General features: G+C 37.9%; 3 protein-coding genes and 1 long non-coding RNA gene across 7 annotated transcripts; 1 reads left to right on the top strand and 3 right to left on the bottom strand.

Moving 5' to 3' along the window:
* The first annotated feature begins 126794 nt into the window (after window positions 1-126794).
* LOC131437285 (uncharacterized) lies at window positions 126795-529730 on the top strand. 4 transcript variants are annotated; one of them, XM_058606534.1, is made up of 5 exons: window positions 126795-127248; window positions 379032-379079; window positions 424612-424655; window positions 424713-424973; window positions 474881-475254. In XM_058606534.1, exons 2-5 carry the CDS (start codon window positions 379046-379048, stop codon window positions 474926-474928), a joined length of 387 nt encoding a protein of 128 aa, XP_058462517.1. In that variant the 5' UTR covers window positions 126795-127248; window positions 379032-379045; the 3' UTR covers window positions 474929-475254. The 4 variants fall into 4 exon arrangements, with proteins under 4 accessions (XP_058462517.1, XP_058462514.1, XP_058462516.1 ...); XM_058606531.1 differs by lacking the exon at window positions 474881-475254 and adding an exon at window positions 525458-529730 and having other exon boundaries at window positions 126834-127248; XM_058606532.1 differs by lacking the exons at window positions 126795-127248; window positions 474881-475254 and adding exons at window positions 238066-238212; window positions 525458-529730.
* On the bottom strand, window positions 497591-499358 carry LOC131437287 (uncharacterized). Its single transcript, XM_058606535.1, has 2 exons — window positions 498703-499358; window positions 497591-498632 (listed from the first exon to the last, which is right to left on the bottom strand). The coding sequence occupies exons 1-2, from the start codon at window positions 499258-499260 to the stop codon at window positions 498558-498560; spliced, it is 633 nt and encodes a 210-aa protein (XP_058462518.1). The 5' UTR covers window positions 499261-499358; the 3' UTR covers window positions 497591-498557.
* On the bottom strand, window positions 500472-501303 carry LOC131437288 (uncharacterized). Its single transcript, XR_009230743.1, has 3 exons — window positions 501209-501303; window positions 500797-500924; window positions 500472-500726 (listed from the first exon to the last, which is right to left on the bottom strand). It is a non-coding gene; the product is annotated as an uncharacterized LOC131437288 (long non-coding RNA).
* A 12041-nt stretch (window positions 529731-541771) lies between the features above and the next one.
* Window positions 541772-548023, bottom strand: LOC131433991 (uncharacterized). Its single transcript, XM_058600611.1, has 2 exons — window positions 544343-548023; window positions 541772-544282 (listed from the first exon to the last, which is right to left on the bottom strand). The coding sequence occupies exons 1-2, from the start codon at window positions 548021-548023 to the stop codon at window positions 541772-541774; spliced, it is 6192 nt and encodes a 2063-aa protein (XP_058456594.1).
* Window positions 548024-576716: the final 28693 nt, after the last annotated feature.

Genomic DNA, 576716 nt, shown 5'->3' with positions numbered 1-576716 from the left:
TACATTCCGTTGTTGAGTCATTGGGCAAGCAATAATTTTGTTCAAGTTTATTTGAAAACTGCGGACCTATAGATTACGCTCACAGTTGAGTTGTTTACGTTTTGACCACGGTCAATACGAGCGCATGTGTCGAAGAAAAAAAAAACAACACCGCGATAATACTTACAAAAGTGGCCATACTAGCATAAAGGCCTAAGAAGTTTTTTTTCCCCTTCGTTGAAGAGACACGAATATCACGACCAGCGGAACAGTTAGCACTGGCGTAATGATCATAAGGTCAAGGTGACCATCCGAAACTAACGCGTATGAGCGAAGGAATCGGTAATCTGACGCATCATTTTGCAAATAAGCAAAGGTAGCCGTCTGACATAACAAAACAAGTCAGCGAGCTAGGCACCAAGAGTGCATGCCACGAAGTAGATATTCAAATTTGGTGAAGAACCAACCCGTATGGGCGGAGCCTATAGCAAAATGCGTTGCAAGGTAACACACCAAAAACAATCGCGGCCATATTTGCGGGTAAAAGTCTGGCAACCGAAATAAAAACAGAGTACGGTAGCGGTATATGACAATAATAATAAAAAACCGAAATTGACTTTGAGTCGCGTATGGTAATGTTAAACCACAAGTATGGTACGATGCGATGTTGAAGCCTATGCCGTCTACCCTTATAACGGAATTAACAAAGACAGTTTAGTTTGCGCACACGGCGGGCATGACAAATTTGAGAGCACCGAGTTGGGCTGGCTCAATAATAAACAAAAAAATGCCAATGCGAACGAAATTCGACCACGCAGGGCTCGTAGCAGTTGAAGCTTTGTACGATACAATGACCAGTAATGTGAGACTAGGTCAAGTTTGTTTACGTGAATGAATGTCGACCATAACCACGGTCAAGAATCAAGATTGTAATTATTTACAGCAAAAATGAATATCGTCCAGGGGGATTCATTTCAGCATTCTCTAAACATACGGGAAGCCAAATAATAATTTGGAGGCTTGACAGAGATATCATAGTACGAGAATCAAATTCAAACAAGCATGGAATTTCAATTCCCTAAAGCGGAAGCACTGCAGTGCATTCCAGAGTTCGATGGAACTACCGAACAGTTAGATGCGTTCATCTATCATATTGAACATTTCGAAAAACAATTCCCAGAAGAAACATCTAGAGACGATCTGATCTACGTAATATTATTGAAGTTGAAAAAAGAAGCAGCAGCTAGATTACTGCACATAAAAGCCGAAAATAGGCCTAAAATCAAAGAAAATCTTATACGTGAATTTGGGGAAATCGAAAGAATCGAAGACGTTGTTTTAAAAATAGAAACTTTGCGGCAAGAACCCAATGAACCATTCAAAAATTACAAAAAGCGCATAATGAAAATTAAAGAGCAGTTGGACAATTACAATGAAGGGTGCTTTGCTCGGGAATCGCCAATGGAAGTCAGTCTAAGACTACATTGCTTAGCAGGTTTATACAACGACGAATTGAAACGAATGGCACAAGGCCACAAAAAAAGAAATTGTATGAGTTACTGTAGTATTTAGAAGAAATTAATATAGAACGAAAACATATCGAAGTACTTGAACACAGACTTCAAGCAACAGAGCTGGGCTATAGAGTTCTTATGAGAAATCAAAAGTTTAGAACTCACGAAGGGTACCAATATGAAAATAATGAGTAGCAGCAAAAATACGATTTAACAAATCGGTATGATAATAGAAAACCACCTAATAGATACTATGGTAATATTCGAGAGAAGAATAAGGCACTTGATAGAAAACACTACGAAAATAATGAAGCACAGTTATGGGTAAATTGCATGACTTACGATAATAGAAAAATATTTCGAAGATATGATCATAATATCAGGACCAGAAATATGCCTGATCAAATGAGATTTGGATCATCAAGAACTCCGAATGCAAATTTAGCCAAGCAAACATGTAAAATGCAAAATAGGGATCGATACGGGGAGAATGAAAATGACGATAACAGTAAACCAATGAAGAGTGATGTGTACAAAAAACGTAAATAAGGGATATGGGACAAATTACATAAGACGGAAGACAACGAATTTATTATGCTGTTGAGATCGGCAAACGAACCAAATAACGAGATGCGGTTGCTGGTAGACACTGGAGCAACTTGATAAGTAGACGAAATGCAGAGTACATGGGAGCATATACAATTAATGAAAACGAAATCATAGAATATTCCGGGGTAACAGGTACTGTTAGAAAAACATTAGGTACCGTAGAACTAAACTTCATCATCGCGGGAAGACTTTTCCAAACAAAGTTTGACGTAGTGGAGAATTTGACTCAAGGGGGTATTTTGGGAATGACATTTATGAATAAGTATGTGACTAGCATACACAATGACCAAGGTTGGATATGCTTACGGAAAATACCTCTTACCTTTGAACCAAAAACAGAATCATATGCAGCTCGTCAGAAACAGGAGAACAGAGTCTCAAAATACGAGGCAAATAAAAATGTCAAAATACAGGAAAAATACCAAGTGGTTGATCAAACCAAGCTTAGTCCACAGGATAGGCTGTGTACAGAAACGACAAAAAATTACACGCGGCAATGGCAAGAAGGTATGCCGCCTCACGAAATGTTAAAAATAGATTGTGCTAAAAACAATCAGTTATTTGTAAAAGTTGCTGCTGCAAATAGACCTAACGAAAAAATTAAGTATTTGCTCGATACTGGAGCATTTTATAACGTAATGAGATGGGATACTGTCGCGAAAATAGGATCAGAGAAAATAAACTATAAAGATAATTTATACATCGCAGGTTTTGATGGAACTCAATCACAGACTATTGGGTCAGTAAAAGTCACGTTGGTGATTGGAAAAACTCATTACAGAGTTAGATTTTATATATTAAAAGATTTGTGTGTTCCTGGAATCATTGGAGCAGAGTTTTTAAAGATATACACAATTTATGTCACTCGGAATTTCGAGTACATATGCCTAAGTGTACCAAACGAGCACAATAATGTAGCAAATATACCAGTAACAGGAAAAGAAAAGGTACATGCAACTGAGCATTATGGGATGCGTCCTGCTGATAAGGATGAGCACAACATGGAAATATTAGCCCGCATGAGTAATGACAGAAATAGCGAAGTAAATGATAATAATGGGAAGCCAAAGATGTCTTCTAACAGTGCAACTAAAGCAAACAATGATTTTGAAATAAGAAAATCTCCAAGTAGAAATAGGACAACCGAAAAACATACTGAAACTAATGCAAAGAGTGGCAAAAATGAAGTAATTATCGTAAATGCTGAAGTCTTAGAGGGTGTTTATCAAAGCATAATAAATATGAAGTGAATAAAAGTACGGGTGTGTAATGTCAGAGACATAACTGGATGTCGTGAATACGAATAAGACACGCTTTATTTATGCTTCCGAATTCGAATTGGTAGTTCATCGATTGTTTGAATTGTGCAACTTTCCCCTCTTTCATTACTAGAAATTTAAACGATGCGCCTAGACTAAATTACAGATTAGTTACATTAAACATTCTGAAACGCACTTAAATATTATGAAATAAGCAGTATAGCTCTTTATAATAAAAAAAATGGTGACGATTTGAGTTAGTTCAGCACGCAGACTCTGAATTCTAAACCCATATTCCAGAACTAAGCTCTAAAACATGAAGACGATTTTTCGCCATGACTACCAGAATGGGTTTCATAGAGTACAGTAAAGTAAATTTCCGCATAATTCTTTAGGAGTATTATTATGGTTCTAAAAAGAACCGAATAGAAGAAGTCTGGAATAAAGAACTGGATCCTGAGTTCAAGAACTAAATTTAGAACCAATAACAGACTCAGAATCCAGTTTCAATTCTAGAATTGCAATTTCGAAACTCAAATTAGTTCCGGAATACAGTTCCAGAATCCAGTTTCAGCACGCAGGCTCTGAATTCTAAACCTATATTGCGGAACTACAATCTGAAAATTGAACTTCTCGTTATGACTACCGAAAACCAAATGATGGCAGGTGCTCTCTCCGTCGCTGATGGTTTAACTCCCGCGATAGCAGTCTGCTCGCCTTGAAGGCCAGCAAGCGAATGAAAGTTGCTACCTGAGCGTTTGAGGTTTTAACCACGCAAAAGGCGCTCTCTCCGTCGCTGCTGGTTGATGGTTTAACTCTCGCGATGGCAGTCTTCTCGTCTTGATGGCCAGCAAGCGAATTATAGTTGCTACCAAAGCGTTTGAGGTTTTAACCACGCAAAAGGCACTCTCCGTCGCTGCTGGTTGAAGGTTCAACTCCCACGACGTCTGCTTCCACCGAACGCACGAAAAGAAATGATCGATTTTCGACCACGGTTCCCCTTTTATACGCATTCAGTTGAAGATATGTGCCTGACTACCTCAAAATCGTCGTCCTTGCGCGAAAAATCCAAGCGAAAGTAAAGAGTTTTCCGCATTATTTTGAAAATTTGAGAAAACTTAATTTTTGAGTTGTTTGTGGTTATCTCACACTGTTCAAAATAGTATCCTAAATTCCTGATCATATTTTTGATGAAATGGTGAAAGAATTATGTTGCTACCATTAATACAAGTCGAGATATTCACGATTAAGTTCTGCCCATTCTTCCATATGGCTAATTTTGAAAAGGCACCCCATAGTAAAGTAAGTCGTATTCACGACAAAAAGCACGTGAATAAAAATGATAACAATAATGCATCGTATCAGAGCAATTATGAGTTATACAAAAACGACGATCGTTCAGATAGTATGCTCCCCGGTTGTGGGACTAATATTACTCATGAAAAAGAAAAAAGTACGGGTGTGTAATGTCAGAGACATAACTGGATGTCGTGAATACGAATAAAACTTACACACTTTCTTTATACTTCCGAATTCGAACTGGTAGTTGATCGATTGTGTGAATTGTGCAACTTTCCCCTTTTTCACTACTAGAATTTCAAACGATGCGCCTAGACTAAATTACAGATTAGTTACATTTAACATTCTGAAACGCAATTAAATTAAAGTAAAGTAAAATTTCGCATAATTCTTTAGGAGTATTATTATGGTTCTAAAAAGATCCGATTTGAAGAATTCTGGAATTAGGAACTGGACCTGAGTTCAAGAACTAAATTCAGAACTTAGAACAGACTCAGAATTCAGTTGGATTTTAGTTCTGGAATTATAATTTCGAAACTGAAATTAGTTCCTAAATCTTTTTCCAGAATCCAGTTCTGCACACAGGCTCTGAATTCTAAACCCGGAACTAAGCTCTGAAACTTGAAGACGATTTTTCGCCTCGACCATCAAAATGGGTTGTATAAAGTACAGTAAAGCAAAATTTCGCATAATTCTTTGAGAGTATTATTATGGTTCTAAAAAGAACTGAATAGAATTCTAGAATAAGGAACTGGACCTGAGTTCAAGAACTAAATTTAGATCCAAGAACATAAGTTCTGCTTTCATTGACGACTACTCGACCTGACAATTGAAGTCCAAATGAAAGTACGAGCTAAGCGTTTGAGGCTTTACACCACGCAGAAGGTGCACTCTCCGAAACTGCTGGTCCCACGACGTCTGCTTGCATCCAACGCACAAGAAGAAATGATCGAACTTCGACCACGGTTCTCCTTTTAAACGCAGTCAGTTGAAGATATGTGCCTGACTACCTTAAAATCGTCGTCCTTGCGCGAAAAAGACAAGCAAAAGTAAAGAGTTTTCCGCGTTGTTTTCAAAATTTGAGAAAACTTAATATTTGAGTTGTTTGTAGTTATCTCACACTGTTCAAAATATTATCCTGAATTCCTGATCATATTTTTGATGAAATGGTGAAAGAATATGTTGCTGCCTTTAATACAAGTCGAGATATTCACGATTTAGTTCTGCCCATTCTTCCATATGGCTAATTTTGAAAAGGCACCCAATAGTAAAGTAAGTCGTATTCACGACAAAAGATTTTATAGGTGGAGAATGTGACGAGGAAGACAAATATTTCCTTGATTTAGATTCAAATCAAGACGTAATTCTTACGGAGAATAAAAGATACGGTCAAATAACTGGTCGAGACCGAACGGAAAAAGTATTAGAATCACTAAATATGAATCATCTAAAAAGAGAAAATATTAGGGATATAGAGAAGATTATGGCATCATATAGCGATGTATTCTATCTGAAGGGGGATAAATTAACTATCACTGATGCGGCAGTGCACGAAATTGAGACCACCTTAAACGTGCCTATCAACAAACGGCAATACAGATTTCCAGAAGCTACAAAGAAGCACATTAATGAAGAAATTGAAGAAATGCGTAGACAAGGTATCATAAGGCCTAGCAAAAGTCCGTGGAATGCACCAGTCCTATGTGTTCCCAAGAAGGACGATGAATTTGGTAACAAGAAATACAGAATCGTGGTTGACTTCAGGGCTTTAAATTTAGTTACGAAGCCATTTGTATACCCAATTCCACTAATTGACGAGATTCTAGATAATCTTGGAAACAGTAAATATTTTTCTACCTTGGATTTAAAATCAGGGTTTTACCAAGTACCAATTAACTCAAAAGATGCAGCCAAGACTGCGTTTTCAACTTCAAAAGGCCACTTTGAATTTACAAGAATGCCTATGGGCCTGCGTAACAGCCCATCGACGTTCCAAAGATTAATGAATACGGTACTTTATGAGATAGAAGGGGTTAAAGCAATCGTCTATCTGGATGACATAATTGTTTTCGGTGTTACTATCGAAGAACACAATGAAAACTTACGCAAAGTTTTAGAGGCTCTCCGTCGACATAATCTAAAAGTCGAGCCAGGTAAATGCCAAATTTTGAAAAATGAAATAAAGTATTTAGGACATGTAATCGATAAAGAAGGAATTCGTCCGATGGAGGACAATATAAAAACCATAAAAGAGATGGCAGCACCAAAAACAGTCAAAGGTGTTCGGTCATTTTTAGGAACAGTAAATTTTTATGGAAAATTCATACCTCACATAGCAGAGAAACGTAAACCTTTGAACGATCTCTTGCGAAAGAATGTTAAGTTTACTTGGACAGCAGAGTGTCAAAAATCTTTTGAGGAATTGCGGAATTTTTTAACTTCTGACACACTGTTAGTTAGACCGAACTATAAAGATACGTTCGTGATCACGACAGAAGAAAGCGAGTACGCTATTGGAGCAGTACTCTCGAATGAAAAATCGATCGACAGGCCTATTTCATATGCAAGCAGAGGTCTAGTAGGTGCTGAAAGAAAGTACCATACGATTGAAAAAGAGTTGTTAGCCATCGTATGGGCAGTGAACCGTTTTAAACATTTTATTTATAATCAGAGATTTATTATATACACTGATCATAGACCGCTAATTTCAATATGGCATTTAAAAGAAACTTCGCCTACGCTAACGCGTCTACGTCTGAAACTTCAAGGGTTGGAAATGGACATTTGCTATAAACAAGGCAAAGACAATGTTGTGGCAGACTTTTTATCCAGACTGCCCGAACAGGCCGAGTCCTTACACCCTATTTCAATAGTCACTACCCGAGTAAAGTCTAACATCAAAATTAGAACAAATTGATATTTGATTAAGATAGTAACATCAGATTGAAATCCTAATATGATATCGACTCATAAAATTTTCAATTAATATCACATTGTGTTATCATTTTGCTGTTTAATGGCAAAAAAGGAATAAAGGCAAAAGTTTTGTGAAACTCAAAAAATGAAAATATTAAAATCAACAACTTAGTGAATCCATTGAAATTGAGAATATTTCAAATGGCAGCACAAAAATACAAAGTTAAGTTTCAATGGAAGAATTGTCTGGGAGGCATTAGATAAATTGGCGATCATCGGTACCACGTTTGTCTGAAGCAGGTCAATCTGAATAGTGGCTTTGGCATTTCAATCTCGCTGAACGTCTGCCGTAGAAGGAGCTTATTTCAGAATTTGATATGAGAAATATATTTGACGTCATCGACTTCCTTCTAGATACGTTAAGTATAATGTTTCGATATTTGTAATCATACGACGCCGCGAAGTTCATTCCAAAGTTTTTTGATCATTATTTTCAGTGTATTCAGAAATCGGGGACCTGCATGTCGAAAATAATCTACTCGCCAAACCCGGTCTGAAAATACCCATAACTTTATATCCAACAGTATGGAAAAATTCATTGTTTACGAAGTTCGAACATCGAACGTTGAATGTCTCAGATTTCAGAACCTAGAGCTAATTCTTAATAATACTTTAGTGGCTTAGAGGAGCCACCAAGAAAATATTTGTTTAATTTTCCAATATAAATCGAAAGCTTGTTGTTTTACCTTGAAAGTTTTGCGAAGACTAAAGCGTCGAAAATAAAATCGGTTTGGTAAATCGTGAAAGAAAAAGTAAACAAAGAGAAACGGTCATTTGCAGTTAGGCCCTTTTGTCGTGGGACGGTCGAAATGATCTGGAATACCTTATGGCCGGATTCCTAATTCACGTTTCCTGTGTTGTAGAAGACTTCACTGTAAAACGTACGGTCTTCAGAGCCTCTAAATTCACATTTCAAAGTGATTAGATGTGCGAGTTGTGTGAGATCAAGTAGTTAACTCAATTTAATGTTATAATGTTTGAATGCTTCAGCTTTGGATATGAGAAGGACAAAGAGAACATTTTCATACTGTGCTCAAATAGCCACACTGCTATTCACGGTGGATGCGGGATGGAAGCGACGCAACGAGTGTGCACTGACAGAAACTACCTTCATACAACTTTGTGAACCAACACTGCTTGTCATATAACCAAACATTTTCCGTCCCCTTATAGCAAGCACTTACAGTCCATAGCAATCGCAAAAAGTTCGCATTCCAAATCACCTAAGTTCGAAACCAATTCTCTCCGCGGTAGTGTTGGAAAATGGCATGAAAGCTTTTTTTCTTGCTTGCGACTAAAATGGAGATTGCATAAAATCTTTTTTCTTGCTTGCGAGTAATATCGCCTAAATGTATACTACCCCGGACCTTTTTTGGCAGTTCTATTTTTAGATTATGCTCGTGATGTGTCATTTCGAGAAAATCTACATCATATTAAGTTTTCAATGTGCTTTCACTGAGAGCAGAACTAGTTTCCAGTTTGATGTCACACAGCATTTTTTTTGCTTTCAATTTTGATCTTTTAACCGTTAAAACGACCAAAACGATAGCAAATTAAGTAATCGATATATACGAACAGCACAACATCAAATTGAGTTTTCTTTTTGACCTCACACTTTACTCGGGTAGACAGCAAAAGCGTCAACAGCAGCAAGCAGAGAAAAATTAACTTGCGAAGCGGAAAGACGCGGAAAATAAAACAACTTCCCCAAAACAACTGAAAGACGAATCAGGCAGGTTTGCGTTATTTAAAAATAAACAAAAGACAGAATGGAATCCGCACATGGACGGATTAGAAAACATCGATTTTGGATGGGACGAAAAGGAAGATTTGGGAGCACTCTCATATTTTGAAGAATATGAAATATGCATAAATAACAATGACATTAAATTTGATCTGCTGAAATTTTCAAAACAAAAAAACTAACGAAAGGGATTTTGATGGTACTTTCGTAATAGTAAACAGTAGATCAGCATATAAAGAACTAGCCGAGCTGATACACTTACCACACGGTTTAAGGCCATCGTCCAAGTACCGTGCGCGCGGGTGGTTTTAGGAAATTTTCGATGGAAATTTCGAAAAATTTGACAAAACCAAAAACATACAGACCTTTGAAATACTTTTATCTATCTACAGGGTGAAAATGACTGGAAAATTCGGAGGATTTTACGAGTCTTATCAAAAAGAGCACTGAAAAAATGAGCTTTTTTTGTAATTTTTCACAATTATTTGAAAAAATAATTCGATGGAATGAAATTTTTTTTTCAAAAAAAACCTCATGCTGGCAACAAGGATCACATTCGGACACATTTTTGGAAAACCTTTTCACGCTTTTCATGGAAAATCAACGAATTTCATATAACCGATTTCGTGGAAATTTTTGAAATTCGTGGATTTTCTATGAAAAGCGTGAAAAGGTTTTCCAAAAATGTGTCCGAATGTAATCTGTGTATTCATAATAAAGTTTATTTGAAAAAAAAAGTTTATGTCATCGCTTTATTTTTCCAGATAATTGTGAAAGATCACAAAAACACTCATTTTTCAGAGCTATTTTTGATAAGACTCGGAAAATCCTCCGAATTTTCCAGCCATTTTCACCCTGTAGATAGATAAATGTATTTCAAAGGTCTGTATGTTTTTGGTTTTGGCAAATTTTTCGAAATTTCCATCGAAAATTTCCTAAAACCACCCGCGCGCATGGTACTTGGACGATGGCCTTAAAAGACTACCTGAATGGAAGAGTATTTTCAATTCCAGATCGTAAAATATGGGGATTGGTTTTAAACGGCTCGAGTAACGGAACCAACTTTGTTAGTTCTCTTATGAAAAACGTATGTAAAATTTTAAAAATTAAGAAAATTACTACAAGTACATATCATCCACAGGCAAACTTGGTGGAACGATCGAATAGGGACCTGAAAACCTATTTAAGACAATACGTAGGTAACGAACCGAAAACATGGGATCAATTTCGAATATAATACCACTGTAAATTCCTCAACGGGTTATACACCGTTTGAATTATTATACGGAAGACGGACGAACATCCCAAACTCCGTCTACAAATACGATAATGATGGTCTCTACTATGAGGACTACGTCAATGAAATGCGATCTACATTTAAACGACTTCACCATCAAGCCCGGGAGAATCTAATTGCGTCTAAACACAAGCGCAAAGAATTATATGATAAAAACTCCAACGAATGGCAGCCAATGTGGGGAGACTTAGTGTTAGTAAAAGCCAATCCCACAGGCGCAGGACAAAAATTGCAATCACTTTGGAGAGGACCGTATGAAGTAGTTGCTCTTCCTAGTGAGCAAACAACAACTATAAAGAATGGGAATAGACTAGAAAAGGTTCACAATAACCGATTGAAAAAGTATACGGATTGAGAAACTGAACCTAACCACAGAATATTGACATAATTATGAAATTATCCAAGAAACATTAGAAGAGTAACAAAAGATTCAAAATGTATACACAGTGATAAGCGAAAATAAACATATTGTATTAAAAGTTTCATCGGAAAACTAAATACAAAGGAATAATATTTAAAACATAAGGGAAATTGAAACCCTGAGAGTAATTGAAATAAAGAAAAATAGGATACAGTTATAAAAGAAATTAACAGCAAACATCATACAATGATACGTTGACATAAGAATTCAACGAAAAACTTAAAACCACAGTGTAAGGAAAACAATGGATAAGATAAAAACATGAAAAATATACCAAGAAGGGAAAAATATCAGCGAAATATGTAAGATGAAAGTCGAAATGAATCAATTCGAACACGAAAAAAAACATGATTGCGAGCAGAAGGATATTAAAACCGTTAAGAGGGTAATATACACCGTTTTACGATGTTATTAAAAAAAAAGTACGAGAGTTAATAAGAAATAAAATTATACTTCTGAGATGAAACGAACACAATGAAAACAAACGGACACCAAACGAAGAAAGAAAAATAAGGTGAAACTGATGATTATAAACTGATGATAATAAAGATACATCAGAGGGTTACATTGTCAAAGAAGATATATAATGGGGGGAAAACATATGAAAAAGAAAATAGAGGGAGTATACTTAAAGAAACTCAAACATATGGTTGAAGTAATACAAAGTGGATGCAAACTATGGGAAAATATGGGATTCTAATGATCCTAGATGAGTCAACCAATCTAGAATGTTCAAATATTTTATAAACATGGGAATCATGTCATACACAGCAATACCGTGCTGGTCATAAGAAAATAAAAAAGTTAAATTCAAGAGGAAGATTATAGATGTGAGCAAAATGTGTTTTTGGGAGGAAGCTTTAATGCTACAAATTAAAAATGAACTGGGGAAAAGTTACAATGCGTTTAGAAAAAAAAGAAGAGTACATTACACAAGGGAGGTAAACATAATGGTATAGAATACGGAAACAATGTTATAAATAAGGAGAATTTCTATGGTGAAATAAAATGGTTTAGCATTCAATAGCATAAAACTAACACTGGAAATATACTAAAAGAATACTTCGAATAAAAAAATAAATAAAATAGTGATGAAATATGACTGATACGACAAGAAAAGGATAAGACACAAGCGAACAGACTATCAAAACGACGCTGGCCAGCAAATAATTTCTATATAATGTATGCATTTATGCAATGATACTAGTATGAGTGATCAAGTGTGTGTGGACAAGGGGATCGCGACCCCGGAATGAAAAAAATGAAAGATGCATAGACTATGAATGAATTGAGGATTTCTTAAGTGCAAATTACGCACTCAAATCAAAATGTCAATAAAATACAGATACGACAATATGGACATGTAAAAGTTACGAAAACACAATGAAAGTAGGATACAACAAATAATTAAAATATTATATACCAAAGAATTCATGGGGGATTACAAAAATACATATATATGAAAACTCTGCCACTAACAAACTAATAATATTTTAATACTTTATGGGTTACCGTTATTATTGGAAAAATATTAAAACCCAGATTTGAGTCTATTTTTAGAAAGGAAAAACAGGAACACGTACCGAAAGAACCAGCTCAAGTAGTGGGGGAGAGAAGCTGCGGCATGAGCACTACACAACCGACCAGTATTAGAACGGAAGGACGACTTCTGAAGCTATGGAGGCAAGGATGGTAAGACACCATTAAAATGAACACGGCATAGAAGCTAGTTGCGGGAAAAGTTTAAAAAAAAAGGTTTAGAAAAGATTCATTATAACCTGCAACAAGCATTCGCATGCCGCAACTTTAATGACAATTTTATTTCCACAGACAGACGGGTTGTCGACCTGTATCTACGGGTTAAAAAAAGGTGCGAGGTACCTCAACAAAAAAATATATAAGTAAACATAAAAACCTCTCGATTAATGGAAAAGTACACGAGATAACATATAGACGAATAAATATATCGCAGAAACACATAAATGCATTTGAAAAAAAAAGACACTTCCTACTTGAAATCACAAGCTCGGCTTGTACTAAAATCTTCGGGCTTCACCCGAAAGAAAATGCTAGGAGCTTAAAAACCCATAGTTGGGAAGAGTTATGGGGCAGTTCAGTTTTACAGAGTGCGGTAACTAGGCGCCAGTCACGGGAGTGGACCCGCGGACAAATTAAGTAGTTGGCTAGTTCGGAGTATAATACAGTATCTATAGGAACATGTGTGCATTGTGAGGCTTGAGTATCAAGTGACCTCAAAATCAAGTAAGAAATATTGTTTATAATGGGATATATATTAGATTTCGAAAGGCACCTAAAGAATTGAGTGAAAGATTGCTGTAATGAGTGAAGATTTAATAGTTTCATGTGCAGGTTTGATATTCACATGCAAAAGAAAAAATAGTTAGACACAACCATTGCTCGGGTTAGGGTAGTGTTGATAATGTACGACAACAAAAATATGTGTTGAAGAATAACTTCTTTTATTAATGTAAACAAGTAAATGTGGAGGCATATATCCGACGAGTTCACCATGAAGTGTTGTGAATAATTGAAACTCAGAAAAGGTGAATTTCGTGATATTAATCTCAAATACGTGGATGAATCAATACAATGACATAAAAGAGAAACCGAATTGGAGAGTGTTACTCCGTATAGAACTGAAAGAAACATCCTCTTCGTTTTTCCTCCCCCGCCACCGCTCGGCCGGGAGATTGCACGCGCAAGGACGACGATTTTGAGGTAGTCAGGCACATATCTTCAACTGAATGTGTATAAAAGGGGAACCGTGGTGAAAATCGATCATCATTCGTCATCTAACACTCGATGTGGATAGACGAATAACCTACTACGACTAATTTCGATTTTGTTTTATTTTTTATTCGCAGTTGTCTACCTACCCAAGCTATGGGTAAAAACCGCCATAGATCCGAGAAGGATCCAAAGGATGCTAAGCGTCTGAAGCCAAGTGATGTACAGGTAAACGACCGTTTGCTGAGTAAAAACCAATATGCTGATCTGCCAGTAGATGTCGAAGAGGAACTGCAGAAGAAGGAAAAAATGCCGCCTTTCTACCTGAAGGGCTTCCCACCAACTCTACGCTCAGATTTCAACACACTGATCAGCAAAGGACTACAGGCAACAATCCGTTTATGTACTGAAAGCTACAAAATAACTGTTCCGGCTTTGAACCACTACAAAGGAGTGGAATGCTATCTGAAGCAGACAAAAGCGGAATACTTCACACACGATATTGCCGCCAACAAACCTATGAAGGTTGTAATTCGAGGACTACCCGACATGATGGAAGCCGAACTAAAGCAGGCACTGTCGGAGGCTGGACTAAAGCCTTTGATGGTATTTAAAATGAAGCGCCATAATACGGACAAAAAGTTTAGAGATCAACTGTACCTGATTCATCTGGAGAAGGGCTCCATCACCATGAGTCAACTGAAAACGATTAAATCGTTATTTCACATAATCATCGAATGGCAAAAGTATAAACCGGTACATCGGGATGTCACACAGTGCACGAACTGTTTGAACTACGGCCATGGAGCGAGGAATTGCCACATGAAAAGTCGGTGCGGGAAATGTGCCGAACCACACAATACCAACGATTGCCTACTAGATGACATCGCTGTAAAATGTGTGAACTGTGATGGCGACCATCCATCTACTAACAAATCGTGTCCCAAACGTGCTGAGTTCACAAAAATTCGACAACAGGCATCCCGTAAACAATCAACGCACAAGAATGTTCCACAGAAGGATGAAATTAATTTCCCACGGCTCCCACCGAAGAGGGATATTCCGAATTTGCCGCCACTTCCTCGCAGCAATCCAAAGACTTCAGCCTCTGGATCCCAAAAAGAATCTTCCTCAAGAATCCCTCCTGGATGGGGCAATAATCAACCACAAGCAAAGGATGACTCTGGTGATTTATTCTCTGCTGAACAACTGATCGTCATTTTTGAAACAATGACAACAAAACTACGAAACTGCAGAACGCGGTTAGATCGAATCAACGCCTTAGGCAAATTCATCATCGAATATGCAATATAATGAGTTGGTTATAGTAAATTGGAATGCTTGCTCACTCAGGAGCAAAACTGCTGAATTGTCCGACTTTCTTCAAGAGAAGAATGCCGATATTGCTATTTTAACTGAAACTCATCTTAAACCTGAAATTTCTATTTTTATTTCCAATTACAGGATTCACAGGCTCGACAGGACAACTACCAGAGGAGGGGGAGTTGCCATTGCCGTTAAACGATCCATTCAGCACAGGCTTCTGTCAGCCTTTAAATTGCAACTCATAGAAGCCATCGGAATTGAGATTACAACGACGATGGGACCCATCATCATCATTGCAGCGTACTGCCCCAAACAAACCAATCTTCGAGATGGTACTTGTGCATCATTGAAGCGAGATCTGGCTATGCTCACTCGACGACAGAACAAATTCATCATTGCTGGGGACCTGAACGCACGGCATGAGCTGTGGGGAAACAGAAGACAGAATCGAAACGGATTCGTACTTGCCGAAGATTACGAAGCTGGACAATACAACATCTTCGCTCCGGATCAACCAACGCGACTTTCCAGATCGGGAGTTCATTCCATTTTGGATATATTCATCAGCAACATCGCCATAGACAGCTCTCCGGTTGTCTTCAACGAGCTCTCTTCCGACCACTTTCCAGTAATATTGACGTTGGGATCTTCACCAGAAACAGTGCCTATTCAACCTCGGAGGAACTATTATCGCACCGATTGGGTCCAATTTCAACATATCGCCGACCAACTTATTAATATCGATTTGCCACTTGATTCCCCGATGGAAATCGATGCAGCCCTATCTTCCTTCCAGCATTCAATCACAGTCGCTCGTGATAGGACGGTTCCAGTACAACACATGCCGAGTTTCTCTCTTCAAATCGACAGTGTCACCAAGAAACTCATCCGACTTCGGAATATCTACCGGAGGCAGTATCAACGAACTGGCATCCTAGATAGGAAGACTACTTATAACAACTTAACTAGGATAATCCAGGAAAGGATATCTGAGCTTCGCAACAGGAACTTCCAGCAAAAGCTTCGAGTAATTCTCCCACATTCAAAGCCCTTCTGGTCCTTAACGAAGGTGCTTAAGAAAAAACCGAAGCCTATTCCTCCTCTGATGTCACCCCAGGACGCAGCTGAAGGAATACCTTTAATCACACCAGTAGAGAAGGCAAATGCGCTAGGCCAGCAGTTTGTGTGTTCTCACAATTTAGGACTTAACATTGTTAGTCCATATGAAAGAGCCGTTGCTGATAGCGTAGCTGAGGTTGACCAATCAGACAGCTTGGTTCCTGAGGAAAGTAGAGTCACTGCGAATGAGCTGATGGCTTTTGTGAAAAATTCCAAAAATATGAAGGCCCCCGGTTTCGACAACACATTCAACATTGAGCTGAAACATTTGAGTATTCGCTCATTTGTCTTCTTAGCTAAAATTTTTAACAGGTGCTGGGAGCTTGGTTACTTCCCTTCAATGTGGAAGTTAGCTAAAGTTATCCCAGTTTTGAAACCGGGGAAAGATCCTTCCTTTTCCAAGAGCTATCGGCCCATCAGCTTACTCTCTGCCCTATCCAAGCTGTTTGAAAAGTCAATACAAAGGCGAATTCTTGCTTTTGCAGATGAACAGGATATATTTCTGGAAGAACAGTTTGGGTTCCGGAAAGGAAGATCCACCATCCACCAGCTCACAAGGGTTAACAACGTCATCCAGCAAAACAAATCAGTGTCCAAAACGACTGCCATGGCAATATTGGATATTGAAAAGGCATTCGATAATGTGTGGCACGATGGCCTGGTGTTTAAACTGCATCGGTATAATTTTCCCATGTATCTTATTAAAATTATCAAAAATTATCTTGAAGATAGAGCATTCCAGGTTTCTCTGAATAATGCACTTTCAGAAAGATTTACTATTCCTGCTGGTGTACCCCAGGGAAGTATCCTAGGTCCCATTCTATACAACATTTTCACATCAGACATCCCACCTCTTCCAGGTGGTGGTGTTCTGTCACAATTTGCTGATGATACTGCCATTCTTTACAAAGGTCGTGTCATTAATGCTCTGAAAAATAAACTACAGACAGGTCTGGACGCTTTAACGGAATATTTCACAAGCTGGAAAATTGTGATCAATGCAGCAAAAACTCAGGTCATCTTGTTTCCACATTCAAGATCTCCAAAACTTGTTCCATCAGACGAATGCAGAATACGATTCGGTGATGAGGTCATTCAATGGTCCGATGAAGTTATCTATCTAGGACTCACCTTTGACAGACATCTGATATTCAGGTCACATGTTGACAAAATCGTGCAAAAATGCAGCATACTCATTAGGTCTCTGTATCCGCTGATTTGTAGAACATCTAAACTATGCCTGAAGAATCAGATGGCTGTCTATAAACAAATCATCTACCCCGCAATTGAATACGCAATCCCTGTTTGGCGGGGCTGTGCACGAACACACAAACTTAGGCTTCAGCGCATTCAAAGTAAGATCTTAAAGATGATTCTAAATCTACCCCCTTGGACAAGAACTAGTGAAGTACATGAGATGGCCTCACTGGATATACTAGAACAAAAATTCGAACAATACTGCACGAAATTTGAAGAGAGGTGCTCAATCTCTGAAATACAAATAATTCAAAATTTGTACGTATTAGGTTAGGGATAGTTATAAGTAGGTAGATATTTTATAAATAATTAAAATAAATATTATGATTAAACATTAGTATGTAAAACAAGAGTAACTAAAACACCTATTATTAATAACGAATCGTATGAACAACAAAGATGAAAGGCCAAAGGGTCAAAACACTTGTACTGTAAAATGTTGATGTAATACACAAAAATAAGATTAATAAACAGATATTTATGCAATAAAAAAAAAAAATGAAAATCGATCATTTCTTTTCGTGCGTTCGATGGTAGCAGACGTCGTGGGAGTTAAACATTCAATCAGCAGCGACGGAAAGTGCACCTTCTGCGTGGTTAAAACCTCAAACGCTCAGGTAGCCATTCTCATTCGCTTGCTGGCCATCAAGGCGAGAAGACTGCCATCGCGGGAGTTAAACCATCAACCAGCAGCGACGGAGAGAGCACCTTCTGCGTGGTTAAAACCTCAAACGCTCAGGTCGCAACTCTCATTCGCTTGCTGGCCATCAAGGCGAGCAGACTGCCATCGCGAGAGTTAAACCATCAACCAGAAGCGACGAAGAGTGCACCTTCTGCGTGGGTAAAACCTCAAACGCTCAGGTAGCAATTCTCATTCGCTTGCTGGTCATCAAGGCGAGCAGACTGCCATCGCGAGAGTTAAACCATCAACCAGAAGCGACGGAGAGTGCACCTTCTGCGTGGGTAAAACCTCAAACGCTCAGGTGCGTGTTGAAACTGGATTCTGGAACTGTATTCCGGAACTAATTTGAGTTTCGAAATTGCAGTTATTGAAACTGGATTCTGAGTCTGTTATTGGTTCTAAATTTAGTTCTTGAACTCAGGATCCAGTTCTTTATTCCAGACTACTTCTATTCGGTTCTTTTTAGAACCATAATAATACTCCTAAAGAATTATGCAGAAATTTACTTTACTGTACTCAATACAACCCATTCTGGTAGTCATGGCGAAAAATCTTCTTCAAGGTTCAAAGCTTAGTTCTGGAATATGGGTTTAGAATTCAGAGTTTGCGTCCTGAACTAACTCAACTCGTCACTCTTCATCACGAACGCTTTCATAAAAAGCTCTTTTCAGAGCCACCATTTTTTTATTATAAAAAACTATACTGCTTATTTCATAATATTTAATTGCGTTTCAGAATGTTTAATGTAACTAATTTGTAATTTAGTCTAGGCGCATCGTTTAAATTTCTAGTAATGAAAGAGGGGAAAGTTGCACAATTCAAACAATCGATCTACTACCAATTCGAATTCGGAAGCATAAATAAAGCGTGTCATATTCGTATTCACGACATCCAGTTATGTCTCTGACATTACACACCCGTACTTTTTAAATAACTACTTATTGGAATATGAGTTAAAATTAAATTATTAAAATTTAAACTGGGTGTTCAGCCACAAGTGATGACTTTTCAGCCCAATTATATACATGATTTGGTTATTACCATGAGAACATCATTTGCTCCCGCAATTTTGAGATTTTTGTGTAGGGAAAATTCTAAACCTACTTGTATTGTGTAATGGGGAAAAGGAACTTATATACTAACTTACTAACTAATACAGAGAGCGGATCGATTCAATTGAAGATTGCATCGATTTTTGTCGGAATTTGCTTATAATATTATGTGACTTTACATCTAATGGTTCTATATTTGTGAGTCTATGTAACTCATTTGTACTAAACCAGGGAGGACGCTTCAAAATCATTTTCAGAATTTTATTCTGAATCCTTTGAAGCGTTTTCTTCCTTCCATTTCATCAAAAATATGATCAGGAATTCAGGATAATATTTTGAACAGTGTGCGATAACCACAAACAACTCAAAAATTAAGTTTTCTTAAAATTTGAAAACAACGCGGAAAACTCTTTACTTTCGCTTGGGTTTTTCGCGCAAGGACGACGATTTTGAGGTAGTCAGGCACATATCTTCAACTGAATGCGTATAAAAGGGGAACCGTGGTCGAAAATCGATCATTTCTTTTCGTGCGTTCGATGGAAGCAGACGTCGTGGGAGTGGAATCATCAACCAGCAGCGACGGAGAATGCACCTTCTGCGTGGTCGCAGGTCGCATCTCTCATTCGCTTGCTGGCCATCAAGGCGAGAACCAGCAGCGACTGAAACTGGATTCTGAGTCTTTTATTGGATCTAAATTTAGGTCTTGAACTCAGGGTCCAGTTCTCTATTCCAGACTTCTATTCGGTTCTTCTTAAAACCATACTAATACTCCTAAAGAATTATGCGGAATTTACTTTACTGTACCTCTATACAACACATTTTTGTCGTGAATACGACTTACTTTACTATGGGGTGCCTTTTCAAAATTTACCCTCTGAGAGAGTGATAAGTTTCTGATCGTGAATATCTATTGTTGTATCTAATGAATCAACATAATACTTGCGACATGCCGACATGGAAATATGATCACAATTTTATGATAAAATTTTCAGTTTTGAGACATAGTCTCAAATAATTCAAAATTAAACTTTATTGAAATGTTTGGTATAAACGAGTATCAAAGAGGATAATTCATAAGGCGCGTTTGCCTTTCTCGTATTTTTTAAGACAGAGCTTAGAATTTCTGTTTATAAGAGGATATAAACATTTAATATATTTATTACACTATGCCTGGATTCATTCAATGTGATCCTTGAAAGTGAGTTTTTTTGTCATACGTTAAACCTAAGTATTTTGCTTGATCAGACCATGTCAATTCCAAGTCATTAAATTTGAGAATGTGAATGTTGTTTGGTTTAATAAAAGAAGCTCTTGGCTTATGAGGAAAGATAATTAATTGCGTTTTTGCTGCATTTGGTTTAATTTTCCATTTGACAGATAATCACTGAAAATATTTAAACTTCTTTGTAGGCGTCTGCAGATCACTTTTAGATGTCTACCTGCTCGTACGGGTAGCAATTCAGATTTACAATTCTGATAACTAAGCTGAAGAGTACGATCAGTTAAATAATTTTGAATCATTTTGATCAAATAAATAGAAAACTGGAAATCAGACATTTTTGATATTAAACCTTTGTGCCAAACACTGTCGAATGCTTTTTCTATGTCTAAAAGAGCAACTCCAGTGGATAACCCAGAAGATTTATTTGCTTCTACCATGTTCGTTACTCTGACAAGTTGATAAGTAGTTGAATGTTCATGACGGAATCCAAACTGCTCTGATAAAAAAATTGAATTCTCATTTACATGAGACATCATCCTCAACAAAATAATCTTTTCAAAAAGTTTACTGATAGAAGAAAGTAAGCTAATTGATCGATAACTTGATTTTTTGGCTGGATTTTTATCAGAGGATAGAAATTTGAGGATAGGAATTACTTTAGCGTTTTTTCATCGTTTTGGGAAGTAAGCTAATGAAAAACACTTGTTGAAAATTTTAACCATGAATCTCAAGGTAACATCGGGAAGATTTTTAATAAGAATATTAAAGATTTCATCATTACCAGGAGCCTTCATGTTTTTAAGTTTCCTAATAATTGTGGACACTCTCGAACTGCTGAGCAAGTTTTTGAGCTTTTTCGCCATTTGTAAGAAGTATATGATTTCCTTCCTTGAGAGCAGGAATTGGTTTTTGAGGTTTCTTAAGAACCTCAGAAAGTTTCCAGAAAGAGTAAATCTATGCTGAATCCCTGACTATGTTTTTCATAGCAGGATCACAGGTTGATATTGTCGTCGACGAACATGCTTCAACCGAATGAGCAGTTGAAGATTGTCATCGATGATAGGAGAATTTAATTTAGTTTGAGCTTTGGGAACTGAAAGATTTCTAGCTTCGATAATGTAATGATTCAAATTATCAATTGCTGTGTCGATGTCCGCAGAATTTTCTAAAATAGTTTCATGATCCACATGATTTTCAATGTGAGATCTGTAATCCAACCAATTAGCTATATGATAGTTGAATATAAAACTAATTGGATTAATTATCGCTTCGTTGGAAAGTCTGAATGTTACAGGAAGATGATCTGAGTCAAAGTCAGCATATGTAATCGGTTCACTACAAATGTTACTTTGATCTGTTAGAACCAGATCAATTGTAGACGGGTTTTTCACGGAAGAGAAACAAGTCGGATTACTGGGATGAAGAACTGTGAAGTAACCAGCTGAGAGTTGATTATGAAGTATTTTACCATTACTGTTATTTTGCCTACAATTCCACTGGACATGCTTAGCATTTGAATTCCCCATTACGAAAAATTTCGGTCGATATCTTGTGAGATTTACAAATCGCCTTTAAAGAAATTTAATTGTTCGCCGGTGCATTGGAATGGCAAATATGCTCCAGCGATGAAATAAATTCCATGAATTTTCAACTTCGTTTCCCAAGCTTTCAATAACTTTAAAATATTCAAATAATTATTTAACATCACTGTTAAATTTTAAATTCATTATGATATTATTTGCAAGTTGCTATCAAAATGTGATGAAGTCGAATTCATTCGGATGATCATTTGAAAAAGTTGATCTTGTAGGTAATTTCATTTTATTTTCAGTTATATCGCCTAAATCGACTTCATTTAAAGAAGCGAATGGCATTGAAGGAATATTGGTAGGTAGCCATTAGAAGAAGATGATTTGACCGATCTACCTACTATTAAATTGTTTTCGTTAAGAGATGAACTGCAAGGCGTTCCTGTGTTTTGATTATTTACATTAGAAGAATTAAGTGGAAGATTTCTACCTGTTACACTAGCGTAACTGACATTAGAAGAATATGATGACGAGGTCGATGTACCTGTCAATAAATTGTTTTCGTTAGAAAACGAATTGGAAGGCGTACCAGTTTCCGTCCGTTGTCTTTTATTTTTACATTCAGATTGTATAAGATCGTGAATGTTATTAGAAAAATGTTGAATACAGATTGGGATTTATTCCGTATTGAATTTTTTGTCGTGAATAAGACTTACTTTACTATGGGAGGCCTTTTCAAAATTTACCCTCTGAGAGAGTGATAAGTTTTTGATCGTGAATATCTCCTGTTGTATCTAATGAATCAACATAATTCTTGCGACATGCCATCGGAAATATGATCACAATTTTATGATAAAATTATCAGTTGTGTGACATAATCTCAAATAGTTCAAAATTAAACTTTTCTTAAATGTTTGGTACAAACGAGTGTCAAAGAGGATAATTCATAAGGCGCGTTTGCCTTCCTCGTATTTTGAAAGCTCATAGCTCAGTGATCCGTAGAAGGATTTATATAATCTAACTACCAATAGAATCGAAAATTTTCAACTTGAACGTGTATTGCAACTACATTGAAGTTTTTCAATAGTACACTATTGAAGCAACTGTTACCGAAACAAGACACACACGAACCATCTCAGATCTCAATATTTCCTACTAAAAAAACAACGGTGGAGAGCATTACACTAAATCAGCCGTTCTAATGGTTCAAAATTTTTCTAAGGAACTATTAGGATTTGTTGTTCGTTAATCGAAGGTAAATGTTAGTGACTCTATATTTCTACGTCCGTCATCTTCTAGCGAAGTCATTTTCTGATACAAAATTTGAACAATAGAAAGAGCAGTGGCCCCGACAACATCTCTGCAAGTGTGCTAAAAAGTAACCCTGTTATATTTTCTAGAATTCTCTCTCAATGTTTCAATGTACTTGTTCAGACTGGCTATTACCTGGCTATTACTGGCCTTTATAAATTTCAGTATGGCTTTAGACAAGGCTCTAGCACACATACCGCTATCATAGAATTAGTAGACAATAAAATGAGCGAGATTGACCAAAAAAACATGATTTTTGCCTTATTTTTAGATCTCAAAAAAGCCTTTGACACATTGGATCACAGTATTCTCTTGGACAAACTTCAGTGCTACGGCATCAGGGGCATCGCGAACTCTATTATCAGTAGCTACTTGACGAACAGAGAACAATTCGTGTCCATCGAGGGCGACTGTAGCAATCTTGCTGCCATAAACATTGGAGTGCCACAGGGTAGCAATATAGGATCACTATTATTTCTTTTGTATATTAATGATATAGGTAACCTGCAACTCACAGGAACTCCGCGGTTATTTGCCGACGACACAGCTTTATTTTATCCTAACAATGACATCAATGCTATTATAAATTCAATGGAGAGCGATTTAAGTATTTTAGATCAATATTTTAGTGCAAATTTATTATCCTTAAATCTTATAAAAACTAAATATATGATTTTCCGGTCTATAAGGAAAATAATATCAATCCATCGTCATCCTAAATTGGGACATTATATTATTGAAAAAGCCCACTTTTTCAAATATTCGGGTGTAAATTTTGACCCCACGTTAACCTGGATTCACCATATTAAATCTATTAAAAACATGTGGCATCCTACTGCAGTATTTTGTGGAGGGCCAAGTCATATGTTCCTAAGCGTGCACTTTTAAACTTTTATTTTGCTTCCATTCACAGCTCATTTATTTGGTATCGGTGAGGGGACGCGCCGCTAGCTCTCATCTAAAAAAAATTCAAACTCTTCAAAACAGGTGTCTCAAAATCATCTTCAATAAACCCCTACTGTTTTCAAGCTTATTGTTATACTCCGATAATACCCATAACATCTTACCTCTGGCATACTTATGTGATGTTCAAACATTACTGTTCGTTCATGATATCCTACACAACCCCTCAACTCACCATAATTTACAGTTTCCAACTTTAACTCACTCTCGAACTACACGTCGTAGTAACAACCTGCTTCGCGTTCGAGCAGTCACGAACATTGGTCAAAGAAGGATTCTTGTTGTTGGTCCAATAAAATACAGGGTGATTTTTTAAGAGCTTGAGAACTTTTTTAAACAATAAAACGCATAAAATTTGCAAAATCTCATCGGTTCTTTATTTTAAACGTTAGATTGGTACATGACATTTACTTTTTGAAGATAATTTCATTTAAATGTTGACCGCGGCTTCGTCTTAGGTGGTCCATTCGGAAAGTCCAATTTTGGGCAACTTTTTCGAGCATTTCGGCCGGAATAGTCCGAATTTCTTCGGAAATGTTGTCTTCCAAAGCTGGAATAGTTACTGGCTTATTTCTGTAGACTTTAGACTTGACGTAGCCCCACAAAAAATAGTCTAAAGGCGTCAAATCGCATGATCTTGGTGGCCAACTTACCGGTCCATTTCTTGAGATGAATTGTTCTCCGAAGTTTTCCCTCAAAATGGCCATAGAATCGCGAGCTGTGTGGCATGTAGCGCCATCTTGTTGAAACCATATGTCAACCAAGTTCAGTTCTTCCATTTTTGGCAACAAAAAGTTTGTTAGCATCGAACGATAGCGATCGCCATTCACTGTAACGTTGCGTCCAACAGCATCTTTGAAAAAATACGGTCCAATGATTCCACCAGCGTACAAACCACACCAAACAGTGCATTTTTCGGGATGCATGGGCAGTTCTTGAACGGCTTCTGGTTGCTCTTCACTCCAAATGCGGCAATTTTGCTTATTTACGTAGCCATTCAACCAGAAATGAGCCTCATCGCTGAACAAAATTTGTCGATAAAAAAGCGGATTTTCTGCCAACTTTTTGGTAATAAAATTCAATGATTTGCAAGCGTTGCTCGTTAGTAAGTCTATTCATGATGAAATGTCAAAGCATACTGAGCAAATAATAATGCATGAAAATCATAACCTCAAAAAATCTGAGCAAATACTAATGCATGAAAATCCTAACCTCAAAAAAATCACCTTTTATAACGCACTTCCACTTGACATTCAAAGAACATCCAGCCGTGCCTTATTCGGGGCTAGACTGAAGTATCATTTTAAGCATAGACTGAACGAGATATTTAATTAATGTAGTTCCTTAATTTATTCCTTGTTTTACAAACTGTCAACAATAATTCATTTTTTTTAGTTAGCCTGTATCATTGTGGATCCCTTAAAAGGAAATCAATTCCACTGGGATTCCGCAATATTTATTGATAAAGTTTAATTGCACATCATGAAAATACAAACATCTCAGCGTATTGTAACGTAAGACTTTCTTTTAGTAGTATTTTGCCAGATTATTTAATTATTTTTTTAGCTGAGATTAGTTTGCGTCCACTACCAGGGTGCTTCACAAATTGAAGCTCTTTGGTGTGCGGGAGTGTGGTGGGCAATAAAAAAAAATATCATCAGTTTAGTGCAAATCTAGAACAGTATGGTTAGATTTGAGCACTTTCCGCTGTGTGAAATTCACAGTAATCGAGATCAAGTGAAGCTTTCTTTGCTTTTGCGAAAAATGTTCCAGAGTTTAATGTCGTAGAGAATTACGCAATTTGACCCTCCTGAATGCTAGAAACGAATCCCTATAGCATATTGATAGTTTCGTTCAATAATTTAGGCCTATTGTATCATTGATCAACCCAGCGAAATAATGTTTTTTCATTGGAAGATTATAATCGGTTGTAAACGCTACACCTACACCAGTTATATCAGTATCGCACTCACGTACAACAGTTCAGCTGTTGTACCTAATCTGTACTTTAGTTTAGGTGCATCGTTTCAAATTCTACATACAATCAATTCATATGATCAACTAATTGATATTCGGAAGTGTTAAGGAACATGTCAGTTGTTTTCGTATTCACGACATCCAGTTATGTCTCTGACATTGCCCACCCATCTTTCTTAGCCTTAGGCTTGTTGCCTTTCCGGTTGGACGCAGGCATTTTTGAAATGAATGAAATTTGAAATTGAATTAACTAGGCTAAATTCTTCTTCGATTAGACTCCTATTTTGGAAAAGTCTTGATAAAGATTGATTTTTTGGTAGACTGATTAGTTCGAAGAATAGTTCTTTGAATAGCTAGCCTTAAAAAATGCTGATTGATTTCTTAGTCTTGAAAAAGTCTTGTTTTCCCCATCTCTGTGGTACTCGTTATGGAAATTGCAATTGTTTCGTGATATGAAATCTTGCAATCGGTCTTTACACACGAATAAACTCCATCAAAATTGGAATATACGTGATCTAGTTTTGCTATGACTCGAGATTCTTGTAAAATCATTCACAGTTTGTTTAAAACTGAAGAATTCTGAATTCTAACTGTTTCAAGTAATTCGAACTCTGATTACTAAGCCAATCAACGTTGAAAGCTCCCGCAATAATATTAAGCTTACTAAAATCAACAAAATTTTCTCAGTTTTCTAGAATTTCCAGAAACTGGCGATCGCTTGAACTAGGGAAATGATGTACATCTCCATAATTTCCCATCTGCATGGCTCTCTCAACTGATATACCCAAGAACCAATTATTCCCAACTACTTCATTTGATTAAATGCTGAATTTAATCCGTTCTCTGACGTACATGGCCACTCCACCCGTGTGTCTGGAATGTGACAAGCAAAATGCAATAGTGTAACCCGGAATACTGAACTGATCGAAAGCATTATAATCATGTGTTTCTGATAGCAAAACTAACAAAGGACAGTTATTCTCCACAAGATGCCGCAATGTGAAGAAATTAGTAGATAAACCGGCAATATTTAAGTACAATATTTCCGATAATCTTCCTTTCGTTAGTTGCTATTCACTTAACAATATGTTGTTCTTCCTCGCTTCAAGCAGTCTTAAATATAGTGGACACTGCGTGCTAAATGCTGGATGGTTGGTGTCCAAATTCATTTTACGTTCAGTGTTCAATTTCAGACAATTAACGCATTTAAAATCAGTTGAAGTACATTCAGATGTTCTAAGTGCAGCATTGCATTTGGAACAATTTTCATTATTCGAACATTGATGAGTGCTCTTGTGACCAAACTCACCTCACTTGAAACAACGCAATATGTTGAACGACTCAAAAACTGAACACCTATCCCAGCCGACGCACATCTTGCCGTCGGCCATCAAACTAGAATAAGTATTTTTATCAACCTCAAATGTAACACTATATTTGTTATATTTGAAGCGAGGATTCTCAAAGTCAGTTACAACTTATACGTCTTCAATCTCAATATCCTGATTGTGACTTTTCAAAAGATCAATAAATACATCAGCGGAATATCGATCACTCATCCCCACTATTTTCAGTTTTGGTTGACCAGGCATGGGTACAACAGCATTGTAATTAACCCCCAAATTGCTTTCGATGTTTTCTTTTAACGTTTGAATGTCTTCCCCTGTTGCACACTCATCAATGATCGAACCATGTTTATCATTTTTAAAATTACTAATCTTGTGTGCCCTTGGATCCAATTTGTCTTTCAAAAATTTTCTTGTATGATCGCTCGTTTCATCACAATAAACGGCCAGTCTTACGATTTTTATTGCTAACTTTTCTGATTTTCGATTTTCCAGATAAAATATCTGCGTATGAGATTCCCTTCTTAGTAAACACTTTTATCGTCATTATCATTGTCAACAAGCATCGTTTCTTTATCATTATTTGATAATAATTTTTGTTTCCGGCAGGGATTTCTGTCAGACTCCGAATGAGTCTTCCTCTCAACAATATTTTTTTCTGTTCTTTACAGTGAATTCTAGTTTCTTCATCTATTTTTTCGTATCGCTAATAAACGAATGAACATCACCCTTAATGGCAATACTAGATACCACGTTACCTTTCAAGCATTCTGCACATTTGAACAATGGCTCCGGTAAATCCGCTACCCAATAAGCAATAGCTTGGGTAAGGTCAGAACAGCGCTGGTGAAATACATTCTCACAAACCAAAAATTTAATTCCAATATTCGATATGGCTATGTCCTCCCCACACTTCTTGCACTCCCTTATGCTTCATAAACAAACCAAGCGGCCCGCCACACACCACCGGAGAACAACTTAAAGGACAAAAAACGGTGCAAAAACAATACGTTTGGGCGAACGTCGCACAGTGGTTCGAATCAATAAAAACGTGGACAAAAATCAGTAGCTGCCAAACCGTTCTTTTAATGCATATAGTTGCTTTGAAGAAATTATTTACAAATATATACCGCGTAATTTGATCATATCATTAATTGTTCATGGCCTACTTTGACAAAAAATGTAACCATAACTTTTTTATCTGAAGAGATAGAAATTTTTTTTCTTCTACAAAGTTTTAGAACTATTAAAATTAATTAACTTTGTCAAATATACCAAAAGTCTAAGTCGCACCGTTTCGGATATACAAAGCATTTTTATGGCAACCCCCTTAAAATCAGTTTTTTATTCATAAATTGTTTCGAGTTATTTTGTTATGCATACTTTGTTTGGAATAATTTTAGAATTTATAAAATCGCATATTTTTGTTGAAGATAGTGCATAGGTTTGTTCTTTCCTGGCAAAGTTATGCAACATTTTACCTTTTTTTTACCTAGGATAAAACCTTGCACCGAAGCGAAATATGCAACTTTATGCAGCTGATTTTTACAACATTTGTAGGAAAAGATGTGCCCAATATCATAAAAAAAAATCTAAGTGGAACTCGGTGGAACTTTTTTTTTAGGTCTTTTCAAAGTTAGTTTTAATTACTGAATTATGGCAACCCCCTTAAAACTAGTTTTCTAGTCATAACTTGTTTCGTGTTATTTTTTTATGCATACTTCGTTTGGAATAATTGTAGAAAATATAGAATTTCATAATTTTGTAGAAGCTTAGTTTATTCTTTTCTGGAAAATTTATGCATAATTTTACCTTTTTTTACCTAGGAAACCTTGTGCCGAAGCGAAATATGCAACTTAATGCAGCAAACTTTAATAATACTTATAGGAGAACATGTACCTTATCCAATTTATTTTCCAATGAGTATATCTTGAGTACTCTTCGTGTGACTCATTTTCACTATGGTTATGCTGAAACCATGAATGGTTACGGAACAGAGGGCGTCACGCGTCTGCTATTTCTGTAACTCACTTTTGCAGTGAGCGTCGCCCGATCAACATCTCGTCTTAAAAATCGTGTTGCTTCGCGATAACTCAATTTATTTACACGTTTAAACATGAAATCTCTTCGTAAAGGTTTGTACTTTAACAATACTTTATCATATTTTGTCTAGAAAACATTTTTCCATTTTTTAAATATGTGTTGAAGTTTTGATAATTTTTCGGATTTTCAATAATTAAAACTAAATTTGAAAAGGCCTAAAATTGCATCTAGTTCCACTTAGATTTATTCTAATATTGTCAATTGTAAAAAATAACAAAATAAAAATCGCAACAATTTGCTTAAGTTGCGCGTGTAAGCATGAACTTGTTTATGCGTGTTTACGAGCGTCCAGACTGGTAGTCGGAAATAGGATAGAAATATCTTTCATATATTTGCATACGTGCATAGCATGTATAGTAATAATCCATGGGGTATTTCACACAAAGCCTTTTTTCAACAGCCTGTAAAATATAACAAAGATACAAAAATTCGTCCAAGGCATTAATGTACGGGTTTTTCTCAGGTTTCAAATAAGCGATTCCATAAAACAACCTTTATAGTTTATTGAATGAAAAAAGTTAAAAATTAATAAACAAATAAAAAAATCCAATCTTGGGCACGAGGAAAAACAGCCGTGTAAAAACGATGACAGATGTTTTTTGTAGACTCCTAGTAGCGTCTGACCCACTGATTTCGAATATTTATTACTATAACCTATCAAAACTAGAAAGAAATTGTCACTGGAAGCAATTGATATGCTAGAACTTACAACAAAACAAGAAATTAGCGATACGGAAAACTCGGACGATAGCGTGACTGATACTGATTGATCGAATGCAATGCGACTAAGTGACATATTGTAATGATTTATTAGGTAACATTAACTACCTAGTTGATTGATTAGGTTGTGAAAAGTATTGGGAAAAGTTACTCATTTGAATGCTAACTTTGTAGTAGATACTTAGGTAATAGAGATAAATTCTACGTAGGTAAATCCAAAAAAAGCTGTTATTAAAATAAAGCGAATATCTCAAAAAATATTTTTTTTACATTATTCATATCTTCAGCAAAAATACTTCAAATGTTTTTTTCTTTGAAATGAGATAGAAAAAAAAATTTTCGTCAAAAACAAAATTATTTTTTTTCGAAATCGGTGCTTAACAAAAATTAAGGTGCTACTTTCAAAAGAAGCGTTATATAATTTTGTAAAACTTCTTCGAAGACACATTAGCTCTTAAAAATCAGTGAAAGGTACAGACTTGTGACCGTCTTTTTCTAGTTTTGGACCACTGTGCGCCCTCTGTTTCTTAATCATTCATGGTTTCAGCATGACCATAGTGAAAATGAGTCACACGAAGAGTACTCAAGATATACTCATTGGAAAATAAATTGGATAAGGTACATGTTCTCCTATAAGTATTATAAAAGTTTGCTGCATTAAGTTGCATATTTCGCTTCGGCACAAGGTTTCCTAGGTAAAAAAAAAGGTAAAATTATGCATAAATTTTCCAGAAAAGAATAAACTAAGCTTCTACAAAATTATGAAATTCTATATTTTCTACAATTATTCCAAACGAATTATGCATAAAAAAATAACACGAAACAAGTTATGACTAGAAAACTAGTTTTAAGGGGGTTGCCATAATTCAGTAATTAAAACTAACTTTGAAAAGACCTAAAAAAAAAGTTCCACCGAGTTCCACTTAGATTTTTTTTTATGATATTGGGCACATCTTTTCCTACAAATTTTGTAAAAATCAGCTGCAGAAAGTTGCATATTTCGCTTCGGTGCAAGGTTTTATCCTAGGTAAAAAAAAAGGTAAAATGTTGCATAACTTTGCCAGGAAAGAACAAACCTATGCACTATCTTCAACAAAAATATGCGATTTTATAAATTCTAAAATTATTCCAAACAAAGTATGCATAACAAAATAACTCGAAACAATTTATGAATAAAAAACTGATTTTAAGGGGGTTGCCATAAAAATGCTTTGTATATCCGAAACGGTGCGACTTAGACTTTTGGTATATTTGACAAAGTTAATTAATTTTAATAGTTCTAAAACTTTGTAGAAGAAAAAAAATTTCTATCTCTTCAGATAAAAAAGTTATGGTTACATTTTTTGTCAAAGTAGGCCATGAACAATTAATGATATGATCAAATTACGCGGTATATATTTGTAAATAATTTCTTCAAAGCAACTATATGCATTAAAAGAACGGTTTGGCAGCTATTGATTTATGTCCACGTTTTTATTGATTCGAACCACTGTGCGTCGCACGGAAATTTTCAACACTTTTGTCAGTACAAATAGAAGCATGTACCGGACACACTACTTCTCTGTATTCAACACAATTCAAGCACTAATTCAACACAGAATTTTTCACGAATAGGAAATTATTTCACACAATTTTCGCAACACAAGTTATCATGTTCGCCATTAACACACACAATTCACACTAATTCACTTTATTTATTTATTTATTTATTCATTTATTTATTGATTTATTGATTAATTTATTTATTTATTTATTTATATTTTTATTCATTTATTTATTTTCTTATTTATTTATATGTTTTTTTATTTATTTATTCATTTATTTATCGATTTATTTATTGATTGATTGATTTATTTATTTAATTTAATTTAATTTGTAGCCTATATTAGTTAGTTACTAAACTAACCGAATTCGGCTATACTGGTTCCAAGCTCCCGGTTCCCGAAGTACCGGAAATAGTGGTCAAAATGTTTAAAACGAGACTTTCTTAGAGATGATTTAATCGATTCCCACAAACAGGCTCAAATAAAAATTCCTATAGTCTCATAGGTTACTGTTTAATTTTATCCGGGTCTGATTTCCGGTTCGAGAGTTATAGGGTAAAGAGTGTTTAATCATTTAGTGCGACGGTGCAAAATAAAGTAAAATTCTTATTACCTTGATATAACTATTTACAATTTGAAAACGTTATGTTAGTTCATACCCAAAGAAAGTTTCTTATTTTATTCAATACTAGCTGAATTACCCGGCGTTGCTCGGAAATGTTTCGTGAAGGGAAGACCGAAAAAACTTCTCGAAGTTGTCCTGCTTAGTGAAATACTCTTGTAGTGAAACATAACTTAGACGGAAACCCGATCGGACAATACTCCGTTCATGTTCAGATTGCGAATGATCAGTGTCCCATCTCAGATCTCACAATAACCATAATTTTCATGGTATTCTTTCTTTTTGTCAGTGAACTTACTACAGTTCTCCTTCATGATTACCCTAAGTAGTGTAGAAAGTATCTGTGCTTTACAAAAAATATCGATTCCCACCTTTGGTACATGTGTCAAACTTGGTGGCGATTCGTTTAGTTGTTTTGTAGTTATGCTGAGACTTGAATACACTCACGTTCATAAGCAGACAAAGATTATTTTCCCTTAGTTCTTTGAATTCCCCGGCAAAATGAAACCAGATCTTTTGAAATTATTTAAAGAAAAATACGACCTTGAAATTCTTGCCACTCTCTTGTTTTTTAAAAATGGGAGTTTAAAATTTATTTTCAAAAACCCCTCCTTGTAGTCTAAATGTCGATTCTCTTCAAATTTCGTCATCGAGCCTCTCCCCCCTGTTAAGGACACTTCCTACACACTTTCCTCTTGAAAATGTCCTAATGATCATTTCTGAAGAGCTTATTTGTGTCAAATTTGTTAGCAATACGTTCAGTAGTTCCGGAGTTTCGCCGTTACAAACATTACATCCCCTTTTTTAGAGGGACATACTACATCCACCCCAAACGAATACCCTAAGTTGTGCGAAAAGTATCTATGGCCTTCAAAAAGTATCGATTCTCGTCAAATTAAATAAATTTTTTCATGACCTCTGTTAGGGATACTTGCTACGCTGTCTCCCCCATAAAAATACCCTTACAACTATTTCTGAAGAGCAAAAACCAGCTATGCCAAGTGTGATAGCAATCCGTTCAGTAGTGTTGGAGTTATTACGTTACATCCCCCTTTTTAAATGCACTTGCAACATCCACTCCCCATATATATCATATCTAAGGTATGGAAAATGTTTGCATGATCTTCAGAAATTATCGATTCTTGTCAAATTTTATGATTTTTTTTCATGGCCCCTCTTATTAATGATACTTGCTACGCTTTCTCCCCTATAAAAATACATTTATGGCTATTTCTGAAGAGCAATAAATAACTGTACCAAATTTTATAGCAATTCGTTCAATAGCTCCGGAGTTATGCCGTTACAAACATTACACTCCTTTTTTATAGGCACTTACTACACCCTCTTCCCACAGAATATCCTTATAATCTTATCGAAGTTGTGCAAAAAGTGTCTTCAAAAAGTACCGATTCTCGTTGAATTAGATAATATTTTTAATGACCACCTTTGTTAAGGACGCTTGCTACGCTCCCTCCCCCCATGGAAATATTCTTATAACCATCTCTGAAGAGCAAGAAGTACATGTACCAGGTTTGATAGCAATCCGTTAAGTAGTTTTGAAGTTATGCCATGACAAACATTACACCCTCCTTTTTAAAGACACTTGCTGCATCCATTCCTCATTAAATTTTATCTACGGTATGCAAAATGATTCTAAGATCTTTAAAAAATATCGGTTTTCATCAAGTTATATGAATTTTTTCATGACCCCTCCTTGTTAATGACACTTGCTACGCTCCCTCCCCTTTAAAAATACGTTTATGACCATCTCTGAAGAGCAAGAAGTACATGTGCCATGTTTGATAGCAATCCGTTCAGTAATTCCGGAGTTATGCCATTACAAATATTACACTCCTCTTTTTGAAGGCACTTGCTACATCTACCCTCCCCCCATATAATCATATCTAATATATGCCAAATGTTACTATGGTCTCAAAAAAGTATCGATTCTCGTCAAATTAGACAAATTTTTTCAAGACCTCCCCCTGTTAAAAACACTTACTACGCTCTCTCCCCCATTAAAATATCCTATATCAGAAGAGCAAGAAGTATCTGCGCCAAGTTTGGTGGCAATCCGTTCAGTAGTTTAGGAATTATGCCGTTTTAAACATTACACCCCCCTATTTAAAGGCACTTTCTACATCCACCCCTCATATAGTCATATCTAAGGTATGCAAAATGGTTCTACGGTCTTCAAAACGTATCGATTCTTGTCAAGTTTATGAATTTTTCCTTGACCCCCCCTTGTTTATGACACTTGCTACGCTCCCTCCCGTATAAATAAACTCCCTAAGCCATCTCTGAAATACAAGAAGTTCCTGTGCCAATTTTGGTGGCAATCCGTTCAGTAGTTCAGAAGTTATCGCGTTACAAACATACAAACTTACATCCATTTTTATATATATAGATAGATTGAAAAAAAAATTCTTCACAAAATGTTCTGTTGATATTTTTGAAAATATAAGTAATATGAGAAAGGCATCATTACACTACTAGGTGGATTAAAAAAGGTTATTTAGATTAGCACCACTCTTCTCATACAAATAGTCAACGCAAATGTCAAACGCTTGGTTTGAGAAATGATACCGAGTATGTGACATGAACACCGAATCATGCTTTTGTGAACTACTCGAATCAATCTGAATTCATTGGTGTCAAAAATGAGCCCAAACTAGTGTCAGAAGTTATTTTATAAAATCATAAAAAAATCATGAGACTGTTTTGAAGAAAGAGCATTAACACACCACTAGGTGGATAAATAAGGGTTTCGCCTTTCTCATATAGAAAGGTTATGCAATCACTGTGAAAACCGACTTTTGAACCAAGACCAAGAGAGTGTCATATACCATTCGATTCAGTTCGTCGAGTACGCAAAATGTATTAGTGTGTATATGCGTATGTGTGTATGTGACGTTTTTTTGCACCAACTTTTCTCGGAGATGGCTGGACCGATTTTTACAAACTTAAATTTAAATGAAACGTCTTGTGGTTCCATGCAAATTTCCTGAATATTATTTGGATCCGACTTCCGGTTCCGTTATTATGGGGTGAAATGTGCAAAAAAATATGAAAATAAATGTTCTAACTTTTCTCAAAGATGGCTGAACCGATTTTCACAAACTTAAATTCAACTGAAAGCTCTTATAGCTACAAAATTCCTGAATTTTGTTTGGATCTGACTTCCGGTGTCGGAGTTATGGGGTGTGCATAATAATAAAAATATGTCTACTAATTTTTCTCAGAGATTGCGTAACCGATTTTTACAAACTTATATTGAAATGAATGGTCTCATGATCCTTCACAAAACTTCTGAATTGCATCTGTGTACGATTTCCGGTTCCGGAATTATATGGTGATTGGAGTAAAAAATTTAATTTAAAATTACTTACTTTTCTCAGAGACGGCGTGACCGATTTCAACAAACTTAGATTCAAATGAGTGACTAATGGCCCCATACAAAACTTCTGAATTTCATTCAGATCCGACTTTCGGTTCCGGAATTATAGGGTAAAGCGTGTAAAAATTTTCATACAATCACTTAGAGGGGCGAAATGGAACACGAAAAAAATTCAAAACTGACCCCAAAGCTACTCCATTTGATTTCACTAGTTTCCGATTCCGGAGGCGGAATTAAAGGGTAAAGTGTGTCAAAAAATTTATACCATCACTTAAAGGGGCAAAACAGAAAACGTGAATAAATCGAAATCGGCCAAAAAAACTACTTCAATCGGTAGCCATTATCAGTTAACGGGTAACTTAACCGGGGTCAATCTTTCAAGAATCGAAGAAAATTATTTTGAAGAATACCACAGTATTCCCGAGTAGAGTGTGAGATTAAAAAAAAACCTCAATTTGATGTTGTGCTGTTCGTATATATCGATTACTTAATTTGCTATCGTTTTGGTCGTTTTAACGGTTAAAAGATCAAAATTGAAAGCAAAAAAAAAATGCTGTGTGACATCAAACTGGAAACTAATTTTGCTCTCAGTGAAAGCACATTAAAAACATAATATGATGTAGATTTTCTCGAAATGACACGTCACGAGCATAATCTAAAAATAGAACAGCCAAAAAAGGTCCGGAATAGTATACATTTAGGCGATATTACTCGCAAGCAAGAAAAAAGATTTTATGCAATCTCCATATTAGTCGCAAGCAAGAAAAAAGATTTCATGCAATCGGCACACTACCGCGGAAAGAATCCGGATTCGAAATTAGGTGTTTTGGAATGCGAACTTTTTACGATTTCTATGAACTGTAAGTGCTAGCTATCAGGAGATGGAAAATGTTCGGTTATATGACAAGCAGTGTTGTTTCACAAAGTTGTATACAGGTAGTTTCTTTCAATGCACACTCGTTGCGTCGCTTCCATCCCGCATCCACCGTGAATAGCAGTGTGGCTATTTGGGTACAGCATAAAAATGTTTTCTTTGTCCTGCTCATATCCAAAGCTGTGGCAGTCAAACATATCATCAAATTGAGTTATCTACTTGATCGCACATAATTCGCACATGTAATCACTTTGAAATACGAATTTAGAGCCTCTGAAGACCGAACGTTTTACAGTGAAGTCTTTTACAACACAGGGAACGTGAATTAGGAATACGGCAATAAGGTATACCAGATCATATGTTTTTTCGACTTATTTGGACAATGAACGATTATCTCGCTGATTACAGATAGAACCAGAATCTCTTCAGTTCTAGTCTAGACTTATAATTTACAATCATTTGATGCAGAATTAGTCCTGTGACTCAAAATTGGACGGTTTCTTTAGAAAAGTGTATTAAAGTTCCAAGATCTATTAGATGATTGACAAAATACTTCTCATAGTATCTAGCGTTAGTGAGAATATGAAGTTCTAAGCATTTATAACTAGGAATAAGAATTGTTTTGAAGAGGTTCTTCGACACAGTTTATGGACTACTTTGGAATATACAAATTAAACATATATTTTCTTGGTGGCTCCTCTAAGCCACTAAAGTATTATTAAGAATTAACTCTAGGTTCTGAAATCTGAGACATTCAATGTTCGATGTTCGAACTTCGTAAACAATGAATTTTTCCATACTGTTGAATATAAAATTATGGATATTTTCGGAACGGGTTTGGCGACTAAATTATTTTCGTCATCCAGGTCCCCGATTTCTGGATGCACTGAAAATAATGGTTTAAGAACTTTGGAATGAACTTCGCAAATATCGAAACATTTTTTTAAATTGAACGCAAAAATTGTTACAGGATCGGATATTTAACGTATCTATAAGGAAATAGATGACTTCAAATATATTTCTCATATCAAATTCAGAAATAAGCTCCTTCTACGGCAGACAATGAGGGGAGCGGGTCATATCGCCGAAAGCCATTTCGCCGAAAGTCGTTTCGCCGAATGCCATTTCGCCGAAAGTCGTTTCGCCGAATAGGTCATTTCGCCGAATAGGTCATTTCACCGAAAGTCGTTTCGCCGAAAGTCGTTTCGCCGAAAGGGTCATTTCGCCGAAAGGGTCATCTCGCCGAAAGGGTCATTTCTCCGTAAGGGTCATATCTTCTGCATGTTATTTCCCTTGTATAACTGATGTGGCGCAGCCACATAACCGAAGCCAAGATGGCTCGGCGGCATAAAGCTGAGTCGGCCGCCGACCCGCCGTCGGAAGCGGCGGCCTCTTGCATACAAACCTGTAACCGCCTCGTTTGCCCGGTCTACTCAAAGCTAGGTTTCTTTGCTTTAGTTAGGCCATAACGATGTGGCGTAGCCGCATTAGTATTTTATTCATTTTCACTTAATAAACGGAAAATACCAACTAAATTTGCCTAGTAATTGCTTTGATTCTTACTAGCTAACAGTCAACAAGTTTTCTTGGGAACTACTCTCTGAGGTTCATGAATCAATCTTTATTCAAGAGTACAACAATCAATTATTATTCAAGAAGTACAATGGTAGGTTAACAAAACGGGCGTTAACGCTATCATCTTTCTTTTGTCTTTAATTTAAATCAATTCTAATTACGATTTCAGGATTTGGCGAAATGACACTTTCGGCGAAATGGCTTTCGGCGAAATGGCATTCGGCGAAGTGACCCATTCGGCGAAATGTCATTCGGCGAAATGACTTTCGGCGAAACGGCTTTCGGCGAAATGGCTTTCGGCGAAATGACCCTGATCCACGATGAGCGGGATGGGCATGCCAAATTCACTATTCAGATTGACCTGCCTTCAGACAAACGTGGTACCGATGATCGCCAATTTATCTAATGTCTCCCAGACGTGTGGTTTGACACCAATATTCTCGTGGTCAAAAAGAAAGAGCATTATTTGCGTAAAAGTTGAAAAAATGTCGAAAAAATCGCGGTTATGGTTGCGGTCAACTGCAGGATCTCGGCAGGATGTCAAAGCATTTTTGTAAAAGGCAACAAAGGATTGAAGGAATAATTCTTCCATTGAAACTTAACTTTGTATTTTTGTGTTGCCATTTGAAATTTGCTCAATTTCAATGGATTCACTAAGCTGTTGATATTAATATTTTCATTCTTTGAGTTTCACAAAACTTTTGCCTTTAAACTACAAAATGATAACACAATGTGATAATAATTGAAAATTTGATGAGTCGATATCATATTAGGATTTCAATCTGATGTAGCTATCATAATCAAATATCAATTTGTTCTAATTTTGATGTTAGACTTTACTCGGGTTATGTGTGATAGTATGTTTGATATGAGAATGGCATAATTACACCACTAGGTGGATTAAAACAGGTTTTGCCTTTCTCATATCGAAAGTGTATCGAAAAGTAGTTAGCAACGGCTTCAGTGTATCGAAAAGTAGTTAGCAACGACTCCACTACCCATTCCAGTAAACCTGTCAAATCGATGAACCACATAATGTGGATTACTTTCCAATTTGACATTTGGTTTAAGAAAAGTTCTGTCACAATGACAATATGAGTTTTGTGAAGTTTGAGAACATTATAAAATTCATCTTCACTCGATTTGAAAGATCGAGCATTCCAATTTAAAATATTCAAATAATTATTTAACATCATTGTTAAATTTTAAACTCATTATAATATTATTTGCAATTTGCCATCCGATTTGAAATGCTTCAAAAAGTGATGAAGTCGAATTTATTTGGATTATCATTTGAAAAAGTTGATCTTGTAGGTAGATCATTATATTTTCCGTTATATCGCCTAAATAGACTTCGTTTAAAGAAGCGAATGGCATTGAAGGAATATTGCAAGGTAGATGTCTACCTGTTACGCTAGTGTAACTGTCATTAGAAGACGATCTACCTAATAATAAATTGTTTTCGTTAGAAGATGAACTGCAAGGCGGTCCTTTGTTTTGATTATTTACATTAGAAGAATTAAGTTGTAGATTTCTACCTGTTAGACTAGCATAACTGACATTAGAAGAAGATGATGACGAGGTCGATCTACCTGTCAATAAATTGTTCTCTTTTGAAGACGAATTGGCAGGCGTACCTGTTTTTTGTTTTAGATTCGAAGAAATAAGTGCCTTAGAAGAATGAGCCCGGTTTTTTGATTTTCAGGTATGTTCTGTAAATTTAAGGTCGTTGATTTGACTTGTTGTCTAAGCGAATGAGCGTTTAATATTTTTTCTCTGACAGGACATTTCAAATAATTGAATTTATGATTTCCATCGCAATTTGAACATGAAAATTTATCAATGGTTTCATTCATTGGACAAACGTCTTTCGAATACGATTTACCACAATTCAAACACCGTATATCCACATGACAATTTTTGGTTCCATGGCCGAAGCCTTGACAACGACGACATTGCGTTAGGTTTGCAATACGATTATGCCGTTTATAATTTTCCCAATGAATTTTAATGTGGGAAATGAAACGTACTTTTTCTAAAGTTTTCAAATTGTTTACATCACTTCGATTGAAGTGTATTAGGTAAAGTTCATGGGAAATTCCAGAGCGTGGTTTAGAAGTACCATTCGCTCTTTTTGTCATAAGTATTACTTGGGAAGGAGCAAACCCAAGCAATTCTTTTAGTTCATTTTTAATTTACTTTGATCATTTGATATGCCTTTCAAGATAGCCTTGAAGGGTCTGTCTGATTTTATATCATATGAATAAAATTTATGAAGTGACTTTTACTTCCGGGAGAAAAGTAGAAAGCTCAGAACGGAATGCTTTGAAGTCGGAAATCATCACAGTCACTGGTGGCATAGATTGATGTTTCTTCCCAGAACGACAAGCGTCCATTTTGGGAATTTTTGAAGAATTTTCTTCTATGTCGCTACAAACGGATTCAGAAAGAATCTCGTAAATATTGTTAGACGGCATAGAATCAACAGAAGGGAAATCCGTCCGTCGTCTTTTATTTTTACATTCAGATTCTATAAGATCGTGAATGTTATTAGAAAAATGTTGAATAACGGATTGTGATTTATTACGTATTGAATTATTTTTAACCTAAGGCTTGTTGCCTTTCCGGTTGGACGCAGGCATTTTTGAAATGAATGAAATTTTAAATTAAATTAACTAGGCTAAATTAGTCTTCTTTCATGATTACCCTAAGTAGTGTAGAAAGTATCTGTGCTTTTCAAAAAATATCGATTCCCACCTTTGGTACATGTGTCAAACTTGGTGGCGATTCGTTTAGTTGTTTTGTAGTTATGCTGAGACTTGAATACACTCACGTTCATAAGCAGACAAAGATTACTTTCCTTTAGTTCTTTGAATTCCCCGGCAAAATGAAACCAGATCTTTTGAAATTATTTAAAGAAAAATACGACCTTGAAATTCTTGCCACTCTCTTGTTTTTTAAAAATGGGAGTTTAAAATTTATTTTCAAAAACCCCTCCTTGTAGTCTAAATGTCGATTCTATTCAAATTTCGTCATCGAGCCTCTCCCCCCTGTTAAGGACACTTCCTACACACTTTCCTCCTGAAAATGTCCTAATGATCATTTCTGAAGAGCTTATTTGTGCCAAATTTGTTAGCAATACGTTCAGTAGTTCCGGAGTTTCGCCGTTACAAACATTACATCCCCTTTTTTAGAGGGACGTACTACATCCACCCCAAACGAATACCTTAAGTTGTGCAAAAAGTATCTAAGGCCTTCAAAAAGTATCGATTCTCGTCAAATTAAATAAAATTTTTCATGACCTCTGTTAGGGATACTTGCTACGCTGTCTCCCCCATAAAAATACCCTTACAACTATTTCTGAAGAGCAAAAAGCAGCTATGCCAAGTGTGATAGCAATCCGTTCAGTAGTGTTGGAGTTACTACGTTACATCCCCCTTTTTAAATGCACTTGCAACATCCACTCCCCATATATATCATATCTTAGGTATGGAAAATGTTTGCATGATCTTCAGAAATTATCGATTCTTGTCAAATTTTATGATTTTTTTTCATGGCCCCTCTTATTAATGATACTTGCTACGCTTTCTCCCCTATAAAAATACCTTTATGGCTATTTCTGAAGAGCAATAAATAACTGTACCAAATTTTATAGCAATTCGTTCAATAGCTCCGGAGTTATGCCGTTACAAACATTACACTCCTTTTTTATAGGCACTTACTACACCCTCTTCCCACAGAATATCCTTATAATCTTATCGAAGTTGTGCAAAAAGTGTCTTCAAAAAGTACCGATTCTCGTTGAATTAGATAATATTTTTAATGACCACCTTTGTTAAGGACGCTTGCTACGCTCCCTCCCCCCATGGAAATATTCTTATAACCATCTCTGAAGAGCAAGAAGTACATGTACCAGGTTTGATAGCAATCCGTTAAGTAGTTTTGAAGTTATGCCATGACAAACATTACACCCTCCTTTTTAAAGGCACTTGCTGCATCCATTCCTCATTAAATTTTATCTACGGTATGCAAAATGTTTCTAAGATCTTTAAAAAATATCGGTTTTCATCAAGTTATATGAATTTTTTCATGACCCCTCCTCCTCCCTTCCCTTTAAAAATACGCTTATGACCATCTCTGAAGAGCAAGAAGTACATGTGCCATGTTTGATAGCAATCCGTTCAGTAATTCCGGAGTTATGCCATTACAAATATTACACTCCTCTTTTTGAAGGCACTTGCTACATCCACCCTCCCCCCATATAATCATATCTAATATATGCCAAATGTTACTATGGTCTCAAAAAAGTATCGATTCTCGTCAAATTAGACAAATTTTTTCAAGACCTCCCCCTGTTAAAAACACTTACTACGCTCTCTCCCCCATTAAAATATCCTTATGATCATCTCAGAAGAGCAAGAAGTATCTGCACCAAGTTTGGTGGCAATCCGTTCAGTAGTTTCGGAATTATGCCGTTTTAAACATTACACACCCCTATTTAAAGGCACTTTCTACATCCACCCCTCATATAGTCATATCTAAGGTATGCAAAATGGTTCTACGGTCTTCAAAACGTATCGATTCTTGTCAAGTTTATGAATTTTTCCTTGACCCCCCCTTGTTTATGACACTTGCTACGCTCCCTCCCGTATAAATAAACTCCCTAAACCATCTCTGAAATACAAGAAGTTCCTGTGCCAAGTTTGGTGGCAATCCGTTCAGTAGTTCAGAAGTTATCGCGTTACAAACATACAAACTTACATCCATTTTTATATATATAGATAGATTGAAAAAAAAAATTCTTCACAAAATGTTCTGTTGATATTTTTGAAAATATAAGTAATATGAGAAAGGCATCATTACACTACTAGGTGGATTAAAAAAGGTTATTTAGATTAGCACCACTCTTCTCATACAAATAGTCAACGCAAATGTCAAACGCTTGGTTTGAGAAATGATACCGAGTATGTGACATGAACACCGAATCATGCTTTTGTGAACTACTCGAATCAATCTGAATTCATTGGTGTCAAAAATGAGTCCAAACTAGTGTCAGAAGTTATTTTATAAAATCATAAAAAAATCATGAGACTGTTTCTAAGAAAGAGCATTAACACACCACTAGGTGGATAAATAAGGGTTTCGCCTTTCTCATATAGAAAGGTTATGCAATCACTGTGAAAACCGACTTTTGAACCAAGACCAAGAGAGTGTCATATACCATTCGATTCAGTTCGTCGAGTACGCAAAATGTATTAGTGTGTATATGCGTATGTGTGTATGTGACGTTTTTTTTGCACCAACTTTTCTCGGAGATGGCTGGTCCGATTTTTACAAACTTAAATTTAAATGAAACGTCTTGTGGTTCCATGCAAAATTCCTGAATATTATTTGGATCCGACTTCCGGTTCCGTTATTATGGGGTGAAATGTGCAAAAAAATATGAAAATAAATGTTCTAACTTTTCTCAAAGATGGCTGAACCGATTTTCACAAACTTAAATTCAACTGAAAGCTCTTATAGTCGCATACAAAATTCCTGAATTTTGTTTGGATCTGACTTCCGGTGTCGGAGTTATGGGGTGTGCATAATAATAAAAATATGTCTACTAATTTTTCTCAGAGATGGCGTAACCGATTTTTACAAACTTATATTGAAATGAATGGTCTCATGTTTCTTCACAAAACTTCTGAATTGCATCTGTGTACGATTTCTGGTTCCGGACTTATATGGTGATTGGGGTAAAAAATTTATTTTAAAATTATTTACTTTTCTCAGAGACGGCGTGACCGATTTCAACAAACTTAGATTCAAATGAGTGACTAATGGCCCCATCCAAAACTTTTGAATTTCATTCAGATCCGTCTTTCGGTTCCGGAATTATAGGGTAAAGCGTGTAAAAATTTTCATACAATCACTTAGAGGGGCGAAATGGAACACGAAAAAAATTCAAAACTGACCCCAAAGCTACTCCATTTGATTTCACTAGTTTCCGATTCCGGAGGCGGAATTAAAGGGTAAAGTGTGTCAAAAAATTTATACCATCACTTAAAGGGGCAAAACAGAAAACGTGAATAAATCGAAATCGGCCAAAAAAACTACTTCAATCGGTAGCCATTATCAGTTAACGGGTAACTTAACCGGGGTCAATCTTTCAAGAATCGAAGAAAATTATTTTGAAGAATACCACAGTATTCCCGAGTAGAGTGTGAGATTAAAAAAAAAACTCAATTTAATGTTGTGCTGTTCGTATATATCGATTAATTAATTTGCTATCGTTTTGGTCGTTTTAACGGTTAAAAGATCAAAATTGAAAGCAAAAAAAATGCTGTGTGACATCAAACTGGAAACTAATTTTGCTCTCAGTGAAAGCACATTAAAAACATAATATGATGTAGATTTTCTCGAAATGACACGTCACGAGCATAATCTAAAAATAGAACAGCCAAAAAAGGTCCGGAATAGTATACATTTAGGCGATATTACTCGCAAGCAAGAAAAAAGATTTTATGCAATCTCCATATTAGTCGCAAGCAAGAAAAAAGATTTCGTGCAATCTGCACACTACCGCGGAAAGAATCCGGATTCGAAATTAGGTGTTTTGGAATGCGAACTTTTTACGATTTCTATGAACTGTAAGTGCTAGCTATCAGGAGATGGAAAATGTTCGGTTATATGACAAGCAGTGTTGTTTCACAAAGTTGTATACAGGTAGTTTCTTTCAATGCACACTCGTTGCGTCGCTTCCATCCCGCATCCACCGTGAATAGCAGTGTGGCTATTTGGGTACAGCATTAAAATGTTTTCTTTGTCCTGCTCATATCCAAAGCTGTGGCAGTCAAACATATCATCAAATTGAGTTATCTACTTGATCGCACATAATTCGCACATGTAATCACTTTGAAATACGAATTTAGAGCCTCTGAAGACCGAACGTTTTACAGTGAAGTCTTTTACAACACAGGGAACGTGAATTAGGAATCCGGCAATAAGGTATACCAGATCATATGTTTTTTCGACTAATTTGGACAATGAACGATTATCTCGCTTCTGATTACAGATAGAACCAGAATCTCTTCAGTTCTAGTCTAGACTTATAATTTACAATCATTTGATGCAGAATTAGTCCTGTGACTCAAAATTAGACGGTTTCTTTAGAAAAGTGTATTAAAGTTCCAAGATCTATTAGATGATTGACAAAATTCTTCTCATAGTATCTAGCGTTAGTGAGAATATGAAGTTCTAAGCATTTATAACTAGGAATAAGAATTGTTTTGAAGAGGTTCTTCGACACAGTTTATGGACTACTTTGGAATATACAAATTAAACATATATTTTCTTGGTGGCTCCTCTAAGCCACTAAAGTATTATTAAGAATTAACTCTAGGTTCTGAAATCTGAGACATTCAATGTTCGATGTTCGAACTTCGTAAACAATGAATTTTTCCATACTGTTGAATATAAAATTATGGATATTTTCGGGACGGGTTTGGCGACTAGATTATTTTCGTCATCCAGGTCCCCGATTTCTGGATGCACTGAAAATAATGGTTTAAGAACTTTGGAATGAACTTCGCAAATATCGAAACATTTTTTTAAATTGAACGCAAAAATTGTTACAGGATCGGATATTTAACGTATCTATAAGGAAATAGATGACTTCAAATATATTTCTCATATCAAATTCAGAAATAAGCTACGGCAGACGATGAGGGGAGCGGGTCATATCGCCGAAAGCCATTTCGCCGAAAGTCGTTTCGCCGAATGCCATTTCGCCGAAAGTCGTTTCGCCGAATAGGTCATTTCGCCGAATAGGTCATTTCGCCGAAAGTCGTTTCGCCGAAAGGGTCATTTCGCCGAAAGGGTCATCTCGCCGAAAGGGTCATTTCTCCGTAAGGGTCATATCTTCTGCATGTTATTTCCCTTGTATAACTGATGTGGCGCAGCCACATAACCGAAGCCAAGATGGCTCGGCGGCATAAAGCTGAGTCGGCCGCCGACCCGCCGTCGGAAGCGGCGGCCTCTTGCATACAAACCTGTAACCGCCTCGTTTGCCCGGTCTACTCAAAGCTAGGTTTCTTTGCTTTAGTTAGGCCATAACGATGTGGCGTAGCCGCATTAGTATTTTATTCATTTTCACTTAATAAACGGAAAATACCAACTACATTTGCCTAGTAATTGCTTTGATTCTTACTAGCTAACAGTCAACAAGTTTTCTTGGGAACTACTCTCTGAGGTTCATGAATCAATCTTTATTCAAGAGTACAACAATCAATTATTATTCAAGAAGTACAATGGTAGGTTAACAAAACGGGCGTTAACGCTATCATCTTTCTTTTGTCTTTAATTTAAATCAATTCTAATTACGATTTCAGGATTTGGCGAAATGACACTTTCGGCGAAATGGCTTTCGGCGAAATGGCATTCGGCGAAGTGACCCATTCGGCGAAATGTCATTCGGCGAAATGACTTTCGGCGAAACGGCTTTCGGCGAAATGGCTTTCGGCGAAATGACCCTGATCCACGATGAGCGGGATGGGCATGCCAAATTCACTATTCAGATTGACCTGCCTTCAGACAAACGTGGTACCGATGATCGCCAATTTATCTAATGTCTCCCAGACGTGTGGTTTGACACCAATATTCTCGTGGTCAAAAAGAAAGAGCATTATTTGCGTAAAAGTTGAAAAAATGTCGAAAAAATCGCGGTTATGGTTGCGGTCAACTGCAGGATCTCGGCAGGATGTCAAAGCATTTTTGTAAAAGGCAACAAAGGATTGAAGGAATAATTCTTCCATTGAAACTTAACTTTGTATTTTTGTGTTGCCATTTGAAATTTGCTCAATTTCAATGGATTCACTAAGCTGTTGATATTAATATTTTCATTCTTTGAGTTTCACAAAACTTTTGCCTTTAAACTACAAAATGATAACACAATGTGATATTAATTGAAAATTTGATGAGTCGATATCATATTAGGATTTCAATCTGATGTAGCTATCATAATCAAATATCAATTTGTTCTAATTTTGATGTTAGACTTTACTCGGGTTATGTGTGATAGTATGTTTGATATGAGAATGGCATAATTACACCACTAGGTGGATTAAAACAGGTTTTGCCTTTCTCATATCGAAAGTGTATCGAAAAGTAGTTAGCAACATTGATTATTGAATAAAAAAGCAAAAAAAACATATTTTGACATCAGTTTTCGATATTTTTTGAACTCCTGCATGTTTTGGGACACTGTACCTTCCTTCCGAAAGTGCCGCTGGACAATTTCCCAATACCTTTCAATTGGCCGAAGATCCGGGCAGTTCGGTGGGTTGATGTCCTTTTCCACGAATTGTACATTATTTTTTGACAACCACTGTAGAACGGAGTTGGCGTAGTGGGCTGAAGCCGAATCAGGCCAGAAGAGAGGAGGAGCTTTATGCTTTCTGTACAGTGGCAGCATTCTCTTCTTCAAACATTCTTCCTCGTACACCTTGGCGTTAATTGTGCCCTTTGTGAAAAAAATCGACGACGCAAACCACAGGTACAAATTGCTTGCAGACCAACACCTTCTGCCCAAACTTTTCCATCGCCACCGTGATGTTAGCGTCGTCCAGGTCCTGGTACACCGATTTCGTATAATATTGCGGTCCGGGCAGCGCTCGAGAGTCTTTCTTGGCGTAGGTTTCGTCGTCGATCAGGATGTATCCGTTTTTATTCTGTAGAATCCGGTCATACAGTTTTCGCGCTCTTTTTTGGCCTGAACTTGCTGTACCAGGGACTTTTTCGGCACCTTCTGTTTCTTGTACGTTTTCAAGGAGTTCCGAACTTTGATTCGTTGAATTATTCCGATGCTGGTGTTGAACTGCTTGGCCAAATCCCGCGTCGACGCCGATGGGTATTTCCTGATGTACTCAACCAATTTTAAGTCCCGGCCGGGCTGGCTGGGACCCGTTTTCCTACCGGATCGGGGCAAATCCTTCATGGAAAGGGTCTTACCGAACTCCTCGATAGTATTTTTGACACTAATGTGGTGCACTTTCACCCGTTTTGCAATTTCGTTGTACTTAACACCACTTTCTGAGCACCAAGTGTGCAAAATTCTCAGAGCTTGCACTAGGATAGTCATGAAGAGCATCTCCTAGCAGAAAATGCGGTAAAGTCACCGATTTTGAAGAGCTTCAGTTTGGTAGAAGACGCAGCGGTAGGGATACAGCTGTACAAAGTTCGTAGGCTGGCATAAATCTTTCCGCACTGTCCATTCCATTGCAGATCATTTTGAAAATTAAACCCGAGATTGTTTGCGCTTTCGGACCACTCGTTGTATTGCCCATCCAAGACAATTTCAGGTAACATTGAAACAGATGAACTGATTCTCCGATGTCGATTTTTGATGAACTATGCTTTACTTTTGATTGGATTAATGGGAAGGTTGTTTCGCTGGGAGCAGTTTTTCACTTTCTCAAGATCTGCATAACAGATCGGCTGAAAAGTTCGTATCGTTTCTATGAGAGGGCGCCACTAAAATTAAATCCATACCATTTTCAGTTAGTACCAACCATCAAAAGATACGTGTATAAATTTGACAGCTGTCTGATTATTAGTTTGTGGGATATTGCATTTTGAGTGAAGCTACTTTTGTTATTGTGAAAAAAATGGATAAAAAGGAATTTCGTGTGTTGACGAAACACTACTTTTTGATGAAAAAAAGTGCCGCCGATACCAAAAAATGTCTTGATGAGTGTTATCCAGACTCTGCACCGGGCGAAGCAACAATTCGTAAGTGGTTTGCAAAATTTCGTACTGGTCATATGAGCACCGAAGACGATGAACGCAGTGGATGTCCAAAAGAGGCTGTTACCGATGATAACGTGAAAAAAATTCACAAAATGATTTTCAATGACCGTAAAGTGAAGTTGATCGAGATAGCTGACACCCTAAAGATATCAAAGGAACGTGTTGGACATATTATTCACGAATAATTGGATATGAGAAAGCTTTGTGCAAAATGGGTGCCGCGTGAGCTAACAATCAAGACAATGCACCGTGTCACAAGTCGATGAAAACCATGCTGAAATTGAACGAATTAGGCTTCGAATTGCTCCCTCATCCACCGTATTCTCCAGATTTGGCCCCCAGTGACTTTTTCCTGTTCTCAGACCTCAAGAGAATGCTCGCTGGTAAAAAATTTAGAAGCAATGTAGAGGTAATCGCTGAAACTGAGGCCTATTTTGAGGCAAAGGACAAATCCTACTACAAAAATGGTATCGAAAAGTTGGAAGATCGCTATAATCGCTGTATCGCCTCTGATGGCAATTATGTTGAATAATAAAAACGAATTTTGGCAAAAAAATGTGTGTTTCTATTAAACGATACGAACTTTTCAGCAGAACTGTTATATCATACTTATCAGCTCTTGCACGTACGGGTCAAATCGAGCAACGTAAATTTGAACATCATCAGCATAAATCTGGATTGAACAGTATTTTAAAACTGTTGGTAAGTCGTTGATAATGCAGCATAAAAGTAGGGACGGAGCATCAGTACTGTTAGAGTAGCGATCTCCACAAAAAAAAGGCGGGTGGGTAATGTCAGAGACATAACTGGATGTCGTGAATACGAAAACAAATGACATGTTCCTTAACTCTTCCGAATATCAATTAGTTGATCAATTGTATGAATTATGCAAGCATTCCCCTTTTCCACATTTTTCGCAAAAACAAAGAAGGCTTCACTTGATCTCGATTACTGTAAAATTCACACAGCGAAAAGTGCAAAAATCTAACTAAACTGTTCTACAATTGCACTAAACTGAGGATATTTTCTTTCGATTTGCGAACAACACATCTTAATAGTTCTTCAGAAAACTTTTAGCGCCATTAGAACGGCTGATTTTTTATAATGCTTTCCAACGATACTTTCTCATCCATCGAAATGACTGGCAGCTGTGACGTAATCGCTCTTTTCGGAAGCGAAACTAGCTTTGCAAACGTCACTAAATACATCTGCTCGCATTGGCGATAGAATCCAAACTGATTAGATTTTTGTTAGGAGCTTTCTTTTACGTGATTTCGTTTGTAGCTTTTTCACTAATGGGCGGTCCTAACGGCTATAAAAATAGTCGCATACAGAATATTAATGTCGATTATTTTATTTCGCATTTGCATAATTTATTGAAAGAAACTATCAATATGCTGTAGGCATTCGTTTCTAGCATTCAGAAGGACCAAATTGAGGAACTCACTACGATATTCACCACTTTTAGGAACATTTTTTGAACGATTTGTTGTACAGCAGCAGCTATTTTCTTCTCTTCCTCAGAACGCGTTCTGATTGGCTGGTGTTGACATGGGTCAAATGAGAGAGGTTTTTCAATGGTGTACTATTGAAATACTTCAATGCTTTTGTTATACACGTTTAAGTTGAAAAATTTCGATTCTATTGGTAGTTAGATTATATAAATCCTTTCCACTGAGCTATGAGCTTTCAAAATACGAGAATGGCAAACGCGCCATATGAATTATCCTCTTTGATACTCGTTTATACCAAATATTTCAGAAAAGTTTAATTATGAACTATTTGAGAATATGTCACACAACTGAAAATTTTATCATTAAATTGTGATCATATTTCCGATGGCATGTAGCAAAAATTATGTTGATTCGTTAGATACAACAAGAGATATTCACGATCAAAAACTTATCACTCTCTCAGAGGGTAAATTTTGAAAAGGCACCCCATAGTAAAGTAAGTCGTATTCACGACAAAACAGTTTCATTTCTGCCATTCAGTCATGATCTGATTATGTTCTCAGTGGCGAAAGAAAAATTGAATTGTGTTACCAGTTTATCTAATAGTATGTTGTGAGGGATAATATCGAAAGCCTTTAAAAAGTACAAGAGTAGAAGAATTGTAGTACCTTTTATATCCAGAGGTCGTCAATAACTCGTAGAACAGCGGTTTTAATTCTTTGACCACCACAAAAATCTGCATAATGGGTAGTATCTATTTAGGGTATGAGAAATAATTTCGTTTTCAATAAAGTATATATCTGTATAAAATAAATAAAAAAATAAAATATAAAATAAATAAAAAAATATTATTCTGACAGGAAAGAATGAGAGGGTAGTTGGTAACGCAATGAAAACGAAAACTTAATACCAGCGTTGCGGACGGAATGTAACGCAATGAAAACACGAAATGTGTGAACTGGATGTTCCTCGGGCGATAAAAATTGCGCTAGAATTCAATTAGTGAAGCGTAGTTGTAGAGAATAGACAGCGAAACACTTTCGGCTTACAAATTATCTGATCAAGAAAAAAAAATTCTAAGGCGGTTACGACAGTAGTCTGACAATAATTTATTTCTTACGATATAAGTAGTCAGTTGTTGCTTTAGAAGCTTTTCGAAAACTTTTGACAGAGAGGTTAGTATGGTGATAGGATAAAGATTAGTAATGTCATTCAGATGCGCTTTTTTCAGTGGCACAACCTTGGCTTGCTTCCAGTGATCGGGAAATGTTGATGTCCGTATGAATACGTTAATTAAATGCGTTAAGTGTTAAACGAATAAGGGCGAGATGATCTTGATGGAACGTATCGGTATGCCGTCTAACTCAATAGCGCTCGATCTTGTATTCCAGAGAGCCTTGATATCTTCCCAATAGCGTACTATTTGGAATGAGAAACTCTGTGGCGAGGATTGTACTGATCTTGAAAATCGTTCACTACGAGGGGTGCTATTCGTATACTTGACTAAGAATGCGTGATTCACGTCATCTGGATCGAAACTACACGGTAGCGTTGATTTTTCCTTACCAACACAGAGGCATTTTACTCGCTGCCAGAGCGAGGTTCCTCAATACCTTGTGACGGTGTCGTTTTTCGTAATTCAGATATGTTGGAGCCTGTAACCAATCCTTATAAACCAGGTCACGCTCGATTAAAGATTTACGAACATTATTACAAAAACGTGGATCGTGACGTCTGCAAGTGGTCCGGACACGACGAGAAATACACAGATCATGCACTATGTTTATGTCAACGTTAACGAATTCCATAGCATCATTTGGGTATTGAAATACATACAATCGATTCCAAGGAATGAAGAGCACAGCATTTTCCACAGCATGCGAGTTAAAATTTAAATAATCACAATACATGCAACGGCCTGAGGGTCGGGAAATCTTAAAATCAGTTAAAGCAAAATTTCTGAGAGTTGATTATGAAGTATTTTACCATTACTGTTATTTTGCCTACAATTCCACTGGACCTGCTTAACATTTAAGTCCCCTATAACGAAAAATTTCGGTCGATATCTTGTGAGTTTTTGCAAATCGCCTTTAAAGAAATTTAATTGTTCGCTGGTGCATTGGAATGGCAAATATGCTCCAGCGATAAAATAAATTCCATGAATGGTTTCAACTTCGATTACCAAGCTTTCAATAAGTTTAGTATTGAAAGAAGGTAAAATTCGATGTTTAATTTGCGGTTGGACAAAAATGGCAACTCCACTACCCATTCCAGTAAACCTGTCAAATCGATGAACCACATAATGTGGATTACTTTCCAATTTGACATTTGGTTTAAGAAAAGTTCTGTCACAATGACAATATGAGTTTTGTGAAGTTTGAGAACATTATAAAATTCATCTTCACTCGATTTGAAAGATCGAGCATTCCAATTTAAAATATTCAAATAATTATTTAACATCATTGTTAAATTTTAAACTCATTATAATATTATTTGCAATTTGCCATCCGATTTGAAATGCTTCAAAAAGTGATGAAGTCGAATTTATTTGGATTATCATTTGAAAAAGTTGATCTTGTAGGTAGATCATTATATTTTCCGTTATATCGCCTAAATAGACTTCGTTTAAAGAAGCGAATGGCATTGAAGGAATATTGCAAGGTAGATGTCTACCTGTTACGCTAGTGTAACTGTCATAAGAAGAAGATCTACCTAATAATAAATTGTTTTCGTTAGAAGATGAACTGCAAGGCGGTCCTTTGTTTTGATTATTTACATTAGAAGAATTAAGTTGTAGATTTCTACCTGTTAGACTAGCATAACTGACATTAGAAGAAGATGATGACGAGGTCGATCTACCTGTCAATAAATTGTTTTCTTTTGAAGACGAATTGGCAGGCGTACCTGTTTTTTGTTTTAGATTCGAAGAAATAAGTGCCTTAGAAGAATGAGCCCGGTTTTTTGATTTTCAGGTATGTTCTGTAAATTTAAGGTCGTTGATTTGACTTGTTGTCTAAGCGAATGAGCGTTTAATATTTTTTCTCTGACAGGACATTTCAAATAATTGAATTTATGATTTCCATCGCAATTTGAACATGAAAATTTATCAATGGTTTCATTCATTGGACAAACGTCTTTCGAATACGATTTACCACAATTCAAACACCGTATATCCACATGACAATTTTTGGTTCCATGGCCGAAGCCTTGACAACGACGACATTGCGTTAGGTTTGCAATACGATTATGCCGTTTATAATTTTCCCAATGAATTTTAATGTGGGAAATGAAACGTACTTTTTCTAAAGTTTTCAAATTGTTTACATCACTTCGATTGAAGTGTATTAGGTAAAGTTCATGGGAAATTCCAGAGCGTGGTTTAGAAGTACCATTCGCTCTTTTTGTCATAAGTATTACTTGGGAAGGAGCAAACCCAAGCAATTCTTTTAGTTCATTTTTAATTTACTTTGATCATTTGATATGCCTTTCAAGATAGCCTTGCAGGGTCTGTCTGATTTTATATCATATGAATAAAATTTATGAAGTTTCTCGGACAAATATCGAATAAGACGTTCGTAATCTTCCAATCCATCAACCAAGACTCGACATTCTCCTCTTCGTCCGATTTGAAATGAGACTTTTACTTCCGGGAGAAAAGTAGAAAGCTCAGAACGGAATGCTTTGAAGTCGGAAATCATCACAGTCACTGGTGGCATAGATTGATGTTTCTTCCCAGAACGACAAGCGTCCATTTTGGGAATTTTTGAAGAATTTTCTTCTATGTCGCTACAATAGGATTCAGGAAGAATCTCGTAAATATTGTTAGACGGCATAGAATCAACAGAAGGGAAATCCGTCCGTCGTCTTTTATTTTTACATTCAGATTCTATAAGATCGTGAATGTTATTAGAAAAATGTTGAATAACGGATTGTGATTTATTACGTATTGAATTATTTTTAACCTTAGGCTTGTTGGCTTTCCGGTTGGACGCAGGCATTTTTGAAATGAATGAAATTTTAAATTAAATTAACTAGGCTAAATTAGTCTTCGATTAGACTCCTAGTTTGGAAAAGTCTTGATAAAGACTGATTTTGTGGTAGTCTTAATAAAGACTGATCAGTTCGAAGAATAGTTCTTCGAATAGGTAGCCTTAGAAAAGGCTGATTAATTCCTAAAAAGACTAATTATATTAGAATATCACTCTTTGTATAGCCTTGAGAAATGCTGACTAATTGTTAGTCTTTAAAAAGACTGTTAGTGATTCAGGTAGCCTTGAAAAAGACTGAAGCCTTGAATCAATGAAACTCTAGGTAGCCAGAAAAAAATTCCAGGATCCAAGAGCTATACGCGTGCGGTGCTGTTCAACACCGACTGAAGAATTTTATTGTTCTTTCGCCCACACTTCCTGTAAAGCAGGTATGTTTTTTTTTATCAACCGCAGTATTGTGTGCAGCCATAATCAAACACTGGTAACAGATGTTCGAACCACAATAGTTGCTCAGGTTTCTTCAACACGGTTGAAAACTCGTGCTCATGCGTGCTCGACACCGATGGACTCGGTTGTGTTTTCAAACTAGAGCATTAGAGTTTTTGTTTTGATCTATTATTCATTGTAATATAAGTTAAGTTTTAACTGTTAAAATTTAAGCTGGGTACAAGTCACAAGTGACTTTCAACCCTATACCCTATACACACACAAACACACACACACACATATATATAAATAAATAAATATATATATATATATATATATATATATATATATATATATATATATATATATATATATATATATATATATATATATATATATATATATATATATATATATATATATATATATATATATATATATATATATATTTATTTATTTATATATATGTGTGTGTGTGTGTTTGTGTGTGTATAGGGTATAGGGTTGAAAGTCACTTGTGACTTATATATATATGTATATATATATATATATATATATATATATATATATATATATATATATATATATATATATATATATATATATATATATATATATATATATATATATATATATATATATATATATATATATATATATATATATATATATATATATATATATATATATATATATATATATATATATATATATATATATAGATTTCATCTAGAGTACCTCTAATCAGATTGACGACAGCTGTACGTTTGGAATAACAGCTTTGTTCCAAACGATACGAGGAACAATCTTTAACATTTTACTTGAATGAGAAATCTATACTTTTTGACGCCATGAGTGCACGCTAATTTTTACCACTATCCAGTATTATTGCAACGAAATGCAAAAGCACGACAAGATCCGACGTAAGCAACTCTCACAATTACGAGTGACTTGTGATGCTGCATCTTATAGTACCGTCACATCGTACCCGTTGTTTTATCCAATAGCACAGATGGACCTCATGGGAAACGAATTGAGCGGGTTGTTGTGGGTTACCGAAGTAAATAAGACGAAATGCGAATCGCCACATTTATCGTTGTGGATGAAAAACATGAAACGTTCGAAAATACTTTAGTTGCTTTAGAAAGTGAGGGAGGGCATCACGAGGTCAGCTAATAAATGCTTTGCCACTTATTCGTTTCCCTTCAAATTGATTTCATGTCAGCGAATTTAAGCAATAGTAGCACAATAACCGATGTACTAGATAATCAACGAATTATTTTTTCGATATTCAGAATCTAATAAGGTGTGAGAAGTTGGGTTTAATAAAAAAATTCATTATATCCTAGGCTCCTTTGAACGACTGAATAGAAAAATATAAGTTCATCTTAGTTTGGGAAAAAAGGTTCAAGTAGAAACAAAACACAAAAACCGGATACAATCATTGAATACGAAAAACTGCATTCTGCAATGAAATAGTCATTTGAAAGTATCTTAATCTCAAGAACCAGACAATGAAGTAGTGCTCGCGAATTGGAATGACTGACAATTGGTAAATTTTACGGAGGTTTTCTCAGTAATAGATTTTTTTGCCGAGGTTTTCTCAATAATAGTCGGACATGCCAGATGTTTCACACTAATTTATAGTAACTCAATTGACGTATCCAACCAACTCTTCTGTGATTACTGGGATAGCCAAATAGCGAGCACAGAACTAATCAATGGTGATAATTTACTGATTTTACATGATTTGAAAAATTAATAATTATGCAGAAGTCGTAAAATGGAATTTCAAATACATAAAAGTGAGTCTGGGTGTTTTTAGTTTTTATGGCAGGATTGAGAGATTAATGATCGAATTGATTTTTATTCATGTGTTTCCAAACCTCCTTTCTTCCAAATTAAGCATGTGTACACTACGATCCGATTTCGCGATTAGGTAATTTTTTATGAAAACTTTCGGTAAATATCAGAAATAACTGATATTTCGTTACATGCATTTTAGTTTACAGAAATTAGGTCAAATTTTACCGAAAGATCAATTATTCGCGGGGTTTTTGAACACAATTTCATAAATCAAAATACAATTAATATTATAAAGTTTGCATGGTAAAATTTACTTTCAGTTCATTTAGGGGTTAGCCTATGTTTGTGCTTAGGTTACTTAGGTTTCAGTTACTGAACTTCGGTAACTACAATAATCGATGCAAATGTGTGAAATTTAAATCAACAAATTGAACATGAAGATTTCTGATGCATGACTACATTGTTATAGTACATTTAAATTTGAGTTAGTGAAAATCTATTCAATCATGTGTGAAAAAGTGAAGTGAGCTCCATTTTATCACAGTTGATTACTATAGTCGGTACTTACACTAATAAGACCTACATTTTTTAAGATTCTCTGATTTAAAAATTGTATAAAATACCGGTAGTCAGACTTGGATCAAATTCAACAAATCAATTAAGGGGCTATCAATGATTCATTCGGTTACAGACTCTCATGGTCTGCAAACTAGAGAAATTCACTAGCCAACATAAAGAATGTCTTATGAAAAAAATATTCCTGAAATTGACATTTTATTGATTAATTTATTTATTTATTCGTTAAACAAATGTTGATTACACACAAAAAAAGTTACAATTGTTTTTATATGCTATATATTGGTTCTACGATTTGGTTTCAATTTTTCTTGCATTTGTTTCTTGGACATAGTTGAATCGATTTTTTGGCAGTTTTCGTTGTAAAAGCGCATCAATTGCTTAAAAGGATTGTTTTTGACATGATTTGTTTTATATTTTTTCGAGAATATTTGATGCATAAATTTTCAGTTGTGAAAGCAATGATTCAGATTGTACTTGTTGATAAATAATGTCGTTTATAAAATAAAATATTGCAACTTTGCGGCGTTTTTCAAATGTTTGTAAGTTTTTCAAATGTTTGTAAGTTTAGCCTTATATGGTGGAAGAAGAAATATAGTCGAGTTTAGTGTACGAAGCGGATACAATAGAAAATGTTTTGACGTAGGACTACGTCCTTCTTTACTATGCTCACCTGCGTGTATTTTCAAAATTTCATCACACGAAAGTGAATCGAAGTTACTCGAAATTTGATTTCTTAATAACTGTTTCCCTGATTGTGATTTTTCTCTAATTCTTTCACAAAACGAATGGAAGAACTAATAGTACTGTTGTTGTACCGTTGAATTCCACTATGTTATATCACGTCATTACACTCTCACAAAGTCACTATTTTCACAGTCACTATTTTTCCGAAAGTGTTTCAAACGTTATAATACAGATACGTATTTCGGAATGCTATTTGCATCCTTCTTCAGTGTATCGGTTTTATAAGTTTATTATTATACTCAATAAACTTATAAAACCGATACACTGAAGAAGGATGCAAATAGCATTCCGAAATACGTATCTGTATTATAACGATGGCTCGGACGATGGCTCGGGGGGTCCGTGGGTGGTATACTTCCGGCCCAAATTAAAGTCTCTCAGAGTTTTAAATATTGCTCGGGACCTGGAAAAACATTACTCGGCAATAAAAACAATAGATAAGGTTTCGCCAAACAAGTTACGCGTTGTTGTGTCCGACCTAAAGCAAGCAAACGAGATTGCTACCAGCGAGTTGTTCACGAAGGAGTACCGCGTGTACGTCCCGTCTCATGTGGTGGAGATCGACGGTGTGGTCCGTGACGAAAGTCTGACAATCGAAGATCTGATGAAGGACGGGGTAGGCCGTTTCAAAAACCTCGACCTTCAACCAGTGAAAATTTTGGAGTGCAAGCAATTGCACTCCAAATCGATAGATGGTAAATTTTACCAATCGGACTCATTTCGCGTGACTTTTGCCGGATCTGCACTTCCAAATTATTTGGTAGTGAGTGGAGTTCGTCTACCTGTTCGGCTGTATGTACCGCGGGTAATGCATTGTACAAGCTGCAAACAGCTAGGTCATACGGCAACCTATTGTTGCAACAAACTGCGATGCGGCAAATGCGGAGAGGCCCATGAGGACGATCTCTGCAGAAGAGCAGTGGAAAAGTGTTGCTACTGCGGGGAGAATCCTCATGATCTTTCGGTGTGCCCTACAGCGTGCGGAGAAATTGAAGCGATCCATGAAAGAACGTTCCAAACGTTCTTATGCGGAAATCTTAAAAAGAACCACTCCATCGACCCCTGAGAATCCGTTTGCAATCTTGCCAGTTGAAGAGGATACCTCTGACGACCCAGGCGAAGGACCTTCCTACACACAGGTTGAAGGAAGCAGGAAAAGACAAAATCTGGCTTCTCCCAAGCTTCCTCGTAAAGGCCTCAGACTGTCCTCTTCGTCACAAAAGAACCAAACGGAAACAAAAAGTGCTGACTCAAAACCGAAGCAAACACCTCCTGGGTTCAAAAAACTTAGGGATGATAAAGAGTACCCAGCACTTCCTGGGGCATCAAAAAAACCCGAATGACCCCAAAGCACAACCAGAAAATCCAACAAATGCTGGATTATTGAAATTTTCTGATATCGTGGACTGGATATTAACAGCCTTCAATATTACTGATCCTCTGAAAAGCTTCCTAACTGCTCTACTGCCAACAGTAAGGACATTTTTAAAACAGTTGACTGAACAATGGCCCCTCCTTGCAGCGATCGTATCTTTTGATGGATAATATACCACTGAGAATCGAAGATATGATCATTGTGCTTCAGTGGAATTGCAGAAGTATCATCCCAAAACTTGATTCTTTCAAACACTTAATACATACTCATAATTGCGATGTATTCTCCTTGAGTGAAACTTGGCTTACTTCTAACATCAACCTCGACTTCCATAATTTTAACATAATCCGCCTGGACCCGAGAAGACTCTTATGGAGGGGTACTTTTAGGGATTAAAAAGTGCTATTCATTTTATTGTATTAACCTCCCCTCGACACCGGGAATTGAAGTTGTTGCTTGCCAAATTAATATTAAAGGCAAAGATCTATGTATAGCTTCTATCTACATTCCTCCGAGAGTCTCGATAGGGCATCGTCGGCTTGCAGACATCATAGAACTTCTTCCTTCACCGCGGCTGGTTTTAGAGGATTTTAACTCGCATGGTACAGGATGGGGCTGCTTATATGATGATAATCGTTCTTCGTTAATCCAAGATCTGTGTGACAACTTCAATTTGACAATTCTAAACACGGGAGAAATGACACGGAACCCTAGACCGCCAGCACAACCAAGTCGACTTCGCTACAGTTAGATTGCAAGTGGAAGGTAATCTGTGATCCTCACGGTAGCGATCACTTGCCGATCATAGTTTCTATCACCAACCGTGAAAGACCATCGGAAACAATCAATGTTTCGTACGATTTCACACGAAACATTGATTGGAAACGTTACGCGAGCTCGATAGCTCGTTTCTGAGAAACTAGAAACATCACAGGAGCTTCCTCCGGAGGAAGAGTATACATTTTTGGCTGGCTTGATTCTTGATACCGCAATTCAAGCTCAGACGAAACGAGTACCTAGCACGCAAACTAGTATGCGTTCTCCCAACCCATGGTGGGACAAAGAGTGCTCAGAGCTGAAAACGAAAAAAGCTTCAGCCTTCATCTCGTTTAGAAGGAACGGAACTCCAGATAATTTTCGGAAATACGCGGCGTTAGAATTTCAAATGAAAAGTCTGATTAAAGCTAAGAAACGCGGTTACTGGCGAAGGTTTGTTGACGGATTAACGAGAGAAACAGCAATGAGCACTCTTTGGAATACGGCCCGTCGCATGCGCAATCGAAATCACGCGAACGAAAGCGAGGAATATTCTAACCGCTGGATATTTGATTTCGCTAAGAAAGTATGTCCTGATTCTGTTCCGGAACAGAAGATATCCCGCGTCGCGACATTGAATACAAACGAAACACCTTTATCGATGGTAGAGTTTTCACTTGCGCTCTTGTCGTGTAACAATAGGGCCCCGGGGTTAGACAGAATTAAATTCAACTTGTTGAAAAATCTGCCCGACTCTGCCAAAAGGCGCTTGTTGAATTTATTCAACAAGTTCCTCGAGGGTAATATTGTCCCACACGAATGGAGAGAAGTGAGAGTTATTACTATTCAAAAACCTGGAAAACCAGCCTCCGATCACAATTCGTATCGGCCGATTGCTATGCTTTCCTGTATTCGGAAATTGTTGGAGAAAATAACTCTCTTCCGTCTAGACAATTGGGTTGAAACAAATGGCTTACTTTCAGATACACAATTCGACTTCCGCAGGGGCAAAGGAACGAACGATTGTCTAGCGTTGCTCTCAACAGAAATTCAAATGGCATTTGCTCGTAAAGAACAAATGGCATCAGTTTTCCTCGACATCAAGGAGGCTTTCGATTCAGTTTCCATTAACGTTCTATCTGAGAAGTTGCATCTGCATGGTCTTTCACCAGTTTTGAACAACTTTTTATATAATCTATTGTCCGAGAAACACATGCATTTTGAGCATGGTGATTTGACGACAAAGCGATTCAGTTACATGGGTCTTCCTCAGGGCTCATGCTTAAGCCCCCTTTTATACAATTTTTACGTAAACAGTATTGATGAATGTATCAACACATCTTGCACGCTAAGACAACTTGCCGACAACAGCGTTGTGTCTATTATAGGACCCAAAGCTGCCGATCTCCAAGGACCATTGCAAGATACCCTCGACAACTTGTCGACATGGGCTTTTCAAATGGGTATCGAGTTCTCTACGGAGAAAACTGAGCTGGTTGTATTTTCAAGGAAGCGAGAACCTGCGCAATTACAGCTTCAACTAGGGGGTGAAACCATAGCTCAGGTTTTCACATTTAAATATCTCGGGGTCTGGTTCGATTCCAAAGGTACCTGGGGATGTCACATTAGGTATTTGAAACGAAAATGCCTACAGAGAATCAATTACCTTCGAACAATAACCGGAACTTGGTGGGGCTCTCACCCAGGAGACCTGATCAGGTTGTACAAAACGACGATATTGTCAGTAATGGAATATGGATGTTTCTGTTTCCGCTCCGCTATGAATATTCATTTCATTAAACTGGAAAGAATTCAGTATCGTTGTTTACGTATTGCCTTGGATTGCATGCAATCAACCCATACGATGAGTTTTGAAGTGCTGGCGGGCGTCTTACCGTTGAAAAACAGGTTCTGGGATCTCTCATATCGACTGCTAATCCGATGCGACATTTTGAATCCGATGGTGATAGAAAACTTTGAAAAGCTCGTCGAGCTTAATTCACAAACCCGTTTTATGTCCTTGTATTTTGACTACATGGCTCAGAATATAAATCCTTCTTCGTTTGTTCCCAATCGTGTTCATTTTGTGGATACTTCTAATTCTACTGTGTTTTTCGACACATCCATGAAAGAAGAAATTCGTGGAATCCCGGATCCTGTACGCCCTCAAGAGATCCCAAAAATTTTTAATAATAAATTTAAAGAAGTCGACTGTAATAAAATGTTTTACACTGACGGATCATATCTAGACGGGTCCACTGGCTTCGGTATATTCAATGTAAATTTCACCGCTTCCTATAAACTCAGTGATCCAGCTTCAGTTTACGTCGCAGAACTAGCTGCAATTCAGTATACCCTTGAGATCATTGACACTCTGCCCACAGATCACTACTTCATTGTATCGGACAGTCTAAGTTCCATTGAGGCTCTCCGTTCAGTGAAGCCTGGAAAGCACTCACCTTATTTCCTGGGGAAAATACGGGAACAATTGAGTGCTTTATCTGCAAAATCATACCAGATTACCTTGGTTTGGGTCCCCTCACATTGTTCCATACGGGGCAATGAGAGGGCGGACTCGTTAGCCAAGGTGGGCGCACTAGAAGGTGATATCTATGAAAGACCAATCTGCTTCAATGAATTTTTCAGTTGCTGTCGTCAGAAAACTCTAGCTAGCTGGCAGAATACATGGAATAGTGGAACTCTGGGACGATGGTTACACTCAATAATCCCACAGGTATCGACGAAAGCTTGGTTCCGGGGGTTAGACGTGAGCCGAGACTTTATTCGTGTAATGTCAAGGCTCATGTCTAATCATTATATGTTCAGCGCGCATCTCCGTCGTGTGGGGCTCGCTGAGAGTGGTGTCTGCGTTTGCGGTGAGGGTTATCATGACATCGAACATGTTGTTTGGACATGTGTCGAGTATTGTGATGCCAGGTCCCAACTCATAGGTTCCCTTCGGGCCCGAGGTATACCACCCTTCGTACCAGTCCGCGACGTCTTGGCAACTCGAAATCTTCCTTATATGACTCTCATCTATAACTTCTTGAAAACTATCAATGCTCAAATTTAGTGCTCTCCCTATCTCTTTCTCGTCTACAGCTCTACCGCACTCTTCTTTACGTTGCTGGAAGTATGGCCTGTGTAAACGATGCTTCGGAGCATGCACCTGCCTTGAACTGACTGAGTTGCTGGAAGCTACCCAAAAACGTCACATCAACGTCAGAACACACCAACGAAGCATCCCAATCCAGAATAATCTCTTAATTGCTACAAGCTGAAAAACATGAAGATTCATCGAACGCAAAATGTGTCTAAAAGATGTATGCCACAAACCAATGATGTATTCAAATTTCAATTCAATACTGTGTAGGTCCCACCCTCCCTATGTCCCCTTACTAACTGGGGAGTATGCCGCCCCGTAATACGGCATCCCTTTCTCTCTCCCTAACAACAAGACAATCGGCCACGTTAAGCTAAAGCAAATGAGCCTAATAAAAATTTTATTTGGAAAATAAAAAAACGACCTTAAAATTACAGAACATACCTGAAAATCAAAAAAACCGTTACAAATGCCACGCCTAATTCTTCTAAGGCACTTATTTCTTCGAATTTAAAACAAAAAACAGGTACGCCTGCCAATTCGTCTTCTAACGAAAACAATTTATTGACAGGTAGATCGACCTCGTCATCATCTTCTTCTAATGTCAGTTATGCCAGTATAACATGTAGAAATCTACCACTTAATTCTTCTAATGTAAATAATCAAAACACAGGACCGCCTTGCAGTTCATCTTCTAAAGAAAACAATTTATCAATAGGTAGATCGGCCATATCATCTTCTTCTAATGGCAGTCTACCTACAAATATTCTTTCAATGCCATTCGCTTCTTTAAATGAAGTTGATTTAGGCGATATAACTGAAAATAAAATGATCTACCTACAAGATCAACTTTTTCAAATGATCATCCAAATTAAATCAACTTCATCACTTTTTGAAGCATTTCAAATCGGATGGCAATTTGCAAATAATATTATAATAAATTTAAAATTTAACAGTGGTTTTAAATCAGGGTTGCTGAAATTCGCCTCACGCAACTCATTTACGTTCACCGCCTGCGAACGATTCAAGAACGGAGACAGCAAAGCATGTTATGCCGGACGAGGCAAAAGCTATGCTTAATATGTGACTGCCTGAGCGACTCGCAAGGGAGAAGAGATCTTGCTTTTTCATGCTGGTTGCTATTCCACGGTGAGCCATTCTCTACCGTTTCAAGAGCAGGTATCATCAGGCACGAATAGCGCTTACATTGAGTCAATTTTTGACTCACTGCGAGTCATGAATGCAAGTGTACGACAAAAATTGAAGACAAAAATTAGCGATGCAATGGAAGCAATTTTTTATTTTGCTTAGTTTAATTGTCTCATAGATATTGCCCTGATAAAAAAGTGTGCGTTGAACATCACAAATTAGCTTGGAAAACTTTAAATGTAATATCATTACTTATCATTGGAAGATGGCGAAACGATTGGGTTGGATAAAAATTAAACTGATAAATAAAACTGATAGTCCACTTCAGAACGTCGTTTAAAATCGTATGCTAATGTACATTTAATGTACTTCCTACTGCAATAAAACTAATGAAAACAGTTTATTCAGATTTCACCAAATACTATTCTCACGTTCGTACTCCGTGCTGTTGAAATTTTGCGGCAAGTAATGTCAGATAGATTTGAAAAAAGCTGGAGTTGAATCACCTGAGGACAATCACTTTTGTAAAGTGAAAATTTTGCAGTTTATATGGCTTATATAAGTAATAAAATAAAAGGAATTATTTTCCACATATAACTGTAGCAACACTTTTGATTCTCTTTTTTTGGTTGGTTTGATATTTATTTTATTTATGATTTTGAAAATGGACTGAAATATCTACAGTGATATTTTTTAAAATCACATATGATTATGAATGATCAAGTCCAATACGCAATATCAGTATGCAATGCAAATAGAGTGACAAAAATACATTCTGAATATTGATTATATAAGCCAGTCTAATCTTTTAATTCCAGGGATGATTTATTTTCTCATGTTTTTATTATATTAAACACAATTTAACGCTTCTTCGCATAGATTTGATTTATAGAAGTAATAGGAGTGCAAGGTTTTCCACAACGTTTGAACCTACTGAGAAGCCATGTTACTGCTTGCTTCTGCAAAAATCAAAGCAATTAAGAAGAATGGCTAACAAAGAAATAGTCATTATTAACTAAATACTCATTCAGCATCTTTTACCATACATCTACGTAAATTATCGATTAGAATAACTGTACTACGATCAGGAAATCAAGACTTTTAAATTAAGAATCACGGTTGTGGTTCCGGCCAACTGCCACAGGATGTCGAAGCATTTTGTAAAACGCAACATAAAATTGGAGGAATAGATGTTCCATTGAAATTTACTTTTGCATTTTTGTATCGCCTTATTAACTTAGTCCTATTTTAATGCATTCATTAAATTTTTGCATTTAATATTATCATTTTTGGAGTTTCACAAAACTTTTGCCTCGCAAGTTTTTTTTTTCCAAAAGCAAACAGCAAAATAATAACGTAATGTGATATCAGTTGAAAAATTGATGAGCTGAAATCAAATTAAGATTACAATCTGATATTACTGTCAAAAATGTATTGAAAATAAAATGTTCTACAATTGACTCCCGAAGTGATCGGTTTAGCTTTTTTTTAAAAAAGAACCTCCACTAGAAGAAATTGTAAATTCAATTTCATAACATTTTACAATATTCATATTACAGAGGAAACGATTTCAATTTAAAAAATAACACAATCCGCGTGGTTTATCGATTTGTCAGATAGTGCGATTTAGAATTTTTGTTACTCATATCACACATTCAGTTTTGAAACTACTCATTGTATTATTTACCTTAAAACTATGTTGAGCAAAAAAATTTTTACGTGAATACTTCAAAGATCACATACAAAGAGTCCAAATGAAATATAATTCTGTTATCACATAATCAGGAGATAGTAGGAGAATATACGATCAAGAAAAAAAAATTATGCATTTAATTCCACTTTATTTAACGTCACTAATGTCACGAGAAAGATAATTTTATTGTGTTTGATTGTATGATACTTGATTTTTAGTTATTAATTTCGTTATTGGAAACTGCGGAAGGTCTTCATTGCACGATTATCCATGACACAGTTTCCAACAAGTAACTGTAGAGATTTTGTTTGTTTTGTCGTGAATACGACTTACTTTACTATGGGGTGCCTTTTCAAAATTTACCCTCTTAGAGAGTGATAAGTTTTTTATCGTGAATATCTCTTGTTGTATCTGACGGATCAACATAATTTTTGCTACATGCCATCGGAAATATGATCACAATTTTATGATAAAATATTCAGTTGTGTGACATAATCTCAAATAATTCAAAATTAAACTTTTCTGAAATGTTTGCTATAAACGAGCATCAAAGAGGTTAATTCATAAGGCGCGTTTGCCTTTCTCGTAGCTCATAGCTCAGTGATCTGTAAAAGGATTTATATAATCTAACTACCAATAGAATCGAAATTTTTCAACTTAAGCGTGTATAGAACAAGCATTGATGTATTTCAATAGAACACTATTCAAAAACCTGTCTCATTTGACCCACGTCAACACCAGCCAATTAGTAAGCGTTCTAGAGGAAGAGAACAAAATATCTGCTGATGTACAACAAATCGTTCGAGAAAAAAGTTCCGAACAGTGCTTAATATCGCAGTGAGTTCCACAATTCGACCCTTCTGAATGCCAGAAACGAATCCCTACAGCATATTGATAGTTTCTTTCAATAAATTATGCAAATCCGAAATGAAATAATCGACATTCAAATTCTATATGCGGCTATTTTTATAGCCGTTAGGACCGCCCACTAGTGAAAAAGCTACAAACGAGATTACGCAAAAAGAAACCTCTCAACAAAAATTGGATCAGTTTGGATTCTATCACCACTGCGAGCAGATAAATTTTGTGTCGTTTGCAAAGCTAGTTTCGCTTCCGAAAAGAGCGACTACGTCACAGCTGCTAGTTGTTTGCATTGGTGAAAAAACAACGGTAGAGAGCATTACACAAAATCAGCAGTTCTAATGGCTCTAAAAGTTTTCTAAAGAACTATTAGGATTGGTTGTACGCAAATCGAAGGGAAATCACCCTTATTCTGAGTAACGACGTATTGATTTTTCGATCGAATGTGGCTTTGATTTTGCTAGCGTTATTAGGAATACAAATGAAATACGATCGTAAAATCGATACGACGTTATTCAGAATAAGGGCGAATATCCTCAGTTTAGTGCAAATCTAGAACAGTTTGGTTAGATTTGTGAACTTTTCGCTGTGTGAAATTCACAGTAATCGAGATCAAGTGATGCCTTCTTTGTCTTTGCGAAAAATGTGATAAAGGGGAATGTTTGCATCATTCATACAATTGATCAACTAATTGATATTCGGAAGTATCGGAAGAAATATCATCCTTCAGCAAAATCTTATGTTGGCCTCCAAATTAGTGCCTTATACAAAATTGTAGAAGTTCTATTTCGGTTTTAGTTTCTATTATATTGTAGCTCTAACGCCCTGTATATTGAATGTGGCGAAATTATTATTTGTTGTTTATGGTTCTTCTTGTATTTGTAAGAACTAATAGTGTGTATCATCAAAGTTGGTCTAAATCTTTTTGGTAGTTGACTTGGTTCGACACAACTTGTCTCGAAGTCAATACAAATACTATTAGTTTATCATGAATGATTAACATGAAATTAAAAGCAATTATTAGTGTCATCACATATGTTTATAATTATTAAGGTAACAATCGTCGAATGGCTTTGTAATAGGTATATAAATAGTTTCACGATCATGAGAAACAATAATAATTGACAAAAACTTGGGACTATTACTTCTCAAGCATAATAAACAACCCTACATTCGACCGAATGAAAAATACCTATTTGGCATTTTGAATTATGTATAATTTGTTTGGAAAAGTCGAACTCGATCGAAACACAAAATGAATTTATTATAGAACTACGGAATAGGAGTGAAAGTTACATATTTACGACACACAAAAACGCTCCATTAATAACCCTTTACAGTTTGATGGTTAATCAATAACATATCCTGGCAGGTATCGAAGTTGTCCCTAACGCTACAAATCAAGATTGAAGTATAGCAAACACCGAAAAAATGTGCAGTGAAGACAATTCAAAAAGATTTGATATCTTTCTTATAAGCTTTATTTAGGAATAAAATTTTATCCTGGGCGATCATTCAGTTGTACCGCCATACGTCACAGAGAACGAATCACCGTTAGTAGAAAATTCGACTCAACGCGAGTCATCAGCACCACCGAATAGCTTTCTACCTAAACGCTTCGAAACGAACTCACTGCGAGCGAACAGAGTGCATATATGATGCTTGCTTGCTTTGCCAAGCGGTACAATTCTCTGAGTGGAAGGAAAGAATGAATGAAGCAGACACGGAATATATAAAAACTGCTCGCCGCACGGGTAGAGCATCGCCGGTGAAGAGAATAATTCACGAATATTGTTTCATTGATAGGATCAGCAACCTTGTTTTAAATAATTATTTGAATATTTTAAATGGGAATGCTCGATCTTTGAAATCAAGTGAAGATGAATTTTATAATTTTCTCAAAGTTCACAAAATTCATATTGCCATTGTGACAGAAACTTTTCTTAAACCAAATGTCAAATTGAAAAGTAACCCACATTATGTGGTTCATCATTTTGACGGGTTTACTAGAATGGGCGGTGGAGTTGCCATTTTTGTCCAACGGCAATTTAAACATCGAATTTTACCTTTTTTCAATACTAAAGTTATTGAAAGCTTAGAAATCGAAGTTGAAATCATTCATGGAATTTATTTCATCGCTGGAGCATATTTGCCATTCCAATGCACCGGCGAACAATTAAATTTCTTTAAAGGCGATTTGCAAAAACTCACAAGATATCGAACGAAATTTTTCGTAATAGGAGACTTGAATGCTAAGCATGTCCAGTGGAATTGTAGGCAAAATAACAGTATTGATAAAATACTTCATAATCAACTCTCAGCTGGTTACTTCACAGTTCTTCATCCCAGTAATTCGACTTGTTTCTCTTCCATGAAAAACCCGTCTACAATTGATCTGGTTCTAACAGATCAAAGTCACATTTGTAGTGAACCGATTACACATGCTGACTTTGACTCAGATCATCTTCCTGTAACATTCAGACTTTCCAACGAAGCTATAATTAATCCAATTAGCTCTATATTCAACTATCATAGAGCTAATTAGTTGGATTACAGATCTCACATTGAAAATCATGTGGATCATGAAACTATTTTAGAAAATTCTGCGGACATCGACACAGCAATTGATAATTTGAATCAATACATTATCGAAGCTCGAAATCTTTCAGTTCCCAAAGCTCAAACTAAATTAGCTCAAACTTAAATCGATAACAATCTTCAACTGCTCATTCGGTTGAAAAATGTTCGTTGACGACAATATCAACGTTATCGTGATCCAGCTATGAAAAACATAGTTAAGGATTTACAAAAAGAAATTAAACATAAATTTACTCTTTTGCGAAATGAAAATATCGCTAAAGAAGTTGAATAAATTAAACCATATTCTAAACCTTTCTGGAAATTTTCTAAGGTTCTTAAGAAACCTCAGAAACAAATTCCTGCTCTCAAGGAAGGAAATCAAATACTTCTTACAAATGGCGAAAAAGCTCAAAAACTTGCTCAGCAGTTCGAGAGTGTCCACAATTTTAATTTGAACGTTGTGAGTTTTATTGAAAATGAAGTTTTACTGAAATATGATCATATTTCAACCCAAGTGTTATCACAAGATGACATTATTGAGACGAATTTTGATGAAATTAAATCAATTATTAGGAAACTTAAAAACATGAAGGCTCCTGGTAATGATGGATTTTTAATATTCTTATTAAAAATCTTCCCGATGTTGCCTTGAGACTCCTGGTTAAGATTTTCAACAAGTGTTTTTCATTAGCTTACTTCCCAAAAAGATGGAAAAACGCTAAAGTAATTCCTATCATCAAACCTGATAAAAATCCAGCAGAAACATCAAGTTATCGACCAATTAGCTTACTTTCTTCTATCAGTAAACTTTTTGAAAAAATTATCTTGTTGAGAATGATGTCTCACATAAATGAGAATTAAATTTTTTCACCAGAGCAGTTTGGATTTCGTCATGAACATTCAACTACTCATCAACTTGTAAGAGTTACGAACATGATAAAAGCAAATAAATCTTCTGGGTTATCCACTAGAGTTGCTCTTCTAGACATAGAAAAAGCATTCGACAGTGTTTGGCACAAAGGTTTAATAGCAAAAATGTCTGATTTCCAGTTTCCTATTTATTTGATCAAAATGATTCAAAATTATTTAACTGATCGTACTCTTCAGGTTAGCTATCAGAATTGTAAATCTGAACTGCTACCCGTACGAGCCGGTGTTCCGCAGGTTCCAGCGTAGCTCCAATCTTGTATAATATTTTCACTTCTGATCTTCCAAATCTACCCGTTGGTTGTCAGAAATCGCTATTCTGTGACGACACAAGTCTGTTAGCCACAGGTAGAAATCTAAGAATGATCTGTAGTCGCCTACAAAGAAGATTAAATATTTTCAGTGATTATCTGTCAAAATGGAAAATTAAACCAAATGCAACAAAAACGCAATTAACTATCTTTCCTCATAAGCCTTCTTTCCTTAAACCAAACAATAACCACATTCTCAAATTGAATGGGTTGGAATTGACATGGTCTGATCAAGCAAAATACTTAGGTTTAACGTATGACAAAAAACTCACTTTCAAGGATCACATTGAAGGAATCCAGGCAAAGTGTAATAAATATATTAAATGTTTATATCCTCTTATAAACAGAAATTCTAAGCTCTGTATAAAAACAAATTGTTAATTTTTAAACAAATTTTCAGACCAGCCATGCTTTATGCAGTACCAATTTGGTCAAGTTGTTGTTCCACCAGGAAAAAAACGCTTCAAAGGATTCAGAATAAAATTCTGAAAATGCTTTTGAAGCGTCCTCCCTGGTTTAGTACAAATGAGTTACACAGCCTCACAAATATAGAACCATTAGATGTAATGTCACATAATATTATAAGCAAATTCCGACAAAAATCGATGCAATATTCAATTGAATCGATTCGCTCTGTGTATTAGTTAGTAAGTTAGTATATAAGTTCCTTTTCCCCATTACACAATACAAGTAGGTTTAGAATTTTCCCTACACAAAAATCTCAAAATTGCGGAAGCAAATGATGTCCTCATGGTATCAACCAAATCATATATATACTAGGGCTGAAAAGTCACCACGTGTGGCTGAACACCCAATTTAAATCTTAATAATTTAATTTTAACTCATATTCCATTAAGTAGTTATTAAAAAAAGGTCCTTCTGAATACAAGAAATGAGACCCGGCAGATAGTTTCTTTCACTGAAATATGCAAATACGAAATGACATAATCGACATCAAAATTCTATTTGTTGCTACAATTCTACAATTTGGTTCTTCCTACAAAATTCTGCGATTTGGTCCTTCTGAATGTCAGAAATGAATCTCGTACACCATTTTGATAGCTGCTTTCACGTCACGCTTAAAAAAAGTTACTCAAAAATGAGTAAGATCTCACTCATCTACGGAAAAAGTGGAACAACTCTAATTTAGAGTAACTCCGAAGTTTCTCAAATTTGAGTTCTTCCACTGGAAACGATATTTGGGTAAAATCTACTCATTTACTGAGTAATACTTTATTCGTACATGTACAAAAATAGAGTAACTATCACTCAAATTTTGTGCGAAATTTTATTTCACATATACCAAATTTGCAAAAAATTGCTCCTTTTCTGAGTGTATTGTATTAAAATGTTAAATAATTGAACTCAATACTATATCAAGTGGTGGTCACTTAGAGTAGTGTGTTATGCTCAGGCACCAATCATACACTTATTCCTCATAAATGACATTTGAGCATATTCGTTTCCATTCTAAAGCACAACACGAAGCTGATCATTCCGGTTATTGCAGACACAACACCGTTTGTGTTGATCGACTCACCCTCGAAATACGCGTCTCACTAACAAAAAATACAACCTGTTGCTACAAATGGTTATTACAACTTTTAGAATGCGAATGCGAATAGTAACTATAAAACGAGATTTTGCGTTAAACTCAAATTTAGAGTTGGAGTTACTCAATATCATTGATGATAACTACTCAATTTTTGACGTTTCCATGTAATATTTGAAAATGAGTAACTTGTACTCAAACTTTGAGTAACTTTTTCTAAGCGTTTTGAAACCAGGGGCTGTCGGAATCGATTGATTGAGATTTTTCTCTAATTCTTCCACGAAACGAATGAAAGAAGGTGTAAGCTTGTTGCTAATACCACGTTTATTACGAAACCATTGTTCAAATAGTGAAAAACCAGTTTTAATCCACCTAATGGTGTAATGATGCCTTTGTCATGTACATATAATATTGTGGTATTCTATTCAAAATATTTCTCTTCGATTTTTGAAAGAAACCAAGAGATTGTTTATGCATAACATACAGAATAAAACAGTGCTTTGATTGCGTAAGTCATCCTTAAGAAAACGAAATGGGTTCACTATTATATGCACTTCCGGCACCGGAACCCGAGAACCGGTATAATCAAAGTCGGTTCGTACGGCCTCCAACTAACATGACATACAAACTCTTCTCAAAAGTGAGTGAGATCTATTTTGGTATATATGACCACTATTTCCGGTACTTCCGGAACCGTATACAAGGAACCAGGATAGCCGGAATCGGTTTGTTTAGTTGCCTACTGATAATGACTATCGATTTGTGTAGTTTTGAGACCAGTTTAGAATTTTTTTTTCGTTTTTTGTTTCTCCGGTTTAAGTGACGGTGTACAATATTGAATACACTTTACCCTATATTTCCGGAACCGGCTTCGGATCCGGATGAAATGCAGGAATTCCGTATGGGACCGCGAGACCTTTCATTTGAATCTAAGTTTGTGGAAATCGGTCAAACCATCGCTGAGAATAGTGAGTGAGATCTATTTTGGTATGTATGACCACTATTTCCGGTACTTCCGGAACCGGATACCGGGAACCAGAATAGCCGAAATCGGTTTGTTTAGTTGCCTACTGATACTGTATTTCGATTTGTGTAGTTTTGAGACCAGTTTAGAAATTTTTTTACGTTTTTTGTTTCGCCGGTTTAAGTGACGGTGTACAACATTGAACACACTTTACCCTATAATTCCGGAACCGGAAGCCGGATCCGCATGAAATTCCGAAAATTCCGTATGGGACCACAAGACTTTTCATTTGAATCTAAGTTTGTGTAAATTGGTCAAACCATCGCTGAGAAAAGTGAGTGAGATCTATTTTGTTATATATGACCACTTTCTCGGTACTTCCGGAACCAGATATAAGAAACCAGGATAGCCGGAATCGGTTTGTTTAGTTGTCTACTGATAATGACTATCGATTTGTGTAGTTTTGAGACCAGTTTAGAAATTTTTTTACGTGTTTTGTTTCGCCGGTTTAAGTGACGGTGTACAATATTGAACACACTTTACCCTATAATTCCGGAACTGGAAGTCGAATCCGGATGAAATTCAGGAATTCCTTATGGGACCAGAAGACCTTTCATTTGAATCTAAGTTTGTGGAAATCGGTCAAACCATCACTGAGAAAAGTGAGTGAGATCCATTTTGGTATATATGACCACTATTTCGGGTACTTCCGGAACTGGATACCGGAACCAGGATAGCCGGAATCGGTTTGTTTAGTCACCTACTGATAATGACTATCGATTTGTGTAGTTTTGAGACCAGTTTAGAAATTTTTTTACGTGTTTTGTTTCGCCGGTTTAAGTGACGGTGTACAATATTGAACACACTTTACCCTATAATTCCGAAACCGGAAGTCGAATCCGAATAATTCAGGAATTCCGTATGGGACCACGAGACCTTTCATTTGAATCTTAGTTTGTGGAAATCGGTCAAACCATCACTGAGAAAAGTGAGTGTGATCCATTTTGGTATATATGACCACTATTTCCGGTACTTCCGGAACCGGATACCGGGAACCAGAATAGCCGGAATCGGTTTGTTTAGTTGCCTACTGATACTGTATTTCGATTTGTGTAGTTTTGAGACCAGTTTAGAATATTTTTACGTGTTTTTTTTTTTCTATGTTTGTCTGTCCCCTGTGTGTATATTTTATAACTATTTATTGGAATATGAGTTAAAATTAAATTATTAAGATTTAAATTGGGTGTTCAGCCACAAGTGGTGACTTTTCAGCCCTGTTATATATATATATATGATTTGGTTATTACCATGAAGACATCATTTGCTTCCGCAATTCTGAGATTTTTGTGTAGGGAAAATTCTAAACCTACTTGTATTGTGTAATGGGGAAAAGGAACTTATATACTAACTTACTAACTAATACAGAGAGCAAATCGATTCAATTGAAGATTGCATCGATTTTTGTCGGAATTTGCTTATAATATTATGTGACATTACATCTAATGGTTCTATATTTGTGAGTCTGTGTAACTCATTTGTACTAAACCAGGGAGGACGCTTCAGAATCATTTTCAGAATTTTATTCTGAATCCTTTGAAGCGTTTTTTTCCTGGTGGAACAACAGCTTGACCAAATTGGTACCGCATAAAGCATGGCTGGTCTGAAAATTTGTTTATAAATTAACAACTTGTTTTTTAGACAGAGCTTAGAATTTCTGTTTATAAGAGGATATAAACATTTAATATATTTATTACACTTTGCCTGGATTCCTTCAATGTGATCCTTGAAAGTGAGTTTTTTTTTTACGTGTTTTGTTTCGCGGGTTTAAGTGACGGTGTACATAACAAACACTTTACCCTCTAATTCCGGAACCGGAAGTCGGATCCGAATGAAATTCAGGAATTCCTTATGGGACCACGAGATTTGTAATTTGAATCTAAGTTTGTCAAAATCGGTTCAGCCATCTCCGAGAAAACCTAGTGAGATTATTTGACACATACACACACAGACATTGCTCAGCTCGATGAACTGAGTCGAATGGTATATGACACTTGGCTCTCCGGGCCTATTTTCACTAGTCGGTTTTTCAAGTGATTGCATAACCTTTCTATATGAGAATTGCAAAAATAGGCTGCCATCTATGCCAAGACAGTGGAAGTACACCCGGCATTATTCAACTGGTGCTTTTTGTGGTTCCCTTTCTCAAGCCTAAACGCACCTTCTTTTGTGAGCATACCTGTTGTTGACATCTGCAGTGTAAGTTTCGCTTCAAACAAAAGTGGTTGCATCATCTTGGATTGCATCATCTTGCATCGGAGAAAAAGAAAACGAAAAGTGGACAACAATTGAGAAAATTATACAAAATCAGCCGTTCTAATGGCTCTAAATGTTATCTAAAGAACTATTAAGATTGCTTTTTTGCAAATCAAAATCGAAGGTAAAAATCATCAGTTTAGTGCATATCTTGAATAATTTGATTAGCTTTGTGCACTTTTTGCTATGCGAAATTTACACCAAACGAACGTTAGAATCGTAGAGAATTCTACAGTAAGGTCCTTCTGAATACAAAAAATGAAACCCGACAGATAGTTTCTTTCACTGAAATATGCAAACACGAAATGACATAATCGACATCAAAATTCTATTTGTTGCTACAGTTCTACAATTTGGTCCTTCCTACAAAATTGTGCGATTTGGTCCTTCTGAATGTCAGAAATGAATCTCGTACAGCATTTTGATAGCTGCTTTCACTTGAAACCAGGCTCTGTCGGATTCGGAATCGTTCGAATGGAAAGTGGATGACTTTTACACCACTTCCAAAGAAGATCATCCACCAAGGTGGCTTTGCCCAGCTATCTCCTGAAAGGCGGGTTGTTTGGTAAATCGGAACCGGTTTCAAAACGACTCGACTGTCCCGTACGACTTCAGATTTCCACCAATAACTACACGAGAGACCTCCACAGACTCCGAGTCTGAAACATTAGAACTACTGCAGTCGATAAAAAAGATCGCAGATGCCAGTCGCATCATAGGCACTGCTCTAATAGTCCACCTCGCCACAGTCTGATATGGATTTAGGAGCGGGGGCTGAAGCATGGGGTCAACCCATACACGTAACACAAAATCGATAAACGAACTTCTGAAAAAACGTGAGGATCCCTTCACCAGAACATTAAAATAAATAACACCTCATCTAGGTTTCCTAGCAGCTGCATCTTCCAGTGTATGGGTTTATTCAACGACAATAATAAAAAATAACAGAGGGGAGAAAACTAACTAAAAAATGATGTCACGCAATTTATCGTTCAATTACATCGAAAAAAGACTTTACTGTACGAGATTCGAACACACTACATTTCACTAGCTAACTTTTCACATACTGCCTTTGCAGTCCTTGCTATCTCCCCCACTGATGTTACTTCTCCATCGAGCGCTCTACCTCGTGCAGTACATTTATCTCATATTGTGAGTGGCTTTGAGTGCATATTTTTATTTAAGGTGGCCCTAGGGTCTTTGCGTATTTTGTGTCATGATCACGGTTCATCTAACATGCGCATGTACAAAAGAATCGGAACGTACTTACTACCATGGATTTACGTAAAATGGCGGAATGTTGGCGTCGGTGCAACATCCAGCGGTGGACGAACGGCGATGGCGTGGTTGGGGAGCTAATTGCAGACCGACAGATTATCAATGGCGGTCGCGTTGCTTTCAATCCAACGACGGCGTTCTTTGCTGGTGTTGGCCTCCCTGCCAAGCAATGTCCCTGCCAAGCAATGTCCCTGCTCTTCCGGTCCCTGGATGGTTGACCGAGTTCTTTGTAGCTGGATGATGGGGTCAGAAGTATCGCTGGCTATGTATGAAGGTGTGCCTTGATATTGGCCCATACAATGACGCTCTCTTGCCTAGATAGAACATAAGACCAACATTTGGTTGTTATGAAAATACGCTTTGCACACAAGCCAACGTTTACAGGTTTTACCTTAAACACAGTCTATTTTTAGAACTGTGAGATGATATTTGTAGCACACTCACTTTTCGACCTAGCTAAAGGCACGAGAAAAGGGAAATTTATTCAATAGGGGAGAGTGGGGTTGGTTGAACCACGGGGATACATTAACCATTAGGGATATTTCTTCACTGACTAAAAACTTTTCTACGATCATAAGGTGTACCGGTAACCCTATCGGTAACCTAACCTCACACATATTTGTACACGCCTCTGATGTTTGTTGTTACTGTTATTAATTATAAAAGTTATTCTCTGCATGAAACTGCACGAATCGTGACCTCTATTCTGGAAAATGTTTATTGTGTTCCACCTGTGGTACATAACTGCATAACATTAATTGTTATCGTAAATACATACAAATTCATTCATTTTCACAAAAAGTTTGAAAAGATAAAAAATTTCTTGCCGTCTTGAAGATACTTTCAATCTGTTAATGATTTGTGGGGATACATGAACCACTTTTTGTGGGGTTACATGAACCACTTTCGTCAATGCTGCTGGAGGTTATCTACCACATGCGATGGTTTTTCCACGGGATAACTTCATTCCTAAAATTATGAAAAACAGTGTGCCGAATACACTTGACCTTGCAAATAAAACAGAATGCATGAATGCAGAATAGTTTTTAGAAGTGTTGAAGAATTTTATTAAATTTTCGAACGCGTTGAAAACAAATCTGAAATTATTAAATTTCGAAAACCACGAAGGCCATCTGTAGATTGGGATTATCCTTTTAATCCACAAACATTTTCTGTATCAGACTTTCTAGGAAGTAAATTTACCAACAGAAGCTTTACCACCGAGAACATCGTCGAAAATTCTAACATTGATTAAATTCAGTCTGACATGCTCTCTAACATTGACAATATTTCGTTGGCATCCATAGTGCCAAAAAAGCAATAGAATGCTAAATAAATGTGGATTTCTACAAGGACAATCTCCAGAAAAATCAAAGGCTAAACCAAGAAAGTATGAAACTCGAGGAAAAAGTATTACCGCTACAGATTCTCAAACAAAAGCAGACAAAGTCATTTCATACGTTATACTAAATAAATCTGATATTTATTTTTAATTAAAAAAAACATGTTCAAAAATATAACAAAAATGTTTTTCATATAGTTCTATATTGTTTTATATTGTATAAAGCTGGTATTTATGTCAAAAAGCGAATTTACATTTATAGATTACATTGAATATCGAAAAAAAAGGTTTGTTTTGATTAACCGTTTTGATTGCAAATAGTTTAAAAGATATATCAATTAACAAAAAAAGTGGTTCAAGTAGCCCCACTCTCCCCTATTACCTACTACAGAATCTCACGCTGTTTCATCAGCTACCTTTAATCTCACACCGCGGCGCGTAATAATTCGCGATTAACTCCTGCCTCTTCCACAAACCAGAACAAAGTGAACGACTAGAACTGTGGAATCCTCAGTCTAGGCATCAGAATAAGTCTTCGGTACCGGAAACAGTTGATTATTTCACGAAGTGAATGATTTCCGTCAATAAATAAATAAAAGCTCAAACTAAATTAAATTATCCTATCATCGATGACAATCTTGAACTGCTCATTCGGTTGAAGAATGTTTGTCGACGACAATATCAACGAACATGATAAAAGCAAATAAATCTTCTGGGTTATCCACTGGAGTTGCTCTTCTAGACATAGAAAAAGCATTCGACCAAGGGGCAAATCACTCTAAACTCTAGACAATCTCATACTAATAAACTCATGTCATTCCAAAATAATTTTCTCTAATCTCATTTAATCCCAACTAGTCTAGATAAGTTTGGGTAATTCAAAACTATTCCAACCTAGTTTTGGCTAATCTTGTTTGAAGTGTATCTGTCATTCGAGCTCCCACGCAGAGATGCCATTTATACAGATTTATCTGTATTACACAGATTTTTACATGCGCATACAGATTTAATACAGAGTACAGATTTTATACAGATTTCTCAAATTAAATACAGATTTACACAGATACCACAAAAAGTAAGAAAGAAATAATGAAACTTTTCCGTCTGAGTGTGTTTGATTGCCCATATTAAAACGAAATTTTTTTCGTACAGCTGTTTAATGATGAACGCTGAAATACATTTATATCATAATTTGAAACCAATTTGAACTGATGTTCATGGAAGTCATGGCGTCATGAAACTTTATTGTCAGACTGAAAAGTAGTATGACCTGACTTGACGTTGCGTATTGGGCGTTTGAATTCCAAGTCATCATTTTCAAACGAAAAAAGTATATGGATTTCCAATTCAATTGTGGTTGATAACAAAAACAATTAAATTTCGTCGTTGAATGTTCTTGTCAGCGCGGCAAGGACTTACGATGTAAAGGAATTCTCCTTGCATCTGCCAGTGCATCTATAACAATAATCTAATGGAATAACATCTTTAAACATCATTTTATTTCCGAAATTTCCTTTCATTAGTGAATACAGATAAATACAGATTTTTTATACAAAGCAATACAGATTTTCTATGAAAATATCTGGCATCTCTGCTCCCATGTTTACAGCTTCTTATGTCAAAATAATGCTTTTCTAGATCTCGGCTAAACTTCTCTAATCCCATTCTAATCCAGCGAGATCCCTGCTAAACTTTTTTACTCCCGGTAAAACTTTTTTGAGTTGAGACAAAGTTTAGAGTGATTTGCCCCTTGCATTCGACAGTGTTTGGCACAAAGGTTTAATAGCAAAAATGTCTGATTTCCAGTTTCCTATTTATTTGATCAAAATGATTCAAAATTATTTAACTGATCGTACTCTTCAGGTTAGCTATCAGAATTGTAAATCAGAATTGCTACCCGTACGAGCCGGTGTTCCGCAGGGTTCGAGCGTAGCTCCAATCTTGTATAATATTTTCACTTCTGATCTTCCAAATCTAACTATTGGTTGTCAGAAATCGTTATTCTGTGACGACATAAGTCTGTTAGTACAGGTAGAAATCTAAGAGTGATCTGCAGTCGCCTACAAAGAAGTTTAAATATTTTCAGTGATTATCTGTCAAAATGGAAAATTAAACCAAATGCAGCAAAAACGCAATTAATTATCTTTCCTCATAAGCCAAGAGCTTCTTTTCTTAAACCAAACAATAATCACATTCTCAAATTGAATGGCTTGGAATTGACATGGTCTGAGTGCAAGGCTGTAATAAATATATTAAATGTTTATATCATCTTATAAACAGAAATTCTAAGCTCTGTCTAAAAAAACAAATTGTTAATTTATAAACAAATTTTCAGACCAGCCATGCTTTATGCAGTACCAATTTGGTCAAGTTGTTGTTCCACCAGGAAGAAAACGCTTCAAAGGATTCAGAATAAAATTCTGAAAATGATTTTGAAGCGTCCTCCCTGGTTTAGTACAAATGAGTTACACAGACTCACAAATATATAACCATAAGATGTAATGTCACATAATATTATAAACAAATTCCGACAAAAATCGATGCAATCTTCAATTGAATCGATTCGCTTACTGTATAAGTTAGTAAGTTAATATAGAAGTTACTTTTCCCCATTACACAATACAAGTAGGTTTAGATTTTTCCTTAAAAACTTTTAAATGTCTTGGTGTTAATTTGTCTCGTGATTCACTTGTTTCTTCATCCCGTTTGTATTCTGGTAATAAAAATCCTAACGCCCCCATTCCGATAAGAGTGGTCTTCACTAACGAAACCACTAGAGGAATAGTTCTTGATAAAAAACAGGAGCATGGCCCATTGATTGATACTGCTATTGACAAATCTTTTAGGGAAACGAAAGTCGCAATTCGAGAAGAGCTCTCGACCTCTTCTCTGGAATTGTTAAAAGAAATGCGGAACTTTTAAAAAACTCCTCAACATAAAGTATGTATGGCCGGGCCGAGGAGGAGTAATATTAATGAAAAAGGAAGACCATTCAAAACCGGAAAAAATCGCAATAAAATTGACCTAGATCGTATTAAAAACTTTTAATCCGCGATTCAAGCTCAGACGAAACGTGTACCCGGCACGAAAACTAACATCCGTCCTCCCAATCCGTGGTGGGACAAAGAGTGCTCATCATTGAACGCGGAAAGAGTCTCAGCGCTCAGACAGATTAGAGCCAATGAAAAACCTGATCATTATCGTAAATACGCGACGTTAGATACGCAAATGAATAACTTAATTAAAGCAGAAAAACGCGGTTACTGGCGACAGTTTGTTGACGGAATAACAAAAGAAACATCAATGAGTACTCTTCGAAACACAGCCCGACGAATGCACAACAAAAACACCTCGAACGAAAGCGAGGGATATACTAACCGCTGGATATTCGATTTCGCAAAAAAGGTATGCCCAGACTCTGCTTCGGACCAGAAGATCACCCGCGCCGCGACGCCAAATACAAACGAAACACCGTTTTCGATGGTAGAGTTCTCACTTGCGCTCTTGTCGTGTAACAATAAAGCTCCGGGGCTCGAAAAAATCAAATTCAAATTGTTGAAAAATTTGCCTGTCTCTGCCAAAAGACGTTTATTGAATTTATTTAATAAGCTTCTTGAGGACAATATTGTCCCACATGACTGCAAACATGTAAGAGTTATTGCCATTCAAAAAACAGGGAAACCAGCCTCCGACCACAATTCGTATCGGCCGATTGCTTTGCTTTCCTGTATCCGGAAATTGTTCGAAAAAATGATTCTGTATCGTCTAGACAATTGGGTCGAGACTAATGACTTACTTTCGATACACAATGTGGTTTCCGCAGGGGCAAAGGAACGAACGATTGTCTTGCTTTGCTCTCAACCGAAATTCAAATGGCATTTGCTCGTAAAGAATAAATGGTGTCAGATTTCCTAGATATCAAGAGGGCTTTTGATTCAGTTTCCATAACAATTCAATCTGAGAAGTTTCATCAGTATGGTCTTTCACCAATTCTTAATAACATTTGAATAATCTATTGTCCAAGAAATACATGTATTTCGCGCATGGTGATTTGTCGACAATACGATTCAGTTACATGGGTCTTCCTCATGGCTCATGCTTAAGCCCCCTTTTATACAACTTTTACGTAAACAACATTGATAAATGTATCAACACATCCTGCACGCTAAGACAACTTACCGACGACAGCGTTGTGTCTATTATAGGACCCAAAGCTGCAGATCTCCAAGGACCATTGCAAGATACCCTCGACAGCTTGTCGACATGGGCTCTTCAGATGGGTATCGAGTTCTCTACGGAGAAAACTGAGCTGGTTGTATTTTCAAGGAAGCGAAAACCAGCACAATTACAGCTTCAACTAGGGGGTGGAACCATAGCTCAGGTCTTCACATTTAAATATCTCAGGGTCTGGTTCGACTCCAAAATCACCTGGGGATGTCACATTAGGTATCTGAAACAAAAAACGCCATCAGAGAATCAATTTTCTTCGTACAATAACCGGAACTTGGTAGGGTGATCCACCGCGAACACCCATTTCATTAAACTGGAAAGAATTCAGTATCGTTGTTTGCGTATTGCCTTAGGTTGCATGCAGTCAACACATACGCTGAGTCTCGAAGTGCTTGCGGGCTTCTTACCATTTAAAAATCGATTCTGTTTTCTCTCATATCGACTGCTTATCCGATGCGATATTTGAATTTGATGGTGATTGAAAGCTTTGTAAAGCTTGTCGAGCTCAATTCTCAGACCCGTTTTTTGTTGTATTTTGATTACATGACTCAGAGTATTAATCCTTCTTTGTTTGTTTCCAACCGTGCTCATTTCTTATACACTTCTGATTCTACTGTGGTTTTCGACACATCCATGAGAGAAGAGATTCATGGAATTCAGGATCACATACGCCCTCAAGTGACCCCTAATATCTTTCATAGTAAATTTAGAACAGTAAACTATGAAAAGGTGTTTTACACTGACGTATCAAACATCAACAGGTCCACAGGCTTCGGTATCATCAATCAGATCATCACTGCTTCATGCAAACTCAGTGATTCGGCTTCAGTTTACGGCGCAGTGTTAACTGCTATTCAGTACACCCTTGAGATCATTGGAACCTTGCCAAAGACCATTACTTCATTGTCACGGACAGTCTAAGCTCAATAGAAGCTCTCCGGGCAATGAAACCATAAAATTATCCCCCATATTTCCTGGGGAAAACACGGGAACACTTGAGAACTTTATCTGGACGGTCTTATTGAATATCGTATCGACAAAACCTTGGTTTAGGAGGATGAAAGAGAGACGCGATTTCATTCGTGTTATGTCGCGACGCTAGGTCGAAGCTACTGGAATCGCTTAGGGCCCGAGGTAGACCGCCTGAGGTTTCAGTTCGGGATGTGTTGGCGAGTCGGAATAGTTCATATATGCTTCTCATATACCAGTACCTTAAAGACATTAACATACAAGTGTAAACCTTTGTACCTGGCGGAGAAAGTTCTCCTTCCACTTGTCGATGCTAAGAATAATCTTCACCCACAGGTTCGACACTAACATCCGCCCGATACTCCGACCTCCCCATTTACATTTTTACATCAGACATTCCACCTCTTCCGGGTGATGGTGTTCTGTCACAATTTGCTGATGATACTGCCATTCTTTACAAAGGTGTGTCATTATTGCTCTGAAGAATAAACTACAGACAAGTCTGGATGTTCTAAATGAATATTTTACAAGTTGGAAAATTGTGATCAAAGCAGCAAAAACTCAGGTCATCTTGTTTCCACATTCAAGATCTCCAAAACTTGTTCCATCAGACGAATGCCGAATACGATTCGGTGATGAGGTCATCCAATGGTCCGACAAAGTTATTTATCTAGGGCTCAACTTTGACAGACATCTAATATTCAGGTCACATGTTGACAAAATCGTTCAAAAATGGAGCATACGCATTAGGTCTGTACCCGCTGATTTATAGAACATCTTAACTGTGCCTGAAGAATCAGATGGCTGTCTATAAAGTCCTTGTGAAATAAATTTGCCAAAAAGCCTCCGAAGAAGGACACCAAGGGAGCGGCGAAACAACCGCAGAAGACCGAAAAGTAGAAGGAAGGGCCTTCGGGTGGTAAGGCCAAGAAAAAGAAGTGGTCCAAAGGAAAGGTTCGTGACAAGTTGAACCATCAAGTTTTGTTTGATGAAGCCACCTACAAAAAGCTGTACAAAGAAGTTCTAGCATACAAATTGATTACACCGTCGGTTATTTCGGAACGTCTGAAGATTCGCGGTTCATTGGCCAAGCGCGGTCTAAGAGAGCTATGTGTCAAAGGACTGATCAAGCAAGTTGTTCAGAGCATTCTGTCCGGCTGCGAAAAATAAACCTGCTTAGCTTAAAACAGAATGCATTGAAAGGAATAAACAAATCATCTACCCCGCAAAAGAATACGCACTCCCTGTTTGGCGGGGCTGTTAACGAACGCATAAACTTATCTTTCAGCGCATTCAAAGTAAGATCTTAAATATGATCTAAATCTACCGCCTTGGACAAGGACTAGTACATGGGATGGCCTTCATGGATATACTAGAACAAAAATTCGAACAATACTGTTCGAAATTTGAAGAAAGGTGCTCAATCTCTGAAATATAAATAATTCAAAGTTTGTACGTATTAGGTTAGGGATAGTTATAATTAGGTAGATATTTTAATAATAAATAAAATAACTATTATGAATACACATTAGTATGTAAAACAAGAGTAACTTAAACATCTATTATTAATAACGAATCGTATGAAAAACAAAGATGAAAGGCTTTCATTTGGACTTCGTGCTTTTATTTGGACTTCGGTCGTCGGGAGCAGTAGCTCACCAATAGGAGCAGACCTTTTGCGTGGTACAAAACCTCAAACGCTCAGGTCGTGCTCTCATTTGGACTTCGGTCGTCAGGTTGTAACGAGTACAGAATTAGAATATATATTTTTGTAAATAATAGTTAGTTGGTTAATGATTTTTAATAATATTGTTTTTAGATTCTTGTATTAAATGTACGGGTGTGTAATGTCAGAGACATAACTGGAAGTCGTGAATACGAATAAAACTGACACGATTTTTTTACACTTTCGAATTCGAATTGATAGTTGATCGATTGTGTGAATTGCCCCCTTTTAACTACTAAAATTTTCAACGATTTTTGACGTCGATTATCTCATTTCGGATTTGCATATTTCATGGAAAGAAACTATCAAGATGCTGTACAGGATTCAGTTCTGCCTTTTAGAAGGACCAAATTGTGTGATTCTCTACACGGGCAAAATTCCGACTCTAGAAATGAGCAAAACGAGTCATGATTTGGGGAAAATAATATATTTTAATGTTATGATAATACACCATGATTAAAATTTTTCGGATCCTGATCCATTCGGATTGATTTCGATGAAATTTAAACGTAACGCACTTGAATTTGTTGGGTATAAGTCGTATTTCTGCTACGATGGTAATTTTTGCAACATAAATTCAGGCGTTATGTGTGATTTTTGCAACTATGGTCATTTCTGCAACATAAATTCAGTGAAAAGCACGACGAACTTCTTTTAAAATGAAAATATTCTGTTTTTGAAAAACGACGACGCAAGAGATAACGTGTTTACTTGCGTTTATTACTTCAGTTTTGATTTTGTGTTTCTGAATTTAAACACTTAAACGAACTGCATGAGAAAACACGAGTGAATCAAGCCTCTTAAAAAGAAACTCTATGTCGAATTCTTGCAAAAAAAAAATCGTCTTATTCATAATATTTAGGTGCATCAATACAGCTTGTGTTGTTATATCTATGAAACAAATGAATCAAAGTGGTGGAACAAAATATTTTTCTGATTTTCGCTAGATAGTGTTCCAAATTCACAATCGAAATATTATTCTAGCAACAACGATCACATCAAATATGTAAGAATACATTCGAACAAAATGTAACATTGATATTTTGTCAAATAAAAAGTGTAGCCGTGCTTAGTCTCTCTTATGATGTCAATTTTCGGTTCATTAGCTTTATTTTTATGTTATATTGGTAAAACAACAAAGCAAAGACTTGGCATTACATTCCTTTTGTGGAATTTGACCTTTCTGTTTCAAACAGACTTCGCGCAGCCGATTCTTGATGTACAGGAATCATTGCATGGCTAGTACTATGGATCCTACTGACACTAAGAATCCTTCCAGGCCGGGGCTCGAACATACGAAAACTGGTTTGTAAGACCAGCGTCCTATGCATTGAACCGCCAAACCGGGACAACAACACGATTATTAAATAACATGCTTCAGGATCAAGTAAACATTTTCAGTAGGTCTTGCTTTTCAATGTCTGCTTTTTGCTTTACCATTAATCTATTACTCTATCACATCACTTGAGGCAGAGGGTTCAAAGTGATATCCGGGTAGAAAATTAGAGTTACGAGCTTTGAAAGAAATGCATTCTTCAAGTAACGCATTTTCGAACCATGATTAATTTTCGTGGGAGAAGAGTTATTGCTCATGATTTCATGATAAGTTAAAATGATTGGTTTCGTGATTTTCTAATCATAAAGGCAGTAACGGATTTCTTTCCGTGTACGACACTTAGCACAGTTCGGAACATTTATCTCGAACGATTTTCGCACAGCGAAAAGTGCACGAAACAAATCAAATTATTTTGAATTTTCACTAAACTGATGATTTCTACGTTCAATTTGCAAAGTTCTAGGTTTAGAAACCTGATACACTGATGATGAATACAAGTTGTATTCGAAATACGTATCTGTGATGTGACGTTTATTATACATGTTTTAAAAGTGTTGTGAGATACATACTGAATGTGTATAGTGATGTGATATACCTATTGTAGAATTCAATGGTGTAAAAACTTTTTATTTGATCAAATCAAATTATTTTGAACTTTCACTAAACTGATGATTGCTACCTTCGAATTTCAAAGAAGTAATCTTAATAGTTCTTTAGATAACATTTAGAGCCATTAGAACGGCTGATTTTATATAATGTTGTCCACTTTTCGTTGCTTGTTTTCTTTCTCTCCAATGCAAAGCACCGGCAGCTGATGCAATCGTTCTTGCTTGAATTGAAACTAGCTTTGCGTACAAACCGACACATCCGCTCGCAGTGCCAAATGATGCGAAACTGGTTTAATGCGTCTTCTCGCCTTGACGACCGGAAGGCAAATGAGAACTGAACCTGAGCGTTTGAGGTTTTTAACCACGCAGAAGGTGCATTCTCCGAAGCTGCTGGTCTCACGACGTCTGCTTCCATCCAACGCACAAGAAGAAATGATCGATTTTCGACCACGGTTCCCCTTTTATAACGTTCAGTTTAAGATATGTGCCTGACTAGCTCAAAATCGTCGTCCTTGCGCGTAAAACCCAAGCAAAAGTAAAGAGTTTTCCGCGTTGTTCTAAAATTTTCAAAAAACGTAATTTTTGAGTTGTTTGTGGTTATGTCACACTGTTCAAAATATTATCCAAACTTTCTGATCATATTTTTGATGAAATAGTGAAAGAATTATGTTGCTGCCATTAATACAAGTCGAGATATTCACGATTAAGTTCTGCCCATTCTTTCATATGACTAATTTTGAAAAGGCGCCCCATAGTAAAGTAAGTCGTATTCACGACAAAATTTTATGTAATATAATAAATATAAGAAACGATATTACTTCCCAAAAAGATGGAAAAGCGCTAAAGTAATTCCTATCCTCAAACCTGATAAAAACCCAGCAGAAACATCAAGTTATCGAGCAATTAGCATACTTTCTTCTATCAGTAAACTTTTTGAAAAAAATATCTTGTTGAGAATGATGTCTCATATAAATGAGAATTCATTTTTTTTACCAGAGCAGTTTGGATTTCGTCATGAACATTCAACTACTCATCAACTTGTAAGAGTAACGAACGTGATAAAAGAAAATAAATCTTCTGGGTTATCCACTGGAGTTGCTCTTCTAGACACAGAAAAAGCATTCGACAGTGTTTGGCACAAAGGTTTAATAGCAAAAATGTCTGATTTCCAGTTTCCTATTTATTTGATCAAAATGATTCAAAATTATTTAACTGATCTTATTCTTCAAGTTAGCTATCAGAATTACAAATCTGAATTGCTACCCGTACGAGCAGGTGTTCCCCAGGGTTCGAGCGTAGCTCCAATCTTGTATAATATTTTCACTTCTGATCTTCCAAATCTACCCGTTGGTTGTCAGAAATCGCTATTCTGTGACGACACAAGTCTGTTAGCTACAGCTAGAAATCTAAGAGTAATCTTCAGTCGCCTACAAAGAAGTTTAAATATTTTCAGTGATTATCTGTCAAAGTGGAAATTTAAACCAAATTCGGTAAAAACGCAATTAATTATCTTTCCTCATAAGCCAAGAGCTTCTTTTCTTAAACCAAACAATAATCACATTCTCAAATTGAATGGCTTGGAATTGACATAGTCTCATCAAGTTAAATACTTAGGTTTAACGTATGACAAAAACTCACTGTCATGAATCACATTGAAGGAATCCAGGCAAAGTGTAATAAATATATTAAATGTTTATATCCACTTATAAACAAAAATTCTAAGCTCTGTCTAAAAAAAAATTGTTAGTTTATAAACATATTTTCAGACCAGCCCTGATTTATGCAGTACCAATTTGGTCAAGTTGTTGTTCCACCAGGAAGAAAACGCTTCAGAGGATTCAGAATAAAATTCTGAAAATGATTTTGAAGCGTCCTCCCTAGTTTAGTACAAATGAGTTACACAGACTCACAAATATACACTGAACTAAATTCTCATTTTCACATTATATGGTATTCTAATGATTTTTCACTATTAGCATTACCTTTGATAGCTACAAAGTGTATTCAACATTCAGTAAAAACCATTCAAGCGAAGAGGTTGTGTTTCGATTGTACTGGCTCGTGAGTTAACGGCTGCTACCGAGACAATTCTAAGCTTCAGGTAGTTAAACTGCCCATAGCAAACGCAATATTCGGGGCGTTTCCCGACTGGAAAGCTAGCAACGAAGGCCATCCCGTTCATACGCACAGAGGTGTAGAGACACAGAGGTGCGAGAGCATAGAAGTGACGAGTCACAGAGGTGCCATCGCATAAAGGTGCGAAGACGAAGGGGTGCAAAGGCACAGAGGTGCTAAAGCAACCCAGTGCTGATCTACCAGGTACCAGAATTTGTACGCTGCGTAGGATCAAAAGAGACGGCATATATCGCGAGGTGCTACACTGCAAGCATCGCATTTGATCGCCACCAAGAGCAAAAGCACTGTACCTGGGGTCAGGTACAGCAAGTGCAGTGGTGTTCACAACGACGGCAGAGCAACTGAGATAGCAGTAAACGACAGAAGACTGCCAATTGGAAACAGCAAAAGACTGCCAATTGGAAATCGTTGGAAGAGCTTCACGTCGTTCTTCACGATAAAGGAACAGAGACATCAGCTACAAGGTAGATTTAATTTAATTTATTTTTTATTTCTTATATCTGAAATTTTACTAAACATAAGTTTTTATTTTGGTATTATTAATTTACAAAAAAAATTTAATGTAATGGATGATCTCATGGAAGATCATCCGAATCCGATTCCGGATACTAGTAAAAGTTTAAATACTCCGAGGGCTAAACATTATCCACAGGGTACCACTGGGCCATGGATAGTCTATCTTCGAAAAAAAGAAAAGATTTTAAACTTGATGCAAATTACAAAGGATTTGACATCACATTTCTCTGAAGTTAAAGAAATCTGTAAGGTTAATAGAGATAAAATTCGAGTTGTAGTTAACGACTTGAAACAGGCAAACGATATTGTAACCTGTAAATTATTTGCTATTGAATATCGAGTTTACATTCCATCGAAGGAGGTAGAAATTGACGGTGTTGTGACTGAAGCAAGTCTGACAGCAGATGATTTACTTAAAAATGGAGTTGGCCGTTTTAAAAACTCCATGCTTGAGGGAGTTAAGATACTCGAGTGCAAACAATTGTACTCAGCATCTATTGTCGATGGAAAAAAGTCTTATCGTCCCTCAGATTCGTTTCGCGTAACATTTGCCGGATCTGCATTGCCTAGCCATGTCTATATCGATAAAATTCGTCTTCCTGTTCGGCTTTTCGTACCGCATGTTATGAATTGCACGAACTGTAAAAAATTCGGACATACAGCTACTTACTGTAGTAATAAGTCCAAATGTATCAAATGTCAAGGGCCTCATAAGGATAATCTTTGCGATAAAGATGTTGAAAAATGTGTTTATTGTGGGGAAAGCCCTCATGATGATCTTTCAGTGTGCGCTGCATTTAAGCTGCGTAAAGACAAAATGAAGCTTTCTTTAAAAGCACGGTCTAAGCGCACATATGCAGAAATGCTCAAAACGGTCATACATGTCTCCCCTTTGGAAACCGAAAACGTTTTTTCAAATCTTGCGGAGCCAGAGGAATCTGACTCTGACGGAAATAGTGAAGATACCTCGTTTGTCACTCCTCAAGGGTCTGTTAAGAGGAGATTAACAAACCACAAAATACCAAAAAAGACACCTAAAATTATACCTTCAAAAAAAGATCCCCGTGTTAAAGCTAAAAAGCCAAATTTAAAACCAAAAACTGTGCCTCCTGGTTTGTCAAATTCACAAACCAATCCAGGAACTAGCTCAAGAAAAGACAATAATCCAGTGGGCTCCATTTCACATTCACCAACAGGATTACTGAAATTTTCGGAAATTGTAGAATGGATTTTCGCTGCATTCAATATTTCTGAACCTCTAAAGACCATCATAACAGCATTCCTTCCAATAGCTAGAACTTTTTTGAAACAGTTATCAGCTCAATGGCCAGCTCTTACAGGTTTTGTATCATTTGATGGATAATTTATCATCCGCCGCAAATGATTCAATCACTGTCCTGCAGTGGAATTGTCGAAGCATCATGCCAAAACTTGATTCATTTAAAGTTTTGTTGCATAGTCAAAAATGTGATGTATTTGCTTTGTGCGAAACATGGCTTACATCAAACATAGCCTTAAATTTTAATGACTTTAACATTATACGTCTCGACAGAGACTCCCCGTATGGTGGAGTGCTTTTAGGAATTAAGAAATGTTATTCCTTTTATAGATTAAACATTCCTTCGACTTCTAGTATAGAAGTTGTTGCTTGTCAAATAAACATTAAAGGAAAGGACATTTGCATTGCTTCGGTATATATTCCTCCAAGAGCTCAAGTTGGACAACGACAGCTTAATGTAATTGTCGAAGCCCTTCCTGCTCCACGTTTGATTTTAGGAGATTTCAATTCGCACGGAATGATGTGGGGTTCCGTTTACAATGATAGCAGATCATCTCTAATATATAATATTTGCGACAATTTTAGCATGACGGTACTAAATATGGGTAGCATGACACGGATCCCAAGACCTCCTGCACGTCCAAGTGCATTAGATTTATCTCTTTGTTCGACTTCAATTCGACTAGATTGCACCTGGAAAGTATTTCCTGATTTACATGGTAGCGATCATTTACCAATCATCATCTCAATTAGCAGTAACAAAGGCATTGCTAATTCAGTTAATATTCCATATGATTTGACAAAAAATATTGACTGGATTAAATACCAAAGTAATATTTCAAGTGTCTTAACTTCAATGGAAGAGCTTCCCCCACTTGAAGAATATGACTTCCTCGTTTGTTCGATTCTGGAGGCCGCAGAACAAGCCCAAACCAAACGATTTCTTGGTCCATCGTCTAACAGAAGACCTCCAAATCCTTGGTGGGACAAAGAGTGCTCAGATGCTAAACACGCGAAACAAAATGCTTTCAAGACGTTTTTAAAACGAGGAGGAGGAACTCCTCAGAATTTTGAAAAATTCTTGGTTTTAGAAACCAAGTACAAGAACATACTTCGGGTTAAGAAATGCAGCTATTGGAGACATTTTGTGGAAGGTTTGTCAAGAGAAACCTCAATGAGCACTCTTTGGAATACGGCCAGACGAATGAGGAATCGTAACGTAGGAAATGAGAGTGAGGAGTACTCGAATCGATGGATATTTGATTTTGCGAGGAAAGTTTGTCCAGATTCCGTTCCTACGCATAGCATTGTTAGGGAGTCTTCTTCAAATGATGATTCCATTGATAGCCCCTTTTCAATGATGGAATTTTCCATAGCACTCATGTCTTGTAACAATAACGCTCCTGGATTGGACAGAATTAAATTCAACTTGGTGAAGAATCTGCCCGACCTCGCAAAAAGACGTTTGTTGGAATTGTTCAACAAGTTTCTTGAGCAAAATATTGTTCCACCTGACTGGAGACAAGTGAAAGTTATCGCCATTCAAAAGCCGGGGAAACCAGCTTCCAATCACAACTCATATAGACCCATTGCGATGTTGTCCTGCATCAGAAAATTGTTCGAAAAAATTATTCTACGACGTCTCGACACTTGGGTCGAGACGAACGGTTTGTTGTCAGATACTCAGTTTGGCTTCCGTAGAAATAAAGGGACGAATGATTGCCTTGCATTACTTTCGTCTGACATCCAAATTGCCTTCGCTCAAAAGCAACAAATGGCATCTGTATTTTTAGACATTAAAGGAGCATTTGATTCAGTTTCCATTGATGTTCTTTCAGACAAGCTCCACCAACATGGACTCCCAGCGGTTATAAATAATTATTTGCACAACCTTTTGTCAGAGAAACGCATGCATTTTTCACATGGCGATTTGGCAATAATCAGAATTAGCTACATGGGTCTCCCGCAAGGCTCATGCCTCAGTCCGCTCCTCTATAATTTTTACGTGAATGACATTGACAGCTGTCTAGTAACCCCATGTACACTAAGACAATTGGCAGATGATGGCGTGGTTTCAGTTACTGGATCCAAAGCTATTGATCTGCAAAAACCATTGCAAGATACCTTAGATAAATTGTCCGTTTGGGCTGTTCATCTTGGTATCGAATTCTCTGCGGAGAAAACAGAGCTGGTCGTCTTTTCAAAAAAGCATGATCCCGCGCAACTTCAGCTTCATATGATGGGAAGAATAATCGAACAGGTTTTGACTTTCAAATACCTCGGGGTGTGGTTTGATTCCAAATGCACGTGGGGAGGACACATTAGGTATCTGATAATGAAATGCCAACAAAGAGTAAATTTTCTTCGAACAATAACAGGGTCTTGGTGGGGTGCTCATCCGCAAGATCTAATAAAATTGTATCAGACAACGATACTTTCAGTGATGGAATATGGATGCGTTTGTTTTCGTTCCGCTGCAAATTCTCATATTATCAAACTTGAGCGAATTCAGTACCGTTGTTTGCGAATTGCTTTAGGCTGCATGCATTCGACACATACAATGAGTCTTGAAGTTCTGGCGGGAGTTCTTCCATTAAAAGATCGATTTTGGGAGCTTTCATCACGCCTGCTAATAAGATGTGATGTGCTGAATCCCATGGTAATTAATAATTTCGAACGACTAGTCGAGCTTCGATCTCAAACAAAATTCATGACAGTATATTTTAACCATATGTCACAGGAAATCAACCCTTCAAGATATATTCCTATCCGTGTCAGCCTCCTAAATGTACCTGACTCAACTTTATTTTTCGACACATCCATGCAGCGCGAAGTGCGTGGAATCCCGGACCACCTACGCTCTATGGAAATCCCAAAAATATTTTCAAGTAAGTTCAGGCATATTAACTCTGAGAAAATGTTTTACACGGACGGATCGCGAATGGAAGAAGCGACAGGGTTTGGTATGTTCAACAATAATGTTTCGGCCTCATTCAAGCTTCAAGAACCTGCATCTGTTTATATAGCAGAGTTAGCAGCAGTTCATTATAGCTTGAATGTAATCGTCACATTATCTCCAAACCATTATTTCCTCTTCACAGATAGTCTGAGTGCAATTGAAGCCATTCGCTCAAACGCTGCTGGCAAAAATGAACCGTTTTTCTTGGGTAAAATAAAACAGTGTCTGAACGACATATTGAATAATAATTATCTAATCACAATAGTTTGGGTTCCGGCTCATTGCTCCATTCCAGGCAATGAAAGAGCCGATATTTTAGCCAAACGTGGTGCTATTGAGGGTGAAATTTATGAGAGACCGATTGCTTTCAACGAATTCTATAGCGCGTCTCGCCAAAGAACACTTGCCAGCTGGCAAGCTTCTTGGGATAAAGATGATCTGGGTCGGTGGATGCACTCAATTATTCCTAAAATATCGACAAAGGCATGGTTCAGGGGACTGGATGTGAGTAGAGATTTCATTCGTGTGATGTCCAGACTCATGTCCAATCACTACACGTTAGATGCACATCTCCTTCGAATTGGACTTTCCGAGACTAATCATTGTGCTTGCGGCGAAGGTTACCGCGATATTGACCATGTTGTTTGGACATGCGTGGAGTTTCGTGATGTCAGATCTCAACTAATAAATTCCTTGCGTACCCAAGGTAGACTATCCAATGTCCCAGTTCGCGACATTCTTGCTTGTCGTGACCTTCCATACATGAAACTTCTTTATCATTTCATTAAATCCATTGGAGTTCCAATTTAAATTTTATTTTATGTTAAACTGTTTTCTCTTCCATGAGTTCAACCAATAGCCAACTATAGGATATTGAATATAAGTGGTGAACTGATACAAACAATCCTGAAATAGTTATAAGATCATGTACAAAATAAATGTATTTTATTTAATGTAATTTAAAATAGCAACTCGCTTGATAAAAACAGTGTTTAGATTAACTAATGAGTACCAACATACTAATATGATATTCGAAATGTATTAGGTTTAAACTACTATGTATTGTGGATGCCACGGCGAAGAAAAACTTATGTATATTGCCTATGAAATAAACGTATTTATGAAAAAAAAAAAGTGTATTCAACATCATGTCAAACTTATAAGATAATCTTATGAAACATAAAACTCTTCGTAACGTTATTTTTACAAGATTTTCATATAACGAATGAAATTTCCAGTCTGAGTCAAATATATTGGCGCGCCCTATAACTATTACTAGATATCCACACAACACACATTAAAACAATTTATGAAGCGCATATTATATTCACTTCGAATTAATGTAGATAGCTTTATCTATACCATATGACTAATTTAATAAAATTTATATATAACTTTTAATGGAGGTCATCCCAGTTCTATATACCAGTTATATATAGATCAAATTATTGCTATTTGATTGAATAAGTGATGCATATAAGATTCAAATTAATTAAAATACTGGAATAATGGTGCTTAAGGGAATCAAAAACAATAAAAATAATTGTCTTATCAAAAACTTGTCAACTTGTTTTCGCATGTAAAAAGTTTCATATTGAAAATTTATTTTAATATTTCAACTACACTTACTTCTTTGGAACTGGCTGATTTCATCGGATATTTACTGTTACCAGACGAATCAGATGCACAACGAATCGGAAACTACTTTTTTATCGAGGATTTGAGCTATACTACATAGTCGTTAGTTTTGTACGGGAGCACCTCCTGATATTTGCGAAGGAGAAGTAGGATCCCGAACGACGTACCGGGTATTTATTTCATAATCCGTTAGGGCATATCCTTGAACGAAATTGAATGAGCTGTCTTGTCAGTGATTTGAAATAACGGAACTTCCTGAAAACAAACTGTCTGGGGCAGTTAATGAATATCGAGGACACAACTCCTTCTTCAGCTTCAAGCAGTACAAATTCCATTATATGTCTAAGTTAAAAAATTATTTCTTGTTATTTTCTTCAGCTTAAGCCAACAGTGTCTCGTTTTCTTCCTTGATGAAGATTTGATGTACGCTTCCAATGAAAATTATAAGTTATTACATGACTTTTATTAACCCTCAGGGTACGTACTATAAAAAAGTTACGTTCAGTACGGACTGGGTTAGCCTAACCCGGCGACTTTGATTGGGTGTATATCGAGCTGTACTTTGTCAATTTGAATATTTTTTTTTTATTTTGTGTGAAATTGTCTCAAAAATATAATAGAGTTGTCGGATTAATCATTTAACTGATTGAAAAAAAATTATAATGAAAAATGTGAACGGGTCTTGAATTTTTTTTGTAAAAAACGTTTTTTTTTCAAAATGCTGTAACTTTTTGAAAAAAAAAAATATTAACATTGTATAACTCGCATTTGAAAGGTAAAAAGTAGTTCTTACAAATGTCCATAACGGTTTTTTGATTTATTCCAAAAACTATATTTTTTTTTGAAAAATGAAAATACGCGTTTTTTCGAGTTAGCGAAAAAACGTTTCGTTGATTTATGATGATAAAGGTTGAAATTAATTACTTTGAGCGTAAAAAAATTGTTTCTCAGATATTGTTGAGTAGTATCATATAAATAAATACCAAACATAATTGTTAAAGGCGAATATTTATTATTAAAAAGTTACACAAGTCATGTTACATAATATTGCCGCACTCGCAGCACAGTTTCGCTACGTGCTCTTTACACATCGCCTTATGACATCTAAGGCACTTATAATACGTTTTTCGGTCAAAGGAACTTGGACATAAGTTACATCTCTTTTGCTTTGGAAGTCTATTATCGACAAACTCATCGCGAATGTCCATTTCTTTCCTCTTCCGCACCTACGGCGTCGTCGGTGTCACTGTCATTCTCTGTAACGCTGTCCTCCTCGTTTTCCTTGAACAACTCCTTCAAAGCAGCAACGCTTCGAGTGATTCGACGCGTTGCCATGTTTTTAATGCGTGTTCTTTAACAAAAAATTACAAGAAACAAAATTTAATGAGTTATAATTCACTACGAGCAGCAAAGATTTCGATATAAGACGTACGTTCAAGTGATTGAGATCTACTACAATACTTGGCTTACACCATGTACAACGCGTTATTTTGAGGTTAGAATCTACAAAATTAAGTAAAGAGTACGTATTCTTACTTACCTTTTTATTCCTCAGCGGCAAACAGACGAAAATTAAAACTTAATTTTTTTGAAAATTTTGGATTTTGTAACGTTCGATACGGACTGGGTGTACCACACCCGAGCACAATGTTTATATGTGTCTAGCTCGGACACAAAGCGGAGACTGACTTTGCCGCTTGGGCCTCTAATATTGTGTACCTATAAGTTTTTTCCCCCCCTGGTCCGGACCCCCCTCGACGACTTCTCTTCGTATGGCGCTTCTTTCAAATTTCGCTCGGGTTACGGTAACCCAGTCCGTACCCTGAGGGTTAAACATAATCAGCATGCGATTAATAGAAAAATGTAATGAATAATAAAATCATATTGGCTTAAGTTTTATCGACTTTTCGCATAACTTGTATATGATATTTTTATCAATATCATAAAGATTATGAAGATATAAAATTTATTGAACATCATTTAGATTTTATGTAGAGTTCCATTAAAGGTCATAAGATGTCATATGTGTTTTGTGAAATACCATCAGTGTACGATTCATGAGACATATCCAATGGATATAAATTGTGTAACGAAATAGGTTTCATCGGATTTCCATATGCATTATATGGGATATTCTTATAACTTTCATTATGATAACGTCTATTTAGATTCAACGTACACTTTAAATAAAGATTATAAGTTTCCATATAACTTCTATAAATTATATTCTGCATATGATTCATAAGACAAATCTAATGATTATAAATAAGATTTTCATTTCAGTGTAGAACCCGTAGATATAATGTCACATAATATTAAAAGCAAGTTCCGACAAAAATCGATGCAATCTTCAATTGAATCGATTAGCTCTCTTTATTAGTTTGTAAGTTAGTATATAAGTTCCTTTTCCCCATTACACAATACAAGTAGGCTTAGAATTTTCCCTACACAAAAATCGACGTTAACATTTCAAAATGGCATAAAAACAATTGACAGATTCTCTTTGTTTACTTTCTCTTTTTGCTATATCTGCGTTATTATACCAACGTTCGTTAAATATTACACGGAAAGACCGATATTAGCATTTTGGTGAAAAAATTAGTTGATTTTCTGATTTTATTTAGTTATTTTTTGAGACAACTAAAAAAATCTTACTTTTGCTAATTTAGATTTTTTAATTCTAATTCTCTTAATAATAATACAATATTTGTTGAAATGGCTATTTTTTTTAGTTGAATTCACCAATTAAACGTGCTGTCATTTCTTAGCTAAGGCACGCTTCATATCCATTCAACTAATTTTTTAGTTGAATTAGAGAAATAAAACGTTGTTTTCAACCAACATAAATGGTTGAATTGGTTTCTGCAATTAGCAGCTATATGGCGCTCGTTAACACCGTAATGACTACTAGCCACTAGATGGCACACTACTACCGAAAAAAATTTCAGTCGCGGTTATCTTTTCTATATTTGCAGGTATAAATACGATGTTGTATTGGAGAAAAAGACATAAGCGAAACATAAACTTCTTTTTGAAAAATTTTACTTCTAAATCGCTGTTTTCTTCATTTGACTTCGCGAAATCGACTCTCTCACTGAAAACTTTGAGCACTCGGAAAATAAAAACCGAATATAAGTAGTACACCGGACGGCGTAGCCCGGAATGAGAAGATACAAAAAACATCATTTGACGTGTACAATTAGAGTGCAACATTCGAAACTCACTTCACTGTTTCGCGTAAAAACATAATTACCCACAATCGCTTCTACTGCGCACAAATTCTGAATAAATATACTTTCCACTAACAGTTTACGTCATTTTTACATATCTGTTTAGAAATTTATATAATATAATTTATATAATCGTAACACATGCGAAAAACATCTAAACAATTTGCGAGCAGTTTCAACAAGACTGTCCCTTTTAGCTTTTTAATTGATTGTTTTGCTTTGACACTGCTGTCCTTCAGTAATGACGGTGATAGATAAATAGAATCAAAGTTTCTGATTTTAATAATGAAATTAGTTGTCAATGAGAATTTCGTGTTGGATTGAAATATTGCTGGTTTGTGTCCAGAATATTCGCCAATTAAACATATTCTCTAAAAATAAGAGTTTTTTTCAGCACAGTAAATTCTAAATTTTAACTAATATTATAGTTATTTTGGAAATTTTGTTGTTAAAATCAACTAATTCATAAACAGTAATACGAATTAGGCGCAGAGCTAATTTCGGTCGTTCCGTGTAGGTACTGTTAGAAACGTGGGCATATTATCCTTCATTCTACCAGAATATTTTGTATGTACACGTGCAAATAAGGGAGATATTAACAAAAGAGAAAGTAAACAAAGAGAAACTCTCATTGGTTTATGTGACCTCATGAAATGTTGACGTCGAAATCTCAGAATTCCGGAAGCAAATGATGTCTTCATGGTAATAACCAAATCATGTATATAATAGGGCTGAAAGGTCACCACTTGTGGCTGAACACCCAATTTAAATTCTAATAATTTAATTTTAACTCATATTCCAACAAATAATTATTTTAAAAAACGAAACGATATTAAAAGAGGTTCACAAAATCGAATCACCCCGTCATGATGAAAAACTCTAAGTAAGAGATTTGCCATAAGACAAAGAAGCTCACTTCCCGCCGTTATTAGCACGCGCCAATTGCTTTCTGCATTTCCTAGCGTCGCAGCCGATGAGGGGGTTACCGAAAGAGGCCGTCGACTTTACAAAGTTCATGATAGGGTTAATCTTTCGGGCGAATGCCCTGTTTCGCTCTGATGACTAGTCTGGCGGTGGGTTGGTTTGATTGGGGTCGTTCGTAGAAACGAGATGCGATCATGCGACTGGGGAAGTTCGGGATGATCAATGCAAATTTGGAACTGTCGCTATTATTCACTTCGTGGAAAATACGTCAGATCCGCTATCGAAGATGTACAAACCGCGGTTATTCTGACGATTCTCAAAGCCCAATAAACTTATCGGTGGAAGAGGCAAGAGTGGTTCGATTTTAGTTCGCGCCGTGTTGTGTTCAGTTTTATGAAATTAAATGTAACTTTAACTTCTTCATCAAAATGTAAATTTTTTCCTTTCTCAAACAGAATAGAAACTCAGTTAGATTCCCTATCGTTTAATTTGGCGGTTCGCGTGTGTGTAGAAACTAAGAAATCAAGGTTTGTGGCTACCGTCAAAGTACCCGACACATCACACCCGTACATTAGAAACCGCTCTTGACCCCACGATCTGTCTCAAGGTTTGGTCCCGGCGATACACTGGGCCCGAAGGAAGTAGCATCCGTGAATCTTGCGCCTTGGCAGGGTTAATAGACAACCATCATGGCAGTTATCAACGCTGTTAAGTTTTCTGGTGACGATCGGAAAACTCGACGGCAGTATCTCGTCGTCGTAAGTCCACAAATCGGTGGGGGAAACGAGCGTCGCCCGTTCAGCTCGATCGAGGGAAACGCACTCGTCGTAGCATCGCATTGCATCGTCAGCATTATCATCGTCATCATCAGCAGCAGCAGTAGGAATCGCCGTCTCCCGCCAACACGTAAATCCTAGGTCGTGAGTACAATATATATTTGTTGTGAAGTCCATGCGCATGGGGTCACTATTGACGACCTTACCTTACCGTCTAATTTGCATATCGATATATAATATTTAAAGAAATTGGCACACGAGTGAGGTGAACAATGAACACCGAAAGCACGCACCGCAGACAATAAATAAATCGCCAATTAGGATAGTTGAGGGAAAGGTGAAAGAATGAAAATAGCTAACTAGCTAGCGCAGAATAGAGAGTGCACAGAGAACATGATCGGGAAAACAGATAGAGGCCAATAAATGTTTGACTTTCTTATATAGAAAGGCTATGCAATCACTGTGAAAGCCGACTTTTTAACCGAGGCCCGGAGGGCCAAATGTCATATACCGTTCGACTTAGCTCGACGAACTGAGCAAATGTCTGTGTGTCCGTCCATGTGTATACGTCCGTGTGTGTGTGTGTGTGTGTGTGTGTGTGTGTGTGTGTGTGTATGTAATAATAATATGCACTCAGTTTTCTCGGAGATGGCTGAACCGATTTTCACAAACTAAGATTCAAATAAAAGGTCTCATGGTCTCATAACCTGCTATTGACATTCATCCCGATCCAACTTCCGGTTCCGGAGATATAGGATGATATGTAAAAAAAATTGAAAAAATATGCACTCACTTTTTTTCAGAGAATGCTTAACCGATTTTCAAAAACTTAGATTCAAATAATAGGACTAACAATCCCATAGTTTGCTATTGAATTTTATTTGGATCCGACTTTCGGCTCCGGAGTTACATGGTAATATGTGAGAATTAGTGAAAAGTGTGCACTCATTTTTCTCTGAAACGGCTCAACCGATTTTTACAAACTAAAATTCAAATGAAAGGTCTTATAGTTTCCTAAAATTTTCTAGAACATTTTATCTGAATCCGACTTCCGGTTCCGAAACTAAAGTGTGATAAGTGGAAAATTACCAATTATATTAGTAGTTTTTCACAAACGATGGTCAAAAACAGGTTCAAATCCCATAAAAATGTCAGATAAATTCTTCTAGTTTGCAGAGCTTGTTAGTGTGTGAGCATAAAAACTTAATTCGGCACTACTGGTCCCCCCCCCTTTTCCTGTTCCGGAAGCACCGAAAGTGGTGATGAAAAACTCCAAAAATAGAACTCACTTCGTTTTCCTTGCGATGCTTGAACCGATTTTCACATATCTTGATTTGAATTATCTTTAAAAATACTGTGAAATCTCATCCATCGGATCCAACTTCCGGTTTTGCAGTTACAGGGCGATGAGTGTTAATGTTTTTAAATCGCCATATAGAGAGACAATATGTACATCACCGGAAGAAGAAGAAAACACAAAACAAACGATGCGTGCTTTGTTCTATTTTGCACACGCTATGAATGAATCGAAACGGTTACGGATTTCTGCTAATGGTGTGTGATATTGGTAAAAGACGGTGCTGCGGTCGATAAAAGTTTTAGCTATTCTATGATAAGTGCGATTGAGAAAATAAACGAATGTCAATGAATTCAAATTTATTTCAGAAAATATGTAATTTTCACAGCAATACAGTAATACCGTGCCAGTGGTGTAATGATGTCAATAATAATAATAATCATAAAAGTAATAATCCTACTACATGTTTTATGCTGCTGATTCATGCTGTTTAGCTTGACCTACATGTGCAGAAGTAACAGAAACGCAGGTTCACTTCGTTTGATAGATTTTGTCCAATTGGTTTTAGCATGAGATAGTACACAAAAACACCGATATCAGCATTTTGGCGAAAAAATTAGTTGATTTTCTGATTTTAGTTAGTTATTTTTTGAGACAACTAAAAAAATCTTACTTTTGCTAATTTAGATTTTTTAATTCTAATTTCCTTGATAATAATAAAATATTTATTGAAATGGCTATTTTTTTAGTTGAATTCACCAATTCACCAAGCTAAGGCACACTTCATATCCATTCAACTAATTTTTTAATTGAATTAGAGAGATAAAACGTTGTTTTCAACCAACATAAATGGTTGAATTGGTTTCTGCAATTTGCAGCTATATGGCGCTCTGTCGCCGAAATAACGCACCGTAATGACTACTAGCCACTAGATGGCACACTACTACCGAAAAAAAATTCAGTCGCGGTTGTCTTTTCTATATTGGCAGGTATAAATACGATGTTGTATTGGAGAAAAAGACATAAGCGAAACATAAACTTCTTTTTGAACATTTTTCTTTTAAATCGCTGTTTTCTTCATTCGACTTCGCGAAATCGACTCTCTCACTGAAAACTTTGAGCACTCGGAAAATAAAAACCGAATACAAGTAGTATATCGAACGGCGTGACTCGGAAGGTTGGAAGATACAAAAAACATCATTTGACATGTACAATTAGAGTGCAACATTCGAAACTCAATTCACTGTTCCGCGTAAAAACATTATTACGCACAATCGCTTTAAATGCACACAAATTCTGAATAAATACACTTTCCACTAACAGTTTACGTCATTTTTACATACCGGTTTAGAAATTTATATATGGATATATCGTAGCACATGCGTAAAACATCTAAACAATTTGCAAGCAGTTTCAACAAGACTGTCCCTTTTAGCTTTTTATTGGATTGTTTTGTTTTGACACTTCTCATGAATTTTGTGGCTAATAAACTGGTGATAGATAAATAGAAACAAATTTTCTGATTTTAAAAACAAAATTAGTTTTCAATGAGAATTTCGTGTTGGATTGAGGTATTGCTGGTTTGTGTCCAGAATATTCGCCAACTAAACATATTCTCTAAAAATAAGAGTTTTTTTCAGCAAATAAATTCTCAATTTTAACTAATTTTATAGTTATTTTGGAAATTTTGTTGTTAAAATCAACTAATTCAAAAACAGTAATACGAATTAGGCGCAGAGCTAATTTCGGTCGTTCCATGTAAGTTTAGATTTAACTAGGTTCAAAACTGTTCCAATTTGTAGGTCATATTTGTTGCTCGCGAACAAACCAACTTCGGCTATTTCGGTAATCTGAATCCGGTTTTGAAAGAATTGGAAATGGTGATTAAAAACTGCAAAAGGGTCTCACTCACTTTCCTTCAGGACACGGAACGACCGAAATTAGCTCTGCGCCTAATTCGTATTACTGTTTTTGAATTAGTTGATTTTAACAACAAAATTTCCAAAATAACTATAAAATTAGTTAAAATTTAGAATTTACTGTGCTGAAAAAAACTCTTATTTTTAGAGAATGTGTTTAGTTGGCGAATATTCTGGACACAAACCAGCAATATTTCAATCCAACACGAAATTCTCATTGACAACTAATTTCGTTATTAAAATCAGAAACTTTGATTCTATTTATCTATCACCGTCATTACTGAAGGACAGCAGTGTCAAAGCAAAACAATCAATTAAAAAGCTAAAAGGGACAGTCTTGTTGAAACTGCTCGCAAATTGTTTAGATGTTTTTCGCATGTGTTACGATATATCCCTATATAAATTTCTAAACCGATATGTAAAAATGACGTAAACTGTTAGTGGAAAGTGTATTTATTCAGAATTTGTGCGCAGTTGAAGCGATTGTGGGTAATAATGTTTTTACGCGAAACAGTGAAGTGAATTTCGAATGTTGCACTTTAATTGTACATGTCAAATGATGTTTTTTGTATCTTCCAACCTTCCGGGCTATGCCGTCCTGTGTACTACTTGTATTCGATTTTTGTTTTCCGAGTGCTCAAAGTTTTCAGTGAGAGAGTCGATTTCGCGAAGTCGAATGAAGAAAACAGCGATTTAGAAGTAAAATTTTTCAAAAAGAAGTTTATGTTTCGCTTATGTCTTTTTCTCCGATACAACATCGTATTTATACCTGCAAATATAGAAAAGATAACCGCGACTGAAATTTTTTTCGGTAGGAGTGTGCCATCTAGTGGCTAGTAGTCATTACGGTGTTAACGAGCGCCATATAGCTGCTAATTGCAGAAACCAATTCAACCATTTATGTTGGTTGAAAACAACGTTTTATTTCTCTAATTCAATTAAAAAATTAGTTGAATGGATATGAAGCGTGCCTTAGCTAAGAAATGGCAGCACGTTTAATTGGAGAATTCAACTAAAAAAATAGCCATTTCAACAAATATTTTATTATTATTAAGAGAATTAGAATTAAAAAATCTAAATTAGCAAAAGTAAGATTTTTTTAGTTGTCTCAAAAAATAACTAACTAAAATCAGAAAATCAACTAATTTTTTCGCCAAAATGCTAATTTCGGTCTTTCCGTGGATGGCCACATCGATTTTCACAAACTTAAATGTTCAAAGGAAAAGTCTTACAGTTTCATACGGAATTCCTAACTTTGTTGTAGATACTATTTCCGGTTCCGGAATTACTAGATAAACAGGATTTGTAGAGTTCGTTAGATTAAGTCCGAAAAAACTTTCCTATTTCTATTCAATGAATAGTTGTTTTTGCGAATTCCACAGTGATATTTATGATGTTATGAGTAATATGAGAAAGGCATCATTACACCACTAGGTGGATTAAAATTTTCGTTTTTATTCTTGTTTAGTCAGTTTCCAGGTATTTCCCGTTTTCTTTTTGGTATCGCCAACTTACATTTATTAATATTTTTCCTTCTGGTTTACCTTCTGAAGAATATTTAACAATCCTCAACCAAAACAAAAGGCATACTTTACAGTGCTCAGTCCAGCTAGTACAGTGTCTTCTAAAATATTTCGATAAAGGGGACATTTCTCAAATTTAAACCTTATAAAAACAACCTCATTGTGAACAATAAATCATATTTTTCATAAACTGATATTTATTTATTTATTTATTTACTCGCATGTTTATATATTTTCGTTCATTTATCGTATTTTTATTTACACATTTATGTATTGCCTAAAATATTTACAATAAAAATCGCGCAGTTCGACTCGTTATTCATCCCCTGATTGATACGCGATAACATTTAAGAAAATGAATCGTCTTTTTCCACACGCGGAAGACCTTAACCAGGAAGAGGTTGACTATGAATTAATGATTCGTCAACAACCAGAAGAAGCGTTTAGGCTAGATCTGATAGAGAAGCAAAGACGATTACGAAGCTTGTTCAGAGAGGACCAAGACGAAGGTCGAAATTGTCGGTCGACAATCAATATTGGCGACGAGGCTCCTCATATTGAAGGAAGAATCGCAACGTTGGAGAGAGCTTTGGCGCGAAGGGTAGAACCGAAACTGGAATCGAGAGTTTTGCATTATTAGTACCGGGTAAAGAGGTGTTTAGCGGTATCTGAAACCGAGGAAAAATGCGTCGAGATCTGACACGGCGAATTGAAAATGTCATGCAAGATTTTCAGTTTGGGCCTTCGCTCTCCTCGTATAAGGACCAAATAAATAATATGATTTCGGGGGCCAAAGGAAGAACAAGTAGCGCAGGATAGACACAGACCACTTCTCAGGAGACAATGCAACAAACTGGTGAGCCCGTTCCCAATAATTTAACAAACACATCAAAGGGGGATATTCCAAAACAAACCCCAGTGATTGCGGACACGATTACGGTGTCAAAGCAAGAATGGGCAGATATGCAAAAGACACTAGCGGAGTTGATGGAGCAGGTTAAAGCCAAGAACGTACAAAACACAGAGAATAGATCACCAGAAGCTAGCGACTGGGAAAACTAGCACCACACCCGTCTGTGAAGTTGCGGAGAAGAAAAACAACAACAGTCAGCATCGGATGCTACCAACACCGTATTTGCAACCAGGTTTTTCGGAACTAGATCAGGATACTAATTCCAGCGTAAATGACTCTGAACATCACGAACGGACTTGGAGCAAAAGCAGGGTGGACGATTCATATTCAAGCCACGGAAACCAGCGATCAAGGCACTCGTGGTGCTATTTTGTTTCCACCCCAACGTAGACTGCAGCACAGAAGATGAAATGAGGGGCAGGGACGTGTAGAAAAATGGAAGTTGCGTTTCACAGGTGAGTCAAGGTTCACGACGGTAGAAAACTTTCTTTACAAGGCAAGAAAGTTGGCCGAACGGAAGGGAGTCTCGAAGCAAACACTACTGCGAGACATACACATGCTACTCGGAGAATCGGCAGCGCACTGGTTCTTCACATACGTCGATGAGTTGGACACCAGCATCACCTACCGGTTCGGGAATCCTAACAAAGATCAGGGGATAAGGTCTAGAATACAAGAACGAAAACAGCTACGAGGAGAACAATTCGTTGCCTTCGTATCTGAAATAGATAAATTGAACCGCATGTTATCCAAACGACTATTAAGACGGAGGAAATTCGAAGTGATTTGAGATAACATGCGACAACACTACAGGTCTAAAATCTCCATCGTAGAAGTGAACGATTTGCAACACTTGATCATGCTTAATCATTGCATTGATGCTGCGGATCCACAGATGCAACATCCGGCGAATGACAACTTAGTTCAAATACCAATCAATCAAATCGAAGTAAAAGACAGCGAATTTGATAGTGAGCATTCAGCCCCACTAAACGTGATGGGCAACCGCATTGATAGTAACCCAAGAGGACCGTACAGCCCAAGGCAGCCTATAGAACAGCAACAAACCTACGGGATTAGACCAAATCAAGAATCTGTTGGGGACGGGTATAGTGTGATGGGTAAGTCGATGCCTTTCACGCAGCCCGCCTGGGTTCGATTCCCAACCCCGCACATAGGGTTAGAAAGTTTTTCTGGCCCGAAGAGGCGAATGACCTTAAGGTTAAAACCTCTATAATCGAAACAAAAAAAAAGAATCTGTTTCTATAAAGTGATGGAATTGCCAAGACGAGTGACACGGATGGAGACAGTGCAAGAAGCCAAGGCTGATTTTCTGCTACGGTTGCGGCAGTTTGGGACGTACAATCCGTAATTGCGAACGGTGCTCTAGTCCCAAAACAGAATGAGTACAGAAGGGAAACGAATAAAAGGGGTGGGAGACAGAGAATTCGATCACCCCGGCGAAAAACGCAATTCTAGACTCAATTAAACACAACCTAAACTACGATCTACTATTACAGGTTTACCACGTTAAAATTCGAGCAAGTAGAAAAATAAAAACATTTCTTAAAATAAAAACATTTGAGACTGAACTCGAAGCCCTTTTAGATTCCGGGGCAGAGATCAGCGTACTAAACTCATTAGAACTAGTTTAAAAATACGGTTTAAAAATGCAGCCAGCTTTGATTCGAGTTTACACTGCGGATTTAACGAATCACAGGTGTCTCGGACTGCTCAATATTCCGTTTACCTTTAAAGGGGTAACAAAGGTAATTCCCACGATTGTGATACCTGAAATATCGAGGAAATTGATATTGGGAGCAGACTTTTGGGATTCATTCAAGATAAGGCCTATGATTGACTTGGGGAAAGGACCAGAAGAATTAGAATTAATTAAACCAGAGCTAGAACCGTTGATATACTTTACCATCGAACCGGCAAACAGAGTGTGGTAAAACAGAAGAGTTTGACGAAACCGTCTACATCCCGATATACGAAGAACCAACCGATTCAACGGCAGATCCGGACAGTATAGAAACGGAAAATGACCTTACAACGGAGCAGCACAAAACACTGGCCAATGCCGTAAAAAGTTTTGCACTGACTTCCACGGGCAAACTGGGAAGAACACACCTAATAGAACATGAGATAATGCTACAAGACGCGGCGGTTCCTCGCAATCTACCTATGTACAGATGTTCTCCGTACATTCAGGAAGTAGTGAAAGCGGAGGTGGAACGGTTCAAGATGTTGGATTCAATCGAAGAGTGTTATTCAGAATGGACTAATCCCTTTGTACCGGTATTAAAAAAGAACGGTAAAGTTAGGGTATGCTTGGACTCGAGAAAGATAAACAAACTAACAATCAAAGACACCTACCCAATGCGAAATATCTAACACATATTCCGGCGATTGGGAAAGGCGAAATATTTCTCAGTAATAGACCTCAAAGACGCCTACTTTCAGATCCCACTGAAAGAGGAAAGTCGGAACCTAACGGAATTCCGTACAGCTTAAGGAGTCTTCCGGTTCAAAGACTCCAAAGAAGGCTTTAACGAATTGAAGTCGGTCTTAACTTCTGCGCCGATACTAGTAAATCCAGACTTTTCTAGGCCATTCACCATCGAGTCAGATGCATCCGACCGGGCAATTAGGGCAGCACTATTACAAGAACAGGCAGGAGAAAATCGCGTAAAAAGTTATTTCAGTAAGAAACTAAATCGAACACAACGTTGCTATTCGGCAGTGGAAAAAGAATGGTAGTGACAGACGCCAGAAGTCTGTTATGGCTGTTTAATCTAAATACGGAGACTGGAAACGCTAAGCTACTCAGATGGGCTCTACGTATCCAAGCATACGACTTCGAACTTCTCTATCGAAAGGGAAAAGCAAACGTGTTAACAGATTGCTTATCACGTTCAACAACAATACTCTAGCCTTACTGTATATCGACCCAGAGAATGAACAGCTATTGGACAACATAAGAGCGAAGCCAGAGACTCCGTTTTATGAAAAGCAATATGTGTCTCGTCTAGCACCGTTAAGGTTACGTCATCAGCAAAACCCACGATGGACGAGAATGGACACTTGTGGAACGCCCGCAGTGACTCGCATTGACTTCTGACCTTCGTTCGTCTCGTACACAAAGATTCTATTCTGGAAATAGCTCTTCAAGACATTACACAGGTAGTCGGGGACACGCATTCTGCGCAGCTGCGGTGATGGCCTCCCAGTTGGCGCTGTTGAACGCGTTCTTTACGTCTATTGTGACCACGGCACGGTATCGATCTCCTCTTCGCTTTTGTTTGGATGCCATTTCAGCACTATTCGAATCGCGTCCACCGTCGATACTCCTTTGCGGAATTCGAACTGCATCTTCGACAGTTCGCGCTCGCCCTCCGTACATTTCGTCAACCTGTTGAGGATGTCTGATGGATGATGTGTGTGTGTTTGTGTGTGTATGTGGGTATGTGCGTATGTGTGTATGTTACTTGTTTTTTTTTAAATAAAGAGATGGCTTTTTGGTGTATTAGTTTCTCGTCAAAACATTTATTTTTCGTTAAAGGCCAACGTTTCGAAGGTTGTACCTTCATCTTAAGGGCAACTGTAATTTTATGTATTATTTAGTCACAACAATTTTTTCACTAAATACAATAATTTTACAAAATGTACTCACAACGACTACAAATATTTTTCGTCAAGTATGGTGTAACATTTATAATAGTTGGTTGAAAAACGGATACTCTACACTAAAACACAAAAACGAGACATACGAATGCAATTTGTTTAAAAATTTTAGTTCGAATTATTTGTTTTGTAGAGAACTTACACAAGCACTTCCCACGCACATCGACTACGATTGAGCACTGAAATATTGCAAGCAGCGAATATGGAAGACAGTAGAGCAAAAATTAGAGTGAAAGAGAAGATGAGAAATGATAGAAAGCGAAATCGGAGGCGAGATTGACAGTTAATGTGTGAGAGAGAGCAACAGACAGGAGTATACAGCATTCAAATTATGCGTGTCGGTTCTGAAGTTAATGGTTGAACTGTCAGTAAAAATATGGCACATTTCGAATATTTGTAAAGCATTGGTTCTGTTTTCTTGATCGAGAATTCTGGTTTTGTTCAGATCAAAACTGTATTCATTGTCGATCATATGAACCATCAATGCGGTTTTTTTGAACTCATCTATTTTGCTCTCGGTCTTTTCGGAATCCGACAATTTGAATTTTTTATATCGTTGTATTAATGAACGATGTCCAGACAACCGTTGTTCCAGTTGCTGTGTAGTCAGACCAATGTATGAACTATCGCAATCAATGCAGGGAATGCGATAGATCACATTGCGTCTGATAAGTTTCGGTGTCGGATCCTTCAATTTGGAGAAAAGAGATGCGTTAGTTTTCAAGCATTTGAAACCTAAACGCACATTTCTCTGGTTTCGTTTTACAATTTTTGCAAGCGCCGGGGTGAGGGAATCATCGAGATGAAGAGATCTAAATACTGTCTGATCACCGTCCGTTCGGTTGTCCACGTTGGGTTTGTTTACAAATCTATTGATTAGTCTATTAACTAGCGAGCTAGGATAGTTGTTGCGGAGTAAGTATTCACGCACTGTTTTCTTTTTCTCAACAATTGATTTATACGTCGACAACCGAAAAACTCTCCCAATATAACCGGTAGCCGTGTTTAGTTTTTGCGACAGCGGGTGGAACGAGAAAAAATTTAACAATCGCCCCGATGCGACGGGTATTTTGTATCAGTTGGTGACGATTGTGTGTTTCTCCGTTCTGATTAGAACCATATCCAAGTACGGCAATCGGTTATTGTTCTCCACTTCGCATGTAAATTGAATATGTGAGTTGTACGAATTAAGTGCACATCTCACATGTTCAGTTTTGTCTTTTGGGAGAGCGGTGACCAAATCATCGACGTATTTTTTGAAAAACGGAATCGGTATGTCGATCGTCTCCATCACGCGATCAAGTAACGTTTCCATCACCTAGACAACTGACCATTTCAAACGAGCAATACTTAACATAGAAGTTAGGGACAGCTATCACAAAATCAAAAAGCTAGAAAAGTCAAAAGCAGTTCTTACCAGCCAAATTACACAGGTAACCCCACCGCATATTTACACTTCCTTTTTCAATACACAAGAGGCTTATTCAAGGGGAGAGTCGCTTAACACAAACTATATTGTGCCTCTAAAAAAACACGTGATATACTGTGAGTCTAAGTGTGCCACGCTGTGCCCCATGAAACAGCTACTTGTCAAAACTGAGCCCTTCGTGTGCCGCAACTGTGCAACTGTATGAAAACGAAAGTGCCAATATTGATAAATGCACCAACGCATTGTGTTAATGTGTGATTGGCACATTGTTCTAAGCGTCCTCCCCTTGGGCTTATTTCACTAGGCAAAGCCGTTTGAAAAAAGTGAGCACTGAAAGCAAGTTTCAGCGCCTACTAACAAAACTTGAAATCGAAAAACCACTAGATTTCAAAGTTAACGATGATTGGATACGGCACACTACTAACGTAGCTGTTCCAAAAGAAACAAGTGTATTGTTGGGTTATGGTCCCAAGTTTGCTTTACCTTACGAGAATAATCAAGAAATTCCTTATTTCAAGATTATAGCAGACTTGGAATCCATTCTAAAACTCGAACCTGACGAAATTTTACAAACGGCAAGCCGGAACCAGTTCTTTACCATCTTACAGAATTACGTGAACAAAAGGAAAAATGGTATTTTCAACCCTTCCAACAGCGCCATTGACCGTTTTTTGGTCGAAGCATACCACATCAGCAGAAATCCTGAAGTGTGTATTTTGCCAGCCGACAAGGGAAATAAAACTGTTATAATACAAAAGCAAGAATACGAAAGCAAACTGTTATCTCTTGTTGGCGACCAGAGTACATACGAACGCATTGACTCGGATTGGACTAACAAAATACAAACAAAAAACAATCAACTGGTGAATGCGTTGCACGACCAAAAAACCAGGTCTCAATTGATTACATATCATACAACATGCCCGAAAATTTACGGTCTTCTCAAGATCCATAAAGAGGGTAATCCATTGAGGGTCATATTATCATGCATCAATTGCCCAACATATGACTTATCAAAATATCTCGCAAGCATTCTACGACCCTCGATAGACCAAAACAAGTACAATGTACAAAATTCTTACGAATTTTGTTCATTCATGAATAACGTTTCTCTATCACCAAACTATGTATTGGTATCTTTCGATGTAGTAAGTTTGTTCACTTGCATACCGCGAGACCTGGTAATCCAAGCGGTGCAAAATAATTGGAGTTTGGTCGAGAAAAATACAACCATAAAAGATCGAGAATTGTTCACACAACTTGTCGATTTTAATCTCTCCTCCAGCTATTTTGTTTTGCGTGGCGCTTATTACAGGCAAACATCAGGCACTCCGGTCTCTTGCTCTCTATCACACATTAACTGTCAATCTCGCCTCCGATTTCGCTGTCTATCATTTCTCATCTTCTCTTTCACTCTAATTTTTGCTCTACTGTCGTGCATATTCGCTGCTTGCAATATTTCAGTGCTCAATCGTAGTCGATGTGCGTGGGAAGTGCTTGTGTAAGTTCTTGGCAAAACAAATAATTCGAACTAAAATTTTTAAACAAATTGCATTCATATGTCTTGTTTTTGTGTTTTAGTGTAGAGTATCCGTTTTTCAACCAACTATTATAAATGTTACACCATACTTGACGAAAAATATTTGTAGTCGTTGTGAGTACATTTTGTAAAATTATTGTATGTTGTGAAAAAATTGTTGTGACTAAATAATACATAAAATTACAGTTGCCCTGAAGATGAAGGTATAACCTTCGAAACGTTGGCCTTTAACGAAAAATAAATGTTTTGACGAGAAACCAATTGACCAAAAAGCCATCTCTTTATTTGAAACAACATTATCTGGTCGCACCCGCATCAAAGTAACGTGTTTTGCACTAACTTTTCCCGGAGATGGCTAAACCGATTTTCACAAACTTAGATTCAAATGAAGTTCTTATTTTCGCATACAAAATTCTTGAACTATGTTTCGATCTGAAATCCGGTTCCGGAGTCATGGGGTAAAATGTTCAACAGAAACGAATATATTTTACTAACCTTTCCCGGAGATGGCGTGACCGATTTTTACAAACTTAGATTTAAATGAAAGTTCTTATGACCCATTACAAAACCTCTGAGTTTCGCATGGATCCGACTTCCAATTTCGGAATTATAAGGTGATTAGTGTACAAATTCCAATATCAAATTACTTATTCTCTTTTCTCAGAGAGTGCGTTACCGATTTTTACAAACTTAGATTCGAATGAATGTTCCCATGACCCTATACAAAACTATTGAATTTTATTTCCAAAGTCAACCTGACAAGTGACTATGAAATAATCGTTTAATCATATTTCGAGGTAGATGAAAGTCGAAAACATTGGAGCAGCTCTTGAATGTTCTGCACATACTGGAAAATGATTCATTGTAATCATAAATTGTTCGTGCACTGGGGGGATGTCCCGGGTTGGCGGTTAATGTATAGTGCACTGGTCTTACCAACCAGTTGTCGTATGTTCTAGCCCCGACCTGGAAGGATTCGCAGTGTAGACCTGGAGAGTCGTAGCACCAGCCATGCAATGGTTCTCCTTAAGACAGTGTTCATTAGTAGAGCTCTTGGTAACGCGAAAGACGAAACCCAAGTGTAATGAAGTCTTCGATAGTCACAGACAATTCATTATTCTAAAAACTGATTATTTCGTAATATTGTATTTTGTGCAAAATGATTGATGCAACTCATCATCTTTAGTGTAGGTGTTTCAAATTCTAGTAGTGAAAAAGGGAAAAGCATGGACAATTTACAGTCGGTGTTGAACAGTCGTTCGCACCGCACGCTTGGCTCCGGGAATTTTTTTCTGGCTACCTAGAGTTTCATTGACTCAAGCCTTCAGTCTTTTTCAATGCTACCTGAATCACTAACAGTCTTTCTAAAGACTAACAATTAGTCAGCCTTTCTCAAGGCTATACAAAGAGTGATATTCTAATGTAATCAGTCTTTTTCAAGACTAAGAAATTAACCAGCAAAATTTCATTCATTTCACAAATGCCTGCGTCCAACCGGAAAGACAACAAGCCTAAGGCTAAAAATAATTCAATACGGAATAAATCACTAATTAAATGAAGTCTCACTGAAATATGATCATATTTCAACTCAAGTCTTATTACAAGATGACATTATTGAGACGAATTTTGATGAAATTAAGTCAATCATTAGGAAACTTAAAAACACGAAGGCTCCTGGTAATTATGGAATCTTTAATATTCTTATTAAAAATCTTCCCGATGTTGCCTCGAGACTCTTGGTAAAAATTTTCAACAAGTGTTTTTCATTAGCTTAATTACCAAAAAGATGGAAAAACGTTAAAGTAATTCCTATCCTCAAACCTGATAAAAACCCAGCAGAAACATCAAGTTATCGACCAATTGGCTTACTTTCTTCTATCAGTAAACTTTTTGAAAAAATTATTTTGTTAAGAATTATGTCTCATATAAATGAAAATTCAATTTTTTAGCCAGAGCAGTTTGGATTTCGTCATGAACATTCAACTACTCATCAACTTGTAAGAGTAGCGAACATGATAAAAGCAAAAAATCTTCCGGGTTATCCACTGGAGTTGCTCTTCTAGACATAGAAAAAGCATTCGACAGTGTTTGGCATAAAGGTTTAATAGCAAAAATGTCTGATTTCCAGTTTCCTATTTATTTGACCAAAATGATTTGAAATTATTTAATTGATCGTACTCTTCAGGTTAGCTATCAGAATTGTAAATTATATTTCCTCACAAGCCAAGCGCTTCTTTTCTTAAACCAAACAATAATCACATCCTCAAATTGAATGGCTAGGAATTGAAATGGTCAGATAAAGCAAAATACTTAGGTTTAACGTATGACAAAAAACTGACTTTCAAGGATCACATTGAAGGAATCCAGGCAAAGTGTAATAAATATGTTAAATGTTTATATCCTCTTATAAACAGAAATTCTAAGCTCTGTCTAAAAAAAAATTGTTAATTTATAAACAAATTTTCAGACCAGCCATGCTTTATGCAGTACCAATTTGTTCAAGTTGTTGTTCCACCAGGAAGAAAACGCTTAAAAGGATGCAGAATAAAATTCTGAAAATGATTTTGAAGAGTACTCCCTGGTTTAGTACAAATGAGTTACACAGACTCACAAATATAGAACCATTAGATGTAATGTCACATAATATTACAAGCAAATTCCGATAAAAATCGATGCAATCTTCAATTAAATCGATTCGCTCTCTGTATTAGTTAGTAAGTTAGTATATAAATTCCTTTTCCCCATTTCACAATACAAGTACACTCTAAAAAAGTTTGAATTTCACAGGTGACTTAATCCCTCATACGATGTAATTCATAAAGACCTAATTTGTCAAATGACGGAAAATTTTATTTGTAAAGATTTAATGTTAGATGAGCTTGAATTTTACTGGTTTCGACTGTAACTTGCGTTCTACTAGCAGGTGCGACTGTATGAATTTAAATGCACCTTTTACCGGCCAAGCAGATGCATGCTTCTGTGGCTTAGTCGATTATCAGACGAACTTGCGATCAAATGATTCTCGGTTCAAGTCGCGGCTGGTTGCTACAGAATTCTTTTTGCCTTTCTCATATAGAAAGGCTATGTATTCACTGTGAAAATCGACTTTTTAACCGAGGCCCGGAGGGCGGAATGTCATATACCGCTCGACTCAGCTCGACGAACTGAGCAAAAGTCTGTGTGTGTATGTGTGTGTGTGTGTGTGTATGTAACAAAAATTTTCTCAGAGATGGCTAAACCGATTTTCACAAACAAAGATTCAAATGAAATGTATTATGGTCCCATAGCTTGCTGTTGAATTTCATTTGAATGTGACTTCCGGTTCCGGAGTTATATGGTAATATGTGAAAATTTGAGAAAAAGTTTACACTTTATTATTTCTGGAACAACTCAACCGATTTTTGCAAACTAAGATTCAAATGAAAGGTCTTATGATATCCTAAAAATTTGTGGAACATTTTATCAGGATCCGACTTCCGGTTTCGGAACTAAAGCGTGATAAGTGGAAAATTACCAATTTTATTAGTATTTTTCCACGAACGATGGTTAAAAACAGGTACAAATCCCATAAAACTGTCCGATAAATTCTTCTAGTTTGCAGAGCTTGTTAGTTTGTGGGTATGAAAACTTAATTTGGCATTACTGGTCCCCTCTTTTCCTGTTCCGAGAGCATCGAAAGTTGAGAAGAAAAACTCCTATAACTAAATTCATTTCGATTTCTCTGCGATGCTTGAACCGATTTTCACAAATCTTGATTTGAATTAAAACTCATGCTGTCTTTAAACCTACTGTGAAATTTCATCCGGATCCGATTTTCGGTTCCGCAGTTGCAGGGCGATGAGTGTCAAAGTTTTCGAATAGCCATATAGAGTGACAATATGTACTACACCGAAAGAAGAAGAAAACACAAAACGAACGAGGCGTGCTTTGTTCAATTTCGTACACGTTGTGTAGTGATGTCAATAATAATAATAATAATAATAATAATAATAATAATAATAATAATAATAATAATAATAATAATAATAATAATAATAATAATAATAATAATAATAATAATAATAATAATAATAATAATAATAATAATAATAATAATAATAATAATAAAAACAATAATAATAATAATAATAATAATAGAGAAACGCATGCATTTTTCACATGGCGATTTGGCAACATTCAGAATTAGCTACATGGGTCTACCGCAAGGCTCATGCCTCAGTCCGCTCCTTTATAATTTTTACGTGAATGACATTGACAGCTGTCTAGTAACCCCATGTACACTAAGACAATTGGCAGATGATGGCGTAGTTTCAGTTACTGGACCCAAAGCTATTGATCTGCAAAAACCATTGCAAGATACCTTAGATAACTTGTCCGTTTGGGCTGTTCATCTGGGTATCGAATTCCCTGCGGAGAAAACAGAGCTGGTCGTCTTTTCAAGAAAGCATGATCCCGCGCAGCTTCAGCTTCATATGATGGGAAGAATGATCCAACAGGTTTTGACTTTCAAATAGCTTGGGGTGTGGTTTGATTCCAAATGCACGTGGGGAGGACACATTAGGTTTCTGATAACAAAATGCCAACAAAGAGTAAATTTTCTTCGAACAATAACAGGGTCTTGGTGGGGTGCTCATCCGGAAGATCTAATAAAATTGTATCAGACAACGATACTTTCAGTGATGGAATATGGATGCGTTTGCTTTCGTTCCGCTGCAAACTCTCATATTATCAAATTAGAGCGAATTCAATATCGTTGTTTGCGAATTGCTTTAGGGTGCATGCATTCGATACATACAATGAGTCTTGAAGTTCTGGCGGGAGTTCTTCCATTGAAAGATCGTTTTTGGGAGCTTTCATCGCGACTGCTAATAAGATGTGAGGTACTGAATGCCCTGATTATTGAAAACTTCGAAAGGCTAGTTGAGCTTCAATCTCAAACAAGATTCATGACAGTATATTTTAACCATCTGTCACAGGAAATCAACCCTTCAAGATATATTCCTATCCGTGTCAGCCTCCTAAATGTCCCTGACTCAACTTTATTTTTCGACACTTCCATGCAGCGCGAAGTGCGTGAAATCCCGGAACACCTACGCTCGATGGAAATCCCAAAAATATTTACAAGTAAGTTCAGGCATATTGACTCTGAGAAAATATTTTACACGGACGGATCACGAATTGAAGAGGCTACTGGGTTTGGTATATTCAACAATAATGTTTCGGTCTCATTTAAGCTTCAAGAACGTGCATCTGTTTATATAGCAGAGTTAGCAGCAGTTCATTATAGTTTGAGTGTAATCGTCACGTTATCTCCAACCATTATTTTCTTTTCACAGATAGTCTGAGTGCAATTGAAGCTATTCGCTCAAACGCTGCTTGCAAAAATGAACCTTTTTTCTTGGGCAAAATAAAACAGTGCCTGAACGTCATATTGAATAATATTTATCAAATCACAATAGTTTGGGTTCCGGCTCATTGCTCCATTCCAGGCAATGAAAGAGCCGATATTTTAGCCAAACGTGGTGCTATTGAGGGTGAAATTTATGAGAGACCGATTGCTTTCAACGAATTCTATAGCGCGTCTCGCCAAAGAACACTTGCCAGCTGGCAAGCTTCTTGGGATAAAGATGATCTGGGTCGGTGGATGCACTCAATTATTCCTAAAATATCGACAAAGGCATGGTTCAGGGGACTGAATGTGAGTAGAGATTTCATTCGTGTGATGTCCAGACTCATGTCCAATCACTACACGTTAGATGCACATCTCCTTCGAATTGGACTTTCCGAGACTAATCATTGTGCTTGCGGCGAAGGTTACCGCGATATTGACCATGTTGTTTGGACATGCGTGGAGTTTCGTGATGTCAGATCTCAACTAATAAATTCCTTGCGTACCCAAGGTAGACTATCCAATGTCCCAGTTCGCGACATTCTTGCTTGTCGTGACCTCCCATACATGAAACTTCTTTATCATTTCATTAAATCCATTGGAGTTCCAATTTAAATTTTATTTTATGTTAGTCTGTTTTCTCTTCCATGAGTTCAACCAATAGCCAACTATAGGATATTGAATATAAGTGGTGAACTGATACAAACAAACCTGAAATAGTTATAAGATCATGTACAAAATAAATGTATTTTATTTAATGTAATTTAAAATAGCAACTCGCTTGATAAAAACAGTGTTTAGATTAACTAATGAGTACCAACATACTAATATGATATTCGAAATGTATTAGGTTTAAACTACTATGTATTGTGGATGCCACGGCGAAGAAAAACTTATGTATATTGCCTATGAAATAAACGTATTTATGAAAAAAAAAAATAAATAATAATAATAATAATAATCCTATTACATGTTTTATGCTGTTTAGCTTGACTAAACTGAGCTATGCACAAGTAACAGAAACGCAGGTTCGTTTCGTTTGTTAGATTTCGTTTAATTGGTTTAATCGCAATAGAGCATGAGATAGTAAGTATAGGTTTAACTACGTTCAAAACTATGTTGGTAGTAAACGATCCAACTTCGGAAGAATTGGAAACAGTGATCAAAACCTTCAAAAAGGATCTCACTTACTTTTCATGGAGATGGCCAAATCGATTTTCACAAACTTATAGGTTCAAGTGAAAAGTCTTACTGTTTCATACGGAATTCCTTAATGTTGTGGATACTACTTTCAGTTCCGGAACTGCAGGTAGGATTTGTAGAATTTGTGAGATCTGGTCCGAACAAATTTTCCTATTTCTATTCAATAAACAGTTGTTTTTGCGAATTTCACGATTATATTTATGATGTAATGAGTAATATGAGAAAGGCATCATTACACCACTAGGTGGATTAAATAGGTTTTTTTTATTTCAATGAATTTCATGTCATGGAGTTTTAGACACAATATTAAATGTTCTTCCACGTAAATTTGCGTGAACTGCGACGCTCCATTTATGTGCATCTAATAAGATGTAAAAAATATTTTAAGTGTGTAGGTTTAAAATTTTCCCTACACAAAAATCTCAGAATTGCGGAAGCAAATGATGTCTTCATGGTAATAACCAAATCATGTATATAATAGGGCTGAAAAGTCACCACTTGTGGCTGAACACCCAATTTAAATCTTTATAATGTAATTTTAACTCATATTCCAATAAATAGTATTAAAAAATGCACATTTCACACAATCGGTCTACTAATCGATATGAAGTATGAAGAAAATGTGATAGTTTTATTCGTATTCACGACCAGTGCGGTACAATTTCATTTTCAATCGAATGATATCAGATAAAAAACAAATTTATGGCCACTGACCGTCAGCATATCGATACAAATTCATATGACTTTTGCTGCCATTTTCAAGTGAAGCTTCCAGAATTCATCGTCAGTTGAATAATCGTACCTATTCATTTGAAGTTTTGCTGCCAAGTAATCTAGCTCCTCTAATGTTTTCACTCTTGGTAGTGAGCAATTTCGAATGAATAGAATTACAAATGGAGTAAAGTATTTAAAATGAAAACTAAAGGAGGAAATTATTTATTTATGTGTATTCTGAAATTGATATTTCAGCTACCTGGTTTGTCTTTCATCTATTACCTTGAACCAAGTCGAATGTTTACATAAACCTCATTCGAAGGTCGCTCTCACACTATTGAAAGAGATATTTTATTACTTCAAGAGATCAACTGACGGTGGTTAAACTGAGCTTTGATTTGAAAAGAATAGATTGAAGAACTGAATGCTGCCGATTCGTTACGCCACCGAACGTTGTGTGTGTCAGAGTGTGAAGTTTACTGCAGTAGAGAGAGCGTCAGTGTGTTTCTCATTCGGTTTCAATTGAATTGAATGAAGTTTTACTGCACTGTTCACGCCATGGATTTATGTCTCTGACATTACATACCCGTACATTTTTTACGTTTTTTTGACCTCACCTTTGTTTCACCTCTTTAACGCTACAAAATCATTAACACACTTTATCCTTTAATTCTGGAACCGGAAGTCGGATCCGGATGAAATTTAAGGGTTTTTATGGGATTACGAGTAGTTTCATTAGAAACTAAGTTTGTAAAAAAGCGGTCGAGCCTTCTCGAAGAAATGTGAGTAAGATTCATTTTGGAGTACATAACCAATATTTCCGGAACTGGAAGCCGGGAATCAAGATAGGGGCTGTCCATAAAAGACGTCACGCCGCAAGGGGGAGGGGGGTGTTTAATAAAACGTGACCTTTTGTGGGGGGAGGGGGGTAGGTTTTTGGAATGTGACGTCCAATATTTTCAATGAGCGCATTTTTGAAATATTTAATTATATTACTGCTTTGCCCTATTTCCTGAAAAAATCTGCACAATAAACGTTTACATTCTATAGGAAAACGTGTATTTGTTGATGTAAAAGCTTCTTCTTGTAAATTCGGAAATGAGTGATGCAGGAAATCATTTCTGTTGTGATCAGCAAAAGTGCACGGAGGAGCGAGTAAATTAGCGAAATTAATAAATTTTGCCAAATATGAGTAAAAAAGAAAAAGATGCCTTCAAACGGTTTAACTTAAGTTATGCACTGACAATTTTTTCAGTAATTCGATTTTCTAGCATTGATAATAGTATATCATAAGAATTTCTCTTATCTGATTCTGATGCAGTTTATTCAATTGTACTCCATTTGAAAAAGGGCGGGAGATCAACGATTTCAGACGTAGATCATGTCATGTCTTATCTTGATCATATGTGATTTTCCTCCACCAACATCAAAGCTTATCGAATCATCCAATGATTAAACTTACATAAATCAAGAATGATTTTAGCTCAAAATCACTACCCATTGTGTGACGGAAGATCAGTACCGATATTGATCGATATGATTTAAAATTCACTGATCAACTGATCTTGAAAAGATTCTTCGGCAGTGATCTCGTTTTGATGAGGTCTTTATTTTCTTTATTTTCTCAGCTCTGTTTGCTACACAGATGATTTAAATGTTTCATCAATTCCTACCTAATACTTTTGTTAATATATATAATTGATGTTAATAAAATAATTCCGATGATTTTGTAGTTTTAGGGATATTTTTTTATCTAATGACAGCATGTAATAAATCGATTTTTCCCTCATATTTGTATGGTTTGTCATACATATTGAGAATGTATTAAGATGAATTTTATTTAATTTGAATTCGTGACATGTGACATAGGGGAGGTAGAGGGTCTTTGCTTCTGTGACAATTTGTGACAAAGGGGGGATGGGGAGTCAAAAATCGTCAAAAAAAGCGTGACGTCTTTTATGGACAGCCCCATAGCTGGAATTTATTTGTTTGATTATATACTGATAATGGGTACCGATTGGAGTACTTTCGAGGCCAGTTTAGCTTTTTGTTTCGCCGCTTTATGTGACGGTATCTACTTTTCAACATAATTTACCCTATTGTTCCGGTACCGGAAGTCGGATGCGGATGAAACTTGGAAGTTTTGTATGGAACCATGGCACCTTTTATTTGAACCTAAGTTTGTTAAAGTCGGTTGCACCATCTCTGTGAGAATGTAATTAAAGCTTGCTTCAAATAGAATTGGAACAAAGACAATTGCCTGTATTTCAGTTATTTATTATTGTATTCAAGATCTTTTTTTATACAAATGTAACGTTTTCTTCATACTTCTAAGAAAAAATACGGATAAAATTATTCGTCACGGTTTTGAAGGAATTCTCGAATTTTTCCTGTAACACGGCTCAGTAGGCGGCGCACACCTTCTTCGTCCACCGTTTTAGCTATCTTATTCCACCAGGTCGTCATTTGATTGATGTCTTTGACAACGTTTCCCTTTGCCTTGAGTCTCCTCTTCATGATTGCCCAGTATTTCTCAATAGGGCGGAACTGGGGGCAGTTGAGTGGGTTAAGGTTTTTCGGAACAAACTGGACCACTTTCTCTGCATACCATTCTTAAACGGCTTTGCTGTAATGACAGCTTGCCAAATCTGGCCAAAACATTACAGGATGGTCGTGGGATCGAATGAACGGCAAAATTCGTTTTTGGAGACACTCTTTTTGTTATAGTTGTCTTATTTGTAACGAAAACTTTCGTTTTTTTTGCCGCAGCTGCAAATGCCCGGCCAAATCATAAATTTTCTTGCAAATTTGTCGGCAAAAACAAATTTAAATTTGGCTGGAACATCCCCCCGAGCCGTTGCCAAGTAAAATTTTCGACCTGGGATTTGACCGAAGTCAGCCTTGACACAGGTTTCATCGTCCATCAGAAGACACCCGTTGAACTTGGTCAGCACCTGGTCATATAGTTTCCGAGCACGAATTTTGACCACACTATTCTGTTTCATGGTCCGATTTGGCTGTTTGCTAGCCCGATACGACTTGATTCCTTCCCGGAGTCGAGTTCTCCTCACGGTACTATGGGCAGCACCGAATTTTCTGGCCAAATCACGGTCCGACAGATTAGGATTCCTCTTAATCGTCTTCAAAATCTTACCACGCAATTTCCGGTCGTCGACTCCGACGATCGGCTTGAGGCTTCCGAATCGTCGTCAATGTTTCCTTACACCGTTTGATAACGCGCCATACGGTATTTCTGGGCAAATTCAGCTGTTTAGCTAGCCTACATGCAGACCACAATGGATTTTCCAAATAACTGTGCACAATTTTTTTCCTTCTTTCGGCTTCCATGTTGATTGTTTATAAAGTACAGTCGATTTTCGGAATGTCAAAAATCATACGTGAAGCTGACAAAATTCCCGACACGTGGGCGTCAAGAGCTTCCAAATCCGTCCACCAGGAGCGCCACAATATGAGCAAAAGTTTGTTCCAATTCTAAATGAAGCAAGCTTTAGAATTCGAATTTTTACACTAATCACCCTGTAATTCCGGAAACTGAAGTCGGATGGAAATAAAATTCAGGAATTTTGTATGAGAGAATTATACCTTTCATTTGAATCTTAGTTTGTGGAAAACGGCTTAGCCGTCTCTGATAAAAATTAGTGCACTCATTTTCATTTATTTGGCACATATCACTCTGCCTATCCGGAACCGAAAATCAGATTCGAATAAAATTCAGGAGCTTGTGTGGGACTATGAGACCTTTTATTTGAATCTAAGTATATGAAAATCGCTTCAGATATTTCCAAAAAAATGAGTGCAAAAATGTGTTACATACACACATACACACATACACACATACATACACAAACATTCAGACATTTTGCATATTCGACGAACTGAGTCGAATGGTATATGTTTTTCTCAGTGATTGCATAACCAAAATGAGAAAGGATGAAAATCTAAACCTCTAAAATATCATCTAAGTTGGGCTCAAAACTGTTTCAATTTATAGGTCTTAATAGTTTATGGCCATACGAATTGTTTTTATTTATACTGAACCCGTCATTTGTTTCGAGCCGTCATTTCATTCGAAGGAGCAGAAAATTTCAAAATTTGATCAAACTGAGCTCAAAACTGTTTAAATATTTAAATCAGATTAGTTGATGGATCAATGAACCGAATTGAACTATACCGGTATTCAGTTTTCGGTTCCGGAAGTACAGAAAATACTGGTTAATTTTTGCCTTTCTCTTAAAGAAAGGGTATGCAATCGCTGTGAAAACCGATTTCACAACTGAGCCCCGGAGGGCCGAGTGTCATATATCATTCGAATCAGTTCATCGAGATCACAAAATGTCTGTGTGTGTATGTGACAAATAATGTCACTCAATTTTCTCAGAGATGGCTAAACCGATTTTCATAAACTTAAATTCAAATGAAATGTCTTAAGGTCCCATACAAAGTTCCTGAGTTGCATTTGGATCCGACATTCCGTTCCGGAATTACAGGGTGATATGCACAACAAAGAAATAGTCACACACGTTTCTCATACAATTTTCTTGAATTTCATTTGGATCCGACTTCCGGTTCCGGAATTATAAGGAAATATGTGCAAATTTATTAAAAAATGCGCAGTTAATTTTATCGGAAATTTCTTAACCGATTTTCACAAACTAAGAAGCAAATAAAAGGTTTCAATATTCTTTCAAAAGTACCCGAGAAGTTGATCCAGATCCAACTTCCGGTTCCGCTATTACAGTGCGATTAGTGAAAAATTACAATTCATGAGTATTTTTTCACATGCGATAGCGAAACGAGGGGCACATTTTTTAGATCTTGTTTGTTGGTGAAAAATAAAGTAAATTTTTATTTCTTTTATTCAATTTGAATCTACTTGTTAGTGTTATTGCAATATCATTATAACGATTGAAAGTGACTAGTGAAAATTGACAGTGGGCTAAGTGTTCTATATTATTTGACGCAATTCATCGAGCTGAGCATTTGTCTGTGTGTGAGTATGTGTCAAATATTGTCACTCATAAAATGAAAAATCTTGTAGTTCCATAGGTTGCTATTGAATTTCACACCGTCATTTAGAGCGACGATGCAAAACAAGCTGAAATTATTCTTCCAGGTTCCAGAAGTACCAGAAATAGTGATCAAAAAGTTGAAAATGAGACTCGCACAATTTGCTCAGAGATGATTTGATCGATTTCCACAAACAGGCTCAAATAAAAGTTCCTATAGCCTCATAGGCTGTTGATTAATTTCATCCGGGTCCGACTTCCGGTTCCAGTACTATAGGGTAAAATGTGTTTAATCATTTAGTGCGACGATTCAAAATAAAGAAAAATTCTTATTGACTTGATATAACTGTTTACCAATTGAAAAGGTTTTGTTAGTTTATACCCAAAGAAATATTTCTTATTTTATTCAAGATTGAAAAAAAAAATTTCTTCACAGAATCTTCTAGTGATATTTTTGGAAATATAAGTAATATAAGAAATTCATCATTACACCACTAGGTTTATTAAAACAGGTTTTTTGAAATTGAGTTCACATTATTTTCTCTTATAGGATTGAATAGATTTTCACTAACTTAAGTTCAAATATAGTATTGAACTTTAGTAGGCTTTTTAACAATAGCCATCTTATTAGTAGAGCCGCCATGTTATTTTGTGGATTATTTGACTTTCACTCAACGAATTGTGATAATCTCGGATCCTATATCTTTGCTCGGCACTAAGAAGAAATACTACAGAAACAATAGCTGAATAATAGCTTAATAAAGCTGTTATAGCGATGCGAAAACTCGAAACAAATGCACCTATTTTCATATTACCCTTAAAGAAAATCCATCAAACAGTGACAGGAGATATCACTCTAACTAAGTGTTACTGTATATGAGATGACTACCGGAACTGAGATGAATGGAGGTTCCGTTACCCTAGTATTATACAAAAGATATCCCAAAAACTGTTCTTTAAACTTGTTTGATTTGCAGTATTTTGATGAATCCCACTAATAAATAATATCAGAAAAGCATGATTTCACCACTAGGTGGGTGAAAATAAGTTTATTAAAAAGTATAATTTTTTGAACCGATGAAACAATGGCCTTAACACGTTGTGCGAATCATCATTTCAAAGTTTGTAAGCAAAAAACTCGAGTCATTATCTGGAAAACACTCAGATGCATCTTGCACACTCGCTCCCTCCCTTCCTAGGTACTGGTATTGGCGCGCATTTACAACATCTCCAACAATACCTTGGTATTACCTATGGAAGGAGAATGAATAAAGTAAATGAATGAATGAATGAAACCGCGATGGTAAATGAGAGGCTGTGAGATCAATGCATAATTTATCTGGCTGAAAATTCACAGTTTACGGTACACAAGCCGGCTGTTTTGAAACGACTATCCAATGTAATTTTTCAAATGCAACATTCTGAAGTTGGTTGCGACAGTGTACAGACGTTGAACTGTTTATATTATTATAACTTGAATCGAATGTGCTTGATAATCGGATTTTGATTAAATTGTTCTTTTGGTTGGCTTTAGTAGGTTTAAATGATGAAAATCATCATGAAAAAAAGCAATTCATCTAAACAGGATTATAAAAAGTGTTTCTAGAATATCTATAGAATTACAACTCGGTGAAACACAAAGTTAGTGTTCATGCTATTATATTTCGTTTGTGCTTTCTTACATTGTGCTCACACCGAAGAAAACCGAATATCATGTGCAATAATCGACAATCATAAAATGAGGGTGTTCGAGACCACAAAAAAAGTTTAAAAAAAAACAACATATGCATTAAGAGATATCATATAATTGTTCATTGACTGGGTAAGTTTTATTTTCTTATTCATAAGATTGTTACATGCCTGTACGTACGACATTTATATTATTAATTCGTACTACTATAAAAATATTACATTTGCCACTATTGAATGTAATAAATGTAATGAAATATAACGAATACCATAGCACATCTCAGATTCTACACCATACAAGTGTTTATGAACAAAAAGTACGGGTGTGTAATGCCACATAACCGTATGTCGTGAATACGAATAAAACTGACACGATTTATTTATATTTTCGAATTCGAGTTGATAGTTGATCGATTGTGTGAATTATGAAACTTTCCTCCATTTCACAACTAGAATTTTAAACGATTTTTGACGTCAATTATCTCATTTCGGATTTGCATATTTCATTGAAAGAAACTATCAAGATGCTGTACAGGATTCATATCTGCCTTTTGGAAGGACCAAATTGAAGAATTCTCTACGATATTTAGCACAGTTCGGAGCATTATTCTCGATCGATTTTCGCACAGTGAAAAATGCACGAAGCAAATCAAATTATTTTGGATTCTCACTAAACTAATGATTTTTACCTTCGATTTACAAAGAAGTTATCTTAATCTTTAGATAACATTTAGAATCATTAGAACGGCTGATTTTATATGATGTTGTCCACATTCGAACGAACGAGATTTCATTGCAACGATGTCCACAAATTTCAGCTCAAATGACATTTCTAACTCCTTCGATGGAATGTAAACTCGATATTCAATAACGAATAATTCACAGGTTACTATTTCGCTTGTCTGTTTCAAATTGTTAACAACAACTCGAATTTTATTTCCATTAATTTTAGAGATTTCTACAACTTCCGAGAAATGTGATGTCAAATCCTTTGTAATTTCCATCAAATTTGAAGCCTTTTCTTTGCGTCGAAAATAGACTATCCATGGCCCACTGGTACCATCTGGATAATGTTTAGCCCTTGGAGTATTTAAGCTCTTACTAGTATCCGGAATCGTATTCGGATGATCTTTCATGAGATCACGAACTACTGAGCTACCTGCAGTTCACGAACTGAACTACCTGCGGCTTAGCTTTGCGAACAAACCGACACATCCGCTCGCAGTGCCAATGAGGCCAAACTGAATCAATTTTTCTTAAGAGGCTTCTTTTTACATGATTTCGTTTGTAGCTGTTTCACAAATGGGCGGTTTCAACGGCCACCTATATAAGCACTTATATAATTTTGACGTCGATTATCTCATTTTGGATTTGCATATTTCATTGAAAGAAGTATCACGATGCTGTACAGGATTCATTTCTCCCTTTAAGAAGGATCAAATTGTGGAATTTTCTACGATATTTAGAACAGTTCGGAACATTTTTCTCGAACGATTTTCGCACAGCGAAAAGTGCACGAAGCAAATCAAATTATTTTGGATTTTCACTAAACTGATTATTTTTACCTACAAAGAAGTTATCTTAATAGTTCTTTAGATAACATTTAGAGCCATTAGAATGGCTGATTTTATATTTTGTCCACTTTTCCTTTTCTTTTTCTAAATTGCAAGCGACCAGCAGCTCTGCTGTCTGAGCTGTCTGATGCAACCCCTCTTGCTTGAATTGAAGCTACCTTAGCGAACAAACCTCAACACATCGGCTCGCGGTTCCATGCATTTCTCGCCTTGACGACCGGAAGGCAAATGAAAACTACGACCTGCGCGTTTTATTTTCAACAACCCAGAAGGTGCGCTCTCCGATACCGCTGCGTCTTCTCGCCCTGACGTCTTCTTCTATCCAACGCACAAGAAGGAATGATCGATGTTCATGTATATTTTTACATCAAATATTTATTGTTTCTCTTTGGTAACATTTTTGTTTGAAGTTACATGTCAAGTGATGTAGAAATGATACTTTTCATCTTTTAATTTACGCACGGAACGACCGAAATCAGCATTTTCGCGAAAAAATTAGTTGATTTGCTGATTTTAGTTAGTTATTTTTTGAGACAACTAAAAAAATCTTACTTTTGCGAATTTAGATTTTTTATTCTCATTCCCTTAATAATATTAAAATATTTGTTGAAATGACTTTTTTTTTAGTTGAATTCACAAACTAAACGTGCTGTCATTTCTTAGCTAAGGCACATTTCACAGGCACATGCTTTGACACTTCTCATAAGTTTTTGGCTAATAAACTTGTTAATAATACCCATTTCAATTTTGTTTTCTTTGTGCTGTTCTTCAGTAATGATGGTGATAGATAAATAGAAACAAATTTTCTGATTTTAATAACAAAGTTAGTTGTCAATGAGAATTTCGTGTTGGATTGAAATATTGCTGGTTTGTGCCCAGGATATTCACCAACTAAACACATTCTCTAAAAATAAGAGTTTTTTCAGCAAAGTAAATTCTCAATTTTAACTAATTTTATAGTTACTTTGGAAATTTTGTTGTTAAAATCAACAAATTCAAAAACAGTAATACGAATTAGGCGCAGAGCTAATTTCGGTCGTTCCGAGCACGGAACGACCGAAATCAGCATTTTCGCGAAAAATTTAGTTGATTTGCTGATTTTAGTTAGTTATTTTTTGAGACAACTAAAAAAATCTTACTTTTGCGAATTTAGATTTTTTATTCTCATTCCCTTAATAATAATAAAATATTTGTTGAAATGACTGTTTTTTTTAGTTGAATTCACAAACTAAACGTGCTGTCATTTCTTAGTTAAGGCACATTTCATTTCCATTCAACTAATTTTTTAGTTGAATTAAAGAAATAAAATGTTGTTTGCAACCAATATGAATGGTTGAATTGGCTTCTGCAATCTGCAGCTATATGGCGCCCTGTCACCGAAACGCTAACACCGTAATGACTACTAGCCACTAGATGGCACACTACTGCCGAAAAAATTTCAGGCGCGTTTGTCTTTTCTATATTGGCAGGTATAAATACGATGTTGTATTGGAGAAAAAGACATAAACGAAACAGAAACATCTTTTTGAATTTTTTTCTTCTAAATCACTGTTTTCTTCATTCTCACTGAAAACTTTGAGCACTCGGAAAACAAAAACCGAATACAAGTAGTACACCGAACGGCGCAGCTCGGAAGGTTTGAAGATACAAAAAAACTTCATCACAATTAGAGTGAAACATTCGAAATTCACTTCACTGTTCCGCGTAAAAACATTATTACGCAGAATCGCTTCAAGTGCGCACAAATTCTGAATAAATAAGATTTCCACTAACAGTTTACGACATTTTTACATATCGGTTTAGAAATTTAAATAAAGATATATCGAACACATGCAAAAAACATCAAAACAATTTTCAAGCAGTTTCAATAAGACTGTCCTTTTTAGCTTTTTAATGGATTGTATTGCTTTGACACTTCTCATAAGTTTTTGGCTAATGAACTTGTTAGTAATACCCATTTCAATTTTGTTTTCTTTGTGCTGTTCTTCAGTAATGATGGTGATAGATAAATAGAAACAAATTTTCTGATTTTAATAACAAAATTAGTTGTCAATGAGAATTTCGTGTTGGATTGAAATATTGCTGGTTTGTGCCCAAGATATTCACCAACTAAAAACATTCTCTAAAAATAAGAGTTTTTTCAGCAAAGTAAATTCTCAATTTTAACTAATTTTATAGTTACTTTGGAAATTTTGTTGTTAAAATCAACTAATTCAAAAACAGTAATACGAATTAGGCGCAGAGCTAATTCCGGTCGTTCCGTGCAGAGAGGCCTCGCACCTAGATTGCCGCAAATGCTATTGTCATTTTTGCTGATATTAAGTAATGACTGCTTAACGTTAATGACTAAGCGCTCGACTTTATCGAACAGGTTACACATCTCTGCGAAGATCGGCAAGAGTTGTTCGGTGGTAAATTTGGGCGGAAGATTTTGGTCCAAATGAGTATTTAAATGGTGACACTCCAGGGAGGAGTGAAGAACTCACGCACCAACAAAGAAATAGGAACTCCATAAGGATTCAACGAATAAGCCTAGCGATAAAAGGAAATCGCGAAGCGTTCCTTAAGACTCACTGATCAAACATAGCGATAAAAGAAAATCGCAAAGTGGTTAGTCGATTACTCAAAGAAGAGTAACAATATCAAAGTTCGGTTTCGTAGAAAACCCGAATGGGGCGTGCCGACTTTGCACGGCACCAAATGGCAACGACAACATGGTGGAATGCGATCGCTGGTTCCACCTAAGTTGTGCCAAATTGAAACATACACCACTTGAGGAGGAAAGGTGGTTATGTATAAAATGCATGAGCATCGAAAAGAAGATGTTCAATCTGGAAGTAAGCATAAACAACGCTGAAACCAAAGCGGAACTGAAACCTTCCACTTCAGGAGTAATAAATGATAATAACCAAGATTGGGTTACTTATCTGAAATGGCAGGCACTGATGCAATTACCCCGTTTCAACGGATCCGCGAATACGTGGCCAAAGTTTAAGCACGTATTCGAAGTTACAACAGAGGAAGGTCGATTCTCCAATTTAGAGAATCTGAACCGATTAGAACAAGTCCTGGAAGGTCAGGCTTACAAGCGAGTACAGCAGCTTATGATGAATGCTGATAACGTACCGCGAATAATCGCGAGACTAGAAGAAGTATTCGGGAGACCCGAATTAATTTATAACGAGCTTCTACAAGCAATAGCACGGATACGGAAAGAGAGTAGATCCGTGACCTGTGAAATGGCAGATGCAATCGACAACCTGGTGTGCAACATAAATCAAATGGGTAAAAAAGAATACCTGCACGACCACAGATTAATAAAGGAAATGGTGCAAAAATTGCCATTGCGATCCAGGTCAAATGGGCAGAGACATGCCAAACAAACACAGGCTCGCCAACTCTTGAGGATTTCAATCAGTGGCTTGAGCCACATGGAAAGGTTAATCGACTCATGAATGAATCAATACTCGAGGTGAAAAGGCATAGGATAAATGCACACGCTGCGGAAGAAAACCAGTAAGATGCAGCAGTAACAAAACTAAGAAGCCCGCCGAAAAAGGAATACAGCAAGGACTGCGCGTATTGCAAAGGAAATCACCACCTCAGAAAATGTGGCGAATTTAAAGATTTAGCAATTAATGAAAGGCACCATTCCACAAAGGAAAGCCGTCTGTGTTTTGGTTGCTTGAACAAAAATCATACCGCATGGAAATGCCCGACGAAGCGGCCGTGTGGCATTAATGGGTGCAAAGCGATGCACAGCCCGATTTTCCACAAAACGCCGGTAGAAAAAGTAGATCAAGTTAATCATCACGATGAGAAAACATCGGAGATTCTGTACCAGGTGGTACCCGTTATATTAAAAAACGGGACAAATCGAGTTGATACCTACGCGTTTCTTGACGCTGGATCACCTCTCACGTTATTAGATGGATCATTGGCCAATAAGCTTGAACTCAAGGGCAACGTCGAGCCACTAACGTTAAAGTGGACTCAGAACATCACAAGGAATGAAAATGAAAGCAGACAGGTTCACCTGTGGGTAAGCGGTGCATCTCAAAGAGCTTACGCATTGAAAGGAGTGCGAACCGTAAAGGACCTGCAACTGCCGAAGCAGTCAGTCGATGTTGATAAATTAATAAAGCAATTTAAACACCTGAAAAATTTGCCGATCAACTCATACGTTGACGCACAGCCAAAGTTATTAATTGGATTAAATCACAGTCATCTGTTAGCACCGGTTGATTGACGTCTTGGTGATATAGGAGAACCAACAGCATTGAGGACCAAACTGGGATGGTTAATATTTGCCAATATATACAATACCGTGGAAAATGGAATAACGATGATACACGATGGGGAACAGAAGCTAAACGAATTACTAGAAAAGCATAACTCAACGGAAGATTTTGGTGTTAAAATAGTTGAACCACCTTCGAAAGGTAAAACGAAAGAACAGCACCTACTAGTACACAACGAGGAACCACCACTGCATAAGAGTTTTATCGTTGCTACTAAACTTAACAGAATACACGTAATGAATAGATTAGATGTCGATTCTCCTGCGACATTGGGTGTACGAGAAATAGTTCCAACGAGGAACAAGAGAAGCATACCTGTAAAACCCACCAACAACGTAGTACGGAATCGATCAAGCACGAATGAGAATCGTGAAAATAAGAATATAATTGATATACCCTTTCGCAGGAAAGCTAAATGCATCCCCGAACAAAGATGGATCAGAGGGAGCAAAAGTATATCATAACAAACGGAGAAATATAAAGAACATTGAATTCGTGAATAAACAATTGTCAAATAAAACAACGAACACAGCTAAGCAACTACCAGAATATAACTACACCGAAACAGTGGTTTACGAGCAAAATAAGTTATTGATAAAAAACGAGAAACTAATGAAATAGACATTCAATCTGGAAACATTTTCCCAATCATCCGATTGTTTCAAAGTTGAAACGAAAATACTAAATCGAACATCATTTGAAAAGGAAACGGAGGTGAAAATGGAACCACGAGATAACGATAATAAATCTCAAGAAAACAGTGATCCTGTATCATCTGATCAAAGCAAACAGGAAAGCAACGCCATCCCGACGTCGAAATCAAGTGTTGAAAAATTCAAGTCGGGAAACGACAAATCTAGACCAGCATCAATACGTCCTACACTCGAATTCTTAGTAGGAAACAATTTTGGTACAGATTGTAACGATACGGTCAACACGAGCATGAGTACTATAAACATTAGAGAGGATGTATATTGCAATACAAAATCTCCGGTGAGAAAGAAAACTATCTCATGGAAAAATCTGAATATTATCGCAGGAGTTATTGCTATAGTCGCTGTTATTTTATCTTTAACGGATGCTCTAATAATGAAACTTCTAGAAGATAATGGGTTAGTATTCGATCATTTCGAATGCTTCACCCGAAAAAGATATTCAGGAGATAGATCGAATTTTCATGAGGGTGAGAAAGGCCGTTGGTTGGTAAACGACTGGACAATGCGCAATTCAGGCCCCAATGTGGTTCTTAGCCTCTTGTCTAGTAACTCCTATCCCTACCTACTCGCGGTGCCGGCTGGGGTACGAGTAACCATAGGAAAGATCGGGTAACCAACCCCGGTGGGACCTTGGTCGTATGCTGACAGGGAAGGGGGGGGCTTGCCTTCTCATTACAGAGAGCGAGCCTACCCGAGCGTCTGTTCCCCATGTTGGGGCGGCTCGAAACAGCGTCTGTTCTCCATGTTAGGAGCGGCTGATTACCGTCCTTGTGTCAGTGTGGGACTCTAAACAGTGCTGACACGATGGCACTCCGGCGAGACAGGAGGTTGGTGCAGGCCTAACAAGCCTCCCGGAAAACACTTGTTACGAATAATCAGGATATAAATACGACTCGGAATAATCGGCAAAGACCTACGCGACGAAATAAGGACTACGATTGGAAGCTTGGCACATGGAACTGCAAATCGCTTGGCTTCCCAGGATACGACCGAATGCTGCATGATGAGCTTCAAATCCGCGGCTTCGATGTATAGCACTGCAGGAACTTTGTTGGACGGGACAGAAGGTGTAGAAAAGTGGGCATCGAGCGGCTATCTTCTACCAGAGCTGCGGCTCAACCAGCGTTCTAGGAACGGGATTTGTAGTGTTGAGCAAGATGCGCCAGCGCGTGATTGGGTGGCAGCCAATCAGTGATAGAATGTGCGTATTGAAGATCAGGGGCCGTTTCTTCAATTACAGCATCATCAACGTGCACTACCCACATGAGGCGAGACCCGATGACGAGAAGGAAGCATTCTACGCGCAGCTGGAACAAACCTACGACAGCTGCCCACGGCGCGATGTAAAACTCGTCATCGGCGACATGAATGCTCAGGTAGGCCGGGAGGCAATGTACAGACCCGTGATCGGGCTGGAGAGCCTGCACGCGAGATAACAAACGAAAACGGTCAACGATGCGTAAACTTTGCAGCCTCCCGAGGAATGGTAGTTCGAAGCACTTTCTTCTCCCGCAAAGATATCCACAAAGTCACCTGGAGATCACCTGATCAACATACGGAAAATCAAATCGACCACGTTCTCATCGACGGGCGATTCTTCTTCGACGTCATCAATGTCCGAACCTACCGCAGTGTCAATATTGCTTCTGACCACTACCTTGTCGCGGTTTGTATGCGCTCAAAACTATCGACGGTGCACAATACTCGTCGCACAAGAACGCTGGGACAAAATCTCGAGCAGCTAGGTAGCATTCGTACTGCAGAGGAATACGCGCAACAACTGGAGCTAGTGCAACCAATGGAAGAGCAGCTTGGCGCGGCGACTCTTGAAGACGGCTGGAGGAACATAAGGTCCATCGTGAGTAGCACTGCTGCCACCGTGCTAGGTACGAGGTTATCGAATCGAGGAAATGACTGGTTCGACGGCGAATGTCAGCAGTTGGTCGAAGAGAAGAATGCAGCAAGGGCGAGGATGCTGCAACACCGCACTAGAGCGAACGAGGAACGATACATACAGGCACGAAACAGACAGAACACGTTTTTCCGGAGGAAAAAGCGCCACCAGGAAGACCAAGATCGCGAAGCGATGGAACAGCTGTACCGCGCAAATGATACATGGAAATTCTATGAGAAGGTGAACCGCTCACGTAGAGGCTACACGCCACAGGCCGAAATGTGCAGAGTTACCAGTGGTAACCTTCTCACGAACGAACGTGAGGTGATCGACAGGTGGAAGCAGTACTATGACGAGCATCTGAATGGCGAAGCACAGAAAACAGAGAACGACACAGGAATCAATTTGGGTGCACGCTCTGCCGACGACAGATTCCGAGCAGCTGATCTGACGGAGATAATTGAGGAGATCGGCAAGCTGAGGAACAACAAAGCCGCGGGCAATGACCAGTTGCCAGGCGAGCTGCTCAAACATGGAGGAGAGGTACTGGCTAGAGCGCTGTTCTGGATGATTTCTAGGATTTGGGAGGAGGAGATTCTACCCTTCGAATCTCGGAGAGGGCTACGTCAAGGTGATGGACTTTCTTGTATCTTGTTCAATATTGCCCTGGAAGGTGTGATTCGAAGAGCGAGGATCGACACGAGTGGCACGATCTTCCGAAAGTCCGTACAACTTTTTGGCTTCGCTGACGATATTGATATTGTGACACGTAACCTTGAGAAGATGACGGAAACCTACATCGGACTGAAAGCTGAAGCTAGGCGTATCGGACTGGCCATAAATGCGTCGAAAACAAAATACATGAGAGGAAGAGGCTCCAGAGAAGAAACACTACGCCTCCCACCACGAATATTGATAGACGGTGACGATATTGAGGTGGTTGACGAGTTTGTGTATTTGAGCTCACTGGTGACCGCCGATAATGACACCAGCAGAGAAATTCATAGACGTATTTTGGCAGGGAATCGTGCATACTTTGGACTCAGAAAAACCCTCCGATCGAGAAAAGTACGCCACCGCACGAAATCGACCATCTACAAAACGCTAATTAGACCGGTTGTTCTCTATGGCCACGAGACCTGGACTATGTTAGCAGAGGACCAACGCGCCCTCAGTGTTTTCGAAAGAAAGGTACTGAGGACCATCTATGGCGGAGTGCAGATGGAATACGGAACGTGGAGACGGTGTATGAATCACGAATTGCAACAGCTGTTAGGAGAACCACCTATCGTACGGACAGCTAAATTTGGACGTCTACGATGGGCTGGGCATGTCATAGGGATGTCGGACGACAGCCCAGTGAAAATGGTTCTTGAATCTAATCCGACTGGTACAAGAAGAAGAGGAGCGCAGCGAGCAAGGTGGATCGATCAAGTGGAGGGTGATCTCAGAAGCATCCGTGCCTTGAGTGGCTGGCGACGAGCAGCCGTGGACCGAGTTATGTGGAGACGTATGCTTGATACAGCAAAGGACACCGTTTTTGTGCATTATCTGCCATAGCTGTTCTCGATCGATTGTGTCGTATGCCGCTTTGAAGTCAATGAATAGGTGATGCGTGGGTACGTTGTATTCTATGTGATCCGGAATGGCGCGGGCTCCAGTAAATCCCGCTTCTGTAAGTAGCAGAAACTTTACGTCTGCTTAGCGGTTCAAATTGAACTGCCGAGTTTAGCACTAAGCAGTTCAATTTGAACTGCTCTGCACTGATGAGTCAAAGACGAAACGTAAAAATAATGAAAACGGTTATGTGCCCAAGCACAAAATTTGGCTAACCCCTAAATGACCATACCTGCATCGGCCAGAAATAGTCGAAAACACGTTTTCGTTCGGCACGTCAGAAAATACATTGCACTTCGTTGCAAAACAAAAAGTGTTCTGTAAGTAGCAGAAACTTTACGTCTGCTTAGCGGTTCAAATTGAACTGCCGAGTTTAACACTAAGCAGTTCAATTTCAACATATAGGTCTATTAATCACTAAGAAAACCGATGTTTGAATTAATACCCGAAGGGCCGAGTCACTTATAGATTTCGATTCAGTTCGTCTAGTAAAATACATGTGTATGTGTGTATGTAACGTTTTTTCTCGGATATGGCATGACCGATTTTCACAAACTTACATTCAAATGAAATGGAGCCAGTTCCAAATTATTTATTTACTTGCATCAGAGTAATTTAAAACAATTCGTGGAGTAAATTTTGCAGGTTTCCTTAAGTTTAATGGTTCTATAGCTCTTGAATTGAATCATCCTAATCGACTTCCGGTTGTGGAATTACTGGATGAAGAGTGTTAATAATTTCAAACAGTTATATGGAGTAGCAAAACACAGAAAAATGGAAACTTCACTCAAATCACTTTTAATCGATAGGCCTTGTCAGTTGAAGCCCACTCGAACCGACTTCGACTCCATCAGTCCCCACTTTTCTCAGGCATAGTTTGAACTATATCGCATAGGAAATTTCTTAAGTTCATCCAAATAAGAGTTGTAGCACCGAAATTACATGGTGATGAATGTCTAAATATTCAAACCGCCATATAAAGTATGTGATCGTACACGGATAAAAATCTATTACCGGTACCATGATTGAAAATCATGAAATCATGAATAATGTCTATCATGAAATAAAACCATGATTTCACGAGCAAAACAATTGATATCATGAACATTAACACATTTCCCATGAAAATTTTCATGATATCAATCATTTGGTCATGAAATTTCATGAGAAGACATGGTTCATGATTTCATGATTGAAAAACCATGGTACCGGCAAAAGATTTTTACCCGTGTACGGGAAAAGAAAACACAATAGAGAAATTTCACCGCAAATGATCGATTGTTTTGAAATATTAATTTTGAATTTTTTGACTTGGTTCAAATTTTGTACAAGCGTTTTTCATGGCCAAACGAAACAATTTGCATCATTAATTTGCCCTTTTAAACTCTAACCTTACTTTTGAGAAGAGACTAAGCAAAAATCCCGTTAAAATGATCAATAATATATATTTCAGAAACGGTAGGTCCAATTGATTTGGTGTCTTCTGCAATGTTTAGGTAATTATGAAGACTATGTAAAAAAATGTAGCACTGTTGAAAAAAAATTTTCTTCAATTTTTATTTTAGAAGGAACACTTAAAAATCGAATATCACCAAAACGGTATTTTTGATTTTTTTTTATATATGTTGTAGCTGAGGTCAAAAGTAAAATACTGTCCAATTTCTAGAATGGAGAAATAATATTTGAAAAAGTCAGTTCCACTGTAACTATCGTGCCCATCGGACGTAAATTCGTGTTTCTCCAATAGTGCGGTGAATTGCTTTATTCCACTTTCAAGGTCATTATGTAATCTATTGTCTGCATCAGTGCGATCGAGTGATAATTCGAACTAATCCGTCCTCAAAATCGATTGTGAGCTGTGTAAAGAAGCACTGTGTGTTGTACCGTTAGCCAACGCCCGCTGGGCGCTGCTGCTATATTGTTTACAAATACATTAGACAGCGTATAGTTGAAAAACGTGTAAGGTTTCATTGTACAGTGCAGCAAGAGACTGCAAAAAGTGCTTTTTCCACAAGGAACTTGTTCGCATTTTATTAAACAAGAATATTCACCGATTGCCTAGGACCGGGCCTTGTCGGCCGTTCGCTTTTTGAGAGCTAAAGTTAAGTATCTTTTTCTTTTTCCCTGTTGTTGAATACCACTAGATTTTTTTGCACTCCAATCTATACCCGCACGGACTTTTTTCCGTGCCATGACAAAAGGTTCAAAATTGCCTGAGCTCCCTCCAGATGACGAAATGGAACCATCTGATGGCAATAAAACTCGTGTTAAAAATTATCCCCATGGGCTTCCACTTCCGGCCGGTCCGTACGCGGTTTACATCCCGATCAAATTGAAAAGAAAAAAAATTTAACATCCTTAGCCCAGACAAGCTTATAGTCTTGTTAGCCAGTGAAAAAAAAGGCGGGTGGGTAATGTCAGACATAACTGGATGTCGTGAATACGAAAAAACTGGCACGCTCCCATCACTTTTCCGAATATCAGTTAGTTGATTGATTGTATGAATTGTGCAAGCTTTCCCCTTTTTCTCCAATAGAGTTGCACCTACATTAAAGTACAGATTAGTTACTTGAAAACTTGAAACAATTCCTTTTTAATTTGCCAATATAGGAGGCTAGGTACGACAAATTTGTAGTTTATTTTTATTGAAGCTATGAAGTTCGAAGATATCTAATTCTTCTCGAAATTTCAGTACGAAACAATTGCAATGGCCTGGTCTGAAATGTATCGACGATCTTCGGTATTCAAGTCATTTTAATAATAATAACGATAGTAATAATAATGATAATAATAATAAAAATAGTAATAATAATAATAATAATAATAATACAGATTAATCTGTACATATATGTATGTATAAATAAAATACAGATTAACCTGTATATATGGCAACCCTGTATAACACGACCCCATACTAGTATAAAAATGTGTTCAACATCATCACATTCGCTTTCGCATTGCCGTTCGTAATTGAATGTGTTAGTGACGGTACAAATCTGCCTTCTTCCGGTTTTCGGAGCCATCTAGCTGACGGTGTCTCGTACGTTCAGAGTAGCTGCTTTAACTTAAATGACGCTATTTCTCACATCACATTTCATTTTATACCTGCTACTGGTAACGGTGTAGGGACCTCCCTTTCGCAGAACGGGAAACAGTGAGACGATATAAAAGAGAGAGTTAGTATAGCAGCAGCCAGTAATACTGAATTGGCTGTTAACAGCATCTTGTGGAATTTTTACGCAGAAACACGCACACAGGAGGAAGAGTTAAGGGCAAGGCAAAGTCCCGCTCGAACCGTGCTGGTATGCAGTTCCCAGTTGGCAAAATCCATCGTCTGCTCCGAAAGGGAAACTACGCAGAGCGTGTCGGTGCCGGTACATCGGTCTATCCGGCACGTGATGGAGTACTCTGGCAGTGATGGAGTACTTGGCTGCCGAAGTTTTGGAATTGGCCGGTAATGCTACCCGTGACAACAAGAAAACGAAAATCATCCCTCGCCATCTGCAGCTGGCCATCCGTAACGATGAGGAGTTGAAAACCCCGTCCTTTTCAGGACGACCGCATCATTGTGATGCAGAAATATTTAGGATTGCTTTAAGTTTAGCCAGTTCTGATACGCCTGGAAAGTAGAATGCACAAATCAAGTGGAAACATTCGTTCATCTCTTTCATTTGTTCAACTCTGTTTTTTTGTCATCTCATTCATTTGTTCAACTCTGTTTCGCACGGCATATTTGTATACTAGTATAAAGATGTGTTCAAAATCATCACTTTCGCTTTCGCATTGCCGTTCGTAATTGAATGTGTTAGTGACGGTGCACATTAATTTAGCTTCCATCTTGATGAATCTTTTGGTAGGAAATATTGAGATCTGATATGGTTCTCGTGTGTGTCTTGTTTCAGCAATGGGCCTTGCTGGACTTTTTGGCTGCCGATTTTCGGTGTCATTGTGCTGACGGTGTCTCGTGCATTCAGATCGGGAAACAGTGAGACGACAGGTCCTCGATGTTGCTCTCGTGTGTCTTGTTTCGGGAACAGTTGCTCAGCAAATGGTAGGAAAAATGAACCACTCAACTTTTATATGGATGCTCTTGTATAGATGCAGACATCTCGCGTTCTGATTGGCTGGTGCTTTCATGGGATAAATCAAACAGGTTTTTCAATAGTTTACTATTGAAAAACTTCAATGTTGTTGCAATACACGTTCAAGTTAAAAATTTTCGATTCTATTGGTAGTTAGATTATATTAATCCTTCTACAGATCACTGAGCTATGAGCTTTCAAAATACGAGAAAGGCAAACGCGCCTTATGAATTATCTTCTATGATACTCGTTTATACCAAACATTTCGGAAAAGTTTGATTTTGAACTATTTGAGAATATGTCACAGAACTGAAAATTTTATTATAAAATTGTGGTCATATTTCCGATGGCGTGAAGCAAGAATTATGTTGATTCATTAGATATAACATGAGATATTCACGATCAAAAACTTATCACTCTCTCAGAGGGTAAATTCTGAAAAGGCGCCCCATAGTAAAGTAAGTCGTATTCACGACAAAACAAGCTAACGAGATCGTTCATTGTGAGCTTTTCACGCGGGAGTATCGCGTATACATTCCAGCTCTCGAAGTTGAGATAGACGGCGTGATCACCGATACGAGTCTGACTTGTGAGGACATTCTTAAGCATGGGGCAGGCGGTTTTAAAAACTGCCTACACAAGAATGTTAAGATACTGGACTGCAAGAATGTTAAGATACTCGACCGCTGAGAATGGGACTAAATCCTATATCCCATCAGACTCGTATTGGCTGACATTCGCCGACTCGGCTTTGCCTAATTATGTCCGCCTGGACCGAGTTTGTTTATCTGTTCGCCTTTTTGTGTCGCAGGTCATGAACTGCACTAATTGCAAACAATTGGGACATACAGCATCCCATTGTTGCAATAAATCCCGTTGTATAAAGTGTGGAGGAAGTCATGCGGATAACTTCTGCGGCGGAGACATTGAAAAGTGTCTCTACTGTAAGTAGGGACCGCATGATCTCTCGGTATGCCCCGCTTACAAATTGCGCAAGGATAAGATGAGCCGTTCACTTAAGCAACATTCAAAGCGTTCTTTTGCTGAAATGTTGAAGAGTGCTACGTCTCCAGTAAATTTTTTCGCTTGTGTGTCAACTGACGAGAGCGATGCAAAATGGCCCCTTCTGTCAGCGATCGTATCTTTCGATGGGACCGTCACCCACCGAGGTCACGGACACAATCACTGTTATAAAGTGGAATTGTAGAAGTATTATCCCGAAAATGGATCCTTTCAAATTTCTAGTAAATAATCTGAAATGTGACGCATTTGTATTGTGTGAAACTTGGATAATTTCTGAAATACTCTTAAGCTTCCACGATTTTAACATTATTTGTCTGGATCGAGAGGATCCCTATGAAAGAGTACTTTTGGAGATCAAAAAGTGCTATTCTTTCTATCGCATTAACCTTCCCTCGATACCAGATATTGAAGTTGTCGCATGTCATGTTACAATCAAAGGCAAGGACCTTTGCATTGCTTCCATCTACATTCCTCCAAGAACCTCGGTTGGGCATCAGCGGCTCAGTGATAGCATTGAGCTCCTTCCCGCTCCGACGTTGGTTTTTGGAGACTGTAACTCTCACAGTGAGGGATGGGGTTGTCTTCACGAAGATAACATATCAGCTATGATCCTTGATATCTGCGACAACTTCAATATGACAATCTTGAATACGGGAGGAATGACACGGATCCCTGCACCACCAGCAAGACCAAGTGCGCTGGACTTATCCCTTTGCTCGACATCGCTACGGTTGAACTGCACGTGGGAGGTGATCCCTGATCCCCACGGTAGCGATCATCTACCTATCGTGATTTCAATCGCCTACGGAATAAGACCATCGGAGACACCGTAACTCGAGCTCAAACGAAACGTGTACCCGGCGCGAAAACTAACATCCGTCCACCCAACCCGTGGTGGGACAAAGAGTGCTCAGAATTAAACGCGAGAGAACTTCATCATTTATCGAGTTTAGGAAACACCTTTTTCGATGGTAGAGTTCTCACTTGCGCTCTTATCGTGTAACAGTAAAGCTCCGGGGTTAAACAAAATCAAATTCAACTTGTTGAAAAATTTGCCTGACTCTGCCTAAAAGCGCATATTGAATTTCTTTAATAGGTTCTTGAGGATAACATTGTCCCACATGACTGGAGACAAGTAGGAGTTATCGCCATTCAAAAACAAGGGAAACCAGCCTCCGATCACAATTCGTTTCGGCCAAATGCTATTCTTTCCTGTATCCGGAAATTGTTCGAAAAAATGATTCTGTTTCGTTTATACAACTGGGTCGAAACTAATGGCTTCCATTCAGATACACAATTTGGTTTCCGCAGGGGCAAAGGAACGAACGATTGTTTTGCGTTGCTCTCTACAGAAATTCAAATGCCATTTGGTAATAAAGAACAAATGGCGTCAATTTCCCTAGACATTAAGGGGGCTTTTGACTCAGTTTTCATAAAAATCCTATCTGAGAAGCTGCAGCAGCATGGTCGATCACCAGTTTTGAATAACTTTTTGTATAATCTATTGTCCGAGAAATACATGTATTTCGCGCATGGTGATTTGTCGACAATACGATTCAGTTACATGGGTCTTCCTCAGGGCTCATACTTAAGAACCCTTTTATAAAACTTTTACGTAAACAAAACTGATGAATGTATCAACACATCTTGCACGCTAAGACAACTTCCCGACGACAGTGTTGTGTCTATTTAAGGACCCAAAGCTGCCGATCTCAGAGGACCATTGCAAGATACCTTCGACAACTTGTCGACATGGGCTCTTCAAATATGTATCGAGTGCTCTACTGAGAAAACTGAGCTGGTTGTATTTTTAAGGAAGCGAGAACCAGCACAACTACAGCTTCAACTAGAGGGTGCAACCATAGCACAAGTCTTCATATTTAAATATCTCGGGGTCTAGTTCGACTCCAAAGGCACCTGGAGATGTTACACTAGGTTTTTGAAACAAAAATGCCAGCAGAGAATCAACTTTCTTCGCTCAATAACCGAAACTTGGTGGGGTGCACACCCAGGAGACCTGATATAGCTCAAACAACGATATTGTCTGTAATGGAATATGAATGCTTCTGCTTCCGATCCGCCGCGAACACCCATTTCATTAAACTGTAAAGAATTCAGTATCGTTGTTTGCGTATTGCCTTAGGTTGCATGCAGTCGACTCATACGATGAGTCTCGAAATGCTCGCGTGCGTCTTACAATTGTAAAATCGATGCTAGGATCTCTCATAGCGATTACTTATCTGAAGCGACATTTTGAATCCGATGGTGATTAAAAGATTCGAAAGGCTTGTCGAGCTCAATTCTCAGACCCGTTTCATGTCCTTATATTTTGATTACATGGTTCAGAATATTAATCCTTCTTCGTTTGTTTCCAACCGTGCTCATTTCTCGGATTCAGTTTACGTCGCAGAATTAGCTGCTATTCTGTACGCCCTCGAGATCATGGAAACCGTGCCCAAAGACCATTACTAGTATCCTCCATATTTCTTGGAGAAAATACGGGAACACTTGCGAACTTTATCTGAACGGTTTTATTCAATATCGTTAGTCTGGGTCCCTTCGCATTGTTTCATTCCGGGCAATGAAAAGGCAGACTCATTAGATGAGGTGGGCGCATTGGAAGGTGATATTTATGAAAGACTGCGTGAATGAATTTTTTAGTATCTCTCGTCAGAAAACTCTCGAAAGTTTGCAAACTTTATGAAGCAATGGTGAACTGGGACAATGACTACATTCCATTATCCATCGACGAAACCTTGGTTCAGGGGGATGAACGTGAGTCGCGATTTCATTCGTGCCAAGCCGCGGCTCATGTCAAATCACAACACTTTCGCGTGTTGGGCTCGCGGAGAGTGGTCTCTGCGCCTGTGGCGACGGCTATCAGGACATCGAGCATATCGTGCGGTCGTGGGTAGAGTATCGCGACGCCATTTCGAAGCTACTGGGATCCCCTAAGGCCCGATGTAGACCGCCTGAGGTTATAGTTCGCTATGTGTTGGCGAGTCGGGATAGTTTATATATGCTTCTCATATACCAGTACCTTAAACACATTGATATACAAGTGTAATGTGTTATTCCTCGCTCAGAAAGTATAATCTCCTACAGGTTCGACATTAACATCCGCCCGATTCTCTCGATCCCCGTCCCTGTCCACCATTTCATCAGAACTAACAAGATATTTTATTTATCACTAACTTATTCGTTCCCCCTTCCCTGTCTCTTCACCAACTTGATGGGTACTAATTAGATATCTGTCGTTTACAGACCTTTTGTTCCCACATCCTGTTTTCACCCCGTTTTCACAATATTTACTTTTTTGTTCATTCTCTTCCGTAATATCACCATCACCGCCCACCGAAAACCAGCATGTGGGCCACCCGAAGGGCCTTCGTAGCCCGGGGGTGTTTACCGCGGACCCACATGGACCGAGGGATGCGGCAAGCACATATATTTACCAACGCCATCTGGAAGACTCATGTAATATTCAATTCATCGACTAAATTTTCGAGAATCCGAGATGACATAGTATAATGATACTGTCCTAGTTTTAGGTAAATCGTTAATGAGGATTAGAAAATACCCTTGGCATCTTAGAGTCTAAGCAGTGTGCCTAAAAATGTATTATATTATTGAAAAAAAAAATTGAAAAAGTTACATATTTTCAAAATGTTGTATTTTTTTTAAACCCATAGGAAGCATTTATTTATATCTTTCAACAAACTTTTATGAAAAAGACGCCCAATTTCCAATAAAAAAGATGTTAATCACAAACTCAGATTCAAATGAAAGGACTTATGGTCCCATAGATTGCCATTAAATTATATTCCGATTCGAATCCCGGTTCCGGAATTACAGCGTAATACGCACCATAAAAAGGAAAGATACACTCACACACGTTTCTCAGAGATGGCTAAACCGATTTCCACAAACCTAGATTCAAATGAAACGTTTTGTAGCCTTATACAATTTCCTTAATTTTATTTGGACTTCTGGTTCCGGAATCACAAGGATATATGTTGTGCGTCAGTTCACCAAATTCAAAGAGATACTCAACTTTGGAAAATGCACGTATACATGCTGTCATTAGTTCATGTAGTCCGAAATGTTAACACGATGAAATCTTGATAGAAGTAGACTTGTCGAGTGTAGAGATCGCTGAGCAGCACAGAAGTCAAGGAGATATAACAATTTTGATGAATCAATATCGCCATTGATTACTTTAGCCTCAAGTAACGCTTGCTGCATCATTCTTCGTCGCTTTAACGATTCCAGGCCAATCAGACGACAGCAAAATCAAAGTTGATCGGTGTTGGTTGAAGGTAAGCTTAGCATCTAGCAAAACGTCGAGGTCATTTGGTCAAGAGTTTGTCCATCGATTTGATAGTCGAATATTATGGGGTTGGTTTAGAGATGAAATGTTATAACTTGACATTTCACGGTACTAATAATTAAAAAATTTCTTCTACACCAGCCAACGAAAATATTTAAAAGTTCCTGGAGACGAGCACAATCTTCAATAGATCGAACTGCCAGATACAGCTTCAGGTCATCAGCGTAAACCAGTCTGCATCCAACACCAAGTAGTAAAGTAGCGTTGTTAAAGAACAGCACAAACAGTAATGGACCTAGGTTACTATCCTGCGGAACACCAGATTTATTCGTGAAAGGAGAAGAAATACATGAGCCTAGATGCACACGTAGCAAAGTCAAAGTCCTGGCATTACATTCCTTTTGTGGAATTTGGTCTTTCTGTTTCAACAGACTTCGCAGCACACGTAGCAATCTATCGCATAAATAAGAGCTCAGCCATTTAACAAACATTCTCGAAGCACCTAGTCTGGATAAGTTTGTTACATGTATTTCATGATCTATTCGATGAAACGCTGCTTTTAGATCAGTATAAATTGCATCAATTTGGGATTTTGTCGTGAATACGACTTATTTTACTATGGGGCGCCTTTTCAAAATTTACCCTCTGAGAGAGTGATAAGTTTTTGATCGTGAATATCTACTGTAGTATCTAAAGAATCAACATAATTCTTGCGACACCCGTTGGAAATATGATCACAATTTTATGATAAAATTTTCAGTTCTGTGACATAATCTCAAACAGTTCAAAATTAAACTTTTCTTAAATGTTTGGTACAAACGAGATTCAAAGAGGATAATTCATAAGGCGCGTTTGCCTTTCTCGTATTTTGAAAGCTCATAGTTCAGTGATCTGTAGAAGGATTTATATAATCTAACTACCAATAGAATCGAAAATTTTCAGCTTGAACGTGTATTGCAACAAAATTGAAGTTTTCAATAGTACACTATTGAAAAACCTGTTTGATTTAACCCATGAAGGCACCAGCCAATCAGAACGCGAGATGTCTGCATCTATACAAGAGCATCCATATAAAAGTTTAGTGGTACATTTTTCCTACCATTTGCTGAGCATCTGTTCCCGAAACAAGACACACGAGAGCAACATCGAGGACCTGTCGTCTCACTGTTTCCCGTTCTGCGTACAAGAAAAGGAATTTTGGCAAAGGGCTCTCCGTGCACCGCTGCCAGTAGCAGGTATAACATGAAATGTGATGTGAGAAATAGCGTCATTTAAGTTAAAGCAGCTACTCTAAACGTACGAGACACCGTCAGCACAATGGCACCGAAAACCGGTAGAAAGGCAGCCAAAAAGTCCAGCAAGCAAGGCATATTCAAAAAGCACTTTTTAGTGCTAAAGAAAATCATAAAGAACTAGTTGAATTTTGTCGCTTTCCTGCCATTTTCCGAGCAACTGTTGCCAATACAAGACACACACAAGAAGTTTAAATAATTTGCACCGTCACTAACTCTCTCTTTTATATCGTTTAAAATGACTCTTCGAAGATCATCGATATATTTCAGACCAGGCCATTGCAATTGTTTCGTACTGAAATTTCGAGAAGAATCAGATATTCGTACTGAAATTTCGAGAAAAATCAGATATCTTCGAACTTAATAGCTTCAATAAAAATAAACTACAAACTTGTTGTACCTAGCCTCCTATATTGGCAAATTAAAAAGGAATTATTTCAAGTTTGGAATATATAGTTGTAGAATAGTAGCTGTTTAATGTAACTAATCTGTACTTTAATGTAGGTGCATCGCTTCAAACTCTATTAGTGAAAAAGGGGAAAGCTGGCACAATTCATACAATCAATCAACTGACTGATATTCGGAAAAGTGATGGGAGCGTGCAAGTTTTGTCGTATTCATGACATCCAGTTATGTCTCTGACATCACCCACCCGTTCATCCGAGTGATACAGGTTGGCGTAAAATCCAACAGGTTCTTGTCCACCGATCGGCCAGGCATAAAACCATGCTGATCAGTAGAGATGTACGTTTAAGTTTTGCAAAGTACGACAGTGCTAACTACCAACTCAAAAAGCTTCGACGCTGCTGACAAACTGGTTATACTACGGTAACTTTGTACATTTAGGTGATCGCCACTTTTGAACATTGGGTACATATAAAACTGATCATGATAACATTTTTTTTTGGTTCAGTGTATACCAAGTCAATTCAAGTGCTAATTTTTTCGCTCTGGAATATCAACCGTAACAGTATGAAATAATCGCCTAGACCTCAGTTTTTTTATCGCGCCGAGCTAGTGAAAGTGCTATCTACGTCGTGGATAAATAGCATCTGTTCTGTGGAACGTCTATTAAACTGTTATTCGAACATTTTTCGTCGTTTTGCAAACTCAAGAAGCTACCCTTGCCACTTATATAGAAGCTATCAACACTCACGTCTACTCTCAAATTACTCACGCATTTGAGATTTGATTGCCTCACATTAAAATGACAAGAAGCAAATGTGATGCTAGTATTTGTTTTGGTTTTTTTGGTTCGCGAGGAGCCAAAATAGTTTGCCGTTACTGTTGCAAAAGCTGTCACGTGAAGGGCGTCGATGTAAACAACTCACTCGTAAAAACCATTCTTGATTCTCCTGGAGTTTATTGGTTATGTTCCCAATGCCGGAAATCGTCAATGAGGAATGCAGATGAAACTATGCAGCTGATACTCCAACGTATTACTTCTGCCTTGAAGTTGATTAGTACCCTAACGGATACTATGCAAGTTTTTTGTCGCATGTATTCTAATTCTCATGCAAGACCCTGTTACAATCACCGTTTTGCGCTGCGTGATTAAGTTGGTTCCGAACGTTCTATCAACGATAGCGCTCCTATTCTTGAACGTCTTGACTATCTACAACTTAATCTGACCAACCTTTTTGAATCGATACTCGACGACAACAACAAGCGATCTCGTACAAGCAGCACAGGCCGACCCTCCCTTGCGCAAACTGACAAGATCCAGAAAGTCGACGTTCCAGTATTTAACGATTCTGTTTCAGAAACTATCGAGACCGATATTCCAACTACTATTGGTGCTGATGAACTTATGCCAATAGATATCGCAACTAGCACCATAGATATCAGCACTGTTCCTCCATCCCCACCACTTATTGCAATCACCAATATCTGCCATACCAGTACCGCTCCATGCCCACCGCTGACTTCTTCAACACTGCCACCCGCTCAAGTAGACCAAATTTTTTGCCACCTCCGACCGCCTCTATGACACCTGCAATCACTGAGAATCAACATCAATCCACTACCACTGCTATTACTGTAACTTCTCCGAATCAAATTCAACGAGCTAGTACTACAAACAGCACCGCCTCGTTTGGAAATGCTTTCACTTCAACCGCTAGCAGACCGTTCATTCCTATTCACCGTGACAATGGATCAAATGACATCGGATATACCGCACGAAATAACCAAACGACTTCTGTTCTACAACACTATATCATTCCGACGCAATCAAATTTGAACGTTACTCCAGCGAACACGGCACAGGTACCGATGAAAATTTCTAAACAACCAAAAGTATCAGTTTTATCACACATTCCATACATAGGATCTATTCAGTTTAAATTGACTCCAAATAGCAACAATCAGATAAACAAAAAATTAGCACCTCCCCTGTTACTCACTAGGAATACCTCATCACTAGCTAATATGCAGAAAACTGCAATTCAGGTTTCCCTTCTCACACGTCCGATCTTGAGTACGAACAGCAATATAAATTGGTATTAATTATCCAAGTTTCTACCAAGCGAGTCTGAAGACAATATTATAAGTTATGTACAGTATCAAACAAATTGCGATTGTAGTCAAATTCTGTGCTTCAAACTTGTTAGCCAGTATCAGGATAGACCATTATCTCTTTTAAACTAAGTGTTCCATAAGCTTTTGAACATGAAATCACGGCTCCGACGTTTTGGCCTAGTGGTGTGACCTCATTACCTCTTTTTTAGAACGCAACCCCGAACAGAGTACTCAGTCAAGCACACGTTAAAGGACTATTCACACATTTCAGTTCCGTGACGGTTCAGTGAAAGTGCCTTCAATGCGCCGTCAGTGTTCTTTTTTTATCGGAACCCTTCCGTTTCATTTCCGTACTGTTTCCGTTCCGGCACAGCCAATGCAATAACATACCGACTTCAGTGAAAATAAAAAATATCGGTGACCACGAATTTGAGTTTGCCGGACGGACGCTACACTGACGGCGAGTTGCACTGAAACGGCACGGTGCCGGATAGGTGTAAATGCGCGCATAGAAAACGAATGAAATAATATTAGTATCCGTGCACGGTGTAGTGCCGGCACTGAACCGAACCGGATATGTGTGAATAGTCCTTAAATGTCTCCACACCGACCGCATTCATCCCGTTCCGTTCTGCTGTTTGCAAAACAGCAGCAAAAACTCGTACAACAGCAGCGCTCAAAATCAGCCTTCTCGAACGTATCTACCTGTATCACGCCGTTTTCGATAAACCTGTACCCGCACTTCAACGAGGTTCTTGCCCGAACAAATGACTTATCACGCAACAAAAGAAATTCATTCTACATTGGTTTGAACATTTATTATCGAAATATTTGTGGAATGAATCGTACTCTCAATGATTATTATCTCGCTTGTTCTGATGCCGCTTACGTTATCTAAGCATTTACTGAAACCTGGCTGAACAATAACTCACACTCAAAACAGATTTTCGACAACTCATACTCAGTATATCGGCAAGACCGTAATAACCAAAACAGCAGCAAGAAGAGCGGAGGTGATATTCCGATTGCTGTTCGCTCTAGAATAAAATCTCGCTTGCTGTCCCTTGATCATTGTGCCAATGTTGAACAAATTTGGATTGCTCTCACGCTTACACATATTACACTATATTTATGTGTTCTTTCCGCCCGATCGTATAAATGACTTGAACTTGATTGAATAACACTTGAACTCACTCTCATTGATAACAGATCAAATGAAATTAAATGACAGAAGTATTGTACTAGGTGATTTCAATCTTCCTGGAATTAAATGGCACATGGTTATGTGCCCTAGCACAAAATTTGGCTCACCCCTAAATGATCCGAAAACAGATAGTTGCATGGGCTGCGAATGCCATTATTTAAACTGAATAGGTCCTACGTATGGATTGTTGGATAAAACTGATACTTTTGATTGTTTAGAAATTTTCATCGGTACCTGTGCCGTGTTCGCTGGAGTAACGTTCAAATTTGATTGCGTCGGAATGATATAGTGTTGCAGAACAGGAGTCGTTTGGTTATTTCGTGCAGTATATCCGATATCATTTGATCCATTGTCACCGTGAATAGGAATGAACGGTCTGCTAGCGGTTGAAGTGAAAGCATTTCCAAACGTAAATTCGTAGAAGTTTCTGTAATAGCAGTGGTAGTGGATTGATGTTGATTCTCAGTGATTGCAGGTGTCATAGTGGCGGTCGGAGGTGGCAAAAAATTTGGTCTACTTGAGCGGGTGGCAGTGTTGAAGAAGTCAGCGGTGGGCATGGAGCGGTACTGGTATGGCAGATATTGGTGATTGCAATAAGTGGTGGGGATGGAGGAACATATCTATGGTGCTAGTTGCGATATCTATTGGCATAAGTTCATCAGCACCAATAGTAGTTAAAATATCGGTCTCGATAGTTTCTGGAACAGAATCGTTAAATACTGGAACGTCGACTTTCTGGATCTTGTCAGGTTGCGCAAGGGAGGGTCGGCCTGTGCTGCTTGTACGAGATCGCTTGTTGTTGTCGTCGAGTATCGATTCAAAAAGGTTGGTCAGATTAAGTTGTAGATCGTCAAGACGTTCAAGAATCGGAGCGCTATCGTTGATAGAACGTTCGGAACCAACTTGATCACGCAGCGCGAAACGGTGATTGTAACAGAGTCTTGCATAAGAATTAGAATACATGCGACAAAAAACTTGCATAGTATCCGTTAGGGTACTAATCAACTTCAAGGTAGAAGTAGTACGTTAAAGTATCAGCTGCATAGTTTCATCTGCATTCCTCATTGACGATTTCCGGCATTGTTTTTACGAGTGAGTTGTTTACATCGACGCCTTCACGTGCCAGCTTTTGCAACAGTAACGGCAAACTATTTTGGCTCCTCGCGAACCAGAAGAACCAAACAAATACTAGCATCACATTTGCTTCTTGTCATTTTAATGTGAGGCAATCAAATGTCAAATGCGTGAGTAATTTGAGAGTAGACGTGAGTGTTGATAGCTTCGATATAAGTAGCAAGGGTAGCTTCTTGAGTTTGCAAAACGACGAAAAATGTTCGAATAACTGTTTATTAGACGTTCCACAGAACAGATGCTATTTATCCACGACGTAGATAGCACTTTCACTATTCTGCTATTCTAGAACTCTCACTAGTTCAAAAGTCATGGTTGACTATAATACCGCAGGCTTAGTTCAGTTGAATAATATCTACAACAGCAACAATCGACTTCTTGACCTTTGTTTCGTCAGTCACGAAACATCTACTACTTGTTCTATAACAACCGCACTCGCTCCGTTAGTTAAATCATGTCGGCAGCATCCTCCACTCTTGATCACGATACCTGAATATACACCCACTGCCATCGAAGTAGTTGCAGATTCTACTTATTACGATTTTAAAAATGGGAATTATGATGCTATGAACCAGTTCTTATTCTCGTTGAACTGGGGGAGATTATTTTCCGTTGCCATGTTATGGTTTCAAATATTATCCTATTCTATTGAACAATTCGTACCCAAGAAAGTACTACGCGCACCGGTGCACCCTCCATGATCAAACAAAACTTTAAAACTCTATGAACGAACCAAGCGATCGGCATTGAAAAAGTTTACAAATCGTCCCTCATACCAGCTGCGATCTTATTATCTGCACCTTAATAACCGCTACAAACGACTGAACAAAATATTATATAATAATCACTTGCTTCGCGTTCAAAACAATTTAAGAAACAACCCGAAAGGCTTCTGGAATCACGTAAACGAACAGAGGAAAGAGTCAGAACTACCAACTCACATGTTTCTAGGAGATGTCCAATCATCAACGCAACATGATATATGCAATCTCTTCCGAAAACACTTCAGCAGTGTTTTCTCCGACGAAACTCTATCTAATCATCAAATCTCTGAAGCCATCAACAATGTTCCGCATCGCTCTCCTATCGGCCCTCACCCTATCATATCAAGTTCTATGATTGAGTTAGCGTGCGTCAAGCTGAAGTCATCTTCGAACGCTGGACCAGATTGTATTCCTTCAATAGTGCTAAAAAAGTGTTCGAGAAGCCTTTTAGTCCCACTCTCACTGCTATTCAACTCATCACTCACCTCAGGAACGTTTCCTGATATTTGGAAGAGATCATATATCTTTCCAATATTCAAGAAAGGAAATAAGTCTGACGATTTCAATTATCGTGGGATTGCGGCATTATGCGCAGTTTCCAAGTTACTCGAAATTATTGTCCTGGATTTTATCACTCACAATTGCAGTAACTACATCTCCGAAACTCAGCATGGTTTTATGCCCAATCGTTCAACTTCAACGAATTTACTCTCCTACATATCTTCTTTTGAAGCACGTCTCCAAGTTGACGCAATCGATATAGGTTTCTCCGCAGCCTTCGACAAGATAAATCATCAAATAACAGTAGCTAAGCTCGATAGGCTTGGTTTCAATGGATCCTTACTGAACTGGTTCCATTCATATTTAACTGGCCGCAAAATGTCTGTAAAAATTGGTAACTGCTTGACGACACCCTTCGCCGTTAGCTCTGGAGTACCCCAGGGCAGTCATTTGGGATTATTTATATTTTCACTATACCTAAATGATCTAAATTTTTTGCTTAAATGCTGTAAGCTGTCCTTTGCTGATGATTTCAAGCTATATGACCAGGTTAAATTTCAAGAAGACAGAATATTTCTACAATTACAGCTTGATTCATTCGCCAATTGGTGTCAAATAAAGGCATAAAGAAGGGCATTAAACGCCTCAAAATGCTCTGTTATTTTCTTCTCTCGCAAGCACTCGTTTATAAGATACGAATACAACATTACTGGAAAAGTGCTGAAACGTGTATCATTTGTAAAGGACTTAGCAATGATTCTTGATGGAAACTGCTCGACGACACTCTTCGCCTTTAGCTCTATAGTACCCCAGGGCAGTCATTTGGAACCATTCACTATACCTTAAAGATCTCAATTTTTTGTTTGAATGCTGTAAGCTATCCTTTGCTGATGATTTCAAGCTATATGACCAGGTTAAATCTTAAGAAGACACAATATTTCTACAATCACAGCTTGATTCATTCGCCCATTGGTGTCAAATAAATAGAATGGCATTAAACGCCTCAAAATGCTTTGTTATTTTCTTCTCTCGCAAACACTCGTTTATAATATACGAATACAACATTACGGAAAAAGTGCTGAAACGCAAATCATTTGTAAAGGACTTAGCAATTATTCTTGATGCCAAGTTAAACTTCAAAAACCACATTGATTATATAATTTCCAAGACTTCAAAGCTTCTAGGATTTATTTTTTGCGTAACCAAAAACTTTGTCAATGTACACAGCCTTAAGGCATTATATTGTGCACTAGTCCGTTTGACGCTTAAATATGGCGCTATTATTTGGTCACCGATGATGAGCGCGTCGAAGCTATCCAGCGAAAATTTGTTCGGTTTTCTCTACGCAATCTACCATGGAACGACCCTGCAAATCTACCAAGTTACCAAGTTCGCTGTAAACTTATAAGCTTGGATCTATCATCTGTTCGTAGGAATGTATCAAAAGCAGTTTTCATAGCCGATTTGTTACAATAACGTATCGATTGTCCCGAATTCTTACAATTAATTAATTTCGACATTCATCGTCGTAGTCTACGTTGTCACCCCTTTCTAAGATTACCTTCCGCCAGAACAAACTATGTATTCAATGAACTATTTACTAGTATGTGTCAGTTGATTGCAGTTGATTCTCCAACGAACCACCGCAGCCCTGAAGTCGATCGGTGCTTTGACTGATACATTGCAGTTTTTTTGTCGTATGTATTCTAACGGTTGTGCTAGACTTAGCTGCAATCATCGCTCTGGACATCATGATTACTCTGAACGCTCTGCTAATGATGGCACTCGTTTCTTCTAACGGCTCGACGATCTCCATCTTGACTTAACTAACCTGTTTGAATCAATACTCGAGGACAACAACAAACGACCACGCACCAGTAGTACTGGCAGACCATCTATACCTCAACCTGACAAAATAAGGCGAGTCGACGTTCCAATATCTAACCAATATACACCAATTTCTACTGCTCCACTAGTTTCAGTCTCAAATTCCAACGAAAATTCAACCGCTAGCGAATTCGTTGATCCGGATATCACACCTGCTCCAGTAACGCATCCTTCCCCTACTATCATTGCTACTTCCAATATCGACGACTCTAACACCGCTATTCCAACACCGCAAATTGTTTCCACTTTGCCAGCACCGCTCGCTACCTGTACTTTCAATACTGCACAAACTGATCTTCCACTATTATCAGCACTCTTTACTTCCTGTACCACCAACATCAACTATTTGCCACCATAAACCGTTAGCAATGTCGCTGTTAATCACCATGCCACCAGTGACGATGAACCGTCCAACAATATTTTTGCTGCACAATGCCTTATGATTCCACCGCAACCTAGCGCTACCGTACGTGGAATAAAATTGTTTCTATGCGGTATATACATCCCTCCTGATAAAAGCAAAAACGTCGATTTGATAGATGCACACGTTTCAACTGTTTCTGAGCTGTGCAGTAAAGGTTCTGCTAATGATATTATTTTAGTGTGCGGCGATTTCAATCAGCCCCGGATTGTATGGAATCAACGGCATGAGGAAGAACATTTCATCTGTTCCTCTTTGCTACCCACTGCAAGTACGGCACTGATCGATGGAATGGATTATTTGAATCTTTGTCAAGCGAATCAACAAAGAAACCATCTCGGGCGAGTACTCGATCTAATTTTTTGCTCTTCAGAGCTTCAATTAGTCGTTGAGCGTAGTGTTGCTCCTCTGTTACCCGTCGACCCGCATCATCCGCCTCTAGTTGTTTCGGTGCCTGTTGACTGTGTGAACAATTCACGGCAATCGGAGCCTATTCATGAATCGAGGATGTTAAATTATCGTAAAACTAATTTTACTGCTTTACTAGAACATTTGCAGAATGTTGATTGGACATATTTACAAGGGATCGATAATGTTAATGAAATTGCAATGGTTTTCTGCGATGCGTTACTTCAATGGTTTAGCTCAAATTTACCATTCGTCAAACGGCCCATCCATCCTCCTTGGTCCACAGTAAGGTTGCGTGAATTAAAACGAATTCGCAATGTTTGGCAGCGTAAACATCGTCGATGACATAGCTCTGAAACACTACGAATGTTCAAAAGTTCTAGTGAAAACTATCGTAGGCTGAATGCGGGGTTATACAAAGCCTACGTTATGCGGGTTGTGAATTCTACGTAAATCTTCATCAGTTCCTTCATCTGTTTGTTACGATGGTGTTGTATCCAAATCAACATTGGAGTCTTGCGACTTGTTTGCAAAGTTCTTTGCTTCGGTATTTGCTGGAAATACTGCCTCTGATATCGAAGCTAAGGTTGCAGCGTTGGATGTTCCTGAGAACTTAGTGCACATCGACACTTTCGATATTACTCCTGAAATGGTTGTTGCAGCGGCAAAGAAATTGAAACGTTCATTCTCGATCGGGCCTGATGGTATACCAGCAGCAGTCTACAGCCATTGTGCAACTATTTTAGCCGTTCCTCTCTGCATGATATTCAACAGATCATTTGAGAAAGGAGTCTTCCCGACTACTTGGAAGCAGTCTTATATGTTTCCCGTGTACAAAACCGGCGATCGTAACAATGTAAGGAACTACCGTGGTAGAACGAATTTGTCTGCTGCTTCAAAACTCTTCGAAATAATAGTGAGCAATGAGTTGTTCTCTCGTACAAAACATTACATCTCAGTTGATCAACATGGCTTTATGCCCGGGCGTTCGGTCAGTACTAATCTTCTGGATTTTACCTCGAGCTGTATTTCACGTTTGGAGGAAAAAGTACAAACTGATGCCGTATATACTGATCTAAAAGCGGCGTTCGACCGAATTGATTACCGTATTCTTTTGTGCAAGTTATCGCGTCTGGGCGCAACACAAAAGTTCATTGACTGGCTTTGCTCTTACTTAAGTGGTAGAGTCTTACGAGTCAAGCTTGATTCCTGTATGTCATCCTCGTTCTCGAACATATCAGGTGTACCTCAAGGCAGCAACTTGGGTCCACTTCTGTTCTCGCTGTTTTTTAATGACGCTATTTTGCTGCTCGATAGTGGCTGCAAATTAGTTTACGCCGACGATTTGAAACTTTACCTTGAGGTACGCTCTATTAACGACTGCGTGCGTCTTCAAAAGCTTCTGGATGAATTCGTTACCTGGTGTCGAAGGAACTGGCTTATCGTCAGCATAGCAAAATGTCAGGTCATAACATTCCACCGAATTTTGAATCCATTACTTTTTGACTATAAAATTGACGGACAAACGCTTCAAAGAGTTGATCGTGTTAATGACCTTGGTGTTTTGTTGGATTCCAAACTAACTTTTAATTTACATCGTTCCACATTAATTACAAAAGCGACTCGACAATTAGGATTTATTGCTAAGATCGGACGTGATTTTAAGGATCCACATTGTTTGAAGGCATTATACTGCTCACTAGTTCGGTCTATACTTGAAAATGCTAGCATAGTTTGGAGTCCGTATCAACTAGCTTGGAGTTTACGAATTGAACGTGTGCAGAAAAGATTTGTTCGATTCGCTCTAAGGAATCTACCCTGGCAAAATCCGCTAGATCTTCCACCGTATCCCGATCGCTGCCGTCTGATTGGTTTGGACACACTAGAACAGCGCAGAAAAATTCAGCAAGCAATTATTGTTGTGAAAATAGTAAACGGCGATATTGACTCTTCGAAGCCTTTATCGAGTCTTGATTTCCGTGCATCACAACGGTCGCTACGTTCTACTAGTTCACTTCAATCGAGATTCCATCGAACGACGTTTGGATTCTATGAACCGATAACAGCATGCATCAGAACATTTGGGACTGTTGAACATCTCTTCGATTTCGGCGAACCTACACATAAATTTGCGCAGAAAGTGTTACGTTCCACTATTTTATAACTTGACTACATTATATTCATTAAAACCTTTTATTGTCGGATGAATTAGAGATAAATAAATAAATAAATAAATAAATAAATAGAGCAACTTATACTACCTTTGTGTATACGCCGCAAATATCATCTAACATCACCAGGCAAGCCAACATAAATATTATTTCTAACGTTCCTTACCTAGGGCCTACCGTTAATTTAGTTCCCAAAAGTGCACATTTACCAACTAGCAACGAGATTATGTCACCAGTAAGCACCAGAAATACCAGAACAGAACCTAACAATCATAGCTCTAGCCTTCAAGTAGCACATCCTATAAGACAGACCTTAACCGATGCCAATAATGGTAATTGGTATTATTTAACTAGATTTTTACCTAGTGAAACCGAGGAGAATATCATTAGTTATGTAGAAACACGTACTAACTGTCCTCGTAACTTTATTCAATGTTTCAAACTAGTAAGACAATATCAGGAGAGGCCACTTTCTTTTGTATCTTTCAAACTAAATGTTCCTGCAGCCTTTGAGTAACAAATAACGTCACCCAAATTCTGGCCTAACCGGTGTGACGATCGCTTCTTTTTTAGAACGCAATCCAATTCCGAAGCAACGACAGATTTCACCCCGATTCAATCTAAAATCATCCCGACCCTTGCCACAACGGTTGCAAGTCATACACAGCAACAACACTCATTCTCCACGCCCACATGCAGCCCAACAACTCATCCGTCATCTCGCCTCCCCTGCTCCAGTAAGACATCCATCAATACCAATATCGTATCTAACATCAGAAACGACAACCACAACCTTAGTTTAGGCATTTATTATCAAAATGTTGGTGGAATGAATAGCTCTATCGTAGATTATCAGCTCGCTTGTTCTGACTCGGCCTATGATATGTATTTATTGACTGAAACCTGGTTAAACAATAACACTTTATCCCAGCAAATTTTTGATAGCTCATACACAGTGCACAGACAAGATCGAAACGATTAAAATAGCAAGAAAAAGAGCGGCGTTATTGTCCGCGAGTGGGCCAAAATACCTGCAAGTCACATTCGGCCAAACGAAGCAACTCCTTCGCTCTCTCAAGTCATCAAGTCAAGGCAAAAGGTGGTCATATCGAGCAAAAGTGAATTGATTCTGAATTTTGTATTATTTTTACACATTTTGTATTTTGAATTAAGTAAAAGTAATTTTCCAAACTGAATTTATGGCCTTTTTAATTGGTTACACTTCGAGTGCCGGACCCTGTATTATGTTATACTCTGTTGATAAGTTTGTCCCCAAAAAAAAATCATCGTCATCCAGTTTATCCTCCCTGGTCTAATCAAACTCTGAGGCGATACAAAAGCGCCAAACGATCTGCTTTGAAAAAACTCACCAAGCGACCCACTCTCCATTTGAGGTCTCAATACATGTTTCTTAACAATCGATATAAACGACTAAACAAAATTTTATATTATACTCACGTAAATCGCGTTCAACAGAACTTAAGAAACAACTCAAAAAGTTTTTGGCATCACGTAAACAAACAGAGCAAGGAAATAGGTATGCCTAATCATATGTCGCTTGGTGAAGTTCAGTCATCCACTATACTTGAAACCTGGTATCTTTTTCGAAGACACTTCAGTAGCGTTTTCTCCAATGAAGTTCTTAGTAGCGAAGAAGTATCAGAGGCAATCGTGAACGTTCCTCTCCGTTCTCTTGTTGGAGCTCATCCTCCTATTACCTCGACCATGATAATTACGGCGTGCTCAAAACTAAAAAGGCGGGTGGGTAATGTCAGAGACATAACTGGATGTCGTGAATAGGAAAACAACTGACATGTTCCTTAACACTTCCGAATATCAATTGTATGAATTATGCACGCATTCCCCTTTTTCACATTTTTCGCAAAAACAAAGAAAGCTTCACTTGATCTCGATTACTGTGAATTTCACACAGCGAAAAGTGCACAAATCTAAGCAAACTGTTCTTGATTTGCAGTAAACAGAGGATATTTCCCTACGATTTGCAAACAACAAATCCTAATAGTTCTTTAGAAAACTTTTAGAGCCATTAGAACGGCTGATATTGTGCAATGCTCTCCACCGTTGTTTTTTTCCCAATGCTAATGACTGGCAGCTGTGACGTAATCGCTCTTGTCGAAAGCGAACTAGCTGTGCAGACGACACAAAACACATCTGCTCGCAGGGGCGATAGAATCCAAACTGATTCAATTTTTGTTAAGAGATTTCCTTTTATGTGATTTCGTTTGTAGCTTTTTCACTAATGGGCGGTCCTAACGGCTATAAAAATAGCCGCATACAGAATTTTATTGTCGATTATTTCATTTCGGATTTGCATAATTTATTGAAAGAAATTATCAATATGCTGAAGGGACTCGTTTCTAGCATTCAAAAAGGTCAAATTGCGTAATTCTCTACGGCATTAAACTCTGGAACATTTTTCGCAAAAACAAAGAAGGCTTCACTTGATCTCGATTACTGTGAGTTTCACACAGTGAAAAGTGCACAAATCTAAGCAAACTGTATTGATTTGCAGTAAACTGAGGATATTTCCCTACGATTTGCAAACAAATCCTAATAGTTCTTTAAAAAACTTTTAGAGCCATTAGAACGGCTGATCTTGTGCAATGCTCTCCACTGTTGTTTTTTCCCAATGCTAATGACTGGCAGCTGTGGCGTAATCGCTCTTGTCGAAAGCGTGCAGACGACACAAAACACATCTGCTCGCAGTGGCGATGCAATCCAAACTGATTCAAGTTTTGTTGAGAGGCTTGTTTCTACCTGATTTCGTTTGTAGCTTTTTCACTAATGGGCGGTCCTAACGGCTATAAAAATAGCCGCATACAGAATTTTAATGTCGATTATTTTATTTCGGATTTGCATATTTTATTGAAAGAAACTATCAATATGCTGTAGGGATTCGTTTCTAGCATTCACAAGGACCAAATTGAGGAACTCACTGCGATATTCACCACTTTTCGAAACATTTTTCCCGGACGATTTGTTGTACAGCAGCAGATATTTTGTTCTTATCCTTAGAACGCATTCTGATTGGCAGGTGTTGACATGGAGCAAATGAGACAGGTTTTTCAATAGTGTACTATTGAAATACTGCAATGCTTTTGCTATACACGTTTAAATTGAAAAAATTTGATTCTATTGGAAGTTAGATTATATAAATCCTTTCACAGATCACTGAGCTATGAGCTTTAAAAGTACGAGAAAGGCAAACGCGCCTTATGAATTATCCTCTTTGATACTCGTTTATCCCAAACATTTCAGAAAAGTTTAATTTTGAATTATTTGAGACTATGTCACAAAACTGAAAATTTTATCATAAAATTGTGATCATATTTCCGATGGCATGTCGCAAGAATTATGTTGATTCATTAGATACAACAATAGATATTCACGATCAAAAACTTATCACTCTCTCAGAGGGTAAATTTTGAAAAGGCACCCCATAGTAAAGTAAGTCGTATTCACGACAAAAGCTCTACTAACGCAGGACCCGATGCCATTCCTTGGATAGTCCAAAAAAATGCTTGAATTCACTCTTAACACCACTGACTATATTGTTCAACGATTCCCTTAATGCGGGGACTTTCCCAGACCCCTGGAAGAAATCATATATTTTTCCGGTTTTTAAGAAAGGTAACAAATCTGATATTAGTCCAAGTTATTTGAAATAATTATTCTCGATTTTGTCGTGAATACGGCTTACTTTACTATGGGGTGCCTTTTCAAAATTTATTCTCGGAGAGAGTGATAAGTTTTTGATCGTGAATATCTCTTGTTGTATCTAATGAATCAACATAATTTTTGCTACATGCCATCGGAAATATGATCACAATTTAATGATAAAATTTTCAGTTGTGTGACATAATCTCAAACAATTCAAAATTAAACTTTTCTGAAATGTTTGGTATAAACGAGTATCAAAGATTATAATTCATAAGGCGCGTTTGCCTTTCTCGTATTTTGAAAGCTCATAGCTCAGTGATCTGTGAAGGGATTTATATAATCTAACTACCAATAGAATCGAAATTTTTCAACTTAAACGTGTATAGCAAAAGCATTGCAGTATTTCAATAGTACACTATTGAAAAACCTATCTCATTTGACCCATGTCAACACCAGCCAATCAGGACGCGTTCTGAGGAAAAGAACAAAATGTCTGCTGCTGTACAGAGATGTCTATCTCCTCTGTGTGACGAAGAGCAAGCAAAATTTCTCCCCTCGCACTGACAACTTCAACGAGAGCTCTTCTCTTTCACATTTATACACCACTGTTGTGTAAGTGTGCACGCATCATGAGTGCGTTTGTTTATTTCCTTTTACCTCTTCCTCTGAATCGCACCAAAGTGCTAGAGCATTAGCTAATAAATTCTCTGAGGTGGATGCAGATACTTTCACAGAGGTGTACACGCCGGTGAGCACTCTGCTGTATGGTTTTCGTAGATGAAGCGTGGACACGCAAAATCAGCAAAATAAAACAATTTATCGTAAAATTTTCGGTTTTCCTTGCAAATTTTTCATAGCAAGGCCAGATCTACTTTCTATTAATTGAAGTTCACAGAAGTGTTCGCTCACAATCACGCGCCAGTGGTCACTTGGGTGTATTTAGACGAGAGCGCGTGTGAGCGATTCATGCGAAGAGAATGTGTTTCACTCGCGCCAGCTGCTTTAACCACAAGCACACACTCAAATGCTGTCTATTCGACACTGAGAAGAAGTGCGCTTTCCTCTTTGTGCGGTGATTCGTTTTTTGCACCACGGCGTGGCAAAAATCTGACTCTAGCGTGTATAACTCTGGTGAAATGCCATCTCTGCTGCTGTACAACAAATCGTTCGAGAAAAATGTTTCGAAAAGTGGTGAATATCGTAGTGAGTTCCTCAATTTGGTCCTTATGAATTCTAGAAACTAATCCCTACAGTATATTGATAGTTTCTTTCTATAAATTATGCAAATCCGAAATGAAATAATCGACATTAAAATTCTGTATTTTTATAGCCGTTAGGACCGCCCAGTAGTGAAAAAGCTACAAACGAAATCACGTAAAAGAAAGCTCCTAACCAAAATTGAATCAGTTTGGATTCTACCGCCAATGCGAGCAGATGTATTTTGTGCCGTTTGCAAAGCTAGTTTCGCTTCCGACAAGAGCGATTACGTCTCAGCTGCCAGTCATTTGCATGGATGAAAAAGCAACTGTGGAGAGCATTACAAAAAATCAGCCGAAGGGATGTCGGAAATTTCGAGTTACTCGATTATTCAATAATCGAGTAGAATTTTGAAACTAATCGATTGAAATTTATTCGATTATCTGGGCTATTAATCGATTACTCGATTATTCATTCGATTATTACTATGGGATTTTTTTTAATTATTCGATTAGCTCAATAATCGAATATTAGTTTTAAGTTATTCGATTAAATATTACTCGATCATCAGGGTTATTAATCGATTACTCGATTAATCGATCGATATTACGACATCCCTAATCAGCCGTGCTAATGGCTCTAAAAGTTTTCTGGAGAACTATTAGGGTTTGTTGTTCGCAAATCGAAAAGAAATATCCTCAGTTTAGAGCAAATCTAGAACAGTTTGGTTAGATTTTTGCACTTTTCGCTGTGTGAAATTCACAGTAATCGAGATCAAGTGAAGCCTTCTTTGTTTTTGCGAAAAATGTGGAAAAGGGGAATGCTTGCATAATTCATACAATTGATGAACAAATTGATATTCGGACAATGTCAGTTGTTTTCGTATTCACGACAGCTAGTTATGTATCTGACATTACCCATCCGCCTTTTATAACTCACAAATGCAAGGACTGCATATCTGAAACTCAACACGGTTACATGCCTAAGAGGTCAACATCTACAAACCTTGCAGCTTACACATCTTTTATCATTCGATCTCTACAATCGTATCTACAGGTTGATGCTATCTACACAGATTTTTCAGCGGCTTTCGATAAAATAAATCATCAAATAACAATAGCTAAACTCGACAGACTGGGCTTTAGTGGCGCTTTACTGGATTGGATGCGTTCATATCTTACTGGTCGCGAGATGTCGGTGAAAATAGGAAACTTCACAACAGTTCCTTTTACTGTTAGTTCAGGAGTATCTCAAGGGAGCCACTTAGGGCCGTTTATATTTTTACTCTACCTCAATGATCTCAACTTCTCCGTGAAATGTTTTAAACTATCATTTGCTGATGATTTCAAACTATATCATCCTATAAAGGAACTAGAAGATGCACGTTTTCTGCAAGCTCAGTTTGACACATTCACCAAATGGTGCCACAATAACAGGATGGTATTAAACGCTTCCATATGCTCCATTATATCTTTTTCCCGTAAACGCTCAATAATTACATATGACTATCATCTCTTGCAAAATGTCCTCAAACGTGAATTCTCGGTTAAGGACTTAGGTGTTATTCTCGATCACAAATTGGATTTCAAGAATCATGTCGATTATGTAATTTCGAAGGCTTCTGAACTCTTAGGCTTCATATTTCGGATCACTAAGAACTTTACCAATATACACTGCCTGCAGACTCTTTATTGTGCGCTAGTTCGATCAACATTAGAATACGCAGCTATCGTTTGGTCGCCTCATTATCAAATCGACATTGATCGTGTCGAAAGTGTCCAACGCAAATTCGTTAGATTTGCACTCCGCAATCTACCATGGAGGGACCCATTCAACCTTCCTAGTTACAAAGATCGCTGTCGGCTTATTGAGCTAGATCCGCTGTCTGTACGTAGGAACGTTTGCAAGGCTGTCTTCATTGCTGATCTAATTCAATCACGTGTTGACAGTCCTGATCTCCTACAATTGATCAATTTTGACAATTCCGAAGTCTTCGTTCTCATCCATTTATACGTATTCCCCATGCTAGAACCAATTACGGATATAATGAACCCTTTTCCGGTATGTGCCGTTTATTCAATAGTTGCTCACAGGAATTTGAATTTCATCTCTCTCGTAATGTGATACAACGATTATTCCATGATTCTTTATTTTTACAGTTATAATACTAATGTTCATTCTTTCCGCTCGACCACCCCTTCGTTCTCTCCACCATCTCCATTGAAAACTAATAAATTCGCTCGTTGTAACTAATCCTGTTGTATCTACTCTTCTCCGCTCTTAATCGTTCTTCTCTTATCTTTTTGAACACTAATTAGATCTATATGTCGGTTCTAACCTCGTTTGCTAGCCCTCTTTTTGTCGTGAATACGACTTACTTTACTATGGGGCGCCTTTTCAAAATTTACCCTCTGAGAGAGTGATAAGTTTTTGATCGTGAATATCTACTGTAGTATCTAATGAATCAACATAATTCTTGCGACATACCATTGGAAATATAATCACAATTTTATGATAAAATTTTCAGTTGTGTGACATAATCTCAAACAGTTCAAAATTAAACTTTTCTTAAATGTTTGGTACAAACGAGTGTCAAAGAGGATAATTCATAAGGCGCGTTTGCCTTTCTCGTATTTTGAAAGCTCATAGTTCAGTGATCTGTAGAAGGATTTATATAATCTAACTACCAATAGAATCGAAAATTTTCAGCTTGAACGTGTATTGCAACAAAATTGAAGTTTTTCAATAGTACACTATTGAAAAACCTGTTTGATTTAACCCATGACAGCACCAGCCAATCAGAACGCGAGATGTCTGCATCTATACAAGAGCATCCATATAAAAGTTGAGTGGTACATTTTCCCTACCATTTACTGAGCATCTGTTCCCGAAACAAGACACACGAGAGCAACATCGAGGACCTGTCGTCTCTCTGTTTCCCGTTCTGCGTACAAGAAAAGGAATTTTGGCGAAGGGCTCTCCGTGCACCGCTGCCAGTAGCAGGTAAAACATGAAATGTGATGTGAGAAATAGCGTCATTTAAGTTAAAGCAGCTACTCTGAACGTACGAGACACCGTCAGCACAATGGCACCGAAAACCGGTAGAAAGGCAGCCAAAAAGTCCAGCAAGCAAGGCATATTCAAAAAGCACTTTTTAGTGCTAAAGATAATTATAAAGAACTAGTTGAATTTTGTCGCTTTCCTACCATTTTCCGAGCAACTGTTGCCAATACAAGACACACACGAGAAGTTTAAATAATTTGCACCGTCACTAACACGTTCAATTACGAACGGCAATGCGAAAGTGGAAGTGATGATGTTGAATACATATTTATACTAAAATACAAATATGCCGTGCGAAACAGAGTTGCTACTTATACAGATCAACATGTATTTTTGTCGCGAATTCTTTAGTATGGGGCGCTTTTTGATCGTGATATCTAACACATTCAATTACGACAGTAACGCTGTCTCGCAATACGAAAAAAAAATTTTGATTTAGAAACATCTTTAGTATATTTTATACAAATTGTTAGAACAAAAGTTTCCACTTAATTTGCGCAATCTACTTTCCAGGCGTATTACTAAACTTAAAGCAATCTAAATATTTCTTTATCACAGTGATGTGGTCGTCCTGATAAGGACGGGGTTTTCAACTCCTCGTCGTTACGGATGGCCAGCTGCAGATGGCGAGGGATGATTTTCGTTTTCTTGTTGTCACGGGTAGCGTTACCGGCCAATTCCAACACTTCGGCAGCCAGGTACTCCATCACTGCCACCAGATAGGCTGGTGCACTGGCACCGACACGCTCGGGGATATTTCCCTTCCGGAACAGACGATGGATTCTGCCAACTGGGAACTGCAGACCAGCACGGTTTGAGCGGGACGTTGCCTTGTTCTTAACTGTTCCTCCTGTGTGCGTGTTTCTGCGTAAAAATTCCACAAGATGCTGTTAACAGCTCGACAGACAATTCAGTATTACTGGCTGCTGCTCTGCTAACTCTCTCTTTCATATTGTTTCACTGTTTCCCGTTCTGCAAACAGGAAAGGTATTTTAAGAAAGGGGACGTCCGTTCACCGTTGCCAGTAGCAGGTATAAAATGAAATGTGATGTGAGAAATAGCGTCATTCGTCATCTAACACTCGATGTGGATAGACGAATAACCTACTACGACTAATTTCGAGTTTATTTATTTTTTATTCGCAGTTGTCTACCTACCCAAGCTATGGGTAAAACGCGCCATAGATCCGAGGAGGATCCAAAGGATGCTAAGCGTCTGAAGCCAAGTGATGTACAGGTAAACGATCGTTTGCTGAGTAAAATCCAATATGCTGATCTGCCAGTTGATGTCGAAGAGGAACTGCAGAAGAAGGAAAAAATGCCGCCTTTCTACCTGAAGGGCTTCCCACCAACTCTACGCTCGGATTTCAATACGCTGATCAGCAAAGGACTACAGGCAACAATCCGTTTATGTACTGAAGGCTACAAAATAACTGTTCCGGCTTTGAACCACTACAAAGGAGTGGAATGTTATCTGAAGCAGACAAAAGCGGAATACTTCACACACGATATTGCCGCCAACAAACCTATGAAGGTTGTACTTCAAGGACTACCCGACATGATGGAAGCCAAACTAAAGCAGGCACTGTCGGAGGCTGGACTAAAGCCTATGATTCATCTGGAGAAGGGCTCCATCACCATGAGTCAACTGAAAACGATTAAATCGTTATTTCACATAATCGTCGAATGGCAAAAGTATAAACCGGTACATCGGGATGTCACACAGTGCACGAACTGTTTGAACTACGGCCATGGAGCGAGGAATTGCCACATGAAAAGTCGGTGCGGGAAATGTGCCGAACCACACAATACCAACGATTGCCTACTAGATGACATCGCTGTAAAATGTGTGAACTGTGATGGCGACCATCCATCTACTACCAAATCGTGTCCCAAACGTGCTGAGTTCACAAAAATTCGACAACAGGCATCCCGTAAGCAATCAACGCGCAAGAATGTTCCACAGAAGGATGAAATTAATTTCCCACGGCTCCCATCGAAGAGGGATATGCCGCCACTTCCTCGCAGCAATCCAAAAGGTTCAGCCGCTGGATCACAAAAAGAATCCTCCTCAAAAATCCCTCCTGGATTAGTCAATAATCAACCACAAGCAAAGGATGACTCCGGTGATTTATTCTCTGCTGAACAACTGATCGTCATTTTTGAAACAATGACAACAAAACTACGAAACTGCAGAACGCGGTTAGATCAAATCAACGCCTTAGGCAAATTCATCATCGAATATGCAATATAATGAGTTGGTTATAGTTCATTGGAATGCTTGCTCACTCAGGAGCAAAACTGCTGAATTGTCCGACTTTCTTCAAGAGAAGAATGTCGATATTGCTATTTTAACTGAAACTCATCTTAAACCTGAAATTTCTATTTTTATTTCCAATTACAGAATTCACATGCTCGACAGGACAACTACCAGAGGAGGGGGAGTTGCCATTGCCGTTAAACGATCCATTCAGCACAGGCTTCTGTCAGCCTTTAAATTGCAACTCATAGAAGCCATCGGAATTGAGATTACAACGACGATGGAACCCATCATCGTCATTGCAGCGTACTGCCCCAAACAAACCAATCTTCGAGATGGTACGTGTGCATCATTGAAGCAAGATCTGGCTATGCTCACTCGACGACAGAACAAATTCATCATTGCTGGGGACCTGAACGCACGGCATGAGCTGTGGGGAAACAAAAGACAGAATCGAAACGGATTCGTACTTGCCGAAGATTATGAAGCTGGACAGTACAACATCCTCGCTCCGGATCAACCAACGTGACTTTCCAGATCGGGAGTTCATTTCATTTTGGATATATTCATCAGCAACATCGCCATAGACAGCTCTCCGGTTGTCTTCAACGAGTTCTCTTTCAACCACTTTTCAGTAATATTGACGTTGGGATCTTCACCAGCAACAGTGCCTATTCAACCTCGGAGGAACTATTATCGCACCGATTGGGTCCAATTTCAACAAATCGCCGACCAACATATTAATATCGATCTGAACTTGATAACTTGATTCCCCGATGGAAATCGATGCGGCCCTATCTTCCTTCCAGCATTCAATCACAGTCGCTCGTGATAGGACGGTTCCAGTACAACATATGCCGAGTTCCTCTCTTCAAATCGACAGTGTCACCAAGAAACTCATCCGACTTCGAAATATCTACCGGAGGCAGTATCAACGAACCGGCATCCTAGATAGGAAGACTTCTTATAACAACTTAACTAGGATAATCCAAGAAAGGATATCTGAGCTTAGCAACAGGAACTTCCAGCATAAGCTTCGAGAAATTCTCCCACATTCAAAGCCCTTCTGGTCCTTAACGAAGGTGCTTAAGAAAAAACCGAAGCCTATTCCTCCTCTGATGTCACCCCAGGACGCAACTGAAGGAATACCTTTAATCACACCAGTAGAGAAGGCAAATGCGCTAGGCCAGCAGTTTGTGTGTTCTCACAATCTAGGACTCAACATTGTTAGTCCACATGAAAGAGCCGTTGCTGATAGCGTAGCTGAGGTTGACCAATCAGACAGCTTGGTTCCTGAGGAAAGTAGAGTCACTGCGAATGAGCTGATGGATATTGTGAAAAAATCCAAAAATATGAAGGCCCCCGGTTTCGACAACACATTCAACATTGAGCTGAAACATTTGAGTATTCCCTCATTTGTCTTCTTAGCTAAAATTTTTAACAGGTGCTGGGAGCTTGGGTACTTCCCTTCAAAGTGGAAGTTAGCTAAAGTTATCTCAGTTTTGAAACCGGGGAAAGATCCTTCCCTTTCCAGGATATATTTCTGGAAGAACAGTTTTTTTTCCGGAAAGGAAGATCCACAATCCACCAACTCACAAGGGTTAACAACGTCATTCAACAAAACAAACTGCCATGGCAATATTGGATATTGAAACGGCATTCGATAATGTGTGACACGATGGCCTGTTGTTTAAACTGCATCGGTATAATTTTCCCATGTATCTTATTAAAATTATCAAAAATTATCTTGCAGATAGAGCCTTTTAGGTTTCTCTGAATAATGCACTTTCAGAAAGATTTACTATTCCTGCTGGTGTACCCCAAGGAAGTATCCTAGGTCCCATTCTATACAACATTTTTACATCAGACATCCCACCTCTTCCGGGTGGTGGTGTTCTGTCACAATTTGCTGATGATACTGCCATTCTTTACAAAGGTCGTATCATTAATGCTCTGAAGAATAAACTACAGACAGGTCTGGACGCTCTAACTGAATATTTTACAAGCTGGAAAATTGTGATCAATGCAGCAAAAACTCAGGTCATCTTGTTTCCACATTCAAGATCTCCAAAACTTGTTCCATCAGACGAATGCAGAATACGATTCGGTGATGAGGTCATCCAATGGTCCGACGAAGTTACCTATCTAGGACTCACCTTTGACAGACATCTGATATTAAGGTCACATGTTGACAAAATAGTTCAAAAATGCAGCATACTCATTAGGTCTCTGAATCCGCTGATTTGTAGAACATCTAAACTGTGCCTGAAGAACCAGATGGCTGTATATAAACAAATCATCTACCCCGCAATTGAATACGCAGTCCCTGTTTGGCGGGGCTGTGCACGAACACACAAACTTAGGCTTCAGCGCATTCAAAGTAAGATCTTAAAGATGATTCAAAATCTACCCCCCTGGATATACTAGAACAAAAATTCGAACAATACTGCACGAAATTTGAAGAGAGGTGCTCAATCTCTGAAATACAAATAATTTAAAATTTGTACGTATTAGGTTAGGGATAGTTATAAGTAGGTAGATATTTTAATAATTAAAATGAATATCATGAGTAAACATTAGTATGTAAAACAAGAGTAACTAAAACACCTATTATTAATATCGAATCGTATGAACAACAAAGATGAAAGGCCAAAGGGTCAAAACACTTGTACTGTAAAATGTTGATGTAACTAACTGATATTGGGGAAAGTGATGGGAGCGTGCCAGCTTTTTCGTATTCACGACATCCAGTTATGTCTCTGACATTACCCACCCGCCTTTTTTATCCGTCTTCCACCATCTTTTCGACCACTAATTAGATCTACATGCCGAACCTAACCCCGTTTCGTTCGCCAACTCTCATTCACCACTCCCTCCTTCTACCTCCCATTTTAAAGCATATTTCTTTTCTTCTTTAGTTTTAATGCAAAATCACCATCGTTTACCCAATGGGTTTAGTGTCAGAGTTAGTTAGCTACGATTAGTTTTAATTGATAGTATTAAGTACAGTCAGGCAGCCTTAAAAGCACTCAGTTCGAATGACTCACGGTCGAATCTAGTGATCGCATGTCGAACTCAAATTGAAGACCTCAGCATTTCAAATGCTGTTTACTTCTTATGGGTACCCGGCCATTCTGGTATTACTGGAAATGAATGGGCTGATGAGTTGGCTAGAGCGGGTGCAACGAATGATTTCGTTGGTGCTGAACCAGCTTTATCACTTTCAACTAGTTGGATAAAGCACAAGATTCGTTCTTGGGCTGCATCCAAACATGCCAGCTACTGGCGCAGCTTGCAAACTTGCGCTCAGACAAAAGCATTTCTACCAGATTTAAATCTGAAAATGTCAAAGTGTCTACTGCATTTCTCCAAGCATCATTGCAGTATTCTGGTCAGAGCTCTGACTGGACATTGGAAACTCAATTATCACATGGCTATTATTCAACGTGCTGAGTATTATTCGTGTGATTTGTGTGAATGCGATTACGGTACTTCATATCATCTGATATGTAACTGTCTCACATTGGCGCAGCTACGTATCCGGGTTTTTAGTTCTCCATACATGGTTGAGTCTGTGTATGCGGAGCTAAAATTGAAGGATATTCTCTCGTTTCTCACCCAATGTGGTAAGGAGCTATAGTCAGAAGGGTTCATCGTTCTTCCTGGAGTGAATGAATCCCTTCTGTATTCACCATAAATAGGGTTTAGCAGATTGTTTGGCATCCTCTAGGGGGTACCGAATTTACTTCTGCTCGTACATACTGCGAATCGTTCTGCATTCTTCAGGGAGTGCAGAATGGTGTCGCTTTTGTAAGATCTCTAAATCCTCTCGGGGGTTGGAGGTTTTATTAATAGCAGACTGTTCGGGACCTCGTAGAGGTTCAGAATTTACTTCTGCTTCCACTAAATGTGATCCTCAGCAGATTGTTCGGGGTCCCTTAGGGGTGCAGAATTTACTTCTGCTTTTATGTGTTTTTGTGTCGTCAATTTTCCCCATCCTCCTAGTCCAACCCTTACCATTTCCTTTCAATCTTTCTCTCTTATATATCGGGAAAATGATGCTAAAAACAAATTGATGGCAAGGCACAAATCTCCAAGGCACAAATATCAAGGGGAACGTGCCATTTGAGCCAATTTGTTCTGATTCCTGATAGTATTAAGTACATACATGTATCTGTTGGATTTTTGTAATCTGTTGATATAAACGATGAGGAGATTTTATGCCTGCTGGAGTGAGAGATTATTATTTCAGCTCCATTGGGCTTTTTCCTGCTGTAAATATATAAATGTGTCGTTTATTCGTTAACTTATATAATGTCATTGATTTTCATGTATCTCGAAATGTAATCAAACGATTGTTTTTTAGTCACTTATTATGTTAGTTTTAGAATCAAAGATGAGGAGGTTTTATGCCTGCTGGAGAAAGAGGTTTAAAAATTCTCAACTTCAGTGGGCTTTTCCCTGCTCCACATACATGCATACACACATTATTGTATTTTCGTTCAACCCCTACTCCTCTCCACCATCTCCGTTATAAACTCACTAGATTCGCTCGCCGAAATTAACCCGGTCATCTCTTTTTCTTTCTCTCTGTCTTCCACCATGCATTCTTCGATCACTAATTAAATCTACATGCTGATTCTACACCCGTCATTTTCTCTGCCTTCCACCATCTTTTAGGCCACTAATTAGATCTTCATGCCGATTCTAACACAGTTGCTAGCCCACGCTCGTCTACCACCTTCTCCACCAACCCTTGTATACTATTCCCACTTTTTTATTCTCCCTCACTTTTCAATTAAGAGTACTATTACTGCCATGTAAAGCTTGATGTCAGTTATATGGTTATAGATTTAGTTTTAATTGTTAGTTTTAATTGTAAGTGATAAGTCCAAATGCATATGTTGAATCATTGTGATCTGTTGATACAAATAATGAGAAGGTTGTATGCCTGCTGGAGAGAGAGATTACCAAATTTCATCTCCATCGGGATTTTCCCTTGCTCCAAAAATAAACAAATAAATATAAATAAATAAACAATGTTATTCTATAAAAGTACACTTATTACCTTTCCCATATAGAAAGTTTATGAAGTCCTTCCATTTGAATCTAAGTTTGTGGAAATCGGACGAACCATCGATGAGAAAAGTGAAACCAGAAACCAACATAGTCGGAATCGGTTTGTTTAGTTGCCTACTGATAATAACTACCAATTTGTGTAGTTTTGAGACCAGTTTAGGATTTTTTATACGGTTTTGTTTCGACGGTGAACAATATTGAACACACCCTATAGCTCCGGAACCAGAAGTCGGATCCGGATGAAGTTCAGGAATTTCGTATGGGACCGTAAGACCTTTCATTTGAATTTAAGTTTGTCAAAATCCTGTCAGCCATCTCCGAGAAAACCTAGTGATATTATTTGACACACACACACACACACACAGACATTGCACAGCTCGATAAACTGAATCGAATGACATATAAGACAAATTTCAAAATCTCCTATTGAATTTCATCATGCTTTCATAGGGTAAAGTGTGTTTAAGATTGCACACCATCATTTAGAGCAACAATGCAAAAAAGGATAAGATTTTTTTAGATTTAGTTCAAAACTGATTTAATTTGTAGGCTATATTAGCTACTTACTAAACTAACAGCCTTCGGCTATACTGGTTCCAGAAGAACCGGAAATAGTGGCCAAAAACTCTAATTTTTTCAGAGATGATCGATCGATTTCCAGAAACAGTAGACTATATATTGTGCCTCAGAATTTTTTTGAAAAAGGATTGCTTTTCGTTTCTGAAATGACTTGTTTTGTTCGGTAGCACTACTGAGACGGGAATAACAACTTATCAGTACGACCAACTCTGAGTGAGAAGTGAGTTATAAGAAAATTTTACTCTCCGCTGGCCAAAGGCAAAGGTGTAGTGAAGTTCTTCGACGTTGAAATTTGTGTATGCTAATCTAAGAGCAACAAACATAAATCAGAAGAAGGCGTACATTCGATTTGAGGCGTTGTGTTGTGTTTTGCGGAGGCGACTCTTTTGATTTGACGAGCGTCGTCGTCGTCGTCTGGCAACGGAGACAACGCAAAGCGTATCGCGAGGAAGATCCTCCTGTGGAAAACGTCAACTTTAGAAGTGCGTGCAACGAGCAGAACACCGCAGACGTACACCCACAATGATGCTGCTATAAAAAAGGTAAATTTGTAGGGACAGCCCAGGAATAATCTAATCTTATTGAATCTTCATGAAATCATCAAAGATACTATAATGGATAAAAGGAACTAGAGGAAATCATAGAACTTTTAGACGATATAAAGAAAGGAAAGAGTACATGAACTTTTGCCCCTCTTGAGAAAAAAACGATCTAATTCAGGCGCGTATACAGGGGGGGGGGGGGGGTTTAGGGGTTCAAACCCCCCCCCCCCCCCGAAACAAAAAATTATAACCCATGGGAAACATTGTGATATAAATTATATAAATTGTACATGTGTTGATTTATCACCATGTTCTAAAACCCCCCCCCCCCCCCCCCCCCCCGAAAATTTTCTCTGGCTACGCGCCTGATCTAATTAATAATCAAAACTCTGCCAGGAGACGATCCACTAACCAGGGTAAATTATGTAGAAGAAAAAGAACAATTAGGAGTCAATGAAAAAAAGTAATAAGTAGATTTTTTTTTAATTATTTTCTTCATTACAAATGGAAGACCCTTTCTGGAACAATATCGAGTTGTAGGAAAGAATCGACGATTTCCTCCAGGAAGTTATAAACAGCCGAAGACGCAGCTAGCGCCGTAGAAACATTTCATTGTTTTCCTTTCCGTTTTATTTCAGTTTGGTATTGTAGATATTGAATACTATGGAAAAAGGCCAATCAAAAGAAGAAACTAACCAATCCGGTGACACTAATATTCAGATTAGTGAACATATTGAGCGAGTCACCAGGATCGCGAGCTCAAATTGTGGATTATAATCGCAATTTTGACAATTTTACTCCTACTAGAACTACTGATGTTTATCAATAACTAAATGCCTATGACAATAGAGCAACTTCACGAAGAAATAAAAATACCTATAGCTATAAATAACAACTTAAGAAAATCAATTAACAAAAAATTTAAAACAGAAACATTAACGACAAAATTAAATTACGACAACGCGCTATATGTACATCACAAGTAGAAAACAACCTACTAGAAAACGAAGACTCATCATCAAACACAGAAATAACATTTCTTATTAAAGCAGCAAGAAATGCAATTACAGACACTCGTACTACTGTAACCATGAAACTACAAGAACAATTAACTATAACCAAAATATCAACCTAAACGATTCCATTCTACATTCCTAACTACAAAACAATCCATTCACAGCAAGACGAAATAGGAACACAAGTCAATAAAATGCTGAACGACAAAATTATAGAACTCTCTGTGTCACCCTACAATAGCCCCATCCTTCTAGTACCGAAAAAATCAAACGAAACAACAAGAAAATGGAGACTTGTAGTAGATTTTAGACAACTAAACAAAAATACTACTGGCAGACAAATTTCCTTTACCAAGAATTGATACAAGTTTGGATCAGCTTGGTAGAGCAAAATACTTTTCGACACTAGATTTAATGTCAGGTTTTCGCCAAATACCTTTAGAAAATAACTCAAGAAAATTTACCGTCTTTTCAACGCAAAGCAGACACTACAAATTCACACGTTTCCCTTTCGGACTAAATATTAGCCCAAACAGTTTGCCATGCACAGTGGTTTGAATTGACAAAAATGTGAACTTAATTCTCTAGCAGCTAAACCGTTGATCCGATATACACAGTTTCTTTGGAGAACTCATTCACGAAAGTATACTTTCGTGATTTGATCACCATAAAAAATGTACAAAGCCTACTACGATAAAAGTTCATTTCAACAACTTTTTTCCCTTAGGAGATAGAAAAATAATGTATCTACAAAGTTTTAGAACTTCTAATGAGAAAAAACTTTGCCGAAGAAGCTAATGGTCTAACGCATATAGTTTCGGATATATGAAGCATTTTTATTTGAAACCACTTAAAATCAATTTTTTGTACAACACTTTTTCGCAATTATTTTCAGTGTCTACTATGTTCGAGACAATTACTAAAAACGTAATGTTACACATTTTTGTTGAAGACTGTGCACGGTTTGGCCGACAACACGACCAGACACTCCGAAGAAAAATCAGAATAAAAAGTGTTCGTGAGCGATTTACCACCAGTTACCATAAATATAGCGACCCCTTGAAAATGACAAAAACTAACTATTCGAGCAACACTGTTTAACTTTTTATGAACTAGTTACCAAGGAGCACCATAATAAATAAACAAACAGTTTGAAATTGTTGTGGAATAATTCCACATTTCATTATTAAAATCTTTTACAAAAAATTACTGATGACGTGTCTGGATCGATAGCTTCCGTTCGAAAAGCTGTTTCTACACTAGAACAAGCAACGACACAGATCCGCAACGTCGTGTGTCAAAAGTTTGATGATGCAATCAAAAAAGATAATTTGGCATCGGTAGAACGATTCTTCAAAATTTTTCCTTTACTTGGAATGCACGATCAGGGAACACATCTGGTGGTGGATCGGTTGATAAACTGAATGCGAAAGACATTGATGCCGTCATTGGTGGAATAACAATAATTCATTCGAGGGCTGAATTGTATATAAAATTTGTCAAACGCCGGCACTTTAAAGTTCGATCCAGCAAGAGCAATTACAAACTAGTGACGTTGAACAGGCACGTTCAAAGTTTTTGACAACCTTAAACAATGCTGATATGTCCACCAAATCTATGGAAACACTGTGGTCGCCTGGAGCGAGTTATCAAAAAGTCTACATTCAATCGGCTTGGTGGACTATTTTGAAACCAGGAAGCTCGAGCAAAACTTAAAACGAGGAATGTAATTCTGGGAACGTTATGAAAGTGATAAATGCTTAGTTAGATGAATATATTCCCTCTGAAGATAACACACGAGAAGTTTTTTATTGCCTTAAACAACCGAAATCAAATTTTTGGTAGTGAATAATTTGCGTTGCCGGTACGGTACGCCACTACGAATTACATATTCGTTATGAGACAAGTACTCCAGAAGTGTCGAGAATACAACGCGCCATTGACTTCAAAGCGGCATACGACACAATCGCTATGGAAGATTATGCACGAATGCGGATTTCAGTATAATTTGACGTGATTGGTCGAAGCAACGATGGGTAGAGTAATGTGCTACGTCGAAGTATCTGGGACGCTCTCGAGTCGTCTCAAGTCTCAGAGAGTGCTACGGCAAGGTTTTGGATTCTTTTGTCTCTTGTTCAATATTGCTTCGAAGAGCGAAGATCAACACGATCTTCCGAAAGTACGTACAGCTCTTTGGCTTCGCTGACGATGTTGATATTGTGACACGTAACTTTGAGAAGATTATGGAAAGAAACATCGAACTGATAGCCGAAGCTAGAGATATCTGACTGGCTATAAAAAGATACAAATTTTAAAAAAATGAGCAAAAATGATTCAAAACTCTCTGAAAGAATAAGTTTAATACCTGCCAGCGGGCCAAATGGTTTCGTTTCAAGTGAGAATCTCTTGTTTTTGTTTACATTCCATATGTAGTTACCAAGGCTACTGGTAACTGTTTTTCAAAATCAATAACTTATCAACTTGTGTTGCCAGTTCCAACATTTTTTCAAGCAAATCCGTTTTGACATTACCAATTACTGAGGGGTAGTTAAATTTGCGATACAGTTTTGATAGTCGAGTGGCATGTCGTGTCGTCGGTTTGGCCTTTTCTCTAAAAGGTTATTTAACATTTAAACTTTTATATACACTAACTTTAACTATTAATAGGAAGCAGGGTCGCAGACCAAAAGGTACATACATATACTTTTTGGAAAGTTTAAATCAAGTTATATAAAGATAAGATGTGCGTAACGTGGCCCTTTTAAATTGTGTAAATAAGACAACAAAATATAGAGTGCTTTTTTGACAATTTTCTTAGGAAAAAAGTACATCAATAAAATTGTTTATCTTCATATCACGCGTTATTTGTGATATCGACCGATAAGTTACCTTAAGGTAAAAACTTTTGCAAGAAATTGCAGTTTTAACACCAGACGAAAAAGAAGACTTTTCATTATAGCTTACTATTATGACTTACTCTCAGCGAATACCGAGTTTTTCGGAATTCCTCTTCAAAGTGAATGGTGATAGGTGTCTTATAGACCGTTATCACAAAAAAATCGCGAGACATTGCCGACTTCAGTAGAAAATGGCAACAGATTAGTTACAAATTTCCTAGCACCAAACAATCTTTTTTTTTGTTAATTATGATTCTTTATTTTTAGGTTGATATCAGAGTGAGCGCGGAACGCGATGCGGAGCGAAGCGATTCAATGCAATGCACTGTTTTCGCATCGCATTCACTTTGACAGGTTTGCTTTGATCAAATGTAACTAGCTCGCACGCGTACCTCGACGCTTCGTGTTACGCTTTCACTCTGGCAGCCACCTTAGTCTGTGCACGTTTTTATACTCGAGCTCAGGCATTTCTCTTTTAAAAAAATGTCTAGCCTCAAAATTTACATAATTTGATTTGATAACTTACCATGTAACGTTGAACCACTCACGCATGTTATTGTAATATTATCATCGACCAAATGCTCCAGCATTTGTATTATCAACCAACTCAATATTTCTTTCTGTGTATGGCTTAATTCATAAAAACGTATTTCGTAGAACGACATGATTTTACAAAAAGGACTCAGCCTTTCAAGCAGGTTACACTTACACATTTCTACACATAAAAAGTTAATCTCAGAAGACTTAAATTTAACGATATTTTTGGGTGTACTGGTAATGGTGTAAGATATCATCCTTGAAATGAATTGGAATTAAAAGAACGGATAAGGAATATTCTATTAAAAGAATAAGTAAAACTTGTCGAAATTTAATGACCACGTTAACATGCTTCTTTAGTTTGATCAATTGCATACAAGAATGCATCATGAAATTATATACAATCATTACACCATTGCATCAAAGCTACACTAACGACCGATTCCAATGTATTAACATTTCCTACAAAGCTCTTTTTGGTAAAAGAAAATTAGTCGTTTTAGTAAAAAAAAGTGTTGAAATGAATGCTCTATTTTTATACCTGAACTGCAATTTCTTGCAAAAGGTAACTCGGTCGATATCACAAATAACGCGTGATATGAAGATAAAAAACTTTATTAATGTACGTTTTACCTAAGAAAATGGTCAAAAAAGCACTCTACATTTTGTTCTCTCATCCACTCAATTTAAAAAGGCCACGCTACACACTTCGTAACTATATATTACTTGATTTAAACTTTCCAAAAAGTATATGTATGTGCCTTTTGGTCTACGACCCTGCTTCCTATTAGTAGTTAAAGTTAGTGTATATAAAAGTTTAAATGTTGAATAACTTTTTAGGGAAAAAGCCAAACCGTGCACAGCGTTCAACAAAAATGTGTAATTTTACGTTTTTAGTAATTGTCTCGAACATAGTAGACACTGAAAGTAATTACGAAAACAGTTATGTACAAAAAATTAATTTTAAGTGGTTTCAAAAGAAAATGCTTCATATATCCGAAACTATATGCGTTAGACCTTTAGCTTCTTCGGCAAAATTTTTTCTCGTTAGAAGTTGTAAAACTTTGTAGAAGACATCATTTTTCTATCTCTTAAGAGAAAAAAGTTGTTGAAATAAACTTTTATCGTAGTAGGCTTAACGGTTTAACAGCTATAGAATTAAGTACACGTTTAGTCGATTCAAACCACTGTGCCATGGCTGGACTTACAACAAAACATGCATTCGTTTACATTGACGATATAATATTAGTAGGATGTTCCATCCAAAACCATTTAAAAAATTTAACAAAAGTTTTTGAAAGAATCAGAAAATACAACCTAAAATTCAACCCAAACAAATGTAAATTTTTTAATACCGAAGTGACATATCCAGGACACAAAATTGCAGATAAAGGAATACTACCTGACAGTACAAAATATGACGCCATCAGCAACTACCCGATACCGAAAAATAGTGACGACACACTAGACGATTTGTAGCTGCAATTATTACCGTAAATTCGTACCAAATTTCGCAACGATAGCACACCCTCTCAATCAACTCCTTAAACAAAACAAACAGTTCGCTTGGACTAATGAATGCCAAACCGCTTTTAACACATGAAAACTATACTTAATGTCACCTAAACTACTTCAATATCCAGACTTCGCACTACCCTTCATACTAACAACCGACGCTTCAGACGTAGGTTGCGGAGCTGTACTTTCTCAAATCAGAAACGGAAACGACTTACCTATAGCTTTTGCGAACAAAAGCTTCACCACGGGCGAAAAGAACAAATCAACAATGCTATAGGAACGAAAAGGAATACACTGGGGAATAAATTATTTTAAGTCTTACTTATACGTGAGAGAATTTACGGTCAAGACAGACCACCGACTTCTAGTATATCTATTTAACATGATAAATCCTACTTCTAAGCTAACAAGAATGAGATTATATTTAAAAGAATTCGATTTCGACATAGAATATATTACTGGAAAAAGCAACGCTACGGCAGATGCCTTATCCAGAATTACCCATAAATATGTTCAATACTTTAGTACAACAAACGAATAAAAACATACAAATAAAAATATATCATCCACCCAAGTTCATCAGTGAACCTGGAAAGATACAGAAATTTTTAAACAATTATTACGAAACCCCTACGGGAGGACATGTAGGACAGCATCATACAAAGCAAAGTCTTGGCATTACATTCCTTTAGTGGAATTTGGCCTTTTTGTTTCAACAGACTTCACAGTCGCTTCTTAGTGTACAGAATCATTGCATGGCTAGTACTATGGATCCTACTGACACTAAGAATCCTTCCAGGTCGGGGCTCGAACATACGACAACTGGCTTGTAAGACCACCGTCCTATACGTTGAACCGCCAACCCGGGTCTGCATCATCATCTGTATCTCAAAATAAGAGAATATAATAATTTCAAAGATATGAAAGGAGATATTTCGCGATTCATAAAGGCCTGTGAGTCATGTAAAAGAAATAAAACTTTCAACACACACTAAAGGAAAACAAGTAATAACCAACACACCGTCAAATCCATTCGAAATAATTTCAATAGACACAATAGGTCCATTACCCAAATCCAACAATAACAATCGCTATGCAATTAAAATAGAATATGAACTAAGCTAGTAGTACTTAGCAGTACTTGAGAAAGTATACAAATACTTACAAATCAAACAAAATTTCGCAACAGCTTATCATCCACAGACTATTGGGTCATTGAAGAGAAATCATAGATGCCTCAACGAGCAGTGATGGCCCAGCACACGAACCAGTTCTCATACAGCCCGTGTGGTGTGCTTTCTCAAAAACACGCACACGAAGTCTGAAGCATACGCCCGTGTGCGTGTTGCTACTAGATCGAGAGTCGTGTGTTTCGTAGAACCAGCTCGCGATTCAACTGATGTGCTGTCTCATCTGCTGGTTCATGAGCTGGAATGGGGGGCTAGCTCGTGAGCTGACTCATGCGCTGGCTCATGTGCTGACTTGACTATCCGCTCTTTATTTTTATTCAATAATATAATATAATTTTTAAGCACACCGTGTCCGCTCTTGTCTTGTCTCTTGTCAGTAGGTAGACTACACAAATAGCACACGCTCATGAGTCTGGTTTGAAAAAGCACAGGACACGAGCTTAATAGGCACACACAGAAGGTATAGAGAAGCTCGTGTGCTGAGTTCGGACATCACTGTAAACGAGTATCTGCGATCCTTCGTCAATGAACATCAATCTGACTAGGATGACTGGTTACCATATTACGCATTTACCTACAACACTACACCAATTTACACCATACGAATTCGTTTTTTTTATTAAAGCCAAATTATCGCAAAAAATTACCCAAAAACAAAGACCACCGATTACAATTTTTACTGAAATACAAATTGGAAAAATCTAACGCAATAACAAAACAAAGATTAAATAAAAGTAAAAACTCCACATGCAACTCAAATATCCATATAAACCCACTACAAATACCAATGGGCGAAATAGTGTATTTACAAAACGAAAATAGGAAGAAACTTGATTCATTTTATATTGCACCGTACACCATAATAAAATTTTTAGATGTAAATTGCGAAATCGAAAACAACATAACAAAACAGCGAATGATAGTACTCAAAAACAAAAACTTGTACAAGCTTTAAAAAAATTATATATATTTTTATGACACACATACAAACCCAATTGAACCACATTTACAGTAGATTATATACAGCAGATGCACAGCACACTACAACATACACTATCCATACACTATTCCGGAAGAACCAGAAATTATATCTTATTCCTTTTGATTTCGGATTATTGTATTCAAATCATCATTTAAATTGATGATATAAAACGCATATTTTTCAATTACTACTATCGAACGATCACTTCACTTCAATTCCACGTTTTCAAACTCCACAAATCCACGTTTTTTACTTGTGCCATTAATAAAGAAAGTAACCGAATTCTTCCGGAATTCATCATGCCAGTGTTAAAACCATCATTAATAAGTTTGGAGAACATCATTCTTTGAATGAGCTACCAGGAAGAGGCAGAAAACCTACTTCTTCCAACCCGAAACTGGACCAGAAAGTGGTATCTCTAATCATGAAGAACAAATCAATGTCAATACGTGATTTGGCCGCAAAACAGCAACGAGTGTCGGAATGATCCAGCGTATCACGAGGTGAAATCACCTGAAGACCTACAAGAAGCAGAAACTCTCGAAACAAAGTGTAGAACGGAAGAAGCGAGCAGCAAAAACGGCCCGGAAATTGTATTCGCGTCTTTTGCAGTGTCCGGATGCATGCGTTTTGATGGACGATGAGACTTATGTAAAAAAGGACTCTAAAACCCTTACAAGTCCTCAATACTTTATTGTCATCGTTGGGGAGGATGTGAGCGATGCGGAAAAGGTACTGGTATGGCAAGCACTATGTTCCTGTGGTTTGAAGTCAACAATTTTGTACACTACCGGAACTATTAATGAAGAAATCGATCGATCTGAGTGTCTCCAGAGTGGATTGATGCCTTTATATAAGAAGCATAGTACACCTCCACTGTTTTGGCCGGATTTAGCGTGGGCTCACTATGAAAAAAAACATTCTCAATTGGCTTGCGGAGAAGGGTAGAAATATCGTTGAAAAAATATCAAATGCCCTCAGCTACGACCCATCGAACGTTACTGGGCAATCGTGAAGAGGGTCTTCAAGACCCCTGCAAGGCATCTGGGAACATGCAGGAGTTCAAAAAAATTTGGGCTCATGCGTTCAAAACTTGCGATGCAACACTTGTCCGGAACTTGACGAAGAGCGTTCGACCAAAGTTTGAAAATTCGTGAAGGAATAACTTAAATTTCATCCAGTTTTCATTATGCTCAAGTTTATCCTCGTACAATAAAGAATCAATTTTTAGTTTGAATAAAACATCGTTTTGCCTTTGTAATATGAGCATTCAACGCTAAATCTCCTCACACATTTCAGACCATAAATCTCTTCACACATTCCAGTCCATGTAATATGAATACTCGAGACTAAATCTTTCTCACATCCCAGACCACACGCAATTGACAAAATTCAGTAAAAACACCATTCCACGAAAACCTAGAAACCTACATAAAACAAATACATTACCTATACGAAGGCAACTAAAATATCAACACTTGCACCTCACGCTGACCCAAAGAAAGGAACGACGTTGACATAAATTTCGACTGCAAAGAAACAAGGAAGCATCAAGTTATAAATGGTTATATCATCGTCGAACAGCAGCATAAACATGACCTACTGTGTCACTTCCTCTTTTCTTGACACCCCTCATGCCTACAATTGAATACCAACCGGCACGACCTCGAATAACAGTAACTCACGAACGCACACTAACTCAAACCGACACTCACGAGAATAACCCAACCTGCTATCGCCCGCTCCTCTCCGTATCGCACCCGCTCACTCTCATCAAAAAGCTTATTTCCCCTCTTACTCCCCAAGTATACAATGGCCGACTCGATACAACTAGTCCCATTGGTTAAACCCGGCTTACACTGCGCATTCTAACTTCTCCCCAAGATTCTCACCAATTGTAAAAACTAATTAGTTAGACTAGGAGAGGATAGGATATATAAGTTAACAACTGATAAAAATAAAGACATTCTGAATCGCAACTTAAAACGTATAAATATCTTGTTTCATGTTTCATTGTAAACCTTTTTCTATAGAAAGGTATTAGAATTGGTGGAAAACCCGATTTTCGAACGGAGCCTCGGAGACAGTGTTATATACCATTTAACCAGACCCTGTCAGCTTGGAGCGATCTCAATCTTCAGTTCAGCAACGCCATCGCACGGCGTCTCATTCAACATGTCATGTCAATTGTATGGGTGCGCAGTGCTGCTATTTTGGCGCGTACGAATTTGACGTTTCTCTCCCCTACTTCTATGTACGTGATTCGATGCGGACTCGCCTGAGGGCGCCATGGGCGCAAAAAAGGATGTTGTCAAAAATTTGTTCGGGAAATGTGAGAGCTGGATATCTTGTTAATATGATGTCTTTGATTCAACGCAGTTCGACGAGATCGGAAAATGTCTTTGTGTGTATGTGTGTGTGCACTATTCGAAGATATTTATACGCGCTTAATTTTCTCAGAGAGAGTTCCCATCATCACATTTATAACACAAATATCAAACCGTGAGAGCCTTCCGATTCGTTGGCTCATTTGTATATATTGGGATTTTATGGTACACTTAATATTTTATTTGTTTTGATGTAATCAGCTAACACCATGATCTCTCGTGTATTTAAATTAATAGCGAGAGGACAGTTTACAGCAGATATGAATTATAGCAGTTAAATGGGAGTTACAATGTATACTTTGTCCCGGGTTGGCGGTTCAATGCATAGGGCGCTGGTCTTACAAACCAGTTGTCGTATGTTCGAGCCCCGACTTGGAAGGATTCGTAGTGTCAGTAGAATCGTAGCACTAGCCATGCAATGGTTCTGTACACTCTGAATCGGCTGCGAAGTCTGTTGAACCTTATTCAATTTCAGATTTTTCAATATTATATGGGTATACGCCACTTTCATATGTTACTCCTCTCAATATCAACGGTATACGCTACGATCATATTTTACTCCTGAACAATTGACGTTTCTTGACAGGTGATAAAATGGGTGAAATTGGCTCAATCACCGGTGATAGTGAAAGTGATCACCTTCGTTGATTTCAAACAATCTGGTGATCACCTCTTTATCACCAGGAGGTTATTGTCACTTATAACCTTACATGATTCCACCCCTGTTTACCCTGTAGTTCCGAAACCGAAAGTAGTATACACAACGAATTATGGACGCTCTATTTCGATTAAACCAATTAAACGAAATCTAACAAATGAAACGAACCTGCGTTCCTGTTACTTCTGCATATGTAAGTCAAGCTAAATAGCATGACTCAGCAGCATAAAACTTGTAGTAAGATTTTGCAGTGTCCGGATGCATGCTTTTTGATGGACGATGAGACTTATGTAAAAAAGGACTCAAAAACCCTTACAAGTCCACAATACTTTACTGTCATCGTTGGGGAGGATGTGAGCGATGCGGAAAAGGTACTGGTATGGCAAGCACTATGTTCCTGTGGTTTGAAGTCAACAATTTTGTACACTACCGGAACTATTAATGAAGAAATCGATCGATCTGAGTGTCTCCAGAGTGGATTGATGCCTTTATATAAGAAGCATAGTACACCTCCACTGTTTTGACCGGATTTAGCGTGGGCTCACTATGAAAAAAAAACATTCTCAATTGGCTTGCGGAGAAGGGTAGAAATTTCGTTGAAAAAATATCAATTGCCCTCAGCTACGACCCATCGAACGTTACTGGGCAATCGTGAAGAGGGTCTTCAAGACGACTGGTAAGGCATCTGGGAACATGCAGGAGTTCAAAAAAATTTGGGCTCATGCGTTCAAAACTTGCGATGCAACACTTGTCCGAAACTTGACGAAGAGCGTTCGACCAAAGTTCGGAAATTCGTGAAGGAATAACTTAAATTTCATCCAGTTTTCATTATGCTCAAGTTTAACCTCGTACAATAAAGAATCAATTTTTAGTTTGAATAAAACATCGTTTTGCCTTTGTAATATGAGCATTCAACGCTAAATCTCAAGACTAAATCTTTCTCACATCCCAGACCACACGCACTTGACAAAATTCAGTAAAAACACCATTCCACGAAAACCTAGAAACCTACATAAAACAAATACATTACCTACACGAAGGCAACTAAAATAACAACACTTGCACCTCACGCTGACACAAAGAAAGGAACGACGTTGACATAAATTTCGACTGCAAATAAACAAGGAAGCATCAAGTTACAAATGGTTATATCATCGTCAAACAACAAAATAAACATGACCTACTGTGTCACTTCCCCTTTTCTTGACACCCCTCATGCCCACAATTGAATACCAACCGGCACGACCTAGAATAACAGTAACTCACGAACGCACACTAACTCAAATCGACACTTACGAGAATAACCCAACCTGCTATCGCCCGCTCCTCTCCGTATCACACTCGCTCACTCTCATCAAAAAGCTTATTTCCCCTCTTACTCCCCAAGTCTACAATGGCCGACTCGATACAACTAGTCCCATTGGTTAATCCCGGCTTACACTGCGCATTCTAACTCCTCGCCAGGATAGGATATATAAGTTAACAACTGATAAAAATAAAGACATTCTGAATCGCCTTAAAACAGCGATGTTTTATTGTAAACCTTTTTCTATAGAAAGGTATTAGAATTGCTGGAAAACCCGATTTTCGAACGGAACCTCGGAGACCCATAGTGTTATATACCATGCAACGCAGTTCGACGAGATCGGAAAATGTCTTTGTGTGTGAGTGAACTTTTCGAAGACATTTATACGCGCTAAATTTTCTCAGAGATGGCTCAATTTTCTCAGAGAGAGTTCCCATCATCACATTTATAACACAAATATCAAACCGATAGAGCCTGCCGATTCGTTAGCTCATTTGTATATATTGGGATTTTATGGTACGCTTAATATCTGGTTTGTTTTGATGTAATCAGCTAACACCATGATCTCTCGTGTATTTAAATTAATAGCGAGAGGACAGTTTACAGCAGATATGAATTATAGCAGTTAAATGGGAGTTACAATGTATACTTTGTCCCGGGTTGACGGTTCAATGCATAGAGCGCTGGTCTTACAAACCAGTTGTCGTATGCTCGAGCCCCGACCTGGAAGGATTCGTAGTGTCAGTAGAATCGTAGCACTAGCCATGCAATGGTTCTGTACACTCTGAATCGGCTGCGAAGTCTGTTGAAACAGAAGGTCAAATTCCACTACAGGAATGTAATTCCAAGGCTTTGCTTATGTATACTTTTCGCGTTGGAAGTAAAGGTAGCTCGAAAAGCTCGTAATTCCAAGTGCTAACACAGTAGATTTCCGACGTTCCATTATGTACTACGAAAAAGTCAGAGTAGATTTCATGAATGTTAAAAAATCAAAATATGCGGTTGCCGAGTATATGGAAGAAATGAGCATGATGACCTGGCTCTTGATGCCCATTTCTCATGCTTTTCCGTTTTGCTTATCTGGTTTTTTTCTTTTAACAATTGTCTTTTTAAATTATGGTTTCGAAATGAGTGACAATGTTGACATTTGAATCTGCTCTACTCAAGACACACTTTAATCGAAATGATAACAATGTAATAAATCTTGCGCTCCACCAGGCGGTGAGTGAGGTCATTTTAGAAAGTACCGGGTAGGAACCAGATTTTTTTAAATTATTGTAGGCACATACATGTCTTTATTATTTATCTTTGATGAGCCCAAGTTAGTGTCACAAATTATTCAATAAAAAGATATAAAATGTTTTTATTAGACTGTTTTGAAGAAAGAGAAAGGTATTATCATACCACTAGATGGATTAAGAAGGGTTTTCATCATAATTTGATAGAAAAATTTGTGGATTACACATTTTCGATACACTGATGTTCGATTTTATCAAAATTCATCGATTGAAAATCAAGTAATTTGTGAAATAACGTGATGACTCTGCTAATGATATGACTATCGGTACAATGCCCCTTATGATGAATAGATTATTGACATTTTTTATAGCTTAATAGGAGCCCCGTGAATATTTACTTTGTTTTCTGACTCAGATTTAGATAGTTCTCCATCTTAAAACATTCAAGAGTAATTGTTCAGTTAGAAGATTCTATTAATCGTACACTGGAAATCTAGTTTGCCGTCGTTTATATCAGATCTCAAAACTATCATCTTGATTAGGATTGACAAAAATGATTGGTTTTCGATAGTTTGTACGACAGGCAAAATATGAACGATCGGCAGTATGAAATAATCCAAATGTCAGATAATATTGGATGAACAAAAACACTTGTTGGAATGACTACATTGTATCACATACGAAATCGGTAAGAAAATTCCTTTCAATTAAAAATGCCAAAGAGTAGTTTAGTACTTTACCGTAGCCTGTTCAAAATACAACGTCATAACTTTCAGTATAAGTGTCACTCTATTTTCACGCCATTGTGACAGGCTGTGTATGTCAAAACACTACATTCATAATGTTCTTTTAATTAATTTTTTAGCAAGCAAGCTATCACTAGGAAAAATAGCGGAAAAAAGTTCAAATATAAAAACAATTTTAGTATAACAATATGCGTTTTATTGAAAAAAAACTTGTATTACAACATGAATCGAGTTAATGAAAATGATTGGAAATTCTACGAATAAAATTTCAGATTTTTCAATATTATATGGGTATACGCCACTTTCATATGTTACTCCTCTCAATATCAACGGTATACGCTACGATCATATTTTACTCCTGAACAATTGACGTTTCTTGACAGGTGATAAAAGGGGCGAAATTGGCTCAATCACCGGTGATAGTGAAAGTGATCACCTTCGTTGATTTCAAACAATCTGGTGATCACCTCTCTATCACCAGGAGGTTATTGTTACTTATAACCTTACATGATTCCACCCCTGTATATCCGAAAAACCTATTTTAATGCACCTAGTGGTGTAATGATGCCTTTCTCATATTACTCGCTACATCATAAATATAACCGTGAAATTCGCAAAAACAACTGTTTATTAAATAGAAATAGGAAAATTTGCTCGGACCTAATCTCACAATCTCTATAAATCCTGTTTACCCTGTAGTTCCGAAACCGAAAGTAGTATACACAACAAATTAAGGACGTTCTATTTCGATTAAACCAATTAAACGAAATCTAACAAATGAAACGAACCTGCGTTCCCGTTACTTCTACATATGTAAGTCAAGCTAAATAGCATGACTCAGCAGTATAAAACTTGTAGTAAGATTATTAACATCACTACACAACGCGTACGTAATAGAACAAAGCACACCTGTTTTTTTCTTAATAACGAAGGAATATGAGTTAAAATTAAATAATTAGGATTTAAATTGGGTATTCAGGAACAAGTGGTGACTTTTCAGCCCTATTATATATACGATTTGGTTGCTACCATGAGGACATCATTTGCTTCCGCAATTCTGAGATTTTTGTGTAGGGAAAATTCTAAACCTACTTTTATTGTGTAATGGGGAAAAGTAACTTATATACTAACTTACTAACTTATACAGAGAGCGAATCGATTCAATTGAAGGTTGCATCGATTTTTGTCGGAATTTGCTTAAAATATTATGTGACATTACATCTAATGGTTCTATATTTGTGAGTCTGTGTAACTCATTTGTACTAAACCAGGGAGGACGCTTCAAAATCATTTTCAGAATTTTATTCTGAATCCTTTGAAGCGTTTTCTTCCTGGCGGAACAACAACTTGACCAAATTGGTACTGCATAAAGCATGGCTGGTCTGAAAATTTGTTTATAAATTAACAATTTGTTTTTTAGACAGAGCTTAGAAATTTTGTTTATAAGAGGATATAAACATTTATTATATTTATTACACTTTGCCTGGATTCCTTCAATGTGATCCTTGAAAGTGAGTTTTTTGTCATACGTTAATGCCCCGTTTACACTTCTGCGGGCTGCCAGCATGCTGGTGTCAGTGTACTGCCCTCTTAGGAAAAAACGTTCAACGGTGGTCCTTCGTTGGTCTAATACTTTGGATCATTGGACCACAGTTGAACGTTTTTTCCTAAGAGGGCTGATCGCGCAAAAGAGTAAATCTATGTTTAATTTCTTTTTGTAAATCCTTAACTATGTTTTTCATAGCAGGATCACGAGAACGTTGATATTGTCGTCGACGAACATTCTTCAACCGAATAAGCAGTTGAAGATTGTCATCGATGATAGGAGAATTTAATTTAATTATCAATTGCTGTGTCGATGTCCGCAGAATTTTCTAAAATAGTTTCATGATCCACATGATTTTCTATGTGAGATCTGCAATCCAACCAATTAGCTCTATGATAGTTGAATATAGAACTAATTGGATTAATTAAAGCTTCGTTGGAAAGTCTTAATATTACAGGAAGATGATCTGAGTCATAATCAGCATGTGTAATCGTTTCAATACAAATGTGACTGATTTGTTAGAACCAGATCAATTGTAGACGGGTTTTTCACAGAAGAGAAACAAGTCGGATTACTGGGATGAAGAACTGTGAAGTAACCAGCTGAGAGTTGATTATGAAGTATTTTACCATTACTGTTATTTTGCCTACAATTCCACTGGACATGCTAAGCATTTTAGTCCCCTATCACGAAAAATTTCGGTCGATATCTTGTGAGTTTTTGCAAATCGCCTTTAAAGAAATTTAATTGTTCGCCGGTGCATTGGAATGGCAAATATGCTCCAGCGATGAAATAAATTCCATGAATGGTTTCAACCTCGATTCCCAAGCTTTCAATAACTTTAGTATTGAAAGAAGGTAAAATTCGATGTTTAATTTGCCGTTGGACAAAAATGGCAACTCCACCACCAATTCCAGTAAACCTGTCAAATCGATGAACCACATAATGTGGGTTACTTTTCAATTTGACATTTGGTATAAGAAAATTTTCTCTCACAATGGCGATTCCCAAGCTTTCAATAACTTTAGTATTGAAAGAAGGTAAAATTCGATGTTTAATTTGCCGTTGGACAAAAATGGCAACTCCACCACCAATTCCAGTAAACCTGTCAAATCGATGAACCACATAATGTGGGTTACTTTTCAATTTGACATTTGGTATAAGAAAATTTTCTCTCACAATGGCAATATGAATTTTGTGAACTTTGAGAAAATTATAAAATTCATCTTCACTCGATTTCAAAGATCGAGCATTTAAAATATTCAAATACTAATTTAACATCACTGTTAAATTTAAAATTCATTATAATATTATTTGCAAATTGCCATGCGATTTGAAATGCTTCAAAAAGTGATGAAGTCGAATTCATTCGGATGATCATTTGATAAAGTTGATCTTGTAGGTAGATCATTTTATTTTCAGTTATATCGCCTAAATCAACTTCATTTAAAGAAGCGAATGACATTGAAGGAATATTTGTAGGTAGACTGCCATTAGAAGAAGATGATATGGCCGATCTACCTATTAATAAATTGTTTTCGTTAGAAGATGAACTGCAAGGCAGTCCTGTGTTTTGATTATTTACATTAGAGATTTCTACCTGTTATATTGGAATAACTGACATTAGAAGAAGATGATGACGAGGTCGATCTACCTATCAATAAATTGTTTTCGTTAGAAAACGAATTATAAGGCGTACCTGTTTTGCCTTTCTCTATAGAAAGGTATTAGAATTGCTGGAAAAACCGACTTTCGAACGGAGCCTCGGAGACCCATAGTGTTATATACCATTCGACTCAGTTCGTCGAGATCGGAAAATGTCTGTGTGTGTGTGTGTGTGTATGTGTGTGTGTATGTGTGTGTGTATGTGTGTGCACTTTTCGAAGATATTTGAACGCGCTCAATTTTCTCAGAGATGGCTGAACCGATTTGAACAAACTTGGGCTCGTTTGAAAGCTACTGTCGGGCCATTGATCAAGTTCGAAGATCAAATGGCTGTGATTTTTGGTTCCGGAGATATGATTCTATAAGTGACGTAACCGACAAAACACGTTGATTTTTACCGCTCTTGTATATATAAGGGTGCCAAAATTTTGGGATCAACTCTATTTTCGTAAAGTTCTAGTGCTCAAAAGTTTAAGCACCTCGAAAAAAGCCTTCATGCAAAATTTGACCTAAATTGGACATGCTTAAGGGGTGCTGCCCGGTGGTAAAGGTTTGACAATTATCGATCTTGAAAAAGCACCATAGGGGGGAGTACATGAAATTTCCAAAATAAAAAATTTTTTTTGATGCCAAAACTCTTAAAACTGCATTAAACATCGAAATTTAGTGTTATCCCGAAAAAATTTTTTTTTGAAAAAATCAACTTTCTGGGACTTACAAAAATTTTCATATTTTTTCTAAGTCCCAAAAAGTCGACTTTTTCAAAAAAATTTTTTTTCGAGATGACACTAAATCTCGACGTTTCATGCAATTCTAAGCCTTTTGGCATCAAAAATTTTTTTTCGATTTCGAAAATTTCATGTACTCCCCCCTATGGTGATTTTTCAAGATATATGAAAATTCCACTAAGTGGACTAAGAAGGGTTTTTGCCTTTCTCTATAGAAAGGTATTAGAATTGCTGGAAAAATCGACTTTCGAACGGAGCCTCGGAGACCCATAGTGTTATATACCATTCGACTCAGTTCGTCGAGATCGGAAAATGTCTGTGTGTGTGTGTGTGTGTGTGTGTGTGTGTGTGTGTGTGTGTGTGTGTGTGTGTGTGTATGTGTGTGTGTGTATGTATGTGCACTTTTCGAAGATATTTGAACGCGCTCAATTTTCTCAGAGATGGCTGAACCGATTTGAACAAACTCGGGCTCGTTTGAAAGCTACTGTCGGGCCATTGATCAAGTTCGAAGATCAAATGGCTGTGACTTTTGGTTCCGGAGATATGATGGTATAAGTGACGTACCCGACAAAAATCGTGCTATTTGAACGCGCTCAATTTTCTCAGAGATGGCTGAACCGATTTTAACAAACTTGGGCTCGTTTGAAAGCTACTGTCGGGCTATTGATCAAGTTTGAATATCAAATGGTTGTGAGTTTTGGTTCCGGAGATATGATCGTATAAGTGACGTAACCGACAAAAAGCGTTGTATTTGAACGCGCTCAATTTTCTCAGAGATGGCTGATCCGATTTTAACAAACTTGGGCTCGTTTGAAAGCTACTGTCGGGCCGTTGATCAAGTTCGAAGATCAAATGGTTGTGACTTTTGTTTCCAGATATATGATGGTATAAGTGACGTAACCGACAAAACACGTTGATTTTTACCGCTCTTATATATATAAGGGTGCCAAAATTTTGGGATCAACTCTATTTTCGTAAAGTTCTAGTGCTTAAAAGTTTAAGCACCTCGAAAAAAGTCTTCATGCAAAATTTGACCTAAATCGGACATGCTTAAGGGGTGCTGCCCGGTGGTAAAGGTTTGACAATTTTCGACCTTGAAAAAGCACCATAGGGGGGAGTACATGAAATTTCCAAAATCGACATTTTCTTTGATGCCGAAACTCTTAAAACTGCATGAAACATCGAAATTTAGTGTTATCTCGAAAAAAAATTTTTTTGAAGAAATCAACTTTCTGGGACTTAGAAAAATTTTCATATTTTTTCTAAGTCCCAAAAAGTCGACTTTTTCAAAAAAAATTTTTTTCGAGATGACACTAAATCTCGACGTTTCATGCAATTCTAAGCCTTTTGGCATCAAATTTTTTTTTTCCATTTCGAAAATTTCATGTACTCCCCCCTATGGTGATTTTTCAAGATATATGAAAATTCCACTAAGTGGACTAAGAAGGCTTTTTTGTTTAGATTAGCATCACTGTTCTCATACAAATAGGCAACGCAAATGTCAAGCACTAGTTTGGAAAAATGGTGCTGCCTGTGTGACATAAACACTGAAGCATGCTTTTGTGAACTACTTGAAACAATCTGAATAAATTGGTGTCAAAATTAGTATCCGAAATTATTTAATAAAAGTATGAAATATATTTTCATGAGACTGTTATAAAAGAAGAGAAAGGCATTATCACACCACTAGGTGGATTAAGAAGAGGTTTTTTGTTATAAAATTGAAGAAATAAGTGCCTTAGAAATATTAGGCGTGGCATTTTTTTATTTTCAGGTATGTTCTGTAAATTTGAAGTCATTGATTTGACTTGTTGTCTAAGCAAACGAGCGTTTAAAATTTTTTCCCTAACAGGACATTTCAAATAATTAGATTTATGATTTCCATCACAATTTGAACATGAAAATTTATCATTGGTTTCATTCATTGGACAAACGTCTTTCGAATGCGATTTACCACAATTCAAAAACCGTATATCCGTTTATCAGTGGTTTCATTTATTCGACAAACGTCTTTCGAATGCGATTTACCACAATTCAAACACCGTATATCCATATGACAATTTTTGGTTCCATGGCCGAAGCCTTGGCAACGACAACATTGCGTTAAGTTTGCAATACGATTATGCTGTTTATAATGTTCCCAATGAATTTTAATTAGGGAAATGAAACGTACTTTTTCTAAAGTTTTCAAATTGTTTACATCACTTCGATTGAAGTGTATTAGGTAAAGTTCATGGGAAATTCCAGAGCGTGGTTTAGAAGTACCATTCGCTCTTTTTTCGTAAGTATTACTTGGGAAGGGGGAAAACCAAGCAATTCTTTTAGTTCATTAGTTCATTAGTACTTTGATCATTTGATAAGCCTTTCAAGACAGCCTTGAAGGGTCTGTCTGATTTTATATCATATGAATAAAATTTATGAAGTTTCTCGGACAAATATCGAATAAGACGTTCGTAATCTTCCAATCCATCAATCAAAACTCGACATTCTCTTCTTCGTCCGATTTGAAATGAGACTTTTACTTCCGGGAGAAAAGTAGAAAGCTCAATCCGGAATGCTTTGAAGTCGGAAATCATCACCGTCACTGGTGGCATAGATTGATGTTTCTTCCCAGAACGACAAGCGTCCATTTTGGGAATTTTTGAAGATTTTTCTTCTATGTCGCTACAATCGGATTCAGGAAGAATCTCGTAAATATTGTTCGACGGCATAGAATCAACGGAAGGGAAATCCGTCCGTTGTCTTTTATTTTTACATTCAGATTCTATAAGATCGTGAATGTTATTAGAAAAATTATGAATAACGGATTGTGATCTATTCCGTATTGAAGAATTTTTAGCCTTAGGCTTGTTGCGGTTGGACGCAGGCATTTTTGAAATGAATGAAAATTTAAATTAAATTAACTAGGCTAAAATAGTCTTCGATTAGACTCCTAGTTTGGAAAAGTCTTGATAAAGACTGTTTAGTTCGAAGAATAGTTCTTTGAATAGTTAGCTTAAAAAAAGGCTGATTAATTTCTTAGTCACTCTAATATCACTCTTTGTATCACTTAGTCACTCTAATATCACTCTTTGTATCACTTAGTCACTCAAATATCACTCTTTGTATAGCCTTGGGAAAGGCTGACTAATTGATAGTCTTTAAAAAGACTGTTAGTGATTCAGGTAGCCTTGAAAAAGACTGAAGCCTTGAATCAATGAAACTCTAGGTAGCCAGAAAAAATTTCCAGGAGCCAAGAGCTATATGCGTGCGGTGCGAACGACTGTTCAACACCGACTGAAGCACGTCTTGTTCGTTTTGTGTTTTCTTCTTCTTTCGGTGTTGTACATATTGTCACTCTACATGGCTATTTGAAAATTTTGACACTCATCGCCCTGTAACTGCGGAGCCGGAACTCGGATCCGGATGAAATTTCACAGTAGCTTTAAAGACAGTATGAACTTTAATTCATTCAAATCAAGATTTGTGGAAATCGGTTCAAGCATCGCAGAGAAATCGAAGTGAATTTAGTTTTAGGAGTTTTTCTTCTCCACTTTCGGTGCAATCGGAACAGGAAAAGAGGGGACCAGTAGTGCCGAATTAAGTTTTCATGCCCACAAACTAACAAGAATGTATCAGACTAGAAGAATGTATCAGACAGTTTTATGGGATTTGTACCTGTTTTTAACCATCGTTCGAGGAAAAATACTAATAAAATTGGTAATTTTCCGCTTATAACGCTTTAGTTCCGGAACTGGAAGTCGGATCCAGATGAAATGTTCTACAAATTTTCAGAAAGCGGGTAGTCTTCAACGGGTGGTCGGCAGTGGCTGGTTGGATCTTGTACGCTGGGTTGAACTGGCACGACGTTGGTACGCATCAATGGTGGTCGCATCTTTTCGTTTGTGTGGGTCCGCGGGAAACACCCCCGACTACGAAGAGCCGGCTGATGGCCCGCATGATCATCGCCTTGAGCAGTTCTCCGTGGTGGTGAATTTTGTGGAAGAGAAGGAAAAAAATAGAGAGAAGTTTATGTTGTTGAAGAAGGTGGTAAGGAAGCGAAACTACATAGGTCAGCGATAAGATCTAATTAGTTGACATCGAGATGGTGAAGAGACGAGGAAGAGGTAGCTAAAATTAGTGACAGCAGAAAGATCTTGTTAGTTTTTCGACGGAGCTTGTGGACCGACGACAGTTGGGGAGGTTCGAGCGAATGTTAGGGTCGAGGTTGAAGGAGGATGTTATTCTTAGACATGGTTGAAACATCATCGGGGAAAAGGAGCAGACTTTCTACTATTAGTTTATTTTGCTACAAAGCAAAAACTCGTTTTTCTTTTATTTAGTTAACTTAAATTTCCACCTGGAATGGAATGGAATATTGTTGTGGAACCCTTCAGCAGATCAGACTTGTAAGTTAATGTTCTTTATGAATTGATATAAGAGCAGCATATAGCGAAGGTCTCGATGGGCCAACACGTTTCGTACTGGAACCCTGGGTGACATACCTCGGGCCCGAAGGGAGTCAATTAGCTGTGATCTGGCGCCATAATACTCGGTACATACCCAGACAACATGTTCAATGTCGTGATAACCCTTATCGCATGTGCAGAGACCACTCTCCACAAGCCCGATACGCCGGAGGTGCGCATCTAAGGTGTTATGATTAGACATGAGCCGGGACATCACACGAATGAGATCCCGACCCACATTCATCCCTCTGAACCACGGTTTCGTCGATACCTTCGGGATAATGGAGTGTAACCATCGTCCCAGTTCCCCATTAATCCATGAAGTTTGCAACTTTCGAGCGTCCTTTGACGAGATACACTGAAAAATTCGTTGAAGCAAATTGGTCTTTCGTAAATTTCACCTTCTAATGCGCCCACCTTAGCCGACGCGTCTGCCTCATCATTGCCTGGAATGGAACATTGTGATGGGACCCAGACTAAGGATATTAAATAAGACCGACCAGATAAAGTTCTCAAGTGTTCCCGTATTTTCCCCAGAAAATATGGGGGATGCTTTCCTGGCTTCATTGTCCGAAGAGGCTCTATTGAACTTAGGCTGTCCGTGACAATGAAGTAATGGTCTTTGGGCAAGGTTTCAATGATCTCAAGGGTATACTGAATAGCAGCTAATTCTGCGACGTAAACTGAAGTCGGATCATTGAGTTTGTACGAAACGGTGATGTTATTATTGAAGAGACCGAAGCCTGTGGACCCGTTGAGATTTGATCCATCAGTGTAAAACATCTTTTCACAGTCGACTGTTCTAAATTTATTATGAAATGCGTATGTGGTCCGAAATTCCACGAACCTCTTCTCTCATGGATGTGTCGAAAAACACCGCAGAATCAGAAGTATCCGAAAAATGAACACGACTGGGAACGTACAATGAAGGATTATTATTCTGAGCCATGTAATCAAAACACAAGCACATAATACGGGTTTGAATTAAGCTCGACAAGCCTTTCGAAGTTTTCAATCACTATAGGATTCAAGATGTCGCATCGGATAAGCAATCGATATGAGAGATCCCAGAATCGATATTTCAGCGGTAAGACACCCGCAAGCACTTCGAGACTCATCGTATGAGTTGACTGCATACAACCTAAGGCAATACAACGATACTGTATTCATTCCAGCTTAATGAAATGCGTATTCGCGGCGGAGCGAAAGCAGAAACACCCATATTCCATTACGGACAATATCATTGTTTGGTACAGCCTAATCATATATCCTTGGTGGGCATCCCACAAAGCTCCGATAATTGTACGAAGAAAGTTGATTCTCTGCATCCCCAGGTGCCTTTAGAGACGAACCAGACCCCGAGATATTTAAATGTGAAGACCTGAGCTATGTTTTCACCCTCTAGTTGAAGCTGTAGTTGTGCTGGTTCTCGCTTCATTGAAAATACAACCAGCTCAGTTTTCTCAGTAGAGAACTCGATACCCATTTGAAGAGCCCATGTTGACAAGTTATCGAGGGTATCTTGTAATGGTCCTTTGAGATCGGCAGCTTTGGACCCTATAATAGACACACCACAACTTGTCGTCGACAAGTTGTCTTAGCGTGCAAGATGTATTGATACATTCATTAATGTTGTTTACTTAAAAATGGTATAAAAGAGGGCTTAAGCATGAGCCCTGAGGAAGACCCATGTAACTGAATCATATTGTCGACAAATACAAAAAGTTATTCAAAATTGGTGAAAGACTATGCTGATGCAACTTCTCATATAGGATGTTTATTGAAACTGAGTCAAAAGCCCCCTTGATGTCAAAGAAAACTGATGCCATTTGTTCTTTACGAGCAAATGTCATTTCAATTTCTGTTGAGAGCAACGCAAGACAATCGCTCGTTCCTTTGCCCCTGCGGAAACCAAATTGTGTATCTGAATGAAAACCATTAGTCTCGACCCAATTGTCTAGACGAAACAGAATCGTTTTTTTGAACAATTTCCGGATACAGGAAATCACAGCAATCGGTTGATACGAATTGTGATCGGAGGCTGGTTTTCCTTGTTTTATGAATGGCGATAACTTTTAGCAGAGTCAGGCAAATTTTTCAACAAGTTGAATTTGATTTTGTCTAAACCCGGAGCTTTATTGTTACACGACAAGAGCGCAAGTGAGAACTCTACCATCGAAAAAGGTGTTTCGTTTCCGTTTGATGAAGCAATGCGCATGATCGTCTGTTCCGGAACAGAGTCAGGACATACTTTTTTAGCGAAATCGAATATCCAGCAGTTAGAATATTCCTCGCTTTCGTTCATGGTGTTTTTGTTGCGCATTCGTCGGGCTGTATTCCAAAGAGTGCTCATCGATGTTTCTTTTGTTAATCCGTCAACAAACCGTCGCCAGTAACCTAGTTTCTTTGCTTTAACTAAGTTCTTCATGTGTTTATCTAGTGTCGCGTAAATGCGATAATTATCAGGTGTTCCATATTTTCTGAACTTTTTGAATGCTAAAAATTTTTTCGCGTTCAGTGTTGAGCACTTTTTGTCCCACCACGGGTCGAATGTTAGTATTCGCGCCGGGTACACGTTTCGTCTGAGCTTGAATCGCGGAATGGAGAATCAAGCCAGTCAAAAACGTGTGCTCTTTCACCGGAGAAAGTTCTTGTGTTGTTTTGAGTTTCTCAGACATCGAATTAGCGTATTTTTTCTAATCAATATTTCGTGTGAGCTCATACTAAACATTGATTGTCGTAATCCACAGGTGAATGTAGATGGAAGCAATGAAAAGGTCTTTGCATTTAATTCTGACCCGACATGCGACAACTTCAATACCTGGTGTCGATGGAAGGTTAATTCGAAAGAAGGAATAGCACTTTTTGATCCCCAAAAGTACTCCTCCGTAAGGATCATCTCGATCCACGCGAATTATGTTAAAATCGTGGAAGTTGAGGGTTACATTTGAGGTCAGCCAGGTTTCACACAGAGCAAATGCGTTGCATTTCAAACTATTTAAAAGAACTTTGAAGGAATCAATTTTCGGGACGATGCTTCTGCTATTCCACTGTAATACAGTGATTGCATACTTAACCTCGTTCGATGTATTAGCCATCGAAGGATACATTATTTGAAAGGAGGGGCCATTTTGCAGTCAACTGCTTCAAAAATGTTTTAACTGTTGGCATAAATGTCATCAACAGACTCTTGAGAGGATCAGTGACATTGAAGGTTCTAAGAATCCAGTCCACAATGTTAGAGAATTTCAGTATTCCAGCACTTGATTGGTTTTCAGTTTGTATTTTAGGGGTACTCGGGGTTTTTTGTGTACCGGAAAGTGTAGGAAACTCTTGATCTGATCCTAAGTTCGCTAGACCAGGAGCCTTTTGCTTCGGGTTTTGGGAAGCACTTCGACTATTTGTAATTTTTTTGGTCCCCGCAATGGATATCCTTGGGCTTTTACAAGGTAGTTTAAGTGATGGGATCGTCCTTCTTTTCCTAGAACTGCTAGGCATAGTAAAGGATTATCCCTCTTGAAGATCATCGGAATCATTCTCTTCTGTAGGCAAACAATCAAAGAGATTAATCAATTCGACAGGTGACATAGTATTCTTCAGCATCTCTGCGAAAGTTCGTTTGGAACGTTCTTTAAGAGATTGCTTCAATTTTTCTCCACGCAGTTTGTACGCGGGACATAAATTCAATTCATGTCGGTTTTCTCCACAGTAGACACTTTGAAACTTCTTTGCCACATGATTCGTCTGCATGTTCCCTTCCACATTTAATGCATCTTTGCTTATTGCTTATGACCCAGCTGCTTGCAATTGGTACAATTCAAGCAAACCTTTCCCAGAAGGACGTAATTGGGAAGAGCAGATCCAGCGAAAGTCACCCGAAATGAGTCTGATGAAGAATAAGTTTTTGTCTTATCTTCTGCAGAAGGTCTTCGCAGGTCAAACTCGCCTCAGTAACCACGTCTCCACTTTCCGAGCTGGTATGTAAACGCGGTAATTCCTCGTAAAAGCATCATAGCGAATGATCTGATTTGCCTGCTCGAGGGTTTTCACGACAACTTTCAACTTTTTCGCTCGAACTTTTGCTATCTGGATAACGTCCGAGTAGTACTTAGCCAGCTCACTTGATATTTGCATTTGATATGATTTTTTGGACCGGAAGTATACTACATAGGGGTTATCAGGGGAAGATAAATTATCCAGGAGCTCTATACCATCCATTTTTATAGAGAGATTATCATTTGAGGGAGGACACCCTCCGCCCTCGTTCATAGTAAAGTAAACAAACGCTTTATTGGGATATGTTGAGATAAACGGGTAGAATGATAAAAAACAAAACACTAGGATTATTTAGGTAGACACCACTACTCCAGTTCAAGGTCAGCCAGATGATTGTCTCTGCTGCTAGTGTGCGGAATCTTCGCACGGGAATAATCACTAGCACCGCAAACAAAAGGCTAACCCTCTTGGATGCACAATAGAATAGCGGCAGTTTTTGATGATAGGCACCGTCTGATCACTATTATACTAGTCTGGTAAACTATCGAATGTGTGAGAAAAAAACCTTTAGCAAGGAAAAACACACACGGCACTGCTTAAGAGCACGAAATAACGTCCGATCGATCGGAGAGATGCGGTACGAATGATCACGCTCTTATGTAACAGACTGTTTTAACGATGAGCCTGATCAACTCACCGTTTATACAACGGAAAACTCTACCAAAGCAAGAAAATTACTAAAAATAAGATGTTTTTTTTCTCGAAAACAATCATATTACTATCGAAAGCTATCAAGGATTACAGAATCAAAATAATTGAAATGGTACCAAGGGAAATGATTAAAATACTCATTGCACCTCCACGCACAGAAAAATTTACAGATAATAAAGTGCAAACCACCAAAGTTTATCAGTAATTTACGCAAAATACAAGAAATTTTAAAAAATTATCATGAAACCCAAACAGTAGATCATACAAGACAACACAGATTGTACCTAAAATTATGAGAAATATATACGTGGAAATATATGAAAACTTTAATTGCCATAAGACCTGTGAAAAAAAAAACAAAATAAACAAACACACCAAAGAAAAACTACAAATTACGAACACAGCCTCTAAACCATTTGAGGTCGTAGCCATTAATACAGTCGGACTATTACCTAGAATGATTCATAACAACAGATACGCTGTAAGCATACAGTGTGAACTTACAAAGCACGTTGTGCATATACCGACAAACGAAGCTAATGTGGTAGCTAAAGCATCAGTAGAAAATTTTATTCTTACCTATGGTAAATTCTTAGAACTAAAAATTGATAGAGGAACTGAATATAAACATGAGGTTCTAGAACAAATTTGCAATCTACTAAAAATTAAACAAACATTCTCAACTGCCTATCATCCTCAGAAAATTGGTTCATTGGAAAGAAATCACAGATGCCTCAATGAATTTCTGCGATCCTTTATCAACGAACATCAATCTAACTGGAACGATTGTCTACAGTACTACGCATTTGATACAACACAACACTATACTCAGATCATGGGTATACGCCTTACGAGCTAGTGTTCGGCGTAAAAGCAAAATTACCACAGGAATCATATCCAGACAAAAGCAAACCAATATATAACTTTAACTTGTACATTAAAGAATTATAACACCGACTGCACAAATCACACGAAACTTCAAACAAACATCTGATACAACAAAAATAAATTAGAATGTCGACAACAGATCATTTGTCCAACCCAATAGGAATATATTTGAACGACATTGTGTACCTACAAAACGATAACAGACGCAAATTAGTCCCATTTTATTTAGGTCCATTCAAAATAACACAACTACAAGACATAAATTGCGAGATACAAAATTTACAATCAAAAGAAAAAACCGTGGTGCACAAAAATAGACTAATTAAAGCATAAAATTCATAGATTTGTAAACACAACTCTGTAGTATTAAGTCTAGCTCACTGAGCCTAATTCCCACGTTAAACAAAAAAAAAACAACAGAAAAATAAAAAAAATCAATGCTGTGAAAGTAGGTGATGTTTTACTCAGCTCAGCTCAGTAATATACATTAGAATTTTAATATCCCTAGAACCCGAACGGCAAAACATGAATGCTTCCCTTTCAGTACACCATTCTTCCGAAAGAGGGATGATGTAATATGAATATCTATTCTACACTAACTTTTTCAAGCAATCAAGTCAAAATATAGAAAAACTTACAATGATAATAACAATAATATCTTATGTTTATTATTATTATTATTTTATTATCATAACTTGAAAATATGTTGGAGAAGCCAAATGAATGAAAAACTTAACAGAAAAGATGATTTTCTGTTAAGTTTTTCATTCAATCGTTAATAAATCGTTATCAGAAGTATGTTCCAGCTAAGTAAACAAACCGCTATAATCAATAACTATTTGCAAAAATATATACCAGACATGATAGAAAAATTTAACCTAAAAATAATACGTCGGCTTCCAATCAAACCCGGATTTTGAATCCCGTTCACTCCAAACACTTTTTAAACAAATGTGGATTTTTATCGGTGTTAAGAAATTCTGTCATTTCCCAACATTCTGTATTTTTCAGGAGAAATAAAGTATAGATTAATCTGTGAATGTATTAGTGACGGCGCAAACTTTTCAACTTCCATTTGGATGAATCTGATGCTTTTGGTATGAAATCGAGAAAATTAAACTAATACTTAATGATAATCTATGGAACTAAAAACTGCCTTGAATTGACACGAACAACAGGATCTGCATTTAGACAAAACTGAGATGGCCCTTGGCGTGTACAATCGGTAAACTCCTCCAAAATGTGACAAAGAATTCATAGTGATTACCAATTGGATTCCAAAGATGAAACAATCCATTTCGGGCGGAATCAGTAGTTGAATTTGGAACTCACAATGAATTCCAATACAGCGCTCCCATGACGACTAGCAACTTCCACTGGTGCTTTCGCTGCGTGTCTGGCGGCGACTGTTCTTCGGATCGCTTCATTCATATTCGAATCTATTGGTAGTAAGATTACATAAATCCTCCAGCTTTCAAAATACGAGAAAGGCAAACACGCGTCATGTGTTTTCCTCTTTGATACTCATTGATATGAAACATTTCAGAAAAGTTTAATTCTGAATTATTTGAGATTATTTCACACAACTGAAAATTGTATCATAAAATTGTGATAATATTTCCGAAGGCATCTAGCAAAAATTATGTAAAGTCAAAGCAAAGTCTTGGCATTAAATTCCTGTGGTGGAATTTGGCCTTTCTGTTTCAACAGACTTCGCAGCCGATTCTTTGTGTACAGAATCATTGCATGGCTAGTACTATGGATCCTACTGACACTAAGAATCCAAAAATTATATTGATACGTTAAATACAACAAGAGACATTCACGATCAAGGACTTATCACTCTCTCAGAGGGTAAATTTTGAAAAGGCGCCCCATAGTAAAGTAAGTCGTATTTACGACAAAAAATGTTTCGAGGATTGGATCAAGCGGTGACATTAGTGTGTTGCAGTCGATAGGGAGTACTTTGAAGAGGACAATATCGATTTTGATTAATAAACTTGTATTTTTCATTTTCTGAATGAATTCCGGGAACTTTTTGATCAATGTAGTACTGTACCTCGAAAATCACTTTTTTAACGAGTTATCAATTAAGAGCTTAAAATTGAACCGCTCTGTAGTGGAACGAAAAACTAACTTCTGCCCAAATTTTGTAAAAATTATGGCAAAAATATGCACTCAATTTTCTCGGAAATGGTTTACTGATTTTCACAAACTAAGACTCAATAGTTTTCTGAAAATTTTTAGAACATTTCATTCAGATTCCGGTTCCGGAACTAAAGCGTTATAAGTGGAACATTTTCAAATTCATGAGCAAACGATGGTCAAAAACCCAAAAACCATTACAATTCTCGTAAAACTTACTAATAAATGCTTCTAGTTTGAGTAAATACGTAAAACTTACTAATAAATGCTTGTTTGTTTGGGGGCATATAAACTTAATTCGGCACTACTGGTCACTCATTTTCGTGTTCCAGATGTAATATATTCAATTTCTCAGTGATGCTTGAACCGATTTTCATTTCATCCGGGTTCGACATCCGATTCCGCAATTACAGGGCGATGACACAACATAACAATAGTACGCACCGGTACCTGCTGTCACGCATGAAGAAAATCGATTACGAACGATGCGTGCTGTGTTCAATTTTGTACATGCTTTGATGAAAACGACACAGTTAGGAAAGTCTGCTACTGGTGTGTGATTTTGGTAAACTATGGTACTGCGGTTGATAAGTTGATAAAAATCATTGTTATTTTACGATAAGTGCGACCGAAAGAATAAAAGAATGTTAACGAATAGAAATTTATTTGAAAAACTATACATACATCAAAATTTCAAGCTTCGCGTTGTATATGGCATTTTTATAGTCGTGGTGCAGTAATATTGTGCCACAGATGTAGTGATGTCAATGAAAACAGTAAATAATACCAACATACACACTGTTATGAACATTATTTACAATAATATACATATATATACATATATATATATATATATATATATATATATATATATATATATATATATATATATATATATATATATATATATATATATATATATATATATATATATATATATATATATATATATATATATATATATATTTATATGTATATATATATATATATATATATATATATATATATATATATATATATATATATATATATATATATATATATATATATATATATATATATATATATATATATATATATATATATATATATATTTATATATATATATATATTTATATATATATATATATATATATATATATATATATATATATATATATATATATATATATACATATATATATATATATATATATATATATATATATATATATATATATATATATATATATATATATATATATATATATATATATATATAACATAACTTTATTTTTTAAACATGCAATAAAATACAAACGGTTCATCCGATTTCAAAATTAATTTTCTCATATTAAAGTACAATGCTACCGGTTAATTGTGAAATATAATTTCATTCAAATGACTGCCTCGACTGGCCTTGCGGTCGGTCCAGTTTTTTTAGTACATTTTCGATTGCATGCAGTTTTATTTCAGCTATGGCTGCACGAATGTTGTTCTTCAAGGCTTTAATTGCCTCTGGCTTGTCCACATAACACTAAGCTCCGACAGCCCCCCAAAGCTAATAGTCTCACGGCGTCAAATCACAGCTCCGAGGCGGCCAAAAGACATTTCGACTGATAATTCGATCTTCGAAGACTGTGCGCAGAAGATCGATCGTAGCGTTGGCTGTGTGGCACAGAGCACCGTCTTGTTGGAATCAAATGGTGTCCAAGTATTCCTCTTATAGTAACGGGAAGAACCAATCGCTAATCATGGCGCGGTAGCGCTAGTCATTGACCGTGGCGTCGACTCCTGCCTAATTTTCGAAGAAAAATGGCCCTATGATGTCGCCCGACCAAAATCCGCATCAAACCGTCACTCTCTGAGGATGCATCGGCTTCTCCATGATAACGTGCGGGTTTTTCGTCCCCCAGATGCGACAATTTTGCTTATTAACATACCTGCCGAGATGAAAATGTGCCTCATCCGAGATTTTGTGGCAAAAATCGGCGTCTTCTTCAAGCTGATCGCAAGCCCAGTTAGCACTATTTTCACGAGTTCCTGAAGCGTATACACTACCATTCTCGTTCAGCGGAAGGATAAAAAGAAGTTTCTGTCTAATCAGAAGTGACATTAAGGTTACCAATGTCTAAATAACCGCTAGTTCAAAAAACTGTTGAATGGTGGAACACACACACACACACACACATATATATATATATATATATATATATATATATATATATATATATATATATATATATATATATATATATATATATATATATATATATATATATATATATATATATATATATATATATATATATATATATATATAGATAAACACGCAACTGTTTCACCGAACCATAGCTGACATCGAAGAAACACGAATAGTCAGTATTATCACCGACTTGCGACGGCCACAAGGAGAAACCGGACGACAGAGGAAACCCATCTTTGTTACCAAGTACAAGACTAGCGGTTTTAGGCAAGGCTCGTCCATGTATCGAACATTCACGCAATCAGTTATAATCTAGACTCCAATGAAAACATTTGGTTTTTAAAAAACCTTTTCTATTGAATATAAAACTTCACGAACGAATATAGTGAATTTGTTTTCAAAAACCGGTTAAATTCGCGAACCTAAAAGTTCCACCCGCGAGTGATAACAGTAATAAATCACTATAACCCAGGTAAGCAGCGTAACTTTATGGCAAGCTATCGCATATAATCTCACTTTAGATAAACCAGCTTTGTATAACAGAAGCAAACGGTGTAGTCATAACAGCAAACACCTGTTTTAATCCACCTAGTGGTGTAATGATGCCTTTATCATATTACTCATAACTTCAAAAATATTACTGTGAATAGAAATAGGAAAGTTTGTTCGGACCTAATCTAACAAACTCTACAAATCCTGTTTACCCCGTTGTTCCGGGACCGGAAGTAGTATCCACAATAAGTTTAGGAATTCCGTATGAAACTGTAAGACTTTTCTTTGAACTTATAATTTTGTGAAAATCGATTTGGCCATATTGAAGGAAAGTGAGTGAGACCCTTTTGCAGTTTTGAATCACCATTTCCAATTCTTCCGAAACCAATTCAGATGACCGGCGAAACAATTCAGATGACCGGCATAGCCGAAGTTTGTCTGTTTGCCAGCATCAAATATGACCTAAAAATTGGAACTGTTTTGAACCTAGTTCAACCTAGACTTACTATCTCCTGTTCAATTTCGATTCAATTAAACGAAATCTAACAAACGAAGCGAACCTGCGTTTCTGTTACTTATGCATATGTAAGTCAAGCTAAACAGCATGAATCAGCAGCATAAAACATGTAGTATGATTACTATTTTTATTATTATTATTATTGACCTCACTACACCACCTTACGGTATTACCAAATACAAATTATAATACGGAATACTTCGACAAATTTTCAAGGACACATTTTGCATCGTGCGGTACACTGTCATGATACACTGTTATAGTGACATATGACAATGTACGAGTTTTCTATAAAACTAGCCACACTGAAGGATAAGTACAAGTTCACCATAGTTACTGTTTATTATAGTGAAAAATAAATAAACAAACAGTTTTTATCTGACAATCAAGATCATAAGCGAAATGTAAGTTAAACAATAATCTAGAATGGTTAAGCAACCATGAATATACTACTAGCTGTATTGATATTTGTAGATTCGTAGGTGTTTGTGTTCATTTTCCATCTTTTGTGCTAGTACCGGTGATATTTAGACTGATTGTTGCAGTTTAATACAGCAACGATAAACATAAACAAACAAGTTTGTTTGGCACCGTAGCAACTAGCATAAAGTGTTGCCAGAAACGATCTGCTTCCACATTTTCAAACTATCGCAATGAAAGGGAGTAATTTGCTAGGCTTACTTGTTCAGGCTGTGAACCAAACATTGGCGGTTCGTTTGTATGGGACTTAGGGGTATTATTATTTGTATTTGGTATTACTACACTACCGGATGTGAAAACTTGTGAAAACTTCATATTTTTGCCTTTCTCATATAGAAAGGTTATGCAATCACTTGAAATACCGACTAGTGAAAAGTGTCATATAACATTCGACTCAGTTCGTCGAGCTGAGCAATATCTGTGTGTGTGTGTGTGTGTGTGTGTGTGTGTGTGTGTGTTCGATACCGAACGCATAATGCAGAGAAAAAATCACTCATGTCTTGTCTTTTCCCAAAATTATTGTTTTGTCATACATTCCCGTTCCCATATTCCCCACTGAACTCAAATTTAATCCAATAGCTTGTATCTCTTCCCTAAAATTCACACGCATTGATCATGTCCATTCATGTCCGCACAGGAAAGTCTCCCCATCAGGCGCGTAGCCAGAGAAAATTTTCGGGGGGGGTTTTAGAACATGGTGATAAATCAACACATGTACAATTTATATCACAATGTTTCCCATGGGTTATAATTTTTTGATTCGGGGGGGGTTTGAACCCCTAAAACCCCCCCCCTGTATACGCGCCTGCTCCCCATGCAAGCATTCTCTGCTAACACGCAATTCGTGTTGTTGTATTGAAAGGGGGTGGGGCTTAATCCTTGCTGAATGAATGCACACGTCGAACTGAAAAATAGTATATAAGAAATCGTTTCACGCACTAAAATTCATTATTGTTGTATCCATTGTACAATAAACATCGCGAAATAAAATTAAAGAATTAAATCTGGAATTTCTTTTCTGCCACCGAAAGAACACCATTTGAGGTTTGGTATCCGCTGTTTGAGTGAGGATTCCGACTGCTGCTGCTGTTGAGCCTGTCGCCATCGAGTATAGTTCGTTTCAGCGTTGCAAGTCGCTATCGAACTTCGTCCATCCGTTCTGGAGCACCGCCGAGAGAACCATAAAAATTTGTCTATCGATCCGATCCTCAATCAGACCTTACCCAAGGTAATCTGTTGTGGACACCGGTTTGAACTGTACGGACAATTTTAGTTCTCTGGTGTGTTGGTGTTAGCCGTAACGGAATTAGATTGCCCCCTGAAGAGATTTGTTCCTGTGCCATTATCCCTACATGGTACGCCGTACATTGTTTTGGTCCTTCGAACCGGATACCAGCATCGGTAGCTTTGCGATTGCAGCTGGAGTAATTTTATCCTGCTCTGGTGGAGAAGTGAAATCCGTAAACATTTTGACCAGATTTGAGTCGTTTGCGTTCGAAAGTATAGTCCGCGCGAGAGACTAGTGAACAAGTGGAAACACGTCCGAACAAGTTTCGACAAGGCAGTTAATGGTGAACACCCAAGTGATTGAACATTTAAGACAATAGTGTTTGTGCTTGATTGAACTAAATAAGTGATTGTTTGAATTGAACTGATGTCGTTAATGTACACACCGCAAAAAAGTGATAAAATGGTCGAGTTAAAAATACTCGTGCATTTTCGTGGTCAAACCAAGGCAAAAGTGACCAGAATCCGTAAAACCGTCGAAGAAGTGTCGGGTGCTGGAGCTGTGCAGTTTACATTAGCTCAGTTAAAAGTGTATTTAACAAATTTAGAAGCCCATTATCAAGAGTATTTAAATTTACACCATCAAATTATCGGAATATCACTGAAAAGTCTGATGATAATGATGCCACGTATCTGCAATTTGAATCACTGCATACTGAAACTGCAACTATGGTGGAAGCACTCATTCAATCGTCGATCCCGCAACCCATCTTACCAACAGGATCTGCAGTTCTTTCTTCAAGTGTGTATCAACCGCAGATTGTAGTCCAACAGCAACCGCTTCCGATTCCCATTCCTTCGTCCGATGGGAAACCGGAAAATTGGCCGATATTTCAGCAGGTGTTTTCGGACATCATATCAAAATCCAGAGACTCTGATGCCGTCAAATTGCATCACCTCGAGAGGGCAATTTCTGGCGGTTCCGCTGCCAAACTCATCGATCCAAAAACGCTTAGAGAAGGAAATTTCGCCCACGCTTGGGAGCTACTGCTGGACGTATACGAAGATGAAAGGAATGCAGTGGACTCTCACATCCATGGATTACTGAGACTTAAACGCATGCATAAGGAATGCTCCAAGGAAATGAGGTAGCTTTTAAACGAAACAACTCGTCACGTCGAAGGTTTGAGGCTGCTGAAACAGGATCTACAAGGCGTTTCTGAACGTTTTGTCGTCGTCGTTCTATCTGATGCTTTCGACACCGAGACATGGAAACAGTGGGATGCAACCATTCCTCATAAGCAGATTCCCAAGTATGAAGACGCTGTTCAATTTTTGAAGAAGCGATGTTCTTTGCTTGAACGTTGCGAATCCAGCCATCCTAAGCCAACATCAGCCAAGGATATTAGTCAGAAAATTACTTCAAAACTACACCCAGCGAAATCATTTGCTACGATTGCGCTCGTTTCTAATAGTAGTGCTACTTGTAAGATTTGTAGTGCGAGCCATCCCAATTATAAAAGCGATAAGTTTCTTGCTTTGACGGTACCCCAACGTAGAGTTAAGGTAAGAGAACTGAATCTATGTTTCAATTGTTTGAGGAAAGGCCATATTTCCTCGAAATGTACGTCCAACATAACTTGCCAGGAGTGTCAAAATAGACACAACACATTGCTACATGAGCCCAAGATAACAAAGCCCAATATAAATCCCGCCGTAAACGATCCAAAATCTGTTACTGATAACTTGAAATCTGATAATCCAAAACCAAAATCAGGAGATTGTCAAGTGGTCATTAGTTCTCAATCATCTCCCCAACCCGTAGATCAATCGTCTTTTTCCAATTCAATTCACAAGGTTCGTCGATCGGATAGCACTATTCTACTAACGGCCATGGTTGACGTCTTGGACAGCCATGGAAATCCCCATCCCTGCCGTGCTTTCCTCGATTGTGGTTCCCAATCAAATTTGGTTTCCCGTTCCCTTGTTGAGTACTTGGAAATAGACCAGGTACCAACTCATGTTGAAGTATTTGGTGCCACCGGCAAAAGATCGTTGTTGAATAAAAATGCAACACTTAGGTTCCATTCCCGTTGTTCTGATTATCATGCTCAAATAGAATGTTTGGTCACCGATGTGGTGACTGGTCCCCTTCCCGGTCAAAAATTAGACTATCGGTCTTGGAATATTCCTTCCGGTTTATCCACAGACTAACAGACAGGACACTCAAATTAGATTCTTCAATCATTTTAACGGTCATTTCGAATATTCCTTTATTTGGGATAGTACTCACATGTGTCATGATGGCGCCACGTTACCCTATCAAAAACATCTTGTCTGTCATCTAGACTGTGTTTATTTTTTCAGTTACCAACCGAGTTGCCATTCATACAGTATTACCTGTAATGTATTGATTTGTATACGCCCATGCGTATTTCATGCAGGTTACAGATTTATTACATATCGCCAAAACTATATACAGAATTGTGCCTACTTCTCATCCTCCAACTCAATACAAAATCGAACCCGTTTTGTTACAATATTTATTTACTTCTGGTCTGCCGCCACTTAATTTCGGGTGAAAATTACCAACACAATTAAAAATCTATATGAACAACGTTGAGAAAAATTTATGTTTACCTTCCAATATCGCTAAAAAAGTTAAATATATTATAAACGTAATCCAATAATTTATTGTGACGAATATTTTGATGAAATCAGGCATCCCTGCAAGCAGCTGATCGGTGTTGACAAACGAGGGAAAACCAACTAGTAAAAAACTTTTACATAACACAAGGGGTATACAGATAGTAAATAGTTCGCACAGTACAATATAGGTGGAACTAGTGCATCACGAAAAAATTATTTTTATAAGAATTTACTCATAGTGTCATGTCTGTTAGTCTGTGATTTATCTCTTGCCGACCCAGCTTTCCATTCCCCAGGAGAAGTTAGCCTATTAATTGGAATTAAGTTGTTTTTCCATTTAATGCTCCCCGGCAGATAACACTCGGTAAAAATTTACCAATTCTTAAGGAAACCCGCTTGGGATGGGTTGTTGCTGGTGGTGCTGAAGATCTGCATGAAAATCAGCATTGTTATACAGCTAATCTCAAACAACTTTCGGTAAGCATCGAAAAATTTGCTGCTGTGTCCAAAGAAGAGCAAGAATGTGAGCAAATTTTTCGTTCAACCACAATTCGTAACCACGATGGTACCTATACTGTTCATCTGCTACTTAAAGAAGCCGTTAGCGAATTACAAAATAATCGCTCATTAGCTCTTAAACGTTTCCATATTCTTGAGCATCGTTTCAAGAAAAATCCCGATTTGAAAAAGGCTTATACAGATTTCATTAATGAATACAAATTGTTATCCCATTGCAAACAAGTTTTTGAATCCGACGATCTCCCTGGGAAACTTATTTATTATTTGCCACACCACGCAATTCTGGAACCAAGCAGTTCCACCACCAGTTTAAGAGTTGTTTTTGATGCTTCGGCTCGAGCAACTGGTCCATCACTAAATGACGTTATGATGATTGGACCCACAGTTCAAGATGATCTTTTCTCCATAGTTCTCACATTTAGAAAACATCGTTTCGCAATAACAGCTGATATTTCCAAAATGCACAGAAGAATCCGTGTTAATGAAAATCATTCCAGCTTACAGCGAATTTTCTGGAGGGATAGTCCCGATGATTCCTTACAAATCCTTGAATTGACAACCGTTACCTATGGAACATCTAGCGCCACAATTTTGGCCACCCGAACATTACTACAATTAGCTAGAGATGAATAATAAAAAAAAGGCCATAAAACTTCGTTGTGATTTAACAAACTTGTTTGATTCCGGTGGCTTCCCGGTGCATAAATGGTGTGCGAGTGATTCCACTATTCTTGATACTGTTCCTGAAGAAGATCGCGAAAAGTTTCTTGAATTCGAATCTTCTGATATAAACAAGGTTATCAAAACACTAGGGCTACTGTGGGACCCTGAAAACGATATTTTACGTTTCCATTGTGATTTAAAACCAACTTTGTCTATACCAACCAAACGTATTGTTTTTTCTGAGATCTCCCGTCTGTTTGACCCTTTAGGGTTGGTGGCTACGGTAATAGTTCTGGCGAAGGAAATTATGCAGCGTTTATGGAAAGATGGATTAGGATGGGATGATCCATTAGAAAACGATATATTGCAGTCTTGGCTTTTATTCAGAGAATCATTGAGTTATGCAAACCAAATTAAAATTCCACGTTTCGTTGGACTAGAATGCATAGAATATTTTGAAGTTTGCAGACGCCTCCAATTGCGCTTACGGAGCTGTCATTTATTTAAGAGCTGTTTCTAATACCGATGTTAAAATTTCTTTGCTTTGTAGTAAGTCAAGAATTGCTCCATTAAAACCATTAACAATTCCTAAAATGGAATTATGTGCCGCTTTGTTACTTTCGAGGCTAGTTCAGAAATGTCTGTCTATGGTCCAACAGTCGTATTGTTCTAGCATGGTTAAAGAAGTCTCCCACTCAGCTTGAAGCTTGTTCGCAATCGTGTGACAGAGATAAACACCATCACCGAAAGCTTTTATTGGTCTTACGTACGTTCAGAGGATAATCCCGCCGATATTGTGTCCCAAGGGCAACTCCCGCAGACTCTTTCGAACAATAATTTATGGTGGAGCGGAGCTTGTTTTCTAAAATTCCATCGATACGAAACCTTCTATCCTGATATTTCTCTGGATTCAGAGCTTCCGGAAATCATACAAAATGTGACAATTATGTCTGCCGCAGTTGTTTTACAAGATGTTCCTTTTCTTGTAGCCTACAGTTCGTTTCGGAAATTGCAAAGAGTTATTGCATATGTCCTACGATTTGCAGCTAATTGTAGATCTAGCCATGCAAATCGTGTGCATTCCAAAGGGTTGACGGTACCAGAATTACGAAATTCAATGCTTACTATAGTTGGTTTGATTCAACGGCTTGAAATGTCGGATGAAATTCGTTTGATTTCATAAGGAAAACCTAGTCGTCATCTAGGCACGCTTGATCCAGTGTTTGTGGATGGTTTATTAAGAGTTGGTGGAAGATTAAAAAACTCTTGTCTACCTTATGAAGCCCGACATCAAATATTACTACCGAGTAAAAATCCAGTTTGAGATTTATTAATCCGAGACATGCATTTAGAAAACCTTCATTTAGGTCCCTCCGGCTTGATGTCACTTTTGTGTAAGAGATTTTGGATAATTAATGCCAAATCAACCATTCGTAAGGTGCTAAGAAAATGTATAATCTGTTTCCGATCTCGTCCACAATGTCTTCAACCCATGATGGGTAGTTTACCAGCAGCCCGTGTTGTTCCATCTGATCCATTTTCCAAGACAGGTGTAGATTTTGCCGGACCGATATTTGTGAGGACTGGTCTCCGAAAATTCGTTCGAGTAAAGGCTTACATCTGTATATTCATATGCCTTGCTACCAAAGCCATTCACCTAGAATTGGTTTCTGACTTGTCGTCAGCAGCATTTATAGCTGCTTTGCAACGATTTGTTAGTCGTAGAGGATTAGTAGAAGAAATACACTTCGATCACGGCTCAAATTTCGTTGGTGCCAGATCAGATCTCCATGAACTTTATTTGATGTTTCGCGACGATCAGGCCAAGGGAAAAATAGACCAGTTCTGTTCCGCAAGAGAAATTGCATAGAAATTTAATCCGCCACGATCTCCTAATTTTGGTGGATTATGGGAGGCTGGTGTGAAAAGTACAAAAACTCATTTGCGTAAAATTCTGTCCAATGCTTGTCTCACCTTCAAGGAAGGAAATAATCGTATCTATTTTCACTCGGCTAACACTCATAGACACGTTTCTACCTGATGTCTCACCTTCAAGGAAGGGAATAATCGTATCTATTTTCACTCGGCTAGCACTCATAGACACGTTTCTACCTGTTGCGAGTCACTCGATTTTATTCGTGCATAAGTGTGCTTCTGCCGAACACCCGATTGCCTCAAGTAACACCCGATCGGCAAAGCGCAATAGTTAATTCTCTCGCATTTATTCTCTCTTTCATTCGTTATGGAGCGCTGCCATTTCAATTCTGCTTAGTACATGTTCGGTTTTAATTCGAACCAATGATGAGTTAACTCGCTCGGCAATCCGAATATTTGCAAGTATTTTGAATCGTGATTCAAGACGATCCATTCTTTTTACGCTCTGGAGTATAATGAAGGCAGGCGTAAAATAATCGTATCCGTGGGGTGATTTCACGAGCCGACGGGAACTTTAAGTGCATTTTTGATTCATGCTGTAAATATGTGAAAAAAGTTGTTATTTTCTAAATTAAAGCGACATTATTTGCAGTTTTCACGATGTTGTTTCTAGTGGCCCGCTCACCTAGAAAATTTATGATACCGTATTTTCAGGTGATTGTAGTATCTCGATTTGCTATATTTCAGTAGAGGCTTGACAGTTGCCGAAAGGAACTAACATTTTCAACTGAAAACCTATTTTCTATGCACATTAGATTTTCACATATATCTTTACTTTTCGATCCAGAATCGATAACATGTGACAAACGGCTCTCCTCATAAAAATTGAATGTTTTGGAATACAGCTCACAACGATCCCATAAAAGTTTTTGATTTTTAGTAGTACTATCAATCCTTATATTATAGCTTCATGTAGGTTTTTTTGGGGCTGGAAAAGTGCTGTATTCACTTACAAGTTCGAAACAAATGTTTATACAAGTCATACAAGTTGCCAAAATTCATTATATTGTTCAAGGTATTGTAGTTTCCATTACGAATACGATAACATGTGGGCGGGTGCCAATTTTATTACAACTTTTGTAACAGCATATTACAAGAGAGCAAAAGAAATGAATGAACAATTTATGCTTCAATCGATAAATAATTATAAGAAATCATGAATGCAAAATTGGAAAATCAGTCTTACAATTCTTTCGGAGATATTCCCTTTGCGCGTTCTCTCGAAAACGTTAGGGAACACACGATAACAATAAAACTACTGGACCAAACTGGATATTTTGCTTTTCCCTATAGAGAGGTAAAAGAATTGCTGCAAAATCCGACTTTCAAACGGATCCTTGGAGTCCCATTTTCAGAAATGGTTGAACCGATTTCCGCAAGCATCCCGTTTGGAAGCTACTAACAGATATTGAGTGGGGGGTAATATAAATATAACACATATCGAAAAAAATAGAAATAATTCTTTATAATAACGCATGCGCAATCCAAAATAATAAACATTTCAACTGTTGTTGTTTACAAATCAGCGGAAACATTCTGTTAACAATATTATTCCTTGTATCTAAAACCCTGAATCGTGATTTTTTAATAGTCTAAAATTATTAATATAATCGCTTGGTGTATGTTAGTCCCATCAGCACCCAATAAATTAAAATTCGATGAACGTAGAGTAGTTCCCAATTTTCGTCTAATATGTCAATTATGGTGTTGTTTAAGTGAAACTAAATTTGTCCTCTAGGGTATCAGAGGAGGAATCACGTACGGTGATCAAGCGGTGATCACCAGAAATTTAGAAATCACAGAAGGTGATCGTGTATCACCAGTCTGGTGATTGGGTAATGGGGCAATAATTTGTTTATAATATGACTAAGAAAATAAAGTTTTCCAACCAAACTTTTTCCTATTCAAAATAATTTATTTCAGTATCTTTTTATCGAAAACTTCGAAAACTAAACTGAATAGAATGTCGTAATCATTCAAGAATTCAATGAAACTAAAAAAAGTATCAGTACTTGACAAGAAGTGATGATCCATAAACTCGAACGTGATAATAAAATCATAATCATTCAAAAACATTCTCACTATTATCAGTCATGCAGAGATTCTCACTGAAAATGCTGATATTCAATATGGTGGGTGATGTATTTAAAATCAATTTAAATCTGATCTTAAGGTAGCGCTTCGCCGTGGTCAGGTCGAAGCTAGACAACTCACTGCTTCCTCTTGCTTTGTCGCCGAAATTTCACCCTAAATTTCAAATTTCTAAAATACTAACCCGATTCACGAAAAATCAAAAACATACGATTGTAGGGAAATGATTTTACTATGCATTTGGCGAAAAATATCAGTTAGAAAGCTTTTCTTTCGCGAGATTTCGTGCGAGTTTTGTTAAAATTTGGTTTTCTTTTTTCCTTTTCTCGCTATAAACAACTCGCATATGTAGGGATGTGCTACGTTTTCAACAAAGCGTCAAAGCTAGTAGCGATGCAAATCATTACTGATTTCTGGTTCTACTGAAACATGAATAGAAATTATTTTACAAAGTAGTAACACTTACTTACATTTTCTACTCATCTATATTCAACGTTTACGCAGAGAGAACGGACAACGAAAACAAAAGAAATGTTGTTAGCGTCTACCGCATGTAGCATTTTGCACACCCCAATGCATGCGTTGACATTGTGTGCGTGCGAAAGAATAAGGAAAAACTCATTTATTTTTATAACTCGCACGAAATCTTTCGATAAATATGTTTATCAGGCACAATTTATATACGAATCGATAGAAAAATTAATTATCTAGAATCGTATGTTCTTGGAATTTCCGTTTTCTTCCCCGTTTTCTCACAATTTTGGGTAAAGTGTGTGAAACCCCGGGATAGGCAGCGAATTCCCGTGACCACGGCGAAGCGCTACCTTAATATGCCACTCTGTGATTAAAAACAATTATAATGTCAATAATATAACTTCAATCACGAAGCATGTTTCATGCAGAGTAAATTGCAGGTACATTTTTTATGCAGGTTTAAAAAAATATGCCACTGTTGCTTGCATTTCATACACCGAAGTAACAGGAGCGGAGAACTTGGCTAGAGCGAACACAAACAAGCGCTCAAACCAGCCCGGTGGAAGAGTGCTGTAGCAAGTGTTATCGTAGCCAACAGGCTTCTCAGTAGAGGGCTGGTTCAAGTGCTGCGCACAAATATTTGCACTCTTGTTACTTCTATACACAAAATTCATGCTAAATAGCGTTTAATAAGGGTAATAAAGTTACTTAGACCATGAGATTTAATCAACCCTAGAATTAAAACAAAGTCCTTTGTCTCTATAATCAATATTCAGAATGTATTGTTTTTTCGCTGTATCCTATTGCGCATATTACTATTGCGTACTGGACTTCCGACATCTGAATATCATCATCTGCTAGTGCAAATCGCTGCTAGTGCAAATAGTGAGAATGATCATTCATAATCATGTGTGTATTTAAATAATATTACTGTAGTGATATTGAAAGGAAAGAAATTTTCCCCATATTTAGCGGAGGTGGACTAGGTGATAATTGTGCAGCACTGATCAGCACCCAATATCAATCTCAGAAAATCAAAAAAATTTCGTTAACATTATAATGCAAACACTGGTGGTATGAAGATTTTTCGAAGGAAGGTTTTCCCAGTGTCACTTGTTTGATCTTCCTGAAATGAGTCAGAATATGCATTGATTGATATGATTAACAGAAATGCATAAAACGGTTGCTTGAGGAGATTGAGCAAGCAACAAAGGGAACAACTGCTTTGGAATAATATGCCTATTGAGAGGTTTTACATGAAGATACAGTTGTGATTATGTCCAGATTTCCAAAACAAACTTATATGAAATGCACCATCACACCACTAGGTGGACCGAATCAGCATGCCTTGCAATAACGCGGATTATCTGAAACCTAATGCATAAGAACACTGGCCGTTTCAACAGATTGCTGGAATCATTCGAACTGTTCAATTACAATGATGAAGCTCTACTTTACTTGAAAATCATTCCGAAGTGAAGTCGATGATCGGCGGACAAATTTGTTAGAGTTGGAACTAATTGATTTCCTCATTCGTCAACTAACAATCTCATCTTATTTTTCTTAAAAGACCTAATTAACTCTGACTAAAATAGCACATCAAACTTGTAACACGTTAACATAACTGGCAATGTAACGATCATCATAATGCACATTGCCCTTCAAGCAAAAACTTATATTCAGCCGACCGAACTCATCATGCAATCTTGCCATAACCAGTTTTTTTTCCACCCTACCCTACAACAGATCGTTTCGATCTAACTCCTGCTGAATATATCCAGTCACACTTGTCAATCGTTCGGATTTTCGATTGCACACGAACAGTTGGCTCATTTTTACGAACGAACATAATCGCTTCCGATGATGTTCGCTGGCACTCTTTAACTCATGCATTGGCAATTGGGTTCGTGATTCAAAATTTTGCGATTTTCAATTCTCTCATTCTCCGCCATCGCACGCAGTATGATACCGAACGAGTTTGAGTGACTCTGTTTTGTATTATTGAGTACGCAATGGAACGATGATGCATAGTGAAAGATGATCGTGTGTATTCAGGGTGATGATTGATTTTTTCAGTCCTTGCTGGTCATTGTATAATATAAAGCTTTAACTGCTACGAGCCCTGCGTGGTCAAATTTCGTTCACATTGGCATTTTTTTCTTTATTATTGAGCCAGCCCAACTCGGTGCTCTCAAATTTGTCATGTCCGCCGTGTGCGCAAACCAAACTGTCTTCGTTAATTCCGTTATAAAGGTCGACGGCATAGGCTTCAACAGCGCATCGTACCATACTCGTGGTTTAGCATTATACTTTACCGTACGCGACTTAAAGTCAATGTCGGTTTATTATTATTATTGTCATATACCGCTACCGTACTCTGTTTTTATTTCGGTTGCCAGACTTTTACCCGCAAATATGGCCGCGATTGTTTTTGGTGTGTTACCTAGCAACGCATTTTGCTATAGGCTCCGCCCATACGGGTTGGTTCTTCACCAAATTTGAATATCTACTTCGTGGCATGCACTCTTGGTGCCTAGCTCGCTGACTTGTTTTGTTGTGTCAGACGGCTACCTTTGCTTATTTGCAAAATGATGCGTCAGATTGCCGATTCCTTCGCTCATACGCGTTGGTTTCGAATGGTCACCTTGACCTTACAATCATTACACCAGTGCTAACTGTTCCGCTGGTCGTGATATTCGTGTCTCTTCAACGAAGGGAAAAAACTTCTTAGGCCTTTATGCTAGTGTGGCCACTTTTGTAAGTATTATCGCGGTGTTGTATTTTTTTCTCTTTTTTCTTCAACACATGCGCTCGTATTGACCGTGGTCAAAACGTAAACAAATCAACTGTGAGCGTAATCTATACGTCCGCAGTTTTCAAGGAAACTTGAACAAATTTATTGCTTGCCAAATGGCTCAACAATGGAATATATATAACTGTTCTAGAAACCCGCTGTAGGCATGAGAAAAAGTTCGTTTACCAGTTGATGGATTGTGGGTAATGGAGTTAGACAAATAATCAAAACAACAAAAAGAATAAATAAAATAATGGAGACTCGCCATACTAATACAACTTCGCCCAACATCCTTAATTCCGAATTCCTATTCCTTAGTCCTGACGTATCCTTGCCCCTTTCGGCCAGCACCGCTGTCACCACTTGCAACCCCCTCGGCCGAGCGGTTGCGGGAGAGGAATAACGAAGAGGATGTTTCTTTCAGTTCTATACGGAGTAACACTCTCCAATTCGGTTTTTCTTTTATGTCATTGTATTGATTCATCCATGTACTTGAGTTTAATATCACGAAATTCACCTTTTCTGAGTATCAATTTTTTTGTGCTTTTCACTTGACAGCTACTTATTCTCAATAGTGAAGGATTAGGCTGTTTTAGGAGTTCTTTCCCACAATCTAACAAAAGTCACTAACGATTGTTAATAAGGCTAACACTTCACGCAGTCTCACTAAGCTCGGCACATCATTAGGTGTATGCACATATGAACGTATGTCCTACTACAGTAAGAAAAACAAACACGTTTACACCATTCCACACCGACTCTGCATTAAAATTGGAACCTCTTACCTTTCACCATAAATTCTGTGCAATTATGGTACAACCATAGTATGTTGAGCTATTTCTTTAATTTGACTCATAGTTCTATTGCATACTCCACGAGTTTGTAAATCTATTCACAACACTTCATGGTGATCTCTTCGAATATATGTCTCAACATTTACTTGTTTACATTAATAAAAGAAGTTATTCTTCAACACATACTTTTGTTGTCGTATATTATCAACACTACCCTGACACGAGCAATGGTTGTGTCTAACTATTTTTTTTCCGCATGTGAATATCAAACCTGCACATGAAACTGTTAAATCTTCACTCATCACAGCAATCTTTCACTCAATTCTTTAAAGGTCTTAAGAAATCTATTATATCCCATTTTAAACAATATTTCTTACTTGACTTTGAGGTCACTTGATTCTTTTAATGCCAATAGGGCGAAATTGAACCATAATTCAAAATTATAATGCGAACCATTTGTGTAATTTCGACAAACTACCTCAAGCCTCACAATGCACACATATTCCTATGCATACTGTATCATACTCCGCTACTGAACTAGCCACTAACTTGTCTACGGGCCGACGCCCGAGACTAACGGATATTTTCCGCGCACTCTGAGACTGAACTGGCCCCTAACTCTTCCCAACTATGGGTTTTTAAGCTCCTAACATTTACTTTCGGGTGAAGCCCGAAGATTTTAGTACAAGCCGAGCTTGTGATTTCAAGTAGAAAGTTCATCCGACTTTCTCCCGAAGATCTACCGAAAGTCGAGACCACTGTCGCTAGGCCAGAAGCAGTGACCAGTGTCCGTGAAAATAATAGCTTTGTTTTTACAACATTGCTGCGCTGACTAATGCCCGGAACAGTTTTTGGTTTTATAACAAAGTTTCTTAAACATCGTTGCGATGACTAATGCTCGAAAATGTGCACGCTTCTATAACAAAGTTTATACATGAAGGTTGCGGCTACGCTGATATGAGAGTTTCCTTCACATTTTCATACTTTTTCTACAATATTAGCAAATTCGAAGGAAAATTTGCTAAGGGCGCTGCAATAGTCAGAGTAGTAGACATACAAACATCGACTGGGGTATACCGTCGTTCAGTATCCAAACTCGCACCTCTGCCAATTGAAAAGAATGATCAAGCACTCGCATCTACAGATCCACATCGTAGCCCGGCGGGTGACTGTTCGATACCGAACGCATAATGTAGAGAAAAAATCACTCATGTCTTGTCTTTTCCCAAAATTATTGTTTTGTCATACATTCCCGTTCCCATATTCCCCACTGAACTCAAATTTAATCCAATAGCTTGTATCTCTTCCCTAAAATTCACACACATTGATCATGTCCATTCATGTCCGCACAGGAAAGTCTCCCCATGCAAGCATTCTCTGCTAACACGCAATTCGTGTTGTTGTATTGAAAGTGGGTGGGGCTTAATCCTTGCTGAATGAATACACACGTCGAACTGAAAAATAGTATATAAGAAATCGTTTCACGCACTAAAATTCATTATTGTTGTAACCATTGTACAGTAAACATCGCGAAATAAAATTGTAGAGTTAAATCTGGAATTTCTTTTCTGCCACCGAAAAAACACCATTTGAGGTTTGGTATCCGCTGTTTGAGTGAGGATTCCGACTGCTGCTGCTGTTGAGCCTGTCGCCATCGAGTATGGTTCGTTGCAGCGTTGCAAGTCGCTATCGAACTTCGTCCATCCGTTCTGGAGCACCGCCGAGAGAACCACAAAAATTTGTCTATCGATCCGATCCTCAATCAGACCCTACCCAACGTAATCTGTTGTGGACACCGGTTCGAACTGTACGGACAATGTTAATTCTCTGGTGTGTTGGTGTTAGCCGTAACGGAATTGAATTAGCACCTGAATAGATTTGTTCCTCTGTCATTATCCCTGCATTGTACGCCGTACAATGTGTGTGTGTGTGTGTATGTATCAAATAATCTCACTAGGTTTTCTCGGAGATGGCTGAACCGATTTTGACAAACTTAAATTCAAATGAAAGGTCTCGTGGTCCCATATGGAATTCCTGAATTTCATCCGGATCCGACTTCCGGTTCCGGAGTTATAGGGTAAAGTGTGTTCAATATTGTACACCGTCACTTAAACCGGCGAAACAAAAAACGTAAAAAATTTCCTAAACTGGTCTCAAAACTACACGAATCGATAGTCATTCTCAGTAGGCAACTAAAAAACCGATCTCGGCTATCCTGGTTCCCCGTATCCGGTTCCGGAAGTTCCGGAAATAGTGGTCATATATACCAAAATGGATCTCACTCACTTTTCTCAGCGATGGTTTGACCGATTTCCACAAACTTAGATTCAAATGAAAGGTCTTCCGGTCCCATACGGAATTCCTGAATTTCATCCGGATCCAACTTCCGGTTCCGGAGTTATAGGATAAAGTGTGTTCAATATTGTACACCGTCACTTAAACCAGCGAAACAAAAAACGTGAAAAATTTCCTAAACTGGTCTCAAAACTACACGAATCGATAGTCATTATCAGTAGGCAACTAAAGAAACCAATTTCGGATATCCTGGTTCTCGGTATCCGGTTCCGGAAGTTCCGGAAACAGTGGTCATATATACCAAAATGGATCTCACTCACTTTTCTCAGCGGTGCTTTGACCGATTTCGACAAACTTAGATTCAAATGAAAGGTCTTCCGGTTCCATACGGAATTCCTGAATTTCATCCGGATCCGACTTCCGGTTCCGGATTTATATGGTAAAATGTGTTCAATATTGTACACCGTCACCTAAACCATTGGAACAAAAAAAGGCGGTCTCAAAACTACACAAATCGATAGTCATTATCAGTAGGCAACTGAACAAACCGATTCCGGCTATCCTGGTTCCCGGTACCCGGTTCCGGAAATAGTGGTCATATATACCAAAATGGATCTCACTCACGTTTCTTTGCGATGGTTTGACCGATTTCCACAAACTTAAATTCAAATGAAAGGTCTTCCGGTTCCATACGGAATTCCTGAATTTCATCCGGATCCGACTTCCGGTTCCGGATTTATATGGTAAAATGTGTTCAATATTGTACACCGTCACCTAAACCATTGGAACAAAAAAAGGCGGGTGAGTAATATCAGAGACATAACTGGATGTCGTGAATACGAAAAAACTGACACGCTCCCATCACTTTTCCGAATATCAGTTAGTTGATTGATTGTATGAATTGTGCAAGCTTTCCTCTTTTTCACTAATAGAATTTGAAGCGATACACCTACATTAAAGTACAGATTAGTTACATTAAACAGCTACTATTCTACAACTATATATTCCAAACTTGAAACAATTCCTTTTTAATTTGCTAATATTTTCTACCTGTTTTCGGAGCCATCGTTCTGACGGTGTCTCGTACGTACAGAGTAGCTGCTTTAACTTAAATGACGCTATTTCTCACATCACATTTCCTTTTATACGTGCTAGTGGTAGCACGCTAGGACGTCCCCTTTGTTAGAATTCCTTTCCTATACGCAGAACGGGAAACAGTGAAATGATATAAAAGAGAGAGTTACCAGAGCGGCAGCCAGTAATACTGAATGGGTCGTCGAGCTGTTAACAGCATATTGTGGAGGAACAATTAAGGGCAAGGTAAAGTCCCGCTCAAACCGTGCTGGTCTGAAGTGCCCAGTTGGCGGCAGAATCCATCGTTTGCCTCGGAAGGGGAACTACCCCGAGCGTGTCAGTGCTGGTGCATCGGTCTATCTGGCGGCAGTGATGGAGTACTTGGTTGCCGAAGTGTTGGAGTTGACCGGTAACGCTGCCCATGACAACGAAAACGAAAATCATCCCTCGCCATCTGCAGCTGGTCATCCGTTGAAAACCCCGTCCTTTTCAGGATGACCACATCACTGTGATAAAGAAATATTTAGAATTGCTTTAAGTTTAGCCAGTTCTGATAAGCCTGGAAAGTAGAATGCGCAAATCAAGTGGAAACATTTGTTCTAACAATTTTTGTTTTCGGCCGCATACTAAAGTACTCGCGATAAAAATACATATTGATCTGTGGCAACTCTGTTTCGCACGGCATATTTGTAAACTAGTATAAAGATGTGTTCAAAATCATCACTTTCGCATTGCCGTTCGTAATTGAATGTGTTAGTGACGGTGCAAATTATTTTAACTCCCATCTTGATGAATCTTTTGGTAGGAAATATTGAGATCTGAGATGGTTCTCGTGTGTGTCTTGTTTCGGCAATGGGCCTTGCTGGACTTTTTGGCTGCCTTTTTCGGTGTCCTTGTGCTGACGGTGTCTCGTGCATTCATATCGGGAAACAATGAGACGACAGGTCCTCGATGTTGCTGTCGTGTGTCTTGTTTCGGGAAGAGTTGCTCAGCAAATGATAGGAAAAGTGAACCATTCAACTTTTATATGGATGCTCTTGTATAGATACAGACATCTCGCGTTCTGATTGGCTGGTGCTGTCATGGGTTAAATCAAACAGGTTTTTCAATAGTGTACTATTGAAAAACTTCAATATTGTTGTAATACACGTTCAAGTTGAAGATTTTCGATTCTATTGGTAGTTAGATTATATAAATCCTTCTACAGATCACTGAGCTATGAGCTTTCAAAATACGAGAAAGGCAAACGCGCCATATGAATTATCCTCTTTGATACTCGTTTATACCAAACATTTCAGAAAAGTTTAATTGTGAACTATTTAAGAATATGTCACACAACTGAAAGTTTTATCATAAAATTGTGATCATATTTCCGATGGCATGTAGCAAGAATTATGTTGATTCGTTAGATATAACAGGAGATATTCACGATCAAAAACTTATCACTCTCTCAGAGGCTAAATTTTGAAAAGGCGCCCCATAGTAAAGAAAGTCGTATTCACGACAAAACGTAAAAAATTTCCTAAACTGGTCTCAAAACTACACAAATCGATAGTCATTGTCAGTATGCAACTAAACAAACCGATTCCGGCTATCCTGGTTCCCGGTATCCGGTTCCAGAAGTTCCGGAAATGGTGGTCATATATACCAGAATGGATCTCACTCACTTTTCTCAGCGATGGTTTGACCGATTTCCACAAACTTAGATTCAAATGAAAGGCCTTTCGGTCCCATACAGAATTCCTGAATTTCATCCGGATCCGACTTCCGGTTCCGGAGTTATAGGGTCAAGTGTGTTCAATATTGTACACCGTCACTTAAACCGGCGAAACAAAAAACGTAAAAACATTTCTATACTGGTCTCAAAACTACACAAATCGATAGTCATTATCAGTAGGCAACTAAACAAACCGATTCCGGCTATCCTGGTTCCCGGTATCCGGTTTCGGAAGTACAAATAGAATAGCACAATAGTATATGTACATGAGAAAGGCATTAGTACACCACTAGGTGGATTAAAACAGGTTTTTTTTTAATTTTTATTTCATTGACATTGTTATATTCTTTTGGTCGTACTGATTATAAAATAGCTATAATTTTTATCAACCACAACACCGTCTTTTACCAATATTATACACTAGTAGCAGACATCCGTAACCGTTTCGATTTCTTCATAGCATGTACGAATTAGAACAAAGAACGCACCGTTTGTTTTGTGTTTTCTTCTTCTTTCGTTTTGGTACGTATTGTCTTTGAAACGATTTGAAAACATTGACACTCATCGCACTGTAACTGCGGAACCGGAAGTCGGACCCGGATGAAATTTCACAGTAGCTTTAAAGATAATATGAGCTTTAATCAAATCAAAATATGTGAAAATCGGTTTAGGCATCGCAGAAAAACGAAGTGAGTTCTATTTCTTAAGTTTTTCAGCACCGCTTTCGGTGCTTCCGGAACAGGCAAAGGGGAGACCAGCAGTGCCGAAATATTCTTTCATGCACACAAACTAACAAGCTCTGAAAACTAGATAAATTTATCAGACAGTTTTATGGGATTTGTACCTGTTTTTGTCCATCGTTCGTGAAAAAGTACTAATGAAATTGATAATTTTACACTTATCTCGCTTTAGTTCCGAAACCGGAAGTCAGATCTGGATAAAATGTTCTAGACATTTTTAGGAAACTATAAGAGCTTTCATTTGAATCTTAGTTTGTGAAAATCGGTTGAGCTGTTTCACAGAAAATTGAATGCACACTTTTTCTCTAATTAACTCTTTTGAATCTTAGTTTGTGAAAATCGAGTCAGCCATCTCCGGGAAAATTGAGTGCATATTTTTTGTTACACACACAAACACACACACACAAACACACACACACAAACACACACACACAAACACACACACACACAAACACACACACACACACACAAACACATTGAATTGAATGCACAGAAGTACTTCTGAACTATTATAGCAACCAGGTAATTCTGAGAACGGGTCCAGAAGAACAAAACACACACGAACAAATTATTCCTAGAGTATATCGAAGGACTATAACTAAACTGACATTTGGCGTTCCCGCGATTATACGAATATCCAAGGAATACATGGACTTGAATAGGACGAACTGCATATTTAGTTCTGAGGGTTTGATGAATACTATACAAATAATATATAAAAACCGCTTTGGCAGATGCAAGTCTTTCAAAGTCCTGTTTATCCAAAAATTAATGATCGACCTAAAAACACTTGAAAAGCAAAATTTCATGATTGAGCAAACTCATGAAAAGGCTTGGGAAAATAACAAATTGCAAACGGTTTTATTTCCCAAAAATTTCAAGGATCAGCCCCAAGGGGTTGTTAGAGATATTGATGTGGAACAAGGCAACCAAAATTTCGAATGATCTACAATCGAAGAGTTCAATCAATCGTCACACTTTTGAATCCGCAATTGCATGAGAGTCTGCTTAGATTGATCTTGATTAAGAACCGACACCGAACATCGTTTGTTTTGATTTGTATTTGTTTTATAGCAAACGAAATTACACCAATATCCCAAATACATGCAATTGTATCTTTGTAAATATTTGCGATTTCAATTATTAAGCTTCTCTTCGCTAAGCATGTGTTCAAGTTTTGTATGGAAGCAGTTATTTTTATAGCATTAAGCATCTCTACCATTCTGCGATTTCGGTTGAAGCGATAAACTTTTTCTCATTATCAATCGAGTTCATCTAAAAAGCTCTAAAAGCTCTTTACCCCACAAACTTACCAAAATCTGTACGGCTAGTAAGCCGAAACTTGTTTCGTTCGGGACGTCGGTTTTGATATTACACTTAGGTGTAATATCAAAGAAGTGTTTTGCAAATAGCAATAACTTTACGTCTGCCTAGCGGTTTATGTTGAACCGTCAGGTCGGAGGTAGCAGTTCAACATAAACTGCTACGCACTGATGAGTCTAAGACGAAACGTAAAATCAAGTGAATTGGTTCTGTGCACCTAGCATAAATTAGGGGGTAAAAGCTCTTTACCCCTCAAACTTACCAAAATCTGTACGGCTAGTAAGCCGAAACTTGTTTCGTTCGGGACGTCGGTTTTGATATTAGACTTAAATGTAATATCAAAGAAGTGTTTTGCAAATAGCATTAACTTTACGTCTGCCTAGCGATTTATGTTGAAACGTCAGGTCGGAGGTAGCAGTTCAACATAAACTACTACGCACTGATGAGTCTAAGACGAAACGTAAAATCAAGTGAATTGGTTCTGTGCACCTAGCATAAATTAGGGGGTAAAAGCTTTTTACTCCTCAAACTTACCAATTTAAAGTCGTTATCTTTGTGTTTTTTACTTCACTTTTTATACCATATGTCGAAACCATTAGTTTGAGAGAGATCTACAATCGTTTTTTATGAATTCATCGCAGCCAAGGAATCAGTAAAATAATGGAAAGATACATGAACAGCACAAGACCTTTGACAATTCTACTGGTCGAAAACATAAATTCAAAAAAAAAACGGACGAAACAAAGTTCGACGAGTCAGCTTGTAGAAAATGAAGATGTGTTCCACATCAATACGAAACTTAAAATAAAGCAGTTCACTACACTAGGCGAGGTCTGCAACGTTAACAAATGCGATAGACATCAATATAAATTTCATCTTGGTCACACTCCGAGCACCAACAAACCTTTCGAAATTATACACATTGACGTCCTTTTAACCTAATCGCTTAGATTTTTATCAGCGATTGACAAATTTTCTAGATTCGGTATATTAATCAAATATCAAAACCTATCAAATCAAGAACTATAACTGATATGAGAAAAGAATTCCTCAAACTATTTTCTATTCATGGTACTCCTGGTTTGATTGCAAACGACAATGAGCCAGCTTTACGATCTGCCGAAGTTAGAGGAGTTGCAAACAATCTTAACATTCAAATGCATTAGCGTAAGCAATGGCCTGATTGAAAGATTTCACTTAACTGTAACCGAAATCTTTCGATGCATTAAACCCCAATATTCCAACCTATCGCATTAAGAGATCTACATTATACACAATACAATACACTCGAGCACCGGTTACAAGTCGAGAGAAATTTTGTATGGATTAAAAGACGAACAAGAACGATCACTAAATACTGAATTAATATTAAGAGAAAAGAATAAACTTTATGACGAAATAATTTTAGTAAACAAAAAAACTGAAAATAAAAACATAACATACCATAATAAAAGCAAAGAAAGAGAACCAAATATAGCAGAAAATAAAATAATATATAAGAAACTACAAGGAATTAATCAAAAAACGAAGAAAAAATACATACCGACCAGAGCAGTTGAAGATAAAGGAAAAATAGTTATTGATGACTCTGGAGGTGAAATACATAAGGATAATAAAAAAGGTCATACTAATAAGATATAAATTTAAGGAAAGACAAAATAGCAAACGAAAATTGGATTTTACTTACTCTCATCACCTCTACACTCCTTATCCCATCCTATACACAAACCATACAGATCGACGATATCACGAACACCGCAGGAACGTTGTTTCTCAAAAGAAGGCAAGGGCAAATGATTGCCGGCTGTGACAGATTGTTGCTCGTAATAGATTTTTCAGAACTTGTTATTTCAATAGCTATTTTAGAAAACGTCATTCATCAAACAAAACACTCTTAAAGTAACTTGTCAAATATTATAGAAATGAAACTCAGAGATATCAAATTCATCTACAATACACTAAATTCGAAATCAAAAAGGGATAGGAGATCCATCGATATTTTAGGAAGCACAATCAAATATATTACAGGTAATTTAGACGCTGAAGATTTAAATATAATCAACAACAATTTAGACGAACTAAGAAATACCGGAAGTTCTATTTTAAAATAAAATAATGGACACATTAGAATAAGTTCTAAAAATTAAAATAGGCTACATCTAAATAAAGAGCCACCAAAATATATTGAACTCATTTTTGAATAACGAGGATTATATCCTGTCAGAGAATAAAAAAATATCGATAGTTTTTCAATTTGATGCATTTTTTGAAAATCTAAAAGCAATAGAATGCGCAATAATTCTAATTCAATGTTATCAGCAAATTTTACTTACACCAAAAGAAATAGAAATCATAGTTCAAGAGCTTAAAAATCAGGGCGTTAGAAATATCAGCCTCAGCTAATACAAATTATATTATATATGCAGAGTCCGCCATGTAACTTTTTTTTAACTAGCGGTTATTTCGACATTGGTAACCTGAATGTCACTTCTGATTTGACAGAAACTTAGTTTTATCCTTCCGCTGAACGAAAATGGTTGTGTAAACGCTTGAGGTACGCTCCGACTGGGCTTGCGATCAGCTTGAAGAAGATGCCGTTTTTTGCAAAAAATCATCTTCTCGGATGAGGCACATTTTCATCTCGTCGGGTATGTTAATAAGCAAAATTGTTGCATCTGGGGGACGGAAAACCCGCACGTTATCATAGAGAAGCCGATGCATCCTCAGAGAGTGACGGTTTGGTGCGAGCGCTACCGCGCCATGATAAGCAATTGGTTCTTCCCGTTACTTGAAGAGGAAGACTTGGACACCATTTGGTTCCAACAAGACGGCGCTCCGTGCCACCCAACAAACGCTGCGATCGATTTTCTGCGCACAGTCTTCGAAGATCGAATTATCAGTCGAAATTCGGATGTCGTTTGGCCGCCTCGGAGCTGTGATTTGACGCCGTAAGACTATTATCTTTGGGTGGCTTTCGAAGATAAATGTTATGTGGACAAGCCAGAGACAATTCAAGCCTTGAAGGACAACATTCGTGCAGCCATAGCTGAAATAAAGCTGCATACAATCGAAAATGTACTAAAAAACTTAACCGACCGTATGGGGTACTGCAAAGCCAGCCGAGGCAGCCATTTGAATGAGATATATGGCGGACACTTTATATATATATATATATATATATATATATATATATATATATATATATATATATATATATATATATATATATATATATATATATATATTTATACTAGTTTTTGTTACATAAGTATATATACACCTTTTCATTGTAATGCTTGAGCTTGACCTTAAGCTTGCGCGCCACCCCTGGTTGCAACTCCGTTACTGATCGGGATTAGCTGAAATTGTACAGGGAGTTTCTTGTTGATCCGACCTGGGACTGGTAAATCATCCTTCAATGTACATCTTCTGGAAATCCCAGAATTCATTGATCAGTACAGGCGCCGGCCAGGCACGAACGTAGATCGTCTAAGGAATGGGAAGGGATGTTAGTTCAACACTTGTTGTTACTAGAGGCCGTATATACTACTGCGCACTTCACAAGTGTCACGGGAGAAGGATATTTGTTAATAAACTCACTGACTTCCCGAGTGAACGTTTCAACAATATCCCATATTGAAGTCCCGGGAAGTCTTGATTCACAGCTCTTATTCGAGAAAGCTAACGAAAAATTTGCAATACTATCGCGTAAAGAATAAAAACCTCCCTATTTTTTATAAATGAAATTACGTGATACAAAATAAACGAGTGAATAGTATTTAGACCAAATAGTTGATTCATTGCATTGAAATATTCTAAACAGTTGTACAATCATTTTAAATCACCAACTAAAGGTCAACAGATTTCACGCGCGTCTTGATTCTTTATTTTTTTGCGCTTCATTATTTCATATATTTAATTAAATTATTAATTGGTTATATTGATTGATCTGGGCAGTCGACTACCGAGAAAAATATTAATTTATTTTTTGAAATATTAATATCAAGTGTTTTTTACTATATATTCAATATACCGTTATATGTTATCGCTGTTATAAACTTTGTAATATGAACGGATTTGCGCAATAGTTGATTTTTATCATTCAATTTATGATCCTGAAAGACAATCAATAACATGGAAGAAGAAAACATTCCAAATAAAACTTTTCTCCGAAGCTAGACGGAAATTGATAGGTTGAATGAAGAGATAATTTAGTAAAATAGAGTCATCAGAAGTGAACCATTAAAAATATCTGATAACTGAAAGGAAAAAGAAACTCCTGCGATTGTCGCCTTTTACGACATGGAAGCAGGAACCCAGTGGATCTATCCTTGGTTCATTTTTTTCCACCGGATTCCACACGGCATCTAGGCTGGTACTGTCCGGAGAGAGCTAATAGGTACTATCAATCTCCTAGTGGACCCCAGCCCCTTATATACACCTTTTCATTGTAATGCGTCCTGAAACTCAAGTTCTTTCTCGAATTACACGAATCTTTGCAAATGGATAAACAACTTTTTTTGTCAAATAATGAAGAAAAAATTGTTCAATTTTACTAAATTTAACTAAATTAATCTTTCTAAACTTTTTACTTAAACTTTCCAAAGAAAGCGATATTAAAGTACCTTCTTCACGCGATTTTTGTTTCTGTCAAATATTAAAATGTTGCATATATTATTGGTTTTCATATAACTTCAGAAATTTTTACTCCTATCACATCTCAATGTCGAGAAGAAAGCCAAGTTACGATCTGTGAGAGGAAACAACTAATAGATATCAGCAGCAATTCATGCGAAGCTCCAATCTTGAGAGGACAACATGGACAATGTCCTGCATCAGAAATACCAGCCACAGCTAATACAAATCTATCTTCTATCTATATGTATAAAAATGCAGGGATCATTCTTTGTAATCGCATCACGTAAGAACGGATGGACGGATTTACATGATTCTTTCTAGGAAAACTTGCCGGAAATGTGTGAAAAATCCATAAAGTTGTTTTGTATCAAGAAAAATCGAGTGGCACGCAAGTTGTATAAGTGCTTAACCGTCGAAGAATAGTTGTATAAGTGCTTAACCGTCGAAAAAATCGTTTGGCGCGCAACGAGTAGTTTTGTGTGGAGATTTCACATGCATAATTGATCCTTTTCATTTTGAGCCACGTGGTTAATTTTGTATCAAAATTATTGCTTGCCAAATGACTCAATGACGGAATGTTCAGTCATATGTTCTAGAAAACCGCTGTAGGCAGAAGAAAAAGTTCTGATATCATTTATCAGTGTACAACAAAGTACAACAACTGCAGTTAACAACTTACCCTCCAACCAACCAGCAACTGCAACCAATGTACAACAAGGCGCATCTACAGAAACTCTTAACGAGCCCAAGACTACGATCAACAAGGAAAACGAAAATAAAACGGAAATCACACACAACACCGACGATGAAGCAATGGATGATGAGATAATCCGCGGACGAAGTGACCCCCGATCCTCGTTGGATGGAAATGGAAAAGCTGTTCACTACGGTAAGCCATGCGATAAACTGGACAAGGAGACAACTACACCAAAGGACAACGGTGCTTCCTTCACACCAACCCCAACCAACCCCAGTACACCTGTAACAGCCACCAACAACAATGAAGCATCCCCTTCAACGAAACCGTCAGTATTTCCTATAAAACAAAGTACAACAACTGCAGTTAACAACTTACCCTCCAACCAACCAGCAACTGCAACCAATGTACAACAAGGCGCATCTACAGAAACTCTTAACGAGCCCAAGACTACGATCAACAAGGAAAACGAAAATAAAACGGAAATCACACACAATACCGACGATGATGAAATAATCCGTGGACGAAGTGACCCCCGATCCTCGTTGGATGGAAATGGAAACTCATCTCCCCATAGAAAAAGGGTGACAACGAGATCCAATATCCAAACAACGAGATCCAATATCCAAACAACGGTGCTTCCTTCACACCAACCCCTACCAACCCCAGTACACCTGTAACAGCCACCAACAACAATGAAGCATGGTGCTTCCTTCACACCAACCCCAACCAACCCCAGTACACCTGTAACAGCCACCAACAACAATGAAGCATCCCCTTCAACGAAACCCGTCAGTATTTCCTATAAAACAAAGTACAACAACTGCAGTTAACAACTTACCCTCCAACCAACCAGCAACTGCAACCAATGTACAACAAGGCGCATCTACAGAAACTCTTAACGTAAGCCATGATACAAAAATCGCGTGAAGAAGGTACTTTAATATTGCTTTGGAATGATTCGTGTAATTGGAAAAAGTACTTGAGTTTTAGGACGCATTACAACGAAAAGGTGTATATAAGGGGCTGGGGTCCACTAGGAGATTGATAGTACCTATTAGCTCTCTCCGGACAGTACCGGCCTATATGCCGTGTGGAATCCGGCGGAAAAAAATGAACCAAGAATAGATCCACTGGGTTCCTGCTTCCATGTCGTAAAAGGCGACAATCGCAGGAGTTTCTTTTTCCTTTCAGTTATCAGATATTTTCAATGTTTCACTTCTGATGACTCTATTTTACTAAATTATCTCTTCATTCAACCTATCAATTCGGAGAAAAATTTATTTGGAATGTTTTCTTCTTCCATGTTATGGATTGTCTTTCAGGATCATAAATTGAATGATAAAAATCAACATATATCGGTATATTGAATACATAGTAAAAAACACTTGATATTAATATTTCAAACAATAAATTAATATTTTTCTCGGTAGCCGGCTGCCCTGATCAACCAATATAACCAATTAATAATTTTAATAAATAATTGAAATAATGAAGCGAAGACGCGCGTGAAATCTGTTGACCTTTATATGGTGATTAAAAATGATTGTTTAACAACTGTTTAGAATATGTCAATGCAATGAATCAACTATTTGGTCTAAATCCCATTCACTCGTTTATTTTGTATCTCGTAATTTCATTTATAAAAAATAGGGAGGTTTTTATTTTATACGCGATAGTATTGCAAATTTTTCATTAGTTTCCTCGAATAAGAGCTGTGAATCAAGACTTCCCGGGACTTCAATATGGGATATTGTTGACACGTTCACTCGGGAAGTCAGTGAGTTTATTAACAAATATCCCCGTGAAGTGCACAGTAGTATATACGGTCTCTAGTAACAATAAATGTTGGACTAACATCCCTTCCCATTCCTTAGACGATCTACGTTCGGGCCTGGCCGGCGCCGGTACTAATCAATGAATTCTGGGGTTACCAGAAGATGTACATTGAAGGATGATTTACCAGTCCCAGGTTGGATCATCAAGAAACTCCCTGTCCAATTTCAGCAAATCCCGATCAGTAACGGAGTTGCAACCAGAGGTGGTCGCGCAAGTTCAAGCATTACAATGAAAAGGTGTATATATATTTATGTAACAAAAACTAATATAAATATTTTGAATATTGACAAAATATTTCACGAACATTTTCGTAGATATTAATATTACAAAACTTATTGAAAAATCGATTACCTCATGAAAAACGGGCGGGGGGGGGGGGAGGGGCGGGGGGAGGAGGGCGGTTTATGAAAACTGCCATATGTGTTATCTTGTCTGAATGGTTGTGAATTGATAATGGTTCGATGATAATTTTCTCGTATCACGTCGGTTAATGGCGGGGGATGTTCACGCTTATGATAAGTCCTTGTGTAGTGTGGTTGTGGTTAAATGATTGCTGGCATCGTCTAAGTGCATAGCTCCTGAACAATGATTTCTATTCCTTTTGGTGTAAGAAAAAATTTGCTGATAACAATTAATTGGTATTATTGCGTATTCTATTGCTTTTAGATTTATTAAAAATACATCCAATTAAGAAACTATCGATATTTTTTGTTTCTCTGACTGGATATAATCCTCGTTTTTCAAATATATTTTGTTGGCTCTTTGTTTAGATTTAGCATGTTTTAACATTTAGAATTTATTCTAATGTGTTTATGATTTTGTTTTATAATGGAATTTCCGCTATTTCTTAATTCGTCTAAATTTCTGTTGATTATTTTCATATTTTCAGCGTCTAAATTTCATGCAGAAATGGCACTACACCAGGGCTTAGGTTTCAATTATACACTGCAGATATATTTACTCCGCTCCACATAAAGAGGAAGGGTCCAGACAGACAGACTTTGAGTGCGTGCTTGTGTTGAAAGAAGCTGGTGCGAGAGAACAACATTCTCTTCGCACGAATCGCTCTCACGTGCTCTCGCCTAAATACACCCAAGTGATCACTGACGCGTGATGGTGAGCGAACACTTCTGTGAACTTCAATTAATAGAGAGTAGATCTGGGCTTGCTATGAAAAATTTGCAATGAAATCCGAAAATTTAACGATAATTTGTTTTATTTTACTTATTTTGAGTGCCCACGCTTCTTCTACGCAAACCATACACCAGAGTGCTCACCGGCGTGTACTGTAGATGAATTTGATGTCTCTGAGTTTCATTTCTATAATATTTGACAAGTTACTTTAAGAATGTTTTGTTTGATGAATGACGTTTTCTAAAATAGTTATTGAAATTTCTAGTTCTGAAAAATCTATTACGTGCAACAATCTGTCACAGCCGGCAATCATTCGTCCTTCCCCCCTTTTGAGAAACAACGTTCCTGCGATGTTCGTGATGGTTTCCCGAGTAAAGTCTAACATCAAAATTAGAACAAATTGATATCTGATTATGATAGCAACATCAGATTGAAATCCTAATATGATATCGACTCATAAAATTTTCAATTAATATCACATTGTGTTATCATTTTGCTGTTTAAAGGCAAAAGTTTTGTGAAACTTAAAAAATGAAAATATTAAAATCAACAACTTAGTGAATCCATTGAAATTGGATAAATTTCAAATGGTAGCACAAAAATACAAAGTTAGGTTTCAATGGAAGAATTATTCCTTCAATCCTTTGTTGCCTTTTACAAAAATGCTTTGACATCCTGCCGGAATCCTGCAGTTGACCGCAACCATAACCGCAAAGAAACGATTTTTTTCAACATTTTTTTCATCTTTTACGCAAATAATGCTCTTTCTTTTTAACCACGAGAATATTGGTGTCATACCAACCGTCTGGGAGGCATTAGATAAATTGGCGATCATCGGTACCACGTTTGTCTGAAGCAGGTTCGATATTTGTAGTCATACGACGTCGCGAAGTTCATTCCAAAGATTTTAGACCATTATTTTCAGTGCATACAGAAATCGGGGTCCTGGATGGCGAAAATAATGTACTCACCAAACCCGTTCTGAATGTCTCTGTTTTCAGAACCTAGAGCTAATTCTTAATAACACTTTAGTGGCTTTAATTTTCATATTCCTTAGGCTTTAATTTGTATATGCCTTAGTAGTCCACAAACTATGTCGAAGACACTCGTCAAAACAATTCTCACTCCTAGTTATAAATGCTTAGAACTTTATATACTTACTAACGCTAGATATTATGAGGAGTGTTTTATCAATCATCTAATAGATCTTGGAACTTTAATACACTTATCTAAAGAAATCGTCTAATTAAATCTTTATAATTTTGAGACACAGGACTAATTTTGCATCAAATGATTGTAAAGTATAAGTCTACACATGAACTAAAAATTTACTGAAGAGATTTTGGTTCTATCTGTGGTCAGAAGCGAGATAATCGTTCATTGTCCCAATTAGTCGAAAAAACAAATGATCTGGAATACTTTATTGTCGGATTCCTAATTCACGTTCTCTATGTTGTAGGAGACTTCATTGTAAAACGTTCGGTCTTCAGAGCCTCTAAATTCGTATTTCAAAGTGATTACATGTGCGAGTTGTTTGAGATCAAGTAGATAACTCAATTTAATGTTATAATGTTTGAATGCTACATGTTTGGATATGAGAAGGACAACGAGAACATTTTTATACTGTGCTCAAATAGCCACGCTGCTATACACGATGGATGCGGGATGGAAGCGACGCAACGAATCTGCATTGACAGAAACTACCTGCACACAACTTTGTGAAACAACACTGCTTGTCATATAACCGAACATTTTCCATCTCCTGTCAGCTAGCACTTACAGTCCATAGCAATCGCAAAAAATTCGCATTCTAAAACACCTAAGTTCGAATCCGGATTTTCTCCGCGGTAGTGTGGAGATTGCATAAAATCTTTTTTCTTTCTTGCGACTAATATGGAGATTGCATAAAATCTTTATTCTTGCTTGCGAGTAATATCGCCTAAATGAATACTATTCCGGATCTTTTTAGGCTGTTCTATTTTTAGATCATGCTCGTGACGTGTCATTTCGAGAAAGTCTACAACATATTAAGTTTTCAATGTGCCTTCACTGAGAGCAAAACTAGTTTCTAGTTCGATGTCACACAACATTTTTTTTGCTTTCAATTTTGATCTTTTAACCGTTAAATCGACCAAAACGATAGCAAATTTAGTAATCGATATATACGAACAGCACAACATCAAATTGAGTTTTCTTTTTAATCTCACACTCTACTCGGGTTGTGTATAGGATGGGATAAGGAGTGTAGAGGCGATGAGAGTAAGTAAAATCCAATTTTCGTTTGCCATTTTGTCTTTCCTGAATTTAAAATCTTATTAGTATGATCTTTTGTCGTGAACAGGGCTGGCAATAATCAACTCAGTACTTCATCATCACCGAGTTCAGCTCACCTGCAAATCGGTTTCAAAAGCATCACTGAACGAGTTGAGTAACTGGGTAACCATTCGTATAGAGAAAACATCGTCTCAACATCGTAGTGTCAAGCAATCAGCAGATGAGCGCTGACTGCTCATCAAATATTAGAACCCACTGAGACACGATTTGTGAGTTGTGATTTGATGTGTTTGCACATCAACACATTAAATCAGATTCTTATGAAACTGTCTCGCTTGTATTCCCCACCCACCAGAGTTGCCATGGGCGGCCAATGTTCGAATCGATGCCATTTCAATCCATTTCTCAAGACATGTTCTCGCATGCTGGAGAACGCATTCGTTTTAGTAGCCAGTTGTGTTTAGCTCGAGACATGAAAGTCAATCGTTTATGGTATACATCACACTACGGTTCGACATTTGTTTTCGTACATTAATGCTCGTGTTCGTTTTGAGTACCAGCAAAAACAAAACCGAAAATCTGGGTTGTGTTGGCAGCTCTGTGGTTTAAGAATACACTCACCGGTGTAGCTCGGTAAAGTGATGCCAAACTCAGTACTCACTTTTTAAAACTAGGAATGAGAGTTAAATGCTATGAAATCAAAACTGAGAACCATCAATACCATCATAATTTGATGTCAGCGGTGCTCTGTATAGGTGAGTGTGTTTGTTTAAATCAGCGATGATTTTCATCTTTACCATCATTTTTCGGATTGCATCGTAAATCATGTGGTGAGCTGATGAATAGAAAAAATCAAATCTTATGAGCGAGTTTTTGCCACCCTTGGTCGTGAATACGACTTACTTTACTATGGGGTGCCTTTTCAAAATTAGCCATATGGAAGAATGGGCAGAACTTAATCGTGAATATCTCAACTTGTATTAAAGGCAGCAACATAATTCTTTCACCATTTCATCAAAAATATGATCAGGAATTTAGGATAATATTTTAAACAGTGTGAGATAACCATAAACAACTCAAATATTAAGTTTTCTCTAAATTTGAAAACAACGCGGAAAACTCTTTACTTTTGCTTGGCTTTTTCGCACAAGGACGACGATTTTGAGGTAGTCAGGCACATATCTTCAACTGACTGCGTATAAAAGGGGAACCGTGGTCGAAATTCGATCATTTCTTCTTGTGCGTTGGATGCAAGCAGACGTCGTGGGACCAGCAGCTTCGGAGAGTGCACCTTCTGCGTGGTTAAAAACCTCGAGCGCTCAGGTCGCATCTCGTCAGTCGTCAGATGGAGCAGTCGTCAATGAAAGCAGACCTTTTGCGTGGTATAAAACCTCAAATGCTTAGGTCGTGCTTTCATTTGGACTTCAATCGTCGGGAGGGATAAATCGTTCAGAATTCTTCAAATCGGTTCTCTTTAGAACCATAATAATACTCCTAAAGAATTATGCTAAATTTTACTTTACTGTACTCTATACGGCCCATTTTTATTATAAAGAACTATCTAGTTATTTCATTACATTTAAATGCGTTTCAGAATGTTTAATGTAACTAATCTGAAATTTAGTCTAGGCACATCGTTTAAAATTCTAGTAGTGAAAAAAGGGAAAGTTGCACAATTCACACAATCGATCAACTACCAGTTCGAATTCGGAAGTATACAGAAAGTGTGTCAGTTTTATTCATATTCACGACATCCAGTTATGTTACTGACATTACACACCCGTACTTTTTGCCTTTCTCATATAGAAAGGCTATGCAATCACTGTGAAAGTCGACTTTTTAACCGAGGCCCGGAGGGCCGAATGTCATATACCATTCGACTCAGCTCGACGAACTGAGCGAATGTCTGTGTGTGTGTGTGTGTGTGTGTATGTAACAAAAATATGCATTCACTTTTCTTAGAGATGGCAGAACCGATTTTCACAAACAAAGATTCAAATAAAATGTCTCATAGTCCCATAGCCTGCTATTGACTTTCATTCCGATCCGACTTCCGGTTCCGGAGGTATAGGATGATATGTACCAAAATAATGAAAAAATATGCATTCACTTTTTTCAGAGATGGCTGAACCGATTTTCACAAACTAAGATTCAAATAAAAGGTATTATGGTCCCATAGTTCAATCATTGAACTATTCTATTTCATTTGAATGTGACTTCCGGTTCCGGAGTTATATGGTAATATGTGAAAATTTGAGAAAAATTTTACACTCAATTATCTGTGGAAAAACTCAACCGATTTTCGCAAATTAAGATTCAAATGAAAGGTCTTACAATATCCTGAAAATTTGTAGAACATTTTGTCTGGATCCGACTTCTAGTTCCGGAACGTTATAAGTGGAAATTTACCATTTTTATTAGTATCTTTGCTCGAACGATGGTTAAAAACAGGTACAAATTCCATAAAACTGACTGATACATTCTTCTAGTTTGCAGAGCTGTTAGTTTGTGGGCATGAAAACTTAATTCGGCACTACTGGTCCCCTCTTTTCCTGTTCCGATTGCACCGAAAGTGGAGAAGAAAAACTCCTACAACTAAATTCACTTCGATTTCTCTGCGATGCTTGAACCGATTTTCACAAATCTTGATTTGAATTAAAGTTCATACTGTCTTTAAAGCTACTGTGAAATTTCATCCGGATCCGACTTCCGGCTCCGCAGTTACAGGGCGATGAGCGTCAAAATGTTCAAATAGCCATATTGAGTGACAATATGTACAACACCGAAAGAAGAAGAAAACACAAAACGAACAAGGCGTGCTTTGTTCTATTTCGTACACGTTGTGTAGTGATGTTAATAATCTTACTACAAGTTTTATGCTGCTGAGTCACGCTATTTAGCTTGACTTACATATGAAGTAGTAACAGAAACGCAGGCTCGTTTCATTTGTTAGATTTCGTTTAAATGGTTTAATCGAAATAGAGCATGAGATAGTAAGTATAGGTTTAACTATGTTCAAAACTGTTCCAATTTGTAGGTCATATTTGTTGGTAGCAAGCGAACCAACTTCGGCTCTTCCGTTTTTCTGAATCCGGTTTCGGAAGAATTGGAAATAGTGATTAAAAACTCCAAAAAGGATCTCGCTCACTTTTCTTGGATCGATTTTCACAAACTTATAGGTTCAAAAGAAAAGTCTTACAGTTTCATACGGAATTCCTTAATTTGTTGTGTATACTACTTTCGGTTTCGGAACTACAGTGTAAACAGGATTTATAGTTTGTGAGATTAGGTCCAAGAAAATTTTCCTATTTTTATAAACAGTTGTTTTTGCGAATTTCACGGTTATATTTATGATGTAGTGAGTAATATGAGAAAGGCATCATTACACCACTAGGTGGATTAAAATAGGTTTTTATTATCCTTGTTTATTTCACCTCCAGAGTCATCAATAACTATTTTTTCTTTATCTTCAACTGCTCTGGTCGGTATGTATTTTTTCTTCGTTTTTTGATTATTTCCTTGTAATTTCTTATATATTATTTTATGTTCTGCTATATTTGGTTCTCTTTTTTTGCTTTTATTATGGTATGTTATGTTTTTATTTTCAGTTTTTTTGTTTACTAAAATTATTTTGTCATAAAATTTATTCTTTTCTTTTAATATTAATTCAGAATTTAGTGATTTTTCTTGTTCGTCTTTTAATCCATAAAAAAATTCTCTCGGCTTGTAACCAGTGCTCGAGTGTATTGTATTGTTGTATAATGTAGAGGCTATAAGAAAAATTTCTTTATGAGATAGGTCGGAATATTGGGGTTTAATGCATCGAAAGATTTCGGTTACAGTTAAGTGAAATCTCTCAACCAGGCCATTGCTTTCGCTATGGCTTAGAGGTATAAAATGCTTTTGAATGTTAAGATTGTTTGCAACTCCTCTAACTTCGGTAGATCGTAAAACTGGCTCATTGTTGCTCGCAATCAAACCAGGAGTACCATGAATAGAAAATAGTTTATATCATATCAGTTATAGTTTTTGATTTGAGAGGTATTAATACACCGAATCTTAAAAAATTTGTCGATCGGTGATAAAAATCCAAGCGATTTGGTTAAAAAGACATCGATGAGTATAATTTCGAAAGGTTTCTTGGTGCTCGGAGTGTGACTAAGATGAATTTTATATTGATGTCTATCGTATTTTACCTTGCTCACTTCGCATAGTTTAATAAATTGCTTTATTTTAAGTTTCGTTTTTGGGAAATAAAACCGCTTTGCAATTTGTTGTATATATTCCTCTGTGAGCCTTTTCATGAGTTTGCTCAAACATGAAATTTTGCTCTGCAAGTGTTTTTAGGTCGATCATTAATTTTTGGGCAAACAGGACTTTGAAAGACTTGCATCTGCTAAAGCGGTTTTTATATATTATTTGTATAGTATTCATCAAACCCTCAGAGCATAATATGCAGTTCGTCCTATTAAAGTCCATGTATTCCTTGAATATTCATATAATCGCGGGAACGCCAAATGTCAGTTTAGTTATAGTCCTTCGATATACTCTAGGAATAATTTGCTCGTGTGTGTTTTGTTCTTCTGGACCCGTTTTCAGAATTATTTGGTTGCTTTAATAGTTCAGAAGTCATTCAGTGCATTCAATGAATTCGGATTCATCTGTGTCCGTTGAGTGTGCACTCATGTTATCAAATGACACCACCTCGTTAATAATAATATCGTTGCGAATTCTTGATAAACTGTCGGCTACTGTGTTCTGCATTCCGGTCTCTGGAGATTGAGCGCGAACTATTGGTCCTAGGGGCTGTTCCTTTCAAGCCGATTCCTTGGTAAAATTCTTTTTGCCTTTCGTATATAGTGAACACCGACTTTTTAACTGAGTTGAGTCGCTCATTTTGACCAGGAGGATGTCAAGGTAGGTTCGGTGATTCCGGTTGGCCTCAATGACCCAGGGCTGGTCTACGTCGCGAACTACTCGGCCAATCCCCGACGATGGATCTAGTCTACACCGATGGAAAAGTTCCCCGACGATGGAAGTTTACCCGGGACCCACGCTCCCGACAGCCGTGAACGGTTCGAACGGCAAGATGCCTGGGTCGGTCCAGTGATTCCGGTTGGAGGATGACTTCCGGTTCACTGGCGCCCCGACGATCCATACCGTAGTTACGTCGCCATCTACTCATCTAATCCCTGTCGAAGGATCCGACGGAGAGCGGAGAAAAAAAGCAGCGACAGCTTTAAACAGGTCCAAACCTACCAAATCTGTAATAACTTTCACTAATAACTTCGCCAATTCACATTCACCACTCCCTCCTTCTACCTCCCCTTTTAAAACATATTTCTTTTCTTCTCTATCAGAACAAATTGGCTCAAATGGCACGTTCCCCTTGATATTTGGAGATTTGTGCCTTAAAATTGCTTAGTGTCATCTAATTGCTATAGAGTTAGTAATCTAGCGTTAGATTTAATTGATAGTATAAGGTACATACGTGTATCTGTTGGATTGTTGTAATCTGTTGATATAAACGATGAGAAGGTTTCATGCCTGCTGGAGTGAAAGGTTAATATTTCTGCTCCATTGGGCTTTTTCCTGCTCCAAATAAATGAATAAATAAATAAACTTGTTTCCACTAATAAACGTGTTCCATTGATGTATTTGATGTGTTATTGTCACATATCTTTTTTTATCCGTCTTCCACCATCTTTTCGACCACTAATTAGATCTACATGCCGAACCTAACCCCGTTTCGTTCGCCAACTCTCATTCACCACTCCGTCCTTCTACCTCCCATTTTAAAGCATACTTCTTTTCTTCTTTAGTTTTAATGCAAAATCACCATCGTTTACCCGATAGGATTAGTGTCCGAGTTAGTTAGCTAGGATTAGTTTTAATTGATATTTTTGATGTAATCTGTTGATATAAACGATGAGGAGGTTTTATGCCTGCTGGAGTGAGAGATTATTATTTCAGCTCCATTGGGCTTTTTCCTGCTCCAAATAAATAAATCTCATCATACTCGGCCAACCTATCCCGATTCTGGGGTTAGCTGGCCGATTTTTTCTCGCATATGAATGTTAATAGCCTTTTTACAATTCAAATGTTCCAATATCAAATCAGATTCGTAGCAAGCCTGTTCAATATAGTGCGACATTTCCTCAATATACAACGACGAGTCTAGGGAACATTTGACAGCAATCAATACGCCTCCTCCTACTTTTCTGGTTATGTTGTTCGAATTTCTGTCAACTCGATAAACATTGTATTGATCTCCAAATAATTGCACAGTTAATTTGGTCATCAAGCCAGGTTTCCACCAGTACAATGACGTCAAAGTCGGCATCGGCACATGAGAGAAAAAAGTCATCAACTTTTGATTTCAAAACACGAACGTTCTGGTAATAGAAATGAATTATCTCGGATTCTGTCGATCCGATTAACTCATTCTCAGGAATGTTTACATCGCCGATATCGAATACGACTTACTTTACTATGGGGCGCCTTATCAAAATTTATCCTGTACAAGAATGGGCTGAACTTTATCGCGAATAACGAATACGCGAATACGAATACGAAACTTAATGTATTTAACCCAACAGCATAATTTTTTCAACAAGCTATCGGATATATGATCAGGTATTTGTGATTAAATTTTCAGGTGCACGAGATAACCATAAATAACTGGAAAACATAGTTTTTTTAAAACTTTTAGAAATTATGATAAAAATCATCTCGCTTGTTTTCCTTCTTTGCACCTGGACGACGGTTTAAAGGTAGAAAATGAAAATGAAGTCTCACTGAAATATGGTCATATTTCAACTTAAGTGTTGTTACAAAATGACAATACTGAGACGAATTTTTATGAAATTAAGTCAATTATTAGGAAACTGGAATTGGAATGGAATCTTTAATATTCTTATTAAAAATTTTCCCGATGTTGCCTTTTTTTGTAAACTTTTTGAAAAAATTATCTTGTTGAGTATGATATCTCATATAAATGAGAATTATTTTTTTTACCAGAGCAGTTTGGATTTCGTCATGAACATTCAACTACTCATCAACTTGTAAGAGTGACGAACATAATAAAAGCGAATAAATCTTCTAAGTTATTCACTGGCGTTGCTGTTCTAGACATAGAAAAAGCATTCGACAGTGTTTGGCACAAAGGTTTAATAGCAAAATGTCTGATTTCCAGTTTCCTATTTATTTGATCAAAATGGTTCAAAATTATTTAACTGATCGTACTCTTCAGGTTAGCTATCAGAGTTGCAAATTTGAAGTTGCATTGATATTCGTATGAGCAGGTGTTCCGTAGGGTTCGCGCGTAGCTCCTATCTTGTATAATATATTTACTTCTGATCTTCCAAATCTACCCGTTGGTTGTCAGAAATCGCTATTCTGTGACGACACAAGTCTGTTAGCTACAGGTAGAAATCTAAGAGTGATCTGCAGTCGCCTACAAAAAAGCTGAATTATTTTCAGAGATTATCTGTCAAAATGGAAAATTAAACCAAATGCAGCCAAAACGCAAATTATTATCTTTCCTCATAAACCAATTTTCAGACCAGCCATGTATTATGCAGTACCTATTTGGTCAAGTTGTTGTTCCACCAGGAAGAAAACGCTTCAGAGTATTTAAAATAAAATTCTGAAAATGATTTCGATGTGTTCTCCCTGGTTTAGTACAAATGAGTTACACAGACTGACAAATATAGAACCATTATATGTAATGTCACATAATATTATAAGCAAATTCCGACAAAAATCGATACGATCTGCAACTGAATCGATTCGTTCTCTGTATTAGTTAGTAAGTTAGTATATATGTTTCTTTTTCCCATTACCTAATACAAGTACGTTCACAATTTTCTGTACACAAAAATCACAGAATTGCGGAAGCAAATGATGTCTTCATGGTAATAATCAAATCATGTATATAAATGGGCTAAAAAGTCACCACTTGTGGCTGAACACCCAATTTAAATCCTAATAATTTAATTTCAACTCATATACCAATAAATATTTATAAAAAAAAACTTGTCAATGAACGGATGTCATCCTCCGTGATATTGTTAGAAATTCGAGAAAGGTAAATCCAGCACTTTGGTGCAGCTGGAGATAAAACCAGTACAGGCAGGCCATCAACAACTCTTTTTGTGCCGCAAGTGAGGGAATCTAAGCCAGATGCCGTACTAGGGCGCTTTTTTTCTTGTTTGGAGTTCCAGCTCAGGCGTTGAATTTTATCAGAAATTAATTGTAGTTGGGTTCCATTGAACTCTACCTTTACCTCTTGAAAAGCTGTACGATGAGAGTCACGCATATGTACCACCGTTTCATTCAACAATGTTATAACGAGTGGCAACTAAAATTTTGGAATTTCTTTCTCCAGCTGTCAAAAAAGACAAACTTACTTGAAGATCATCTTTTTGTTTGAAATTAAACAAACATTGTCCATTGTTGAAAAAAAATATTGAACATTTGAAAACGGTCCGTAATCGGATGTTCGGCGAAGCTTCCGTTTGATGTCGGAACAGGAGCGTTGTACGGCCTTCATGTCAACTTTGCGAATGCATCTCTTGATTTTTCCAATCAACTGTTTTCAATTCGTGGCTCTCCAGTTATTTTTGTACACCAAGGAGCTCAAAACCCCGAAGAAATTTTCGATTAGGCAACACTGAGGTAGATTCATCGGGTTGTGGTGTTTGGGTACAAATGGGATCGAATGGGTATTCAGGAACGATTGTGTTTTTAGGCGCAATGCGATGACGCTTTAACCGGCCAAAATACGTATTGTCCATCTGCATGATTTTTTTTGAAAAAAAAACGGGATCAAAACTTTCTACAAACATTCGTTCTGGTAAACATTTTGATTGATTGCCAACCCAGATGGCTTGAACCATGGCTTAGAAATGCCTTTCTCGGAAATTACAATGTACGGCATCACTTTCTGTTCAAACTTATGTTTGAACTTATATTTTATGTTCAGAGGTGCAATAGAATTATCCGTTGAATAGTATCGATCGTTTGCGGGAATCTGCGTCATCGAAAGAGGAAAATTACTTTCGTCGTCCAAAACAAAACTTTTTCCGGAATAATTTTTAATCAACCAGCGGAACTGGGACTTCAGCGTTGAAATCTATGCGTCAGTATATTCCGGGGATCGTGTCTGTTTTCGGCACTTTATTCCGACTCTTTTCAACGTTTTGCAGATGTACTGGTGAGAACAGTTGAATTTTATTGCGACTTCCCGTTGGCTCAGTGAACCCTTATGATTCGTTCAATTCATATTTGTCCCGAGATAACTGATCGTCTCGGACGATGGTGATGTAGCCTTTGGATGGTGAGAATAAGTCCACCGATAGTTTAGGAGGGCAAAATACTTTATTCTACGGGTTATAACGAACAACTGAACTTATTTGATCTACAGACGCAAAATTAATAAAAACAAATATATTCAAAGACTGGTTTCATCGACGATTACATATACATTACATTACATTTAAATTACATATAATAATAAGGTATTATCACTTCAGAAACTGATATAGTATGGTGGGCGATGATTGTGCGTAAACATCCCCATGCCCCTGAAGTTACTTTTTCTTCTTCAGTAGCTCAAGTTGACATTTCTTCAGCAGCTGTCGGTAGTAAGCATAACTTCTCCATCGGACGTACGTAAACTCCGCGAGCAGTCTTAACTGTCACCACACGTGTAACTCTGTCTGGTTCAGAATGCGCTTCATGAATACGACCTAGTGTCCATCGGTACGATGGAGAGTTGTCATCCTTCACGATTACCAGTAGTCCAACATCGATGCGTACCGGAGGTTTCCAGCGTTTCATACGTCCTTGTAGCTGACATAAATATTCGGTTTTCCAACTAGTCCAAAAATGTTGCAGGCGTTGTTCAACTGTTTGCCAGTATCGTAGTCGACCTTCAGGGACAACACCATAATCACGATCCGGAGCAGACTGCAAAGATACCCCTATGAGAAAATGAGCTGGAGTTAACGGCTCTAAGTCGGTAGGATCATCAAAAAGCGCTGTTAGTGGTCTTGAGTTCAGACAACCCTCCACTTGAGTAAGTAAAGTTTGTAAGTCCTCAAACGAAACTGGATTCGAACCAAGCACCTTCAGGAAATGAGTTCTCGTCGAGCGTACGACTGCCTCCCACAATCCCCCAAAGTGTGGGGCATTGGGGGGATTGAAGTGCCAGTATATTCCTTCACTAGCACATTTTCTCATAATCGGTTCGTAGTATTCCTTCGTTCGCAGATTTCGTAAGAGTTCTAGAAGTTGATTCCTCGCTCCAACAAAATTTCACCCATTGTCGGAATACATATCAGATGGTTTTACTCGTCGCGAAATAAACCGACGAAGAGCTCGAATGAATCGTTCAGAAGACATATCAGATACCATTTTCATGTGTACCACCTTTGTTGTCATGCAAATGAATAGAGATACGTATGCCTTAACAGCAACTCTTCGCAGCCCAAGTCGGTAGAAAACGAGTTCCAAAATAGTCAACACTTGTCTTCGAGAATGCACGAGCTGGTGTGACACGTACTGATGGCAAATTTCCCATGAATTGCTGAATAGCCATTGGGAAACGGAAGCATGTTACACAATTATGGACTATAGCACTATAGCCTTGGTATTACATTCCTGTAGTGGAATTTGACCTTCTGTTTCAACAGACTTCGCAGCCGATTCAGAGTGTACAGAACTAGTGCATGGCTGGTGCTACGATTCTACTGACACTACGAATCCATCCAGGTCGGGGCTCGAACATACGAACATACGACGAAGAGCTTGAATGAATCGTTCAGAAGACATATCAGATACCATTTTCATGTGTACCACCTTTGTTGTCATGCAAATGAATAGAGATACGTATGCCTTAACAGCAACTCTTCGCAGCCCAAGTCGGTAGAAAACGGGTCCAAAATAGTCAACACTTGTCTTCGAGAATGCACGAGCTGGTGTGACACGTACTGATGGCAAATTTCCCATGAATTGCTGAATAGCCATTGGGAAACGGAAGCATGTTACACAATTATGGACTATAGCCTTGGTATTACATTCCTGTAGTGGAATTTGACCTTCTGTTTCAACAGACTTCGCAGCCGATTCAGAGTGTACAGAACCAGTGCATGGCTGGTGCTACGATTCTACTGACACTACGAATCCATCCAGGTCGGGGCTCGAACATACGACACCTGGTTTGTAAGACCAGCGCCCTATGCATTGAACCGCCAACCCGGGTGTATTATGGACTATACTTCGCACAATATTGCGACCACCAGGTATTCCAATGGCAGACACAATATTGTGTCTGCCAGGTAATAGCATATCGTGTTTCATTTTCTCTGTTTGCTGCGAATTCGAATGTTTCTTCTTGTACTCGAATGTTTCTTCTTGCATTCTTGCTCGAATGTTTCTTCTTGTACTCGTCGGACTAGTGTATACTCTGCCTGATTTAACTCTTCACTAGTTAGAAAGCCAACCTTCGATTTCTTACCGCGCAGCTTATTTTTCAAGTTGGTGAAATATCGACGCCAATATGCAGTTTTCCGAAGAAGATCAGTATAACTAGAAAATGATTGTATATATTCCTTGCAAAATTCGTTTTCTTTTGATACCGTCAGTGCAACTAATGTGCGCCTCCTTTCATTATGATTACTTTGTGTAATCAATAATTGAGGTTGCTCAGGCCAATTAGAAGAATCTTCTCTAAGCCAACTCGGTCCATCCCACCATAATACGTTGTTCACTATTTCTTCCGGAAACATTCCTCGGGCTATTAAATCAGCCTGATTTTGATTCCCCGGAACATGTAACCACCGACCTAGTTCAGTTAGTGTTTGAATTCTCGAAACTCGGTTAGCTGCAAAGGCTGTCCACGTGGCAGGAGGAGCTTTCAGCCACTGCAAAACAGTCATAGAATCAGACCAGAAAACCACTCGCCCTTCGAATCTTATCGCCGCTTTAATCTTCTCGAATAATTCCGCTGCAACTAAGCCCCCACAAAGCTCCAACCGTGGCGATGATTGAGTCTTCAAAGGTGCGACCCGACCCTTTGAAGCCATCAAGGAAACCATCATCTGGTCAGACGTATCTATAGTTTTCAAATGAAGGCAGGCTCCGTAGGCTTTTTCACTGGCGTCACAAAAGACATGAATCTCCTGTTCAATCGTTCTAGGCAATACCACACATCGCGGAATTCTGATGTTATCCAGAGCTGGCAGTTGAGCGTAATACCTCCCCCAGTTGAATTCGATTGCAGAAGGGAGCAATTCGTCCCAATCTAGCCGGGCACCATTCATTCCGGATAAAGTCCAAAGAAGTTGCATAAACAACTTGGCCATTGTTATGGCAGCGCCTACCAATCCCATGGGGTCGACAATCGTTTAAGGAGACACCAGTGGTAGTCTTACAGGATGCGTCAAACACTACTCTGACTTTAGTAGTGGTACTACTTTCTTTCACGACAGGATGATGTACAAGTAAAGATGTTTGGGATGGGAATCTGTATTGATATCAACCCTTTTCATATGTCCCAAATATAAATATTCCTTTAAAAACGCATTGTATCTTTCCTTCAACATCGGATATTTTATTATATTCTCCGGCCACTACCCAGCCGAAAACGGAATCAACCAGATTTGGTAAGCCATTGCCCAATCCTATGAGCATTCGAATATTTCGAAAAATGAGCCTCCGCCTAATATCAAATCGATTTGATTTGACAGATTGAATTCTATATCTGCAAGCTTTATGTAGTTAGGAATATTCCAATCGGTGACATCGATATCCGAAATTGGAAGTTTCACCGTAATTTTCGGGAGAACTAGTAATGCCAGCGATCGCGAAAAGTTCCAGTCAACTGTACTTCGTATTGGGCCAATATTTTTGATTGATCAATTCCAACTATAGGAAGCTGTACTTTGTTTTGTTGTAGCTTGAATCGTTGACAAAGCCGACGAGAAATAAAGTTGCATTGAGATCTCGAATCGAACAATGCCCTTGCAGTAGTCTAGTATCCCGCTTCGCCTTGTACCGTTATCATCACCGTATCCAGTAATACTTTGGGTGTCAAAACACAATGAGAAGAATGTTCAGGATTATCAAACGCTACCGTATTAGCTACCCTTTGCTCCGATGCTCCAACCGAACTAGGTTTTCTTTCGGAAGCTTCTACTGAATCAATCAATGTGTTGTTCAGCGTAGATTCAGCATCATGCTTTATTCTGCTACTCTTCTGCGTTTTAAAACATACCATGGTATGATGTCGTGCATTGCAGTTCTTGCATGAAACCATCGAATTGCAGTCCTTAGCCTGATGACCCTTGTGAAAGCAATTGCGGCATAAAGAATGCGTTTTAAATAAACCTTCTCTTTCCGACACAGAAGATTGCCCGAATACGGTACATTTGTACAAAGGGTGGCTCTCTGGGCAAGCCGGACATTTAAAGCTATTCTGATGAGCCGCACTACAACTAGCTTGTTGCTGTTGGAAGGGGCGCTGTCTTTTAATTGACTGAGGAGGTTCTAACCGTTGTTCCAAACCTCTAGTTGGCAATGCCTCCAACACTCGAACACGACGCGTAAGAAAGCCGATAGGTCTTTAAGAGATTTTGTTTCTTTCGCTGAAATATGTTCTTCCCAACTTCTGCGAGTATTACTATCTAATTTCGAACTTGGGAAGTGTAAAAGAAGAAGGTCCTTATAGTCACAAGGCTGTACCAGTTGATCTAAAGTTTTCAATATCCTTTCGAAGCCTTCCAACAATGAATGCAATTCAGAAGCAGACTCTTTCATTAATAAAGGCAGATCGAAAATGCCCTGGATTTGCTTTCGTTTTATAATTTTGAGGTTTGAGTACCGCTTTACAAGCCGTTCCCAGGCCGTTAAATAGTTTGCGGAAGTAATCGGTAGGGCTTTGATTACCGCCAAAGCTTCACCTTGCAACTGGTTTCGTAAATAATGTAACTTTTCAACATCAGGCAACTCCGTCTGCCAGTGAATTAAAGACGTATACAAGTCTCTGAAACTTATCCACTCATCCATGCTCCGCTAAATTTTGGAAGCGTAACTTGTGAAAGCCGTGCATGCGGAGCAGAACCATGCGCAAACGAATCGTTTGTTCTTGAGGTTTGATCCAGAATTTGTGCCTCCTGTAGCAATTTATGCTTATCAATCAAGAATGACTTATCATCGTAGAATCGATTTTCATATACACTCCATTCCTCCATTATTGCCAAGGGGTCTATTGAAAATTTATCGTGTGACAGTATTTCATTGATCGTGTCGTTTATTTGCTCCCACAGTGTATCGAGGCGTTCCAACCGAACTTGTATTTCACTTGGTGTGACGCCATCGTGGAACCGTTCAACGAAGCCGTGTATATTATCGAATGATGCTTGCAGTCCTTTCAATCTAGTAGTAATGGTACACAAGGCCGGTCCCCTTTTCGATGACGTTGATTTTGACATTTTGTAGCAGTCTCGAAGAACCAGAAAGGAAATGAATAGTTGTAGTATAGATCTATTGTCCTAGCTTTGAAAGGACATATACAATGTAGCCCGTACCTTTGGAAAACTGTTCTCCTACGAAGTCCTTGACGAAAGCGTAACTGTACTGTCGTAGAATAAAATCGGTACTGAACGTATAATTGTAATTGGCTGATTTTTCTGCCCTTATCGCGAACAGTCGAGTTCTCCACTGGTTATGTACTAAGCAACAATAATTTCCACAGTGTCCCAAGTCGACCAAACTTGTAATATTTGATGTATTATGCCAAACGTAATGTTATATATCTTCCGTTTAGTGATCCAACCCAAGCCGACTTTATTGGATATCTATTGTTCCCGCCAATACTGTAGCGTCTCAATCATGTACAGCCGAAAACAAGTGCGCTTCCTCCATGAATTGAAATACGGTGATGAAGTGATGAAGATGACCAAACAACATCCAAAGCAAGCCAAATGCACTGGTTCTGATTCTTCGGTGTCTTCGACCATCCGGTTCGAAGGACCTTATGTCCCTTAGGCTTTGGATTGTGAGAATAAATCCACCGATAGTTTAGGAGGGCAAACTACTTTATTCTACGGGGTATAACGAACAACTGAACTTATTTGATCTACAGGCGCAAAATTAATAAAAACTAATATATTCAAACACTGGTTTCATCTTCGATTACATATTCTAGCTGATATAAGTAATAATAAGGTATTAATGTGGAACACATCTTTATTAGGGGTGCAAATCAGAAACTCAAGAAAAACTACACGTAGAAATGCGGTCAGGTTTTAAATACTTACAGCTCAGTCTGTTTTGTATCATTTATTAATATTATTTCATAATTTGATAGGAAATATTTCTACGTATTAATTTGAATGTTCATAGCCATGGATTTTAAACTGTATATCATTGAAATGTTGATTAATAGCTAGCAGTGTCCTATTTGTCTGCAAAAAATCACCAGCAAACCGGATTTCCCTGCCATAGTCGACGGTTTTGAAGGAGTAAGCGATGTATCAAAGAGCGAGTATCGCTCTGATTGGTCAATCGATGCAAAAGCGAAGCTGTTGGAAGCACGCGAATCTATAAATAGAAGCGAAATTAAAGCTAACGTTTCAGTCCTATTCCTAGCTTGCTAGAGGTAGGTTGTTGCTAGACAGCAAGACAAAAACGTGCCATAGAACGATTTGAAGCTTCAAGGGCTGATGCCAGTTGTTAGCGTAAAACCGTGTCGCTCGCTGTGCGTATTGCATTTCTCTTCATGCTCTCTCGTAAATGTGTAAAATGACTCTCGATGTGGCCGGGTGGCCAAGAAAGTTTTGATATTTTCGGTTTCAAGTTTGACTACATCACATAAAATCCAATAAAGCTACCGCTTGTTTGGCAGCCTTGATGAGCCGATTTCATTTCTCTCTCATGTTTCGTTACGTTACCAGGCAGAAATGGTGCCACCATAGAATCGTACTTACCATTACAAAAATAACATTAACTTAATTTTTATCGCGACAACATGTGTGTTTTTATGCACTAATCGCATCTAAACTAAATTATCTAGACATTGTCAGGATAGATTTTTGATCCATGCTTTTGAAGCCGATTAAGATTAATTTCTAATTTATATTAGATGAACTCGATTGATAATGACAAATAGTTTATCGCTTCAACCGAAATCGCAGAATGGTAGAGAAACTTAACGCTAAACAACTGCTTGCATAAAAAACTTGAACACAAGCTTGGCGAAGAGAAGCTTAATTATCGAATTCGCAAGTATGTACAAAGATATAATTGCATATATTTGGGATAATGGTGTAATTTCGTCGGTCATAAAACAAATGCAAATCAAGACAAATGATGTTCGGTGTTGGTTCGGATTGAGTGAACTTTTTGATTGTAAATCATTAGAAATTTTGGTTGCATTGTTCCACATCAACGGCTCGAACAACCCCAGAGCACAGTGGTTTGAATCGACAAAAACGTGAACTTAATTCTCTAGCTGCTAAACCGTTGATCCGATATACATAGTTCCTTTGGAGAACTCATTCACAAAAATATACCTCGTGATTTGATCACAATAAAAAATGTGCAAAGCCTACTACGATAAAAGTTCATTTCAACAACTTTATTCCCCTAAGAGATAGAAAAATGATGTCTTCTACAAAGTTTTAGAACTTCTAACGAGAAAAAACTTTGCCGAAGAAGCTAAAGGTCTAACGCATACAGTTTCGGATATATGAAGCATTTTCTTTTGAAACCACTTAAAATCAAATTTTTGTACATAATTTTTTTCGCAATTACTTTCAGTGTCTACTATGTTCGAGACAATTACTAAAAACGTAAAATTACACATTTTTGTTGAAGACTGTTCACGGTTTGGCTTTTTCCCTAAAAAGTTATTTAACATTTAAACTTTTATATACACTAACTTTAATTACTAATAGGAAGCAGGGTCGCACACCAAATGGCACATACATATACTTTTTGGAAAGTTTAAATCAAGTAATATAAAGATACGAAGTGTGTAGCGTGGCCTTTTTAAATTGAGTGAATGAGAGAACAAAATATAGAGTGCTTTTTTGACCATTTTCTTAGAAAAAACGTACATTAATAAAATTGTTTATCTTCATATCACGCGTTATTTGTGATATCGACCGAGTTACCTTTAGGCAAAAACTTTTGCAAGAAATTGCAGTCCTGGTATAAAAAATAGAGCATTCGTTTTAACACTTTTTTACGAAAACGACTATTTTTGGTTCATTAAAAAGAGCTTTGCAGGAAATGTTAAAACATTGGAATCGGTCGTTAGTGTAGCTTTGGTGCAATGGTGGATTGATTGAATATAATTTCATGATGCATTCTTGTATGCAATTGATCAAACTAAAGAAGCATGTTAACGTGCTCATTAATTTTCGACAAGTTTTACTTATTCTTTTAATAGAATATTCTTTATCCGTTCATTTAATTCCAATCCAATTCATTCCAAGGATGATATTTTACATTATTACCAGTACACCTAAAACATCGTTTAAATTTAGGTCTTCTGAGATTAATTTTTATGTGTTGAAATGTGTAAATGTAGCCTGCTTGAAAGGCTGAATCCTTTTTGTAAAATCATGTCATTCTACGAAATAAGTTCATATGAATTAAGCCATACACTGAAAAAAAAAATAATGAAATTCACTCGATTTCTAAATAAATAGTACTATGAAATGGACATCAGTTGAATAAAAAAATCGATTTTAAACCATCCTCGATGTACTAAAACTAAATTGGAATACATTAATTTCAATGAATAAGACCGTTTATTTTTATTGACGTTTAGTATTACTTTTAATGTATATTGAAAAATGAATGAATAAAAAATAGTAGTTTTAGTAAAAAAAGTGTTGAAACAAATGCTCTATTTATACCAGGACTGCTATTTCTTGCAAAAGTTTTTGCCCAAAGGTAACTCGGTCGATATCACAAATAACGCGTGATATGAAGATAAACAATTTTATTAATGTACGTTTTTCCTAAGAAAATGGTAAAAAAAGCACTCTATATTTTGTTCTCTCATTCACTCAATTTAAAAAGGCCACGCTACACACTTCGTATCTTTATATTACTTGATTTAAACTTTCCAAAAAGTATATGTATGTGCCATTTGGTCTGCGACCCTGCTTCCTATTAGTAATTAAAGTTAGTGTATATAAAAGTTTAAATGTTAAATAACTTTTTAGGGAAAAAGCCAAACCGTGAACAGTCTTCAACAAAAATGTGTAATTTTACGTTTTTAGTAATTGTCTCGAACATAGTAGACACTGAAAGTAATTGCGAAAAAAATTATGTACAAAAAATTGATTTTAAGTGGTTTTAAAAGAAAACGCTTCATATATCCGAAACTATATGCGTTAGACTTTTAGCTTCTTCGGCAAAGTTTTTTCTCGTTAGAAGTTCTAAAACTTTGTAGAAGACATCATTTTTCTATCTCTTAGGGGAATAAAGTTGTTGAAATGAACTTTTATCGTAGTAGGCTTTGCACATTTTTTATTGTGATCAAATCACGAGGTATATTTTTGTGAATGAGTTCTCCAAAGGAACTATGTATATCGGATCAACGGTTTAGCAGCTAGAGAATTAAGTTCACGTTTTTGTCGATTCAAACCACTGTGCAGAGGGCTGATCATTGTAGTTTTATCACTCCAGAAACTGATATAGTATGGTGGGCGATGATTGTGCGTAAACAATATTGTTGAAATTATTTTGTCCTTATTTTTTTACTGAATTTCTCGTAAATTTTTTTGAAAGCAGCATTTTTGAGATATTTGTGGTGTTCTATTACTACTGGAGATTTTATTATTATTTGCTCATAAAAATATTTTCGTTGGTATGGAGAAAATATTTTGTCACTGCGTTGAATACAACAAGATATATAAAGACTGTCCCAGAAAGTATGAACGCACTTTGATTTCGCTATGAATAATTCACAAGTGTTAACAGATCGGCTGAAAAGTTCGTATCGTTTCTATGAGAGGGCGCCACTAGAATTAAACCAAAAAATGGCTTGATGAGTGTTATCCAGACTCTTAACCGGGCGAAGCAACAATTCGTAAGTGGTTTGCAAAATTTCGTACTGGTCATATGAGCACCGAAGACGATGAACGTAGTGGACGTCCAAAAGAGGCTGTTACCGATGAAAACGTGAAAAAAATCCACAAAAAGAATTTCAATGACCGTAAAGTGAAGTTGATCGAGATAGCTGACACCCTAAAGATATCAAAGGAACGTGTTGGACATATTATTCACGAATATTTAGATATGAGAAAGCTTTGTGCAAAATGGGTGCCGCGTGAGCTCACAATCGATCAAAAACAACAACGAATTGATGATTCTGAGCAGTGTTTGGAGCTGTTATATCGAAATAAAATCGATTTTTTTCGTCGATATATAACAATGGACGAAACATGGCTCCATCACTTCACTCCGGAGTCCAATCGACAGTCATCTGAGTGGACTGCACGCGATGAACCGAACCCAAAGCGTGGAAAGACTCAACAATCGGCCGGTAAGGTTATGGCGTCTGTATTTTGGGATACGCATGGTATAATTTTCATCGACTACCTTGAAAAGGGAAAATCCATCAACAGTGACTATTATATAGCGTTATTAGAGCGTTCGAAGGACGAAATTTAAAAAAAAAACGGCCTCATTTGAAGAAGAAAAAAGTTTTGTTTCATCAAGACAATGCACCGTGTCACAAGTCGATGAAAACCTTGCTGAAATTGAACGAATTGGGCTTCGAATTGCTCCCTCATCCACCGTATTCTCCAGATTTGGCCCCCAGTGACTTATTCCTGTTCTCATACCTCAAGAGAATGCTCGCTGGTAAAAAATTTAGAAGCAATGAAGAGGTAATCGCTGAAACTGATTCCTATTTTGAGGCAAAGGACAAATCGTACTACAAAAATGGTATCGAAAAGTTGGAAGATCGCTATAATCGCTGTATCGCCTCTGATGGCAATTATGTTGAATAATAAAAACGAATTTTGGCAAAAAAATGTGTGTTTCTATTAAACGATACGAACTTTTCAGCCGAACTGTTAGATATGCTAATTTTATTCGACATACTGATAATATTAGACTACAACAACAGAATATTATTCTCAACATTGGCTACTTAGCCATTGCAGACTAGCTGGCGCACCTTCTTGCGAACGTTACTCATTAAATTCCGTACAGACTTCTTGGCGACAAGTTTTGACATTTTTTCCAATCTTTTTCGAACTGTTGAATGGTTTCGGCTGCCGAGACATGTTTTTTAAGATGTGCCTTCGTTAATTCCCAAAATTCCTAAATTGGTCGAAGTTGTGGACAATTTGGTGGATTCATGTCTGAAGAAGACCACAGGATCCTTGTGGCTTCGAAACATGGGTAGAAGTCGTTTTTGTAAACATTCCTTGATGTACATTTCGCTGTTCATTGAAGCAAAGGTGATGAAAGGTTTCGAAATATTACCGCAGCTACAAATTGCTTGCCAGACCATAGCTTTCCTACCAAATTTTTCGACTTCTATCGATGTATCGGACTGGTTTACCACTTGCCCTTCTCAAACCGTATAATATTGTGGTCCCGGCAAGGATTTGTAATCGAGTTTCACGTAGGTTTCGTCGTCCATGATTATGCAGTTCAAATTTCCAGCAAGAATCGTATTGTACAGCTTTCGAACCCTCGGCCTGATCGATGCTTCTTGTTTCGGACTATGTTTTGGTTGTTTCTGCTTCTTATAGGTTCGAAGATTCAAACGTTCTTTAGCACGAAGAACATTTGACTTCTATGTGCTCACTTTTTTGCCACATTTCGAACTGAAACCTCCTTCATTTTCTCAAATGCCTTCAGTATACGTTTATCCAACTGAGGGTTAGTAGGACCTATTTTTCGACCCGTTTTCGGTTTATCCGCAAAGGTGTTATCCTCACCGAACTTCCGGATTGTATTCCGCACGGCTTTTTCACTTACTCCTTCCATTTTTGCTATCTTTCTCAGCGACAGTCCGCGTTCTGTGCGCCATTTGTACACAATTTTGTCGTAAATACGACTTACTTTACTATGGGGCGCCTTTTCAAAATTTACCCTCTGAGAGAGTGATAAGTTTTTGATCGTGAATATCTCTTGTTGTATCTAACGGACCAACATAATTTTTGCTATACGCCATCGGAAATATGATCACAATTTTATGATAAAATTATCAGTTGTGTGACATAATCTTAAATAATTCAAAATTAAACTTTTCTGAAATGTTTGGTATAAACGAGTATCAAAGGGGATAATCCATAAGGCGCGTTTGCCTTGCTCGTATTTTTAAAGCTCATTGCTCAGTGTCCTGTGAAAGGATTTATATAATCTAACTACCAATAGAATCGAAATTTTTCAACTTAAACGTGTATAGCAAAAGCATTAAAGTATTTCAATAGTACACTATTGAAAAACCTGTCTCATTTGACCCATGTCAACACCAGCCAATCAGAACGCGTTCTGAGGAAGAGAACAAAATATCTGCTGCTGTACAACAAATCGTTCGAGAAAAATGTTCCGAAAAGTGTCGAATAGTGTAGTGAGTTCCTCAATTTGGTCCTTCTGAATGCTAGAAACAAATCCCTACAGCATATAGATAGTTTCTTTCAAAAAATTACGCAAATACGATATGAAAAAATCGACATTAAAATTCTGTATGCGGCTTTTTTTATAGCCGTTAGGACCGCCCATTAGTGAAAAAGCTACAAACGAAATCACGTAATAAGAAAGCTAGTAACAAGAACTGGATCAGTTTGGATTCTATCGCCACTGCGAGCAGATGTATTTTGTATCGTTTGCAAAGCTAGTTTCGCTTCCCACAAGAGCGATTACGTCACAGCTGCCAGTCATTTGCATTGATAAAAAAACAACGATGGAGAGCATTACACAAAATCAGCCGTTCTAATGGCTGAAAAGTTTTCTAAAGAACTATTAGGATTTGTTGTTCGCAAATCGAAGGAAAATATTCTCAGTTTAGTGCAAATTTAGAACAGTTTGGTTAGATTTTTGCACTTTTCGCTGTGTGAAATTCGAGATCAAGTGAAGCCTTCTTTGTTTTTACGAAAAATGTTCCAGAGTTTAATGTAGTAGAGAATTACGCAATTTGACCCTTCTGAATGGTAGAAACGAATCCCTATAGCATATTGATAGTTTCGTTCAATATATTAGGCCTATTGTATCATTGATCAACCCAGCGAATTAATGTTTTCTTTATTGGAAAATTATAATCGGTTGTAAACGCTACACCTACACCAACCATATCAGTATCGCATCCACGTAAAACAGTTCAGCCTGGAATTAGATGACGGAAGTCAGCGGCATCCATCGGAATTCGAATTCAACGCATCACTCTTCATCACAAACGCTATCATAAAAGGTTCTTTTCAGAGCCACCATTATTTTATTATGAAGAACTATACTGGTTATTTAATAATATTTGTGTTTCAGAATGTTAAATGTAACTAATCTGTACTTTAGTTTAGATGCATCGTTTCAAATTCTACATACATTTTCATACAATTGATCAACTAATTGATATTCGGAAGTGTTAAGGAACATGTCAGTTGTTTTCGTATTCACGACATCCAGTTATGTCTCTGACATTACCCACCCGTTTTTCGACTGCTGAAAGTCCACGCATTTCGAAACATACTAATGAAAACGAATAAACAACTGCACAAGTGGTTAGAGAATAGTGTAAACAACAGAACGCAGCCATAAGAATAGACTGATTCTGCACCATTGCGAAAAAGCAGCGGTTTTTGGTTGCGTCCATACTTTCTGGGACAGTCTTTAGTAGCAGACATATGTAACCGTTTCGTTTTCTTTATAGCGTGTACGAAATAGAACTAAGCACGCACCGTTCGTTTAATCTTTTTTCTTCCACGTTGTACGTACCGGTGTTGTACATATTGTCATTCTACATGGCGATTTGAAAACAATTTGACACTCATCGCCCTGTAACTTCGGAACAGGAGGTCAGATCCGGATGAAATTTTACAATGACTTTAAAGATGATATGAGCTTTAATTCCAATCAAGATTTGTGAAAATTGGTTCAAGCATCGCAGAGAAAATTTTCTTCACCATTTTCGGTGCTTCCGGAACAGGAAAGGGGGACCAGTAGTGCTTAATTAAGTTTTTATACCTACAAGCTAACGAGCTCTGCAAACTAGAAGAATTTATCAGACAATTTCATGGGATTTGTAACTGTTTTTGACCATTGTTCGTGGAAATATACTAACTAAATAAGTAATTTTCCATTTTTTTTTATTCAATAGTAACATATTTTGAAGGCACACTGCTTAAGTTCTAAGATGACACGGGCATTTTCTTATTTTAATTAATAACTAACTTAAAACTAGGGTATTATCATTATTGTAGTGGCGAATTCCGGTCACAATGGTCGATTCTGGCAGATTCAGTCTGCAGCTGGCGATGGGCAATGGTCGGTGGATTAAATATGACACTAGTGCCTTGAAGATGACGATTATACGTTTCAATGGGTCAGCTGGAAACATCCCCAGGTCACAGAGACTTGGCGAGTGGCCCGCATGTTGGTCATCGACTGGAGCAGTTTTCCCGTGGGCGATGATGTTGCCTAAGAGAATGAAAGAAGTATAGAGAAGTATTTTGTGGAAAGCGAGGTGAAAAAGGGGGTATGAGAACGAATGACTAAAAACGATAAAGATCTAATTAGTTGACATCGAGATGGTGGAGAAACGGAGAAAGGGGGAACGAAGAAGTTTGTGACAGCAAAAAGATTTTGTTTATTTCTACAGAGATGGTGGATAGGCGAGGGATTTGGAGAATTGGGCGAATGTTAGTCTCGAACTTGTAGGTGGAGATTATTCTTAGCCTCGACAAGAGGGAGGATACTACGGATTACACTTGTACATTAATGTGTTTTAGGTACTGGTATATGAGAAGCATATATAAACTATCCCGACTCGCCAACACATCCCGAACCGGAACATTGGGCGGTCAACCTCGGGCCCTAAGAGATTCAAGTAGCTCCGACCTGACGTCGCGATACTCCACGCACGACCACACGACATGTTCGATGTCCTGATAACCGTTGCCATCGTCCCAGTTCGCCATCGCTCCATGAAGTTTGCCAACTTTCGAAAGTTTTCTGACGAGAGATGCTGAAAAATTCATTGAAGCATATTGGTCTTTCATAAATATCACCTTCTAATGCACCCACCTAAGGCAATGAGTCAGCCTTTTCATTGCCCGGAATGGAACAATGCGAAGGGACCCAAACTAACGATATCGAAAAAACCGTCCAGATAAAGCTCTCAAGTGTTCCCATATTTTCCCCAGAAAATAGGGAGGATACTTTCCTGGCTTCATTGCCCGGAGAGCTTCTTTTGAACTTAGACTATCCGTGACAATGAAGTAATGGTCTTTGGGCAAGGTTTCAATGATCTCAAGGGTGTACTGAATGGCATCTAGTTCTGCGACGTAAACTGAAGCCGGATCACTGAGTTTGTAAGAAGCTGTGATGTTTTGATTGAAGATGCCGAAACCTGTGGACTCGTTGATGTTTGATCCGTCAGTGTAGAATATCTTTTCACAATTAACTGTTCTAAATTTGTTATAAAAAATATTGGGGGCCACTCGAGGGCGTACGTGATCCGAAATTCCACGAATCTCTTCTTTCATGGATGTGTCGAAAAACACAGTAGAATCAGAAGTATCCAAGAAATGAGCACGGTTGGGAACAAACGGGTAATATAGGGGGTAATATTCTGAGGCATGTAATCAAAATACAAGGACATAAAACGGGTCTGAGAATTAAGCTCGATAAGCCATTCGAAGTTTTCATTTACCATCGGATTCAAAATATCGCATCGGAATAGCAATCGATATGAGAGATCTCAAAATCGATTTTTCAACGGTAAGACGCCCGCCAACAACACTTCGAGACTCATCGTATGAGTTGACAACCCGATACAACCCGATCAGGTCTCCTGGATGGGCACCCCACCACGATCCGGTTATCGTACGAAGAAAGCTGATTCTCCGCTGGCATTTTTGTTTCAGATACCTAATGTGACATCCCCAGGTGACTTTGGAGTCGAACCAGACCCCGAGATATTAAAAAGTGAAGACCTGAGCTATGGTTACACCCGCTAGTTGAAGCTGTAATTGTGCTAGTTCTCGCTTCCTTGAAAATACAACTAGCTCAGTTTTCTCCGTAGAGAACTCGATACTCATTTGACATATTGTCGAGGGTATCTTGTAATGGTCCTTGAAGATCAGCAACGCTGTCGACGGCAAGTTGTCTTAGCGTGCAGGATGTATTGATACATTCATCAATGTTGTTTACGTAAAAATTTTATAAAAGGGGACTTAAGCATGAGCCCTGAGGGAGACCCATGTAACTGAATCGTATTGTAGATAAATCACCACACGCAAAATACATGTGTTTCTCGGACAATAGATTATATAAAAAGTTGTTCATAACTTGCGAAAGACCATGCTGATGCAGCTTCTCAGATAAGATATTTATTGAGACTGAATCAAAAGCCCCTTTGATGTCAAAGAAAATGGATGCCCTTTGTTCTTTGCGAGAAAATACCATTTGAATTTCTGTTGAGTGCAACGCAAGACAATCGTTCGTTCCTTTGCCCCTGCGGAAACCAAATTGTGTATCTGAAAGCAAGCCATTAGTCTCCACCCAATTGTCAAGATGAAAGAGAATGATTTTTTCGAACAATTTCCGGATGCAGGAAAGCATAGCAATCGGCCGATACGAATTGTGATCGGAGGCTGGTTTTCCTGGTTTTTGGATGGCGATCACTCGCAATTGTCTCCAGTCGTGTGGGACAATATTACCCGTAAGAAACTGGTTGAATAAATTCAGCAAGCGTCTTTTGGCAGAGTCAGGGAGATTTTTCAACAAGTTGAATTTAATTCTGTCTAGCCCCGGGGCTTTATTGTTACACGACAAGAGCGCAAGTGAGAACTCCACCATCGAAAACGGTGTTTCGTTTGTATTCGATGTCGCGACACGGAAGATCTTTTGTTCCGGAACCGAGTCAGGGCATACTTTTCTAGCTAAATCGAATATCCAGCGATTAGAATATTCCTCGCTTTCATTCGTGGCGGTTTGGTTGCGCATTCGTCGGGCTGTGTTCCAAAGACTGCTCATCGATGTTTCTTTTGATAATCCGTCAACAAACCGTCGCCAATAACAAAGTTTCTATGCTTTGACTAAGTTCTTCATTTGCTTGTCTAACGCCGCGTAATTCCGATAATTATCGGGTGTGTCATTTTTTCTGAACTTTTTGAACGCTAAAGATCTTTCCGCGTTGAGTGATGAGCACTTTTTGTACCACCACGGGTTTGGAGGACGGATGTTAGTTTTCGCGCCAGGTACACGTTTTATTCTGAGCTTGAATCGCAGTATCGAGAATCAAGCCAGCCATAAACATGTACTCTTCTTCCGGAGGAAGTTCTTGTGATGTTGCTAGTTTTTCAGAGATACATCAGAAGTTAGCCAAGTTTCGCACAATGCAAATGCGTCACATTTCAGATTATTCACAAGAATTTTAAAAGAATCTATTTTTGCGATGATACTTCTACAATTTCACTGTAAAACAGTGATTGAATCAGTGACCTCGGTGGATAAGTTAGCCATCAAAGGATACGATCGCTGAAAGAAGGGGCCATTTTTCAGTCAACTGCTTCAAAAATGTTCTAACTGTGCTCAGTCCACAATATTCGAGAATTTTATGAGCCCAGCACCCAGCTGGTTCTCTGTTGGGTTTTCAGGGGCACTTGGGGTTTTTGATGTCCCGGGAAGTGGTGGGAATTCCTTCTCAGAATTGAGTTTTCCGAGACCAGGAAATGTTTGCTTCGGAGCTTTGTCTTTACTACCTTTAAACATAAATGTTGGAGGCCCATCGGAAGACTACTTCGCACTCTCACTAGGGAGCTTAGGAGAGGATTTGTTTACTCTTTTCCTATAGCTATGAGGGACCGCCGAAGATGAACCTTCCAATGAGTCGTCAAACTCGCTCTCATCAGTTGACAAGCAGGTATAGATGTTTGGTGATTGCTTAAGGGGGGGGGGGGGGGTGGCACTTTTGAGCATGTCAGCAAAGGAACGCTAGGAGTGTTCCTTCAGAGAACGTTTCAAACCATCCTTGCGCACTTTGTTCGCGGGACATGCCATTAGATCATACGAACCCTCCTTACAGTAAAGACACTTTGCAGTACCCTTACCGCAGGAGCCATCCGCATGAGCCTCCCCACAATTAGCACAACGGGGCTTATTGCTGCAATGAGACGCTGTGTGTCCCAGTTGCTTGCAGTTGGTGCTGTTCATGATACGCGGAACATAGAGACGAACAGGAAGGCGAACTCGGTTCAGGAGAATGTAGTTAGGTAAAGCCTAGCGAATGTCACCCGATACGAGTCTGATTGGGGGTATGATTTGATACCATCCCCCGCGATCGACACTGAATGCAATCGCTTGCAATCCAGTATCTGTAAGTTCTTAAGTAGAGGGTTTTTTAAGCAACCTATCACGTACTTAAGAACGTCATCGCAAGTCAAACTGGCATCGGTGACAACGCCATTAATTTCGACTTCACGAGCTGGGATGTACACACGGTATTCCCGCGTAAAAAGCTCACCTTGAACGATCTCATTAGCCTGTTTTGAGCTGGTTAACGAGACCCTTAGCTTGTCCGGGCGTACTTTGTCAATACTCTTAACAGTAGAATATCGCTTGGTCAGCTCTCTCGATATTTGGAGAATATTCAATTTTTTTCCATTCAATTTGGGCCGGAAATAAACCGTGTACGGTTCGCCCGGGAGTGCAAGTCCGTCGAGATAGCTCTTAATGCGAGATTTGCTATCGACAGTTGTTTCCATTTTATCATCTGGTGGGTCATGGTTTAGTTTCTCAGGGTTTGTCATGGCACGGAATTGTATCTGCACGGGTAAGAAATCTGGGATACCACCAGATAATTTCAAGGACAGATAAAAAAGGGAAAGAGAATGATACTTAGCTTAAAATGAATAGCCACCAATGCCTGGCCTTGGCTAATCAGTGTTCTACAAAACTCGGCCGCTGGGGCCACGCGTTGGTTGAATTGTTGTTGTATCTGTGTGCAAAAAAACTCTAAGAGGAAAAAAAGCACACAGCACCGGGTCACGACACTACTCCAAATGTTCACTATTCAAAGTCTATTCACTGCACTATTGTATTATGTGTAAAAACCTCTCAGAGGAACGAGCACAATTATTATATTATTATTATAGGTTTATTTCGCCTTGATTTTAACCGTTTGGTCTTTCGCCGAGGGGGTATGGTTGTGTTGGGTAGCGGAGTGGTGGAGTGGAGGCGGGGGTATAAGGGGGAAGCATAAATTACATGTCATTTAACAGAGTTTGAATTTTGTAAATATAAATGATTGATACTTTTACCGAAGTTGGTTTCACTTTTCCAGTCCGGTTTGGATGGCTTGTGTGGTTAACATGAAGCTGTATATGGTTTTGCTACTGTCGGTGTTGGGTGAGATTTCAACTTATTATCCGGAAGAGTTTTTGATATCCCGGTAGATGGCATAATCCGTGCTGGGTTTTAGGGTAGATGGAAGGTGGTATTCAATCGTCTAGGTTTTTGGCCTTGCTGAGTTGGTTGTAGTTCGAACATTGTGTCTAATGTTGTTGTTCGTGCATGAGGCTGTTGGAAGTTGATTGTGGAATGTGCTGAGTAGGGTGGTTTTCGGTCCGAGCTGTTTCGTAGAACGGTTGTAATTTACTGATGCAATGCTGATGATGGCGGAGTCCAGTGTTCGGTGAACGTTGGCCGCTGATGGTACTTCTTCAAGATTAGATGTGTTGGATACTTGCCATGGATTGGCTCGCTTCAACTCCATTTTTCATCCATTTTTTTTTGGAGTGTTTTTAACACACTTTTAATTGTAAGGAAGAGAATTATTACCGATAGCAAAACTGTTATAATAATGGTGGTCGACCACTGTCGTGCCAGTTGTTCCGTGTGGTCGTTTTGGTTTTGAATTATTGTTAACAGGTGGTTACCGTGGACCTCCTGGATTTTTTCGTCGCTTGATGAAAAGAAACCCATTCTGCTGGAGGTAATAATTTGAACTGGAAAATCGGACGTGTGCCGGTTCGGCTGACTTTATTGATCGGTGATTGGAGCGATTGATTATTGCCGAGTCGCAGGTTTTTTTTTTGGTGTCAGAATCTTGGAATGTTGGGTTTGCTATTATTTTCTTTTGGGAAGACTCTGTTACGTTGGGTGTATGTATGCTGTCAGTGAATTGCATGCCAGGTGGACAGGTGTGTATTTTGGACTGGCTGTTATTTTGAAGTGTTGTATGTGCCAGGTTGCTGCTGCTTCAGCATCTTATTTCAATCCGGTTGGTATCCTCTTCATGGAAAGGTGGGTATAGTATAGTATTAGTGAGTGTTGGTTTTACAGATTTGCCTTCTATTTTTTAGGAGTTTAGAGGTTTTTGAGTAGATTTGCTTCCTGGAGGAAGTCGATCAGTGTCTGTTCCCTTTCGGGGTTATTGCTAAGGATGTCCCGAATGGAGTCGGGGAAGCCGTGTATTCTTCGGAGTCCTTGAAATTCGAGGCAGAAGGTTAGTATGTGCTCCACGGATAGTGGGACGTTGCATATTAGACAGCGTTGTGGTTGGCACTTTGAGATTGTGTGTGCGTGGGTGATTAACTTGACTTTCGCAGTCTTTTTTAATGTTCTTGAAGTGGTCGTTGAAAGTGAGCTTTCGGTCGATCGTGATGCCGAGTATTTTGGGCAGGCGTTGAAAGGGTATGTTAATGTTATCCAGTTTAATTGGGTTTCCTGCAGCAACATTATGAGAGTTGCAACAATGTGCAGTGGCGCTTTTCTGGGGTGCTATAGAGAATCCGACAGAGTTCGCCCATTGGCCGATTTTCTTAACCGCGGTTTGGATCTTCCTGCGAATAAATTTGAGGTTTTTTCCTGTTGAGACGAGGATTATGTCGTCGGCATAAACCAGTATGTGGAGTTTGCTTGTTATGTTTCGGAATACAGGGTTCATTGCAATTAAAAGAGTGTGACGGCTGGTGCGGAGCCTTGCGGTACCCCGTTGGTTTCGGTGAAGATTGATGATTGGTTTCCTCCTATGGTAACCTGGAATTGACGATTTTGAAGATAGTTGCTGAGAAATGCACCCATGTTGCCGGTGATTCCTTCTTTAAGTAGAGTGCGCAGTATGCCTTCTCGCCATACTGTATTATAGGCTTTGGCTATGACTAAGATGGCTATGTCGGCATGCAGGTTTTGAACTTTTGCATCACGTAGAATCTGACCAAGGGTTCCCAGTTGGGTTCCTGTTCCTTGGCCTTGACGGAAAGCGAATTGTCTTTGGTCGAGCAGTTTGTTAGTCTCTAAAAAAGCTGACAGGCGGCGGTTTACCATTCTTTCCATAATTTTACCGACACATGGGAGAAGACTGATGGGACGGAAGTCTTTTACGGTTCTGTTTCCCTCGCATTTCTTGGGGATAGGGACTACTAAGGCACTTTTCCAGTAATCGAGTAGTTCCCCGCGCTCCCATATTGTGTTATAACACTTGAGTAGTACTTTATTGGCGTCGGGTGAGAGATGCTGTATGAGTTGGTAGCTGATGCCGTCGTTTCCGGCTGATTTGCCGTGTGCTGACGCTAGTGCATGTTGGAGTTCGGAGCCAGAGAATGGTTGGTTGAACTGTTGTCCGGTGTCGGGGGGAAAGGTAGTTTTGTGAGTTCGATTTTGGTTTTCTTGGTTAGGAAGGCAGGATGTAAGGCATTGTTGGCTGATAATGAGGCAAAGTGGGTGCCCATTTCCTCTGCCATTATGGAGGGGTCTATTGTGGTGGATCAGTTAATGTTGAGGGTAAAGCCGGTGTGGCGGCGCTTGCCGTTTAGGGATTAGGTTGCCGTTCTCCAGAGTTGGGTTGTGTTGGAGTCGGTTGAGATTCCTTCTAAGAATCGGGCCCACCTTGCCCCTTTTGCTTCTCGGATTGCTTTCCTGGCTTGGTTCCTTTTATTTCTGAATATCTGTTCCTTGTCCTGTCGGGTTGGGTTATTAATTTCGGTTTTAATGTGGAACACATTTTTGTTTTCTATATAGCGGTGCAAACTAGAGACTCGAGAAAAATACACGTAGAAATGTGATCAGGTTTTGAACAATTACAGCTCAGTCAATTTTGTATCAATTATTAATATTATGTCACCATTTGATTGGAAATATTTCTACGTATTGATTTGAATGTTCATAGCCATGTATTTTCAATTTTATATCATTGAAATGTTGATTAATAGCTAGCAGTGTCCTATTTTGGCTGCAAAAAATCTCCGGCATACCGGATTTCCCTGCCATAGTCGACGGTTTTGAAGGAGTAAGCGATATATCAAAGGGAAAGCAGCGCTCTGATTGGTAAATCGAAGCAAAAGCAAAGCTGTTGGAAGCACGCGAATCTACAAATAGAAGCGAAATTATAGCTAACGTTTCAGTCTTATGCGTAGCTTGCTAGAGGTAGGTTGTTGCTAAACAGCAAGATAAAAAGTGCCATAAACGATTTGAAGCTTTTATTGGTATGCTCTGGTCTTGTGTCATGCAAGATTGGATGAAATCCCACACTGAAATGAAAATCTTATTTATATTCATTAGATTTGTCATATGAATCATATGCAGAATATAATTCATAGAAATTATATGGAAACTTATAATCTTTATTTAATGTGTACGTCAAATCTAAATGGACGTTATCATAATGAAAGTTATAAAAATATCCCATATAATTTATATGGAAATCCGATGGAAGTCGTGAATCGTACTGCTTGAAGCTGAAGAAATAGTTGTGTCTCCGATATTCATCAACTGCTCCAGACCATTTTTTTTCAGGAAGTTCCGCATCTCAATGTTATTTTAAATCGCTGACAAGACAGCTCATCCAACTTCGTTCAAGGATATGCGTTAACGGACCATAAAATATATATCCGGTACATTTCATTACTCTATCTGTCTAGTAAGATTCATTTTTATTTTCAGTCTCGGTCGCAAATATCATGAGGTGCTCCCTTACCGAACGGAATACTAGTAAAGCTTGAATCCTCAAAGAAAAGTAGTAGTTGGCGATTATCTGCTATTCGTATGAGCTCTATTGAAAGTTGTATATATATATATATATATATATATATATATATATATATATATATATATATATATATATATATATATATATATATATATATATATATATATATATATATATATATATATATATATATATATATATATATATATATATATATATATATATATATATATATAAATTTTTTTAAAACTAGTCATATGGTATATATGAAGCTATCTAAATAAAATCGAAGTGAATATTATATGCGCTTCATAAATTGTTCCTATGTATGTCGTGCGGATATCTAGTAATGGTTATAAGACGCGCCAATCAATTTGACTCAGACTGAAAATTTCATTCGTTATATGGAAATCCTGTAAAAATAACGTTAAGAAGAGTTTTATGTTTCATAAGATTATCTCATATATTTGACATGATGTTGAACACATCTTGTAACTATTATTGGAAATGCTAATAGTGCAAAATCATTAGAATATCATATAACGTGAAAAAGAAAATTTAGCTCAGTGCATGTTATGTCGTTTCGCCAGAGAAATTGACAACTGCCCCAGGGTAAATTTTGAGTGCATAAGACTAATTTCTAATTTATATAAGATGAACTCGATTGATAATGAGAAATATTTTATCGCTTCAACCGAAATCGTAAAATGGTAGTAATGGTAGAGAAACGCTATAAAACTAATTGCTTGCATACAAAACTTGAGCACAAGCTTGATGAAGAGAAGCTTAAATATCGATATCCGTATCGCAAACATGTACAAACATTTAATTGTATACATTTGGGCTATTGATGTAATTTCGTCGGCTACGAAACAAATACAAATCACGATAAAGAGAGTCTATATTCTGGGTTCGCGTGTTAGGTGTTGATTCCTAATAAGGATCAATCTAAGCAAACTCTTGTGCATTTGCGGATTCAAAAGTGTGACGATTAATTGAAAATGTCAATCATTGGAAATTTTGGTTGCCTTGTTCCACATCAACGGCTCGAACAACCCTATGGGGCTGATCCTTGTAGTTTTTGTTGTACCCGCAGTGCCTTACGGCGAGCTTTGATGGCGTCGGCCACCTCGGGGCACCACCAGTGGATGGCTCGCTTCGCAGCTTTTTTGCCTGTTTTAAGTATGGTTTCGTGGGCGGCTTGGTTCATTATTAGGCCGAGCTCTGTGGCGGTGTACTCCCTGTTAGGTTCTATGTTGATTGATACGAGGCGTTCGTATTCGGGCCAGTCCGCTCGTTCCGTGATCCATCGCGGTCGTCGTGTCGTGTCGGGTGGGTGTTGGTTATGGGAAATGGTAATGGGAAAATGGTCGCTGTTGGCAGGATCATCGAGGACCTCCCAAGAGCATAATCTGGCTACTGATGATGAAGCTATGGAGATGTCGATTGCTGATTCGGAGTTCCCGCGGGTGAAGGTAATTCTGCCATCGTTTAGTATTATTGCGTTGTGATCTTCGATAGTTTCTATTATTTGATTCCCTCGTTGGTTGCTTTGGCGCGCTCCCCAACGTTCGTGGTGGGCGTTAACATCCCCAGGATGAGAAATGGAGGGTAAATTTCTTCGATTAGTTTGCGGAATTTGTGGTTTAAATTGGAAATGTTTTGTGGTAGGTAAATTGAGACGACCGTTATTTTAAACGGGTATGTGATCTGTCTAGCAACAGCGATCAGATCTGTCCGCAGTTGAATGGTGGTAGAAGGAATGTCCTTACGTATTCCAAGTCCGACGGTTTGATAGATGTTTTCCCCGGTTTTAGCTTCCCATGTGTAATTGTTTCCGAGCCATGCAGTGGGGTCGGTGGAGTCGGAAAGGTGAGTTTCTTGTAAAGCCAGACAGATAGGATTGGTATTACTGATTAATATTTGCAGGTTACCTAAAGAGTTTCGTAGCCCGTTAGTGTTCCATTGTAATGCGAGTGTTGTTCGGTTTTAGATCATTTTTGTTTTGTTTTGTAGAGTTAGTTGATCTTGATGCATGTCTTTTGTTGGAAGGGTTAATATCTTAATATCCTTTTATTCGATTGTTAGGTCGATATCCGAGGAATGATCAGTTTCTAACTCCTCCATTCCAGGAGGGGGTGAGAAATTGTCGTTGGCTCTGCTTGTGTTCTGTTTTTTTGCTCGTGGTGATTGGGTAGGGGAGTTTTCTCTATGGTTGTCTGCTCTTTGTTGAGGTTGTTTCTTCGATGTTTTGATAATTGGGGTTATCTCCGTAAATAGGTTTCCGTTGGATGTGGGGAGGTCATCGTTGGAATTGTGTTTGGTTTTCCGGGTGTTGTCTTTGGGTTGTGTCCATGTGCTTTGTAACTGGGTGTAGTTTCCAGTTATACGTTTCTTTAGTTCGGCCATCTCAGCAAGAATCTGCATGTTAATTTTTGTCGTGAATACGACTTACTTTACTATGGGGTGCCTTTTCAAAATTAGCCATATGGAAGAATGGGCAGAACTTAATCGTGAATAGCTCGACTTGTATTAATGGTAGCAACATAATTCTTTCACCATTTCATCAAGTTTATGATCAGGAATTTAGGATAATATTTTGAGCAGTGTGAGATAACCACAAACAACTCAAAAATTAAGTTTTCTCAAAATTCAAAATAATGCGGAAAACTCTTTACTTTCGCTTGGGTTTTTCGCGCAAGGACGACGATTTTGAGGTTGTCAGGCACATATCTTCAACTAAATGCGTATAAAAGGGGAACCGTGGTGAAAATCGATCATTTCTTTTCGTGCGTTCGATGGAAGCAGACGTCGTGGGAATTAAACCTTCAACCAGCAGCGACGAAGAGAGCACCTTCTGCGTGGTTAAAACCTCAAACGCTCAGGTAGCAAGTCTCATTCGCTTGCTGGCCATCAAGGCGAGCAGACTTCCATCGCGAGAGTTGAACCATCAACCAGCAGCGACGGAGAGAGCACCTTCTGCGTGGTTAAAACCTCAAACGCTCAGGTAGCAACTTTCATTCGCTTGCTGGCCATCAAGGCGAGCAGACTGCCATCGCGGGAGTTAAACCAGCAGCGACGGAGAGAGTACCTTCTGCGTGGTTAAAACCTCAAACGCTCAGGTCGCAACTCTCATTCGTTTGCTGGCCTTCAAGGCGAGAAGACTGCCATCGCGAGAGATAAACCATCAACCAGCAGCGACGGAGAGAGCACCTTCTGCGTGGTTAAAACCTTAAACGCAACCTTTCAAATGCATGCCACTTTTTTATGTTATTTTTGATATACCTTTTTTATGTTCTTTCGAAGTTAACCAAAACATCACCAGTTTCTAGAACATCGTTAAAATCTGCTCTGGATCCACTGACAAACATCAACTGACATTCGTAATGGTCCTTCGAAGATTCCCGCACACAGATGGCGCTATGTTATTGAAATTCAGAAAAAGTTTTTGAAGTACAAACTTTCAAAAGACTATTTGTAAAATTTAATGACATTTCAATTTGTCAGGTAAAACTGGCTGACTATTTGAGTGGCATTTTTAGAACAGTTTCGTGTGTTAATTTATCATTACTTTTTCATGAAAAAAAGCTGTATAAGCTCAACAATGATTTCAAAAGTGTTATCCGGACACTGCTTCATCGCAAAGAACCTGGTAATCCAGTTGAGGTATTGACTCCAGAAAACTTGTATAAAGTCCACAAATAGATTATATCTAATCGTAAATTGGAATTCCGTGAAATAGCGACGTCCGGCAGTGGCAGTGTGTTTAGAATTATGCATGAACACTTGACCATGACGAAGCTCTTTTAAAATCATTTGCTTTTCGGTAGTCGTAACGAGAAGTTCAAATTTCAGATTTTAGTTCCGCAATATAGGTTTAGAATTCAGAGCCTGCGCGCTGAAACTGGATTTTGGAACTGTATTCCGGAACTAATTTGAGTTTCGAAATTGCAATTCTAGAATTGAAACTGGATTCTGAGTCTGTTATTGGTTCTAAATTTAGTTCTTGAACTCAGGATCCAGTTTTTTATTCCAGACTTATTCTATTCGGTTCTTTTTAGAACCATAATAATACTCCTAAAGAATTATGCGGAAATTTACTTTACTGTACTCTATAAAACCCATTCTGGTAGTCATGGCGAAAAATCGTCTTCAAGTTTCAGAGCTTAGTTCTGGAATATGGGTTTAGAATTCAGAGTCTGCGTGCTGAACTAACTCAAATCGTCACTCTTCATCACGAACGCTTTCATAAAAATTTCTTTTCAGAGCCACCATTTTTTTTTATTATAAAGAACTATACTGCTTATTTCATAATATTTAGTTGCGTTTCAGAATGTTTAATGTAACTAATCTGTAATTTAGTCTAGGCGCATCGTTTAAATTTCTAGTAATGAAAGAGGGGAGAGTTGCACAGTTCAAACAATCGATGAACTACCAATTCGAATTCGGAAGCATAAATAAAGCGTGTCCTATTCGTATTCACGACATCCAGTTATGTCTCTGACATTACACACCCGTACTTTTTTGGCTTTCTTGTAACTCTTGTTTCAGTTTTTTAATTAGAGTGTCTTTGCTATTGACCAGTTGTGTGATCTTTGAGCGACATTGGATTTTGAGTTCCTCCAAGTCTTTTTCCAATTTTTCTGATTTTTCACACCACTCCTTTGCTTCGTTGCTTGCTACATCGACGAAGGTTTGTTGTTTTGGCTTGTATAGTTTCCTAGCTTCCGCATAGGTGAGGTTATTGTCGATTTTAGTTTTCACTATTTTCATTTCGGTGATGTAATTCGGACATTTTTTATATCGAGCGGGGTGGTTTTCGTTGCAATCCGGACATCTGCTGCTCTTTCTGCATGGATTTTCGGGAGAGTTCTCGTGTTCCTCGCTGCAGTTCAAGCAGATCTGTTTCTGGTTGCATGCCTTGCTGCCGTGACCGAAATGGCCACATCGGTAACATAGTATTGGAGCGGGATAGTACTGCCGTACTTCGGTGCGGATTAACCCGATGAAGATTTTCTCCGGTAGTTTGATACCAGCGAATGACAGAATGAGTTGCGGGGTGTTGGTGAGTGTTCCATTAACAGTCTTAGTAATTCTCCGAACGTCAAAAACGTTTTGAGTTTTGAGTTCGGTTAGCAGTTCTGCTTCAGAGAGGTTGATAGTGTCGACGTCGTAGATTACACCCTGGACTCTATTAAGGGTCGGGTGCGGTATGACCTCGACCGGTAATCATTTCCGAGGCTTTGGAGAGTCCTCAGTCTTGTGTATACGTGCCTGGACGTTGTTTTTAATATGTATTGTGTTCCTCGCGCCGTTTTCGTTGCACTTAGGAATTTGTTGTAGTCTGCCCCGATGACTTGTTGAATAATTTTTTTGATAAGGAAGGGGTTGGGGGGAGCGTATTTGTTTGGTTATCGTTGATTGTGGGACGTAAAAGTAGTATGTGAGTATCTATTTCGTCACCTTTTTGCATGTTTGCGGGGGAGGCACTGGAAGGGGGGGGGGGGGGTGGGGGAATTATTGAGGGGTGGGGGCTCTGGGCCTCCTATTTTGGTTTTGGTTTCTCGGATGTAGGTGTAGCTTAGTTTACTTACTGTCACTATTTGTATGAGTGGTAGCTGCATTACTTAGCTCTAATTCAATTTGTTGCTATTCCACTCGATACGCGTGGTGGCTAGCACGCTCGCACTTCGATGAGTCGGCACTGTCGCCGACACACTAAACACTCGTGAAGATTGCAGACGCGACGAAAAGCGGAGACAGACACTCGAACGTCCGATCGCCAGGATTGTAGCACGAACAATGAACGCGCACAATTGTCTATTATACAATAATGGTACAATTTCGATTGTCGAATCGCTTCATCACACACGGCACTGGTTTTCAGCGTTTCGCAGTTAACAAAAGCACGTCTGTTCGCTCGGAGGGTTGAAACGGCAATTTATTTTCCGCTTATCATGTTTTAGTTCCGGAACCGGAAGTCGGATCCAGAAAAAATGTTTTACAAACCTTTCATTTGAATCGTAGATAGCGAAAATCGGCTAAGCCATTTCAGAGAAAATTGAGTGCACACTTTTCTCTAATTTTCACATATTGCTACGTAATTCCGTAACATATTATCGTAAATGGAAGTCGGCTCCAAATGAAATTAAATTGAAGGCTATGGGACAATAATGTTTTTTAGTACATTTTCGATTGTATGCAGCTTTATTTCAGCTATAGCTGCACGAATGTTGACCTTCAAGGCTTGAATTGTCTCTGGCTTGTCCACATAACACTTATCTTTGACAGCCCCTAAAGATTATAGTCTCACGGCGTCAAATCACAGCTCCGAGGCGGCCAAACGACATCCGAATCTCGACTGATAATTCGATCTTCGAAGACTGTGCGCAGAAGATCGATCGTAGCGTTTGGCACGAGGCGCCGTCTTGTGTCCAAATGGTGTTCAAGTCTTCCCCTTCTAGTAACGGGAAGAACCAATCGCTAATCATGGCGCGGTAGCGCTCGCCATTGATTTTCTAAGAAAAATGGTCCAATAATGCCGCCCGAGAAAAATCAGCACCAAAAAGTCACTCTCTGAGGATGTATCGGCTTCTTTATGATAACGACAATTTTGCTTATTAACATACCCGGCGAGATGAAAATGTGCCTTATCCGAGAACCTCTGGTTCCGGAACAGCAGAATGATATGTGAAACGACATTAAAATTGTTTCACTCATTTTGTCGTGAATACGACTTACTTTACTATGGGGTGCCTTTTCAAAATTAGCAATATGGAAGAATGGGCAGAACTTAATCGTGAATATCTCGACTTTTATTAATGATAGCAACATAATTCTTTCACCATTTCATCAAAAATATGATCAGGAATTTAGGATAACATTTTGAACAGTGTGAAATAACCACAAACAACTCAAAAATTAAGTTTTCTCAAAATTTTAAAATAATGCGGAAAACTCTTTACTTTCGCTTGGGTTTTTCGCGCAAGGACGACGATTTTGAGGTTGTCAGGCACATATCTTCAACTGAATGCGTATAAAAGGGGAACCATGGTGAAAATCGATCATTTCTTTTCGTGCGTTCGATGGAAGCAGACGTCGTGGGAGTTAAACCTTCAACCAGCAGCGACGGAGAGAGCGCCTTCTGCGTGGTTAAAACCTCAAACGCTCAGGTAGCAACTTTCATTCGCTTGCTGGCCTTCAAGGCGAGCAGACTGCCATCGCGAGAGTTAAACCATCAACCAGCAGGGACGGAAAGAGCGCCTTCTGCGTGGTTAAAACCTCAAACGCTCAGGTAGCAACTTTCATTCGCTTGCTGGCTTTCAAGGCGAGCAGACTGCCATCGCGAGAGTTAAACCATCAACCAGCAGCGACGGAGAGAGCACCTTCTGCGTGGTTAAAACTTCAAACGCTCAGGTAGCAACTTTCATTCGCTTGCTGGCCTTCAAGGCGAGCAGACTGCCATCGCGGGAGTTAAACCATCAACCAGCAGCGACGGAGACAGCGCCTTCTGCGTGGTTAAAACCTCAAACGCTCAGGTCGCAACTCTCATTCGCTTGCTAGCCTTCAAGGCAAGCAGACTGCCATCGCGGGAGTTAAACCAGCAGCGACGGAGAGAGCACCTGCCATCATTTGGTTTTCGGTAGTCGTAACGAGAAGTTCAATTTTCAGATTTTAGTTCCGCAATATAGGTTTAGAATTCAGAGCCTGCGTGCTGAAACTGGATTCTGGAACTGTATTCCGGAACTAATTTGAGTTTCGAAATTGCAATTCTAGAATTGAAACTGGATTCTGAGTCTGTTATTGGTTCTAAATTTAGTTCTTGAACTCAGGATCCAGTTCTTTACTCCAGACTTCTTCTATTCGGTTCTTTTTAGAACCATAATAATACTCCTAAAGAATTATGCGGAAATTTACTTTACTGTACTCTATAAAACCCATTCTGGTAGTCATGACGAAAAATCGTCTTCATGTTTTAGAGCTTAGTTCTGGAATATGGGTTTAGAATTCAGAGTCTGCGTGCTGAACTAACTCAAATCGTCACCATTTTTTTATTATAAAGAACTATACTGCTTATTTCATAATATTTAATTGCGTTTCAGAGTGTTTAATGTAACTAATCTGTAATTTAGTCTAGGCGCATCGTTTAAATTTCTAGTAATGAAAGAGGGGAAAGTTGCACAATTCAAACAATCGATGAGCTACCAATTCGAATTCGGAAGCATAAATAAAGCGTGTCATATTCGTATTCACGACATCCAGTTATGTCTCTAACATTACACACCCGTACTTTTTATCGTAGATGGCTGAACCGATCTAAGATTCAAATAAAATCTAAGAATCATCTAAGATTCAAATGAAAGCTTTTAAGATTCTATAAAACATCTCGCTTCCGGTTTCGGGGATACAGGGTGATTAGTATAAAAATGTCTATTTCACATAAATTAATCAAGTTTGCCGGGATCTCTGCTAAGATTTGGATAGTCGATAATCAAATAAACTTATTTCAGTTGTAGTGGTATTTAGTTTTCGATTCGGAAGGCACCCAAAAATTTAATTCGTACTACGATTTCTCAAAGATGTCTACACTGATTTTCAAATATTTTGAAACAAATGTAAAGTATACAGCTACTTAGATGAATTTATCTGACTTTGGCTACATCGATTTTTGAATTCCGGTTCCAGTATCGAATCGTTTCGCAATGCTCAATCGTTTTCTTGAAAAAGCAAATCAAATTTCAGAAACAAAAATTCAAATTAAAATAAACTGTTAGTCCCATACAAAATTAATTAATTTTATCCAATTCTGACAATCCCGAAAAGCTTTAAAGTTGAACTCAAAACTATTGCAATTTATTCGTCATATGGCCATATGAATGGGTTTGGGTTATGCTTGTTCCTGAATACCGGCTCTGAAAGTACCTTAAATTATCGTAAACTCTAAAATGGAACATACTTCGACATATCATGGAAATTTCAATCGATTGTCTCATATTCAAATTCGATCCGATTTGCAGTTTCGACATTACATTTCAATGAGTAATTAAAATCTCGAATTGCCGCTTAAAACGACGGTCATAGAAATAATGTCATGAGAACTGAAACACCGAAGAATAATCATGCAAAAAACACATGCGGATTGATAAAAAAAAGGTATCATCTCACTGCTAAGTGGATTAAGCACGTTTTTCCATAATGTTGCTGGTTTGGTGTGGTAAACTTCGGCGGCCGTAGGATGGAGTTGAAGTACATTCTGGGACCCGGGCTTGCTTGGAATATCTTTCCATCCTACTCGCCGCTCGGTACTTTCTCGGGGTAATACTCGGGTTTGTGACAATTCTCGGTGGTGTCATATAAACGAGAGAAATTCGACAATTCTGGGTCCTGAATATCCACGTCCGCAATTTGACGGGCTAGGTTGTTGACAATCGTATCCCGTCCAATTGGACGATCCGAGTGAAAGTTTAACAAATTGTTCACGTAAAATTTAACAATTGTTGGACGTACTGCAGGATATAGACTATCCATACCGGATCTACCTCCCGACAACACAAGATTCTCATCCGTAGTTAAGGCAGTCGACATATGCATTCCGAGTGCAGCACTATTTCTATCTGGTAATTAGATAATTAGATCGGATCCATATTTTGACCCGTCGTTCTAGAATATACTTCATTGAAAATAAGGTCGATTTCACTCGACGCCGATATCCTGGACGCTGCCTGCGTCGCCCTCTGGTCCGCAAGCCAGGGTGGCTCCTGTTGTGTGGGTGGAAGGTTCTTCACTGACAGATTAGCTGGGGAAGGGGCATCTCCGAGAGTGACTGCTCTAAATTCAGTTGCGCAGTCGATAGGAGTTGCGCTCGCAGGTCCTCCACAGCACTGTGTTGGGAGTCTATGTGTGTCATATCTAATCCAAAGTATTTGGAGTGCCAGTCTACGTACTATATCCAGAAGGATTTGTTTGTTACAACTACAAAACAAGAGTGTTTCTTATGTAAAAAAGCAGAAGAAATTCAATGGAATGGTTTTTAATGGCCGCACGAATCGCCATCATGCTCCTTTTACCCCAAATGCCCACAGTTTTAGGGTTTTCTGTAGTATTTGTTCTGTAACTTGAAAAGAAATCGAGTGCGGTCTACTGAAATAGCTTGATTTTATGTAAAAATGTCTGGAGAATCGAATGGAAGAGTGTACGAGGTCTGTTCAAAAAGTACCCGGAATTCTCATTTTTCTAAAAAAATATTTATTTATTCGTCTACATCTATATGGTCCCCTTCAAAGTAATCCCCCCTAGATATAATACACTTATGCCAGCGTTTTTTCCAGTCTTCGAAACACCCCTGATAGTCACTTTTTGTAATGCTCTGTAGCACTCTCAGCGATACTGCCTTTATCTCTTCAATCGATGAAAAACGTTGTCCTTTCATGGGCCTCTTCAACTTTGGGAACAGGAAAAAATCACACGGAGCGATATCTGGTGAATAAGGAGGTTTATTTACTTTTAACAGCTCCTGAGCGATGGTAATGCGTTTGTTTTTTTGATCAAAATTCAGCAGTTTTGGAACGAATTTTGCTGCCACTCGTTTCATGCCCAAAACATTTGAAAAAATATGATGGCATGAGCCAACTGATATGCCAACTTCATCAGCAACTTCTCTAATAGTGATTCGGCGATCATCCATAATCATTTTTTCCACTTTTCCCACATTTTCATCGATTATTGACGTGCTGGGTCGACCGGAGCGTTCGTCGTCTTCAACGTCTTCGCGGTCATCTTGGAAACGCTTATACCACTCGTAAACACTTGTTTTTTCATAGCAGACTCACCGTATGCTCTCTGTAACATTTCGCACACTTGGTTACACTTTATTTCATTTTTCACGAAAAATTTAATACAAATTCTTTGACTCGACAATTCTTCCATTGTTTAAACTAACAAAAATCGCCGAGCTCAAAAAAACACGTCTACACCAGCCGCTACAAGACAGAATGTAAACAATGAATACAGCTGAAAATTTTACCATACATTAGGGACATATGTACCAACACAATAAAAAAAAATTGACCGCCGGACTCTCCAGACGCGCGCAATTAAAAAAACTTTTTGAACAGACCTCGTACACTGGCCATACCAAACGTTTTGATGGCTATTTTACCCCATTTCCTCCATTTCATGATATATTTTGGTGAATCGTCCTTAAATCGCGGTAAAACTTATTGGAAGTTACTAAATCTCAAGTTATGTAAAAGAAAGTCTATACTTATACACGCCGCACGAAACGTTTTGGTGGCTATTTTACCGAAATACCTCCAATATGTGAAATTTTCGTCTAAATCACCCTTAAGTCTTAAGCGAACCACGTTGAAAGCATAAGAAAACTATCTTATATTGTGTGAAAACGTCTGTAGAATCGAATGCCAGAACTTAAACTGGCCGCACGAAACGTTTTGATGGATTTTTTATCCAAATTCCTCCAATATGTGACATTTTCATCTAAATCACCCTTAAATCTGAGACGACCAACGTTGAATGCATACGGAAACTATCTTGTATTATGTAAAAAAGTCTGGAAAATCGAATAGAAGAACCAACACTGGCCGCACGAAACGTTCTGGTGACTATTTTACCCCAATTCCTCTATTTCATGATATCTTATTGTAAATCGTCCTTAAATCTCGGTAAAACTTATTGAAAGTTTACTAAATCTAGCTTAACTTATGTAAAAAGTCTGTAAAATCGGATGCCAGAATTCATACATGCCGCACGAAACGTTTTGGTGACAATTTTATCCCAATTCCTCCAATATGTGAAATTTTAGTCTAAATCACCCTTAAGTCTTAAGCGAACCACGTTGAAAGCATACGAAAACTATCTTATATTATGTGAAAACGTCTGTAGAACCGAATGCCAGAACTTATACTGGCCGCATTAAACGTTTTGATGGCTATTTTACCCCACTTCCTCCAAGATGTGAAATTTTCATCTAAATCACCCTTAAGTCTTAAGCGAACCACGTTGAAAGCATACGAAAACTATCTTATATTATGTGAAAACGTTTGTAGAATCGAATGCCAAAACTTAAACTGGCCGCACGAAACGTTTTGATGGATTTTTTATCCAAATTCCTCCAATATGTGACATTTTCATCTAAATCTTAAGAGCAGATTCAGCAGCTGCGAGATTCATATGGGTGGTCTATAATATAACTGAAACTGAAACAAACGTATCCCCAGCAAGCCGTTCTAGTTTTATTTATTCGACCAGTTCTTCTGTCAAATTTAAAACTGGTCTACGATGCCGTTCTATTTTTTGTATATTTGAAACACGAGTAAAACACTGCTGGGGCTGCCAGTTTTTCTTGTTATAAAATCCAGATTTAAATTTTGTAACTGACATAAATTATGCATCTAGAACTAAAACACTCCTGAATATGCCCTAAGCAACCCACGTTGAAAGCATACGAACACTATATTATTAAGTAAAATAGTCTGGAAAATCGAATGGAAAAACCTATACTGGCCGCATGGAACGTTCTGGTGACTATTTCACCTCAATTGCTCTATTTCATGATATCTTATTGTAAATCGTCCATAAATCTCGGTAAAACTTATTGGAAGTTTACTAAATCTAGCTTAACTTATGTAAAAAAAAGTCTGTAGAATCCTCCAATATGTGAAATTTTCGTCTAAATCGCCCTTTAAGTCTTAAGCGAACCACGTTGAAAACATACGAAAACTATTTTATATTATTTGTAAACGTCTGTAGAATCGAATGCCAGAACTTATACTGGCCGCATGAAACGTTTTGATGGCTATTTAACCCCATTTCTCCATTTCATGATATCGTATTGTAAATCGTCCTTAAATCTCGGTAAAATAGTCATCAAAACGTTTCGTGCGGCCAGTGTGGGTTCTTCTAATCGATTCTCCAGACTTTTTTACATGAGAGTAGACTATTCCAGAATACCGCACTCGACTTCTTTTCAAGTTACAGAGCGAATGTTATAGGAAACCCCAAAACTGCTGTACATTTGGGGTAAAACTAGCAGGTTTGCGATTCGCGCGGCCATTGTAAACCATTCCATATAATTCCTTGGATATTTTTACATAATAAACGCTTTAGTTTGTTGATCTATCTCCATTAGTTCATGAGTTACAGAATTCTTTACAGATTTTCATAGATTTTTTCCCACTGTGCGTCGTTGCGAAATCAATTTCGCAAAGTACGCCTTCCTTCTGAAATAGTGTTCCCTCTAAGAAATCGGAGGTTAAGCCCATTTGGAACTTCCTCATCTGTGAGATCATCCGCATTGATGTAAAAATTAGGCATTTTGGCAAATTACTAGGCATATGAATAACTTGGATGTTCCACATTCCTCCGAAAATCACGAACAAAACCTATCACATAATATTCCAAATCAAAAAACCGAGTCTTCCGTCTATTATGCGAACCACCTATCATCTAATTTGTACCAACCGAACTTCTAAAGATTAATCATCTAATTCGCAATTATGTCTGCATATCTAACTGCAAGCCAAACTTCAAATACAGTTTTCAGGCCCCACGTTGGGTGCCAAATGTAACGTATTTGTGCGTGCCATGACCGTCTGCAGCTTATGCACCACTTCTGAGAGGAAGGCTGCCGTCGTATTTTGGTAGTCCGGCCAGATACTCTTTTATCAAGGCGGGTTGTTAATACTGAGGCTCAAACACATTACTCATATAGCTTTAGCCAACCGAAAGCCTATTCAAACAACCGAACTCAGTAACTGAAATGAGAAAGCTTTTGTTAAAATCGAAATAGCAAGTTCACCATATCACATTTAAATCCGAACGCTCACGCAAAAGATTGTTATCGACCATCAACAAAGAGCAAAGCCTACAATCGTTCAGGTGGAGTTAACTGTATTCTATACAATCATGCTACGGGTCCCGGGACATCTATCGATATACATCATACTCTTAAATCTATCACTCTTAGTATCCTTACGAATCGGTTCAGCCTGAACCTTCAAAGAAGGCGCTAATTGATGGGCATTGATCCGACCATTCGTCGACGGCTGCATGTAGTCTCCTTGGAGGACGCACTCTGGTCGATTTGGTGACACCTAGTACGATACCAATTTGAAAACAGTTTCTTTGCAACGATGTTGAGTCTGCATTCACATGGGTCAAAGTGCGTACGTAAACTTAGCCGATGTTTTCCTCAGCCGAAAAGCCCGAGTAGTATACTACCGCGGCAATTTTCCACCACCGGAAGGTGAATTCAAACTTGACCACACGTAAACGTTTAATGGGAAGATCGAGTCATAAGTCGCTTTGATGAATCCGCTTGCTGAGTTCCCACGGAAAAAAACCCACGTTGAGCGGGTTGCCTACCTGTTCAACGGGCTCTATTAAAATATAGTTTACTAGTGATTTCTAGGCATTTACCTGATTTGTATAACTAGGTTTGCTCAGTTACCAATCGATAGGGACTTCTAGCGGAATAATTACCGTCTAACAAAGATTACCATTAAATCATTAGCACGTGGTATTCGTAGGATTTCCACTTACGAACTGCAGTCGATATCTACACACGTAATACCATACATTTTAGTGCGTGTGTTATCTATTATTTCTTCTCTGTATCACTTCTAACTAGCATAAATTCGTTCTTCCGTCCGATGGCTTCAACAATCCTTCCTTTTGTGAGAACAAATAACCTTAGTTAGCTCTCAACTACTGAAGAGAGAAGTCACAAATTGGATCTGATATCGATAGCAAAGTAGTATTCAATAGCCAAGAGCAAAGTAGTATTCAATAGCCAAGGGTCCGTCGCGTTCTCATCTCGTTTTGACTATCCGAGATGAATACGCCAAAACGTCGTGAAAATATGTTCCGCATCGAGTACACTGGTATGCCACGTAGACAAAATCTCTAAGAATTCCATAAATTTGTTGGTGAAAAACTAAACCTTACTCGTGACCAATTGGTCCGCATCCAAGTCAACTATACTCAGAATTGCGCGTTTATTCAATGCATCCATCTCGAAACTGCCAATAAAGTGATAGAACAACATGACAACAAGCACGAAATAATATACGACAAGACCAAAGCCAAACTTCGATTAAAGATGGAAGATGGTACTGTGGAAGTGAAGCTTCATGATCTGACACAAGAAATCTCAGACGAACAAATCAAGCGCAGTTATCACAATTTGGAAAAGTGCTGACAGTTAGAGAATTGCTCTGGGCGGAGAAATTTCTGTTTGCCGGTTTGCCGTCAGGTATCCACTCGGTGAAGATGGTACTAAGTTCACAAATAAAATCTTTCATCAACATTGTCGGTGAAATGACACACGTATCATATGAAGGACAACGACAGACATGTCGCCATTGTGGTGAATACATCCACAACGGTATAACATGTATACAAAATAAAAAAACTATTAGTAGAAAGAGTAAGTGTGAACGATCGGTTGAAATCCTCGGAGAATTACTACGCTGCGGCCGTCAAAGGCATATCTCAACAGCCGCGTCCCGCACCGACGAAAAACGGAGGGATGATCGTGCTCAACAGGTTGAACATTCGCGAACCTTTAGCAAAACATAACATTCGCGAACCTTTAGCGCTACAAACTTCTCAAACAGAATCGACTTCTCAGATCAATAAAACGACGGTTCCAGAGTTCAAGCAACCTACAACTACTCAAACGGTGCGCGACTTCCAATAGTAAACGACTAAAGGACGATGAATATGCCAGCCATGCATCAAATGTCTCTTCTTACTCAGAACGCCGGCTACGAAATTGCCCAAAGCGGACTGAAGACCAAAACGGATTTGGATTCGCAATGAACTACAACACTTACAAGCTCGCTACAATTAACATATGTGCCATATCTAACCAAACGAAACTCGACGCTTTAAGGAACTTCATACGCACACTAGAACTCGATATTATATTTCTTCAAGAAGTAGCAGTTTCTGATCTTCAAATTCCCGGCTTTAATGTTATAACTAATATTGATCACACTAAGAGGGGTACTGCGATTGCAATGAAGCACCATATTCGTTTTTCTCACATTGAGAAGAGTATTGACTCAAGACTGATCGCTTTAAGAATTAACGGATGATTCAGTAATAGCCGTTCAACCGAGAAGGTTGTGTATAGAAGCGTACAGTTTAATAACGCTGGTTGGTTTACACGCGTTAAATACGACAACGGTTGAACTACAAGTAGAGACCTGTTGGCAGCAGCCGTTAAAACGTATAGTCGTGCTGCATAAGAGAGCCCTAGTGCTGGGCCAAGCTGGTGAAGGAAATAACAAAGGGCGTTTCCTAAACTCTACGCAGGCCGCAATATACAGCCACAAGTGCTGAGCAGGAGAGTGCAAAGGCACATCGAAGAAGAAGAGTGCAACGGCACATAGAAGCAGGAGAGTGCGAAGGCACTTCGGTTTAGGAGCATATCGGTGCGGAGCACAAGGAAGAAGGAGACAAGACAACTCGGTCTTTCCACTGCCATACAACACGCAGGTATACACTGGTGACCTGCGCTGGTTACAGCTGGCGAAGACGAAAGTAAATCGGAATTCGAGTGGTGCTGGATGTCAAGTAGCAGTAGCATCACATCGTGTTCTATCGCTACAGTGAGCTTCAGCATTGTATCAACGTCCAGATACATTCAACAAGAACATCTAGAGCAACGAGGATCTACACGACAGTGCAACGGAGATATACAACAATTTCAAGGTAGAAGTTTTTTCTTTTCTTTTTGATTGAGTACTGTGTAGTGTTGGTTTCAAATTTTATTTTATAGTTTGGTTAAAAATTTTAATGTGATGGATGAATCCATGGACGTAAATCCTAGCATGAATCCTATACCCCCACGAACGAAAAAATATCAGGAGAGCTCTTCTGGGCCTTGGATAGTCTTTTTTAGACGTAAATCAAAGCCATTAAACATTTTACAAATTTCTAAAGGTTTGACATCACGATTCTCCTCAATCAAAGAGATCATAAAAGTAAATAATGATAAAATTCGTGTTGTAGTAAATAATTTGAAACAAGCGAATGATATTGTCTCTTCGGAAAATTTCATTAAAGAGTATAAAGTTTACATACCCTCCAAAGATGTCGAAATTGACGGTGTTGTTACCGAAGCGAGTCTCTCGGTAGATGATTTACTCAAGCATGGTGTTGGTCGTTTCAAGAACTCTATGCTTGAGGGTGTGAAAATACTGGAGTGCAAACAACTGTATTCAGTAGTTCATGAAGAGGAAAAAAAAGTTTATCGCCCATCAGACTCGTTTCGAGTGACATTTGCGGGTCTGCGTTGCCGTCCCATGTCTATGTCGATAAAATTCGCCTCCCTGTTCGGCTTTTTGTTCCAAATGTAATGAATTGTACGAACTGCAAAAAATTCGGCCACACAGCTACTTACTGTAGTACTAAACCAAAATGTATTAAGTGTGAAGGGCCTCATAAAGATAATGATTGCAACAAGGAAATTGAAAAATGTATTTATTGTGGGAATAGTCCTCATGATGATATTTTAATATGCACTGCATTTAAAGTGCACAAAGACAAAATTAAGCTTTCTTTAAAAGCACAGTCTAGGCGCACATATGCAGAAATGCTTAAAACGGTCATTGATGTCCTCCCTTTGGAAACCGAAAACGGGTTTTCAAACCTAGAGGAACCAGAGGACTCTGACTCTGACGAAAATAGTGAAGGTAATTTGTTTATCACTACCCAAGGGTCAGTTAAGAGAAAGAAGTCTTCCTCCAAATTACCAAAAAAGACACCTAAAATTTCATCTTCAAAAAAAGATCCCCGTGTTAAACAAAAAAAGTCAAAACCAAAGACTGTGCCTCCTGGTTTGTCAAATTCACAAACCAATCCAGGATCTAGCACAGAAAAAGATAATAATCCAGTGGGTTCCATTTCACAGCCACCAACAGGATTACTGAAGTTTTCGGAAATTGTTGAATGGATTTTCTCAGCATTCAATATATCTGAACCCTTAAAGACCCTCATAATGGCATTCCTTCCAATAGCTAGAACCTTTTTGAAGCAGTTATCAGCTCAATGGCCAATTGTCTCAGGTTTTGTATATTTGGATGGATAATTTATCACCCGCCGCAAATGATACAATCACTGTCCTGCGGTGGAATTGTCGAAGCATCATGCCAAAACTTGATTCATTTTAAATCTTATTGCATAGTCAAAAATGTGATGTATTCGCTTTATGCGAAACATGGCTTACTTCAAACATAGCTTTAAATTTTAATGATTTTAACATTATACGTCTCGATAGAGACTCTCCGTATGGTGGAGTGCTTTTGGGAATAAAGAAATGCTATTTCATTTATAGATTAAACATCCCTTCAACTTCTAGTATAGAGGTTGTTGCTTGCCAAATAATCATTAAAGGCAAAGATATTTGCATAGCTTCGGTTTATATTCCTCCAAACGCACAAGTTGGACAGCAACAGCTTAATGAAATGGTTGAAGCCCTTCCTGCTCCACGATTGATTCTAGGGGAATTAAATTCGCACGGTATTATGTGGGGTTCCGTTTACAATGATAGCAGATCATCTTTAATACAAAACATTTGTGACAATTTTAGCATGACGGTATTAAATATGGGTAGCATGACACGGATCCCAAGACCTCCGGCACGCAAAAGTGCATTAGATCTATCTCTTTGCTCAACATCAATTCGACTATCAGGAATCAGGAATCAGAACAAATTGGCTCAAATGGCACGTTCCCCTTGATATTTGGAGATTTGTGCCTTGCCATCAATTTGTTTTTAGAATCATTTTCCCGATATATAAGAGGGAAGGATTGAAAGGAAATGGTAAGGGTTGGACTAGGAGGATGGGAAAAATTGACGACACAAAAACACATAAAAGCAGAAGTAAATTCTGAACCTCTACGAGGTCCCGAACAGTCTGCTGTTAATAAAACCTCCAACCCCCGAGAGGATTTAGAGATCTTACAGAAGCGACACCATTCTGCACTCCCGGAAGAATGCAAAACGATTCGCGGTATGTACTAGCAGAATTAAATTCGGTAACCCCCAAAGGATGCCAAACAATCTGCTAAACCCTATTTAAGGTGAATACAGAAGGGATTCATTCCCCCCAGGAAGAACGATGAACCCTTCTGACTATAGCTCCTTACCACATTGGGTGAGAAACGAGAGAATATCCTTCAATTTTAGCTCCGCATACACAGACTCAACCATGTATAGAGAACCAAAAACCCGGATACGTAGCTGCGTCAATGCGGGACAGTTACATATCAGATGATATGAAGTTCCATAATCGCATTCACACAAATCACACGAATAATACTCAGCACGTTGAATAGTAGCCATGTGATAATTGAGTTTGCAATGTCCAGTCAGAGCGCAAGTTTGCAAGCTGCGCCAGTAGCTGGCATGTTTGGATGCAGCCCAAGAACGAATCTTGTGCTTTATCCAACTAGTTGAAAGTGGTAAAGCTGGTTCAGGACCAACGAAATCATTCGTTGCACCAGCTCTAGCCAACTCATCAGCCCATTCATTTCCAGTAATACCAGAATGACCGGGTACCCATAAGAAGTAAACAGCATTTGAAATGCTGAGATCTTCAATTTGAGTTCGACATGCGATCACTAGATTCGACCGTGAGTCATTCGAACTGAGTGCTTCTAAGGCTGCCTGACTGTCGGAACAAAAATAAATTCGCTTACCACATATCCTCTGCTGAAGTGCCGATTGCACTCCACACAGAATCGCGTAGATTTCTGCTTGGAACACAGTACAGTATCTACCAAGTGAATGAGACTGCTCCAGCCTCATTTCACGACAGTAGACACCAGCACCAGCACGACCATTCAACAGAGAACCGTCCGTATAACAAACTATGTGTTCATCAACTTGTCGTTCCAGACAACCAGACAACCATTCCTCACGAAGAGGATAGCTCACATTGAATGTTTTGAAAGGAAAACTGCATGTGAGCGTTAGGTCACTAGGAGCGAGTAAATACTCATCCCACGTAACCATTTGAGACCACAAGCGAGTGTGGCTGATAGCATAATCTAATGGGTTACTGTTCCAAAGCTCTGTAGCCCTAAGACGGTATGCACAAGATAATGCTTCTTGTTTTAGGAACACATGTAGGGGTTAAATACACAGTAGCGCCTCTAGAGCAGCAGTAGGAGTTGTCGTGAATGCTCCTGTCATCGCCATTAGGACCATCCTTTGGAAATGATTCAGCTTTGACTGAACTGTCGCGACTTCTCCTTTCTGCCACCATACAAGACATCCATATGCTAAAATTGGTCTAACAATAGTTGTGTAGATCCAATGAATATATCTGGATTTGAGTCCCCATGATTTTCCAAAAGCTCGTCTGCATTGGCCGAAAGCCATGCAAGCTCTTTTAATTCTGAAGTCAATGTGAGCAGACCAATTCAGTTTTGAGTCAAGAATAACCCCGACGTATTTAACTTGTTCGACCACAGTCACCTCTGAACCCAAGAACTGCAACGGACGAGCTCTTGTGATTATCCTACGATGAGTGAAAAGCACCATTGATGTTTTGCCCGGATTTACAGATAATCCAACCTGACAACACCATTGTTCAACAGATCGCAGGGCTTGCTGCATTAAATCAAAGAGAGTGTTAATGCTCATACCGGTCATCAATATATGATAATCGTCGGCAAAACCATAAGTTGGAAATCCAAGGTTATTAAGTTTCCTTAACAACCATCAGCGACTAGGTTCCATAAAAGTGGGGATAGCACACCACCTTGAGGACACCCACGGACACTCAGCTTTCTAATCTCTGCTTGCCGAAGCGATGAACAAAGAAGTCGATTGCTAAGCATTGCGTGTATCCAATTTGTGATACTTGAAGGTATGCCATGACCACGGGCTGCTTCCAGAATTGAATTGAAAGACACGTTATCAAAGACCCTTCAATATCTAGGAAAACTCCCAAGCAAGATTGCTTTTGTGAGAAAGCTTTTTCAATGTTGTACACAACATCATGTAACAGGGTTGTAGTGGACTTTCCACGCTGGTAAGCATGTTGCATTCCATGTAGCGGATGCACGCCCAAGCTAACATTCCTGATATAGTGATCTACTATGCGTTCCACTGTTTTAAGAAGAAATGAGCTTAGACTGATAGGCCTGAAACTCTTCGCTTCCTCATAAGTGTCGCGACCGCCTTTGGGAATAAATTTGACAATTATTTCCTGCCAAGCTCTTGGAATGTATCCTGTCGCAAGACTAAAAGTAAGTGTTTTCTTCAAAACATGTTTGAAATGTTCATACCCTTTCTGCAGTAACACTGGGAAAACTCCATCCTTTCCAGGAGACTTGTACGGAGCAAAACTCTCAACTGCCCATTTGACCGATTCAATCGTCACAACGCTTCGAGCAAGGGCCCAAGAATCGTAACTATCTGAAAAAGTCTCGAGAAGAGCTGTCGGTGATGGATCCAAACATCCTGGAAAGTGAGTGTTAAAAAGATAGTGAAGTACATCACCTTCTTCAGACAAGTGTTCACCATCTGAAGTTCTTAAGAAACTGACATTAAAGTCCTTAGACTTCGAAAGTAACTTATTTAATCTGCTAGCCTCGTTGAGACTAGAGACATTTGTGCAGAGGCTTTTCCAACCACTTCGCTCAGACGATCGAAGAGCATTTTTGTAAGCCCTTCGAGCCGACACGAATGCCTCCGACCCATCTCTGCGTCGGTGGTTCCAAGCTCTTCTGCATAGTTTCCTTAGTCTAGCAAGTTCAGCATTCCACCAAGGAGTTCCTCTAGTAGCTCGCACAATCCGAAGTGAACAAGTCTCTTCATATGCTGCAACTATGAGTGAGTTTGTCTCGTCGACAACATTTTCCAAATCAATTGGGGTTTCAATTGTTGGTTGGTACCCGTAAAATCTAGTCGCCAAGCCCTCTTCATAGAGGTCCCAGTTTGTAGATTTGGGATTACGATATGTGATAATATCAAATTTAACGTTTGAATGATCAAAGAAGATGTACTTATGATCAGACAACGAAGGTTCGAGCTCATCGGAGACGAGCCAATTCACCAACTCATGCGCAATTCTATGAGAGCAGAGAGTTACGTCCAAAACCTCCTCTCTTCCAGCTCTCGCAAAAGTTGGACGGTTTCTTGCATTGACTATGTGCAGGTTTGTACTGCTCACAAATTCCATCATATCAGAGCCTCTCGAATTTATATCTGTGCTGCCCCAAATGATATGGTGAGCATTTATGTCACTGCCGATTACAAGCGGTAAATCACTTTTGCAGCAGTATGATACAACCTTTTTGAAGTCATCGCTTGGCGAAGGTTGGTTATGCGGCAAATATGCCGAACAACAGACATATTTCCTGTCTATGCCATCAGTAGTCATACCAACTGTGACAGCACAAATATCCCGAGTTGTGAGCTCCGATATGAGAGAAACATCGAGAGCACTATTTGCAAGTATGCATGCTCGAAACATTTCACGTGGATTAGTCATACCGGTCTTGTTGAAGGCAAGAAAGACTGGGTTTAACAATTTTCCAACGTAGAAGTTTCCCTTTTGGAAATATGGTTCTTGTACCAAAGCTATAGAAGCTTTACCTTCTTGCAGAAGTCTGGATAGATTCATAGTTGCTGTACGTTTATGCTGAAGATTGATTTGTGCCACTCTAACCATTATCAATTAGAGTAACGAACATTCCACCTCCAGCACTTATCGTACAACAACTAGAAGAAACCAAATATATTGGCTTATAATCGCCTATAGCGAACCATGTAAGGATTTTTTTAAATGTTTTAATCATTTAAATCCCACGAGTTGCGAAGAAAGAAGTCGTCCACTGTGCCAGAGCTTCGCTTACCACAGTAAGGGAAAATCCCAAGATATTCCGTTCACGACTGCATTGTTTAACCTCCTGCAGCCATTCAGCCATCGGCACGGAAATACACCTTGACTTAGGAGTTCCTATTTTTGTGGCCTTTTACGACATGGAACAGGAAACCAGTGGATCAATTCTTGGTAAAAAAATAATTCCGCCGAATGCCACACGGCTTACCTGCTTGGTGGACTTATACCACCGGTACAGGTGGACCGTAGCGTTATTCTTAGCCAGTTGGGAAACCGCTACCGACACTACACGGCTATCTAGGCTGCTCAGAGAAGGAAGTTGACATTGATGGTCAACTTCCATGGTTGGCCGAGCAGCCGAAAAATTGTGACAATTTTAGCATGACGGTATTAAATATGGGTAGCATGACACGGATCCCAAGACCTCCGGCACGCAAAAGTGCATTAGATCTATCTCTTTGCTCAACATCAATTCGACTAGGTTGCACTTGGAAAATAGTGCCTAATTTACACGGTAGCGATCATTTACCAATCATCATTTCAATTAGCAGTAACAATTGCATTGATACTACATCTAGTATTCCATATGATTTGACAAAAAATATCGACTGGATTAAATACCAAAGTAGTATCTCTAGTATTTTGAATTCAATGGAAGAGCTCCCTCCACTTGAAGAATATGACTTTCTCATTTGTTCGATTCTGGAGGCAGCAGAACAATCCCAAACTAAACGCTTTCCTGGGCCAACGACTAACAGAAGGCCTCCCAACCCCTGGTGGGACAAAGAGTGCTCAGAGGCTATACTCGCAAAACAAAATGCTTGCAAGACGTTTCTAAAACGGGGAGGAGGAACTCCTCAGAATTTTGAAAAACTTATGGTTTTAGAAACCAAGTACAAGAGCATACTTCGAGCCAAAAAATGTAGCTATTGGAGACATTTTGTCGAAGGTTTGTCAAGAGAAACCTCAATGAGACGAATGAGGAATCGTAACATGGGCAATGAGAGTGATGAATACTCGAACCGATGGATATTTGACTTTGCTAGGAAAGTTTGCCCAGATTCTGTTCCTACGCAGAGCATTATACGGGAATCTCCTCCAAATAATGGTTTTATTAATAACCCATTTTCAATGATGGAATTTTCTATAGCACTCATGTCTTGTAACAATAACGCTCCTGGTTCTTGAAGCCTAAATGAGGTCGAAACATTATTGTTGAACATACCAAACCCTGTCGCTTCTTCAATTCGCGATCCGTCCGTGTAAAACATTTTCTCAGAGTCAATATGCCTGAACTTACTTGAAAATATTTTTGGGATTTCCGTCGAACGTAGATGATCCGGGATTCCACGCACTTCGCGCTGCATGGATGTATCGAAAAATAAAGTTGAGTCAGGGGCACTTAGGATTCTGACACGGATAGGAAAATATCTTGAAGGGTTGATTTCCTGTGACATATGGTTAAAATATACTGTCATGAATTTTGTTTGAGATCGAAGCTCGAATAGTCGTTCGAAATTATTAATTACCATGGGATTCAGCACCTGACATCTTATTAGCAGGCGTGATAAAAGCTCCCAAAATCGATCTTTCAATGGAAGAACTCCCGCCAGAACTTCAAAACTCATTGTGTGTGTCGAATGCATGCAGCCTAAGGCAATTCGCAAACAACGGTACTGAATTCGCTCAAGTTTGATAATATGAGAGTTTGCAGCGGAACGAAAACAAACGCATCCATATTTCATCACTGAAAGTATCGTTGTTTGATACAATTTTATTAGATCTTGCGGATGAGCACCCCACCAAGATCTTGTTATTGTTCGAAGAAAATTTACTCTTTGTTGGCATTTCGTTATCAGATACCTAATGTGTCCTCCCCACGTGCCTTTGGAATCGAACCACACCCCGAGGTATTTAAAAGTTAAAACCTGTTGGATCATTCTTTCCATCATAAGGAGCTGAAGCTGCGCGGGATCATGCTTTCTTGAAAAGACGACATACTCTGTTTTCTCCGCAGAGAATTCGATACCAAGATGAACAGCCCAATCGGACAAATTATCTAAGGTATCTTGCAATGGTTCAATATCAATAGCTTTGAGTCCAGTAACTGAAACCACGCCATCATCTGCCAATTGTCTTAGTGTACATGGGGTTACTAGACAGCTGTCAATGTCATTCACGTAAAAATTATAGAGGAACGGACTGAGACATGAGCCTTGCGGGAGACTCATGTAACAAATTCTGAGTGTTGCCAAATCGCCATGTGAAAAATGCATGCGTTTCTCTGACAAAAGGTTGTGCAAATAATTATTTATAACCGCTGGGAGTCCATGTTGGTGGAGCTTGTCTGTAAGAACATCAATGGAAACTGAATCAAATGCTCCTTTAATGTCTAAAAATACAGATGCCATTTGTTGCTTTTGAGCGAAGGCAATTTGGATGTCAGACGAAAGTAATGAAAGGCAATCATTCGTCCCTTTATTTCTACGGAAGCCAAACTGAGTATCTGGCAACAAACCGTTCGTCTCGACCCAAGTGTCGAGACGTCGTAGAATAATTTTTTCGAGCAATTTTCTGATGCAGGACAACATCGCAATGGGTCTATATGAGTTGTGATTGGAAGCTGGTTTCCCCGGCTTTTGAATGGCGATAACTTTCACTTGTCTCCAGTCAGGTGGAACAATATTTTGCTCAAGAAACTTGTTGAACAATTCCAACAAACGTCTTTTCGCGAGGTCGGGCAGAATCTTCACCAAGTTGAATTTAATTCTGTCCAACCCAGCATATATAGCAGAGCTAGCAGCAGTTCATTATAGTTTGAGTGTAATCGTCACATTAATTTCAAACCTTCATTTCCTCTTCACAGATAGTCTGAGTGCAATTGAAGCCATTCTCTCAAACATGACTGGCAAGACTGAACCGTTTTTCCTGGGCAAAATAAAACAGTGCCTGAACGACATATTGAACAATAATTATCTAATCACTATAGTCTGGGTCCCGGCTCATTGCTCCATTCCTGGCAATGAAAGAGCCGATATTTTAGCCAAACGTGGTGCTATTAAGGGTGAAATTTATGAGAGACCAATTGCTTTCAACGAATTCTATAGCTCGTCTCGCCAAAGAACACTTGCCAGCTGGCAAGCGTCTTGGGATAAAGATGATCTGGGTCGGTGGATGCACTCAATTATTCCGAAAATATCGAAAAAGGCATGGTTCAGGGGACTGGATGTGGGTAGGGAATTCATTCGTGTGATGTCCAGACTCATGTCCAATCACTACACGTTAGATGCACATTTCCTTCGAATTGGACTCTCCGAGACTAATCATTGTGCTTGCGGAGAAGGTTATCGGGATATTGATCATGTCGTTTGGACATGCGTGGAGTATCGTGATGTCAGATCTTAACTAATAAATTCTTTGCGTACCCAAGGTAGACTATCCAATATCCCAGTTCGAGACATTCTTGCTTTTCGTGACGTTTCATACATGAAACTTATTTATCATTTCATAAAGAAAATTGGAGTTTCAATTTAATAAAGGCCCCTTTCAAGACTTAGTTCTGATCCCAGCTGCGTCCATGAGTTCAACCAACAGCTAAATTAGAATAAAAATTATGTAATGATACAAACAAACTCGAAACAGTTTATGAAATTATCAACAAATTGTCTGAAAATATCAGCTTATTTTATAATTTATAGAAATTAATCGTTTGGTTCAAATAATATTTCCGAGTAGATTTCATAATTAATGACGAGTTACCTAAGATGATATTTAAGTAATAAGAGAATATGTTTTAATAAATTCAAAATGTTGTGACTATGTTAGAATTAAATTAGGATAAGAATATTATGTAAAAGTGATGCTACGGCGAAGAAAAACTTATGTAAACTGCCTTAAGAAATAAACGTATTTATGGAAAAAAAATTAACGGATGCATCACCCTTTGTACCGTCTAGGCTCCTTCTGGCAGTCGAATGCGTACGCAGCGTGCACGGTTTTTTAACGAGATCATTGCATACTACCTTCGACAATCAACCTCACAGATCATACTGGCTGGAGATTTTAACTCAGTCATCCATCCCCAAGGCTCTTCTGGAGAAAGCAACTACAGTAACGCTTTGAAAAATACGGTACATCAACTGAAACTTCTCGATGCATGGGAAAAAACGAACGGTAGTAGACCGGGGCATACATATATAGTGCATAATTCCATCTCCCGAATCGATCGTCTATACGTAAGTACCATCCTCACCACTCAACTAAGATCATCACGTACACACGCATGCTCGTTTACTAACCACAAAGCACTCACCGTTCGTATGTGCCTAGCGACTCTGGGAAAGGAACACGGACGAGGTTTCTGGTCTCTCAGACCACACGTTCTAATACAAGAGAACATGGTGGAATTTCAAACCAAATGGAATTACTGGACCCGTCAAAAAAGGCACTACCCATCTTGGATTCGATTGTGGGTCGAATTTGCTGAACCAAAAATTAAAGCATTTTTCCGTTGGAAGACTAAAGAAGCATATGACGAATTCCATGGAGATCATCAGGAGCTTTACTCTCAGCTTTCAAGAGCGTATGATGAGTACTATCAAAACGCACCCATGCTAGCTACCATAAACAAACTTAAGGCTAAAATGATTCTACTACAAAAAAACACACAGATATGTTTGTTCGGATTAACGAGACTCGTATCGAAGGAAAACCACTTTCAACATTTCAGAGCGGCGAGAGACTGAAGAGAAAAACTATAATTGAAAAATTGGATTCGGGACCAAATCACACAATAGAAGACCCGAACGAGATCAACGAACATGTGACCAGCTACTATCGAAAACCTCTACGCTGAAGAGCAGACCCGAGAGATACCTATGTTTCGTTGTGAGAGAGTTGTGCCCCTGGATTGTGAAATAAACAATCGAATTATGGAACATATTACCACAGGAATAGAAAGGAGCGCATCCAAAAAGTCTCCTGGACCGGACGAATTTTATACCGCTGCTTTTGATATTATCCATAGGGAACTAAACTTGATTCTCAACGAAATTCTATCAGGTGAAATTCCAAGCAAATTCTTGAAGGCATAATTGTTGTTGCTAAACTCACGAATTCTCACTGCACGGCTCGATCGAGTTCTTCGTACACACAATATACTCAATTCTTCACAAAAATGCTCTAACGATGAGAGGAACATATTCCAGGCTACTCTTGCCCTTAATAGCAAGATAGCAGAGCTTCATGCGGAATGAAGAACAGGAAAGATGATAAGCTTTGGCCTTTATCACGCTTTCGATCGAGCAAACAAGAATTTTCTCTACAACACGATGAGAACATTCGGACTAAATGAGGAACTGATTCAACTTCTCTCTCAAATTGGAACCCAATCTACTTCTCGAGTTCTAATCAACGGTCACCTGTCCCCACAATTTCCAATTCAGAAATCAGTAAGACAAGGAGATCCCTTATCAATGTGCCTATTTGTGATACATTTACATCCTCTAATAACACAAATTGAACGTGTTTGTGGAACAGATGATCTTCTAATAGCATACGCCGATGATATAACACTCATCTCAACAAGCTGCGAAAGAATCCAAAGAGTACACGATACGTTTCAACAGTTCCAGCTAGCATCAGGCGCTGTACTTAACATGCAAAAACAACGTCGATCGATGTCGGAATTACTAACGAAAACAATCGTTTGAACATCCCATGGCTACGCACTGAAGACAGATTGAAAGTACTAGGCATTGTGTTTGCTAACTCAATTCGCTTTATGACTAAACTGAACTGGGATAACCTAGTTTCCAAATTCGCACAAATATTATGGCTTCATCGGATGCGATATCTAATGCTTCAACAAAAGGTAACAACTCTGAATGTCTTTGTCACGTCTCGCATATGGTATGTAGCATCTGTGTTATATCCATCTAAAGCACACATTGCAAAATTGACTTCGCTGATAGGCACATTCATATGGACAAATAACTCTTTTAGAATTCCGATCACTCAGTTGGCGCTTCCATTGGAGAAAGGTGGTCTCGCATTGCAGCTCCCTGCTTTTAAGTGCAAAGCCCTCTTAGTCAACAGACATATTAAAGAGCAAAACTCCATTCCGTTCTTTCGTATGTTCATGTCAAATCAATTACGTAGCCCACCCACAAGCTGCCCTTGTTTGAAAGCTGTATGTCAAGCTATCCCTACTCTACCTCGTGCAATTCAGAATAACCCATCGGCCAGTGAAATTCATCGTCACTTCATGAACGCGATTGAACCGGCGAAAATTGAACGAGACAGTCCGGAGGTGGAGTGGCAACGTGTATGGCGCACTATTTCAACAAAGAAACTGGATTCCCTTGTACGACACTGGTACTATCTTCTAATAAACAGGAAAACCCCGCACCAAGATCTACGGTTAAGGATGAACCGAGCTAGCGTACCAACATGTTTATACTGCAATGCTGCAAATGAAGATCTGAAGCATAAATTCACATCTTGCACCAGAGTCACAGATGCCCGCACAGATGGATATGTATTGAATGGCGAACATGGTAACTTGTGCGTCTTTAGTGCTGAGTCAAATTGTGATAAATTTTGTGTGAAATAGGTGGCTTTTTGTGAACATTTTTTCAACTAAGCAAGAGACTAATTGTGTTTTAAACAGATAAGTAGAAAGTGTATTGTAAATACTTCTATTTTGTGCTGTAAATTGTGTCAATAATCGCCGTGCGGCGATCGCTCAAACAAAGCGGCGTCGTACAGTGGTATATTGAATGCATTGTCTATTGTTTTTGCATGGTTCACTATGCTTTAATTTCTCCCCCAGCTGTGTGTCGGGCCGGTTTGGTTTGTGCATGAATGATGGGTGAATGTGTGAAGTGTAATGAAAACATAACCATATCGGATATTAGAATTGCATGTTCAGTTTGCGAGAATGGCTATCACCAGCGTTGTACTGGGCTTACGAGAGCCATGGCCGGTTGGGTTTCAGATACACCGGCGGTTTTGTTTAAATGTGCTGATTGCTTGAAAGGTGCCGCGATGGCTAATGTGATGCCAACGGATGATGTTCTTTCACTCATTAGTGATATGAAGAAGGAGATGGAAAAATTCAAAGCCATCACTGATTCGTTTGCTGGTGTGCGGGAGAGCATCGAGGCACACATTAATAACGCGATAGAAAAGGGAATCGATAGACTGATCAGATCTTCCAATGATGCTCTGGAGAGCAAAATGGCCTGCTTAGAAAACAGTGTGGCCCGAAAGTTGGACGATTTGAAAAGTTTGTTGATTTTGAATAATCAGCAAAATAATAATGATTTGGTTGTAATGAATAGAAAGAAAATTGTTGCAAATAGAAAGACTCATTCGGAGTCGGATGGATATCCTAGACGAAAGAGCAAAGTTATTTCAAATACTGATGATGAACCGCTTGATAAGAATATTGTAAATGAAGGTAATGACGAAGTATTTGATAGAAATAACAAATGTCATACGCGGACGTTCTATCTGGGAAATTATCTAGAAACAAAACGAAAAGCAATAGAAATCGTAAGACTCGTTCGGTTATTATGATCAAACCTGTCGAGTCTTCGCAAACGAGTGATGACACGAGAAAGATTTTGAAGGGTAGGTTAGATCCAAGAACACATAAAATTAGCAATTTTAAAAATGGTAAAGATGGCTCGATTATTGTTGAGTGCGCTGCAGGAGAGGACATTCAATCAGTGAAAGAAAACATTGAAAGCAATTTAGGAACTGAATACAATGCTGTTATACCCAAGCCCGGGAAAACAAAATTGAAAATAGTGGGAATGAGTAATCGATATTCCTCTGATGTATTTATTGACCTTTTGAAAAGTCAAAATCAGTAAAGATCGAAGATGTAAAAGTTGTTGCTGACTTTGAGAATCCACGCTTCAAATATAACAAATATAGTGTTATAATTGAGGTTGATAAAAATACTTATTCTAGTTTGATGACCGCCGGCAAGGTTTGCGTCGGCTGGGATAGGTGTTCGATTTTCGAGTCGTTCAACGTATTGCGCTGTTTCAAGTGTGGTGAGTTTGGTCACAAGAGCACCGAATGTTTAAACAGTGAAAATTGTTCCAAATGTAATTCCGCACATAGAACATCTGAGTGTTCTTCAACTGAATTCAAATGCGTTAATTGTCTGAAAATGAACAAAAAAAGGAAATTGAATTCAGACATTCACCATCCAGCATTTAGTAAGCAGTGTCCTGTATATCTGCGATTGCTTAAAACGAAAAAGAACCACATTATGTCAATGGAATAGCAACTAATGGATGAGAGGCATTCAGATATTTTGTATTTGAACATAGCCGGTTTGTCTTCTAATTATGTCGCAATGCGTCATCTTATAGAGGATAGACATCCTTCATTAGTTTTGCTCCTAGAAACACATATTGTTGATTCTGACGCTTTCGATCAGTTCAGTGTTCCGGGTTACACTGTTGCTTTTTGTTTGTCCCATTCCAGGCACACTGGTGGAGTTGCAATTTACGCCAGAGAATCAATTAAATTCAACATTCAATCAAACGAAGCAGTTGGAAATAATTGGTTCTTGGGTATATCAGTTGAAAGAGGCATGCAGATGGGAAATTATGGAGTTGTTTACCACTCTCCAAATTCAAGCGACCGCCAGTTTCTGGAAATTCTAGAAAACTGGTGGGAGAATTTCGTCGATTTTGGTAAACTAAATATTATTACTGGAGATTTTAATATTGATTGGCTCAATGATCAAGGTTGGAATCAATTGAAACAGTTAGCAGAATTCTTCAATTTGAAGCAAACTGTGAATGAATTTACAAGAATTTCGAGATACAGTAAAACATTGATAGATCACGTGTATTCCAATTTCGAAGGTGTTGTTCAAATGTGGAATCCGATTGCAAGATTTCAGATCATGAAACAATTGCAATTTCCGTTACGAGTAGCTCTAGAAATGAGGAAAATACGGTGAAAATCAAGTGTTGGAAAAACTATTCAATGCAAACCATTTCTCGACTTGTATCAAGAAGCTTGGGTTGCACACAGTTGACTGGAAATTTGGATCACAGGGCATCTATTCTTACTGACATACTGAAAAAGTGTACTAATGAATTAGTAATTGCAAAGTATGTTAGTTTGAACAGCTCGAGTAGTTGGTACTCAATAGACCTCTTACGGTTAAAACGGGAGAGGGATAAACAGTACAAGAGATTCTGTAGAACTAACAATGATAGTCACTGGAGTAGATATACACAAGCACGAAATATTTATTCACGGTCCCTGAAGAAGACTAGATATGAATACATACAGAGGAAGATCGATCAAAATCAACAAAACAGCAGGGAGTTATGGAAAATTCTCAAACAGTTGATCAAGCCTACACATAGTGCATCGAAAACAATAACTTTTAATGGTATAGAAGAGCACACAGAACAAAATGTATTTGAAAAGTTCAACAGTTATTTCATAAATAGTGTTGAGCAGATCAATCAAAGTATTGAATTGGTAGGTGAGCCTATTGAAATAACACAGCCGAAGAATAACTATTGTAGACTTGATGAATTTCAACCAATCACTTTTGAACAATTGAAAAATATTTGTTTTAATTCGGGAAAATCGACGGGTATTGACAATGTAACTCAAAAATGATACAGGATTGCTTTCATGTTATCGGACACGATCTACTGGATTTGGTAAATGAATCGTTGTACACGGGGCACGTACCAAAAGTGTGGAAAGAATCTCTGGTGGTTCCTATCCCCAAGGTTACTGGAACGGATAAAGCCGAGGAGTACCGTACCATTAACATGCTGCATACACTGGAAAAAATACTGGAACTTGTTGTTAAAGATCAGCTGATTAACTATTTGAACTCCAACAGTTTGCTAATACCGGAACAATCGGGATATCGTAAGGGTCACTCTTGTGAAACCGCTTTGAACCTAGTATTGGCAAAATGGAAGGAGAAAATCGAAGCCAAAGAGAGTATTTTTGCTGTGTTCTTGGGTCTGAAGAGCGCCTTTGAAACAATTTCAAGACCTTTATTGTTGCAGACATTACGGCGTTTTAGCATCAGGGGAATGGCACATGAATGGGTTGAAAATTATTTATGTGGTAGATCTCAAAAGACTGTTTTTAACGATGTAGTAGACACATATAGTTGTAGTTCTTTCGGTAATTCACTTGGTGTGCCTCACGGAAGTGTGTTAGGTCCGATTCTTTTTATGAATATTAATGATATGAAGCTAGTCTTACGTTTCTGTGATATAAATTTGTTTGCTGATGATACTGTTCTGTTCATTACGGCTAAAAATTTCAATGAAGCTGTTGCACATTTGAACGAGGATCTAAGTTCGCTGGTTCGATGGTTAAAATTTAAGCAACTGAAACTAAACGTCGCGAAAACTAAATATATGGTTATTTCTTCTGTTAGCACCGGTCATGACGCCAATGTGGAAATTGATGGTGAAACTATTGATCGCGTTAGAGAAATGAAGTATCTTGGAGTCATAATTGATGAAAAGTTAACATTCAAATCTCATATCAATAACGTCATCAAGAAGATTGCCAAAAAGTATGGTGTATTATGTCGTTTGAAAAATGACTTAACGACCCATAGTAAGATTCTTTTGTAAAAAACAGTCATTTCACCACACATTGATTTTAGCCCATCCATTCTGTTTCTTGCTAATAACACACAAATCTTGAGAGAACAGCGACTGCAAAATAAAATCATGCGATTAATTCTAAAATGTAGTAGATATACCTCGTCAGGTTTTCTACTGAACGCATTACAATGGCTTTCAGTGAAACAGAGAGTTTACTACTTAACCATGGTATTTATTTTCAAGACCTTAAATGGCATGCTGCCTCGATATTTGTGTGATCGAATTGAAAGAGGAACTGATTTGCATAGGTACAATACTAGTAACGCATCTGATGCTAGAACACCAAGCTTTTTGTTAGCCACATCGCAAAACTCATTATTTTACAGGGGAATAAGTTTTTTCAATTCGATGCCAAGAGAAATCAAGCGAGCGGCGACATTGGTTGGAGTTCAAAAAGTTATGTATTTCTCACATAAAGTCCGCTTTGTAAGCAAATATTTAGTTAGTTAGTTCAAATTTTTTAGATTTTTTATTTTTTTTACGTATTACGAAGATTGTATTTTCTTTTTCTTTTTGTTTATATATTATTGTGAGACGTTTGGAATTATCTAGCAGGTATAGATTCTTCTTCAAAAGAACGGCTGACCACAAAATAACATTCAAATATTTCGGATTTACTATCCAGGGTTAATCAAGAAAATTTCCAATCCGGGAATATCCTTGATCACATCAGGAATCGAAACCGATATATTTACCAGTATCAGACAGTAATTCACCTGGCCCTTTCCTCCGGACCAGTTCATCGCTACACACATCAGCTACGATGGAGTAACGAGACTGCGGATGAGCAGAGCCAAGCCCAATCCCATCAACAACTGTCGATCCCAATTAGTTTCCCGAATCTATTCCTTAAATTATTAATCAAACCTTGCGATCAAGGCCAAGAGCAAACTTAACACACCGAATGCTAAGGCTCTTCGGCCAGTCCTGTTCGCTTTTCAAATAGTCACTACCTGCTTCGCGTGCGATGCTCAAACGTTTGTAGACTGCTCATTATTTTTAACTTTCAAACAAACTAAAAATCCATCATCATCATACCGAACATAGTAACTTTATACGTCTCACAATAATATATATGTGACGGCGAATATCCCTCGTCAGCAGAAATCACTGATCGTGAAGAGTGAAGTCTACATCGGTCTTCGGAGTGATAAAAAGGGGTGACAAATCGGAAAAGAAAAGGAGCGAAAGAGAGGAAGAAAAAGCGTGCCTGATTTGAGACGATAGCGGTGTTGAAATATAAAACTTATTACTAGTTGAAATAATACTGAACTAACCTACATACTAGTTAAAATTGAATTATTGAAACTTAATCTAACCATAATATTAATCATATGGTCGACAGAAGAATAAGTGGTGAAGAAAAACTGAAAAATTTCTAAAGCGTTCACACAACTTGGATAGTGTCGTGTTTAAGGACGTCTGAGAAATTCCGGTAACATTCTTTAGAAATTTTTCATCATAACCTCGATCGACATGGAATATAAAGATGAAGCTAACCCAACATCGGAACACAATTGTAGATTATGTAAGCGACCAGACATAGCCGGAGATATGGTGGCCTGTGATGCCTGTCATTCTTGGTTTCATTACACTTGCGCTAATGTTGACACAAGTGTTAAAGATATCGACTGGCAATGTGTATCCTGTGCACCAAAAAACAAATCCGATCAGGCTGGTGCAATCAAGAAGCAATTAATGGTGCCCAGCGGGACAGACAAAAAATCAATCGCAGCCAGTAAAACAAGTTCACGTAGGTCAAAAAAAGTGCTAGTGTACGAAAAAGCTAGCATAACATCTAGTGCCCGAGCTAGCTTAGAACTCGAGTTGCAAATTATTGAGGAGCAAAAACAGATTCAGGAGCTTGAACTGGTCTCTGAAAAAGAGCTACGCGATCGACAGCTAGCTCAAGAAAAGGAGATGCAAGATCGGGAGTTGGCGATAGAATGAAAAAAAGGCGGGTGAGTAATGTCAGAGACATAACTGGATGTCGTGAATACGAAAAAACTGACACGCTCCCATCACTTTTCCGAATATTAGTTAGTTGATTGATTGTATGAATTGTGCAAGCTTTCCTCTTTTTCACTAATAGAATTTGAAGCGATACACCTACATTAAAGTACAGATTAGTTATTTATTTATTTGTCGTCAAACTATAGTAGACCATTACATTGTATTGATTACATTTTAACACATGTGATATTTTCTAAAATAAACATTAATGTGCATTATGTTCTAGGACCTAGGTCGTATTGAATTAAAATATTGTTTGAGCTGGGCTGTCGTCATTGTAAAGTCAATTGCTCCGCAATGCTTATTATAAGTTGACATCATTTGATTTAATGGACCAAATTTAGCATAGTTGGTACGATAATGACTTATATAGAATATAGCTCGGTTTCGTAATTGTCGGGAAGGTATATAAAAATTAAGTTTAGACAGAAGTAAAGATGAATCAACCCGATGTGTAACGATGTTATGTATGAATGAAACCATTAATTGTTCTCGACGCTCTTCTAATGTGTGGATGTCAATGAGCATGCAACGAGCTTTGTATGATGGTAGAGGAAATCTTGCCCAACCTAACTTACGGAGCAAATAATAGGAATTGCTTTTGAACTGATTCTATACGTTCCCTGTGAGTGATTGAGAATGGGGACCAAACAATGCTACAATATTCAAGTATAGGCCTTACGTAGGCAATATATAATGTTTTAATCGTGTAAGGATCGCAAAAATTATAGCTGAAGCGTTTTATAAATGCAAGCATTATAAGCTTTGCCTATTATCGTATTATAGTGATCGATGAAAGTCAACTTTTTATCTAAAATTACTCCTAGATCTCTAATTCTAATACATCTTTCTACTGTTTGATCGCCTAGTTTAATTGTGATATCTGGTGTATTTTGTTTCCTACTGAAAGCTATTACTTTACATTTATTGACGTTTAGTTTCAAAAGGCTTTTGTTACACCAGACATGGAACGTTTGCACTTCATCTTGAAATACCACCTTGTTTACATCACTTTTTATTTCTAGGAAGAGCTTCATGTCATCGGCATAAATTAACACTTTTATGTGTTTTAAAATAAGAGATATATCGTTTACAAATAAAATGAATAAGAGAGGGCCTAGATGAGAACCTTGTGGAACTCCTGAGGTTACTAGGACATGGCTGGATATCCTCCCTTTAAATCGAACCATTTGCTGACGATCAGTCAGATACGACTCAAGCCATTTGAGTAGTTCAGGACCAGTTCCTATTTTTTATAGTTTGAATAATAACATAGGTATATCAATGCGTTCAAATGCTTTGCTGAAGTCAGTATAGAGAGCTTCTATTTAATTACCCTTATCCATAGCAGCCAGTGAGTAATTAACAAATTCGAGTATATTTGTATTAGTCGAGCGACCCTTAAAAAATCCATGCTGCATATTAGTGATTCTATTTTTAACTTGATAAAACATTTTTTCATTGATTATCGCTTCAAAAGGTTTAGGAATGCAGGAGATAATTGCAATTCCTCGATAATTACACAAATCTGATTTTTTTCCACTTTTGTAAATCGGTACTAAATAGGAGTCCTTCCATATTTTAGGAAAAATACCGGTCATGAGTGATTTATTGAAAAGCCAAAACAAGGGTGTGGATAGTTCTAACGATAGTTTTTTCATGAATATGGGAGGAATTCCATCAGGTCCGGGACCTTCAGAGATATCTAATTTATTGAGCGCTTGCATAATATCTTGGACACTAATGTGATGAATATTAATGTCACAAGCATGTTCAGGGAAGAAATTAAAATATTCACGGTCTCGATCCTCTTCGGAAAACGTAGTATAGGTTTCTTGGAAGTAATTTGCAAATAGTTTACAAATATCTTCCGAGTTGTCAGCAGTCTTACCCTTGAAAACATTTTTGAGGGAAAATTATTCGATTTCAGTTTTTGTTTTACGTAATTGAAGAAATTCTTCGGGCAAGATTTGATTTCACTCTCCGTTTTTGAATAGTACTCCTCGGAAGCGATTTCAATTGCCAGATTCAATTGATCACAAGTTTGTAAGTAATTTCCTAAGTTGACGCTACTACTGTCTCTTTTATATATTTTATGGGCCTTCTGTTTTCGATTTTTCAGATTTTTAATGTTATCATTATACCATATTGGATATTTATAGTTAAGTCGTCGTCTGATTCTCTTAAAAGGTACCTGATCATTAATAGTATCAAATAAAATCTTATAAAACATTTCCACAGAAGTTTCAACATTAGACTCCCTGAAAATGGTTTGCCAATCAATGTTACTTAATTTTAACTTTATGTTATCATAATTTGCCAAGTCATACTGAAAGACATCGTCATACTCATATTCATCGGGTCTATTATACTCATGAACAAATATGGACAACTCAATTGCAGTGTGAAATCTTTCATTTTTCCATAAGGGGGTAAGGGATTCGGTAAGACAGAAGTCTTCTTGTGAATTTGTTAGTAAGAAATCTAAGTAACAGTTTTGCTGATTTTTAACGTGATTAATTTGGTTGAGTCCTAAACATGCAACTTGATCAAAGATATATTGGAGAGTTTCATTCTCTCCTACCACTGGTAGTAGGATGCTCTCATTTTCAGAGTCTGGGAAAAAGTCAATGTCACGTTGATTGAAGTCACCATAAATGTGTACTTTCACTTCGGAAGGAAGATTAGTTATGATTTCTTCAGCAATCTGGAAAAACTTTTCATATACTTCTTTACGGGTGTTGTTTGGGGGAAAATACACTGAGCAGAAAATATGTGTTTCCTCTGCCAGACGAGTTTTCACCCATACGTGCTCGAATTCTTTAATTTTTCTAGTGGTTATGATCTCAGCATTAAATTTTGTAGAAATAGCAATTAGTACTCCACCACCCGATCTCTTATCAGACATTTGTAAATTGCGATCATCTCTGAACACATTGTAATTATTGCCGAAGACTTCTTCACTCCTAACACTTTCATCCCAGCTTGTTTCTGTAGCTAAGATTATTGCATAAGAACGACTTAATATTTTATTACAAATTTCAGTCATTTTCAACGCACTTTTCATTCTATTAAAATTCTGGACATAAACTATGACCTCCAATGATGACTTATTAAATTGTGCAGCATTTGGATGATAAGTTAGTTACATTAAACAGCTACTATTCTACAACTATATATTCCAAACTTGAAACAATTCTTTTTTAATTTGCTAATATAGAAAGCTAGGTACGACAAATTTGTAGTTTATTTTTATTGAAGCTATGAAGTTCGAAGATATCTGATTCTTCTTGAAATTTCAGTACGAGACAATTGCAATGGCCTGGTCTGGAATGTATCGACGATCTTCGGTATGCAAGAGTGATTCTAATAATAATAATAATAATGATAATAATAATAATAATAATAATAATAATAATAATAATAATAATAATAATAATAATAATAATAATAATAATAATAATAATAATAATAATAATAATAATAATAATAATAATAATAATAATAATAATAATATTAATAATAATAATAATAATAATAATAATAATAATAATAATAATAATAATGATAATAATAATAATAATAATTATTATTATTATTATTATTATTATTATTATTATTATTATTATTATTATTATTAAGGAATAGTTAAGGGCAAGGCAAAGTCCCGCTCAAACCGTGCTGGTCTGAAGTGCCCAGTTGGCGGCAGAATCCATCGTTTGCCTCGGAAGAGGAACTACACCGAGCGTGTCAGTGCTGCCCATAACAACGAAAACGAAAATCATCCTTCGTCATCTGCAGCTGGCCATCCGTTGAAAACCCCGTCCTTTTCAGGATGACCACATCACTGTGATAAAGAAATATTTTAAATTGCTTTAAGTTTAGCCAGTTCTGATACGCCTGGAAAGTAGAATGCGCAAATCAAGTGGAAACATTTGTTCTAACAATTTTTGTTTTCGGCCGCATACTAAAGTAATCGCGACAAAAATACATATTGATCTGTGGCAACTCTGTTTCGCACGGCATATTTGTAAACTAGTATAAAGATGTGTTCAAAATCATCACTTTCGCTTTCGCATTGCCGTTCGTAATTGAATGTGTTAGTGACGGTGCAAATTATTTTAACTCCCATCTTGATGAATCTTTTGGTAGGAAATATTGAGATCTGAGATGGTTCTCGTGTGTGTTTTGTTTCGGCAATGGGCCTTGCTGGACTTTTTGGCTGCCTTTTTCGGTGTCATTGTGCTGACGGTGTCTCGTGCATTCATATCGGGAAACAATGAGACGACAGGTCCTCGATGTTGCTGTCGTGTGTCTTGTTTCGGGAAGAGTTGCTCAGCAAATGGTAGGAAAAAATCATCATCATATCATAAATATCTGTTTATTAATCTTATTTTTGTGTATTACATCAACATTTTACAGTACAAGTGTTTTGACCCTTTGGCCTTTCATCTTTGTTGTTCATACGATTCGTTATTAATATTAGGTGTTTTAGTTACTCTTGTTTTACATACTAATGTTTAATCATAATATTTATTTTAATTATTTATAAAATGTCTACCTACTTATAACTATCCCTAACCTAATACGTACAAATTTTGAATTATTTGTATATCAGAGATTGAGCACCTCTCTTCAAATTTCGTGCAGTATTGTTCGAATTTTTGTTCTAGTATATCCAGTGAGGCAATCTCATGTACTTCACTAGTCCTTGTCCAAGGGGGTAGATTTAGAATCATCTTTAAGATCTTACTTTGAATGCGTTGAAGCCTAAGTTTGTGTGTTCGTGCACAACCCCGCCAAACAGGGACTGCGTATTCAATTGCGGGGTAGATGATTTGTTTATAGACAGCCATCTGATTCTTCAGGCATAGTTTAGATGTTCTACAAATCAGCGGATACAGAGACCTAATGAGTATGCTGCATTTTTGAACGATTTTGTCAACATGTGACCTGAATATCAGATGTCTGTCAAAGGTGAGTCCTAGATAGATAACTTCATCGGACCATTGAATGACCTCATCACCGAATCGTATTCTGCATTCGTCTGATGGAACAAGTTTTGGAGATCTTGAATGTGGAAACAAGATGACCTGAGTTTTTGCTGCATTGATCAGAATTTTCCAGCTTGTAAAATATTCCGTTAAAGCGTCCAGACCTGTCTGTAGTTTAATTTTCAGAGCATTAATGACACGACCTTTGTAAAGAATGGCAGTATCATCAGCAAATTGTGACAGAACACCACCACCTGGAAGAGGTGGGATGTCTGATGTGAAAATGTTGTATAGAATGGGACCTAGGATACTTCCCTGGGGTACACCAGCAGGAATAGTAAATCTTTCTGAAAGTGCATTATTCAGAGAAACCTGGAATGCTCTATCTGCAAGATAATTTTTGATAATTTTAATAAGATACATGGGAAAATTATACCGATGCAGTTTGAACACCAGTCCATCGTGCCACACATTATCGAATGCCTTTTCAATATCCAATATTGCCATGGCAGTCGTTTTGGACACTGATTTGTTTTGCTGGATGACGTTGTTAACCCTTGTGAGCTGGTGGATGGTGGATCTTCCTTTCCGGAACCCAAACTGTTCTTCCAGAAATATATCCTGTTCATCTGCAAAAGCAAGAATTCGCCTTTGTATTGACTTTTCAAACAGCTTGGATAGGGCAGAGAGTAAGCTGATGGGCCGATAACTCTTGGAAAAGGAAGGATCTTTCCCCGGTTTCAAAACTGGGATAACTTTAGCTAACTTCCACATTGAAGGGAAGTAACCAAGCTCCCAGCACCTGTTAAAAAGTTTAGCTAAGAAGACAAATGAGCGAATACTCAAATGTTTCAGCTCAATGTTGAATGTGTTGTCGAAACCGGGGGCCTTCATATTTTTGGATTTTTTCACAAAAGCCATCAGCTCATTCGCAGTGACTCTACTTTCCTCAGGAACCAAGCTGTCTGATTGGTCAACCTCAGCTACGCTATCAGCAACGGCTCTTTCATATGGACTAACAATGTTAAGTCCTAAATTGTGAGAACACACAAACTGCTGGCCTAGCGCATTTGCCTTCTCTACTAGTGTGATTAAAGGTATTCCTTCAGCTGCGTCCTGGGGTGACATCAGAGGAGGAATAGGCTTCGGTTTTTTCTTAAGCACCTTCGTTAAGGACCAGAAGGGCTTTGAATGTGGGAGAATTTCTCGAAGCTTTTGCTGGAAGTTCCTGTTACGAAGCTCAGATATCCTTTCCTGGATTATCCTAGTTAAGTTGTTATAAGTAGTCTGCCTATCTAGGATGCCAGTTCGTTGATACTGCCTCCGGTAGATATTCCAAAGTCGGATGAGTTTCTTGGTGACACTGTCGATTTGAAGAGAGGAACTCGGCATATGTTGTACTGGAACCGTCCTATCACGAGCGACTGTGATTGAATGCTGGAAGGAAGATAGGGCCGCATCGATTTCCATCGGGGAATCTAGTGGAACATTGATATTAATAAGTTGGTCGGCGATTTGTTGAGATTTGACCCAATCGGTGCGATAATAGTTCCTCCGTGGTTGAATAGGCACTGTTTCTGGTGAAGATCCCAACGTCAATATTACTGGAAAGTGGTCGGAAGAGAGCTCGTTGAAGACAACCGGAGAGCTGTCTATGGCGATGTTGCTGATAAATATATCCAAAATGGAATGAACTCCCGATCTGGAAAGTCGCGTTGGTTGATCCGGAGCGAAGATGTTGTATTGTCCAGCTTCGTAATCTTCGGCAAGTACGAATCCGTTTCGATTCTGTCTTCTGTTTCCCCACAGCTCATGCCATGCGTTCAGGTCCCCAGCAATGATGAATTTGTTCTGTCGTCGAGTGAGCATAGCCAGATCTCGCTTCAATGATGCACACGTACCATCTCGAAGATTGGTTTGTTTGGGGCAGTACGCTGCAATGATGATGATGGGTCCCATCGTCGTTGTAATCTCAATTCCGATGGCTTCTATGAGTTGCAATTTAAAGGCTGACAGAAGCCTGTGCTGAATGGATCGTTTAATGGCAATGGCAACTCCCCCTCCTCTGGTAGTTGCCCTGTCGAGCCTGTGAATCCTGTAATTGGAAATAAAAATAGAAATTTCAGGTTTAAGATGAGTTTCAGCTAAAATAGCAATATCGGCATTCTTCTCTTGAAGAAAGTCGGACAATTCAGCAGTTTTGCTCCTGAGTGAGCAAGCATTCCAATTTACTATAACCAACTCATTATATTGCATATTCGATGATGAATTTGCCTAAGGCGTTGATTTGATCTAATCGCGTTCTGCAGTTTCGTAGTTTTGTTGTCATTGTTTCAAAAATGACGATCAGTTGTTCAGCAGAAAATAAATCACCAGAGTCATCCTTTGCTTGTGGTTGATTATTGCCCCATCCAGGAGGGATTTTTGAGGAAGATTCTTTTTGTGATCCAGCGGCTGAATCTTTTGGATTGCTGCGAGGAAGTGGCGGCAAATTTGGAATATCCCTCTTCGGTGGGAGCCGTGGGAAATTAACTTCATCCTTCTGTGGAACATTCTTGCGCGTCCGCCTGTTGTCGAATTTTTATGAACTCAGCACGTTTGGAACACGATTTGCTAGTAGATGGATGGTCGCCATCACAGTTCACACATTTTACAGCGATGTCATCTAGTAGGCAATCGTTGGTATTGTGTGGTTCGGCACATTTCCCGCACCGACTTTTCATGTGGCAATTCCTCGCTCCATGGCCGTAGTTCAAACAGTTCGTGCACTGTGTGACATCCCGATGTACCGGTTTATACTTTTGCCATTCGATGATTATGTGAAATAACGATTTAATCGTTTTCAGTTGACTCATGGTGATGTAGCCCTTCTCCAGATGAATCAGGTACAGTTGATCTCTAAACTTTTTGTCCGTATTATGGCGCTTCATTTTAAATACCATCAAAGGCTTTAGTCCAGCCTCCGACAGTGCCTGCTTTAGTTCGGCTTCCATCATGTCGGGTAGTCCTCGAAGTACAACCTTCATAGGTTTGTTGGCGGCAATATCGTGTGTGAAGTATTCCGCTTTTGTCTGCTTCAGATAGCATTCCACTCCTTTGTAGTGGTTCAAAGCCGGAACAGTTATTTTGTAGCCTTCAGTACATAAACGGATTGTTGCCTGTAGTCCTTTGCTGATCAGTGTGTTGAAATCCGAGCGTAGAGTTGGTGGGAAGCCCTTCAGGTAGAAAGGCGGCATTTTTTCCTTCTTCTGCAGTTCCTCTTCGACATCTACTGGCAGATCAGCATATTGGTTTTTACTCAGCAAACGGTCGTTTACCTGTACATCACTTGGCTTCAGACGCTTAGCATCCTTTGGATCCTTCTCGGATCTATGGCGGTTTTTACCCATAGCTTGGGTAGGTAGACAACTGCGAATAAAAAATAAAACAAAATCGAAATTAGTCGTAGTAGGTTATTCGTCTATCCACATCGAGTGTTAGATGACGAATGGTAGGAAAAATGAACCATTCAACTTTTATATGGATGCTCTTGTATAGATACAGACATCTCGCGTTCTGATTGGCTGGTGCTGTCATGGGTTAAATCAAACAGGTTTTTCAATAGTGTACTATTGAAAAACTTCAATATTGTTGTAATACACGTTCAAGTTGAATCCTTCTACAGATCACTGAGCTATGAGCTTTCAAAATACGAGAAAGGCAAACGCGCCTTATGAATTATCTTTTTTGATACTCGTTTATACCAAACATTTCAGAAAAGTTCAATTGTGAACTAATTAAGAATATGTCACACAACTGAAAGTTTTATCATAAAATTGTGATCATATTTCCGATGGCATGTAGCAAGAATTATGTTGATTCGTTAGATATAACAGGAGATATTCACGATCAAAAACTTATCACTCTCTCAGAGGGTAAATTTTGAAAAGGCGCCCCATAGTAAAGTAAGTCGTATTCACGACAAAAAAATGCCGAAGACAAAGCATTTGCGGAACGGAAGTTAGCAGAGGAGCGACAATTTCGGAAACAAAAAATGGCCATTCGGAAACAATCTATGGAAGAGAAGGCGAAAGTAGTACGACAGCTATCACATCATGGTAGTAACAGCCGAACCAGCGTATCCCCTAGTGAACCAGATTCAGCAGAAAAGGTTACACAATGGGCAGCAGACTGAGGGACTATTTAAATCCACGTTAGCACCCACTAAAACCACCAACAAAAACAATCTGAACCCCGATGAACGAGTAACTGGTTCATCAGTATCGAACGATAATGAAATATCTATTATACAAAATTTTGATCTACCAAAGTCGAACGATGCTACTAATCCTTTACTCATAAAAAAAAAATTAGAATGAACTCTGTTTACCCCAATCTCTTTTCCGTTCGAATTTCTAATATGCATAATTCATCCCAATATGCATAATTCATCCCATTGTGAGGAAGATATCATGAGCCGAATTGAAATGAGCGGAGAGTTCGGTCCAAGCAATCGTCAGATTGCTGCTCGGCAAGTTATGGGCAAAGAATTGCCTGTATTTAATGGTGACCCAGAAGAGTGGCCTATATGGATAAGCAATTTTGAACGCTCTACGGCCACGCGTGGGTTCTCGTTAGATGAGAATCTTATTCGCTTGCAGCGATGTTTAAAAGGTCATGCTTTGGAAACGGTTAGAAGTAGACTGCTTTCGCCTGCAAGTGTACCTCATGTGATCAAAACATTACAAATGCGTTATGGTCGTCCAGAGACTCTTATACGAACACTAACTGAAAAAATACGCACACTCGCATCGCCCAAAACTAATGATATGGAAAGCATAATAGAATTAGGGAATGCAGTTGATAATCTAGTTGAGCATTTGAAAAACGCAAAACTGCACGCACATTTGAATAATCCGTCCCTCTTGCACGATCTTGTTTCAAAGTTACCAGTTGAGTATAGATTACAATGGTCAGCGTTTAAAAGATCGATACAAGAAATAGATTTGAGTGCGTTTGGCGCATTCATGAGCACCATAGTTGAGCTTGCGTATGAAGTAGCAGATGATATATCCAAAGAAAAATTCAGTAAAACTAAACAGAAAGATCGAGCATATCTACAAACGCACACCGAGTCGCGTATACTCGAAAATTCTCTTGAATTTGAAGAAAATGCTACAGAGCGGATGCATCGTAAAGCATGTCCGGTTTGTAAATTTGACTGCACAGAATTCAAATCGATGACGATCGAAGACCGTGTGATGGTCGTACAACAGAAGTCGTTATGCAGAATGTGTCTCAATTACCATGGCAAGTGGCCCTGCAAAACATGGAAAGGCTGCGGAATCGATGGATGCCGTTTGCGCCACCATGCTCTCCTGCATTTTGATACAGCTCGGTCCGTGATTTCTACGAGCCATGTTGACAGGTTTAAAATTGACAACGGTCCATTATTGAGAATTCTTTCTGTAACTCTTTACGGAAAAACAAAAAAACTCGATATATTAGCTTTCGTCGATGAAGGTTCTCAATTAACGCTCTTAGAAGCTGAAATAGCAAATCGACTTTCTATTGATGGACCCATCGAACCGTTAAGCCTACAGTGGACGGGCAACGTAAAAAGAAACGAGTCTAGTTCAAAGAGCGTTTGTGTAGAGATCTCTGGATCCTCGAGGCGCTTTAAGTTGTCCGGAGCTCGAACGGTTGAAAATCTGATGCTTCCTCGACAATCTATGTGCTATCGAGAATTAGCAGAGAAACATCCACATCTTCGTGGACTTCCATTAAACGATAACATTGAAACAGCCCCAAAACTTTTAATTGGACTTGACAATTTGAAACTCATCGTACCACTGAAAGTTCGTGAAGGAGGATGGGGTGAACCAGTAGCGACGAAATGTCGCTTAGGATGGAGTGTATATGGCTGTTGTCGTGGTAAGGCGTTGCAGTCCATGTGTGGGTACCACACTGGTGGCTGGATCGAACGAGATACCGAGCTTAATGAACTAGTTCGGGATTTTTTTGCGATGGATAATGCGATGACTACAAATCAACTGAATTTTCCACAGTCTGAAGAGGATATACGAGCTAACTGGCAAACTGTCGAATTAAGACATTTGAAAACTTCCAAAAGAGCTGCTCTGTAACAATACTATAAACATGGTGGATATGATCTGCGAAATCGTTATGTTAAGATAAATCAGATATACAAAAAAACCGCGAAGCGTTGCCATGCACGTTATTTAAATAATATACAACGTACAATGAAATCTAACCCGAGAGCTTTCTGGAAGCATGTTAATGAGCAAAGGAAAGAATTCGGTTTGCCATCACAAATGCAATTCGGAGATCGTATTGTTTCGTCTACTCAAGAAATTTGCCAGCTGTTCTCGGAAAGGTTCGCAAGTGTTTTCTCTTGCGATTTTCTATCTCCGCAGGAACTAGCACGCGCCGCGATTAATGTTCCTGTATCCAATTATGCTTTGCACTCGATCAATATAGACGAGGAATCGATACAAACGGCAATCGTTGGTATGAAGGCTTCCACCTCTGCAGGCCCAGACGTCATACCAGCAGTCATCTTAAAGAAATGTTCAACCGGGTTAATTGCCCCCCTTTGCCGTTTATTTAATATGTCACTAGCTACGGGAGTATTCCCCAAATTATGGAAAGCTTCATTCATGTTTCCGGTCTACAAGAAAGAAGACAAAAGAGATATAAACAACTACCGTGGTATAACTTGTATAAGCGCTATCCCCAAGCTGTTCGAAAAAGTAATACTGACTCCAATTTTCAATCATTGCAAGCAGTATATCGATGATTCCCAACATGGGTTTATACCTAAGCGCTCCACATCCACCAATCTATTATCCTTTACATCTTACGTGACCAACGCCATGTCAAATGGTTTTCAGACGGACGTAATCTATACCGATCTTTCCCTCGCCTTCGATAAAATTAACCATGACATCACAATAGCAAAACTGGATCGACTTGGTTTTGGTACAAACGTCCTTCGATGGATACAATCATATCTCAGGAATCGTCGTCTTGTGGTTAAAATTGATGATTGTACTTCGGAAGAATTTGTTGCAACATCTGGAATTCCGCAGGGGAGCCATCTCGGCCCTTTGACCTTCTTGCTTTACTTTAACGACGTTAATTTTTCTCTGGAAGGACCGCGCATATCTTTTGCAGATGACCTCAAGATCTACCGTGTTATTCGCACCTTAGAGGATGCGACGTTTCTCCAGCGACAATTGACAATCTTTTCGGATTGGTGCAAATTGAATCACATGACCGTTAATCCAGAAAAATGTTCGATCATAACGTTTACGAGAAAAAAAATGCCTTTGAAATTCGAAGACTTTATTGAGCGATTCATGATTGGTAGATCGACGTGCATCAAGGACCTCGGCGTTTTTCTTGACGAGCAGTTAACATTCAGGCAACACACCAACTACATTGTGGCTAAAGCTTCTCGCTGCCTTGGATTCGTGATGAGAATGGCTAAGCATTTTACGGATGTTTACTGCTTGAAATCCCTATACTGTTCACTCGTTCGCTCTACTCTGGAATATTGTTCAGCTGTTTGGAACCCTCACTACCTCAATGGCGTTAATAGAATCGAGTCGATTCAACGTAGATTCGTTCGATTCGCTCTTCGCCGTTTACTTGGACCAATCCTCATCAACTACCGAGCTATGAAAGTCGCGGATTGCTAATCGGTCTAGACACACTGCAAGTAAGACAGGAGCTATCGCGTGCTTTAATGATAGCAGACGTTTTGAATGATAGAATCGACTGCCCCACTTTGCTCCGTGAAATCAACATCAATGTTCGCCCTCGAGCTCTCCGCAATAACGCTTTTCTTCGACCTCCTTTAAGCCGCACTAACTACGGGATAAACGGTGCGATTATCGGCTTACAACGGTCATTCAATCGAGTGTCATCTGAGTTCGACTTCAATCTTTCACGGCGTAAAACAAGGACCAAATTCTTACATAGTATTAGAATTAATCATTAGGACCACATCATGTCTGTTGATTTTACAATAAATAAATAAATAAATAACTTCATTTTAGAGAATACGACAAAACGATTATGTACAGGAGGATATGAGACAGGGCTTTTGTGGAAAACTGATGAGAGGTCCTTCCCAAACAGTTATGGAATGGCTTACAAGCATCTCTGCTCGTTAGAGAAAAGATTAAGTAAGGATAAAAGTCTGTACGATAGCGTTCGTCAACACATCCGGGAGTATCAAGATAAAGAATACGCTAGTTTAGTTAATGAAATTGAACTGAAATCACCCAAATCCGATAAAACTTGGTACTTGCCCTTAGGAGTTGTCGTGAATTAAAAAAAAAACAACTAAAATCCGTATGATTTGGGATGCCGCAGCAAAAGTGGATGGTGTTTCATTGAATTCTGCCTTGATGAAAGGTCCGGATATGACCATACCCTTACCAGCAGTACTTTTCAATTTCCGATTATACCGTTACGCATTAACAGGAGACATTAAGGAAATGTTTCATCGCATAAAAATTAGAGAATCTGATCGACAATATCAGCGCTTTTTATGGCGAGATTATCCTGAACAACTTCCTCAAGTGTTCACAAAGAACGTGGCCACGGTTGGGGCATCGTGGTCTCCGTGCTCAGCCCAGTACGTTAAGAATAAAAACGCAAATGAGTTCGCTAAAGAATACACCAAAGCCGCAGAAGCCATTATCAATTTCCACTACGTGGATGATTATTTGGACAGTTTTAGTGCAGTTCAGGAAGCAATCCAATTGGGAAATGAAGTTAAGATGATTCACTCCAAAGGTGGATTCGAATTACGAAACTTTATGTCGAACAAACCAGAGATTGCTAGACGCGTGGGGGCCGAATCAGAGGATGGCTACAAATCACTCGAGTTAGAGAAAGAAGGTATTCAGTCCGTCCTAGGAGTCAAGTGGATCCCAAGAAGCGATGAATTCACATACAACCTGAACTTGAATGCTGGTCTGCAGTATATTCTTCATCCCACATATATTCCGACGAAAAGAGAAGTCCTACGAGTAGTAATGAGTTTGTTTGACCCATTGGGACTCATATCATTCTATTTAGTACACGGTAGAATATTGATGCAGGACATTTGGGCCTCTGGAGCAGATTGGGACGATTAAATCAACGAAGAACTATTCCATCGTTAGCGAAAGTGGGTGGAATTACTACCTCTTCTAAACTCACTCCGTATACAGCGTTGTTATTTTCCTGGTGCCACACAAGACACCTATGCATCTCTTCAAAATCACGTATTTGTTGACGCCAGTGAACTCGTCTGCAATTTATTTTCGAATCGAAGACAGAAATGGTCCTTCAATGGCATTGGTAGCAGCGAAATCAAAGGTGGCCCCTTTAAAAATGTTGACAATTCCACGACTTGAGTTGCAGGCGGCTGTTTTAGGATCGAAGCTTTTGCATAACGTACAATCTGTGCATTCCGTGAACGTTGGAAAGCGATTTCTCTGGACAGACTCGTTTACAGTGCTAGCGTGGCTACGTTCAGACCCTCGCAAATACAGCCAGTACATCGGGTTTAGAGTCGGCGAGATCCTTTCAATGACAGAGCTACGAGAATGGAGATATGTTCCAAGCAAAATGAATGTTGCGGACGACGCAACGAAGTGGGTATCAGGACCTGAAATAAAAGCAAGTACGAGATGGTTCGTTGGGGCAGAATTCGTATTACAACCTGAATCAAGCTGGCCGCCACTGCCGGAGTCTTTAACAGTCGATCCTAAAACTACGAAAGAAGAACTACGAAGCTGCAGCGTACACAGCTTACCAAATATACCGTTTCTAAATGTGGATCGTTTTAGTCGATTGGAAAAACTTTTACACACGCAAGCTTTCATTCATCGCTTTGTTAACAATCTGAAGTGCGTGCGTGTAAGGAAACCAAGAGAAACAGATATACTTACTCAGCGAGAGTTAGTTGAAGTCGGGAGGTCATTGTGGAAACAGGCCCAACAAGAGTACTACTCTATGGAGATTAGAATCTTACAAAAAACTTGTGGACCACCTTTGGGACATCACCTTACAGTGTCTAAATCGAGGACGAATCACCGCACCGTGGATACCATACGAAGCTAAATACCCAGCAATTCTCCCACGTCAACATAAAGTTACTTTTCTTATTACAGACTCGTTTCATCGCCGCTTCCGTCACGCGAACCAAGAGACTATTGTGAACGAAATGAGACAAAGATTCGAAATATTCAAACTTCGTTCGCTAGTGGCGCGAGTTTCGCGAAACTGTGCATGGTGTAAGATTTATGCAGTTAAACCAAACTCGCCTCCAACGGCTCCCTTGCCCAGGGCACGGTTAACACCATTCATCAGGCCATTTACGTTTGTAGGCCTTGACTATTTCGGTCCGGTCTTGGTGAAAGTTGGCCGAAGTAACGTAAAACGGTGGGAGGCTCTGTTCACCTGCTTGACCATCCGAGCGATTCATATGGAAGTTGTCCACTGTCTTTCAACGAATTCATGTGTAATGGCTATTCGACGCTTTGTGTCTCGAAGAGGAGCACCTGCAGAAATATTTAGCGATAATGGAACTAACTTCCATGGTGCTAACAAACAACTGGAGAAAGAAATACGAGATCGTTCTAAAACATTAGCAGCAATATTTACAAACACTACGACACGGTGGAATTTCAACCCACCCAGTGCCCCTCACATGGGGGGTATCTGGGAACGAATGGTACGCTCAGTGAAAGTAGCGGTTGGAACAATCTTAGAAGCTCCACGTAAACCAGATGATGAGACTTTGGAGACAATAATAATCGAAGCAGAAGCTATGATCAATACACGGCCATTGACATATATTCCACTGCAGTCAGCTGACGAAGAATCATTAACACCGATTCACTTCCTGCTGGGATGCTCTAGCGGAGTTAAACAGCTACCGACATCTTTCATCGATTCTAAAATGATTCTTCGAAACAGTTGGAAACTGGCACAACACATTATCGACGGATTCTGGAGAAGATGGCTTAAAGAATACTTACCAGTAATATCAAGACGATCAAAATGGTTCGAGAATATCAAAGATGTGGAATAGGAGACTTGGTGTTGGTCGTTGATGGAGCGGTAAGGAATCAGTGGACCCGAGGAAGAGTAGAGAAAGTAGTAACAGGTTCGGATGGCAGGGTTCGTCAAGCGTGGGTGCGAACCACAAGTGGAGTACTACGACGGCCTGTGGTAAAGCTAGCGGTACTTGATGTGTTGCCAGAAGCTGAGCTAGACCGAACACCCACTAATGAATCACGGGTGGGGGATGTGACGGCGAGTATCCCTCGTCAGCAGAAATCACTGATCGTGAAGAGTGAAGTCTACATCGTTCATCGGAGTGATGAAAAGGGGTGACAGATCAGAAAAGAATAGGAGCGAAAGAGAGGAAGAAAAAGCGTGCCTGATTTGAGACGATAGCGGTGTTGAAATATAAAACTTATTACTAGTTGAAATAATACTGAACTAACCTACATACTAGTAAAAATTGAATTATTGTAACTTAATCTAACCATAATATTAATCATATGGTCGACAGAGGAATAAGTGGTGGAGAAAAACTGAAAAATTTCTAAGCGTTCACACAACTTGAATAGTGTCGTGTTTAAGGACGTCTGAGAAATTCCGGTAACAATACATAAACAAAAAAAAAATACAATCTTCGTGATACGTAAAAAATAAAAAATCTAACCAACTAAATATTTGCTTACAACGCGGACTTTATGTGTGAAATACATAACTTTTTGAATTCCACCAATGTCGTCGCGCGTTTGATTTTTCTTGGCATCGAATTGAAAAAACTTATTCCCTTGTACGATAGGTATATCTACTACATTTTAGAATTAATTGCATGATCTTATTTTGCAGTCGCTGTAATCTGAAAATTTGGGTGTTATTAGCAAGAAACAGAATGGATGGGCAAAAGTCAATGTGTGGTGAAATGACTGTTTTATACAGCAGAATCTTACTACGGATCGTTAGGTCATTTTTCTCAAACGACACAATATACCGTACTTTTTAACGTTATTGATATGAGATTTGAACGTTAACTTTTCATCAATTATGAATACTTCTCCATCAATTTCCACATTGGCGTCATGACCGGTGCTAACAGAAGAAATAACCATATATGTAGTTTTCGCGACGTTTAGTTTCAGTTGCTTAAATTTTAACCATCGAACCAGCGAACTTAGATCCTCGTTTAAATGTGCAACAGCTTCATTGAAATCTTTAGCCGTAATGAACATAACAGTATCATCAGTAAACAAATTTATATCACAGAAACGTAAGACTAGCTTCATATCATTGATATACGTAATAAATAAAATAGGACCTAACACACTTCCCTGAGGAACACCAAGTGAATTACCGAGGGAACTAGATACTACATCGTTAAAACAGTCTTTTGAGATCTACCACATAAATTGTTTTCAAACCATTCATGCGCCATTCCTCCGATGCCAAAACGCCGTAATGTCTGCAACAACAAAGGTCTTGAAATTGTTTCAAAGGCTCTCTTCAGATCCAAGAAAAGCGAAAATACTCTCTTTGGCTTCGATTTTCTCCTTCCATTTTGCCATTACTAGGTTCAAAGCGGTTTCACAAGAGTTATCCTTACGATATCCCGATTGTTCCGGTATTAGCAAACTGTTGGAGTTCAAATAGTTAATCAGCTGATCTTTAACAACAAGTTTTAGAATTTCTTTCAGCGTGTGCTGCATGTTAATGAGACGGTACTCCTCGGCTTTATCCGTTCCAGTAACCTTGGGGATAGGAACCACCAGAGATTCTTTCCACACTTTTGGCACGTGACCCGTGTACAACGATTCATTTACCAAATCCAGTAGATCATGTCCCATAACATGAAACCAATCCTGTATCCCTTTTAAGTTTACATTGTCAATACCAGTCGATTTTCCCAAATTAAAACAAATATTTTTCAATTGTTCAAACGTGATTGGTTGAAAATCATCAAGTCTACAATAGTTATTCATCGGCTGTGTTATTTCAACAGGTTCACCTACCAATTCAATACTTTGATTGATCTGTTGAACACTCTCTGCTGTTTTGTTGATTTCGATCGATCTTCCTCTGTATGTAATAATATCTAGTTTTCTTCAAGGCCCGTGAATTTTCGTGCTTGTGTATATCCTCTCCCGTTTAAACCGTAAGAGGTCTATTGAGCACCAACTACTCGAGCTGTTCAAACTAACATACTTTTCAGTTATTAATTCATCAGTACACTTTTTCAATATGTCAGTAAGAATAGATGCGCTGTGATCCAAATTTCCAGTCAACTGTGTACAACCCAAGCTTCTTGATACATTTTGAGATAGGGTTTGCTTTAAATAGTTTTTCCAACACCTTGATTTTCACCGTATTTTCCTCATTTCTAGAGCTACTCGTTACGGAAATTGCAATTGTTTCATGATCTGAAATCTTGCAATCGGATTCCACATTCGAATAAACACCGTCGAAATTGGAATACACGTGATCTATCAATGTTTTACTGTATCTCGAAATTCTTGTAAATTCATTCACAGTTTGCTTCAAATTGAAGAATTCTGCTAACTGTTTCAATTGATTCGAACCTTGTTCACTGAGCCAATCAATATTAAAATCTCCAGTAATAATATTCAGTTTACCAAATTGGACGAAATTCTCCCACCAGTTTTCTAGAATTTCCAGAAACTGGCGGTCGCTTGAACTTGGAGAGTTATAAACAACTCCGTAATTTCCCATCTGCATGTCTCTTTCAACTGATATACCAAAGAATAAATTATTTCCAACTGCTTCGTTTGATTGAATGCTGAATTTAATTGATTCTCTGGCGTAAATTGCAACTCCACCCGTGTACCTGGAATGGGGCAAACAAAAAGCAACAGTGTAACCCGGAACACTGAACTGATCAAAAGCGTCAGAATCAAATATATGTGTTTCTGAGAGCAATACCAATGAAGGATGTCTATCCTCTATAAGATGACGCATTGCGACATAATTATAAGACAAACCGGCTACGGTCAAATACAAAATATCTGAATGCCTCTCATCCATTAGTTGCTATTCCATTGACATAATCAGAGATGGCATTTCACCAGAGTGATAAACGCTAGAGTCAGATTTCTGCCACACCGAGGATGCAAAAAACAAAGCACCGCACAAAGAGGAAAGCGCACTTCTTCTCAGTGTCGAATAGACAGCATTTGAGTGTGTGCTTGTGGTTAAAGCAGCTGGCGCGAGTGAAACACATTCTCTTCGCATGAATCGCTCACACGCGCTCTCGTCTAAATACACCCAAGTGACCACTGGCGCGTGATTGTGAGCGAACACTTCTGTGAACTTCAATTAATAGAGAGGAGATCTGGCCTTGCTATGAAAAATTTGCAAGGAAAACCGAAAATTTTACGATAAATTGCTTTATTTTGCTGATTTTGCGTGTCCACGCTTCATCTACGAAAACCTTACAGCAGAGTGCTCACCGGCGTGTACACCTCTGTGAAAGTATCTGCATCCACCTCAGAGAATTTATTAGCTAATGCTCTAGCACTTTGGTGCGATTCAGTGGAAGAGGTAAAATGAAATAAACAAAAGCACTCATGATGCGTGCACACTTACACAACAGTGGTGTATAAATGTGAAAGAAAAGAGCTCTCGTTGAAGTTGTCAGTGCGAGGGAAGAAATTTTGCTTGCTCTTCGTCACACAGAGGAGATAGACATCTCTGGACATAATGTTGTTCTTTTTCGTTTCAAGCAATCTCAGATATACAGGACACTGCTTGCTAAATGCTGGATGGTGGATGTTTAAATTCAATTTTTTTTTCTTTGTTCATTTTCAGACAATTAACGCATTTGAATTCAGTTGAAGAACACTCAGATGTTCTATGTGCGGAATTACATTTGGAACAATTTTCGATGTTTAAACATTCAGTGCTCTTAAGACCAAACTCACCACACTTGAAACAGCGCAATACGTTGAACGACTCGAAAACCGAACACCTATCCCAGCCGACGCAAACTTTGCCGGCTGTCATCAAGATGGAATAATATTCTTATCAACCTCAATTATAACACTATATTTGTTATATATAGAGCGTGGATTCTCAAAGTCAGCCACAACTTTAACATCTCCAATCGAAATTTCCTGATTCTGACTTTTCAGATGGTACATCAGAGGAATATCGATCATTCAACCCCATTATTTTCAGTTTTGGTTTCACGGGCTTGGGTGTATCAGCATTGTATTCAATACCTAAATTGCTTTCAATGTTTTCTTTCACTGATTGAATATCCTCTCCTGCTGCACACTCAACAATAATCGAGCCATCTCTACCATTTTTAAAATTACTAATTTTAATTTACTTCTGTGTGTTGAATTCTTGGATCTAACCTACTTTTCAAAATCTTTCTCGTATCATCACTCGTTTGCGAAGACTCGACAGGCTTGATCATAATAACCGCGCGAGTCTTACGATTTCTATTGCTTTTCGTTCTGTTTCTAGATAATTTCTCAGATAGAACGTCCGCGTATGACTTTTTGTTATTTCTATCAAATACTTCGTCATTACCTTCATTAACAATATTCTTTTCTCTTTCGTCTGGGATTTCCATCCGACTCCGAATGAGTTTTTCTATTTGTAACAATTTTCTTTCTGTTCATTACAACCAAATCATTATTATTTTGCTGATTATTTAAAATCAACAAATTTTTCCAATCGTCCAACTTTTTTGCCACACTGTTTTTTAAACAGGCCATTTTGCTCTCCAGAGCATCATTGGAAGATCTGATCAATCTATCGCAATATTAATGTATGCTTCGATGCTCTCCCGCATACTAGCAAACGAATCAGTGATGGATGATGGATTTTTCATCTCCTTCTTCATATCACTAATGAGTGAAAGAACATCATCCTTTGGCATCACATTAGCCATTCACCTTCCAAGCAATCAGCACATTTAAACAAAAGCGCCAGTGTATCTGTAACCCAACCAGCCATGGCTCTCGTAAGCCCAGTACAGCGTTGGTGATAGCCATTCTCGCAAACTGAACATGCAATTCTAATATCCGATATGGTTATGTTTTCATTACACTTCACACATTCACCCATCATTCATGCACATTCCAAACCATGCAAAAACAATAGACAAAATGCATTCAATATATCACGGTAAGACGCTGCTTTGTTTGAGCGATCGCCACATTTTACAGCACAAAATAGAAGTATTTGTCACTTGCTTAGTTGAAAAAATTTCACAAAAAGCCACCTATTTCACACAAAATTTATCACAATTTGACTCAGCACTAAAGACGCACAAGTTACAATGTTCGAAATTCAATACAATACTTTCAAAACTTTCAATGTGAGATATCCAATTCGTGAAGTAATTTATAACGACAACTTGATGTACATATAGTCAGTTATACGTACAGTTCTCTATTTAATGGTCGCGGTGCTGGTGCTGGTGTCTACTGACGTGAAATAATACTGGAGCAATCTCATTTATTTGGTAACTGTACTGTGTTCTAAGCAGAAATCTATCTGAGTGAGATACAACCGGCACTTCAACAGAGAATCTGTGGTAAACGAATTTATTTTTTTCCGACAATCAGGGAGCTTCAAAAGTATTCATATCGAATGATTGAAGATGTCTACTGCATTTTTCCAAGCATCATTGCAATATTCTGGTCAGGACTTATACTGGATAATGCAAACTCATCTATCACATGGCTACTATTCAACGTTTTCAGTATTATTCGTGTTATTTGTGTGAATGCGAATTGTCCAGTCGTTTACCGACCTTTTTGCCTTTAGAAAATCTTATTTTACTCTTCAAGAGGTCGGCAGGATTGCTCTCGAAACACGATCGCAGTAGGCATGCGCGTCGGACGTACAAAACGTCCAATTTCGTGAAAATTTTAGTTGAAAAAATAAGGATTATGTCTTTATTATTTGTGTTGAGTGGAAGTGTATTAAATTTGTTTTCCATGTTTACCGACTTTCTATGTGTTGAATTGTTGATTACATTGAACTAGTGATCATGGAAATTGGACTCCTGGATTGACAGAAATGATGTAGTCAGTGAAATTGCTCTAATTTAAAATAAAATGTTTACCACATTGTGATGAAACCCACCTTTTCATTCTTAGTTCCATTTTACACCATGGTCGAATCAATAGCTCCGCGACAACTATGGAGAAGAATGACGAGTCGTCGTTCTTCTGGAAAGTAGGTGAAACATCAACATTTCCTCTCTTCATTATTCTTTATCCTTCTCTGTGAATGATGAAGATGGGAGCGGTCGATATAAAGGATATAATGCTGTTAAGATGTTCAGTTTGAGTTGGAATGGTATCAATTCCAAATATTGTTTTCTTAATGCCTTTTATGTGTCAATCATTGGAAAACACGATGATATTAGTATGCAATTCGCCAAGACCATCGTCACAATGCAAAGCAATGCGCAAGAGGCTCGCAGGTTTGCTCTCTGAGTATTTGCTCTTTGGTAGGTCCAAGTGTACACCCAAAATTGAATCTTGCTAATGAAAAATAATTATTACGGTCGTCGCTGAATGGCGGTTGTGTATTATAAACGACTGTATTGTTACTCTTACATGTAAATAAATGTAACAGTATAATCCAAATTTTAAACTTTATCTAATTTAAACAGTTTTCTTGAAATACTAAATCATTTTTGCCTTTCTCATATAGAAAGGTTAGGCGATCACTGTGAAAACCGACTTTTGAACCGAGGTCCGAGTGTCATATACCATTCGACTCAGTTTGTCGAGTACGCAAAATTTCTGTATGTGTGTAAGTATGTATGTAACATTTTTTGGACTTACTTTTCTCGGAGATGGATGAACCGATTTTCATGAACATAGATTTAACTCCACAGAAAGTTTCTGAATTTTATTCGAAAAAATTAAAAATAAGTGCACTTACTTTTCTCAGAGACGGCTGAACCGATTCTTACGAACTTAGATTCAAATGAATGGTACAATTGTCCTTTACAAAGTTCCTAAATTTTATATTGATCCGACGTCCGGATTCCAAAAACCAAAAACACTTAAGTTTTCGAAATCAAATTTATCATAACTAAGTATTCTTAGAATTTTGAAATTTTGCTTTGCTGAGCCGTAATTAGTTTTCGAAATGTATAAACGGTTACTGTTCCATTTCACGGAGATGGTTTTAGAACTGAAAAGTAGTGTTTGTAGCAGAATTTCACAAAGAATCTAAAAATGCAACTCAAAATTATAAAATTTTAGCCAAAACAACCGAAATTCGAAAAAGTTTACATAAAATTTTCCGCATTTTTTTATTTTTTGCGCGCTGCTGTTTCGTATTGAAGTGGTGTGAGAAATGCACGGTGGACTCGGTGGCATTATATCGTGAGCAAAAATTACATATCAAATAATGACACGAATTTATGCAGCATTTGGTCTTGTGTTGAAATAAAAACGAGTTGAATACAATAAAATGGGTTTTGTAAGAAGTCGTCTGTTTTCTAAGTAACTGTCATTTATAATGCTAAAAATGTCCAACTCTGTTGCGCTCATTGCATTAATGTTGCTGAAGTAATAATGCTTGGCTGTGTAACACATGGATCAATAAGTCCCGAGACTAGAGCAGAGATGGCGCTTGTCGTGAACCAGTAACCACGTCTTTCTAGAGTACTAACCTTTGCTTGAAACGGGTCAAAATTTTAAGTCGATCTGACCAGAAACAGCTGAGTTATCGAAGTTGGAGTAAAGTAGTTTGTTTAAAAAATGGAAAAAACCGAGTTTCGTGTTTTGATGAAACATTGTTTTTTAATGGGTAAAAACACCGTGCAAGCGAAACAATGGATTGAAAAATGTTATCCGTACTCTTGTCCATCAAAAGCAACGATTTGTCGGTGGTTCGCCGAGGTCGTACCGACACAAATGACGCGGAACGCTCGGGTAGACCTGTGGAAGCCGTTACACCGGAAAATGTGAGTGAAGTGACAAAAATTATAATGAAAGGTCGTAAAGTGAAGCTCCGTGAGATTGCTGAGATAACACAGATATCATATGGAAGTGTATTTACTATCCTTCATGAAAAATTGATCATGAAAAAGGTTTTTTTTTCCAAGTGGGTGCCGCGATTTCTTTCGATGGAACAAAAACTGCAACGAGTCGATGATTCAGAAAGCAGTTTATCGCTATTTACTCGCAACAAAAAAGATTTCTTGCGTCGTTACGTGACCATGGACGAAACATGGATACATCACTACACTCCAGAGTCGAAGCGGCAGTCATCTGAGTGGCGCACAGCTTGCGAAAGCCGTCCGAAACTTCCGAAAACGCAGCAGTCAGCTGGCAAAGTCATGGCGTCAGTTTTTTGGGATACGCATGGCGTGATTTTCATTGACTACCTCGAAAAAGGTAAATCGATCAACAGTGATTATTATATTCACTTGCTGGTGCGTTTGAAGGAGGAAATCGCAAAAAAACGACCGCACATGCAAAGAAAAAAATCCTTTTTCATGAAGACAATGCACCCTGCCACAAGTCGATGAAAACAATGGCGAAATTGAACGAATTGGGCTTTGATCTGCTTCCCCACCCCCCATACTCGTCAGATTTAGCCCTCAGTGACTACTGGCTCTTTGCTGATCTTAAAAAACCTATTTTAATCCACCTCGTGGTGTAATGATGGCTTCCTCATATTACTCATTACATCATAAATATAATCGTGAAATTCGCAAAAACAACTGTTTATTGAATAGAAATAGGATAATTTGTTTGGATCTAATCTCACAAACTCTATAAAACCTGTTTACCCTGTAGTTTCGGAACCGAAAGTAGTATCCACAACAAATTAAGGAATTCCGTATGAAACTGTAAGACTTTCTTTTGAACCTATAAGTTTGTGAAAATCGATTTGGCCATCTCCAAGAAAAGTGAGTGAGATCCTTTTTGCAGTTTTTGATCACTATTTCCAATTCTTCCGAAACCGGATTCAGATAAGCCGAAGTTGGTTCGTTTACTACCAACAAATATGACCTACAAATTGGAACCGTTTTGAACGTAGTTAAGGCCATCGTCCAAGTACCATGCGCGCGGGTGGTTTTAGGAAATTTTCGATGGAAATTTCGAAAAATTTGACAAAACCAAAAACATACAGACCTTCGAAATACTTTTATCTATCTACAGGGTGAAAATCACTGGAAAATTCGGAGGATTTTACGAGTCTTATCAAAAATGGCGCTGAAAAAATGAGCTTTTTTTGTAATTTTTCACAATTATTTGAAAAAATAATTCGATGGAATGAATTTTTTTTTTCAAAAAAAACATCATGCTGGCAACAAGGATCACATTCGAAAACATTTTTGGAAAACCTTTTCACGCTTTTCATGGAAAATCAACGAATTTCATATAACCGATTTCGTGGAAATTTTTGAAATTCGTGGATTTTCTATGAAAAGCGTGAAAAGGTTTTCCAAAAATGTGTCCGAATGTAATCTGTGTATCCATAATAAAGTTTATTTGTTAAAAAAAGTTTATGTCATCGCTTTATTTTTCCAGATAATTGTGAAAGATCACAAAAACACTCATTTTTCAGAGCTATTTTTGATAAGACTCGCAAAATCGTCCGAATTTTCCAGTCATTTTCACCCTGTAGATAGATAAATGTATTTCAAAAGTCTGTATGTTTTTGGTTTTGGCAAATTTTTCAAAATTTCCATCGAAAATTTCCTAAAACCACCCGCGCGCATGGTACTTGGACGATAGCCTTAAACCTATTCTTACTATATCATGCTTTATTTCGATTAAACCAATTAAACGAAATCTAACAAACGAAACGAACCAGCGTTTCTGTTGCTTCTGCATATGTAAGTCAAGCTTAACAGCATAAAACATGTAATTAATAATAATAATAATAATAATAATAATAATAATTATTATTATTATTATTATTATTATAATTATTATTATTATTATTATTATTATTATTATTATTATTATTATTATTATTATTATTATTATTATTATTATTATTATTATTATTATTATTATTATTATTATTATTATTATTATTATTATTATTATTATTTTTATTATTATTATTATTATTATTATTGACATCACTACACAACGTGTACGAAATAGAACAAAGCACGCCTTGTTCGTTTTGTGTTTTCTTCTTCTTTCGGTGTTGTACATATTGTCACTCTATATGGCGATTTGAAAACTTTGAGACTCGTCGCCCTGCAACTGCGCAACCGGAAGTCGGATCCGGATGAAATTTCACAGTAGGTTTAAAGACAGTATGAACTTTAATACAAATCAAGATTTGTGAAAATCGGTTCAAGCATCGCAGAGAAATCGAAGTGAATTTAGTTGTAGGAGTTTTTCTTCTCCACTTTCGGTGCAATCGGAACAGGAAAAGAGGGGACCAGTAGTGCCGAATTAAGTTTTCATACCCACAAACTAACAAGCTCTGAAAACTAGAAGAATTTATCGGACAGTTTTATGGGATTTGTACGTGTTTGTAACCATCGTTCGTGGAAAAATACTAATAAAATTGGTAATTTTCCACTTATCACGCTTTAGTTCCGAAATCGGAAGTCGGATCCTGATAAAATGTTCCACAAACTTTTAGGATATTATAAGACCTTTCATTTGAATCTTAGTTTGCAAAAATCGGTTGAGTTGTTCCAGACATAATTGAGTGTAAACTTTTTGTTAAATTTTCACATATTACCATATAACTCCGGAACCGGAAGTCACATTCAAATGAAATTCAATAGCAAGCTATGGGACCATAATACCTTTTATTTGAATTTTAGTTTGTGAAAATCGGTTCAGCCATCTCTGAAAAAGTGAATGCATATTTTTTCATTATTTTGGTACATATCATCCTATATCTCCGGAACCGGAAGACGGATCGGAATGAAATTCAATAGCAGGCTATGGGACTATGAGACATTTTATTTGAATTTTTGTTTGTGAAAATCGGTTCAGCCATCTCTGAGAAAAGTGAGCCAATTTGTTCTGAAGGAAAAAATGCTCCAGGGAAAAAGATTTGGCTCAAATGAGGAGGTCATCGCTGAAACTGAAGCTTATTTTGAAGCGAAAGATAAATTTTAATGTGGAACACATTTTTGTTTTCTATATAGGGGTGCAAATTAGAAACTCAAGAAAAATACACGTAGAAATGTGGTCAGGTTTTAAACAATTACAGCTCAGTCAATTTTGTATCAATTATTAATATTATGTCATCATTTGATTGGAAATATTTCTACGTATCGATTTGAATGTTCATAGCCATGTATTTTTAATTGTATACCATTGAAATGTTGATTAATAGCTAGCAGTGTCCTATTTTGTCAGAAAAATATCTCCGGCATACCGGATTTCCCTGCCATAGTCGATGGTTTTGAAGGAGTAAGCGATATATCAATGGGAAAGCAGCGCTCTGATAGGTCAATCGATGCAAAAGCGAAGCTGTTGGAAGCACGCGAATCTATAAATGGAAGCGAAATTAAAGCTAACGTTTCAGTCCTATTCCTAGAGGTAGGTTTTTGCTAGACAGCAAGACAAAAACGTGCCATAAAACGATTTGTAGCTTTAAGGGCTGATGCCAGTTGTTAGCGTAAAACCGTGTCGCTCGCTGTGCGTATTACATTTCTCTTCATGCTCTCTCGTAAATGTGTAAAATGATTCTCGATGTGGCCGGGTGGCCAAGAAAGTTTTGATATTTTCGGTTACAAGTTTGACTACATCACATAAAATCCAATAAAGCTACCGCTTGTTTGGCAGCCTTGATGAGCCGATATTATTTCTCTCTAATGTTTGGTTACGTTACCAGGCAGAAATGCTGACCCAATAGAAACGTACTTACCATTACAAAAATAACATGCACTTAATTTTTATCGCGACAACATATATAATTTTATGCACTAATTGCATCTAAACTAAATTTTCTAGACATTATCAGGATAGATTTTTGATCCATGCTTTTAAAGGCGAGATATTCAATGAACAAGTTGAAAGTTGCCGTTTTCAGCTATTCAACTCTTCCTTCAGAAAAAGGACTTTCCCGACCGCTAAAGTCAAACAATCATTCTGAAATTTTCACAGAATAATCTCAATTAAATTTCTAAGAGATTGTCTGTTGGGTTTTTTTATATTCGTCACCATTTCTGAGAAAATCAGATTTGAAGCGTGAAAATAGCCCTTTAAAACACCCTAAAACACACTGGCCTCAGCCCTTAATTGGTATGCTTTGATCTTGTGTCATGCAAGCTCGAAATTCCATGTTATGTCGTTTCCCTAGAGAAATTGACAACAACCTCTGGATAAATTTTAAGTGCTTAAAATTAATTTATAATTTATATTAGATGAACTCGATTGATAATGACAAATAGTTTATCGCTTCAACCGAAATCGCAGAATGGTAGAGAAACTTAACGCTAAAAAACTGCTTGCATAAAAAACTTGAACACAAGCTTGGCGAAGAGAAGCTTAGTTATCGAAATCGCAAGTATGTACAAAGATATAATTATATTTGGGATAATGGTGTAATTTCGTCGGTCATAAAACAAATGCAAATCAAGACAAATGATGTTCGGTGTTGGTTCGGATTGATTGAACTTTTTGATTGTAGATCATTAGAAATTTTGATTGCCTTGCTCCACATCAACGGCTCGAACAACCCCATGGGGCTGATCCTTGTAGTTTTTTTTTATAAATATGGTATTGAAAAATTGGAAAAACTTTGGAACCATTGTATCACCCTAAAAGGTGATTATGTTGATGAATAAAAAAAAATTGCAAAAAAAATGTTGTTTCCATTGTTAGTCTCGGGACTTATTGATCCATGTGATATCATATAATAGGTAATATTTTAGATTCAAAACAAAACTAAAACTTCAACCTTGACAGGCAACTGAATGGAATAAATACTAGCCTAGTATTATCGTTCATGAATTATATTGGAAAATATAACTTTAATATAACTACTGTGTGTGAACTACTGGCAAAGATATCGAAAATGCTTGAATGTTCTCTTGTCTTCAATCGTTCTTTTGAAAAAGAATCCATGCTTGCTACTAAATTCAGGTATATACATGTTGCTAACCAGTCAATACATAAACATATAAGCTCATGTTAGTCATTCATAATTACTCGTGATTCATAGCTCTAGCGTAAGAGTAATCACTAACAATAACGATTGAATTAGCATATATTCAAAGTGTGAAGGATTCAAAACTCCATTACGTCCAGTCTTTTTTACAAGACAACATAACGAGAGGTAAGCCCACTGCGCTCAATCACTGAAGAAAGTTCTGGTTCTATGTGTCGGTTTTTCTTGTTATGCTTTGTGCGACGGTTCGTTCAACTGAAGCGGATAAAATTTTGCGCGCATTTTATGACGCTACATTTCACCTTAGGTGACCATACCTGAATCGGCCAGTATAAGCTGACAACAAACGTTTTTGTTCGGCACGTTAAAAAAGACGTGACTCCTCGGTGCCAAATAAAAAGTGTGCTGCAAAAAGTAGAAACTTTACGTCTGCTTAGCGGTTCAAATTTAACTGCCGAGTTTTGCATAGGCAGTTCAATTTGAGCTTCTCTGCACTGGCGAGTCAATGACGAAACGTAAAAAAAATACAAATCGGTTATGTGTCAAAAGTTCAAACAGGATAACCCTCAAATGAGTATTTATATATTATTATTCATATATCTGTACTCGAGCTGTATATGAGCAAAAAAAAAACATAACACTTCTGATGATGCAGAAAATTTACCTGTCACTACAAGGAACAAGTGTAGAACTAACATTCCTTCGCTTCCTACTGTGACTTGCCATCTAACTTATTACAAATTTTGAAAACTATTAGTATGGAGAATCTGATTCTTCACAAAATTTCAGTAAGAGACAATCGTGGTTTTGCAATATTAATTTTAATACTATTAACAATAATGATTATAATAATAATATTAATAATAATAATAATAATAATAATAATAATAATAATAATAATAATAATAATAATAATAATAATAATAATAATAATAATAATAATAATAATAATAATAATAATAATAATAATAATAATAATAATAATAATAATAATAATAATAATAATAATAATATCGTTGATTCAGCAAGGATTAAAACTAATCAACAAGATGGAAAATTATTGGATTGTATCAAGAACTTTAACTCCGCTATCCATAATATTATCACTAGTGCTTCATAATTAGTTTTGAAAAATGGCATTAATTTAAAATATAGGTAAACCAACAATGGTAATAACAGTAATATATTGTGATTGTTATTATTACTATTATTATTTCATTACTATTATGATTTTCTTGAAAAACAAATAACATCAGAATAAGTAAACAAACCAATATAATCAAAAACTATATAGCTAGACGTGATAGAAAAATATAGCATAAACATACCATGCCGGTTTCCAATCAAAACCGAATTTTGAGTCGCGCACACTCCAAACACATTTTAAACAAATGTGTTTTTAGTGTGCGAGACAACCAGACCCTGTCAGCTTGCAGCGAAATCAATCTTCAGTTCAGCAACGCCATCGCACGGCACCATATTCAACATATTATGTCAATTGTATGGGTGCGCAGTGCTGCTATTTTGGCGCGCACGAATTAGACATTTCTCAAGCCTACTTCTATGCACGAGATTCGATGCAAACTCGCCTGAGGGCGCCATGCTCGCAAAAAAAGGTATGGTGTGTTTGATTCAACCCTACTATGCAATCTCTGTAAATACCGAATTACGTATGATTTGCATATTGAAAAATTGATTATTCCATGAATTGAATTTTGATTTTAAAAATTGCGATTTGAAGAAGAACTCTTTAGAATTGAATTGATCTAATTTGAAGAACATTTTAGTAGGTGCACAAAAATTATGTTGGCCATCCAAATCCTCGATTTATGGATGCACTGAAAATAATGGTCAAAAGACTTTGGAATTGAACTTCGGGCGTCGGAAAGTCGTATCAAATTCCTAAATAAGCTCCTTCTACTGCTGACGATCAGCGAGTAGGAAATGCCAAAGCCACTATTCAGATTGACGTTTATAGTCGCGGTCAACTGCATTATTGCCGTAAAAGCTGAAAAATGTTGACAAAAATTCATTTCTTCACGTTCATGGTCGCGGTCAAATGCCAAGGGTACTCGGCAGAATGTGAAAGCATTTTCGTAAAAGTCAAGACATCATATTAACAAGATATGCAACTCTCACATCCCGAACAAATCAATGGTAACATCCTTTTTGCGATCATGGTACCCTCAGGCGAGTCCGCACGAAACTTTTGCCTTGAAAGTTTTCTTTCAACGAAAGTTGAAAGTTTCACGATACTTTTACCTTGAAAGTTTTCTTTTAAAAGCGAATAGCAAAATGGTAACATGATGTGATATCAATTGAAAATTTGATGAGTCGATACAATATTAAGATTGAAATCTGATGTAGCTATCACAATCAGATTTCATTTTGTTCTCATTTTGATGTTAGACTTTACTCGAGTAGTGCTGAAATGGGTCAAATCATACAGGTTTATCAATAGTGTACTATTGAAAAACTTCAATGTTGTTACAATATACGTTTAAGTTGAAAAATTTCGATTCTATTGGTAGTTAGAATACATAAATCCTTCCACAGATCACTGAGATATGAGCTTTCAAAATACGAGAAAGGCAAACGCGCATCTTGTGTTTTCCTTTTTGACACTCGAAGATACCAAACATTTCATAAAAGTTTAATTTTTAATTATTTGAGATTATGTCACACAAGCAGGGATGCAAACGGTAGCGGTAGAATACATTTATCCTTGTACATTCTACACATTCAAAATTCTACAGCCTGCTACAACTGCTTGATGCTACATTTACCGCAGAGAGAGTACCAGCGACGATCAGAACGGTACAGGTAGGAACACATTTTGCTCTACTTCATTCTACCTTTTCTTGATGGTACGGCCTTGTACTGTTGCTTGAAACTCCCGTAGATTTCAAAAATGTACTGTAGCTTCCTACCGAACGAAAAAAAAGGCGGGTGGGTAATGTCAGACATAACTGGATGTCGTGAATACGAGAAAACTGGCACGCTCACATCACTTTTCCGAATATCAGTTAGTTGATTGATTATATGAATTGTGCAAGCTTTCCCCTTTTTCACTAATAGAGTTTGAAGCGATGCACCTACATTAAAGTACAGATTAGTTACATTGAACAGCTATATATTCCAAACTTGAAACAATTCCTTTTTAATTTGCCAATATAGGAAGCTAGGTACGACAAATTTGTAATTTATTTTTATTGAAACTATGAAGTTTGAAGACATCTGATTCTTCTCGAAATTTCAGTACGAAACAATTGCAATGGCCTAGTCTGAAATGTATCGACGATCTTCGGTATGCAAGTCATTTCAATAATAATAATGATAGTAATAATAATGATAATAATAATAATAATAATAATAATAATAATAATAATAATAATAATAATAATAATAATAAAAATAATAATAATAATAATAATAATAATAATAATAATAATAATAATAATAATAATAATACAGATTAACCTGTATATATGGCAACCCTGTATCGCATGGCATATTTCCACACGACCCCATACTAGTATAAAGATGTGTTCAACATCATCACATTCGCTTTCACATTGCCGTTCGTAATTGAATGTGTTAGTGACGGTACAAATCTGCCTTTTTTCCGGTTTTCGGTGCCATCTAACAGCTGACAGTGTCTTGTACGTTCAGAGTAGCTGCTTTAACTTAAATGACGCTATTTCTCACATCACATTTATTTTTATACCTCTACTGGTAACGGTGTAGAGACCTCCCCTTCGCAGAATGGGAAACAGTGAGACGATATAAAAGAGAGAGTTAGTATAACAGCAGCCAGTATTGGCTGTCGAGCTGTTAACAGCATTTGTGGAATTTTTACGCAGAAACACGCACACAGGAGGAAGAGTTAACGGCAAGGCAAAGTCCCGCTCGAACCGTGCTGGTGTGCAGTTTCCAGTTGGCAAAATCCATCGTCTGCTCCGAAAGGGAAACTACGCAGAGCGTTTCTGCAGTGATGGAGTACTTGGCTGCCGAAGTGTTGGAATTGGCCGGTAATGCTGCCCGTGACAACAAGAAAACGAAAATCATCCCTCGCCAACTGCAGCTGGCCATCCGTAACGATGAGGAGTTGAAAACCCCGTCCTTTTCAGGACGACCACACCACTGTGATAAAGAAATATTTAGGATTGCTTAGCCAGTTTAGCCAGTTCTGATACGCCTGGAAAGTAGAATGCGCAAATCAAGTGGAAACATTTGTTCGTCTCTTTCATTTGTTCAATTTGTTCAACTCTGTTTCGCACGGCATATTTGTATACTAGTATAAAGATGTGTCCAAAATCATCACTTTCGCTTTCGCATTGCCGTTCGTAATTGAATGTGTTAGTGACTGTGCAAATTAATTTAGCTTCCATCTTGATGAATCTTTTGGTAGGAAATATTGAGATCTGATATGGTTCTCGTGTGTGTCTTGTTTTAGCAATGGGCCTTGCTGGACTTTTTGGCTGCCTTTCTACCGATTTTCGGTGTCATTGTGTCTCGTGCATTTAGATCGGGTAACAGTGAGACGACAGGTCCTCGATGTTGCTCTCGTGTGTCTTGTTTCGGGAAGAGTTGCTCAGCAAATGGTAGGAAAAATGAACATCTCAACTTTTATATGGATGCTCTTGTATAGATGCAGACATCTCGCGTTCTGATTGGCTGGTGCTTTCATGGGCTAAATCAAACAGGTTTTTCAATAGTGTACTATTGAAAAACTTCAATGTTGTTGCAATACACGTTCAAGTTAAAAATTTTCGATTCTATTGGTAGTTAGATTATATAAATCCTTCTACAGATCACTGAGCTATGAGCTTTCAAAATACGAAAAATTCAAACGCGCCTTATGAATTATCTTTTTTGATACTCGTTTATACCAAACATTTCAAAAAAGTTTAATTTTGAACTATTTGAGAATATGTCACAGAACTGAAAATTTTATTATAAAATTGTGTTCATATTTCCGATGGCGTGTAGCAAGAATTATGTTGATTCATTAGATATAACATGAGATATTCACGATCAGAATCTTATCATTCTCTCAGAGGGTAAATTTTGAAAAGGCGCCCCATAGTAAAGTAAGTCGTATTCACGACAAAAAAGTATTCTACTGCGGACAAAAATTTACTTCTACTGCGGATGAAAAAGTACTTTACAGCTGCGGACGAAAACGTATTCTACCGCTGTACTTTACGGTGTTTGCTCAGAAGGTGTGTAGTGAAAAAAGGTTGATTGAATTAATCTTTCACATGCATAAGTATTATTTTTGCGTAAAGACGAACTATTCATCTATTTGAACAACTGATTATATTTTATTGAACTAGGAATTCGTTGATATTATTCTTTAATCTTTTTGAACGATGCAATTTGTTATCTGGTATCAAGACCTGTTTTTACATGAAGAATTGCATTTGCATGAGCCTATCTTGTAAAATTTTTGTGTTGACTATATTTTATGTTTAGAATAATCCAGACTAACAAAAGATTAAAATTTATGGCTATAGAAATGCGTTCATCTTACATAGGGTTATTGTACTAATAATCATTTCATTTGTGGAGCTACTACGTTATTTTGAGGATTACGCGACTATCAATCAACAAATTATGATAAAATCGGATGAAATATCTTTGTTTCGGCTCTAAAGAATCAGATTACGGCATAATTGTGCATAATACTGGTGTTATTATCATTACGAATGACCTCAGAATGCACCATATTTCAGCTTAGTGAGATACGAAGCTGAAATGAATGAAGGTACCGTTACCCTACTCAGAAAAAAAACAAGTTTTCTGAAGCGGGCAATTTCATTTTTTCCTTGCATTTTTATTTCTAGTTATATCTTTATTTCAAACGTATGCATTTCTAAGGGATTTAACTTTTTTAAGTCTCTTGAACGGACACAGGTGCCTTTTCCTGTAATCTAGCCATGTATATTATATATTTAGGCTGTGTTTACAACCCAATAGAAGCTAATCAAATAAAGACAAGAAGAAATTTGAATTCCTCTTCGAACCTTTTGTCGATGTTACTATCTTTAAAGATGTATTTTTATTTAACGATCAGTATTGCTTGTACAACTCTTTCCCAACTAGAAAAATCAAATGTCGAGTTTAAAGGAATGTATTTCGCTACGTTTAGAATTTTAGTGACTCGAAGTGGAAATCATTTTTAGCCAGAAATTTTTTTTAGTAAATCCCAAGCAAAAGAATAATTCATCGTAAAATCTATAAAAGCTGCGTTGAATTTTAATTGATTCCAGTAAACATGAGGATAAAAAATACAAATGGTAAACTTTTGTTTTACTAATATACGTAGGATGCTTTCTAGCGAACATCATCAGCACAAATTAAATTTCGGATAATTACATAATTTACTGAAATTGAAAAGCTAATAATGATTTCAGAAAGATATAGTCTTCGAAATCTGAATATTTTCCATGTTTTGAGCAGTAAGCCTAATGTTTTTACGAGCACACTTAAAAAAATCGATTTTGTGGGACCAAAGATGATATTTTACCAGGTTTTAATCCAAACCGACCAAAATAGCAGTAATGCTCTATAGCTTACCAATCTCGTGTATTTACAATTTTTATATAAATGTCCTCAAACTTCAGTATGGAGCGATAAATAATTCAGTATAAAATTATGAAGAAATAAGTCTCAGCTCAGCTCTACCGATCGATCGGTAAATGATACTTTTCACTGATCTTATTGTTGAGCTGTTCGAAAGTCAGCAATATTTTCTCTTATTGGAGGAGGGTGGCCCAAACTTCCCACTGTGGGCTAAATCGCCATTCTAGCGTTTCTCAGATATAGGGTGACTCAGATATAGCGTGGTGAGTCAGTGCAGTTGAAATTATTTGTGTATCAGAGATTTAATTTTCTTCGTGTTTACTGAAGTGGCTCTAGGTATGTAAATATACAGATATTTTAAAATACTAGGTGCATTTGTTTCTTGGGAAGCTTTCGATTGATATAACCGATTTTGACTCAATTCTGTGTTTAGTGCGTAACAGATTGAAAAGTGTAAAAAACGGTAGTGGTCATAAGTCAACACTTTTCAGGTGGTCCTTAGGTTGCTGTCAGAGAGAACGCGATATGCGAAGCACCAACTTTTTTATTTCTAATGCGACACCTTTGGAAAAATAATATAAATGAACAATCAACTGACGAGGATAGCAAGACAGGGATCATACCAATATAAATAAATTTTAATGATCTACATATTATAACACAGTACAAAACTTTTTTTTAATACATATGATTGACGGTAGTACAAATAGAGTATAATGAATCTAACTATGGCAGTTTAAGTTACTATTCTAATTTGTTTCTTTAGTACTGTGTTTAAAATAACAAAACATTCTAACAGGCAGATAGTTTCGAATATTTCCATTCTGAGTGAGTTTTTCATTCATTTCGATCGAAATACTAATTGATTATATTGTTTTGTTCATACCACGGTTTGAATTATTTTACACGTATAAATATGTCATTTCGGAACTAGTCTTTCAATTTTATACGAAGTTAGTGAGAATCGATCAAACTATTTCAAAAATATCTTTCGCTCACTACTTTCCGGAACCAGTAAAGTCGAATTGAGTTTACTTGTCCATCAATTAACAAGTCCAGAAAACATGAATAATTTATCGAACTAATCACACAGTCACTGTGCGAACTAAGTGAACTGATTCAAACGGTATAAGATTCTCGGCCCTACGAGCCTCTATTCAAAAGTTGATTCTCACAGCGATTACATAATTTATTTATTTGAAATACATAAATAATTCTGCAACTTAATAATTTTACTTCAAAACATTTTATGTTCGAGAAAAATAATTTATTAATACCCTCTGGCAAAATCAACCATTAATACCTCCTGGCAACGGTCAAAAGCTTAAAACCGGGTTTAAATAAATTATATTAGCAAATCTACTTTATAAACATTATGAATAAAAGCGAAAATCATCTTTGAAATAGCGAAGAATATAGGCAATGTGCTGCGCTTACTGTTCTTCGATACCACTGCACTATGGTTTGAAACAGGAAATTAGCGTGACAAAAATATTTTCACGATTGAATATTAGTTTTTTGTAGTTGGTGTCTTCACAAAAGTTGTTTGTTATCAAATGGCGCTCCTTTTGATATAAAATATTACTAGGGTGGTCCTTATTTAGATTGAAATCTAAAATCTAAAATCTAAAATCTAACTTTCTTAATTGAGCTCAAAAATGATTTTATTGTACAATAAGGTTGTAGGAAATTTTATTTTGAGCAACTTTGCTGAAAAATGCACCTCTTTAGCTTTTCATTTAACCGAGTTAAATCAATTGTCCCGGGTAAGAGTAGGGTGGCTCCCGAAAAATCGATTTTTTTATTCTATTTTTTTTGTGAAACGTTCTATGGAAAAGTTGTCTTCAGAATAGTTGTTGAAATAAATATTGCACATAATTTTGCTGAGTGAAGCTTTTTCATATGAGCTACCAGTAAAAAGTTATGATTATTTTTTCATCAAAAACTAGTCAACCTTCAAATATCAAAATTCATAATATAAGTAAACATTTAAGAGAAAATTGGGAGGGTGTTTTTATTTTAACTCATTTAAATTGGTCTTAAAAATACCTTGAAAAAACTCAAAAACATTGCATAACTCTTAAACGCCTTAACGTATCAACATACTTCCTTCAGCAAAATAATAGTATCAAGTTAGCCCTACAAGTGTTCTATACATTGTCTATTCGAGAAATGAAACACACAAAAACTACAGCCGAAAATAGATTTTTTGCTGAACAATTTTAATTAATTTATTTCCAAAATAACTGATTCAATTGATTTTGATTCCGTTATTGTAATGATCGTATCGCTAACATTCAAAATAAAACATGAGACAACAGTTGGTTACGGTTTGTATGTATTGAATAAATTAAGCAATGAATTATTCTAATTATTATCTAAAACTAAACATTTTGCTTATTCGGGTAAGTCTTTTGAACTTCTCTTATTTTGTTTGTTCGACAATGCCAAGATAGGGTCTGAAGATAACAGCAGCCTTTTAAAAACATCTTCAATGTTCGCGATTCTGCTGAATTTTTTAGCATAATGCTCTCTGAAGTTCCGTATGTTGATACGTTAAGGCGTTTAAGAGTTATGCAATGTTTTTGAGTTTTTTCAAGGTATTTTTAAGACTAATTTAAATGAGTTAAAATAAAAACACCATCCCAAATTTCTCTTAAATGTTTACTTATATTATGAACTTTCAGTAGACGCATAGGATACATTTTTATCGATCTGGCATTTAATGAATTTTGATATTTAAAGGTTGACTAGTTTTTGATGAAAAAATAATCATAACTTTTTACTCAACTCTTCTGAAGACAACTTTTCCATAGAACGTTTCACAAAAAAGTTAGAACAAAAAAATCGATTTTTCGGGAGCCACCCTACTCTTACCCGGGACAATTGATGTAACTCGGTCAAAAGAAAAGCTAGATAGGTGCATTTTTCAGCAGAGTTGCTCAAAATAAAATTTCCTACAACTTTATTGTACAATAAAATCATTTTTGAGCTCAATTAAGAAAGTTAGATTTCAGATTTCAATCTAAATAAGGACCACCCTAGTATTATTTTATATCAAAAGGAGCGCCATTTGATAACAAACAACTTTTGTGAAGACACCAACTACAAAAAAATAATATTCAATTGTGAAAATATTTTTGTCACGCTAATTTTTTCCGTTTCAAACCATAGTGTACTGTTAACTACCGCGGTAAAGTACATTTTTCTATGGCACTAATGTACTTTTTTTCTACAGCGCGAAGTACATTTTTCTACCGTAGCGAGCTACATTTTTTGTGCTACAGTAGCGCGAACAAGGAGACAGTAAAATTTAGAAAGATAGAATTTCTACCTACCTCAAGCGGCGGTAGTTTTTAACGCGATACTGCTTCGCATGCCTACTGTAATAGAATTTTAGTTTGGATGCAGCAGCGTGGTACAGTACGAATAATAAAAAATGTAAATGTGGGTTAACAGACTACAGTAATAAAGAAGGGGAGGCAGTTTGCATCGTCACAAGTGAAAATTTTATTACAAAATTCATATTTCTGATGGAATGTAGAAAAAATTATGTTGAGTCGTTAGACACAACAAGAGATATTCACGATCAAAAATTTATCACTCAACCTCGGTAGTTTCCTACCGCCAACGAAAAAATGTATTCTACTGCGAACGAAAAATGTACTCTACTGGGAACGAAAAAATGTAGTCTACTACTGTACTTTACGGTGTTCGCTCAGAAAATGTGTATTGAAAGGTTGATTCAATTAACTTTTCGCATGCATAAGTATTATGTTTGCGTATAGACGAATTATTTATCTTATTCATTATTATACTTTCTGTAACTAGAAGTTCGTTGATATTTTTGATAATCTTTTCGAACGATGGAATTCGTTATCTGGTATCATATGGAAAGGCTTTGCAATCGCTGTGAAAACCGACCTTACAACCAAGGCTGAGAGGGCTGAGTATCATATATCATTCGACTCAGTTCGTCAAGATCACAAAATGTCTGTGTGTATGTGTGTATATTTATGTATCAGGAATCAGAAATCAGAACAAATTGGCTCAAATGGCACGTTCCCCTTGATATTTGGAGATTTGTGCCTTGCCATCAATTTGTTTTTAGCATCATTTTCCCGATATATAAGAGGGAAGGATTGAAAGGAAATGGTAAGGGTTGGACTGGGAGGATGGGAAAAATTGACGACACAAAAACACATAAAAGCAGAAGTAAATTCTGAACCTCTACGAGGTCCCGAACAGTCTGCTGTTAATAACACCTCCAACCCCCTAGAGGATTTAGAGATCTTACAAAAGCGACACCATTCTGCACTCCCGGAAGAATGCAGAACGATTCACAGTATGTACGAGCAGAAGTAAATTCGGTACCCCCCCAAAGGATGCCAAACAATCTGCTAAACCCTATTTAAGGTGAATACAGAAGGGATTCATTCACTCCAGGAAGAACGATGAACCCTTCTGACTATAGCTCCTTACCACATTGGGTGAGAAACGAGAGAATATCCTTCAATTTTAGCTCCGCAAACACAGACTCAACCATGTATGGAGAACCAAAAACCCGGATACGTAGCTGCGTCAATGCGGGACAGTTACATATCAGATGATATGAATTACCAGAATCGCATTCACACAAATCACACGAATAATACTCAGCACGTTGAATAATAGCCATGTGATAATTGAGTTTGCAATGTCCAGTCAGAGCTCTGACCAGAATACTGCAATGATGCTTGGAGAAATGCAGTAGACACTTTGACATTTTCAGATTTAAATCTGGTAGAAATGCTTTTGTCTGAGCGCAAGTTTGCAAGCTGCGCCAGTAGCTGACATGTTTGGATGCAGCCCAAGAACGAATCTTGTGCTTTATCCAACTAGTTGAAAGTGGTAAAGCTGGTTCAGGACCAACGAAATCATTCGTTGCACCAGCTCTAGCCAACTCATCAGCCCATTCATTTCCAGTAATACCAGAATGGCCGGGTACCCATAAGAAGTAAACAGCATTTGAAATGCTGAGGTCTTCAATTTGAGTTCGACATGCGATCACTAGATTCGACCGTGAGTCATTCGAACCGAGTGCTTTTAAGGCTGCCTGACTGTCGGAACAAAAATAGATTCGCTTACCACAGATCCTCTGCTGAAGTGCCGATTGTACTCCACACAGAATCGCGTAGATTTCTGCTTGGAACACAGTACAGTGTCTACCAAGTGAATGAGACTGCTCCAGCCTCATTTCACGACAGTAGACACCAGCACCAGCACGACCATTCAACAGATAACCGTACGTATAACAAACTATGTGTTCATCAACTTGTCGTTCCAGACAACCAGACAACCATTCCTCACGAAGAGGATAGCTTACATTGAATGTTTTGAAAGGAAAACTGCATGTGAGAGTTAGGTCACTAGGAGCGAGTAAATACTCATCCCACGTAACCATTTGAGACCACAAGCGAGTGTGGCTGGTAGCATAATCTAATGGGTTACTGTTTCAAAGCCCTGTAACCCTAAGACGGTATGCACAAGATAATGCTTCTTGTTTTAGGAACACATGTAGTGGTTTAATACACAGTAGCGCCTCTAGAGCAGCAGTAGGAGATGTCGTGAATGCTCCTGTCATCGCCATTAGGACCATCCTTTGGAGATGATTTAGCTTTGACTGAACTGTCGCGACTTCTCCTTTCTGCCACCATATAAGACATCCATATGCTAAAATTGGTCTAACAATAGTTGTGTAGATCCAATGAATATATCTGGGTTTGAGTCCCCATGATTTTCCAAAAGCTCGTCTGCATTGGCCGAAAGCCGTGCAAGCTCTTTTAATTCTGAAGTCAATGTGAGCAGACCAATTCAGTTTTGAGTCAAGAATAACCCCGACGTATTTAACTTGTTCGACCACAGTCACCTCTGAACCAAAGAACTGCAACGGACGAGCTCCTGTGATTATCCTACGATGAGTGAAAAGCACCATTGATGTTCTGCCCGGATTTACAGATAATACAACCTGACAACACCATTGTTCAACAGATCGCAGGGCTTGCTGCATTAAATCAAAGAGAGTGTTAATGCTTATACCCGGCATCAATATAGGATAATCGTCGGCAAAACCATAAGTCGGAAATCCAAGGTTATTAAGTTTCCTTAACAAACCATCAGCGACTAGGTTCCATAAAAGTGGGGATAGTACACCACCTTGAGGACACCCACGGACACTCAGCTTTCTAATCTCTGCTTGCCGAAGCGATGAACAAAGAAGTCGATTGCTAAGCATTGCGTGTATCCAATTTGTGATACTTGAAGGTATGCCATGACCACGGGCTGCTTCCAGAATTGAATTGAAAGACACGTTATCAAAGGCACCTTCAATATCTAGGAAAACTCCCAAGCTAGATTGCTTTTATGAGAAAGCTTTTTCAATGTTGTACACAACATTATGTAACAGGGTTGTAGTGGACTTTCCACGCTGGTAAGCATGTTGCATTCCATGTAGTGGATGCACGCCCAAACTAACATTCCTGATATAGTGATCTACTATGCGTTCCACTGTTTTAAGAAGAAATGAGCTTAGACTGATAGGCCTGAAACTCTTCGCTTCCTCATAAGTGTCGCGACCGCCTTTGGGAATAAATTTGACAATTATTTCCTGCCAAGCTCTTGGAATGTATCCTGTCGCAAGACTAAAAGTAAGTATTTTCTTCAAAACATGTTTGAAATGTTCATACCCTTTCTGCAGTAACACTGGGAAAACTCCATCCTTTCCAGGAGACTTGTACGGAGCAAAACTCTCAACTGCCCATTTGACCGATTCAATCGTCACAACGCTTCGAGCAAGGGCCCAAGAATCGTAACTACCTGAAAAAGTCTCGGGAAGTGCTGTCGGTAATGGATCCATACATCCTGGAAAGTGAGTGTTAAAAAGATAGTGAAGTACATCACCTTCTTCAGACAAGTGTTCACCATCTGACTGACATTAAAGTCCTTAGACTTCGAAAGTAACTTATTTAATCTGCTAGCCTCGTTAAGACTAGAGACATTTGTGCAGAGGCTTTTCCAACCACTTCGCTCAGACGATCGAAGAGCATTTTTGTAAGCCCTTCGAGCCGACCCATCTCTGCGTCGGTGGTTCCAAGCTCTTCTGCATAGTTTCCTTAGTCTAGCAAGTTCAGCATTCCACCAAGGAGTTCCTCTAGTAGCTCGCACAATCCGAAGTGGACAAGCCTCTTCATATGCTGCAACTATGAGTGAATTTGTCTCGTCGACAACATTTTCCAAATCAATTGGGGTTTCAATTGTTGGTTGGTACCCGTAAAATCTAGTCGCCAAGCCCTCTTCATAGAGGTCCCAGTTTGTAGCTTTGGGATTACGATATGTGATAATATCAAATTTAACGTTTGAATGATCAAAGAAGATGTACTTATGATCAGACAACGAAGGTTCGAGCTCATCGGAGACGAGCCAATTCACCAACTCATGCGCAATTCTATGAGAGCAGAAAGTTACGTCCAAAACCTCCTCTCTTCCAGCTCTCGCAAAAGTTGGACGGTTTCTTGCATTGACTATGTGCAGGTTTTTACTGCTCACAAATTCCATCATATCAGAGACTCTCGAATTTATATCTGTGCTACCCCAAATGATATGGTGAGCATTTATGTCACTGCCGATTACAAGCGGTAAATCACTTTTGCAGCAGTATGATACAACCTTTTTGAAGTCATCGCTTGGCAAAGGTTGGTTATGCGGCAAATATGCCGAACAATAGACATATTTCCTGTCTATGCAATCAGTAGTCATACCAACTGTGACAGCACAAATATCCCGAGTTGTGAGCTCCGATATGAGAGAAACATCGAGAGCACTATTTGCAAGTATGCATGCTCGAGGCATTTCACGTGGATTAGTCATACCGGTCTTGTTGAAGGCAAGAAAGACTGGGTTTAACAATTTTCCAACGTAGAAGTTTCCCTTTTGGAAATATGGTTCTTGTACCAAAGCTATAGAAGCTTTACCTTCTTGCAGAAGTCTGGATAGATTCATAGATGCTGTACGTTTATGATTTGATTTGTGCCACTCTAACCATTATCAATCAGAGTAACGAACACTCCAACTCCAGCACTTATCGTACAACAACTAAAAGAAACCAAATATATTGGCTTATAATCGCCTATAGCGAACCATGTAAGGATTTTTTTAAATGTTTTAATCATTTAAATCCCACGAGTTGCGAAGAAAGAAGTCGTCCACTGTGCCAGAGCTTCGCTTAACACAGTAAGGGAAAATCCCAAGATATTCCGTTCACGACTGCATTGTTTAACCTCCTGCAGCCATTCAGCCATCGGCACGGAAATACACCTTGACTTAGGAGTTCCTATTTTTGTGGCCTTTTACGACATGGAACAGGAAACCAGTGGATCAATTCTTGGTAAAAAAAAATAATTCCGCCGGATGCCACACGGCTTACCTGTTTGGTGGACTTATACCACCGGTACAGGTGGACCGTAGCGTTATTCTTAGCCAGTTGGGAAACCGCTACCGACACTACACGGCTATCTAGGCTGCTCAGAGAGGGAAGTTGACATTGATGGTCAACTTCCATGGATGGTCGAGCAGCCGGAAAAGATCATAAAATGTCTGTGTGTATGTGTGTATATTTATGTATGTATGTAACAAATAATATCACTCAATTTTCTCAGAGATGGCTGAACCAATATTCACAAACTCAGATTCAAATGCAAGGTCTAATGGTCCCACAGAGAGCTATTAAATTTTATTCCGAGCCGACTTCCGGTCCCGGAATTACAGGGAGATATGCACCAAAAAAAGGAAAAATATAGTCACACACGTTTTTCTGAGATGGCTGAACCGATTTTCACAAACTTAGCTTCAAATGAAAGGTCTTATGGTCTCATACAACTCTCCTGAATTTCATTTCGATCCAACTTCCGGTTCCGGAATTACAAGGAAATATGTGGAAATTTAAGGAAAAATGCGATGTCATTTTTCTCGGAAATGGCTTGAAATTCTTTAAAATGTTTTCGAAACACTGATCCAGATCCGATATCCGGTTCCGGTGTTATAGTGCAATTAGTAAAAATTTTCTATTTCATGAGTATTTTTTCACCAGCGATGGCGAAACGAGGTGCCCATTTTTATAAAACTTAATATTAAATTCATCTAGTTGGCAGATCTTATTAGTGAGTGAATATATAAAACTACTTTGGGACTACTAGTTCCCGGTTTCCGCTGCCGAAAGCGCCGCTAATAGTGAAGAAAAGCTCCAAAAACGGAATCTACTTGGATTTCTCAGCAACTGTTAAACCGATTATCACAAATCATGAATCAAATTAAAGCTCTCGGTGTTTTCAAAGATACTGAGCAATTTCATCCAGATCCGACTTCCAGGCGAAGAGTGTCAAAACATTCAAATCGTCGTTTAAAATGACGATGCAAAAGTGGTACGCGTCGGTACGTGCGGCTTTTCTCCGTTCGCAGCGTGCTTTGTTCAATTTCGTCTAGTGTGCAGGGTTGCCACATTTAAATATATATTTTCAGGTGAAAATATATAATTTGTAAATCTTATATTCAATTTGTACCTACGATGCTTTTATATAAAAGTACACTTATTGCCTTTCTTATATAAAAAGTTTATGCAATCTTTTGAATAACTGACTAGTGAAAATTTTATGTTTCAAATAATGTCACTCATGAAATAAAAAATCTCATAGTCCCATAGGTTCCTATCGAATATCATCATGTTTTCATGGTGTAAAGTGTGTTTAAAATTGCACACCGTAATTTAGAACGACGATGCAAAAGAAGGTAAAATTCTTCATGTTTGGTGAAAAACTGATTTAATTTGTAGGCTCTATTAGTTACTTATTAAACGAACCGATTTCGACTATAGTGGTTACAAGTTCCCGGTTCCAGAAGTACCGGAAATAGTGGTCAAAAACTCTAAAACCAGACTCACTCAATTTTCTCAGAGATGATTCGATCGATGAAAAAAAATCATTTTTCAGTATTGCTTATTCAACTCCATACCAACTAGAAAAATCAAATGTCGAGTTTAAAGAAATCGTTAAGAATTTTGCTACGTTTATAATTTTAGTGACTAGAAGTGTAAATAATCTTTTGTCAAATAGATTTATTTTCAGTAAATGCAAACTTTTGTTTATCAATACACGTAGGATGCTTCCTAGCGATCATCAGCAGCACGAATAAAATTTCGGGTAATTACATAATTGACTAAAATGGGAAAGCTAATAACGATTTCAGGAAGATATAGAGCAATTCCAGAAATGCTTAGCAGATCATCAGACTCGACCGTCTCCGATTTCGATTAAACTTTGCACATGGTTTCAGTATGGCAAACCATAAGTTTTGAACCGACGGAGAGGTCAATCCGACTCACGACTGATTTTTAAAAAGGGCGTATGTATTTTTGCATTTCACCAAAATTGCCTTTTTCAAATCGTTGTAGCTCCGAAACCGTTAATTGTACTAAAATGGCGTTCAGGAAGAGGGGCACTCTAAAATAAAATATACACCGAAAAAAATTTTTGATCTATTTACTCGAAAATTACAAAATAATCCGACAAAGTTAAATTAAAAAAGAACAGTGTTTCGATTTTTACCTTTCTCAATAGAAAGGTATTAGAATTGCTGAAAAAAACCGACTTTCGAACGGAGCCTCGGAGACCCATAGTGTTATGTACCATTCGATTCAGTTCGACGAGATCGGGAAATGTCTGTGTGTGTATGTGTGTGTGCGTATGTGTGTATGTGTGTGTGTACTTTTGGAATATATTTGAACGCGCTCAATTTTCTCAGAGATGGCTCAACCGATTTTAACACACTTAGGCTCGTTTGAAAGCTACTGTCGGACCATTGATCAGGTTCGAAGATCAAATGGCTGTGACTTTTGGTTCCGGAGATATGATTGTATAGGTGACGTAACCGACAAAAAGCGTTGTATTTGAACGCACTCAATTTTCTCAGAGATGGCTGAACCGATTTTAACAAACTTTGGCTCGTTTGAAAGCTACTGTCGGACCATTGATCAAGTTCAAAGATCAAATGGCTGTGGCTTTTGGTTCCGGAGATATGATTGTATAAGTGACGTAACCGACAAAAAGCGTTGTATTTGAACGCGCTCAATTTTCTCAGAGATGGCTGAACCGATTTTAACAAACTTGAGCTCGTTTGAAAGCTACTGTTGGACCATTGATACAGTTTGAAGATAAAATGGCTGTGACTTTTGGTTCCGGAGATATGATTATATAAGTGACGTAACCGACAAAAAGCATTGTATTTGAACGCGCTAAATTTTCTCAGAGATGTATGAACCGATTTTAACAAACTTGGGCTCGTTTGAAAGCTACTGTTGGACCATTGATACAGTTCGAAGATGAAATGGCTGTGACTGTTGGTTCAGGAGATATGATTGTATAAATGACGTAACCGACAAAAACCATTGTATTTGAACGCGCTAAATTTTCTCAGAGATGGCTGAACCGATTTTAACAAACTTGAGCTCGTTTGCAAGCTACTGTCGGACCATTGATCAAGTTCAAAGATCAAATGGCTGTGGCTTTTGGTTCCGGAGATATGATTGTATAAGTGACGTAACCGACAAAAAGCGTTGTTTTTGAACGCGCTAAATTTTCTCAGAGATTGCTTAACCGATTATAACAAACTTAGGCTCGTTTGAAAGCTACTGTTGGACCATTGATACAGTTCGAAGATGAAATGGCTGTGACTTTTGGTTCCGGAGATATGATTGTAGAAGTGACGTAATCGACAAAAAGCATTGTATTTGAACGCGCTAAATTTTCTTAGAGATGGCTGAACCGATTATAACAACTTTGGGCTCGTTGGAAAGCTACTGTCGGGCCATTGATCAAGTTTGAAGATCAAATGGCTGTGGCTTTTGGTTCCGGAGATATGATTGTATAAGTGACGTAACCGACAAAAAGCGTTGTATTTGAAAGTGCTAAATTTTCTCAGAGATTGCTGAACCGATTTTAACAAACTTGGGCTCGTTTGAAAGCTACTGTTGGACTATTGATCAAGTTTGAACATCAAATGGCTGTGACTTTTGGATCCGGAGATATGATTGTATAAGTTACGTAACCGACAAAAAGCGTTGTATTTGAACGCGCTCCATTTTCTCAGAGATGGCTGAACCGATTTTAACAAACATGAGTTTGTTGAAAGCTTTTGTCGGACCATTGATCAAGTTTGAAGATCAGATGGCTGTGACTTTTGGTTCCGGAGATATGATTGTATAAGTGACGTAACCGACAAAAAGCATTGTATTTGAACGCGCTAAATTTTCTCAGAGATGGCTGAACCGATTTTAATGAACTTAGGCTCGTTCGAAAGCTACTGTCGGACCATTGATGAGGTTCGAAGATCAAATGGCTGTGACTTTTGGTTCCGGAGATATGATTGTATAAGTGACGTAACCGACAAAGAGCATTGTATTTGAACGCGCTCAATTTTCTCAGAGATGGATGAACCGATTTTAACAAACTTGAGCTCGTTTGAAAGCTACTGTCGGGCCATTGATCAAGTTCGAAGATCAAATGGTTGTGACTTTTGGTTCCATATTTGAACGCGCTCAATTTTCTCAGAGATGGCTGAACCGATTTTAACACAAACTTGGGCTCGTTTGAAAGCTACTATCGGACCATTGATCAAGTTCGAAGATCAAATGGCTGTGACTTTTGGTTCCGGAGATATGATTGTATAAGTGACGTAACCGACAAAAAGCGTTGTATTTGAACGCGCTAAATTTTATCCGAGATGGCTGATCCGATTTTAACAAACTTGGGCTCGTTTGAAAGCTACTGTTGGGCCATTGATCAAGTTCGAAGATCGAATGGTTGTGACTTTTGGTTCCATATATATGATTGTATAAGTGACGTAACCGACAAAACACGTTGATTTTTACCGCTCTTTTATATAGAAGGGTGCCAAAATTTTGGGATCACCTCTATTTTCGTTAAGTTCTAGTGCTCAAAAGTTTAAACACCTTGAAAAAAGCCTTCATGCAAAATTTGACTTAAATCGGACATGCTTAAGGGGTGCTGCCCGGTGGTAAAGGTTTGACAATTTTCGATCTTGAAAAAGCACCATAGGGGGGAGTACATGAAATTTCCAAAATCGATAATTTTTTTTGATGCCAAAACTCTTTTAGTGTCATCTCAAAAAAAATTTTTTTGAAAAAATCAACTTTCTGGGACTTCATATTTCATATTTTAGTCCCAAAAAGTCGATTTTTTCAAAAAATTTTTTTTTCGAGATGACACTAAATCTCGACGTTTCATGCAATTCTAAGCCTTTTGGCATCAAAAATTTTTTTTCGATTTCGAAAATTTCATGTACTCCCCCCTATGGTGATTTTTCAAGATATATGAAAATTTCACTAAGTGGACTAAGAAGACTTTTTGCCTTTCTCTATAGAAAGGTATTAGAATTGCTGGAAAAACCGACTTTCGAACGGAGCCTCGGAGACCCATAGTGTTATATACCATTCGACTCAGTTCGTCGAGATCGGAAAATGTCTGTGTGTGTGTGTATGTGTGTGTATGTGTGTGCACTTTTCGAAGATATTTGAACGCGCTCAATTTTCTCAGAGATGGCTGAACCGATTTTAACAAACTTGGGCTCGTTTGAAAGCTACTGTCGGGCTATTGATCAAGTTCAAAGATCAAATGGTTGTGAGTTTTGGTTCCGGAGATATGATCGTATAAGTGACGTAACCGACAAAAAGCGTTGTATTTGAACGCGCTCAATTTTCTCAGAGATGGCTGATCCGATTTTAACAAACTTGGGCTCGTTTGAAAGCTACTGTCGGGCCGTTGATCAAGTTCGAAGACCAAATGTTTGTGACTTTTGGTTCCAGATATATTTTTTTTATTCAAGAATATAATGTTTAAGGCACACTGCTTAAGCTCTAAGATGCCAAGGGCTTTTACTAATTTAAAATTTACGACTAACTTAAAACTAGGGTTGTATCATTAAGTAATGTCATATTTGGGTCGCAGTGGTTGACTTTGGCAGATCCAGCCGGTGATCTGAATATTTCATGAGAGTCTTCCATATGGCGTTGGTGAATATTCATATTGGCCGCATTCTTCGGTCCGTGTGGGTCCGCGGGAAACACCCCCAGGTTACGAATACCCGGCGGGTGGCCCGCATGCTGTTGATAAGTTTCCGTGGGCGATGATGGTGTTGTTACAGAAGAAAATGAAAAAAAAAATATAGCGAAGTAAATATTGCGTAAAACGGAGTAAAAAGGGGATATGGGAATGAAATGACTAAAACGACAGAGATCTAATTAGTTGACATCGAGATGGTGAAGAGACGGGGAGGGGGGAAGCGGAGGTTAGTGACAGCAAAAAGATCTTGTTAGTTCCGATGAAGATGGTGGACAGATGAGGAATCGGGATAATCGGCGGAAGTTAGTGTCGAACCTGCAGTTGAGAAATAATTCTTAGCCACAGTTGAAACAACGTCGATAAATAGGAGGAACTTTCTAAGCCAGATGTAACAGATTACACTTGTATATTAATGTGTTTGAGGAACTGGTATATGAGAAGCATATATGAACTATCCCGACTCGCCAACACATCCCGAACCGGAACCTCAGGCGGTCTACCTCGGGCCCTGAGGGATTCCAGTAGCTTCGACCTGGCGTCGCGATACTCTACGCACGACCACACGACATGCTCGATGTCCTGATAACCGTCGCCACAGGTGCAGAGCCCGTTCTCCACGATCCCGATACGCCGGAGATGTGCGTTGAATGTATAGTGATTTGACATGAGTCGTGACATAACGCGAATGAAATCACGACTCACGTTCATCCCCTTGAACCAAGGTTTCGTCGATACCTTAGGGATAATGGAGTGTAGCCATCGTCCCAGTTCGTCATTCGTCCATGAAGTTTGCCAACTTTCGAGAGTTTTCTGACGAGAGATACTGAAAAATTCATTGAAGCAGATTGGTCTTTCATAAATATCACCTTCTAATGCGCCCACTTTAGCCAATGAGTCTGCCTTTTCATTGCCCGGAATGGAACAATGCGAAGGGACCCAGACTAATGATATTAAATAAGACCGTTCAGATAAAGTACTCAAATGTTCCCGTATTTTCCCCAGGAAATATGGGGGATACTTTCCTGGCTTCATTGCCCGGAGAGCTTCTATTGAGCTTAGACTGTCCGTGACAATGAAGTAATGGTCTTTGGGCAAGGTTTCAATGATCTCGAGGGTGTACTGAATAGCAGCTAATTCTGCGACGTAAACTGAAGCCGGATCACTGAGTTTGTAAGAAGCGGTGATGTTTTGATTGAAGATGCCGAAGCCTGTGGACTTGTTAATGTTTGATCCGTCAGTGTAAAACACCTTTTCACAGTTGACTGTTCTAAATTTATTATAAAAAATATTTGGGGCCACTTGAGGGCGCACGTGATCCGGGATTCCACGAATTTCTTCTCTCATGGATGTGTCGAAAAACACAGTAGAATCAGAAGTATCCAAGAAATGAGCACGGTTGGAAACAAACGAAGAAGGATTAATATTCTGAGCCATGTAATCAAAATACAAGGACATAAAACGGGTTTGAGAATTGAGCTCAACTAACCTTTCGAAATTTTCAATCACCAGAGGATTCAAAATGTCGCATCGAATGAGCAAACGATATGAGAGATCCCAGAACCGGTTTTTCAATGGGAGAACACCTGCCAGCACTTCGAGGCTCATCGTATGAGTCGATTGCATGCAACCCAAGGCAATACGCAAACAACGATACTGAATTCTTTCCAGCATGATGAAATGAGTGTTCGCCGCGGATCTGAAGCAAAAGCATCCGTATTCCATCACGGACAATATCGTTGTTTGGTACAGCCTGATCAGGTCTCCTGGATGGGCACCCCACCATGACCCGGTTATTGTCCGAAGAAAGTTGATTCTTTGTTGGCATTTTCTTTTCAGATACCTAATGTGACATCCCCAGGTGCCTTTGGAGTCGAACCAGACCCCGAGATATTTAAATGTGAAGACCTGAGCTATGGTTTCACCCCCTAGTTGAAGCTGTAATTGTGCTGGTTCTCGCTTTCTCGAAAATACAACCAGCTCAGTTTTCTCCGTAGAGAATTCGATACCCATTTGAAGAGCCCATGTGGATAAGTTGACAAGAGTATCTTGTAACGGCCCTTGCAGATCGCCAGCTTTGGGTCCTATAATAGACACAACGCTGTCGTCGGCAAGTTGTCTTAGCGTGCAAGATGTGTTGATACATTTATCGATGTCGTTTACGTAAAAATTGTATAGAAGGGGGCTTAAGCATGAGCCCTGAGGAAGACCCATGTAACTGAATCGTATTGTCGACAAATCACCATGCGCGAAATACATGTGTTTCTCAGACAATAGATTATGTAAAAAGTTGTTCAAAACTGGCGAGAGACCATGCTGATGCAGCTTCTCAGATAAGATATTTATAGAAACTGAGTCAAAAGCCCCCTTAATGTCTAGGAAAACTGACGCCATTTGTTCTTTACGAGCAAATGCCATTTGAATTTCTGTTGAGAGCAACGCAAGACAATCGTTCGTTCCTTTACCCCTGCGGAAACCAAATTGTGTATCTGAAAGTAAGCCATTAGTTTCGACCCAATTGTCTAGACGGAAGAGAATCATTTTTTCGAACAATTTCCGGATACAGGAAAGCATAGCAATCGGCCGATACGAATTGTGATCGGAGGCTGATTTTCCTGGTTTTTGAATGGCGATCACTTTCACTTGTCTCCAGTCATGTGGAACAATGTTGTCCTCAAGGAACTTATTGAATAAACTCAACAAGCGCCTTTTGGCGGGGTCTGGCAGATTTTTCAACAAGTTGAATTTTATTCTGTCTAATCCCGGGGCTTTATTGTTACATGACAAGAGTGCAAGTGAGAGCTCTACCATCGAAAACGGTGTTTCGTTTGTATTTGGTGTCGCGGCGCGGGTGATCTTCTGTTCCGGAACAGAGTCTGGGCATACTTTTTTAGCGAAATCGAATATCCAGCGGTTGGAATATTCCTCGCTTTCATTCGTGGTGTTATGATTGCGCATTCGTCGGGCTGTGTTCCAAAGAGTACTCATAGATGTTTCTTTCGTTAAGCCGTCTATAAACCGACGCCAGTAACCACGTTTCTTGGCTCTAATCAAGTTCTTAGTTTTAACGTCTAACGCCGCGTAATTCCGGTAATTATCAGGTGTTCCATTTTTTCTGAATATTTTATACGCGGAGGCTCTCTCCGCGTTTAAATTTGTGCACTCTTTGTCCCACCACGGGTTGGGAGGACGGATGTTAGTTTTCGCGCCGGGTACACGTTTCGTCTGAGCTTGAGTCGCGGTGTCGAGAATCAAGCCAGCCAAAAACGTGTACTCTTCCTCCGGAGGAAGTTGTTGAGTTCTTTCAAGTTTCTCAGATATCGAGGTCGCATAGCTATTCCAATCAATATTTCGTGTGAGGTCATACGAAACATTGATTGTCTTCGATGGTTTTGAGCCGCTGGTGATTGATATTACGATCGGTAGATGATCGCTACCGTGGGGATCAGGAATTACCTCCCACGTGCAATCCAACCGTAGCGATGTCGAGCAAAGGGATAAATCAAGCGCACTTGGTCTTGCTGGTGGTGCAGGAATCCGTGTCATTTCTCCCGTATTCAAGATTGTCATATTGAAGTTATCGCAGATATCATGGATCATAGTTGATCTGTTATCATCGTGAAGACAGCCCCATCCCGTACCGTGTGAGTTAAAGTCTCCTAAAACCAACGTCGGTGCAGGAAGGAGCTCTACGATATCACTGAGCCACCGATGCCCAACCGAGGCTCTTGGGGGAATGTAGATGGAAGCAATGCAAAGGTCCTTACCTTTGATTGTAACATGACATGCGACAACTTCAATACCTGGTATCGAGGGGAGGTTAATGCGATAGAAAGAATAGCACTTATTGATCCCCAAAAGTACTCCTCCATAGGGATTATCTCGATCCAGACGAATAATGTTAAAATCGTGAAAGTTTAAGGGTATTTCAGAAGTTAGCCAAGTTTCGCACAATGCAAATGCGTCACATTTCAGATTGTTTACTAGAAATTTAAATGAATCTATTTTTGGGATAATACTTCTGCAATTCCACTGTAAAACAGTGATTAGATCCGTGACCTCGGTGGATGATTTAGCCATCGAAAGATACAATCGCTGAAAGAAGGGGCCAATTTGCAGTCAACTGCTTCAAATATGTTTTTACTGTTGGCATGAAAGCAATTAAAATGCTTCTAAGAGGGTCTGAAATATTGAAAGTTGTAAAAATCCAGTCCACAACATCAGAGAACTTTATAAGTCCAGCACCTAGTTGGTTCTCTGGTGGATTTTCAGGGACGCTTGGGGATTTTTTAGTCCCTGGAAGCGGTGGGAATTCCATCTCGGAATTGAGTTTTCCGAGACCAGGAGCTTTTTGCTTCGGTAGTTTGTCACGATTCCCGTTAGCTGTAACTTTTCGAAGCCCTTCGGAAGACATCTTCGAACCCTTACTAGGGAGCTTATGATAGGATTTGTTTGCTCTTTTCCTATAGCTATGAGGGACCGCCGAAGATGGACCTTCTAAAGGGTCGTCAGATTCGCTCTCGTCAGTTGACAAGCAAGCATATGGATTTGTTGTCTGTTTAGGAGGGGTGGCACTTTTAAGCATATCTGCAAATGAACGCTTGGAGTGTTCTTTCAGAGAACGCTTCATCCTATCTCCGCGCAGTTTGTATGCGGGACATGCCATTAGGTCATGCGAACCCTCCTTACAGTAGAGACACTTTTCAGCATTTTTACCGCAAGAGCCATCCGCATGAGCCTCTCCACAATTAGCACAACGTGGCTTATTGCTGCAATGGGTAGCTGTATGCCCAAGCTGTTTGCAATTGGTGCAATTCATTACACGAGGTACAAAAAGACGAATAGGCAGACGAACCCGGTCCAAGAGGAGGTAATTAGGTAAAGCCGATCCGGCGAAGGTCACACGATAAGAGTCTGATTGGGGATAGGACTTTGTTCCATCCCCGGCGATCGATACTGAATGCAATCGCTTGCAATCCAGTATCTTGACATTCCTAAGTGAGGGGTCTTTAAAACAACCCGCCCCGTACTTAAGAATATCCTCGCAAGTCAAACTCGAATCGGTGACCACACCGTCGATTTCGACTTCACGAGCTGGCACGTAGACGCGGTACTCCAGCGTAAAGGGATCATTTTGAACAAGCTCATTAGCCTGTTTTGAGCTGGTAAACAGGACCCTGAGCTTGTCTGGCCGTATTCTATCTATACTTTTTATGGTATTATATCGCGAATACAGGTCCCGCGATATTTTTAAAATATTCAGTTTTTTTTCCTTTGATTTGGTCCGGAAATAGACCGCGTAAGGCCCGGCCGGTAGTGCGAGCCCATCAGGATAGCTCTTTATGCGGGACTTTTTACTGACAAGGGAAGTCTCCATTTGAACATCGGGAGCGGGGGGGGCAGGTTTTAAATTAGACATAGCGGAACTACTTCCGCGCAAAAACAAATGATTCGGGAGGAAATATAATGGTCAAATAAAGAAATAAAAATAAACGAAGTAAAGGTACTTAACTAAGATCCAACGGGGGACACCAAGCTGGACTTCGTCGATCGGCGTATCGCCGCTTTGATGATGTGCAAAAAACCTCCGAGAGGAAAAGACACACTTATTTATAATCCTCACACAATGGCCGCTTGTTTATAATCCGCACACTTGGCCTTGATCGCCGAAACAATAACCGGCTAACGGTACCGTTTCGATCGACCGCTCGCAATAAGGCACTGTTCTATTATATAATGCGAAAAAAAAACCTCTCAGAGGAAAAAGCACTATTGTCTATCACACAATATCGTCCGACCACTTTATCACACACACACAACTGGTTTTCAATGCTTTCGCAGTAAATCCAAATCACGTCCGTTCGCTCGGAAGGTTGAAACGGCAAATCAGTTCCAGATATATGATGGTATAAGTGACGTAACCGACAAAACACGTTGATTTTTACCGCTCTTATATATATAAGGGTGCCAAAATTTTGGGATAAACTCTATTTTCGTAAAGTTCTAGTGCTCAAAAGTTTAAGCACCTCGAAAAAAGTCTTCATGCAAAATTTGACCTAAATCGGACATGCTTAAGGGGTGCTGCCCGGTGGTAAAGGTTTGGCAATTTTCGATCTTGAAAAAGCACCATAGGGGGGAGTACATGAAATTTCCAAAATCGAAAATTTTTTTTGATGCCAAAACTCTTAAAACTGCATAAAACATCGAAATTTAGTGTCATCTCGAAAAAAAAATTTTTTGAAAAAATCAACTTTCTGGGACTTAGAAAAGTTTTCATATGTTTTCTAAGTCCCAAAAAGTCGATTTTTTCAAAAAAATTTTTTTTCGAGATGACACTAAATCTCGAAGTTTCATGCAATTCTAAGCCTTTTGGCATCAAAATTTTTTTTTCGATTTTGAAAATTTCATGTACTCCCCCCTATGGTGATTTTTCAAGATATATGAAAATTTCACTAAGTGGACTAAGAAGGCTTTTTGCCTTTCTCTATAGAAAGATATTAGAATTGCTGGAAAAACCGACTTTCGAACGGAGCCTCGGAGACCCATAGTGTTATATACCATTCGACTCAGTTCGTCGAGATCGGAAAATGTCTGTGTGTGTGTGTGTGTGTGTGTGTGTGTGTATGTATGTATGTGTGTGTGTGTGTATGTGTGTGCACTTTTCGAAGATATTTGAACGCGCTCAATTTTCTCAGAGATGGCTGAACCGATTTGAACAAACTTGGGCTCGTTTGAAAGCTACTGTCGGGCCATTGATCAAGTTCGAAGATCAAATGGCTGTGACTTTTGGTTCCGGAGATATGATTGTATAAGTGACGTAACCGACAAAACACGTTGATTTTTACCGCTCTTATATATATAAGGGTGCCAAAATTTTGGAATCAACTCTATTTTCGTAAAGTTCTAGTGCTCAAAAGTTTGAGCACCTCGAAAAAAGTCTTCATGCAAAATTTGACCTAATTCGGACATGCTTAAGGGGTGGTGGTAAAGGTTTGGCAATTTTCGATCTTGAAAAAGCACCATAGAGGGGAGTACATGAAATTTCCAAAATCGAAAATTTTTTTTGATGCCAAAACTCTTAAAACTGCATAAAACATCGAAATTTAGTGTCATCTCGAAAAAAAATTTTTTTGAAAAAATCAACTTTCTGGGACTTAGAAAAGTTTTCATATGTTTTCTAAGTCCCAAAAAGTCGATTTTTTCAAAAAATTTTTTTTTCGAGATGACACTAAATCTCGACGTTTCATGCAATTCTAAGCCTTTTGGCATCAAAATTTTTTTTTCGATTTTGAAAATTTCATGTACTCCCCCCTATGATGATTTTTCAAGATATATGAAAATTTCACTAAGTGGACTAAGAAGACTTTTTGCCTTTCTCTATAGAAAGGTATTAGAATTGCTGGAAAAACCGACTTTCGAACGGAGCCTCGGAGACCCATAGTGTTATATACCATTCGACTCAGTTCGTCGAGATCGGAAAATGTCTGTGTGTGTGTGAGTGTATGTGTGTGTGTGTGTATGTGTGTGCACTTTTCGAAGATATTTGAACGCGCTCAATTTTCTCAGAGATGGCTGAACCGATTTGAACAAACTTGGGCTCGTTTGAAAGCTACTATCGGGGCATTGATCTAGTTCGAAGATCATATAGCTGTGACTTTTGGTTCCGGAGATATGATGGTATAAGTGACGTAACCGACAAAAATCGTGCTATTTGAACGCGCTCAATTTTCTCAGAGATGGCTGATCCGATTTTAACAAACTTGGGCTCGTTTGAAAGCCACTGTCGGGCCGTTGATCAAGTTCGAAGATCAAATGGTTGTGACTTTTGGTTCCAGATATATGATGGTATAAGTGACGTAACCGACAAAACACGTTGATTTTTAACGCTCTTATATATATAAGGGTGCCAAAATTTTGGGATCAACTCTATTTTCGTAAAGTTCTAGTGCTCAAAAGTGTAAGCACCTCGAAAAAAGTCTTCATGCAAAATTTGACCTAAATCGGACATGCTTAAGGGGTGCTGCCCGGTGGTAAAGGTTTGGCAATTTTCGATCTTGAAAAAGCACTATAGGGGGGAGTACATGAAATTTCCAAAATTGAAAATTTTTTTTGATGCCAAAACTCTTAAAACTGCATAAAACATCGAAATTTAGTGTCATCTCGAAAAAAAATTTTTTTGAAAAAATCAACTTTCTGGGACTTAAAAAAATTTTCATATTAAGTCCCAAAAAGTCGATTTTTTCAAAAAAAATTTTTTTCGAGATGACACTAAATCTCGACGTTTCATGCAATTCTAAGCCTTTTGGCATCAAAAATTTTTTTTCGATTTCGAAAATTTCATGTACTCCCCCCTATGGTGATTTTTCAAGATATATGAAAATTTCACTAAGTGGACTAAGAAGGCTTTTTGCCTTTCTCTATAGAAAGGTATTAGAATTGCTGGAAAAACCGACTTTCGAACGGAGCCTCGGAGACCCATAGTGTTATATACCATTCGACTCAGCTCGACGAGATCGGAAAATGTCTGTGTGTGTGTGTATGTGTGTGTGTATGTGTGTGTGTGTGTATGTGTGTGTGTATGTGTGTGCACTTTTCGAAGATATTTGAACGCGCTCAATTTTCTCAGAGATGGCTGAACCGATTTGAACAAACTTGGGCTCGTTTGAAAGCTACTGTCGGGCCATTGATCAAGTTCGAAGATCAAATGGCTGTGACTTCTGGTTCCGGAGATATGATTGTATAAGTGACGTAACCGACAAAACACGTTGATTTCTACCGCTCTTGTATATATAAGGGTGCCAAAATTTTGGGATCAACTCTATTTTCGTAAAGTTCTAGTGCTCAAAAGTTTAAGCACCTCGAAAAAAGCTTTCATGCAAAATTTGACCTAAATCGGACATGCTTAAGGGGTGCTGCCCGGTGGTAAAGGTTTGACAATTTTCGATCTTGAAAAAGCACCATAGGGGGGAGTACATGAAATTTCCAAAATCGAAAATTTTTTTTGATGCCAAAACTCTTAAAACTGCATAAAACATCGAAATTTAGTGTCATAACAAAAAAATTTTTTTTTGAAAAAATCAACTTTCTGGGAAAAAAAAATTTTTTAGAGATGACACTAAATCTCGACGTTTCATGCAATTCTAAGCCTTTTGGCATCAAAATTTTATTTTCGATTTCGAAAATTTCATGTACTCCCCCCTATGGTGATTTTTCAAGATATATGAAAATTTCACTAAGTGGACTAAGAAGGCTTTTTGCCTTTCTCTATAGAAAGGTATTAGAATTGCTGGAAAAACCGACTTTCGAACGGAGCCTCGGAGACCCATAGTGTTATATACCATTCGACTCAGTTCGTCGAGATCGGAAAATGTCTGTGTGTGTGTGTGTGTATGTGTGTGTGTATGTGTGTGTGTGTGTGTGTGTGTATGTGTGTGCACTTTTCGAAGATATTTGAACGCGCTCAATTTTCTCAGAGATGGCTGAACCGATTTTAACAAACTTGGGCTCGTTTGAAAGCTACTGTCGGGCCGTTGATCAAGTTCGAAGATCAAATGGTTGTGACTTTTGGTTCCAGATATATGATGGTATAAGTGACGTAACCGACAAAACACGTTGATTTTTACCGCTCTTATATATATAAGGGTGCCAAAATTTTGGGATCAACTCTATTTTCGTAAAGTTCTAGTGCTCAAAAGTTTAAGCACCTCGAAAAAAGTCTTCATGCAAAATTTGACCTAAATCGGACATGCTTAAGGGGTGCTGCCCGGTGGTAAAGGTTTGGCAATTTTCGATCTTGAAAAAGCACCATAGGGGGGAGTCAGGCGCGTAGCCAGAGAAAATTTTCGGGGGGGGTTTTAGAACATGGTGATAAATCAACACATGTACAATTTATATCACAATGTTTCCCATGGGTTATAATTTTTTGTTTCGGGGGGGGTTTGAACCCCTAAAACCCCCCCCCCTGTATACGCGCCTGGGGGGAGTACATGAAATTTCCAAAATTGAAAATTTTTTTTGATGCCAAAACTCTTAAAACTGCATAAAACATCGAAATTTAGTGTCATCTCGAAAAAAAATTTTTTTGAAAAAATCAACTTTCTGGGACTTAAAAAAATTTTCATATTTTTTCTAAGTCCCAAAAAGTCGATTTTTTCAAAAAAAAATTTTTTCGAGATGACACTAAATCTCGACGTTTCATGCAATTCTAAGCCTTTTGGCATCAAAAATTTTTTTTCGATTTCGAAAATTTCATGTACTCCCCCCTATGGTGATTTTTCAAGATATATTTTAGATTAGTATCACTGTTCTCATACAAATAGGCAACGCAAATGTCAAGCACTAGTTTGGAAAAATGATGCTGACTGTGTGACATAAACACTGAAGCATGCTTTTGTGAACTACTCGAATCAATCTGAATCAATTGGTGTCAAAATTAGTATCCAAAATTATTTAATAAAAGTATGAAACATATTTTCATGAGACTGTTATGAAAGAAGAGAAAGGCATTATCACACCACTAGGTGGATTAAGAAGGGTTTTAGATAAGCATCACTGTTCTCATACAAATCGGCAACGCAAATGTCAAGCACTAGTTTGGAAAAAATGATGCTGACTGTTTGACATAAACACTGAAGCATGCTTTTGTGAACTACTCGAATCAATCCGAATCAATTGGTGTCAAAATAAGTATCCGATCATATTTATTAAAAGTAATAAATTATAGTAATATAGTAATGGTAATAAAATATAAATAAAAATTAATAAAAGAAATATATTTTCATTAGACTGTTATGAAAGAAGAGAAAGGCATTATCACACCACTAGATGGATTAAGAAGGGTTTTTTTTTGATAATTTTTATTTTATAGTGCCTTTTGAAAAATGAAGAAGTTACATTTAGAACAGTTTACGGGTCTCGTTCTAATTCGGAAACCGTTGTAGGGAATCAATGGAGCACTCTAAAAAAATATGCACGAAAAAAAACCAAAAAAATTTAACTAAAAAAAATCAGGGTTTCGATTTTTTTTTTTGATAATTTTTATTTTAAAGCTCTTATTGAAACCTGCAGATTGATGGCTATCCCATCCGTGCCTTTTGAAAAATGAAGAAGTTACAGCTAAAACAATTTACAGATATATTCGAAATTTCGTGTTTTCGTTGAAAGATTATCATTTAAACAGTACAATATTATTCTACAGGTAAAAGGCAATAAATATGTTCATGATATCCTTCATGATATTCCTTCTAAAAGTAGCTTCTTCTAAAAATTGCTGTTGTTGAGATACTTTGATATTTAATTATAACACCATTTTTTATATATCCGTGAATTGTTTATATGCTTGCTATATCTACAATTATTACATGTACATGAATAATTCTTAACTCGAAAAATTCTAGAGTGCCCAATCGATTCCCTACATTTTCTTCCTGAACGCCATTTTTGTACAATTAACGGTTTCCGAATTACAACGATTTGAAAAAGGTAATTTGTTAAATGCAAAAATACATACGCCCTTTTCAAAAATCAGTCGTGAGTCGGATTGACCTCTCCATCGGTTCAAAACGTATGGTTTGCCATACTGAAGCCATTTGCAAAGTTTCATCCAAATCGGAGAAGGTCGATTCGGATTTTGTCACTTTTTCGTCTACTCATTCCTGGAATTGCTCTATAGTCATCGATAACTGATTATATTCCATGTTTTGGGCAGTAAGTCTAAAGCCTTTTCGAGGATACCGAAACAAATCGGTAATGTGGGACCAAATATGATATTTCACAAGGTTTTCATCCAAATCAACCAAAATAGCAGAAATATTCTACAGCTTGCAATCTCGTGAATTCACAATATTATTTGTAAATGTCCTCAAACTTCAATATAGAGTGATAAGTAATTCAGTATTAAATTATGAAGAATTGAGTTTAGCTCAAATCTACCGATCGATCGGTAAAAGATACATTTTACTGATCCTATTGTTGAGCTGTTCGAAAGTCAGCAATTTTTACCGATCGTTTCTTATTGGAGGAGGGTGGCCCAAACTTCCCACTGTGGGATAAGTCGCCACTCCAGCGTTTCTCAGGTATAGCGTATGTTTTAACTCTGCCTAACCTAACACAGCAATTATCATAAGGATTTCCGTTTGACAGAGTAAGTGCAGTTGAAATCATTTGTGTAACAGAGATTTAATTTTCTTCGAGTTTGCTGAAGTAACTATAGGTATGTAAATATACTGGATAATTTATAATACTAGGTACGTTTGTTTCTTGGGAAGCTTTCGTCTAGTATAACCGTTTTTCGACTCTATTCTGTGTTTCGTGCGTAACAGAATGAAAAGTGTACATACAAAATAGTAATAGTTTTAAGTCACCACTTTCCGTCCATAGTTGCGCCTTCTTTTCTTTTTCAAATGCGACACGTTTGGAAAAATAATATAAACGAACCACCAGCTGACGAGAATAGCACGATGGCGATCATATCAATGTAAATAAACTCAGATGATCTGCATGTTGAAACACAGGAATCAGAACAAATTGGCTCAAATGGCACGTTCCCCTTGATATTTGGAGATTTGTGCCTTGCCATCAATATGTTTTTAGCATTATTTTCCCGATATATTAGAGGAAAGGATTGAAGGGAAATGGTAAGGTTTGGACTAGGAGGATGGGGAAAATTGACGACACAAAAACACAAAAAAGCAGAAGTAAATTCTGCATCCCTAAGGGATGCTGAACAATCTACTGGGGATCACATTTAGTTGAAGCAGAAGTAAACTCTGAACCTCTACGAGGTCCCGAACAGTCTGCTGTAAAACCTATTTAGGTTTGTTACTATGTGCATTTCTTCTGATGAACGATGCACTGTTAATAAAACCTCCAACCCCCGAGAGGATTTAGAGATTTTACAAAAGCGACACAATTCTGCACTCCCGGAAGAATGCAGAACGATGCACAGTATGTACGAGCAGAAGTAAATTCGGTACCCCATAAAGGATGCCAAACAATCTGCTAATCCCTATTTAAGGTACCCATAAGAAGTAAACAGCATTTGAAATGCTGAGGTCTTCAATTTGAGTTCGACATGCGATCACTAGATTCGATCGTGAATCATTCGAACTGAGTGCTTTAAAAGCTGCCTGACTGTTGGAACAAAAATAAATTTGTTTACCACAGATTCTCTGCTGAATTGCCGATTGTATTCCACACAGAATCGCGTAGATTTCTGCTTTGAACACGGTACAGTATCTACCAATTGAATGAGACTGCTCTAGTCTCATTTCACGACAGCAGACACCAGCACCAGCACGACCATTCAACAGAGAACCGACCGTATAACAAACTATGTGTTCATCAAGTTGTCGTTCCAAACAACCAGACAACTATTCCTCACGAAGAGGATAGCTCACATTGAATGTTTTGAAAGGAAAACTGCATGTGAGAGTTAGGTCACTAGGAGCGAGTAAATACTCATCCCACGTAATCGTTTGAGACCACAAGCGAGTGTGGCTGGTAGCATAATCTAAAGGGTTACTGTTCCAAAGCCCTGTAACCTTAAGATGGTATGCACAAGATTATGCTTCTTGTTTTAGGAACACATATAGTGGTTTAATGCACAGTAGCGCCTCTAGAGCAGCAGTAGGAGTTGTCGTGAATGCTCCTGTCACCGCCATTAGGACCATCCTTTGGAGGTGATTTAGCTTTGACTGAACTGTCGCGACTTCACCTTTCTGCCACCATACAAGACAACCATATGCTAAAATTGGTCTAACAATAGTTGTGTAGATCCAATGAATGTATCTGGGTTTGAGTCTCCATGATTTTTCAGAAGCTCGTCTGCATTGGCCGAAAGCCATGCAAGCTCTTTTAATCCGGGAGTCAATGTGAGCAGACCAATTTAGTTTTGAATCAAGAATAACTCCGACGTATCAACCACAGTAACCTCTGAACTGAAGAACTGTAACGGACGAGCTCCTGTGATTATCCTACGATGAGTGAAAAGCATCATTGATGTTTTGCCCGGATTTACAGATAATCCAACCTGACAACACCATTGCTCAACAGATCGCAGGGATTGCTGCATTAAATCAAAGAGAGTGTTAATGCTTATACCGGTCAGCAATATATGATAATCGTCGGCAAATGCATTGTACACAACATCATGTAAAAGACTGGTAGTGGACTTTCCACGCTGGTAAGCATGTTGCATTCCATTTAGCGGATGCACGCCCAAACTAACATTCCTGATATAGTGATCGACTTTCGTTCTACTGTTTTAAGAAGAAATGAGCTAAGACTGATAGGCCTGAAACTCTTCGCTTCCTCATAAGTGTCGCGACCGCCTTTTGGAATAAATTTGAAAATTATTTCCTGCCAAGCTCTTGGAATATATCCTGTCGCAAGACCAAAAGTATTTTTTTTCAAAACATGTTTGAAATGTTCATTCCCTTTCTGCAGTAACACTGGGAGAACTCAATCCTCTCCAGGAGACTTGTACGGAGCAAAACTCTCAACTGCTCATTTGACCGGTTCAATCGTCACAACGCTTCGAGCAAGGGCCCAAGAATCGTAACTACCTGAAAAAGTCTCGGGAAGAGCTGTCGATGATGGCTCCCTACATCCTGGAAAGTTAAAAAAGATAGTGAAGTACATCACCTTCATCAGACAAGTGCTCACCATCTTAAGTTCTTTAGTAACTGACATTAAAATCCTTAGACTTCGTGCAAAGGCTTTTCCAACCACTTCGCTCAGACAATCGAAGAGCATTTTTGTAAGCCCTTCGAGCCGACACGAATGTTTCCGACATATCTCTGCGTCGATGGTTACAAGTTCTTCTGCATAGTTTCCTTAGTCTAGCAAGCTCAGCATTCCACCAAGGAGTTCCTCTAGTAGCTCGCACAATCCGAAGTGGATAAGCTTCGTTATATGCTGCAACTATGAATGAGTTTGTCTCATCAACAACATTTTCCAAATCAATGTGGGTCTCAATTTTTGGTTGGTCCGCGTAAAATCTAGTCGCCAAGCCCTCTTCATAGAGGTTCCAGTTTGTATATTTGGCATTACGATATGTGATAGTATCAAATTTAACGTTTAAATGATCAAAGAAGATGTACTTATGATCAGACAACGAAGGTTCGAGCTCATCGGAGACGAGCCAATTCACCAACTCATGCGCAATTCTATCAGAGCATAGAGTTACGTCCAATACCTCCTCTCTTCCAGATCTCGCAAAAGTTGGACTATTTCCTGCAATGACTATGTGCAGGTTTGTACTGCTCGCAAATTCCATCATATCAGAGCCTCTCGAATTTATATCTATGCTGCCCCAAATGATATGGTGAGCATTGATGTCACTGCCGGTAAATCACTTTTGCAGCAGTATGATACAACCTTTTTGAAGTCATCGCTTGGCGAAGGTTGGTTATGCGGTAAATATTCCGAACAATAGACATATTTGCTGTCTACGCCATCAATAGTCATACCAACTGTAACAACACAAATATCCCGAGTTGTGAGCTCCGATATGAGAGAAACATCGAGAGCATTATTTGCAAGTATGCATGCTCGAGGCATTTCACGTGGATTAAACATACCGTTCTTGTTGAAGGCAACAAAGACTTTGTTTAACAATTTTCCAACGTAGAAGTTTCCCTTTTGGAAATATGGTTCTTGAACCAAAGCTATAGAAGCTTTACCTTCTTGCAGAAGCCTGGATAGATTCATAGTTGCTGTACGTTTCTGCTGAAGATTGATTTTTGCCACTCTAACCATTATCAATTAGAGTAACGAACACTCCACCTCCAGCACTAACCGGACAACAACTAGAAGAAACCAAATATATTGGCTTATAATCGCCTATAGCGAAACATGTAAGGATTTTTTAAAATGTTTTAATCATTTAAATTCCACGAGTTACGAAGAAAGAAGTCGTCCACTGTGCCAGAGCTTCGCTTTACACAGTAAGGGAAAACCCCAAGATATTCCGTTCACGACTGCATTGTTTAACCTCCTGCAGCCATTCAGTCATCGGCACGGAAATACACCTTGACTTTGGAGTAACTATTTTTGTGGCCTGTTACGACATGGAACAGGAAACCAGTGGATCAATTCTTGGTAGAAAATAATTCCGCCGGATGCCACACGGCTTACCTGTTTGGTGGACTTATACCAAATACAAATTATAATACGGAATACTTCGACAAATTTTCATGGACACATTTTGCATTGTGCGGTACACTGTCATGATACACTGTCAGAGTGACAATGTACTTTAACGAGTTTTCTATAAAACTAGCAACACTGAAGGGTAAGAACAAGTTCACCATAGTTACTGTTTATTATAGTGAAAAATAAATAAACAAACAGTTTTTATCTGATAATCAAGATCACAAGCGAAATGTAAATTAAACAATGATCTAGAATGGTTAAGCCACCATGAATATACTACTAGCTGTATTGATATTTGTAGATTCGTGGGTGTTTGTGTTCATTTTTCATCTTTTGTGCTAGTTCCGGTGATATTTAGATTGATTGTTGCAGTTTAAAGGACTATTCACACATATCCGGTTCGGTTCAGTGCCGGCACGACACTGTGCACGGATACTGATATTATTTCATTCGTTTTCTATGCGCGCATTTACACCTATCCGGCACCGTGCTGTTTCAGTGCACCTCGCCATCAGTGTAGCGTCCGTCCGGCAAACTCAAATTCGTCGTCAACGATATTTTTTTATTTTCACTGAAGTCGATATTTTTTTATTTTCACTGAAGCACGGAAACGGAACGGAAGGGTTCCGATAAAAAAAGAACACTGACGGCGCACTGAAGGCACTTTCACTGAAATGTCACGGAACTGAAATGTGTGAATAGTCCTTAATACAGCAACGATAAACATAAACAAACAAGTTTGTTTTGCACCGTAGCAACTAGCATAAAGCGTTGCCAGAAACAATCTCCTTCCACATTTTCAAACTATCGCAATGAAAGGGAGTAATTAGCTAGGCTTACTTGTTCAGGCTGTGAACCAAACATTGGCGGTTCGTTTGTATGGGACTTAGGGGTATTATTATTTGTATTTGCTTATACCACCGGTACAGGTGGACCGTAGCGTTATTCTTAGCCAGTTGGGATAATCGCTACCGACACTACACGGCTATCTAGGCTGCTCAGAGAGGGAAGTTGACATTGATTGTCAACTTCCATGGATGGCCGAGTAGCCCTGACGGGGATAGCACGATGGCGATCATATCAATGTAAATAAATTCAGATGATCTGCATATTGTAACACAGGACAATACTTTTTTTAATACTTATGATTTCATGGCAGTACAAATAGAGTATAATAATTAGAGTATAATTAATAAGATTTTGTTGCCACATAATTATCTTTCTAAGCATTATTTATCTATAAAAATAATATCAATATTCAGAGAATTCTACTGTTCTAATAAACGTTACCTAGCGACACTATAAACCGCTCCGAATGGTAGAAAACTTCGTGATTTAACTTTGAAAATTAAAAAAAATAAATTTAATTTAATTTATTGTGAACCGCACTCATCAATCCGTTAATTTGTTCTTAAAATAAAAAACCCTTCAAATAAGCAGATTCCCGAGCATTTATATTCAGAGTGAGTTTTACATTCACTCGATCGAAATACTAACTGATTTTATTATTAGATCTTTATGCACATCACGGTTTGAATTATTTTACTCGTACAAATGTGTCGTTTGGAAACTACACTGAAAATCATTCCTACCTATTTTTTTAGGAGAAATCACTCATTGTCGAGCTCTTCTATAAGCTTAAAATCGCCAAAATTAGGTCGTTATCTACTCAAACTTTGAGTTGGGTAGCGTGTTTTGTTATGGCATAACACTTGTACTAAACTTACATTACCTAAATTTTGAGGTCATCACTCGTTACTCAAAATTGGGGAGATGCACTTCAGTTGATTTTGGGTAGGGTTTGACCCAAAATTAGGAAGCGGCTGGTAAGAGTGTACATTGCTGTACCACAGTGAGCTACATTTTATGGTACAGTAGCGCGAACAAGGAGACAGTAAAATGTAGAAGGATAGAATGGCTACCTACTTCAAACGGTTGTGATTTCGACTGTAGTTTTTAACGCGATACTGTGTCGTTTACAGTGAACGAATTTTAGTTAGGATACAGCAGCGCGGTACAGTACGAAAAAAAGCAAATGTAAATGTAGGTAAACAGACTACAGCAATTGAAAAGTAGACAGTTTGCATCCCTGACTACTACCACGAAGATTTTAGACAAATCCTTCCCTATCCCTCGTAGATAAACGTTCAATTTTGTGAGCCTCCCCTTCTTCCCTCTGGGAGTCTATACGGATAATATGTATCACCCATTTTTTGCACTCGCTTTTCTCAGAGATTGCTGAACCGAATTTCACTAAAATTCCTGGATTTCATTCGAATCCGACTTCTGGTTCCGAAATAACTGGGTGATTAGTGTGAAAATTCGTATTTCTAACTTCCTCACTTTTCTCAAAGACGGCGTGACCGATTTCAACAAGCTCAGGTTCAAATAAAAGGTATCATGATCGCATACAAATCTTTCAAATTTCATCCGGATCCAACTTCCGGAATTATAGGGTAAAGTGTGCTCTAAATTAATACAACAACTCAAAACGGCGAAACAAAAATCTTGAAAAAGAATTGTAAACTTAAAACCTAAAAGAGACCTCGAAACTACTCCAAGCGATATCCATCATTAATAGCCAACCGAACAAACCGACTACGGCTGTCCTGGTTCACAGTTTCCGATTCCGGAAGCGCCGGAAATAGTGGTCATAAATTCCAAAATGGATCTCACTTACTTTTCTCAGAGATGGCTGGACCGATTTTTACAAATGAAAGGTGTTGTGGTACCATATTATATTTCTGAATAAAATCCGGATCTGACATCCAGTTCCAGAATTACATGGTGAAGATTATTAGAATTTTTATACCGTCAATATGAGTGGCGAAGTAAAATACGTAAATTTATTTCTAAACTAGCCTAAAAACTATTTCAAACAGCAGTTATTGCTAGTAGTAGTAAAATTTTCTGCTTTCCTGGTTCCCGATTTTCGATTAAGGCCATCGTCCAAGTACCATGCGCGCGGGTGGTTTTAGGAAATTTTCGATGGAAATTTTGAAAAATTTGCCAAAACCAAAAACATACAAACCTTTGAAATACATTTTTCTATCTACAGGGTGAAAATGGCTGGAAAATTCGGAGGATTTTCCGAGTCTTATCAAAAATAGCTCTGAAAAATGAGTGTTTTTGTGATCTTTCACAATTATCTGGAAAAATAAAGCGATGACATAAACTTTTTTTTTCAAATAAACTTTATTATGAATACACAGATTACATTCGGACAAATTTTTGGAAAACCTTTTCACGCTTTTCATAGAAAATCCACGAATTTCAAAAATTTCCACGAAATCGGTTATATGAAATTCGTTGATTTTCCATGAAAAGCGTGAAAAGGTTTTCCAAAAATGTTTTCGAATGTGGTCCTTGTTGCCAGCATGAGGTTTTTTTGAAAAAAAAAATTCCATTCCATCGAATTATTTTTTCAAATAATTGTGAAAAATTACAAAAAAAAGTTCATTTTTTCAGCGCTATTTTTGATAAGACTCGTAAAATCCTCCGAATTTTCCAGTCATTTTCACCCTGTAGATAGATAAAAGTATTTCAAAGGTCTGTATGTTTTTGGTTTTGTCAAATTTTTCTAAATTTCCATCGAAAATTTCCTAAAACCACCCGCGCGCATGGTACTTGGACGATGGCCTTAACGACCGTAAATTGTGGCCATAGACTCAAAAATGGGTCCCAGTCACCTTTCTCGAACCGATTTCGATTATACCAGTTCCAGGATTCCGGTTTTGGAAGTACCTGCAATACTGGAACTCACTTCGTTTTCTCAGAAATGGCTTAACCGACCTTAGTACTGTTTCACTCTGTAGGTTCTACTAGTTTATGGGCAAACTTTTCGTTTTCCAAAAATCAAAGAAAATTTTTTAATTTTAAAGTATACCACACATATAAAATGAGAGATATGAGATGAAGCCTCCACTAGGTAGATTACACCCCTCGATAGTTTAAATCAGGTTTTTCTACGTAAATTTGAGTTGTTCTAAATTTTACTTTCAATCACTCTCTCCATTATTGCCAAAACGCTACACAGATAAAAATATTTTGTGAATTTACATTTATTTTCATGTACATATTTGGAACAGGAAATTGAATGGAAATTTACATTACAAAACGAAGCGGTTTGTAAATATACAGTCTTGTTCAATGGAAAACTAAATGAATTTTAATGTAATTTTACATCAAACATGGTTTTAAATCAGATTTTCGTTTCAATTGATGTCTATTTCATAGTACTATCGGTTTACATGTCGTGTAAGTTTCATCTTTTCTTTCTGTGTACACCCTACAACAAAAGTTTCGTTCTATAAACCAAACTTTAACAAATCGCATTCAAGTTAAATTTAGGTCAATATAACTCAATCGATTAGCAAATATAACTTTCTATTGAGTAGATATAACTTAATATACATATTCTTGAAAGTGCCTTATGAAACAACTTAAAAACTACCTAAAATTAGGTTATCGGACGGAGCATCTTTGTTATGTGAAAAGTTCCCAAAATTAGTAAGTTTTGCATTTCCGTGTGCGTTGTTTATGAAATTATGCGTGAAAAAGAACTCATAATTTTGAAAATTTATTATTAATCATCGTTGAATCTACATCTATGGTTCCATAACACAACATTTTTTTATATAACATTTTTAATTACGCGAGTAGCTACTTTCCTCAAATTAAAACGAATTTTCATTTTCTTACAGATTTTGATTCGAAAATGCACCTTTTCTGTTCTCTATTAATCAAATTATGTAAGTATCGCATTCAATTCGTTCATTTTCAGAACTCATTCACAACAGATTTCAAATATTTTTTTTTTAAATTACACCAACTAGCAGAAACAAAAAGGCCTTTTTCGATTAGCTTTTACACTAACACTTTGATTTCCGTGGTACAATGGCGCATTGCATTTGACTGAAGTTAAATATCTACAACGGGGTTTGTTATTTCTTCATCTTCGTATTTTTGTGTACAACAGTAATATAGTTCTAGTATCAGATATCAGATATGCGAACAGGGCGCCGTACTCAACAACTCCTTCTCTTTTTTATGTTTCCTGAAGCTGTATAATCGCCACACAAATCAACCATGAAGACTCGTTTTCAATAGACATAATGTGTTATCATAATCTGAATGTTAATGTTTTTAAGTACCCAGGTGTAAAGATTTTCACTTTCTGTATTTATTATTCTTTCAAATAATAGTTGTTGCGTATACGACGATGCTACTAATATCTGTTTGTCTAATCGCTCCACTCATCCGAACAAATGGTTTAAACGTCACCTTTTTCGTGGACCACTTGTCGTGGTTAGAGTTGCCGGACCAGAAACCTAGCCTCAGGGCGGCTGTTCGCTGCTACCTGCTACATGCATGTATTGCGACGCTCCGCCGAATGATGACGATGCTGGAGTCGCAACTGATGATAATGCGCCGACGTCGTTTCTGTATGCCGCCGCCGGAACGGATTCACTACGGGACGTCCTTGCTGGAACGGGTAACTGATGACAGTATCGGAACGCCGGACTGCTGTCAGTAACAAAAACCGTGCACACTGGTTGTTTGTGACGTGTGGCTCTGATGGGCGGAAAATGGTTTCGAACGTCGTCCTTCTGGTGATTTTGACAGAGATTACCAGATTTTCCAATCTAGAGCATGGGATCTAGAGCGCGTCGCTGGATGAAGAACGGTGCAGCAAGCCGAAGAATATCTAAAGTGGAGAATAAAAAGTAGTCGCACGGCTGCACGACGCCGTGAGCTTATTGTCTCGTGACGGAATAAATTACCTTTATTTTAAATTCCTTTCAACGCACACGATATTTTCCCACACTTCCTACTGCTAATATTTAAAGCAACATCTAACAAAAGAACTATTACTAAATTTTAAAGACACCTCATGTTTGAATTTAGTACCTTCTATCACGGACCGCGGAACAAAAGTAAAATAAACGCACACTAGCCTCTTAGACGATCTAGATGAAAATAGGTTAGACTTTTTCCTTTAAACCGAAAGCATTCCTTCCCGAATCTTATGCATTCAACCATCTCGCGCCAATACCCTTTTTGCGTTCAAATCGTTGTCTGGCGAACACTGATAAGACTACGCCAAAGTGAACTCTTCGGAGGCTGAAAGCTTACCATTCGTATTGGTTTTGCAATATAATGGAACCAATCGGATACATAAGGAAAATAAATAGTTTGTGTGCGCAAAGAAATGTGGATTAGCAGCCGGTGTTCATTCTTCATCTGTTTAGAATCGATTCATTTTTTACACGGAAGGAAATTATTTCAAGCGGCGGCTTATTGACTTATTCGAATTATGACAAACTCCATTTATGTGCATGTAAAATCACCAGATTTTTTCGAACTGTGTATATGACAAAGGTAAAACGGCTATTTTATGATACAGCAATTCCAGGAATGAGTAGGAGAAAAAAAGACAAAATCAGAATCGTCCTTCTCCGATTTGGATAAAACTTTGCACATGGTTTCAGTATGGCAAACCATAAGTTTTGAACTGACAGAGAGGTCAATCCGACAAACGACTGATTTTTAAAAAGGGTGTATGTATTTTTGCATTTCACCAAAATTGCCTTTTTCAAATCGTTGTAACTCGGAAACCGTTAATGTATGTATGTATGTATGTAGGTAGCCACCATCCTAGCTGGAGTCTTGCTCTGCATGCGGTTCCACTCGACAGTAACTTCAAAATTCGTTACCAATCTAATTTCAACATACCATTGTGTGAAGGAATCAAAAGGGGGTGGGCGGTTTCGTAAGCCGAGTGACCTACGTGAAAACAACGCGGAAACAAAGAATTTCCTTCAAACGGTATGATCCAATAGATTGAGCAATGATTTTTTTTTACTTGTCTAGCTTTCCACTAGATGGTTTGTTGAAGAAGGGCGCGCCATTTTTTTTACAACTGTTGGAGAGAAATGTATCAGTAGCGAACGACTAACACTTTTCCTCCTTGACTCCGATTGGCACTCCACTTCATTGTCCAGTTGTAACTTCAATGATACCCTGATGCGATTATCATGTATTGCATATAGTGCGGAATATAATGTAATATAATAAAAATAATGTGATGAAATGCAATATAATACAATATACCATGATGTAAATTATACTATAACTCTTAATATAATACAATATAATACAACACCAATTAATCTTCACACCTCGATTTTAAAACGCGTTTTAAGGCTATGCCATTTTTTTTCCTTGTTGATCATATTGTAGCTCGTTTTAATTCCATAGAGTGGATCTAGTATAATATAATATGACACAATCAGTGCCGTAAAATTTCATTTAAGTTCATTTAATGAATTCGACTATACACAGCCGCTTGGTAAAATGAATTTTTACCGCACTGAACACAGTACGATATAACACCTTATAAAATAATACGACATAATATAGTATATTATAAAACAATGCAATGTAATATAATCCGTAATGTATGCGGCGCCGGTCGAAAGTTATAATATAATAATATAATATAATATAATATAATATAATATAATATAATATAATATAATATAATATAATATAATATAATATAATATAATATAATATAATATAATATAATATAATATAATATAATATAATATAATATAATATAATATAATATAATATAATATAATATAATGTAATATGAAACAATATCATTTCCTCTGTTTTAGTATTTGGGACTTATATAGTGTGAGGCGCAAGACGCTGAGTATTGTGACCCCTTGCGTACTGCGACAGGAATTCGAGTGACCATGATTATCTCCCTACTTAGGATATAATAAACCTCTTTTTAATACTTTTTTGAGGAAATCCAAGGCCGTCTCGATTTGCCACCGTACGACCTCCGTTTAAGTTTACACGAGCATGTCAGGAGGGTGACGCGACCTTAATTTTTTTCTAATTCAATTTTATTTATTGAAACTTTCCACGCTATAATAGTTGGGATAGAATTTTCTTGGTTGTCGGCTAAAGCAAATTTTTGATTATAACTCACCTCATACATAATTGAAATAATATTTTCTAGCTGCAAGAAACTTATCTTTGTCCTATACATATACACATATACATACATATACATACACATACATACACACATACAAACATACACATACACATATATACACACACACTCACTCACACACATTTACATATATATGTATATTTATTATTGTTTTTATTGAATGCAAGCTCCTCAAGCGCAACGAAATGATAGTAACGTCCTCCCAACCTCCCTCACATCATCTGTGTTTTTTCCATTACTGTACTTTCAAACGATTAATTATAAATGCTGTAATTTGTTTTATTTATTTTTTGTTTTTATTAGTTGAATGAAATTTAAAATCAATATGTTTTCGAATTAATGAGTTAATCTTTTTTTCCCGTTCTTTGCTTTCAAATGCCTAAACGAATTTTCTATTGATCTTTACGTTTATTTTATTTTACTTATTTATTTATTTTTTTGTTACTATCATTTCGCCTCGTCTGAAAAAATACAATGCATTTAGTTTGTTTGTATGTTTATTTTATGATACAATGTATACTACTGAATCAGACATTATACCACCGGATGATTTAATATTCAGCTGGCATCAAGACTTTATCGGCATTTCGCGAATCATCCCTTTTTCTGCTGCTGTCCTATATTTTCAAAATTATTTCGATAAGGATTGACAATTGCAGCAAATGTATTTGATCCATGGCTCTTTGAAACTAACTGCTATATCACCCTATATTAAATCTTCGCTACTGTCATCTCCTTCTGATATTTCACTTACTTCGTTTTTGTATATCTCTTCTGCTTTTTTTTTAAGTTTGAACTTATCTTGTGCTAGCTGTAGCCAATCTTCTTCCTCCATTCCATTGTATCTCTGGAAATCTTGTTCTAATGAGTCTTTCCATGTATAGCTTGGACGCCCTCGTTTTTTGTTATGCATCTCCAGTTCCATTGCCATTTTAATTGGATGGCCATCGTTTCTTCTTTGGATGTGTCCGAAGTAACTTATTCTGTTAACTCGTACTTTTCGATTGATCGTTTTTCCCTGCAATTCCTTTCGTACAGTAAATTTTCTCTCGTCTGTTTTCCTGCATTGGTTCCATATGTCCTTCAATATTTGTTTCTCGTACCTTCCTAGCTGGATCCTGCTTCTCTTTGTCAATGTTGCTGTTTTTGTTCCATACAATAGAGACGGTGCAATTACTGTATTATATATCAGCTTTCCTATTTCCCATGATGGTTTAAACTTTTTGCAGCATGCAATGACCAGTTTTGATGCTTTTGCTGCATTTACACATCTTTGTTTTGTTGTTGCTGCTCTGTTCAATGTGTCGGTTAACCATGTGCCGAGGTATCTCATCGATGTTTCGACTTTGTACTTTTTTCCATTTAAAAAAATTTCTTTCGGTTTTACCTGTTTAGAATTTGGCCTCCTGATCACTATTTGACTTTTATTATTATTTATTTCCAACCCAACTTCCCGTAGGAATTCTTCTAGAACTTTTAGTATCTTTTCCAGTTCGTTCTGGTTTCTCGTTATGATCAGTATATCATCGGCAAAAACTAATATTAACGGTAGTTTCAGTGTTCCTGTTTCCATCGTGTTTAAATCTGGCAAATTTTCCTTCACTCGTCTCAGTACCTCTTCCATTACTAGGTTGAAAAGAAATGGTGAAAGTGGACGTCCTTGTTTGACGCACTTCCCTCTTCTAAATTCTGCTGTGTACTGATTTTGCCATCGTACTCTCGTAGTTTCCGTTCTGATACACTGTAATACTCTGTTTATTAGGTGAGTTGGGACCATTCTAGTCTCCAAAACATTTTTCAGTTGATGCAAACTGATGTTATCAAATGCTTTACTAATATCCATTGTAGCTATTACCACTGATTTTCCTGCGTTCCAATGTTCCTCTAAAATTCTTCTCGCCACGAACATGTGGTCGTCTGTTGACCTTCCTTCGGTAAAAGCAGCTTGATAAAGTTTTGGTTCTCCTGTGAATTCTTTCAATCGATTTTTTATCCATCTGGCATATGGTTTGTACCCAACATTACATAAACTAATTCTTCTATAATCCTGTGTAGTTTTGGCTGAGCACTTTTTCGGTATAGGAATTTGAATCGTTTTGTTCATTTCTTCAGGTAGCTCATTCTCTAACCACATTTGTTCCCATATCTCCAACATCTCTTTTTGTGTGTTTTCATCGGCATACTTTATGTGCTCCATTCTCAGGCCATCAGCTTCCGCCGACTTCCCATTACATTGTTGTTGCACTATTTTCAGAATGTCTTCTTCCTTTGGGGGTTCTAATACTGGACAAGTGTCCTGTCTTCTCATCAGCTCGATCTCGGGTCCCTCTGCTTCTTTCAATATTTCGTTCCAATTACTCATGGATATGTAATTTTTCCTGTGTTGGGTCGTTTTCAAAAATCCTTTTAAGAATTGATGATTTCTTAATTCTTACTGCCTCATCGAAATCGTTGAGGTCTCGGTAAAATTTCGTTACTTTCCTTTCGTTGTGACTTCTTACTGCTGCTTCGAATTCCTGTCTAATGTCTCTCAGCTTCCATTTATATGGTAACATATCGGGATGTTTTCTGACTTGTTGCACTGCTCTTCTTAGCCTATTGAATGCTTTTTTCCTTATGGGCGTAAGAGGAGCTTTTGATGATCTTAGTGCATCTTGTGCAGCTTTCTTCATTTTCTTTGTTACTTCGTTGTATTTGTCGTTGATATTGTTGCTATTTATCGTATATGCTTCATAACTTCCCAATGCTTTGTGGTATTTTTCCTTTATACAGTCGTATTTCAAAGCTTGTGCATCCAATTGCATTTTATTTTTCTTCTTATCACTTTTCTCAAGCTCTTTAACTTTAGTTCTCACTCCCGTTATCAACATTTTATGATCGGTATCTATGTTCGTCCAATAACCTTTAATGAATCTTATATCGGAAACTCCTTCTACAGTCTTCAATATATAATCAATTTGACTCTTTTTGTTGCCACTTTTCCATGTTATTTCTGTATTTATTCCTATTTCAGAAGATATATTCTTTAATCTGTGACATCTCAAAAACATTTTGAAGTCCTCGCCGTTGTCGTTATTTTTTTTGCATCCTAATTTCGTTCCAACTATTCCTTTATCCTCTGGTGTAACAAAATCACTACCTATTTGTGCATTCCAATCACCTACTAAGATAAGATTCTGTCTCAAATGATCATGGTTAATAACTTTTCCTAGTTTCGAGAAAAATACATAGCTTCTTTTATTTGGTCCGTGAACGTTTATCAGTGATATGTTTTTCCCCTTGGCGCACAATCTGACTGAGATTCCTTGATTTCCTATTTCTTTCCACCCCTTAATTTCAATTTGTGAATTTTTACTTGTCATTATTGCCAGACCTCTCGATTTGTTTCGCCCTTGTGTTCCAAACTTCCACTCATAGTTTTTGGTTGACATCTTTTCCGCTCTTACGTTTGCTTCTTGCAATGCTGCTATATCTACATTAAACATCATCATCACATCGTCGATTTCGTCGCGTTTCTGCACTTTCGAGCATCCTCTTGCATTTAGTGATGCTAGAATTATCAGTTTCTCCCGTCCATGTTTGTAAGGCACGTCCCTTTCCTGTTCCTCCGTCTTTTTTTCCTGAGTATGCATTATTGTCTGATGCTGGCTGGTTTCTTCATATACTGCAATGCCTTTGGCCTTAGTATTAGATTCACATATATCAGTACCTACATTCTTACTCAATCTAACGTCTCTACTTCCGTCTTTTTCCGTAACTACCGCTTCAATGAGTCTAATGCTGTCAAAATGATTTTTGACACCTCCTTCTCCTGTATACAAAATTCTCAATATATCCTCCTCTCTTTCCATTTCATCTCCAATTTTTATCTCCCTTTGATCTGTTTGATATAAAATTATGCATTTTTTGAATATTTCTGTAACTGATACCATGCTTTCGTATCCCAGATACACTCCTGGCCTCCTAACTTGGTCTATGAATTGCAGAAAACCTCCCTCCTGTAAACTTTCTGTCAAATACGTTTCAAACCTTTCTCTGTGTCTCAGCATATGATCTGCTAACGTGGACCTAAATCTTCTAATATCGTCTATGTCGCACCTATGTTCGCTATTGAACTTGTTCATTTGATCTATCACTGCTCTGACAAAACAGTTTCCATCACCCAGTATTCTTTTAACTGTCATGACCCTGTTTGTTCCATACTCCTTAACTTTATAATTGTTGCTGTTTACTTTGCTCAGATTTGCCAAATTTTTCTGATTACTAACTAAAACTTCGAATCTATTGATGCTAAAAAACTTATCTTTACCATCATCTACCAAAATTAGAATATGTATCGACTGTATCGAACTTGCATTCGTGCAACAATAAGGTTGAATAGCTTCTGGCTCCCTAAACGGTTGATAGAATGTGATTTTTATTTGGAAAAGCTCTACCACCACTTGCGCTATTTGTACTCCCATTCTGCTATCTCCATTATATATTTTATTTACTTTATCTAGTATCTCATTTCCCCAAATTTCTGCAAAAACGGTTTCATTTTGCTCTACGAAGTTACCAATCAGGCATAAAAATTCTTCTGAAGACAAACTATTTTCCTTAAATTCCTCATTTATGTTATTTAGATTATGCATTAACACTTTTAAAAGGGACGATTCGTCCATTGATTCTACGACTGCTACTTGTCTGTCATTTATTCGGATCCTTGTAAAATCCATTCTGAGTGAGATGCTTTTCGAACAAAATAAAATATATAATAGTAACGTACTCTCCTACCTTTGTCTTTCCGTGAATCTTAACCCGCTGCAATCGTCAATCATATTACCTTGTAGTATATGTTACCTCTGCTTTGAAAGAACGTAGCACCCATACATATATCTTACGTAGACTTAATTTCTCTCTGACCACTGTTCTTTTCCCTTCTTCAAAACCTTTCCGCCTTAAATAGTGCCGTTATTTTTGTTCTCTTTCTTTTACTTGAAACTATAGTTTACTAATACTCATTCTCTTCAAACCATTTCTGTAATATCACTTCAGACACTCATTGTCTTCAAGGCATTGCTGTGATTTCGCTACCTTCCCTCTCACTACGACATAGATACAGTTTCACTTTTCAACTATTTCTTGCTGCTCTCTCTCTCTCTAGACTTTTTGTTCTGCCCTTACCCTTCCCAACGCTATTTTATATCACTAGATCCAACAAAAAAAAACCCTTCTTAATCCACCTAGTGGTGTGATAATGCCTTTCTCTTCTTTCATAACAGTCTCATGAAAATATGTTTCATACATTTATAAAATAATTTTAGACGCCAATTGATTCAGATTGATTCGAGTAGTTCACAAAAGCATGCTTCAGTGTTTATGTCACACAGTCAGCATCATTTTTCCAAACTAGTGCTTGACATTTGCGATGCCTATTTGTATGAGAACAGTGATGCTAATCTAAAAAAAAAGCCTTCTTAGTCCACTTAGTGAAATTTTCATATATCTTGAAAAATCACTATAGGGGGGAGTACATGGAATTTTCGAAATCGAAAAAAAATTTTTGATGCCAAAAGGCTTAGAATTGCATGAAACGTCGAGATTTAGTGTCATCTCGAAAAAAAAAAATTTTTGAAAAAATCGACTTTTTGGGACTTAGAAAAAATATGAAAATTTTTCTAAGTCCCAGAAAGTTGATTTTTTCAAGAAAAATTTTTTTTAGATGACACTAAATTTAGATGTTTTATGCAGTTTTAAGAGTTTTGGCATCAAAAAAAATGTTCGATTTTGGAAATTTCGTGTACTCCCTGTGGTGCTTTTTGAAGATCGAAAATTGTCAAACTTTTACCACCGGGCAGCACCCGTTAAGCATGTCCAATTTAGGTCAAATTTTGCATGAAGGCTTTTTTCGAGGTGCTTAAACTTTTGAGCACTAGAACTTTACGAAAATAGAGTTGATCCCAAAATTTTGGCACCCTTATATATACAAGAGCGGTAAAAATCAACGTGTTTTGTCGGTTACGTCACTTATACCATCATATATCTGGAACCAAAAGTCACAGCCATTTGATCTTCGAACTTGATCAACGGCCCGACAGTAGCTTTCAAACGAGCCCAAGTTTGTTAAAATCGGATCAGCCATCTCTGAGAAAATTGAGCGCGTTCAAATACAACGCTTTTTGTCGGTTACGTCACTTATACAATCATATCTCCGGAACCAAAAGTCACAGCCATTTGATCTTCGAACTTGATCAATGGCCCGCCAGTAGCTTTCAAACGAGTCCAAGTTTGTTCAAATCGGTTCAGCCATCTCTGAGAAAATTGAGCGCGTTCAAATACAACGCTTTTTGTCGGTTACGTCACTTATACAATCATATCTCCGGAACCAAAAGTCACAGCCATTTTATCTCCGAACTTGATCAATGCCCCGATAGTAGCTTTCAAACGAGCCCAAGTTTGTTAAAATCGGTTGAGCCATCTCTGAGAAAATTGAGCGCGTTCAAATATCTTCGAAAAGTGCACACACATACACACACACATACACACACACACATACACACACATACACACACACACACACACACACACACACACACAGACATTTTCCGATCTCGTCGAGCTGAGTCGAATGGTATATAACACTATGGGTCTCCGAGGCTCCGTTCGAAAGTCGGTTTTTCCAGCAATTCTAATACCTTTCTATAGAGAAAGGCAAAAACACTTGATTCTTCAGCGAGCCTCGACCAGATACCAGATCCGAAAATGCATTTAAAATTATTATCCTATGAGTATTTGGTTTATTTCTGATCACTTTTGTTCTCGATCGCACAAATACAGCTTAACTGATCACCTCTCAACCATTTGAACAGCTATTTACCAATACTGCCTTTCGCACCAACACATCCACTTTCTTTTTCCCGCTTCCTTTCGATATGGTGCTACGCTTTATATAAATTTAATAACTAATCTTGATATGCATTTTTCCGCGTTTGCAACACTGCACTAAGCTTTTCTCTATCATATTCTACTACACTCTACTTAAGAGACTCGTTCTAAACAAAAAAAAACTCGCTCGCTTCTATTTTCTACTAGAAAACGTCGCTTTAAAATCATCTACCGACGAACACAACCGATTGCCTTCGAACCTTGATGCCAACTGGGTTGTAACTCGGAAACCGTTAATTGTACAAAAATGGCGTTCAGGAAGAATGTGTAGGGAATCGATTTAGCACTCTAAAAAATATACACCGACAAAAATTTTTGATTTTTGTTCTCAATAATTACAAAATAATCCAAAAAAGTTCCATAAAAAAACATGGTTTTAATTTTTTGATAATTTTTCATTTAAAGCTGTTATTAAAACCTACAGATTGATGGCTATCCCATCCGTGCCTTTTGAACAATGAAGGAAACACAGCTAAAACAGTTTACGGGTCTCGTTGTAATTCGGAAACCGTTCATCATACAAAAATGGCGTCCAGGAAGAAGTTTTAGGGCATTCTAAAAAAATACTCTGAAAAAAATTTGATTTTTTTCTCAATAATTTCAAAATGAACCAAAATAATTAAATTTAAAAAAAAATAAAGGTTTAGAAGGAAGAAGTTGTAGGGAATCGATCGGGCACTCATAAAAAATATACACTGAAAAAAAGTTGAATAAAAAATAAGCATGGTTTTAATTTTTTTTTTTTGATAATTTTTATTTTAAAGCTATTATTAAAACCTACAGATTGATGGCTATCCCATCCATGCCTTTTGAAAAATGAAGAAGTTACAGCTAAAACAGTTTACGGGTCTCGATGTAATTCGGAAACCGTTCATCGTACAAAAATGGCGTCCAGGAAGAAGTTGTAGGGAATCAATAGCACTTTAAAAAAGAAGGCGGGTGAGTAATGTCAGAGACATAACTGGATGTCGTGAATACGAAAAAACTGACACGCTCCCATCACTTTTCCGAATATCAGTTAGTTGATTGATTGTATGAATTGTGCAAGCTTTCCTCTTTTTCACTAATAGAATTTGGAGCGATACACCTACATTAAAGTACAGATTAGTTACATTAAACAGCTACTATTCTACAACTATATATTCCAAACTTGAAACAATTCCTTTTTAATTTGCTAATATAGGAAGCTAGGTACAACAAATTTGCAGTTTATTTTTATTGAAGCTATGAAGTTCGAAGATTCTGATTCTTCTCGAAATTTCAGTACGAGACAATTGCAATGGCCTGCTCTGAAATGTATCTACGATCTTCGGTATGCAAGAGTGATTCTAATAATAATAATAATAATGATAATAATAATAATAATGATAATACAGATTAATCTGTATATGTGCCAACCCTGTTTCGCAAGGCATATTTTCACACCACCCCATACTAGTATAAAGATGTGTTCAACATTCGCTTTCGCATAGCCGTTCGTAATTGAATGTGTTAGTAATGGTACAAATCTGCTTTTCTACCTGTTTTCGGAGCCATCGTTCTGACGGTGTCTCGAACGTACAGAGTAGCTGCTTTAACTTAAATGACGCTATTTCTCATTTTTTTTTGCATAACTATCTGTTTATTAATCTTATTTTTGTGTATTACATCAACATTTTACAGTACAAGTGTTTTGACCCTTTGGCCTTTCATCTTTGTTGTTCATACGATTCGTTATTAATATTAGGTGTTTTAGTTACTCTTGTTTTACATACTAATGTTTAATCATAATATTTATTTTAATTATTTATAAAATGTCTACCTACTTATAACTATCCCTAACCTAATACGTACAAATTTTGAATTATTTGTATTTCAGAGATTGAGCACCTCTCTTCAAATTTCGTGCAGTATTGTTCGAATTTTTGTTCTAGTATATCCAGTGAGGCAATCTCATGTACTTCACTAGTCCTTGTCCAAGGGGGTAGATTTAGAATCATCTTTAAGATCTTACTTTGAATGCTCTGAAGCCTAAATTTGTGTGTTCGTGCACAGCCCCGCCAAACAGGGACTGCGTATTCAATTGCGGGGTAGATGATTTGTTTATAGACAGCCATCTGATTCTTCAGGCATAGTTTAGATGTTCTACAAATCAGCGGATACAGAGACCTAATGAGTATGCTGCATTTTTGAGCGATTTTGTCAACATGTGACCTGAATATCAGATGTCTGTCAAAGGTGAGTCCTAGATAGATAACTTCATCGGACCATTGAATGACCTCATCACCGAATCGTATTCTGCATTCGTCTGATGGAACAAGTTTTGGAGATCTTGAATGTGGAAACAAGATGACCTGAGTTTTTGCTACATTGATCACAATTTTCCAGCTTGTAAAATATTCCGTTAAAGCGTCCAGACCTGTCTGTAAATTATTCTTCAGAGCATTAATGACACGACCTTTGTAAAGAATGGCAGTATCATCAGCAAATTGTGACAGAACACCACCACCTGGAAGAGGTGGGATGTCTGATGTGAAAATGTTGCATATAATGGGACCTAGGATACTTCCCTGGGGTACTCCAGCAGGAATAGTAAATCTTTCTGAAAGTGCATTATTCAGAGAAACCTGGAATGCTCTATCTGCAAGATAATTTTTGATAATTTTAATAAGATACATGGGAAAATTATACCGATGCAGTTTGAACACCAGTCCATCGTGCCACACATTATCGAATGCCTTTTCAATATCCAATATTGCCATGGCAGTCGTTTTGGACACTGATTTGTTTTGCTGGATGACGTTGTTAACCCTTGTGAGTTGGTGGATGGTGGATCTTCCTTTCCGGAACCCAAACTGTTCTTCCAGAAATATATCCTGTTCATCTGCAAAAGCAAGAATTCGCCTTTGTATTGACTTTTCAAACAGCTTGGATAGGGCAGAGAGTAAGCTGATGGGTCGATAGCTCTTGGAAAAGGAAGGATCTTTCCCCGGTTTCAAAACTGGGATAACTTTAGCTAACTTCCACATTGAAGGGAAGTAACCAAGCTTCCAGCACCTGTTAAAAATTTTAGCTAAGAAGACAAATTAGCGAATACTCAAATGTTTCAGCTCAATGTTGAATGTGTTGTCGAAACCGGGGGCCTTCATATTTTTGGATTTTTTCACAAAAGCTATCAGCTCATTCGCAGTGACTCTACTTTCCTCAGGAACCAAGCTGTCTGATTGGTCAACCTCAGCTACGCTATCAGCAACGGCTCTTTCATATGGACTAACAATGCTAAGTCCTAAATTGTGAGAACACACAAACTGCTGGCCTAGCGCATTTGCCTTCTCTACTGGTGTGATTAAAGGTATTCTTTCAGTTGCGTCCTGGGGTGACATCAGAGGAGGAATAGGCTTCGGTTTTTTCTTAAGCACCTTCGTTAAGGACCAGAAGGGCTTTGAATGCGGGAGAATTTCTCGAAGCTTTTGCTGGAAGTTCCTGTTGCGAAGCTCAGATATACTTTCCTGGATTATCCTAGTTAAGTTGTTATAAGAAATCTTCTTATCTAGGATGCCAGTTCGTTGATACTGCCTCCGGTAGATATTCCGAAGCCGGATGAGTTTCTTGGTGACACTGTCGATTTGAAGAGAGGAACTCGGCATATGTTGTACTGGAACCGTCCTATCACGAGCGACTGTGATTGAATGCTGGAAGGAAGATAGGGCTGCATCGATTTCCATCGAGGAATCAAGTGGCAAATCGATATTAATAAGTTGGACGCTATTTCTCACATCACATTTCCTTTTATACGTGCTAGTGGTTGCGGTGGACGGACGTCCCCTTTGTTAGAATTCCTTTCCTATACGCAGAACGGGAAACAGTGAAACGATATAAAAGAGAGAGTAAGCAGAGCGGCAGCCAGTACTGAATTGGTCGTCGAGCTGTTAACTGCGTATTGTGGAATTTTTACGCAGAAACACGCACACAGTTAAGGGCAAGGCAAAGTCCCGCTTAAACCGTGCTGGTCTGAAGTGCCCAGTTGGCGGCAGAATCCATCGTTTGCCTCGGAAGGGGAACTACGCCGAGCGTGTCAGTGCTGGTGCATCGGTCTATCTGGCGGCAGTGATGGACTACTTGGTTGCCGAAGTGTTGGAATTGGCCGGTAACGCTGCCCATGACAACGAAAACGAAAATCATCCCTCGCCATCTGCAGCTGGCCATCCGTTGAAAACCCCGTCCTTTTCAGGATGACCACATCACTGTGATAAAGATATATTTAGAATTGCTTTAAGTTTAGCCAGTTTTGATACGCCTGGAAAGTAGAATGCGCAAATCAAGTGGAAACATTTGTTCTAACAATTTTTGTTTTCGGCCGCATACTAAAGTAATCGCAACAAAAATACATATTGATCTGCAACTCTGTTTCGCACGGCATATTTGTATACTAGTATAAAGATGTGTTCAAAATCATCACTTTCGCTTTCGCATTGCCGTTCGTAATTGAATGTGTTAGTGACGGTGCAAATTATTTTAACTCCCATCTTGATGAATCTTTTGGTAGGAAATATTGAGATCTGAGATGGTTCTCGTGTGTGTTTTGTTTCGGCAATGGGCCTTGCTGGACTTTTTGGCTGCCTTTTTCGGTGTCATTGTGCTGACGGTGTCTCGTGCATTCATATCGGGAAACAATGAGACGACAGGTCCTCGATGTTGCTGTCGTGTGTCTTGTTTCGGGAAGAGTTGCTCAGCAAATGGTAGGAAAAATTAACCGTTCAACTTTTATATGGATGCTCTTGTATAGATACAGACATCTCGCGTTCTGATTGGCTGGTGCTGTCATGGGTTAAATCAAACAGGTTTTTCAATAGTGTACTATTGAAAAACTTCAATATTGTTGTAATACACGTTCAAGTTGAAGATTTTCGATTCTATTGGTAGTTAGATTATATAAATCCTTCTACAGATCACTGAGCTATGAGCTTTCAAAATACGAGAAAGGCAAACGCGCTTTATGAATTATCTTCTTTGATACTCGTTTATACCAAACATTTCAGAAAAGTTTAATTGTGAACTATTTAAGAATATGTCACACAACTGAAAGTTTTATCATAAAATTGTGATCATATTTCCGATGGCATGTAGCAAGAATTATGTTGATTCGTTAGATATAACAGGAGATATTCACGATCAAAAACTTATCACTCTCTCAGAGGGTAAATTTTGAAAAGGCGCCCCATAGTAAAGTAAGTCGTATTCACGACAAAAAATATACGCTGAAAAAAAATTTATTTTTTTTCTCAATAAATTCAAAATGAATCAAAACAAGGCGGGTGGGTAATGTAAGAGACATAACTGGATGTCGTGAATACGAAAATAACTGACATGTTCCTTAACACTTCCGAATATCAATTAGTTGATCAATTGTATGAATTATGCAAGCATTCCCCTTTTTCACTTTTTTCGCAAAAACAAAGAAGGCTTCACTTGATCTCGATTACTGTGAATCTCACACAGCGAAAAGTGCAAAAAAGTGTTATTTTTTCGCCAATGCTAATGACTGGCAGCTGTGACGTAATCGCTCTTGTCGAAAGCGAAACTAGCTGTGCAAACGACACAAAACACATCTGCTCGCAGTGGCTATAAAAATAGTCGCATACAGAATTTTAATGTCGATTATTTCGGGAACGGGTATAGCGTGATGGGTAAGTCGATGCCTTTCACGCTGCCCACCTGGACCAAATTGTGGAACTCACTACGATATTAAACACTGTTCGGAACATTTTCCTCGAACGATTTGTTGTACAGAAGCAGATATTTTGTTCTCTTCCTCAGAACGCGTTCTGATTGGCTGGTGTTGACATGGGTCAAATGAGACAGGTTTTTTAATAGTGTACTATTGAAATACTTCAATGCATTTGCTATACACGTTTAATTTGAATAATTTCGATTCTATTGGTAGTTAAATTTTATAAATCACTGAGCTGTGAGCTTTAAGAATACGAGAAAGACAAACGCGCATTATGAATTATCCTCTTTGATACTCGTTTATACCAAACATTTCAGTAAAGTTAAATTTTGAATTATTTGAGATTATGTCACAAAACTGAAAATTTTATATTAAAATTATAACCATATTTCCGATGGCATGTAGCAAAAATTATGTTGATTCGTTAGATACAACAATAGATATTCACGATCAAAAACTTATCACTCTCTCAGAGGGTAAATTTTGAAAAGGCACCCCATAGTAAAGTAAGTTCACGACAAAATTGAATTAAAAAAATCAGGGTTTCGATATTATTTGGATAATTTTTATTTTAAAGCTCTTACCAAAACCTACAGATTGATGGCTATCCCATCCGTGCCTTTTGAAAAATGAAGTAGTTATATCTAAAACCATTTACAGATATATTCGAAATTTCAAGTTCTCGTTGAAAGATAATCATTTAAACAGTAGAATATTATTCTACAGGTTAAAGGCAATAAATTTGTTCATGATATCCTTTCTTCTAAAAGTAGCTGTTCTTGAGATACTTGGAAATTTAATTATAACACCATTTTTTATATTTCCATGAATTGTTTATTTGCTTTCTATATCTACAATGGGTATCATCTTTATTAAGTGAAATTATATACGGTTGTTTCATCATACTAAAAAAAACTCTTTCAAAAACCTGTTTTAATCCACCTAGTGGTGTAATGATGCCTTTCTCATATATAATACTGTGGTATTCTATTCAATATGTTTCTCTTCGATTTTTGAAAGAAACCAAGGAATTGTTTGTGCATTAACTAGTATAAAATAGAGAATGAAACCGTTCTCTGATCGGTTAGGCCATACATTAGAAAATGAAGTGGGTTCACTATTATATGTGCTTTCAGCACCGGAACCCGAGAACCGGTATAATCGAAGTCGGTTCGGTTAGAAGATTTTATACGATTTTGCCAACGTACTCTAAACGACGATTTAAATTTTCGTTGTACCAGAAAATATGCAGTAATTTTTGATAGGACCATTTGATCCTAAGATTGGGAATAACGGTTTTGAGTACAGCTTAGATTTTTTTTTACGATTTTTGTTTCCACGGATTAAATGACGGTGTTCAATATTGAACACACTTTACCCTATAACTCCAGAACCAGAAGTCGGATCCGCAATAAATTCAGAAATCGCGTATAGAATCGTGATACCTTTCATTTGAATGTAAGTTTGTGGAAATCGGTCAAACGATCGTTGAGAAAAGTGAGTGAGATCCATTTACCTAATATATGACCACTATTTCCGGTGCTTCCGGAATCGGATACCGGAAACCAGGATAGCCGGAATCGGTTTGTTTATTTACCTACTGATAATGGCTATCGGTTTTAGTAGTTTTAAGAATAGTTTTAAAAAATTTGTACGTGTTTTATTTCGTCGGATTGAATGATGGTGTACAAAATTGAACACACTTTACCCTATAGCTCCAGAACCAGAAGTCGGATCCGGAATAAATTCAGGAATTCCGTATAGGATCGTGATACCTTTCATTTGAATCTATGTTTGTGGAAATCGATCAAACCATCGCCGAGAAAAGTGAGTGAGATCCATTTATTTAATATATGACCACTATTTCCGGTGCTTCCGGAACCCGATACCGGGAACCAGAATAGACGTAATCGTTTTGTTTAGTTACCCACTCATAATGGCTATGGGTTTCTGTATATCAAAATCGGTTCCGCCATCTCCGAGAAAACCTAGTAAGATTATTTGACACATACACATACACACACACACAGACTTTGCTCAGCTCGATGAACTGAGTCAAATGGTATATGACACTCGGCCCTCCGGGAAAGTTACTAGTCGGTTTTTCAAGTGATTGCATAACCTTTCTATATGAGAAAGGCAAAACATAAACCCATCATATCTACTCAGCGTATTAACCAAAACTTCATCATTTTCGAAGATATGAGAATCCTCCCACATATAAGATTTATTAATGTCGATTTGCACGCCTCATTGAGAAGCCACACCACCAGCAAAATTGAAGATTTTTATCGACTTGAATACCTCCACGCACATAAGAAATCAATTTACATGCCACATTGAAATACCCTATAAACTAAGATGAAACTTACACAGTTCGAAAAAATCTTGTGATTTTACATCTTATAAGATGCACACAATTGGAGCGTCGTATTTCATACAAATTTATATTCAAGAACATGTAAAATTGTGTGATTTGAATATTACATGTCTTGAATTCGAATGAAATAAAAAACAAAAGATCAATAGCAGCAGCGCGACTTGAACCGAGAAACATTAGATCATAAGCATATCGATTACTCGACTGAACCGCTGAGCTTCCATCTGTTCATTGAATAATTGATAAATATAAATCCATACAGCGGCACTTGGTAGCCGAGTGCAAATTACACTCGGAGCATGTAAAATTCAGTGTACGTGGAATATTGCTTCAATTGAAAAATTAGGTAGTGGTGAAATGTATCGTTTGTAGAATTCTGTCACCTGTAAAATTCATAATTTTTTTCTGTGTACATGTAACACTGACACCAATGATGAAATTCTTGGATCAAGCAAAATCGATAATTTTTATCCACATTACACATTATTTTATTACATGCCACAGTGCCGTTACCTACGATTATTTACCGAAAGCACCAACATTGATCATTTTCATCGATTTGAACACCCCAATTCACATAAGAAGTCAATTCCCATGCAACATTGACATACCCTATCATCCTAGAATAAATTTCCGAAACCACCAGAATTGATAATTTTCAACGGTTTGAACACCCCAATGAGCAAATGAAGTCAAATTACACGCTAAATTGTCCATGCCAATGACAAAATTCTTGCAACCACAACAATCGGTAATTATCATCAATTTGAACAGCCCAATTTACGTAAGAACTCAATTAGCATCAGGAATCAGAACTAATTGATTCAAGTGGCATGTTCCTCTACTTATTTGGAGATTTGTGCCTTGCCTTAGCTTTTCATCAATTTCCTGATGGGAAGGAAAGGATAAAAGGAACATGGGAGGGAATTGTGAAGTGAATGAGGTGAGAAAACAGCTCAAACCATAAAGATACAAATCGTTCTGCATCACCGAAACGATGCTGAACGATCTGCAGGTGCCAAAATTCATAGTTAATATAACCTCCAACCCCCGAGAGGATTTAGAAATTTTACAAAAGCAACACCAATTTGCATTCCCGGAAGATAGCAGAACGATTCGCAGTATGTACGAGCAGAAGTAAAGGATGCCAAACAATCTGCTAAAGCCTGTTTAAGGTCAATACAGAAAGGATTCATTCAATCCAGGAAGAATTCTCTGCTGAATTACCGATTGTATTCCTCACAGAATTACTGCTTGGAATACAGTACAGTATCTACCAAGTGAATGAGACTGCATTAGCCTCATTTCACGACAGTAGACACCAGCACCAGCATGATCATTCAACAGAGAACCGTCCGTATAACAATCAAGTTGTCGTTCCTAATAACCAAACAACCATTCCTCACGAAGAGGATAGCTCACATTGAATGTTTTGAAAGGAAAACTGCATGTGAGAGTTAGGTCACATGGAGCGAGTAAATACTCGTCTAACGTAACCATTTGAGACCACAAGCGGGTCATAGTCTATAGGTCTATAGGGTTACTGTTCTAAAGCCCTGTAACCTTAAAACGATATGCACAAGATAATGCTTCTTGTTTTAGAAACACATGTAGTGGTTTAATGCACTATGCATAGTGCCTCTAAAGTAGCAGTAGGAGTTGTTGTAAATGCTCCTGTCATCGCCATTAGGACCATCCTTTGGAAATGATTTAGCTTGGACTGAACTGTCGCAACTTACATCATACAAAACATTCATATGCTAAAATTGGTCTAACAATAGTTGTGTAGATACAATGAATGTATCTGGGTTTGAGTTCCCATGATTTTTCAAAAGCTCGTCTGCATTGGTCGAAAGCAATGCAAGCTTTTTTAATTCTGAAGTCAATGTGAGCAGACCAACTCAATTTTGAATCAAGAATAACCCCGACGTATTAAAACATCAATTGATCAACCACAGTAACCTCTGAACCAAAGAACTGTAACGGACGAGCTCCTGTGATTATCCTACGATGAGTGAAAGCACCATTGATGTTCTGCCCGGATTTACAGATAATCCAACCTGACAATACCATTGCTCAACAGATCGCAGGGCTTGCTGCATTAAATTAAAAAGGGTGTTAATGTTTATACCGATCATGAATATATTATAATCGTCGGCAAACAGGGTTGTAGTAGATTTTCCACGCTGTTGCATTCCATGTAGCATTCCAAACTAACATTCCTGATATAGTGATCGACTGTGCGTTTCACTCTTTTAAGAAGAAGCTAAGACTGATAGACCTGAAGCTCTTCGCTTCCTCATGAGTGGCGCGACCGGAATTGGGAATAAATTTGACAATTATTTCCTGCCCAGCTCTTGGAATATATTGTGTCGCAAAACTAAAAGTAAGTATTTTCTTCAAAACATATTTGAAATGTTCATATCCTTTCTGCAGTAACACTGAGAAAACTCCACCCTTTCCAGGAGGTTTGTACGGAGCAAAACCCTCAACTGCCCATTTGACCGATTCAATCGTCACAATTCTTCGAGCAAGGGTCCAAGAATCGTAACTATCCGAAAAAGTCTCTGGAACAGCTGTCGGTGATGGTTCCATACATCCTGGAAAGTGAGTGTTCAAAAAATAGTGAAGTACATCACCTTCATCATTCCTTTAGTGACCGTCGTATCGATCGGATGGTAGTTTGCATTAGAGCAGCTGTGCGTTAATCCATTCTAATCCGTTTCAAGGTCATTTAATATCAAATCTTTTGTGAACTGTGAGCTCGTGCAGTAGATCAATACAGTATAAACAATAAATACCGTTAGACAGTGCCGGGTGTTATTGTGTTAAAACAATACGAACAGCGAACGGACGTTTAGTGTGGTGCCGTGAACCGGTGCTGTGTGCTTATTAATTCTCAGAAGTCGTTGTAACTAACGCTTGGCTTCAGCGGCCGAGTTGCTACGGATCATTAGCTAAGTATTATATTTTTCCCTTCGTGTCCCTTTATCATCTTATATTTTGACTCCCCCTATAATTTGCGCAGAACCTCAACCGCGCTATGGCAAGTCCATTAAATTCTCCCATGCCCCCCGAAGATAAAATGGAAACAGATTCTAAATCTGCTCAAAATAGTAAAACTCACCGGGTTAAACAGTATCCCGACGAGCCTTCACCCTCGGCCGGCCTTTATGTGGTTTATTTCCGGACCAAAGAGAAGAATAAACCGCTTAATATTTTTAAAATATCTAAAGACTTGGCGTCAAAATATACAACATTGAAATTTATCTCAAAAATTCGTCCCGATAAGCTCAGGGTCTCGTTGACCAGTCTGAAACATGCTAATGAGATCGCTCGAAACGATCACTTTACGCGGGACTACCGCGTTTACATACCAGCTCGCGAAGTCGAGATAGACGGAGTAATCACGAATCCAAGTCTGACATGCGAGGACATTCTCGAACATGGGGTCGGATGTTTTAAAGATCCCTTGCTTAAGAATGTCAAGATACTGGACTGCAAACGTTTGCATTCAGTATCGATCGCCGCGGATGGGACAAAGTCTTATCCCCACTTGGACTCGTATCGGGTGACCTTCTCCGGCTCGGCTTTGCCGAAATTCGTTCTCCTGGACAGGGTTCGTCTGCTGTACGACTTTTCGTACCACGGGTAATGAATTGCACTAGTTGTCAACAACTAGGACACACAGCTTCCCATTGTGGAAATCGGCCCCGCTGCTCGAAGTGTGGAGAGAGTCACGCAGATGGCGTTTGCGACAGAGACATTGAAAAGTGTGTTTACTGTGGGGCGGCCCGCATGACCTCACAGCATGTTCTGCGTATAAATTGCGTGGAGATCATTTGAAACGATCTCTTAAGCAACGATCAAACCGCTCGTTCGCAGAAATTTTGAAAATCGCCACACCACCTGAACAGAACTCCTACACCTGCTTGTCTGCGGACGATTGCGACTCTGACGATCCTCAAGAAGATACGTCTTCAACTGTCCCTCGTAGTTTTAGGAAGAGGAAAAATATATCATCTCCTAAACTCCCTAGCAAGGGTTCGAAGATATCTCTTGAAGGCCCTCCAAAAGTAACAGCAGAAGGAAGTGTTGGTAAAAAAACAAAAAGACGAAGCCAAAAGCTCCTAGTTCCGAAGACTTGAAATCTGAGAAAGAATATCCAACACTTCCACCCAAAACTCCGAAAGTCCCCAAGGAACCAGAAAACACATCAAGTGCTGGACTTGTAAAATTCACTGACATTGTGGACTTTATATTTTCCATCTTCAACATTTCTGACCCCCTGAAAGGTATTTTGATGACTTTCCTACCAAAAGTTAAAATGTTTTTGATGCAGCTGACTGCAAAATGGCCCCTACTCTCAGCAATCGTTTCCTACGATGGCTAATTTTTCGAAAGAGGTCAAGGATTCGATCACTGTTTTACAGTGGAACTGTAGAAGTATCATTCCAAAAATAGATCCTTTTAAATATCTAGTAAATAATCTAAAATGTGACGCATTAGCATTGTGCGAAACTTGGTTAACTTCTGATGTATCACTAAACTTCCACGATTTTAACAGTCTTCGCCTGGATCGAGATAATCCCTATGGAGGAGTACTTTTGGGGATCAAAAAGTGCTATTCTTTCTTTCGAATTAACCTCCCCTCGATACCAGGTATTGAAGTTGTCGCATGTCATGTCACAATTAAAGGCACGGACCTTTGTATTGCTTCCATCTATATTCCCCCTAGAGCCTCAGTTGGGTACCACTGGCTCAGCAGTATCATGCAACTTCTTCCCGCACCGACGTTAGTTTTAGGAGACTTTAACTCTCACGGTGCGGGATGGGGTTGTCTTCATGATGATAACAGATCAGCTATGATCCATGATATTTGCGACAACTTCAATATGACAGTCTTGAATACGGGAGAAATGACACGAATTCCCGCACCACCAGCAAGACCAAGTGCGCTGGACTTATCCCTTTGCTCGACATCGCTACGGTTGGATTGCATGTGGAAGGTAATCCCTGATCCCCACGGTAGCGATCATCTGCCTATCGTAATTTCAATCGCCAGCGGATTAAGACCATCGGAGACAATCAATGTTTTGTATGACCTCACACGAAATATTGATTAGAAATGCTAGGCAATATCGATATCTGAGAAACTAGAAACAACACTAGAACTTCCTCCGGAGGAAGAGTATACGTTTATGGCTGGCTTGATTCTTGACACTGCGATTCAACTGCAGACGAAACATATACCCGGCGCGAATACTAACATTCGTCCTCCCAACCCGTGGTGGGACAAAGCGTGCTCATCACTGAACGCGGAAAGACCTTTAGCATTCAAAAGTTCAGAAAATATGGAACACCTGATAATTATAGAAATTACGCAGCGCTAGATAAGCAAATGAAGAACTTAGTTAAAGCAAAGAAACTAGGTTACTGGCGACGGTTTGTTGACGGTTTAACAAAAGAAACATCGATGAGCACTCTTTGGAACACAACGAACGAAAGCGAGGAATATTCTAATCGCTGGATATTCGATTTCGCTAGAAAAGTATTCCCCGACTCGGTTCCGGAGCAAAAGATCTTCCGCGTCATGACATCGAATACAAACGAAACACCGTTTTCGATGGTAGAGTTCTCACTTGCGCTCTTGTCGTGTAACAATAAAGCCCGGCGTTAGACAGAATTAAAATCAACTTGTTGCAAAATCTTCCTGACTCTGCCAAAAGGCGCTTGCTGAATTTATTCAACAAGTTCCTCGAGGTTAATATTGTTCCACACGACTGGAGACAAGTGAGAGTTATCGCCATTCAAAAACCTGGGAAACCAGCCTCCGATCACAATTCGTATAGGCCGATTGCTATGCTTTCCTGTATCCGGAAGTTGTTCGAAAAAATGATTCTGTTTCGTCTAGACAATTGGGTCGAAACTAATGGCTTGCTTTCAGATACACAATTTGATTTCCGCAGGGGTAAAGAAACGAACGATTGTCTTGCGTTGCTCTCAAAAGAAATTCAAATGGCATTTGCTCGTTAAGAACAAATGGCACCAGTATTTCTTGATATCAAGGGGGCTTTTGATTCAGTTTCTATAAATATCCTATCTAAGAAACTGCACCAGCATGGTCTTTCGCCGGTTTTGAACACCTTTTTATATAATCTATTGTCCGAGAAACTTATGTATTTCACACATGGTGATTTGTCGACAATACGATTCAGTTACATGGGTCTTCCTCAGGGCTCATGCTTAAGCCCCCTTTTATACAACTTTTACGTAAACAACATTGATGAATGTATCAACACATCTTGCACGCTAAGACAACTTGCCGACGACAGCGTTGTGTCCATTATAGGACCCAAAGCTGCCGATCTCCAAGGACCATTGCAAGATACCCTCGACAACTTGTCGACATGGGCTCTTCAAATGGGTATCGCGTTCTCTACGGAGAAAACTGAGCTGGTCGTATTTTCAAGGAAGCGAGAACCAGCACAGTTACAGCTTCAACTAGGGGGAGAAACCATAGCTCAGATCTTCACATTAAAATATCTCGGGGTCTGGTTCGACCCCAAAGGCACCTGGGGATGTCACATTAGGTATCTGAAACAAAAATGCCAGCAGAGAATCAATTTTCTTCGCACAATAACCGGAACTTGGTGGGGTGCCCACCCAGGAGATCTGATCAGGTTGTACCAAACAACGATATTGTCCGTGATGGAATACGGATGCTTTTGCTTCCGATCCGCGGCGAACACTCTTTTCATCAAGCTGGAAAGAGTTCAGTATCGTTGTTTGCGTATTGCCTTAGGTTGCATGCAGTCGACTCATACGATGAGTCTCGAAGTGCTCGCGGGCGTCTTACCGTTGAAAAATCGATGGGATCTCTCATGTCGATTGCTAATCCGATGCGATATGTTGAATCCAATGGTGATTGAAAATTTCGAAAGGCTTGTCGAGCTCAATTCTCAGACCCGTTTTATGTCCCTGTATTTTGACTACATGGTTCACAATATTAATCCTTCTTCGTTTGTTCCCAACCGTGCTCATTTCTTGCATACTTCTATTTCTACTGTGTTTTTCGACACATCCATGAGAGAAGAAATTCGTGGAATCTCGGATCACGTACGCCCTCAAGTGGCCCCAAATATTTTTTATAATAAATTCATAACAGTCAACTGTGAAAAGATGTTTTACACTGACGGATCAAACATCAACAGATCCACAGACTTCGGAATCTTCAATCAGAACATCACCGCTTCGTACAAACTCAGTGATCCGGCTTCAGTCTACGTCGCAGAATTAGATGCTATCCAGTACACCCTTGAGATCATTGAAACCTTGCCCAAAGACCATTACTTCATTGTTACGGACAGTCTAAGTTCAATAGAAGCTCTCCGCGCAGTGAAGCCAGGGAAGTATCCCCCATATTTCCTGGGGAAAATACGGTAACATTTGCGAACTTTATCTGAACGGTCTTATTCAATATCGTTAGTCTGGGTCCCATCGCATTGTTCCATTCCGGGGAATCAAAAAGGCAGACTCATTGCCTTAGGTGGGCGCATTAGAAGGTGATATTTATGAAAGACCAATCTGCTTCAATCAATTTTTCAGTATCTCTCGTCAGAAAACTCTCGAAAGTTGGCAAACTTCATGGAGCAATGGCGAACTGGGACGATGGCTGCATTCCATTATCCCTTGGGTATCGACGAAACCTTGGTTCAGGGGGATGAACGTGAGTCGTGACTTCATTCGTGTGATGTTTTGGCTCATGTCAAACCATTACACATTCAACGCGCATCTCCGGCGTATTGGAATCGTGGAGAGCGGTCTCTGCGCTTGTGGCGACGGTTATCAGGACATCGAGCATGTCGTATGGACGTGTACGGAGTATCGTGACGCCAGGCCTTTATTAAAGGACTCCCTAAGGGCCCGAGGTAGACCACCTGAAGTTCCGGTCCGAGATGTGTTGGCTAGTCGGGATATCTCTTATATGCTTCTTATATACCAGTACCTCAAACGCATTAATATCCAAGTGTAATCTGTTATACCTCGCTCAGAAAGTATAATCTGATACAAACCATTACACATTCAACGCGCATCTCCGGCGTATTGGAATCGTGGAGAGTGGTCTCTGCGCTTGTGGCGACGGTTATCAGGACATCGAGCATATCGTATGGACGTGTACGGAGTATCGTGACGCCAGGTCTTTATTAAAGGACTCTCTAAGGGCCCGAGGTAGACCACCTGAAGTTCCGGTCCGAGATGTATTGGCTAGTCGGGATATCTCTTATATGCTTCTTATATACCAGTACCTCAAACGCATTAATATCCAAGTGTAATCTGTTATACCTCGCTCAGAAAGTATAATCTCCACCCACAGGTTCGACACTAACATCCGCCCGATTCTCTCGATCACCGTCCCTGTCCACCATCTTTATTGGAACTAACAAGATCTTTTTTGCCATAGATAGCGCCATCTGGAAGTCATGCAATACTCAATTCACCGACCACTGCCGAACGCCAGCTTGGCATCTTAGAGCTTAAGCAGTGTGCCTAAAAATTGTATTATACTATTGAAAAAAAAAATCACCTTCATCAGACAAGTACTCACCATCTGAAGTTCTTAAGAAACCGACATTAAAGTCATTAGATTTCGAAAGTAGTATTTAACCTGCTAGCCTCGTTACGACTAGAGACATTTGTGCAAAGATTTTTCAAACCACTTCACTCAGACGATCGAAGAGCATTTTTATAAGCCCTTCGAGCCGACACGAATGCCTCCGACGGGTGCGTCGGTGGTTCTAAGCTCTTCTGAATAGTTTCCTTAGTATAGCAAGTTCAGTATTCCACAATGGAGTTCCTCTAGTAGCTCGCACAATCCGAAGTGGATAAGCTTCGTTATATGCTGCAACTATGAATGAGTTTGTCTCGTCAACAACATTTTCCAAATAAATGGGGGTCTCAATTTTTGGTTGGTCCGCGTAAAATCTAGTCGCCAAGTCCTCTTCATAGAGGTTCCAGTTTGTAGATTTAGTATTACGATATGTGATAATATAAAATTAAAGTTTTGACTGATCGAAAATGTGTACTTATGATCAGATATCAAAAGTTGGAACTCATCAGAGACGAGCCAATTTACCAACTCATGCGCAATTCTATCAGAGTAGAAAGTTACGCCCAAAACATCTTTTCCAGATCTCGCAAAAGTTGGACGATTTCCTGCATTGACTATGTGCAGGTTTGTACTGCTCACAAATTCCATCATATCAGAGCCTCTTGAATTTATAGCTATGCTGCCCCAAATGATATGGTCAGCATTGAGGTCTTGCCGATTACAAGCGGTAAATCACTTTTGCAGCAGCATGATACAACCTTTTTGAAGACATCGCTTGGCGAAGGTTGGTTATGCGGTAAATATGCCGAACAAGCATACATATTTCCTGTCTATGCCATCAATAGTCACACCAACTGCGACATCACAAATATCCCGAGTTGTAAGCTCCGATATGAGAGAAACATCGAGAGCACTATTTGCAAATATGCATGCTCGAGGCATTTCACGTGGATTAGTCTACCGTTCTTGTTAAAGTCAACGAAGACTGGGTTTAACAACTTTCAACCGTAGAAGTTTCCCTTTTGGAATTATTTTGCTAGAACCTAAGCTATAGATTTCCTACTCTAACCATTATCAATTAAAGTGATGAAAACTCCATCTCCAGCACTTATCGTACCAGAACTAGAAGAAACCATATATATTGGCTGTAGCGAACCATGGAAGATTTTTTTTAATAATCATTGAAATCCCACGAGTTGCGAGAAATTAAGGGGGAATGTATGGGAAAAAAAAAACAATATATTCTGTTCACGACTGCATTGTTTAACCTCCTGCTGCCATTCAGTCATCGCACGGAAATACACCTTCATTTGGGAGTTACTATTTTTGTGGCCTTTTACGACATGGAACAGGAAACCAGTGGATCAATTCTTGGTGGAAAATAGTTTTGCTGGATGCCACACGGCTTACCTGTTTGGGGGACTTATACCACCGATACAGGTCGACCGTAGCGTTATTCTTAGCTAGTTGGTCAACTGCTACCGAAACCACACGGCTATCTAGGCTGCTCAGAAAGGGAAAATGATATTGATGGTAAACTTCCATGGGTGGCCGAACAACCGACGAAACCATCAAAATTTATTATATTCAACGATTTAAGCACCCCAATGAAAATAAGAAGTCAAATTACAAGCTAAATTGACCATGTCCATGATAAAATTCCCAAAACCACAAAAATCGATAATTTTCGTCCATTTGAACAGCTTAATTCACATACGAAATCAATTACCACGCTACGGTTTCCCCAAATCTCAACTTGAAAAGCAATCCACATTATGTGATTCATCGATTTGACAAATTTACTAGAATGGGTGGTGGAGTGGCCATTTTTGTCCAACGACAAATTAAACATCGAATTTTACATCGCTGGAGAATATTTCCCATTACAATGCACCGGCGAACAATTAAATTTCTTTCAAGGCGACTTGCAAAAAGTCATAAGATATCGACTGAAATTTTTCGTAATATGGACTTAAATGCTAAGCATGTCCAGTGGAATTGTAGGCAAAATAACAGTAATGATAAAATACTTCATAATCAACTCTCAGCTGGTTACTTCACAGTTCTTCATCCCAGTAATCCGACTTGTTTCTCTTCCGTGAAAAACCCCTCTACAATTGATCTGGTTCTAACAGATCAAAGTCACATTTGTAGTGAACCGATTACACATGCTGACTCTGACTCAGATCATCTTCCTGTAACATTCAGACTTTCTAACTAATAGTACTGTTGTTGTGCCGTTGAATTCCACTATATTACGTCATTACACTCTCACAAAGTCACTATTTTCACAGTCAATATTTTTTCCGAAAGTGTATCCAACGTTACAATACAGATACGTATTTCGGAATACTATTTGCATCCTTTTTCAGTGTATCGGTTTTATAAGTTTATTAAACTTAACAATAAACCAGTGCTGTAGTTGCGGTTAGTCACAGTTAGTCAGTGACTAACCAGTTCTTGGAACTGCAACCGAAAAAATTTTTTTTGGAAATTTTGATAATGGCTGATTCAAGTAACCTGAGGGGTGCAAAAGGAATAATAATACAATTGAAAAAGGTGATTGCTCCCAGGGCGCAGGGTGAAAGTAATTTTTATTATAGTGAAATATCCTTCTGAGGGCGCAAATCATTATTTATTTTCAATCTAAATAAATAACATCTTGTATGGATAATTTGGAAGGGAGCCTTGGAAATGATTCCAGGGCGCAGACTCACGGTAGGAGAATTGGAAAAGGCGCCCACATAATTGCTTCCAGGGCGCAGGATGAAAGTAATCCCGATTATAGTAAAATATCCTTCTGAAGGCGCAAATCAATATTTATTTTCAATCTAAATAAATAACATCTTGTATGGACAATTTGAAAGGGCGTTTTGGGAATGATTCCAGGGCGCAGACTCACGGTAGAAGAATTGAAAAAAGCGCCCACATAATTCCTCCCAAGGCGCAGGATGAAAGTAATCTTGACATAAAAAAATATCCTTCTGAGGGCGCAAATAATTATTTATTTTCAATCTAAATAAATAACATCTTGTATGGATAATTTGGAAGAGCGCCTTGGAAATAATTCCAGGGTGCAGACTCACGGTAGGAGAATTGAAAAAAAGCACCCACATAATTGCTCTCAGGGCGCAGGATGAACGCAATCTTAAATAGTAAAATATCCTTCTGAGGGCGCAAATAATTATTTATTTTCAATATAAATAAATTACATCTTGTATGGATAATTTGGAAGGGCGCTTTGGAAATCTTTCTGAGGGCGCAAATAATTATTTATTTTTAATCTAAATAAATAACATCTTGTGTGGATAATTTGGAAGGGCGCCTTAGGAATAGTTCCAGGGCACAGAATCACGAGAGGAAAATGGAAATAGATTTCAGGGCGCAGAATGAGAGTATTTTTGAATACATAAAATAATCCCAGTGAGGGCGTAAGATTTTATTTGTTTTCAAGCTTAATAAATAACATCTTGTAAGGACAATTTGGAAGGGCGCACTAGGAATGATTCTAGGGCGCAGAATCACGGTAAGAGAATTGAAAAGGGCGCCCATATAATTAATTCCAGGGCTAGGATGAAAGTATTTTAAATACATTAAATAATCGTAATAAGAGGGCACCAATTATTACTTATTTTCAAGCTAAAAAATAACATATTGTAAGGACAATTTGGAAGGTTGCATTAGTAATAGTTCCAGGGCGCAGGAAAATGGAAAAGGGCGACCCATACAATAGATTTTAGGGCGCAGAATGAAAGTATTTTTAAAAACATGAATTGAACCAACCGAATGCGTAACTTATTACTTATTTTTAAATACATTAATTGATCCAACTGAGGGCGCAATTTATTACTTATTTTCAAGCTTTATACATCACATATTGTGAAGATAATTTGGAAGGGCACCTCAGGAATTATTCCAAGGTGCAGAATCACGATAGGGAAATGAAGGAGTGAAGGATGAAAGTATTTTTAAATACATTAAATAATCCTAGTGAGGGCGCAAGTTTTTATATGTTTTCACGCTAAATAAATAACATCTTGTAAAGATAATTTGGAAGGACGCTTTAGGAATGATTCCAGGGCGCAAGGTGGAAGTATTTTAAAATACATAAAATGATCCAACTGAGGGCGCAAATCACTATCTATTTTTAAGCAAAAAAAAATCTTGTACGCCTAATTTGAAAGGATGCCTTAGGAATGTTTTAAGGGCGCAGAATCACGGTAGGAGAATTGAAAAGGGTGCTCTTAAAACTTATTCCGGGCGTATGTTGGAAATCTTCTAAAATACTGTATATAATTCTACTGAGGACGCAAATCATTATTCATTTTCAAGCTAAATAAATAGCATAAGTAAGGAGTGCCTCAGGATTGACATCAGGGTGCAGAACGAATTTTTTTACCTAATACTACAAAGCTTCCGAAAGCATAAATGGAGCGCAAATTATTTCTTTGTTTGTGAGTTCTATAAATAGAATCTCGGGAGGAAGCAATGCACAAGTCAGCTTTGAGCAGTGCTGCCTTAACAACAATTTTTCTAACAGTTATTATATTCAAACATAAAATATACTAGCATTTATAACTGTTTGTAATCTTCATTAACAGCTTTTAATAGTTTTAAGTTGTATTTATTGAAAAATTGAACAATAATGAGGTTTTGAATAAGAAATGATGAATTTCAATAATTTTGAACGAGATGAATTATTATAAATACTGGCATCTTTTCTTAAAACTCGCCCTTGTATAGTGGAAGGTCGGTATAGTAGAATTAATTACCCCATGAATTCAACTGTAGGGGATTTCATTGGTATTTTCCAAAATCTTATATTTTGATTAAAATACCTACTCAATACATAGTGAGGTAGTTCACCATTCGATAACATGATCAAAATCATTAAATTCACTTGTGAAGAAGCAAATAACAGGAGACTTCTTAGACATTTTCATCACGAGGAAGACGGAACACTTATCCTTCTTGATATATAGAAAGCTAACTAATACGGAAAGTATTATACGTTATACTTCTAATCATTCTCATCAGCATAAAATGACAGCTTTTCACCATATAATTTATTGAATGCATAACCCAGCCCATGGAGAAAATGCGGTAAGAAACGAGAAAAAATACATTCTCGATATTGGAAAGCTCAATTAATATTCGGAGCAATTAATTCAAACAATTTTTGATAAAAAGAAAAACTGTTGAAAAACAATCACTTACTACTTCAACCCAACCATCAGAAAATTTGAAAATAGGTTTAATAGATTTCAGCCATGATATTACACATCTGCCCAAGACAAAACTAAAAAGTTTTGGTCTGGATTTGGTATTCCGTAAGAATAATACTAGTATCTAGATAAGACCATAGAGATACTTTGAAAAAATCCAAACAATGTGCACTTCGGAGAAATTAGATAAGGTTATCATTCCAAGTCAAAAATAGCTGAACATGCTTAGAAAATTATGAGCTTACAACGAATCACATTAAAATTTTATGTTAAACATCTAACCGATGGAAACTAAACGTAGCTTAAAGTTTAAGAATATATGTAAATATAAACATTTCATGTTACCATTTATTTATATGTAACTTAGCAAAATGAGTTATCTGTAAGATGTAAAATGATTCACCTGTACTAGTACAACAGAGCACTGCACCGCACTTTCCTCCCACTATTAGTATCTGTGTCTGTTACTATTTCGTGACATTAGTGGGAAATAGTTTTTAATATTGTAGAAATAAATGGAATTTATTTTCTTAAAAAGCTATCCACTAAGCACTAAAATAAACATTTTCTTCTGAATTTGATGTGATATTCGTATTTATCGGTTACTCAATTTGCTTAGTATTGGTCGCCTTAAAAGTTAAAAAATCAAAATCGGAAGCAGATTAATATTCCTATAATATCGAAAACATACTGAAATCGAAAAGATATATAGAATTTCTTTAGTTGATAACAAAACTTATTCTCAGTTTAATTTTACTGCCAAATAAGAAAACAAAATTGAAAAGCATAATCAGTTACTGATCTGCTCTGACATCACCGAAAACACCGCGAACAAAGGCTAAAAATAGAATGGGCAGCAAAAAAACACATATCATCGGGAAATTTACATTTTAGTGATTTTATTCGCAACAACAAAAAAATTGTAAGATGGTGTGGTGGTTTCCATCATAACCGGTTTCGAACTTCTATCTCCTGATTCCAGAATATCTAACACTTTTAACGCTATAGACTATGATAGCCACTTGAAAACACTATGATTTTTTTCAATGATATGACAAGCTGTATTAATTCGAAAAGCTGTTTGCTGGTATTTTCTGTCAATGGATACTCGTTTGTGTACAAGACGCGTAGTACGAAATTGCATACATTTAGGCAATTTGACTAAAATGGAAAATAATCAATCGCCAAAATCTTGATAATGAACTAGAGTAGACTGGATTATAATATTGTGCCGCGTATACGTTAGCTGTACCCAGCATTATTAAATGACATTTTTATGAATAAAGTTTTCAGTAGATAGATTCTACCGGCATTAGCTCCATTCGTCGTTGCCATTAGGGTATGAATAGATACTGTATTTCATGGATAGTGAGACGTGCTTTTTGTTTTTCTCATTTTGAAAACTATGCAATAATTGCATCAACCATCTTTTAAAACGAGGTTGAGTTTCATAGGGTATCTGTACCCTAGATCATCTCAGGTTTACCACTAATTTAACATTTTAGGATCATTATTACTAATGATATCTGCTGTCTTTGATTAATACATTGCACTGTGGGGAACAAGGATGAAAAACGCGACTTTACTCAATAATTTCATAGAAATCTTTGAAAATATTTTCAAAGTAGGTTTATCTTATGTAGAATTGACCGTAGAATCGATTGATGACAATTAGAATAGCCGCAAAATTCACTATACCATAAAAAGTAGATAACCAATAGATTCAATGACCGCACGAATCATGTTATACCGTGTTACTCCAATTTATCCTATCAATATTGGTGTGAAACGGTATAACATGATTTTAATTTTTAGTTCTTTCTAGTTCTTTTTTTTTTGACTGATATAATTTCATTCAACCGCAATAAGCCTCCTTTCGGAATGCGATAGAAATTTTAACCAATGATTCGATTTATGAAATAAATTGGTGTAAAACGGATTAAAAGGGCTAGTACTACCAATCCTATTGTATGTACTTGAATTTCTGCAGTTTCCTATGTAATGTGAACCAATATTGATAGATCGTATTGGATCTGCTTCTATATTCAATATTATGAAATAATTTATATAGTTCTTCGTGATAAAAAAGGAGGACGTATACGTTAAACTTTTTTATTCAATACGAAAAATTTTGAAATTTATATTAATGCAAATATGATGAACATTAAAACATCTGACACTACCAAAATCCAAATAAAAAAGTCGAGAAAAAATTCGAAAATTTATCAATTAGAATCAATTAAACTGTAAACCTTCACTAAACTGGTTATATTCACTTCTGATTTGCATAGGTATTTCACCAGATAAGTATTTCTAATAGTTCTTTAGATAATATTTAAATCCATTAGAAGTGCTAATTTTGCGTAATGTTCCCCATCGTTTTCCACTTATTTTGTTAAATTACAAACGATAAGCAGCAGGATGACGCAATCGATCTTCTTTGAAGGGATTAAATACTGAACGCAATTGATGAAATATCGAACTGAATTCTTGATACTTGAACCTGAGCTGAACGAAATATATCAAGTATTAACGTTTTATACCTACCCAGGTACGAGAAAAACGTCATGACTTTTCTTCCGTTTATACCAAAAATTTCAGAACACTTTAATTTTGAATTATTTGTGATTATGTCATACAACTGAAAATGTTATCATAAATTGATGATGATATTTCTGAAGGCATGTTGCAAAAATTATGTTGATACGTTAGATACAACAAGAGATACTCAAGATCAAAAACTTATTACTAACTTATCACTAACTCAGAGGGGAAATTTGTAAAAGGCACCTTTTAGTCGACGACAAAAGGGACCTTGAGGTAAAATGAACATGATAGCATTTAGTGCGGTCCTTCTAAGTACGTAGAATTGATTTTACTGACCATTTTACACCAAAAAATGCTTTGTGGTCATCTGCCTCCAAAAAGTCGTAACGTTTTTGATCCATTTTTCCCTACTGTGCATTGGTTTAAAGAATAAGAAGAAAATATATGCATTCTGCTCCGATTTTCACGTTTTCATAACAGAAGTATATTTCATTTTCACACTAATTTTGATTGTTAGGGCTGCCAATGGCTCCGAATGCATCATATGTGTGCTGAAGACCGAGTAATCGGATAAATACTGTGATGTCCTGACTAATGAGACGACTATTGGTTCAACTGCCCTATATCATTTGAATTAGTCTAGATGGCAAAATGTTCGTGTAGGTGTGTGTCAAAATATTTGACAAATTTTTCACAATAATTGCTTGGCTAATTTGCATAAATTTCAATTCAAACGAAAAGTATTATAACAGTTTAACTGAAATTTAAATTGAATTTTATCTGAATCTAACAACGGATTCCGGGATATGTGTGAAATATTTCAATTTCCACGAATATTTTATTTGAAACGTAAAAATACGCAAAATCAATTTGCCGGTCTATGAACTAACATAGCTAAATACAATTCGTTGAAACAGCTGTTGCGTTCTTTATTCTTTCATTTCTGATAAATTTCCTAACCAAGAAGACTTCCGGATCCGGAAATATAGGGTAAAGTGGGTTAAAAATTTTATACCATCACTGAAAAAAGGGCGAAAACCCGTAAAAATTTTCTAATTCCACCTCAAATTTTCTCCAATTGATAGTTTTATCAGTAGACGGTCAAACAAACCGTTTTTAGTTATTTTTTCAAGAATCGAAGAAAATTATTTTGAAGAATACTACAGTATTATATATGATAGTATGATTGGTATGAGAAAGGCATAATTACACCAGTAGGTGGATTAAAACAGGTTTTTGGTATCGCAATCACTTTTTCAGAGGTGGCCGAACCGATTTTCACTAACTTAGATTCAAATGAAATGGTCCCATAGCTTGTTATTTAATTTCATCAGGAACCGAATTTCGGAGTTACAAGGTAATATGTGAAAATTAAAGAAAAACCTAGTGGTGTTATGATGCCTTTTTCATATTACTTATATTTTCAAAAACATGACTAGAAGATTCTGTCAAGTTTCTTTTTTTCAAACTTGAATAAAATCAAAAACTTTCTTCGGTATAAACTACCATCACCTTTTCAATTTGTGAACAGTTATGTCAGATTAACCAAGATCATCTTATTTAAATTAGAAATTAATCTTAAGCACGCAAGATTTATCTGGGGTAGTAGCAGATATCTTAGGCGAGAACGACATAGCAAAAAGTTTCATCGAGTTAATAACAATTGATCGCAGCCTCCACAGTTTCGCTTCTGCATTGATTGACCAATTCTTTCCAGCTTATATATCCCCCATTCTTTCAAAAACCATCGTCTCCGTTAGGGGAAAGCCAGTAAGCCAGAATAGTGTCTTTTATTTTTAGCAGAAAAAACTGATGAGTAATGTCAGACATAACTGGATGACGTAAATACGAATAAAACTGACATGCTTTTTCTACATATCTGAATATCTACAATCACACGTACTAGTTGATTTGCAAACTTTCAATGCGTCACTTGCATAATTGTAACAGTAAAATTTTACGGCAGACCACATGAGAATAATATGACATTAATTACAATAACTTACTTGTCAAACCTGTTTCGAAAACAGTAATTGTATAGCGAGTTGATAGAATGTCCACAAACCAAAAACCGTCATTTGGATTTTATGAATTTTAAAATATAAATTATTAATAACAACTCGTCAAGCGCGGAAAAATGCCAGTTGTAATTGTAATAAAAAGATTTTGGGCCATGAACCGTGGAATTGAAACATATGCTTGATACAGTGAAGAACAATCCGGGACAGCTGCTAGGAATGAATGCCGTCTTCAATCTACAATCTACAAACAAAACAAACAAAACAAAACTAAGACAAACTAAGATTGAAATAAGTTTTCACAAACAAACAAACAAACTAAGATTGAAAAAAGTTTTCACAGAATTTTAAACAAACTAAGATTGAAGTAAGTTTTCACAGAATTATTTTAAACAAACTAAGATTGAAATAAGTTTTCACAGAATTATCAAAACATGCACTATTTGATGCTTCACGCAAACTTACGTGAAAAACATGTGATGTTGTGAGTGTTGAAAATAATTTGGCATGAAATTCAACGATATGAACAAAAAATAAGAACTCAGAGCAAACAATGGTAACTTCAACCAAGAATCGTTAAATGGCAAAGTATGTCCGTTAGTTGATTGAGTTACCCAAGCCGCTGATGAGTAAATGGTCCATACAAATTTATATAGTCCCACTTGCTAACCAAGGTCAAATTACAGTAAGAACAAATAAAATTCATTTCAATCCCACATTAAGTCATTACAAAAGGAATTTTTGTGTCATTTGACAATTTATACAGTAAAAAAATTTGAAAATTTCTCAGTTCAAAAAAATCTTGTGATTTTACATCTTATAAGATGCACATAAATGGAGCGTCATGTTTCAAACTAATTTATATGCAAGAACATGTAGAATTGTGTGATTTGTAAATTACATGGCTTGAAAACGAATGAAATAAAATACAAAATATCGATAGCAACTGCGCGAGACTTGAAGAAAGAAGCATCAGATCTCAAAGCGCTCCAGTTAATCGACTGAGCCACAGAAGCACATATCGATGTGAATATTTCATAAGGGCACATAAACCAATGAGAGATTCTCTTTGTTTACTTTCTCTTCTGTTAATAACACCTAAATTTTCACGTTTACTTACCAAATTTGCATATAGGATGAAAGAAAATATCTCCAGCTTTGTAATAGTATTATACATGTTACGAACAATTTTGTGATAACGCAGATATAATCGAAAGAGAAAGTAAACAAAGAGAATCTGTCAATTGTTTTAAGGCCCTTTTGAAATGTTCACGTCGATATCTGCCTAGTGAATAATTGATACCTCTAAACGCATACAGCGTCACTTGGTAGCCAAGTGCAAATTACATTAAGAGCTAGTAAAATTCTGCTCGAGTGGAATATTGCGTCAATTGACATATTAAGTTGTTATGAATCGTATCGTTTGTAGAATTGTGTCACCTGTAAAATTTACATTTTTTTCTGTGTTAATAAAATGGAATCTTAATGCTTACAAAAACAGTGAAAACGGAAATCTGCATTAGACACAATTTTCCATTAAATGTAACATAAATTTCAAAAAATCTATTCACATATTAATATTAAATTTGTTGCCGTTAAATTTTTTATGCAGAGTAAACATTAAAATAGATAATTCTCCATTTTCTTTCTACCAATTGTATTTTCCATCATGATTGAAATGTTTAGCGCGTGAATTTCACTTACCGTTTCCACACGAGTAACTTGTACGACTGTATGAATTTATATATACGATTTACCCGACTAGCAGATACGTGCTTCTGTGGTTCAATGAATAGACGGACGCTCTGTAATCAAATGGTTCTTGGTTCAAATACAGTTGTTATCAATCGAACGATCTTTTTTATTTCGATAATTTCTTACATCATTTTTTTTCAAATCACACGTACATTTTTGTAATTTCTGATGGATACTTTTTGTTACATCTGATTCAATTCAATTTTAGAGGTTTCTTCCAAACTGCGAAGTGGTATCGGTGCAAAAAGTGTAGCACAGGTTTAGTGCAATTGGCAATTGGTTTCAGTGCATCCTCCACTACACACGGGGCCTTTTACGTTTTCGATGAGTTCTACATCAGTTTAGGTTGCACGTTAGGCATGATCTAATATTCTCAAGTATCATGCATTTGGTGCAATATGCAATTTCAAATGGTTTTTGATGATAGACGGAAACATTTGATCACAAAGCACACCAGATAGTCGACTGAGCCACAGAAGCACATATCTGCTTGGCTGTAAATTAGTAAGAATTATGTCACCTGTAAAATTCATAATTTCTTTCTGTGCAGTTTTGAAGAAGTAGATTTTGAACTCTATCTCAAAATCACACAATCGGAACTATTATTTGAAAGAATAATAAATACAGAAAGTGGAAATCTCAACAACTGGGTACTTAAAAACATTAACATTCAGATTATGATAACACTTATGTCTGTTGCAAATGAGTCTTCATAGTTGATTTGTGTGGCAATTGTAGAGCTTCAGGAAACTTACAAAAGAGTTAAAAATGAGTTATTGAGGCAAATACGGCGCCTCGCTCGCAACAAATAGGTCTGATACTAGAACTATATAACTGTTGTATACAAAAATACGAAGATAAAGAAACAGTAAACCCCGTTAAAAAAATCTAACTTCAGTCAATTGCAATGCGCCCCTGTACCACGGAAATCCAGGCGCCCCATCAACAAAGTTAACGACTAACCAATTAAATTTGAACAACTACGGCACTGCAATAAACTTATACAACCGATACACTGAAGAAGGATGCAAATAGCATTCCAATATACGTATCTGTATTATAACGTTGGATACACTTTCGGAAAAAATAGTGACTGTGAAAATAGTGACTTTGTGAGAGTGTAATGACGTGATATAGTGGAATTCAACGGCACAACAACAGTACTATTAGTGAGAATATTCTACTAACAGCTCCAACAGAAATTTAGTGATTCAGACTTTCCAACGAAGCTATAATGAATAAAATTAGTTTTATATTCAATTATCATAGAGCTAATTGGTTGGATTACTGATATCACATTGAAAATCATGTGGATCATGAAACTATTTTAGAAAATTTCGACTCGGCAATTGATAATTTGAATCGTTCATTATCGAAGCTAGAAATCTTTCAGTTCCCAAAGCTTAAACTAAATTAAATTCTCCTATCATCGATGACAATCTTCAACTGCTCATTCGGTTGAAGAATGTTCGTCAACGACAATATCAACGTTCTCGTGATCCTGCTACGAAAAGCATGGTTAAGGATTTACAAAAAGAATATTTCAACTCAAGTGTTTTTACAAGATGACATTATTGAGACGAGTTTTGATGAAGTTAAGTCAATTATTATGAAACTTAAAAACATGAAGGCTCCCGGTAATGATGGAATCTTTAATATTCTTATTAAAAATCTTCCCGATGTTGCCTTGAGACTCTTGGTAAAAATTTTCAACAAGTGTTTTTCATTAGCTTACTTCCCAAAAAGATGGAAAAACGCTAAAGTAATTCCTATCCTCAAACCTGATAAAAATCCAGCAGAAACATCAAGCTATCGACAAATTAGCTTACTTTCTTCTATCAGTAAACTTTTTGAAAAAATTATCTTATTGAGAATGATGTCACATAAAAATCAGAATTTATTTTTTTTACCAGACCAGTTTAGATTTCGTCATGAACATTCAACTACTCATCAACTTGCGAGAGTAACGAACATGATAAAATCAAATAAATCTTCTGGGTTATCCACTGGAGTTGCTCTTCTAGACATAGAAAAAACATTCGACAGTGTTTGGCACAAAGGTTTAATAGCAAAAACGTCTGATTGCCAGTTTCCTATTTATGTGATCAAAATGATTCAAAACTATTTAACTGATCGTACTCTTCAGGTTAGCTATCAGAATTGCTACCCGTACGAGCAGGTGTTGCGCAGGGTTCGAGCGTAGCTCCAATCTTGTATAACATTTTCACTTCTGATCTTCAAAATTGGTTGTCAGAAATCGCTATTCTGTGACGACACAAGTCTGCTAGCCACAGGAAGAAATCTAAGAGTGATCTGCAGTCGCCTATAAAGAAGTTTAAATATGTTCAGTGATTATCTGTCAAAATGGAAAATTAAGCCAAATGCAGCAAAAACGCAATTAATTATCTTTCCTCACAAGCCAAGAGCTTCTTTTCTTAAACCCAACAATAATCACATTCTCAAACTGAATGGCTTGGAATTGACACGGTCTGATCAAGCAAAATACTTAGGTTTAACGTATGACAAAAAACTCACTTTCAAGGAACACACGGAATTCAGGCAAAATGTGATACATATATTAAATGTTTATATCCTCTTATAAACAGAAATTCTAAGCTCTGTCTAAAAAACAAATTATTAATTTATAAACAAAGGCTATAGCAGGATAAGCATGTGAAATCTGCCCCCAAAGGGAATTCATATTGTTATACCACATTCGAAAGGTCATGGACTGGAAACAATTTTCTCAAAGTTTCAACCCTTTAACTGCCATATTGACGGAGCTAGGGTGGTTCTATTGATTTTTATTTTATTTGATTTTTGAAGAAACTGCTTCTCCGAAAAATTTGAAAAAAATCAGGCATGTTTAAGGCATTATGGGGATGCTTTACAATTTTTTTCAAAATTTTTGAAGATGTATTTCTTTTATTAAAAAATTCTTGAAAATTTTGAAACATATTTTTTCCCTCTTCCAATTTTTGCACCACCCTGGATTTTTTAGTGATAAATAAAGAATTTTTGGACATGTTAAAATGGTATGTTTTCATATTTTTTAAAAATGTGGACGACCAAAATATTTAATTTTTTCTAAAAAATCAATAACAGTCGACCATGCGTTCCCATCAAATTCTGAGAGAAGGAAACGCATGGTGCTTTGTTCTAGTAGTTAATGATGCAACTCAAGTGCAGGGCTTAGAAATCAAAGTAACGAAAAGAAGGAAATGATCATACTTCGGGTACAACCTAGAAAGCTACAAAGCGAGAACTTACTGGTATGTGGTTTATATATGAATGGTAGTAATATATGAACGTTGCGAGTATCACACATATGCAGTTCGGTTACGGCAGTCAAGAACTAGAGCGAGTGACTGTATATAATTCGATGATTCGATAGTGTTTCATGATATGGTCAAATCGTTTTGCACTGTTGGGTCTCGTACAACGCGGTTTTCTTTTTGCCAGCTCTGTACATTTCACTAAATACATAGCGAGTTGAAACAGCAGTGAATTTAATTTTTTTCTTTTTTTATATTGGTGTCAAACAAAAGTGGCCACTGATGAAGGTTGGAATCGATTTCTTAGAATTGTTTTTCCATAAATACGTTTATTTCTTAAGGCAATTTACATAAGTTGTTCTTCGCCGTAGCATCACTTTTACATAGAATTCTTATCCTAATATAATACTAATATAGTTACATAAATTTGAGTTTAATAAAGCATATTCCTCTTATTTTTTAAATATCATATTATTTAAACCAAACGATGAACTGCTAGAAATTTTAAAATAAGCTGAAATTTTTATACATTTTGTGGTTGATTTCATAACCCACTTAGAGTTTTTTTTTATCAGCACATCATTTTTAATAAAATTTTGCTATTGGATGAACTAATGGACGCAGTAGGAGTCAGGACTAAGACTCAAAAGGGTCAATTATTAAATTGAAACTTCAATTGTCTTTATGAAATGATTAAGAAGTTTCATGTAAGAAAGGTCACGAAAAAATTTCTGAAAATTATTGACTGTATTTTTCATTTAAATAGGAAATGAGAAAAAAATGTTATAAAAATACATTGCTCTTTCAATGCACACATTTTCTCTCTGATTCTTTTCGTTTATTCTATAGAATTATCATCGTCACTTGGTAGCTGTTCTGATTTAAGCATTTCTGACATTATTTTCGCCGGTCTCACAATTCTGGATAAAAACCGAGCATAAGGAAAGGTAGTGAATAATGGCGGCCTCGTGTGAACAGCAACCAACAGTTCTATTGCCAATAACGCATTCACAGCAACGGCGCTGGATTCCCAAATATCCAGTCGAATTTGTAGTGTACTCGATATAGTACTTGTGAGCTTTTAAAAATGAGACTTATTACCGGCCCGAATAGCTTTTTTGTGAACTGTGTGTCTCAATTGGGTCATCTCGTGATAAAGCTTTAAATCCAAAATTACTTGGCAGAACATCCTTTTCAAAAGCTTCTGTTCCAGAGCTACTATATTCCGATACTTGTTGCACTCGTTCCAATCCAAGGATTGATAATATTATCTTATTAGAACTTCCCGTTCGCAATTTGAACAAAAATACGAATAAATCTTTCTCATTTAAACCAGCATATCACGAAGCTCAATGATATTTGACCATATTAAACCTGTAAAAACCTGGAAGCGTTCCTATGAGAGTGAAAATCGTACACGTAAAAAACTGACACTCGCTCTAGTTCTTGACTGCCATTACCGAATTTCATATGTGTGATACTCGCGACGTTCATGTATTACTACCATGTATGTATGTATTATGCAAAGGTTGATACTCATTTCCTTCTTTTCGTTACTTTGATTTCTAAACCTTGCGCTTGAGTTGCATCATAAACTACTAGAACAAAGCACCATGCGTTTCCCTTTTAAGAGAACTTTATGGGAACGCATGGTCGACTACTACTAGAAACTGCTAAGATAAAGCACCATGCGTTTCCTTCTCTCAGAATTCGATGGGGACGCATGGTCGACTGTTATTAATTTTTTAGAAAAAATCAAATATTTTGGTCGTCCACATTTTTAAAAAATATGAAAACATACCATTTTAACATGTCCAAAAATTCTTTATTTATCTCTAAAAAATCCAGGGTGGTGCAAAAATTGGAAGAGGGAAAAAATATGTTTCAAAATTTTCTAGTATTTTTTAATAAAAGAAATACATCTTCAAAAATTTTGAAAAAAATTGTAAAGCATCCCCATAATGCCTTAAACATGCCTGATTTTTTTCAAATTTTTCGGAGAAGCAGTTTCTTCAAAAATCAAATAAAATAAAAATCAATAGAACCACCCTAGTTCCTTCAATATGGCAGTTAAAGGGTTGAAACTTTGAGAAAATAGTTTACAGTCTATGACCTTTCGAATGTGATATAACAATATGAATTCCCTTTGGGGGCAGATTTTACATGCTTATCCTGCTATAGATTTTTCAGACCAGCTACGCTTTATGCAGTACATATTTGGTCAAGTTGTTGTTCCACTAGGAAGAAAACGCTTCAAAGGATTCAGAATAAAATTCGGAAAATGAATTTGAAGCGTCCTTCCTGGTTTAGTGCAAATGAGTTACACGGACTCACAAATATAGAATCATTAGATGTAATGTCACATGATATTATAAGCAAATTCCGACAAAAATCGATGCAATCTTCAATTGAATCGATTCGCTCTCTGTATTAGTTAGTAAGTTAGTATATAAATTCCTTTTCCCCATTACACAATACAAGTAGGTTTAGGATTTTTCCTACACAAAAATCTCAGAATTGCAGAAGTAAATGATATCTTCACGGTAATAACCAAATCATGTATATAATAGGGCTGAAAAGTCACCACTTGTGACTGAACACCCAATTTGAATCTTAATAATTGAACTTTAACTCATATTCCAATAAATAGTTATTTTAAAAAACGCTACGGTTTCCAAACATGTAAACTTAAATTGTTTTACATGTTCTTTCGAATAAAACCGAAATACAAACACTCGTTGCGGATTCAACTAACACCAAGAAAGGCGGGCGGGTAAAGTCAGAGACATAACTGAAATATACACAAAAATTGTTTGTAACCATCTAAGATCTTTAAATACAGATTTGGAATGCATATGACAATTATTCCAATAACTTACATGACAAACGCATCTCGATAATACCAATTGTATATCGATTTGAAAGAATATTTACTAACCGGAAGCCGCTATCTTGGGCTTTTGGAATCCTAGAACTATAAATTATTGATATCCACTCACCAAGCGTGGACAAAAAGATCCTATTGTTCCTCCAAAAATTCATGAAAACATATGATTTACTTATAACAAAGTCATTTTTGACACATAAATAAATTAAATTAAACAAATGAATTATATATTCTACCTCAGTTTTCCTGAACCTCAAACCTAATCTACTCAAATTATTCTTTTTTCAGGACTTGCGAATGTCGGTTGAAACTAAATAGTAGTAGGTTTGATTGACAACTGATTGTTTTGTGTTTTAAACAATCATAAACAATATCAACATACACTGCTTCGCGAGCAAGAACTCTGCCTTGAAACGGTATATATAAGTAGAGGTACATATTAGCAGTGCTAATGCTAATTTAGCACTAGCTTTTAGTTTATTCGAAACAACTTCTATCTATGGTTCTTGATATAAAATTCAAGATACAAAATAAACTAAAAGTAGGTAATGCCAGAGGCATAACCGCAAGATTGACGTAGAACTGCATTAGAGATGAGCATAGATATTAATTGATTCGATAACGTTTGACCGTTTGTGATTTTATAGTGCTGAAAAGGACAAAAAAGTGTTCAAATATTACGTTTGTATTCTAGAAAGTAGGACGTGATTTAAGAGAGTTTTATAAATAAGTTCTTTACGTTACATTTTGGGTTGTAAGAAAGTTCTGTAGTTATCTAATACTGAAAATTTTATCACGAATTGCTGTAGCTGTAGCTCAATTGTTAGATCGTTCATCTGTTTTCATGTAATGTGAATTTTTAAGTGTTGTTGAAAAGGTTTCTAACTATCTCTTGGCGTTCTTTCAATTCCAGGTATGCTTGTAATATGTTGTGTTCCGCAGTTTTTATGTTTAGAGGTAATAGTTATCGACAGAACTATTTAAATAATGAATTTACAGTATGAATATTTATAGCAATCGGAAACATCGACACAAGCTGCAGTACGAACAGGTGCAACACTATTTCAAGAACACGTAAACGAAGAGCTACGGGATAAGAGAAGATTAAAAAAAAGACTTCTCCTAGATCGTACTGATATCGACTTCGAAAACTACCATGGTGTCGTAGGTCGCCCTGGTACAGACTACCCAATATTAATGGGTATGCCAATCACTAATTTCGATTGTCGACAATATGGAAATGGGTATTTTGCAGACTTGGACACGAAATGTCAGGTATGTAGTTACTAGAATAGATAACAATATAATGAAAACGTATTAAATCCACCTAGCAGTGAAATGAAAATTCTTTTATATTTTTGTCATTCCCTATTCTGCCTACATTCACATATTAAACTCATAGTGAAAGCTGAGGCAAACTGAGAAAAAAACGATTGAAATTTTGATGAGAAACACATCTTTATTTTCTATCTAGGGGTGCAAATTAAATATTCAAGGTTAAATACAAGTAGAAATGTGGTCAGCTTTTGAACATTTACATTTACATTTACATTTCATCAATTGATGGAAATATTTCTTCGTATTGATTTGAATGTTCATAGTTACACAGAAAAAAATATGAATTTTACAGAATTCTACAAACGATACATTTCACAACTACCTAATTTTTCAGATGACGTTATATTCCACTAACACAGAATTTTACACGCTCCGAGTGTAATTTGCACTCGGCTAGCCAGTTCCGCTGTATGGATTTATATGTATCAATTATTCAATGAACAGATATGAGCACTGTGGTTCAGTCGGGTAACCGATGTGCTTGTGATTTAATGTTTCTCGGTTCAAGTCGCGCTGTCTGCTATCGATCTTTTGTTTATTATTTCATTTGAATTCAAGCCATGTAATTTTCAAATCACACAATTTAACATGTTCTTGAATATAAATTTGTGTGAAATACGACGCTCCATTTATGTGCATCTTATAATGTAAAATCACAATAGTTTTTCGAACTGTGCATGCATTTTCAATTGTATATCATTGATATGTTAATTTATAGCTAGCAGTGTCCTGTTTTGTGTGCTAAACATCTCCGGAATACCGGTTTTTCATACCACAGACGATGGTTTTGAAGGAGTAAGCGATATATCAATGGGGAAGCATCGCCCTGATTGGTCAATCGATAAATATAAGCGAAATTATAGCTAACGTTTCAGTCCTACGTGTAGCATGCTAGAGGTAGGTTGTTGCTATACAGCAAGAAAAAATGTGCCATAAAACGATTTGAAGCTTTACTTGATATGCTCTTATCTTGTGTCATCCGAGTTCAGATGAAATACCAGATTATGTCGTTTTCGCATGAGAAATTGGTAGCTACCCCAGCGCTTAAGCCTAATTTCTAAGAGCGCTTAAGATTAATTTCTAATTTATATAAGATGCTCTCGATTAATAATTAGAAACGGTTTATCGCTTCAACCGAAATCGCAGAATGGTAGTAATGGTATAGAAACTTAACGCTATAAACATAATTGCGTGCATACAAAACTTGAACACAAGCTTGGTGAAGAGAAGCTCGAATATCGAAATCCGTATCGCAAGTATGTACAAAGATATAATTGCATGCATTTGGGATATTGATGTAATTTCGCCGGCTACAAAACAAATACAAATCAAAACAAACAGAGACTATATTCTGAGTTCGCGTGTTCGGTGTTGGTTCCTAATAAAAATCAATCTAAGCAGACTCTCGTGCAAAAGTGTGATGATTGATTGTCGATTGATTGATTGATTGATCCTTGTAGTTTTATTTTCGACTGTCGTCTTTCCCTTTTTCTATAGAAAGGTAGTAAAATTTGTGGAGAATCCGACTTTTGACCGGAGCTCCGCCGATGTGAAACTACGTTTTTCTTTTTTATTCTCCCCTGGGTCAGTTTTAATAATTGCACTGTATCAAATTAATACCATTCATAGAGTATACAGCGTTGCTGTACATGAATATGAGCCTATCAGAAATATTTGAACTTAGTTTTGTATGTTTGTGTGCAATAACACGGATAATACGCACACATATGCAACGGTAATGTAATACATTTGTGTGCTTTGCGTCAATTGGTCTACAAAAACAAATGTTGATATGATCCAGTATAACTTCGGATCAACCTAACAGATTTCAACCAAACACAGAGACTGCTTGCACTTTGAAAGTAGTCATTAAAGTATTCCCATGTGAGTAGAAGAAGTAGTCTCTAGCAGGTGGATCTTATGTGAAAATGATCTAATTTGACGCGAATTGAATCTTGACGAGTACAGATAATACACCTATCGCAGAGAAACTACAAAGAGTATTTTCTAGGGGAAAGATGTAGTAAGTGTACCTTACAAGGGAAGATAGAGGTCGAACGTCTAATTTATCTGATTTTCCGCTAAACAAGCATATGACGAACAAAGATAACTCTTGCAACTCCGAATTTTGGGCAGTTTCGTTATACTGTAGGAAAGAAAAGGGGGGGGTGGCAGGGTAAGGTTGCTCTTGGTAAACCTTATCGAATTGGATGTGAAACAATACTCCTTGACAAGCACAGATACTTCTTGGAAATCCGTGTCCAATGGTTATATATTAATATATTTTGCACGTTTCTGTGTTGAATATTCTAAGTTAATTAAGGAAACAAATAGAATTTATCCACCTGTATCAAATCCCACATTAATAGAATAGAAAAACAAATATTGAATTGTGCAAGCTTTCCCCTTTTTCACTAATAGAGTTTGAAGCGAGGCACCTACATTAAAGTACAGATTAGTTATATTAAACAGCTACTATTCTACAACTATATATTCCACACTTGAAACAATTCCTTTTTAATTTGCTAATATAGGAGGCTAGGTACGACAAATTTGTAGTTTATTTTTATTTAGGCTATGAAGTTCGAAGATATCTGATTCTTCTCGAAATTTCAGTACGAGACAATTGCAATTGCCTGGTCTGAAATGTATAATAGTAATGATAATAATAATAATAATGATAATAATAATAATAATAGTAACAATAATAGGAATAATAATAATAATAATAATAAAATAATAAAACAGATTCATCTGTATATATGGCAACCTTGTTTCGCATGGTATCTTTTCACACGACCCCGTACTAGTATAAAGATGTGTTCAACATAATCACTTTCGCTTTCCTATTGCCGTTCGTAATTGAATGTGTAAGTGACGGTACAAATTATTTTGATTTCCATCTTGATGAATCTTTTGGTAGGAAATATTGAAAGTTTAATTAACACTTAATGATAATCTGGAGCACTAAAAAGTGCCTTGAATTGTCACAATCAAAAAGATATGACGACTGATCCCTTCGGGTGCGATATAATTGTTGTGTACCGGCCCAGTTGGAACTGGATTTCGTGAGGTTCTCGATGTTGCTCTCATGTGTGTCTTGTTTCGAGAACAGTTGCTCGGCAAATGGTAGGAAAGCGACAAAATTCAACTTTCAATTCTTTATGATGATCCTTAGCACTGAAAAGTGCTTTGAATTGTCTGAAAAGTGCTTTGAATGGGCCTTGCTGGTTTTTTTGGTTGCCTTTCCACTGGTTTTCGGTGCCATCGCACTGACGGTGTCTCGTGCGTTCAGAGTAGCTGCTTTAACTTAAATGACGCTATTTCTCACATGACATTTCGTTTCATACCTGCTACTGGCAGCGGTATACGGACAGCCCCTTTGCCAAAATTCCTTTTCCTGTTCACAGAACGGGAAACAGTGAGACGACATAAAAGAGAGAGTTAGTAGAGCGGTAACCAGTCATTCTGTGTTTCGTTTTCAACGAGTACACAGTTAAACCTTTGATACATACGAGTGAATTGGAGAAGATGTCGCTCAAAGCGACCGATTGTGAGAGAGACAGTTCTGGACGGTCCGTGAAACGGAAGAAAACTACAGAGTTCCAGCCATGTGTCAGTGGCTACAATCAGGGCTGGCAATAATCAACTCAGTACTTCATCATCACCGAGTTCAGCTCACCTGCAAATCGGTTTCAAAAGCATCACTAAACGAGTTGAGTAACTGGGTAACCATTCGTATAGAGAAAACATCGTCTCAACATCGTAGTGTCAAGCAATCAGCAGATGAGCGCTGACTGCTCATCAAATATTAGAACCCACTGAGAGACGATTTGTGAGTTGTGATTTGATGTGTTTGTACATCAACACATTGAATCAGATTCTTATGAAACTGTCTCGCTTGTATTCCCCACCCACCAGAGTTGCCATGGGCGGCCAATGTTCGAATCGATGCCATTTCAATCCATTTCTCAAGACATGTTCTTGCATGCTGGAGAACGCATTCGTTTCAGTAGCCAGTTGTGTTTAGCTCGAGACATGAAATTCAATCGTTTATGGTATACATCACACTACGGTTCGACATTTTTTTCGCACATTAACGCTTGTGTTCGTTTTGAGTACCAGCAAAAACAAAACCGAAAATCTGGGTTGTGTTGGCAGCTCTGTGGTTTAAGAATACACTCACCGGTGTAGCTCGGTACAGTGATGCCAAACTCAGTACTCACCTTTTAAAACTAGGAATGAGAGTTAAATGCTATGAAATCAAAACTGAGAACCATCAATACCATCATAATTTGATGTCAGCGGTGCTCTGTATAGGTGAGTGTGTTTGTTTAAATCAGCGATGATTTTCATCTTTACCATCATTTTTCGGATTGCATCGTAAATCATGTGGTGAGCTGATGAATAGAAAAAATCAAATCTTATGAGCGAGTTTTTGCCACCCTTGGCTACAATGAACACCTACGCTTCACTGGATATTGATACCAATCTAGATGCCGATCCGGATAATATGGATAATGCCACTTGGAAAACAGTGACCAGGAAAATCAAGCTTCCACCGTTGATGGTTACCAATGCAGATTATCACTCACCGCGGAAGGCTCTGCATTCATTGAATGTCGCACCAAAATTCAAGTTATGCAGCTTTGGGGCCAAGCTGCTTGGCAACTCACATCACGAGAATGATCTGGTAATGAAACATCTACAGGAAACGAAAGCTAAATTTTTCACTAATGACAAGCCGAGTGAAAAACCATACAAAGTTGTGCTGAGAGGACTTCCTTTAGTCAGCGAAGAGTCACTGATGGACACCTTATCAAAACTTAAAAAACCGGCTCTGACAATTCATCGAATGAAACGTCGAGAAGAGGATAAGCGCACGTACAGAGACGCATTGTACCTAATTCACTTCAAGAGAGGTACGACCACGTTGAAGCAGCTTGAGGAACTGAAGGCCATCGATCATGTCATCGTGAAATGGGAACCCTACCGCAACAAACGCAAAGATCTATCTCACTGCATGAAATGTCTACACTTCGGGCATGGTGCTCGAAATTGTCACATGATTAGCCGTTGCAACCGCTGCGGATCGAATCATGCTACCAACGAGTGCGCTATGGATGGATAATCTACCCTCCGCTGTTCAAACTGTGCTGGACCCCATGAAGCAACCGAACGAGCTTACCCGAAACGTGCTGAGTTCCTGAAAATAAGGAAACAAGCTGCACCTCAGCGAAAATCATCGAAGAAGAAGGTTCCACCTGTACCACCTGTACCGCCATTGGACCCAGTGAATTTCCCAGGATGCATAATCTACCGGATCCAATCCTCCCGTCACCTGGTTTCAAAACTACTGATGATGGCCCAACTGTAAACTGTACTCCGCTATTTACTTCTGTGGAGTTGAAGAAAATTTTCGTCGCCATGAGCTCTGCGCTCCGTGGTTGCAAGACGAAAATGGAGCAGATTCAAGTGCTCGGTTCGTTTATTATCCAATACGGTTTGAAACATTAAAAGTGATGAATTGGAATGCCTGCTCAGTGCGTCCAAAGCACGTTGAACTATCGGACTTCGTAAGAACACTGCACATCGATGTGTGTGTTATCACGAAAACACATTTGTCACCGAAGATGTCCTTCTCAATACCGAACTACGTCATTATTCGCCTGGATCGAACCCACTGTAGGGGCGGTGGTGTTGCGATTGCAGTCAGAAGCGGTGTGAAGTTTGCTCTACTTTCGAGCTTTGGTACGAAATTCATCGAGTCGCTAGGAGTTGAATTGGATACGACGATCGGAAGGATAAATTCATCACAGCATACTGCCCTAGACAGTGCTCACCGAACCAAGAATCTCAATCACAACTACGAAATGATCTGCAGAAGCTGACAAGAGGACGAAATAAATTCATCATTGCCGGTGATATCAACGCCAGACATCAAGCCTGGGGAAATTCCAGAAATAATCGGAAAGGAGCAGTGCTAAACGACGACCTTCAAAACGGCTACTACACTATCCTGAGTCCGGATAGTTCAACGTATGTTACCAGATCAGGTACCTGCTCCATCATCGACCTGTTTATCACCAATCTCGCTGAGAACATCTCTCATCCTGTCATCATTGAAGATCTCAGTTCCGATCACTATCCTGTTGTGGTGGAAATTGGGTCCGGTGTTGAAACCTAGCAACGTACTCGACGTGATTATCATCATGTCGACTGGTCAACATTCAGCAGCAGTCTGGACAACAACATTAACTACGATCGCCATCCAGAATCAGCAGAGGACATCGACAGACAACTAAATGAAGTAGAACGTGCCATCGCCAGAGCTCGTGAACTAAACATAAGAACATACCAATATTCCGTAAATCTATCACCATTGATTCTACCACTAAAACATAAATTAGGTTTAGAAATATTTATCGAAGACAGTACCAGAGAACAGGACTCTGGGAAAAGAAAACTTCAGCTAATAATCTAACTAATATCATTAGGCAAAGAATGAACGATATCAAAAACAGGGAATTCTCAGACCATATCAGTAAGCTAGATAATTATTCTAAACCATTTTAGAAATTGTCTAAACTTCTTCAAAACAAGCCGAAACCAATACCACCTCTTCGTCTGGATGACTATTTGCTCATAACACCGGTTGAAAAAGCTACTGCTTTAGGTCAACATATTGTTAATTCCCATTGTCTTGGTCAATACATGGTCAGTCCTCATGAAACTACTGTTTCAGCCACTGTCAAAACTGTTGATGGAATGCCTTGCATATTTGCTGCTATTCACAGAATCACCGAAGAAGAATTGAAAAAAATCCATCAAGAGGTCAAAAAATATGAAAGCTCCGGGTGCTGACTCTGTTTTCAACATAGAGCTCAAACACCTTAGCGTTAGATTTTTCCAACATCTTGCATCTATTTTCAATCAATGTTTGGTCCGTAACTACTTTCCCTCTAGTTAGAAAGTGGCCAAAGCGATCCCAATAAAAAAAAGCCTGGAAAGGATCTCACCTGTCCGCAGAGCTATCGTCCGATCAGTCTTTTATCTTCACTCTCCAAAATGTTCGAAAAAGCAATCTTGTCCCGTTTGTTAGAGTTTTGCAGACACCAATAACACTTTTCCTGAAGAACAGTTTGGGTCTAGAGGAGGTCGTTCTAGTATTCACCAATTGGTCAGAGTCAATAACACTCTCTTAAGAAATAAAGCTGTTTTGAAAACATCTGGCATGATTTTGTTAGACGTTGAAAAAGCGTTTAACAATGTCTGGCACGATGGCCTAATTCATAAAATGCATCATCACAACTTCCCAACCTATCTAGTCAAAATAGTAAAAACTATCTGTCAAACAGAAGTTTCGAAGTCTTCGTTAACAACTTATCATCGGATAAATTTCATGTTCCCGCTGGTGTTCCTCAAGGTAGTATCCTTAGCCCAATATTATTCAATATTCTCACGTCAGATATTCCGGCACTTTCGGGTGATGGCGTACTCTCACTGTTTGCCGATGACACCTCCGTCATCTACAAAGACCGCGTAATTCGTTCATTAGTAAACAAAATGCAGAAAGAAATGGATGTACTGGTTGATTATTTCAACAGTTGGTAAATATGCATCAATGGAACTAAAACTCAAACTGTCATATTTCCCCACTCTAAAACTCCCGACTTTTTCCACCTGAGAATAACAAAATTAAAGTAACTGGCTCTAAAATAGATTGGTTGAATGAGGCAGTTTATCTAGGACCGACCATGGATAGCAAGTTTCTCTTTAGGTCACATGTGGACAAAATAGTGTTAAAATGCAACATTTTATTGAGAGCTCTCTATTCACTGATTAACAGAAAATCTAAATTATCAACTCAAAACAAACTAGCTGTTTATAGGCAAATAGTTTATCCAGTCATTGATTATACAGTTCCAGTTTGGAAAAATTGCGCAAAATGTCATAAAAACAAGCTCCAAGTCGTTCAAAACAAATTTTTAAAAATGATTCTAAATCTATGGACTAGAATTTCTTGTGTACATACAATTGCTGAACAAGAAATAGTCGAGCAGAAATTTGAAAACACACACAATAAATTCAAAACTAAATGCTCAATTTCTGAACATTTATCTACTGGTTAAGTAGATAAAAATATTCAATTTCAAGGATATAAATCAAAACGTGAAAAAAAGTCACTAACAATTTAGGACTGAAACAATAAGAAATAAAAAAAATAAAACATAGACTAAGCAGATAATACCATAGATGTAAAGTTAAAAACTGTATCACTAAAATATTGTAGCCACTGTATATATATGTTGACAAAAACTGGATAATAAATAAAATATTTAATGTAAAAAGTAGACAGCCAGTAATACTGAATTGACTGTCTAGCTGTTAACAGCATCTCATGGAATGTTTACGCAGAAACACGCACACAGGAGGAACAGTTAAGGGCAAGGCAAAGTCCCGCTCGAACCGTGCTGGTCTTCAGTTCCCAGTTGGCAGAATCCGTCTTCTGCTCCGGAAGTTAAACTACGCAGAGCGTGTCGGTGCCGGTGCACCGGTCTATCTGGCGACAGTGATGGAGTACTTGGCTGCCGAAGTGTTGGAATTGGCCGGTAACGCTGCCCGTGACAACAAGAAAACGAGAATCATCTCTCGCCATCTGCAGCTGGCCATCCGTAATGACGAGGAGTTGAACAAAAACCCCATCCTTTTCAGGACGACCACATCACTGTGATAAAGAAATATTCAAGATTGCTTTAAGTTTAGCCAGTTCTGATACGCCTTGAAAGTAGAATGCGCAAATCAAGTGGAAACCTTCGTTCTAACAATTTATTCATTTTTGTTTTCGGCCGCATACTAAAGTATTCACGACAAAAATACATATTGATCTGTATACGTGGTTACTCTATTTCACACGGCATATTTGTATACTAGTATAAAGATGTGTTCAACATCATCACTTCCACTTTCGCATTATCGTTCGTAATTGAATGTGTTCGTGACGGTGCAAATAATTTTAACTTCTATCTTGATGAATCTTTTAGTAGGAAATATTGAAAGTTTAATTAACTCTTAATGATTATCTGTGCCTTAATGATTAAAAAGAGCCTTGAATTGTCACAATCAACAAGATCTGCATTTAGATCTGAGATGATTCTCGTGTGTGTCTTGTTTCGGCAACAGTTGTTCAGAAAACGGTAGGAAAGCGAAAAAATTCAACTAGTTCTTTATGACGATCTCTAGCACTCAAAAGTGCTAGGAAATGTCTGAAAAGTGCTTTGAATGGGCCTTGCAGGACTTTTTGGCTGCCTTTCTACCGGTTTTCGGTGCCATCGTGCTGACGGTGTCTCGTACGTTCATAGTAGCTGCTTTTACTTAAATGACACTATTTCTCACATCACATTTCATTTTATACCTGCTACTGGCAGCGGTGTACAGACAGCCCCTTTGCCAAAATTCCTTTTCCTGTTCGCAGAACGGGAAACAGTGAGACGACAGGGCCACAATGTTGCTCTCGCATGTCCTGTTTCGAGAACAGTTGCTTTTTAGCATAAATATCTGTTTATTAATCTTATTTTTATGTATTACATCAACGTTTCACAGTACAAGTGTTTTGACCCTTTGGCTTTTGTTGTTCATACGATTCGTTATTGATAATAGGTGTTTTAGTTACTCTTGTTTTACATACTAATGTTTAAACATAATATTTATTTTATTTATTAATAAAATATCTACCTACTTACAACTATCCCTAACCTAATACGTACAAATTTTAAATTATTTGTATTGAAGAGATTGTGCACCTCTCTTCAAATTTCGTGCAGTATTGTTCGAATTTTTGTTCTAGTATATACAGGGAGGCCATCTCATGTACTTCACTAGTCCTTGTCCAAGGAGGTAGATTTAGAATCATATTTAAGATCTTACTTTGAATGCGCTGAAGATTAAATTTGTGTGTTCGTGCACAACCCCGCCAAACAGGGACTGCGTATTCAATTGCGGGGTAGATGATTTGTTTATAGACAGCCATCTGATTCTTCAGACACAGTTTAGATGTTCTACAAATCAGCGGATACAGAGACCTAATGAGTATGCTGCATTTTTGAACGATTTTGTCAACATGTGACCTGAATATCAGATGTCTGTCAAAGGTGAGTCCTAGATAGATAACTTCGTCGGACCATTGGATGACCTCTTCACTGAATCGTATTCGGCATTCGTCTGATGGAACAAGTTTTGGAGATCTTGAATGTGGAAACAAGATGACCTGAGTTTTTGCTGCTTTGATTACAATTTTCCAGCTTGTAAAATATTCAGTTAGAGCTTCCAGACCTGTCTGTAATTTATTGTTCAAAGCGTCAATGACACAACCTTTGTAAAGAATGGCAGTATCATCAGAAAATTGTGACAGAACACCATCACACGGGAGAGGTGGGATGTTTGATGTAAAAATGTTGTATAGAATGGGACCAAGGATACTTCCTTGGGGTACACCAGCAGGAATAGTAAATCTTTCTAAAAGTGTGTTATTTAGAGAAACCTGGAATGCTCTAGATAATTTTTGATAATTTTAATAAGATGCATGGGAAAATTATACCGATGCAGTTTTAACACCAGGCCATCGTGCCACACATTATCGAATGCCTCTTCAATATCCAATATGTGCTGGCCTAGCGCATTTGCCTTCTCTACTGGTGTGATTAAAGGAATTCCTTCAGCTGCGACATCAGAGGAGGAATAGGCTTCGGTTTTTTTTTCTTAAGCACCTTCGTTAAGTACCAGAAGGGCTTTGAATGTGGGAGAATTTCTCGAAGCTTTTTGCTGGAAGTTCCTGTTTCGAAGCTCAGATATCCATTCCTGGATGATCCTAGTTAAGTTGTTATAAGAAGTCTTCTGATCTAGGATACCAGTTCGTTGATACTGCCTCCGGTAGATATTTCGAAGTCGGATGAGTTTCTTGGTGACACTGTCGATTTGAAGAGAGGAACTCGGCATATGTTGTATTGGAACCGTCCTATCACGAGTGACTGTGATTGAATGCTGGAAGGAAGATAGGGCCACACTCCATCGGGCAATCTAGTGGCAAATCGATATTAATAAGTTGGTCGGCGATTTGTAGAAATTGTACCCAGTCGGTGCGATAATGGTTCCTCCAAGGTTGAACAGGTTCTGTTTCTGGTGAAGATCCCAACGTCAATATTACTGGAAAGTGGTCGGAAGAGAGCTCGTTGAAGACAACCGGAGAGCTGTCTCGTTGGTCGTCCAGAACGAGGATGTTGTACTGTCCAGCTTCGTAATCTTCGGCAAGTACGAATCCGTTTCGATTCTGTCTTTTGTTTCCCCACAGCTCATGCCGTGCGTTCAGCTCCCCAGCAATGATGAATTTGTTCTGTCGTCTAGTGAGCATAGCCAGATCTCGCTTCAATGATGCACACGTACCATCTCGAAGATTTGTTTGTTTGGGGCAGTACGCTGCAATGATGATGATGGGTCGTTGTAATCTCAATTCCGATGGGTTCCATAAGTTGCAATTTAAAGGCTGACAGAAGTCTGTGCTTAATGGATCGTTTAATGGCAATGGCAACTCCCTTTTCTCTGGTAGTTGTCCTGTCAAGCCTGTGAATCCTGTAATTGTAAATAAAAATAGAAGTTCCAGTTTCAAGATAAGTTTCAGTTAAAATAGCAATATCGGTATTCTTCTCTTGAAGAAAGTCGGATAATTCAGCAGTTTTACTCCTGAGTGAGCAAGCATTCCAATTTACTACAACCAACTCATTATATTGTATATTCGATGATGAATTTGCCTAAAGCGTTGATTTGATCTAACCGCGTTCTGCAGTTTTGTAGTTTTGTTGTCATCGTTTCAAAAATGACAATCAGTTGTTCAGCAGAGAATAAGTCACCAGACTTATCCTTTGCTTGTGATTGATTATTGCCCCATCCAGGAGGTGTTTTGGAGGAAGAATCATTTTTGTGATCCAGCGTCTGAATCTTTTGGATTGCTGTGAGGAAGTGGCGGCAAATTTGGAATATCCGTCCTTCGGAGCCGTGGGAAAATAATTTCATCCTTCTGTGGAGCATTCTTGCGCGTTGATTGTTTACGGGACGCCTGCTATCGAAGTTTTGTGAACTCAGCACGTTTGGGACACGATTTGCTAGTAGATGGATGGTCGCTATCATAGTTCCCATATTTTACAGCGATGCATCTAGTAGGCAATCGTTTGTATTGTGTGATTCATCACATTTCCCGCACCGACTTTTCATGTGGAAATTCCTCGCTCCATGGCCGTAATTTAAACAGTTCGTGTACTGTGTGACGTCCCGATGTACCGGTTTATACTTTTGCCATTCGATGATTATATGGAATAACGATTTTATCGTTTTTAGTTGACTCATGGTAATGAAGCCCTTCCCCAGATGAACCAGGTACAGTTGATCTCGATATTTTTTGTCCGTGCTATACTGTTCGATTTTTAACACCATCACAGGCTTTAGTCCAGCCTCTGACAGTGCCTGCTTTAGTTCGGCTTCCATCATGTCGGATAGTGCTCGAGGTACAACCTTCATAGGTTTGTTGACGTCAATATCGTGTGTGAAGTATTCCGCTTTTGTCTGCTTCAGGTAACATTCCACTGCTTTGTAGTGGTTCAAAGCCGGAACAGTTATTTTGTAGCCTCCTGTACATAAACGGATTGTTGCCTGTAGTCCTTTGCTGATCAGCGTGTTGAAATCCGAGCGTAGAAGGGTGGGAAGCCCTTCAGGTAGAAATGTGGCATTTTTTCCTTCTTCTGCAGTTTCTCTTCGACATCAACTGGCAGATCAGCGTATTGGTTGTTACTCAGCAAACGGTCGTTTACCTGTACATCACTTGGCGTCAAACGCTTAGCATCATTTGGATCCTACTCGGAGATGTGTTAGATGACGAATGGAAACAGTTACTCAGCAAATGGTAGGAAAAATGAACCACTCAACATTTATATGGATGCTCTTGTATAGATGCAGACATCTCACGTTCTGATTGACTGATGCTGTCATGGGTTAAATCAAACAGGTTTTTCAATGGTGTGTTATTTAAAAATTTCAATGTTGCAATACACGTTCAAGTTGAAAATATTCGATTCTATTGGTAGTTAGATTATATAAATCCTTCCACAGATCACTGAGCTATGAGCTTTCAAAATACGAGAAAGACAAACACGAATATAAATTATCCTCTTTGATACTCGTTTATACCAAATATTTCAGAAAAGTTTAAATTGAACTATTTGAGATTATGTCACACAACTGAAAATTTTATCATGAAATTGTGATCATATTTCCGATAGCATGTAGCAAGAATTATGTTGATTCGTTAGATATAGCATGAGATATTCACGATCAAAAACTAATCACTCTCTCAGAGGGAAAATTTTGAAAAGGCACCCCATAGTAAAGTAAGTCGTATTCACGACAAAACCACTTTACATTTTTGGCGAACTTCTGTTCTCCAGTCGACAAGTCTGCGAAATGAATTTCATTTCATCCAAGAAACCTTCGAGTGTAAATTTCATTTCATCCAAGAAACCTCGGATCTTTTGTAATGATTAAGCGGGTTATTTGCAACATGACAGCGCCCATGCTAAGGCGGCAAATTTATTTGGTATGGCGAAAATATTTGCTCTACTGCAGTTAATCCCTCGAATTTCATACTACCGATATCTGGAAGCGATTAGACTCACTAGCAACATAATTACATAAACTTTTTCATGTTGATATTCCATTTTTATAGCAATATGGTAATTTATAGGTGCTGTAGCTAGGACACATTCGTTGTGAAACATTTCATAATACGAAGTCTAGAGAAAAAAGGAAAACATAGTACATCGCAGATTACAAAAATCTCTGAAGCCGTAGTACCCATATGTTGGAATGGCCAAAAACCCGGATCTCAGTTCTAGAAACAGAGATAATCGCCTTATTAGACTTAGGTGCCAGTATAAGCATACTGAATTCAACAAAACTGTTGGAAATTCACAGGTTTAAACTATTTAAAGCTAACGTGATAATCAATACTGCCGATAATAGGGAACATACATGTGTTGGCTACGCCAATATTCCATATATATTCGCAGGAATAAAAAAAATCCCAACGATAATCGTACGATCAAAACCTCTTATTTTGGGAATAGATTTCCGGAACGCATTTCAAATACGTCCAGTTATGATCGAAAATAACGTACAAATAGATCTGGGAATTAAAGACTGGGCAGGACAGCCATTGATAAGCAAACTTTCAACAGAACATTAGGTAGAACTAAGATTTGTAGAAGAAGAGATACATTTTGAAATATGTTCATTGGACCTCAGCCAGAAAAAAATGATTCACTCAGCGTACCGTCCTTAGAATTCCCTAGCAATCCAGAAGAAATATTCGAGACTATTGAAACAGAACACGAACTTACTGAGGTACAAAAAGGGCAACTTCAAGACACGATCTTGTTATTTCCACTGACTAGTGAATCAAAACTAGGAAAAACGGCTTTGATTGAACACGAAATTGAAGTTAAAGACGGAGGAAAAATGAGAGATTTGCCAATGTACCGATATTCACCACATATATGGGAGAAAATTGAAGAAGAATTAACGCGTTATGAACAGCTCGATGTCATCGAGGAATGCACGAGTGAGTTCGCTAGCCCTTTGGTTCCAGTAAAGAAATCAAATGAAAAAATTAGAGTTGTCGAAGTCAAAGAATAAACTCTATTACGAAAAAAGACGCTTATCCCCCATGCGAAACATAAATGAAATTTTCCATAGGCTGCAAAAATTTAAATGCTTCAGCGTAATTGACCTAAAGGATGCGTATTTTCAAATACAGTTGTAGGAAAGCTCAAGAAATCTCACAGCGTTTCGAACTCCCAAAGGTCTATTTCGATTCAAAGTAGTTCCATTTTGACTAAAAAATGCTCCGTTTACTATGAACAGATTAATGAATAAAGCAATTTGATTCGATCTGGAATCCTATGTGTTCATCTACCTAGATGACATAGTGGTTGTCACAGAAACGCTAGAGGAGCATTTTCGTCAGCTTCAAGAAGTTGCTGAGCGGTTGCAAAATACTTGTTTCACAATTTCGGTTGAAAAAAGGCGGGTGGGTAATGTCAGAGACATAACTGGATGTCGTGAATACGAAAACAACTGACATGTTCCTTAACACTGCACAGTGGTCCAGGAAGCAAAATTAACAGGAAACAATTGTTTACGCTTTTATTATTGGGCTTAGAAATTTGAAGTCTTCAGCACATTAGTTGCAATTAATAAACTGCGTTTTTCGGCCATAGTGGTTTTAGGGTGGTTCTAAAGCAAACTATGAATTAAAAAATTATTTCAAAATCTGGATGAGATAGAACAATGCATCCTTCCACAATAATTTAGAATAATCAATTTAAGGCAACTTTGTCGAAGATATTGGTTGTGTATCTTTAACCGTTTTTACATTAGAACGGTTTACATATCCATACGCCTTTTTTAAATAACGGTTTCCAAAAATGGCGCAACCCGAAAAAAAATTTTCGATTGCATGTGATAGCTTATACATTTTTATATAATATGAGAAAAATTTGGAAAACAGTTACTTTTCTATCTCATTTAAATCAAAATTCCGTGCAAGTTTTTTTGTACTTTATCATATAACATCTAGCTTAGTAATATACTAAGGAGTGTTAGAAAAAGGATATTTCATGACAAATATTTACAATCTATTCTTTGAACATTTGTCGTACGTATAATAAGATGTAACTTTTAAACTTTTTATCTTTGTCATAAAGAAAAGTTTTACAATCACTGTGAAAACTGATTTTTGAACAGAGGTCCATAGAGCCGAATATCATATACCAATCAAAAGTGTTTGTGTTTGTCACACTCAGTTTCAATGGGGATCTCAGAGAAATCTCCTAAATTTCATTTCATTTATATGCAATTACGTGGTGAAAAGCGCCAACAAATCAATTTCCAAGTGTTTCTTATAAGTGGCCATGGAAAGGAAGGGGATTTTCCAAAACTACTTAGTAAAATTAATTTGAACAATATGTATAATATGTTCAGAACGATGGCTCCGAAAACAGGTAGAAAAGCAGATTTGTACCATTACTAACACATTCAATTACGAACGGCTATGCGAAAGCGAATGTTGAACACATCTTTATACTAGTATGGGGTCGTGTGAAAATATGCCTTGCGAAACAGGGTTGCCATATATACAGATTAATCTGTATTATCATTATTATTATTATTATCATTATTATTATTATTATTAGAATCACTCTTGCATACCGAAGATCGTAGATACATTTCAGAGCAGGCCATTGCAATTGTTTCGTGCTGAAATTTCGAGAAGAATCAGATATCTTCGAACTTCATAGCTTCAATAAAAATAAACTACAAATTTGTCGTACCTAGCCTTCTATATTGGCAAATTAAAAAGGAATTGTTTCAAGTTTGGAATATATAGTTGTACAGGGTGATTTTTTAAGAGCTTGAGAACTTTTTTAAACAATAAAACGCATAAAATTTGCAAAATCTCATCGGTTCTTTATTTTAAACGTTAGATTGGTACATGACATTTACTTTTTGAAGATAATTTCATTTAAATGTTGACCGCGGCTGCGTCTTAGGTGGTCCATTCGGAAAATCCGCTTTTTTATCGACAAATTTTGTTCAGCGATGAGGCTCATTTCTGGTTGAATGGCTACGTAAATAAGCAAAATTGCCGCATTTGGAGTGAAGAGCAACCAGAAGCCGTTCAAGAACTGCCCATGCATCCCGAAAAATGCACTGTTTGGTGTGGTTTGTACGCTGGTGGAATCATTGGACCGTATTTTTTCAAAGATGCTGTTGGACGCAACGTTACAGTGAATGGCGATCGCTATCGTTCGATGCTAACAAACTTTTTGCTGCCAAAAATGGAAGAACTGAACTTGGTTGACATGTGGTTTCAACAAGATGGCGCTACATGCCACACAGCTCGCGATTCTATGGCCATTTTGAGGGAAAACTTCGGAGAACAATTCATCTCAAGAAATGGACCGGTAAGTTGGCCACCAAGATCATGCGATTTGACGCCTTTAGACTATTTTTTGTGGGGCTACGTCAAGTCTAAAGTCTACAGAAATAAGCCAGTAACTATTCCAGCTTTGGAAGACAACATTTCCGAAGAAATTCGGGCTATTCCGGCCGAAATGCTCGAAAAAGTTGCCCAAAATTGGACTTTCCGAATGGACCACCTAAGACGCAGCCGCGGTCAACATTTAAATGAAATTATCTTCAAAAAGTAAATGTCATGTAGCAATCTAACGTTTAAAATAAAGAACCGATGAGATTTTGCAAATTTTATGCGTTTTATTGTTTAAAAAAGTTCTCAAGCTCTTAAAAAATCACCCTGTATATCTTTATTTCTCTATAAAGTATGATACGCTTAACTGACTTGGCAACCAAAAAAATTAAGGGTCGCGACAATTTCAAAAGTCTGTAAATTTTGACGAAAGTCTGCCAAAAACTAGATTTTAAGAAGTCTGCAAAAGTCTGCACAACAAAAATATCTGCAGCACTATGTACGACATCTGCAGATTGATAAACAAATCTGCAGATCTGGCATCTCTGCGTAGAACTTTCAAAATCTCCAGTATTGCCTTTTATGCAGTAATATTTACGGTGTAATTCAATATATGCTATAAATTATAGTACAGGTGCTTACGAAATATGTCAAAGAAAACAGTTTTGAAAATGTAAAACATGTTATTGTAATTTATAAATTACGTTTCCGTTCTCGTTAAAGGGCTGAAATGGGTCAGTAAGAATATTGATGATACAGATTCGAGGCAAAATTATTCAAATTTCTAGCAATGTTCAGTAATTGGTCAGATAATTTCTGGTATAATGCAAACGCTGCCACTCCAATGATTTACTATAAAATATTGGCCTGCATAAATGACTTACACAAATAATTTTCATACGGGTACGAGAACTTTAGGTTACATAACTAAAATTTTTAAAGTTAAGTAGGGTTAGGGTTATGAAAATTTGATCAATTTTCCATTGCTCAAATTTTCATAAACTTGATGTAACGTATTGTGCAATTTTGCCAATCGAAAATTGATTAGTTTAACGAATGTGTCCTAGCTCATTCGTAACCGAATGTTCGAAGTGAACACACGCGTTTTTCTTACAATCGACATCGGCAAACGAAGGTGCCTATCACAGCAAAGGCTGTAGTATGAGCATTACACCGTAGTGATAAAAATCAGCATCTCCGCAAGTGAGTTCTACCTGTGCACCGACTTCGCATCGGTATCGACAGTGGACGCTATTGTGTTAGACTAGGGCAGCAGTGGACAGTATTTTTCTCATTTAGGGGTTAGCCAAATTTTGTGCTAGGGCACATAACCGTTTTTATTAGTTTTACGTTTCGTCTTTGACTCATCAGTGCAGAGCAGTTCAAATTGAACTGCTTAGCGCAGTTCTCCTGTACTCCCGGGAGACTCCTGTACTCCCGTACTAAAAAATATGATTAATTGTGAGAGTGGGGGTGTCTCGGAGGAAGGCGAATTTTCAATGAACGAAGAAGGTTTAGAAACCGAGTCTGAATCCGAGATGCCGCCATATCCCCCTCCGAAACCTCTATCACCCTCTCCGATACCTCCATCTCCCTCGATATATTGCCACCTCGTCGAAAAGTTTACCATATTGCCACCTCGTCGAATATATTGCCACCTCGTCGAAAAGTTTACCAAGACGTTGGCTCGGGGGTCCGTGGGTGGTATACTTCCGGCCCAAATCCAAGACCGAGTCTCTTAGAGTCCTGAATATTGCACGGGATCTGAAAAAGCATTACTCGGCAATAATATCTATGGACGAAATGTCGCGAAACAAGTTGCGCGTTGTTGTGTCCGACCTGAAGCAAGCAAACGAGATTGCTGCCAGCGAGTTGTTCACGAGGGAGTACCGCGTGTACGTCCCGTCTCATGTGGTGGAGATCTACGGTGTGGTCCGTGACGAGAGCTTGACAATCGAAGATCTGGTGAAGGACGGAGTAGGTCGTTTCAGAAATCTCGACCTTCAGCCAGTGAAAATACTGCAAGCAATTGCACTCCAAATCGATAGACGGTAAATTCTACCCATCAGACTCATTTCGCGTGACCATCGTCGGATCTGCGCTCTTAAATTATTTGGTAGTGGGAGGGGTTCGTCTACCTGTACACATGTATGTACCACGGGCGATGCACTGTTTCAATTGCAAACAGTTTAGATATACGGCCACCTTCTGTTGCAATAAACCGCGATGCGGTAAATTTGGAGAGGCCCATGAGTTCTCTATGAAGTAGCGTTCGAAACGGTCAATATATTAAAAAGAACGGCTTCTCTCTTGCCAATTGATGAAGGTAGCTCCCCGTTTTCTCTCTTGACAGTTGATGAAGGTAGTCAGAGCTCTCCCCGGCGAAGGAACATCTTACTCAATGCCTGAAGGAAGCAGGAAAAGACCAAATTCGACCTCTACCAAGCTTTCTCGTAAAGGCGTTAGACTATCTTCGTCGCAGAATAATCAAAAAGAAACGAAAAGTGCTGACTCTGAACCGAAGCAAATTCCACCAGTTTTGGGAAACTGTAATGAGGAGTATCCAGCACTCCCAGGGGCATCAAAACACCCAAATAACCCCAAATCACTGCCAGAAAATCAGACAAAATCTGGATTGCTGAGATTATAACAGCCTTCAATATTACTGATCCTCTTAGAGATCTTTTAACTGCTTTGATACCAACAGTAAGAACATTTTTAAAACAGTTGTTTGAACAATGGCCTATTCTCTCAGCGATCGTATCATTCGATGGCTAATTTATCATTAGAAATTGAGGATATTACTGTACTTCAGTAAAATTGCAGAAGCATCATCCCAAAACTTGATTCTTTAAAATACTTGCTAAATACTCGTAACTGTGATGCGTTTTGCCTGTGTGAAACATGGCTTACTTCTAACATTACCAAAGACTTCCCCAATTACAATATTATTCGCCTGAATCGGAACAACTCTTATGGAGGGGTACTTTTAGGAATCAAAAAGTGCTATTCATTTTATAGAATTAATCTCCCCTCGATACCAGGAATTGAAGTTGTTGCTTGCCAAATCAATATTAAAGGCAGAGATCTATGCATGGCTTTCATCTACATGCCTCCCAGAGTCTCGATCTCACACCACGATTAGTTTTAGGAGACTTTAACTCCCATTGTACGGGATGGGGCTGCCCATATGATGATAATCGCTCTTCGTTAATCCAAGATCTGTGTGACAACTTCAATATGACCATTCATAACACGGGAGAAGTGACACGGTATCCTTGACCTACTTACCGTTGAATTTATTCCTGTGCTCGACTTCGCTACAGTTAGATTGCAAGTGGAAGGTAATCTATGATCCTCACGGTAGTGATCACTTGCCGATCATGGTTTCAGTGATCAGTAGTCTAAGACCATCGGAGACAATCAATGTTTCGTATGATGATCTCACGCGAAACATTGATTGGAGAAGCTACGCGAGCTCTATATCGGAGAAATTAAATATATAACAGGAGCTTCCTCCGGAACAAGAATATACATTTTTGGCTGGTTTGATTCTCGACACCGCAATTCAAGCGCAGACGAAACGTATACCCGGCGCGAAAACTAACATTCGTTTTTCCCAATCCGTGGTGAGACAAATAGTGCTCAGAGCTGAGAGAGAAAAAAGCATCAGCTTTCATCGCGCTTAGATCCAACAGCACACATGAAAAGGTTTGAAACATCGATGAGCACTCTTTGGAATACTGCACGACACATGCGCAATTGTAATCGCGCTAACAAAAGTGAGGAATATTCAAATCTCTGGATTTACGAATTTGCCAAGAAGGTGTGCCCTGATTCTGTCCCGCAACAGAAGGTATACCAAGTCCCAACATCGTGCTCGAACGAAACACCGTTTTCAATGATTGAGTTTTCACTTGCGCTTTTGTCATGTCACAATAAAGACTCAGAGTTAGACAGAATTAAATTCAACTTGTTGAAAAATTTGTCTGATTCTGCTAAAAGACGCTTATTGCATTTATTCAACATGTTTATTGAGGGTAACATTATACCATATGACTGGAGACAAGTGAAGATTATCGCTATTCAAAAACCAGGAAAACCAACCTCCGACCACAATTCGTATCGGCCGATTGCTGTACTCTCCTGTATTTGGAAATTGATGGAGAAAATGATTCTCTTTCGTCTAGACGATTGGGTCGAAACTAATGGCTTGCTTTCAGATACACAATTTGGGTTCCGCAGGGGCAAAGGAACGAACGATTGTCTTGCGTTCAAATGACATTTGCTCGTAAAGAACAAATGGCACCAGTTTCCCTCGAAGTTTTGATTCAGTTTCTACTGATATTCTATTGAAAAAATTGCATCAGCATGACCTTTCACCTGTCTTGAACAACTTTTTATCTAATCTATTGTCTGAGAAACACATGCATTTCGAGCATGGTGATTTGACAACTACGGTTTAGTTACATGGGTCTTCCTCAGGGCTAATGTTTAAGCCCCCTCCTGTACAATTCCTACGTAAACGACATCGATGAACGTATCAACACATCTTGCACGCTAAGACAATGCGGGCGATCTGCAAGGCAAGGGGTAACAAGATACTCTTGATAACTTATCAACATGGGTTCTCCAACTGGGTATTGAATTCTCTACAGAGAAAACTGAGCTAGTTGTATTTTCAAGGAAGCGAGAACCAGCACAATTACAGCTTCAACTACGGGGAGAAACCATAGCTCAGGTCTTTCAAATATCTCAGGGCCTGGTTCGATTCCAAAGGCACCAGGGGATGTCACACTAGGTATCGGAAACAAAAATGCCAGCGGAGAATTAACTTTCTTCGTACAATAAGCGGATCATGGTGGGGTGCCACCCAGGAGACCTGATCAGGTTGTACAAAACAACGATATTGTCGGTTATGGAATATGGATGCTTATGCTTCCGATCCGTCGCTAACACCCATTTCATTAAGCTGGAAAGAACTCAGTATCGTTGTTTGCGTATTGCCTTGGGTTGCATGCAATCAACTCATAAGATGAGTCGTGAAGTGCTGGCGGGCGTCTTACCGTTAAAAAACCGGCTCTGGGATCTCTCATATCGTTTGCTCATTCGATGCGACATATTGAATCCAATGGTGATTGAGAACTTTGAAAGGCTTGTCGAGCTTAATTCTCAAACCCACTTTATGTCCTTGTATTTTGATTGCATGGCTCAGAGTATAAATCCTTCTTCATTTGTTTTGAACCGTGTTCAAATCTTGGACACTTCTAATCCTACTGTATTTTTCGATACATTTATGAAAGAAGAGATTCGTCGAATTCGGATCCCATACGCCCTCAAGTGATCCCAAAATTGTTTCACAATAAATTTAGATCAGCCGACTGTCAGAAGATGTTCTACACTGGAATCAAAACTCAATGGGCCCACTGGCTTCGGTATATTCAATGAAAACTTCACCGCATTCTTTAAACTCAATGATCCAGCTTCAGTTTACGTCGCAGAAGCTAGCTGCAATTCAGTATACCCTGGGGAAAATACGGAAACAATTGAGTGCTCTATCTGAAAAATCATACCAGATTACCTTGGTTTGGGTTCCTTCACATTGTTTCCTACGGAGCAATGAGAGGGCGGACTCACTAGCCAAGGTGGGCGCACCAGAAGGTGACATTTATGAAAGACCAATTTGCTTCAATGAATTTTTCAGTTGTTGTCGTCAGAAAAATTTAGCCAGCTGGCAATATACTTGGAATAGTGGAACTGTTACGTTAGACGTGAGCCGAGACTTTATTCGTGTAATGTCAAGGCTTTTGTCTAATCATTCAGCGCGCATCTCCGTCGTGTGGGGCTCGCCGAGAGTGGTGTCTGCGTTTGCGGTTAGTGTTATCATGACATCGAGCATGTTGCTTGGATGTGGGTCGAGTATTGTGATGCCAGGTCCCAACTCATAAGTTCCCTTCGTGCCCGAGGTATACCACCCTTCGTCCGCGACGTCTTGGTAACTCGGAATCTTCCTTATATGACTCTCATTTACAAATTCTTGAAAACTATCAATGCTTAAAATTAGTGCTCTCCCTATCTTTTTCTCATCTACAGCTCTATCGCACTCTTCTTAACGTTGCTGAGAGTATGGCATGTATAAACGATGATTCGGAGCATGCACCTGCCTTGAACTGACTGAGTTTCTGGAAGCTACCCAAAAACGTCAGTGTCTAAAAGATGTTTGCCTCAAACGAATGATGTATTTAAATTTCAATTCAATACTGTGTAGGTCCCACCCTCCCTATGTCCCTAACCTGTGGATCCACCCTCCCTATACTAACTCTAGGGAAGTATGCCGCCCCGTAATACGGCATCCCTTCCTCTCTCTCTAACAACAAGACAATCGGCCACGTTAAGCTAAAGAAAATGAGCGAAATAAAATTTTATTTAAAAAAAATGTGTCCTAGCTACAGCAGCTATGAATTATCATATTGCTATAAAAATGGAATTAAACAAAATTTATTAATCGAAAATTTATTAGTGTAACTCAATCGTATTATGAAACGTTTCACAACGAATGTGTCCTAGCTACAGCAGCTATAAATTACCATATTGCTACAAAAACAGAATATCAACATAAAAAAGTTTTTGTAATTATGTTGCTAGTGAGCCTAATTGCTTCCAGATGTCGGTAGTATGAAATTCGAGGGGTTGACTGAAGTAGAGCAAATATTCTCGCCATAAAAAATAAATTTGCCGCCTTAGCATGGGCGCTGCAATGTTACAAATAACCCGCTAAATCATTACAAAAGATCCGAGGTTTCTTGGATGAAATGAAATATACACTCGAAGGTTTCTTGAATGAAATGAAATTCACTTCGTAGACGTGTCGACTGGAGAACAGAAGTTCGCTTAAAGTGTACAATGGTTTTTTTATGAAGTTATATTTTTTTTAGTTTTAGCTAACAGTAAGGAGTGTATCGAAAAGTAGTTAGCAACATTGATTATTGAATAAAAAAGCGAAAAAAACATATTTTGACATCAGTTTTGGATTTATTGTAGAAAAATTACATTTTCATGCATTTCACTGATTATTTTGAAGAAAATCCTAGCTTCTGCGAAATGCTCGCACTTTGGACTTGACATTCTTCATTAAATTCTGCGCAGCTACTTTTGTGACTTTCCTGGTGACAGCTGTCCAGTTTTATGTAGTGAATACGACTTACTTTACTATGGGGTGCCTTTTCAAAATTTACCCTCTGAGATAGTGATAAGTTTTTGATCGCGAATATCTCTTGTTGTATTTAACGTATCAACATAATTTTTGCTACACGCCATTGGAAATATGATCACAATTTTATGATAAAACTAGCTGAATTACCCGGCGTTGCTCGGAAATGTTTCGTGAAGGGAAGGCCGAAAAAAATTCTCGAAGTTGTCCTGCTTAGTGAAATACTCTGATTGTAGTGAAACATAACTTAGACGGAAACCCGATCGAACAATACTCCGTTCATGTTCAGATTGCGAATGATCAGTGTCCCATCTCAGATCTCAAAATAATCATAATTTTTATGGCATTCTCGACAAATTGGGTCAGTTTTATATATGAACCCTTTTGTTAGGAACATTTAAAACACCTTTCTCTCTATAAATACTTTCTTAGTAACCTCCGAGTTTCATATGTATCTCAATTTTCCTTCTTGTGAATATATTGTGAACATCACTTAGTTGCTAGAAATATACTGTACTCGTAAAGAAATACCAACCCGATTCGTAAAACCCGATTAATTTTCCCTTGCACTTTCCATGTTCGGAGACTTATTCCACTCTCTCACCCTCAAAATAACCTTATAATCTATTTTGATTCCACTTCCTTTTTGTCAGTGAACCTACTACAGATCTCCTCCATGATTACCCTGAGTAGTGTAGCAAGTATCTCTGTTTTTAAAAAAATATCGATTCCCGCCTTTGGTACATGTACCAAACTTGGTGGCGATTCGTTTAGCTGTTTCGTAGTTATGCTGAGACTTAAATACACTTGCGATCATTTTCCCTTAGTTCTTTGAATTCTCCGGCAAAATGGAACCAGATCTTTTGAAACTATTTAAAGAAAAAGACGACCATGTCATTCTTGCCACTCTATTGTTTTATAAAAAATGGGAGAATTTATTTTCAAAAACCCCTCCTTCTAGTCTAAATGTCGATTCTCTTCAAATTTCGTCATTGACCCTCTCCCCCCATGTTAAGGACACTTCCTACACACCTTCCCCCTGAAAATGTCCTAATGATCATTTCTGAATAGCACTTGCTACATTCACTCCCCATATCTATCATATCTAAGGTATGGAAAATGTTTGCATGATCTTCAAAAATGATCGATTCTTGTCTAGTTTTATGATTTTTTTTTCTTGGCCCCTCCTGTTAATGATACTTGCTACGCTTCCTCCCCTATACAAATACCTTCATGACTATTTCTGAAGAGCAAGAAATAACTGTACCAAATTTTATAGCAATTCGTGCAATAGTTCCGGAGTTATGCCGTTACAAACATTGCACTCCTTTTTTAGAGACACTTACTACACCCTCTCCTAACAGAATCTCCTTAAAATCTTATCTAAGTTGTGCACAAAGTGTCTTCAAAAAGTACCGATTCTCGTCAAATTAGATAATAGTTTTAATGACCACCTTTGTTAAGGACACTTGCTACGCTCCCTCCCCCCATGGAAATATTCTTATAACCATATCTGAAGAGCAAGAAGTACATGAACCAGTTTTAATAGCAATCCGTTAAGTAGTTTTGAAGTTATGCCATTACAAACATTACACCCCCTGTTTTAAAGGAATCAGAACAAATTGGCTCAAATACACCCCCTGTTTTAAAGGAACTTGCTGCATTCATCTCCCCCCCCCCCCCCTAAATTATATCTAAGCAAAGTCTTGGCATTACATTCCTTTTGTGGAGTTTGGCCTTTCTGTTTCAACAGACTTCGCAGCCGATTCTTAGTGTTCAGAATCATTGCATGGCTAGTATTATGGATCCTACTGGTACTAAGAATCCTTCCAGGTCGGGGCTCGAACATACGACAACTGACTTGTAAGACCAGCGTCCTATGTATTGAACCGTCAACCCGGGATAAATTATATCTACGATATGCAAAATGTTTCTAAGATCTTCAAAAAATATCGGTTTTCATCAAGTTATATGAATTTTTTCATGACCCCTCCTTGGTTATGACACTTGCTCCGCTCTCTCCCCCCATAAAAATACGCTTATGACCATCTCTGAAGAGCAAGAAGTATCTGTGCCAAGTTTGGTGGCAATCCGTTAAGTAGTTTCGGAATTATGCCGCTTTAAACATTACTCCCCCCTATTTAAAGGCACTTGCTACATCCACCCCCCATATAGTCATTTCTAAGGTATGCAAAATGGTTCTACGGTCTTCAAAACGTATCGATTCTTGTCATGTTATATGAATTTTTCCATGACCCCCCCTTGTTTATGACACTTGCTACGCTCCCTCCCTTATAAATGCACTCCCTAAACCATCTCTGAAATGCAAGAAGTACTTGTGCCAAGTTTGGTGGCAATCCGTTCAGTAGTTCCGAAGTTATCGCGTTACAAACATACAAACTTACATCCATTTTTATATATATAGATTATCAGTTGTGTGACATAATCTAAAATAATTCAAAATTAAACTTTTCTGAAATGTTTGGTATAAACGAGTATCAAAGATTCATAAGGCGCGTTTGCCTTTCTCGTATTTTCAAAGCTCATAGCTCAATGATCTGTGAAAGGATTTATATAATCTAACTATCAATAGAATCGAAATTTTCAACTTAAACGTGTATCGCAAAAGCATTGAAGTATTTCAATAGTAGACTATAGAAAAACCTGTCTCATTTCACCCATGTCAACACCAGCTAATCAGAACGCGTTCTGAGGAAGAGAACAAAATATCTGCTGTACAACAAATCGTTCGAGAAAAATGTTTCGAAAAGTGGTGAATATCGTAGTGAGTTCCACAATTTGGTCCTTCTGAATGCTAGAAACGAACCCCTACAGCATATTGATATTTCCTTTCAATAAATTATGCAAATCCAAAATGAAATAATCGACATTAAAATTCTGTATGCGGCTATTTTTATAGCCGTTAGGACCGCTCATTAGTGAAAAAGCTACAAACGAAATCAAGTAAAAAGAAAGCTCCTAACCAAAATTGGATCAGTTTGGATTCTATCGCCACTGCGAGCAGATGTATTTTGTGTCATTTGAAAAGCTAGTTTCGCTTCCGACAAGTGCGATTACGTCACAGCTGCCAGTCATTTGCATTGATGAAAAAAACCAACGGTGGAGAGCATTACACAAAATCAGCCGATCTAATGGTTCAAAAGTTTTCTAAGGAACTATTAGGATTTGTTGTTCGCAAATCAAAGGTAAATTTCCTCAGTTTGGTGAAAATCTAGATCAGCTTGGTTAGATTTGTGCACTTTTCGCTGTGTGAAATTGACAGTAATCGAGATCAAGTGAAGTCTTCTGTTTTTTTTTGCGAAAAATGTTCCAGGGTTTAATGTTGCAGAGAATTACGCAATTTGACCCTTCTGCATGCTAGAAACGAATCCCTATAGCATAATGATAATTTCGTTCAATAAATTAGGCCTATTGGATCAATGATCAACCCAGCGAATTAATGTTTTCTTTATTGAAAGATTATAATCGGTTGTAAATGCTACACCTACACCAACCATATCAGTATCGCACCCACGTACAACAGCCTGGAATTAGATGACGGAAGTCAGCGGCATCCATCGGAATTCGAATTCAACTCATCACTCACCATCACAAACGCTTTCACAAAAGGATCTTTCAGAGCCACCATTATTTTATTATAAAGAACTATACTGGTTATTTCATAATATTTGTGTTTCAGAATGTTAAATGTAAATAATCTATACTTTAGTTTAGGTGCATCGTTTCAAATTCTACATACAATTTCATACAATTGACAAACTAATTGATATTCGGAAGTGTTAAAGAACATTTCAGTTGTTTTCGGTTCCGAAAGTTGGCGTAGATTTCGTCGTCGATCATGATGCATCCGTCTTTATTCTGTAGAATCCGGTTATACAGTTTTCGCGCTCTTGTTTTGATGCTGGTGTTGAACTGCTTGGCCAAATCCCACGTCGACGCCGACGGGTTTTTCCTGATGTACTCAAACACTTGTAAGTCCCTGCCGGGCTGGCTCTAAAGTTAATAGAGATAAAATTCGAGTTGTAATTAACGATCTAAAACAGGCAAACGATATTGTAACCTGTAAATTATTTGCTGTTTATTATAGAGTTTACATTCCATCGAAGGAGATGGAAATTGACGGTGTTGTCACTGAAGCAAGTCTGACAGCCGATGATTTACTGAAAAATGGAATTGGTCGTTTTAAAAACTCCATTCTTAAAGGAGTTAAGATACTCGAGTGCAAGAAATTGTACTCAGCATCTAAAGTCGATGGAATTAAGTCTTATCGTCCCTCAGATTAGTTTCGAGTATAATTTGCCGGATCTGCGTTACCTAGCCATGTCTATATCGATAAATTCGTCTTCCTGTTCGGCTTTTCGTACAGAATGTTATGAATTGCACGAACTGTAAAAAATTCGGACATACAGCTACTTAGTGTAGTAATAAATCTAAATGTATAAGATGTCAAGGGCCTCATAAGGATAATCTTTGCGATAAAGATATTGAAAAATGTGTTTATTGTGGGATGAGTCCTCATGATCTTTCAATATGCGTTGCATTTACGTAAAGACAACATGAAGCTTTCTTTACAAGCACGGTCTAAGCGCACATCTGCAGAAATGCTTAAAACGATCATTGATGTCCCACCTTTGGAAACCGAAAACAGTTTTTCAAATCTTGAGGAGCCAGAGGAATCTGACTCTGACGGAAATAGTGAAGATACCTCGTTTGTCACTCCTCAAGGGTCTCTTAAGAGGAGATTAACAAACCACAAATTACCAAAAACGGCACCTAAAATTACACCTTCAAAAAAAGATCCCCGTGTTAAATCTAAAAAGCCAAATTTAAAACCAAAAACTGTGCATCCTGATTTGTCAAATTCACAAACCAATCCAGGAAACAAATCAAGAAAAGACAATAATCCAATGGGCTCCGTTTCACAGCCACCATTACTGAAGTTTTCGGAAATTGTAGAATGGATTTTCGCAGCATTCAATATTCCTGAACCTCTAGACCATCATAACGGCATTTCTTCCAATAGCTAGAACTTTTCTGAAACAGTTATCGACTCAATGGCCAGTTCTCTCAAGTTTTGTATCAATTGATGGGTAATTTATCATCCGTCGCAAATCAATCAATCACTGTCCTGCCGTGAAATTGTCGAAGCATCATGCCAAAACTTAATTCATTTGAAGTTTTGTTGCATAGTGAAAAATGTGATGTATTTGCTTTGTATGAAAAATGGCTTATATCAAACATAGACTTAACTATTAATGACTTTACCATTATACGTCCCGATAGAGACTCTCCGTATGGTTGAGTGCTTTTAGGAATTAAGAAAAGCTATTCGTTTTATAGATTAAATATTCCTTAGACTTCTAGCATAGAAGTGGTTGCTTGTCAAATAAACATTACAGGAAAGAACATTTGCATTGCTTCGTTGTATATTCCTCGAAAAGCACAAGTTGGACAGCGACATCTTAATGAAATGGTCGAAGCCAGTGCGGTAGTTGCGGTTAGTCACAGTTAGTCAGTGACTAACCAGCTCATGAAACTGCAAGTTCTCAGGAACCAAGAAAAATGGGTGACCCATATAACAGATTTCAGGGCGCAGGATGAAAGTATTTCTAATACATTATTTAATCCAACTGAAGGCGCAACTTATTGCTTATTTCCAAGCTTAATACAAAACATCTTGTAAGGATAATTTGGAAGAGCGCAATAGGAATGATTATAAAGCGCAGACTAACGGTAAGAGAATTGAAAACGGCGCCCATATAATTAATTCCAGTGCGCAGGATGAAAGTATTTTAAACACATTAAATAATCGTAGTGAGGGCGCAAATTATTACTTATTTTCAAGCTAATGTAGCGTTTACACTATTACTGGTTGCCAGCATGCTGGTGCCAGTGTACTGCCTTCTTAGGAAAAAAAACGTTCAACGGTGGTCCTTCGTTGGTTAATACGTTGGATCATTGGACCACAGTTGAACGTTTTTTCCTAAGAGAGCAGTACACTGGCACCAGCATGCTGGCAGCCAGCAGAAGTTTAACCGGGCATAAAGAATAACATCTTGTGGATCAGGGTCATTTCGCCGAAAGCCATTTCGCCGAAAGCCGTTTCGCCGAAAGGGTCGTCTTAGCTTCGGTTATGTGGCTGCGCCACATCAGTTATACAGGAGACATAACATGCAGGAGATATGACCCTTTCGGCGAAACGACTTTCGGCGAAATAACCTATTCGGCGAAATGGCATTCGGCGAAACGACTTTCGGCGATATGACCCGCTACCCATCTTGTAAGAATAATTTGGAAGGGTGCCTTAGGAATAGTTCCAGGGCGCAGAATCACGAGAGGAAAATGGAAAAGGGCGACCCATATAATAGATTGCAGGGCGCAGAATGAATTTTAGAAAACATTGATTGATCCAACTGAATGCACAACTTATGACATATTTTTAAATACAATAATTGATCCAACTGAGGGCGCAACTTATTACTTATTTTCAAGCTTAATACATAACATATTATAAGGATAATTTGAAAGGGCGCACTATGAATGATTCTAGGGCGCAGAATCACGGTAAGGGAATTGAAAAGGGCGCCCATAAAATTAAGCTAAATAAATAACATCTTGTAAGGATAATTTGGAAGGGCGCAATAGGAATGATTCTAGGGCGCAAAATCACGGTGGAAGAATTGAAAAGGGCGTCCATAAATATAATTCCAGGACGCAGGATGAAATTATTTTAAATAGAATAAATAATCGTAGTAAGGGAGTAAATTATTACTTACTTATTACTTATTCAAGCTAAAAAACAACATCTTGTAAAGAAAATTTGGTAGGGTGCCTTAGAAATAGTTCCAGTACGCAGAATCACGGAAGGAAAATGGAGAAGGGCGACCCATATAACAGATTTCAGGGCGCAGGATGAAAGTATTTTTAAATACATTCAATAATCCCAGTGAGAGCGCAAGCTTTAATTTGTTTTTAAGCTACATAAATAACATATTGTAAGGATAACTTGGAAGGGCGCAATAGGAATGATTCTAGGGCGCAAAATCACGGTATGAGAATTGAAAAAGTCGCCCATATAATTGATTCCAGGGCGCAGGATGAAAGTATTTCAAACACATTAAATAACCGTAGTGAGGGCGCAAATTATTACTTATTTTCAAGCTAAAGAATAATATCTTGTAAGGATAATTTGGAAGGGTGCCTTAGGAATAGTTCCAAGGCGCAAAATCACAAGAGGAAAATGGAAAAGGGCGGCTCATATAATAGATTTCAAGGCGCAGAATGAAAGTATTTTAGAAAACATTAATTGATATAACTGAATGCGCAACTTATTACTTAGGATGAAAGTATTTTTGAATACATTAAATAATCGTAGTGAGAGCGCAAATTATTACTTATTTTCAAACTAAAGAATAACATTTTGTAAGGATAGTTTGGAAGGGCGCCTTAAGAATATTTCCAGGGCGCAAAATCACGAGAGGGAAATGGAAAAGGGCGACCCATATAACAGATTTCAACGCGCAGTATAAAAGTATTTTTAAATATATTTAATGATACCAGTGAGGGCGCAAGATTGTATTTGTTTTCGATCTAAATAAATAACATCTTGTAAGGATTATTTGGAAGGGCGCACTAGGAATGATTCTAGGCCGCAGAATCACGGTAAGAGAATTGAAAAAGGCGCCCATATAATTAATTTCAGGGCGCAGGATGAAAGTATTTTAAACACATTAAATAATCGTAGTGAGGGCGCAAATTATTACTTATTTTCAAGCTAAAGAATAATATCTTGTAAGGATAATTTGGAAGCGTGCCTTAGGAATAGTTCCAAGGCTCAAAATCACAAGAGGAAAATGGAAAAGGGCGGCTCATATAATAGATTTCAAGGCGCAGAATGAAAGTATTTTAGAAAACATTAATTGATCCAACTGAATGCGCAACTTATGAATTAGGATGAATGTATTTTTAAATACATTAAATAATCGTAGTGAGCGCTCAAATTATTACTTATTTTCAAACTAAAAAATAACATCTTGTAAGGATAATTTGGAAGGGTGCCTTAGGAATATTTCCTGGGCGCAGAATCACAAGAGGGAAATAGAAAAGGGCTGCCCATATAATAGATTTCTGGGCGCAGGATGAAAGTATTTTAGAAAACAATAATTGATCCAACTGAATGCGCAGCTTATTACTTCTATTTAAAAGATATTTTATTCAGGCCTATTTGCGTACAAGCTTTACGTGGCCGATTTAGCTGAGTTTTTAGATAATTTTTTTTTGTATTGGATCTCGTTGTCACTCTTTTTCTAGGGGGAGAGGAGCTTCCATTTTCCTCCTGCGAGGATTGAGGGGCAGTTTGTTCGTGGTTCGTCTCCTCATCCATTGCCGTGGTATTGTTGTTGATTTCGTTGCTAGTTGCTGTAGATGCGCCTTGTTATACATTGTTTGCAGTTGCTGGTTGGTTGGATGGTAAGCTGTTAACTGCAGCTGGTGTACTTTGTTCTATAGGAGATACGTTGGATGGTTTCGTTGAAGGGGATACTTCCCTGTTGTTGGTGACTGTCACAGGTGTACTGGGGTTGCTTGGGGTTGATGTGAAGGAAGCACCGTTGTCCTTTGGTGTGGTTGTCTCCTTGTCCGGTTTATCACATGGCTTACCGTAGTGAACAGCTTTTTGGCAATATTGACATGTGGCCATCTGATTGTCATAGGTAACAAGTGATTTGCACGGTATTCTTGTATCCTGACCGAATGTCACATAAGAAGGTATAGGCCTCCTCAAGCGCATGCGTAACAAACGTACGCCATTTAGAATACCGGGGAAAAAATTCTTCCACTTTTCTTTTTCGATAGAGAGAATCTCTCCGTATTGAGAATACGTAGTTTTGCGAATACAAGGATCGATGACGCTTGAGGGAAGATCATGCACACTCACTTTTATAGCGCTATCTTCCATATATACTGGAACGTTGTACTTGATATTTTCATGCTCCACATAGTGCACATTATTATTGTCTTTAGCGAATTGAATTGCATTAAACTCTTCATAGAACTGGATATGAACATCATTATTGGTCTTATTGCATTGAAGTAAATGCACACGTTTAATGTCAAGATGCATTTGCTCCTTAAGCAAACCTTCAAGTTCTCGTATCGAAGGTCGAATTTTGCACTGTCTGAAGTCAACAATAATTGTATTCTTTCGTACCGACGGTAGCTTTTGTTCGTTTGGTTCACTCATTTTCGAGGTCTATTGTTCACTACACAATACTGTAGTTGGTTTCTTCTGTCCCCAACGTAAGCGGTTTTGTTTTATCGACTGACTTGGATGAGATGTAAACCCGAACTGGCAGCTTATTACTTATTTTTAAATACATTAAATGATCCAACTGAGGGCGCAACTTATTACCTCTTTTCAAGATTAATATATAACATCTCGTAAGGATAATTTTGAAGGGCACAATAGGAATGATCCTAGGGAACAGAATAAGAGAGAATTGAAAACGTGCGCCCATAAAATTATTTCAAGGGCGCAGGATGAAAGTATTTTAACCCTCAGGGTACGGACTGGGTTACCGTAACCCGAGCGAAATTTGAAAGAAGCGCCATACGAGGAGAAGTCGGCGAGGGGGGTCCGGACCAGGGGGGGAAAAACTTATAGGTACACACTATTAGAGGCCCAAGCGGCAGAGTCAGTCTCCGCTTTGTGTCCGAGCTAGACACATATAAACATTGTGCTCGGGTGTGGTACACCCAGTCCGTATCGAACGTTACAAAATCCAAAATTTTCAAAAAAATTAAGTTTTAATTTTCGTCTGTTTGCCGCTGAGGAATAAAAAGGTAAGTAAGAATACGTACTCTTTACTTAATTTTGTAGATTCTAACTTCAAAATAACGCGTTGTACATGGTGTAAGCGAAGTATTGTAGTAGATCTCAATCACTTGAACGTACGTCTTATATCGAAATCTTTGCTGCTCGTAGTGAATTATAACTCATTAAATTTTGTTTCTTGTAATTTTTTGTTAAAGAACACGCATTAAAAACATGGCAACGCGTCGAATCACTCGAAGCGTTGCTGCTTTGGAGGAGTTGTACAAGGAAAACGAGGAGGACAGCGTTACAGAGAATGACAGTGACACCGACGACGCCGTAGGTGCGGAAGAGGAAAGTTCTCACGATTCTGAAACAGACGCAGAATCTGAAGGAGAGCCATTGTCAGGCGAAGAAGAAGCAGCTGCTCCGAGAGGCTGATACTACTCAACAATATCTGAGAAACAATTTTTTTACGCTCGAAGTAATTAATTTTAACCTTTATCATCATAAATCAACGAAACAACGTTTTTTCGCTAACTCGAAAAAACGCGTATTTTCATTTTTCAAAAAAAATATAGTTTTTGGAATAAATCAAAAAACCGTTATGGACATTTGTAAAAACTACTTTTTACCTTTCAAATGCGAGTTATACAATGTTAATATTTTTTTTTTCAAAAAGTTACAGCATTTTGAAAAAAAAACGTTTCTTACAAAAAAAATTCAAGACCCGTTCACATTTTTCATTATAATTTTTTTTCAATCAATTAAATGATTAATCTGACAACTCTATTGTATTTTTGAGACAATTTCACACAAAATTAAAAAAAATTATTCAAATTGACAAAGTACAGCTCGATATACACCCAATCAAAGTCGCCGGGTTAGGCTAACCCTGTCCGTACTGAACGTAACTTTTTTATAGTCCGTACCCTGAGGGTTAAATACATTAAACAATCCCAGTGAGGGTGCAAGTTTTTCTTTGTTTTCAAGCAAAATAAATAACATCTTGTAAGGATAATTTGGAAGGGCGCACTAGGAATGATTATATTGCGCAGAATCACGGTAAGAGAATTGAAAACGGCGCCCATATAATTAATTCCAGGGCGCAGGATGAAAGTATTTCAAATACATTATATAATCGTAGTGAGGGCCCAAATTATTACTTATATTCAAGCTAAAAAATAACATCTTGTAAAGATAACTTGGAAGAGTGCCTTAGGAATAGTTCCAGGGCGCAAAATCATGAGAGGAAAATGGAAAAGGGCGCAAGATTTTATTTGCTTTCAAGCTTAATATATGTATAACATCTTTTAAGGATAATTTAGAAGTGCGCACTAGGAATGATTCTAGGGCGCAGAATCACGGTAAGAGAATTGAGAAGGGCGCAGGATGAAAGTATTTTAAATACATTGAATAATCCCAGTGAGGGCGCAAGTTTTAATTTTTTTTTCAAGCTAAATAAATAACATCTTGAAAGGATAATTTGGAAGGGCGCACTAGGAATGATTATAGGGCGCAGAATCACTGTAAGGGAATTTAAAAGAGCGCCCATAAAATGAATTCCATTGTGCAGGATGAAAGTATTTTAAATACCTTAAATAATCGAAATGAGGGCGCAAATTATTACTTATTTTCAAGCTAAAAAATAACATCTTGTAAGGGTAATTTGGAAGGGTGCTTTATAAATAATTCCCGGGTGCAGGGTGGAAGTATTTAAAAATACTTCAAATGATTCAATTGAGGGCGCAAAATCACGGCAGGAGAATTGAAAAGGGCGCTCTTAAAACTCATTCCAGGGTGTATGGTGGAAATCTTTTTAAACACTTTAAACACTTTTATATAATATAATAAAAAACAAAAGAAAGGAGTGAATTAGGATTGACTTCAAGGTGCAAAACGAAATTTGTTTACCTAATACTACAAAGCTTTCGAAAGCATACATAAAGCGCAAATCATTTATTTGTTTTGAGTTATATAAATAGATTCTCGGGAGGAAGCAATGAACAAGTCAGCTTTGAGCAGTGCTGCCTTAACAACAATTTTTGTAACATTTATTATATTCAAACATAAAATATACTAGCGTTTATAACTGTTTGTAATATTCATTAATAGCTTTTAATAGTTTTAAGTTGACCTTATTGAAAAATTAGAAAATAATGAAGTTTTGAATAAGAAATGATGAATTTAAATTTTTTGGACGAGATGAATTATTATAAATACTGACATCTTTTCTTAAAACTCGGCATTGTTTAGTAGAAGGTCGGTATAGTAGAATTAATTACCACATGAATTCAACTGATGGCGATTTCATTGGTATTTTTCAATTTCTTGTATGCTTCTGAGATGAGACTTTATGAAGTTTTATCATTTTTATTAAATACCGACTCAATACATAGTGAGGTGTAATATTTCGATAACATGCACAAAAGCATTTAATTCACTTGTGAAGAAGTATTATTTGACTTCAGACATTATCATCACGAGGAAGACGGAAAACTTATCATTTTTGATATATAGAAAGCTTACTAATACAGAAAGTATTATACGTTATACTTCTAATCATTCACATCAGCATAAAATGGCAGCTTTTCAACATATGATTCATTGAATGCATAACCTAGCCCATGGGAAAAATGCGATAAGAAACGAGAAAAAAATACATTCTCGATATTGGAAAGCTCAATTAGTATTCGAAGCAATTAATTCAAACAATTTTTGATAAAAAGAAAAACTGTTGAAAAACCAATCACTTACTACTTCAACCCAACCATCAGAAAATTTAAAAATAGTTTTAATAGACTTCAGCCATGATATACACATCTGCCCAAAACAAAACTAAAAAGTTTTGGTCTGGTTTTGGTATTCCGTAAGAATAATACTAGGATCTACATCTACATTATTTCCGTAAGAATAATACTAGGATACTTTGAAAAATTCCGGATCATATAAACAAAGCGCACTTCGGAGCAATTAGGTAAGATTATCATTCCAGGTCAAAAATTACTGAACATGCTTAGAAAAGTATGAGCTTACAACGAATCACATTAAAATTTTATGTTAAACATCTAACCGATGGAAACTAAACGTAGCTGAAAGTTTAAGAATATATGTAAATATAAACATTCCAAGTTACCATTTATTTAAATGTAACATATCAAAATGAGTTATCTGTAAGACGTAAAATGATTCACCTGTACTAGTACAACAGAGATAGCGCCGCACTTTCCTCCCACTATTAGTATCTGTGTCAGTTGAAAAATCAAAATCAGAAGCAGATAAATATTCCTATAATATCGAATAGCATACTGAAATCGAAAAGAGATATGGAATTTCTCTAGTTGATAACAAAACTTATTCTTAGTTTAATTTTACTGCCAAATAACGAAAACAAAATTGAAAAGCATAATCAGTAATTGATCTGCTCTGACATTACTCAAAACACCGCGAACAAAGACTAAAAATAGAATGGGCAAAACATCATCAGAAGTTTACATTTCAGTGATTTTATTCGAATCAACGAAAAAAAATCTTCGATGATTGGATGTTTCATAACCGGTTTCGAACTTCGATCTCCCGATTTCAGAATATCTAACACTTTTAACGCTATAGACTATGATAGCCACTTGAAGACACTATGATTTTTTTCAATGATATGACAAGCTGTATTAATTCGAAAAGCTGTTTGCTGGTATTTTCTGTCAATGTACACTCATTTGTGTACAAGACGCGTAGTACGAAATTGCATACATTTAGGCAATTTGAATGGAAAATAATCAATCGCTAAAATATTGATAATGAACTAGAGTACATTGGATTAGAATATTGTGCCGCGTATACGTTACCTGTACCCTGTGAAACTGAGAACTTTCCCAGCATGTATTAAATGACATTTTTATGAATAAAGTTGTCTGTAGATAGATTCTACCGGCATGAGCTCCATCCGTCGTTGCCATTAGTGTATGAATAGATACTGTATTTCATGGATAGTGAAACGTGCCTTTTCAAAATTAGCCATATGGAAGAATGGGCAGAACTTAATCGTGAATATCTCGACTTGTATTAAAGGCAGCAACATAATTCTTTCACCATTTCATCAAAAATATGATCAGGAATTTAGGATAATATTTTGAACAGTGTGAGATAACCACAAACAATTCAAAAATTAAGTTTTATCAAAATTTGAAAAACAACGCGGAAAACTCTTTACTTTCGCTTGGGTTTTTCGCGCAAGGACGACGATTTTGAGATAGTCAGGCACATATCTTCAACTGACTGCTATAAAAGGGGAACCGTGGTCGAAAATCGATCATTTCTTTTCGTGCGTTCGGGGGAAGCAGACGTCGCGGGAGTTAAACCTTCAACCAGCAGCGACGGAGAGTGCACCTTCTGCGTGGTTAAAACCTCAAACGCTCAGGTAGCAACTCTCATTCGCTTTCTGGTCTTCAAGCCGAGACTCTGAGTCTGCTCTTAGTTCTAAATTTAGTTTTTGAACTCAGATCCAGTTCCATTTTCTAGAATTCTTCTGTTCGATTCTTTTTAGAATCATAATAATACTCCCAAAGAATTATGTGACATTTTACTGTACTCTATGCAACCCATTTTAGTAGTCGTGGCGAGAAATCGTCTTCAAGCTTCAGACCTTAGTTCCGTAATATTGGTTTAGAATTCAGAGCCTGCGTGCCGAACTGGATTCTGGAAAAAGATTCCGGAACTGATTTAAGTTTCGAAATTGTAGTCTACTAAAATCCAACTGAATTCTGGGTCTGTTCTAAGTTCTGAATCTAGTTCTTGAGCTTAGATCCAGTTCCTTATTCCAGAATTCTTCAAATCGGTTCTTTTGTCCTGAATACGACTTACTTTACTATGGGGCGCCTTTTCAAAATTTACCCTGTACAAGAAAGGGCAGAACTTTACCACGAATATCTTTTGATGTACTTAACCCAACAACATGTTTTTTTCTTCAAGCTATCGATAATATGATTAGGAATTCGTAATTAAATATTCAACAGCATGGAAAAAACCTAAAAATAATTGAAAAACAAAGTTTTCTAAAACTTTTGAAAAAAATTCATCACGCTCGCTTGCCTTTTTCGCATCCGGACGACGGTTTTGAGGTAGTTAGGCACATATAAGAATCTGCTGAACAAATAGAGAAGGAAATTTTTGAATAAAAACTGTTCATTTCTTTTATTGCTACAGACGAAACCGGATGTCGAGGTGAGGTTCTCCCACCAACATCAGTAAGAACAAACCAAGTATAAAGCGTCTCATTTGGACATCGGCAGTCAGGAGGAGCAGTCGGCAGTGAAAGTAGACCTTTTGCGTGGTGTAAAGGTGATAATGCTCGGCTTTGCCTAATTACGTCCTCCTGGACCGAGTTCGTTTACCTGTTAGCCTTTTTGTGCCGTGGGTCATGAACTGCACCAATTGCAAACAATTGGGACATACAGCATCCAATTGTTGCAATAAATCCCGGTGTATCAAATGTGGAGGGAGTCATGCGGATAACTCCTGCAGTGGAGACAATGAAAAGTGTCTCTACTGAAAGGAGGGGCCGCATGACCTCTCTGATTGTCCCGCGTACAAGTTGCGCAAAGACAAGATGAGGCGTTCACTTAAGCAACATTCGAAGCATTCCTTTGCTGAAATTTTGAAAAGTGCTACGTCCCCAGTTAATGTTTTCGCTTGTTTGTCAGCCGACGAGAGCGATGCTGATGATCTCCTTGAAAATACATCTTCGGCGGTCCCTCATAGGTTCAGAAAGAGAAGAAATAAATCTTCTAGTAAGCTCCCTAGTAAGGGTTCGAAGGTGGTGGGTCCCAAAATATTAAAACAACTTTAAGTGCCTATTTTTTACCTGGAGCTTTTAGTGGAATGTATTCAACAGTTTCACTTTTTCTGTACCATTTAATTCCACTATTTCACTGTCACGTTATTACACTTTCACAAAGTCACTCTACTTTAATGAAGCATAACAAACGTTACAATACAGATACGCGTATTTCGGAATGTTACTTACATCCTTCTTCAGTGTATCGGTTTTATAAGTTTGTTTGAAAGAATGTTGTAATGCTGCTCCTTTTATACGAAATGTCTTATTGTCAACGGGTAAAAACGGGAAGAAACAGGTAGTAACAGACGGGTAAAACGGTAGTTTGATTGTCAGCGGAGGGCAACAAACTGAGAAGTGGGATATTAAGGGATTAAGTATTACCTGAATCTATTTGTATCTTATGTGTCGGTAATAGCTTGAATAGCCAGGAGGGCTTATTTCCTTGGTCACGATTCAATAAAGAAATGGAGTTATTTTTGAAGATTTCTAAACTTTCAGCTGTGTCTAATTTCCATGGGTTGGAAATTTGTCTTATGATTTTTATGTCGTTGGTAGTGAGTTCATGATCTTCAGAAAAGGCATGTTCAGCTACTTTTGACTTGAAATGATGTGGTAGTCCTTTCTCTAATTCTTTAGATGCTTTCGCTATTTCAGCGACGTGCTCTTTGAAACGAATGTCTAGAGTTCTCTTTGTTTGTCCAATATATATTTTATCACAATGAGAACACGAGATTTTGTATACCTCAGATTTTTTCAAATTATCCGTAGGATCTTTTGTAGAACCTAGTAAATTTTTCAATTGACAGTTCATGCTGCTGAATACTAAATCCAAACCAAATTTATTTAGTTTTGATTTCAAAGGATGTGCGATGTTTGGATTGAAGTCTACCGATATTCTTTTTAAATTTTCCGATGGGGGAGACAGAGTTGTAAGTGATTGTTTTTTCAACAATCTTAATTTTTTGTCGAGGATTGTTTGAATTGAACGCTCCGGATATCCATTGAGCTTTCCAATTTCGAAAATAAAGTTTTTCTCTTTTATTGCAGCATCTCTCTTAAGGGGTAAGGTCAGCATTATGTGAATCATATGGTGGAAAGCTGCCATTTTGTGTTGGTGGGAATGATTAGAAATATTTGGTATGACCCGATCTGTGTTGGTTGGCTTCCTGTATATCTCGAAATTTAAGGTTTTTGCCTCTCTGATAATGAGGATATCTAAGAAAGGTAAACTGTTGTCTTTCTCCTCCTCATAGGTGAATTTAATGTTTTTATGTAAGTTATTAATCATTCGTAAGAAAGTTGATAAATCATTGCGTTTGATGATACAGAATATATCATCAACGTTTGAAAAACCAGCGATTAGGTAATAATCCCTGGTTTTTCAAAAGTTCTTCAAGATTTGCCATAAACAACTCGCATAAAAACGGGGAGAGCGGATTACCCATTGGTGCCCCTTGTAACTGTTTATAAAATCCGCCTCTGAATTTGAAGTAATTTACATCCATACAAAGCCGAGTTAGGTTCAGATATGACCTTACTTTGCTTTTCCATAAATTGTTACTATGTTGTTGAAGTAACCAATCTAATAATTGAGTCTTTCACCGGGACACTTGGGAATAAGGCGGTTACATCGAATGACACCATTATTTCGTCTTCTTCGATTTCACCAGAGTTTTGAAGTTGACTCGTAAATTCTTGTGTGTTGGGGACTGATCTACTGAAAAATTTTTTTGGCATAGAATAGAATTCTTTTACTAGCCATTTGGCGATTTTTTGGGGTAGGGGCTCCCACTGAAGAAATAATTTCCCTTATTTCGTTACCAGGTTTGTGAACCTTTGGTAGTCCTTTGATTTTGGGTAAAGAAGGGTTAGGAACTTTGAGGTGATTGAGGTTGATATCGAAGTTTGGATTACATTCGAGAAGAGTTTTATCCACTTTTTTGATAATTTCAGGAAGGGGATCGGTTCTTTGTTTCCTATAAGGACCGTCATTAATCTTTTGGGTTATCAAGTCGTCATAATCTTGTTTGTCCATAATAACTACTTTATTTCCCTTATCAGCCTTTACATAAAAAACAGGCTTTTCTCGCAATTGTTTCACTAGTTCTTTTTCATCAATGGTTTGCTGATTATTCAAAGAAGTATTTTTAATGACGTCAGCTACGATAGTTCTGGCGTCATTAATTTGAGGAAACGAAAGATCACAGTTATTTAAACCTGTTTCTATGTCTATAATAACTTGTTCAAGATTTACTTTTGAAGAAATTGCATAATTTAAACCAAGATTTAGAAGATTAGTTTGTTCATTGGTAAAATTTTGAGATGAACGATTTACAAGAAAATCCTCCAAAAATTGTACTGGAGGTTTTGGGGGACGGTCTGAAAGATTTTTGGAACGTAAATTTTCGAATTTCTTATGAAGAAGAATTCGTTTGCGTTCAGATTCACAATGTTCTGCAATTTTTACTTTGTTTAGAAAAGTTTCGAAGCCTTGGGAATATTGTTTCGCTAGTTTCAAGTGAAGGTTATAGCATTCCAAAGTTAAATGGCAGCTTTCCACCATATGATTCACAGAATGCTGCCCTTACCCCTTAAGAGAGATGCTGCAATAAAAGAGAAAAACTTTATTTTCGAAATTGGAAAGCTCAATGGATATCCGGAGCGTTCAATTCAAACAATCCTCGACAAAAAATTAAGATTGTTGAAAAAACAATCACTTACAACTCTGTCTCCCCCATCGGAAAATTTAAAAAGAATATCGGTAGACTTCAATCCAAACATCGCACATCCTTTGAAATCAAAACTAAATAAATTTGGTTTGGATTTAGTATTCAGCAGCATGAACTGTCAATTGAAAAATTTACTAGGTTCTACAAAAGATCCTACGGATAATTTGAAAAAATCTGAGGTATACAAAATCTCGTGTTCTCATTGTGATAAAATATATATTGGACAAACAAAGAGAACTCTAGACATTCGTTTCAAAGAGCACGTCGCTGAAATAGCGAAAGCATCTAAAGAATTAGAGAAAGGACTACCACATCATTTCAAGTCAAAAGTACCTGAACATGCCTTTTCTGAAGATCATGAACTCACTACCAACGACATAAAAATCATAAGACAAATTTCCAACCCATGGAAATTAGACACAGCTGAAAGTTTAGAAATCTTCAAAAATAACTCCATTTCTTTATTGAATCGTGACCAAGGAAATAAGCCCTCCTGGCTATTCAAGCTATTACCGACACATAAGATACAAATAGATTCAGGTAATACTTAATCCCTTAATATCCCACTTCTCCAGTTTGTTGCCCTCCGCTGACAATCAAACTACCGTTTTACCCGTCTGTTACTACCTGTTTCTTCCCGTTTTTACACGTTGACAATAAGACATTTCGTATAAAAGGAGCAGCATTACAGCATTCTTTCAAACAAACTTATAAAACCGATACACTGAAGAAGGATGTAAGTAACATTCCGAAATACGCGTATCTGTATTGTAACGTTTGTTATGCTTCATTAAAGTAGAGTGACTTTGTGAAAGTGTAATAACGTGACAGTGAAATAGTGGAATTAAATGGTACAGAAAAAGTGAAACTGTTGAACTTTAAGTGATGGCAAAAAACCGGAGATAAAAGCTCAACGCCTTGGAAAATTAAATTCCGAGCAAGAATTTCCATCACTTCCTGGGACTTCAAAACCCCCGAAAGTCCTTAAAGATCAGTCGACAAATTTACCAGATACTGGGTTTGTTAAATTCTCTGATATCGTGGACTGGATCATGACTACCTTCAATATTTAAGACCCCTTGAAAAAATTTTAATGGCTTTTATTTTTACAGCTAAAACATTCTTGAAGCAGTTGACTGCAAAATGGCTCCTTCTTTCAGCGATCGTATCCTTCGATGGCTAAGTCACCCACCGAGGTCACGGATACAATCACTGTTATACAGTGGAATTGTAGAAGTATCATTCCAAAAATAGATCCTTTCCAATTTCTAGTAAATAATCTGAAATGTGACGCATTTGCATTGTGCGAAACTTGGCTAACTTCTGAAATACCCTTAAACTTCCACGATTTTAACATTATTCGTCTGGATCGAGATGATCCATATGGAGGAGTACTATTGGGGATCAAAAGGTGCTATTCTTTCTATCGCATTAACATCCCATCGATTCCAGGTATTGAAGTTGTCGCATGTCATGTTACAATCAAAGGTAAGGACCTTTGCATTGCTTCCATCTATATTCTTCCAAGATCCTCGGTTGGTCATCAGCGGCTCAGTGATATCATTGAGCTCCTTCCCACATCGACGTTGGTTTTAGGAGACTTTAACTCGCACGGTACGAGATGGGGTTGTCTTCACGACGATAACAGATCACCTATGATCCATGATATCTGCGACAGCTTCAATATGACAATCTTGAATACGGGAGAAATGACACGAATTCTTGCACCACCAGCAAGACCAATGCGCTGGACTGATCCCTTTGCTTGACATCGCTACGGTTGGACTGCGCGTGACCTATCGTGATTTCAATCGCATACGGATTAAGACCATCGGAGACAATCAATGTGTCGTATGACCTCACACGAGATATTGATTGGAAATGCTATGCAAATTCGATATCTGAGAAACTAGAAACAACACAAGAACTTCCTCCGGAGAAAGAGTACATGTTTTTGGCTGCCTTGATTCTCGACACCGCGACTCAAGCTCAGACGAAACGTGTACCCGGCACGAAAACTAACATCCGACCCCCCCCCAACCCGTGGTGGGACAAAGAGTGCTCAGAATTAAACGCGGAGAGAACTTCGTCATTTATCGAGTTTATGAAAAACGGTCTACCTGATAATTTTAGAAAGTACGCGGAATTAGACGCTATAATGAAAAGCTTGATTAAAGCGAAGAAAAGCGGTTATTGGCGTCGATTCGTAGACGGATTATCCAGAGAAACATCAATGAGCACTCTTTGGAACACAGTCCGACGAAAGCGCAACAAAAACACCACGAACGAAAGTGAGGAGTATTCCAGCCGCTATATATTCGATTTCGTTAAAGAAGTATGTCCTGACTCTGTTCCGGAACAGACGATCATGCTCGTCGCTGTATCAAACAGAAACTAAACATCTTTTTCGATGGTCGAGTTCGCACTTGCGCTTTTATCGTGTAACAAAAATGCTCCGGGGTAAGACAAAATCAAATTCAACTTGTTACAAAATTTACTTGACTCTGCCAAAGGGCACTTATTGAGTTTATTCAATAGGCTTCTTGAGGATAATATTGTCAAACATGACTGGAGACAAGAAAGAGTTATCGCCAATCAAAAACCAGGGAAACCAGCCTCCTATCACAATTCGTATCGGCCGATTGCTATGCTTTCCTGTATCCGAAAATTGTTCGAAAAAATTATTCTGTTTCGTCTAGACAATTGGGTCGAGACAAATGGCTTACTTTCAGATACACAATTTGGTTTGCGCAGGGGTAAAGAAACGAACGATTGTCTTGCGTTGCTCTCAACAGAATTCCAAATGGCATTTGCTTGTAAAGAACTAATGGCATCAGTCTTCTTAGAACTGAAACTGAAAACTGAGCTAGTTGTATTTTCAAGGAAGCGAGAACCAACACAACTACAGCTTCAAGTATGGGGTGAAACCGTAGCTCAGGTCATCACATTTAAATATCTCGAGGTCTGGTTCGACTCCAAAGGCACCTGAGAAAGTCACATTAGGTATCTGGAACAAAAATGCCAGCAGAGAATTAATTTTCTTCGCACAATTACCAGAGCTTGGTGGGTTGCCCATCCAGGAGATCTAATCAGGCTGCACCAAACAACGATATTGTTCGTAATGGAATATGGATGCTTCTGCTTCCGATCCACCGCGAACACCCATTTCATTAAACTGGAAAAAAATCAGTATCGTTGTTTGCGTATTGCCTTAGGTTGCATGCAGTCGACTCATACGATGAGTCTCGAAGTGCTCGCGGGCGTCTTACCGTTGGAAAATCGATTCTGGGATCTCTCATATCGATTGCTTTTCCGATGCAATATCTTGAATCCGATGGTGATTGAAAACTTCGAAAGGCTTGTCGAGCTAAATTCTAAGACCCGATTTATGTCCTTGTATTTTGATAACATGACTCAGAACATTAATCCTTCTTCGTTTGTTTCCAACCGTGCTCATTTCTTGGATACTTCTGATTCTACTGTGTTTTTCGACACATCCATGACAGAAAAGATTCGTGGAATTCCGGATCGCGTACGCCCTCGAGTGGCCCCTAATATCTTTCATAATAAATGTAGAACAGTCATCTGTGAAAAGGTGTTTTACACAGACGGATCAAACGGCTGCTATTTAGTACACCCTCGAGATCATTGAAACCTTGCCCAAAGACCATAACTTCATTGCCACGGACAGTCTAAGTTCAATAGAAGCTCTCCGGGCAATGAAGTCAGGAAAGTATTCCCCATATTTCCTGGGGAAATACGGGAACACTTGCGAACTTTATCTGAACGGTATTAGTCAATATCCCTAGTCTGGGTCCCTTCGTATTGTTTTTTTTTTCCGGGAAATAAACAGGCAGACTCATTGGCTAAGGTGGGTGCATTAGAAGGTGATATTTATGAAATACCAATCTGCTTCAATGAAATTTTTCAGTATCTCTCTTCAGAAAACTCTCGAAAGATGGCAAACTTCATGGAGAAATGGCGAACTAGGACGATGGCTACATTCCAACGAAACCTTGGTTCGGGGGGATGAACGTGAGTCGCTATTTCATTCGTGTTATGTCGCGGCTCATGTCAAATCACTACACTTTCAACGCACATCTCGGCGTGTTGGGCTCGCGGAGAGCGGTCTCTGCACCTGTGGCGACGGCTATCAGGACATCGAGCATGTCGTGTGGTCGTGCGTAGAGCATCGCGACGCCAGGTCGAAGCTACTGGAATCCCTTAGGGCCCGAGGTAGACCGCCTGAGGTTCCGGTTCGGGATGTGTTGGCGAGTCGGGATAGTTCATATATGCTTCTCATATACCATTTCCTCAAACACATTAATATTCAAGTGTAATGTGTTATTCCTCACTCAGAAAGTATAATCTCCACCTACAGGTTCGACACTAACATCCGCTCGATTCTCTCGATCCCCGTTCCTGTCCACCATCTTCATTGAAACTAACTAGATCTTTTTTTTGTCACTAACTTTTCCGTTCCCGCTTTCTCAGTCTCTTCACCATCTCGATGCAACTAATTAGATCTCTGTAGTTTTCAGACATTTTGTTTCCATACCCCCTTTTTACCTCGCTTTCTAAAATATTTTCTTTTTTTCATTCTCTTCCGTAACATCACCATCATCGCCCACGGAAGACCGCTCCAGTCGAAGACCAGCATGCGGGCCACCCGCCGGGCCTTCGTAGCCTGAGGGTGTTTCCCGCGGACCCACACGGACCGAATCATACGGCCAACATAGATACTTACCAACGCCATCTGGAAGACTCACTGCCGATCGCCAGCTGAAAGATGGATTTTCTAGAACGCGAGAAGACATAGTCTAATGATACTCTTCTAATTTTAAGTTAGTCGTTAGTTAAGGTTAAAAAATACCCTCGGCATCTTAGAGCTTAAGCAGTGTTCCTAAAATTATATTATACAATTGAATAAAAAAAAGCATTTTTGTCGTCATTTGACAATTTATACAGTAGAAATATCTGAAAATACGTTCATCAAAATTTGTGATTTTACATCTTATAAGATGCGCATAAATGGAGCGTCATGTTTCAAACTAATTTATATGCAAAAACATGTAGAATTGTGTGATTTGAAAATTACATGGCTTGAAAACGAATGAAATAAAAAACGAAATGTCGATAGCAACTGCGCGAGACTTCAACAAAGAAGCTGATACCTCTACACGCATACAGCGTCACTTGGTAGCCAAATGCAATTTACATTAGAAGCTAGTAAAATTCTGCAGGAGTGGAATATTGCGTCAATTGACATGCTAAGTTGTTATAAATCGTATCGTTTGTAGAATTATGCCACCTGTAAAAATTACAATTTTTTTCTGTGTTAATAAAATGGAATCTCAATGCTTACACAAACAGTGAAAACAGAAATCTGCATTAGACGCAATTTCCCATTAAATGTAACATAAATTTTAAAAAAATCTATTCACAGATGAATATTAAATTTGCTGCCGTTAAATTTTTTATACAAAGTAAACTTTTAAATAGATAATTCTCATTTTTCTTTCTATCAATTGTATTTTCCATCATGATTGATTGAAATTAACATGTCTAGCGCGTAAATTTCACTTACCACTTCCACACGAGGAACTAGTACGACTGTATGAATTTATATATATATATATATATATATATATATATATATATATATATATATATATATATATATATATATATATATATATATATATATATATATATATATATATATATATATATATATATATACTGTATGAATTTATATATATATACTTGATAGTCGACTGAGCCACAGAAGCACATATCTGCTTGGCTGGTAAATCGTGCATAAATTCATACAGTCTCACTTGCTAGGCGAGTGGAAATTACTATCGGAACCAGTAAATTTCTGTATGAATGGAATATTGCATCATTTGAGAAGTTAAGTAGCTATGAATTGTATCGTTTGTAGAATTATGTATCTTGTAAAATTTATAATTTCTTTCTGTGTAGTTTTGAAGAAGTAGATTTTGAACTTTATCTCAAAATCACACAATCAGAACTATTATTTGAAAGAATAATAAATACATAAAATGGAAATCACAACACCTGGGTTTGGTTGATTTGTGTGGCAATTATAAAGCTTCAGAAAACATACAAAAGAGTTAAAAATGAGTTGTTGAGGAAAATACAGCGCCACGCTCGCAACATATAAGTCTGACACTAGAACTATATAACTGTTGTATTGTAACGAGTACAGATTAGAATATATATATATATTAAATCATTAACCTACTAACTAATATTTACAAAAAAAAAAATATATATATATATATATATATATATATATATATATATATATATATATATATATATATATATATATTTATATATATATATATATATATATATATATATATATATATATATATATATATATATATATATATATATATATATTTTTTTTTTTTTTTGTAAATATTAGTTAGTAGGTTAATGATTTATAATAATAATGTTTATAGATTCTTGTATTAAAATTTAATATGATATGATAAATATACGAAACGATATTAAAAGAGGTTCACAAAATCGAATCACCCCGTTATGACGAAAAGCTCTAAGTAAGAGATTTGCCATAAGACACACCAGCTGATCTGCCGCCGTTAATCTTTCGAGAGAATGCTCTGTTTCGCTCTGATGACTGGTCTGGCGGTGGATTGGTTCGATTGCGGTCGTTCGCAGCAACGAGATGCGATCATGCGACTGGGGAAGTTCGGGATGATCAATGCAAATTCGGAACTGTCGCTATTATCCACTTCGTGGAAAATACGCCAGATCTGCTAACGAAGATGTACAAACCGCGGTTATTCTGAGGATTCTCAAAGCCCAATAAACCACTTCGAACTTATCAGTGGAAGAGGCAAGAGTGGTTCGATTTTAGTTCGCGCCGTGTTGTGTTAAGTTTGGTAAATTTATATGTAACTTGACATTCTTCATCAAAATGTAAATTTGTTCCTTTCTCAAACAGAATAGAAACTCAGTTAGATTCCCTATCGTTTAATTTGGCGATTCGCGTGTGTGTTGAAACCAAGAAATCAAGGTAAACTCACAAATGTTGACTCTACCAAGGTGCACGTGCTTATGCGTTTTCTGTGCAATGGCAATTTCTTTCACAGGTTTGTGGCTACCGTCGAAGTACCCGACACATCACTCCCGTACATTAGAGACTGCTCTTGACCCCACGATCTGTCTCAAGGTTTGGTCCCGGCGATACACTGGACCGGAAGAAAAAAGCATCCGTCAATCTTGCGCCTTGGCAGGGTTAGTAGACAACCATCACTGCAGTTATCAACGCTGTTAAGTTTTCTTGTGAAGATCTGAAAACTCGATGGCAGTATCCCGGCGTCGTAAGTCCACAAATCGGCGGAGGAGACCAGCATCGCCCGTTCAGCTCGATCGAGGGAAGCGCACTCGTCGTAGCATCGCGTCGCATCGTCAGCATTATCATCGTCATCATCAGCAGCAGCAGTCTCCCGCCAACACGTAAATATTAGGTCGTGAGTACAATATATATTTGTTGTGAAGTCCATGCGCATGGGGTCACTAATGGCGGCCTTACCCTACCGTCTAATTTGCATATCGATATATATATATATATATATATATATATATATATATATATATATATATATATATATATATATATATATATATATATATATATATATATATATATATATATATATATATATATATATATATATATATATATATAATATTTAAAGAAATTGCCAAGTGATTTTGCACAATGGAGATAAGAGGCACACGAGTGAGGTGAACAATGAACACCGAAAGCACACACCGCAGATCATAAATAAATCACCAGCTAAGATAGATGAGGGAAAGGATGAAAATAGCTAGCTAGCGCAGAATAGAGAGTGATCGGGGAACCCGATAGAGGCCAATAAATGTCGGATTCTGTGATTTTTCTTCTTTGATAAGAACAACATTATTATGAACAGTAAATCATAATATCCATAAACTGATATTTATTTATTTATTTACTTGCATGTTTATATATTTTCGTTCATTTATTGTATTGTTATTTACACATTTATTTATTGCATAAAATATTTACATTATATCATTACATTTTTTTTATTAAACACTTATAAAAATTATTAATCCTACATATAACACTGGGAAAACCAGCACCACATAAGACCCGTCTGTGAAGTTGCGGAGAAGAAAAACAACAACAGTCAGCATCGTATGCTACCATGATCGTATTTACAACCAGATTTTTCGGAACTAGAACAGGATACTGATTCCAGCGGAAATGACTCTGAACAACACGAACAGACGTGAAGCAAAAGCAGGGCGGATGATTCCCCCCAACGTAGACTGCAGCACAGGAGACGAAATGAGGGGCAGGGACGAGTAGAAAAACGGAAGTTGCGTTTCACAGGTGAGTCAAGCTCCACGACGGTAGAAAACTTTCTTTACAAGGCATGAAAGTTGGCCGAACAGGAAGGAGTCTCGAAGAAAACACTACTGCGAGACATACACATGCTACTCGAAGGATCGGCAGCGGACTGATTCTTCACATACGTCGACGAGTTAGACACATGGGAGGCTTTCGAAACCAGCATCACCTACCGCTTTGGAAATCCTAACAAAGATCAGTGGATAAGGTCTAGGATACAATAACGAAAACAGCTACGAGGGGAACAATTCGTTGCCTTCGTATCTGAAATAGATAAATTGAACCGCATGTTATCCAAACCACTATCAAGACGGAGGAAATTCGAAGTGATTTGGGTTAACATGCGACAACACTACAGGTCAAAAATCTCTATCGTAGAAGTTAACGATTTGCAACACCTGATCATGCTTAATCATCGCATTGATACTGCGAATCACAGATGCAACATCCAGCAAATGACAACTTAGTTCGAAGACCAATCAATCAAATCGAAGCAAAAGACAGCGAATTTGATAGTAAGCATTCAGCTCCACTAAACGTGATAGGAAGCCGCATCGATAGAAACCTAAGAGGGCCACAGCCCAAGGCAGCCTGGAGAACAGCAACAAACCTACGGGATTAGACCCAATCAAGAATCTGTCCCTATGACGTGTTGGAATTGTCAAGACGAGGGACACGGATGGCGACAGTGCAAGAAGCGAAGACTGATTTTCTGCTACGGTTGCGGCAGTATGGGACGTACAAGCCGTAACTGCGAACGGTGCTCAGGTCCCAAAACAGAACGAGTACAGAAGGGAAACGAATAGAGAGGTAGGAGGCAGGGAATTCGAGCACCCCGGTGAAAAACGCAATTAAACACAACCTATACTACGATCCACTATTACAGGTTTACCACGTTAAAATTCGAGCAAGTAGATGCCCACATCTTAAAGTAAAAGTATTTGAGACGGAACTCGAAGCCCTTTTAGATTCCGAGGCAGGGATCAGTGTACTAAACTTATCAGAACTAGTTGAAAGATACGGTTTAAAAATACAGCCAGCTTCGATTCGAGTTTCCACTGCGAATGGAACGAATCACAGGTGTCTCGGACTGCTCAATTTTCCGTTTACCTTTAAAGAGATAACAAAGGTAATTCAAACGATTGTGGTACCTGAAATATCGAAGAAATTGATATTGGGAGCAGACTTTTGGGATTCATTCAAGATAAGGCCTATGATTGACTTGGGGAGAGGACCAGAAGAATTAGAATTAATTAAACCAGAGCTAGAACCGTTGATATGCTTTACCATCGAACCGGGGAACACTTTACCAAAGGGTGATAAAACAGAAGAGTTTAACGAAACCTTCGGCATTCCGATATACGAAGGACCAACCGATTCAACGCCAAATCCGGACAATATAGAAACGGAACATGATGCCAAATCCGAACAATATAGAAACGGAACATGACCTTACAACGGAGCAACACAAAAAACTGGCCAATTCTGTAAGAAGTTTCGCTCTGACTTCCACGGGGAAACTGGGAAGAACACACCTAATAGAACATGAGATAAAGCTACAAGACGGGGCGGTTCCTCGCAATCTACCTATGTACAGATGTTCTCCGTACATTCAGGAAGCAGTGAAAGCGGAGGTGGAACGGTTCAAGATGTTGGATACAGTCGAAGAGTGTTATTCAGAATGGACTAATCCCCTCGTACCAGTATTAAAAAAGAACGGTGAAGGAGTTTTCCGGTTCAAAGTCCTTCCGTTTGGATTAGTGAGTTCTCCATTTACTATGTCACGACTGATGGCCAAAGCATTGGGCTCGGATTCAGAACCAAGGATTTTCGTTTATCTGGATGACATAGTCATAGCAACGAAACCATTTCGAGACCATCTAAAACTACTAAGTATTGTGGCGGAGAGACTCCAGAAGGCAGGCCTAACTATTTCACTCGATAAATCAAGATTTTGTCGGAAACAGGTCATGTACTTAGGTTATCTCCTAAATGAAAACGGTGTGACAATAGACAGCAGTCACATTCAACCCATTCTAGACTATGCCCGCCCCAAGAGCCAACAAGACATTCGAAGACTAATGGGGTTATCAGGGTTTTACCAGCGCTTCATCAACAGCTACAGCAGAATTACGGCCCCGATCACCGACTTGCTAACAAAAGAGAACCGGCGCTTCACTTGGACAAGAGAAGCCGAAGAAGGCTTTAACGAATTGAAGTCGGTCTTAACATCTGCGCCGATACTAGGAAATCCAGACTTTTCGAGTGTATTGGTTTTAAACACGTTAACAAATTTAGGGAACACCCCGACACGGAAGAGCGTTTTCTTCGCGACAACAAAGAAAACCGAAAGAGATCGCGAAACGTATGTAAATAATCGTTGTAAGGATATATTGCAAATAGTAGTTTAGTTTGTTAGTCCTTAGCTCCTAGCACTTACGATAGTATTAGTATTTAGTTTTAGGGTTAGTTTCATATAAAACTCACGGTTCTCCAAACACAGTTTTTTTTCTTCGAATGGAATGTTTGCCAATCGCAGAAGAGTCAATCAGTTTACTGGCATACTCCCAGCCTTCTGTGGAGGTACTTGTCCATCCATGCACAACTTGCATTTAAACGGCAAAAGTTCCCTTCGTAAACAAAACACAAAATTAGTTTTCGTTTATAAATAGATATCTGATTCATTTATCTAGCGCGCAAGTATCCCACGTAGCAACGGCATTAGCGTTCAAGCGGATCGGCAACCGTTTCTCGTATGCTTTCTAATAGTCCTACCCGGTGGTCCATTCCTAGCGGAGCCAACAGCCCATAGAAACAAACGCCTTTTCTGATCGGTTTTTGACATCCTCTAACCCAGATCAATCCACAACATAGTCTACTGCAGGGGTTGATAAGTCGGGAGCGGCATACAGTTTTTTTTAGTTTCGTACTCACGCTAGCGGGTTACCTAGACTGCAAAGTCTAACCTAAAAAAAAGAACAACTTTACACCTAATAAGGAATGAATAATGGTTTTACTCTCCTTATTCGTGCTCTAGCTAATCTATCAGTCGCCGTTTGTTTTCGCCAATTCAACACTATTTCGATCAATTTTCACGATTCCGATCGATTTTTCCGTCGGAATAATCCCGTAGCGCATACACTATCACTAATAGTACTGTTGATGTACCGTCGAATTCCACTATATCACGTCATTACACTCTCACAAAGTCACTATTTCCACAGTCACTATTTTTCCGAAAGTGTATCAAACGTTATAATACAGATACGTATTTCGGAATGCTATTTGCATCCTTCTTCAGTGTATCAACAACAGTTCTATTAGTGAGAATATTCTACTAACAGCTCAAACAGAAATTTAGTGGCATACACTATGTTTTTTCTTCACTTTGCTTCCCTTCCTTTACAGATCGAAATCAATTTGGTTAGCAAAAAAACTATAAGGATCAGCCCCATGGGGTTGTTCGAGCCGTTATGTGGAACAAGGCAACCAAAATTCCGTCACACTTTTGAATCAGCAAATGCACAAGAGTCTGCTTAGATTGATCCTTATTAGGAATCAACACCGAACACGCGAACCCAGAATATAGACTCTATTTATCGTGATTTGTATTTGTTTCGTAGCCGACGAAATTACATCAATAGCCCAAATGTATACAATTAAATGTTTGTACATGCTTGCGATACGGATATCGATATTTAAGCTTCTCTTCACCAAGCTTGTGTTCAAGTTTTGTATGCATGTATATTTCTCATTATCAATCGAGTTCATCTTATATATATAATTTAGAAATTAGTCTTATGCACTCCCCTGGGGTAGTTGTCAATTTCTCAGGCGAAACGACATAACATGGGATTTCATCCAAGCTAGCATGACACAAGATCAGAGCATACCAATAAAAGCTTCAAATCGTTTATGGCACTTTTTGTCTTGCTGTCCAGCAACAACCTGCTTCTAGCAAGCTACGCATAAGACTGAAACGCTAGCTATAATTTCGCTTCTATTTGTAGATTCGCGTGCTTCCAACAGCTTTGCTTTTGTTTCGATTGACCAATCAGAGCGATGCTTTCCCTTTGATATATCGCTTACTCCTTCAAAACCGTCGACTATGGCAGAGAAATCCCGTATGCCGGAGATTTTGTCGTGAATACGACTTACTTTACTATGGGGCGCCTTTTCAAAATTTACCCTCTGAGAGAGTGATAAGTTTTTGATCGTGAATATCTCCTGTTATATCTAACGAATCAACATAATTCTTGCTACATGCCATCGGAAATATGATCACAATTTTATGATAAAACTTTCAGTTGTGTGACATATTCTTAAATAGTTCACAATTAAACTTTTCTGAAATGTTTGGTATAAACGAGTATCAAAGAGGATAATTCATATGGCGCGTTTGCCTTTCTCGTATTTTGAAAGCTCATAGCTCAGTGATCTGAAGAAGGATTTATATAATATAACTACCAATAGAATCGAAAATATTCAACTTGAACGTGTATTACAACAATATTGAAGTTTTTCAATAGTACACTATTGAAAAACCTGTTTGATTTAACCCATGACAGCACCAGCCAATCAGAACGCGAGATGTCTGTATCTATACAAGAGCATCCATATAAAAGTTGAATGGTTCACTTTTCCTATCATTTGCTGAGCAACTCTCCCTGAAACAAGACACACGACAGCAACATCGAGGACCTGTCGTCTCATTGTTTCCCGATATGAATGCACGAGACACCGTCAGCACAATGAAACCGAAAAAGGCAGCCAAAAAGTCCAGCAAGGCCCATTGCCGAAACAAGACACACACGAGAACCATCTCAGATCTCAATATTTCCTACCAAAAGATTCATCAAGATGGGAGTTGAAATAATTTGCACCGTCACTAACACATTCAATTACGAACGGCAATGCGAAAGCGAAAGTGATAATTTTGAACACATCTTTATACTAGTTTACAAATATGCCGTGCGAAACAGAGTTGCCACAGATCAATATGTATTTTTGTCGCGAGTACTTTAGTATGCGGCCGAAAACAAAAATTGTTAGAACAAATGTTTCCACTTGATTTGCGCATTCTACTTTCCAGGCGTATCAGAACTGGCTAAACTTAAACCAATTCTAAATATTTCTTTATCACAGTGATGTGGTCATCCTGAAAAGGACGGGGTTTTCAACGGATGGCCAGCTGCAGATGACGAGGGATGATTTTCGTTGTCATGGGCAGCGTTACCGGTCAACTCCAACACTTCGGCAACCAAGTACTCCATCACTGCCGCCAGATAGACCGATGCACCAGCACTGACACGCTCGGCGTAGTTCCCCTTCCGAGGCAAACGATGGATTCTGCCGCCAACTGGGCACTTCAGACCAGCACGGTTTGAGCGGGACTTTGCCTTGCCCTTAATTGTTCCTCCACAGCTCGACGACCCATTCAGTATTACTGGCTGCCGCTCTGCTAACTCTCTCTTTTATATCGTTTCACTGTTTCCCGTTCTGCGTATAGGAAAGGAATTCTAACAAAGGGGACGTCCTACCGTGCTACAACTAGCACGTATAAAAGGAAATGTGATGTGAGAAATAGCGTCATTTAAGTTAAAGCAGCTACTCTGTACGTACGAGACACCGTCAGAACGATGGCTCCGAAGACAGGTAGAAAAGCAGATTTGTACCGTCACTAACACATTCAATTACGAACGGCAATGCGAAAGCGAAAATGATGATGTTGAACACATCTTTATACTAGTATGGGGTCGTGTGAAAATATGCCTTGCGAAACAGGGTTGCCATATATACAGATTAATCTGTATTATCATTATTATTATTATTATTATTATTATTATCATTATTATTATTATTATTATTATCATTATTATTATTATTATTAGAATCACTCTTGCATACCGAAGATCGTAGATACATTTCAGACCAGGCCATTGCAATTGTCTCGTACTGAAATTTCGAGAAGAATCAGATATCTTCGAACTTCATAGCTTCAATAAAAATAAACTACAAATTTGTCGTACCTAGCTTCCTATATTAGCAAATTAAAAAGGAATTGTTTCAAGTTTGGAATATATAGTTGTAGAATAGTAGCTGTTTAATGTAACTAATCTGTACTTTAATGTAGGTGTATCGCTTCAAATTCTATTAGTGAAAAAGAGGAAAGCTTGCACAATTCATACAATCAATCAACTAACTGATATTCGGAAAAGTGATGGGAGCGTGTCAGTTTTTTCGTATTCACGACATCCAGTTATGTCTCTTACATTACTCACCCGCCTTTTTTGCAGCCAAAATAGGACACTGCTAGCTATTAATCAACATTTCAATGACATACAATTAAAAATACATGGCTATGAACATTCAAATCAATACGTAGAATTATTTCCAGTCAAATGGTGACATAATATTAATAATTGATACAAAATTGACTGAGCTGTAATTGTTCAAAACCTGACCACATTTCTGCGTGTATTTTTCTTGAGTTTCTAGTTTGCACCGCTATATAGAAAACAAAAATGTGTTCCACATTAAAAAAGTCTCACTACCACTGTACCTTTTTCCTCAACCGCTCTGTACTTTTTGTTGCTAAACTGTGCTCGATTTCAAAAATCTGTGAAAATCTATGATTTATTCCATAATCTGTGATTATTTTCAAAATTCTATGTCATTTTTAAAAACTGTGCAGAAAATTGAAAATCTGTGAAACACAGATTAATCTGTGAACCTGGCGTCCCTGCGTTTGACGTTTCGTTAAGATGGGACAGAACTTGTAAGAATGATATACCGGCTCGCGTTCTGACAGAGCGCGTAGTTGGATTCTAGGGTGTATAGAGTATGTGAGGGGTGCATGAATGAGTTTGTTTTCGTGTAATTATGTTCTTGAAGAATTTTTCATTATCGGGTAAAATGCGGTGGGTAAAATTAAATTCTTCTAAGGAAAAACTTTTCGTTTCGAGGTCGCAATAAGCAAAAATCGCGGAGTCCTTACTCTGTGGAGCGAATTGCGGATAGAAACAATTTATTTATTTTTGTGAGGAGAGTTTGGGTCCTATAATCTCGCTATGTGCTGGGGGCAGGACGGCAAACTGGACTCACGGTTTTCGTGTTTCACATAGGTGAATAATTTCGTGAATATCATTTTCGTTAATCGGTACGCCCAGGTGTAGAAAATAATATTCCAGTCGTTTATTTGTGTGCTCTCTCAAGGTTCGTCGAGTTGAAGCCAGTTATGTGTAGTGTGTCTTATAAATGTTGGTTAGAATGGGACGTATGATTGAGAAGTGTAAATGGAGTTCGTCAGTCATCAAAAAAGTAATGTTCAACGATCTTTCTCGTTTTGGTCATCGCATTAATAGACTACTTATAGTTGTAGTTTTTTTCTTTTGGCCTTTGAAGTCATAGTTCAGAAATTTTTAATAAATTTTCGCTAAAGACTGGAGACGAAAGTTGATGATAGTCAGTAGCAGGCCTTATCCGTGATGGTTAAGGTACTGGAAATAAAGAAGGAGCCAACATCGTTGGCGTTGACCATATTGACCCCGGAAGTTTCCAATAATTTTTTTGAATGAGACTTATATGGCCTACGAAAATTTGATTGGATTTCTAATTCCAATAAAATTTTCGTATTTTTAGGGGGAATGATGTAACGAGCACAGAATTAGAATGTATATTTTTGTAAATAATAGTTAGTAGGTTCATGCTTTTTAATAATAATGTTTATAGATTCTTGAATTGAAATTCAATATAATAGAATAAATATACTAAACGATATTAAAAGAGGTTCACAAAATCGAATCACCCCGTTATGATGAAAAGCTCTAAGTAAGAGATTTGCCATAAGACACAGCAGCTGATTTCCCGCCGTTCTTGGTACGCGCCAATTGCGTTCTGCTTTGCCTAGCATCGCAGCCGATGAGGTGTTTGTTTGGGTTACCGAAAGAGGCCGTCGACCTTTACAAAGTTCATGACCGCATTATTCTTTCGGGAGAATGCTCTGTTTCGCTCTGATGAATGGTCTGGCGGTGGGTTGGTTCGATTGGGGTCGTTCCCAGAAACGAGATGCGATCATGCGACTGGGGAAGTTCGGGATGATCAATGCAAATTCGGAACTGTCGCTATTATCCACTTCGTGGAAATAACGTCAGATCCGCTGACGAAGATGTTCAAACCGCAATTATTCTGAGGATTCTCAAAGCCCATAATACACTTTGAACCGTTACACTTTCCTACCGTCTAATTTGCATATCGATATCTATATATATATATATATATATATATATATATATATATATATATATATATATATATATATATATATATATATATATATATATATATATATATATATATATATATATATATATATATATATATATATATATATATATATATATATATATATATATATATATATATATATATATATATATATATAAATATATAATATTTAAAGAAATTGCCAAGTGATTTTGCACAATGGAGATAAGAGGCACACAAGTGAGGTGAACAATGAACACCGAAAGCACGCACCACAGACAATAAATAAATCATCAGCTAGGATAGATGAGGGAATGAATGAAAATAGCTAGCTAGCGCAGAATAGTAAGTGAACAGAGAACATGATCGGGAAACCCGATAGAGGCCAATAAATGTTGGATTCTGTTATTTTATAAAACCTTTTTTTATGATTCAATGTAGTTCTTCAATTTCAGATTGATGAAAGTTTTCAAGTTCAGAGTTCCGTCTCGTTTGAAGTTTTTGTTATAGCTTGTTTTTACTGGGGAGGTTGGCCCTGCAACCAACCGGAACCACTCTCAAGTTTTCGGCAGATTGGTTAATCTGGCAAGTTGGACTTTATCCGTGATGATTACAATCGTGTGAGAATATCGTTTTCGGACTGAGATCGCATTGAATATTTCGGACGTAGTTTGTATGACACGCGCGACTCGGACGCGCTTTTGGTCGACTAGCTTGCTTCCACCCTACAAAGAGGGAAACCAGAGCCTCCGTCGTCGTCTTATCTTTGTTTGCTCAAATTGAGCAATTAGTGCTGGTAAATGAGAAAGAAAATGTGCGTCGGTCGTATTTTGCTAGCACGAACTGCAACGATATGATTGTCGGCACATAGTGAATTATATTGTCCCGAGAAATCTCAAAATCTCTCAATGTTTACTGCATTAAATACCAAAGTAGTATCTCAAGTACCTTGAACTCAATGGAAGAGCTCCCCCCACTTGAAGTAAATGACTTCCTCGTTTGTTCGATTCTGGAGCCAAGCCCAAACGATTTCTTGGTCCATCGTCTAACAGAAGGCCTCTAAACCCTTGGTGGGACAAAGAGTGCTCAGATGCTAAACACGCCAAACCAAATGCTTTCAAGACGTTTTTAAAACGAGGAGGAGGAACTCCTCAGAATTTTGAAAAAATCTTGACTTTAGAAACCAAGTATAAGAGCATACTTCGGGCCAAGAAATGTAGCTATTGGAGACATTTTGTCGAAGGTTTGTCAAGAGAAACCTCAATGAGCACTCTTTGGTATACGGCCAGACGAATGAGGAATCGTAACGTAGGAAATGAGAGTGAGGAATCCTCGAACCGATAGATATTTGATTTTGCGAGGAAAGTTTTTCCAGATTCTGTTCCTACGCATTGCATTATTAGGGAGTCTTCTCCAAATAATGGTTCCATTGACATCCCCTTTTCAATGACGGAATTTTCCATAGCACTCATGTCTTGTAACAATAACGCTCCTAGGTTGGACAGAATTTAATGCAACTTGGTGAAGAATCTGCCCGACCTTTCAAAAAAACGTTTGTTGGAATTGTTCAACAAGTTTCTTGAGCAAAATATTGTCCCACTTGACTGGAGGCAAGTGAAAGTTATCGCCATTCAAAAACCGGGGAAACCAGCTTCCAATCACAACTTATATAGACCCATTGCAATGTTGTTCAAAACCAAAAAATTGTTCGAAAAAATTATTCTTCGACGTCTCAACACATGGGTCGAGACGAACGGTTTGTTGTCAGATACTAAATTTGGCTTCCGTAGAAATAAAGGGACGAATGATTGCCTTGCATTACTTTCGTCTGACATTGAAATTGCTTCGCTCAAAAACAACAAATGGCATATGTATTTTAAGACATTAAAGGAGCATTTGATTCAGTTTCCATTGGTGTTCTTTCAGGCAAGCTCCATCAACATAGACTTCCAAAGCACAGCAAAGTCTTGGCATTACATTCCTTTTGTGGAATTTGGCCTTTCTGTTTCAAAAGACTTCGCAGCCGAATCTTGATGTACAGAATCATTGCATGGCTAGTACTATGGATCCTATAGATTCTATCCTGCACCAAAAAAATTGTTCAAAAAAATTATTCTTCGACGTCTCGACACATAAGTCGAGACGAACGGTTTGTTGTCAGATACTAAGTTTGGCTTCCGTAGAAATAAAGGGACGAATGATTGCCTTGCATTACTTTCGTCTGACATTGAAATTGCCTTCGCTCAAAAACAACAAATGGCATCTGTATTTTAAGACATTAAAGGAGCATTTGATTCAGTTTCCATTGATGTTCTTTCAGACAAGCTCCATCAACATGGACTTCCAAAGAACAGCAAAGTCTTGGCATTACATTCCTTTTGTGGAATTTGGCCTTTCTGTTTCAAAAGACTTCGCAGCCGAATCTTGATGTACAGAATCATTGCATGGCTAGTACTATGGATCCTATAGATTCTATCCTGCACCAAAAAAATTGTTCGAAAAAATTATTCTTCGACGTCTCGACACATAAGTCGAGACGAACGGTTTGTTGTCAGATACTAAGTTTGGCTTCCGTAGAAATAAAGGGACGAATGATTGTCTTGCATTACTTTCGTCTGACATTGAAATTGCCTTCGCTCAAAAACAACAAATGGCATCTGTATTTTAAGACATTAAAGGAGCATTTGATTCAGTTTCCATTGATGTTCGTTCAGACAAGCTCCATCAACATGGACTTCCAAAGAACAGCAAAGCCTTCTTTGGCCTTTCTGTCTCAAAAGACTTCGCAGCCAAATCTTGATGTACAGAATCATTTCATGGCTAGTACTATGGATCCTACTGACTCTAAGAATCCTTCCAGGCCGGGGCTCGAACATACGACAACTGGTTTGTAAGACCAGCGTCCTATGCATTGAACCACCAACCCGGGATGACAACATGGACTTGCAGTGATTATAAATAATTATTTGCACAACCTTTTGCCAGAGAAATGCATGTATTTTTCACATGGCGATATGGCAACATTCTGAATTAGCTACATGGGTCTCCCGCAAGGCTCATGCCTCAGTCCAAAGCTATTGATTTGCAAAAAATCATTGCATGATACCTTAGATAACTTGTCCGTTTGGGCTATTCATCTGGGTATCGAATTCTCTGCGGAGAAAACAAAGCTGGTCGTCTTTTCAAGAAAGCATGATCCCACGCAGCTTCAGCTTCATATGATGGGAAGAATGGAATGGTCACAGGAAATCGACCCTTCAAGATATATTCCTATCCGTGACGGCCTCCTAAATGTCTGACTCAACTTTATTTTTCGACCCATCCATGCAGCGCGAAGTGCGTGGAATCCCGGAATACCTACGCTCGATGGAAGTCCCAAAAATATTTACAAGTAAGTTCGGGCATATTGACTCCGAGAAAATATTTTAAACGAACGGATCACGAATTTAAGAGGCTGCTGGTATATTGAACAATAAAACCTTCATCTGTTTATATAGCAGAGTTAGCAGCATTCCATTATAGTTTGAGTGTAATTGTCACATTATCTCCAAATCATTATTTTCTCTTCACAGATAGTCTGAATGCAATTGAAGCCATTCGTTCAAACGCTGCTGGCAAAAAAGAATCGGTTTTCTTGGGCAAAATGAAACAGTGCGTGAACGTCATATTGAATAATAATTATCAAATCACAATAGTTTGGGTCCCGGATCATTGCTCCATTTCAAGCAATGAAAGAGCCGATAGTTTAGCCAATCGTGGTGCTATTGAGGGTGAAATGAGAGACCGATTGCTTTCAACGAATTCTATAGCGCGTCCCGCCAAAGAACACTTACCAGCTGACAAGCTTCTTGGGATAAAGATGATCTGGGTCGGTGGATGCACTCAATTATTAATAAAATATCGACAAAGGCATGGTTCAGGGGACTGGATGTGAGTAGGGATTTCATTCGTGTGATGTCCAGACTCATGTCCAATCACTACACGTTAGATGCACATCTTCTTCGAATTGGACTTTCCGAGACTAATCATTGTGTTTGTGGCGAAGGTTATCGCGATATTGATATTGATGATCATGTCGTTTGGACATGCGTGGAGTATCGTGATGTCAGATCTCAACCAATAAATTCCTTGCGTACTCAAGGTGGACTATCCAATGCCCCAATTCGCAACATTCTTGCTTGTCGTGACCTTCCTTACATGAAACTTCTTTATTATTTCATTAAGTCCATTGGAGTTCCAATTAAATTTTTTATATGTTAGACTGTTTTCTCTTCCATGAGTTCAACCAATAGCCAACTATATGATATTGAATAAAAGTGATGAACTGATACAAACAAACCTGAAATAGTTATAAGATCATGTAATAAATAAATTTATTTTATTCAATGTAATTTATAATAGCAACTCGCTTGACAAAAACTGTGCTTAGATTAACTGATGAATACCAACAAACTAATATGATATTTATATCTAAGAAAGTGAAGTAAGCTATATTTTAGGGTAACAGAGGTATTTTGGCCCACTTTAGGATTGATTTTATTTAGGCCCACTTTGTAAAACTATTCATCAAATGTTGTAATATTTTCGAAAAACCCATCCGCAATAGGTAATTGAATGTGTTTAGCTTTAAATTGATGCAACATGGGTTATTTAACATCGATTAAATCCATAAAGTTTGTTAGATGGGCCAAAATATATGAAGTAGCCAAAATACCTGTTACCCTATTACATTTGATTACTATTGTTGGTACTTCCGCAACCAAAAGCTGGATATCGGCATAGTGACATTCGGTTCATTCATCCATACACTAATATGACCTACAAATTTATTTACGATTCTCTATGAAGATTTGATTTTGGAAAAAAAATGTACCGGTGGTAGGACTTGAATAAAATTCAGCAAATCTCTTATGGGATTATTAAATTATCAGACTCTCATGGTTGGCAAACTAGAAAAGTTAACAAGCAAATATAAAGAGGTAGCTTAAATTCTTGAAACTGACATTTTTACACTAAGCACCCTACCTCCGGAAGCAGGGGTTTAAGTTGAATGAAGATTGGAATATTCTTATGGTATTTCAGGGCCTTTCATTTGAATCTAAGTTTGTGAATGATATTATTTTCACATATTTGATGCATATCACCCTGTAATTCCGGAACCGAAAGTCGGATCCAAATGAAATTCAGGAACTTTGTATGGGGCTATTGGACATTTCAATTGAATATAAGTTTGTGAAATTCGGTAATGTCTTCTCCGAGAAAAATGAGAGAAATTATTTTCACAGGAACTTTGTATGGGGTCATAAGAGCTTTCATTTGAATCTAAGCTTGTGAAAATCGGTTCAGCCATCTCCGAGAAAAGTGAGTGACCTTATTTTCACAATTTAGGTGCATATCACCCTGTAATTCCGGTACCGGAAGTCGGATCCAAACGAAATTCAGGAACTTTGAATGGGGCTATGAGAATTTTGGTTTGTGGAAATCGGTTTAGCCATCTCCGTGAAAAGTGAGTGACATTTTTTTCGCATTTTAAATGCAATATTTCCATATTTTTGGTGCATATCACCCTGTAATTCCGGAACCGGAAGTCGGATCCAAATTAAATTCAGGAACTTTGTATGGGGCCATGAGACCTTTCATTTGAATCTAAGTTTGTGAAAATCGGTTCAGCCATCTCCGAGAAAAGTGAGTACATATCCAAACACAGACATTTGCTCAGTTCGTCGAGCTGAGTCGAATGGTATATGACATTCGGCCCTCCGGGCCTCGGCTCAAAAGTCGGTTTTTGCAGTGATTGTATAGCCTTTCTATATGAGAAAGGCAAAAATTAAAAAAAGAAGAGTGAATATGTTGTAGAATATCATAATTTTTTTCTCCGTTAGATTTGTTCAAATTCACGATTTATGAAACCGTAATTGAAACAAGTGAATTCTGTTCAAGTTGGCATAGAACTTATAAGTAACACATGGATCAATAAGTCCCGAGACTAACAATGGAAACAACATGTTTTTTGCAAAATTTTTTTTATTCATCAACATAATCACCTTTTAGGGTGATACAATGGTTCCAACGTTTTTCCAATTTTTCAATACCATGTTTATAAAAGAAATTATCTTTCGCTTCAAAATAAGCTTCAGTTTCAGCGATGACCTCCTCATTTGAGCCAAATCTTTTTCCCTGGAGCATTTTCTTAAGATCAGCAAAGAGCCAGCAGTCACTGGGGGCTAAATCTGGCGAGTATGGGGTGTGGGGAAGCAGATCAAAGCCCAATTCGTTCAATTTCGCCATTGTTTTCATCGACTTGTGGCAGGGTGCATTGTCTTGATGAAAAAGGATTTTTGTTCTCTGCATGTGCGGTCGTTTTATTGCGATTTTCTCCTTCAAACGCACCAGTAAGTCAATATAATAATCACTATTGATCGATTTACCTTTTTCGAGGTAGTCAATGAAAATCACGCCATGCGTATCCCAGAAAACTGACGCCATGACTTTACCAGCTGACTGCTGCGTTTTCGGACGCTTCGGACGGCTTTCACCAGCTGTGCGCCACTCAGATGACTGCCGCTTCGACTCTGGAGTGTAGTGATGTATCCATGTTTCGTCCATGGTCACGTAACGACGCAAGAAATCTTTTTTGTTACGAGTAAATAGCGATAAACTGCTTTCTGAATCATCGACTCGTTGCTGTTTTTGTTCCATCGAAAGCAATCGCGGCACCCACTTTGAAAAAACCTTTTTCATGCTCAATTTTTCATGAAGGATAGTAAATACATTTCCATATGATATTTGTGTCATCTCAGCAATCTCACGGAGCTTCACTTTACGATCTTTCATTATAATTTTTGTCACTTCACTCACATTTCCCGGTGTAACGGCTTCCACAGGTCTACCCGAGCGTTCCGCGTCATTTGTGTCGGTACGACCACGTTTAAACTCGTCGAACCACCGACAAATCGTTGCTTTTGATGGACAAGAGTACGGATAACATTTTTCAATCCATTGTTTCGCTTGCACGGTGTTTTTACCCATTAAAAAACAATGTTTTATCAAAACACGAAACTCGGTTTTTTCCATTTTTTAAACAAACTACAAAACGACGGCAGCGCTCGTCCAACGGGCGTATTTTGTACGGGCTGGAATCGTTCATTGGAGTGACGCCGTTCGGAATCGCGGCATATTGTATGCGTGTAGTGTCGGCGATTTGAGCTCGAGTGTCGTTTAAGGCCCGCCACCAGGGCAGTCAAACGGATTTACGTTTTTTACGTTTGCGAAGTTTTCACGGCGATCATCAAATATCGCGCGTGTTGCAGGCCGTTTCGTTACACTCTGTGGCCGTTTCCAAGAGCTGGCAATCGAAATACGTGGTCAATTGCGTACCGATTTGCTGAATTAAAAGTATTTGTTTCATTTAATCGTGGCAAGGATCGATGCGGAATCTTAGTACGTGAGGTCCTTCCAGGGTACGTTGGCCACTACTTCGGATAATCCCGGGTCTGCACGGCTTCCAAGGGTTGAAGAAGCTTTTGCCGAGAAAAATCTGAAGTCTTCCGTCCAGCTGAACCACACTCCGCACCTTTAGTTCGGCCATACGCACATGAGTCGCCATCACTAGTATCTACACATGCCATCTTTACCCGCCGACCGGCATCGCCGACCCTCCAACCCATTCCTTATCCAAAAAATTATACAATAAGTTATCGAGGCAAGCTGAACCAAATTTTTAAGCACCACGCAAACGGCTCGAGGAACGCAATATATACTAAAAACAACATCCTGGTATGTATATACCAGACTGAGGGCCATCCAAAAATCACAAAGACTGTCGACGGAGCTCCCAAGAATCTGTTCGAAGCGTAGCGGGATCTCTCGTGAAAATTAACGCAGAAAGAGCAGCAGATGTCCACATTGTAATGAAAACCATTCCGCCCGATACAAGAAATGTCCAGATTACATCGCCGAAATGAGAATAGTGCAATCTAAAACTTCACATATGCAGAAGCTAAGAAACTACAGAAGCCAAAGCATCAAATTTTCGCTAACGTAGCAAGCAACGACGTAAAGAAATGGCGTGAGAAAAATTATAAAAATTGGAAAAAGTCTTGGAGGAACTCAAAAACCAATGTCGCTCAAACATTACACAATTGGTCAAAAGCAAAGACACGCTATTAAAAAAACTAAATCAAGAGCTACAAGACAGCCAAAAAATTAACATGCAGATTTTCGCCGAGATGACCGAGCTAAACAAAATACCACCCAACTCTACCCAACCACAAGGCACACGGACACATCTCAAAGACAAAATCAAACATAATTCCAATGATGACCTCTCCACATTTAACCTCGGACCAGCACTAAACTACGGAAACTTTCTCACGAAGATTATCGGAACATCAAAGAAACAACCCCAACAAAGAGTAGAGAACAATTCACAAAACTCAAATACCCCTCCTCTAGGAACGGAGGAGGAAGTAATTGATCAATCAACAATCGAATAAAAGGACAATAAAAACCCCGCCAACAACAAAAGGCATGATCAACTAACACTACAAAATAAAACAAAAATGACTTAACAACACTTGCATTGCAATGGAACACTGAAAGACTACGAAACTCTTTAGGTGATCTACAAATAATAATCAATAATACTATTTGGCTCTACAAGAAACCCAGCTTCCACACTCCACCGACTCCATTGCATGGCTCATAATTATCATGGCAAGCTATAACCGGGAAAAACATCTATTAGCCCCCTAATCGCTATCGATTCTTCAATTATTATTAAATCGATGTTTTTTTACTGAATGTTAAGAAAAACTTATTTCCAAGGCGACAAATGAGTTTCTGAACTAATAAAAAAAAGAACTGTCAATCTTTATTGCACTAAAAAAATTTGTGCAAAACTACGTATAAAAAAGCACGGGTGTGTAATGTCAAACATAACTGGATGTCATGAATACGAATAAATTTGACACTGTTTCTTTATACTTCCGAACATCAACTAGTTGATCGATTTAGTAAATTGTGCAAGCTTTCCCCTTTTTCTCCACTAGAATTCGAAACGATACACCAAAACTAAAGTACAGATTAGTTACATTAAACATTCTGGCATAAAATCAAATATTACGAAATAACCAGTATAGTTCTTTATGATAAAACAATGGTGGTATTCGAATCCATTCTAAATCGGTGCTATGCATTTTATATAGTAAATCAGAAGAAAGTTCTACTACAAACTACAACTAGTTGAAAAATCAGCCGTATACAGTATAGTGAAGGAAGATTTCGCATAATTTTGTAGGTACACGCAGAAAAATGTTTTGTGATATCAGCCTGGTACAGGCTAGAAACAACAACAAAAATTGATCTGGTACCAACAAAAGCACGGATTTATTTCTAATATTTTCCTTGTACATTCACATCTAGAATTTTAATAGATGCAACTGAGGATATTTTTGAATCGAATCAAGATTTGTTCTGAATATTTTTGACATCCAGCACATTCAAATCTTCGTTTCGCTGAAACCAAACTAATATTTTGTTGAAACAAGTGTGATGATATTATACTTGCATTAACCACACATAAAATTGTTGATTTGAGGGTTATCGCATTCGTTTTACCTACCGAAATATGATTTGTTATTTAAAAGCAATTATTGTTAAATGAACTAAAACAAATATTCTTTTTATAATTATTTTATTTCATACATTGTATTAGTTTACATTATGAAGAAATGTGTAAACACCGTAGAGTTATTTTATGTGCCTTCCTAAATATTTCTCATAATAACTGTGTTATCAATATCGGTATTGCAATTTTATTTTGTTTGTTTTGTTTATTTTGGGAGCAGGGAAAAGCCCGATGGAGATGAAATTTGGCAATCTCTCTCTCCAGCAGGCATAAAACCTCCTCATCTTTCGTATCAACAGATTACAATGATCCAACAGATACAATAAGGCTTAAAACTAACAATAAAAACTAAAAAATAAAACTAAACCTATAACCCTATATCTAGTTGATGACACCAAGCACTACAGGGCAGCTTGCTTCAACTGGCGGAGAAAAACGGATAGGTAAATGGATGATGAAGGTAGGTGGAGGGGGTGGAAAGTAAGCGTGGTCGAACAACGGGGTTAGAATCGGCATGTAGATCTAATTAGTGATCGAGAAGATGGTGAAAGACGGAGAGAAATACGGGGTTAGAATCGGCAAGTAGATCTAATTAGTGATCGAAAAGATGGTGGAAGACGGAGGAAAGAAGGAAGTGCGACCGGGTTAGTATTTGCAAGCGAATCTGATTAGTTTCCAATAGAAATAAAGAAGACGAAGAAAATGAAAAGGGAAGCGAAAGGGTTAGTATCATCGAGCGAATCTGATTAGTTTCCAACGGTGATGGGAGAAATTTTTGTATTTTTGTTCAACCATCACTAGGTTGAACAAAAATACAAACGATTTCAGACAAATCCTGATCCAAAGTTAATCTGACAAGTGGCAATGAAACAATCGTTTGATCATATTTCGGGATAGATGAAAGTCGAAAACATTGGAGCAGCTATTGAATGTCCTGCACATACTGGAAAATGGTTCATTGTAACCATAATTTGTTCGTGCAATGGGTAAGCTCAAGAAACGATGAGAGCGTAGATTACGTCGATGAATGTCCAGATTAATCAATTGCAGAAGTTCGGGACAATCAATACGTGATTGTAATAAATCAGCAACAAAAACGGCTTTGGAGACATTCCTACGAACAGATAGCAGATCCAGGTCAATAAGCTTACAAAGATCTTTGTAGCTAGGAAGATTAGTGGGATCCCTCCAAGGTAAATTGCGCAGAGCGAATCTAACAAATTTACGCTGGATAGTTTCGATGCGTGCAATGTCGATTTGATAGTGAGGTGCCCAGACAACAGCTGCATATTCTAGCGTCGAAGGGATAAGAGCACAATATAATGCCTTAAGACAGTATACATTAGTAAAGCTCTTGGTAATACGAAAGACGAAACCCAAGAGCTTGGAGGCCTTCGAAATCACATAGTCGATGTGACTTTTGAAGTCCAGCTTGGAATCAAGAATGATACCCAAATCTTTCACGGAAGATTCACGTTTCAGTATATTGTGCGAGATTCTATAATCGTAGGTAATCAGTAAACGACAAACACTTCGGGGCATTCAAAACCATTCTATTATCCTGCCCCCAGTTTGTGCATAAGTCTAACTGTGACTGCAAATGTATAGTGTCTTCTTGACATTTAACTAAATACAACAGCTTGAAGTCGTCTGCGAAGGATAGTTTGTGGCATTTCAATATGAAGTTGAGATCATTGAGGTAGAGTAAAAATAAGAATGGACCTAAGTGACTGCCTTGAGGGACTCCAGAGTTGACAGCGAAAGACACTGTAATGAAGTCTCCGATCTTCACAGACATTTCGCGACCAATTAGATACGACTCGAGCCAATTCAGCAACGATCCACTGAAACCAAGTCTATTGAGTTTTGCTACTGCTATTTGGTGGTTTATTTTGTCAAAGGCTGCAGAGAAATCAGTGTAGATTGCATCAACCTGTAGGCGTGCTTGTAGAAAACGAACTATAAAAGAAGTGTAGCAGAGTAAGCACAGACTAACAGACGTGACAGTAAGAGTAAACTCTTATAAAAAATAATTTTTCGTGATGCACTAGCTCCACCTATATTGTACTGCGCGAACTATTTACTATCTCTACACCCCTTGTGTTATGTAAAAGTTTTTTTACTAGTTGGATTCCCCTCGTTTGTAAACACCGATCAGCTGCTTGCAGGGATGCCTGATTTCATCAAAATATTTGAAAATGAATCGTCACAATAAATTATTGGATTACGTTGATAATATATTTAACTTTTTCGCGACGTTGGAAGGTAACCATTTATTTGACTCAACGTTGTTTATCTAGACTATTTTTTATTGTGTTGGTAGTTTTCACCAGAAATTAAGTGGTGGCAAACCAGAAGCAAGTAAATATTGTAACAAAACGGGTTCGATTTTGTCTTGCGTTGGAGGATGAGAAATAGGCACAATTATGTATATAGTTTTGGCAATATGTATTAAATCTGTATCCTGCATGAAATTCGCATGGACGTATACAAATCAATACATTACAGGTAATTCTGTATGAATGGCAACTCTGTTTGTAAATGAAAAAAATAAACACAGTCTAGATGACAGACAGGATGTTTTTGATAGGGTAACGTGGCGCCATCATGACACATGTGAGTACTGTCCCAAATAAAGGAATATTCGAAATGACCGTTAAAAAGATTGAAGAATCTAATTTGAGTGTCCTGTCTGTTAGTCTGTGGAGTAAGTTTGTTACAGTTGATCGTTTCGGCATGAATTCGTGCTGAGTTTCTGAAATGTAGTTGTTGCTGTTGTGTTTCAAGAAATCCAGGAGTTCTAAGAAATGTTTTACAACCAACGTTATATAAATTTAAGGGTTTACTGTAAACCTGCAACAAAAAATTGACAATAGTTAAATCACTGCTCATTTTCAACTCGTATGATTGGTAATGTCATTGAAATGGATGGATTCATATTTGTGCAAAGATTATTATATTGTTTTGAAGACTTACGAGTATATCTCGACATTTGTAAATATTGATTAGATTTTTTTTCTGTAAAAGATAGACACAACCTTTTGTATAGTCTGCCCCTTTCTTTGTGATTTTTGTTGTAAACATTACTTTTGTAGGATCAATCATATAACTTATTCGTTCCAAACAAAAATCATATTCCATCGGAAGTTTTTTAATCACTACGTCATGACTTATTTTTAATTGATCACTAAAAAATTCATTGTTCAAAACATTATATGCAAATTTGTAACTTGATTTAATTGATAACGAATAACATAAATTTTTCTTGTTATTATTAACTCTGCAATAATTTTTGGATTCGCGATGTTTAGCTTCGAATCGCATAGCCCAGTTGCGACGAATACTACCTAATTTTTGTATTGCTCTAGCGTAATGTGTAAGAAAATGAAATTTTGGTTTTAGAGAATCATCGAATAATAACATGTACTGATTATGATGTTGTTTGACTAGTACTTTTAACTCTTCGATTAATTCGGTTGGTATTTCATCCAAAAAATTATGTGTATGAGTTTTAGAGTTATTTTAACAAAATTCCCCACCAGATCTTCTTCAGGTATCATAATTCCAAATATAAGTGGTAAGAACGTCCAAAACGTTTTCATCTCACTAGCAGTCATTTTGATTTATTTGTTTTTGATCTTATTTTCAACAAAATCATTTGGGATATTACTCGAATTCAAATCTTTGTAAACAAATGTATTTTTTGTCGATTCAGAGCGTCTGTACTTAGATATTGCTTTTTGATTATGAAATGATATAGACAATGTTGAAGATTGTATACTAACACGCCTTCTAGTACATCATACATTGCGTCAAACACAAAATTATCACAAACGTGAAAGTAGGATAATCTGTGGAACATACACTCTTCATTCAATCCGGTGATAGATTTATTTTGACGATCAAGATCAAGTTTGTAAGTGCGAGCTTCTCGAAGGCTGTTTAAATGTTCCACACAGTCATCTTCTGTTTGTTCTCGTGTCCGTTTACATACTCGACAAAAATATGTTGCTCGGAATGACTCGACGAAGTCTGTGATACCATTGATTCTCAGATTGTCTCCGAGATCGAAACCTAACGCAAAATAGATCCTTTTCTTTTCATTTTTGGAAGTAATAACCAATCCTTCTTTTTCTAATTCAATCAATGTATCAATCAGTTTACAAAATAATTCAGCGTTGTCGTTATATTTTCTATCGATAGTTTTCACGAAGCCAGCAATTAAAATGTTGTTGCGTTTACTCAACAAATATGCGGGCAAACATGGTACATTCAAATATATTCCACAAATTGAAGTCGCTGCGGCGTGATTTGATGCTGTATCGCTAGTGTTAAAATCATCAAAGTATACGTTAACCGGAATAACTATTTTATCCTTAAACAATTGTCTTCTTCTTTTCCAAACTTGGCCATCTATCAATGATCGATATACGCCGTCATCCGATGGATTCAAATTCTTTACTATGCAGTCAAATTAGCCAGGTGATTCTATATATTTTCTCAATAGGAATTTGAGAGGCATTAGAACTCCTTCGATTTGATCTTCAACCTAAGCAAAAAAAATTCAATGAATCAAGTTCAAAGTATACGTTCACCTTATTGCAATATTGAGTGTTTACCTTCAGCTCCAGATTGCCAAAAGAATTGCCTTGGAGCTCATTGTTCATGTTGAACATTATTGGGTCGCAGAACAAATCTTTTTGTTTCAATTGTTGAATGAGCATGTATTCAGATTCATAGTTGCTTGTTGAATTGAACTCATTTAAAACTCGCTCTGTTAAATCATTTTCTTGTCCACCTGCGGATACTTCTTCAAATACTGCAATCATCGGTTCAATAAAATACTTTTGTACATCTTTTTGTATTTCTATGATCATTTTACGTGGTAGATTTTCTTTGTGGTGATGGTCATTTATTTCCATCTTCGATTGAATAGTTTGTTTATTATTCTTCTCTTGTGAACTCGTTTGTTCTCTGTTCGCATGTAATGTTTGATACTGTAGAAAATGTTTTCTGTGGTGCAAACGAAATGTGGCAAGCACAGAGTAGGTTCTATCACATGTTCCTACATTACACTTGAAAGAATCTAATTGCATATGCATTCGTTTGAGATGTCCATACAGTAAATTCGGTGACATACCTATCCATACGCACTTCTCAACTATACACGATATCATTTTGACTCCAGGTAGGTTTGAATGCGAGATATTTTTGAGTAATGAACGTTACTTTCATCTACTTTAAAAGAATATATCGAATGGGCTATCAAGTTCCATGGTCCTGAAGCCTCCGATGAAAATTGTAGATTGTAAACTTTAAAAACCTTGAAGCATACATCCAACGCTCTAAGAAAGGTATTGCAGCGATAGAACGAATTTTCAAAATACACTAAATATTCCACAAGTTGAGTAATTTCCGGTCCCACAACGATTAAGAGTGGTTGCTGCTGTAAAACTTTATCTTTACACCTGTTGATGTATCGTCCAACTTTCGTATCGATTACAGACAAATCTGTTACATGTACTACAAAAGCTTCTTTTGACTCAGCAAACGAAGGCTTTCATCTTTTAGTACCAGACTGTACAACTATAGAGTTTGTAGGGAGTAAATAAACCGTGAGCACTAAGGTAATACAATCACGACAATCTAAAAAAAAGTATGTAATTTCATGAAAACAAAAAATAAAAAAAATTACCCTCGGTTAATTTTTTTCCCGTTTGGTGATATGTCCTCGATAAGGTAATTCATTAAAACTCGTCCTGAGGTATCCGCAATATCCGCTTCAAAAATGTCATAAATTCCGTTACGAAATGCGTCCCATTTCGTAAAAAGAATATCTATTGCATCTGCATATTTGAATTGAAAATCCGCTTCAATTAAAACATAGCTTTCAAAATTACGAAGCACTGGATACTCTTGACGGAAAAATTTCGACGTCGTATTTCGTTCAATCGATACCTGGATGAATCCTGCCATTTTCGTTTCACCTCTTCCCAATTCTCGTAGTGATGTCGTAGCCATGCTTTAATTTCTTTATATTCTTGTTCTGAAACAAACAATATCTCATGAATATCCGTATTCCATTCAAATAAAAATTTGAATATACCTGTATCTGTGAAAGGACTTTCGGCAGAATCCTCTGCCGCAGAATAATTTTCTTCTGCGTCTTGGGTGTTGTTTTGCCTGAGAGTTATGTACTTCGCTTCGTAATTATTATTGCGATAATATAACGAGCCAGTCAGATATTTTCCTAGTCGTAGACGTTTTCCTCCAGCGTCAGTGGTAAAAGTTGGACGATACCAAGAGAACTGCTAGAAGAGAAGAGCATTAGCAACTTGAATAAATTATTGATATAATTCTTAATGCCTGGAGCTATGTCGGAAAGATCTTGAAGAGTTCTTCAGATCGAGAAGACAATTCGAATGAAGATAATGCACCGAACTTATCTTGAAACTCATCGATGAGTTACAGTTTTTTTTGCATCCCTCGAAAGAAGTTTTGTCCTGTCGTATGCCTGAATGTTGGCCCGGCCTTTGTCAAATTGTTGAAGCAAAAAACTTGCCGTGTACTCCCATCTGGTTCTATTAGCTGATGGTGTATTTTGGTCGATATTGCTGAGAGGTTTTGATACAGGAGGAAGGCCCTAGAAATCAACATCTGTTAATAAAAGCCTCGGAATTTAGTTAATATTTATATTTATGATATACACGAACCTTACGTTTACGCCATCCGTTAAGCCCTGCAATGCATTTTGACCGGTCTGCTAAGAATGGAGGCTGCAATAATGTTTCCACTTCTGGACGCTCAATTATTTGCAAAGAGTTGGAGTCGTAGCCGTTATCTAGAACAATATTTAACAGTATCAAATATTAATTATTGATATATTTTAATATAAGGTTATTGTTGGCTTTCTGTGGATATTCTCCAAACCGTGAACTTACCTAAAATTTGATTAATGCTTTCTTCTGACATACCAAATGAATTGAGCAAATTGCAAAGTTGAATTTGAGCTTCTGACAAACTTTCAAATTTCGTTTCTTCAATGAGTTCTTCTTCGATCATTATTGCAAATCCTTTGCGCAATCACAACACCGACACATAAAATACCTTAACTTAAATAATTACCTGTATTCCCAGCTTGAAATGTAAGCCAAAATACTCCAATTCGGACCGTTTTTAGAATATTTTTCGTGAACATGTGATTAACACTAGTTTCAATTCAAAAAAATATCTGGTAAAAGTGAACAAAAAATTTGTTGTTGCTCGGCAACGTTGCCAGCAAAATATAATGGGTTGTTTTAAAAGTAAATTTTGAATAGCTTCAACTTTTATTGAGATTACAATCAACAAAATTGGATGTACGTAAATCAACAACTTTTATTTTTTAAAACAAGTAGTCCATATTTTTCTGCGTGTAGGATATGATACCTAGTGTTATATCCTTAAAGGATCACATAAGTAGTGTGGACTTTGCGTCTGCTTAGCGGTTCAAGTTGGACTGCTAGGCGGAGATGGCAGTTCTACTTGAACTGCTTTAAGCACTGACGAGCCGAAGGCGAAACGCAAATAAAGTTGAAACAAAATATGTGCTTTTTTGCACAAAACAAAAAACCCCTAAATGATCAGATGTCTGTCAAAGGTGAGTCCTCGATAGATAACTTCGTCGGACCATTGGATGACCTCTTCACTGAATCGTATTCGGCATTCGTCTGATGGAACAAGTCTTGGAGATCTTGAATGTGGAAACAATATGACCTGAGTTTTTGCTGCATTGACCACAATTTTCCAGCTTGTAAAATATTCAGTTAGAGCGTCCAGACCTGTCTGTAGTTTATTGTTCAGAGCATTAATGACACGACCTTTGTAAAGAATGGCAGTATCATCAGAAAATTGTGACAGAATACCACCTGATGTCTCATATAAAAATGTTGTATAGGATGGGACCTAGGATACTTCCTTAGGGTACACCAGCAGATACAGTGAATCTTTCTGAAAGTGCATTATTCAGAGTAACCTGGAATGCTCTATCTGCAAGATAAGTTTTGATAATTTTAATAAGATACGTCGGAAAATATACCGATGCAGTTTTAACACCAGGCCATCGTGCCACACATTATCAAATGCCTTTTCAATATCCAATATTGCCATGGCAGTCGTTTTGGACACTGATTTGTTTTGGTGGATGACGTTGTTAACCCTTGTGAGTTGGTGGATGGTGGATATTCCTTTCCGGAACCCGAACTAATCTTCCAGTAATATGTCCTGTTCATCTGCGAAAGCAAGAATTCGCCTTTGTATTGACTTTTCAAACAGCTTGGATACGGCAGAGAGTAAGCTGCTGGGCCGATAGCTCTTGGAAAACGAAGGATCTTTCCCCGGTTTCAAAACTGGGATAACTTTAGCTAACTTCCACATTGAAGGGAAGTACCCAAGCTCACCTCTTAAAAATTTTAGCTAAGAAAACAAATGAGCGAATACTCAAATGTTTCAGGTCAATGCTTAATGTGTGGTCGGCACCGGGGGCCTTCATATTTTTGGATGTTTTCACAATAGCATTCAGCTCTCTCCTCAGGAACCAAGCTGTCTGATTGGGCAACCTCAGCTACGCTATTAGCAATAGCTCTTTCATGTCGTCTAACAATGTTTAGTCCTAAATTCGTCAAACTGCTTAAGCACCTTTGTTGAGGACCAGAAGGGCTTTGAATGTGGGAGAATTTCTCGAAGCTTTTGCTGGAAGTTTCCGTTACAAAGCTCAGTTGTCCTTTCCAGGATTATCCTAGTTAAGTTGTTATAAGAGGTTTTCTTATCTAGCATGCCAGTTCGTTGATACTGCCTCCGGTATATATTTCGAAGTCGGATGAGTTTCTTGGTGAAACTGTCAATGTGAAGAGAGGAACTCGGCATTTGTTGTACTGGAGCATAGCCAGATCTCGCTTCAATGATGCACACGTACCATCTCGAAAATTGGTTTGTTTGGGGCAGTACGCTGCAATGATGATGATGGGTCCCATCGTCGTTGTAATCTTAATTCCGATGGCTTCTATAAGTTGAAATTCAAAGGCAGGCAGAAGTCTGTGCTGAATGGATAGTTTAATGGCAATGGTAACTTCCCTTCCTCTGGTAGATGTCATCTCCTGCCTGTGAACTCTGTAATTGGAAATAAAAATAGAAATTTCAGGTTTAAGATGAGTTTCAGTAAAACTCAACCAACTCATTATATTGCATATTCGATGATGAATTTGCCTAAGACGTTGGTTTGATCTAACCGCGTTCTGCAGTTTCGTAGTTCTGTTGTAATTGTTTCAAAAATGACGATCAGTTGTTCAGCAGAGAATAAGTCACCAGAGTCATCCTTTGTTTGTGGTTGATTATTGCCCCATCCAGCAGGGATATTGGAGGAAGAATCTTTTTGTGATCCAGCGGCTGAATCGTTTGGGTTGCTGTGAGGAAGTGGCGGAAAATTTGGAATATCCCTCTTCGGTGGGAACCGTGAGAAACTAATTTCATCCTTCTGTGGAACATTCTTGCGCGTTGATTGTTTACGGGATGCCTGTTGTCGAATGTTTGTGATCTCAGCACGTTTGGGACACGATTTGCTAGTATATGGATGATCGCCATCACAGTTCACATATTTTACTGCGATGACATCTAGTAGGCATTTGTGTGATTCGGCACATTTTCCGCACCGACTTTTCATGTGGAAATTCCTCGCTCCATGGCCCTAGTTCAAACAATTAGTGCACTGTGTGATAGCTTGATGTACCGGTTTATACTTTTGACATTCGATGATTATATTAAATAATGATTTTATCGTTTTCAGTTGACTCATGGTGATGGAGCCCTTCTCCATATGAATCAAGTACACTTGATCTCGATACTTTCGATTGTCCGTGTTGTGCCGTTTCATTTCAAACACCATCTAGGCTTCGGTTCAGCCTCCGACAGTGCCTGCTTTAGTTCGGCTTTCATCATGTCGGCGGCAATATTATGCTTCAAGGTAACATTCCACTGCTTTGTAGTGGTTTAAAGCCGGAACAGTTTTTTGGTAGCCTTCAGTAAATAAACGGATTGTTGCCTGTAGTCCTTTGCTGATCAGCGTGTTGAAATACGAGCGTAGAGTCGTTGGGAAGCCCTTCAGGTAGAAAGGCGGCATTTTTTTCTTCTTCTGCAGTTCCTCTTCGACATTAACTGGCAACATATTGGTTGTTACTCAGCAAACGGTCGTTTACCTGTACATCACTTGGCATAAGACGCTTAGCATCCTTTGGATCCTTCTCGAATCTATGGCGCTTTTTACCTATAGTACGGGTAGGTAGGCAGCTACTATTAAAGATAAAACAAATCGGAATTAGTCGTAGCATGTTCTTCGTCTACCCACATCGAGTGTTAGATGACGAATGAATGATAGAAGCACGACCTGAGCGTTTCACGCTTTATACTTGTTTTATTCTCACTGATGTTGATGGGATAACCTCACCTCGACATCCAGTTCCGTCTAAAGCACTAGAAGAAATTAGGGATTTTTAATCAAAGTTAACCTTTTATACTCTTCCAGTACATAATCGGAACTGATTTGTGCCAGACTACCTCAAAACCGTCGTCCGGGTGCGGAAAAGGCAAGTAAGCGTTATGAATGTTCCTCATTATTTCCAAGATTTAAAAAATTTTTTTATTCAATTATTTATGGTTATCACATGCTGTTTTAAATTGAATCACAAATTCGTGATCTTCCGATAGCTTGTAGAAAAAAATATTTTGTTGGGTTAAGTACATCAAGAGATATTCGTGATAAAGTTCTGCCCATTCTTGTACAGGATAAATTTTGAAAAGGCGCTCATAGTAAAGTATGGTGTATTCACGACAAACATAGAACACATAATAAATGTGTTATGGGCAACGTCCACTTGTGCTAAACAAATACATGAAATCGTTTCGTAGAATACCATAACTAACTATTTATTGTACTATTCTGATAATTAAAGCAATTGAAACAATAAATTAAATTACGATATAATAGACCCAACTCTTTGTTTATTTATTTCAGAAAATCATAGGGGAAAATATTTCCTATAATTATAGGAAACTTATGCACCCTGCTATGTTTTTCTGGTGATATTCTCTTACTTTATACCCACAATAGCTAAAATATTGTATTGTACTGACATATTTCGTCCTAAACATCTTATGGTCGTGAAATGGTTAAACCGTCGGATTTGGAATACGTAAAGACATTCCCTCTACCACAATTAAAACGGACAGATCTGTTCACTGTTGCTAGACAGATCACATACCCGTTCAAAATGACGGTCGTCTCGATCTGCCTGCCACAAAATCTCTCCAATTCAACCCACAAATTTTTACCCAATAATTGAGGAAATTCATTCTCCCTTTCTAATTCTGGGAATGTTAACGCCCACTACGAACGTTGGGGATCGCGCCAAAGCGATCAACGAGGGAACCAGGGACCATTTCGCGCAAACAGGGACCATTCCGCGTAACCAACTGACACGACCCGACGACCACGATGGATCACGGAACGAGCGGACTGACTTGAATAAGAACACCTTTTATCATGCATCATAGAACCTAACAGGGAGTACACCGCCGCAGAGCTCTGCCTAATAATGCACCAAACTGTCCAAGAAACCATACCCTATACTGAAAAGAAAGCGCCATCAAAGCCCCTACGAGCACTGCAAAAATCCGAAATTAATAACCTAACCCGAAAAGACAAGTAACAGACATTCAGAATTAAAAGATACCAAGCCAGGAAAGCAATCCAAGAAGCAAAAGAGGCAAGCTGATTCCTATTCCTAGAAGGAATCTCACCGGACTCCAACACAATCCATCTTTGGAGAAGGTTCAACGCCTTTAACAGCAAACGCCGCCACACCGGGTTCACCCTCAACACCGCTGGCAAACCGCCACCTGAGAGCCTCCGCACTAGCTGTCACACTCTTTTTAATTGCAATGAACTCAAAGTCGACTGCGGCTTATCAAAACTATAAACTTCGGCCACCCCCGATGGAACTGACGAACAGCAATTAATTAATTAATCATAACGGCCCTAATCAATAGCCGAATCTTCTTCGGCTCCGAAATCACCTGCCTGAACCTTGACGGTTTACTAAAGATGCTTACTCCACTATACAATCGATCAATCCACCTGGCCAGTAACCTTCTACCATGCACTCTAGCATATTCAGCCTTATTCGAATCCGGAATCCTTCCCTTTCAATGGCACGCAATTATCACAATATTCAGGAGGGCCCTTGGTATCATACAAACAAACAAAAACAACAATACTTTCGCAAATCGAAGACAACTACCATTATCATCACTAAATCTACACGGATATGAACTATACGACAGAGTAGGAACCGAAACTCACAGTGCAACCTTCAACCACAACTTTCGACTACACTCAACATTCTCCGTCTTTACAACCGAAGCCTCAGCAATCCTCCACTCCATTAAATCTTAACCGCCCAACCACGGGCATCAATACAAAAACCTAAAAAAAATTCTAAACCTACTTGTATTGTGTAAAAAAGGAACTTATATACTAACTTACTAACTAATACAGAGAGCGAATCGATTCAATTGAAGATTGTATCGAATTTTGTCGGAGTTTGCTTATAATATTATGTGACATTACATCTAACGGTTCTATATTTGTGAGTCTGTGTAATCCGGCCCGTACCCAGAATTTCGTTTCGGGAGGGGCCCAAAGATGAAAAATAATGTTACTGAAGATTGCTGACGTACCTAATTCTCGGTGTGCCTTTTACGCGTGTTTTTAACAGACACTTTCAACTTTTTCACTGGAACTGTTATTGTATTACATTTCTTTACATTTACTGTCTTGTTATTTCTGTAACATGTCTGAGATTTTCTGAATAATTAAATATCGCCCCCCACCCCCCCTTTGGGTACGTGACTGTGTGTAATTCATTTGAACTAAACTAGGGAGGACGCTTCAAAATCATTTTCAGAATTTTATTCTGAATCCTTTGAAGCGTTTTCTTCCTGGTGGAACAACAACTTGACCAAATTGGTACTGCATAAAGCATGGCTGGTCTGAAAATTTGTTTATAAATTAACAATTTGCTTTTTAGACAGAGCTTAGAATTTCTGTTTATAAGAGGATATAAACATTTAATATATTTATTACACTTTGCCTGGATTCCTTCAATGTGATTCTTGAAAGTGAGTTTTTCGTCATACGTTAAACCTAAGTATTTGGCTTGATCAGACCATGTCAATTCCAAGCACTTCAATTTGAGAATGTGATTATTGTTTGGTTTAGGAAAAGAAGCTCTTGGCTTATGATGAAAGATAACTAATTGCGTTTTTGCTCAGTCGGTGTTGAACAGTCGTTCGCACCGCACGTGTATAGATCTTGGCTTCTGGAAAATTTTTCTGACTACCTAGAGTTTCATTGATTCAAGGCTTGAGTCTTTTTCAAGGCTACCTGAATCACTAACAGTCTTTTTAAAGACTAACAATTAGTCAGCCTTTCTCAAGGCTATACAAAGAGTGATATTAGAGTGACTAAGTGATACAAAGAGTGATATTAGAGTGACTAAGAAATTAATCAGCCTTTTTTAAGGCTAGCAAGGAGTCTAACCGAAGACTAATCTAATTTAAAATTTCATTCTTTTCAAATGCCTGCATCCAACCGGAAAGGCAACAAGCCTAAGGCTAAAAATAATTCAATACGGAATAAATCACAATCCGAAATCCGACGGATTTCCCTTCCGTTGATTCTATGCCGTTTAACAATATTTACGAGATTCTTCCTGACTCCGATTGTAGCGACATAGAAGAAAATTCTTCAAAAATTCCCAAAATGGACGCTTGTCGTTCTGGGAAGAAACATCAATCTATGCCACCAGTGACGGTGATGATTTCCGACTTCAAAGCATTCCATACTGAGCTTTCTACTTTTCTTCCGGAAGTAACAGTCTCATTTCAAATCGGACGAAGAGGAGAATGTCGAGTCTTGGTTGATGGATTGGAAGATTACGAACGTCTTATTCGATATTTGTCCGAGAAACTTCATAAATTTGATTCATATGATATAAAATCAGACAGACCCTTCAATGCTGTCTTGAAAGGCTTATCAAATGACCAAAGTATTGATGAAAATAATAATGAACAAAAAGAAGTGCTTGGTTTTGCTCCTTCCCAAATAATACTTATGAAAAAAAGAGCGAATGGTACTTCTAAACCACGCTCTGGAATTTCCCATAAACTTTAACTAATACACTTCAATCGAAGTGATGTAAACAATTTGAAAACTTTAGAAAAAGTACGTTTTATTTCCCACATTAAAATTCATTGGGAACTATGCGGCATAATCATATTGCAAACTTAACGCAATGTCGTCGTTGCCTAGGCTTCGGCCATGGAACCCAAAATTGTCATATGGATATACGGTGTTTGAATTGTGGTAAATCGCATTCGAAAGACGTTTGTCCAATGAATGAAACCACTGATAAATTTTCATGTTCAAATTGCAATGGAAATCATAAATCCAACTATTTGAAATGTCCTGTCAGGGAAAAAAATTTTAAACGCTCGTTCGCTTAGACAACAAGTCAAATCAACGACCTTAAATTTACAGAACATACCTGAAAATCAAAAAACCGTTACAAATGCCACGCCTAATTCTTCTAAGGCACTGATTTCTTCGAATTTAAAACAAAAATCAGGTACGTCTGCCAATTCGTCTTCTAACGAAAACAATTTGTTGACAGGTAGATCGACCTCGTCATCATCTTCTTCTAATGTCAGTTATGCTAGTATAACAGGTAGAAATCAACCACCTATTTCTTCTAATGTAAATAATCAAAACACAGGACCGCCTTGCAGTTCATCTTTTAACGAAAACAATTTATTAATAGGTAGATCGACCATATCATCTTCTTCCAATGGCAGTCTACCTACAAATATTCCTTCAATGCTATTCGCTTCTTTAAATGAAGTTGATTTAGGAGATATAACTGAAAATAAAATGATCTACTTACAGGATAAACTTTTTCAAATGATCATCCGGATGAATTCGACTTCATCACTTTCAGAAGCTTTTCAAATCGGATGGCAATTCGCAAATAATATTATAGTGAATTTAAAATTTAAGAGTGATGTTAAATAATTATTTGAATATTTTAAATTGGAATGCTCGATCTTTGAAATCGAGTGAAGATGAATTTTATAATTTTCTCAAAGTTCATAAAATTCATATTGCCATTGTGACAAAAACTTTTCTTAAACCAAATGTCAAATTGAAAAGTAATCCACATTATGTGGTTCATCGATTTGACAGGTTTACTGAAATGGGCGGTGGAGTTGCCATTTTTGTCCAACAGCAAATTAAACATTGAATTTTACCTTCTTTCAATACTAAAGTTATTGTAAGCGAAGTTGAAACCATTCATGGAATTTATTTCATCGCTGGAACATATTTGCCATTCCAATGCATCGGCGAACAATTAAATTTCTTTGAAGGCGATCTGCAAAAACTCACAAGATATCGACCGAAATTTTTCGTAATAGGGGACTTAAATGCTAAGCATGTCCAGTGGAATTGTAGGCAAAATAACAGTAATGGTAAAATATTTCATAATCAACTCTCAGCTGGTTACTTCACAGTTCTTCATCCCAGTAATCCTACTTGTTTCTCTTCCGTGAGTCACATTTGTAGTGAACCAATTACACATGCTGACTTTGACTCAGATCATCTTCCAGTAACATTCAGACTTTCCAACGAAGCTATAATTAATCCAATTAGTTTTATATTCAACTATTATAGAGCTAATTGATTGGTTTACAGATTTCACATAAAAAATCATGTGGATCATGAAACTATTTTAGAAAATTCTGCGGACATCGTCACAGCAATTGATAATTTGAATCATTACACTATCGAAGCTAAAAATCTTTCAGTTCCCAAAGCTCAAACTAAATTAAATTCTCCTATCATCGATGACAATCTTCAACTGCTCATTCGGTTGAAGAATGTTCGTCGACGACAATATCAACGTACTCGTGATCCTGCTATGAAAAACTGTTATTGAAGTAGCAATCGGCTATTCTGATCTCTATTGGCAACAATAGTTTCTAATAGCAACGACCTAGTTGTTAGGAAAATTTAATATTCATTCCAAACTTGTAAGCCGTATGAACCAGATGTTATTTAATAAACCTTAGTCAAGTTCTACAAGTTTTTCTTTCTCGTTCCGGATATCGAATCCCAATAGGTTATGGGCACCACACAGAAGGAGCTGACACATGGAATTCCGCAGTTCCGAGGAAATGGAAATGAGTTCCAGAACTGGAGTTATCGCGTGAAACTATACCTTGAAGCCGCTGGTGTATCAGAAGTGCTCACCGAGAATGTTCCGGAAGTAGCAGCTGAGCGAACCAAATTTATTGAACTAGACCGGAAGGGAAAATCGATTCTGGTGAGTTGCATATCAGACGAGTGCTTGGAAGTCGTACGTGAGAAGGCAACTACCAAGGAGATGTGGGAAAGTTTAGAAGTAACGTACGCAAAAAAGTCCGTTGCGAGTCAGACGTTGATAAGGAAACAATTGGCACGTCTTCGAATGAAAGAAGGAAGCACTATGCGTAATCATTTGATCGAGTTCGACATCTTAGTCAGGAAGCTCAAGACAGCTGGTGCCACACTAACTCAGAGTGATTTGGTGTCTCAGCTGTTTTTGACGTTACCGGATTCATTTGACCCTTTGGTGACAGCACTGGAGAATGTGAATGAAGAGGATTTGACCCTAGATCTGGTAAAACAAAGACTACTTGCTGAAGAATCGAAACGTTCGGATCGTGAAGAGAATATTGGTGAAGAAAGTCCGGCCGCGTTTTCTGGAAAAAGTCAGAGGCAATTTAACGGAAAGTGCCACAAATGTGGAGTTCGTGGACATATGATAAAGGACTGCCCGCAGCATAATAAGGAAAATCATAACAGTAATTATAATAAACCAGGATACAATAATACTAATGGTCGTTATAATGAGCGAAGTTACCAACGTAGAAATCGCGTGGCAAACTGTGTAAAGAAGGATGCAGTGACCTTCATGGCAGACACAAATGAAGTTAAGCGTGGAAATCCTAACAAGGTGGTGTTTAAGTTAGATTCTGGTTGCAGCGACCACCTGGTGAGTGATGTATCAGTTTTTTCATACGTTGAAGCCTTGTTGAATCCAATTGAGATAAAGGTGGCAAAGGAAGGTCAATCAATGATAGCTGAAACGATTGGGAACATCAATGCTATCAGTAATAAAGATGTTATGTTTTACATGAAGGATGTTCTTCTAGTCCCAAACTTAAGGGAGAACTTAATGTCAGTTAAAAAAATGGCGCTTGCGGGAATCAATGTTATTTTTTCTGGAAATTCGGTAGTCTTGAAGAGAGATAAAAATGTTATTGCAACCGGAAAAATGATTGGCAGTTTATATGAAATCGAACTAACGTTGGACAAAGCTTGTGCCAACAGTTGTGAGAAGAAATCTGTAAAATTATGGCACAAAAGGTTGGGACATATTAGCCAACATGGTATGGACATTATGATTCGTGAAGGAATGATAGCGGGTATCAAGAAATCGTCTGTAATTGGTTTTTGTGAACCTTGCGTTCAAGGAAAACAGTGCCGTGAGCCGTTCAAAGGAACGCGTCATCGTGCTAGTCGACTTCTGGAACGTGTTCATTCTGATGTATGTGGGCCAATACATCCTCCTGCCTGGAATGGTTCAAAATACATAGTTTCGTTTATAGATGACTACAGCCATTTTGCCATGATTTATTTACTGAAAAATAAATCTGAAGTTTTCGAGAAGTTCTGTGAATATGATGCGTCAGTATCGGCAGCCTTCGGCTTGTCAATTTCCAAGGTAACTGTTGATCAAGGAACAGAATACTGTTCAAACGCACAAAAAGAGTTTTATAAGAAGAAAGGGATCCAATTAGAAGTGACTGTTGCATATACTCCGCAACAAAACGGTGTTGCAGAAAGATTCAACAGAACTCTGCAAGAAAGAATTCGAGCTATGCTGATTGACTCTAACGTACCGAAGAATCTCTGGTGTGAAGCAGCTTTGGCATGTGTTTATGTGCTGAACCGAAGCCCCACAGTTACGTTATCTGATGGTGAGACGCCTGCAGAGAAATGGTATGGAAGCAAGCCCGATCTAGATAAACTACGAGTGTTCGGTTGTAGATGTTTTGAATGGATACCGAATCAACGACGGAAAAAGCTAGATCCAAAAAGCCGTGAGATGGTCATGGTCGGCTACGCACCGAATGGTTACCGACTTTGGGATCTTCAAACGCATAAAGTAACAATTGCTCGAGACGTAAAATTTGATGAATGCTCATTCCCGTATGCTCAAAAAAGATTACTGAAAGACGTTACGTACGTAGATTTTCCGTTCGAGCAAGAGGGGGAAAATAAGACAGAAATTGGTCCTGTTTTTCTCGGAAACGATTCTGACAATAGTATAATGGTGGATGAAGATGTTACTTTAACAGAAGCTGATAATGAAAACCACGGAAATCCGTTTGTGGAGGCAGCAGATGCGCTCCCTTTGCAAATGGAAGGACAAATGAACTCTGATGAGTCTTTGTCTAGGCGTAGCGAACGGGAGCGCAGACTTCCCGGTAAGTTGTTCGATTATTTTGTAAATTATGGAGCAACTACTGGGCTCTCTACTTTCTCAGATGTCCCGATGAACTATCACGACATTTTAAGACGTGAAGACCAACAGAATTGGCTGAGTGCAGTACAAGAAGAACTAGAATCGATAAGATCTAATAATGTTTGGTGCTTCGTAAAGTGTCCAAATGATGTCAAACCCCTCAAGGCCAAGTGGGTATTCCAAATAAAGGATGGTGGCAATAGAAAGACGATGAGATATAAGGCGCGATTAGTGGCAAAAGGGTTCCTCCAAAAAGCCGGTCTGGACTATGAAGAAACATTTGCTCCAGTGGCAAAGCTAGCCACAATAAGGATTATTCTCGCTGTAGGTGTTCACCAAAGTTTTCTGTTTCACAATATGGATGTGAAGACAGCGTTCCTGTACGGTGAACTTAAACAACAAATTTACATGGAGGTACCTGATGGAGTTCAAGCACCACCGAATACTGTATGTAAACTACTGAAATCACTCTATGGATTGAAACAGTCACCAAGATGCTGGAATGAAAAGCTAAATGAGAAACTATTGAATTTGGGTTTCAAACGTTCCAGACATGATTATTGTCTTTACACACGACTACAGTCTGGAGATGAAATATACTTAGTCCTATATGTGGACGATCTATTGATATGCGGAAGGAAATTGAAAAGCATCCTGGAACTAAAACAAAAGTTGACGACTATTTTCGCGATGTCAGACTGTGGAGCAGTTGCCCATTTCTTGGGTATTGATGTAGATTACAACACTAAACAAGGATACATGCGGCTATCGCAGACGGCGAATATAGATAAAATTCTGAAGCGCTTCGAGATGGTAGATTGTAATCCAGTAAAGTGCCCAATGGAAAAAGGAATACAGCTTACAAAAGAAGGAGAACCAACAACTGATCCATTCAGAGAACTTCTTGGGTGTTTGATGTACCTGATGCTGTCTACTAGACCGGATATATGTTACCCGATTGGATTTCTAGGACGTTTTCAACAAAATCCAACAACTCAACACTGGCAATGCCTAAAGCGTGTGGTTCGTTATATCAAGGGCACAAGATCGAAATACTTAGAATACAAGAGAAATGTTTCAGCAGAACCATTGATAGGTTATGTTGATGCAGATTGGGCATCTGATACAGAGGATCGCAAGTCTGTAAGTGGATACGTATTCTTCGTATTCGGCAATCTTGTCAGCTGGTCGAGCAAGAAACAAAGTACAGTTGCGACATCGTCTAGTGAGGCTGAATACATTGCTCTTAGCTCAGCCGTTTCAGAAACCATTTGGCTGTCTGGAATCCTTGATGATTTAAACCTGAGCTCCAGTAACCCAGTTACTATCTACGAAGATAATCAGGGTTGTATTGGAATGGCCAAAAATTGCGAATCCAAACGGTCAAAGCACATCGATGTGAAGCATCATTTTGTTCGAGAACATGTTTCAAGTGGAAAGGTGAAAATTGAGTACGTGAAGACTGAGGAACAGCTGGCTGATCTTTTCACCAAACCAATGGAGATATGTCGCTTGCAAAAACTGGCAGAACGTCTTGGAATATCAGATTGAGAGGGGGTGTTATTGAAGTAGCAATCGGCTATTCTGATCTCTATTGGCAACAATAGTTTCTAATAGCAACGACCTAGTTGTTAGGAAAATTTAATATTCATTCCAAACTTGTAAGCCGTATGAACCAGATGTTATTTAATAAACCTTAGTCAAGTTCTACAAGTTTTTCTTTCTCGTTCCGGATATCGAATCCCAATAAAAACATACTTAAGGATTTACAAAAAGAAACTAAACATAGATTTACTCTTTTGCGAAATGAAAATTTCGCTAAAGAATTTGAACAAATTAAACCATATTCTAAGCCTTTCTGGAAACTTTCTAAGGTTCTTAAGAAACCTCAGAAACCAATTCCTGCTCTCAAGGAAGGAACTTCTTACAAATGGCGAAAAAGCTCAAAAACTTGCTCAGCAGTATGTACACAATTTTAATTTGAACGTTGTGAGTCCTATTGAAAATGAAGTCTCACTGAAATATGAGCATATTTCTACCCAAGTGTTATCACACGATGACATTATTGAGACGAATTTTGATGAAATTAAATCAATTATTAGGAAACTTAAAAACATGAAGGCTCCCGTAATGATGGAATTTTTAATATTCTTATTAAAAATCTTCCCGATGTTGCCTTGAGACTCTTGGTTAAAATTTTCAACAAGTGTTTTACATCAACTTACTTCCCAAAAAGATGAAAAAACGTTAAAGTAATTCCTATCCTCAAACCTGATAAAAACCCAGCAGAAACATCAAGTTATCGATCAATTAGCTTACTTTCTTCTATCAGTAAACTTTTGGAAAAAATTATTTTGTTGAGAATTATGTCTCATATAAATGAGAATTCAATTTTTTACCAGAGCAGTTTGGATTTCGTCATAAACATTCAACTACTCATCAACTTGTAAGAGTTACAAACATGATAAAAGCAAATAAATCTTCTGGGTTATCCATTCGAGTTGCTCTTCTAGACATAGAAAAAGCATTCGACAATGTTTGGCACAAAGGATGAATAGCAAAAATTTCTGATTTCGAGTTTCCTATTTATTTGATCAAAATGATTCAAAATTATTTAATTGATCGTACTCTTCAGGTTAGCTATCAGAATTGTAAATCTGAATTGCGACCCGTACGAGCCGGTGTTCCGCAGGGTTCGAGCGTAGCTCCAATCTTGTATAATATTTTCACTTATCAGAAGTTACAAATCTACCCGATGGTTGTCAGAAATCTCTATTCTGTGAAGACACAAGTCTGTTAGCCACAGGTAGAAATCTAAGAGTGATCTGCAGTCGCCTACAAAGAAGTTTGAATATTTTCAGTGATTATCTGTCAAAATGGAAAATTAAACCAAATACAGCAAAAACGCATTTTTTTTAAAAATAACTATTGGAATATGAGTTAAAATTAAATTATTAAGATTTAAATTTTAAATTGAATTCTCATTTATATGAGACATCATTCTCAACAAGATATTTTTTTCAAAAAGTTTACTGATAGAATAAAGTAAGCTAATTGGTCGATAACTTGATGGTTCTGCTGGGTTTATATCAGGTTTGAGGATAGGAATTACTTTAGCGTTTTGCCATCTTTTCCAAACACTTGTTGAAAATTTTAACCAGGAGTCTCAAGGCAACATCGGGAAGATTTTTAATAAGAATATTAAAAATTCCATCATTACCAGGAGCCTTCATGTTTTAAAGTTTCATAATGATTGACTTAATTTCATCAAAATTCGTCTTAATCATGTCATCTTGTAATAACACTTGAGCTGAAATATGATCATATTTCAGTGAGACTTCATTTTCAATAGGACTCACAACGTTCAATTAAAATTGTGTACACTCTCGAACTGCTGAGCAAGTTTTTGAGCTTTTTCGCCATTTGTAAGAAGTATTTGATTTCCTTCCTTGAGAGCAGGAATTTGTTTCTGAGGTTTCTTAAGAACCTTAGAAAGTTTCCAGAAAGGTTTAGGTTTAATTTGTTCAAATTCTTTAGCGAAATTTTTTTTTATAGCGTTTATTTAAACCCGGTTTTAACCATGCAAGGTCGTTCGCCGGGTGGTATCGAAAAAAGGGGATATATACATTGGACTTTTACAAGCATGTTTTAATGTAGCATTAAGTGCACATGATTGCTGACTTTGCCTTTGTTGAGTGTTGATCTTCGATTAGTAGTGATCCCAAGTAACAATTCGAATGCCTTATGGTTTTGATTATAATTTATAGGAGTTTTGTAATTGATTTTTCAATCACTACCTGTTTTATGCCAACTATAATAAGTGTCTCTTTTAACCAGTAATATCATAGTTTTCAAAGCTTCTATAAAACCCTTTACCTGAACTAAAAATAAAACAATTTGCACTAGAATAAAACCATGCAAACACTCTTAATATTGCTTTCAAACATTTTCTTTAAAACATTATTGCCAGTTAAATTCTTTCATAAATCTAGTTTTGTGTGTGTGCGTGTTCATTCTATGACGATTTCACTCAGTGTAAATTTGAGGGTTCTAAAGTACATTTATGACACATTAGTTGTAGGCTATTTGATTTATTGCTTCTTAGGTTAAGTGTAATTTGCATTAAACGGAATTTCATGGCCGCCATTATGATGTTCTATACCGTAGCATTTATTGACATCAAATAAACTTCGAAATGCAAAAACGAGGAAATATGTTGGACTTTCATGATTCATTTTCAGATCGTATGCACAAGTTTTATCGCCACAGAATAGTTTTATACAAAAATGACGATGAATCACAAAAAATAATTTTCATAAATCATGAAGACTTTCGCAAAAACCGTATTTATTTCAAGGCGATTAGATATAATTCTTATTTTTATCCTTACATTCACGATAAAAATAAAAGCGCATAAAATTTTTACGTTCGGAAAAGGTCTCAAACTCGTAATTAAAATATAATATATTCTTACTGATTGCATTCAAAGTAGACATGACACACATAGTCAAGAAAAATATCATCGAAACGACAGTTTATTCATAGCGGAATTCATTCCATCCAAAGAAATTTAATGTTGATCGTAAAGCTGGTTTCAAAATTTTCTTGAATTTGGAGTTTTAAAGCAGGTTTATGCTGATTCTTCATTTTGATTTATAAACCTTATGAAGAATGGTCCACTTTGCAGGAACATGCTCTTATAGAGGTTTTCAGTAGGTTTTCGTGGAGTTTAAAGTTTTATTGCAAGATTTATTATATAGCATTGAAGACAGCTACAAGTATTTAATAATATTAAAAATGTTACTTGGGATGGCTCGACGGTTTTGCGCATTGGGACCGCGGGAAGAACAACCCCAGGGGAGTCCCCCGGCGGTTGGTCCGCGCTGGCGTTTATTGAAACTTTGTCATTTTTCTCTCCTGGTGGTTGATGGTGGATGATGGATGCCCGTGTTGTTGTTCTATGTGGGCTGGCATTTTCGTTGTGGGTGGTGATAGTTTGCTGTTTCTGCGCATGGGGCCGCGGGAAAACAACCCCGGGGGAAGCCCCCGGCGGTTGGCCCGCGCTTGCGTTGCTCTCCTTTTACTGACTTTTCTAGTTCGGACAAAATGCATTATAATTTATCGAATAGCTGTGCATCTTTCAGGAAATTTATTAACACTTGTTCTCGAACCGGATCGTTACTTAGTGTTTCCCTTAGGACGTTGACATGTTGTAGAAGGTCCTCGGTCCTCCGTATTCCGGACAGTTGATGAGAATGTGTTCTACCGTGAGTCGGGTTTTACAGGTCAGGCATTCTGGTGGTGGCACATTCGTGCAGATATGCTGGTGGGTGACTCGGGTATGTCCGGTTCTTAGACGGGAGAGAGCACGTTGTTCCCAACGGTTTTCTCTGTCGCTCCATTTCGTGAGAACTCCTTAGATTTTATGCAGGTTTCCGTGTGTTCTCCTCCATTAGGTAATGAAACTGTACCGAGCCTGTTCGTTTATAATGCTTATCAGGTCAGAACCAGGTATTTCCTTTGTTATTTTACGTCTGGTTTGGGTTCCGATTGCTGCTAGTCGATCTGCTTTTGCGTTGCCGGTAATGCCGAAGTGCCCAGGCACCCAGCATAGTGTAACGTTTTCCTCGATATTTTCCTGGATGTATTGTATGAAGGGGTGTTTTGCTTTGCCAGCCTTTATGGCTGTGAGTGCGGCTAGTGAGTCGGTGAAGATGACTGTCTGGTAATGTAATGATTCAAATTATCAATTGCTGTGTCGATGTCCGCAGAATTTTCTAAAATAGTTTCATGATCCACATGATTTTCAATGTGAGATCTGTAAACCAATCAATTAGCACTATAATAGTTGAATATAAAACTAATTGGATTAATTATAGTTTGCTTCGAAAGTCTGAATGTTACAGGAAGATGATCTGAGTCAAAGTCAGCATGTGTAATCGGTTCACTACAAATGTGACTTTGATCCGTTAGAACCAGATCAATTGTAGACTGGGTTTTCACGGAAGAGAAACAAGTAGGATTACTAGGATGAAGAACTGTGAAGTAACCAGCTGAGAGTTGATTATGAAGTATTTTACCATTACTGTTATTTTGCCTACAATTCCACTGGACATGCTTAGCATTTAAGTCACCTATTACGAAAAATTCCGGTCGATATCTTGTGAAATTTTGCAAATCGCCTTCAAAGAAATTTAATTGTTCGCCGATGCATTGGAATGGCAAATATGCTCCAGCGATGAAATAAATTCCATGAATGGTTTCAACTTCGATTCCCAAGCTTTAAATAACTTTAGTATTGAAAGAAGGTAAAATTCAATGTTTATTTTGCCGTTGGACAAAAATGGCAACTCCACCACCCATTCCAGTAAACCTGTCAAATCGAAGAACCACATAATGTGGATTACTTTTCAATTTGACATTTGGTTTAAGAAAAGTTTCTGTCACAATGGCAATATGAATTTTGTGAACTTTGAGAAAATTATAAAATTAATCTTCACTCGATTTCAAAGATCGAGCATTCCAAATTAAAATATTCAAATAATTATTTGATAATTAGAGTTTTTCTACACCCCAAGGTTTCTGTTTGATTTTATCGTAAATACGACTTACTTTACTATGCCCAAGTAACATTTTTAATATTATTAAATACTTGTAGCTGTCTTCAATGCTACATAATAAATCTTGCAATAAAACTTTGAACTCCACGAAAACCTACTGAAAACCTCTATAAGAGCATGTTCCTGCAAAGTGGACCATTCTTCATAAGGCTTATAAATCAAAATGAAGAATCAGCATAAACCTGCTTTAAAACTCCAAATTCAAGAAAATTTTGAAACCAGCTTTACGATCAACATTAAATTTCTTTGGATGGAATGAATTCCGCTATGAATAAACTGTCGTTTTGATGATATTTTTCTTGACTATGTGCGTCATGTCTACTTTGAATGCAATCAGTAAAAATATATTATATTTTAATTACGAGTTTGAGACCTTTTCCGAACGTAAAAACTTTATGCGCTTTTATTTTTATCTTGAATGTAAGGATAAAAATAAGAATTATAACTAATCGCCTTGAAATAAATGCGGTTTTTGCGAAAGTCTCCATGATTTATGAAAATTATTTTTTGTGATTCATCGTCATTTTTGTATAAAACTATTCTGTGGCGATAAAACTTGTGCATACGATCTGAAAATGAATCATGAAAGTCCAACATATTTTCTCGTTTTTGCATTTCGAAGTTTATTTGATGTCAATAAATGCTACGGTATCAGAACATCATAATGGCGGCCATGAAATTCCTTTTAATGCAAATTACACTTAACCTAAGAAGCAATAAATCAAATAGCCTACAACTAATGTGTCATAAATGTACTTTAGAACCCTCAAATTTACACTGAGTGAAATTGTCATAGAATGAACACGCACACACAAAACTAGATTTATGAAAGAATTTAACTGGCAATAATGTTTTAAAGAAAATGTATGAAGGCAATATTAAGAGTGTTTGCATGGTTTTATTCTAGTGCAAATTGTTTTATTTTTATTTTATTTTTAGTGCAGGTAAAGGGTTTTATAGAAGCTTTGAAAACTATGATATTACTGGTTAAAAGAGACACTTATTATAGTTGGCATAAAACAGGTAGTGATTGAAAAATCAATTACAAAACTCCTATAAATTATAATCAAAACCATAAGGCATTCGAATTGTTACTTGGGTGGGGCGCCTTTTCAAAATTAGCCATATGGAAGAATGGGCAGAACTTAATCGTGAATATCTCGACTTGTATTAATGGCAGCAACATAATTCTTTCACTAACAGATCGGCTGAAAAGTTCGTATCGTTTCTATGAGAGGGCGCCACTAGAATTAAATCCATACCATTTTCAGTTAGTACCAACCTTCAAAAGATACGTGTATAAATTAGACAGCTGTCTGATTATTAGTTTGTGAGATATTGCATTTTGAGTGAAGCTACTTTTGTTATTGTGAAAAAAAAAGTGGAAAAAACCTGTTTTAATCCACCTAGTGGTGTAATGATACCTTTCTCATATCAATCATACTATCATATATAATACTGTGGTATTCTTCAAAATAATTCTCTGCGATTCTTGAAAGAATAACCGAAATCGGTTTGTTTGACCGCCTACTGATAAAAACTATCAATCGGAAAAGATTTGAGGTCGATTTAGAAATTTTTTCAAGGTTTTTCCCCATTTTCAGTGATGGTATACAATTTTTAACACCTTTGCCCTATATATTCGGATCCGAAAGTCGGTTCCGCATGAAATTCAGGGATTATGCATGGAACCACAGGACCTTTCATTGGAATCTAAGTTTGTGAAAATCGGTCGCGCCATCTATGAGAAAAGTTAGAACACATATTTTCTTTTTTGCACATTTTACCCCATAACTCCCGAACCGGAAGTCGGATCCAAACAATATTCAGGAATTTTTTATGGGACCTCAAGATCTTTCATTTGAACCTAAGTTTGTGAAAATCGGTTCAGCCATCTCTGGAAAAAGTTAGTGCACTTATTTTCACAATTTTTCGCACATTTTACCCCATAATTCCGGAACCGGAAGTCGGATCCAAATAATATTCAGGAATTTTGTATGGGACCATAAGATCTTTCATTTGAATCTAAGTTTGTGGAAATCGGTTGCGCCATCTATGAGAAAAGTTAGAACACATATTTTCTTTTTTTTGCACAGTTTACCCCATAACTCCCGAATCAGAAGTCGGATCCAAATAATATTCAGGAATTTTGTATGGGACCTTAAGATCTTTTATTTGAATCTATGTTTGTGAAAATCGGTTCAGCCATCTCTGAGAAAAGTTAGTGCACTTATTTTCACAATTTTTTGCACATTTTACCCCATAATTCCGGAACCGGAAGTCGGATCCTAATAATATTCAGGAATTTTGTATGGGACCACAAGACCTTTCATTTGAATCTAAGTTTGCGAAAATCGGTTCAGCCATCTCCGAGAAAAGTTAGTGCAAAAAACGTTACATACACACATACACACACACACACACACAGACATTTTTCGTACTCGACGAACTGAGTCGAATTGTATATGACACTCTGATTGCATAACCTTTCTATATGGGAAAGGCAAAATGGAATTTCGTGTGTTGATGAAACACTACTTTTTGATGAAAAAAAGTGCCGCCGATATCAAAAAATGGCTTGATGAGTGTTATACAGACTCTGCACCGGGCGAAGCAACAATTCGTAAGTGGTTTGCAAGAAGACGATGAACGCAGTGGACGTCCAAAAGAGGCTGTTACCGATGAAAACGTGAAAAAAATCCACAAAATGATTTTCAATGATCGTAAAGTGAAGTTGATCGAGATAGCTGACACCCTAAAGATATCAAAGGAACGTGTTGGACATATTATTCACGAATATTTGGATATGAGAAAGCTTTGTGCAAAATGGGTGCCGCGTGAGCTCACAATCACAATGTCACAAGTCGATGAAAACCATGCTGAAATTGAACGAATTGGGCTTCGAATTGCTCCCTCATCCACCGTATTCTCCAGATTTGGTCCCAATGACTTTTTCCTGTTCTCAGACCTCAAGAGAATGCTCGCTGGTAAATAATTTAGAAGCTATTTTTTACCTGGAGCTTTTAGTGGAATGTATTCAACAGTTTCACTTTTTCTGTACAATTTAATTCCACTATTTCACTGTCACGTTATTACACTTTCACAAAGTCACTCTACTTTAATGAAGCATAACAAACGTTACAATACAGATACGCGTATTTCGGAATGTTACTTACATCCTTCTTCAGTGTATCGGTTTTATAAGTTTGTAAAACAAACTTGTTACTTACATCCTTCTTCAGTGTATCGGTTTTATAAGTTTGTAAAACAAACTTATAAAACCGATACACTGAAGAAGGATGTAAGTAACATTCCGAAATACGCGTATCTGTATTGTAACGTTTGTTATGCTTCATTAAAGTAGAGTGACTTTGTGAAAGTTTAATAACGTGACAGTGAAATAGTGGAATTAAATTGTACAGAAAAAGTGAAACTGTTGAATTTAGAAGCAATGAAGAGGTAATCGCTGAAAATGAGGCCTATTTTGAGGCAAAGGACAAATCGTACTACAAAAATGGTATCGAAAAGTTGGAAGATCGCTATAATCGCTGTATCGCCTCTGATGGCAATTATGTTGAATAATAAAAACGAATTTTGGCAAAAAAATGTGTGTTTCTATTAAACGATACGAACTTTTCAGCCGAACTGTTATTTTATCAAAAATATAATCAGGAATTTAGGATAATATTTTGAACAGTGTGAGCTAACCACAAACAACTCAAAAATTAGGTTTTCTAAAACTTTGAAAACAACACGGAAAAATCTTTACTTTTGCTTAGTTTTTCCGCGCAAGGACGACGATTTTGAGGTAATAAGCCATCCTCAACTGAACGTTATAAAAGGGGAACTGTGGTCGAAAATCGATCATTTCTTCTTGTGCATTGGATGGAAGCAGACGTTGGGGCGAGAATACGCATTCAAACAGCGGCATCGGAGAGCACACCTTCTGCGTGGTTAAAATTTAATTAAAATGAGAACTACGACCTGAGCGTGGATTAAACCTCAAACGCTCAGGTCGTAGTTCTCATTTGCCTTCCGGTCGTCAAGCCGAGAAGACGCGTTAAACCAGTTTCGCATCATTTCACACTGCGAGCAAATGTGTCTGTTTGTACGCAAAGCTAGTTGGAGAGAAAGAAAACAAGAAACGAAAAGCGGACAACATTATATAAAATCAGCCGTTCTAATGGCTCTAAATGTTATCTAAAGAACTATTAAGATTACTTCTTTGCAAGTCGAAGGTGAAAATCATCAGTTTAGTGAAAATTCAAAATAATTTGATTTGCTTCGTGCACTTTTCGCTGTGCGAAAATCGTTCGAGAAAAATGTTCCGAATTGTGCTAAATATCGTAGAGAATTCCACAATTTGGTCCTTCTAAAAGGCAGAAGTGAATCCTGTACAGCATCTTGATAGTTTCTTTCAATGAAATATGCAAATCCGAAATGAGATAATCGACATCAAAAATCGTTTAAAATTTTAGTAGTGAAAAGGGGAAAAGTTTCGCAATTCACACAATCGATCAACTTTCAATTCGAATTCGAAGGTGTAAAGAAATCGTGTCAGTTTTATTCGTATTTACGACATCCAGTTATGTCTCTGACATTACACACCCGTACTGTTTTTTAATAATTTTGAATTTTTGGTGGTTATTTAAATTAAAAAGTACGATTTTTCACGACAAAATCGACCATTTTGTGGCTGTAAAACCTCCCCATAGTAACATACAACGAAAAAGAAAACGCTGGGGTATGGGTTTTTATTTGTAGAAAGTGTGTGCAAAATTGTATAAAAATTGGTGCAGTAGTTTTTGAAGGACGATGGACATTATTATATAGGACTTTCAAAACCTGCTTTCGAGAAAAACGCGTTTAAAGTTTATTGTCTATAAAATCGAACGAAACAATTTATTACTCAAGGGAGCACGTAGGCTCTAACGTAGGAATATTTTTTCTTTTGTATTTCGTTATAATGAAACATTTCGAGAATGTTTTGTCAAGTTTTTAAGTCATACGAAGCAGAAATCTAGGGCCTGTGTGCGCAGCTCTTATTTCTTTGTAGTATGAGATCGGCAAAGATAAAGGCCCATAACTTACTAAGTTTTGTTCCGATAGACTTCAAAATTTCACAGAATATACTTGAAATGTTTTACTATTAGAATATATGAAGAAAAAATAAAAAATGATTTTTCAAAAGTGGTAGACCCTACCCGCCCCTTAAAGGGAAACTGGCGCTGCGAAAGGTTTGCGCTTTCATTGCCACGACCTAAGCGTTTAAGGTTTTGTACCACGTAAAAGGTCTGCTCTCAAAGAACAACCTGAGCGTTTCTCGCTTTATACTTAATTTGTTCTTACTGATGTTGGTGAGAGAACCTCACCTCGACTTCCAGTACCGTCTGAAGCACTAGAAAAAATGAACGATTTTCAATCAAAGTTTACCTTTTATACTCGTCCAGTAGATAATCGGAACTGATATGTGCTTGACTACCTCAAATCCGTTGTCCGGGTGCGAAAAAGGCAAGGAAGCGTGATGCATTTTCCTCATTATTTCCAAAAGTTTTAGAAAAAATTGTTTTTCAGCTATGTATGGTTATCTCACACTGTTGAAAATTTAATCAAAAACTCCTGATCATATTTCCGATAGCTTGTAGAAAAAAATATGTTATTGGGTTAGGTACATCAAGAGATAATTGCGATAAAGTACTGCCCATTCTTGTACAAGGTAAATTTTGAAAAGTCGCCCCATAGTAAAGTAAGTCATATTCACGACAAAACTGTGATTTTACTAGAGCGCGGGGGCGGGAGATCAATTATGAAAGTCGTTCAATAATTCTTTAGGGAGGGTTTCAAAATTTGTGACTAATTCTGACATAGGATAGGGGGGTTGAGTTTATAAAAAATTTTAGTGACGTAATTTGTGCATGACACCTGAAGTCCAATTCTTTTATTTGTTGTTTTTCTGAGATAAATTACAAGCGAACTTAACTTGTAAAGCACTAATCTGAAATAGCGATATACAATTAATAATAAACATATCTTTTCAGGTTTTTCACATCTGCGATGAAGGCAAAAAGATATCGTTCCTGTGTCCTAATGGTACCATTTTCCGTCAACTGGATCTTATATGTGATTGGTGGTTTAAAGTTGATTGTGCTGCCGCGCCCAACTACTACGCAGAAAGTTCAGAAATGCTTACTCAAGCACAACGAGCTAGAACCCAGAGTAAACATCCTATCCAGCAACCCATTACATCACCAGATCAACTTTCACTAAATGTACAACGCAAACACGCGTTTCTCAATAATCAATTGCTGTCCAATTTAAACGAGCTTGCGTTCAATCGACGAATGGACGCAGTTGTCGACCAATCGGATGAAAATATTGACTTTGAGGACATTTTATTGAAAAGAAACCACGCTCAACATGAAAATTCAAAACATGTCATAGAACACTCACAAAAATCTAAACCTTCAAATAAAACAGTGCCATTTGTTCATACCGAGAAGAAAATAAATGGATACTACTACTATCCATCAACAGAGCAAAAAATTGTCAGTCTGAATCACAAATCCGACACTTATGTCTCAAACCGATCATCGAAATTTATAAATGAAAACGAAAGGGAATCATCCCGAAATTCAAAAATTATAGATAATAATGAAAGTAAACAGAATGCCCCTCCAAATTCCTTTGCATTTGAATCTAAACCTTTTATAACAAGATTAACTGAAATGCCGTTAACTACAACTACAACTAGACTACAAACTATAAAATCAACAACTTCTTCCTCTACTAGCCGTGGAAGTACAACATATAAAACTAGTACATTAAATCAAAAATCTGAATATAAGCCAGAAATTAATAATGAATTTAGAAATATTAAATTAACGCGCCACTTTCCTCCAGAATGGTCCAATTTCTCAGCTTATTCAACGGCAAGGAAACCAAGCACGAATGCAAAAAGTAAACCATTTTACACCCCCACTATTCCTACGGTAACAAGCAAGGTTATCACCGAAAATGTCACCCCAGGTGTACAAACTTCCCCTTCTATCTCACAGGCAGTAAAACATGCTATGAAAATGATGAACACATTACACGAATTGAAGATATCAGAAGTTGTGCTAGAAAACCGGCCAGGAATAGAAGTGCCACCTTCATCTGGGCCAAATGCTCTGCACTCACTAGCGCTATATTTTGCTAATGATTCTGAAAGAAATACATCAACCAAAAATTTTCTAAGTGAAAAGCTTGGAGCAGATGATTATTTTCATTCTAATAGTCCTACTTTGCTCAGCAAAAAAACTATTGATAAATATCAACAACTATTTGATGCAAAAAATCCTAATCCGATTACAGAATCTACAAAGTTTGCAACATGTAATGAGCAACAATCTGGTAACGACCTCGAAGGACAATTTTCAAGACACCCTATATTTAGCTCTACTGGGTCACCTCAAATTCGAGAATTAGCACAAGTTTTTACCCATGCTTTATCTGCATACCTACAGGATCCTGAATCATTTCGGCATATTTTGACAGAAATAAGACCAAAAGAACCAACTTACTTTAAATTATCAAGTCAAAGGGACTATGAAATTCACAAAAATAAAGATATATCGACAAATGAAACACCATATATATCATCGCGTCAACAAATAACTCTAGCTCCTCAAGATATAATAACAGAAAATTCAGAAGCTCTTGATTTTTCTGATATAACATCACCAAGTACTGTAAAAAGGGAAACCACAAATAGTAATTTTGAGGTCACAACAGAAATGTTATCTTCTACGACCCACATACAACCTACTGATTTATATAACGAGATAAAATCATTCCGTAAAGCTCAAGATTCCAATTTAATTTTAGACGTTTCTTTCGCGCAAAAGGAGCGTCGGTCTAAACAATTGAAACTAGCTAATCCAAAAACCAGGAATGAGCTGGCTGACGAAGTAAACGAAGAATTTGGAACTTTAAAACCACCCGCATTCAAGGTAGTAGAAAGTGTTGAAGATTTGGATGGCAGACATAAAAATATTAGTTATTTTTCAACAAATGGAAGACTTCAATCAAATCGAACTCACAGTTTCCATGAGTTGAATGTCAAATCAGCGAATAGTACTCAGACCATGGATACATACCAGAAAACACTCTCTAATAACCAGCCCATAGCAATTCGGTGGGGGGGGAAATTGTCTGCTAGTACAAATCCAATGAATTCTACTCCCACAGTTTACCTCGAATTACACACACCTCATAAAAAAAAATTAAATTATCAATCCAGTATCGCGTTCTTACCCCCAGTACAAGAAGATCGTTTAGAAGATGACAAGCAATTACAAGAATCTCAGAGCCGGTCCTCCGTCATAAACCGGCACAATGTAGAATTAGGTAAACGTGTCAAAACTATCTACAGTTTTCTAAGCCTGGACGATTCATTGCTGCAAAACCCACGAGATCCCTCGAAAAGTCACGAAATTCGAACTACAACGCCAGGTTCAGATATCACCAAAGTACATTACATAACAGAACTTTCTACACATGGAAAAGATAGTGCTGTTACTACTATTATACCTGATATTATGAGAGTTTCTATACCAGATACAGGTAAAATAGCCCCGGATTCTAAAACAACGCTTTCGTATACTGTGTTCTTGGACCCACTAACTATAAATGATGGTCTTATGGATGCTGAAGAGGAAGCTAAAACGACTACGCTGAATGCACACACTTATCTTCCAAGAAATGATAAGAAAACAACTAGTACACTAATGGTATCAACTATACCAACTAACATTGACCTACATTTTTCAACCATTCCCATATTGTCTAAAAAAAAGCATAGAATTATTGAGGAAGAATCCAATGAAAATGAACTAATGGAAACGATGAAAAGAAAAGCTAACAGGATGTTTGGAGATTTAACTGATTTCGAAGCAATCCACCTCATGAACGTAATGAAAACCGCAGACACCAACAAAACGGTTAGAAGACTTATTCTATTGCTTATTCAAACATGTGACGATGACTACAACAAAACTGTCGAAGAGTCTAGAAAATCCTTACTCAACGAACTTATAAAAATGGATAGTCAAGAAATTGACAGCAGTGAAGATCAAATTTTTCCTACCAGTAAGAAAGGAAGAAACGTAAATGAATCGACCTCAACAGCTGCAACACCAATTACACCCGTTCAAGACATGCAGCTTGAAAAATTATCGTTATATTTTAAAGACAAAGAAAATCTTGAGGCTTCGACTATTGATGATGCTAAATCCACTGCTTTAGATGGATTTTATGATGTGTCAACTAGAATAACTAATTTAAATTATACAAGTGACAATTCCGATTCAAGCACTCCGATAACAAACTTCAATACAGAACAATACACTACAACTAGCCTTCCAACAACAATTACCAATGAAGACAATACCACAACCGAACCATCAACTACAATCGCTTCATTGACCACAGATACAGTATTTACAACAATCAGGCATGCACAACCCGCCCGTGAAAATGTAAACATAAGTAACCGTGTACAGAAAAGTTTAGGAACATCGGTTGACTATGTACTAGAATCGAATAAATACACAACACATCATTCTGATACCAGAGCCTTAGAGTTACTAAGATCGTTGTATTCATTGGCTTCCAGATGGGGATAAGAAACAGACTAAAAAGCTTCTAAGCTTTCCGAATTACTGTTACAGAATCAAGTTCCACATCAAATGAATATTATAGTTTTTGCAATAAAAACCAATCTGTTCAGATCATAGATGTTCACTTAGTTTTCCAACATGCCCAGATTAAAACATTGTTGAATAGTTTGCGCTATCATTTTAATAAAACTGTATATAATACTCATTCTCAAAACCGTAACGAATGTAACTATTATGACAAAACTGAAATGAATGCTTGATTTTGTTTCATATATTTATGACTAGGTTTTGGTTTGAATTAACGATTCAGGTTTCAGTCACTTTTTTTTAATAGTTTTACATAATTTATAGTTAACTGTTGTGATGTTTCTATCTGAAATTCACGAAAATCACACCGATAGCAACAATATTTAGTTAGACGATCACTCTTCTTGCAACCCATTTGCGTTCAATCCATAAATTTTCCACTCATGTCCTAAAGACAATGACCATAAGGTTAAAACCATTGTACGAAATCGATTTTATTTCAGCTATAAGTGTAACGATGCCATTTCATATATATTCATATAATTAATAAACATACAATTGAATTGTATCTATGTAAAAAACAACAAAGAAACTGTTTACAAAATGTATAGTATTGAACAAACAATGATTTGATGATTAGTGATCCTTGGCAATGATGACGGTAAATTTTGCATTATCAGTGAAATTGATTATACGGTGAAGACGGTACGACCACTTTGTTGTAATGTATTGAAAGATGACTTTTTAGTCAAGTGTTGCTTTACAAAATATTTATTTTGCGTTAAAGGCCGACGTTTCGAAGGAATATCCCTTCATCGGGGTCGTCGTTTTGCCTTGAAGATAAAAGGATATTCCTTCGAAACGTCGGCCTTTAACGCAAAATAAATATTTTTTAAATCAACTTGACCAAAAAGCCATCTTTCAATAAATTACAACAAGTGGTCGTTCCAAATACAAATAATAATACCCCTAGGTCCTATACAAACGGATCGTATGCTCTTGTATGGACGTGCGGGTATGTTGGTTTAGTTACCTACAAATAAATTAAAAATTTCATAATATTCTTTCATTTTTAAGGAGGACTGCTATGAAAATGACGAATATAGAGAGAACCTTTTTGATAATAACATATATGTTAACAAGTATGTTTCGAATCAACTATTGGAATAAATCTATTTACCAATATGTACTTCCTTCATAGTTACTTTCGGAACAAGATTTCACATCCTGACTGATACGAGATGAATCAGCTGGAGCTTACAGTGACATTTTCCAAATAGATTGAGCAGCAACTCCATTGAACATCCCAAGAGCACTGTATACTAATACCGTGCAGACATTGTGAGCCGATTCTTTAATTTGTTGTAAGACATTTAATGGCGACAGAAAATGGTATTGCGTTAATCAGCATAGGATACGACAAATGTTTGATCTATAGTTTAGTTATTCAAAATGAAGATAGTTCTGAATAACGACGTATTGATTTTTCGATCGAATGTGGTTCGATCGAATCATACCCGAGTAAAGTCTAACATCAAAATTAGAACAAATTGATATTTGATTATGATAGCTACATCAGATTGAAATCCTAATATGATATCGACTCATCAAATTTTCAATTAATATCACATTGTGTTATCATTTTGTAGTTTAAAGGCAAAAGTTTTGTGAAACTCAGAGAATGAAAATATTAATATCAACAACTTAGTGAATCCATTGAAATTGAGCAAATTTCAAATGGCAGCACAAAAATACAAAATTAAGTTTCAATGGAAGAATTATTCCTTCAATCCTTTGTTATCTTTTACAAAAATGCTTTGACATCCTGCCGAGATCCTGCAGTTGACCGCAACCATAACCGCGATTTTTTTCGACATTTTTTTAACTTTTGCGCAAGTAATCTCTTTCTTTTTGACCACGAGAATATTGGTGTCAAACCACACGTCTGGGAGACATTAGATAAATTGGCGATCATCGGTACTACGTTCGTCTGAAGGCAGGTCAATCTGAATAGTGGTTTTGGCATGCCCATCTCGCTGATCGTCTGCCGTAGAAGGAGCTTATTTCTGAATTTGATATGAGGAATATATTTGAAGTCATCTATTTCCTTATAGATACGTTAAGTATCCGATCCTGTAACAATTTTTGCGTTCAGTTTAAAAAAAGTACGGGTGTGTAATGTCAGAGACATAACTGCATGTCGTGAATATGAATAAAACTGGCACGATTTCTTTACACTTTCGAATTCGAATTGGTAGTTGATCGATTGTGTGAATTGCGAAACTTTCGCCCTTTTCACTACAAAAATTTTCAACAATTTTTGACGTCGATTATCTCATTTCGGATTTGCATCTTACATTGAAAGAAACTATCAAGATGCTGTACAGGATTCATTTCTAACTTTAAAAGGACCAAATTGTGGAATTTTCTACGACATTAAGTACAGTTCGGAACGATTATCTCGAACGATTTTCGCACAGCGAAAAGTGCAAATTATTTTGGATTTTCACTAAACTGATGATTTCTACCTTCGATTTGCAAAGAAGTAATCTTATAGTTCTTTGGATAACATTTAGAGCCATTAGAAAGACTTATTTTATATAATGTTGTCCACTTTTCCATTCTTGTTTTCTTTCTCTTCAATGCAAAGCACCAGCAGCTGATGCAATCGTTCTTGCTTGAATTGAAACTAGCTTTGCGTACAAACCGAAACACATCCGCTCCCAGTGCCAAATGATGCGAAACTGGTTTCATGCGTCTTCTCGCCTTGATGACCGGAAGGCAAATGAGAACTACGACCTGAGCGTTTGGGGTTTTTAATCACGCAGAAGGTGCGCTTCTCTCCCCGACGTCTGCTTCCATCCAACACACAAGAAGAAATGATCGATTTTCGATCACGGTTCCCCTTCTAAACGCAGTCAGTTGAAGATATGTGCCTAACTACCTCAAAATCGTCGTCTTCCGCGTTGTTTTCAAAGTTGGAAAAAACTTAATATTTGAATTGTTTGTGGTTATCTCACACTGTTCAAAATATTATCCAAATTCCTGATCATATTTCTGATGAAATGGTGAAAGAATTATGTTGCTGCCTTTGATATAAGTCGATATACTCACGATTAAGTTCTGCCCATTCTTCCATATGGCTAATTTTGGAAAGGCACCCCATAGTAAAGTAAGTCGTATTCACGACAAAAAATGTTTCGATATTTGCGAAGTTCATTCCAAAGTTCTTAGACCATTATTTTCACTGCATCCAGAAATCGGGGACCTGGATGGCAAAAATAATCTACTCGCCAAACCCGTTCTGAAAATATCCATAATTTTATATCCAACAGTATGGTAAAATTCATTGTTTACGAAGTTCGAATGCTTAGAACTTCATATTCTCACTAACGCTAGATACTATGAGAAGTATTTTGTCAATCATCTAATAGCAGGGACGGTGAAAGAGGTGGGTACGGTGGGTAGTACTACCCAGCCGAAAATTTTAAAGGAGAGTAATTACCCACCTGAAATTCGGTTGGAAAACAAAAGTAATATCATTCACATTGACGAAAATAATTTTTTTCTGTCTTATTTCTATACTAAATTGAATCGTTCAAAAATTATTATGTCAAATTTAAAAAAACATTGGCTGTAGAATTGGAGAATACCTTGGAATAGTAGGACGTTTTCTCCGGTGTACAAAAATACCCACCTGGGCTTAACATGTTCCACCGGCCCTGTCTAATAGATCTTGGAACTTTAATACACTTTTCTAAAGAAACCGTCTAACTAAATCTTCATAATTTTGAGTCACAGGACTAATTCTGCATCAAATGATCGTAAATTATAAGTCTAGACAAGAACTGAAGAGATTCTGGTTCTATCTGTGGTCAGAAGCGAGATAATCGTTCATTGTCCAAATTAGTCGAAAAAACATATGATCTGGGATACCTTATTGCCGGATTCCTAATTCACGTTCGCTGTGTTGTAAAAGACTTCACTGTAAAACGTTCGGTCTTCAGAGGCTCTAAATTCGTATTTCAAAGTGATTACATGTGCGAGTTATGTGCGATCAAGTAGATAACTCAATTTGATGATATGTTTGAATGCCACAGCTTTGGATATGAGCAGGACAAAGAAAACATTTTTATACTGTATTCAAATAGCCACACTGCTATTCACGGTTGCTGCGGGATGGAAGCGACGCAACGAGTGTGCATTGACAGAAACTACCTGTATACAACTTTGTGAAACAACACTGCTTGTCATATAACCGAACATTTTCCATCTCCTGATAGCTAGCACTTACCGTCCATAGCAATCGTAAAAAGTTCGCATTCCAAAACACCTAAGTTCGAATCCGGATTCTCTCCGCGGTAGTGTGGAGATTGCATGAAATTTTTTTTCTTGCTTGCGACTAATATGGATATTGCATAAAATCTTGTTTCTTGCTTGCGAGTAATATCGCCTAAATGAATACTATTCCGAACCTTTTTTGGCTGTTCTATTTTTAGATTATGCTCGTGACGTGTCATTTCGAGAAAATCTACATCATATCATGTTTTTAATGTGCTTTCACTGAGAGCAAAACTAGTTTCCAGTTTGATGTCACACAGCATTTTTTTGCTTTCAATTTTGATCTTTTAACCGTTAAAACGACCAGAACGATAGCAAATCAAGTAATCGATATATAGGGTAACAGAGGTACTTTGACCCGCTTTAGGATCGATTTTATTTTGGCCCACTTTGTAAAAATATCCACCAAATGTTTTAATATCTTTGAAAAATCCTTCCGCAATCGGTAATTTAATGTGATTAGCTTCAAACTGATGCAGCATGGGTTACCTAAGATCGATTGAATCCATATAGTTTGTTAGGTGGGCCAAAATATATGAAGTGGCCAAAATACCTCTGTTACCCTACGAACAGCACAACATCAAATTGAGTTTTCTTTTTAATCTCACACTCTACTCGGGTAGCTACCTTTGATTTTATTAGCGTTATTGGGAATACAAATGAAATACGAGGGAACAAACGATACGATATTATTCAGAATAAGAGCGAGTATTCAGGGTAAAGCTTAGTACCATTTCTTTAGCTGCAGCATTTTGCAAGGGGCTTTCGGTAAGGAATATGGCAATAACAGTTCGGCTGAAAAGTTATTATCGTTTAATAGAAACACACATTTTTTTGCCACAATTCGTTTTTATCATTCAACATACCCAAGTAACAATTCAAATGCCTTATGGTTTTGATTATAATTTATAGGAGTTTTGTAATTGATTTTTCAATCACTACCTGTTTTATGCCAACTATAATAAGTGTCTCTTTTAACCAGTAATATCATAGTTTTCAAAGCTTCTATAAAACCCTTTACCTGAACTAAAAATAAAATAAAAATAAAACAATTTGCACTAGAATAAAACCATGCAAACACTCTTAATATTGCTTTCAAACATTTTCTTTAAAACATTATTGTCAGTTAAATTCTTTCATAAATCTAGTTTTATGTGTGTGCGTGTTCATTCTATGACAATTTCACTCAGAGTAAATTTGAGGGTTCTAAAGTACATTTATGACACATTAGTTGTAGGCTATTTGATTTATTGCTTCTTAGGTTAAGTGTAATTTGCATTAAAAGGAATTTCATGGCCGCCATTATGATGTTCTATACCGTAGCATTTATTGACATCAAATAAACTTCGAAATGCAAAAACGAGGAAATATGTTGGACTTTCATGATTCATTTTCAGATCGTATGCACAAGTTTTATCGCCACAGTATTTTATACAAAAATGACGATGAATCACAAAAAATAATTTTCATAAATCATGGAGACTTTCGCAAAAACCGCATTTATTTCAAGGCGATTAGTTATAATTCTTATTTTTATCCTTACATTCACGATAAAAATAAAAGCGCATAAAATTTTTAGGTTCGGAAAAGGTCTCAAACTCGTAATTAAAATATAATATATTCTTACTGATTGCATTCAAAGTAGACATGACACACATAGTCAAGAAAAATATCATCAAAACGACAGTTTATTCATAGCGGAATTCATTCCATCCAAAGAAATTTAATGTTGATCGTAAAGCTGGTTTCAAAATTTTCTTGAATTTGGAGTTTTAAAGCAGGTTTATGCTGATTCTTCATTTTGATTTAAAAACCTTATGAAGAATGGTCCACTTTGCAGGAACATGCTCTTATAGAGGTTTTCAGTAGGTTTTCGTGGAGTTTAAAGTTTTATTGCAAGATTTATTATATAGCATTGAAGACAGTTACAAGTATTTAATAATATTAAAAATGTTACTTGGGTAATTGCCATCAGAGGCGATACAGCGATTATAGCGATCTTCCAACTTTTCGATACCATTTTTGTAGTACGATTTGTCCTTTGCCTCAAAATAGGCCTCAGTTTCAGCGATTACCTCTTCATAGCTTCTAAATTTTTTACCAGCGAGCATTCTCTTGAGGTCTGAGAACAGGCAAAAGTCACTGGGGCCAAATCTGGAGAATACGGTGGATGAGGGAGCAATTCGTTCAATTTCAGCATGGTTTTTCGTTGTTGTTTTTGATCGATTGTGAGCTCACGCGGCCCCCATTTTGCACAAAGCTTTCTCATATCCAAATATTCGTGAATAATATGTCCAACACGTTCCTTTGATATCTTTAGGGTGTCAGCTATCTCGATCAACTTCACTTTACGGTCATTGAAAATCATTTTGTGGATTTTTTTCACGTTAACAGTCTCTTTTGGACGTCCACTGCGTTCATCGTCTTCGGTGCTCATATGACCAGTACGAAATTTTGCAAACCACTTACGAATTGTTGCTTCGCCCGGTGCAGAGTCTGGATAACACTCATCAAGCCATTTTTGGTATCGGCGGCACTTTTTTTTCATCAATAAGTAGTGTTTCATCAACACACGAAATTCCTTTCTTCTATTTTTTCACAATAACAAAAGTAGCTTCACTCAAAATGCAATATCTCACAAACTAATAATCAGACAGCTGTCAAATTTATACACGTATCTTTTGAAGGTTGGTACTAACTGAAAATGGTATGGATTTGATTCTAGTGGCGCCCTCTCATAGAAACGATACGAACTTTTCAGCCGATCTGTTACGTACTTAGCATATTTCTTCATAGACACCTCGAAATGCTTGAGATTGTAAACGAAGTGGCTAAATAAATGATGCTAAGCACTCTACTTATGCATGCGTAACCAACGAAGCTGATGTTTTATATACGAGCTTCGTTTAGTGTACAAGTTCTCATGCTGATCAAACAAGAAAAACAATTAAATGCTGACACACTATTTAATTTCAGCCTAGAAAAACAATCTTTTGAATTTATTTGTAACAATATTATAATAAATGAATACTGCCAAGTTCCTCAGAGTTTTTCTCAAAGTTTATATAAATAATAGATGAAAATAAGTTACACATTTTTTCTTACTTTATATCCATTTCCGTTAGTAACAAATGCATAAAAAAGTATTGTTGACTTATGAACGTATGAAAAAGCAAAAACAAAAAGGCGGATGGGTAATGTCAGAGCCATAACTGCATGTCATGAATACGAAATCAACTGACATGTTTCTTAAAACTTCCGAATATCAATTAGTTCATCCATTGTATGTATTATGCAAGCATTCCCCTTTTCACATTAGATGCAAAAACAACGAAGGCTTCACTTGATCTCGATTACTGTGAATTTCTCACAGCGAAAAGTGCACAAATCTAATCAAACTGTTCTTGATGTGCACTAAACTGATGATAATTACCTTCGATTTGCGAACAACAAATCCTAATAGTTCTTTAGAATACTTTTAGAGCCAATAGAACGGCTGATTTTGTGTGATGCTCTCCACCGTTGTCCTCTTTTCGTTGTTTTTTCACCAATGCAAACGACTGGCAGCTGTGACGTAATCGCTCTTGTCGGAAGCGCAACTAGCTTTACAAACGACACACAATAAATCTGCTCGCAGTGGCGATAGAATCCGAACTGATCCAATTTTTGTTAGGAAGTTTCTTTTTACGTGATTTCGTTTGGAGCTTTCTCACTAACGGCTATAAAAATAGCAACATATAGAATTTTAATGTCGATTATTTCATTTCGGATTTGCATTTCATTGAAAGAAACTATCAGGATGCTGTACGGGACTCATTCCTGCCTTTCAGAAGTACCAAATTGTGGAACTCACTACGATATTAAGCACTGTTCGGAACATTTTTCTCGAACGATTTGTTGTACGGCAGCAGATATTTTGTTCTCTTCCTCAGAACGCGTTCTGATTGGCTGGTGTTGACATGGGTCAAATGAGACAGGTTTTTCAATAGTGTACTATTGAAATAGTTCAATGCTGTTGATATACACGTTTAAGTTGAAAAATCTAGATTATATTGGTAGTTACAGGGTGATTTTTTAAGAGCTTGAGAACTTTTTTAAACAATAAAACGCATAAAATTTGCAAAATCTCATCGGTTCTTTATTTTAAACGTTAGATTGGTACATGACATTTACTTTTTGAAGATAATTTCATTTAAATGTTGACCGCGGCTGCGTCTTAGGTGGTCCATTCGGAAAGTCCAATTTTGGGCAACTTTTTCGAGCATTTCGGCCGGAATAGCCCGAATTTCTTCGGAAATGTTGTCTTCCAAAGCTGGAATAGTTACTGGCTTATTTCTGTAGACTTTAGACTTGACGTAGCCCCACAAAAAATAGTCTAAAGGCGTCAAATCGCATGATCTTGGTGGCCAACTTACCGGTCCATTTCTTGAGATGAATTGTTCTCCGAAGTTTTCCCTCAAAATGGCCATAGAATCGCGAGCTGTGTGGCATGTAGCGCCATCTTGTTGAAACCACATGTCAACCAAGTTCAGTTCTTCCATTTTTGGCAACAAAAAGTTTGTTAGCATCGAACGATAGCGATCGCCATTCACTGTAACGTTGCGTCCAACAGCATCTTTGAAAAAATACGGTCCAATGATTCCACCAGCGTACAAACCACACCAAACAGTGCATTTTTCGGGATGCATGGGAAGTTCTTGAACGGCTTCTGGTTGCTCTTCACTCCAAAAGCGGCAATTTTGCTTATTTACGTAGCCATTCAACCAGAAATGAGCCTCATCGCTGAACAAAATTTGTCGATAAAAAAGCGGATTTTCCGAATGGACCACCTAAGACGCAGCCGCGGTCAACATTTAAATGAAATTATCTTCAAAAAGTAAATGTCATGTACCAATCTAACGTTTAAAATAAAGAACCGATGAGATTTTGCAAATTTTATGCGTTTTATTGTTTAAAAAAGTTCTCAAGCTCTTAAAAAATCACCCTGTATATGTTACTTAGCGGGTCTTAAGGACCACTACTCAATTGTCCCTAGTCCCTGGTCAGAGCCACGGGAATCGTCTGGGATGGGCTCCAAAGGCCTCTTTTTTCTGGCGAGCTCAAGCGTGAGGTTCGGAGGCTCAAGGTCGGCTCAAAGACATGATGACATCAATTAAAAACCCAAACACGGTCTTTACTTATACACTGGTTTTATTTTAACTCTACTTACAAAATTAGGTGTTTGTGTGAGTGTAGGTTGCAACTGTTCTTCGGCCGGCCGGCTGTTCCTGGATGGTGGTCGGGAAAACTCTACAGTAGCTGGCTGGGATCCGGTCAGCCGTGGAAACGGATGATTCGACAGACGTAGTTGGTCGGCTGCTGGTGGATCGTTACCAATTTCCCCAGAGCTTCTGTTCGTGGGGTGTTGGTCTGAGGCCTTTACTGGTCGCAGTTTTGTTTTTCACTCGCCCTCGTGACCTGGCTTGTGGTCTAGACAATAAAATACTCCAATGATTTTAGTAAGTCACTAATGGGTCCAAATTTTCAATTCCAAAAAGGTTTTATTCTTTTTTTATAACTCCTTACTTCTTCTATAATATTTGCTATCTTCAACTCTTCTCTTCGACAGGTTTGTTCCAAATGATCGTGGTTCATGATTCCCAAGTAATCAATCTCTCTCTCTCTCAATGTCTATCTATCTTCCAACTTCTTCGACTTTCCCATAACCAGCTTTTTCCACGAGTTTCCTGTTTCCGCTGACTTCGAGTATATTGTGTAATTTGTGTATTTTGTGTGTTTATTGCGACATTTTGTATAAATTTTAATTACAGATCGAACTACTAGAATTTAAGTGCTTAATTTTACTCATTTTACCCTATTTATGTAACACAATTATCAATAAACGGAACATTTATTATATACAACAAATTAGACGGGATTTCAGACAATTTGTACCTATGACTTTATTTTGCTATAATTTTAAGCTTACTGTGGTGAAAAATCTTTTACACCATCTCTCTTGCCATTCTTGCTTGCTTACAACTGGTATATAGGGGACAGCACCCAAACGGTAACACCACCCTATACTCCCTTAAAAAAAATTATTTATGTAATTTTTTTTTTGTTTTTCCTTGTGGTTAACCCTGTCCAGGTTTGAGTCGCTTCTTTATAAGCTCACGAGATATTCTCCAAGAGGAGTCATCTGAATGTCAATTCATCAAATAGTTTATTTTGATAATAAATCAGATCGATTTCGACATTCACCCTATCGCGGATCTCTTTAATAGATCTCATTTTCTCCCAATAATCCAAACGAGTTATGTTCAGAGAGTGAGATTTGATCTCTCATCGATCCTTTGTCGCAAGTTACATTGTATTAAATGAAGCGGTTATTCAAACGTGAACTGCAATGACATCTGATCGGTGGCTTGGGTTCTATCGCCGAAATTAATTGTGTGAATTTAATAGTGATAAGAGGGAAATTTACTGTCTTAAAACGATTTTTATTGGTGATGTATTGTTATAGAATAAGTTACATGGACTGATCTTTCCTGATACCGTAACGCAGAGACAACCGGTTTAGAAAAACTGCTTCGCGATATTTAGAAATTGCCATTGTTCGTTATGTTGTGCATTTATCAGTGATTTTCTAAATTCGCTATTACGGTGATGGAAAAGCTCAGAATTGGAACTATGTAAACATACGGCATTGAAACTGATAGTGGACTGACCATTCCTGCTCGTTTGATCTTCATTGGTAACAACGACTGTGATCTTGACTGTGACTTTGACTGTGACCTTGAACTATGACGAAGACTGTTGTTACGAATTATACCTTCTCTATTTCAACTTCTTAAGTAATAAATAATTTTATACAAAGAATTTCTTAAATCGCCCAACGTAGTAACAATACTGGATGTAATTTACATATGTTATGGCGAATCTGGAACCCCCGCAGAATCTGCAGAAAAGATACCAATGTTTTTTTTTCCAGTGGCATCCTCCAGTTCGTAGAAATTGGTGCCCCGTTTTGAAATGATTTTGCACGGTATATACATAGGCCCTAACTTGGCATTAAAGTTTTCCCCTGCTGACGATTGTGTAAAACTTTTTCTATATACATTCTGATCAACCGAATAAACAGGAGCTGGTTTTCGAAAACGAAGATTATAATTTTTTAAAGTTTTCTCATGTGCTTTCTCTAAGTTTTTCATAACTTTGTCATACACCTCCTTATCAATTTGCCCTTTCTTCTTTAACTTTTCGGGGGCTGAGATATCAGTAGTGGTTACATCGATCCGATGTTCCTCTCCACTAGCGACAATATCATGCCCAAACAGAACTCGGTAAGGCGAGAACTCTGTTGATGAGTGAACCGTATTGTTGAGTGTATATTCAACTTCGGAGATTTTTGCATCCCACGATCGTTGGTCAGATTTGACGTAAGTTCTAATGCATGCGTTTATAGTTCTGTTCAACCGCTCTACCGGGTTGGCTTGACTGTGATGCCGTGCATTTGCCCAATGCACCACCTTATATTCATCCAAGAATTCCTTAAAACTCTTGCTCAAAAACAGCTGGCATTGTCGGTAATTAAGATTTCGGGAACCGAATACCGTCGAAACCACATTTCTTTAAGTGTTTTGATAACCAATTCCGCCTTAATCTTTTTCATAGGAAACAATAAAGTGTATTTTGAAAATAAGTGCATCAGTACAAGAAAGTGTGTATTACCTGCTTTGGAACGCGGAAGTGATTGTGTAAAGTCAATAGCCAGTATCTGAATAGGTGTTCCCGAAAGTAAACACCGTCTTTGTAGTTGCCTTACTATGCAGCTAAAAGGCTGTAATTTATTGAATTATTTAATAGATATATAAAGGGTAAGTATAATCGTTTCTTACATTTTCAGTGTTTCTTCTTCTTTCTTTTCAGGTATCACCGCGGAAGGATGACTAATTGTAATCTATAATAGCAACGGTAAGTTTTAGGTTAAGCTTTAATTCACACATTTATGGTAAGTATTTAACCAGTGGTAAGGTAAGTAATACATGTAATAATTCTTTTACTCTAAACGTACCTCAATTGTACTAACTGTTCCACTTACTACGTGGATGAATCAAGTTAGATTCAGAAATTCCAAACACCATAGAAATTAAATCCAAATCGACTACAAATTGCACAACCGATCGCTTTCAATGTTTTTACTGTCTTTTTCTGATTCTTGCACTAGTGACATTTGTCAAGGTTGTTAGAAATTGCTTTATATACCCTGTGGTAACTTTCTTGCGAGGAATAAGGCAGGGTGGTTCGCACATCATATCGGCGAGAGGTAATGTCGACATTCCCCTACCCGTGAATCATCCCCGATTCCGAAGCGATTCGCTCCGAGTTCTGGCTACTGCTTACGACATCTAGAACGGCTAGTTTCACCGCCGGCCTAGCAAACACTCCTCTGTTTGTCTGCACCGTCGCTCTTCTTACTTGTCCGGTTTTATCCGGAAACGTCTCGAGAATGCGTCCTCGTTCCCAACGGTTTCTAGCTTGTTCATCGACGACGACAACTAGATCGCCCGGTACTATTGGTTTAACTGCATCGAACCATTTCGTCTGGCGCGTTAACATTGGAAGATATTCCCGTACCCACCTTCGCCAGAATTCATCTACGATGTGCTGCGCTAGCTTCCAACTATCCCGTAGAATGTATCCTTTAGCTACAGGATCGCTCGGTGGTTGTTTAATCCCGCTTGAACTGTATAGCAGGAAATGATTCGGCGTGAGTGATTCTTGATCTTCTGCTTCCAACGGTACGTAGGTCAGTGGTCGGGAATTCACAATGCCTTCCGCTTCCAACATGATAGTTTCTAAAACCTCATCACTTGGATGTCGGGGACTGTCTGAGATAGCTTTCATCGCAACCTTTACGGATTTAACCATGCGTTCCCATGGTCCACCCATATGCGGAGCTGCAGGAACGTTAAAATGCCACTGCGTATCTGCGTTCGTGAATGTGGCGGCACAGTGCTTGGATATTTTCTCGATTTTCGACCTTTCTTCTGACAACTGGCGATTTGCTCCAACGAAGTTGGTGCCATTATCGGAGAAAATCTCAAGAGGCGCGCCCCGCCGAGACACAAATCTTCTGACTGCCATTACACAAGAGATTGTTGAAAGGCTATGCACCAGTTCCAAATGAACTGCCCGAATCGTGAGACAGGTGAACAAGCATATCCAGCGCTTTACCAGACTGCGTCCAATTTTGACCTCGAACGGTCCCATATAATCGACACCGACGTACGTAAATGGTCGAATAAATGGCGTTAAGCGTACTTTGGGAAGCGGTCCCATTAACGGTGGCACCGGAACAGCTTTCTTCACTTTACAGTGCTGACAAATTCTTCCAACTTGGCGTATGAATGTTCGCAATTTTGGAATGTGAAACTTCTGTCGCAATTCGTTGTAAACTGTTTCGTTGTTCGCATGAAGAAACCGTCGATGGAAAGCATCCACAAGAAGGAAGGTTATTCGGCTGTTCCTGGGAAGTACTACTGGGTACCTGGTCGCGTAGGGAATATGTGATGCATTTCCGATTCGGCCTTTGATCCGAACAAGTCCTTTATCGTCCAGATAGAGAACCATCGACCTCAGCGAGCTTTGTTTACTAACACTGCAACCCTTCGTCAATGCCTGAATCTCCTCCTCATATGACTGCGCTTGCGCCTGGCGCCAGAGAGCTTCCTCTGCCTTATTGAACTCATCCTGCCGAAGACAACTACCGCTTTCAGATTGTTTCCATTTATTTATTGCTTTATAAACATAAGCCATCGCCCTTACTAATCGATTCCAGTTAGAAAAACGATCTGCATTAACGATCTCCTCTACTGCCTGGTGTACTGCTACTACTCGAACTTCTTCAACGGAGGCATCCGCTTCATCTACTTTAGTAGACTGTTTGGGCCACTGCTCTTTCGTGGGTAAAAATGAGGGGGCTTGAAACCAACGGCTTTCTGGATCAAACGACAATCCTGTATTCCACTTCGTGGCATCGTCAGCTACGTTGAGCTTTGAAGGCACGTAGTACCATTCATCAACACTGGTAAGCGAAAGGATTTCACCGACTCGAGACGACACGAGCGGAGGATATCGACGACTGTCGGAGCGAAGCCAGGCTAGAACTACCGTTGAATCTGTCCACAGGAATCGTCTTCTTATGTTGACCGTGAGTGCAGAGCTTACGGTTTGCATTAATCGAGCTCCCATCATAGCCGCTTGAATTTCCAACCTAGGAACTGAAAGTGGACGAATTGGCGCAACCTTTGTTTTTGCTGCTACTAGAGAACACCAGCAACTTCCGTTATTCGACATCCTCAGATATGCTACACATGCACATGCCGACACGCTGGCATCTGTGAACACATGAATCTCGATTTCATCTACCTCCTTAGGTCCAACAAAATAACATCGGGGTATCCTTACTTCGTCGATCTTGTCGTACAACTCAATCCATCTACTCCAAAGATCGCTTAAGCACTCAGAAATCGGTTCGTCCCAGTTAGTTCCTGCACGCCAAATTTCTTGCATTAGGATTTTTCCTTGGACCACAAAATGTGCTACGAATCCCAAGGAGTCATACAGTTTCATTACTGTTCGTAGCACTTGCCGTTTTGTCGGAGTTACAATATTGCTACCTAGAACATCTTTAACGGCTGATCGATCGAAGGTAAAGCTATCCGTTGACGGAACCCACACCAATCCTAAGACTCGCTCGCACGAAGGATTTTTGTCCAAACCTAGCGACTTGCTGTTCAACGACTCGGTTTCTCCCAGACGATCGAGCACATTCGACGAGTTCGACAATATCTTTCAGAATTCAAAACCTGCTGCAGCGTGGATGAGCTGCACTTCTTCAATTAGTTTTACTGCTTCATCCTCCGAATTGACACTGTCCAGAAAATCGTCGACGTAGTGGTTGTAAACGATTGCATCTGCTGCTCTGGGATATAATTTGGCATATTCGAGAGCGTTTCTGTTCTTTACGAACTGTGCCGTACACGGTGAGCTGGTTGCTCCGAACATAGCGACGTTGATTACGTACACCTGCACTTCATCTGCTGGACTGTCACGCCACAGGAAGCACTGCGACCACTTATCCTCTTCCCGAATAAGAATTCTCAGAAACATTTCGCGAATATCCGAGCACACTGCTATTTTACCTTCTCGAAAACGTAGCAAAAGGTTGACTAGCGATACGAGCAGATCCGGACCTTTGAGCAGCATATCATTAAACGCAACTCCACCTGCTTTCGCAGCTGCATCCCACACCATTCGAATTTTGTTTGGTTTCTTAGGATTCGTCACAACACCTAAAGGTAGAAACCATGTTCGCCTAGTGTTTACTTTTGCTAACTCTTCTGGCGATATTTTTCGAACGTACTCTTTCTGCTCGTAGCTTTTGATTTGATCAATGACTTTTATCCATAAGCCGGGGTCTTTAGCTAACCGTTTCTCTAAGCCTCTCAACCTGCTGATCGCCATTTGATAGCTGTTCGGGAAATTCCGCTCGTCATTTCGCCAAAGCAAACCCGTCTCCATTCGGTTTCCTTTTCGTACCGTTGTTACCTCCAAAATACTACGGGCTCGTTTATCCTCTTCCGATTCTAACTGATGCGTCGAAATTACTTCTTCCACCGCAAAAAACTTCCGCATTGCATCATGTAGGCTGCTGTTGCTCATGTCGTCACATGAATGGATGTGTAACTGTTCAACCGAGTCTCCATTTCCACAATTCCTTCCGTACACGCACCATCCCAACCGAGTTTTCGACGCTACAGGTTCACTACTACAGCCTTCTCTTGTCTTCAAGCTAGTTAGAAGCCGTACGTGTTCCAAACCGATTATCATACCAGGTTTGGCATCGATGTAGCTGGCTACGGGAAGTCGTTGAAGATGCGGAAATCTATCCGACAACTCTGAATAGTCCAGTGTTTGACTTGGAAGACCTAGCTCACGTACCGTACGAACATTCGCCAGCTGAAACATTTCCTTATGTTCGTCTCCGGATATTTTAATACTCAGCCTCCTTGAAGTTTTTTCATGTCTGCTAACCTTTCCGGTCCAACTCAGCCATAGATGATCAGGTTCTCCTTCTATGCCAAGCTGTGCAGCGATTCCTTCTTCAAGCAGTGTACACGACGATCCATCATCTAGGAATACGAAGGTGTTTACTTCTCTTCCGTTTCCATACAGCGTAACTGGCAAATAACGAAACAACGAAAAGGATTTCGTATGATGATGGTTCTGATGAACGACTTCTCCCGACCTATGACCATTTCCGTCGTCATTGCGACTACTGTGTAGTAGCATATTATGTCGAACTCGACATCCATCTTGTCCACATTCCTTCTTCGATCTACACGGCCATTTACGATGCGGAATCAAGCACAACCGGCACAAGTTCTTCTGTCGAACTGCCTTCCACCGACCTCCAACGTCTAACGATTTGAAACCGCGACAATTTATAATCTGATGGTCGTCTTTCCCACAGTAAGCGCACGCTTTTGAAGTAGATTCCTCGACTGACCTGTCTTTCGACGTACTAGGCAGCACGCTGGAATGAGTAAATAGCTTTTCCTTTTGTTTCTGTTTTTCCGTTCTCTGCGACTGTTGATAGTTTTGGACAGAGACTACATCAATGCAAAGCTCGGAAGCTAAATTCACTAGTCCTGACATAAATCCGTTGAACGTCGCCAAGTTGACGTTCGTATACGCTTGCTTGAACGTGCCCCACTGCATCTTCAATGAAGCGGGCAATTTATCAACTAATTCTTGAAGTAACATAGGATTCGATAAATGTGCTTGTTGTTCGGCCAACACAATGTGATCAACGAGATTTTGTATCGCCAACCCGTAGCAGACAATGGAACTCAGATTTTCTGACTTTGGCGGTGGAACGTTTCGTACTTTCTTCAGAAGAGAATTGATTAGAATCTCGGGTCTACCGTAGAGCTTTTGTAATGTATCCATCACGTACGGCACGGACGCTGGTAAAAGTAGACGACTCCTTACTGCTTCCAGTGCGGCATCTCCTAAGCAACGTTGTAATCTGGCTAGATTCTCAGCGTCGGTGTATCCACAAACATCCGTTGTATTCTTAAAAGAACTGTAGAAGATGGGCCACTCGTGAGGATCCCCGTTGAACTTCGGTAATTCACGCGGCATAACCTGCCTAGCCGCCAACTGAGCACTATTCGGCCCTACGCTAACTGGAACATCGGGTCTATTTCCATAAACTCCCAACGATAATGGTACAATAGACGGTACTGACGCCGGCCTTACAGCAGAAACAGGCACACTTGTTGGTGGATAATAACTCGAAACAGGATGTTCGGGTAGCCATGGAACTCCGGAAACTGCCAAACCGGGAATCGAAGGATGCTGCACAGTAGAAGTGATTGTGGCCAAGCCAGGAATCGAACGGTAGCTCCTATCGGGCAGCGGAGATGAAGACACTGGACTCAAAACGGGAAATTCCGGTAACCATGGAACTCCGGAAACTGCCAAACCAGAAATCGAAGGATGCTGCACAGTAGAAGTGAATACTGTATTTCCAGAAGAGACAAGTCCTGAGTTAGTTACGTTTCTTTTATACAACTGCAATGAAGACATTGGCGGAATCGTTTGGATCACTTCTCCGGTATTTATTCGTGAATATGAAAAGACTGGCACTGCACGGATAAGAGCATCCGTAACGCTGGGCAGAATCGATGTTGAAATTGTTGGTACAGATACGGGTATTAACGAAACGCTCGTCGACATTACAGCAGCGGACGTGATCGAACTACCTTCAGCAGGGATCACTATACCAGAAACTACTGAAGAAATCGAATGCGGATTTGCTGTAGTTTTGCCCGGTGTTGATACAAACGATTCGGTACTAATACTTCCACCTGGAACTGGAACTCCTGGATTGAGATTAAGCAAATTCGGATTGGTCACAGTAAGAACGTTCGAGGCAAATGACGTTGGCTTTGGTACCGGAACATCATTCTTCTGGCAAACGACTGGTACTGGCAGGGTAACCTTCTGTTCAGACATTTTAGGCTCCGACTGTCCCGCTCTGTCAATTTGTGTTCCCTTATTAAGCCAGTTCTCCATTTGTTCACACCTTCTTTTCACGCTGATTCCACTTTTCCGACTTGATTTGCTAGAATCCTTTTCCTCTTCAATCTGAAGCAGCAATTCATATCGCTTCCGTAAGTATTCTTGTTCTATTTCGATTTGTTTCTGCTTCAAATTTTGCTGCTCCTCAAGAAGTTGAAGACTAAGCTGCAATTTCTGCGATGCTCGACTACTCTTGCTGACAGACGACTCATTGAAAGAAACAGCTGATTTCGATTCGCCATCCCAATCAGTCATGCATTTACTGCACTTAAAACTTCTATCCGGTTCGGCAATAGATTCACTAACACCAGCACACTGAAAGTGAATCCACGATTCACATACATCGCAACATACCATGTCGTCATCGGCATCGGCACGATTGCACCTCTTGCAGTGCCTATCCTTATTACTCGATGTCAAATTATTTTGTTCGTCTGACATTTCGAACGACTATTTTAACCGAAATAGCGACCTAACTTTCCCTGAACGATTTATACAATTTATTTCACTCTAACCTAAACTGTACGGGACTCGCGATTAGTGGGTGACAGAAATATCTTCTATAATTATTATAGCGGTCGATATAAATCCACTCTCAAACCTCACTTCCGAGCGGTCGTCTTCGGTATTTACTCTCCTTCGACGAGTAGAATCCTTCTTCCGGGCGGTATGTACGCTGAAGGAACTTTTTGGTAACTATCCAACATCCAACTTAGGATGAAAATCCTTTTAGAAATGTTCCCGAAAGTAAACACCGTCTTTGTAGTTGCCTTACTATGCAGCTAAAAGGCTGTAATTTATTGAATTATTTAATAGATATATAAAGGGTAAGTATAATCGTTTCTTACATTTTCAGTGTTTCTTCTTCTTTCTTTTCAGGTATCACCGCGGAAGGATGACTAATTGTAATCTATAATAGCAACGGTAAGTTTTAGGTTAAGCTTTAATTCACACATTTATGGTAAGTATTTAACCAGTGGTAAGGTAAGTAATACATGTAATAATTCTTTTACTCTAAACGTACCTCAATTGTACTAACTGTTCCACTTACTACGTGGATGAATCAAGTTAGATTCAGAAATTCCAAACACCATAGAAATTAAATCCAAATCGACTACAAATTGCACAACCGATCGCTTTCAATGTTTTTACTGTCTTTTTCTGATTCTTGCACTAGTGACATTTGTCAAGGTTGTTAGAAATTGCTTTATATACCCTGTGGTAACTTTCTTGCGAGGAATAAGGCAGGGTGGTTCGCACATCATATCGGCGAGAGGTAATGTCGACAATAGGCTTAGAAGAAATTCGTTGCTTCCCCATTTCTGGATGCTGTGAAATATTAGCCGGTTTACACTCTTTGCAAATAGCACAACGTTCCACATATTTCCGTACGGTGGTTGCCATTCTTGGCCAGAAATATCTGCGTCTGACCTTATCAAGCAATTTCTCATAGAAAGGAAAGACTCTTCATGTTAAGTTTTCAAAACATTTTCTCTGGTCCCCTCTGGCAGGCAGATTTTCCATTCAAAACAATAATCGAGCGATTCTGTTTTCGAAGGAACAAATTTATAAAGACAATTATTTTCTATTTTAAAGTCTAGGTTTTCTTCAGCCGAGTCTTTGATTTTTTGAAAAAGAGATGAGTATCAGGTATCTTGAGTTTTCATCACATCCAAAGCTTCAACAGCGCGCGAGAGAGCATCAGAAATAATGTTATCCCTCTCCCGTCGATGTCGTATTTCCAAATCGTATGCTTTCAGTTCTATGCTCCAGCGACTTAATCTTGAAGAAGTTCTCCATTTTCCTCTCATGATGTGTGTGAGAGCAGAAGCATCGGTCACGACAACAAAATGAGATCCTTCGATATAAGGACGAAACTTACTGATGGCTGAAATCACAGCGAGCCCTTCCTTTTCCGATGCAGCATAGGCTTGCTGAGCAGGAGAGAGCTTTTGAGAAAAGTATGCCACCACTTTCTCCCCATCGCTATGTTCCTGGACTAGAATCGCAGCTATGGAAGTATCGCAAGCATCAGACTGGATTTGGAATGGTAAGCTAAAGTTTGGATTGCTAAGAACCGGGGTGTTTATCAAGCATTCGTTAATGCTAATGAACGCTTTCTCATCTAAATCATGCCATTTAATTGTTTTAGGTTTTCTTCGAAGGAGATCTGTTAATGGAGCAGTTAATTCACTAAAATTTTGAATAAATCTCCGGTAATAATTGGCCATGCTCAAAAACCGACGAAGAGACCGTATCGACGATGGCCGTTCATAATTGGCAATCGCTTCTACTCTCTCCGGATTTGGTCTTAAACCATCCTGCGACAATATATACCCTAAATAAGGAAGCTCATTTAAACAAAATTTAGATTTGTCAATATTGATGGAAAGATTAGCTATTTGTAATCGTTTGGCAACCTCCCGCAGACTGTCGAGGTGTGCCTCGAATGTACTGCTGACCACAACGATATCGTCGAGGTAAACAAATACATTCGGTTCCAATTCACCATATCCTAAAACCTCATCCATTAGCCGAGCTAGAGTGGCTGGGCTATTAACGAGACCAAATGGCAGTCTGGTGAACTGGAACAATCCTCTCCCAAGTATCGAGAAAGCCGTATACCGTCGCGAGTTAGGATCAAGCGGAATTTGTAAGAATGCTTTTGTTAGGTCAATAGTTGATAAGTATTGGCTAGATCCCAACCTGCCAAGTATACGATCCTGGTGTGGGAGGGGGTAGGCATCCCTTTTCGTGCGTTCATTCAACCGTCTGGCATCCAAGCATAAGCAAACTTCTCCCGTTGGTTTCACAATTGGAACTGTACTCAAAGCCCAGTCACTTTTACCTTTTTCGATAATTTTTTGTTCTAGCTTTTTATCTAGCTCTAAATTGATTTTCTAGCTCTAAATTGATTTTTGCATATCTGGAGACATCGGGTAGGGGTTAATCCTTACCGGCGCACTGTTTATAAATTCCTCTTTTATCTCAATTTTGTGTGATATCATTGGAGTGATATCGAGCACTCCCCCTTCCGTCTGTACTTTAAACATTCTCTTCACCTCTTCTAGTTCCCTTCGCTGTTCATCAGTGAGCGACCAGATCGAATTCTCTTCCTTACAATTCTCTTTCTTCCAATCACTCTCAACCAATTCCTCTACGGAAAATGAGGGATGTAAGTTGAAAGCCTTCCAAAAATCTTCGTAACCCAAGATTAGTCGTTGTTTAAGCTTTGGCGCAACTAGAGCTGAGATTATATGGCATTGGTTGTTGAATGAGATAGGCAAGTTTACGTATCCGTTTATATCAATGAATGTGCCAGAAGCTGTTTTTACAGAAATATTTGATGGATGCACTTTTAATTTTAAATCTTTAATCAATTTTTCTGATCCCAAACCCAGTACAGTTTTCTAAGCACCACTATCTAAAAGACCAATGATTTCTTTACCTAGAATATTAACCTTCACAAATGGCCTTTCGTCTCCATTTAATTTGAAGAAGATTTCTGCTACGTCGTGATCAGTTGAATAATCGTGTTCCGATACAGGTTCGAAACCATTTTGTAATAAACTAGTAATCATATCAGTGTAACCGAGAGGATTTAAGAGTTTATCACTAGCTTCCTCTCCTAAGTGAGCTCTCTTCGTTTTTTGGACAGTGAGGACAAGTTTTTGTAAGTACGTCTGGAAACCCACAAAGACGGCAAAATTTTTGTCTTTTTTGAGAGCATTCCCCATAGTGATGACCTTTTTCTCTGCAGTTGTAACTCCTATGGGTGGACGTTTGTATTGCTCTACAAGTTTATCGAGTGTACCTTTACTCGATCCTTCCATTGATGACTGAGTGCTTTCTTGCATCCCCTTCCCATTGTCCTTACTCTCATTTGATTTAGTTGATAAGCTTTGCTCAAGTTTAGATTTTTCGTTCTTGGTAAATATTTTAAGTGTCTTATCCATATTATTCTTTTTATTTGGTTCCGCGTCATTTCGTTCACCTGGTTACAACGGGGATTGACAGTATTGTCTGAAGGTCGTTGGAAAGTATGCCAATTATTCTCATCGAAAATTCTGCCATACCGCTTCAACTTAGATAAAGACTTGATTCCGGCTCCAGTCATGGCGTTTTTGTAATCGAAACGCATGTTTCTCCACACAATTTCAAATTTACATGTTTCTGAGATCGGTCGGGACATGGAATTGAATAGTTTCATCATATCATGGAAATAATCAACAAAACGTTCCCCCCTCATTTGTCTACGATTAGTTGCTTGAATTTCTAGCTGAAAATCTAGGTCCGGAGGAAGAAATTCTTTTTTCAGTTCTCTTTTTAATGTTGACCAATTTCGGAACTCTCGATTTTCCATACCCTCCATGAACCTACCTTTGGCTCTTCCAGCAAATAAATGGATTGCTTTCCGATAAAGTTCTCTATCAGAAATTTGCTCTGCTCTACATCTCATTTTCACTTCTTTAAGGAACTCAGCTAGGTCCATTATCTTTGCCCTCGTATTTCAATCTCCAGTCAGAAATAGGTACACGTTTGAAAACTCTACGATAAGCTTTTCTATACTTTTGTCTCTTCTTTTCTCTTCTGTTCTTTTCTCTTCTATCTTCAGATGACGAATTTGAGAATGAATACGATTTCGAACTTTCAGTGTCTGAGTATTTATCTAGTGTGTCTGAAGATGAGTATTTGCTCACACGTTGATCTAGCGGCTCTTGTCCCTCTCCCTCTTCCCTGTGCTTAGAACTTCTAGCTCTATTTTTATTCTCTTTTAGTTTTTTTTCTTGTAATTTTTATTCGAAATGATATTCAACCCTTCAGAATAGGAGTTTTCCGCCGTGGACGACTAATTGTCAAATAGTTTATTCATGGATGTATTGTCTAGCCCATTCTTAATATTATCGCCTGACTTAAGCGAGTCGGAAAATTCTAATGATGGCTCTGTTGTAATTCACAATTTATCATTTAAATCCAGCAATAGTTGTTCAAGTTTTTTCTTTCTACTAACATTCTCTTTTGCTTCTATCCTGATTCTTTCTTCCACTGCACTTTCCCTTTTTCTACGTTGTTTTTCTTGCTCTGCAGTCTGGGCTACAAAAGCTTTAAAGTGCCTTATCAATTCTGTTGATATTTCCTTGCTACCCTGTTCAATTTCTGATAATTCTTCTAGTAATTCCTTGGATCGATTAGCTGATGTATGTGTTTCAGAATTATTAGTTTCTATAATTTTTTCTTTCCTTCCCCTTACTTCGTCTGTCCCCTCCTCTATTTCCGTATCTTTCCCACCAACCGTTTCATTTAAAATATCGATTTCTGTTCTGACTTCATCTGTAGCTTTACTTAAGTCGTTTTCTAGCTGACTAGAATTCTCGCCACCATGTTCGTAATGAATCGAACTGTCTGGGAAATGCTTTTTAAATGTCTGGGTAATTTGCTGACTAATGTAATGTATGTAACTTTTCTCTTTGCCGAGCATCTGTCTTCGGATTATCTAATAATCCGCTAATTATCATGGCTTTAGAATATATGATCGCAATTTCTCCTGCTACTTCTTTCCAAGTTGGTGAGTATGTTACTGTGAAAGTGTCAATATTTCTTTCTTCCCTCATTTTATCTTTTAGTTTTCTTCGCTTTATACTCTCATGTTCGCCTGGTGTACAAGCTATGCCTCTGATTAATAATTCATGCTCCACTTCATCGATTGATAGATGAGCGACATTTAAGTTTTTGTATAATGAATGCAAGTCCATGTTAACTAGGCAATCAATAAATGAGTTCTTTAAGAAAAATTTTCAGTGGTAAGTATTTTTGAAAAGGTACTCGTTTAAATAAAGCTTGGTTAATTGCGCATTGTTTAAATTAGTCTGGAGAATCAAGACCCATTAAAGATTTTTTTTGTTTTTTGATCGGTAAGTATATTGAAAACCCGCTATTTGATAAATTTACAATTGCAGTTGAAACCTTTTTCGAGTGAACGCGCACTAGTAGACACGGAAAAACACACGGCAGTAAAATTTCACAAATCGTGTTCCCCTGTATCTCGTATAGTACTTCTCCTTATACCAGCTTTTGCAAGTTGAATGTTTCCTAACCATTAATTTCACAACTTTTCTGACACGGAAAAACACACGGCAGTAAAATTTCACAAAACGTGTTCTCCTGTATCTCGTATAGTACTTCTCCTTATACCAGCTTTTGCAAGTTGAATGTTTCCTAACCATTAACAGCACTTACTTTTGAGCTTTTAATTGGTATGTCTGTTAGTTGTTCAATTGCCCCTAGTCCCTGGTCAGAGCTACGGGACCGTCTGGGGTGGGCTCCAAAGGCCTCTTTTTTCTGGCGAGCTCAAGCGTGAGGTTCGGAGGTTCAAGGTCGGCTCAAAAACATGATGACATCAATTAAAAACCCAAACAAGGTCTTTACTTATACACTGGTTTTATTTTAACTCTACTTACAAAATTAGGTGTTTGTGTGAGTGTAGGTTGCAACTGTTCTTCGGCCGGCCGGCTGTTCCTGGGTGGTGGTCGGGAAAACTCTACAGTAGCTGGCTGGGATCCGGTCAGCCGTGGAAACGGATGATTCGACAGACGTAGTTGGTCGGCTGCTGGTGGATCGTTACCAATTTCCCCAGAACTTCTGTTCGTGGGGTGTTGGTCTGAGGCCTTTACTGGTCGCAGTTTTGTTTTTCACTCTCCCTCGTGACCTGGCTCGTGGTCTAGACAATAAACTACTCCAATGACTTTAGTAAGTCACTAATGGGTCCTGATTTTCAATTCCAAAAAGTTTTTATTCTTTTATTATAACTCCTTACTTCTTCTATAATATTTGCTATCTTCAACTATTCTCTTCGACAGGTTTGTTCCAAATGATCGTGGTTCATGATTCCCAAGTAATCAATATCTCTCTCTCTCTGTCTATCTATCTTCCAACTTCTTTGACTTTCCCATAACCAGCTTTTTCCACGAGTTTTCTGTTTCCGCTGACTTCAAGTATATTGTGTATTTTGTGTGTTTATTGCGACATTTTGTATAAATTTTAATTACAGACCGAACTACTAGAATTTAAGTGCTTAATTTTACTCACTTTACCCTATTTATGTAACACAATTATCAATAAACGAAATATTTATTATATACAACAAATTAAACGGGATTTTTGACAATTTGTACCTATGACTTTATTTTGCTATAATTTTAAGCTTACTGTGGTGAAAAATCTTTTACACCATCTCTCTTGCCATTCTTGCTTGCTTACAACTGGTATATAGGGGACAGCACCCAAACGGTAACATATATTATATAAATCCTTTCACAGATTACTGAGCTATGAGCTTTCAAAATACGAGAAAGCTTGAGCTTTCAAAATACGAGAAAGGCAAACGCGCCTTATGAATTATCTTCTTTGATACTCGTTTATACCAAACATTTCAGAAAAGTTTAATTTTGCATTATTTGAGATTATGTCACACAACCATATTTCCGATAGCATGTAGCAAAAATTATGTTGATTCGTTAGATACAACAAGAGATATTCACGATCAAAAACTTATCACTCTCTCAGAGAGGTAAATTTTGAAAAGGCGTCGTATTCACGACAAAAAAAAAACATTAGTCTACTTTTCTCAAGGTTTTGTTCTTGTTATATCCTGTATATTAGATTGCTGGAATAAGATTCGATCATGCCTGTTGTCACTCACGGCAAATAAAATGAATCAATATACTTTTACAAATGTCGCGAAGAACAGCTAACGGCTTCTAAATGCTCATGACTCATGAGTAAATGTTACCTGTGAAATATATTACCAAAATCATTAACAAAGATCAACTAAAATCAAACTTACGACAACAGCCGCCCATCGATTAGGATTCGGGGTAATGAAGGTTGAATCATTTTTTGCCTTGGTGGCCCCCGTTGGATTTATGTTAAGTATTATTATTTAGTTTTTTTTCCTTTCTGCATTTGACCGTTCTATTTCTCCCCGATTCATTTATTTCTGCGCGGAAGTAGTTCCGCTATGTTTAATTTAAATCCTGACCCCCCCGTTCCCGATGATCAAATGGAGACTTCCCTTGACTGTAAAAAGTCTCGCATAAAGAGCTATCCGGATGAGCTCGCACTACCGGCCGGGCCTTATGCGGTCTACTTACGGACCAAATCGAAAGAAAAAAATTTAAATATTTTAAAAATATCGCGGGACCTGACATGGCGATATAATACCATCAAAAGTATTGATAGAATACGTCCAGACAAGCTCAGGGTCCTGTTTATCAGCTCAAAACAGGCTAATGAGCTTGTTCAAAAGAATCCTTTTACGCAGGAGTACCGCGTCTACGTGCCCGCTAGCGAAGTAGAAATCGACGATGTGGTCACCGATTCGAGTTCTTGCGAGGACGTTCTTAAGTACGGGGTGGGCTGTTTTAAGGATCCCTCACTTAAGAATGTCAAGATACTGGATTGCAAGCGAATGCATTCAGTATCGATCGCCGGGGATGGAACAAAGTCCTATCCCCAATCAGACTCTTATCGTGTGACCTTCGCCGGCTCTGCTTTGCCCAACTACATCCTCTTGGACCGGGTTCGTTGGCCTGTTCGCCTATTCGTACCCCGAGTAATGAATTGTACTAATTACAAACAACTGGGGCATACAGCTACCCATTGCAGCAATAAGCCACGTTGTGCTAACTGTGGGGAAGCTCATGCGGACGGCTCTTGCGGTAAGGATGCTGAAAAGTGTCTCTACTGTAAGGAGGGTCTGCATGACCTCTCTGATTATCCCGCTTACAAACTGCGAGGTGATCGAATGAAGCGTTCCATAAAGGAGCACTCCAAGCGTTCCTTCGCCGAGATGCTTAAAAGTGCCACCCCTCCTAAACAAACAACGAACCCATATGCCTGCTTGTCAACTGACGAGAGCGATTCTGACGACCCTTTGGATGGTCCATCTTCGGCGGTCCCTCATAGCTGTAGGAAAAGAATAAATAAATCCTCTCATAAGCTACCTAGTAAGGGTTCGAAGGTGTCTTCCGAAGGGCTTCTAAAAGTTACAGCTAAGGGGAATCGGGACACAACACCGAAGCAAAAAGCTCCTGGTCTCGGAAAACTCAATTCCGAGATGGAATTCCCACGACTTCTCGGGACTACAAAATCCCCAAGCGTCCCAGAAAATCTAAAAGAGAACCAACTAGGTGCTGAACTTATCAAGTTCTATGATGTTGTGGACTGGATTTTTACAACTTTCAATATTTCAGACCCTCTTAGAAGCATTTTAATTGCTTTCATGCCAACAGTAAAAACATATTTGAAGCAGTTGACTGCAAATTGGCCCTTTCTCTCAGCGATTGTATCCTTCGATGGCTAAATCATCCACCAAGGTCACGGATCTAATCACAGTGGATACAGTGGAATTGCAGAAGTATCATCCCAAAAATAGATTCTTTCAAATATCTAGTAAACAAATCTGAAATGTGACACATTTGCATTGTGCGAAACTTGACTAACTTCTGAAATATCCTTAAATTTCCACGATTTCAACACATTTTCGCCTGGATCGAGATGATCCTTACGCAGGAGTACTTTTGGGGATAAAAAAGTGCTATTCTTTCTATCGAATTAACCTCCCATGGGTACCAGATATTCAAGTTGTCGCATGTCATGTTACAATCAAAGGTAAGGACCTTTGTATTGCTTCCATCTACATTCCCCCTAGAGCCTTGGTTGGGCATCGGCGGCTCAGTAATGTCATAGAGCTCCTTTTCGCACCGACGTTGATTTTCGGAGACTTTAACTCACACGGTACGGGATGGGGCTGTCTTCACGACGATAACAGATCAACTATGATCCATGATATTTGCGACAACTTCAATATGACAATCTTGAATACGGGAGAAATGACACGGATTTCTGCACCACCAGCAAGACCAAGTGCGCTGGATTTATCCCTTTGCTCGACATCGCTACGGTTGAATTGCACGTGGGAGATAATTCCTGATCCCCACGGTAGTGATCATCTACCGATCGTAATATCAATCACCAGCGGCTCAAAACCATCGATGACAATCAACCCGTGGTGGGACAAAGAGTGCACAAATTTAAACGCGGAGAGAGCCTCCGCGTGTAAAATATTCAGAAAAAATGGAACACCTGATAATTACCGGAATTACGCGGCGTTAGACGTTAAAACTAAGAACTTGATTAGAGCCAAGAAACGCGGTTACTGGCGTCGGTTTATAGGCGGCTTAACGAAAGAAACATCTATGAGCATTCTTTGGAACACAGCCCGACGAATGCGCAATCATAACACCACGAATGAAAGCGAGGAATACTCCAACCGCTGGATATTCAATTTCGCAAAAAAAGTATGCCCAGACTCTGTTCCGGAACAGAAGATCACCCGCGCCGCGACACCAAATACAAACGAATCACCGTTTTCGATGGTAGAGCTCTCACTTGCACTTTTGTCATGTAACAATAAAGCCCCGGGATTAGACAGAATAAAATTCAACTTGTTGAAAAATCTGCCTGACCCCGCCAAAAGGCGCTTGCTGGGTCCTCATGGGTTATATTATCCCACACGACTGGAGACAAGTTAGAGTTATCGCCATTCAAAAACCAGGGAAACAGCCTCCGATCACAATTCGTATCGGCCGATTGCTATGCTTTCCTGTATCCGCAAGTTGTTCGAAAAAATGGTTCTTTTCCGTCTAGACAATTGGGTTGAAACAAATGGCTTACTTTCAGATACACAATTCGGCTTCCGCAGGGGCAAAGAATCGAACGATTGTCTTGCGATGCTCTCAACAGAAATTCAAATGGCATTTGCTCGTAACGAACAAATGGCGTCAGTTTTCCTAGACATGAGGGGGCTCTCAGTGTCTATAAATATCCTATCTGAGAAGTTGCATCAGCATGGTCTTTCGACAGTTTTGAACAACTTTTTACATAATCTATTGTCTGAGAAACCCATGTACTTTGCGCATGGTGATTTGTCGACAATACGATTCAGCTACATGGGTCTTCCTCAGGGCTCATGCTTAAGCCCCCTTTTATACAATTTTTACGTAAGTAATATCGATGAATGTATCAACACATCTTTCACGCTAAGACAACTTGCCGACGACAGCGTTGTGTCTATTATAGGACCCAAAGCTGCCGATCTCCAAGGACCATTACAAGATACTCTCGACAACTTGTCATCATGGGCTCTTCAAATGGGTATCGAGTTCTCTACGGAGAAAACTGAGCTGGTTGTATTTTCGAGGAAGCGAGAACCAGCACAATTACAGCTTCAACTAGGGGGTGAAACCATAGCTCAGGCCTTCACATTTAAATATCTCGGGGTCTGGTTCGACTCCAAAGGCACCTGGGGATGTCACATTAGGTATCTGAAACAAAAATGCCAGCAGAGAATCAACTTTCTTCGTACAATAACCGGATCATGGTGGGGTGCCCACCCAGGAGACCTGATCAGGTTGTATCAAACAACGATATTGTCCGTGATGGAATACGGATGCTTCTGCTTCCGATCAGTGGCGAACACTCATTTCATCAAGCTGGAAAGAATTCAGTATCGTTGTTTGCGTATTGCCTTGGGTTGCATGCTATCGACTCATACGATGAGCCTCGAAGTGCTGGCGGGCGTTCTTCCACTGAAAAACCGGTTCTGGGATCTCTCATATCGTTTGCTCATTCGATGCGACATTTTGAATCCTCTGGTGATTGAAAACTTCGAAAGGTTAGTTGAGCTTAACTCTCAAACCCGTTTTATGTCCTTGTATTTTGATTACATGGCTCAGAATATTAATCCTTCTTCGTTTGTTTCCAACCGTGCTCATTTCTTGGATACTTCTGATTCTACTGTGTTTTTCGACACATCCATGAGAGAAGAAATTCGTGGAATTCCGGATCACGTGCGCCCTCAAGTGGCCCAAATATTTTTTATAATAAATTTAGAACAGTCAACTGTGAAAAGGTGTTTTACACTGACGGATCAAACATCAACGAGTCCACAGGCTTCGGCATCTTCAATCAAAACATCACCGCTTCTTACAAACTCAGTGATCCGGCTTCAGTTTACGTCGCAGAATTAGCTGCTATTCAGTACACCCTCGAGATCATTGAAACCATGCCCAAAGACCATTACTTCATTGTCACGGACAGTCTAAGTTCAATAGAAGCTCTCCGGGCAATGAAGCCAGGAAAGTATCCCCCATATTTCCTGGGGAAAATACGGGAACATTTGAGAACTTCGCATTGTTCCATTCCGGGCAATGTAAGGGCAGACTTATTGGCTAAAGTGGGCGCATTGGAAGGTGATATTTATGAAAGACCAATCTGCTTCAATGAATTTTTCAGTATTTCTCGTCAGAAAACTCTCGAAAGTTGGCAAACTTCATGGACTAATGACGAACTGGGACGATGGCTACACTCCATTATCCCTAAGGTATCGATGAAACCTTGGTTCAAGGGGATGAACATGAGTCGTGATTTCATTCGCGTTATGTCACGGCTCATGTCAAATCACTATACATTCAACGCACATCTCCGGCGTATCGGGATCGTGGAGAACGGGCTCTGCACCTGTGGCGACGGTTATCAGGACATCGAGCATGTCGTGTGGTCGTGCGTAGAGTATCGTGACGCCAGGTCGAAGCTACTGGAATCCCTCAGGGCCCGAGGTAGACCGCCTGAGGTGCCGGTTCGGGATGTGTTGGCGAGTCGAGATAGTTCATATATGCTTCTCATATACCAGTACCTTAAACACATTGATATACAAGTGTAATGTATTATTCCTCGCTCAGAAAATATAAACTCCACCTACAGGTTCGAGACTAACATCCGCCCGACTCTCTCGATCCCCGTCCCTGTCCACCATCTTCATTGGAATTAACAAGATCTTTTTTTTTGTCACTAACTTTTTCGTTCCCCTTTCCCTGTTTTTTCACCATCTCGATGGCAACTAATTAACTCTGTCGTTTTCAAACATTTTGTTCCCACACCCCTTTTTTACTCCGTTTCCCACAATATTTACTTCTTTTTTTTGTCGTGAATACGACTTACTTTACTATGGGGTGCCTTTTCAAAATTTACCCTCTGAGAGAGTGATAAGTTTTTGATCGTGAATATCTCTTGTTGTATCTACCGAATCAACATAATTTTTGCTACATGCCATCGGAAATATGATCACAATTTTATGATAAAATATTCAGTTGTGTGACATAATCTCAAATAGTTCAAAATTAAACTTTTCTGAAATGTTTGGTATAAACGAGTATCAAAGAGTATAATTCATTAGGCGCGTTTGCCTTTGTCGTATTTTGAAAGCTCATAGCTCTGTGAAAGGATTTATATAATCTAACTACCAATATAATCGAAATTTTTCTTCTTAAGCGTGTATAGAAAAAGCATTGAAGTATTTCAATAGTACACAATTGAAAAACCTGTCTCATTTGACCCATGTCAACACGAGCCAATCAGAACGCTTTCTGAGGAAGAGAACAAAATATCTGCTGCTGTACAACAAATCGTTCGAGAAAATGTTCCGAACAGTGTTTAATATCGTAGTGAGTTCCACAATTTGGTCATTCTGAAAGGCAGGAATGAATCCCGTACAGCATCCGGATAGTTTTTTTCAATGAAATGCAAATCCGAAAGGAAATAATCGAAATTAAAATTATATGCTGCCATTTTTATAGCCGTTAGGACCGCCCATTAGTGGAAAAGCTACAAACGAAATCAGGTAAAAACAAGCCTCTCAACATGCACGAAGTGCGTGGAATCCCGGAACACATACGCTCGATGGAAATCCCAAAAATATTTACAAGTAAGTTCAGGCATATTAACTCTGAGAAAATATTTTACACGGACGGATCACGAATTGAAGAGGCTACTGGGTTTGGTATATTCAACAATAATGTTTCGGTCTCATTTAAGCTTCAAGAACCTGCATCTGTTTATATAGCAGAGTTAGCAGCAGTTCATTATAGTTTGAATGTAATTGTCACATTATCTCCAAACCATTATTTTCTTTTCACGGATAGTCTGAGTGCAATTGAAGCTATTCGCTCAAACGCTGCTTGCCAAAATGAACCTTTTTTCTTGGGCAAAATAAAACAGTGCCTGAACGACATATTGAATAAAAATTATCAAATCACAATAGTTTGGGTTCCGGCTCATTGCTCCATTCCAGGCAATGAAAGAGCCGATAGTTTAGCCAAACGTGGTGCTATTGAGGGTGAGATTTATGAGAGACCGATTGCTTTCAACGAATTCTATAGCGCATCTCGCCAAAGAACACTTGGCAGCTGGCAAGCTTCTTGGGATAAAGATGATCTGGGTCGGTGGATGCACTCAATTATTCCTAAAATATCGACAAAGGCATGGTTCAGGGGACTGGATGTGAGTAGAGATTTCATTCGTGTGATGTCCAGACTCATGTCCAATCACTACACGTTAGATGCACATCTCCTTCGAATTGGACTTTCCGAGACTAATCATTGTGCTTGCGGCGAAGGTTACCGCGATATTGACCATGTTGTTTGGACATGCGTGGAGTTTCGTGATGTCAGATCTCAACTAATAAATTCCTTGCGTACCCAAGGTAGACTATCCAATGTCCCAGTTCGCGACATTCTTGCTTGTCGTGACCTTCCATACATGAAACTTCTTTATCATTTCATTAAATCCATTGGAGTTCCAATTTAAATTTTATTTTATGTTAGACTGTTTTCTCTTCCATGAGTTCAACCAATAGCCAACTATAGGATATTGAATATAAGTGGTGAACTGATACAAACAAACCTGAAATAGTTATAAGATCATGTACAAAATAAATGTATTTCATTTAATGTAATTTAAAATAGCAATTCGTTTGATAAAAACAGTGTTTAGATTAACTAATGAGTACCAGCATACTAATATGATATTCGAAATGTATTAGGTTTAAACTACTATGTATTGTGGATGCCATGGCGAAGAAAAACTTATGTATATTGCCTATGAAATAAACGTATTTATGAAAAAAACCTCTCAACAAAAATTGGATCAGTTTGGATTCTATCGCAACTGCGAGCAGATTTTTTTGGATCGTTTGCAAAGCTAGTTTCGCTTCCGACAAGAGCGATTACGTCACAGCTGCCAGTCATTTGCATTGGTGAAAAAGCAACGGTGGAGAGCATTACACAAAATCAGCCGTTCTAATGGGTTAAAAATGTTTTTGCGAAAAATGTGAAAAAGGGGAATGCTTGCATAATTCATACAATTGATCAACTAATTGATATTCGGAAGTGTTAAGAACATGTCAGTTGTTTTCGTATTCACGACATCCAGTTATGTCTTTGACATTACCCACCCGCCTTTTTTCATTCTCTTCCGTAACATCACCATCACCGGAAGACCGCTCCAGTCAATGACCAGAATGCGGGCCACCCGCCGGGCCTTCGTAGCCTGGGGGTGTTTCCCGCGGACCCTCACGGACCGAAGAATGCGGCCAACATAGAAAATTACCATCGCCATCTGTAATCATCTCATCCTAAATTCAATTCACCGGCCACTACCGATCGCCAGCTGAAAGCTGGATTCTCGAGAATCCGCGACCCCGATACTACTCTAGTTTTAAGTTAGACGATAATTATGATTAGTAAATACCCTTGGCATCTTAGAGCTTAAGCAGTGTGCCTTAATATTATATTATATTATTGAATAAAAAAAACCAGCTATCTCTTGATACTGCGGCCAGCTGCACCATGAACGTAAGTTCGACATTGGCAATTGACTTTATTGACGAAATCAAGTCTTTGTCAGCACATTTGGTAGCAGCGAAGAAACCTGTGCAAATACCAGTGTCCAATGCCTCAGGCCTCAGTTTGGCGGCAGAATTATGCAAAGTAGATAATTCTGGATGGCGCTTTCTTGGCGCTAAAAAAGTATGGAAATCGGACTGGAGTGACTACGATGCGCGAGAATCTATAAGACTACATCAGCAGAAACAAGCTGCAAAAGCTAGAAGTCACAAAAAGCAAAAAAAGTTATTCAAGAATTTGAAAATGAACAAAACTGTAAACAACAGCAGCAACAATTTAAGAAATCATAGTAATTACAATGAGAATTGCAATATTCGTGGCTCATGTTATCCTAGTAATGATCATCTAATACGAAGACAACCCAGCATCATCCTCCCACCAGACAGAGTGCTTCTTGCTGCGAAAGACCGCTTTTCTAGGCAAATAATAGACCAACTATTCAATTCTTAAGAGGTGAGATATTGAATCCATATCCAGCGAATGACTCACGACGATCGCCGCTACGATGCAACCCGATGACTAGAAAAGGTGCGTCAGCTACTTTGTACGACGCGCTCAATTCTCAACACTCTTGTTTTCGGTGTCATTGACACACCTCTTAGGAGAAGAAAAGGACGACAACTCTATTGATTATAATGCTTATCATCCAAATGCTGCACAATTTAATAAGTCATCATTGGAGGTCATAGTTTATGGCCAGAATTTTAATGGATTGAAAAGTGCGTTGAAAATGTTGAAAATCATAACTTACCTTCCTTCCGAAGTGAAAATACACATTTATGGTGACTTCAATCAACGTGACATTGACTTTTTCCCAGACTCTGAAAATGAGAGCATCCTACTACCAGTGGTAGGAGAGAATGAAACCCTCCAATATATATTCGATCAGGGTTGCATGTTTAGCACTCAACCAAATTAATCACGTTAAAAATCAGCAAAACTGTTACTTAGATTTTTTACTAACAAATTCACAAGAAGACTTCTGTCTTACCAAATCCCTGACCCTGTAACCATATGTTACACTGATTAATTGTTGGCTCCACCACAATACAAATGTAGCGAAGACTCACACGCTCGAGTTCCCAAATTCCTTAACCCAACTCAGATCACTACCGTTACCGTGTGAGTGATAGCCTTCCACGTCCATTCTTATGTCTGAGACGGATGGGTCACTCACCACGGAAAGTGTTGCATGTGCTCGACCAGGATGTTTCATCACAACGGTTTGAACATTGTGTTGCGTGAGATGCTCCCTATGGCTGTTGGAGCTAGGAAAAAGGCTACCAATATTTGAAAACGTAACTGTCAGTTCGGTTGGTATCGAGATAATGGTGACATTTATCTCAATGCTACCTGAACTTAGTTGACTCGGTAAAGTGCCTGAAACGTTCTTTCGCATGTGAACACTTGAAGTATTAAGAAGTGCGCGCGGTTTTCGGATTTTGCTAGTATTACATTTTCTTAATGGTGGAGTGGTGTTCAGTACTAATTATGTTTTATTTCTATAGATAACAGTAGAGAATTAAAAGTTAAATAGTTAATAGTAAAAGAATACAAAGTGTTAGTACGGTTAGTTAATAATTGAAAACATTTGTCAGTAATTATAAAAAAATGTTATATATTTTGTACAGTGTTAAAAATAGTTGATTAAAATACGGAAAACACATTCACACAGATTAAACACGTTATAAAAGGTAAATTTATAATATAAAATATGGGTAATGAATTGGTGTTAGGTTAAGTTCCCCATGCGCTTTATGCTAATGACTGTTGGGTAGGTCCCCAGCGGGCCTTTTATTCTTGGGCTTCGGACTTCGTTCGGAGTGTGTTTCCACAGGCCAAAAAGCACCTGATCCAGTAGCGACGAGTTATCCAGAAAACCACTGAAGCGGAAAAGTAATGAACGAAGGGGTTCACTGCGAAAAGGTAGCACGAGACCACTAGTGCATGGACGTCATTGTCATCTACGACGCCATTACCATCTCTCACCGCCATAGCATTCCGGACGTCATCACCATCTCAGACGCCATTGCTATATCTGGCGCCATTGTCACCGTTGATGCTATTACGCTCTATGGCGTTAACGTATCCAGGTTGCGAGTGACGCCGATAAAAACCTACTACCACGCTGGAATCATGACCGGCTAGATCGGAAGAACCGGACCTACACCAACAAAAACCCATTAAAAGCGCAAGTAGTTAGAGTATTAAGTGACGTCACTAGCCATAAGTTAAATGTACAGGGAAGGGTACCGAATAAATTATAAAAATGTCGAATGTGAAAAATTAGCTTAGTTTCTATAAAATGAACAGATTTAGTACAAAGACACTCTTCCTTTTATCGTTTTCCGGACTCTAAAGGAGTCGTCAGCCCTCGTCTTCGAGTGTTCTCCAGAAGGAGACTTTCTGGTTCCGCTTTTCAGGAATTTCATATTCTAATATTTTATCAACCTTTTGGTTGTCCATCTTGGTTTTCAACAGCTATAGGTGTTTCGTTTTCCTACAGTTCCCGTTCAAGAGTGAGTACCGTGGTGAGTAAATGCGATGCTCAAACAAGTAGTAGTGATTGCAAACATAATTTCCCCTCTAACCACCCACTGAGCAAGTCGAGGGGCTACAAATTGGCGCCCAACATTAAAAATCCACATTACTGTTTTTTTCTTAAAATCCCTACGGAGGGAGTATTAAACAGCACGCTGTTAATTAAAATTTGCTTCGTCCTATGAACGAAACCTACTAACATTTCGAATATGGAGATTGAATTTGACATGCAATACAAACATTTGCTTGTTCATCACCTGGATAGGGATGAAATCGCGTATGAGCTCGCGATCCGCGGAATCGATTTTACAGAAACGGAAACGCGCGCGACCCTTGCGAGACGCTTGAAGGAGAAATTAAAATCGGAAAATGTCCTTGATATTGATTACAATCGTCTTGAATTGACGGTAGATTCTGAAATTCAGATTATAGATACGAAAGTTAAGGAAATTAAAGATTACCTTATTCACCCCAAAAATTACGATGGCAATCGCGAAAGTTTAAAAACGCGTTTGGTGCACTACTTTGCACGGGCAGAGCGGGTATCGGAGAATACGGATAACGAGGATGATTTAACAGATTTAGATACGTTAGTGGCATGTATTCGCGGCGCGTATAATATGCATTTTTCTTTATTCTCGCCCCTTGGGCAGCAAGAGTTAGTAAACCAAATGAATGAATCGATGACGAATTTGTCAATCGACCCGAAAGACTTGATCGGCGGTCCAAAGTCCACTGGTTCGTCTAGTCAAGACGATAATGATGAGTTCGTCACGCCAGGAAAACATTTAAAACGAAATTTAAAATCAGTTTATAAATTACCCACTGAAGGGAATATGCCTTCAAACAGTTCGCTTCCGTTTATGATGCATCCTTGGTGGTTTGGTCCCCAACAAATGCCTAATAGGTTGGTTCGAAAAATGCTTCATTTTGGAAAAAAAGATAAGGTGTCCAGTCAAGTAGTCCTGGGGAGTGATCCTAAGAATAAAAATAGGAAGAACCTAGGAAAAAATAAAAAGAAGAATGTGTCACAAATTTCGCAACAATCGTCGTCGGAAATTGACTCCGGTAGCTCGTCAGACGAGACACACAGATCTCGTAAATCGAATAGGAATTTAGAATATCGTCGTCAGAACTATCGGTCGAGAAAGTCTGAAAAAAGTAGACCAGTTTCGGATTGGCGTTTAAAATACGACGGTTCGGATGATGGACAGTTATTGATGAAGTTATTACGGGAAGTAGAGTTTTACGCGAAATCGGAAAACATGTCCACCAGAGAATTGTTCCGGTCAGCGATTCATCTGTTTAGTGGACCGGCGAAAACGTGGTATATGACGGGTTTCGAAAATGAAGATTTTGAGACTTGGGATGAGCTTAAGGAGGAACTCAAGAAAGAATTTTTGAGTCCTGACCATGATCATACAAACGAAATACGGGCGATCGCGAGAAAGCAGGGTCCCCGCGAAAAATTTCAAGATTATTTTCTGGATATACAGAAAATCTTCAACTCTCTTACCAAGCCGATGACTGAACGAAAAAAGTTCGAAATCGTGTTCCGTAATATGCGCGCGGAGTATAAAGGCCATGCGGTATCGTCTGAAATTGATAATTTGGCCGATCTAAAGAAATTTGGTCGAAAGTTAGATGCCACGTATTGGTATAAATACCAATCACATGCAGCGGAGAACATTCCGCGAGGAAAGCAAGTAAACGAAATCGAAACAGGCGCGAAACCGAAACAGAAAGTCAAACCCGATAACGAACAGTTCAAATCTCGTAATTTTTATAACACCAAATCGCGCGCGAATGTCTCAGATGAAGAATCGAAACATGCGAAAAATTCTAAATCGAATTCTCCAAAGGATCAGTCACGGGGATTACAAATACTGGTGGACACTTATCAAGTTCCCAAAGATGGCTTTTGTTTCAACTGTCGCCTCAAGGGCCACCATGCTCGTGAGTGCGTGCGACCACGACATAAATATTGTCTAAAATGTGGTTTTCATGAGGTAGATACCGAATCATGTCCTTACTGCGAAAAAAACGCAAACAAGACTGTCCCCGAGGGCAGGCCAGTCAACTCGTAAAGTCCCTGTCGAAAATGGATTGTGGGGAAAGATTGCAAACCATTGGACTTAATAAAGTTTGTGATTCCGATTACATCCATTCCTCCAACTACGAAATTAATGAATCGATTATACACCTTGAATTCGAAAGACCATTCGTCAAAACAACCGTCTTAGGGATACCACTAGTAGGTCTGCTAGATAGTGGGGCTCACTTGAGCATCCTAGGTATGGGATCGAAAAAACTAATAAAAACGTGCAATTTAAAAGTATTTCCAATCGATGTTAATCTCAAAACTGCCAATGGCGAAGGACTGCCAGTGTGTGGGGTAGTATATCTTCCTATCACCTTTAATAACATTACCAAAATCGTCGAAGCGCTCGTAGTTCCCTCTCTAAAGAGGCGACTTCTCCTTGGGATGAATTTCTGGAAAATTTTTGAAATTCGCCCAACCATAGGTCATGCAAAAGTTGAAGAAATCGATCTAAGTGAAAAACCCAAGACAAATTCGGCTTTGACACCGATGATGTTGTAATAAAATTGTCTGTAGATCAGGTACAGAAACTAGAATCAATTAAAAACAAATTCAAATCTGCTGACGACATCCTAGACACGACACACTTGATTAGCCATCGCATAGAGTTATCTGAAGAAGCGAAAAAACTTTCACCCGCACGAGTCAATCCGTTTCCAACTTCACCGAAAAGACAGGATCAAATCAATGCAGAATTGGACCGAATGCTGCAAAGTAAAATTATAGAAAAGTCCTACAGTGACTGGGCTTTACGCCTGGTTCCGGTAGACAAAACTGATGGTTCTGTACGTCTGTGTCTTGACGCGCGAAAGCTTAACGAACGCACGGTCAGGGATTGCTACCCACTCCCACACGCTGACCGCATACTGAGTAGACTCGGCGAAGCAAAATTCATTAGTACTATTGATCTCTCTCAGGCATTTTTACTAGTTCCTTTGCATCCGAGGTCTCGTAAATATACGGCGTTTTCGGTTTTAGGACGGGGTTTATTTCAGTTTACGCGAATGCCTTTCGGTCTCATAAATAGCCCTGCAACACTATCGAGACTAATGGATCGAGTGTTAGGCGGGGGTGAATTAGAACCCAGCGTATTTGTATACCTAGATGACATCATTGTGGTTTCAAATACGTTTGAGGATCATATGTCGTTATTAGAAGAGGTGGCGAAACGATTGAACGCCGCCAATCTCTCGATAAACATAAATAAATCTCGTTTTTGCGTAGCAGAAGTACCGTATCTCGGTTATATCTTAGGCCCAGGAGGCTTAAGACCCAACCCCGATCGAGTTTCCGCTATCGTGAATTACGAAAGACCGACTTCTCTCAAAGCTCTAAGAAGGTTCTTGGGGATGTGTAACCACTATAGAAGGTTCATAGCCGATTATAGTGAAGTTACACAACCTCTCACAGAGCTTCTTAGAAATAAACCAAAAACCGTAGTTTGGAACGATAAGGCAGAATTAGCCTTTGTCAACATTAAGGGACTCCTGATTAGCGCACCAATCCTCACCAACCCGAATTTTTTTTTTTTTTCAAATAAAATTTTTATTAGGCTCATTTGCTTTAGCTTAACGTGGCCGATTGTCTTGTTGTTAGGGAGAGAGGAAGGGATGCCGTATTACGGGGCGGCATACTCCCCAGTTAGTAAGGGGACATAGGGAGGGTGGGACCTACACAGTATTGAATTGAAATTTGAATACATCATTGGTTTGTGGCATACATCTTTTAGACACATTTTGCGTTCGATGAATCTTCATGTTTTTCAGCTTGTAGCAATGAAGAGATTATTCTGGATTGGCATGCTTCGTTGGTGTGTTCTGACGTTGATGTGACGTTTTTGGGTAGCTTCCAGCAACTCAGTCAGTTCAAGGCAGGTGCATGCTCCGAAGCATCGTTTACACAGGCCATACTTCCAGCAACGTAAAGAAGAGTGCGGTAGAGCTGTAGACGAGAAAGAGATAGGGAGAGCACTAAATTTGAGCATTGATAGTTTTCAAGAAGTTATAGATGAGAGTCATATAAGGAAGATTTCGAGTTGCCAAGACGTCGCGGACTGGTACGAAGGGTGGTATACCTCGGGCCCGAAGGGAACCTATGAGTTGGGACCTGGCATCACAATACTCGACACATGTCCAAACAACATGTTCGATGTCATGATAACCCTCACCGCAAACGCAGACACCACTCTCAGCGAGCCCCACACGACGGAGATGCGCGCTGAACATATAATGATTAGACATGAGCCTTGACATTACACGAATAAAGTCTCGGCTCACGTCTAACCCCCGGAACCAAGCTTTCGTCGATACCTGTGGGATTATTGAGTGTAACCATCGTCCCAGAGTTCCACTATTCCATGTATTCTGCCAGCTAGCTAGAGTTTTCTGACGACAGCAACTGAAAAATTCATTGAAGCAGATTGGTCTTTCATAGATATCACCTTCTAGTGCGCCCACCTTGGCTAACGAGTCCGCCCTCTCATTGCCCCGTATGGAACAATGTGAGGGGACCCAAACCAAGGTAATCTGGTATGATTTTGCAGATAAAGCACTCAATTGTTCCCGTATTTTCCCCAGGAAATACGGTGAGTGCTTTCCAGGCTTCACTGAACGGAGAGCCTCAATGGAACTGAGACTGTCCGATACAATGAAGTAGTGATCTGTGGGCAGAGTGTCAATGATCTCAAGGGTATACTGAATTGCAGCTAGTTCTGCGACGTAAACTGAAGCTGGATCACTGAGTTTATAGGAAGCGGTGAAATTTACATTGAATATACCGAAGCCAGTGGACCCGTCTAGATATGATCCGTCAGTGTAAAACATTTTATTACAGTCGACTTCTTTAAATTTATTATTAAAAATTTTTGGGATCTCTTGAGGGCGTACAGGATCCGGGATTCCACGAATTTCTTCTTTCATGGATGTGTCGAAAAACACAGTAGAATTAGAAGTATCCACAAAATGAACACGATTGGGAACAAACGAAGAAGGATTTATATTCTGAGCCATGTAGTCAAAATACAAGGACATAAAACGGGTTTGTGAATTAAGCTCGACGAGCTTTTCAAAGTTTTCTATCACCATCGGATTCAAAATGTCGCATCGGATTAGCAGTCGATATGAGAGATCCCAGAACCTGTTTTTCAACGGTAAGACGCCCGCCAGCACTTCAAGACTCGTCGTATGGGTTGATTGCATGCAACCCAAGGCAATACGTAAACAACGATACTGAATTCTTTCCAGTTTAATGAAATGAATATTCGTAGCGGAGCGGAAACAGAAACATCCATATTCCATTACTGACAATATCGTCGTTTTGTACAACCTGATCAGGTCTCCTGGGTGAGAGCCCCACCAAGTTCCGGTTATTGTACGAAGGAAATTGATTCTCTGTAGGCATTTTCGTTTCAAATACCTAATGTGACATCCCCAGGTACCTTTGGAATCGAACCAGACCCCGAGATATTTAAATGTGAAAACCTGAGCTATGGTTTCACCCCCTAGTTGAAGCTGTAATTGCGCAGGTTCTCGCTTCCTTGAAAATACAACCAGCTCAGTTTTCTCCGTAGAGAACTCGATACCCATTTGAAAAGCCCATGTCGACAAGTTGTCGAGGGTATCTTGCAATGGTCCTTGGAGATCGGCAGCTTTGGGTCCTATAATAGACACAACACTGTCGTCGGCAAGTTGTCTTAGCGTGCAAGATGTGTTGATACATTCATCAATGTTATTTACGTAAAAGTTGTATAAAAGGGGGCTTAAGCATGAGCCCTGAGGAAGACCCATGTAACTGAATCGCTTTGTCGTCAAATCACTATGCTCAAAATGCATGTGTTTCTCGGACAATAGATTATATAAAAAGTTGTTCAAAACTGGTGAAAGACCATGCTGATGCAACTTCTCAGATAGAACGTTAATGGAAACTGAATCGAATGCCCCCTTGATGTCGAGGAAAACTGATGCCATTTGTTCTTTACGAGCAAATGCCATTTGAATTTCTGTTGAGAGCAACGCTAGACAATCGTTCGTTCCTTTGCCCCTGCGGAACCCAAATTGTGTACCTGAAAGCAATCCATTTGTTTCGACCCAATTGTCTAGACGGAAGAGAATCATTTTCTCCAACAATTTCCGAATACAGGAAAGCATAGCAATCGGCCGATACGAATTGTGATCGGAGGCTGGTTTTCCAGGTTTTTGAATAGTAATAACTCTCACTTCTCTCCATTCGTGTGGGACAATATTACCCTCGAGGAACTTGTTGAATAAATTCAACAAGCGCCTTTTGGCAGAGTCGGGCAGATTTTTCAACAAGTTGAATTTAATTCTGTCTAACCCCGGGGCTCTATTGTTACACGACAAGAGCGCAAGTGAGAACTCTACCATCGAAAACGGTGTTTCGTTTGTATTCAATGTCGCGACGCGGGATATCTTCTGTTCAGGAACAGAATCAGGGCATACTTTCTTAGCGAAATCAAATATCCAGCGGTTAGAATATTCCTCGCTTTCGTTCGCGTGATTTCGATTGCGCATGCGACGGGCCGTATTCCAAAGAGTGCTCATTGCTGTTTCTCTCGTTAATCCGTCAACAAATCTTCGCCAGTAACCGCGTTTCTTAGCTTTAATCAGACTTTTCATTTGAAATTCTAACGCCGCGTATTTCCGATAATTATCTGGAGTTCCGTTCCTTCTAAACGAGATGAAGGCTGAAGCTTTTTTCGTTTTCAGCTCTGAGCACTCTTTGTCCCACCATGGGTTGGGAGAACGCATACTAGTTTGCGCGCAAGGTACTCGTTTCGTCTGAGCTTGAATTGCGGTGTCAAGAATCAAGCCAGCCAAAAATGTATACTCTTCCTCCGGAGGAAGCTCCTGTGATGTTTCTAGTTTCTCAGATATCGAGCTCGCGTAACGTTTCCAATCAATGTTTCGTGTGAAATCGTACGAAACATTGATTGTTTCCGATGGTCTTCCACGGTTGGTGATAGAAACTATGATCGGCAAGTGATCGCTACCGTGAGGATCACAGATTACCTTCCACTTGCAATCTAACTGTAGCGAAGTCGAGCAAAGGGATAAATCCAGCGCACTTGGTTGTGCTGGCGGTCTAGGGTTCCGTGTCATTTCTCCCGTGTTTAGAATTGTCAAATTGAAGTTGTCACACAGATCTTGGATTAACGAAGAACGATTATCATCATATAAGCAGCCCCATCCTGTACCATGCGAGTTAAAGTCCCCTAAAACCAGCCGTGGTGAAGGAAGAAGTTCTATGATGTCTGCAAGCCGACGATGCCCTATCGAGACTCTGGGAGGAATGTAGATAGAAGCTATACATAGATCTTTGCCTTTAATATTAATTTGGCAAGCAACAACTTCAATTCCCGGTATCGAGGGGAGGTTAATACGATAAAATGAATAGCACTTTTTAATCCCTAAAAGTACCCCTCCATAAGAGTCTTCTCGGTCCAGGCGGATTATGTTAAAATTATGGAAGTCGAGGTTGATGTTAGAAGTAAGCCAAGTTTCACTCAAGGAGAATACATCGCAATTATGAGTATGTATTAAGTGTTTGAAAGAATCAAGTTTTGGGATGATACTTCTGCAATTCCACTGAAGCACAATGATCATATCTTCGATTCTCAGTGGTAAATTATCCATCAAAAGATACGATCGCTGCGAGGAGGGGCCATTGTTCAGTCAACTGTTTTAAAAATGTCCTTACTGTTGGCAGTAGAGCAGTTAGGAAGCTTTTCAGAGGATCAGTAATATTGAAGGCTGTTAATATCCAGTCCACGATATCAGAAAATTTCAATAATCCAGCGTTTGTTGGATTTTCTGGTTGTGCTTTGGGGTCATTCGGGTTTTTTGATGCCCCAGGAAGTGCTGGGTGCTCCTTATCATCCCTAAGTTTTTTGAACCCAGGAGGTGTTTGCTTCGGTTTTGAGTCAGCACTTTTTGTTTCCGTTTGGTTCTTTTGTGACGAAGAGGACAGTCTGAGGCCTTTACGAGGAAGCTTGGGAGAAGCCAGATTTTGTCTTTTCCTGCTTCCTTCAACCTGTGTGTAGGAAGGTCCTTCGCCTGGGTCGTCAGAGGTATCCTCTTCAACTGGCAAGATTGCAAACGGGTTCTCAGGGGTCGGTGGAGTGGTTCTTTTTAAGATTTCCGCATAAGATCGTTTGGAACGTTCTTTCACGGATCGCTTCAATTTCTCCGCACGCTGTATGTACGTAGGGCACACCGAAAGATCATGAGGATTCTCCCCGCAGTAGCAACACTTTTCCACTGCTCTTCTGCAGAGATCGTCCTCATGGGCCTCTCCGCATTTGCCGCATCGCAGTTTGTTGCAACAATAGGTTGCCGTATGACCTAGCTGTTTGCAGCTTGTACAATGCATTACCCGCGGTACATACAGCCGAACAGGTAGACGAACTCCACTCACTACCAAATAATTTGGAAGTGCAGATCCGGCAAAAGTCACGCGAAATGAGTCCGATTGGTAAAATTTACCATCTATCGATTTGGAGTGCAATTGCTTGCACTCCAAAATTTTCACTGGTTGAAGGTCGGGGTTTTTGAAACGGCCTACCCCGTCCTTCATCAGATCTTCGATTGTCAGACTTTCGTCACGGACCACACCGTCGATCTCCACCACATGAGACGGGACGTACACGCGGTACTCCTTCGTGAACAACTCGTTGGTAGCAATCCCGTTTGCTTGCTTCAGGTCGGACACAACAACGCGTAACTTGTTTGGCGAAACCTTATCTATTGTTTTTATTGCCGAGTAATGTTTTTCCAGGTCCCGAGCAATATTTAAAACTCTGAGAGACTTTAATTTGGGCCGGAAGTATACCACCCACGGACCCCCCGAGCCATCGTCTTGGTAAACTTTTTGACGAGCAGGCAATATCTTAGAGGGAGATGGAGGCATCGGAGAGGGAGATGGCATCGGAGAGGGAGATGGTATCGGAGGGGGAGATGGTATCGGAGGGGGAGATGGTATAGGAGGGGTAGATGGCATCTCGGAATCAAACTCAGCCTCTAAATGTTCTTCGTTCATTCGTTCAGCTTCGCTCTCCTCCGAGACACCCCCACTGTCATCAATATTCATATTTAAAGTGCGGGAGTAAAGAAGTCTCCCGCACTTGAAATGAGAAAGAAAGAAATAAAATGAAAAGAAAATATATGAATAGTAAAAGTTGAAAGAAAAAGTTTGAGAAAATACTTAACAGTATGTCACGGTAAGCTGTTAGGTGAGTTGCTCCTTCACTCCTTCGTTGTGCTTCAGCGTGACCTTGACTCAGGATTTGACTGCTGCGATGCGGGTAGCAAACAATAGAAATAACTGCTGCCCGAGGATAGCACAATAGCGTCTACTGTCGATACCGATACAAAACCGGTGCACAGACAGAACTCACTTGCGGGGATGCTACTTTTTATCACTTTTATTTAATGCCTATACTACAGCCTCTGCTGTGATAGGCACCTTCGTCTTACCGATGTCGATTGTTAAAAAAAAACGCGTGTGCTCACTTCGAACATTCGGTTACGAATGAACCCGAATTTCACATTGCCTTTCACCATATACTGTTATGCAAGCGACACCGCAATTGCAGGTGTGCTTACGCAGACGTTAGACGGAGCGGAAAAACCGATAGCATTTTTCTCTCAAAAGTTGAGCACTACTCAGCAAAGGTATTTCTCAACAGAAAAAGAAGGACTGGCAGTGATTAGGGCAATCGAAAAATTTAGATGTTATATCGAAGGATCTAAATTCACCGTTTATACTGACGCATCTGCGCTAATATATATAATGCGAAGTAGTTGGCGTACGTCATCTCGCTTGTGTCGCTGGAGCATGGACCTTCAACGCCACGATATGACGATTTTGCACAGAAAAGGTTCGGAAAACTATGTCCCGGATGCCTTATCTAGATCCGTAGAGGAAATGGTGGTGTCCGCAGATAATACCGGGTGGTATTCTAACATGTTACGGAAAATCCAAGAAAATCCTGAAAAATATAAAGATTTTAGATGTGAACGGGGGATATTGCAAAAATTAGTTTCAGTGCGAGATAATTCTATCGATTATCGGTTTGCTTGGAAAACTTGTGTACCAATCGCGGCTAGAGAAAAAATATTCGTTGAAGCACACGATGATAAAATGCATCTGGGTGCCGAGAAAACGCTAGCTTTAATTAGGAAGAAGTACTTCTGGCCAAAAATGGCTGAAGATGTAAGAAAACACATACAGAACTGTTCTCTTTGCAAGCAAAATAAACCCGCGAATCGTTCTCAAATGCCTGAACCCAGTAAACAGCGCATAACGACAAAACCGTTCCAAATCATTGCACTAGATTTCATTCAGTCTCTCCCGCGAAGCAAAAACGGCAACGCCCACTTACTCGTAGTGATGGACCTGTTTTCTAAATGGTGTTTGTTGGTCCCAGTTAAAAGAATCTCCGCGCCCCAAATTACCAAAATTCTAGAAGAATCTTGGTTCCGTAGATACTCGGTTCCGGAATACGTAATCACGGACAACGCGTCAACATTTCTATCAGTCGAATTTAAAGCTCTTTTGTCAAAATACGGTATCCAACACTGGGCCAATTCGAGGCACCACAGTCAGGCCAACCCGGTCGAAAGGTTAAATCGAACGATAAACTCGTGCATACGCTCTTACGTTAAAGAAAATCAGA

This window comes from Malaya genurostris, chromosome 3, assembly GCF_030247185.1.
Source record: "Malaya genurostris strain Urasoe2022 chromosome 3, Malgen_1.1, whole genome shotgun sequence".
NCBI classification, from domain to species: Eukaryota; Metazoa; Arthropoda; class Insecta; order Diptera; family Culicidae; genus Malaya; species Malaya genurostris.
This window is presented reverse-complemented; position numbering and strand designations above follow the sequence as displayed.

Coding starts and splice junctions, on each gene's coding strand:
- LOC131437285 (XM_058606531.1), top strand. CDS start 379,046: ATGCACCTTTTCTGTTCTCTATTAATCAAATTAT. Junction 379,080..424,611: donor TTCTCTATTAATCAAATTAT/GTAAGTATCGCA, acceptor TTTCAATTCCAG/GTATGCTTGTAATATGTTGT. Junction 424,656..424,712: donor CGCAGTTTTTATGTTTAGAG/GTAATAGTTATC, acceptor GAATATTTATAG/CAATCGGAAACATCGACACA.
- LOC131437287 (XM_058606535.1), bottom strand. CDS start 499,260: ATGATATCGTGTATAGTTGAGAAGTGCGTATGGATAGGTATGTCACCG. Junction 498,633..498,702: donor TTGGCAATCTGGAGCTGAAG/GTAAACACTCAA, acceptor TTTTTTGCTTAG/GTTGAAGATCAAATCGAAGG.
- LOC131433991 (XM_058600611.1), bottom strand. CDS start 548,023: ATGTCAGACGAACAAAATAATTTGACATCGAGTAATAAGGATAGGCAC. Junction 544,283..544,342: donor TCAATTCGGAGGATGAAGCA/GTAAAACTAATT, acceptor GAATTCTGAAAG/ATATTGTCGAACTCGTCGAA.